Below are 553,318 nucleotides of genomic sequence, written 5' to 3' on the forward strand. Positions count from 1 at the left end.
TGGGCGGTGCAATGCTCGGTGTTTCCAAATGTTTACAAAAGTCAAAATCAGGTTCTCTTTTCTTTACATACATTAGTGAACAAGGATTTTGGACTCCTAAAGCAAACCCTAATAGGTTAATTTTCTTTAAAAGCATTGTTTGTATTCCTATTACGAAAATACAATGTAGTGTTTTCTCATAAAAGTTGATTTTTTTGATGCATGGGACAGACAGTCAAATTAAAGTAGTTGGATTCTGTATTAAATTATTTTTAATCTTCTGCGTTTTTATGAAAATAAAAGGCAGCACTTTGTCATTTTTAACAATGTATGTAGCCAATAAATCTAATTTCAACATTGATTTTTGTAGGAATTTAAGTGATATCTGTATTATCTTTTGTGATTTGTTTTTGGAAACAAGCCTGCTTTCTCCTAGATTATGTAGTTTTTATAAACTGCTAATTACCAAAGGATTTTTCATTAATATTGCTTACATCTGACAGCTATTTTTCATAGAATATACATATATATATTTGACCGGGCAAATATATCATACCATCAATATACCTTCTATAATGGAGTTTTATGAACCTTGTTAGGAAAGGCATGGAACCTATAACACGTTCAGTGAATGATTCCTATTCCTATAATTAGTTCTCAGAACAGTTTAGGAAGTTGTCAGTCTCCTAATATAAAAGGAAAAAAGTGAGTGATCACATTCGCTCATACATGTAACTAACAAGGATCTCATCAACACAGAAACTTATTATAATCAAATGCAACTACTGTGCAGCCTCCAACTGATTAAAATGTACCTATGCCCGAATTGATTAATGGGGTTCTAAAACGGCAAGTGTTTCTCTCTGGCTTTCTTGTACAATCCAAGCTTTCTTTCGTTCCTTTTTGGGGGACAGGGTTTTGTTATTTCTTTAAGGATCTGAGGGAGCAACACCTTTTAACAAGCAGAGGATTTTTAACGCCCTCCTTCCCTAACTAATCAAACAGATTAACAGTGTTCACTAAAGTGATATTGATCTCTATTGTATGACAGTCCTTGAGTGTATGCATATTTGCACACATCTATATTCACTCAGCGATGGTCTGTAATGTAATAATTGAATATAGATAAATTTCATGTCATGTGATAGAAACGGGTGTGTGTGAGAGAGAAATCAGTGAAGTAGGGTTAGATCTAGCTCACATTTCCGGATTAGGTTGTGTGTAATAAAGTCCTGGGCATTATTATAATAGTTTAAATAGATATGGGTGAATTTACTTTCCCTCCTAGACGTGGTACTGTAGATGGTGATTGAAGAAAACCGTGATGCTGCCAGCTGCCGAGTTCCCTCAATTGCCATTCAAATCGATGGGAAAAGGTGTTCAGGTCTGCGAGGATCTGGTCCTAATTCCTGTCTAAGGCGTATCAAAAATAGTGAAATGTTGCTTAACTACAGAAGATCTGAATGTGCTCAGGGCTATTTTCCCATATGATTTTTCTCAGTGGGAATGCTACTCTGGGCCAGATTGTGCTGCCGGATTCATCGAACCGATCTGACCCCCCCGACAAATATCTCCGACTTTTCATCTTTGAATGCTTCAGATTCGACCACGTCCACTAAACAATTAGCAACGCAGCTACTAGGGTCCAGGGCTGCTCCGAAGAATTAAACCCACTCGCTTTGGCAATGGAAAGCGAAAGCCGCAAAATTAAACTTTAGTCTAAGTGGGTTGTGGGTTTTTTCCCTCCCCTATTCAGACTTGGGAATAGGTTGGCGTCTGTATTTATTTTGGCTCAAGGAGCCCCGACATCTTTCCCATTGCAATGCTCACAAAACAAAACGTTAAGCGGTGTTTTCTGCCCAACGAGATTATTCGCTGCACGCGGCTGGCTCTTGTCATTGGCATATCAAACAGCAAATAAACCAAGTACAGAGTTCAAAAGGCTGGTGCCAGACAGTTTGCTTTGGTCCCCACCCACCAGCCCTCCCCAAAAGAAAGACCTAATACGTCTTTTATTTCATGGGCCTTAACTTGCAGCCCTTCCACAGGCAAACTTCCCAATGAAACCAGCCGGTAAGGAGCGCAGGATGGGGCCCAGCACTGAAAAATATGGTAATTAATGTTTGCCTTTTTGACCTTAAAGCTCCCCCAGGTTAATAAGTTGAAATGAAAGATCTGTACAAAGTGAGCAGCACTTTTGCACAAGTCACCCTTGCCTGGGCTTCATTTACAGTCTTTTCCTGACTTTCGGTTGCGGGAGGGATACTGTAGCCTGAGAAAGGTATTCGGTTATTAGCAAACCTAGCTCTCTTCCGTGGAGGGAAGGGACTATTTCAGCACACACGCAGAATCCTAACCGGACAGCGGCAGCTTAATGGAAGCTAATTTGAACGACTCCGTTCTTGAGCCTTGGCTTTACCCCTCCATTGCCTGAATGCCACAAGTTAAAACTTTTCCTTTTATGTGAAGGCGTTTGGAATGATCTGTCACGAATTAAAGTTCATTTCAGTAACTCTACTATTGTTATCTAATATGAACAGTGAGGGTAATATTAATAGTATTCATAGCACGGATAACAAATAATAAAGAACGAACCAAAAAAAAAAAAAACTGCACAAGAGAAGTAAGAAATCAGTCTAACCAGAAATGTAAAAAGCACTATAGAAAATGTAGTTTGCTGTTTTACTGTACAAGCACTCATCACCGTATTTGGATGTTATGCCTCTGTCCACCCTAGGAATGAGCGCACAGTTGTTCCAATATCTTTCCTTTGATCAGAGGCAAGGGGATAATTTGTTTCGAACACACAAGCTTGGAGGTGAAACTTTGTGACGGTGAACTGTGGTTTCAGAGGCAGTCTCTCTTATCGGGTTTTTTTTTTTTTTCTTTCTTTCTTTTTTTTCTTTGTTTAAAGAAGGCTAGTTTACCAGGTAAACCTTATTTGTGTCGCTGGGCAACATTCTTTCTTGCTGAATCAAACTCCTATGAGAATTAACTTTTTTCCGGAAAATACGTGCGTGCTAGTAGCTTCCGACCCAATTATATGAGTAATTTAGAACTTTCCAACCTGCAAATAAAATTGTTGTAGCTGACCCCCGGGCACTCTGTCTTCTGTTACATAGGCGCACACATTGGGTGCCCCTTGCTGCTTCTGTGAGGTTAAAATAACTTTTAGAAGCGTACTTTCAAATACAAAACTCCACGTGGTTGTTTGGAAACAAAAATCAAACACGTTGTCCGCAAGTATTATTCGTAAAGAACTGGCGGCATACACCGGAATTTACGAATGAAAGCCTAATGCAACCGGACAGGATTTGGAATGAAATTAACGTTTGATTTGCATACGGGTCGATTTTTGTTGAGTGAATAATCTGCCAATAAACTACACTCAGTGTGAGACAGTTTAGACATTTCTACAGTCGGTGAATTTGTACTTTCACTTCTGAATACTCAGGGTCTGTTTAACTGTGTCAATCTGCAACCGAGGATCATCAAAACATATTGTAGAAATTAAACAAACAGCCCAACCCTCTATCTTCCCTTTAAAACATTTTTAAAATTAATATTAGAGTAGATGTAAGGTCAGTTTTTATTCAGAAAACGTCCACCTTGTGCTTAGGCCTATAGTAACAAAGTTCAACTGATTTTGCTAGCTGAATTAATGCTTTCATTCTCCACTCCTAGAGATAACCCTAGATGTTTACCGTATCATTAGCTTCCATTGATAGATCACAGGAGTATAGGAATATTCTAAGCGATTGTCGAGTCCCGTTGGTTTGAAACCTTCGATTTTCTAGTTCTTGTCTCGGTGGGGCTGAGAACAAAGAAGCCCCAAACTTTTTCTTAGTACCAGCAATGGCAATAAAGCTGTGATATTATTTTAGTAGTGGATCTAAGCCCTAACAGTGAAGAGGCGGGAGTAGAGTTCAAATGCATCAAACTATCAGAAGTAATTTATCCGGATTCATAAATAATGGCCTTATTACACTCAGCCCCCTTAATTCATGCTCCTTTCCGCTTGCTTGCGGGGTTTCAACAGATAAAAAGTTTATAAGTTGGTTGGGTTTTTGTTTTCCTTTTTCCATCATTAACATCATTAATATAAGCTATCAATAACCCTGTCGTTTGGAGCATAGCTTCACAGTATTGATCCGCGTAGCTATTCATCTCTGCCATAGAAGACACGGAATAATTTTCGCATTACAGCAGCTTAGATTTGCTTTTAATTCATATTTAAAGCTGCAACTGGCTCTGTGGAGCTCTCTGCGAAAGACTAGAGGCGCCTAATTAATAATAAGTTAGAAACGAAGGAAGGCACCAGCGGATAAATAATTAATACAGACATCTATGTCTCTTTGAATATTGCTACTTTAAAAATTTAGACTTACCAGGGCCATACTGTAAGTCTGCAATTTATATTGAGGAGATGATTTAAGAAAGCTATTTTTTTCCTGAAATACAATGCTAAATTATTTACAGTGTTTTGCAAGCCTCCATAAGTTCCTTCATTATCAAAGACTGCGGTTTGCTCATTGGGGGGGCTGGGTGGGGGGAGAGAAGCACGAATCTAAAGACAAATCCGAAGTAGCAGCTGGAAGTCGGATTATATTTATTTATATATGGGGATAAAGCAGGCAAAGTCGTCCAAAGAGAATGTTAAGAGAGCAGCTGGGGAGGAGCGCGTCTTACAACTTTTTTAAAGATATGTGTCGTCGTGTTACCAAGGCTCTGACTCATTTACAAAGTGATCTTCACCGGAAAATAAACATCGGTTTCGTATACCGAATGGCTCAGGGCTGAGAAACTGGACTCCGGGAAGAGCTAAACAATAATTAACAACTTCCCTCCCCCTCCCCACCGCTTTGGGCCAGAGAGTCTAAATTCAACGAACTCTTACTTTTAAGTAAAACGATTTGGAATGAAAAGAATGGAGGAGAAAAATATTTTTTTAGCTGGGAGGATCGGGTGTGGAGTGGGACGGGACACCCCTAAAATCCTAACGGGCGAATTGCTAGAGATACAAATCTCGCTTCATCTGTTGTTGGGGGGGCGGGGGGAAATAGAGTGATCCTACATTAAACCCAAAATGGGTAAAGTGATTTGAGAGCAGCATGCCCATAACCTAAGGAATAATGAATCTCCTCTTGGGTGAAATACAGCGGTGACCTGGTGGGGTGGGTGAAGGCTGCACTGCGGGTCTCTTGGTGTGAATACTGCGGGAGATAGCAATTAACTTTTAGCACAATATCTTTCCACCCAGCTTCTCCTTCACTTGCGGGTTTGACTGAGCACCCTTTGCGCTAAACGCGCACTGCGCTTAAAGGCCCTTTGCTCCTGAAGTCGGACAGGCAAAGGGGAGCTTTGCAACCCACATCACGGCCGCTTGAGTGCCTCCCAACAAAAAGAGTCCTTCCTCTCTCCCCGCCCCCTTCCCCCGCAAGCCCGACAGCCAGGAGCGTGCAGGACAAATATCGACCACTCTGAGAATGGGAACAGATGCAGCGTGCGCTGCCAGCCCCACCACGCTTTCATTCGGGTTCCCAGGATGTCTTTTTAAATGTTCATTAATGCCACTTCAGAATATTGACACTGTTTGGGCTGGGGGGAGCCTAGTGCATTAATGGGAGAAAGCCAATGGCCAAAATGGCTTTCCTCTCCTCCCCCCGTTTGGGATGGTTTAATGTACAACTGCATCGGGAACGGGGGGGTGGGGGGGTGGAGAGGGCCGGGGAGCGCCAAAAAGTTGTTGATCAGGCAAAGCTGCCCGGATGCCTGATCACCCCAGGCAGGGTGTGTGGGGGGGGAGATTTGTGTATATGGGTGGGCATGGGTGTGTAGACGTGAGAGAGAATGTGTCTGTGTGCGTGTCCACGAAGAGCGGAAGCTCTGAGCCTAGGACTGTAGTTGCCCTTCTGACCATTTCCTTCCCCCCCTTCCTGAAAACGCTCTCGGTAGGAGATTTGAATGATCGCCTCTCTAACTAGCTCCCCGTCTTGACACAGCCCCTTCGCCCGTTTTGCGGCGTCGATCAAACGAGCCCCACAAAGTTGTGTCTCCTCGCTCCTCTGGGTACATGGGGGGGGGGGGTTTCATGGCGCTACCATCAGTTGTCCCAGCCTTTTCAAGCGCCCCTTTCTCTGAGCGGCCTATGACAGATGTATCTGTTTTCCTCACCAGGCAAGTTTCCAAAAAGCTCAACAGGGGAAAGTCTAGAAAAGTTAATCTCCTCCTGGCAGCTGTTGGCTTTTGGAGTCTTCAAGCGTCACCTTTGACACGTTCCCCTTTGGAAAGGGGCGAGATCTCCATCCACTGACCACTGCAAGCTGTCACCGGCACAAGGGGAGCAAAGGGGCCTTTTTATCGTCTGACCACGACAGAGAATAAACATCGCGTACAAGGGAGAGAAGCAGAAAAGCCGGCCTCGTTTCAGAAACCTTCACAAAACACAGGCCTCTCTCAAATCCGCTCCAACATGTTTTAATGCATTCCCCCCGCCCCCTCCTCTCTGCTCTGCTTCAGCTTCCCGGGTTGTTTGCAAGTTGTTTGTACCTTCTTTAGCTGCGCTGCATTTGCACACACAGCCCCTCCTTTTCTGCTGCGGGTAGGCCCGGCCCCACGCTCAGACCTGGCTCGCCCAGGGAGGCCGTTTCGCTGCTTTTTCTCTTTTTTTTTCTTCTTCCTCTCTTTTTTCTTCTTAATTGCTACAGTTTACAGCCCGCTAAATAATTATTACAGCCCGCGCTGTATTTGTTAATGTCAAAGGGAGAAATGATGGATGTTTCATTGCATCGGTTCTCTTGGATTTAAACCACACACACACTCACGCCAGAATTCAAACAAGCAAAGTTGGGTTTTAAGTCCTCTCCGCCGATCAAATAAAGACTTCAGGGAGGTAACGATTATTCTGTTAAATAGATGGTACTTGGCTACACGAGGTGTAATTGATTAGAGCACCAAAATGATTTGTTTCAAGGGTTCTCTTTCACTCTTCGGCAAGATCCATCTGGGTTTAGGCTCACTTAAACTTAAACGTCACAAACTTTAAGCATTTCACATGTGAAAGCCCACAGAGCAGGACTCCCTCAGGGCCAGATTCTGTGGTTTTAATTTAAACCTCCTAATGCCGGGAAATGTATTCTAAAATTTCTAAACCCCGGCCCGTCAGGCAGGGAGTGGTAGGTTAGAATCTCCCATACCCAGGCTTTGCAGATCTCTGTAAAACAGGCCTTTGTCAAAGGACCTGCGTTAGGTGTCGGCACAGGAAATTCTCTCGGTCTGTTGTTGGTTTGTATGCTAGTCGATGGATTTTTGTGTTCAGTTTCCTTTTCATTTCGGGGCGGGGGGGGGAGTGGAGAAATCGATCTCCGAGATTCATTTACATCGCTTTATAATTCTTCCATGAAGAAGGGGACGTCAATAGACCCCCATCCAGCGCTACCCGGACCCTAATCCATAGAGAGTTGACACCATACACTGCTGTGTATTCCTGAGAACTCTGAGCCTGTGGATTACTGAGACCAGAGTGGCCGTGTGAGGAGGTTGCTGTGATCTGTGGATTATTGACACACTAGATCCTGGGAGCTGTTTACACTCTCCCATGTTAACAGCACAGACACATGGGGAGTAAACTGTGTCCTATATTTCTCCGGCACAGAAATCTTCAGAGAAAAATAATGACTGTACCCGTATAGTATCAACCCTTCATAGCTTTTTAAAAAATCGGGGCCATTTCGTTGCATTTTTTTCCACGAGCAAAAGAATAAATATAGACCATGAATTAATTTAAAAGTTCGTATCTTAAATTTCAGTTATGTTAAGGTATTAGCGTGTCAAAAAGTTCTTGAAACCTTCTCATAAAAACATTCTCTCCTTTTTAAGACAAACTTGATTCAAGAATTGGCTGCAGGCAGGACAGAGTTTATAGTTTAATTATAAAACAGAAACGTTGGGATTCAGTTAGACTGGTAACATCATTATAGTGCCGCTCCTGTGAAACTGATTCTGCATTTTTCATTTATTTCTGCTCTGAATTTTTCCTATTTATTTTTAATTAAACCTAAAAACTTTCTGAAATCATTAAGTGGACTTCAGATCCATTGTCTGCGCAACCTGCTGCTTCAATAGGTCTTGTTCTCTGGCCATCGACATTAGAAATTGAGTTGGCTTTTATCTTAACATTACAGGTATTACCAGAGGTTTAGCAGTGTTTTAGCCTAGACTCTGTTTTATGGGGGGATTATAGCAAGATATTAAAGATTAAGATATTAAAATTATGCAGGACTGAGATGTAGGTACTAGTACAATTTATAAGGGTAAGGATTTTCAGACGGGAAGGGAAAATAAAACTGTCAGAGTAACTGATGGCTTTCCGCCATCTGTTGAGGTAGGACTGAATTCTGACAAATACAATCTTGTAATCAGTTTTCCAGAGAATTAATAAAGCAGCCCCAATCACTTCGGAAATGTTGACTTTTTCAAATAGCTCTAATATTTGCCTTTGAGAGATGACTACTAAACGTGTATCAGCTCCTTTTCATTAGGAAAAGTTTTCCTCTAGGCTTACTCTGCATTTTGTCTTCTCCTTAGTCGTATTCAGAATCATGCTCTTCTCTCTCCAGGAGTCTGTGCGTTGTAACAGCTCTGTTTGTTTGGGGTCCAGGGCAGAGGGCCTCGTGTCTCCCCTTTTGAACATCCCTGCATGGAACCTCAATGTATCGATAGATCTATGAATTTGATCAAGGCAGGGGTCAATGTCGCCCGCCCCACCCTTTGATTTCCATGGATCACTGTCTGCCGATCTGGATATGGCCGGTATTATCAGACATACACTTCTGCCAAATATAGTCAGTGCTTTGCTCGCATTCGTCTCTGTGTAGATATAGACTGAGGCGTTTTCCACTGTAATGGGCCTAATTGTAGTGCTTAGGCACCCAATTGGATCCTTCGCCATTCCTGTGCTTGACATGACTTAGACCATCGTATATGGAGTGTAGATTGCATTAACCGAAGCGCTCCCATGCTCATCCCGTTCAGAGAGGCTCCTCTAGGCAATGAGCTGGCTAAGGGATGGATCAGTTTTCTTGTACTGAAGACTCAACCTCGACTATGACTACCTAGCACACAGAGACCTGTTACAAAGCAGCGTTTGCAACCATGCTGCACCCTTCCCCCTAATCCATGCTGCCAGTATACCATGGTAAACCCCGTGGGGTCTCAGGCAGCAGACCATGGTCTCCACCTTTCACACTGGGATGGGTGTCTTGTGGACCATTTATCTGGCGCATCTATTCCTACACTCCACAGGAAGCGCTCGGGTACTACAGTGATGGGCGGATAGAGAAGCATGCGTCTCGTGTTGTGCTGAGCTAGGGAGCCGAGAAATAGTCCAGGGGAAGGAGAAATAGAGGCTAATCCCTCTGGAGGAGAGGAGAGATGTGGGAACCAGAGGGTGAGGACGAGATTAGCACGAAGAGGGGAGGGAAGAAAGTAAAACAGGGAGCAAGTGAGATGGAGGGAGTGACTGTGACCAGGGGTGGAGAGAGAAGAGGTGGTGGTACTCGGCTTGGGTTGTGGAAGCAGAGGGGAGGAGACCAGAGCGGGGAGTAGCAAGGGGCGAGAGAGGCAGGCCGAGCAGCGCGGGGGGCTGCAGGAAGTAGCGAGAGAGAACAAGACCAGGCAAGCTAGAGGAGGCCAGGTGTGGAGACAATGGAGCGAGGGGCGCCGCAGGAGCAGGGGCGAATGGCGAGGGGTCACGGGGAGCGGGGCAAAGCGTGAGGATGGGACGGGTTTGTTTCCACTCCGGCAAACGGGGAGATGGCGACCAGGAAAGGGCGAGGGGAAATAAACCGCATCAGGCAAACCCCGGGCAGCTAGCACAGAAGGAGAGAATAAAAGAGGGAGATGAAGGAAGGAGCCTGCAAGCCAGAAAACACCCTTCATCTCTCCTCCCTTCCCCAGAGCGTGTTTCCATCCCCCATGCCCTGCCCTGCTAAGCCCAGCAACCCTCTCACGGGAGAATAAAGCCCGTGCCCTGGAGGGCCCCAGCGTTAAGGTGCGGTCCTGTGGGGCTTTGAGGCTGGGAGGGTAGTTTTACCCCTTCATGCCAGTGTGGAGGGTAAATCACCGGCAGGCCAACGTCTGAGCACCAGCTTCTGCGCCCTGCAGCCCAGAGCAGGGAGCTGTTCCATTCCACGCCTTTGGGTGAAACACTGGCCCCATGGGAGTCCGTAGTAAAACTCCTCCGGGGCCAAGACTTCACCCTCACTCTACTTCTGCAGGGTAGCCACTTAGCCAGCAACATTAGTTTAACATAAGCAGCCTATGTCCATTAGCTCAGTTCAGTATTGCTGGCTTTATTTGATTGCGGTTAAATTAGGGCTCAGGTTTGGGGGACAGCCTTGGGCCTGCGGTGGGAGTCCCAGACTCGGAGACCGGAGGCCTGGTTTCTAGTCTCAGCTCTGCCTGTGCTTTGGGCATTAATTCCCTCATTTGTAAAAAGGGAATAAGAAAGCTTGTTCACCTTTGTAAAGCCCTCTGAGCTGCACAGAGGAACAGCTCTATGTAAGTGCAGAACATTGTCCTATATTTGTTTCTAGCTACTTTGTTTTATTATCGTCTTGTGCTTTATTCTTGCTTGAAAATTTTGTGGTGCCTACAGAGACATCGTGCGATTTACCTTATTGTAACATCACCCCCCTTTCTTTTCAAGGCATTCCTCTCTTCCACTGGCTTCTGACAGTACTTTAAGAATAGCAAATGAAAGGTCAGATCATTTTCCTTTGTTTTGGCCAAGGATTTGGTCTAAAGATCAAACACAACAAACCTACGGTGGCTCCTTGTTCACAAAATATGCACTATAAGTGTAGTAGAAGGTTCTCTTTTCTAGGAATACCGTATGAAAGATTTTATCAAATGTGCTTAATATTTGTTTAGCAAGTGGGTTTGTTTTCATCTTGATTAATATGAGCAGCATTTAATTCTAAATACACCATTTTGCACAGTTGTTTACAAAATGTTTGCAGGAGAAATTTCCAGGAAAGCCTTGTAATAAAGTTCTAGCAGGAGACATTTCCAACTTATCCTATCATTTACTTTTCAGGTCACTTCAAAAGAGGGGTAGCTTGTTTTGTTCTGGGTTCACCCCTATGTTTGTCTCCACGTGGCCTCAGAAAATTTGTGAGACTGATTTGATTGCACTGATATTGGTAGCCAAAGATTGGCTGTTTATAACTGAGAGGTATCATCAAGATTTCACAATATAAAAGAGTCTTTGATCTGATGCATTTTCCAGCGAGACGGGTGGCTAGGAAAGGATGATGGCAAATTTCAGTCATTGCTACTATTACAAACCTATGTACACAGTGAAGTGTACTTTGGACAAGAGAAGGACCAACGAGTTGCCCAACAATTCTACCTAGACAGCTTCGTTTTGCCAGGTTAGAACACATCTATCCACCATAGATAAATGATAACAGAGCTTCCTGTTTCAGATGAAAACATTTGTGTAATTGATACATCTAGCTAAATCTGCCTCTTTTGGGTCAACCACACTCCTTTCAGGATATCTCCATAACAAATGTAGAAAGCCTGTGGTCCTGGTGGTATGCAGTTTCTGAAGGATGAATGAACTGGAAGCTTTAATAAACATCAATCAGGGATAAATCTGCATTGACAGGGAGACTGTCTAAGCAACCCACTGGGGTTGGGGGTGTTTTCTCAAAACAGCATATGTGGCTCCAAGAATTCATAAAGAGCAGTGGTGTAATACAGAGATTGCTAGATGTCCCTTTGACACATTATTCCAAATTTGTTAGATTAGCCCTGGAAATCTCACGAAGCAACATGTTATTACCACATGTTCTGGCTACACAAAATCGCATCCAATGGTTGATACACACCGTATTTTTATTTTTGCTGTTCAAACGCTCACTGATTTCATGGTAAGATCTGTATTGTAATGGTTCCATTGACATCATGTCAGGTCAAAAGATCTGTTTTGAAGATAACAGAAGTATCGTATTGATGTACATTACTCCTGCGACCAAAATGCTGGGAAGTACTTGACACTGAATACATTTTAGATCAACAGCCTTCTCATTACATAACAGTCTCCTCGCTTTGACGGGACTTGGTACAAACAAACCCGCACTGCAAGAGACCTTCTGATCTTCCATGGGATCTGCAGGTGCTCAGCTCCTCTGATGATTGGCCTATTGTTTCTAGCCGAGCGATGGGCACATCTGATAGGATAGAAGTGTCTCACAAGAAGACACACGCTGCAATGGGCCATACACATTTACCTGGGCATCATAACCGGGACCAGTCATGTTAGTGGCTCAATATGCCCAGCTAGGAATAGAGTTTTATTTAGTTTGAGTACGATTATTAAACTAAATTAATTCAGCGTCCCCAGCCAGTATAAGTGAATTCACAAGTGAGAAGACATTCCTACTTGAAAAGGAGGACTTGTGGCACCTTAGAGACTAACCAATTTCTTTGAGCATAAGCTCTCCTGAGCTACAGCTCACTTCATCGGATGCATACTTTCCAGAGCATGCATCCCATGAAGTGAGCTGTAGCTCAGGAAAGCTTATGCTCAAAGAAATTGGTTAGTCTCTAAGGTGCCACAAGTCCTCCTTTTCTTTTTGCAAATACAGACTAACACGGCTGTTACTCTGATTCCTACTTGAGGTTGCTACTCCTGCTTTAATTAACCAGACGTGGGTTGGGATTGTAAGACAGACGTTACGGAGGAGCACCCGTTACTCTGGGGCGGGCAATAGAGGGAGGGCTGACTAGAAGGCACTCTCGTTCTGAGCCTTAACATTGGTCTAATCTGCATGTGTCTGTAAATAACCACTGCGGTGTCAACAGTTCAGCTGTGGAGCTGCTGTGTGCACCATTATAAAACATGATAAACCATTCTCCCCAGGTCACCGTCTCACTTGGCCATTACACCAGCTAACGTCAGCGGGCTGAAGACATGTTTAAATATATTATTTTTACGAGCAGTGAATAAGTATAAAAAATCCGGTTTAAAAAAACGAAACCCGTACCCCATGATGGTGCCTTTGTCAGCGAAGCAGGGCTGTGAGCTCATCTGATAGCATGGAAGGAAATCACTTTAATTTCCTTCCCTTTATTTTCTTCCACCCCAGCACAGTTATGTAGATACTATTGCGAAGCCGAGCCTGGCTTCTCCTAATCAGTTGTGTTATTTCCCCGTAGATCGGTTCAGATATAATGTAGAGTGTCATAATTCCACCCTCCCGCAGCTCGGCTTGGGGGGAGAGAAGCCACGTTCTGACTGGCTTGGTTCGTTATTGTTAATGGGCGAACAATAGGCACATCTGTCCTTTCTTCCACTATAAAAGCACCTTAGCTAACAAGTTTTTCTTTCTTTCTTTCTTTCCCTTTGGAAAAAACAGCGGCATGTGGTAGCTGGAGCGTCCTTACAAATGCTCGGTTTTCACAAGCCGGACAGTTGACGTTTTTTCCGCCCTGCCCCCCCCCCCAAACTCGCTCTGAGCTCATTCCCTGAAAGGGGGAGGGTTGGGGGGGGGAGGCTCTCATTTAGTCCCAGCAGGTCGCAAGGACTGGAAAAGCTGCCAACTTGAGCTACTCCTCTAGAGCTGCAGTCTAATTGTCTTGCGGGGTTTCGGAGAGACGGGGGGAGAAAAGATGGGAAGGGGAGAGCGGAGGAGGGGAGCTGGGATCGGGGAGTGAAAGTAGATCGTATGAAACACGGTCAATGAGGCTCTGTCTTCCCGGCTACCCGGACTTACAATAAAAGTTTCCCTAGCGAGAAGCAAAGAGCAGCGGGCCACAGGGAGCGAGGCGCCTCACAGGGGGTCGCCTTGCGGGACCCCCGAGGTGCGATCCCCATCCCCCTGTCGCTCTCCCATTGCATTTCCCCTGGGGGGCGGGGAGGGGAGCGAAGGGGACACGTGTGAACAGCCCAGCTCTCCGAGCTGCTGCCCCAGGCGGGGGGCGGCTCTCACTCCCCGAGCCACTGGGAGCGCAGCGGCTTTGCGGGTGTGTCCCGCGGCTGCCGGGCTTTTGTTGGTTGGCTGGCTGACTCGGACGCTGCGATTTTTCACCTTGATGTGTCGACTTGAGGAAACCCGGAAGTTAATATTAAAATTCAATTTAAGGAGGCTAGCTCACTAAAAATGCTAAGTCACCAAAGGGGAGGGACCGGCCGCTTTAATTACACAGGGAAGCTCCCACGCGTCTCCCGCACCTAGAGGGAAGGGCGACGGGGAGGCAGGGAGACCCACCGCTCCGCAGCTCGGACCCCGCGCCCCTGAGCAGCCTCCCTCCCTCCCTGCCGAGCCCCGCCGAGCTTGCCGTGTGGGTGGAGGTGATGGGTTACTGGGGGGCGAAGGGCTCGCCTGCAGCGCACTGAACAAGCTGGGGATCTACAGCCCTGTTCACATCCCGGGTGAAAGCGCTGATGGGGCTGTCCCCGGCCAGGGTGCAGCAGATCTGCCTCCAGCCCCGGCAGCCCCGCTCTGTGGGGAGCAACCTGCAGTCCTGGTTACCTGCCTGGGCGTGGGAGACCAGAGCCAAGCTGCAGCTCGCCCTGCTCCTCCGGCTTCTCTTGGTGGCTGGGGCGCTCAGGGTCAGACAGCTGGAGGGAGGGCTGCGATCGATGTGAAGGGCCACACAAAACGGCTGGGGGGGGGGGCGGTGGCAGGGGTGGGCACAACCCTACAGCGGCCGGGGCGGGTGTGCCCGGCCAGGGTGTGTTTTTGACAGGCACAAGCTCCAGAGCAGCTCCTTTGTGCTCTGCGCAGCCGAGGAGTTGTGCTCGTTTTCCTGTCCGCAGCCATCTAATCTGCTGGCGGGGACATGCAGACTTTTGCAGCTCGCTGCCTGTGGGCTGAGTGCAGGCTTCTCCCCCCCAGCCCCACCGCCCCCTTCCCCAGGAGGGGCTGCTCCGGAGCTTGGGAGCGGAGAGAGCCGGGCTTAGATAGGAAGGAGAGACGGTCCAGCTTCCTTAATATGTACGGTGATGTCACGGGCAGGAGTGTGTATGTGTAAGGGGGGGGGTCTGGGGGTGTGCATGGGGCCGCCAGCGCGCATGTCTGCTGTCTACCAGCAGCAGCAGCTGCAGCAGCGGGCGCTGTGGCCAAAGACATTGAAACAGTAAGAGACATGGCTAGAGATGGCGAGGGACGCGACCAGACACCTACTGGGGCTGCTGAGGCTGTTTTAAAAGAACGGGGGCCTTAAAATTGATCAACCGTCACAAAAAAAAAAACAAACAAATCACGCAGAAAGAGAGAGCCCCACCAACCCCCCCGCCCCACGCGCCTGATCCTTTCCACAGGGGCTGGAATCCTGCATGCCTCCTACGTGAAGACCTCCTAGGACCTTCCAGCCACAGGCCAGATAGATGTGGTGTCCACAAGCCTGCACGAATAACAATGAACGCGCAGCTGACGATGGAGAACATTGGCGATCTGCACGGGGTGAGCCATGAGCCGGTGCCAACCACGGCCGATCTGATGAGCAGCAGCCCCCATCACAGGAGCTCGGTGGCCCATCGCAGCAATCATTTGCCAGCCCACCCTCGCTCCATGGGCATGGCTTCCATCCTGGACGGTGGCGACTACCACCACCACCACCGGCCTCCTGACCACGCTCTGACGGGACCCCTGCATCCCACCATGACCATGGCCTGCGAGACACCCCCTGGGATGAGCATGAGCAGCACCTACACCACATTAACCCCTCTGCAACCGCTACCTCCCATCTCCACCGTCTCGGACAAGTTCCCTCACCATCACCACCATCACCACCACCACCATCACCACCAGCGGATCCCTGGGAATGTGAGCGGCAGCTTCACCCTCATGAGGGACGAGCGGGGTCTGGCTTCTATGAACAATCTCTACACCCCCTACCATAAGGATGTTACCGGCATGGGGCAGAGCCTCTCCCCTTTGTCTGGATCAGGCCTGGGGGGCATCCACAACTCCCAGCAAGGGCTGCCTCATTACGCTCACCCCAGTGCCCCCATGCCTGCCGAGAAAATGCTCACCCCGAACGGATTCGAAGCCCACCACCCTGCCATGCTGGGCAGGCATGGGGACCAACATCTCACCCCTACATCCGCTGGCATGGTGCCTATCAATGGGATCCCGCATCACCCTCATGCCCACCTGAATGCCCAGAGTCACGGGCAGATTCTGGGTTCTGCCAGGGAACAAAACCCTTCTGTCACTGGTTCGCAGGTCAACAGTGGAAGTAATTCAGGGCAAATGGAAGAAATCAATACCAAAGAAGTAGCTCAGAGGATCACCACCGAGCTCAAACGGTACAGCATCCCCCAGGCTATCTTCGCCCAGCGGGTGCTGTGCCGGTCTCAAGGGACCCTCTCAGACCTATTGAGGAACCCCAAGCCCTGGAGCAAACTCAAATCCGGCCGGGAGACCTTTCGGAGGATGTGGAAGTGGCTTCAGGAGCCAGAATTCCAGAGAATGTCTGCTCTCAGGCTAGCAGGTGAGCCTCAGCGATTACTGCTGTGTTTGTGTGGCTAGGCAGACAGAGAGCTTGCCCAGGACAAGCCCATTCCAATACGTGTGTGCAGATAAATAATATCACAGGTCACATCACGCCTTGTATTTTGTTCCTTTCCAGTGCAATATGTCTCTCCTTTCAAGTCTGACATTCCCACTGGATTTCCTTTCTAGCTCCTTCACATGAAAGGGGAGCGTTTGATTTATTTGCACCGTTGTCCCAGTTCCTAAACAATGATATGCGAGGATGGTGAGGCATAAGGCAGGCTGTGGGTGCTGTGATGCCACTGTGCGTGTCTAGGGCTAGGGGAGAGAAACGGGGGGGGAGGGTCATGCTGTGTACTGTGAAACCCACAGGATCAAAATCTACCAAGTCAGGTCTTATTATATAGACATGTAACGCCTACATGTTTATACCTGTGAACTGTACACAACATTGCATGTATATGTACATCAACTAGAAGGTGCACAGAGGAGCAAAAGATAATTGATATTTTGGAGTGCCCATGAAATACGGATCAGGCCCCGGATAAGATAGCTATTTCCTGTTATTGCCTATCTTCATATTTGTATATTTGCAAATGCTCTCTGGTGTGAGGTACAGCCAACTGACCAGCACACAGAACTAAACTCAGCTGTTGTATATAAAATTGCTTTCAAACTTAACATTCTCTGTCTCTGTGTGTGTGCGTGTGTGTACTTTCTCTGCCTCTTACACACACACACACACACACACTCCTGAAGTGTTGGGAAACCCTATGGTGGAGACTTAGGTGAGGCTTCACAATATTTCACGCACCTCTCTGTTAAATGATGTTACCCATATGTTTGCATCTACCTTTTCGTCGCGTTTCTTTGGGGTTATTTGCTTGTATAAGAAATAAGAGTATCATAAAAGGCTGCCCAGAGCGAAATATTCATGTTTGTTTGTGTGATCGTGTTGTAACTGGGTTTATTACCTGATAATTGTGGGGTTTGTTAACCCAGACTGTAGATTTTAAAAAAAAGAAAGAATCCATTTAAATGTTTCGGTGAGGTGTTGTGGAAATTGAAGCTAAGACCTCATAATAAATCGTTTTATACACTTCGGTGGATCTACTCTGTAACAAAAGTAGCGTTGTGACAAGGGTGAATAGATAATAGCTAAGTTGAAAGGGGAGCAGATGCTAGTTTCCTATTCTGCTTATTTCGGATCGGGCATTTTAGAACTTTGCTTTTTGACGCAAATGATACAATTATGGAATGTAACTTGTGGCTAAAGAGAAGGAATGGAACTGGTTAAAACTGCAAATGATCACAAGTATCATTAGTCCACAGAGTTCTGATTTACATAGTTCCAGTCTGTATATGCATGTGAGAATAAGTATGTGTTATGCACAATTTATGCACTGACTCAGTAATTGGTGGCGAACAGAAATAGCACCTGGGATTAACATGGCCATAATTCGCTAGTTCTGTTTCGTCCTAGGGAATGGCTGGCTGTATTGTCTGCTGTGACCCGAAAGAGCAGAGTAAGAATATTTCAATCCATTTCGTTTGTCTCTCTCTTTATTTTATCCCCCACCCACAACTTGTACTCAGTCATAGTACAGAGCCCGAGTTTAATATGATGGTGGTGCCTTGAGTGAGGGTTTGCTAATTAACTGATAGGTCTCTATTAATTTGTCCCTGGAGAATGCCAGACAGTCAATCCGAGTTGGAGTCAGGGTCACTGATCCGTTTCACAGACAAAAATCAAGGGAAGGGCCAAATCCTCTCTTTCCAGTGCACAAACGGGTCTGCGCCTCTGCCTAAACAGTAGAATGAATACGGTAATAAATGCTCCCTGGCTATTCGGAGGCCCCAAACTGGCTACACATTTGATTCCTCGCCTCCTTTTCCTATGCTTATGCTCGCTTGGCTTTGGAGTCTGCACTGGTGGGAGAAAGGGGATCTAGCAGTGACCTTTTCTCTCTCAATCTGGAAATGGTCTCTCTACATTAACAGGGGCGGATGAGGCGAGAGGTGTAGCACTGTCTGGTTTTCTCACTCCTCCAGAGTCATGTAGGTTTCACAGGCCTGATCTGCCAGAAAATCCCATTCTCTCTCTCTCTCTCCCAATAACAAACCCCACGAAAGGTAAATCCCAGCCCTGCTGCGGCTGTCCAGGGGGGAGGCGGGGGAGGGATGGAGTTGGTGCCTGAGATCTCCCCTTAACGATTGACAGGGCGAACTTCGATTTGGAGTGTATTTTTAGGACAATTTGGACGACCTGAATTTCCACTTATTTACATAGATCGATACTGGAAACAACCACTTGAATTAGAATATGTTGGAGCCCCCTTCTTGGCATGAGCTGAAGGAAATTATGCCAAGCCAGGCTCGGCTGCTGAAAAGAAGATAGATGGGAGAGGGCGGCCGATTTCTGCAATGTATGGTTGACAAGCTACTCCTCGCACTTCCAAAGATTCAGAGAAACAGGCCGCATTGTTCCGTATTGCCCCAAATCAACCCCCCCCCCCCCAGCCTCCCACGAATTCCTCCTCCAGCCCGCCCCATCAGGACAGCTCTGGGTATAAGTGGATCTCCATAATCTCTTTAGGAAGACAAAGACTCATTATTCCGCCCTCTCCTTCAAATCCAACCTGAATGGTTGCACATGAGGGAAACAGAGCCCCATCCCTAAGGGTAATTTAAGCAAACATGGACCTAGAGTCACAGCATCTACTCTGACCTGGGGGAGGGAACGGGGCTCTGGCTGCAACTGTTTATTTTTTCATCCTTCCGGCTTTGTAACAAGTTCCTGCGTCTCCCCTGTAAATATTGTAGGACTGTTAGGATCTGGAAGACAGATCCGGATCCTCTCAGGACCAGCCACCGTGCCTTTTCTGTCTAGCGTGCGTCCCTGCAGGGGCTGGCGATTGGAAGCGACTGAGCCTCCTAATTAGCCGGGACTCTATGGTGTGCTTGTTGCCACTGCTCGAGCTCCTGTCCCTTATCCAGACTGCTCTGCTAAACACCCACCCTCTGTTCTCCGGGCTTGCTGCCTGTCTTGTGACCCCGGGCAGGAGCTCCTTAACGGGGGTCTGCTCAGCGCCTAGCCCTGGCATTGACCTCCGGGGCCCCAGGCCGGGCCACTCCTCGTCTCCAGCATAGCAGCCACCGAGTGGGATTGGGGAAGGGGGCGCAAGGCCGATGCTCACAGACGCAGGGCTGCAGCCGGTCCCGGGCACTGGGGGGTGTGCACTGGCCGAGGGGAGGGGAGAATCCCTAGGAAGGACTCCGAGCCTGGCCCGGGGCGGGGAGGGGGCAGCAGGGGGAGATAGGGAGGGACAGACCTGGAGCCCTGGACCGTGAGAGGCCCCCTGGTTATCCTGCCACAGGGGGGAGGCAATAATCGTCGCGGACTCAGGACAGAGCAAAGCTGCAGCTTCCTGGAAGAGCTCGGGCAGTGGGGTTCGCTCGCTCCCATTGCGGACTGGTGGGGAACCCCAGGGGAGCAGGAAACTGTGCGATTCGGCACCGCCCTGGGCCCTGCCACTGCCCCGAACGGAGGAGGGCCCTGGGCCGGAGATCCCTGCACCTGCCTGGCTGGAGGCGAAGCCCAGCGCCCGGCTCTGGCCTGCAAAGGGGCAGTTCGGGAACACGTGTCTGTTTACAGGGAGCTGATTCCGGATCCATGGGGCTCTGGGCGCTCACAAGCACCGGGCCGGGGCCTTCTCCAGGGCGGACGCCAGCCACTCCCATCCCCCGTTGTGGGTTCCCAGCACAGCCCCCGGCTGCCCCCGCACCCCGCCGGTAGCCAGTGGGCGTTTGGGGGGGCGCTGGTTAGTTCTCGGGCTGGCCCCCAGTAACGCAAAATGCCCGCGTTCAGGGCAGGCTGCCATGCTCTGGGATGCAAGCGTTGCTAGAAAGGCAATCTGCTGTAAATGCATAAACTATCGATTTTATTTTGTGCAGGTTTTAAATGTGTGATGATCTTACTAAGTGGTAAAAATCTACCCCGATTGATATTGATGTATGAACATCAATTGGAAATATCATAAATTACTCCAGCCAACGCAAATTAAATTTCACGTCCAAATTATAACTCACTCTCGAGCATTTAGAGAATTATCAGGCAGATTAATATCCCGAGTAGGCTGTCAGACTCTTTATTTATTTTCTGTGCGTTTCTTAAAGCCAACATCAAGAAAGCGACAAGGACGAAAACAAAACCCTGGTTATTTTAGACTTCACAGTCTTGTCCAGCACTTTATCTTGAGTATTTGCCCCTTCCAGCGATCCCTGGGGGTTTCTTACCTCCCAGATTACACCGAAGCTCCGACAAATAAAGGGAAAATTGGTAGTTACATGGAAGCTGTATTGAGGTCTTGACACTTCCTGGGCTGTCTCTCGAAATGTAAGCAGAACTGCTAATTGCAAAGCTGACCTCTTCCAGCCTCCATTTTATTCACCCCATCTTCCTTCTCCTGTCCATCCTCCTTTCCTTTGTTTGGTCCCCCCTCTGCCCTTCAGCACTGCATATTTATCAATTTATCCGTTTTTTCTCCTTCCGTCTTAGAAACTTATTCTTTCAGGGATGATTTCTTTTTTTGCCTTCGTGGTGTTTAAAGGGGAAAGTCAAGCATTAATCATTATTATGAATATTAATACAAGGCTAGAGGCCATCTACAATCTTTGGGGTCGGGATGGCGATTTATTTTAGCGTGCAAGGTAGAGTTGACAAAAAATAGCTTTAACAAGAGTGAAGGTTTGACACGACAGAGCTAGCCCAGGAAAAAGAAACGTGCCCACCTCGCTGTGAGCTGGATATAGGGTCTGAAATGAGTCTGTCCAAATGATGCTCTCCGAAAGGCGTGTTTTGAAAATGACACCAGAGCCACACACATAGACACTTGCCCAGCCAAGGGAGACTCAATTCAGAGCGCGAAGAAGGTAAAACGTTAAGGTGAGCTCGGATCTGGAAATAACTGAACAATACAAGAGAAAGCTACAAGTGCGCAGGGCTGGACGGGAGTTCCCCTTCGAGACAGAACTCCCCAGATCTATTGCACAACGAGGTGGTCCGAAGAGCCCAGAGTTTATCAAACGGCAGCTTCCCAGCAGCCTGTTCTCAAACAGACTCTTTCACTGATACATTTTATTTCCAATTTCTAGACAGAACAACGTCCCTGTTCTCCTCCGAAGGCAGCAGGTCCCCAGGGCTACAGCGCCCAAGGAGGGAAGCTGGGCGCTTTCGGATATAGGGAACATTTCCTCTGCAAATGGCTCACCCTAAATTGCAGGCGAAGGGTTTGCCCACAGGCGCTGCCCGCTGCTGCATGGCACAGGGTGACTTTGCTTCCTAGATCAGGAATCAGTCAATATCTTCCAGAAACCTAATTTAAAAAAGAATCGTTGCTTTGCCTTTTTTTCCCCCCCTCACACTTGTTTTCCTCCATAAGAAATTAAATCTCAACTCAGCTGAATCCTGGGAAACCGGAGAGAAATTCTCACCAATTTAACTGTAAAGAAATCAATACTGTAATCAGGGCAGTTTTCCCATTAAATATGAAATCTAATGAACGCCGTTTGCAACATTTACCCTGAAGACGACTGTGTGCAAACTCACCGCGTGCAAGGAAAGGTCGATGCGTTTCTGATATTAGCAGATCGTCACTCGAGCAGGCAATTAGTTCATCATTAGAGATCTGTTTAATATTTACACAGTGGAGATTATGCATAAATATAGTTGCATCAGAAAAGATACATTAATCGATTTTCGGTTGAACATTAATGTCTTGCTGCTTGTTTTAGTTATGGGGAGCCTATAATCGTACAGTTTTTAAAAGACTGCGAATCTCCCTTCAAGGAAACTGAAAAGCGACGCACCTGCAGTCTGATCATTAAACAAGCCATCCCACGCCCATAGGCCTGTGCCTTGCAAAGTGGACATCTATTTACACATCTCTGTGACTTGTACAAGTGCTGTTTGTTAGAGAGAGAGCTTTGGGGAAAGGTTTCTCCTCCTGTGTGTTTGTTTTATGAATTAATTGCTAAAGGGAATCGAGTGTATTAGGACATTCCAAGCCTAAAACAAGCAATGAGGCTAGGCGATTTTTTTTAAAGTTCACATTTCTCTTCAGATCTTGGGGGAGGGTAAAGTTCCCAGCTGTGCATTTCAGAGGATGCCTCTGCTTCCCCCCAGAACAACTCATTAGCTGCCATTTACCTACAGGTCACGTGTTGTATCAGTTAGCAACCAGCTTTGTGGTTTCGCTGGGATTGCTCTGAAGTAGCCCTTTAAATAAGATAAAGTTAACTGCATTCGCCCTAGCTGGTTTGGCAGATAGCAGCAGCCGGTTACTCAAAATGATAAGGGCCGAACCAGAAATCCCTTTCCCCTGGCAGCTAGTAACAAGTGCTCTGAGAAAGTCCTCCAGTGAGGAATCTGCGATTGTTTGTTGTTGGTGTCCTTGTAGCCTGATTGATTTATAACCAGCTAATACACGGCCTCATTTGCTTCTTGTTAATATTTATCCAAAGGAGGGACTGAAGGACTGCTTGGCTCTCTGGTAGCATGTCAATAGGGAACCGCGTTCCTCTGGGCCGGGCTTGCAGAGCATTCTGCAGTCAGGAGGGGCGGCTGAACACAGGGAAGCCACAACTTGCTGTATGAGATCAGAAACACACGCAATGCTCAGGGCATGGCTTGACGGGCTCTTGGCTATCTGGGCCACCCTGCCTCTCTGGTGTGCGAGCAGCCCATAGCACTTCCGCAGCAACGCCAACATTGCTCCCTGAAACGAGCTAAACCAAGGCATTAGTGTCAGGAAATAGAGCTGCGGGGAGGGGCCCAGGGGCTCGAAGGGGTGAAATTGAAGGGGCTCTCTTCCAGTCCCGAAGTCTCAGGGATGTGATTGATTCTTGTGACATGAGCTGGATCCAGTTAAGGGCTTGACTTTCCCTGGGTTTTCATGCACTTTGAACAGGCAAATCACCTGCTTCTGTGGTTCATTGTCTATTTCTTATGAGCAACAAAAAAGCGTTTCTGGATTGCCTGTCACCCGAAAGGGGCAGGGGCAGCAGAGAAAGGGACTTGCTTGGTTCCAATGTACAAAAGCGGTGTAACTAGGAAGAAAGATAACTTGCAATGAGTTGCAAAAAAAGTTCAACCCGGGTTAACCCTGGCTATAGCCACAGCCATGCCGGTTTGCTGCGCTGGAGCTCTTCCGTTTGAAACCGATCTTCCCTGTTTCTTTTTAAGATGCTGCCATAATGTAAATGGTTCACATCTCTGGTTATTTATTTGACGTGGCAGAACTCCTCTGAAATCATAGTGTGCTGGGAGTGAAGCGCATTGGGATGCGGGACAAGGAAGCTGTGGGAGAGGGGGTGATAAACAGATAAAGGAGGATTTGGGGATTACCTTGCTAGTCAGTAACAACCCTTAGTTGCCACAACAGGTGTTTAAAGTTGTTCAAACATTCCTTTTCCCCAAATGACATTTTCCCACGGTTTCCTAGTCATTATTCAGCTCTGATTTTTGTTTGTAATTAATCACGTTTTAATTGAAAGACACACTGGTGCTGGGCAGGGAATGATATTTTAGAAAGAAACTGTAAGAGGAAGAGAGATATTAAGGGGATGTGATTGTCCCTGGTGGTTCTCTTCCGGACTGCCATTTTGATGTTGATGTGAGATTGCATCAAAATGGGAGCTGCTCCTGGCCTTTTGGGGAAGGCCTCTTGTCTAAAGTCAACCCGGGATTGTTTCCTTCCAGTAAAGAAATGGGGTTTGACGAGGAAATGTGCGCTCATGTAAATCCCACCGGCATACAATGCAAGGATCCTGAACTGCAACTATTCCAAAAAGAGGTGTCACAGATACACATGCAATTGAAGGGGCTGGGACCCAAGCTTAACTGGGACCCCAGTTCATAGACACAGCCGCAGTACATACATAGCGAGTGATTGCATAGTCTCACCGTTCCTGAGACCTCTGTTGGACTTTGCTGCTCATAATTTCTTCTACAAACTAATCCCCAATAGTTGTGTTGTTATATATATACAACTATATATATACAATATACATAGTGCTCATTTGAAGTGTGTGCATTGTACACAAGACTATCCTGAATCTGAATGGAAAGAAATCAGTTAATTGCATCATACTGTCCGCAGATTTCTCACATCGCCTCTCAACAAATTAAAGAAACACTGTACGCATAATATTGACATGCTGCCCTACATTTCTATGGCCATTTTACTTCCTTGTTTGCGCCATGCTTGTTGTTCAGAAGCCATGCGCCATCTACTGTCCAACAGTAGCTAGTGCGAAAAGCTGTAAAGTACCAACTGGTCTTTGTACTAGTTGCGAGTTCTAATTGATGGGTGCGGGGTATTTTGGAGAAATCTCTCCTAGAGAGGCATCTGTTGTTTCTGCGGCACGTGTCGTCGCCTCTGAACGTATCAAGTCCTAATTAAGATACAAAAAGACAGACAACTTTCACGAAACTTTGCAAACATCTGGTTGCCACCAAGTTGCTAATAAGAGGGCATGTTCATTTCAGTCGCTTGAAAGGAAAGTTTTTCTGTTTGTTTCTTTAAGGATTAGGGTTCATGTGAATGAGAATCTATGAAATGAAGACTAATTTTTCAAGCAAAACTAAGGCTGCGCCTTCGCTCATATGTGGTGGGGGAGTCTATTGCCTTTTTTTGTTCTAAACTGGGTTTTGATTGATAAGCCCATCGGAGCCAGAATTCGAGCACAGGTAGGCTTCTGAACTTCAGCACTTTGGACAGTTACCTGCCTGCTCCCCCGTTGCGATTTCTATTCACAGATCTTCGTCTCCTACTCCGCGTGCTGCATTTCCTGCAGGTCTCACGTGGGAACGGTTGTTGGTGACATTATAGACAAAAGGGAAACTACTGATTTCGTACAATAAAGTCAAGAGAGGTAAAGAACAGGAGGGGTGAGCATATTGGCCGCGTGCTTCCAATGAATCATACAAGTCCAGTGAACTTTTATTCGGAAAGCTGATGTTCTCCTCTCTAACACAGGAGCAACAATAGCATCGATGCTGCATAATGCCAGCGTGCAGGGATCCGGCTGCGAGGATGTCGCACGCGCAAAGTCCTCCCGCCACTCTTTCCCTCCCTTCCCACCCACATTACACCTGGAGGCTTTAGCCACGCACAGGCATGGGGACGATCGCTCCAGAGCAGGCAGAGTGTTTCCATTGCTGTGACACCTCCAGGGGCATGACACCGCAATGCTTGGCGAATGCGTTTCAGTGGCTGGGGGGTGCAGGGAAATGCTGAAGAAACAGTGGCCAGGAAGCAGTGCTTAGCGGGTTACTGGTACCGGGCGAACTTGAGCACGAGTTCGGGGGTGAGGATAATAGGAGACTGATTAGGAAGGGAAAAGAGAGAGAGAGAATTCTCTAGCTAGAGAGTGGTGTTTCCGGTCCCAATTGGTGCATGGGGCTGTAGGGAAATTTGTCACAATGCTGCGATCGAGCGCTGGGCACTTGCAAGCCACGGCTGTCAGATAACCAGGAGGGAATCTCTCAGTACTCACACAGAATGATCCTAAAAGGCACAGATAGTGAATCCTTTCCTATCTATTCCTTTATTAGTTCGTAATTGAATGAACCCACGTGTTTAGCCTGGGCAGAGCTGTCATGTGCCCTCTGGCCGATCCCTACGGTAACACATCACAAAAGCAGCTCATACTTTGGGACAATTTGTGGGCTTAGGGCTGAAGAGTAGGATTTATTGCTGAGGTGCAGTAGGGCTTCATCAGAAGCCTACTGGAGTCTTCAATGGGCTTGGGATCGGGGCCTACCCGAGCTGTGTGTAGCAGGTTGCACAATAGCCTGGTGGCATCATACCCAGGGCCACATCAGCAAAAAACCTGTCATTTTCGTGACCACTAGATTTATTTATGAGCAAATCAATACATGTCAACGTGACAGAGAGGGCAACTTCCTGCGGTATCTTGGCGAGATGATATTGTATTACCTGTGTGAATGGTTTGTGTATAATTTTAGGTCAGGGATTGTATGCACTCCATGGGGGGGAGGGCTACCACAGCTTCTCCAGGAAGGGAAAGCAGTAGGGGATGATCAAGAAAAATCACTAAGGTTATAACACCTGCAGGTAGGCACCACCTCCTGGGGAAGCTCTCCTATTCTGGTTCTCCAGACACCAACAGATAAAGACAGGACTTTTGGATAAACAGCCTGAGCTTAAACTTACTTGGGGCCTTAGTTCTGGTTCTTGATCTAAAGAATGATGTGAACTTGTAACCAGAGGAAAACCCAGTTGTGAGGTTGGAAGGCCTGACACCTACCTACCAGATCCCAATGCTGGAATTGGGGGTGCTCTGGTAAGCTTGTTAGCATGTGGATAGGTTCTTTTATTTTTTCTATGTTTTTGTTGTAATGCTTTTACTTTAAGAATAAATGTGCTTGCTGAGAAGGAGCTGTGACATAACTGCAAGAAATACACTGGTCTTAGCCCTTGAAGTAAAAGCAAAGCACAGGCATTGGGCTTTTAGACAGACTGGCTTGCTAAGGCTACCCCAGTGTGGATCATGGAGGTGTGCAGCCTTTAAAACCCCTGTCAGAAGGGAATGAGATGTAGGCCTCCACCCAGTGGAGGTGACGGCTAGGAGCCAGAAATCTTTTAGTGGATGCTCTTGAGGGACCATGGAGGAGAAAATACAGTGCAGTTACCCTACAACTATGCCATTCAACTCTTACTTTAGATAAATATAAACTTATTTTCAAATATCATATCTTGATAAAACTAAAATGATGCTTCCTGGATTTGTTCCAAGATGCATCATCTTTTGGCCAGTAAGAAAGTTGATTTTGGTTGTGTAATGGCAAAATAATCATTTGAAGGAGAATTTTCCAGGAACAAGAATAGTTTTGATTGTACCCCATTTTACAGTGATAAAAATCTTCAATGCTAAAATTGGATATGTTCCCACAATGTTAAATGAAGGGTACATTGATTATTGTTCAGTAACTTTTACACACGGTATTACTGACTAACTCATAATGCTAAGGCCCAGATGACCTAAGGATTTTTGTATTTAACTTTTTAAATTATTTTTTTTCTGTTGGACCACCAACCTGCTGCCACTTCAAACTGAACTTCAAATACTAGTGTACCACTTGTAATCCCAGCTAATTTTAAATAAGAAGACACAAACTTCCATTCTTTAGTGATTTTGCTCCAAAAAATTGAAGAGAACCTGAAGGTCCTAGACAGTTTTAAAGTACAGTGATATTAACATGAAATACTATGAGGGTTAGTCTGAAATAATCGAAAAGATTACTGACTTTTGCAAATTCTAGCTGCTCATTTGTATGTTCTTGACAAACATTTTGAAATACTTTCATGAATATTTATGCAACAATGACACTGCAGAAATGCATTTTCACCAGTTTCAACAGAAATCCTATATCAATATTTCTATAATTTCTACAGGAGGGAGCTCTTTTGTATATGCTGACTGAAAGCATGTTTTAAAAGCAAAACAGATACTTCATGTAGCTTTAAAATCCATGTAGACCGAAATAGCTACATTTTATCATGATGAGGCTTGATTATTTTGTTTAATCCCGAAGCTTGTTAGCCACCCACTTTTTAAAATAACCATAGTAAAATCAAAATTAAAAGTCTCTTTGAAACTGAGATGTTCATTTATCCATATTACGAATATATTCAATTTTATTAACCAATAAGAAATATTTGCCCTATGATGCTCAGAATGAACTAACTATTTCATTACTTCACTCTGGAGGTCACAAAGGCATGAATAACTGGGCCAAGACCACATCAGAGAGAAATGGTTACAACAGTGAGACATCGCGTTATTAAATATCCAGTTTTTGCTCAAACTAAGGCAGAGATTGAGTTGAGTATTTGTATCTTTCCTTCCTCTCTATACCACAAATGAGGAAGAGGCGCCACCTAGCGCCCATCACCGCTAACAGCTATCTAAACTGGTGAGTGCGATACGAATGGCGAGCATGATTAAAATATTGATGTAGTCACAAGAACCGTTCATTAAGGCAATTTAATCTTTGCTATTAATGTCCCTTCAATTCATTTGGGGTAATTAAGATGCAGTTAAAGTGATTACATTCTAATTACTTATGCTAGACGAAGGAGCGTTTGCCACGCTAATGCGGTTAACTAAGGACTCAGCGAAAGAAAGTTAACATTTGCTTTAAATGATGTAACGGGAAAATCAAGTCCTTTCCCTGTATTATTCCAGTTAGCAGCATATTCCGTAAGGGTGACGTCAGCTCACTGGAGCAGTTAAGGATCCCTCAACATTGCAATGGGGGGTAAGCCCAGGAATCCCAGCCCTGCTGAGTCAGCACCACTCAATCTGGATCACTTTGTTATTGCAGTGGAAGCAAATTAAGGTCACTAATTTTCATACAGTGCCTATAACTGGGATGCTTACAATTAAGATTCGCTGCTGAAATCTCCCTGGCCAATCTGTGGACATTCTGCCTTGTTTCCCACAGAAAAATGCTTTATTGTCAAACTGTTCTTTTATTCAGATATTAAATAGCAACAAAGTGAGCAGAACTGGAATCCAATTTGAGTAAGGTGAGAGATGAAGTAGGAGGATATATCCTAGCACTGTCCAAACATCTAGAGTGGAGTAGGATGACAGTGAAATACTGCACTCTAAAGAAGCGTAAACCTGAACAGGCATTGTGTTTTTATATGTAAACGGGATTGATCTATGTCAGGAGTGGAAAGAAATAACATGGTGTAGTTTAGGATGTACCCTATGATTTTTAAACCATTAATATACTCTTCTGCTGGTGTGGGGGAGAAAGAGCCATTCTTTAGTAAACAGTGTAAGCAGCACTAATGTTTTACTGGGCTGGGGAGGCTTTAAGCTGGGAGTGAGTCATGGTGTGTTTGTATGGGCCTAGCCCAAATGCAGGCCTGATGTTGCTTGGTGCCTCTAGGCATTACCATAGTACTCCTTTTGCACAAGCCTAGGTGACAGAGACAGCCACATGCGGGTCTCCCATGTCCTTCTGAACACCACTGAGGGCAGTGTGAATGAGATGGAGCAAGTCAAGGGCAGGGACCACATAGACCCGGTGCCCCTAATACTATGTGTAATGGCACAGACGGGCTGGGGCTGTCGCTTCAGGCCAAACGGGGTTGTTTGGCTTTGTGAATGAATCGCATTAAATGAACACAATTCATATAAGCCCCTTGTCATAAATATAAAGGGAAGGGTAAACCCCTTTGAAATCCCTCCTGGCCAGGGGAAAGCTCCTCTCACCTGCAAAGGGTTAAGAAGCTAAAGGTAACCTCGCTGGCACCTGACCAAAATGACCAATGAGGAGACAAGATATTTTCAAAAGCTGGGAGGAGGGAGAGAAACAAAGGGTCTGTGCTGTCTGTCTATATTCTGTCTTTGCTGGGGATAGACCAGGAATGGAGTCTTAGAACTTTTAGTAGGTAATCTAGCTAGGTACGTGTTAGATTATGATTTCTTTAAATGGCTGAGAAAAGAATTGTGCTGAATAGAATAACTATTTCTGTCTGTGTATCTGTTTTGTAATTTAAGGTTTTGCCTAGAGGGGTTCTCTATGTTTTGAATCTAATTACCCTGTAAGATATCTACCATCCTGATTTTACAGGGGGATTTCTTTATTTCTATTTACTTCTATTTTTTATTAAAAGTCTTCTTGTAAGAAAACTGAATGCTTTTTTCATTGTTCTCAGATTCAAGGGTTTGGGTCTGTGGTCACCTATGCAAATTGGTGAGGCTTTTTATCCAACATTTCCCAGGAAAAGGGGGGTGCAAGTGTTGGGAGGATTGTTCATTGTTCTTAAGATCCAAGGGTCTGGGTCTGTAGTCACCTAGGCAAATTGGTGAGGCTTTTTTCCAAACCTTGACCAGGAAGTGGGATGCAAGGTTTTGGGAAGTATTTTGGGGGGAAAGACATTTCCAAACAGCTCTTCCCCAGTAACCAGTATTAGTTTGGTGGTGGTAGCGGCCAATCGAAGGACAAAGGGTGGAATATTTTGTACCTTGGAGAAGTTTTGACCTAAGCTGGTAAAGATAAGCTTAGGAGATTTTTCATGCAGGTCCCCACATCTGTACCCTAGAGTTCAGAGTGGGGGAGGAACCTTGACACCCCTAATTACGTTCTTATACACGCTTATCTTTTAAGAGTTCTGTGAGAATGTCATGTATTTCTTTTACCATTCCTATGTCTTCACACTCCATGTTTGTGTGGAGATGATATCCATGTGATAAATGAATTTACCGTACACCTTTGACCATTTTGCCAGCAGTATGCCCACTGATTCATATTCTCTGGGACTATTTTTAACACCCCAACCCCCTAAGCAGCTTAAAATAGATGCCACATAAAAAAAATCAATCTGTTAGAGAAATGTTTCCTCCTTCTCTGTCCAAATGTGGAATTTCCTCCAAGAAATCTCCCCCCAGGATGGGCGCTATACAGTCCTGCTCCACTTGATGGGTTTTCTATACATGAAAATGTCACTGGATATTTTATGATGCAACAAGGCTAAAAGCAGAAACTTTGGAAAGAGATTGTTCCCAGCTTCACAATGTGGCTCAATCCCTTCTAGGTCCCAAGATAATGGGTTTTAAAATCATGACATGTTTAGGTTTAGAAAAGACATTTAAGGTAAATCTAGAGGGGGTTTGTGGCTCCATTTACGCTTTGTACATTTGGACTTAGGGAGCTAGATTCACAAAAGTATTTAGGTCCCCATATCCCAGACTTAGGGCCCCAAGTATTGGGTTTAGGTGCCTAAATCTCCATTTTAGACTCTATTGCAATTCACAGAACCATCTCTGAACCCTGTAGCTACCTAAACTCACTCGGCACCTGCATTTTTGCAGTAAAAAGATGCTTATGTTTCTGCTCTCCACTCGTGCTCTGCTGCCTCACTCTAGATGTCTGGTTTCAGAGTGGTAGCTGTGTTAGTCTGTATCAGCAAAAAGAACGAGGAGCCCAATCCAGTCGGTGTGCTCAGGCCATGTCTACTGGATCAGGCCTCTCAGGCAAATTGGAGGAGACCATCCCTAATAACTTTTAGCCCAGTGATTAGAGTACTTACCTGGGAGGTGGGCACTGTGGATAAATAATCAAACAGTCATTGGGCCAGAGAGCGAGCATGAGAAAGTGCAAGCATGAGAATGACTCTATAGCCTGGTGGTTAGCGCACTCACCCAGCATATGGGAGACATAGGAACCAGTCCCTCTGAGCTAGTGACTCTTCAATTATTTATCCACAGTGGAAAAGCTTCAACCGGAGAGACTGAAGGAGCCCCACATCAGAATGTCCCATAGCCCAATGGGTATGGTATGCACCTGAGCAGTGAGGAATCCCCATTCAATTCCCTTCTTCTCATCAGGTGGAGTGGGGACCTGAGAACCAGGGTCTCCCAAATCCCAGGGAGTGCTCTAACTACTAGGGTAAAGGTTATGAGGAATATCTTCCCCTCCTCTCACCAGCTTCTTGCAACAACACACCTTAGGCGCCTAACTCCAAGAGATGGGTTCACAGCTGAAAATTGCTTGCAGAGATAGGTGCCTCCCTGCAGCCTGGACTTAGGCACCAGGGTAACTAAACGATCTGGCTTTACAAGTAGGGGGATATGAAAAATTAATTCCAACAAAACATTTGAAAACTCTCTAAAACATTCCCAAAATATTTTTTTCATAGTATACGCAGAATACATGTTAATGTGAGATAAGAGTTTTATTGGCATTAGCCTGGGATGTCATGCAGAATTCCTCACTCATGGGTAATGTGCATTAAAAAGCACATAGATACCGTTTGTAAAAGTATCTTTGGAATCTTCAGGATCAAAGGCACCATGTACCGGCAACATTATTTATCCCAAAGTAGAGAGAGCTTGCAAGACTTCCCAGTTTTGCTCCACCAAGGTATTTCAGGAAGATCATCTCTAGAGTTTCCATGCTCGTTCAATCCACAGCATACTGTTGAAACTTCCAGCCATGCTGCTAATTGGTATCAAGTGCAACCACATGACAAATGCAATGGAAATTAGTGTGGTGTGAACCTGCCCACCAAGAACTGAACTGAGACCACTACCTTATTTAATATAGGACATCAAACAACCCTCAAACAATAATGATCTGTGGTCACCATTGACCTGGGCCATGTTTGAAAACATGTCCTATCACCTTGAGGTGAAAGACACTATATCCCACCACCAGTCCACTTCTACTTTTTAACAAAATTACAAATTTTTAGATATATGAAATCACCATATTTGGAGCTGCATATCTGCATACATCTCTCTACAGTTGCACTGATACATACATCTCAGAAAATAAGCAGACAAATAAATAAATCCACCAAAGCATAAACCAACAGTGTGTCTAGGTTTTTCTGTTTGCTAGGTTCTAGAATCAGGCTATGATACTGATGGAACTGCAAGAGTTTTTCAAAGAGAAACAGCTGAGCAATAGAATTCCATTTTCTGCCATGTTGTGTTGCACTCAGATGGAAGAATTACCCTCAGTGCTACATCCATCAGGGCACAGCTCTGTAGGAAAATATTTCCAGAATCCTTCCATTCACTGAGCTGTTGAGAACTTGACACTTTTCCATTTTATATCTGAAAGAGTGCAGTCATTGCCGTTAACATTTTTAGCCATTGGCTGATCAACTTTTCTTTCAGTGGCAGCTCACCTGTGATTTCAAAATCTTTCACAGAAGTCAGTGCAAGTTTTGTCCATATAGTTTCTTCTGTTCTCCATCTTGACCCTGAGTACCAAATTTTCAAAAGGAGAAGCTATGGTGGATTGCAAGTCATAGTGTTGTCTCTTTATAACGTGTCTGAAGCAGAGGGCAGGTTCCATTTGATATTTTCTGTCTTTATGTGTTGTGTTTCTGTGTGTTTAGGAGTTAAAAATCCAGAAGGAAAGGAAAGTTATCACTTTTGTTTATATGTTTTAGGTAAGACGGGGAGAGAGAGAGAGAGAGAGAGAGAAAACCGAACTGCTCCTAAAAGTGGGCAGTGAGGAAATAGTTCTGTTTTGTTTTTTCTTAGACTTTAAAAAGGCAAATTTCCCCTTAAGGATGATCTTCTGAGTGAGGCAGTGCAATGTTACGAATTACACCTTGTAGGACACGCACACAACTGCTGCGAATTACACCTGGTAGGACACACACACAAGTGCTACGAATTACACCTTGTAGGACACGCACACAAGTGCTACGAATTATACCTGATAGGACATGCACACCAATGCTACGAATTACACCTGATAGGTCACGCACATTTCGAATCTAGGCTGAGGCACAGAAATAAAGTCCACAACTGCAGAGTTCCCAAAAGACACTAAGTTTATTACGCTCGAGCGTGGTGCCCCCCTGCTAGCCAGGAGGGGACCCTGCATGCAGATTATACAAAGGTTATATACCTTTTAGCAAAGCATGTTGCCCTCGTGCATCGGAAACCTTAGCCAATAAACAAACCCTTGTCTTATCTACCACCTATCCCTGCTTGGTGCATTCCTTGTGCTATACCAGTATGTTAATTACACAGCATGGTCCTAAAGCCATGCATCAATAACTTTTATTATCAGGATGGGAGGCCTCACATCAAGGCCAAGAAACAGGGAGTTAGAGACTGACAAAAACCAGATACTGGGAGTCAAGGCAGGCTGGAGACAAGGAGGAGGATTTTCACAGGGATTCAGTATCTAAGGATTACTCCTCCTGGTGTATGATGTGCTGGCATTTAAACAATGGTGGGCCCCAAACCAAAATGGAGTCACATGTGCTAACTTCTCCTTAACAGCAATCAGCACAACATATGCCTACTCCAGTTTTGGCTTTTGGACCCACAGAAAAGTTTAGTTCCCAGTGCAGATGGACAAAATATCTACTTCTCTACCCCCAACCCCATGAACTGAGAGAGATCAATCTCATTGCTGAGTTTTCATATGGGGCTTCATTCTTCTCTCACTGAACTCAATAGGCGCTTTGCCCATTTACCTCAATGGGACCAGGACTGGTCTCAATGTGTGGGGTACAATCGGCCCAACTCTTTGTTTAAAAAGGAGCTTAAAAGAGCACTGACAAATGGTGTGATGCTCCCATTCTAGTCAGCAATAGGTGCAGCAGGAAGTTCTGTACAACTCACAGGCAACTGGACCTTAATAAGAGGTACCAAACTTGGCAAGTTAAGTCAGTCAAATCCCTAAGGCAGCTTAGAAGGAACAAAGGAGACAAAAATAGATGGATGGACTGAATCAGGAGAATTGCAAGTGTCAGAAATATCTGTTGCTCATGGCAGAGAAAGATGGAAGTGACTAGAAAAGGCCACAGTTCAGCCATGGATTTATCAGTCTCCTTGTGATGCTGATAATATTACATTGTCCTAGCTACACACACAAAGTGTTGGAGTCAAAGTGACTCTCTTTCTATATTCTGCTTTGCCTTTTTCTTAAACAGGCTCTTTTCAGAATCTTTCAAATGGCAGCTCAAGGGTATCACTCAGCTGCAGGCAATGCTAGAAACAAAAGGCACCTTTCTTTATATGGGATGACATGGGGAAATGGCCAGCTATGCTCCACATGCCAACACGGTGATAGAGCGATATAATCGTAGCGTGATCATCTACAAAAGTGCGACATTCCAGTGGTTTTAAATTGAAAGCATTTTTGTGCCTGTCTTGTTTGTATCAGTCAGACAACACAAAAACTTAAACTGCTTCTGGGTAGGTGTATGTTAAAGACATGAATCCAAATTATTTCTAGTGTAATTCTCGGCTACTTAAAAAAAAATAGTGCTCATAAAGGTACAGAATTAACTGTCCAGGAGACTAAGGCCTGGCGGATGTCCAGAAAGGGCCTAATAATCAGTCTTTAAGCAAGCCCTGACTTCAGTGATTAGCTTTGCCTGCTTAAAGGAAAAGGACTCTGGCCCAGAGGAGAGAGATGCAGCTGCTTCCTTTTCCCACTACCCTGAATGGGAGTTAAACCAGTGACACCCAGGTGAAAGATTCCATTTACCATCACTCGTGCTAGGAAACAACTGCCCTCCACTCCTACTTTTGACAGGCTCCCCTTTTGGAGTATTTGTTTCATCCCCTGTCTTACATTTGTGCTTTGGCAACTTGAGAGCAACGATTTATTATTAAAATTGATTGACTGGCTATAGAACAGAGAAATGGTCTTAAGGAAAACCTATTATTACTTTTCATTATCACTGTTATTTATTGTTAGTGCTAGCAGAGTTCTTGGTGCTGTATGAGACTCAGAAATTAAGAGTAGTGACTGCCCCAAAGCGCTTACAAACTAAGTGGGTACGATTTTCAAAAATGTCTAAATCAGTTAGGTGGCTTTCAATGGACTTTAGGCTCTTAAAAAAAGAAAAGGAGTACTTGTGGCACCTTAGAGACTAACCAATTTATCTGAGCATGAGCTTTCGTGAGCTACAGCTCATGAAAGCTCATGCTCAAATAAATTGGTTAGTCTCTAAGGTGCCACAAGTACTCCTTTTCTTTTTGCAAAGACAGACTAACACGGCTGTTACTCTGAAACCTGTCTTTAGGCTCTTAAGTCCCTTAAGCACTTCTGAAAATTTCAACCCGATCTGTTTTCCATGGAAGTCAATAACAGTCTTTCCTCTGACTGCCATGGGAGATGAATCTATCCCTAGGAGACCAAGAAGACCAAATATTTGTGAAGTTATGTGCTTGTCTGAATACGCAGGAGTAGCACACATGTTTAAAGTTAGCTGAATTGGGGGCCTAAATGCATTTGTTCTCTACTGTGCTTTTAAGGTTAATCAGTTTGAAAGTTTAGACACATTATTGACAAACATGGACCATCATAGCACATTGCATTTCTGAAAAAGAAGGCCTATGTATTTTTGTCTTTAGAAGAAGGTCATAGCAATGTCACCAGCAGGACAAAGTATCAGCATGTAAGTGCTTTGCTGAATAAAGTTGGGATTACTCACATGCTTAAAGTTAAGCACAAGCTGAAGTACATTGCTGTATCAGGACTTTTGCTAGTACAGCTTATGAAACTACCCTGTTGTAGTTTTCTAGCTATACCAAGAATTTACAAGGTATTGCACAGATCGAATGAGAGTTCAGATTTTTACAGTAAACATTGGAGACTTCTTTTCAATACAAAATGTACAGTCGTTCTTTTGCACCAAAAGATACAGAAGAAAAAAAAATTTTAACGTAATGACAAAAAATGGCCACCCACCTTTTAAAACTGTTTTATGATTTAGGATATTTCCACTGAAGTCAGGGGGGTTAAGGTTTCATCCTGCACTTCTGGAAAGAAGTAAGACCTGGTGATTAAGGCACTGGAATGGGACTCAGGAGTTCTGGGTTCAGTTTCTGGCCCTGCTACAGATTCAGTGTGTGACCTTGGACAAGCCATCTAATCTATATGTACCTCAGTTCCTATTCTGTAAAATGGGGATAACAATGTTCCCTTTTATTTCACCCTTTGCCTGCTCGGTCTAGTTAGAGTGAAGGCTCTTTGGGACAGATCCTGTCTTACTCTGTGTTTGTAAAGTGCTTAGTACAATGGGGCCCTGATCTTGGTTAGGTCTCTATATGCTATGGTAATACAAATAATAAAAAAATAATAATAATAATAATTAATAATAACATGAGAGATCCATCCCCAGCAGCACCGAGAGGTGTCTGGTGGTAGGCTAGGGAGGTATGGGACATAGCTGGTGTATCTGCAATTACAAGGGCTTGTCTTCACTACCGGGAGATTGAGGCTGTTGCAATCGATGCTACAGGGGTCGATTTAGTGGTTCTAGAGCCTGGCTGAAGAGCAACCAGCCAGCCTGTGGTGAGAAGCATCTAAGTTTGTACGGGCATTGAAAGTGTTAAGATCAGTTTTTATTTCATTTGACCAAATCTGACTTCTTATGCTTTGACTTATAACCACTTAAAATCTATCTTTATAGTTAATAAATCTGTTTGTTTATTCTACCTGAAGCAGTGTGTTTTGTTTGAAGCGTGTCAGAAACTCCCCTTGGGATAACAAGCCTGGTACATATCAATTTCTTTGTCAAATTGATGAACTCATATAAGCTTGCAGCATCCAGCGGGCATAACTGGACACTGAAAGACAGAGGTTCCCAGAGTTGTGTGTGGGACCGGAGATATTGGTAGTGTCATTCGGTTGCAAGTACCTGGGAGCAGCTTACATGCCAGAGGCTGTGTGTGAACAGCCCAGGAGTGGGGGTTCTCACAGCACAGCAGGGTAAGGCTGGCTCCCATAGTCAAGGATTGGGGTGACCTAGCAGATCACCAGTCCAGACAACACCAGAGAGGAACATCACAACCTGACTAAACAGTGCAAGGCTCTTCTGAGAATATTTATAATAAAGGATGAAAACCACAAAAATCTGCTCATACAGCTGATCCTGACTAAAGCCAATACACACCCAAACAAAAATATAAAATCCCCCTCTCAGTCTGACCACCCCCCTATATCTCAGTCCACACCTTCAAAGGTTGGAGAAAAGAGATGAGTTTTTCAGGATGCCCAAAGATCAACAGATCCAGGAATTAATTCACTTCACTAATGTCAAAGCTGCAAAGTTCTTGTTAGCTGCCTACGGTACCAGTGATTTTGTAGTGAGATCTCCAAAAATAATCAGTTTTGCACAAAACTGGAAAACACATTTATTTTTAAAATTAAATTTCTTGAATTTTAAAGAAAAATGCCACAAATGAAATACAAACATCTAGAAATCCCAGCACTGAGTTATGCACCAGTATAGAATGCATACGCTGCACCTGCCCATGTAAATATATTGTGTGCTGGGCTGATAACTTGTCCTGGGAATACCAGCCCAGTGTGCAAGGGGCGGGGGCAGAAGGGAAGGATGAGAATAGTACCCACTGCTTGGGTTCGAATGGATGGGGACTAGAGAATTCATATACAGTCCCCATGTGGAGTAGATCCATGTCTAGCCCTGGCCCTCTCTTTTCCTTTCCTTGGCTGGCAGATCACCTCTGGGAAGGGAGAGGAGTTAGATGGTGATTTAACCATTCCTCAGCTGCTTCAGAGGACATATTTGTAGCTAGGGTCCTAGTATTGGGTCCTATATAAACCGATGATATTATATAGCTATATCTATGCTTACAATGCATGTTAAAAATCAAGTGTCCGTTATTAATTAAGAGCACCCTTTCATAAAAATTTAGCTGCCAGTTCTGACAATTATTCTATAGGTGGAGCTGGTAGCAGCACCTATTATTAAGGTTGGCTGACACATCCCATTATAAGATTCTGTTTTCAATTGCTTATAACTTTGCCAAACTGTAACCATTCAGGAAATTCTCTGAAATTCTCTGTGCTGCCTCAGTATGATTTTTTTTAAAAGCTGAAGCAAAAGCAGCTGGGTCAGCTGATTCCAAGAATTAGATTAGGGGAAAATATGTTGTTTTATCCCCGTCTAAAAAAATTCTTACAACCCTTTAATTGAAAAGCTCTAGCACCCCCATGCTTTGTAGCAAGTCTTTGAAATTTGGCTGGGGTAGAGAGAGGCTGGCCTGCTGGCAGGGATGTGCCTTTTGCTAACCCTGTGAAAAACTACCTTAAAAAGCTCTAAAAATAGTTCACACATGCTCAGTAGAGTATTGTTAAAGTTTGGCAGCTAAATTCTCTGAGATTCCGTCTGTACTGAGCATGCTTCATCCCAGGGCTACAGGGGCTCTGCAGAGCAGGACATCTGTGAGCCACTGTGATGCTGGGTACTGGACAGTGAGAGTGGAGAGACTGTCACTTATATGGTCTTGATGCCCAGTGCTGTCACCCTGGTAGTGGAGAGGAAAAGGACGAATCCGCTTGACTGAAATGCAAATGGGATGAAAGCTTCACCAAGGATGGGAGGGAAAGGGAGTAGATTGGGGAAAGGATCTGGGGCTGGGGTGGCGGGGGGGGCAGGGGGGGACACAAGACAGGCTGAGAAGATATTGGGATTGTCTGGGCAAAGAGCCTGAATGGGAAGGGTGGGATGAGGCGCTTGAGGAGGGAGACTAAGACTGGATGAGGAGCTGGGGGCAGAGAGGAAACGGGGATGCTGTGCCAGATTAATGCATTGGCAAACTAGACCCAAGCCTAGGGCCAAAATTCGTGGTGAGAGGAGGGCCACGCACAAAGTCACAATGCCACTCAAGTTTGGCCTGGTTGCCCCTGTGTCATGACAGAGGTGTGGCCAGACCAAATTTGAGTGAGTGGCACTTATATTAGAATCTAATATAAGTGCCACTAATAAATAAGTGCCACGTAGTGTACGTTTACCTAGGGCCGTGTGATGGGTTAATCTGGCCCTTCTGGGATGAGTAGTTGTGGTGGGATGGGGAGACAGGACTGGCACAGGGTCAGGCTGGAAGGAACATAGGCAGGAGCGGTAAGACTTCAGGGAGGGGGGCAGAAGAGTTTGTGCCTTCTAAAGCATGTTCCCCTCCAGAAACAGATATTGCACCCAAAATTTCTGAGTCTCACCATGCCTCTGCTGTCAGCAGATATCTGTGAAATCTGTCTGGCAAAGTGTGTGTCAGATCCTTCACTAGTCCAGGTCCACATAGAGGATGACAACCTACTACTGCTATCAGTTACTCTGTTAGCTCAACTAGCAGAGGTCTGTGTTATAGATCTAAAGGTTCTAACTCCGATGCTGAACCACATAGGAGTCAATATAATTCAACAGCAGTCAATTTATGTGTTTTTATTTAGCTTTTTTAAAAACCTAGGAAATTACACACAAAAATCTACATTTTAAAGAAAGATTAATGTTGCAAAGTCAAGCACACAAAAGTTAGGAAATGTCAGAAACCAGGTTATCCTTGCAACCTTAATTCGGCCTCCTTGTGCATATGCATTATGATACAGTCCTTAATTACATGATCATATACTATTTTTTCCACAAGACCCCTGCCTCAGTCAGTGCACAGGATGGACTGTGGTCTGGGGATTAATCAAGGATGTGTAGTGAAGGAGGCTGTTATTTCTTGAACACCAGCCTCATTTATTGCAGAAGCTGGAAGCTGTGCAGTGAATGAGGCAGGGAACTGCAGGAAGAGAAAGCCCAGTCCATAGTTAAGGCAGCTGAATGCTGCCCTAGAGAACTGGAGTCTATCACTGCCTCTGCTACAGAATTCCTAGGTGATTCTGGCCAAGTCACTTAAATCCAACTCATCAGAGATGATTTCTAGTTATGTGTTTCTCATTTTCTGGGAACCTGAATTGAGACCCTGGGTTCTGATTTACAGAAGTGCTGAGCACTCACAGCTGCTGCTAAGGTCAGTGGGAGCTGTGCTTTGAACGTATACAGTGCAATAAAAATGCTAAGTACTCTGAAAAATCATGTCCTAAATGTCTCAAAATGGGCACCCAAAATTAGTGGACACTTTTGACCTTAATGTCTGTGTGCCTCAGTACTGCAACTGTAAAAGTGGGGTAATACCTCCCCGTCACCTCACGGGGGTGTTGTGAAAATAAATTAATATCTGTGAAGTGCTTGGATACTATAGTGAGAAGCTCCAGTCAAAAGTCCATGAGGTAATTAATAATTTAATATCCAGAGAGGGTTTGAATAGTGTGCAGTAAATAAAGCATGGCGCCACACATTGAATAATGGGAATAAAACAAGATTTCGAACAGCTGCTCATTCAGTAAATATTATCCAGCCTGTGAGCATTTTAACTGGCTTATTTTTTGGAGCAGAACCACACTTTAATCAAATAGTAAGAATGTCAGGATCAAATAGTAAGAATGTCAGAACAGAAATAGTGGTATACGTTATACCACTTTCCTGAGAGGACTGCAACTGAACAGATGTTGCCTTCTCTGATAAGACCAGTGGAAGCACCAGAGATGGTGTTTTCTCAACTTAAATTAGGAAGTATCTGTCCTGTGATTTCCAGGAGAGGTCCTTGGCTCTAGAATATGTTCCCTTCCTGATCCATCACACTCTGGATTTCTCAATCGTCTTGTCATTCTGCAAAGCCTACCATTTCTCCTGGGCACTTGGATAGAGGTTGATCTGAGGGGAGAGGCTGGTAAAATATGGGGTTATTGTTTTGTTGGTTTTGTTGGCAGGTCTCATGGTGTAGTATGTGATCAGTCTAATTCAATCTATAATATTCTGCAGCATTAGGCACTTTATTGTTTTAATTGGTGTGGCGCCAAGGAGAGGCACGTTCAATTAAACTGAACAAAATACAGTTCATTTTGGGGGCATTGGTAGCAGCCCCATAGTTAAGGCTGAGCTTTGAATTCAGTTCTAAGCTCTGCTTCCAAGATCCCTTATAACTTTTGAACGGAGTAACCAATTTGTTCACAGATTGAAATGCTGCCTATACTGGGGCATGAGAAGAATGTTCTGACAATTTGAAAAGTGATAGATGTTTATTTGATCTTTAACCACTATTTTAACATTTTATGTTTTCTCCCCAGTACCTTAAACTTTTTGGATCCCTGTGTTCTCAGCAGCGATAGGTTTTGAGAACCTCAGGCCTTGTGCAGATGCTGAGGTCCTCAGGAACAAGGTATTTTCAAATCATGGGCCATTTTCTAGGGAATTATTTAGGAATCTTAACTTGTATGGGGTGGAGCCACAGAGCTCAAGAAGACATCAAACTTTACAAGGCAGATTCGCAATGCATGTTTATTTTCTACTATTCTTCATGTTTCTGGAGGACTGTCCTATAATTGTTTGACCTAGAATTATGAGGTTTATATATGCAGATAGACCAACTCTGTATTTACTGCTGTGTGTCTGTCTGGCTGTGATTCTAATGCTATTTGTCCAATCAGGACAAATTATAACAAATTATTATTTCATCGCACAGTGTGTCTGTGTACAGGTCAGAATTTGTGCAACCATTGACAGATTAAAGAGGGGGGCATTCTGAGGAAATGAAATTGTTTTTAATTTTCTTTCAAAGTTTGTTTCCCTGACTCCCCTCAGGGCATCACTACCAGGGCAAAGGTAAGGATAGACACTGGGGTCCTTACAGCAGCAGTTTAGGTTCTTTGGATGCCTTTACTGTGAAATTCCATACTTTCAAAGATTTGAGGTTTTGTTAAAGTTTATTCTTTACTGTGAATATCTTTACTTTTTATCATTTGTTAATAGATAATACAACATTCTTGCAAGGGTATTCAAACTCTTAGGTTACCAATATATATTCTCAACTTGAACTCCAGCTTTTGTCCGAGAATTAATTAATTGATATACAAAGCATAACGTCACTGAGGGTTTGCTTGCATGAAAAACACAAGATCTGAGATATTAATGGCATATTATCATAGAGGACAGGGAGTTTGAATTTTAAATGGCTCTTTAGTTCAAACCAACTATAAAAAATTTTGAATCTCTGTCCATTTGACGAGTGTGTCATAACCGAGCAAAAATGCTGTCACTGGAATAAATATTGACAAGTAACTTCTTCAGAAACTTCACTGCTGAGAGAACTGAAATGCCCTTATCCCCTGCCTCATGCACAGGTTGCTGTGAGTGACAATACATGAGATATCTGGGGACCTTTGTGGAATAATTTGATCCCCTCGATCCAATACTAAGGGAATGGGTGGCCATACTAGGACACTACAAGTACGGTTGGCACTGAGCTCGTCAGAAATGAGGACTGAATGGGCATGGAGGAGGAACTTTAATTTTATCTCTAGAGGTGGTCCATTCAGGTCAGCAATGAGGCATAATTGCTGGGGAATGAAAGGGAAGCTTGCATTCCCACCGCTCCTTCTGTCTCTGTCCAATGTGTAATCTCCAGGTCTTTCAATACAGCACTTTCACAAGTGCTATATTCACTTCAAATATACAGAATAAAACAACACCAAAAAACAAGAATGGAAAGAGAGATGGAATTAAATGGAAATGTTGTAACCAAGATTTACTGTGTCACTGTTCTGGGTGTCACAGTGTAGTTTATTTTGTTCAAAATATCTAATTATCTGGCCTTCAAGAGTGTAATACAACCCTGTTCCCTCTCAGTTCCTTGTTCCTCTGCCAATTAAAAGATGCTACAGAAAATGGATTGACAACAAAAAAAAAAGAAAGATTAAAAAATGTGGAAAAGTTTGACTTGAAAAATCAGTAAATTTCCACTTCATCTTACAGGGATGATACATAGTTATATAACCAGCATTATTGGGCATTATCAAAGGTTAAATGCCTCAATTGTAGCATTTTAACAAACAATTATAGAGGTGCCTCTCCCTCCTCAGATGTTTTCTCTATACATGAAAATAAAAGAGGACAGTAAGTCTGGGTCAACATGGTTACAAGCATATCTGTGACCCTCGCAGAACGTTATTGGGGAATAAAAGGCCAGGCTACCCCTTCCCTGGGAGAAGTCAAGCGTATGGGGGGGTTTCCTCTTGGTGTTTCTTTCTTATGGTCCTGCCAGGGGAATGAGGTTTACTCCATGGAATGGAGAAGCCACCCTCACACATCATGAAGCCCTAGAGGTCTGTGGGATGCCAGGCAACTGTGAGGTGCCTCTGTGCTGGTTCCGTACTCCAGCAGCCTCCTCTCAGCTCCCTGTGTTACGAATTATACCTGGTAGGACACGCACACAACTGCTGCAAATTATACCTGGTAGGACACGCACACAAATGCTACGAATTATACCTGATAGGTCACGCACAGTTCGAATCTAGGCTGAGGCACATAAACAAAGTCCACAACTGCAGAGTTCCCAAAAAACACCAAGTTTATTACGCTCGAGTGTGGTGCCCCCCTGCTAGCCAGGAGGGGACCCCGAATACAGATTATACAAAGGTTATATACCTTTTAGCAAAGCATGTTGCCCTCGTGCATCGGAAACCTTAGCCAATAAACAAACCCTTTTCTTATCTACCACCTATCCCTGCTTGGTGCATTCCTCGTGGTAAACTAGTATGTTAATTACACAGCATGGTCCTAAAGCGATGCATCAGTAACTTTTATTATCAGGATGGGAGGCCTCACATCAAAGGCCAGGAGATAGGGAGTTAGAGACAGACAAAGAACAAATACCGGGAGTCAAGGCAGGCTGGAGACAAGGAGGAGGATTTTCACAAGAATGCAGTATCTAAGGAACGCTCCTCCTGGTGCATGATGTGCTTGCTTTTAGACAATGGTGGGCCTCAAACCAAAATGGAGTCACATGTGCTAACTTTTCCTTAACACCTGGCATCATGACTCTGGACCCACACAGCTGGGGACTACCCCTAGATGTGACTTCCTCAGGGCCACACCCTTCCCCACTTGGAGGGGGACTCTATGGTCAGAGATGAACCTAAAGGAGACTAAACTAGTGTAATATAAAATCCCTCAGTATGTATGGCACACCAACTTGGACTCCCTCAAAAGTCCCTTAAACTTAATTAGACTCTGACTTCCTGAGACTTACTTGGACTCACATCCACTGACCAACCTGCAAGCTACACCTCACTCCAAACCATACATATCATCTTTGAATTGGGTCCACTGAGTCTGAGCGTAAGGGAGTCTTTGGGAATATAAACTAATGTAACTTACACTCCAATAAGAGATGAGTGAAATGAGTTGTGAAAAAAATCAACCAGTGGGTGGATGTAAGAATGTACAAATTCATGAAAGAATGCCATACCTTCCTCTATCTTACGCCTTCCTGTATTGTCAACTCGCTGTTCAGGGTGTAAATTACACCAACACAAACTCACTTATAAGTGAATATAGGTAGGTCCAAGAGGTGCTGACATACCCAAACGTAGACATCATCCCTAAATTTGGAAGATCTAAGATGAAATGAATGTTATTTCCAACTTTCGTGTTTACTGGCATTAGCAACATCTTCTCTGATGCTTTCTCAGTCCGAACGCTAACATTCTTCTGTGGTTTATTGCAGCATGCAAGAGGAAAGAACAAGAACATGGGAAAGATAGAGGGAATACACCCAAAAAGCCTCGGTTGGTCTTCACGGATGTCCAGCGTAGAACTCTACATGCAATATTCAAGGAGAATAAGCGTCCATCCAAAGAATTACAAATCACCATTTCCCAGCAGCTGGGGTTGGAGCTGAGCACCGTCAGCAACTTTTTCATGAATGCACGGAGGAGGAGTCTGGATAAGTGGCAAGACGAGGGCAGCTCCAATTCAGGCAATTCATCATCTTCATCAAGCACTTGTACCAAAGCATGAAGGAGTAACCACGAACTGAACCTCGGGGGAAAAGCTTTAAAAGTAAATAAATAAATAAAGACCAGGACCTCAAGACAGCAGGTTTATACTTAGAACTATTTGAAAAAAAAAGTTATTTATAAGTCCAAAGAAACCAAAGACTTATTTCACCTGCATTTTGACTTTGTTCTGAGATACACACTTGAGTAGGACGACGACTTGCAAGAAAAAGAAAAGAAAAGAAAAGAAACAAAACAAAAAACAGAGAGAAACGAAAGAAACCACTGGTCTTACACCTTCATCCATGATCATTTTCACCGTATTTGGCTTGTTTAGTGGTTTGGAGCATAGTGATTTCTTGTCATTGAATGGACATCTTTTCAGATATGGCTCTTCATTTCCACAGATATTGCCATGATGGTGTATGGTGTATCCGTACTGTGTACACACCAGTGGTTAGGGACTTAGTCAGGGCTCGTCTTCAGAAAGGGTTGTGCCAGAGCATGACCAACATAGCATGGAGTCGTCTGAATTCATTGAACGGTAGTGGGATTTTTGCTGTTTTATCGTTTGAACTTTGCTAGTGCAACATCTGGAAACAAGTTCAAACTAGGCAAAGAAATTTTGAATGATACCTAAACCAGTGCATTCTCTTTGTTTGTTAAGGAATGTTCAGATTTTTAAAAAAAAGTGAAACAATATTCCATCCATTAAAAAAAATCGACTAGCTACCAAAGAATACATTTAATATTATATTGCAGGTATTTTATTGCAATGATTTTAATATTCCAAAGCTATTTTTACACAAAATACTATGTAGAGTTATAGGTATAAACTAATCTAACTGTATAACACATAAAACCTGTAATCAAGACTGTTATTTGCAATTATTAAACCACTTTAATATTTGTTTCCATGACTGGCAAGAAAGAATGTCATTTTAGGAATAGCAGCTAATGTCACAGTGTCAGAACACAGATGCTAATAATGGGATCCTGCTTCCACTGAAGTCAGTGAGAGTTTTGCCATTGGCTTCAATAGGAGCAGGATGTGTCTTTACAGCTGTGTGTATGGCTGATATGATATTTGCCATGTATGCATACTTTTATTACACTGTCCCTGGCTGACAGTACTGAAAGCTCATCTGCTTGAAGGGTGTCAAAAGACCATCTTTCCCTATCAATGTATTTTATATACATCTCCCAGCAAGCAATATCATCTAGATTCCAAACATTATATTCCATTCTATTTAATTCATTTTGTACACAAAAATTAAAAATATGAATAAATTTACAGTGTCCAATTCTGCCCCATTGACATTGAAATCTATGGATAAAAAGGCCATTGATGAGAAAAGGAGTAGAAGGAAACATATGGAGGAATGTGCTTTTGGGCCCAAATTATTTTTCCATTGAAGATTATGGCAAAACTCCTGTTGACTTCAGTGGGAGCAGCTCCAAGAAGATTACGGTAGTGCTTTTGGGGGGGGGGCACATCTCGAAGTCAATAGCAAAACTTTTATGGAGCTCTATACGAGTGGGATATGGCCCTTTGTTTTGTGGGTTTGTACCTGCTTACTAAGCTAAGTTTTTATTCCAGTACATTCTTTCTTGCACGTCTGTTAACCAGGAAAATGCATGAAATAGTTTACAATTTGTAGTTGAAAAGCTTTAAGTGCTCTGTTGCTAACAGAACTTTCAGAGAAATGAAATTGTTCCATTCTTATTGTGATAAAATCAAAAAGAAAACAGTGCAACATCTGCTTATAAAATTCTAGTGTAGAGGGGAAAAGATTTTACATGTGCCTGTTAGATCTCTAACTGGTATTTCAAATTACTGTTGCAAATCTCCTAAGCATACCACATTCTACAGTGAGCAGATATGCAGGTATATGTCCCATTGCTAGGATAAGAAATCTGTAATCTTTCTTATACCTGTAGCTTAAAAAAAAAAAGGTAAACTAAAATCCAACATATGTCATCATCGCAGGTTCTATTTTCTCGTGATAAAGTCCAATTAAAATGCTAAAGACTAAGAAATTAAGCAACTTTGCAGCACCATCTATTTCCCAAGTTAACAATGTTTGGTCAAGTTTCAGGCTATCCAGTTATAATTACAAATAGGTATTTTAAAATGCAACTGAAATATCTCCTTATTAAAACAATGTTAAATGAGAACAGGATGTTTGTCACTAAATATTTCTCAAAATTTTTCCTATGTTAAACTCATTTTAAAAAACTGACAATACACTTGCCTAATGAAATGTGATCCATGAATATTAGAATCTCTAGTTTACCTTAAATTCTAGCATGATTCATTTTAAAAAGCTCTGTTCCCAACTAGACATAATTGAAGTGGAAAAGTTAATAGGAAGACATAACCTCACATTTAAGGGATCTTATAAATGCAGTCTCATTAATGTAATATTGAAGAGGACAACCATAATTAACCGTTTTGCTTTCTCCAGGAAAACACTGCTTTGTAACTTACTTATAAGTTTAGAAAGAGAGCCTTATTTATTTAAAACTTGAGAATTTAAAAATGCAGGGAAATTCAAAGTACATTACCACATTTTTAGTATTTCCATTGTAATGTGTCTTGAGACTATTTGCTGAAACCAAAGATAACTTTCATACCAGCATTGAATTTGCACCCAATATGCAATTTCAGGATCTCTTGCTATGTATGTACACACACACACAAATCGATGCACAAGTTAAAGCCTAAAAGTGGTTTTCTTACATCTGTTTAAGTATGCTTTAACCTTTTGTTTTTTATAAGCCATTAAGAACGAAGTCACCCTTCCTGTAAGCAATATGCTAATCACATTTTGAATATACGGAGAACACACACTTCTCTTTAGTTGGTTTCTAAATATGAAGCAAAATAAATATGGAAACCTGATTATAAAGTTATTTTATCCCTCAGGATACTGCTCCATTGCACTGACTGAAGCATAGACAGTAGATCATTTGGTGCATCAGATTCTTATTATTTCTTGTCTTTAGTAATGGTCATCCATGAAGGTGATTTTTTCCCCCAAAGTTGCACTTAAACTTCTACATTAAGAATAAAAGCCTGGCCCCATTGAAGTCAATGGGAGTCTTGCTACTGACTTCAGTGGGGTCAAGATTTCACCCAAAGATTTCCTGGAAGAATGGAAGTTAGTATTAGACTAAAAAATTACCAGTGAGCCACTGGCTCAGGACCTAAGAGTGACACGAAACAGTTCTGAAAGGAAGCGAAGTGGAAAAAGTTTGGAAACATCAAGAAATTGGGCTTCAGTCAAAGTTCAGTTAAACAGCTATTGCGGGTGAGGAATGTGCACTCAGTTCATGAAGTGCATCAAAGCTTACCATAATGACCCAAGAGGGGGGGTGCCAAAGAGGTTGAAAGTTTTAATCCATCCACATCATAAACTGCATTATCAGATTTCCAGAAAAAAACAATACTGCTACTTTTTGGCTCCCATATTGCTGTCTAAGGGCCTCATCCCACTGTCCTTGCTCAGGGTAAAAGCAAAAGTAAAATGAAAACACCTACAATGGGGGTTGTTGCCTAGCAGCTCAGTCCTGCTCATTTTGAAGTCAATGGCAAAATTCCAGTTGACTTCAATGCACCAGATTTCACAATGCTTACCCATGGTGAGTGGAATCTTGCTCCATGAGTAGTCTGTTGAATTCATTGGGATTGCTCCTGGAGTTATGTGCTACTCAGTGTTCAGGAGGTTCACAGTTTGGCTTATTGTGAGCAGGGTCAGGCCTTTAGAAGGACTTCAGAATCAGGCTCCAACATTCTGCCCAAAGGGGACTACCTGTCCTTGGAGGGCAAAAAACATGGCTGACCTTGTTATACCAAAGAGTCCTAGGACACTTCTCCTTGCCCCAGTTGTAAAAAAGATATTTTTTCCCAGGAAAGGTTGTACTTCCTCTTCTTTCTCTTTCTCCTATCCTCCTCCTCTTCCTCCTTCTTTGTACATAAGGATGAAAACTATGCATTTAGCAAACAAAGAGAAAGCACTTATCCTTTTCCTATCTAGCTGTGTTTAGGGTGCATTCAAAGGCCCAGAGGCTAATTTTGAGACTTTGCTTGGCCTTCTGGTTTATTATTGTGGTGTGGTTAGCTTTACAATACATTTGGTAACTATTTCCTAAAGACAAAGAAGCAAAAGGTAAGGAATAGCTACTTCCATGTGTTTAAAAAAAAAGTGTGTAAAGATCTACTATTTATAGTGTGAACCAAAGACGCTACCTCACTCGATTTCCATTGGTGATTTTAATCACATTGATGATACCAAAGAATACCAAAGATTTTTCATGCACGGCCTCGGTCTGTAAAGGGAACTCATTCTCCTTCTTAAATACCCTCCACCATTCCCCTTCCTCAACCTTCACTCCGTGTGTAAACTTGTCTGCATTCTTAATAATAATAATCTTATGAATACTACTCTTACTACAACTGCTATACTGATGATAATGATGATGATAATAATAATAAAGCTCTAGGCAAACATGTTGCAAACTTTGTAAACTCATAGGACGAGTGCCTTGCTTGAACCAAAGTGTTAAACCGCTGTTGACCTCTTTATCTCTCACCTTATACTCTTTGAATACCTCAGCCTGTTAGAAAGGCCACTAATGAAAAAAAAAAGGAATAATTCTTCACCGTGGTGCTTTTTGCCGTGCAACCATGCAATGAAACTTTCTTTGATACCAAAGGAAAATGTTTTTTTCCACTTTCTTGCTGACAAACCAAAGGTTCCTTCTTCTTTCCCCTTGAAAGCAGCTTGAGTCCCTCCACCCAGACAGGCCGTGCATTGCTTTTACCAATTTCTCCAAATACCTCATAGTAATAAATCGTTAGGGTTATGTTGTATAGAGAGTTTATGTGATAAGGCAGAACTTACTAGTTTGATAATTGTTAAGGTTACTTAAAAAAAGTTTTATAACTTATTTATTTTGTAGAGGTTGTTTTGTTTGTATTTTTATTATTATTATTAATTATTATTATTATTATTATTGTTTGGGTTTCTTTCTTTCTTTCTTTCCCTTCATTTCTTTTGGCAGAACTGCTCTGTTATACTCAAGGAAGATCTTATTCCTGGAAATATTTCAAAGGTTGGGTAAAGATTGTTGTTTGCAAAGAATGCAAAAAAGGGAGAAAATATATATATATATATATGGCTTTGATTCTTTTTGTTTAAATTAGGAAGCTTTTTGTGTTTGCTAGTCAATGTTCTTTTTACAGGGTAAAAAAATATTCTCTGCTGTGATAAATGGGTTCCTATTTTTTCTCTATAATGTGCTGTGATTTTTAATTTAATTACATTTTGTATATGTTTATTTAATCACTGCTTTAATTTATGACTACGTAGTGAAAAAAATTGTATATAGTAGATTCAAAAATGGCCAAAGCTTTGTGTTACAATCTTTTTGTTCCTGATGCTGAGATAAACTGAAGGAGAGTGCTTCTCTTGACTGCAGGGTGTATCTTCAGACTTGTCTTAGCATGCACTTCAATGTGTTACAAACACTGCCAGGTCCCCCACCTCCCAGAAAACAAACAAACAAAACTTGTACATGCCAAAATGAGTGTTTCAAAGTAGTACTTTTGTCGCTTAGAAAGCAGAAAGGCAATGTTAGTGTGTTTTTTTCCTTTAATTTATTTGTCTTTTTCTAGGAAGGTTATTTTGTGGGTAAGACCTGCATATCCAAAGAACTTAAACGTTGTTTAATGTTTAAAAGCACTGGCATTTGTGAGAGACTTTGATTTGTTTTTGGTTCGATTTGCCATTCGCACGGGTATAGCAAGTAGAGGTCGTAAAACTTTGGAGAAAAGCTAACTTGAATTTGGAAATGCTCTTCAGTACATGATACAGTCTTTACCAAGCTTTCCTCCTCTCCCTCCCCCACCAAAACTGCTTCAGCTAGGACCGGGGGAGGGTGCTGCAAACATGATAAATACATTGATGTGGTGATATACCGAGGGCTGGCTCTTGCTGCCATTGAGGTCAATGGGAAAAGTTTCACTGAATTCAGCTGGGCAAAATGGATCTCTGAGAAGCCACTGTTAAGAGCAGCTGGTCTGCCAGACACTGTTATTGGGTGTGCATTTAGGAGCAGAACAGGACAGTTTCTCAGAGTCCATCAAGCAGGGAAATATTTTCATGGGGCATGAATTTTTCTTAGCCCCCAATCCTCAAGAAAATTGGCAGAATAAATATGTAGGCTCTAATCCAGGCAAGCCCTTGTGCTTTGAACACAAATTTAGCCCCATTAAACGCAATGGGACTACCCCCACTCTTAAAGTTAAGCATGTGCTCAAGGGCTGGCTTCAGGAGAGCACTTAAACACAGGTTTAAGAGCTTTCCTAAGAGGGAAGAACTTAAGTAGGTGATTCAATGCTTTTCAAACTTGGGGCTTATGGCCAAAGCCCTCAAAGGTATTTAGGGTCCTAAACAATGGAAGTTAGGAGCCTAAATACCTTTGTAGATCTGGATCTAAGTGCTTTGCCAGATCAGGACCTTCAACATTGGAAGAGAAAGTCGTCCCCCTGCAGACACGCAGCATAAGGCTGATCCAGTCACTAAATGAGACTTAACGGGTGGATAGGCTTTGCCCAAGGTGAATTCAATCCATGGCTATCCATTTGGTCACCCAGCTGAAACAAAACAGAATAGAAATGTATTTCCCCCACACCCTTACAACTGGAAACATGTACTGTATTCTGTACTTCCCCTACTCCTGGCATCACTTTGTACATCTTTAGAGAACAAAATCAGTTTTAATTGAGAGAAAAAAAGAAATGACAATGATAATTCTGCAAAGCTGATGGTGGCATCATGGCACAGAAAATACGATGCCATTTACCTGTATTTTATTTTGCCTGAGTGATAGATTCTATTTCAACTAAATGCCATGTACCAACATGATTTGTGATGGGTGTAAATATTTTTTTTTCATGCACAATAGTTAAGCTCAAGGTGTACACTGTTTTTGTTTTCGGGGATAGTTGAAGGGTTCAGAGAGGGAAGGACATGGGAGGGTTTGGGCTTTTGGTCAAAAGTTACACTTTCTTAGATAAATTTTTATACTTCAAGTATTGAAATGGGGCAATAAAGATGCTCTGAAATGCAGGATCATTAAATGGTCTATTGGTAAGCTTTGGATAATTGTCTGCTTTTAATACATAAACTAATGCCGTGCAATGAGTTATGTTTCACATGGGGGAGGAGACAACATAGTAGTCTATTAATCCAACAGTAGCTATTAAACACTGGATGGAACTGTATTTAGAAAATGTTTTCTGTTTAGTATTTTGATTTTTCTTGGTATGTTCTGCATTTATTGCATAATCATTGTGGAATCATTTTAGTTTTGCAGTATGACCCAAACAACAGTATTAAAAGAAAATAAAGTTTAAACCATTGTCTTTTACTTGCTTCAGTAGTTGTCTTCATAACCCTTGTGTCTACTGTCCAGTCCAAGCTAAACAATCTTCATTCACCTAGATGCTCCCAAATGATGGAGTTTTTTTTAATTAACCTCTTCCCTTCCTTTCTCTGTTTTTCCATTCTGAATACACCTTTGACCTTTACTATTTTTTTCAGTGCAAGTCAGTTTCCATGTTCAAGTTAGCTTGATTGTTCATAATGTAAAAAGGGCGCCAAAGACAATCATCAGGTATAAGATCAGTAGAGGTAGGAAATCTTCCAAGAGCGAGAGGGAGTTCTTCCATAGCAATGAAAAAAAAAAAAAAGAAAAAAAAAAGTAAACTTAAGAGAAGATTTTGATAAAAAGACGACTTTGCTGTCATTTTTGGTTTGCCAATTAGAAAACGGTAGTAGTTTATGCGTTGCATCTGCATTTCATACTAAGTGATTATTGTACCTAATTACAGCTGATTGCTAATATTTCCTCAATCTCTCTCTCTTAGTCAAGCGCTTCTTCTTCTGTATTTTGTGTATAGCGACAAGTGTAATGCACTAGGCATTATTCTGGTTTGTTTATGGGTATCTCCTGTACTGCGTTAAGATTTCTTTAAGTTACTTTTTTTAAGCTTTGCTACTGTTCTCACTTGATGCCGTGCAATATCATCTGCTGTGTTTGCTAAGCAAAAAAAAAAAAAAAGAAAAGAAAAAAAAAAGCAAGTGATGATGTCATCATGCTTTTCAGTGTTAAAATGTTTCAGCGTTTATGTAGTCACAAAAGTGTAGTAAATAAAAGGTTGGATTTTCCAGCACTTTAAATTTAGACATTTCTTGCCTTCTTTTGTTTTTCCATCTACAATCACAACATACTAATCTAATCCTTACGTTTGCTTTGGGAGAGGAATGGGGTGTTTCACGTGCAATAGTTGTTAGATCATTCACAGGATAGTACATGCCAGAAAGACACAGCTCACAGAAAGGGGCAACATATTGTTGTCACCTCGGGAACATCCCAGGGAAGAAACTGTGGCTCAAGGAGACATAGTTCCCTATCTTCTCCACTCTGGATTCATGTTGGGGAGGTTATTGGCCTAGACTAGCAGCAAATAATTACCTCCTGTCCCCCTGCACCATTTCACCTCTGCTGCCTGCACACTGCAGGGGTTGGAGCCAAAGCCCCACCAGTTTCCTGCCCACTCCAGTTTGGGGATTACCCCATGCTGCCGGACCCAGATCTGGGTAGCCTTCACAGAGGAGAAAGGAGGGTTAATGCCCCTGAACCCCTTATGTCCCTACAATGGTGCACAATGCTGGGCACAAGCTAGATCAATGATTCTCAAACTTATTTGATCATGCCCACCTTCTCTGTGTCTACACAAAGTACTTTATGTCCACTCAGTCCCACCACACAAGTACATATACCAATCTATGCAGCAGTGGTAATTCACTTGAATCTGTTTCAGCTTCTTTGTTTTTCACTTGAGGTTTGCTTTTGGTTTTTTTGAGCCAACGATCCACTGTAATAAGAGCAAAAGCAAAACTGCGATTGTAGTAAATGCTCACAATTAAATGTGCACCCCACATCATAACAAACGGATTAACGTGCAGATGGCAATGACGTTGTGTAATATTATGCAAGCTTGACAGAAATCCAGCAAAATGCACAGCGCCACCTAGAGTCAAATGCATATCACCAGCTGAGAACCTGATATGTCTGGACTGGAGGAATCGTCTTTGCTAGTTATTCATTGCTATGGGTAAAATGTGCACAGTAAGGGTTTTTTTTTTCCCCCTAAAGCTTCTCATGCCCCCCGCCACACCCAGGACAGCCTGCCTTGCAGTTTGAGAACCTTTGATCTAGACCATAGTGAGAAACCGAACATCAGAAAAATTTCAAAGTGGAGAAAAAACACCTTGAAGTACACTTGTTATTATTCTTATCAAACTGTTTATTGGAGGGCCATGGGGCATGTGGAATAATTAATAACTGACTTCATGCTACAGAGAATGTTATATTTCTAGAAAGAATATGAAACCTGGAGAAATGTCGAAAAAAAATAGCGACAATCTTTTTTTCTGTGAGAGGTTCACTAATCACCTTTTTGGGAAAACTTCTGTTCTAGCTGGAGTTCTATGCATGGGTGAGTGCAGGGAAATAGTAACAGATATATTGTAAGGAGCTATACTGCACTAACTCAGTAATGAACTGAATGACCAAATAGCTGTTTTCTCTCCACTCTTTGCTGCTATGAATATCTGAGTCAAGATCTACTGTGCAGCTCTTGGAGCAGAATTTCACCCTTACAAAATAGGCGGTGTGGGAATGATCCTGTGTTATTAGGGCATTAGGAAGGCCAAGCCCTGTACATTTCCGTAGCAGATGGCATTAAGGGTTCCCAACAGTGATCTCCAATCCTGAGCAGAGAGGTTGGGAAGGTAGAGTTAGAGAGGTGAGCAACTCACACATAATAACTGCAGAGCAATCTGAACCTATCCAGGACAGGAAAGCTGCAGGGAAAGAAGGAGATCTTCAGTGAATTCAGACAAATTCTTCTTCCACTAAATGGTCAATCCCCAGTCATGTTTGAGGATAGCAAGAAGTATAGGGAAGAAGACCAAGAAGCAAACAAAGGGACAGCTCAGAATTAGTCACCACTCGGGCAGGTGCCAGTAAGTATAAATTGTGGACTTGTTTCTCTCCTCACAGTCCTACTCAATTCAGTGCACTGCAGCCACTGACACAAAGAAGTTGGCTGAGGCCTCTGGCTGGCCCTGCGTGTAACAGCACCTAGACGTTACTACTTCAACAAGGAAATAACATGCTTCTGTTGGCACCTTTTCTTGGAAGTGAAGTGAAAACCTAAAGTGTGATGGAAACTTTTGTTCTAACTCCTCCATCTCTAGACCAATATCCTCTCATCCAGTTTAGCATGGCACGCCAAAGCCTTTTCGTCAAGTGCTGGATATTACAGCAATGTGGTACGTGACCTCAGCTAGTCCAGTGAAAGCTGTACCTCTGGATCTGTCACTTCAGGAGGATACGGACTGGGGGCAGGAGCTAAAGCTACATACAGAGTCCTTCATTCTAGCTGAACATCTGTTTCTGTTTGGGAATGGAAGCAACAGGGACAGCATGGCACCTTTCAGGAAGCTAGGACACTTATTCTTCTAACCATGAGTACCATGTTACACCTGAAGATGCTATTTTTGGGGGGCAGGAACAGTATTCCTTAAGGATCTTATTGTTCTTTTTTATATAGGTTATCATATTATAAGGATTATGATCTAGTTAGATTCAACAAGCATTCCAGTCCCTATATATTGTACCTGGTCTTGAACAATAAAACTAGGTGCAATTTGGGACGTGTCTGATTCTGCATGACTTGCTTTATATGATAGTTGCATAAAAATGCACATACTGCATGGTGCTGAAGTAATTCGAAGTGCCACAGTGATATTAGCCATGGGTTTATGATCCTCAAGGAAATGAGCTCTATGTATCGATCCAGGTTCTTACATTCGTACTGTCAACAAAGGGTCTGAGACTATGGCCAGCTGCTAATCAGAAAAGGAGTAACAACAAAGCAAGGCTCTTCCCTTTAGCTACTAATTAGAAACAAGTGTAACTGGTAAGCTAACCTGACCTGTGCAAATGTGAGAAACTTTCTTCAGCTTGCCTTGATGGCCAGCAAAAAGCCCTACTTTGCTTTCCTTTCTATTCGTTTCTCTTTCTGCAGCGTGACCTCTCTCACCTCCTTGGGCCTCTTTCTCGTAAACTAACATCATTGTTTATTTAAGAGAGAGACCCAAGACACAAACTGACTGGAGCCACACTTTGCCAGAGTCCTGGGGTGTTTGGATCACAGTTTATTTACTTATAGTAATGAACTGTTTAAAAATTGGGTTGGAGAGGGTTGAAGAGGAAATCAGAATAATAATTCTATTACTTTTGCAGAGTCATTGTAGCCATGGCGCTCCCAGGATGTTAAAGAGACAAGGTGGGTCAGGTAATATCTTTTATTGGACCAACTTCTGTGGGTAAGAGAGACAAGCTTTTGAGTTTACATAGAGCTCTTCTTCAGGTTTGGGCACTGTACTCTGAGCATCACAGCTAAATACAAGGCAGACTAAATCATTTAGTATAAGTTACATATTGTAAGAGCTCACCCAAGCTGAGGGGGCTAGTTAGCACCTCTCCTGTCATAGGACAAAAAAAAGGAGGTGGGGGAGCAATTCTATGATGGGCATTTGGTTGGTGTTCTGCTTCTGGGTGGGGGCTTTAATGAGTCGCACAAGTGAGCTGGGCTCTGTGCACAGGACTGGGATCCAGAAATTGGTGACTTCTAATCTCAGTTCTCTGTAACCTTGGGCAAGTCACTTTCTGTTTCAGTCTCCTCCCCCTCCCTTTATGAAAATGGGACAAAAATACCTTGCCTCAGAGAGGGGTTTGTGAGGCTTAGCCATCGTCTATAATACACTTGGAAAATGGACAGTGCCATGGGTGTGCCAAACAGGAATGGGTGAATTCATTTGACCACATTTCAAACTCACTTGAACAAAGTAGATGAAGCTGGGAGAATAAAGCAAAAGGGAGATGGGGTGACAGGATCATGACCTCAGAGGTCTGATGGGAATTTGGGGGCCCTGTCCTGAGGAAAAGGTGCAGTCTGGGGAAACGGCAAGATAAATGGTCATAAAACTGTAACGAGCAGATGCACAAGGAGCAGGCAGAGAAGCACACCTTGGAGATACCTGGGTTCTCACCCTTATTTTTAAAAAAAGCACGATATTCCCCAGTAATCGTTTAAAACACAATAGTGGTACAAGAGCATTTGGGCAATCACTCCAGCATGCAGCAGTATTAGTTACATAGTCACCAGCCTCTCCAGTTCGCAAAAAGCATGGAAATGACCAAACCAAAACATCATCATGAAGGCGCTTGTCTGGTGATGACAGCAGCTCCCCACCTGTATGTGAGAGAGAGCACAGAAATTGCCCCTACTGGGGCTGATAGAGTGATATGCTCTGCCAAGGAAGTGTGGGCATATGGACATACCTACCATTCAAACTCTAGCTCTAGCAGGCCAGGAACCCACGTCACTGGTCAGATGAACCCCCGCACACAGCACGGCGGGTGGCAACCCATGTCTTGACAGGCCGTGTATGCAAAAAATTTCTTCTGTGCAAATTGTTGTGCTTCTGTGCCAATTTTTGTGCACGCGGTGTTTCGCCGTATACGCGGCGTTTAGGATCTGTGTGCGCACGCACATGTGCACAGCTTAGGGGGAACAGTGGTGGCAACAGAAGGTACTTTGCACACCAAAATCTAATACACACAGTGAGAGACCACAACTGTCTGTTGTGACTGTATGGAAGTATTGGACATGAGTGCAGTCCATTGGGTTGCTGCTGGAAGCCAATAGTTATTGGTCCCTCCCCATTTAGTCAGGTGATGTTAGAGCCTTGGCAACCCCTGTAAATTCCTTTGTGTGCTGTTCATGTTGTGATTCCAGAGCCTCTTTCCCGCCCTTTGATGACACCTCCTTGCCAATCTCTATGAAAGTTCTATCTACCGATGTACCTTCCATCTTTGCAGTGCATTTCAGAGCAGATTGCAGCTGCTTTAATTTTCACATGCGCCCATAACAAGAATATGCAGTACTGCCAGGAAACCTGTGATTGTATCCTCATTTGCATACACCCCACCCCCTTTCCTATACATACATGGGTTCTGTGCACAGCAACAATTTTCCAAAGTCTCCCTGCACTGCCCCTTTGGGGACCACGCCAGCACTGAGTAGGCTATAGCTTTCAGTGTGCCTTTTCCACCTGCTGCATAATGCACTACTGCCGAGGATAGATCCAGGGGTTTTATGCCGGGGTGAATATATTGAAAAAGTAACTGTAATGTATCAATACTTTGATATTAAGGTGAGAGGTGCCTTATAAATAACTACAATTGGTTGTGTCATGGGGAAGGTCAGAAGGCTAAAACCTCAGTGCTCTATGGACCAAATCCTCCTGCTCAGGTAAAGCCAGTGGAAGGCCCTGAATGTAAGCTGTAAGCAGGGGTCAGAGGGAAGGATGAAGAAAGCCTATGAATGGGATCTGACTCCACAGGGCCTCATTAATCCTGACACAGATGGAAGGTTTGTGGATGTACCAAGTGGACATACAGTTAAGAAGATTCACTGAGCAAACTCTTCTGCATGAGAGAAAGAGGGACACACCTCTATGGACTTTCCCACCAGCCCCCATAGAGTCTCACTGAGTCAGGATTTGTCCCTAAGGAAGTCAGAGGAAGACAAGGCAGAGCTTGAAACACACAGATGAGTGACATCTTTTGGAATTTATGAAGAACCTCATTTCAGACTCCAGCACTTTCAGCAAAAAGATCAAACGTTTTGCCCCAATTCCTATTCACAATTGTAGGCATTTAGGATGGGCACCTATCATTTACTCTCTCTCTCATTCTCTCTAGCACTCCCCAGCATCAGCAGTGTCATTCTGACACTAGAATGCTGCATTCTGTTTGCCACAAGCCAGGATGTAAGAAAACCTGGAAGATTTTGCAAAAGCTTTGACTATTCTTAGGCATTCTGCTTGTTTCTGAGTCAGTTTATTATTGTTCATCTCTTTTAAATAAAATTAGTTTAAAAACTTTACATGTGGAATTTATGGTTCTGTGCTCCAGAAAGCCCACTCTTTCACACTGGTGTTTACTGTTCTGATTCTTAACACTAGTAAATGATGCACTGAAAAGGTTGTGTCTGCACTCAGGTTTCACTTGCATTTGGTCCCCGTTTAGGGTCCTTCAGATTAAACAGCTCCTGGTTTTCTTTATTAATCATTTATTTTTGGTTTGGGGAAATAGTATTTGAGTGGCATGGCTATAATATGTCCCACAGATCTGGTGAAGCATTAAGGCTCTTTGATATGCAGCTGGTATCCTGATTCCTCCAGATGGACATCCACAATAGCTTGGATGGCTTTGGATCCTGGATGTTCTGTGCAATGCAAAGGCACATAGTATTCCTGCTGGACTTATATTCTAGAGCGCACACGCCATTAAATGACACAACCAATCTATAATCGTTAGGGGCTCAGCAAGGGTTGCTTTTGCAGGTATGACTGCTGAAGGGAATTGACCCACGAGTGATCATCCAACGTTGGTCCTTTCATGCATATGAACACAATGAAGTAGGTTTCAGAGTAGACAGGATATTGAACAAAGAGACTTTTCATAATGATACAGAAATTAATATATTTAATGTAATATCCCTGAATATTGTGGGATTTAAAAGGATGGGTCTTAGAAGGAATGTGACTTGCAATTGTTTAAAATTCAGGTGGCAGTCTTACAAGAAACATTGCACTAATTGAGAGCAAGAAAAATTATTAGGGAAGTAGGTGAGGCAAATAATCTTGGTTCCCTTTATATCTTCTAAAGATAGAGATGTCACCATATTAATTCACAGAGGTGTTTCCTTTGTGTTATGTAGTCTACCTCAGGCCCACAGGATCAATATTTAATTGTTTAAAGGGATATTGCATTCCTTTCCTGTCACTTTTGTTAATGTCCATGCTCCCTGTAATCCCACAGGGTCTTTCTTTGTGGGTCTGATCACAGAGATTACCCCATCATTCAACAGCAGTGGGAGGAGACTCTACTTCAGTAACTGATTCAGTAATGGATAGAACCCATTCCTCTCTATCTCCTAATGAAGTGATGAAGTGTGTGCCACAAAATTTAACAGGCTTTTGTGGCAAACTGGGTTGCAGTGCTGAGAGGAGGATTAAACCTTCTTCTCATTGCCCCATAAATCATGGAATCAGATATATTTATTCTGATGGATAGCCAAGACTCCACTGACAATATTTTAGCTATGGAACTGTCTCAGCACAGTGCCCTTGTGAGCAATTTCTTCTTATAGCTAAGCCAAGTGAACTGCATCTATTATGAGGATTCCCTTTCAGCTATGAAATCCTTTGCTCTGCAGATCATCTCAGAAATTATGGCACCATTGGTAATCCTTGCCCAGGGAAAATGTTGATTCCAAATGGAAATAGGAAACACTGAGGCCTATTCTATGGTCAAAATCAGAAGTCTCTCTTGAAAGGGAGCCTAGGGTGCTTGATTTCAGTAGAATTACATCAACATTAAATTAGAGTAACTTAGTGGGGTATTGCTCATACACAAGAATGTGCTGGAGGTACCTCTTAGAGCTATCCCATATCAGAACACATAGCTCCCCCCAACACTCCCTTCTGTGCCTAAATCATGATTACCTCTCACTCAATGAGAAAGATAAAGACTCCACCTTCCCATCTCCAAGAGACCAACAAAATGCTACTTCTCTAAAGAAAAGTCTTGCTGTAGGTACCTCAGCAAGTCACACCTTCCCAGAGGCAAGAATCACTAATGAAATTAAGGATATCTTGTACACCTGAAGACTTTATGGGTGGATGGGACTATAACATCAGAAGTCCCACCCCTTTTGTAGGTTCCTTATTATGCCGCCCCCTTTCTTGATGTCTTATGAGAATCTTATTGTTGAGGGGTAAGAGTGAGACATCAAAGGCAGCTCCTCCTCCATCTCCTTTTGCCTCTCCTTCTCTTAATCCATCTTCACTATATCCTTTTCCACCTCTTCTGTTTCTCTTTTCTTTCCTAAAATAGTAAGGGGCTTGATGGGATTATGACATCAGGAGTTAGTCACCCCCCTCACTTCACTTGACTATTGAAATCTTATGACTGAAATGAATCAGCAGGTGTGTAGAAAATACATGCACAAACAGATATGCTGGCAGTGAGTATGTACAATTATTAAACATAACGATGAACATAGCCCTGTAACTATTCTAGCATTTGCCAATAGGGATTCAGAAGGCTTACAGGTTTATAAGAGACTAATTTTATTTTTTCATTACATTAATTTGGTAGTATCATCGTACAAAGTTCAAGTATTTTCTGGGTAATGCTGAACTGGCGTATCTAATATTCAGCTTTACTGAGCTACCACATTACTTCAGATATTAAAGGATTAAGGGTAACAAAACTAGTTGGAGTATTTTTTGCTGCCGATTTCTAAAACTACGTTTTTTTCATAGCACATGAAGTTACACTTCTTTATTGACCTCAAAAATCTATCCTGACATTGGACTTTTGGATGTTAACACTATTGCATTATATAGCTATAGAAATTCTTCATAATTCTTCCTTGGCCTAATTCACTGTGGAGCTGTAAAAAGTTTTGGACTGAGTCACTGTACTTTTACCAAGGGAACTATTCGGACAATATTTTTCAGTCTATTTGGACAATATTTTATATTTCTAGTGGTTATAAAGAGAATTTTAAAGAGTTGGTGAGGCAGCTTTGATGGCGGGGGTTAATAGTAAAATATAGAAACAAAAATTTCTGATTCTATCACTTCCTATTTTTATATAAATTCACACAAGCTGTGAAGGCTCAAGGAAGGAGTCATACTGCCCCACCTTGAATCTGGTTTCAGAGTAGCAGCCGTGTTAGTCTGTATCCGCAAAAAGAAAAGGAGGACTTGTGGCACCTTAGAGACTAGCATAAGCTTTTGTGAGCTACAGCTGTGAGCTGTAGCTCATGAAAGCTTATGCGCAAATAAATTTGTTAGTCTCTAAGGTGCCACAAGTCCTCCTTTTCTTTTCACCTTGAATCTGGAAAATCATTTATACATCGCTGGGCACTAAAAAACGAATCTCAAACCTGTGTATAGCATTAAACCCATCTTTGAAAAGATGACTTTCCTGACCAGCTGTCATGCACAATCTACACACTACCTAGAGTCTACATTCACTCCTCTGCTTTTATTTGACTTTTATTAACATAGAAATTAATAATAATATTATGCTGGAGGGCATTGGTGTTTTGATCTATGGAAAATCACAGACTTCATTGAAGTGGATGGGCATGTCAGCCACCCTTCACTCTGGCTAAATGGGAGAAGCAATTAAACTCCTTTATGGAGTAAGACAGGTGAAATGATAGATGTCTCTGCCCACAGCACTGGCCACATGTAAGGCCTGTGCAAGAACTAACTCAGGGAAACTAACAGAAGTTTCCCTGAGAATTGATGGCAAGCACAAGGGCTGGGGCATCAGTGGATTGCATCTCTGTGTGTCTGAACCATAAAGCAAGCAGAAAGCCAAGAAAAGGAGCCACAAAGCCCGGGAAAGCCATAGAAGCCACAGTAGTGTGGCAGTTGGAGAAGGCCAAGAGAGAGAGCTTTTGGGGGCAGAGTGCCAGCTGGAAAAGCAGACTTAGAAACTCTAAGGATGGAAATTGCCTGCCATTCTTTGTTTCTATTGTGTCCAGCGAAAGAGGGCTATGTCTACATTCTTAATTAATCAACAGGACTCCATCGTCAATTTCTCCTCCTAATGGAAACCACCCAACAAAAGGCCCTAAATATTGGCTAACTGCTCGGGCCTAAGGGGCAACAATAAGATAACATAAAGTTCAGCTCAAGCCTTCTCCCCAGGCTTGGTTGCTTCCAAGGTGCCTCACTCAGGACTGCCCCACCTAAAGCCTAGATCCTCTTTTTAGAGAGCTAACCTCACCTCCCTTGTGTGTAGCTGGAGATAACAAGCCACCTGTCTCAGTTAGCAGAGCCCTCTTACCATTCTAAAGAATGTCCACTCTACTAATAAGGTGGGGGTGTTTTGCCCCTTTATTGCATGCAGATTTTTGTGTGATGATGTGGGGGAATCTGTGTGCCACTACATTTGTCTCCATAAAGTAGATGGTCTTGAACCACAGTCAGCTATATCCAACAGGAGACAGAAGTTGCAAATACAGTTCCTATATATATACACAAGGACTAGTTGAAATTTTCCATTGAAGCTTTTTTTGACAGAAAATTGGGTGAGTTCCACCTCTTGAGTTCTACTTCCTAGGCTGAGCTATCCCATATAGACTCATAGACTTTAAGGCCAGAAGGGACCATCATGATCATCTAGTCTGACCTCCTGCACAGCGCAGGCCACAGAACCTCACCCACCCACTCCTGCAATAGTCCCGTAACATCTGGCTGAGTTACTGAAGTCTTTAAATCATGACGTAAAGACTTCAAGTTACAGAGAATCCACCACTACTCTAGTACAAACCAGCAAGTGAGGAAGGCAAACCCCTCCCCACACACACACACACACACACACAAAAGTCTCTGTCAACCTGACCTCTGGGAAAATTCCTTCCTGACCCCAAATATGGCAGTCAGGTAGACCTTGAGCACGTGGGCAAGACCCACCACCCAGACACCTCAGAAAGAATTCTCTGTAGTAACTCAGAACCCTCCCCATCTAGTGACCAATCTCTGGCCATTGGAGACATTTGCTACTAGCAGCCGCAGATGGGCCACATGCCATTGTATGCAATCTCATCATGCCATCCCATCCATAAATTTCTCAAGCTCAATCTTAAAACAAGTTAGGATTTTTGCACCCATTGTTCCCCTTGGAAGGCTGCTCCGGAACTTCACTCCTCTGACCATTAGAAACCGTAATCTAATTTCAAGCCTCAACTTGTTGATGGCCAGTTTACATCCATTCGTTCTTGTGCCAGTCTTGCTCCTTAACGTACCTAACTGTGCTTCCGCCCTGGTGTTTACCCCTCGGATGTATTTATAGAGAGCAATCACATCTCCCTCAGCATTCATTTGGTTAGGCTAAACAAGCCAAGCTCCTTAATTCTCCTTTCATAAGGTAGGTTCTCCATTCCTCGGATCATCCTAGCAGCCCTTCTCTGCACCTCTTCCAGTCTGAATTCATCCTTCTTAAACATGGGAGACCAGGACTGCACACAGTACTCCAGATGAGATCTCACCAGTGCCTCGTATAATGGTAATAACACTTCCCTATCTCTACTGGAAATATCTCAACTGATGCATCCTATGACTGCATTCGCTTTTTTCATGGCCGCATCACACTGGTGACTCATAATCACCCTGTTATTGACCAATACACCCACCTCTTTCTCTTTCTTTCTCTGTTGCTTCCAACTGAAGCCCTGAGGGAGAGAGGGCTAAGGTGGCCTAAAATCACCTTTGCACCCACCTGATTCTGGGCAACTCTGGGAGCCAAAATGGCCCCTGGTACAACTTAAGCCATTACCGCCTATGTGTCAGGCCTGCCTTCAGCCACACACCGCAGCGCATCCCCTACTTCAGGGTTTGAGGGGACCTCTGTAAAGTGGCCTATAGCTGTTCATACAGTGCCTTCCCTCAGGGAATTCTCCCCTGGCCCACTATGGGCTTTTGCAGCCCCTGTAGAATGACATAGATGCATACAAGGGCCCTAATAGAGGTGAAAATCTCATCCCATATTCATAAATAGCCTCAATTTGCTGATATATTTTGCGGTGAACTCCTTTTTCTGCTGGAGATTGTCTGTCACACTCGTTTGTACATCTCAACATACTGTGCTACTCTCGCAATTAGAGTTAGCAATTGCACGTAGTTATCCATGGGGGGAGGGATCGCTCAGTGGCTTGAGCATTGGCCGGCTAAACCCAGGGTTGTGAATTCAATCCTTAAGAGGGCCATTTAGGGATTGGGGGCAAAAATTGGGGATTGGTCCTGCTTTGAGCAGGGGGTTGGACTAGATGACCTCCTGAGGTCCCTTCCAACCCTAATATTCTATGATCCCTTTAAATCTAATCATCTTTATTTCAAGACACTTGCTAGATTCAAATTTACGTCAACATGTGAAACAGCTCATCAAGCAACTAATCCTTTCTGCAAGATGTGTAGGGGTGAAGCGCTGATGCTCAACTCCAATCCTGTCATCTTGATGGCAACGGATCAGAGACATCCCGTTCTGTCACCAGCATGAATGTTTGACTGCCAGCCGGAGGTCAAAATAGGCCTTGGCATGCCTTTCATGTTACTGACTGCAGTGGCGCTAATATTAATAAAACAGCTTTGAGCCTTTACAATGTTTTTTACTCAGGTTTTTATCTGCTCCTGATTTTTCTGCCATGTACCTTTACTGGATTAATGCTGTTAGTTTTTGTTTCAACATTCACTGAACATTGTCTGTGAGAACTTATCTGACCAATTCAACATCTAGAGTGCATATACTTGAATGCAATAAAAAAGGAAAGATGTTTCTAACATTCTGTAGAGAAAGCCAACAGCTCTTAATGTATACCAGTGGTTCTCAGGCTGGGAACCCTCTTCCATGCCATGAAGGCAAAACTCCCTTGAAAGTCAATAGGATTTTTATTGATCCTGCACTCTGGGATTGGCCCCATAATTTGTAAACTGCAAAATATGTTTGGAAATCATGCTGTTTCTTACTGTTTCATATTAGTACAAACAATGCCATTCTAACTCTTACAGTGCTTCCTATAAGAAACATTATTTGTCCAAAATAGGTGGCATCTTTGATGTTCTGGTTGCTGTGGTTTTATTTTTTTACAGTGTGGTAATTATTCCCTTCTTTTTTGTCCTCCTTATAGACATAATAACATGCAATGAGGCTGAGGGAGATTGTTACTCCCAGTATCCTCCTGCCACTAACTCCACAGCGAGAAGGTGTCTAAGTTAATGGCTTCTCCAAATGTGGACACTCCTTTGAGGGGATTTCTTGAGTAGTGACCAGGGCCTATCTCCACAAAGGTATTTACCTGTCTTTCAGTGGGAGTTAGACCCCTAAATACCTTTGAGCCCAGATGGGGAACTCCTGACAACAGCATGGCTAATCATCATAGATCAAACAGCAAACTCCCCCAGCTGGGAAGGTGGCTGGTGTGAGCCACTCAGAGATACCCTCAATATTCAGAGAGTGGTATGTCCAAGATAGTTTGAGTTCACCCCCTCCACAAGACCAGTGTCTACTAGACCAGAGAGATTCTTCAGGTTACTGCTAACACCAGTATCCCCCAGCTGACGGAAGGCTGTGATGCTGTCAGCAAGTTTATGCAACAGGTATTTTCTGGGTTTGAATCCAAATCACAGCATCAGAGCTGACCCTTTCAGACTTTGGGAAGCCTGGATGCAGGTGAGAATCTGAATTTTGTCAATTTCCTTGAAATCTTACTGGGCTATATGCTTTAATTCCTCCCTCTACAAATTTATTTCCCAAAATTCATTTCCAGTCCTCCAGGGAGGGTTTTGTATCTTGAGTAGATTTTAAAGCACCCGGAAATGGGTCCTAAACTACCCCCTAGACCCTGATAAATTTGGCAGCGGGGTGGGGAAGCTGGTGGATTTCATATTTCTAAAACAAATTCATCTTTCTGGGGGAGGAGGGAGATTCAGCATGTCACAGAATCCCAGATGAGCTCACAGCTTGAACACAGAGCATATGTAAATTAGATTTAAATAAAAGGAGCTGGAAGGCATTTGCTTTGTTAAATTATCATAGCGCTCTAGGGGGGAACAACTGCTTTTATCACCATGAATAAAAGGAAATACTCTAAACAAAGCTTCACAAAACCTTCCCCGTGAGCAGTGCTTAAAATAGATTGAAAAAGAGGGGAGCAAGGAGGAGGGGGAGAGCTGCTTATCCAAGCCAGGGAGAGGAACATTGCTTCTCTGATCCTCCTTCCTTCACCCCACTACTTTCCTTTGTATTTTTACTGCCTACAAAGGGGTCTATGGATCTCTTGGTTTCACCCTGCAGCCGTGATGCATCCCAGCCACGAGGTGCCCCAAAGGGAAGCTCCCAGTATGTTTTGTGCTTTGACAGAGTTGGAACCACCAGCGGATCTCAGAGTCAGCTCAGAGAGGCTCTCCTGGCTGAGAAGGAATCAGGTGAAGCTAAGTCCAGTAAGGAGGGTTATTTACATTCATGAGAGAGAAAGGCTTGTTGATACGTACATTGTAATTTCTTTAGAGCTATGTGTTTGTGAGTGCCTAGCACCCGATCTATGCCTGAGGCTGCTAGGGACTACTGCAACACAAAGCAATACCTAGAACCCAGGGTAGGATGCTCCAGAGACAGAAGAGTTAAGCTAGTTATAGTATTTTGCATGGGTAGCTGTTCCTGGGTTCCTTCTGCAGTTGAAGAAATTAAGCCACATGAATGGAATGTGGCCAGTGAGTGGGAAATGGGGGTATTTTGTAATGATCTTTTGCTGACACAAGAACCTTGATCAAATTGACTTGGCAACTCAGAGAAGGTTTTCTGCTTAAACTTGTTCTCTTGTGCTGTTTTCCTCCAACTGCACAGATCCAGGCCTTACCACACCCTACTTTGGGATAGTCTCCCAGAGTTCACTTGCTCATGTTCTCATTTCTTTAGAGAGGACATGATTGTACCACATCAGTCCCTGTGCCAGTAGTATCATACCGAGCTACCAGGCTTGCTGAATCAATAATTGGTAACAAATAAGAACGTATGCCTGAGAGAGGATGGCTAGTCCAGCGGGAAAGGAAGGATGGTCCAGTGGTTAGGGTGCTATGCTGCAACTTGGGAGGCCTGGGTTTTAGTCTCTGCTCTGCCACAGACTTCTTTTGTGACCTTGGGCAAATTATTTAGTCTCTCTGCATCTCAGTTCAGGTGGGGATAATAGCACTTCCCTATCTCCCAAGGGTATTGCAAAGATAAAGGCATTAATGATTAAAAGATTGTGATGCACTCAGATAGTACAGTAATGGGGGTTGTATAAATAGCTAAGAGAGAGAGAGACACATCCATACTCAGCCAAAACGCCCATTGTCATCATTTAGAGACAGTCACTGGCTGGGTCAGAATTGCAAAATCACACCCATGCATCTGTAATATAGGCTGCAATTATTTGTATACAGGAAAAAATCTTTTATATAAGATGGCACTCCAGTCAGAAAAAGACAATTTCTCTAAGCTACATGCAGTATAGGGAAATCTGCAGGGCTTACTTGTCAGTGTTATTTTTGTTACTAATGCTCATTTGAGATGATTTTAGAAGAGTGATTCTGATTTGTAGTTAGAGTAATTTCATCCCAGAAGAATCACTGCAATGCTTACATAGAAACAAAATAACGATGCAAGTGACCCATGCTGACTATTAGCACACAGCAATGCTGTTTGATTGAGGCCTGATCCTGCAAACCCTTCACCACATAAGTAGTCCTTACTCATTCAAGTAGTCCCATTGACTTCAGCAGGACTGCTTGCATGGGTGACTGAGATTCGGATGAGAAAGTGCTTGTAAGGTTGATTCCCTCTTCAGAATAAAGAGAGGGAAAAATACTTTGCTAATTTGAAAACATAGGCAAAATTTAAGATGGTGAGATCTGTAACTGACCAAACTGTAACTTATCCAGCCGGACATCAACCCTAACACACACAATACTGAGGAAAAATGCCACAGTGACTTGCAGTGATAAAAAACAGTCAACATTTCTCTGTTTGGTCTCATTCAAAGATGGCACCTCCAGAGCCGCAGAGACCTACAATGACCATAGCAGGGCACTGGCTTGCTACTGCCTCCAGGAGGAATGCAGATTCAATAACTTTTCTTGGAAGTCTGTCTTCAAATACGGCCCAGTTCTGACTTCACTTAGCTCACATGATTAAGGTGGTAAGAACTCTGAAAGGGAATTCTGTAGAGATGGTGTTTTTCTGTCCACCTGGAAAAAATACAATTTAATAGAAGCTTTTACATCTCTAATGTCCTTTCCTGTGTGTGATTCTTGGTGTCATAGTTGGGAACATGGCGATAAGAACTATTCCAAACATTCAACAAACACAGTGATTTAATCAGAAATAATTAAGTTAACTCCCTATGGTCAGAATCACCAAACCCCTAGCCCAGAATGATCCTGTTCTAGGATTCAGAGTAGCAGCCGTGTTAGTCTGTATCCGCAAAAAGAAAAGGAGGACTTGTGGCACCTCAGAGACTAACACATTTATTTGAGCATAAGCTTTCGTGAGCTACAGCTCACTTCATCGGATGCATTCAGTGGAAAATACAGTGGGGAGATTTATATACACAGAGAACATGAAACAATGGGTGTTACCATACACACTGTAACGAGAGTGATCAGGTAAGGTGAACTATTAGGAGTGAATGTATTTATTGTGAATATCCTCAGTGATGCAGGGATGAGGTTAGTGATTTACTCAAATTACCTGGTACTCCCCAGCAATACAGGAAGGTTCAGTCTTGGCACGGAGTTTAATCAAGTCAGTGACATACATCAAAGGATACTGCTTTAATCACATCATTAGACCACAGACATTGTTTGTAACTCATTATGATGTGTTTAACACAGCATTCTGTTTAACACAGTTATGCACAGTCACTATCAGACATTTCTCTCCTCAAGCGGAATGTCAATATCTTAACATCTTAATGAGTTATAGTCAATATCCATTGCAATAAAGCTCATGTTTCCCTATGCTATGATTTTGTCCACCCTTCGGGTTTTGATTTAAAACGGCAGCTTTTCCTATGTGACTGATTGAAGAGTTATAGAAATTCTATATCTGAATAAGTGCACATTGCTCTGGCAGCTGATGGAAAATCTTACATGTTTTCCTGGACCAAAGCTCTCACAGTCAAATTAAGACCTATCAATCTAAACTACTCATCTTCTAAAGAAGATGGGCCAGATTTGTTGCTTGTAGCTTGATCAGATTGTGAAGGAGAGCAGTTGGAATAAGGCACTCGTTATGTCCAAATGATAAACACTTGAGTTCTGTTTAGACTAGAGCTTTTGGCTGTGTTGTAACTTGAGTTAATTGATTAACAATTAACTCAAGTAAATGAACACAACTGTAAATGCTAGTGAAGTGCAGCTAAGGGGGGAGAAGCAAGGAGTGGTAGGCGAAAGGCTATGGCCCCCACTTTCCGCTAGGTCATCTAGGAGAGCTGGCCAGCCAGAGGGGATGTGGAGGCTGCACCCTTTCCTAAGGTCCCTGAATCTTTGGGAGGCATTGTGCCCCCCAGACCTACTGAAGGGATGTGCCTCTGCACATCCCCAATGTGGGACGTGGCTCTATGCCAAAATCCAGGTCTCTGCTTTGAGGCAGCCAGGAGAATAAGCTGCCTGCTTTCTTTGAAATGTACCACCCGGAGTGCATAAGAGAAGTCAGTTCATAGGTGCTGGAACTAGGAGTGCCTCACCCCCTGGTTTGAAATGATTTCCATCATATACAGGGTTTACAGTTTGGATGAATGGCTCTCAGCCCTCTCCCCTCCCCCAACTATCCAAATTGTTCCAGTTCTCCCGTCCCGCCCTGGCTGCCCCAAACTCAGTTACACATTGCAAAGTGTGTTAGCACAAGACCAGGCTCTGCTCTTAATAATACTATGTGCAAAGGGCAATTTGTTAGAAATATAAACTGACCACCTGACTCTGGCTGCCAGCTGCAGCCAGAGGCCGGATGCATGGAGTGGGGGCTAGGAAACAAGTGGGAAATGTGGAAAGGCAGAAACCAGACAGGGACTGGAGCGGGGCATCTCAGAATGGGGAGCGTTGGAGTAGTCACTAGGAAGAGAAATAGAGAGGGGAAAAACATACACATTGTTGGGGCAGGAGCCCCCTGGAGTATAGAGAGGACATAGAATAAGGAGAGCATAGAGGAATTGGTTATAAAGAACTAAGAGTGACGCATAGGATCAGAGTGCAGGGGACCTGGAAAGCTGTAGTGGGGACAGAAGAAGATTGTGGGTTTTTTTGCCTCTCCATTCTGATCCACCTTCTACTACCCCCATATTCCACCCAGGGTTAACTCCCCTCAGTACACACACCACCTATGGAATTGCTAACACAAGCCAAGTAGTGACTCAAACCAGATTAGAAAAGGAGCATCCCCAATCTTATCTCTACAGAAATGAACATCCTGCAGCGTCTGGGATATTGCTCTGGCAATATCAAGAAGACAAACTTGATTTATTGAATATTAAGATGAATATAGTGCTATGGAAGGTGCCAAACTGAAAAGACAGGAGATAAAGGCCCTGTCTCCACAGAACAGGAACGCTATGGACAGTGACAATGCAGTTTCCTGACACTACCTTGCCATTGTCTTCACTGTAGAATTAACTGGGGCTCTTACCCTGGTTTTAGCCCAACCTCCCCTGCCATCCACATACACAAACCTTTTCCCCAGATTTGAAGGTGCTTTACACACAAGCTAGCTTATCTGGCTAGAGGTTGGAGCCTAAGCCCAGGCTTTGCTTTAACTCAGACTGGAACCCACTCACTTTGCAGGTGAAGTTACATCACATCACATCACATCACATCCATGCTGCTATATTTAGAGTGCTAGCTTGAGCAGAGTTCATGTGAATCTGTCTACATGGGCTGGGAATCACACCTCCCAGCTGCAGTATAGACATACACAGTGAGGGCAGAGTAATGTTAGTATGGCCTTGCAATGAGGAGATTCCCAACTGGGCTAGGTTAACCTGGGAGCAAGATCACCCAGGCTAACTCTGCAATGGAGACATAACTTCAGCCACATCCTTAAAGGGTCACATCTAGGTGTGAGAGCCCCCCACCCATTCATACCTTGACCTTTCTGCTCAGACTGCAAATAGGGTGCTAATTAGTATTAATTCCGACCACAGGGGAGGGAGATTGCCTTCCCTAGCAAGCAACACCACTAGCCCACTTCACAGACCACCAAACAGCCAGCACATGGGAACAACTGACCTGGGCTATATATAACACCTGGTCTACACATAAAAGTTTTGCTGGCATAGATATATTGGTTGGGAATGTGATTTTCCTCCTCTCCCCGAATCCTTGACCAACATAGCTATGCCAGCAAAAGCCTAATCTAGATGCAGCTATACCAGCAAAGAAGTCCTTTGGCCAGTAGAGCTTACTTTGCTTGGGGAACTGATTTAAGCTGGTATAAACTGCCCCTCCGGGGGGGAGGGGGTAGAGTTGCCAGTATAGCTGTAGCAACAAACCCTTTCTAATGTAGACAAGGTCTGAGCTTGAGGCAAAAATTTCCCAGTCTCATTACCTGAGCCATTCTGTCTCCCAACTGTATTCTTTTACAGTCCTTAATCCCTCTGGCAGTGGTTAAAGTAGATTGTAACGGGAGTACGTGCACTCCCCGCCAGCTGAGGGGGAGCCGTGGGGAAGGAAGCGCTGCTCGCCCAAGCTAGGAATAGAAAGGGAACTCCCCTGCCTCTACCCATAGCTCCCCTTATCTTAACCCTCTCCCTCTGGGCCCAATCCAGGGCCCATTGAAGTGGACGAGTTTAGTCATAGGCTTCATTTGGACCAAGACCCGGCCTTCTAATTTCACATGTAAAAATCATTTAAAGATGTGCTCCAGCTATGCAGAAATGCATTATGAAAATGTAGGAAAATTCAACAGCTTTCCTTTTTGAACAAAGCACAGGAAACTAAGTTTAAAGTTCTTGATATTTTTCATATCTATAGGGACCATCTTTTTATTATGTTTGTGCACCCCAAGTGGAGTCTTGGTCCATGTCTAGGGCTCCTAGCACTATAGAAATACAAAGAAATAATATTAATAAGGAAGACACTTGTTGGAACTCTGTAGCCCTGTTAAAAATTGTATTTCCTTCTAAAAATATATTTGTTTCATTCAGGAAACAATGGCAGAGATCTCCTGTAGCTAATTTAATCACTGTACCATACATTTCTTTACTGTTTATAATAAAAACGGATTGTGTCGTCTAGTGGATTAATGAGGAATGGCGAAAGTTGCTCATATTCTTAGCAGTTACTGAAAATAGAAAATGAGCTCTGTGGTTCACACTGGAAAGTAACGAACATTTCCTGTTTGTGAAGCTTGAAAGCATTTAGAAATAGAGTTCCATGAAAACCAAACTTAGAAGATCCCGTGTCACTGCACTATGTAGTTTTGCCAGCAGAGGGCAGGCACAACATATTTTCAAGTAAAATAAGACAGTTCTGCCAGACCAAGCTTCATTGACAAACATAAAAGGTACTCAAAGTGCAAAATTACACTCGTTATCATGAAGACGAGCTGCTGTTAATTTAGATCAGCCAATGAGAGATGTCATTTATCTGTTTAAATTTTTTTTTAGGCTTTAAAGAAATGTGGAAAATTCCTGAAAGGAGTGTAAATTCTACAGTAACAAATAATCATTGACGATAAATATGCATTTGGGAAACCCAGCATTTTTCATGCAATGAAGTTAGGAAATAGATGTTTAAAGTGGAAAATATCTTGTGAGTTGTTAGGGGCGAGACCATTTCTGCTCCCTCAAGTCTTCAGTTGTTCATGGGATGCTGACCAATTCAGAACATGAGAAAATTAAAATCTTAATATAATAAATTAGTCATTGCCAATTCTAAGCCCCATCAGTTTAACAGTAATCTTCTTTGTACAAGCAGCTGTCCTAGTACTTAGACTGTATTGTGCGTACAAGCAGCTTAATTGTACAGTTTGATAGCCTCAGTAGTACACTGAATTAGTTCCCTTAATTAATAATCATGTGCAGTGAAGGCAGATTGCAGTTCCCCACTGAACATTTTGACCCGGAATCCCCACTTCAAATTTATGTGGCTCATTAAATTCTGTCGTGGCTCACAACACCCTCAATCACCTAAGAATCCTCCCCCAGGGATCAGATTTCAGAGTAGCAGCCGTGTTAGTCTGTATCCGCAAAAAGAAAAGGAGTACTTGTGGCACCTTAGAGACTAACAAATTTATTTGAGCATAAGCTTTCGTGAGCTACATCTCGGCCTAAAGTAAGAAAAGTCTCTGCTGGCTTTGTGAGATTTAAACTCTTGTCCTAGGAGGATTATGCACTTTGGAAAGGTGGTTTTGAATTACAGGCAGGACTGATTTCTCCAGTTACACAACTGTTCCAGATCACTGGAGTCCCCAAGTGAATAAACAAGCTAAGAAATCTGCTCAGGAACTACCCTGGTGAAATCCCACAGGAAGAAGGATAAAAAGGCTCAGAATGTTCCATTATACAATCAGGACAAGCAACCGTCTTTCCTCCTTGCATGCCAGTACTGGACCTCACTCTGCACTCCTTACATAGGCACAGGGAGATCTTATTTTGCATGTTCCTATTCAAAACAGAAGGTTTAGAATACATGGGAGGTGGGATCAGTGATGCCAGCTAGAAGAAAAGCAGCAAAGTTCAAGGATATTACAGGAAAGGGAGTTCACTTGGGGCCTGATCCAATGCCCATTGAAATCAATTAAAAGATTTCCATTGACCTCGATGGACTGTGGGTGCACAAGACCCTTGTTGCACAAGAAAAGAGAGGCCACGGGCATACAGACAGTTTGAAAACAGGCACAGGGCTCAGGTTTTACCCCTAGCCAGCTTTGGTGCATACAGTTAGTTTCCAAGGGAGAAGGGAATTGGACTTTGGAATGTCCTTAGCTTCTTCAATTCCATCTTCATCTAACAGTAGGATCTTGTAAAACATTGAGGCAAGATTCAATTATTCCTCACTAGTTGTCACCCACAGCACTGATGAAAATAACACTGTCATTATCTCTTAAAAATTAGGTGTTTATACTCAAAATATTCCCCTAATCTGAAAAGTCTGTTTAAACCTAAATCTGTCAGATGTTTATGGCAGGGAGCCAGGGATGTTTGTGGTTGTGAGCCAGGGAACGTGTACTAAAAACAGATCAAAACCCCCAGAAGAGTTATACAACTCAGCTCTTAAAAGCATTTGATCTCAGAGGTGTGTGTGTGCCTGGAGACTGCTCTTTTTATTTATCAATCATGTCTTTCTCTTATGCCTCATTGTTCAAACCGTAAATCACAAGAAGATATATGTAACCAAGGGAAAACATAGACACGTTAATAGTGTCATCGACATGGAAACTAGGAAAAGGAGGATGACAATGCTTAGGGAGGAATCCATAATTTCCATCCAGTAATCAACATCAGCAGTCCAATGAAATGTGTTTCCAATTTTGCCCTTGCAGTGTTCTTCATACACTTACTTTAACATTTGTCTCCCTTTTTTCACCATCAATATTCATTTTAGAGTCTAGGTCTGGTCAAAAGTTGTGGTAGCCTGCACCTTTTGGTGTGTTCTCATCACATCTTGCAAGGTAAGCAGTGTCTTTGTTTTGGGTAGGAGCCTCCAAAGGATATTTATGTGTTACAGGAATGGTGTTGTATCTCTTCTAGACGGTAAACTCATTGGGACAGAGGCTGTCCTGTATGTGCCCAGCACAACAGAGCCCTGATTTGGTAGAGGTCTCTAAGCACTACTGTAGTTTGACTGTAATAATAATGAAAATAACTATGAAAATAATAACTGAAAGTTGGTAATGGCCGCCAGCAGGTGGGTCATAGATCTAAAGACAATCACATACCTTGCTAAAGCCAATGGAAGTATCAGTTACTCTCTTTTCTGGTCCAAGAGAGGGAGAAAATTAAGCCTTTTCATTTAGTAAACACAGCTGTGGACAGTGGTAGCAACTACCCTTGGCAACAGACTACATGGCAGGCCAGAGCTAACCCAAGTAAATTAACAAAGGTTTCCCTGGTTGCAATCTGCAGGGGCTTGGATACAGCTGTAGGCAGTGTGAGTTGGATGCAAAAAGCTAGGAGAAGGAGTTGTGAGTATAACCCTGAAAGAAAGCAGAGACAGAGCTTCTTGGACACAGAACACATTGGAGAGGCACACTTGGGAATTTATGACCAAGAAAACTACTGGCTGTTGTTTTCATGAACACAGTAGAAAAACCGAACTCTCTCTCTCTCTTTTTTTTTTAAATAAACAAGATTACACAGTGATTATACCTAACTTGTATCATCATTTTCTCAGCCTAGTGGGAAAAACCTTGAGGCTCTAAATTTTGGCAAACTATTTGGGCCAAAGAGGCAAGAACAATAATAGTGAATACTTTCATCAGCAAGATCTAGAATGCACAGGAAATCTTCTGTTCTAATGAGCAAAAATAGATCTCCAACAACTCATTCTGAACACTCTAATTTCATAAGTTTATTGAAATCCCTTAGATCTACAATGGACTTTTATTAACCCTCTGGATTTTTCTTTTAATCAGAAAGTTAAATATAAAATTAATCTATACTAATTTAAATTAGTTAAAACGCAGCCAGCCCCTGCTCCTAACACATACACAATTTTTAGGCACTGTTTTCCAAAGCAGAGGAAACTTATTCCTTTGAGTAAGGAGCATAACTGATGCTTGCATTTAATTCTACTCTAAGGCGTTTAGTAGTTTTGGAGAACAGACATCAGGCCATTTGACTTAGGGTGGTTGTGGTATTCCACTCCACAAGAAGTTACCAGTGGATCTCGCTGCTAAGCACTTTGAGCCCTCTGAAAAGGGGGATGGTCCTAGCACTGAAGATAAAAAGATGTATTCCGTGTATTTTTGTGGCACCTTAGGCAGCTAAATTTGGAGAGAAGGAAACATGAGTGACTAGAGAAGTGAGGTGAGCCAAGCAGAGAGTTGGAAACAACAGGCTGGAAGAGAGGCAAAAAAAGAGTAGGCTTCTGGACATGACAGCTGAGTGTGAGCTGTGGTAGGAAGCCCATGTTAGAACTGTGATTAGTTCTAAATGTAGCTGAGGAAAATTAGGATCTTCCACCTAGTGGAAATTCTGACATTTCAACATTTGTTTTTGTTCCAATCTGGGGGGGAGTTGAAATTTCAATGTCTTTTTCTATAATGGAAATTCTGAAAATTTTCAGTTAAAAAATGTTGGAAGGCTTTATCTGGACATTTTCAATCAAAATGAAACATTTTTGCATTGCCAAAACTATTGCCTCATGTGACTTGTAGTTCTGGGGGGTTGATCTCCCATTCTCACTTGTGAGACAAACTCTCTGACCAGAAAAAAAAAAAGGAGTACTTGTGGCACCTTAGAGACTAACAAATTTATTTGAGCATAAGCTTTCGTGAGCTACAGCTCACTTCATTGGCATCCGATGAAGTGAGCTGTAGCTCACGAAAGCTTATCCGATGAAGTGAGCTGTAGCTCACGAAAGCTTATGCTCAAATAAATTTGTTAGTCTCTAAGGTGCCACAAGTACTCCTTTTCTTTTTGCAGATACAGACAAACACGGGTGCTACTCTGATCTCTGACCAGACTACAGCTCCCAAGATGCATCCCATCATGACACCCATGGTGCCATGCAGATTTACCTCTTGCCAACCTCTGCATGATGCATTATGGGAAATGTAGTCCTCACATGAGCTCAGCCCATAGATGACAATAAGGGCCTGAACTACAACTTCCATAAGGCAGTTCATTCATATGGAAATCCAGTTTAATGTTTTACTTAACTGATTCAAAACTAAGGTTTTTGGTTCAGTTTACCAAAATGAAATATTCTGATTTGGGTCAAGTGGACTCAAAATATTTCATTTTGATTTTTTCCTTTGGAAAATTGAAAACTTCTGACAAAATTGAGATTTTTTTTTTCCCTCATGATTTTTGAGGAAACTGATTTTTCTGTTGGAAAATCATTCCTATGGAAAAAGAAAAGGAGTACTTGTGGCACCTTAGAGACTAACCAATTTATTTGAGCATAAGCTTTCGTGAGCTACAGTTCACTTCATCGGATGTATGCTGTGGAAAGTGTAGAAGATCTTATTATATACACACAAAAAGCATGAAAAAATACCTCCTCCCACCCCACTCTCCTGCTCGTAATAGCTTATATAAAGTGATCACTCTCCTTACAATGTGTATGATAATCAAGTTGGGACATTTCCAGCACAAATCCAGGTTTTCTCACCCTCCCCCCCCCCACACACACAAACTCACTCTCCTGCTGGTAAAAGCCCTCTACACCAACATTCCACACAAAGATGGACTACAAGCCGTCAAGAACACTATCCCCAATAATGTCACAGCTAACCTGGTGGCTGAACTTTGTGACTTTGTCCTCACCCATAACTATTTCACATTTGGGGACAATGTATACCTTCAGATCAGCGGCACTGCTATGGGTACCCGCATGGCCCCACCGTATGCCAACATTTTTATGGCTGATTTAGAACAACGCTTCCTCAGCTCTCGTCCCCTAAAGCCCCTACTCTACTTGCACTATATTGATGACATCTTCATCATCTAGACCCATAGAAAAGAAGCCCTTGAGGAATTCCACCATGATTTCAACAATTTCCATCCCACCATCAACCTCAGCCTGGTCCAGTCCACACAAGAGATCCACTTCCTGGACACTACAGTGCTAATAAATGATGGTCACATAAACACCACCCTCTACCGGTAACCTACTGACCGCTATTCCTACCTACATGCCTCCAGCTTTCACCCTGACCACACCACACGATCCATCGTCTACAGCCAAGCTCTGCGATACAACCGCATTTGCTCCAACCCCTCAGACAGAGACAAACACCTACAAGATCTCTATCAAGCATTCTTACAACTACAATACCCACCTGCGGAAGTGAAGAAACAGATTGATAGAGCCAGAAGAGTTCCCAGAAGTCACCTACTACAGGACAGGCCTAACAAAGAAAATAACAGAATGCCACTAGCTGTCACCTTCAGCCCCCAACTAAAACCCCTCCAACGCATTATTAAGGATCTACAACCTATCCTGAAGGATGACCCAACACTCTCACAAATCTTGGGAGACAGGCTAGTCCTTGCCTACAGACAGCCCCCCAACCTGAAGCAAATACTCACCAGCAACCACACACCACACAACAGAACCACTAACCCAGGAACCTATCCTTGCAACAAAGCCCGTTGCCAACTGTGCCCACATATCTATTCAGGGGACACCATCATAGGGCTTAATCACATCAGCCACACTATCAGAGGCTCGTTCACCTGCACATCCACCAATGTGATATGTGCCAGCAATGCCCCTCTGCCATGTACATTGGTCAAACTGGACAGTCTCTACGTAAAAGAGTAAATGGACACAAATCAGATGTCAAGAATTATAACATTCATAAACCAGTCGGAGAACACTTCAATCTCTCTGGTCACGCGATTACAGACATGAAAGTCACTATTTTACAACAAAAAAACTTCAAATCCAGACTCCAGCGAGAAACTGCTAAATTGGAATTCATTTGCAAATTGGATACAATTAACTTAGGCTTCAATAGAGACTGGGAGTGGCTTAGTCATTATGCAAGGTAGCCTATTTCCCCTTGTTTTTTCCTATCCCCCCCCCCAGACGTTCTTGTTAAACCCTGGATTTGTGCTGGAAATGGCCCACCTTGATTATCATACACAATGTAAGGAGAGTGGTCACTTTAGATAAGCTATTATGAGCAGGAAAGTGGGGTGGGAGGAGGTATTTTTTCATGCTTTTTGTGTGTATATAATAAGATCTTCTACACTTTCCACAGCATGCATCCGATGAAGTGAGCTGTAGCTCACGAAAGCTTATGCTCAAATAAATTGGTTAGTCTCTAAGGTGCCACAAGTACTCCTTTTCTTTTTGCGAATACAGACTAACATGGCTGTTACTCTGAAACCATTCCTATGGAAAATTCCAGCTCCAGTTGTAAAGATGAGGATACCAAATTAGTTCAAGACCTCTGCACTGAAGACATAAAGAACTGTACAGTGACAATGGAAAAATGAAATGGATGCCAGCAATAAATGAAAATAATGGGCCCATAAGAGTTCAAGTAAATGTATCCTAAAGAATTCCCAGCATGCTGGAAGGAGGAAGCCAAATCTGAAATGCTTTGATTTTCTTTTACTGAAAGGATTCTGGAATAATGGCAAAAAGTTTCCAAGGATGGGAGGCCATGAGAGAAAAATTAGGTGGTCTGGAAGACATGCATTGAAAAGGGTTTCAAGGTCTTGCCATTTGAAAGGGAGCAACAAGATCATAGAATCATAGAATCATAGAATATCAGGGTTGGAAGGGACCTCAGGAAGTCATCTAGTCCAACCCCCTGCTCAAAGCAGGACCAATCCCCAATTAAATCATCCCATCCAGGGCTTTTTCAAGCCTGACCTTAAAAACTTCTAAGGAAGGAGATTCTACCACCTCCCTAGGTAACACATTCCAGTGTTTCACCACCCTCCTAGTGAAAAAGTTTTTCCTAATATCCAACCTAAACTTCCCCCACTGCAACTTGAGACCATTACTCCTTGTCCTGTCCTCTTCTACCACTGAGAATAGTCTAGAACCATCCTCTTTGGAACCATCTCTCAGGTAGTTGAAAGCAGCTATCAAATCCCCCCTCATTCTTCTCTTCTGCAGACTAAACAATCCCAGTTCTCTCAGCCTCTCCTCATAAGTCATGTGTTCCAGACCCCTAATCATTTTTGTTGCCCTTTGCTGGACTCTCCAATTTATCCACATCCTTCTTGTAGTGCGGGGCCCAAAACTGGACACAGTACTCCAGATGAGGCCTCACCAATGTCGAATAGAGGGGAACGATCACGTCCCTCGATCTGCTGGCTATGCCCCTACTTATACATCCCAAAATGCCATTGGCCGCCTTGGCAACAAGGGCACACTGTTGACTCATATCCAGTTTCTCGTCCACTGTCACCCCTAGGTCCTTTTCCACAGAACTGCTGCCTAGCCATTCGGTCCCTAGTCTGTAGCAGTGCATTGGGTTCTTCCGTCCTAAGTGCAGGACCCTGCACTTATCCTTGTTGAACCTCATCAGATTTCTTTTGGTCCAATCCTCCAATTTGTCTAGGTCCCTCTGTATCCTATCCCTGCCCTCCAGCGTATCTACCACTCCTAGTTTAGTATCATCCGCAAATTTGCTGAGAGTTCATCCTCCAGATCATTTATGAAGATATTGAACAAAACCGGCCCCAGGACCGACCCTACAGATGCTACAGAGAAGTGCAAAGTATTAATATTTGTATTATTATTCTACCTGGAAAGATTACATTTGACTTTGTATATTGTCCTATTGGTGATGCATCTCAATATGATAGCAAAAGCAATTGATTTATACAAAATAAAATAGACCAGATGGGTGAGGTAATCTCTTTTATTGGACCAACTTCTGTTGGTGAGAGAGATAAGCTTTCATGCTACACAGAGCTCTTCTTCAGGTCTGGGAAAGGCACTAAGAGTGTCACAGCTAAATACAAGGTGGAACAGATTGTTTAGCATAAGTAGTTTAATTCATAACTTTGCTAGACAGTAAAAATCATGGTCTTAATCTAGACACTGGATTTATGGTTTATTACAACAATCTGTAACCCACTAATCCCCCTTTTTGTCCTATGACTGAAGAGGCATTAATGGGCCACTTCATCTCGAATGGTCACTTAGAATAAGTGTTAACTTATGCTAAACAATCTGTTCCATCTTGTGTTTAATTGTGAGGCTAGGAGTACCTTCCCGAGACCTGAAGAAGAGCTCTATGTAGTGCGAAAGTTTGTCTCTCCAACAAACAGAAGTTGGTCCAATAAAATATATTACCTCACCCACCTTGTCTCTCTAACAGCCTGGGACCAACATGGCTATAACAACGCTGCAAACAAAAAAGACTGTTTAGAATGTTTGTGCTTCACATATTCAGCATATACAGACAGACAGACAATCTAAGTTTGAAAGGATGGAAAAATCCTTACTTTTTTTTTAAAGAGACGACTATTAGTGCCAAAACACACATGTACAGCTATTGCAAAGTAACAGGGAAAGGGCTGTATCTGAAGCAATAAGCTTCCTTTATTTCCAATTCTTTTTTATAGCCCTTGCTATTAATTTTTCAACTTTCCTGGCATATCACAAGCAACAAAACTGTGCTTTTTTAAAAGCAAATTACTCCGTACTCTTATTTCAAACTAAACTTGCCTCCTTTAAAAGATTCTGGAACCAGTCTCAGAGCCAGTCAAAGTCCAGTGAAGTCAACAGGAATGTTGCTGGAATGAGGACTGCAAGTTGATCCAACATAGGAGACATTAGGATTGTGTTTATTTTTGGGAAATCAAGATTATAATTTAGAAGAACCCTCTAATTCCAATTTACTATAAACACACGTTGAATGTTTTTCAGAATAGTACATTGAGCAATATCCATCCGGCTGTCTTCTAAGCTACTGTGCCTGCTAGCATTAGTACAAGTAACCCTCCTACAACTGAATGAGATTTTTGATATTTTCACACACTTTCCTGATATGTATCTAAGGACAATGACTCCAGACAGCCTACTGCGTTTTCTGATTATCAAAAAGTATTGAGGTATTACTTCAAATTACATTTTGACAGAGGGGAAAACAAATTACTATGAAGATATTAAACAGGGGCTGGCTGCATTTTAACTAATTAAATTAGTATAGATTAATTTTATATTTAACTTTCTGATTAAAAGAAGAATCCAGAGGGTTAATACAAGTCCATTGTACTCTTTACTGGAACTTGTTATGAATCATCATTTCCTGTCCTTTCCCTCCCTGCCTATTTTTCTATACACAATGTTCCTGTATTTATTTATTTGACACATTATTTTCTTGTCTTCCTTACAGGACAAGTCATCCTTAAACTACTTCAGCATAAACAGCAAGAGACATATCTAGCTTCTTTGACATTGTTAAATCCAATGTCTGATTCATATTTTGAGTTTTGCTGGGTTTTTTTTATGATGAAGACAGTTAACACGGTTTTGTTAATAGTTTTAACAAACCTAGTAAGGGTTTGAAAAATGAAAATTCATTGTTAATTATGGAAATTTGGACAATTCGTTTTTTGTTGTTTGTCTACATCAGTTTTGTCTGTGTCTTTAGACTGTAAGCTCTTTGCGGCAGAGACCATCTTCTACTCTATGTATGTACAGTGCCTAACATTGGGGTCCCAATACTACTTAGAGCTTGAAATGCAAATAATAATAATAATAATGAAAGAGTTTAGCAGGTAAATACATTTCTTTATATGTACAAAGGAAAATGACAGTGTCCCATATCTGGCAAATATCTTCTCCTTGGTTTCCATTCAAGACCATATCTTAGCACTCACTCTGGCAATGTAAAGGGGGTGGACACTGGCTGCATCTCCCCAGCTGGCAATATTGGCTGTCCAGAGGTTCTAGAACCAGCCTAATGGGATTCTATGCTACCCCTAGAGTGGCTGGAATGCAGCTGTAGCCAAACCGCACTGTGCTCCTGCGATGCATGGTTGGCAGAGGGTTCCTAGGTGTGATACACAAGCCATTTTTGTTGTTTGTTTTTATTTTGACGTTCTCTGTCTAAATACATCTTGTTTTACCACAGCCTGAGTAGTTTTGTAATCTTGTTTGGGAATTTCACACAGACCATCCTGGAGAGGTGAAACCACCTTCTGCCTCTAAGAAGAGGCAGTGCAGGAAGAGTGTCTAGAGCCCACCCCACTTGGGATTTTCAATCACAAAAGCACAGAACTAAGGCGGGGGGTTCTTCTCCCAGATGGTGTATCTCTGTAGGGGCCATGCTCCTAATGATGGACAGGAAATGCCTAACAACCCTGGAGAAGAGCAGAGTCTGAGGGGCCAGAGGTGCTATCACCATCTATAAATGACTGTCACTTTTACTTTCCTGCCCATTCTTGGCAAGCTCCCTCCATGTTTCCCATGTGTATTCTTCTTTTTCCCTCCTGATCTCTGTTCAGTTTCTAGACCTTCCTCTCTTAATTAAACAACAGGAAAAAGTCCTCCCTGTGTCAGGCCAGAACATATTGTTTGTTAGATATAATTTGTTTCACAGGGAAACCTTGGACTAGAATTTTGTCATAGGCACATACTGTAGCTTGTTCCCTGCATTCTGTGCAAGCTCAGATGTTTAACTACACACATTTTAGATTGCTCCTTTCTCAGGAAACTCATTTGAAATTGGGATTGGTTGAGTTAAAAGTTGTGGTGACCTTGGTATCTGGTTAGGGCTCGGGGAAGAGCTCTAACATCACTTCAAATTTCATTTGCTAATTTCATTTAAAATTTTGGATAAAAATTGTCTGAATAATAGGGTGGGGTCAATTAGACCAGGCAAAACTAGTTTGTGCAACTGACACAGTCTTAACCCAAACTAATACCATGTCAGCGTTATTGAGTTGGTGTTATCTAACCACTTGGTATTGCTGCCACACATAGTCTGTAGATCCTAATCGTACTCATAGATGTGGGAGGCCACAACCAGGAGTAGGGCTAAGAGATAGGCCCTGCCCCCCCAGAGTTTACCATCTAAAAAGACAAGACAAACAAGCAAGTAAAATGTTTGAAGTGGTGTGAGAGACATGTCATATGCACTGGTGGAGCTCACCTTGGCTTGAATCTGGAGTAAGCTGCTCCACAAGAGCTTTCCTTGTCTACACTAGGTGTTTGCCCAGCTGCAACTATGTTAGTGACTGGCCACTGATGGCTGTAGTTAGGAGCCGTCTCTGGGGTACGTTGAATTGGGGCAACCGCTCCTGACTGTGCGCTTTGGGAGGCCCCATGGGCCACCAGTGCAATTGGCTGGCACCAGGCGCAGTCGGTTCCAGAAGTGATGGGTTGGTCCCAGAAGTGATGAATTCATTACTTCGGCCCCGGACCCACCTAGGGACAGCCCTGGTCGCCGGGATAGAAAAGGCCCCACTGACAGCTTTATAAATGCAGCATGGGTAAAGGGAAGGCTGTTCAAGGAGTTGGTAATGCTATATTGATTGAAATTCTGTGTTACCCCTTCTGTTGGTGCAACACAGAAGGCACAGCCAAGGAAGAAGTAGTAGGAAGGTGACTTAAGCCACCTCTGCATCTTCAAGATTCTGGGCTGCTCTAGGACTGGGCGGGAGGGTGTCAAAATGGCTTGTGGCATAAATGAGAGCAGTCCCAGAGTGCTGTAATTAATGGCAGCTTCCTGAGACAGTTTGGAGCAGTCCAGAATTTCTAGCAGTGTGCACTTCCACAATTGTTCCTTCTGCCCTTGCACACTTTTGGTGCTAGGGCTTGTGAAAAGGCCAGCATAGAACGGTTTGTGGGAGGCCCTGTGCTGTGCCTTTAGCAGAATTCTCTTTAGACCCTGTACAGCATAATTTTGGCCTCTGTACACCACTGGAGCAGCAAACAGAGGCCAGGCCGGGAACATAATCTGTTTTCTGGAAGATTTTGCTTATACACTGCAAGTCTAAATTCAACCCGAATCAGCAGCGTCAAAAATTTCTTCACATTTTGGTTGTCCATGTGTTCTTAGCACAATCTCTAGTGGACCGCAAACAGTTGGCACCTCAACTGGTACCTTTCTGGATTAGATTAGACGGACATAGAGGTAGTCCCTCCAGCTCACTGGCAGGTTAGTGTGAGGAAATTTACATTGCTGCTAGCTGGCTCCCAATCCTGCAACTTTCCTGAACACTGTATTAATTTGAGTTTGTTTGTTTATTTAAATATAAAATCCTTTTAAAACCTCTTTCAAGGGTCAGGAGAAAATGGTCTGACAGCACTATATTTGTACAGGGACATGACTGGGTTAAATAAAGCAGAGGGGTTACTTTAAACCCACCATATTTATTGCCACCATTTTATTGCAGACAGTTGATAACAGTTCATTATTGGCTCTAAATACTGGAAAAAGCCATTTCAGTGACAGCAAACATACAGCAGGAAAACACTCCCTCTTTCTTAAAATGGGATCAAGGAAACAAGAGAGGTAGGCTGTCTTATCATGACCGTTTGTTTGGGATCATGGCCTTCTTCCTGAAACCTGATCCATGTGGGCAAATGCCACACAGATCAGATTCCAGTATCTGAACATTTATTTTACGTTCCAGTTGAGATGGTAAACAAACACTATGTGTCATCTTTAAAAAAAAATTAATCTATAAACAAAGGGACGGCTCTTCCTCTTACTGACATCAATTTACACCAGTATAACTCCATAGACACCAGTGTAATTACTCTTGATTTGCACGGATTTAAGCAAAAGGAGAATCAGGCCATAAGTATCTGAGGAAGATAAATAGCATTTGTTTTTCTTCAGGGCAAAAAACTCAGTTAAACAACTTAAAGGAGAAAAAATTCAACCAAAAGGAAATTTCAAAAGGAGCCAAATGTGAGAGGATCAAAGACTCCAATAGACCATTGTAATTGCTTTGCTTGTTTAAAAAATATGTACCATCATTAAATAAAGGTTTCAGAGTAACAGCCGTGTTAGTCTGTATTTGCAAAAAGAAAAGGAGTACTTGTGGCACCTTAGAGACTAACCAATTTATTTGAGCGTAAGCTTTCGTGAGCTATAGCTCACTTCATCGGTGCCACAAGTACTCCTTTTCTTTTTGCATAATTAAATAAAGATTTCTTTTGTTTACAAAGTGACTTGGTGAACATGTATAGGGATTTTTTTTCCCTTTCAAACTTTTATTAATGAAGACATCTGCAATTCAGTGGTGCTGTTTTTAACCTGGATGTACTTTTAATAACAAATTAGAGGCAGGCCTCTCAGTACTTTAATACCCATTTTTTGCTTTAGTTGCTATTGTCCTTTCATCCTCCAGGGGATGAAACTTCTGAAAAGTTTGCCACATTAATAGGTTTGGTTGAATGTCATAGGGTTTACCAGCATGGTAATGTAACTGGAGGTACATAGTCACCAGTGGAATTTTGAATGCATGAGGAATGTGGAACTGGCCCCCAAATTTGTCTAAAACTATGATATACTAGACTCTGTTAATCCACTGTTACAATGGGTGAAGTAAGCCAGAGTATATCCCCCAGCACAGATGGTGTAGTCATATGAGTCCTGAAAGTAGTTCATTAGTGGAATTTCAGGGCGGTGCTTGTGTTGGGTTTGGTTTTGCTGTGGGTGGTGGTGTTTTGGTGTGGTTTGTGTTTCCCAGATTAACAGGATTTAGGTGGGAAGGATATGACAGATACAGAGGTGGCAGTGGGAGTGACCCATGTAGCAGAAGACACAATGAAGATGACTGGATGTGGAAGCTGTGGTATGTACATGATCCTGGAGGGGGCACCTGGTAAGAGTTTTGTCTGCATGAAGTGCCGTCTGATAGAGCTGATGGAGGAAAAGATCCGAGGTTTGGAGATGCAGGTGGAAAGTCTGGTAGAGTTTAGGAAGGGGTTTGAGCAGATTATGGAGCAAAGACATGAGGTATCTGAAGGGAAAAGCTCAGACTTGCAGATGGAAGCAGGACTAGGGAATTCTGAGGGGAGACTGGGTGAGGAAAGTGGTCAGTGGAAGCATGTGACTAAAAGAACTAGGCAGAGGAAAAGACGGGCTAGTGAAGGAGAAATAGAGCTTAAGAATAGGTTTGCAGAGTTGGAAAATGAGGAAGGGGCTCAGCAGGTAGTCACTGAAGGTGACAGGGCAAGGAAGAAGAGAAGAGAGGTTAGTCCTATAGGAAAAGGGGAAGAGTTAATGGAGATTACACCAAATATGAGCCCCAGGAGGATACAGGATGGGTTAAAAAGGATTACAAGGGAGAATGGGAATGGAAAGAACTTGCAGCCAGAGGGAACAGGGGATAGACTGGAGAATAGCACAGTCACTAGGAAAAGGCAGGTCTATGTGATTGGGGACTCTTTACTGAGAAGAATAGATAGGCCTGTAACCAGAGCTGATCCAGAAAATAGGAGGGTGTGCTGTCTTCCGGGTGCTAAGATACGGGATGTAGACCTGAGGTTGAAAAGGATTCTAAAGGGAGCGGGAAAGAATCCCCTAATTATCCTTCATGTGGGAACAAATGATACGGCTAGATTCTCGCTGGAAAGTATTAAGGGAGACTATGCTAGGCTGGGGAGGACGCTTAAGGAAATTGAGGCTCAGGTGATCTTTAGTGGGATTCTGCCTGTTCCTAGAGAAGGGCAACAAAGGTGTGACAAGATTATGACTATCAATAGATGGCTTAGGCAGTGGTGCTATAAGGAGGGCTTTGGGATGTATGGCCATTGGGAGGCATTCATGGATAGAGGACAGTTCTCTCGGGATGGACTTCATCTGAGTAGGGAAGGAAATAGACTTCTAGGATGGAGGCTGGCACAACTGATTAAGAGAGCTTTAAACTAGGAATTTGGGGGAGATGGTTGGGAGATGTCCAGGTAATCTCCACGCCAGAATTAAGCATAGAGTGGAAAGAAAATGAAGTAAGAGTGGATACAGCTGTAGGTAGGAGGAAGGGCAGTGTAGATACAAGTCTAATAGGTTATACTGGTAGTAAAATAACCGTGCCTAATAGGGTACAGAATGTGAGTGAGGCTAAACAGCAAAAATTAAGATGTTTGTACACTAATGCAAGGAGCCTAGGTAACAAAATGGAGGAACTAGAGTTACTGGTGCAGGAAGTGAAACCAGATATTATAGGTATAACAGAGACCTGGTGGAATAGTAGTCATGACTGGGCTACAGGTATTGAAGGGTATGTGCTGTTTAGGAAAGACCGAAATAAAGGTAAAGGTGGTGGAGTAGCACTGTATATCAATGATGAGATAGAATGTAAAGAAATAAGAAGCGATGAAATGGATATGACTGAGTCTGTCTGGGCAAAAATTAAATTGGGGAAGAAAACTATTAGAGCCTCCCCTGGGATAGTGCTTGGGGTGTGCTATAGACCGCCGGGATCTAATTTGGATATGGATAGAGCCCTTTTTAATGTTTTTAATAAAGTAAATACTAATGGAAACTGTGTGATCATGGGAGACTTTAACTTCCCAGATATAGACTGGAGGACGAGTGCTAGTAATAATAATAGGGCTCAGATTTTCCTAGATGCGATAGCTGATGGATTCCTTCAGCAAGTAGTTGCTGAACCGACTAGAGGGGATGCTATTTTAGATTTGGTCTTGGTGAGTAATGAGGACCTCATAGAGGAAATGGTTGTAGGGGATAATCTTGGCTCAAGTGATCATGAGCTAATTCAGTTCAAACTGAATGGAAGGATTAACAAAAATAAATCTGCAACTAAGGTTTTTGATTTCAAAAGGGCTGACTTTCAAAAATTAAGGAAATTAGTTAGGGAAGTGGATTGGACTGAAGAATTTATGGGTTTAAAGGTAGAGGAGGCCTGGGATTATTTTAAATTAAAGCTGCAGAAGCTATCGGAAGCCTGCATCCCAAGAAAGGGGAAAAAATTCATAGGCAGGAGTTGTAGACCAAGCTGGATGAGCAAGCATCTTAGAGAGGTAATTAAGAAAAAGCAGAAAGCATATAGGGAGTGGAAGAAGGGAGGGATCAGTAAGGCAAGCTACCTTATTGAGGTCAGAATATGTAGGGATAAAGTGAGACAGGCTAAAAGTCAAGTAGAGTTGGACCTTGCAAAGGGAATTAAAACCAATAGTAAAAGGTTCTATAGTCATATAAATAGGAAGAAAACAAAGAAAGAAGAAGTGGGACCGCTAAAAACTGAGGATGGAGTGGAGGTCAAGGATAATCTAGGCATGGCCCAATATCTAAACAAATACTTTGCCTCAGTCTTTAATAAGACTAAAGAGGATCTTAGGGATAATGGTAGCATGATAAATGGGAATGAGGATATGGAGGTAGACATCACCATATCTGAGGTAGAAGCGAAACTCAAACAGCTTAATGGGACTAAATCGGGGGGCCCAGATAATCTTCATCCAAGAATATTAAAAGAATTGGCACAAGAAATTGCAAGCCCATTAGCAAGAATTTTTAATGAATCTGTAAACTCAGGGGTTGTACCGTATGATTGGAGGATTGCTAACATAGTTCCTATTTTTAAGAAAGGGAAAAAAAGTGATCCAAGTAATTATAGGCCTGTTAGTTTGACATCTGTAGTATGCAAGGTCTTGGAAAAAATTTTGAAGGAGAAGGTAGTTAAGGACATTGAAGTCAATGGTAAATGGGACAAAATACAACATGGTTTTACAAAAGGTAGATCGTGCCAAACCAACCTGATCTCCTTCTTTGAGAAAGTAACAGATTTTTTAGATAAAGGAAACGCAGTGGATCTAATTTACTTAGATTTTAGTAAGGCGTTTGATACGGTGCCACATGGGGAATTATTAGTTAAATTGGATAAGATGGGCATCAATAGGAATATTGAAAGGTGGATAGGGAATTGGTTAAAGGGGAGACTACAACGGGTCCTACTGAAAGGTGAACTGTCAAGTTGGAGGGAGGTTACCAGTGGAGTTCCTCAGGGATCGGTTTTGGGACCAATCTTATTTAATGTTTTTATTACTGACCTGGGCACAAAAAGTGGGAGTGTGCTACTAAAGTTTGCAGATGATACAAAGCTGGGAGGTATTGCTAATTTAGAGAAGGACAGGGATACCCTACAGGAGGATCTGGATGACCTTGTAAACTGGAGTAATAGGAATAGGATGAAATTTAATAGTGAGAAGTGTAAGGTCATGCATTTAGGGATTAATAACAAGAATTTTAGTTATAAGCTAGGGACGCATCAACTAGAAGTAACGGAGGAGGAAAAGGACCTTGGAGTATTGGTTGATCATAGGATGACTATGAGCTGCCAATGTGATATGGCTGTGAAAAAAGCTAATGTCGTCTTGGGATGCATCAGGAGAGGTATTTCCAGTAGGGATAAGGAGGTTTTAGTACCGTTATATAAGGCACTGGTGAGACCTCACCTGGAGTACTGTGTGCAGTTCTGGTCTCCCATGTTTAAGAAGGATGAATTCAAACTGGAACAGGTACAGAGAAGGGCTACTATGATGATCCGAGGAATGGAAAACTTGTCTTATGAAAGGAGACTCAGGGAGCTTGGCTTGTTTAGCCTAACTAAAAGAAGGCTGAGGGGAGATATGATTGCTCTCTATAAATATATCAGAGGGATAAATACCAGAGAGGGAGAGGAATTATTTAAACTCAGTACCAATGTGGACACAAGAACAAATGGATATAAACTGGCCACTAGGAAATTTAGATTAGAAATTAGACGAAGGTTTCTAACCATCAGAGGAGTGAAGTTTTGGAATAGCCTTCCGAGGGAAGTAGTGGGGGCAAAAGATCTATCTTGCTTTAAGATTAAACTCGATAAGTTTATGGAGGAGATGGTATGATGGGATAACATGGTTTTGGTAATTAAATATTCATGGTAAATAGGCCCAATGGCCTGTGATGGGTTTTAGATGGGGTAAGATCCAAGTTACCTGGGAAAGAATTTTCTGTAGTATCTGGCTGATGAATCTTGCCCATATGCTCAGGGTTTAGCTGATCGCCATATTTGGGGTCGGGAAGGAATTTTCCTCCAGGGCAGATTGGAAGAGGCCCTGGAGGTTTTTCGCCTTCCTCTGTAGCATGGGGCACGGGTCACTTGCTGGAGGATTCTCTGCTCCTTGAGGTCTTTAAACTACAATTTGAGGACTTCAATAGCACAGATATAGGTGTGAGGTTTTTTTTGTAGGAGTGGTGGGTGAAATTCTGTGGCCTGCGTTGTGCAGGAGGTCAGACTAGATGATCATAATGGTCCCTTCTGACCTAAATATCTATGAATCTATGAATCTATGAATCTATGATATTTATAAAAACATCTCTGGGTCCAATGAAATTTGTATTTGGATAATCTCCAGATTTTACTGTTGAAACATCAGTCCAAATGGCTGGGGGTTGTACAATCGCTCACAGGGAAGTGCCCCTTCCCCTAACCGCCTCCAGAACCATTGGCTCTGGAACTAGACATGGGATGACTATGAGCTGAGGTCACAAACATTTGCAGTGCCATTTTAAACTGATTCTCAGAGACTACATGTGATAACAAGCAAAGATTTGTACATATAGGCCACATGGTGAGACCCATTATTGTGTTGTTTCATTCCAGCCAGAGGGACAGTACTTATTCCATGCTATTTTGTGTGGGCAATAACCTGAGAGATCTTGTGTTAAAAGTTCTCCACAAGAAGCCCTGCAGTTTTCAAAGTTACCTGGCTGTCAACCAATTTTGACACCTTACCCGTTAAAGAATTTTGGGCTATGACTTCCACAATAGTTGCCTAATCAGGATCCAGGATGGTTTAAAATGATTGAAATATATTTTAAAATGCATTGAAATGATTAGTGAAAGCCTCATACAGTTTATACAGGGGTGAAAACATGTTTAAAATGCTCAAAAAATCTTATATTTTAGCTTTGAATTATGCATTAAATCAGGAATTGGCAAATTTGGCCTGTGGCCCACCAGGGAAAGCCGCTGGCAGGCCAGGATGGTTTATCTACCTGCAGCGTCTGCAGGTTTAGCCAATTGCAGCTCCCACTGTCCGTGATTCGCCATCCCAGGCCAATGGGGGCTTCAGGAAGGGCAGCCAGCACATCCCTCAGCCCACACCGTTTCCCATAGCCCCCATTGGCCTGGGACGGCGAACTGCAGCCAGTAGGAGCTGTGATCGGCCGAACCTGCAGACACTGCAGTTAAACAAACCGTCCTGGCCCACCAGCAGCTTTCCCTGGCAGGCCGCAGGCCAAAGGTTGCTGATCCCTGGTCTAGTGTGTATTATACATCAACATTTTCCTCATTGACCATGCAAACAAATAATGTGCAATAATCAGCCATCTCTCTATTTTGGTAAAATTAGTGGGGCAAAATATTACCCCTAATTTACCTATCACCAGCAATGGTTAATATAACTATTAATGTGTTCCATTTTAACTCCAGGCAAAGCATTTGGATGATAAATGAATGATATTTTAAATTAATGTCTTCCTAAATATTTATAGTCGCGTGTGGTTTCATAGCAAACAGCATATTTTCCTTAGAGCCAGCAATGTGGGAAAACAGCACATAAAATCTTAACATCTCAGAGGGAGGTTTTGAGGTTTATTTCAAACAAAAAGAAGACAGGGTGGGAACACAATAAAAGGTGTTCGTATCTAGCACCACCACATTTTCCTAGCAACAATTAGTATCTATGGGATATTGAAAGCACAGCAATGAACATTGTCAACCAAGTGGATTTTCAGGAAGTGACTTCATTGTTGTCTCCTAGACTACATGTTTTTTATTTTATAGATTCTACATTAAATTGTTTTTTATCAAAAACTTGATAGTAAATGGCACTAGATAGGTTTCAAAGGCTTCAGCTAACAACTGCACAACTAAAACAAGGCTCTGACAGTTGTGCAATATCTCTGGTATTCACCTAATAAACCCAGACCTATTGACTCCTTTGGTAAATGGTATGCAAGTTATCTTGTAAACCAAGCATGTGACTACTTTAAATATTGCCTTGTATTTAAGTAGGTTCTATTTTCCTGCCCCACTCTCTTGTAAATCTGCCCTCATTAGAGTAATGGTATGAATTTAGCTTGGGCAGGACTGTAGCTCTAGCAAGGCTATCATTTTTCTCCAGAAGGGATGTATCCTTTTTTGTCTATAGATTATGCAGAAAGTTATGGCTATAATTCTCACTATACCCAGCAGTGTAGCTACAGTAATTGAGAAGCACACTGAGCACAGCGCACTGAATCCATTTCATTTTTCGTGAAACTCCATAATTTCAATTGAGCATCACAGGGTGAACTGGCCCTTTGAGAGGGTCCTCAGTTCAGCTTCACCTGAGGCTAACTTTACCTCTCAGAGCAAGGGAGGGGGGGAGTCACGTGATGGGATCATATGGCTGAGAACCAGGCCTTCTGGGGAATATAAGTGTAGCCTGAGGTCACACTGAGAATGTTCTGGCACCTGTATGGAAGAGAGAAAAACAGCAGGGAGGAGAGGGAAGTTTCAAGTACTTCCAGGCAGAAGGCCTGGCATACAAACCTGCAGAAGGTTGTTGAGGGACAAGCCCTGGATGAGGGGGTCTGTGGTGGAAAAGAACCCCCCAGCTAGGATGGCCGCAAAGGATTGTGAAATGCTATATGAATGCATGCTGAAGCCTATTATAAACTGAAAGGACTAATTGAGCCTGGGGAAGAGGGCTGTAAGGTTTTGAGTATAATTGTGTATGGTAGTAAACCATGCCCAGAAGGGGAGTGGTACTGTGAAAACACTAGGTGTGATGATCTGATTGATGTGACATGAAAGGTAAACTGAGCTAGCAGAGGAACCTAAAGCTGGACTGGATGACCCTGAGGCCCTGCTATGCCGAGTTTCACCAAGAATAAATTTGGTATAAAATTTGGACTAATCTGAATTTGTAAATTATTGGGAGATGCCTTTAGGCTATCTGTCAAAAAAATATAGGGCCCAGTCTTGTCAAATTCTAAACATCTTCTGGAAGGTGCCCTCAAATCTCCCTAAAATTAATGGAAGCTGAAGGTACTCAGATACTTGTGGGATCTGGCCGTTATCACAGGAATGGCTGAATGTCTGATGTGAAGCTTTTGGAGATACCTGCTGGAAAGCAAATAGGGCTGAAGGGTAAGGGTGACATAGATGGTGAACAGTTCTTTCCCTCTTAATTTCCAAGTTACCTTTACAGGTGGTGGGGGTATTTTATTTGTTGTTGCTTTGGGGGAAAGAGACTCCTCCAGCTTCTGTTTGAACAACATATAAGACACCCCATTAAGTGGTAGAACTCATTTGCACCCACCATGTCATCTACTCTCTCATTCAAAAACGTTAAGGCTTCTTCTGTTTGAACTGCCTTCCTTTCACTGGGCTGTATGTTGTGCTACTGAAGTCACTGAGAATTTTGCCGTTGAGTTTGATAGGACAGGATCGGACCCATTATGACAAATTCAATGTAAATGCATGAACTGGGCATGGTGGCTACAAAGGGAATGGTGTTCCCTGATACTGAAAGTCACTAGGCTTAAAACTGAGTCAGAATGGAATTGCTGCTTGATAATTAATGGCTAGTATAGGATTTCTTCTGTGTTACTATTGAGATTATATTGACTCTAGAAGAGAAAATCCAGTTTCAATCGAGCATCCCAGTGTAAAAGGCCCACTGCCTCAAAAATAAAATGCAAACACAACACCTATGGATTTGTCTACATGGTAGGGCAACTCACACCAACATGTTGCACACTATGGCCTGTGTAGACCCTGCTGATGTGCACTAAAAGTTCCTTAGTGCATGTGCACTATGTTAATGTGCAGTAGGGAACTTTTAGCATTCCGTAGGATCTACACAGGCCAGTTCATGCACAACACATTGGTGCATGTTCGAATTCACACCTGCACATTGTGCACCATGTAGACAAATAGGGTTACCAACTTTCTACTTGCACAAAAATGAACACCCTTGCCCATCCCCTGCCCCTTCCCTCCTCCAAGGCCCCTCCCTTGCCCCACCCCTTCTCCCAACCCTCACCCCCGCTCACACCATCATCCCTCCCTCTGTCACTTGCTCTCCCCACCCTCACTCATTCATTTTCATTGGGCTGGCTCAGGGGGTTGGGATGTGCGAGGGGGGTGAGGGCTCTGGCTGGGGGTCCGGGCTCCAGGGTGGGGCCAGAAATGAGGAGTTCAGAGTGCAGGAGGTAGCTCCAGGCTGAGGTAGTGGGTTGGGATGCGAGAGGGGATGCGGGCCCTGGCTGGGGGTGTGGGCTCTGGTGTGGGGGAAGGGATGAGGGATTTGGGGTGCACGAGGGGGCTCCGGGATGGGGGGGTGGAGCTGATGGGTTTGGAGTATGGGAGGGAGCTCCGGGCTGGGGCAGGAGGTTGGACTGCAGGGGGCAGGGGGAGGGCTCCAGCTGGGGGTGCAGACTCTGGGGTGAGGCTGGGGATGAGGGGTTTGGGGTGTAGGAGGGTGCTCCAGGCTGGGACCGAGGGGTTCGGAGGGCGGGAGGGGGACCAGGGCTGGGACAGGGGGTTGGGGCATGGGAGGTAGTCAGGGGCGCAGGCTCCAGGTGGTGCGTATCTCAAGCAGCTCCCGGAAAAGCAGTGGCATGTCCCCCATCTGGCTCCTATGCGGAGGTGCAGCCAGGCAGATCTGTGCGCTGTCCTGTCTGCAGGTGCCACCCCTGCAGCTCCCATTGGCCATGGTTCCTGGCCAATGGGAGCAGTGGAGCTGGAGCATGGGGCAAGGGCAGTATGTGGAGCCCCCTGGCTGCCCCTACGTGTAGGGAACTGGAGCGGGGACATGCCACTGATTCGGGAGCCATGTGAAACCACAGCAGACAGCGAGCCTTCCTTAGCCCTGCTGCGCTGCCAACCAGACTTCCAACAGCCCAGTCAGAGCTGCCAGGCCTGGTCAAAAAATGAACACCTGGCAACCCTATAAGACAAACCTGAGGCATGTCATATTAAAGATCTAACTTAAAACTCACATAAGAAAAAAAATAACTTGAACTGGAATTTGTTTCTTGAAGAGCAGTGATCAAACATACCTGGCTATTTCCTTTCTCAGAACTCTCAGCCAAAACATGTATGTCCAGTTTCTTGGGAGTAACACTGCCTCAGTACTCTCTAATTAGAGAGGTTAACCTAGAGAGAATATGCTTTTTCTGCTTGCAACAGCTTCCCTAAAAATAAAATAAAAATACAGCATTTCTCCCAAGACTGTACACTGTGTGCATGTTAATAAAAGAAATTGTAACATTGTTTAACAGTGCCATCTGAATACTTATATGTTTATCATTAACATTTCCATTAACTTCAGTTCCAGGAAAATAGTGTGCAATAATGATATTCACTGATAATGCCAATCCTTGAAAAATATAGGAGGAGGGGGAAATTATTTCCAGTTTGGAATATAATGGAATATTAGAGCTAGAGAAAGGATGATATACTTCAGAGGGAGGACTTTCCCTGTTTTTCCACCTCCAGATAAATTAATTGTGTCTGATGTATCACCTCCCTACTGTGCCACTGCGTTTGTGCAATGAAAAGATTATTGCTCCGAGTTTACTGAAGAAGGATTCATACAGACTTAAGGTGTATACAGATGACTCATCCTTTTTTTTAGGCAAGCCAAATCTTTATATACCTGTAATTGAGCTCCCGTGCAGTTCTCTGCTTCCATGAGCCTCACCCTTTGTCGTCATTCATCCACATTAGACTTCAATTTTCTGTTTTGAATCAGTATCCAATTATGCATGCCAGCTCATCTGCCAAAATGATCATAGAAGAGAGCATGCAATGCTTCTGTATGAGTTGGTACAGAGCCAGCGGAGGCTGGACAAGTTACAAAGATGATGTGCAATAAGGTAATCTAAGGTAATCACATGTGTATCATCCATGTGAATTTTGAAAAAGGAAAAAAATGAGAATGCTTATTCCCCATGACTTCTGATATCAAGCAGCCCTGTCAGATATCTGGAAAGTCCATACTTTATCCAGACTCATGCTTGATTTTAGAAGAGAGATGACAGGATAGCCTAGTGAGAACTAAAAATAGTCACAGTGCAGACTGCAGCTTTTGTCAAGCTATTTCCAAACTGTGAGTTTATGGAAATCCAGCAAGAGCGCTTACTTTCAAATGGCTAAAAGAGAGTTTGATTGATATATATCTTCCTTTGTGACAGTGAAAATCAATGCTTGAAGAATATGGGGCCTGAGCCTGTGAGGGTGCTGAGCTGCCTCAGCTCTCATTGACTTCAATGAGCATTGAAGGCATTTAGCATCATATACCATCAGGTTCCCAGGGATGTGGCCAATGGGAATTGCAGGAGCACTTAGCACTTCAAAGGATTGGGCCTTGGGTGCACAAAAATAAACAAACCTTCTGTTCATAAACTGAGGTTTCATAGCAAAGTGTGGAGTCCAGGAAATTCTTTTTGACAAGTGATAAATTCCACTATGTTGAGGGTGCCATTACTGTATTATAAGTTAAACCTCTTCTTAGCTTATCAGTGGCTAATTGTATCTCTCATCAGAACGTGCAAGTCAGAAAAGAAACAAATGTATGAGAGCACTTGGAATAAAAGATTCATCAGCTGCCAGTTTATTAACTCCTAGAAGTGAGTTTATGGAGGTGATAACTTGACAATAGTTATATATTTTGATTGGCTGAGGAGGGTCAAACGGCAGGAAATTTAAGTAATAAACATTTTGGTAATGATTGTATGAAAAGATAAACAGCTTGTAGATCAATACATACAAAGGTTGCATGCCAGGCCATTTATTGATTCAGCCTGAGCAGCTTCATTTACTCCCATGAAAAACATTTAACACAAATTTTATTATTTATATTTTTTTAAGAAAGAAAACAAAACCCAAGACAGGGAATAGTGGTGCCTTAGAACTTGATCTTCCAGTCTTTTACACAGGTTCCATGCGGGTGTAACTCAATTGACTTCAGTGGAGTTACAACAGGGAAAACTGATGTAATGAATGGAGGAGCAGGGCCCTAGACCAACATTTTCAAACATGTGCCTAAAATTAGGCTCTTAAATCCGTAGTTAAGCATCTCAGTAGAATGGCCTGATTTTCAGAAATGTTGAGAACCCACAAATCCCACTGAAGTCAGTGGGAATTAGAGATACTCTGAACCTTTGAAAATCAGACCACTATTGAGGTGCCTAAATATGGATTTAAAATACTAACTTTAGGTACCCAAGTTTGAAAGTTTTGGTTTCACCATCTCCATATACACATTCATTAGAACTGTGTCTGTCCAGTATGCAGAGTGGTCTCATAAACAATATTTTATATCTGTGAATACAGCATGACTTTGTCACTCTTTCTGACATGGGTCTAGATTCCAGGGGGTCATGAGCTGTGCTTGTTTAGGATCCAGGGACGAGGAGAAAGGTGGATCTAAGCTAGTTTTCCACTCCCCATGAGCCTGAGATTGGCCCTCAGAGTAACTGAGAGAAGCCTAAAGACTTCTACACTGTCGCCTAGGGACTGCTACACTGGCTGTGGTTCACCAAAGAACAGTGTGCTCTGGCCTTGTTCCTAGCCATATCCCTGAACACAGAACCTTCCCTGTGCCTTAATGGGAGATGGGGTGAAGCAAATGGTGGAATGCTGGCTACATTGGTTTTATACCACTCAAAGATTTCTCTCTGTCAGGGGAATCCAGTTTGGCCAACTGTCCACTCCCATTGTGCCACTGGAGTCGTGCAAATAGGCCAGGATCTGGCCTATTTTGTATCATAATTTTCAAAAACAAATAACACTTGACCAGAGAGCTCTGTGCACGTTCTGTCACCTTAGAAAGACTTTCATCTGTGGTGTTATGACTGAATGTAACTTGCCTGTAAAGGGCCCTGTTTTGTAACTTACTCATGTGAGTAGTCCCATTAATTTCAATGGGAGAGAAATGTAAAAACTGCTCACATGATCAAAACTCCCATTTACTTCAGTGGGAGCAGTCCTTGGCCCTTTATTGATGCATAGGTAAACTAGGACACAATCTACTTAAATACATAAATATTATAAATGTACTAATATCCAGAATACATCTATTTAGGTTTATACTGTACAAAGAATAAATATAAGAATATGATGATAAATGTATCTAAGTTAAAAACCAAACGAAAAAGACCAAAGGGATGCCAGAGATATTGAAATGTGGGATTTTCTAATAAAGTATTCCCCTAAAATAACATTTTCCCATTCCTTTCTATGAAGCAAAATGTCATGATTTCTCCATTTTCAGTAACACTGTACTGGTGATCAGCCAGCCTGTTTGCCCATCCACCGTACTATGGTGTCACTTGCAACTCCTAGAAAATGTGCTTAGGTATGTTGCAAAAGTCATCAGTAGACCTGGTTGAAATTTTTCAGATGGGAAAAAAAAAACAGTTCAAAAGTGCTGCTTTGAAGAAAGCAAAATGCCCCACAAAATCGTGTTGACTTCTTGAAATTTCTCATTTTTTCATGCAAATTCTACTTGTCTTCAAAACTTTGATTATTTTCGGGGGAGTAGGGAAAAGAGGAATTGTGCAGAAAAAAAAATTTTTTTTGGTCAGTCTGACACTGATGGTTGATAGTCTGTAATTTGAGACTGAAAGCTGAGTTTTCTCACGTTTCCATGTGTTGTTTCATGACTGGATGCGGCTACCTATATCTACTGGGAGAGTGTGCAATCGGTTCAGTTGATGGGCATGTCACAGAAGGTGAACCACTGCTCTCTTTTGGGACAGGCCTTGGCGCTAGGCTACTGAATGTCTCACTGACTGCTTGTGGGATTGTCTCTTGGGCTGCTGAGCTATAACTCTCCCGAGTTCACTCCAGCCTTTGGGTAGAGGGAATGGATGAGGACTGGTGTTTGTCTCACAGACCATTGCAAATTTTGCAGCTTCTTGGCTAGTGTTTTTGATACAAAGGAGTTCTGCACAGGCCTTATGCATTGTGGGGCTGTCTGACAGCTACTGGAGTCCCCTGTAAGATTGCCAGACTATCCTCTGCCTGCAGAATATTTGTGGGGAGGGAACAGGGATTTGGGGCTGGTATTTCTGACACTGAACATTGCAGCTACTTTCCTCCAAGAGCCCCTTTTCCTCTCTCAGAGCCATCCTCTTGCTCCAGAAGTTGAGCAACTCTTATCATGGTCCCTAAGGCTGAGTCCAGGAGCAGCAATGCCTCCTTTCATTATACTGGGGCCATGTCTACATTAGATGAAGCATAGCGGCATAGCTGTGGTACTGTAGCTATGCCTGCATAACCCCATATTATAGCCTCATCTTACAGCAGTGGAAGGGATTTTTCCTCCCCAAGAAATGGTAGTTAGATTGATGGAAGCATTCTTCAATCAACCTTATTGTACATACACCAGTGGTTAGGTAGGCATGGCTACAGAACTCAGAGGGGTGGATTTTTCACACCTTTAGCTATGTAACTTAAATTATAAGAGTATACCAGGCCTCTCAGTGGACCTTGAAAGGCCGATGGAAACTGCGCCTGGGAAGGGAGGAAGAGGAACATAAGAATGGCCATACTAGATCAGACCAAAGGTCCACCTAGCCCAGTATCCAGTCTTCAACAGCGGCCAATGCCAGATGCCCCAGAGGGAATGAACAGAACAGGTAATCACCAAGTGATCCATCCCCTGTCGCCCATTCCCAGCTTCTGGCAAACAGAGGCTAGGGACACCACTGAGGAGACTGGGGAAGAGGGCTGGTAGTTCTCTGGGGCCCTTGCAGCACCCCTCAACCCTATGGAGGTGGCTCCACAAGGTACTTGTCCCTAACTCCTGGCCCTTCTAATATGTGAGTCTCTCTGCTCCTCCTCTCCTTCCCCCACACCTTTGCAGTGATTTCAGGAAGTCAAATTTGGCTTCCCTGCTATCAAAGAGAAATGGTCCTAGTGTGTAGAATGCAGCCCTCTCCCTCTACTGCCCCTGGGTTATTAAGAGGATGCAGTTGCTCTTCCCACCCCATCACCACTTTCCCTCTCCCCTTGCCCTCATCTATCCTCCTTGGGGTTTATTTTATTATTTTTGTTTTGGTTTCAGGGGGTTGTACCTATCAGAGGACCTTTTCTTTCCTTCCCCTGCCAACCAACACACTGAAAAATCAACTACAAAATGGCCACTCTGGGACTTTCTATTCTAAGTTGAAATGATGAAATTTCACTCAAGTTGAACCTAAAATATTGCACTTTTCCCTTTTGAAAGTCTTCTCTTTGCAACCATGAGAATTTTTATTTTGCACAAAATTATGAAGTCCCAACACTTCCATTTTGGAACAAAGATTATTTCAAATTTTTGAATTTTTTCACACAATTGATATTCTGCTCCTCAACAAGCTCGAGTCATCACAGCAGAGGATAGCATGGAAGAAGATTGCTAGCAATCTGGCTCAACACATATGCCATGCAAAGCCTTGAACTAACAAGGGATGGGTAATAATCAGTGCCCAGAAATAACTTGTATTTTGAATGCGTATTAGTCTGATACTACTCAGAAATATCTGGAGTAGAAAAAATAATGGAGATAGTAGGGCTAAAATGTGAATTGTAAAATGCTAGGGAATGAGGCCAACAACTACCACAAGGACCAGCACATAGCAGTGGTGAGACCAGGCTTATTTTCTTTTTTAAATTATTTTATTATAGTGACAGGTGTCCATACCCTTTCATGAGAGAGACATAGCAGACAAAGTGCTTCCATTAAGTTAGACACATTTGTTATTTATAGGTATTCAAGGAATTCAAAATACGCTGTAGCTATAAGCCCCCCAAATCTACACAGTCAGAATATGTTAAAAGAACAGGAGTAATTGTGGCACCTTAGAGACTAACAAATTTATTAGAGCATAAACTTTCGTGGGCTACAGCCCACTTCATCGGATGCATTGAATGGAACATATAGTAAGAAAGATATATATATATATATATACATACAGAGAAGGTGGAAGTTGCCATACAAACTGTAAGAGGCTAATTAATTAAGATGAGCAATTATCAGCAGGAAAAATAAACTTTTGTAGTGATAATCAAGATGGCCCATTTAGACAGTTGACAAGAAGGTGTGAGGATACTTAACATGTGGAAATAAATTCAATATATGTAATGACCCAGCCACTCCCAGTCTCTATTCAAACGCAAGTTAATAGTATCTAGTTTGCATATTAATTCAAGCTCAGCAGTTTCTCGTTGGAGTCTGTTTTTGAAGCTTTTCTGTTGCAGAATTGCCACCCTTAAGTCTTTACTGAGTGGCCAGAGAGGTTGAAGTGTTCTCCTACTGGTTCTCCTACACACCACCCAACAAAAACACTAACCCAGGAACCTATCCTTGCAACAAAGCCCGATGCCAACTCTGTCCACATATTTATTCAAGTGACACCATCATAGGACCTAATCACATTAGCCATGCCATCAGGGGCTTGTTCACCTGCACATCTACCAATGTCATATATGCCATCATGTGCCAGCAATGCCCCTCTGCCATCTACATTGGCCAAAGCGGACAATCTCTACACAAAAGAATAAATGGACACAAATCTGACATCAGGAATCATAACATTCAAAAACTGGTAGGAGAACACTTCAACCTCTCTGGCCACTCAATGCATCCGATGAAGTGAGCTGTAGCCCATGAAAGCTTATGCTCTAATAAATTTGTTAGTCTCTAAGGTGCCACAAGTACTCCTGTTCTTTTTGCGGATACAGACTAACACGGCTGCTACTCTGAAACCTGTCAGAATATGTTGTTGCTCTAAGTTTATTAGGTCATAATTCATTTGCTCTGATAAACTAACAGCTAGCTCCTGAATTCTGATTGACTCATAGGTTTCTACAAACATATTGCAATGCTCACTCTTGTTTAATACTTTTTCTAAAATTGATCAGTCAGTACTAGAGCTGATGATTAAATTATAGCAGATTTGTACAGTGTGCTAGAAAACACATTTCCTCAATCGTTTATTTTTCCTATTCTCTTATATTTAAGTTGTCATACCGTGCCTATTGCTGTGATTTTTGAGTTCCTTATGGAAGTCTCATAGCACATTACCAGCTATCCCAAAGCAGTAGTGCCACCTCACTTTGGAATTACAGGAATCTTGATCTGCAGCATCAGACGTCATTTCCTTGCACGTGCCTTGATAAATACAGACTCATGGACATCCTTGCAGTAAATATTAAGATGTAATTCACTGCAGAGACTGTCCTGATGGAAAGAGTCCTGAAAGTAAATACAGCTACGCATTCACCCCAAGGACATGTGATGTTTATTTTTATTATATTTGTACCATATACTGCTAGAATAGCTAAAATTCTGCTAGCATTTCCAAACAAAATCTGCTTTTGTGAGATTTGTAACTCAGCCATAAAAATTTGAATTAGGATGTTTTAATCCCATTTATGTTTTCTCAAGTCAGAAACAAATTTTATTAATGGTACTGTACTAGCAAAGGTCCCGGATACCTTAATATGCACCTCCCTTCTTCCCCTTAAACAAGTTTGTACCAAGGGGCTTTCAACACATTCTATCTATTGAGGCATTCATACAGTGCTCATCAGATGCATCCGATGAAGTGAGCTGTAGCTCACGAAAGCTTATGCTCAAATAAATTGGTTAGTCTCTAAGGTGCCACAAGTACTCCTTTTCTTTTTGCGAATACAGGCTAACACGGCTGTTACTCTGAAACCTTCATTTGGTATGTGATTGTCCAAGGAATGGGCAAAAGGATCGTCGCCATTCTTTAGCCATCTTTATATTATACCAAGTGAGAATATCCTACTGGAATGAGGTCTTCACCTGTCACTTCTAAACAAGCTTTTCTTAATTTAATCCCTTTCTCACTTGTCTCAAATGAAAGTAAATGTTGGTCTCAATTAGGGATTGTTGGGCTGTCCTATTCTACCACCTTCATTGCTAAAACTGCTAAATCCTGAAATGGAAGCTATTGAAATTATTATTTTTATTTTAAAAAGTGTTTCAAATCATTATATGTTTCCTGCCATAGTACTTCCTGGTCTGTATCTCACATCCACCATAAAATGCAAAACACTCAGCCTTTCTTCTCTTTCCTCTTCCCTGAATCAGGGCTCAGTGGTATGCCTCCCAAGTGCACCCAGCCCCAGCTGAGCCAAGGAATGAGACTAGGAGGACAAGAAGCTGACCCGCCTAGATCTCCTGCATGGTATTGTACAGCTTTGCACAAAGCAGGCCTAGCCTGCTATTCTCTTCTTCTTTTGCCCTTTCTCCTCCCCCTTTATCTTTATTATGACATTTGTTCAGGTTTTTTACCTTAAGGCTCCTCCTAGCACTTCCTGCCTGTGGCAGAAGGTGGGGGCTGTTGCTGGATGTGTAGATTTTCTCTATCTTTACATGCCTGTCTTTCCCTCCCTCATTTTTAATCCTTTGGTATTTCTTGTTTTCTTCTCCTCAGTTTTCTCCTCTCCCTTCCTCCAAGATTTTCTTCTCATTCTCATACACTATTCTCTTTCCTCTGTTTGTATCCGTAACCTCTCCTTTCCCTTCTGCCCTCCTGACTCTCCCATTCTCCCATATCTCCATCTCCTTTTTCCCAATTTTTCCAATTCTTCTCGCCCTGTTTTTCCATTCATGTCCTTCCCTGCAGCCTCAGTTAGTTCCTCTCCCTCATCTTCAGCCTGCAGGGATTAAGCACTATCCCTGCAAGGCCTGTGCCCCTTCTTTCTGCCCCCAAGAATTCTTAAACTGAGTGCATCTACCAGCAAGACACCTTGCAGTGTGGCAGGCTCAGTTCTGGGACACCCATATGGCGGCAGACCATGTGCTGGGCTGAAGGGATAAGGCTTAGCCCTTGCAAGCTGAAATTCGAGAAAGGTCTCTTTCAGCTGCGAGGGTGGGAGATTTGACCGTCATGCTACATATTGTGTTAATACTAGGCACAATAGTCTTCCGGTGAAAAATCTGGTCCATGTTTGGACATCATATTTGGCAATCGCTCTTTATATTGTGCCTAGATATAACAACATTTATGGTATTGAATCATCAAGCAATGTTCCAAGATCACTGAAATACTTAAGTACTAAAGAGTAGAGGGAAGAGACTCTAAATGTCCTCCTCCTTTTCTCTAGTGCTCCTACTGTGCTCAGAGCACTAACCTTAAATTCATAAAAAGAAAAGGAGGACTTGTGGCTCCTTAGAGACCTTACATTCATAGGAAGTTCTCAGAATTAGGTCTCAAATACTGTGAGGGGCAAAATACTCACAGCTTCTATTGGCTTCAAATCCTAAGTGACAGAAGTGCCATGATAACTGAAAACAATGGGGGCTGTGCATGCACAGTATTTGGCCCATTAATCAAGAAGAACTTATTATCATAAATAAAACATGTTTGAAGATAGAGTTTTAAATTCCTGTGAGCCACGTGCTAGTAGCAGGCAGTCTTTGTGAAAAGTAACATCCCTTGTAAAAACTCCAAGATCTGAGCAATCCCACACTTTGGGAAAGTTTGGCTCTGGGTCTGAACTTGAAGGGTTGGGTCCATTTTTTGTAAAAAGACTCTAAAAGTCTTAATCCCACTTTAGTACTGATTTAACGATCATTAAAAGAAGTTTACTATTTTAAAAGTTATGGTTTAATGTAAACAATAGACAGTAAAGATTTTATTTTTGTTGTAAAGCCAGTATTAGAGCAGAAAGGTCTGCAGTATCTTATATACGGTGACACAAATTATGTAAATTTTCATTCAGTTGGCTACCACAAATAGAAGGATCAGAAATGTGGCTGAGTCATGCTTTACACAGTCATGATGAACTCCACATATCTGTACATCTGCAATCCTTTTATATTGCAAAATTGACACCTGTGCAATTATTCTGCATACGGTAAAGAGCTTGGAGATCTGTAATTACTATGCAAGTCTAGGGCAGTCACACACAATGTGAGTGTGATGCTTACCCAATTATTTATGAGTCTAAATATCAAAGCTCTGTTTATAACACTCTCTCATTCACCTGTGTATCCTGGGCTATGAGTAAATGAGGCAAGGATGTTTGTCAGGCAATTTGTTCTCTGTAGTTGTTGCAGGATATAGAAGTGCCTCCGTCAATATTTGAGAGACAAAAATAGATACAGTTTATATAGGACAAATAGCACAAGACTGAGTTGCTCTGGGATTTTGAGTACCTTGCAATAGCTGGGCTGCCACACTGTAAGGAGGAAGTTAGGAAGAGAGTTGTATGTTGTAAATTGTATGTGGCAAAACAAGTTGTATGTGGCAGACAAAGGGAACTTGGAATCTATCATATTTACTAATGTACTTGGTGCCAGTTCTTGAAAATCTGGTACTGAATCTGCAGAATAGGTACTGTATATAGAAGAGATAGAACTACCTTCTGTAACAAATGCCAAGGTCCTGGCCATAGCAGGGGGAGTGTGTCTGCCTATACTTTGGCTGTAGCGTGGAAGGGGACATCTACATAGGTCCTAACTTTGTGTGTGTCTTCCATAAATCCTGTGTGTGTAAATCCATAGTAGGGATGGGGTGTCCACACAAGACTGAGTCCTAGAGGGGATAGGAATGTCTATATAAGTTCTAACCATAGTGGGAGGAGGTGATCTCCATAAGTAGAGCCTTGCAAATCCATGGATATCCACATCCATGCAGATGCGGATATCCGCAGACCATTTTCGCGGATAGTGGATTGGATGTGGATACAACCGCGCAGGGCTCTACTCACCCCTCTGCACCTGGCCCACGACATCCGGCTCAGGCAGGCTGGGGGCACAGCACACTCGCGGCCGGCGGCCTGGGTGGCAGGCTGGAGTTGGGGCTGTCCAGCACCCATTCGCCACGCTGCTTTCTGTCCAGCAGCTTGGGCCCCTTGGGCAGCGCCAGTGCCCCACCGTGTCCCAGCCCGCCAGCTCCTGGGCAGTGGAGCCCACCCACCGCAATTGAGGCCACCCACCGCACTCCTGAGTCCCACTGTGATGCAACACGCACTGCTGCTGCGGTCACTCGTGAGCCCCCGGGAGCAGCACACGATGCGACTCCCCTTCCCCCCCAGCCCATGCCCCCACGCCTCCCCTTCTCCTCGAGAACTTGCCCCCACGCTGCCCATTAACCCCAGTACCTGCCCTCGCATCACCTCTTCTCTGCAAGACTCCCACCCCTCCCCCCGGCTCGCTCATCTCACCTGCTCCCTCCCATGCTAGACTTGTGAGATGGCTTGCTCTGTGGGTGTGGTGCGGATGCGGATACACATAAAAGACAACTAGCAGATTGTGGGTCCAATGCATATTGATTCTGGTGGATGCACATTTTTGTATCTGTGCAGGGATCTGTGCCCATCATGAAGGAGGGAGTTGTCTATAAATCCTAGCTGCACCTGCAGGGCCAGATTAAGGCAATTTGGGGACCAAGGTACATGCTCACATGATTTCCCCAGTGGCCCTGCCTCCATGCAGTGGCCAAGTTTTGTAAAAGGTATTAGAGGCAGAGGCCACCTACACAAGAACTGTCTGCTGAACTGATGCATACAATCCCCTCACTGGGACAGGCTGGAACTTCTCTCTTCACCTGATCACTGCTCCCTGTCTTCAGGGGTCTGTCCCAGAGGAGGGAAGATTCAGTTTCTCCTACCTTAGCAGAGGACTTTGATTGCAATTCAGTGTTTCCTTGCCTTGTAGTTATTTACACCAGTGCAAAGTAAATGCAAAGTAGGCACCAAATGCTACCATTCTGATGGGATAGCCTTTAACATTCACTTTGCCCTGATGTAAATAGCTTCACTAGGTGCAGGACAAGGGAAAATCAGGATGTGTGTATGTGTGGGTATGTCTACTCCTGCAATAAAAGACCTGCGGCACAGCTGTGGCTGGCCTGGATCAGCTGACTTGGACTCCTGGGCTCAGGCTGCAGGGCTATAAAATTGTAGAGTAGATGTTCAGGCCTGGGCTAGAGCCCAGGCTCTGGGACTCACAGGTCCCAGACCCTGAAGTCTACACTGCAATTTTATAGCCCAGTGAGCCTGAGTCAGCTGACCTGGGCCAGCCGCAGGTCTTTTATTGCACTGTAGACATACCCTGAGCTGCTAACACTCCACCATAGTCATGATAGGAAGGATGGTAGCAGTAAGCAAGGTTCCCCTTCACCCTCTCACAAAGTCCTCTCCTGTGGTGATGTCAACAGGAGAGGGTAAATGAAGGGAATGGGGGTAATTCACATCTCCTAGAGATATTGTTTCAGGCAGCTTGCAAACTAAGGCAAGCATCACCGATCATGAGGGCTAGAAACTTCAAACATAATATATATTTTAAATGAAAGCTTAGGCTATATATATGTACTAGAAACACTTTACTAGTGTAGGAATACTGGTATATTATACTAGCAAAACGCTCCTAGTGTTTACGCAGCTCTGCAAGCTTTGCACTGGTACAATAAAGCCACACCAGTGAACGTAAAAAACTACACTGACTAATAACAGTGAAGTTTTTCCAGTATAGCTGTCTCCACACTAGGGACATCTTCTGGCAAAGCTATGTCGATCGAGATCACACCTGTTCATATCCCTGATGACTGACACAGATACACCAGCAGAATTCTGTAGTGTAGACCTAGCCTTAGAGTTTGACATCATCATGTGTCTCCATGAGCTGGAATCCTAGGCAAGTCCTATACCTTAGTCTGTCCTTGCCTGACTATGGGTGGGAGGGCATCTGTGTATAAACGCTGACTATAATGAGTGTACTTGAGTCAGAGGGTCAGGGTAATGGTTGCATATATCCTGCCCTAGTGGGGAGAGGATCAGGCATATGTCTTGACTGTGTCATGATCTTGCTAATGAAACATTGACCATAGACCAAATCCTGGCCTCTGTGTGTGTGTGTACATTTAAATCCTGCTCATACTCGGAAGGGTGTGTCTGTATAAAGTCTGATCTGGGACAGGGGAAGAAGGGGAGATGGTTTCCTGCATAAATCCTGCCCACAGTGGGGAAGGACTATCCCTACAAACTGTAACTAGAGTGGGGACGTGGTATAATCTGCCTAAATCCTGGTGCTAATGAGGAAATTACATCTGCATTAGTGCTGACTACTGTAGTAGGAGTGGGTGTCCGCATCACTGCCGTTCATAGTGGCAGGGGGTGTCTGCAGAAACCCTGATCGTAGGGGTTTTGTTGTCGTCCTGGCCTATGCTAACTAATTTACGCTAAGCTGGGCAGCCTGTCAGTCAAGCCAGCTACAGCTCCCTTCGGCACCTGTGGTGGCGGGATCTGGGGGAGGGGAGAGGAGTCACCCTTAGGCAGCAGTCAGGCCTCAGTTGTTCTTGGGCTTTGTTGCTATAACAACTGAGTTCCTTCCAGGGCTCGGGGCCAAAGAGGAAGTGACGAGAGGGGATTGGCTGTTGTTGGGACACGTGACCCTGGCAGTGTTTTGACAGGGCAAACAGAGCCGGGAGGAGGGGGCGCGAGGCAGGCAGGGGGATGAGCGGGCAGAGGGGACGCAGGGAGGGGTTTAGAGGGGTCCTAGCGCTGCCCAGCCGCGGGGACACGCTTGTCCCCGCCGGGGCCCTCCTCCCTTCCCCCTTCTGGCCTTAGGTGAAGCCGCTGAGCTGAGCCCACGCCCCCAGCCCTGCTCCAGCGCTTGGCAACGCCTGGGGTGGATGTGATGCGTGCGGCCCGTTTGGCCGGAGGCAGAGCGGTGCCAGGCGGCGAGGAGGAGAGTTAGTCAGCAGCGCGCACAGGAGGGCGGGCAGGAGGCAGAGCCATGGAAAACAGCCCTCTGCGGCAGCAGCTAGAGGGAGAGGAGGGGGCCGTGGCGGGGGGGAGGCAGAAGTGAGGCGGGCGAGCGGAGGGCAGAGCCGGTGCCGTGTCTGGGGGGGGGTGTCGTGGCACTACTGGGGCGGGGGTCAGGTATCCGCTCCCCTCAGCCGCCGCCCCACACTTCCCGCCCTCGGCCAGGGAGATGACCCTGTGACATCCCGGGAGGGCACGGGGCACGGCGGGCGAGCCGCGGCTGCGGCCGGGCGCGGAGCGGGAGATGAGTGTGGCATGCGGCCCCTCCCGGCGCTAGCCAGGTGCCGGTGCAGGGCTAGCGCGCCCCGCAGGGGGCGTTGATTGGAGGGAGGGGGTGTCTGTGTGACAGGCGGAGCGGCCTGCGCAAGTCCTGTCAGACGCGGGCAGGTGGAGGGCACTGACAGGGAGCTGGTAGGGCGGACCGCGGCTGTGCGGTCTGGTATAGTTCCCGTCCGCCCCCCATCCCGGTATGCCAGGAGAGGGGCCAGGCGGAGCGGGGTCACTCATGAGCGGAGGGGGTGAGAGACGAGTCTGAAATCCAGGTCAGCCCTGGCTGTGTGAGGGGGCAGTGACTGCGATAGAGGGCGCGGGGATGGGGCTGCCCCCTCTTTCTGCCCCTTCTGCGATCGATGGTTTGAGGGGCTGCTGCTCGCCAGGAGCGTTTGTGTAGAGGAGGGGGAGGGCAGTTGGAGGGGTCTGGCTTCTTCCCCCTCCTGGAGCAGGTAAAAAGGAGTGGACTCCAGGCAGCCTGTGCTGACATTGGCTGTGGCCGCAGTGACTCAGAGGCTCTTTCTGCTGCGGGGGTGAGTTTAGGTGGCAGTGGTGTGGGATTTTACCCCGGCAGGTTATAAATAGACCTGCTCAGTCGCTGCTGTGTCAAGGAAGGACACATTGGCAAGTTCCAGAGAGAGGGAGACTGGGCTGTGTTTAGCTTTTCCCCGCAGACAGCTGCTGCCACCACAATGAATGCAAGGAGGAGGCCTAGCTGCTATTAGCAGGATCTTGTAAGCCCTAAGGAGTGGAGTGCTGGGTTTTATCTTATTTTATCGTTTTACACAAAAATAAATACAAGTAGCCAGAGAGAGCATCAGAGAGTCTTCCAAAGAAGAAGGACAAAAAACCTTAGTCTCTCATTTCAGAGATCTGGGAAGAAACAGACTGGGAGTGAAAATGAAGCCTGAACGAGGTAAATGATTTATTAAGAGTTTATTTTTTTTCTAATTTTAGAAACAGCCTGTTTTTTAAGGCCTTCCTATATTATCACTGATTCTGGTTGAGGGGGAAGGAGAGAATACAGCTGCTGCTTTGGTTCAGTCCAGGAAATACTGAGAAGGGTATAATATAAGGTAAGGTAGTCTGTAATTGATTAGGCAGAATTGGATATTGTAGTGGGTTTTTTAAAAAAAATCTTCTGTTTGAATGGATTAATTAATTTTACCAGTAGAGCTCAGGGAAAGGAAGCAGAAACTCACTGTGGTATACGCCTTTTGCCCTGGGAGATAGTATCAGTTAAACATCAAATAGAGTTGTATTCAGACTATTATCTTACAATTGCAACATTTTAAACAAAGAAATCAGTCACAGATACAGTCAAGGCAATCCTGGCATAAGTCAGGTATATGTAAATGCAGGTAAGTGCAGCCCAGAAACACATCTAAAACAACTATAACTGTTGAAGAATTTTTATTTAGGTTTGATACAAGGGATTCTTTTTAGTAAAGAAGTCAGGTAAACAGCAGCAGGTTGAAATAGTCTTACTGTGTAATGATTGTTGCTGGTATTGATCATATTTTTCTATGACTAATCCATAGGCAAAATAAGATGCACTGACAATGTATCTGTTTCTACCACTTCAGCTCTTGTATACAGTATAACAACAGCTGCTGATGCCCCTAGAGTTAAAAATATGTCATGGCTTCTCTTCTGAACCATATTATCAGGGGTATATTGCTGTAAAAATTTGCCTCACTTAGTCAATAAGCAGTCTGGGAGCAAATTTTATTATTTGTCATACTAAAGAATTTTCAAAAAATCTTGCATAGCTGATTGTATACATTTCTTTTCCTTTTTTTCTGTTTTTCCTGCTGCTATTTTTTGTTTAATCTAACTGCCTTTTAGTTTTTAAAAACCATATATCTCTATTTGCCTGTAATATGAATAACTTTTTTGGTATTTGAGAAGTGTTTTAAAATAGTCTAGATATTATGGTGTTAAACATTAATATGCATGTACAATAACTACTTCCCATTAAGCTTTTTATGATACAATTGCTAATATGGACCTTGTATAGATGCCTGTTATTATTTCTTACACTCTGTTACATCCTTTGTAGACCTCATATTCTGCAATTGTATATTAAAAATGCACAGCACAGGTTGATTAGTTGTGTGTAAATTAAGTTTAAAAACTTTTGCTTTTAAAAACAGACGTTTATACTTTAAAACAGGTAGGTGCTATTAAGAAGCAAAGGAGCATTATTTTTTTTTTTGAAAGCTGACTGCTGCAAAGCAAGCTGTTTGTAGTGTGCCTCTTTAGACTCCAGATCACATGACTGAAGTTTGAAAGCTGTCTACCACCAAGGTGAACTCAAAACTTCAAAATAAATAATCAGATAAAACCAGAGAGTCAATATTTGCAGTTTTAAACTATTCTGAAAGGTCTAATTGACCTTTGTTTATGCTTTCGTAACTCATAACAGATAGGAAAATGCAGTTGTCTAGTTCATATTTTAAGATGTTTGTGGAATGGTTAATGTCTTTTAATCAGTATGATGTGGAGATGAGTGGATTTGTAGAGAAACAAGAGTGGTAAGATTTTTTTCATGGAAACTGGCAGTTAGTATATTGAGATTACATTTAATTATCTCTGAGAATCTTCAGACAGTATAGAATGTTCAGTAATGTGTTTAAACTGCTTTTAGATCAACAGCAAATGAAGGTAAGTTGGGGTTTTTAAAACAGTCATAGCTGTTTTCACAACAAATAGAGAATGTGAATAGCCATTTTAGTAAACGAATGTCTCTAGCTTAACTGTGTGCTGTTTGTTAATGTACTTGAGTAATACCATATACAAAGGGGGTTATGAAAGTGCTGCCTAAATGCCACATGCAGCCCACAGACGCTCTTACAGAGGCACGAATAATGCAAATGTTTACATGTGCTGCCTTCTGCATAGCAGCTGCACCACAGTAAAGCAAGCAGTCAAGTGTGCAATCACCTGCTTCCATTTGTTGCAAATTAATCGTGAAGGACACAAGACAAGCATTGCTGTCAGTTTGCCAAGGCCTAAATTGTGATACAGACCTCCAACATGTTGGACAAAGACCCATAATGAGCACACAATAGCTAATTGGAAAAAACTTATTTAGCATAATTTTTGATAACTCCAGTTTAACTGTTGAGAAATTTTGAAATCTGTATTTTCAAAGTGTATGTTTGAGCCTTCATATCTGTGCACAGAAATGTACTGTACTTCTGCATTTCTGAATTGGATAAATTGTGTGTGGGGGGTGTCATTTGAATTGTATATTTTTTTCTGTAGATGTACATGCCTTCAAAAATCAAGTGGAGAAAAGATTTTTTTTTTAATTAAGGTAATGCTTAACTAAGACTTACCCAAAAGGATTGAAAGATATAAATGTTTGAGGGGGAAAGAAGGAGGATGATTGTCTGACATACCTTTATCACAGTACCTAATTATGAGCTTTTCACAGAGACCAGGTGTACACGACAAAGTTTTGTCAGCATAGCTATGTCGGTCAAGGGTGTGAAAAAAAACTACACCCCCTAGCCAACATAGCTATGCTGGCAAATGCCCCAGAGTAGACACAACTATATCAACAGAAGACTGCTTGTATCAGCATAATTAATGTAATTCAGGGAGGTGGTATACTGACTGAAAGACTGTTGGTTTATGCTGTGCCTCCATGGTGGCTTTGCCAGTATAGCTGTACTGCTGTAGCTATACTGGCAAAGCATTTGTATTGTAGACAAGTTACAGAGTCACCAGTAGAGAGGAATGGCAGACAGGGAAGGAAAGAAGAGGGGAACTAATTCTGATGTCACACTCTTACTAACAGTGGGGTTTTTATAGGACAGTAACTCTGAAGGGAAAGGTTTATGTGGGATAGAGGTTTATATGGGATAGAAGATCTAAAATACACAGTGTGCCTTATAATGAGAGAAGTTTGAAAATTGCAAAGGATAAAGACAAGAAATGTTTCAAGGGAAGTGGCTGGGAAAAATGAGTATAGAGCTCCAAAAGACAAGTTCATGAAGCAATCTTGGAAGCTAGGGAAACAGTTCGTAGATCTGGAAGTGCAAGGAAGGATGTAGCCTCATCACAGTTAAGTGTGAGCCCTCATTGGCTGGGTCTTCACTAGACTTTTTCACTTAAACTTCACTGGAGCTCCACCACTGGGAGCATTAATATAGGGAGGTAGCTGACTCCTTAGCTGCTGTCACCTAACCCTGCTTTCAGCAGGTCTAGATGACATGGTAGTTAAAGCATTGATAGCCACTTGTCTGTACTAGCATTATTACTTGGTATGTTGTTGCCAAATCTCTATCACAAGTCTTGCAATATTTGGTGTTTTTCCTGGAGTCATGTAATTAAGTAAGAATCTCAGATTTCATTACCAGTCACAGAAGCTACAGTGTGCAATTTTAAGAGAAAACAAATTCTAGTGTTGACAAAACTGTCTGTGTAATGTCCTGACTTATGTACAGAAATTTGCTTGCACAGATATACGGTTCTCTTGCAGTGATGGTGCTTGACCTCTTTGCTCTCAATAGGTACCTGCCTAGTGCATTCCATAAACTAGTTATTTTATATATAATTTAATTGAACGAAGTACCAACAAGATGTGCACATATACACTGAGTTGCTGTTTGGTCTTATTAATGTATTAACCCTTCTCTTTCCTTATCCATTTCTTCTCCAGTGTTTGTTACTCTTTTGTGGCTCATTTGTGACCCATCTCAAATTAGACTGTCAGTTCTCTAGGTAGGAATCATCTGCACCTTTAAGTGTTAATTCAGGGGAAAGGGGAAGGTTTCCTGGCTGACTCGCTTCTGTCCTGTCATCGAAGCAAAAAAAGAGGAGACCATCAGGCTGAAGATTATGCTCTTCTCTCCTTCCTCCTTTCCAGAGAAATCAAGATTGGAGGTGCTGAGTGGTCTGTTCCTAGCAGTTGGGTTGAGAGACCCCCTTATGTCTCTTTCCAGTGATCAGTGAGGGGAAAGCCACTTCTTCAGCCTTCATAGAAATTTGGCCAGCCTTGTCACATTGAGGCTGTACATGAAAGATTTTCCAGTGGGCTGTAGGAAGAGGGATTGAAGACCGAGATTTACAGGAAGTTGGGAGTAGTGCTGGCCACAAAACAAGAATTTAGTGTTGTGAAAAATGTTGAGCTTTTAGAATTTTTCATTTTACATTAGAATGAAACTGAGACCTTTTGAAAAAAAATTTGTGGAGGTGGGGGGGAGAAACAAAACAGAACAGCAGATAGCCCATCCTGCACCTGAGAAACCTTTCCAGAAGAAAGTTTTGTTGAAACAGATTTATTTTGGTTTTAATTAATTGACATTTTCTGAAGAGAAAAGTTTCACTGAAAAATTCCCAACCAATTCCATTTGGGAGCCTGTTTACATGAGCACTTCTTCCCCTGGCCAACTGATACTGAGTGCATTTTTTTTTTAAGGGGACATTGTTAGGGGGGATACTTTTGTTTCAGGCATAATTTGGCTTTTTTTTTTCTTTTTTTCTAACTTCACAGAGGGTTCCTTGCAAGTATTTTAACAAGCGGTGAATAGTACAGCAAATAGATCAAGTAATGAACAGACCTTTTAAAAAAAAAGATGTGTAATTAATTGCATTTTAGTGTCCCATACATATGACCCTTCATTTTCAGTTTAAAGCGATATTTTACTGAAAAATTCCTGGGCTTTACAAAGTATTATTCAGTTGTTTCTGATTTTCACCCTACTTTTGTATCATTCAAATGTGTGTATATATGTATGTTTTATTAGGAAAATACAATACATTGCATGAGATATATGTATTACAATAATATATTTGTGTGTATATGCAAAGTTGCCTGTTGAAGTGAGGCTATGTATTAGTCTAAAAGATACACACAACAAACAAACAGGCACGCATGCAAGCTCTGAAGTGCGTATACATCTTAATGTACTGATAAATCTCATGCCCACCACATACACATTTCAAGCTGTTAGCAGATAACTGTTTAAAGATTTGACACACTAAAATGGGAAGAAAACAGAAATCTGCATGAGAATACATTTCAGAACACAAGGAAGTATTCAAAAGTTTTAAACAAACAAAAACAGGAGAAAAGGATGAAGTTGAGTGTTTGCGCTGAAACTGGTGTTGTCCAATTATTAAATCTAAATATTTAGAGGCTAATAGTTCTAAGTCTACAAGAGTAAACTGTTTATTCAAATGAAAACATTTATTTGGAGATTAGAGATATATAGTTTTCTTAAACTGAGAAGTGGCATTATATTTTGAGTTCTGTTTTAGTTCTGCAGCAAACCACATTGATAAATGGAATTCAAAGCATTAATCTACTGAATACTTTTTTCTCCTGTCTTTCCATCCACCAAAATAAACACTGATATTTACCCAGAAAAAAATTAATAGTTTTTTGCACTGATTTTTCACCTGTTTTTATTGTTGTGGTAATAAACACTGATAAATTCCTGGGGAAAATTAAATAAAATAAAAACTGAAAACGAAGGACCCTACCCGTGCAACATTGTAATACAGACCCCTTAATTTTATAATATCTACTCCCCCAATAAAATTGTGTCTTAAATACTTATTTTTGATATTGTTACATTTTGGAAGCTGACAGTTTAAAATGAATAATACAAGTTATGTAGACAACATAAACAAAAAGTGGAGGTGATGCTACTTCCCGTTTAATAAGGAAACTATCATTCTAAATATCTTTTAATTATGCTTCTGGCTATAGGTGCCACAGGTAAATGCAGGGAAGGGGAGATTGAACTGAAGGTGGTGCTGATTCCTGTTTAGTGGAGAAATTATTCTGATAATGATCAGTTGTGGCTCTGGTGCCATGGTTGAATGCAGGGAGGATGGGGATAAGATGATTGGAGAGAGGAGGCATGGGTGTGCTTTTTCTAATCTTAAGATTACTGGTATAGAGTAATCTTAAAAACCAGATGGTTCGGATGAAAAACATTGATGGGCAGTCTGAATATTAAACTGAAATTCCATTTATAAGGCATGAAGCCATCTAGGCTTAATCTATGGGGAAAACAGATTTGTTCTTGTAGTATGCAGTATACATATGCATACATGGTGTTAGATATCAAGGTCTTTTTCCTTTTTGTTGAGGAGTTGGGTTCTGGTTTCTTTGATTTTTCTCTTTAATATCCACCCCCTTCCTGCCAAAACAAGACTGTATACTCTAGTAGTAAAAGATTACTACAAAAGTTTGGTTTAAGTAAAATTTTAACCATGAGATGATGGTTTTCTTTGTATTAATAATGAGACTTTTAAGAAGAAAATATTGGTTATTTATAAATGGACTTAATTAAAATGTTTCCTATTGTGAAAACTTTCATAGTTGAAATACAGATAAAAACATTTATTGCCTAAAATTGAATAATTTTAATAGTATTGAAAGGCAAACTGCTAAAGGCAAGTGATAACTTCATCTGTGAGGTGGAAATTTTTAAGAATTTAGAATTTTCCCCTTCACCAGAGCCCTGGAGAGAGCTGCTCTGCTGTGGTTTCACTTTCTGTGTCTAGGGGGGGTGGAGTTGAGCTCGTGCTATCTTGGAAGATTAGGGTGACCAGACAGCAAGTGTGAAAAATCGGGACGGTGGTGGGGGGTAATAGGAGCCTATATAAGAAAAAGACCCAAAAATCGGGACTGTCTCTATAAAATCGGGACATCTGGTCACCCTAATGGGGATAGTGGGGCTGATGGGACTGCAACTACATGGGTTCTGGCTATCCAACCCATCCCCCATTTTGGAGGAAGTGCAGTGACTGGTGTAAAGGCAATAAGTCTCCACATCAAAGTGTGTTCCCCTGCACTGTTTGGCCTAGTCTACACTAGGTATGCCTGCAGACCCATTTAGTGTAGATGCAGCTTTTGCAGTATAAGAGTTCTTTTGCCAGTCTAGCTTATAAGATAGGCTGGCAAATGTATATTTTTTCTGGTATAACTGTGTCTACACTAGGGCTTTTGACAATATAAAAAATGTCACCCCTAAATGATTTAACTATCCTGGCAAAAGTTTCTAGTATAGACTTGATCTTACAGAAACCCCGTCGTGTGGACTGAGCTGTACACTGGTCTGTGTATTTGACCCTTATGACTTGATCCAGCACTCACTGAAGTCAAGTAGGACTTTTCACCAGGTCAGATCCTTAGGGTTCAACATGTATTGAATCTTAGGCATTGCTATTCTGTCGTTGATTTTAGAGGTCACATTTAAGTCATTAGGCGAGCTGAGTGACTGCCAGGCCCAAATTACTTGCCTTACAACTTTTGCTGATTGACTTCAGTTTAAAGTAGACTATAGAATAAAATTCCGCTTCCTAAAATCAGCAGTATTCTCTGGAATAGGAATAGTGTCACCTGATTGTCACTTTGTGTTGTCACTTTTTACTACAGTACCTTTGTTGAAAGACTTTGTCCCTTCAGCACTTCACGCTGGCAACTGTGTTTCTCTGGTAGTTTTGAGAAAGGACTACCTCAGTACCTCTGTTAGAAAGGTTCTGAAAATGGATTTATTCTCTAATTGCACCATCAACACACAGTGCACATCTATCTATCAGTGCAATAATTAGTCAATAGAAAAATATACTTTCATTGCAATTAACTTTTTAGTAACTATCTCCTCCATCCTGATGCAGTAACTACTAGCTAAAGTCTTTCAAATTTTGAAAAACAATGACTTGAAATAGCTTTTAAGGTATGATAGAAAGTGTTCTTTCTTGGCTTTACATTGTTCACATAACTTACTGTTTGTGTTTAAGGGCTTTTATATATTAAGGCCAACTTAAGTCTTCAAACATGTAGTGTAGTGGTCTCAGAAGTGCACATACAGTTCCATGGTCACTTTTGCACTTGTAATTTCTCAAGTAAATCGGACTTCATGCATAAATAGGCTATTGAGCACATAAACAATTTGTGTGAATGCAAATTAAGCAATATGGGGCTTTGTGTGTGTGTGTACAATCTCACTTCTAGTTACTGAAAATTCTCCATAACATCCACACCCCCGCCCCTTTGGCCTTTTCATTCTTCCTTTGGTATATCTGCAGTTATACACAGTAAACAATGTACACTCATACTTGGATTATATACACAATTTGCTGGTACTAAAATTCTAAAAGAGACTTTTTAAAAGGCTTCCTGTAAACAAACAGTAATTTAATTAAATGATATGACCATCTCAAATGTTCTCCAACCACTTTCATTTAATTATACGAGTTATTTTGACCAAATTCATAGATTCATAGATATTTAGGTCAGAAGGGACCATTATGATCATCTAGTCTGACCTCCTGCACAACGCAGGCCACAGAATTTCACCCACCACTCCTACAAAAAAAACCTCACACCTATATCTGTGCTATTGAAGTCCTCAAATTGTAGTTTAAAGACCTCAAGGAGCAGAGAATCCTCCAGCAAGTGACCCGTGCCCCATGCTACAGAGGAAGGCGAAAAACCTCCAGGGCCTCTTCCAATCTGCCCTGGAGGAAAATTCCTTCCCGACCCCAAATATGTCAAAATTCTGACACTTATAATTTTGCTCATCATATAGTTTAAATGTATAGATTTTTGTTTTAATTTGTTATGGTAGATTTTGTAGCTATGAATATTGGCCTAACTTTTAATGTTAGCAGCTTTAAACAATTTTAGAACAAAAACTGTTGGGCACTGTGCCAGAGAGCCTTCTAAAATTATAGGTTTCAGAGTAACAGCCGTGTTAGTCTGTATTCGCAAAAAGGAAAGGAGTACTTGTGGCACCTTAGAGACTAACCAATTTATTTGAACATAAGCTTTCGTGAGCTACAGCTCACTTCATCAGATGCATACTGTGGATCCGATGAAGTGAGCTGTAGCTCACAAAAGCTTATGCTCAAATAAATTGGTTAGTCTCTAAGGTGCCACAAGTACTCCTTTTCTAAAATTATGTAGACCTAAAAAATGAAACCGTAATAATTGTGAATAGAGGGGCTGTTTCTAAAAAGGGTTTGGGGAATGTAGAGAGAATAACTACATATGCAGTCAGGTAGGTGAATAAAGCACTTCAGGTAGCAAAACTGGGAGGAAACCTAATTTGTGTTCTGAACATGATCACAGTCTCATTGCAAATAAATACAAAATCATTGTGTGTATAGTTTTATCAGCAATGATTCTGAAAAGAACAAATTCAAAATAATGGAGCTTGTTTTCATAACACTGTTTCCATCTGAACTATTTAACTGCACCACTGGGTGCATAATATTTTTGGTCACATGCTCTGGAATATTTTACTAGCATGCACTCTTTCAAGATTTTCTGTGCCACATAAGAAATCTCTCATGGATGAAGAAGAAAAAGTATGCACTACTAATCAGTGCTCTGTTTCCTAATTTGTTATTTCTCTAGAGTTCTAACATCCTAAACCTAATATGCTTGTGATACTAGCTGCGAAAAACTGCATTGATGCTGCACTGTTAAAATCAGGACATACAAAAGCTAGGGACCTAACAGCAATGTTAACTAATTTGTTGGTAACTGTCTATTTAATAGTGCATTTTTTTTTTTAAGTTTCAGTGAGACTGTCCAAGAGGAGGGGTGGGAAAACCTTAGGGTTACACTTGAACAGGAGGAAGAGGTAAGATATTTAGATATATTTCTAGTTATAGAAATATAATTTGACTCACTAGTTAATACCATTAGTATAGCAAAAAAGATTCAGATTTATAGTCACCTTAAAGTCAAAGATTGCTAATTTCTGGTAAGAATAAGGAAAAGTTGGAATGTGTTGGTTGGTGAGGAAAAGCATAGATGATTTACTCACTCATATTAGAAAATCAAAAAGCTATAGAAACATGGTCTAGTGGATAGGGCATAACGCTGTGAATCAAGAGACCTGGGTTTCTGTTCCTGGCTTTGCCATTGACTTGCTGTGTGGCCTTGAACAAGTTCCTTCACCCCTCTCTGCCTCTATTTTTTCTTCCTACCCTTTGTCTGTTTGATAAATTCACTGTAAGGTCTTCATAGCAAGGACTATATGTGCCTGTTTGTTTGTACAAAACCTCATTCATGGAGTCCCAATCTCAGATGGAGCTTCTTGGGGCTATCATAATACAAATGATAAATCTAATGGTGGATTGGAGGCATCAACAGATCTATATTTCTATTAATATGCTTTCAGAAGTCCTACTGTAACTACTTGATCGGCAAGAGGCATGCATGTTTTAGACCTTAGAATGATTTTTAAATATTTAAATTCTTCCATGAAATATTGCATTAACCATTCTGCTTTAATATTACATTAGTATTTTAAAAAATAATCTCTTTAATAGTTTGTACTTAATGTCATTTAAGGCCCTAATGTGCTTCCACTGAGGTCAGTGGATTTTGCCATTATGTTCAGTGGCAGTAGGATTAGGACCATAGTGATCCCATTTAGGCTTTGAAGTTCACATCTCAGAATATATCTTCACTGCAGAGTTCACTTGGGTGATTGGCACTCAGCTTGGCCTGGGTGTGAGCATCCACACTTCAAAGCCGTACCCAAGATACTGGGTCCTTACTGGCACTGCACTCACTTGTGTGTGTTGCTAGACTTCTGGGGGCATATCCTGTGGCTCTTTATGCTGAGACACTCTGATTTTTCCCAGTGAATTGTGGGAAAACTTGTCTGTCATTTTAAACACACAGGGGAATTGTGGGAGGGCATTGGAGGACTATTTGCACTTGAGTGGTTTAGCTTGCATCCTTGCTGCAAAATGGAGATGCTGGCAGCTCGAGTGAAAGTAGAACGCAGGCTGTAGCTCAGACCACCAACTGTGCCAGTTCTCCTGGGTTGAAAGCACCACTAAACTCAGGCAAGAGGGTTTTGTGTGTGAATGGAAGGGATGTTAGAGAAAACACTTGAGTTACTTTTCCAGTGAAGACGTGAAATGTGTGGGCAAGGGGGGAAAGGGTTAGTTTTCACCATGTCAAATCCTGGTTGTTTTGTCTCAGCATTTTTTGTAAGTCGGGTAAACTGGGCAGCAGTACGTTTACTTGTCTGTGTCTTATGAATTTTCAAAATGCAGCCACAACTGAAGAGAACTTCCCGACCCCATCCCGAAGTCTCTGCTTTGTCTTTCTGCTGGGGTTGTCTGATGGCAAGGTTCCTCCCCCTCCCCCCCAAAGGAATTTTACTGTGGGGAAGGGAATTTCACATCAGTTACTGAGTAGGGACTAGACTATCGGGATCAGCCTGAACAGAGAATGGGTAGTGAGATCACAAAGGATGATAAGATTAATTACTGTTCTGCTAAAATAATAGCAGATACCTACTGAGCCTGCTCAGAAGTGAATTTCCTGTCTGCCCCCGCAATGATTTTAACTTTAATTTGCACTTTTCTTCCCCCAAACCTAATAAAGTACACAGATTTTATTAAGGATATTATTCATGCCAGGTTTCAAACTTCAGATGTTACTTTTCAATAAAAACATGATTGGGTTGGTTTTTTGGGGTGTTTTTTTTTTTTTTTTTTTACATTGAGAGGAAAAATGTTTCTCCCTCGCCTCTCCATTTCAGTACTTATAGCTCAAAAAGGGTCAAAGGGATTCTGTTCAAATTTCATCATTGAACAGAGACCAAACGTGGAAAATTGAAGCCCAGAAGGAATACATCTGGAAAGTTAAGAGTATGAAAAGAGGGGTGAAAAACAACAGTTGCTGCCATAACTACAGTAATAACTATTTTCATGCTGTACTTGGAATGTTCAGATATAACAACTGCAGATGGACCATAGAGGTAGGAAGAATATCGAAGACAGTAGTTTCAAAGGAAAATTTAATTCTAAGTCCTTTAAGGGTGTTTGGATTTTTTAAAAATGTAATTTGAAAACCACTTATGTTCTAACGCTGCAAAAAATGTATAATTGTTGAAGACTCATGCTGTGCCTTGAAATGAGCTTTGTTTAGAAGCTTACACACACTCGTGTATACACATGAATACGTGAGGCCTTGTTACATAATATGTATCTTTTGTACAGCATTGAACCATACTTATTTCTCCTGGAAATAATTTAATAAAACTTATTTTCTATCAACAAAATACAATATAGTAATTGAAGGAGGCCAACGACCGAGAAGTCTAAGAAGTGGTCATTAATGACCTTTGTAGAGAGAGGTTTTGCCGAAGTGTAGAGGAAAAAGACAGATTACAATAATTCAAGAATAGAGTAAGGGCTTGTCTACACTTAAAGCACTATAATAGCACCAGGGTTGTCAAGTGTCTGGTTTTTGACTGGAACGCCTGGTCAAAAACGGACCCTGGTGGTGCCGAGTGGGCCATTAAAAGTCTGGTTCGCAGTGCAGTGGGGTCCAGGGCTAAGGCAGGCTCCCTGCAGGTCCCCAAAGTGGTTGCCAGGTCCCTGCGGCCCCTAGGTGCATGGGCTGCCTGGGAGTCTACGTGTGCTGCCCCCACCCCAAGTGCCGGCTCCGCAGCTCCCATTGGCTAGGAACCGTGAACAGTGGGGGCAGCACCTGCAAGCGCAAGGACAGCACATGGAGCCTCCCTGGCTGCCCATACACCTAGGGACTGGACGTGCTGGCCACTTCCTGGGAGCCACGGTAAGTGCCACCAGGACCCTGCACTGCTCACCCCAACCCCCTCTCCTGAACCCCAAAACCCTCATTCCTGGCCCCACCCCAGAGCCCACACCCCCAGCCGGAGTCCTCACCCGCCAGCACCCCAACCCCCTGTCCCAGCCCGGAGCCCTCTTCTGTACTCCAGCCCCACCCCAGAACCTGCACCCCCTCCTGCACTCCAAACCCCTTGGCCTCAGCCCGGAGCCCCGTCCTGTACCCCAAACCTCTCGTCATTAAAGGTAGAGGGCAAGGAGCTTGATGAAGGAAAGAATAGGGAAGAGGAAACTGAATGCAGTCTAATATTAATCTAACGCTTCAAGGTTAAATGTTTCAGTTTCATTTTAATAGCCTTGTATTGCTATTCGTCAATTATTGTTCCATAACGTTCAGTTTTTGTGTGTGTCTTTTTTTCTTTTTTTGGAAAATGCTTGTGCTGAGTGGTTAAAATTCACTAAGCTCAGCATGGCTTCCTATTATTGTACTTCTTTTGTTTGGGTATATTGTTCAGGCATTGAGACGTGTCAGTAGTTGTGTTGTTATGAGATGATATATTTTGGATGCGTTAGAAGGCACAGTTAAAGTATGTTGCCTGATGTGAAGTTGCAGACATGATGCATACAATGTGGCCTGGTCTACATTGACTACTAAGTCATGGCAAGTATCATGTCAGCTAATTTTAGTTTTTCATAATTGTTTTGCAACACAGTAAAATTTAGTAGCATAGCAAAGTTGCTATTGAGACTGCATCTAGACTACCACATGCATTATTGAACTCTGCAACATTAGAAATATCTTAACAAATTGGATTCATAAGAAGAGCAACAAATGATTAAAGGGCTGAATAGACTGACCTGTGAGGAAAGATTAAAATCAAAATATGTATAGTATGGCCAGATAGCTACTAAGACAGCAAGTCTTTAAAGAATGTAAATACCAAGTAGATCTAAGAATTAGAGTAGCGCAAAGAGGTATGAGAATGAATAATGGGACGAAAAATTTCCTCACCCAGTGTGTGTTCTAATGGTGAGAACTGTTAGACTGTAATTGTCTTCCACTTGAGTCATTTTAAAACTGGACTAGACAAAGAACTAGAATCTGTTTTAGGAAGTAAGTTTGCATTGGCTGGGATGTAGACTTTGGGATGTCTATACTGCAAAGAAAAACAAGTCTGGGTGAATTGACTTGGGTTCTCTGAGTCTGGGCTCCTGGGCTAAAATAGCAGTGTAGAAGTTTGGGCTTGTGCTAGAGCCCAGGCTCTGAAATCCAGGGAGGGTCTCAGAACCTGGGTTCCAGTCCAGGCCTAGAAGTCTATGCTGCTATTTTTAGCTCTACAGCCCCAAATCAGTGAGGCTGAGTCAGTTAATCTGGGCTCTGACACTTGGTTCCCCAGGTTTTCCTTTGCAATGTGGATGTGCCCTAGAAGACTTTACTAGTCTTTTCCATTTCAAATTTCAGTAAGACTATGAATTTTACACAGATGCTCGTGGTTATTTAAAAAAAAAACAGAAAACTTTTGTGCCATGTGTCATTTTTGTTGTTCTCCTTGTGGACAAATTGGAGAAAATCCAATCTTTCCCAAAGTGTGGTGCCCAGAACTGGACACTGTACTCCGGTTGAGGCATTACCAGTGCTGAGTAGAGTGGAAGAATTACTTCTCACGTCTTGCTCACAAAACCCCTGCTAATACATCTCAGAATGATGTTCACTCTTTTAGCAACAATATTCCATTGTTGACTCATATTTAGTTTGTGATCCACTATAAATGCCAGATTCTTTTCTACAGTACTCCTTCCTGAGCAGTCATTTCCCATTTTGTATTTGTGCAGTTGATTATTCCTTCGTAAGTGTAGTACATTGCATTTGTCCTTACTGAATTTCATCCTATTGATTTCAGACTATTTCTTCAGTTTGTCAAGCTCATGTTGAATTCTAGTCCTGTTCTCCAGAGTGCTTACAGCCCCTCCCAGCTTGGTATCATCCACACACTTTATAAATGTACTCTCTATGTCATTATCCAAATTATTTACAAAGACACTGAATAGAACTGGACCCAAGACAGATTCCTGAGGGACATCACTCGATATGCCATTCTAGCTAGACCGTGAACCATTGATAACTACTCTCTGAGTGTGTTTTTTCCAATCAGTTGTGCACCTACCTTAAAGGAGGTTAGTCTAGGCTATGTTTCCCTAGTTTGTTTATGAGAAGCTCACGTGAGCCAGTATCAAAAAAGCCTTACTAAAGTTGAGATGTATCACATATACTGCTTCTCCCCTATCTATAAGTCTTTTTTATCTGATCAAAGGAGGATGTTAGGTTGGTTTGTTTTGAAAAAATCCATGTTGACCTTTACTTATCACTTTATTGTCTTGTGGTCACAAATTGTTGATTATTTGCTCCATTTTCTTTCTGGGTACTGAAATTAAGCTGACTGGTCTATAATTCCCTGGGCTGTCCTTATTCCTCTTTTTATAGATAAGTGCTATATTTGCCATTTTCCAGAACTCTGGGATTGTTTCTGTCCTCCGTCAGCACTAATGGCTCAGAGGTCTGTTGATATGTGAAAATTGGGTAACTTTTCTTACACGCACTCTGAATACATAGTTAATTGATACACATGGTAAAATGTCCATCTATATACTTGGCTAAACCACAGGGGTTTTCTATGTACAGTCTGTATATATTTTTTTCCCATTGCACAGGGTTTTGTAAATTTGCCTATCCAGTATTTAGTTTACTGTTAGTAATAAATTTGTTAGTCCCTAAGGTGCCCCAAGTACTCCTTTTCTTTTGGCGGATACAGACTAACACGGCTGCTACTCTGAAACCTGTGATATAGTATGTGTCCTTATTGTCAATTGATATTCTTATTTGGTAGGGTTATTTTTAATTGTGAATGATTTCCTTGCACTAAGTGTTCCTCTGTGTAAATGTAATTATTATACTGTGAAATCTTTATACAGTGTAACAAATGAATTCCCTGACATCTCTCTCTCTCTCTCTCTCTCTCTGTAAATAGGTCAGTTTGTATATTTTTATTTTTAATAGCACTTTAGTACCATTTTTAGTAACTCCTAATACTTCGTACTGGTCTTTCTGCTGTTCTTTCCTCTCCATTTGCCAAACACAGCTGAGTTCACAAGAGGAGAAAAGAAAACATGATACTGCTGCCAAGCAGACAGGAAACTGTAGTAGACCTTACGAGCAGTAAAGGGTTTAGGCACGCCTTCCACCCAATCAGCTGTGAGTGCTGTTGCTATGTGCACTCTTACTCTGCCTTCTTTGTGAAAAAATGTCTTGCACAGAGAGGCTAAATATGCACCCAGAGCTGAACATTTTGTTTTAACCACTGCAGACATCTGGATCTCTCAGATACTGCCAGTGTAGCCCATTTGCACCTAGGAGGCAACTTCCTTTACACAAGGATTCCAGTATGGTTTACAGTGGAAACAAAGGGCTGCACAGAGAAGGTGTGTAATTGAAGGAAGTAATTTTAAATGCTTAATTTTTTTCCAGTTTGACTAAATGTTTATGAAGGTGGGTTCTCCTTTCAAAGGGACATAGAATTTTTATACACTTGTGATTTAAGTGTCAGCTTGACAATATTAAACTCACATGATTTACATTCAACATTTTTGTAGTTCTTTTTCTTCAAATCATACTAGAAATACAATTTTGGTTATATTGTTGATCTGAACAAAAAAAGGGTTGGGGACAGGCAGGATGCAAGAAAGGAAAGAAAGGCCTGTCAGACACAGTGGTGCTCCTTTAATGCAATAAGGTTTTAAAGATAGTGAGATGGGGCTGAGGAGAGGGACTGGAACAAATAAATTCTTCCTATTCTAGCACAAACTTGTTTCTCAGTGAGTTTAGACTTTTTTCAGAGACTCCACTGGTACTAAATTTGACAAGGTGACAAAAGTTAGCTTACTAAAATTTTTGCTTCCCAAGTTATGAGCTCGAGAATTAAATTTTGAACTTGAAAGTTTCAAAATATTGTTTTTAAAAATATTAAATATATACTTTACTGAAGATATGTTCTCCTTTCACTTTATACATGGATCCAATGATACATCCATCCAGAGAAATGAAGGTGAGAGGATTTTTTTAAAATTAATTTACTGTATATATCTCTGAGGAGCAGGAAGGGGAAATTACTACTTGTGGCATTTTAAAGTGGACATCTGATATAATGCCATGTCTACTAATAGCCGTGGAATAGTAGTTATAGCCATATGTAACTGCTCTGTTTTTTTAAGTTGGAGTGAAAATACAAGACTTAGCAGAATGTGTGTTTCTTTTGTGTCCTGTTTTTTTTATGTAGGTCAAGTTCCTTTAACAACACAGGGAAATGATTACAGCACTTTCATTTGTGCTACTAGTTGAGTGCATCACAGTATTGTCAGTCTTTTGTCATTATTTGCTTACCCTAGGCAAATAAAGTTTATGCAAATAAGTCTCCACGTGGGCAATTAGAGAAGCAGACTTTAATATTTGGCAAAGTAATAGCTTGTCATCATTGGCTGTTCAGCTATAGCTATGCTATGTGTTTAAACTACTGTTTAATAATATAACTGATCTAGCTCAAGTGCTGAATAGAGGATGTTGGTGTCTTTCATTGTATGTAGTAAAACAGTGGTTTTCAAAAAAAATTTTCTGGGTAGCCAGTTGAAGAAAATTGTTGATGCCTGTGACTCAGTGGAGCTGGGGATGAAGAGTTTGGAGCGTAGGAAGGGCTCAGGGCTGAGGCAGAAGGTTGGGGTGTGAGGTAAGGGCTGCAGGGTGGGGCTGGGAATGAGGGGTTCAGGTTGAGGGAGGGAGCTCTGGGTTGGATCAGGGGGTTGGTGTGCAGGAGGGGGTCATGGCTGGGTTGGGGGTGCAGGCTCTGGGGTGGGACCGGGGATGAGGGGTTTGAGGTGCAGGAAGGGGATCCGGGTTTGCGGGGGCCCATGGCTGGGGCAGAGGATTGGTGCATGGTGTTGGGGTACGGTCTTACCTCGGGCGGCTCCCAGTCAGTGGCGTAGCGGGGGTACTAAGTCAGGCTTCCTCTCTGTCCTGGCACCGCAGACTGCGCCGCACCTGGAAGCGGCCAGCAGCAGGTCCGGTTCCTAGGTGAAGGTGCGCAAGCACTGTCCCCCCGCTCCCCCCAGCTTCCATGGGCTGCTTCCTGGCCAATGGGAGTGCAGAGCTGGTGCTCAGAGCAGAGGCAGCACATGGAGCCCCGTGGAAACCCCCCCCACCCCCCCCAGTCTAGGAGCTGGACCTGCTGCTGGCCACTTCTGGGGCACAGCACGGTGTTTGAACAGATAGGGACTAGCCTGCCTTAGCCAGGCAGCACCCCCGACAGGACTTTTAACGGCGCGGTCGGCAGTGCTGACCAGAGCTGCTGCGACCCAGTGCCATACATTCCATGACTCAGTACTGGGTCACAACCCACAGTATGAAAACACTGTAGTAAAACATTCTCCAAAATATTGCCAATGGCATAAAGATTACCTAATTACATATATTCTTGTTCTGTATGTCAGACTTGTTGATGATATAGAAAGGGCCAGAACTCTGATTTTAAGCAAGTTTTTTTAAGTTAAATGTTCATCCTCTGCTTAGGAATGAGAAGGAATAGTCCCACTGGTGTAATCTTGTGGCTTGTGTAAGGATATCTATTGTGATTCACTGAGGAGTATTGTTCTAAGAAAGAGTAGTAGAGAAAATTAGAGAAGCCTCAGTGAACCTTGCCATCCTTTTAATTTACCTGACTAATATCTTTCTTTACAAATATTTACCCAAGACACTATTATTGTATCTTGTGAATACAGTACTGCACAAATTTAATCTGTGTGTAGCGTAACAGAACCCTATATAAAAAGATACTGCTTGCTGTTAATATCCTTAAAATTCTGTCTCCTGACCGTTTTTAAATTAAATCATATATGTACAAAAAATAAAATAAATTATAGATTAAATTGAGTGAGGATTTAGGGGAGGGGACATCGGTACATAGAAAAAGAAACTCAAATGAGATTTTCCTGAGGTCAAAAACTCATTATCCATTGAGGGTGGCTGACAGTGAAAAAGAGGACGGAAGATAAAGTACTGGGAAACTGACTACAAGTGGAATGTTAGTACTTGGCTTAGACATGTTATTGAGATGTAATAAAAATGAATTTAACCAAGGCAGGAAACAATGGCTACCCCTCAGGTAAGCAGAGCCAATTTAATTTAGTTTTTCCCAATAATACATAAATCATGTTGTCATGTAAGAGTTATTATATTATATAAAACTACTCCAAAATCATTCTGTAAATGCGCTGCATTTAAAAATGGCACCTATTAACCTAATATCCACTCTTTTGCACATATATAACTTAGGATAAGGAAAATATGGTAAAATAGAATCTTTAAAACCCATATTTGGTTTAAGCAGTAGAAATTTTTGGTCCTATGTAATTTTAGTCCTCTTGAATACTAAAATATTTTAAATGCCAATTAAAATGTAATCAGTATATCATAGAAGCTTGTAAAATAGTTATATTATGCCCTGTGACACACACAGTTCTATTATTCTGTAGCCGTTAAAAGACATGTTCTTTTGTTCTGTGTACTCATACTTCTATAACAGGCGCTGGTGCTTATTTTAAAATAAGCTTCACCCCCCTTCCCCAGTTTTTAGGGATGTGTGACACTTTTTCCTTCATTCTCATAACTAAAGCTTCCAAAGCAAATAAAAAATCATGGCCTTGCCAATTTGTCGAAAGTAGAAAGATTTGGTATATTTTGTCCTGAATCATTCATAATTCTACTCCACCAAAACTGAAAGCAGGCCTTGTAGGTGCCTGCTTGAAAGGAACCTTGGGAAGTGGAAAAATAATTTACCTGAGGAGCTTCATGATACTGCACTATCTATTCTTTCATGGGTTTCTCAATTCCTGATGGGCTAATAATATGTCCTACAACGTCCTTGGCCTGTGATTTTCCCAGGATGGAGTAAACTACAAATATTTAAATAAAACTTACTGAAGCTGAATGTAGCCTGAAGGTATGTCTACAGTGCAGTTAAACATCCACAGCTAGCCTGTGTCAGCTGACTTGGACTTGGGCTAAGGGGCTTTTTAATTGGGGTGTAGACATTCAGGCTGGAGCCTGGGCTCTGGGACCCTCCCCACTTGCAGGATCCTAGAACCCAGGCTCCAGCCCAAGCACAAATGTCAACAACGCAGTTAAACAGTCCCTTAGCCTGAGCTCTGTGAGCCCAAGTTGACATGGGTCAACTGTGGGTGTTTAATTGTATTCTAGACATAACCTGAGTGGCTAGTGAGAGGATTTTTTTTGGTGAAGTCTGTTCTGAGAAGACTCCTGTACAGAAGGATGTCACAAGATCAATTACAGACTGAAACAAGTTAGGAATAGGTTGAAACACTAGAGAAGGTTTTGGTGGTGGGGGGGTGATGGGGAGCCTGGATGAAGGGAAGTTGAATTCAGAAAGATGAAAGTAGCTCTCTTCTCTGAAAATGGGTATTGCAGCAAACAATGGGGTCCATGGTCTACCTAGCTAATTCCCTATGACCTAGTTAATTCTCTGTGTTCATTCCTCCTGGTGACTTCAGTACGTCTTGTCGCTAGTTCTTTTCTAACAACTTCTCAGTGAAGGAACTCTCTGAGAAACTGTTACTTCTGACTGTGCCACGAAGGCTGCCTCAGTATTGCTCAAGGGATTTGAGTCTCTTATCTCATACTTAACCTGAATACTATCTGTCTGCTTAGTGTCCTTTCTCTAATGAATGGTCTATTGGAGAAAAAAAACTTGCCTTTTTTGGTGACAGAGACACTCTGAAGCACAAATGTCCTCTTTTCTTCTCCTTTCAAGAACTTCCTTTTAACAGTTTTTTTAAAGGTTTTTATAAACAGTGCTACTGCACTGTCATCTTGTTTCCCTCCCCCTATTTTTATCTTGCAAGTATGTTGAGAGAAAGCAGCTCAGCAGCTTTAGTAAGTGCCTGATGAAGTAACACAATGCCCCTAACAGACAAATATAACAATGCTGGGAAAGAACTATGGGCTTGGTACTGCATCAGTGCCAACATCACTTTTTTTAAAGTGAACGTCAAGGAACTCTGAAGGTGTCTGTTGACTAGGGGGTGGTCAATACACAGTTGACTTGAAGGACATTAAAGAGCAAGTCTTCAAATGTACCAAGATATGATTCCTGTGGTGGATGCCTTGCTGCATATGTGTCAAGAAAAATCTGAATAGTGTGCTTGGACATCTTTAAAGCATTTAGCTGTACAGTATCCTCCTTGTTGGAACCAATGGAAAGCATCAAGCTATCTAGTCTTATTGTGATGTTGTGGTGCTTTCCCCTCTGGACCATCACATTACCTCAGCTGCATCCTAGATATTCATATGTACATGTCGCATCTTACTGATTGAGGCATTATCTCAGCAGAACCAGCTCAAGGTCACAGGTATCATGTGTCCAAGTATACGGCATCAGTCCTAGCATCCTAGTTACTGGTGCCTCAATGTACTTTACACTAGTTCTTGGAACACTAATAATGCCTTAACTATTGATGCCATCCACATTGGTCATCTCAGTGCAGTTGGAGTTAGCATACTTGTCATCCTGATTCCCACCTGAAACAAAAGGGATGATGGGGGTAAGAACTTCTAGTCACATGTATGTATGAGTCGCAAGTCTTCTGACACTTGTGAACTTTTTGGGAAGTGTGGTCAGCAATAAACTAAATTCTCTCTGTGGAATCTGAGCTTGATTTATCATTGTGATGACTGAGTACTTGTTTACTTTGTAGACCCCCAAATGTCCTGCATTGAAATCCTAGTTTACATTGAGTTGCACCTCTGCTGCAGGAGATTAGAGGGGAAACCTAACATCCCTCAAGTCTGGTGCGTGAGAGAGCTATAGGCAGTCAAGACTCGCAGCTGAGCATCCCTGCACTGTGATCCCATACTCTGGAATGGAAAATGTATTAACCCTCCATTCTTGCTTCCCACATAAGGAAGCAAGGAGTTACCAAGGAGTTACCAGTTCAAGTGAATAGGTACCAGACCACCCTTTAGAGGGTGGCTTGTTCATGCTTGGATTTATCTTCTTCCCCAAAACTATAAAGTGATAAATTACAAAAGCCTTCTGGTGATGGCCTAGCAAGAGGATGCCTTTGATATGATGTAGCTGCCTCCAAAATAAGTGATCCCTGGTTATATCATATGTAGATCTGGGGCTTTTGTGTTGTCAAGCAAGGCTACAAAATTTCCATCAGAGAAGTATCTCCAGATTGCCCATATGAAGATGCTTTCCATATCTGCGTTATCCAGAAGAGACTGCAAAAAATCAGTAAATGTCATAAAACTCAGATGTTTTGTTTTAGGTACTTCCTCATATCTAGAAACACAGAAGGGCTGAGGTCCGTTATGGACTTCAGCTATCTCAACTGCCATAATATTCAAAATGATGTCTTTGTGAACAACTCTGCTTCTTTGAAAAGATGACAGCTGGTTAAGTTTGTGTGCACTGCAACTTAAGTTCAGTTTGCTTGGTGGGAAAGGAAAATGCTATTGGACACAATAAGTCATAGCCCAGTTTCTTTTGAGTAGAATGACTACCTGCCCACAGAAATGCATTTTCACACTTGTCTTTCCCTCTAACAGCCAAGGTCCTAATCAAGTTGGAGAGACAAGTTCTACAATATTAATAGCTCTTTAATGGCAGAGGCAAATGTGGGTCCCACTCATGCCAGTATTGGCGGTATCCAGTTCCATCAGGCTGAAATCTTATGTATGATCAAACAGAACCAGGTAACCTCTCTGCATGCTGACCTAGGATCCCCTTTCCCTATCAGAATGGCACAACTGAAAGCGTGCATCCTTTCAGTGAAGTCTATTGAATTGAGTGTTTGTGTTTAAAGGCAAGGGAAACAGCTAGAAGAGAAGACGGTAAAGAAACTTCAAGAGGGCATGGATATGGGTTTCTAGAGCCCTTATAAGTTTTCTTTCCTTAGGACTTTACTGGAGAAAGACCTTTATCTTACCAGAAGATAACTACCAATTTCAGTTGTAAAGGTTTGTAAAACATAATGAGAAGGCCCATAGGAATTCATATTACCTACCCCACATGAAAACTACTTGCTTATCATTTCTCTTTGTCAGTCTGGGTAAAAGGAATTCTCCCTTAAGATTTATCTGGCAACTATTTTTGACACTGTATGAGTATATTAAAGTTCCTCTATAGCCTCTAGTCTAATGATCGGATGGGAATTTGAAGAAAACCCATTAAAATCCCTTTTTCTTGTGGGGTAGTAATGCCATCCGTACTAAGCCACTTTACCACCCAGAAATGTGAGTTTCTAAAATGAAAACTAATGCTCGTAGTGATAGTGTCTTCAGTTTGCAGAGTTAGTAAGAGTCAGGTTTTAGTTACTAATTTACCTTTATGCTTTTTCATAAGAATAAGGTAGTGTAGTACACTTGATCCTAAATTCCTTCCAAAGGTGGTGGTTTAATCTAACTTAAGTAGCCACCCTGCAAGTGTTCTTTCCACATGCCTGTCCAGAAAGGCTGTTCTCTGTAAGCTTTAAAATGAAAAGGTCCCAGAGCTGTTATTTGAAAGGGAGCAAAGCCTTTAATGTCTATCTTGCTCTTCCCCCCCTCTTTTCCCCCCTTGTTTTCTTTTGCCCCTGTGTTACTAGTTCTTGTACCCAAGAGAACCATGTCTAAATAGCTGTCTGATGGCATTGTTTGTTGTTCCTTATGAGGTCTGCAACTTCAAGGTTATGTGAAGGAACATTTATTTGGAGGAATGTCTGCTTGTGTAGCTGAGTTCAGATTAGCTCCCAGGAAGAGATTTGAAGGGCAGCCATGTGGACTGACTAAATTTTATTCAAAGTGATTGAGTTCAGTATCCTGTTGTGATTTTAGCTTGTCTTATCAATGTTTCCAAATTGGAAGAGGAAATTCTTTTTACATCTGGTATTTTTAAGGATATTTTTATGCTCTTTTACACCCTTTGCTCTTGTTTTGGTTATCTAATTATGCCACTCATATATTGTCAAGGTGGTTTCTCCTTCTGAGGAGTCTGAAACTAAAGGTATCCTCAGGGTCCAGGTGCAGAATACATCAAATATATGATGGTCTATGGAGATTTCAGGAACCTCCAAGAATAAGGTTCTGCTGTGAACTCAAGCCTTATGGGGCAGAAAAGGGGGAAGGAATTTCCTGGAATTCTTGTTATCAGATGGTGTGCAGTTACAGCAGATCCTTGTCTACCTTCCCCACAAAGTTGAGGAGGTATAATCTTTTATTCTACTTCTGTTTCACACTCTGATATTGGAATGAGCCATTGGAAATGCTGAGGTCACCAGAGCTTCTTATAGAGCAGGCACGTGACATCATATTGTCTGTTAGCCAAAGACTTTACTCTCACTGGTCATGTTAATGGAGTATGGACCTAGAGTGTGGGTCTGCTGTGAATATACTTGTAATTCTATTTCTCTTGAAGTAAAGTAATCTTTTTACACCATCCAGGTTTCTACACTTTGACAATGTACACTCTTGACAACAAACAATTGGCACCATGAAATCTTGGAAGACTGTTCTAATTGTGACCCAGTTCAAATCAGTCATGAATTTATAACCAGGTAGAGACATTTCAACTGATTACAAAAGATACTGTTCACTTTATGGGTATACAACAGCTTTCTGCTTTCACAGTTCTGTGTATGCCTGCACCTACTATGTTGCTTAACTATATTGATATCATTGCTGTTTGAGGGGAAACATGGATGGCCAGTCAGTGGTGTATCTGTAGGGGATGGAGTAACCAAAGGATATGGATCAGTACTGCAGCATATGGGGAAGTGCTCTCTGAGAATATCCTACCACACACGTAGCAGGAGGAGAAAGGAGGACTGACAGTGGTTACACAAACAGGTATAAACATAGTGTGTTTTGTCTACACTTTTTTAAAAAAATATATGCCAAACTGGATACAGGAAGATAACTATGTGCCATGTAGACCTGGCACGGGCTGAAATTAGCTGACCTAGTTACTGTCAGAATCTTAATCGTGGAGTGTGCAGATACAAACACAACTTAAAGCCATTTATGCTAGTAATCAGTTGCAAATTCTGTAAGATGGAGGTGGACATAGGGCCTAAGAGTTTGATCCTAGAGGTACTGGTCAATGCAGGAGAATTCATTGGTGCTCTTCAGCTTCATTGTGCTATCTACACCAGCTCAGAGGGGCAACAAAGTCACTGCAAGGCCCTGCAATAATATCCCAGGCACAGGGGCCCCCCTTACTGGTGCTGAGATGGCTTTGGGTCCTTCCTGGAAAAGCTACCAGTGCACGGGGCTTCTTGGGATAGGCAGGAGATGTCAAAAGGATAGGAATATATGTGGCTAGAATGATACTATGCTTGAGCTATTTCCTGAATGTGCAAGATCTGTGGGGCAAGGAGCATTTGGGTGCAAGTTAAGGCAGGCTTAGGGCTGTGCTGAACTATGCTGGGAAGTGAAACTGCCTCAGATTACCTGAGGATAAGGGAAGCAATTTCTTTCCTTCTTAGTTCTTGCAACCAGGCTTTGTTTCTTTCAGGACTGATTCATACAGAAGACATTTCAACAGTTTTTCTAGCTAAACACTAACGTGTTGTGTTTATAAGTGTGTCTTTCCACCCTTGTCCTCAATTACATCAGCTTGCATCAGCTGATTGGTCTGTGCGTAGGAACAATTACCACACTCTTCAGTGTCTATAGTCTTGGCTTTTTTCTTCTGTATAAAGCCATTAAAAGTTCTTATGTACTAAGGAAATCAAATGGCACTAAAGAAATCAATGTGCCAAACCCACTCTAATATAAAATTAAGATATTTATCACAAATTGCTTTTTTTAAAAAAAAAAAAAAAAGCATGTCTGTAAAACATAAGATAAAATATGTCTGCAGTCTGTCACATTACATTAATAGTACAATATAACAATTTGCCCTGTCTTTTTATGCTTTTTTCATTAAAAGGGTAGTATTTAATGCAGCTACTTTAGTGTTTGTACTGGTATTCAAAGAATATAATGGTTGTCTTTTGATTTTATGCAGTTTTAATACTGAAGTGGCACAGTGTTTGTTGTAATTACATTAATGCAAATACTATGTATCTGGCCATTTGTGTTTCCCTACTCCTCCTCACCTCCTACTTAACTGTGATGGGAGTGGAAATCTTAAATTGGTGGAGTAGAAAGTGAGGCAAAATTTGGCAACTTTTTTTGTTTTAATCGTCTGTATTGGAAAAGTCCTGAGAGTTCTAGATTTATTTTAAGAACTCAAATAGTGTTAAAAAGGATTTGAACATAAAGGGTTCCTTAACCATATCTTTATAAAACTTTGCATACAGTAATTATATGGAACTTCAATCACATTTTCAGAAAGGTACGGTGGCTTCCTCTGTATGCATAGGAGATCTTTCTTTCCCCTTCCACTTCTCCACTAAGTATTAAACTTCAGTTTATTTGCCTTTTAAAATAAAACATGCTATAGGTAGATGTTAGGAATAGTTGAATGCTTATGCTCTTCATTGCCAGTAATGTTCTTAAATATCTTAGACTTAATACTTATTCTGTTAAGATCAATACATATTTTAAGGAAACCTCTGATAATATCACTTAGGGATTCTGGATTTTGATTTCCAAGTACTTATTTCGGACCCAATTTCTTTATTTACTCACTGTTTTGGTCTCACACTTGGATGTGTTCACACTATATGTGGTTCATTAGATCAGTTTTTACTATAGCATGAAACCACACTAATATTACAAATTGTAAAATACTTTCTAAGCACTCAGTTTTTAATGCCAGAACAGGGACCCTTATGATCCCATAGTGTGATGTCCTGTGTAACACAGGCCCTAGAATTCACTCAGTAATTAGTGCATTAAGCCTGATCATCTGTGGTTGAACTAGACTAGAGCATGTGTGTTTAGAAGACATCTGGTCTTAAAAGTTCAAGTGAGGGAGTCTACTATCTCCTCCAATAAGCTGTTATAGTGATTAATAAGGCACACAGTTTTAACAGTGAGAGTAATTTCCAGTCTGAATGTTTCTAGCCTCAGTTTTCAGCCATTGGATCTTGTTATTTTTTCTGCTGTAGTAAATTGCCCGTGGTATCAGATATGTTCTTCCTGTGTAGATACTTGTAGATCATTATCAAGGCACCTCTTAACCTTCTCTTCAAGAGTCGATGTACTGTAGATCCTTTTGGTCTCTCATTTTAAGGTAGGTTTTCCAGACTTTGAATCATTCTTGTAGTGTTTTTCTGAGCCCTCTCCAAGTTGTCAACTTCTTTTTTGAAGTGTGGATGCCAAAACTGGAAACCAGTATTCCAGTAGTGACTTCACCAGTGCCATATACATTGGGGATATTACCTCACCCCTCTTTGTGCATGCAAGGTTTGTGATGGCCCTTTTAGCCACAGCATTGTACTGGGGAATCGCTTTTTATTTACCTATCATGACATCTGTGACAGAGTCTCTGTTTTCAAGTTCATAATCCCCTATCCTGTAAGTATGACTTACATTCTTTGTTTATATATGTATGACCTTGTATTTGATTGAATCAAATGCATGTTGTTGAATGTCCCCAGTTTACTAAACAATGCAGGTCACTTGGTGTAAGTAACCTGTTCTCAATATTTACTACTCCACTAATCATTTTCATTTACAGATGTTGTTAAAAATTGCTGATATCTTCTGACAGATAAAAGACCACTTGCTGATGGTATGCATACCATGCTCTGTTCCTTTCAATCATAGGCAAAAAATGCATGTGCAAAAAGTGTAGTGGCATAATAGTTTGGACAAAAGCGCACTTACAAGGAGCTAGTTATATATATTTACCCAGTCTGCACATGCTGTTTGTAGTAATTGCACATGTAAGCATGAGTGTTTGTCTGGAACTCTCAGGCCTCTGTTTGAAGACAATAATTTCAGAGCACCCGTGACAATCTGGCAAATTGAGTGATAACTACAGTTTTTTATTGTGACTGACACTTTATGCATTTGAACTACAGTACTTCATGCTCACTTTACATTTGTAGTAACAAAGTTAGGGGAAGAGGGAAAATGTAATATATAAAAGTCTTCTGGTGTTTAATGATTTGGGTATGATACGGAGGACAATCCATTTAATTGACATTACTTTTTTATATAGCTTTATATATATATATATATATAAATAAATGAAAGACATTAAAACAAAATAAAAAGCTATGGGGTAGGGATCTCAAATGTATAAACATTTGGAAATGTTATTTTATACATAATTATTTTCTGGGAAATCTATCACAAGAGTCTACATGATTTACCCTGCAAAAATCCTCATAAGTAGTTGAGTTTGTGTTTCCATTTTCATCATAAGTAGCATACCTTTTTATTTCCAGCCACTGAGAGCCCTTGCTAATTCTCTAAAATAGCTACTTGGATTTAGTTCCTCTTCTGCACCCACAACAGGGTCTTATAACCTGCCACGATTGGGTCAGCACCCATGATTTAGAGGCTAGACAATAAAGAATAGATTGTTTCAGTTTTGTATGTTTGTGACAATCCCCCTATTTTCTGTATTCTTCTCCCCACCTGATGGGGCACAGCCTTGGCTTTCCATCATAAGTTTTTTTTTAATCATGTCCTCCATGGAGCCTTCGTAAGCCGAAAACAGAAACTATATTTATACTCTTGCAGAGCTCTTGTTTCTGAAATAAAATTTTTGATATATTGGATGCCTTTTTTAGTTTGGGGCACACCACCCAGAAATGTTCTTACATACTTCAAATCAAAGACAGAAAATGACACTGGGTCTAGGCATTGGTATAGTCAATCTTGGACTACTGCTTGATTGAAGCAATGAAGGTTGCTTAGAGTAGGCAGACCAGGCATTGTCTGCTCTGTTTGATACAGTACAATTTTTACTTGCTGTTGTAAGATACTAACTTTTACATGCTAGTTCTACATATGCATTTGCAGCTGTCTTGTCTTCTTCTGGAACAAGGGACCAGTATCAGTTGCAATCATATCTCGCAAAATGCTAGAGCTGTAAATGCTTTAATAGAACAGTAAAGACACATTTGAAACCAGTGTTTTTTTGGAAAGAGAATGTTTTGATCTTTGTAATACACATGAAGTAAGATGTTTGGATTCTCAGGATTTCTCACCTGTACTAGAGATACTTTAGTCCCATAATGACAGGTTTCAGAGTAACAGCCGTGTTAGTCTGTATTCGCAAAAAGAAAAGGAATACTAGTGGCTCCTTAGTCTCTAAGGTGCCACTAGTACTCCTTTTCTTTTAGTCCCATAAAATCCCTTGGCACTGAGCATAGGGTAATTTTAAGGTTTAAGATTGCCCATATACTCTTTGACAAATTTTAAACATTTCTGCATTACTTTGTGATGGATGGATTGGTGAGGGGAATGGACTAAATGAGCAGCATGTAGGAATCCAGCAGATTAGAGGCAACAAAATATTTACCATGTAACTTCATACTGAATGTTGTAGCTGAAACGGGGTGGTTCTTTCATTTAAACAAGTTAGAGGTGTAACACTCTTCACCTGTGATGGTTTTTTTATTTTATTTTTTTTTGTTTTACAAATCTGTCTTTAACTTGTACTAATGAGGATTTTTTTGTCTCTTTGTGGAATGACAGATACTTTAGATGAATACTTTGAATATGAAGCTGAGGAATTCCTGGTCTCCTTGGCCTTGTTGATTACTGAAGGTCGAACACCAGAATTTTCTGTAAAAGGTAGAACAGAGGGTTTCCATTGCCCTCCAGCACAGTCAAGTCAACCACTAACATCTAAGCATGAATGCACCGACAAATTGGCCCAGGTATGACAATATCAGTACATGATAAATACATGGGGTATTCATGGGGAATCCATGGAATCTTCAACTTGTGTGAATTGTCATGCTATATAACTTATTTGCAAATGAACATAACACATACTTGTGTTCTTATACCGTTCTTCTTCTTCTTTGTAGTAGAATGGTATCAAGTTTTTTATTGTATAGAACCATAATTTGCATTAATGGGATTTTTGAGAAAATGTAGACTTTTCCCTAATTTTTGTTGCATTTCTAGATAATCTTGGAAATTTATTTTTCTGTTTTGCTCATTGATGTGTGGATAGGGGGAGTTGGTGCAGAAAGGTTGGGGCTCTTCAGTTCCTAAATAAGAGATGTTGATCCAGAACTCTGTAAACTTGCACCCCTGGCCATGCAGGAGAATTGCTCCGGCCCAAAGATTCTAACAACTCTAACAAGATATTAGACCGCAGAAGGGGGGACTTATAGAGAGTGAAAGAAGAACAAGTAGCAGAGTACAGTTGGTGGGAAGCTCCTCTATATGATCTCGAGGCTTTTCCCCACAAATTCTCTAAATTGCTACATTAGAGCTTTATTATATCTTGCCTTGGTAATGGCTCTGCAGCCTTCTTTGTGATTTGAAAAACTCAGATGTGTTTTCCTGGATTGGGCCCTTAATGCTTTCACATTTTTTGAATGTGCTCTTAGAGCTGATTTTAAATCTAACTAGTATTGTGGTGCTTTTTCTTTTTCTTTTTTTTTTCTTTTTTTTTTTTTTTTTAAGTGTCGTCAAGCCAGACGAACCAGGTCTGAGGTTATGCTACTGTGGAAAAATAATATTCCTATCATGATAGAAGTGATGCTACTTCCGGACTGTTGCTATAGTGATGAAGGGCCCACCACAGAAGGGAGTGATTTAAATGATCCTGCAATCAAACAAGATGCATTGCTGTTAGAAAGGTGGATTTTGGAGCCAGTTCCCCGACAGTAAGTTTGGGTGTGGAGGTTAGTTAATAATATAAGGTGACTGGATTCTTGCAGGGCAACTGACTGGTTTAGTAACTTGGATTTGAATCCCAAATTATTATTGCTGTTCTTAGAAAATAATTGTATTCTAGTACAAAATTTGGGCTTGATTTTCCACAGCCTAGTACTTTGTGTAATCACCTGAGTAATGTGGCTGTAAAGTTTAACTAAGAATGGTATCATTTTGCACTCACTTTGAAGAGATATAGATATTCTCCACATACGGTGCAAGTTAGTGGAGAATCAGGCCCCATGACTTTTTTAGGATGCTAGATGTACTTCATTAGGACATAAGTCTCCTTTCGTCACAAAGTTCACCAGAAATAATATTGTTTTGTTTCTGGCACTTTGAAAGCCAATTTATTTTCAGTCATTTTAATGCAGGTTGTTTTGATAATGCATAGTGTCTTTGTGTATCTTTTTATAAATTGTGCATTGAACCATAATTTCCTGCAGGATGTTTAGAAAATGTGTGACTTAAAAGTTCAAGAGTAGTGGAAGGAAATTTTGCAGCAACGGATCTTGTTCTGAAAAAATATCATTGGTTTCTAAGATCTTTAACAAGATTAAAGCAAAGCTGCTCTAATTATTTAATTATTTTGCTGTTTTTTGTAATGGCTCTTACCAATACCTGCTTATTTCTTTTAATACATTTTAGAAGTGGAGATCGCTTTATTGAAGAGAAGACCCTCTTATTGGCTGTCCGATCTTTTGTTTTCTTTTCTCAGTTGAGCGCTTGGCTGAGTGTTTCACATGGTGCTGTTCCTCGTAATATTCTGTACAGGTAGGTCTGAGGTAGAAAAGAGCCATTTGTTTGTTCTTAGTGGGTAATTGCTGAATAGAAAGTAGCCTTAAAACAATTGATTTCCCTCCCCCTTTACTTTCAGAAGGGATATATGGATTGGCTTTGCTCATTGTTCGTTCTAGCATTTGGTTTGTGGATTTTGCAAAGTATGACAGTTGCCAGTTTCCTTAATGAATTTTATTTGTCTTATTTTTTTTAATATAATTATTTCTTTAGAAAAATATGTATATAATGTAAATTTATCCAGAGGCATTTCTGTATTGTTTCAGAGTAAGTGCTGCAGATGTGGACCTGCAATGGACTTTCTCACAGACACCAACTGAACATGTGTTTCCTGTTCCTAATGTTTCTCACACTGTGGCCTTGAAAGTCAGTGTCCAGTCCTTGCCTAGACAATCTAACTATCCAGTTTTGACCTGTAGTATTCACACCAGCCTGGGCTTTTATGAAAAGGGAATACAAGAACATAATGTACATCAGCACTGTGATTCCATTGAGGGAGAGCAGCGCAGCATGTCCACTTCACAGCGTTCATGTGGAAAACAAACATGGACATTGATTCCTGAAGGCTTGCTTAATGCAAAAATATCCCCTGAATTTACTACATCAGTGAGAAATGTAAAACTTTATCCAGCAACTGGTTTTGGGTCTGCCTATGGGACATCACAGTCTAAAGTCCAGTGCTATAATGCTATGGGGGACAATAAGAAACAGCCACATGAAACATCAGTCAGAACTTTTAAATCCTTTTCTTTGGTTGATCCCCAAGTTCCAAATAGTCAGTGTTCCCATCAGCCCATAGGAGAGACTAATCCTTTGATAGGTTCTTTACTTCTGGAGCGACAGGAAGTTATAGCAAGAATTGCTCAGCACTTGATTCACTGTGATCCATCTACTTCACATGTTACTGGATGTCCATTCAACATGCATGAAACCAGTTCAAAAGTTTTTTGGAATACTTATGAAGATGAAAGCTTGCTGAAAAAAGGCAAGGAAACATCCTCTGTTTCTACTAACATAGATATTATGTTATCAGAAGACTGTAGTGAAGACAAGACAAGAGCAATATCAGAGAACCCATTGGTTGATTCCCATGTTCTTATGAACCACTGTTCTCATCAGTCCATAGAAGAGACTAATCCTTTAATAGGTTCTTTACTTCTGGAGCGACAGGAAGTTATAGCTAGGATTGCCCAACATTTGATTCACTGTGATCCAGCTACTTCACACATTACTGGGCGTCCATTCAATATACATGAAAGCAGTTCAATCACTTCAAAAGTTTTTCAAAGTTCATATGAAGATGAAAACTTGTTGAAGAAAGGCAAGGAAACATCCTCTGTTTCTTTCTCTAAGTCTGCCATTACCATAAAAGACAGCAGTAAAGTAAAGACTAGAACACCTGATACCCCTCTTACATCTTATAGACTTGATGGTATATTGAAGGCTTCTCCAAAACCCCAAGCAAGAAGAAAACTGATTCTAGCAAAACCCAGTGAGGTTGTCCAAAACACATTTCAGCAGACTCCAAATAAAACTACCAATTCATTTACTAGCATAAATATATCATGTAGCAAAGAAAATAAATCTGAACTGCCAGATAAACTGGAAACAGTTTCTGGTTGTCCACATAAAGACCAAATGACCAACAAAGTCATTGGTAAACAGTGTTCAAATTTCAACACAACTGATGAACAGATTTGCAAAAATAAACTTAAAGAAAGAACAATCATCAGTGAGAATAGCAATGGAGGCTGTTTAATCAATCCACAGTTAGATAAATCCAAAATACTTGAAGGTACAAAAAAAGCGACACTAATGCAGGCATCTGATATTTTGCACAAAAATGAGCTTAAGTGTTTAGATAAAGATCCAAAAAAACCAAATATATGTGAGCAAAATACCCAACTTGTTAGTATTGAAAATTATTTAAATAAAGACCATGACAGTTTCAAATGCAAAAATAAGCAAGATAAACTGAAAACTGCACATGATGAGAATGAAGACCCAACGGACTATGAATTTCAAAGCAATTCTCAGAAGAAATCTGTAGAAGACTATTTGGATAGGTGTCAACGACTGAAGAATGCAGATGTGCTGGTAAGTACCTACCTGACAAGAGGGGAGTAGGTATCTAAATAACTTAGAGTATATTCTAGATCAACTCTGAAAGAATCTCTAAATGTATAGATGTAATCATACTCTTATATGAAACAGTGTAGTTAAAATCTCTGCTTTCAGGTCTGAAGATTGGTCTTGTGCTTTTTTTTTCTCTCCTGTTATATTTAATACTTAGAGGGAAACTGCCAGGCCTCACACATCATAACAGAGCTGTTAATGAATATTCCCACAGTCCTACTTCATTTGTCAGACTTCTTGGTTTTATAAATAGAACAATATCTAATTATGCAACATGATGAATAACAAGCGAGCTAGTCCATAGTGGCTGTAAGTTGGCGCCACAAGGAAACTCTTCTTTAGAGAATGCATGAATCTGTTGTACTTTGTTTCCTAAAACAGTAATACCATAGATCTAATTTCTCTGAACCAAGGTATATTCTTAAAATATGCTGCAGGGAAACTGGAAAGACTTCTCAATTTTTGAAGACAAGTGAGAAACAAATTCAGAACTGAATTTTAACTTGCTAGGCTACCTGAAGTACTTGAGTAAATGTCTTTTACTTACAGAGAATACCACCACTCAAGCATTCAAGTATATGGCAGAAACACAATTTTCACTCTTTGGACGGGACTGTAACCAAGGCTTTTCATCCTCGAACTGGATTGCCTCTACTTTCAAGTCCTGTAAGTTACTATTGGGATTTTTTAGCTATTTTTCTGAAGAAGGATGAAATAATTTTGTATTTTAATGTGTAGGTGTTCTAGAAAATCTGATAAAAGCTGATGATATACCATCTCAATCATAAAGGGTTAACTTTACAACAATTTGTAGTGTAGACAAGGCCCTTCATTTCATTTTCAGTTTTTATTTCCCAAGGGTTTAATAATGTTTAGTTAAAAAATTCACTCTTAAATGTAGAATGTAAAAAGTTTAAGATCGTATATATTTCTGCATTGTTTTTGTAATTTGTTATATCAGAATTGTCACAGACCACAGGATTTGTGATTGCAGTCTTCAAAGTAATAAAATATTATTTTTCCTTAGGTTCCTCAGAGAAAAACACAATCTGGGTGCTTTGATCTGGACTCATCTTTGCTGCGATTGAAATGTTTGTCTACAAGAAGGTATTCATCCTTTTCTACTTACAAGAAAGTGTGGGAGTGTATTCAGTGGAATAATTACATATATAAACTGTAAGTAAGTGAATATGTAAGCAATAACACATGAAGTGAGTGAGGCAAACTAAACCTAGCCAAAACGTGGGTGTAAAATTTATAGGAGCCCTTCTTTAGCAGTACTCTGTCTTCTAAATAGTTGTAACAATTGGGATGAGTTCCTATGCAGTAACACTAGATTTCAGCACATTTCAAATGTACATCAATCAATTAGAGATTTTTAGACCATAATTCTTCCTTTTACAATAAATAATTAGTCCACAGCTCATAATGTAAAACAGAGGGCACTTTAAGTAAGAAAAGAGGTTCACTGCCATTTTGGAGATATATATGTAACAGCTGGCTCAGATGGGTTTACGGCTGCATTGCGTTGCATTGCTGGAGACATGCAAAGCTGCCAGAGAAAACTGGTGAATCTATCCCAGAATAGTTTAGATCGGGGTGGGCAAACTCTTTGGCCTGAGGGCAGAGGTGAAAGTAAGCCGGTACACCCCGGTACGGCGTACTGGTAAGAGCCAGTGTGCCGTACCGGGACCAGCTTTCCCAGAGGGCAATTTAAAGCCCTAGGGTAGCAGCAGCGGGGCTGTGGCAGGGATTTAAAGTGCCCCAGAGCTCCAGCCCCCACTACCACTCCCCCAGGGCCCTTTAAATCCCCGCCTGAGCCCTGCTGCCCGAGCCCTGGCGTAGCGGCAGCGGGGCTTTGGAGGGGATTTAAAGGGCCAGGGCGGTAGCAGCTGCTGGACCCCCAAGCCCTTTAAATCCCCACCTGAGCCCTGCTGCCGAAGCCCTAGGGTAGTGGCAGCGGGGCTCCGGAGGGGATTTAAAGGGCCAGGGCGGTAGCGGCTGCTGGAACTCTGGGCCCTTTAAATCGCCACCGAGCGCCGGGGCTCCCAGCCGCCTCTGCAGCTGGTAGCTCAGGTGTGATTTAAAGGGACCCAGGCTCCCAGCCGCCACTACCACAGCTGGAGTCCTGGCCCTTTAAATCAAGATTTAAAGGGCCCGAGGATTTAAGGCCCTGCCTCTTCCGGTGGAGGCCACGCCTTTTCCGGTGGAGGCCATGCCCCCTGTTCAGGACTCCGGCGAACTGGTAAGTCTTCTAACTTACTTTCACGCCGGCCTGAGGGCCACATCTGGGTGGGGAAATTACATACAAGGCCATGAACGTAGGGCTGGGGCAGGGGGTTAGGGTGCGGGAGAGAGTGCAGGGTGTGAGGGGGGGTGCGGTGTGCAGGAAGGGGCTCAGGGCAGGGAGTTGGGGTGCAGGAGGTGGTGCAGAGTGCGGGAGGGGGCTCAGGGCAGGCAGTTGGGGTGCAGAGTGCAGGAGGGGGCTCAGGGCAGGGGGTTGGGTTACAGGGAGGGGTGTGGAGTGTGGGAAGGGGCTCAGGGCTGGGGTGCAGGAGAGGTGTGGGGTGTGGCAGGGGGTTCAGGGCAGGGGGCTTGGGGTCCAGGAGGGGTGTGGGGTACAGCAGGGGGCTCAGGGCAGGAGGTTAGGGTGCAGGAAGGGTTCGGGGTGCAGGCTTCAGCCTGGCACCTCTTACCTGGAGCAGCTCCGGGGTGGCAGCAGTGTGTAGTGGGGCTAAGACAGGCTTCCTACCTGCCCTGGCCCCACGCCGCAGGGGTGGCAATCCTGCGGGCCAGATCCAAAGCCTTGAGGGGCCGGATCCGGCCTGCGGGCCGTAGTTTGCCCACCCCTGGTTTAGATTGATAATCCAAGAATATCTCACATAAGCAAAGGAAGTTAGTTGCCTGACTCCTTTTCTTTCTGAAACATTTTTTTCTTACATTCTGTCTTGTAGTTTTTCAAATTTCTGCAAAGGCATGTGGGATCAGATATGGATTCTTTTGGTGAAATCTTTGCCCCCTTGACTTTAGCAGGGCCAGGATGTTACCCTTTTAAAGCCTTTGTAGAAATTAAGGGGCTAATTATGATTTCTCATACACTAGTATGCATAACTTGAAAATCTGTTATTGTGGAAGCTAGTTAATGAAGATTTCAAGACATGTTTTTAGGGTTCCTTCCCCACTCTGAACTCTAGGGTACAGATGTGGGGACCCGCATGAAAGACCCCCTAAGCTTATTCTTATCAGCTTAGGTTAAAAACTTCCCCAAGGTACAAACTTTGTCTTGTCCTTGAACACTATGCTGCCACCACCAAGCATTTTAAACAAAGAAAAGGGAAAGAGACCACTTGGAGACCTCTTCCCCCCCCAAAATATCCCCCCAAGCCCTAAACGCCCCGTTTCCTGGGGAGGCTTGAGAATAATATCCTAACCAATTGGTTACAAAATCATCAAAGACCCAAACCCCTGGATCTTTGAACAATGGGAAAATCAGCCAGGTTCTTAAAAGAAAGATAAAAATCATCTCTGTAAAATCAGGATGGAAAATACTTTATAGGGTATTCAAATTCAAAACACAGAGGATCCCCCTCTGGGCAAAACCTTAAAGTTACAGAAAACAGGAATAAACCTCCCTCTTAACACAGGGAAAATTCACATAAAACAAAAGATAAACTAATCTGCCTTGCCTGGCTTACCTATACTGGTTGCAATATTGGAGACTTGGATTAGGATGGGTTGGAGAAGATGGATTTCTGTGTGGCCTCTCTCAGTCCCAAGACAGAACAACCAGGTAAACAAAGAGCACAAAACAAAAGCCTTCCCGCCTTCCAGCCAAGATTTGAAAGTATCTTGTCCCCTTATTGGTCCTTTGGGTCAGGTGCCAGCCAGGTTAGCTGAGCTTCTTAACCCTTTACAGGTAACAGGATGTTGCCTCTGGCCAGGAGCGATTTTATAGCACTGTATTCAGAAAGGTGGTTACCCTTCCCTTTATATTTATGACACATGTCGAAATAAAACACCTACATACAAGAGAAAAGAATGTTGACACTTTGTTCAATTACTACTGGTGGAATGATTGGACAACATAAATTCTTGTGTTTTCATCTATTTTTAGCATACAAATTACGAAGGCATTGTCCAGTGCAGGTTATTAGAAAATGGGTATATTAAGACTTCGTCAGTATAATTCTTTAGTCATTATTTGTTTGGGACCATAGTTTGTGATGCATCAAAAAAAGATGAATTTTCTCCACAGCTGTCTATATGCATAACAGAAAACAAGGAACAAATAGTATTAATGCCATTACTTTATTATTCCCTTTTTTTGTTAATAGTCCACAACAATATATAAACACAGACAATGACCCAGAAGGCCACGGGAAACCATTTCTGAGTTCCAGTGCTCCACCCATAACAAGTCTTAGCCTTCTAGGAAACTTTGAGGTATTGTATATGATCCAAAAGTGCCATACTTATAATACTTATTTAGTGTGTTATAAAGGGTTAATTATACTTGTGTGAATACCTCCTAAATAATTCCCTATGTTTATTATTAAACTGAGCAAAAAACCCTTTGTTCTGATCTCTACTTACAAAAGCTCCCCAGCCCATCTTCTGTCACAAGCATGAACATTGAGCAAGTGGTGGGAATGCTGTTATTCTTTATATCAGTTTTAAGGGGTCAGACCCTTTAATTGTTAATGTTTATACTAAGATCCTGTGGAAGTAATTAAAAAAACTAGTTTCTCACAATTTGACACTTAAAGCATCATACAAGCTAATGTAAATGGAGTGAGTGAAAATGGTGTATGGCAGATGTTAAGGCACTAGCCTTTCATTTCAGGAAACTTGTGTTTCTAAATTTAACTTCAGTGGCCAGATAGTGTCCTATTTATAGAATGCTAGTTCTAGCTGTGAAATTTTGGTATGGGATTATTTCACTTAAAAGGGCTAAATTGATTTTTATTTTTTGTAGATTTTATATGCCAAAGAAAATTATTGCATAGGCCCATTGGTGTGTTTCAGGGGGGTTTGTCCCATACTTCAATGGGAGCAGGATTGGGGTTCATGTGGTGTTTACTCTTGAACTAATGCCACTCCACTATATGTTTAAAAGTTGGAGGTATGTTTTTGATTTGGTTATGATTTTTGGCCAAGTCCCCTCACAGTAGCCCAAACAATGAAGTTCTTATGCTCACAAATTTCCCATTTGAAGTTACTGGAAGTTTTGCCTGAGCAAGGATTACAGGATTTGGCCCTTATGGGCTATATTATGTCTTTTAAAGTACAACCCTACATTGGGTGTCCTTGTGCCTGAAGCAGGTACAGTGCCTCCCTGTGCCCTGAGGAATGCAGAGAGAGCACAGTCACTGCACTGCCCTTGCTGGCAGTACAGTGTCCACTCCTTGCTACATGCATGTACAGAGTTGGGGCTCTCGTGGGAGAGGCTAATGCAGGCAGCAGTACTAGCCTTGTGGAGTCCTCAAGTGCTGTAAGTGCAGTGGCTGCTATTGTGCCCAAGCCCAGCACATGGCAGAAGAAAGGGACAAAGGAAATCTATGCTCTATGTTGTGTCTGTCTTTACTTACACTTCTATTCAGGGGAAAGTCACTCTTGATACCCTTTATTTTAAAAAGAATGAGGAAGATGACTGTGACAGCTGTGTATGATAACTGGCAATAATTTAATTACAAATTAAACTTTACATAAAAGTTTGGCAATAACTTTTTGCTCTGTTTTCTATGCTGTATACTTAACTAGATGCATGTGTGCATTTTGGTCTTTCAGGAGTCTGTCTTGAACTATCGTTTAGATCCTCTAGGCATTGTTGATGGCTTCACTGCTGAGGTGGGAGCAAGTGGAGTCTTTTGCCCTACGCACATGACTCTTCCAGTCGAAGTGTCATTCTACAGTGTTTCAGATGATAATGCACCCTCTCCCTATATGGTATGTGTGTGTTTGATTTTTTTCTACTTTTTTCTGCAAAAATCTAACGGAAATGTCTGCACATTTCAGAGAGTCTGACTAGCTCTTCCTTAGAATCTGTTCTGTATAAAGCAGCTTGAAGTCTGGCTTGAGTGCCAAATATAACACTTTATAGCCACTTTATTCCTATAACTCTGGGATGAGGACAAAGCTGATTAACTATAGGCTTTTGTTCTTAGTGAACTTGCATAACTTAATTTCTCCAGTAAAAATATGCACCTACAAACAAACATTAAGGCTGTGCACTTCATTAGGCAAGTGTGTTAATATATGCATGTGGCCCTCATGCTCCTAGCCAGTTGCAGGCACACCCTTTGGAGTCAAAAAGTTGATTGACCTGTACTACCAAAGCTGGAAAACTAAAACGACCCCTATCAGCTGTGGTTTAATTAGTGGATATGAACAACAAAGTTCCACTGTGTCTCTGCCCTGCATTTCTACTGTGACAGCAATATTCTTGTACACTTCAAAACCCTATATGCTAAAAAGCAAAAGGGCCTAATATATGCCAATGTTTTGTGGAGAAATATAGTAGCTTGCCTCAGTTTGTTATAGGCTTTTTGGTAGGAAAAGTTGAAATGATGTGGGTAACAGGTCCAATTTTGAGTTACAGATTTTAGTGTGCATATGGTAAATAAGATCTTTAAGTGCCTATGTAAATTATTTAGCAATTTAGGAGCCCTTCTGAAATCCCATTCTTAAACTAAATCCTAGCTAAATGTGTATTTTCAAGCATAAATCTTAGATAACATGTATTTTTCAAGAACAAGATGTTGAAAAATATGAAAAGGCTTTAAAAAATGAGAGAGAGAGGAATCTTTTGGTTTTTCTGTTTTAAGTTTGAGGGGAGTAGTTACATTTTTTTTTGCTTGGCTTTTTTTTTTTTCATCCTCTCATCTCACTGAAAGCAAACACCTTTCCTTTGCTTTCATCTCCCTAGGATTATTTCATATAGCGGTTTTCAGGTCATGCAGTGGATTCTGGATTCTGGCTAAAGCACCCTCGCTTGTTTTATTAGCTGGACTTCATTGTTCTGATTCTTCTCCACATGCTGTAAATAAATCATGTAATGTTATGGTTGTGCATCACCGAACTAGTACAACATTTATCTAATGCCTCCACTATCAAAAAGATTGTTTCTGTTTTTCTGCCCTGCTCTGCTATTTTGCATGCTCACTTTTGTGCACATAAAACATTGCATACTATCAAACTTGCACTTTAATGCAAAACCTTAACAGTGATCTCAACAGAACAACTTCCCAAATGCATGGAATGAGAGCTGGTCAGATGTGCTGTTCTGTTGGTATAATTGATAAGGTTTTGCATTGGAATGCAAGCTTGATGGGCAGCAGGTTTAAAACAAATAAAAGGAAGTTCTTCTTCACACTGCGCACAGTCAACCTGTGGAACTCTATGCCTGAGGAGGTTGTGAAGGCTAGGACTATAACAGGGTTTAAAAGAGAACTAGATAAATTCATGGAGGTTAAGTCCATTAATGGATGTTAGCCAGGATGGGTAAGGAATGGTGTCCCTAGCCTCTGTTTGTCAGAGGGTGGAGATGGATGGCAGGAGAGAGATCACTTGATCGTTACCTGTTAGGTGCCCCAGAGGGAGTAAACCTGGCATTGGCCACTGTCAGCAGACAGGATACTGGGCTGGATGGACCTTTGGTCTGACCCAGTATGGCCATTCTTATGTTCTTATGATGAAATTGGGGAATGTTTTTGATCTGTGTTAAAGAGGGAAGTGAAAGTCATATGGAGTGTTGGAGTTTGTTATTGATAGTGTGGTAAACAATAAGGAGCTGGAAAGAAATGCACAATTCTTTCCCCTTAACTTATTTCCATTTTATCAAAGTCTTGGGTCATTTGTTTGTATCCTACCATAACTTAAAGTGTCATTAAACATAGTTTTTGTTTGCTAGTAGAAGATGGCCAATCCATGGCTCTTTATAGCAAATACAGTATCTCCAACAACCAGAGATGGGATGCTTGATGGGGAAGGCTCTGAGTTACTACAGGGATTTGTTTCCCAGGTGTCTGTCTGGTGGGTCTTACTGATTGCCATATTTGGGGTCAGGAAGGAATTTCTCCCAAAGTTGGATTGGCAGATACCCTGGGGTAGGGGGGTTGCCTTCCTCTGCAGTGTGAGGCACAGGTCACTTGCTGGTTTGAACTACAGTAAATGGTGGATTCCCTGTAATTAGAAGTCTTTGAATCAAGATTTGAGGACTTCAGTAACTCAGCCAGAGGTTATGGGTCTATTACAGGAGTGAGTGGGTGAGGTTCTGTGGCCTGCAATGTGCAAGAGGTCAGAGTAGATGATCATGATCTCTTCTGGCCTTGAAGTCTATGAGTATGATTTGAAAAATCAGAGTTTGGTCCAAACTGAAAATTTGGGCCTGTCATACTGTTTATAATCTTCCAGTTTACAGTTGTAAGATCCATAGTACTGACTGTAATAGCATCTTGTGGATGGAGTGGCCTCCCCACTCATTAGTTCAGTTTAAAAAATAACTGTCAATATATTTAATGCCTATAGTTACATGGATACAACATTCTCATATGCTAATATTTTACAAGTGTTTATATCCTAAACTTGTCATCTATTTTTTTCCCTAAGGGTGTGATTACTTTAGAAACCCTTGGTAAAAGGGGTTATCGGGTACCTCCTTCAGGAACCATACAAGTGGTATGTATTTTATAGCATACAATTGCATAACAGTTCTCTCCCAAACATACACAACTAAGCATTTGCTGCTGCTGCAGCATCAGTAAGTAACAGACTGCATTTCTGCTAGAAGATTCCCTGCTTTTCCACACTAAGCTCTCAAAGAGAAAAAGCACTAATGTTAATTTATCAGACTGGTGGCTATATGTTAATTACTGCCAGGAAAAATGCCACTTAAAGATAAACATGGTTGACCAGTAATGCTTATATTTTCTTGTGAAGTTATGAATTTCCTTAATACTCAATACAGATTACAAAAGGAGATTTTTAGAGACCTTATTTGCTGGAGAGCTTGTATATGTGTGTTACATTAAACACGTGTGAAATGTATGACTTGTATGGGTGTGTTATACATGCCAAGTGTGCATACAGCATAATAAGATGCATACTAGTGTGTATGCACTCATATATAGAAACAAGAAAGGAGAACACAGTGCATGATGCTACAGTATATAGTCACGTGGCTAAAACCTGGTGCTTTTACATCTCTTAGGTCTGTTAAGAGGATCTCAAGAAAGATCAGTGGATTTTTGCTATGGGGTTTGTTTGGTTTTTTTTTTTAGTGGGATGGAGGGCCTTGGATGGTGGGATTAATCTTTATATATTTTAATCATTTCTCACTGTGACTTAACTTTTCCTGGAGCAATATCAGATGCCACCTGTGGACACACCAAAACCACTGGCACCAAGGAGCTCCCTGGTGGAAAAAAAAAATAGGTTATTTGGTTAAAGAGATGTCCACCAGATTGGGACTTGGGTTACTGAATATGAAGCTGTGTAGGTACTATCATATTGTGATTGTTTTTCAATGCATAAGTGTGTACGTGCTAGTAACTCATGGCAAATTCACCATAAATTTTAAACGTATCCCATGAGAGAGTCTGAGGTAAGTTATCCAAGATTCAGGCCCCTAATTTGTAACTGCTTTCTTTGTGGTCTTTAATAATAATAATAATTAATTAATAATAAAAAGGCACAAAAAATCTAGTCCATTATCTGAATTTTAATATATTTCTAATTACTTCTGATTTTCATTATTTGTATCAAATCCGTATTTGTGCCTAAGCATAATATCACATCTCAATATTTCAACAAGCCCTAGTTTTCTATAAATGTTAAAAATTGAAAATTATTAGAACTATACTCCAGAAATTGGTAAGCAAACCAAACAGCATAATCTAAAACCAACACTGTACATCTCCTTGATGAATCCAATGCAGGATCACAACATATGAATTCAGGATTCTTTAAATCTGTAGCAGACCATTGTAATTACTGGAAACACAGCATTAAGGTCAGAAAATAATCTAAACAGAAAGTTGGCACAAGGAGCAAACAGAAGTTTGTGTTGATTACCAAAGTAGTAAGAGTCTGTCTCTTACATGAAGAACTAGTTTGTGCTTATGACCTCCTTTAATTACGTTAATGTGAGGGGAAAAAATGGACAGTTCAGTTGCCAGTAGCTGAAGTGTAGAAATACAGGCTAAACAGTAATCTTTAAATTAACTTCCTATATAAAACAAGGGAACAGAGCGCACAGAAGCCATCCAGTGAATCTGAACCATGATTATTCATTGGCACACTGAATTCTCATATCTTGTCACCCTTTATTATTCAGTGACTCTATGAATCAGCTTTATTTTCTAAAATAACTGTTTGTCTTTTTCAGACCTTATTTAACCCTAATAAGACTGTGGTGAAAATGTTTGTGGTGATCTATGACTTACGAGAGATGCCAGCCAATCATCAAACATTCCTACGGCAAAGGACTTTTTCTGTTCCTGTGAGACGAGAAGTAAAGAGAAGCATCAATAAAGAAAACATTCGGCAGACTGAAGAAAGACTACTACGCTACCTCATACATCTGAGGTAAGATCCTCAGAGTAAAACAAAATAATTCACTTACTTCAGTCCTGAATTTATAACTGCCATGCAAACAATAGAGCCTTATTAAAAATAGAATGCTTTTAACTTTCTCTTCAGTGAGAATTTGTAGTTAACAGTAGAGACTGTGAGGAAAAATGATAGTAGATAATTGGGACTTTGAGGAGAAACTTGGTTAAATTTAAGACTGTTTCTTGGCATTCCAGCCAGTGGTGAAGTCTTGCATATTACTAATTCCTCTACATACTGATCCAGACACCGTCTTCGCTGGATAAATGTATCTTTCTCTAAGGTGTCTTACAGTAGGATCCTATCTGGTGGTTGTCTAAGTAGAAGCTACAAATCCTATGTGGCTCTTTTTAATAGAGTATGGGATAAAACCCCAGTATCCTGACCCATGCCTCCTGCTCAGTAAAATGGGTTCTTACATGAAAGGCACTCTCTAACCTATTGATAAAAACAAAATAACTGTTTCATTTGTTCACACACTTACTGCACTATGACTTATACATTCTTAACTTTATGAAGAACTTTGGGGCGATTGTGTGAATACTTAAAGGCTGCTTGAAACCAAACACTATCTAACCAAAGGAGTTAAAAATAAGGAATATTAGGGCCTAATTAAGAAATATTTTTTCTTTGCTTTGCATCTTTAACAAAGGTTACCCTTACTCATATCGCAAACTTTTATTTTAGCTACCCTCCCATTATTTTGTAATTAATTAATGTAATGCTCATGAATGCCCCTGCTTAGTAGCACCAGTTTTTTCCCAAGCCAGTTTTCTTACACAGCTTTGTGCATCTTAAGTCTAGCCCTGGAATTCCCATAAGTAGAAGTTGACAAATACTTGATAAATTGTATATTGGTTTCCTGAAGTGGACAAATAGAGATCATAATGAGATAACGAAATTTTGAATTGTAGTCTGGATTGGCATTCAGTCGACCAGAGCTCACTAACTCACAGCGCATCACTTAGCCTTTCCCCAAAAATAAACTTCCCTGTGGAACCAGTCCTGAAAAACTGAGCTGAGCCCAGGTAAAAGGGCTTTGCTTACATGAATTGCTGAATTGATGCAAAGGAACTGAGGCATAAAATTCTAAAGTGTACCATAATTGATGGTGGCAGAGTGATTTTTGGGGTGTAGAGGTAGAGGAATAGCAGGTACGGGCCACTTCTTGGTTCCTCTTCCAGTTTAATTCATAGATTTGTGCTTTGCTAGTTCAGTAAGTAAAATGCCCTTTTTTTTCCTTCTCCATGGTCTTGTCCAGGTAGTTGCTGTGTAGATTATACCCGTGTCATACATGAAGATATACAGTCTTCCTTCATAGGCTTCCCCACTACTTAGCCTATCAGAAGGGCAGCATTTCTACTTCATGTGGCCCTAGAATACGCATGTAATTGGGCTCAGCATTTAGATCTATGGTAGGAAAGAAGTTATGGATTTGCCATTGGTGTTCTGCAAAAAAACCCACTAAAATGAGCAATCAGTTGGCTGTATGATCTCATCTATAATGGTTAGATGTTCACCTTGCTGGTGACCATCTCGTGGCTATATCACCAGTCTTTTCTGCTTGAGATTCAGAGCCAAGTAATAAGCAATTCTAATAAGAGAAATATATGGAGTTTCTCAAAATATTAACTTTAATTTCCAACAGTGTTGAACCATTAGAAGGTATAAAACAGGATACTCTGAATTTTACAGTAGATCATATTTCATGCTGACTGATATGTAAAGATTTGTTAGAGATGCAAGAATAAGCATTTTTACCAATGTATCATTTATATAAAAATAAGTTATTTTAAAGCATTTGTTTAAAACAATGTGCCTCCCTTTATATTGGTTCTGCCAAAATCATCTATATAAAAAAAGAAAGCACATTAATTTTGTTTTCATAGTTGAAGTTGGCCTGGAAATGTTTGGCTTCTTTATAGTAATAGTAGGTTGAAAACAAGTAACTTAATTTTACTTGCTGAAACTATATATATGTTTTGCTCAAAAAGAAATGAAGTCATAGAACTGTAAACTGCATTGTGGCAGCATCTGTTTGTGAGGTACTAATTAAGGTTATGTCAGCACTTCTATTATAATAGGTTCTTTTAAAGTGATTGTAACTCAGCAAAAACATTTGCCCAAGGCTAAAACTTGACACACAGTCAAATTTTTAAAAGCATCCTTTTAAACTTCATGTTTAGTTTTGCTTGTGCAGTTTTTCACACCCATGTTTTTGTGTGTTCAGAAACTCTTGGGTACTCTTACGGAGTATATTTGTACTAGAAGATACAGTATCTATGAAGGCCCAAAATGCAGTGTGAAGAGAAAAGTAAAGCTGCTTTCCTATGCAAAATCTCAGTTGTACCTGCAGTTTTAGAAGCCTTTGAAAATATTTGCCTGCCAAGTCTCAAGCCAGAAAGAATTTTGTATTATATTCAGACTTACAGGGATGTAAGAATTGTGAGTCCAGATCAGACCTAGGGTCCATCTAATCCAGTATCCTGTCTTTGACAGTGACCAGTACCAGAAGCTTCGGAGGCTTCTAAATAGTCAATTAAAGAGTAACCTATCCACAGCATATCTTTTATTGATTCATTTTTTAATTTACTATTTTAATCCATCCTTTCTAAAGGGTGCCACAGTGCTATACAGTGGAGTCGCATCATCCGCGGGAGTTGGGTTAGGTTAGGTTCTAAAGTCCGCGCGTAAGGCGAAAATCGCGTATAGTCAAAATTACCCTTGAAAATCCCTTAAATTGCCCACAAAGTACAGTATACTGTACATGGTTTTGTGTATACAACCCTGTACAGTAATATGTATAATGTATACAGTAATGTACACTATATAATAGAGTACATAGGCAAAATATCATTTTACAGTACTGTATTTTTAATTATGGGGGTAATTACAGGGGGTCATCAGGGCTTGATGTCAGTCTAGGAGATGGAGGTGACGGAGAGCTTGGGTGATGGAGAGTGAGTCATAGACAAAGTGTTTGGCTGTGGCTCAGCTCGAGAAGTTGATTGCGTAGGCTAATCTGCTGCTGGTTGTTTTTCCTTGAAAAACATGGTGATTGGCAACTGTCGCTGTTGTCTCTTGAGCTGCTCAAATATTTCTTGATATGGTCTCAAATCGTCCGTAATACTACGTGTGATTTTGAGGCTTCGTTCCATTGAGAGATTGTATTCAGAAATTAAATCATTCAAGTATTTCGCTGCTTGGAACACTTCAGCAAATTTATGAAGATTCCAACTTGCAGGCTCTTCCAGTTCGTCATTGTTATCTTCGTCTTCTGTGGACGATTTTATCAGTTCCTCTACCTCTTCGTTAGTCAATGTTTCTCTATGACTCTCAATTAATTCTTCAATACCTTCCTCAAGGATGTCGACAAAGCCATCACCACCCACTTCCCTGGCCACCTGAACAATGCGTTTCACTTCTTTGTCAATGGTCGGAAAACCCTTAAAATCATTCACACATTCTTTCTATAGCCAACATGCATTGACTGTTTCAGGCTTGATTGCATCCATTGCCTGTTTAATATAAGTGATGCAATCGGCAATGTTGAAGGACTTCCAACACTCCATCACATTAAGATTGGGATCAGCATCCATAGTGCTACGTATCTGTGAGAACGTAAGCCTCGTGTATGTGGCCTTGAAACAACGAATCACGCCTTGGTTGAGGGGATGGAGGTGGTATTGGGCGGTAGAAAGACGACTTCAGCATTGTTATGCGCAAACTGGAGTGCTGCACGGTGGCCAGGAGCATTGTCTACGATTAGCAACACTTTAAAGTCAAGTCCTTTCTCTTCGAGGTACTGCTTGACCTCAGGAATGAAACACTTGTGGAACCAATCCAAAAATAATGCTGCCATCACCCAAGCCTTTTTATTTGATTGCCAGAACACAGGCAGGAGATTTTTGTTCTTGCCCTTTAGGGCACAGGAGGTTTGAACAGCGTGTAGAGGCTAAGAGCCTTTTCTTGCAATGTGTTGCCACATGTTTACGGTTCATGTCTGCCAGCCATAAGTTTAATGCCTTTTCAGTCTTCACTGAAGTCTTATCATGCACCTGGCTCATCACCATAGCAATTATTGGAATACTTGATGTCCCAGCTTGACGAATTTCTCTCTCTCTCATCTTGATGGCATGGATGCTAGATTTGTTGCAGCCATATTTATGCGCCACGTTGGAGACTGACATACTGTCTCTCAATAAACCCAACACAGCCAGTTTTTCCTCCAGCGTTGGAACAGATCGCTGTTTCTTCGGTTGAGCACCAGATGAAGTAGTTGGCTTGTGTTTAGGGGCCATGTTGTATGAAAAATACGTATCTTTAAACACTAGAATCACGCTCAGCGCGGCGAGATGCTCACACTAGGAGAGGCATGCGGGAACTGAGACCGACTGAGGGAACAGTAGATTCACATCTCCCATCTCACGCTCACTCGGGGCATACACTCATTGAGTGGAATGGTGGGCAGAATCGTCCGCACTATTTACAAGTATCTTGTTATTTTTCTTGTTTTTTGCCGAGCGCGTATAGTTGAATTTGCATAAGTTAAATGTGCGTATGATGCGACTCACCTGTATATTGGAACACCCCTCCCTTTTGCAAATGGAACTTACTTTAGCTTATGAGTACTATATTACTTAGTGGCTAAGCTGTAGTTATTTCTTGGAACTGTATGTTAATTAAAACTAAGTTGAATAGCCTCTCCTCTTGTGTGCCCAAGAACTAGTTGCTCAAAGAAGTAATTGTTGAAGGTGTTGAGAAATTGCTTCTCTAAATATTATCCTGATATGACATATGACATGTTTATAGGTGGGGAGCTGAAGTCACAAATTATTACTGCTTTATTACACTTAGTTGTCTTGTTGATCTTCTTCAGCATTGCACTCTCAGGATTCTTCCAGATCTGGAGGCTGGTAGTACAGTCCTACTAGGATATTTGTATTTCTCTGATATGGGATTTGTGCTTATATTCTACTGTAAAATCCTTAGAAATTTTAACATACTAGATTTTTTATAATCTTACAGATACAGCACTATATTCCCCCCTTCTGCAATCTAATCTTTCTGTATTTTGAGTTTTGCAAGTAATACAGTGTCCTCTGTATATCATTCCTCTGTGGTCTAGTAATGATTTTCATTTAAGGTCCTCTTTTGCTGCCAGACATTCTAGTTCACCTGTTTTGCTGTTAAGCTTCCTGTATATTGATATCTCTGCAAAGATACCATTTGCCAGAATTTCTGCTGGCTTTAACTTGGTTACTTATCATGACACATTCCTTATAATGGAACTTCCACAGCTCTTCAAGAATTTTACTTAAGGACATAGTGTGAGCTAGGCCCCATCCTGGACATTACACTCTATCCCTGCATGGCATATAAATGCTGTCTTCCAAATGTTTAAGTCAGCTTCTTTGCTTATTTGGGAAGCAAAGTTCAAATGATAAGGCTATTCAAAATTATTCTTTATGATAGATATTCCCCAAAGAAAAAGCAGCAATAAGAGTCTCACTAATGGAGAGTAAGAAGCTTGAGGAGTGAAAAAGTGCTTCCATTTCCCCATCTGTAAAACGGGGGAGGGATAGCTCAGTGGTTTGAGCTTTGGCTTGCTAAACCCAGGGTTGTGAGTTCAATCCTTGAGGAGGCCATTTAGGGATCTTGGGCAAAAATTCGGGATTGGCCCTGATTTGAGCAGGGGGTTGGACTAGATGACCTCCTGAGGTTCCTTCCAACCCTGATATTCTATGAACAGAAAGGGATAATACTTCATAGGGACACTTCAAGACATAAATAATTTGCAGCTGATGCATCTATGTAGTCAACCCACCATTGCTACAATATCTCAAGCGAAGATCCTTCAAATCCTAATTCAAATTAGGCACTAACATACTGCACTGCACAGTGAACTACTGCGACAATCTCATTACCTTATTCTTTACCCACCATGGAAAGGGTCATGTGTACTTATGGCAATATGTTTGTATGTTCAAATAAACATTGATAATAATGGATCATAACTTCACAGCAGCCAAGAGCCATGTCCTGCAGCTCCACTGTGGTTAAGGCCCTCTGCAGCCTCAGATGGGGGAGCAGATTTATTCTCTTAAGTACAATTGTGTGGATGAATGATATTATGCCTACTACCCCTCATGCAAATATTGGATAGAGTCTATTTATACATCCTGACTGCCCCCACGCAGTTAAGCTGATGGTTCTGCTACAATAAGAGCCTTCAGCTTTTTTGATACCTCTAGGATTTCACTTTCTTGGTTAAGGCATGTCTATGTGTTTTGTCTTTTATTCCTCATTTAAATGGGCACAGTACTTTTATTTCATTGCGGTCACATAGTTAAGGGTTTTACATGTACAAGCAGCAAGAAGTTCAGTTATTGCACCCACAGTAGCTGCAACTGTGTGTTGGGTAATACCTTTTTTGTTTGTATGGTATGGGCAATAGCATTACATTCAGCTGCTGTAAGAATTGTGATTCTGCATTTCCTGTATGAAGCAGAGTGGGGCCTGGAAACTTTCATTTCCTGCACTGTTTCATTTTGCCACATTACTCAACTAATGCATACTTTTATGTGTTCAAACACTATAGCCCTGATTAATTACTTCTAAAAAGTGTGTATAGTTATCATGTAAAGGTGTATCTGTTTTGATGTTTAGAAGTTACAGATAGTTTTTAAAATATTTACTATTTACTATATATATATATATATATTGTCTTCGTAGGTTCCAGAGTTCCAAATCTGGAAAGATCTACCTCCACAGAGATGTAAGACTCCTGTTCTCCCGGAAATCAATGGAAGTTGATAGTGGTGCTGCGTATGAACTCAAATCTTACACTGAATCTCCAACAAACCCTCAGTTTTCTCCAAGATGTTAGCAAGCAGTGAAAATCAGAGTATTAACTGAATTACCAGATTACTGTTTACAAGCAAAACTTTGGCATGGAATACAGTGTAAAATTAAATATGTAAAGAAATGAAAATAGTGCTCAAGTGAGAGTCAATACTCTTCTGTGATCCTGGACCAGTTTTTGTAAAAGGTTTCTGGAATGAGCTTCGTGTATTCCAAGTAGACTGGAAACAAATACTTAAATCTAATCTTTTTGTACTGTTTAAAACCACTTCATTGGATGTGTTGCAATAGCAAATTCCCAAGTTAGTTTAGTGTTTACACCTTTTATTTTATTTTTCAGTTATTTAATATTTAATGTTTCATTTAATACTCAAGTGATGTTTGTCTTTAGTGTTCTAATGTAGCACAAATCCTATGTAAAATCATATGTATTTTTTGCATTAATAATATTGAAATCTGAAATATATACAGAAGTCTTTAATTCTGTGTGATGTGTTTTTAAGTGATATTCATTTAAGTTATTGAAAATTAAGATGAAATTTTGAACTTCCATAACGTTATCATACTATGCAAGCATGTGGTTTTCCTCGTTTTCTCTCTCTAATTTTGGTGACACCCCATTCTCATTGCTTCCCACACAAGTCCTCTTACAGCACATTCGGCCATAATGCAGAATGTGTTTCTTTAGCTACTCGCTAGTTCAAATCATTGACCCAGTTCATATTTTGCACCTTTAATTTCCTTTTTTTTTCCTGAGTGGATGCTCTACTAAGAACATTTCTGGTTCTGTTCTAGTTATCAGTATAAAAATGTCACACAAAATTATTATCCTATTCCTGATTTGCTCAATTGTTTAAAAATGTACTGTGAAAACAAATTAGTACTTATATCTTAAATATATGCAAAAACTATTAAACTTGTAGTTTGGTTTTATTTTTAGATGAGGATTTTCATGTACGTTTAAAGTATATTTGATAGATTTTTCCATTTAGGCCACTAGGGGGCTACATAAAGTTGTATATTGTACTGCATTAGCAAATACTGGTAAACAGTCAACCAATCACATGAAATACTCTCCAGTACATGTATATTCCTGAAACAAAATACTTTCCCAGATTACAATAGTCATTTTATTTGAAAGCTTATTTTCATGAAAACTGTGTCTCAAAATAATATTTACCTAACAGAAGTACACTAAGTGTTAGTTAAACTGATGTGTAGCTGAGCTAGTGAGAAGCTGTCATTTTTCCCTTGCTTGCCTTGACCTTAAAGTTGTATAACTAAATGTTCTAGTTTTTATTAATGTTGAATACTAATTCTTCCAGTATTTAGCAAAAGCTTTCAGATGTTCATTCCTCAATGAATCTGATCACCACTGTACCACACAGCTTCTTTGACATCAGTGTATCTCTTACTGGTATAAAAAGGACATTTTAGTGTTTGTTAGGAGTATAGTTCCAACGCACAATAAACACTTGGGAGAAAGGAAGTATTTATTAAATTTTCAGCCCCTTCAATTAGGATAAGAACTCAATACACCTTGCCTGAGACCCTGTAGAAGCCCTCCAGTAAAACCAAGCGAGACTATACTTTCCTGATATTTCACACATTTTCAGCTGTCTTGGAACTACTGTAGTTGCATAGCTTGCAGAATCCAATTTATAACCTTGGCAGGATTTTTTTTTCTGCTATATTAGTGTCTTGAAAATCAAAACTAAACTTCTTTCTAGAGATGTGAGAAAAGCTGTACAAAATCACATTCTAGCTACAGCTTCCAGTCACGTGCAAATCTTGTAAAGGAAGTTGTGGAAAAGTTCCCTGTTAGCAAAACCTTCAGGTGCTGGAGCTGTACTGTGTACATAAGTACTTTCTGGAATAGCAATGAGAATGTGTCCTATTTTCTCTGCATCTGCTATTCAGGTATAGAGTATGTTTCAGAGGAGTTAGTGTATGACATGTCATGAAGCATAAATTCCACCACAATAATTCTGTGCATACCTAATGAGATGATGGAAAAACTCTCATATCTAATTTCCGCATTGAAACAAGGGACACCGTAGATGGAACTTTTTTTTTTTTTAATGAAAAGAGGCCAAAGAATCTAGTTATGGTCGATTAATCTTTAGTTGTCCATTAGCAATTATCATACGTTATTTGCAGCTCAGTGTTGGTATGCTACAGTTGTTTAAATGGCTTCATTCTGTCTTTCTTTTACATTTTCCTGAGAAATTTTGGGGTTTTTTAGATGAACAGAGAGATGTGGATCTTTGTTCCATGCTGGTTAAATTGTGAAGTTAGTCTTGTAGAGTAGGCTTTAAATTGACCTAAATTTCACACAGAATTCTAAATGTAGATATAGCAATTTTTCATTTAATACTGAAATCATTACCTTATCCATTTAATATTGAAATGATTGGCATGCTTGTTTTCTACTGTTTATTTGTATTACAGTTGTGCAAACAGGACCTAATTAGATCCAGGCTCTAGTCCGGGGCAGGCGAACTTTTTTGCCTGAGGGCCACGTTGGGTTTCCAAAATTGTATGGAGGGCCGGTTAGGGGAGGCTGTGTCTCCCCAAACAGCCAGGTGTGGCCCGGTCCCTGCCTCCTATCTGACCCGCCCCACTTCTCGCCCCCTGATGGCTCCCCTGGGACTCCTGCCCCATCCACCACCCCCTGCTCCATGTCCCTTGACCACCCCCAGACCTCCAACCCTGAGTGTTCCCTGCCCTCTGACCCCCCCGACACCTATCCACACCCCTGAACTCCCCTGCCTGCGCTGCCTGGAGCACCGGTGGCTGGCGGCGCTACAGTCACGCCGCCCAGAGTACCGGATCTGGCCGCGGCTCTGCAACTGCGCTGCCCGGCTGCCTGACGCTGTGGGAGAGGGGGAACAGCAGGGGAGGGCCGGGGGCTAGCCTCCTGGTCCAGGAGCTCAGGGGCCAGGCAGGAGGGTCCCGCGGGCTGGATGTGTCTCACAGGCCATCGTTTGACCACCTCTGCTCTAGCGTGCTGGGAAATGTACAGAGTAAGACAGCCACTACCCTGAAGAGTTTAGAGTCCAACAATTCTGCTTGTGCATACAATATTTTATTCTTTTTATACTTATGTAACTTTTTGTTTATGCTGTAAAGTGTAGAACTGAAATTCACCAACTATGCTTGCTTCACTACATGTAGCAGTAGCATAGTAAAAATGCCAGAGTCCAACTCACATTAGCTTCCATCGTTGCATTTTCAGAAATGGTGAATTATAGCTCTTAAAGTTTGCCAACGTAATCAAAGCATCAGTCATTAAATGTCTTTTTCCCATTGTCACCCTCTGGAAGTAAAAGATCACAGGTAGTAGGGCCTTTTTCAAAAATGAAGAACTGTCTACTGCTTCAAGCTCTTTTACATAATTTACAATAAACACTGCATGCTTATATAGCATCTTTCAGCCTGAGGGTACTCTAATGCTCTGTAAAAAGGAATCATCTTACTCAGCATCTGAATGTTGCTATTTGGTAAAAACACAGTAGTGCTTTACATATCTACTACAGTAAAGTTTAGAACAATAAGTGAGGGCAGGTGGGGTGTGTGAGAGAGAGAGAGAGAGAGAGACCCTTTCTGTTTGAGGAGTCCGGTGGCACCTAAAAGACTAGCAGATTTATTTGGGCATAAGCTTTCATGGGTAAAAAACCCACTTCTTCAAATGCATGGAGTGAAAATTACAGATACAGGCATAAAAATATATTGGCACATGAAGAGAAGGGAGTTACCTTACAAGTGGAGAACCAATGTTGAAGGCCAGTTTAGTCAGGGTGGATGTGGTCCACCCCAATAATTGATGAGGAGATGTCAATACCAAGAGAGGGAAAATTGCTTTTGTAGTGAGCCAACTGCACCCAGTCCCTATTCAAGCCCAAATTGATGGTGTTAAATGTGCAAATGAATTGTAGTTCTGCAGTTTCTCTTTGAAGTCTGTTTTTGAAGTTTTTTTGGTTGAAGAATGGCTACTTTAAAATCTGTTATTGAGTGCCCAGGGAGATTGAAGTGTTCTCTTACTGGGTTTTGTACGTTACCATTCCTGATGTCTGATTTGTTTCCATTTATCCTTTTACGTAGAGACTGTCTGGTTTGGCCAATGTACATGGCAGAGGGGCATTGCTGGCACATGATGGCATATATCACATTAGTAGATGTGCAGGTGAATGAGCCTTTGATGGTGTCGCTAGAGTAGATATGGAGACAGAGAAGGCAACGGGGTTTGTTACAGGGATTGGTTCTTGGGTTAGTGTTTCTGTGGTTGAAACTGCAAGAGGATTTTAAAGGTGAAGGCAAAGGAAAACAAATTGGGCTTATGCTCTTAGGATGAAGGCTTGGGTATCTTGTTTTATATTTTTTTTACATCAGAAATTCTGATACTGTCTAGCTTGAAAAATTCTGATGATTGACAGAACTATGAAATTATTACTTCAAGAGCAAAGACAATGAAAGTAGAGATGGAACAGACATTTTAGTCAGATTGTTACAATGTTCTAGAGAAAGAAAGACTTTAAGTCTGCCAGTCAGCTGAAGTGTAAGACACATCCAGAGCCCTCCCCGCAAAAACAGGAATGACCAAATCTGAGAGTCCTGGTTTTTTGAAGGTAAAAAACAAGCACAACAACAATTAACAACCAAACATCACAAACCTTCCATGCCTTCTTTAAAATGCCATACCTAGCAGACTGATGATAATCCCAACAGAGCTGGAAACACTGTAGAGGGCATGTCCATTCTCCCATCAAGCCTGTGTGGCTAGAGGGTGGAAGAATCATACCATATAAGCTCCAAAAAGGTCAGAACTTACTTTTATTTCTGGAAATATAAATTAGTTTTCCAGAAAGCAGATTCACTCTCAAAGGTATTATGTTAATGCTTACAGAGGTCTAGCTAGCTCTGGCTGTTGCTAATGAGCTATAGAGCCTTTCACTTGTAAGTTTCCAGTTTGAATCCCACCTAGCTCAGCAGGGATTAAAAACTGATCCTCCTATCTAATACGTTTGATACCTCCTTTATGAGATGACGAATTTGGTTAGTCTCAGTTCCAGCTCCCACATCACAAACTCATCACTGCACTGTGGGACAGTTCTTGCTCTTACTTTAGTTGCACAGTGCCCAGCAGAATATAGCTCTGATTTTAGTTGGGTCCTTCAGCAAGACCTCTTATCCTAGCAGCCACAATAGCCATGCTAACTATAAATTTGTCAGAATTGGCAAGGGAAGTTGGGGAAACACCAAAAAGATGATTGAATCTTTTTTTTTTAAAAAAAACTCCCTATTTTAATAAAAGTGCTTCTTTCAGCTTCTGTTTTCCGCTACTCCCAAGATGCAATGCTTTCTGTGCCACAGTACACAAACATCTTAGCTCACGCCATGTGCTCTAGGCTAATAACTAGCACGTGTGTTAGCAAAAATACAAATACACAATAATCAATCATGGTCCATGGAAAGTATATATGTTTACAATATAATCAGTGTTACAGCAGCATTTACTGTGGTGGTCTCTCTCTGGTAGTCCATCCTGATTTTTAGAACAAGGGTGTGACCTGTAGAAACTGAACCATACCAATTAACCTGACCAGAGGCCTCGTCTCTTGGTGAGACCTGTTGTCACTGCAGGCAAAGTGCGAGAATTAGCCCGGCAGAAGAGTATGTCCTATATCGGGGCCTCTCCTTTTGTCCCTCCAGGCCCACGAACATGATACAGTTCTAGGGTGACCTAGAATCCTACTTTCGATGTCTCTTACTGAAAGAATATTTCCAACACGCCTCTGAACAACACACTAACCACCAGAATCCTTCCTACCAACACTACAAAAAGAAGGATTCTGCGTGGACCTCCTTCTGAAGGTCGAAACAACAGACTGGACTTCTACATAGACTGCTTTCGTTGACGTGCATGGGCTGAAATAGGGGAAAAGCAGCATCACTTGCCCCATAACCTCAGCCGTGCTGAACACAACGCCATCAACAGCCTCAGGAACAACTCTGACATCATAATCAGAAAAGCTGACAAAGGAGGTGCTGTCGTCACCATGAATAAGCTAGGCAGCTCTCTAACTCCATATTCTACAGGCCATTTGTCATAAATATAAAGGGAAGGGTAAACCCCTTTGAAATCCCTCCTGGCCAGGGGAAAGCTCCTCTCACCTGTAAAGGGTTAAGAAGCTAAAGGTAACCTCGCTGGCACCTGACCAAAATGACCAATGAGGAGACAAGATACTTTCAAAAGCTGGGAGGAGGGAGAGAAACAAAGGGTCTGGGTCTGTCTGTATGCTGGTCTTTGCCAGGGATAGACCAGGAATGGAGTCTTAGAACTTTTAGTAAGTAATCTAGCTAGGTATGTGTTAGATTATGATTTCTTTAAATGGCTGAGAAAAGAATTGTGCTGAATAGAATAACTATTTCTGTCTGTGTATCTTTTTGTAACTTAAGGTTTTGCCTAGAGGGGTTCTCTATGTTTTTTTAATCTAATTACCCTGTAAGATATCTACCATCCTGATTTTACAGGGGGGATTTCTTTATTTCTATTTACTTCTATTTTCTATTAAAAGTCTTCTTGTAAAAAACTGAATGCTTTTTCATTGTTCTCAGATCCAAGGGTTTGGGTCTGTGGTCACCTATGCAAATTGGTGAGGCTTTTTATCCAACATTTCCCAGGAAAGGGGGGTGCAAGTGTTGGGAGGATTGTTCATTGTTCTTAAGATCCAAGGGTCTGGGTCTGTAGTCACCTAGGCAAATTGGTGAGGCTTTTTTACCAAACCTTGTCCAGGAAGTGGGGTGCAAGGTTTTGGGAAGTATTTTGGGGGGAAAGACGCGTCCAAACAGCTCTTCCCCAGTAACCAGTATTAGTTTGGTGGTGGTAGCGGCCATTCCAAGGACAACGGGTGGAACACTTTGTACCTTGGGGAAGTTTTGACCTAAGCTGGTAAAGATAAGCTTAGGAGGTTTTTCATGCAGGTCCCCACATCTGTACCCTAGAGTTCAGAGTGGGGGAGGAACCTTGACATGGTGGCATAGTGGTGGGATTAACCTGAAATCATTTTGAGATCCAGTTGAGATTTTTTGAACTAGAAGTACAGATTTTAAAAAGAAATTATTTTTTCCTTTGGAAAGGAAGTCCAGAAAGCAGTTGAAACTGAAAGCAGATTGTTTTTTCTCTGCTTTGTGGCCAAGCAGAGACAAAAGGGGATTATCTTGTGAATTGCAGGTTTTCTTTGCCTGGAGGCAGGGTACTTAAACTCCTGCAGGGAAATTCACAGTCTTCCAACCCAGAGGTTTTTTTTTCTTTTCTTCCTAAAAGTAAATAGGGGGTGTGTGTTCTACCCATTTGCTTTTTCTTTGGGCTGGGTAAGCAGGTTTCCAAGTAGTTGGAGGTTTTTTGCTTTAATTTGGGCCCAGAGCAGAGACAAGGGAATTGTCTTTTTCTGTAGGCTGACAATCACTATCAGAGAATAGGTATTCTATTCCAGCACAGCAAAATTTTACAGCCAAGTTTTGTTTGTTTATTTCTAAACCTCGGGTGTAAAGTTAGTTAAAAACAGAGAGGTTAGAATGACCAAATCCTCAGCTCGACTACAGCTGGAATTAGCCAAATTTCAGGCTGAGGAAAAACAAAGGGAACATGAAAGACAGATAGAACTCATGCGGCTGGAGAAGGAGGCACAGGAGGCTGCCCACAAGAGGGAAATGGAGGCAAGGAAGCATGTGGAGGAGGAGAAGGAAAAAGAGAGGAAGCATGTGGAGGAGGAGAAGGAAAAAGAGAGGAAGCATGTGGAGGAGGTGGAGAGGATAAAGGCCCAGCAGAATATACCAACAAACCCTAGCAATCCTTCTCCAGGTACCACTTCCCATCCCAGAAAGTTCCCCACCTACAAGGCAGGTGATGATACTGAGGCCTTCTTAGAAAACTTCGAAAGGGCCCGCTTTGGGTACAACATCTCTACTGACCAATACATGGTAGAGCTGAGGCCGCAGCTCAGTGGACCCTTAGCTGAGGTGGCAGCTGAAATGCCTAAAGAACACATGAACAAGTATGAACTGTTTAAATCCAAGGCGAGAGTCAGAATGGGGATAACACCCGAGCAGTCTCGTCGGAGGTTCAGAGCCCTAAGGTGGAAACCAGACATGTCATTTACCCGACATGCCTACCACATTGTGAAACATTGGGATGCCTGGATATCAGGAGCAAGTGTTGAATCTCCAGTAAATTTGCCCTTCCTAATGCAAATGGAACAATTCTTAGAGGGTGTTCCTGAGGAAATAGAAAGATACATCCTAGATGGGAAACCCAAAACTGTAATCGAGGCAGGAGAGATTGGAGCCAGATGGGTGGAGGTGGCAGAGAAGAAGAAAACTGGTCGCAGTTGGAGCGGAGACCAGAAGGGACCACCCCAGACCACACCCTATTACCGGGGGCCGCCCAAGGCCCCACCTACCTCCCAAAGAACCCTCCAGACCCCTTATTGTCCTGCCACCCCGTTCTCCAGCAACCCTCCTCGCCCCAGTGACCCGTCAGCTGGACGATGTTTTAAATGTAACGAGCTGGGGCATGTAAAGGCCAACTGCCCCAAGAACCCCAACAGATTACAGTTCATTGCACCGGAATCACACCAGAGGTCCACAGGCCCAGATACTTCCCAGATACCCTTGGAGCGGAGGGAAACTGTGAGTGTGGGCGGGAAGAAGGTCACCGCGTGGAGGGACACCGGAGCACAAGTGTCAGCTATCCATGCTTCCTTAGTGGACCCCAATTTAATCAACCCAGAGATCCAAGTGACGATTCAACCCTTCAAGTCCAACTCTTTCAATTTGCCTACAGCCAAGTTGCCTGTCCAGTACAAGGGCTGGTCAGGAACATGGACTTTTGCAGTCTATGATGATTATCCCATTCCCATGCTGTTGGGGGAAGACTTGGCCAATCATGTGAAGCAGGCCAAGAGGGTGGGAATGGTCACCCGCAGCCAGGCTAAACAAGCCGTGAGGCCTAGCTCTGTTCCGGAAACTTCTATCAGGACCCGGTCAGAGGTGATGGACCCGGACCCCAGGCCAATGTCTGCAACAGCAGTAGTGGATCCAGTCCCAGAGACCCAGACGGAACCAGTCCCAGAACCGGAACCAGCCGAACAACCAACACCAGACCCAGTGTCAGCACTGAATCCAGTACTTGCAACCTCAACACCAGAGGGCCCCACCGAACCTGAACTGGCAGCAGCTGATAACCCTACACAAGAGGCTCAGCCGGAGCCTGAATCCCAACATAGCGCACCAGCGGAGAGCGGTTCACAGTCAACAGAAACAGCTCCATCCCCTATATCGCTTCCAGAAGGACCAAGCCTAGGTCCACAATCCAATGAGGAACTGATGTCCCCAGCATCAAGGGAACAGTTCCAGACCGAACAGGAAGCAGATGAAAGCCTCCAGAGAGCTTGGACGGCGGCACGGAGCAACCCACCGCCTCTCAGCTCTTCTAATCGATCCAGGTTTGTTGTAGAAAGAGGACTTTTATACAAGGAAACTCTTTCTGGTGGACACCAGGAAGACTGGCATCCTCAGAGACAGTTGGTAGTTCCAACTAAATACCGGGCCAAGCTCTTGAGCTTAGCCCATGATCACCCTAGTGGCCATGCTGGGGTGAACAGGACCAAAGACCGTTTGGGGGGGTCATTCCACTGGGAGGGAATGGGCAAGGATCTTTCTACCTATGTCCAGTCTTGTGAGGTGTGCCAAAGAGTGGGAAAACCCCAAGACCAGGTCAAAGCCCCTCTACAACCACTCCCCATCATTGAAGTTCCATTTCAGCGAGTAGCTGTGGATATTCTGGGTCCTTTTCCGAAAAAGACACCCAGAGGAAAGCAGTACATACTGACTTTCATGGATTTTGCCACCCGATGGCCGGAAGCAGTAGCTCTAAGCAACACCAGGGCTAAAAGTGTGTGCCAGGCACTAGCAGACATTTTTGCCAGGGTAGGTTGGCCCTCCGACATCCTCACCGATGCAGGGACTAATTTCCTGGCAGGAACTATGAAAAACCTTTGGGAAGCTCATGGGGTAAATCACTTGGTTGCCACTCCTTACCACCATCAAACAAATGGCATGGTGGAGAAGTTTAATGGAACTTTGGGGGCCATGATACGTAAATTCGTAAATGAGCACTCCAATGATTGGGACCTAGTGTTGCAGCAGTTGCTCTTTGCCTACAGAGCTGTATCACATCCCAGTTTAGGGTTTTCCCCATTTGAACTTGTATATGGCCGTGAGGTTAAGGGGCCATTGCAGTTGGTGAAGCAGCAATGGGAGGGATTTACACCTTCTCCAGGAACTAACATTCTGGACTTTGTAACCAACCTACAAAACACCCTCCGAACCTCTTTAGCCCTTGCTAGAGAAAACTTACAGGATGCTCAAAAAGAGCAAAAAGCCTGGTATGATAAACATGCCAGAGAGCGTTCCTTCAAAGTAGGAGACCAGGTCATGGTCTTAAGGGCGCTCCAGGCCCATAAAATGGAAGCATCGTGGGAAGGGCCATTCATGGTCCAGGAGCGCCTGGGAGCTGTTAATTATCTCATAGCATTCCCCACCTCCAACCGAAAGCCTAAGGTGTACCATATTAATTCTCTAAAGCCCTTTTATTCCAGAGAATTAAAGGTTTGTCAGTTTACAGCCCAGGGAGGAGACGACGCTGAGTGGCCCGAAGGTGTCTACTACGAAGGGAAATGTGGTGGTGGTGTGGAAGAGGTGAACCTCTCCATGACCCTTGGGCGTATGCAGCGACAGCAGATCCAGGAGCTGTGCACTAGCTACGCGCCAACATTCTCAGCCACCCCAGGACTGACTGAACGGGCATACCACTCCATTGGCACAGGTAATGCTCACCCAATTAGGGTCCACCCTTACCGGGTGTCTCCTCAAGCTAAAACTGCTATAGAACGGGAGATCCAGGATATGTTACAGATGGGTGTAATCTGCCCCTCTGAAAGTGCATGGGCATCTCCAGTGGTTCTAGTTCCCAAACCAGATGGGGAAATACGTTTTTGCGTGGACTACCGTAAGCTAAATGCTGTAACTCGCCCAGACAACTATCCAATGCCACGCACAGATGAACTATTAGAGAAACTGGGACGGGCCCAGTTCATCTCTACCTTGGACTTAACCAAGGGGTACTGGCAGGTACCGCTAGATGAATCTGCCAAGGAAAGGTCAGCCTTCATCACACATCTCGGGCTGTATGAATTTAATGTGCTCCCTTTCGGGCTGCGAAATGCACCCGCCACTTTCCAAAGACTTGTAGATGGTCTCCTAGCGGGATTAGGAGAATATGCAGTCGCCTACCTTGACGACGTGGCCATATTTTCGGATTCCTGGGCAGACCACCTGGAACATCTACAAAAAGTCCTTGAGCGCATAAGGGAGGCAGGACTAACTGTTAAGGCTAAGAAGTGTCAAATAGGCCTAAACAGAGTGACTTACCTTGGACACCAGGTGGGTCAAGGAACTATCAGCCCCCTACAGGCCAAGGTGGATGCTATCCAAAAGTGGCCTGTCCCAAAGTCAAAGAAACAGGTTCAATCCTTCTTAGGCTTGGCCGGTTATTACAGACGATTTGTACCGCACTACAGCCAAATCGCTGCCCCACTGACAGACCTAACCAAAAAGAAACAGCCAAATGCTGTTCAGTGGACCGGAAAGTGTCAGAAGGCCTTTAACAAGCTTAAAGCGACACTCATGTCTGACCCTGTACTAAGGGTCCCAGACTTTGACAAACCGTTCCTAGTAACCACAGATGCATCCGAGCGTGGTGTGGGAGCAGTTTTAATGCAAAAAGGACCTGATCAAGAATTCCACCCTGTAGTGTTTCTCAGCAAAAAACTGTCTGAGAGGGAAAGCAACTGGTCAGTCACTGAAAAAGAATGTTATGCCATTGTCTACGCTCTGGAAAAGCTACGCCCATATGTTTGGGGACGGCGTTTCCACCTGCAAACCGACCATGCTGCACTAAAGTGGCTTCACACCATCAAAGAAACTAACAAAAAACTTCTTCGGTGGAGTTTAGCTCTCCAAGATTTTGATTTCGACATCCAACACATCTCAGGAGCTTCTAACAAAGTGGCTGATGCACTCTCCCGTGAAAGTTTCCCAGAATCAACTGGTTAAAATCGTCCTTGAGATGTGGAAAATATTGTTATTCTTTATGTACTTGGTAGTATATTTAGAGATGCATGTGTCTTATTAACTCTGTTTTTCCTAGAGCTCCAGGAAGAAATCCCAGCCAGTGTTTCACCCTAGCTGAGATTTGGGGGGCGTGTCATAAATATAAAGGGAAGGGTAAACCCCTTTGAAATCCCTCCTGGCCAGGGGAAAGCTCCTCTCACCTGTAAAGGGTTAAGAAGCTAAAGGTAACCTCGCTGGCACCTGACCAAAATGACCAATGAGGAGACAAGATACTTTCAAAAGCTGGGAGGAGGGAGAGAAACAAAGGGTCTGGGTCTGTCTGTATGCTGGTCTTTGCCAGGGATAGACCAGGAATGGAGTCTTAGAACTTTTAGTAAGTAATCTAGCTAGGTATGTGTTAGATTATGATTTCTTTAAATGGCTGAGAAAAGAATTGTGCTGAATAGAATAACTATTTCTGTCTGTGTATCTTTTTGTAACTTAAGGTTTTGCCTAGAGGGGTTCTCTATGTTTTTTTAATCTAATTACCCTGTAAGATATCTACCATCCTGATTTTACAGGGGGGATTTCTTTATTTCTATTTACTTCTATTTTCTATTAAAAGTCTTCTTGTAAAAAACTGAATGCTTTTTCATTGTTCTCAGATCCAAGGGTTTGGGTCTGTGGTCACCTATGCAAATTGGTGAGGCTTTTTATCCAACATTTCCCAGGAAAGGGGGGTGCAAGTGTTGGGAGGATTGTTCATTGTTCTTAAGATCCAAGGGTCTGGGTCTGTAGTCACCTAGGCAAATTGGTGAGGCTTTTTTACCAAACCTTGTCCAGGAAGTGGGGTGCAAGGTTTTGGGAAGTATTTTGGGGGGAAAGACGCGTCCAAACAGCTCTTCCCCAGTAACCAGTATTAGTTTGGTGGTGGTAGCGGCCATTCCAAGGACAACGGGTGGAATACTTTGTACCTTGGGGAAGTTTTGACCTAAGCTGGTAAAGATAAGCTTAGGAGGTTTTTCATGCAGGTCCCCACATCTGTACCCTAGAGTTCAGAGTGGGGGAGGAACCTTGACACCATTATCCTCTGATCCCACTGAGGAGTACCAAAAGAAACTACACCATCTGCTTAAGAAACTCCCTGAAAAAGCACAGGAACAGATCTGTGCAGACACATGCCTAGAACCCAGAACAGGGGCATTTTATTTGCTTCCCAAGATCCATAAAGCTGGGAATCCTGGACGCCCCATCATCTCAGGCATTGGCACCCTGACAGCAGGATTGGCTGGCTATGTGGACTCTGTCCTCAGGCCCTACCCTACCAGCACTCCCAGCTTTCTTCAAGACACCTCTGACTTCCTGAGGAAACTACAATCCATCAGTGATCTTCCAGAAAACACTCTCGTGGACACTATGGATGTAGAAGCCCTCTACACCAACATTCCACACAAAGATGGACTACAAGCCATCAGGAACACTATCCCCGATAATGTCATGGCAAATGTGGTGGCTGACCTTTGTGACTTTGTCCTCACCCACAACTATTTCACATTTGGGGACAATATATACCTTCGAGTCAGCGGCACTGCTATGGGTACCCGCTTGGCCCCACAGTATGCCAACATTTTTATGGCTGACTTAGAACAACGCTTCCTTAGCTCTCGTCCCCTAACACCTCTACTCTACTTGTGCTACATTGATGACATCTTCATCATCTGGACCCATGGAAAAGAAGCCCTTGAGGAATTCCACCATGATTTCAACAATTTCCATCCCACCATCAACCTCAGCCTAGACCAATCCACACAAGCGGTCCATTTCCTGGACACTACTGTGCTAATAAGTGATGGCCACATAAACACCACCCTATACCGGAAACCTACTGACCGCTATACTTATCTACGTGCCTCCAGCTTCCATCCAGGACACACCACACGATGCATTGTCTACAGCCAAGCTCTAAGATACAACTGCATTTGCTCCAATCCCTCAGACAGAGACAAACACCTACAAGAGCTCTATCAAGCATTCTTAAAACTACAATACCCACCTGCTGAAGTGAAGAAACAGATTGACAGAGGCAGAAGAGTACCCAGAAGTCACCTACTACAGGACAGGCCCAACAAAGAAAATAACAGAATGCCACTAGCTGTCACCTTCAGCCCCCAACTAAAACCTCTCCAGAGCATCATCAAAGATTTACAACCTATTCTGAAAAATGATCCCTCACTCTCACAGATCTTGGAAGACAAACCAGTTCTCGCTTACAGACAGCCCCCCAACCTGAAGCAAATACTCACCAGCAACCACACAACAAAAACACTAACCCAGGAGCCTATCTTTGCAACAAAGCCTGATGCCAACTCTGTCCACGTATTTATTCAAGTGACACCATCATAGGACCTAATCACATTAGGGGCTCGTTCACCTACACATCTACCAATGTGATATATGCCATCATGTGCCAGCAATGCCCCTCTGCCATGTACATTGGCCAAACCGGACAGTCTCTACGCAAAAGAATAAATGGACACAAATCTGACATCAGGAATCATAACATTCAAAGATCAGTAGGAGAACACTTCAACCTCTCTGGCCACTCAGTAAAAGATTTAAGGGTGGCAATTTTGCAACAGAAAAGTTTCAAAAACAGACTCCAATGAGAAACTGCTGAGCTTGAATTAATATGCAAACTAGATACCATTAACTTGGGTTTGAATAGAGACTGGGAGTGGCTGGGTCATTACACATCTTGAATCTATTTCCTTAAGTATCCTCACACCTTCTTGTCAACTGTCTGTATGTGTGTATATATATATATATATCTTACTATATGTTCCATTCTATGCATCTGATGAAGTGGGTTGTAGCCCACAAAAGCTTATGCTCTAATAAATTTGTTAGTCTCTAAGGTGCCACAAGTACTCCTGTTCTTTTTTAGGATTAGGATGACCATACATCCCATTTTGGCTGAGACAGTCCATTTTTAAGCCTATCCTGGCCGACCTGCATTTTTTTGCAAAAGTGGGGGATAGGCTACACTAGGGGAGCAGCAACGCCAGCCACATGGGTGGGTGGGGAGGAAGAGGCAGGGCTTGGGCCAGCGAGGTGGGTTAGCCCCCTGTGAGGGGAAGAAGGGGAGCAGGGCATGGGCCAGCCACATGTATTTGGGATGGGGGGGCAGGGCTTGGGCAAGCAGTCTGGTTCTTGACCAATGGGAACTGCAGAACTGGCACTTGGGTCAGGGGCAGCACGCAGAGCTTCCCTGGATGTCCACGTGCCTAGAGGCCACAGGGACCTGGCAGCCACTTGCAGGAGCCGCATGGAGCAGGGTAGGCAGGTAGCCCGTCTTAGTCCTCGGCCCCCACTACACTGCCAACCGGACTTTTAACAGCCTGGTCAGCAGTGCCGACCAAAGCTGCCAGGATCCCTTTTTGACCGGGTGTTCTGGTTGAAAACCAGATGCCTGGCAACCCTAGCAAGTGGCTCAAGCCAGCCCCATGCACTGTCCCATTTTCCCTTTGGGAAATATGGTCACCCTAGCTAGGATGCAGTTTTAATGCAGGTCCCCCTTGCTCTCTCCTCTTGAAATGGCGTAATCACGGAGCAGTAGCCACCCTAAGGCTAGAATAGGCCAAAACAAAAGACTATACTACAACTCCCACTTCTCATCTGCAGAGGGAAGCGGATATGACGTTGAAAAAGCGGAAGTCGAGGAAGAGAGATGCGGAAGTTGGAAAGTTCTTTTCTGCTTATTCGCTCTCTCCCAAGCCGGCTGAGTTGTCGGGGAGCGTAAGAGCGGAGGAAGTCTGAGCCCGCCAGCTCGCCGTCGTGAGAGTGGCGGCCATCTTGCGCGGGAGGCGATCGGTGCGCGGTCCGGTGGTGGTAGCTAACGACTGAGGCGGCTGCGCTTCCCCACTCCTTGCCGTTTCCTTCTCTAGCAGCAGCTGCTGGGGGTGCTATGTCCGCCGAGAGCCCGGAGCCTGCTTCGGCCGAGGAGCAGAAGGTGGGCGGCTGGGTCGTGCCTCCTCAGGGCACGTGGGGGAGGGCGGCCACTCTCTCCTGAGCTGTGTTGGTTCCGGCTGCCGTCGGGGCCCGGGGCAGGGTCGGCTGCGTCCAGCCTGGCCCAGCAGCGTGCTCCGTCTCTGGCGGCTGCCGGTCCCCTCTCCCGGCCTGCGGGGGCCGCTGGTTCTATCCGGGGCGCGGTGCCCCAGGCCTGAGCTGCTGTTCGGCTCTGCGCGCGCGGAGGCCCCGCTTTGCTCCTGGCCAGGGTCTTGGGGAGCCCCCCAGGCGCGGTGGCCGCTGCCGCGGAGCAGGCCGGGTTCCCTGCGGGAATGGGATTGTCTCAGGATGGCGCCTTGCCGCCGCCGAACTTGGCTGGGGAGGCGCCTCGGGAGCGGGTGTATGCGAGCTCACAGCTTGGGGGTGACTTCCCCGCAGGAAGGTTGGGATGGCGCGCGGCCCCCTGCCCCGGCTCCCGCAGTGAAGCGCTGCGGCCCACTGCAGGATCAGGAAGCTTTTACCCGTGCTGAGCTCTGTGTCCCGGGGGGGTGTTGCTGGCTGCGGACAGCTGGGATGTGTGACTGTGCGCGGGGCAGGTTGCAGGCCCTGGGCTCCATAGCTTAACATGGCTGAGAGGTGAAAAACACTAAGATATTGACCTTTGCACATTGTTTCACAGGGGGGAGTTTTAGTCTCCTGACCAATAAACCATTAATATGCCTGGGGCTGCGGGGAATGATCACTTTCCCTCTCCTTATTACTCCCAGGGCCTTTCCCTTTCCCCCAGCTAGTCTCTGTAGTCGTCTGTGTGCTAGGGGTCTGAGGTCTTCATGTGAAGCCTTGGTGGAAGGAAACTCTCCACCATTTTACCAGCATTGTAATTTCTGAATGGCTCAAGGAGCAGCAGGCTACTTGAGAGTCTCTCTTAGCTTTTCCCAGAGGCCATAAAGAATGGAGAGCATCCAAAACAAAACTGCTATACGTACTTATGATCTGTCGTCACTGAAAATGGCCACTTTAAAAGAAATCATTGGCCAGTTTTAAAACATTACTTCTGTTACTTACAGCATCTTGGAGTTTGAAAACTGGAATCTAGCTTCCCTCATTTTATGCTGTCTTTACTTTTTTTCTTGATTTGGACTACAAAAAGTCTCCCTTCTTTTTGGGTTTGTATTATTGCTTACGGTCTGCATTGCAAACATTAAATGGTTTTTTTTTTTTTTAAGTCTTCCTAATTGGACTTAAGTTATGGAATCACTTCTGTTGTACTGAAGTGCTGTAACTTTTTACCCCAAACAGTCTAAACTTAGGTGATAGCCTTAAGAGAGTAAACCAAATATATGTCTACATTAGCACTTTTGTTGGTATAACTTATATCGCTTAGGAGTGTGGAAAAAAACACACCGCATAGGGACATTAGTTACACTGACAGAAGTGTCGGTGTGGACAGCCCTATGTTGGCAGGGGACATTCTCCCACCGACATAGCTACTGCCGCTCATTGGGGGTGGCTTAATTATGCCAACGGCATAGAGCAGCTACCTGGGAGACCTTTCAGTGGCACAGCTGCATCTGTACAGCTTTGCCACTGTAAGCTCTCGCGTGTAGACATGACCTAAAGCTCTGCCGTCATCCACCCATTTTCTTGTGTCTGACCTGAACTAGTTGTACAGGCAGGAAGGGTTTGGGGCTAAAGTTGACTGACTGAAATGTTTTAATGAAGACCTTACTAGTTCAGACTTCCTACAAGTTCAATTTTCTATGTTCAATAGCTTAACGTTCTTAAGTTTGGAAAACATTTGTGGAGAAACTATTGACAGGACAGTGTTCCTACCCAAAAATGTAGTAAAAATATTTCGGACTATGCATCACTATCAGAATAGCTCTGTATACTTGAGTATTCTTAATCCTAAATTATGCAACAATATAGCTTATGTGATTTCTTTTGTAGTGTTCTAGTTCAAGCAATTGACTCAGGCTGCAAACTTTACGATATTAACTAAATATCAATATGAAGTCTTCAAAGTTTAAACACTTAATGGAGATTTTTTTTGGAACCAGACACTGTATCACTGTTCTGGTGCTGTAGTTCTACTGTGAAATTGATTTGAAACAGACCCAATCTAGTTTAATAGTCCAGGTCAAAGAAATTTAAAAGAACAAACTCTGAATTATAAAAACAGAACTTGAATTTGATTTGCATCCTGTTAGGATGTTGTTTGTGTAATTCTTACAAAGTTGTATTAATGGAATTAAAAACATTTAATAAACTGCATACTAGATTTTATTGACTGGTAGTTTAATTTATGCACCCTCAAGTTATTTCATTTGGGAGCTGGGAACATCTTGCACTGCCCTCTTCCCAGTTGTCAACTAATAGTAAATTAACAACAACTTTTTCAGGGGTACTTGCTTTAAAAGCCATGCATTTTGTCACATCTTTGATGTTCAGTCTCTCACTGATTTTATGTGCCAAGAACAAACACAGGAACCCAGTGACAAGACAGGAAAGCAGTTGACATAGTCACCACCAGTATTTCCACAGGGCAAATCAAATGTTGTCTTTTGTAGCAGGAAATGAGAAATATTGCCTGAAAGATTTAGCAACGTTTTGCCTGGGAAAATATCACTGTTCTCATAAAATAATATTTCGATAATCCAGTGTAGAACTGTAGTACCTCTGTATTACTTACTAAAGTTATGCACCCAGAGAAAAAATTCCTAAAAGCTCTGGAAGCACAGAAATAAACCCTGATTCAGTAAACACTTATAACTGAAACTTGGACAACTCTTTAGATTATAAACTTTTTATTTTGCAACACTATCTTCTGTGAAAATCTGACTTTCAAATAACTCTTGTATTTGGATACAGCCCAATAATGAATCTGAACTGGGCAGGGATTAAATCATCAGAAGTTTTTCTAGTTGAAAGAGAGATGTTTTAGAAACCTTTACTGTATGCTTGTTAGAGTAGAGGAATAAAAAATGTTAAATAAGGGATAAAAATAAATTGAAACTTCAGTTACAGCCGAACTAGATTTTTCTTGTCTTTGGTGTAAAATTTACGGGGTGGGGGGAAGAAAGCGGTGCCCTGTCACAAAATACCTGTCATTTGCCAAAGAATGATAATGGACTTTGTCAGTTCATTTTGTCTAGCCTTAGAGCTTCATATGTCCAAGAAGCCTCTCCTGAGAAGCTGCAGTTTACTCCTGTTTGAATATCTGCTTTTGCCACAGCAGTTTATCTTGGATTTAATTTATTGGTCTTCAGATTCTTATTTTTGTAAAATCTCCCTTTGGAGCACTCTCCTTGATGTTTTGTTCTGGTATTCCTGTTGAGCGGACTATAGTTTGAGAAGAATTGATAGTCACGTCTTTGGGTCATAAAATTTATTAGAAGAAACTGTACATCTACATATTTAGATTTTTTTTGTCCTTGTAGGGAAAAGGAAGCTGTGCATTCTCATCTCTGCACCAAAATTTGGTTGTCTGAGACCTTTTCTACACTACAGGGAAAAGTCGATCTAAGCTACGTCGACTTGACTTACACTGTTCACGTAACTCAAATTGCATAGCTTAGATCTACTTACCGCGGAGTCCACAATGTGCGATGTCGATAGGAGACGCTGTACTGTTGACTCCCTTTACTCTTCTCGATCCAGTGGAGTACAGGAGTTGATGGGGAGCAATCTGTGGTTGATTTAGCAGGTCTTCACTAGATCCACCAAATTGACCGCTGATGCATCACCCGTCGAGCCTATGGTAAGTGTAGACCAGCCGTGACAGTGCATTGTATGTCAACCATCTTGGTTTGTTCTACTTAATGAAGAGTTGCAGAATTAATTCCTTTAGAGCGTTTGCATGCTTCCTTATGGCTGGCTGCCTAATACAGAAATCTGTTAGTTGTACATGGCCTTCCTCCAAATAAATTGTCAAACATCTGTCTGGATTTTGCTTTTTGTAACATGTCTAGAGAATGTATCCTTTTCCAGAATTCACTAATGCCATTGATGTATGGGTCTCCATTGTTCTAATCAGTAGTAGACAACCATATTCTGCATCCTGTTCAGGTATTAATACACTTAATTAGTTTTGCCACAATAGCATAAATGCAAATTCTATACGTTTTTTGACTTCATGGTAATGTGCTGGCTTGTCAACATGCAAACTAGCACAAGCTGAGTTTCCTTTAAGAGACAGCAAGACAGTGTATTTATGTAAGTTGTTGGATGTTGACCATCATTTATTAATGTCATTAGATGGAGATATTTGTGTGCATATTGTCTTAAATGTCATATTTGTCTTAAATGTTCTGTCTTTTCTGGCTCTAAGTTGAGTAAAGGTGTTGTGTGAGGGTCACATTTACCAAACATCAACAATCTATAGCTATAATAACCAGGACTTACGAGCTATTAGCTGTCAGAGTTTGTCAGAACTTGCATGGAAGACTTCCTGGGAAAACACATGGTTTTGTACAAAGTGATGATATTGTGTTCAATTGGGTGTCACGCTTCTCTCTGTCTATGCACACACAGTGACCCAGTGTGATAGGAGTCACTTGTCATGCTGTCTGGAGTGGCTCACAACTGTTAGTTCCAATCTTAAGTCAGACTGTCAGAAAACAGGGCAGGCACCCCAAACTGGTGGTATATTCTGTAATTAGATTTCATCAAGCCAGTAACAAATGTGAACTCCTGAATCACTATATCAGTATTACCATGTCACACACAGTCCCCTTAGCATTTCCAGCCCATCTTGCCACCCAGACAAACGGAAGTTTGTGCTAATGGTCACATAAAGCAAAAATCATACCACATCAGGTTTCTCCCAGTCCCAAACGGCCTGTCGTTTGCCCCGCATCAATTCATATTCTGAATCTCACACCAAAGATAACGCTGTCAGCCAGTTCTCTAATAGCTAATAAACCTTTAGTTAGTTTAAGAAAAAGAAATGAGTTTTTGAGAGGTTAAAGCAGGTAAAATACATTAACGTGTGAGTCAAAGTTTGTAAGTCCAAAATGATGGCAGAGATGCAGTAATCTGCCAGTGTCCCAAAATCTTTTCAGGGCTACCCAGAATAACTCTGGGGATCTCCATCTTTTTGTTCAGTTTTTCTGCCCTATTAGAATCCAAACAGTTCAGAGATAAAGGATCTTCCTTTGAATCAGAACTTATAGCTTCTTCTCCGTACAACAATTTGATGATTGTTTTATTCTCATAATGGCCAATTTACTTTGAATTAGCATTTCCACTTACAAGGATATTACTCCTGGGAGAATTCTCTGTCCTCTCCAAAAAATTTTTGCACACAGTATTTTAAAATTCTGCAAATTTTGTTAAAAATAACATGACATGATCACATCAGATTCAATTATTTTGGTAATTTATTGCAAAATACTAGCTGAAAGGTATGTCTGTGACAATACAGACACACAAAGAATTTCCCCAGGAGTTGAGTGTTAAAGAAATCCCTGTGACAACGCAGTTCCTATTTCTCTGCCTTCTCTCTCTCCCCCCACCCCTTTGGCCCTCCCCCCCAGCCGAGCCCAGGTGGGAGGCCAGACACCCACAACCTCTCCCACCAGAGATCAGTTGCGGGGCCCTCCTGGCCCAGATACCTGCAACTGCTTCACACACACACACACCCCGAGCCCAGCCAGAGGGGCCCCCCAGCCCAGATACCCGCCCCCCCCTTGCCCAACACCTGCACCCTCCCCCTAAAGATCTCAATTGTGGGCTCCCCCAGCCCAGACACCCACCCCCATACCCCTCAGAGCCCAGGGATCCAGAGGGAGAAACAGCCTGATGCTCAATTCCAGGCTTGTGTGGAGTTTCCTGCGTGCTGCCACCTCCTTCCCTCTGGGCATGCTAGGAACTGCAGCTGCTGGTAACCCTGTAGCTCCCTCGGTCCCCTGCAGCAGTGTCTTCTATGTGTGAAGTGGGCTCTGCGGGGTCAAGTGGTCCCTAGTGGCGGTCAGCAGCACTGCAGCCCATTTCTGTGGGGGAAAGGAAGTTCTGTGCACACAACATTAATTTCTGCAATGCGCAGTGGTGCAGTATTCCCCAAAGAGTTTGAACTACATAATGCGAATGCCTGCTATTACATTATAATAGGAATAGATAAGTGAAAACAATACAAGTAACGTTCCATTAGTTTTCGTTAAGTTCTAACACCTGAATATACTTCATTAACATATACTTTGATCTATGGTTATTTAATTACCAGGCATGTATAATGTAAATGTAATGTAATAGTAAGCAACAGGATATAGATAGGCAAAAACAATACAATTAACATCTCCTTTGATCTCTGCTAACTCACAAGAAAATTGCCTTGAATATATACTACTACACTTAACTTCTTTGATATTCACACACAAGTGAATTGGCCTATGGCTCTGGCCTGAGCTGATCTGTCAGCGTCACAGCACTATTGTTGGAAGTGATCTTTATATGTGAAAAGATATCTTGATCAGTACAACCTCTAAATGAGATGCCATTTACGGTTCAATGCAACTTCGTGGGACTGTTAAAACTAGACAAACAAAAAAATGTACCGGCGGGTACAACATTGTTTTGGCAGAGAGGTTGGTTAGATGACTTGATAGGTCTTCCGTATCTATTTACCAACTGGCTGCTTTCTTGTTCATTAATGTATTGAAATAGACTGGTGCTCCTGCATGGTGAGCTCATGCTGTCATTGAATTTTCTGTGATGATTCCAAAGTCCTTCCTCACAAGATCATGCAAATTCAGAGCCCATCAGTATGTGAGGAAGTTCAGTCTTTTTGCACAAACTTATACAAACTGAATTTCATGTAATTGTGTAATCTAGTTCTCCACTATTTTTAAGTTGGGAGTGTCTCACAATTCTCTACTGTTGAGTTGTGTCTGGACAGAAAAATATTGCATGTGGTTAATCCTCAGGTGTTCCAAAGAGGTAACAAGGGGAAGTATGATACCAGGGAGAGGCGTTAATTATGGCAACGTTCAAAGACGAGCTGGATGCAGTTGGGTGACTCTCTCAATGAGAGTTCTCATCCCTTTACTTCTTATCCAAAAGTCTTGCTGTGTCTTCATTTTCACAAGAGGAGCATTTAGCCAGCCTTGCGGATTAAAAGCAGTAGCAACCAGCATAAATCAAAAGGGCCTCTCCCAAAATTTGCCACAGTTGAGTACCAGAAGCAGTCTAGGCTTGGCCTCTGCATTGGAAAGTAACATCAACATAACAGTATTGAATAGAAGAAAATACTTGTTTCTGAAAATTATTGGTCTGATGATGATTTCATGTGTATGGAAGATATGCACATGCTCTTTCATATATACATATAATACGAGCAGATAACCAAAGTAGAGGGTGATGTTGAAAAACAAGAGGCTGCAAATTCTTGTCTGTTGAGTAGACATCTTTAAAATGTTGAATCACTTGATGTGTTGTACACATGAGTCTGTTCCAGCGATGCGATGGACATTACTCAATCTTAAACTTGTACTGTATCAGCCTGTGGAAATCTGTTAGAACATATATCAAACTACTTGTAGATTCATTAGTGTTCCATAAAAGGCCAGTATCTATAAATGTGCTATAATGGCAGGCAAGGATTCAGAGCTGTACTATTCTGATATTTGTATGCAGTGTGGGGTGATACTAATACTCCATAGCTATAGTACAGTCATGAAAGAGGAGTCTTGTCACAAACTAATATCTACACAGATCTTTTCTTGTGCAGCTTTATGTACGATGCAGCAGGGATACTTGGAAAAGGTCCCACTGGCACTTGTATAGATTTCAAAAGTTTTTGTACCACCAATTTTAGATTGAGAAATTAATCTTTCTCTATGAAATTGGATATATTGGCTGATACAGTGTTATCAGCTATTTGTAAAATTGGAGTCCTGCGAGATACAGCAGGAATCTCTTTTTTTTGCCTTGTATATTTAATTTTAAGATGGGAGGGGGACACACTCTATAGTTGCTGCAATCAAAGCTCTTGGAAAAATGCTGAACAGTGTCTAGTCAAATCCTCTCTAATAGTTTGTGGCATCAGATGGCTAACATAGATCACTATGCTATTGAATTGCTCAGTGGGGGAGTTCTGGCACAGGTGTTTATAGAAATAAATTTTTTTAATTGCATATGTTTCAGGAAATGGAAGATAAGGTGATCAGTCCAGAAAAAGTTGAAGAAGCAAAGTTGAAAGCAAGATATCCTCATCTAGGCCAAAAGCCTGGGGGTTCAGATTTCTTGAGGAAGAGGCTTCAGAAAGGAGTGAGTTCTGTTTTATAAATTGATCGATACAAGTCACTTACATGGAAAAGTAAATGTGGAATGTTTGTTGCTGTGACTTTTTCCCCCCACTATACTGATGCAGATAATGCATACATTGCTGCAAAGGTTTTTTTGTTGAGCCAGAGAGTAATGCTCTGGAAAAAGCCATGCAGTGTTCAGAATCCTTTAATGTTATTTTTTGAAGTCAGTAACTTTTTACACTATAGCAGTGTAACTTTGCCTCAGTGGGTCACAATTGAGGATGCCAAATTCAGGATGAACTGCTGAAAAAATAGGGCAGATACACCCCAAGATTGGTGGCTAATCTCCCATCGGATATACCAAACCAGCAACAAAGTAAACTTCTGTTTCACCACACCGGCTAACAAGAAGTCATAAAAACAGTTTCCTTGGGCATCCCAGTCCTTGTATTGCCACCGAAAACACTGGATTTAGAGATAAGTGGTTCTTTACAACCACTCTCATCAAATAAAAGGTTCTTCTGGTCCCAAAGGACTAGCTACACACCCAGGTCAATGTATAACTCAGATCTTACCCCAAAATCATGCTGATGCCAATCCTTTAGTATCTAAAGGTTTATTTATAAAAAGAAAGAAAGAAAGGTGAGCGTTCAAATTGGTTAAAGGAATTAAATACATACAGTAATTGCAAAGTTCTTGGTTCAGGCTTGCAGCAGTGATGGAATAAAGTCTCTGGCTGCATCCAAATCATTGTAAGGTCCTCAGTCCATTCATTAGAATGCTCCAATTAGGATAAGTTCATAGTCCAAAGGCTTGGGCAGGAAAGAGGCTGGAGCGTGACAGAGGCAACATGGAGGGATTTCCAGGGCCTGTTATATCCTCTCACATGTGGAGGGAAACTCATTGTTTTAAAAAAAAAAAAAAAAAAAAAAAAAAAGCAAACCTCAGCACAGCTAGTGGAAAATTACAGAGAAAAGATGTGAGTTTGGAGTCACGTGGGCAAGTCACATGTCCCTGCCCAATTTTGCTCTGTCATTGTAGGAAGCCATTACCTATACTCCGGACAGCATGTTTACAGGATAGTCCACTCAGTGTAGATGAGCATCTCCCATGGTCCATTGTAAGTTAAGTGTCTTTTGATGGGCCACTCAATTTGAATAGACCCTCCAAGATGTACTGCCTAGCTACCTTGTTGGTTATCCCAGGAGAAAACATTTGAAACACAGGTATAGAGCCAATACTCATAACTTAAAATACAAAAATGATACATGCATACAGACAGCATAATCATAATCAGCAAATCATAACCTTTTCATAGACACCTCACTTGACAACCTTTGTACAAGTTTTGTTGCAAATGTATAACAGTGGTTGCAACAATGATCTATATCAGTGGTTTTCAAACTGTGGGTAGCGATCCAGAACTGGGTCGCGGACTGGAAGGGACTGGGTTGCGGAAGCTCTGGTCAGCACCACCAACTGGGCCGTTAAAAGTCCTGTTGGCGGTGCTGCCCAGATAAGGCAGGCTAGTCCCTACATTTTCCGACACGCACTGTGCCCCAAAAGCAGCTAGCAGCAGTTCCGGCTCCTAGGAGGTGGGCGGGGGCACGAGGCTCCATGCACTGCCCCCGCCCCGAGTACCTGCTCCGCACTCCCATTGGCTGGGAACTAGTCAATGGGAGCTGGAGGGGATGGTGCTTGAGGGTGAGAGCTGAGCAGAGTTGCTTGCGCGCCTCCGCCTAAGAGCTGGACCTGCACCTGCTGCTGGCCGCTTCCGGGGTGCAGCGTGGTCCACGGTGCCAGGCCAGGCGGGAAGCCGGACTCTGCAACCCAGCTGCGCCGTTGACCGGGAGCCGCTGAGATAAGCCTGTGCCCCAAACTCCGGCCTCAGCCCTGAACCCCCGCCCCAACCCAGAGCCCCTTCTTGCACCCCAAACCCCAGCCCAGAGCCCTGACCCCCTCCCGCACCCCAGCCCTGAGACCCCCCAGACCTGGATCCTCCTGCACCCCAGAACTCTCATCCCTGGCCCCACCCCAGAGCCTGCACCCTCAGCCTGGAGCCCTGACCCCCTCCTGCATCCCAACCCCCGCCACAGCCCTGAGCCCTCCCCAAACCTGGAGCCGCTCCTGCATCCAAACCTCTCATCCCTGGTCCCACTCCAGAGCACACAACCCAACCACCAGTCCAGAGCCCCCTCCCACACCCTGAACCCCTCATTCCCAGCCGCAGCCCTCACCCCAACACTCTGTCCCAGCTCTGAGCCCCTCCCATACCCCAGACTCTTCATCCCCAGGTCCGTTGGGTCACGGACATCAATTTTCTTCAACAGGGTCGCCAGGAAAAAAGTTTGAAATCCACTGATCTATATGGTCCTATTTTAATCAGCTAGCGTCACAAATGGTAAAAGCCATCGGAAATTATGTTTGTTCAAAGATCATGCCTGCAAAACAAACACTAACAATCTGGCACTGTAACTGAATACAGCTTCAATGACTCATCCAACCGTTTTGAGAACACTAAATTCAAAAGGTGGCCCCTTGTTGCCTGACAGTACTTCCATAAAATCAGCCGTCATTCCACTGTAGTAAACATTTAGGGCCAGAACCTGGTCCGTGCTACAGCTGCTTTGCATTGCTCTTATACCATCCCTCCTGTTTTAGGATTGCCAAAATTAGTGGCCGCTCTTAAAAAATATTGACCCATCTTCCTAGTAACTACATGAAGGCCGTAATGTTTCACTGAAATTTGTGCCAATGTACTGTAGACATCACAGGTATTGTAGTCATAAATTTATATCCCAGCCTGGAGAGCACTCAATCCATTAGATCAGTAGTATGGAATGAGTCAGCAGTTTTGTTCTGTTCCAAACTCAGCCAGTGGTTTTTGTTTTTTACACTGGGCAAGTGTCTCATCTATTTTGTGCTTTCATTTACCCATCTGTAAACTGTTCAGTATGTTTGCATGAAAGGCACTATATAAAGTGTCCTCTGTGACTAGATGAGCAGTCATGGTAGGCCAGGTGTTGTGCAACCTCTGCCAGTACATGCACCTCCAGATCTATAGCATCCTAGCTTTTACTGTTTGTTGTGCAGCTCAGATGGGAGTGGCATATGAAAGTGAAGTCAAGCCATCTTTAATCCCCCATCTACCAGCCAATGCAAAGTTATGTTGGCAGTTAATGGCCCCCCAAAATTGGTGGGAGGTAGAAGCTGTGACATAGTGGGGATTTTCCTTATGTTGTATGTGAGCCTTACTGTTTTGCATGAATGCTGTGCGTGCCTCAGTTTCCCTGTGTATTGCACCAATGTCTAGGTAGTGGGAATAAGGGTGTGTGACTTTTGTGGGGGCTGCTCCAGCTGCCTGCACGGATGCTATGGCTGCCCCTTTGTAATCTGAGACCCAGGAGGGGGATGTGACCAGATGACACTTGGCCCGGGAAGCGAGACAAAGGCCAGAGGGGGAGCAACGGGCAGGGCAGGGACCGGGCAGCTCGAAGCTAGTAAGTCTCGGCTGGCTTGGGGTGCAGGGGGAGGACCAGAGCCATAGGTCTGGGGTCCCTTCCCCGCCCCAAGATGGACTTGGTTGAAAGTCACTGATTTCTGTGCTAACAAGTTCTGTCCTATGCTGTGTTCCTGTCAACTAATAAACCTTCTGTTTTACCGGCTGGCGGAGAGTCACATCTGACTGCGGAGTTAGGGTGCAGGGCGCTCTGGCTTCCCCAGGAGCCCCGCACGGGTGGACTCGCTGCGGGAAGCACATGGTATGGAAGGGGATGCTGAATTCTCCAAGGTCAGACCCAGGAAGGGTCTAAGATGTCTCAGCTTCTTGTCCTGGAGACAGTATGCTCAGAGAGAGGACGCATGCTCCCCCAGAGTCCTGGCTGGCTTCATATGGAGTAGTTCTAGAGCATCCCTCTCGTGACTCCATGACAACAGCTTCCTGAACGTGTCCTTTTTTCTGTACCCTGAGCTGGAACAGCTGCTACGCAGGTCCTTTGCCACATGAGTGGACTTCTCAGGTAGCAGTTAAGATTGCTTTTTGCTGCTTTGCTGTTGGAGCAGCACAGATCAGCCAGAGTGGGGTCAGGATCTTGCCCAGTAGATGAAGCCAGTGTAAATGAGGCTGAATTGGGAACGGTTAACCACATTATTATAGGGACTCCTCGTTGTTTTCACATTATTATAGTTCATCTGTGCAATCCATAGATGGAAGGTAAGTGCAGAGAGGTGTGCTCCTGGCCTCACAGAATCTGAGTTGTTTGGGGCTTTTTGTATGATCGTTAGAGTACAATTAACATGTTCATTCACTTATGCTCAGAGAAAACATTTGTCTTTAAGCAGAGTATCTAAATATGTGCTCATGTATCTCTTGAACTATTCACTACAGTTAAATATAATGTTGCAGTACGAAGGACATTATGATCTACATGCTTTTGCTGGTATAGTTTATTTCACTGGTATATGATATACTGGCAAAAAGGCTGCACTAGGAGGGTTTTCCAGTTAAGTTCAAAGTGTAGACCTGGCCTAAGGCTCTCAGGAAAACACAGATTTGGTGACTAATGGATTGGCGATCCAAGGTCAGGATGCAAATTGTGCCCCCTGTCACCAGCCCTTCCCAGTTAATTCAGGGGCTGTTAGCTCAGGCACTGTATATTGCAGCTGCTATCATACTTAATGGAGAGCCATTCAGAGCGTCACAGGTTGAAACCAGTACCTTAAACTTCTCTTAGAAATGAGTCAGTGGTTAATACAGAACACTGAGAATGGGTGTAATGTGCTCTCTGTATTAAACACTTAACTAGTGTGTTACATGTTCTACAGTATTCAACTTCCAACTGACTTGAATTTATAAACCTATAAATAGGGTAATCCGTTCCAGAGGTGATATGGAATATGGAGGAAGCTTAATTTTAAGTCTGATTTTTGGCCTCCTTGTATAACCTAAAAATAGTCACATAAGCCTCAAAACTGGCAAATCTGAGGCTGAAGTAGAGAATGTCCTTTACAATATAAAGGATTGAATGGGACAGCAGGTTCCTGAATTATGTTTGACACTTTGCAACAAAAAATAAAGCTAGAAAAAGATGAAAAGTTTAGTTTACTAAACACTATTAGCTGAGACCTAATGGGTAGCAGTAAAATTTGGTTTGCCTGCTCCAGCCACTATAAAATTAGGTCTCAAGTTATGGTTTAAATATCAAAATTGTAAATCTGTAGCTTTTTCTTTGCAGAGTCTTCAAAATGTAACCTGACTGAGAAAAGGGGTTGACATTGCAGATGCTCTCCACTCCCAACTGTCTGTCTTTATAAGTAAAACAAAGACCAGTCTTAAACAGCCAATTAAATTTGGGAAGAACAATCTTGTTATGTATTGACATTTCTGGTAGACTTGAACCATCTACATGTCTCACTTTTGAAGGGACACTAACCACTTAAATCACACTTCCGAATTTTAATTGTCAGATTTGTTTTATTTACCGTTTTATTTTACTGGCTTTTTTTTCAGTATTCTCTGCGTTAGACAGTGTTCTGTGTGTAGCGGGTTTCATTGTATAATCACTTCCCTTCTTTGTTCATTATTTCTTTTAATATGCAGCGTGGGAAGACACTTAAATTGAATTGTCTTTGGAAATAAAGCAAAATTTTTGTTAGTAATTAGATTTTGGTGGGTGGGGCACATGTTCACATTCCAACAATCATTGTTAGCCCATTGATACAGGGGGATAAAATATGGCACTGCATATTATGATTTCTGTTCATGTGGCACAGTGGCTCAATTTTGAAGCAATTGTTTCTACAGTGTGCCACAAGTCTTCAGGAGGCAGTTTTCCTCTATGTCCAGTTTGCTTTCTCTCTGACACTGCTTTTGTTCGGCCAAAAAACAAAGAGCACTGTCCCTTCCATAAGCATAGTAAACTCTACACTGTCGTTTTCTGTTACAGAAATATAAGAGCGAAAACTAATATTATGGGGGGGAATCGTAGACACACTTAGGGCTAGATTTACAAAGGGATTTAGGAGTCCTAGTGGAATTCACAACCCTGAATTAGATGCTCAGACTTCCTACAAAGGATGGGGAGAGTTCGGTGTCTAAGAATGGGAATAGCACAAACCACCACACTGAATGGGGAGCTGCCTAAGCCAGCCAGTAGGAAATGCCAAGGAAATTGTATGGCCTAAGCTCCACAGAGAGAGTTAAGTGCGTAAGTCTGGACTGGAGGGAGGCAGCCTGCTCCACTTGGGATGTGCAGCCATGATCTCTCTCCTTGAGTTAGCTGGTGTGTGTGATGGGGATTTTTTTTTTTTTTTTTTTTTTTGTAAGAAACGCAGTAGCAAGAGGCAGCATCCCTGTTTTCACCTTTGGTTAGGGTGTGTGGGAGACCTGGGCTCAATTTCCCCCTCTGCCTGATGTGGAGAAGGGATTTGAACTTGGGTCTCTTACTTCTCAGGTGAGTGTCCTAACCACGGGACCGTGGGATATTCGGGGGGGGGGGGGTCACAGTTCTCAGAGTGTCCTGTTGGAGCTGTTCCACTAATATATATAATTATCCATTGTGCCAATGAGAGTGACTCTGTAGTCCAGTTAGGGCACTGGAGTGAGAGGTGGGAAATCCCTGTTCATATCCCTTCTCCACATCAGTTAGAGGAGGAGGAGGAATGAAACCTTGGGTTTTCTATATCCCAGGTGAGTGTCCTAACCACTGAGCTGAAGGTTATAAGGGGCTGCTGCCACTCTACTCTCCAGCCATTTTGTGTGGATTTAGGTGTGCTCCAAGCATGCCTACTGGATCAGCCCCTAAAGGCAAGAGTGGCAGCAGAATGCCTGGTTTCTGAATCACACTAGGGCTTATGTTCTGAACTACTGTGAAGTGTCAGGACTTAGACTGCTGTGTACATGCTCAGCTGCTGAAATTTTGGCACCTACAAGGTAGAACAGCTGAGTGGTGGTCCCAGTGGTGACCAAATGTGGAATATAAGTTCCTAAGTCAATTTCTGGATCCAGCCCTTACAGTTAAAGCTGCATAACTGTTGTCATTCTAACTCTTTTTCAGTTGCTGTTCGAAACTTTTGCTTCTGGACAGAAAACTCTGAAGGAATTCTCTTTGGAAAGTTAGAAGCAAAGCAGATCAGCTAGCTTATGTGTGAAGGCTATGACAAAAGATCTTTTTATTTGGGGTTGGGGAGTTTCAGAAAAGGTCAATAGATTTCCCTCTGGCTGAAATGTTATGGGGTTAGAAGGTACAACTTGGTGTTGGTATAGTCCTCATGAAAAAGTGTTTTCGTTTTCATTTTCAAGCCTTTTCATTGTTTTGGTTGAAAGTAGGTGGTTTGACCAAATGGGCCTTTAAAAACTCAGAGCATGCTCAATTTTTTTTGTTTGTTTGTTTTTTCCTAAGATCATAATTAAGGCTATGATTTGGTCGTGGCAGTCACGGATTCTGTGACTTTACGAGACCTCCGTGACTTCTTCGGCTTCAGCTGTCAGTGGCTGAAGCCGGGGCTGGAGGTGGGACTGTGCGCCCCTGCCCTGCAGTTGGAACCCAGACCATGTCCTGCCCTGCCTCGCAGCTGGGGCTGGAGCCAGGGCCATGTGCCCCTGCCCCATGGCTTCCCAGGGCCATCTCTCTCTCCTTTCCCCTCCCCCCCCCCCCATGGCTGTGGCCGGGGCTGTGCATCTGTGGCGGGGGTTAGAGCGGGGACTCTGTGCCCCTGCCCCACAACTGCAGCCAGCTCCAGAGCCAGGGCTCCATGTCTCCCCTGTGGCCACAGTCCCTGGAGGCGGGTGGGACTCAGCCTGTCAGTCCCCCCCCATGGACCTCCAGCTGTCATTCCTCCCTACTTCCTCACTCTGCCCCTGAGTTATTTCTAGTAAAGTCACAGACAAGTCACTGGCTCCCATTAATTTTTGTTTGTTTGCCTGTGACCTATCTGTGGCTTCTACTAAAAATAAAGGTGACAAAATCTTAACCATGGTACGTGCAGCTCAGGAAGGACTTTCTGTGAATGTGTCCGTAACTAATTTAGATGTATAATGTGAAGTCTAGTTAAATATGCTGGGTGTGTGTTTTTTGGGTTTTTTTGTTTGTTTGTTTTTGTTTTGTTTTGTTTTGTTTTTTAATTTATTTAAAGGTAGCACAGCTCTGGGATTCCTGGAGCAGGCTCTCTATCCTTTGGACTTTCTAAGATATTTTGGTTGTTGAGGTACATGATTCTGAGTTCACTTAGCACACCAAGCTTTTCAGGTCCTGGGTTGAAGTCCTTGACAGTGAATGAAGCCTCCTGTTCTTTTGAAAACTATGGTCAGTAGCAAAGTGCTTATATGAAACAGGACAGACCTATGGTTACGTGTGAAATCTTAACATCAGCGTTTCTTCACCTGCCATGCTTAACTCTGCAGTCTTAATGTTCTCAACTTACTGTTTTATTTTGGAGTGTTTAATAAAGCTACTGTGCCCCAAATGGGGTAGAAAATAGTTTTGTTTTTTAACTCTTCGTTCTTCTCCTTTTTAAGAGCACTGCTTTAAACTTCCCACTCAGTTATCTATTTCTGAAGTTTTAAATGGTCTTTGATTCAATAACTGATGTAATTTCATTTATGTATTGGATAAACTTTTCAAGTCTTAAATATTTTTGTCTTCTAGCAAAAATACTTTGATTCTGGGGATTACAACATGGCTAAAGCAAAAATGAAGAACAAGCAACTCCCTACCGCAGCTCCTGACAAGACAGAAGTGACTGGTGATCACATTCCCACTCCACAGGATCTTCCTCAGCGAAAACCATCTCTTGTTGCCAGCAAGCTGGCTGGCTGACTAGAATGGCTGAACTGCATGAATCTTCTCATTCCTGTTTTCTCCTGAATAGTTATTCCTCACTTTTTTTTTCTCTTCCCCCCTACACTAAGTCATTGAGACTGACAGCTTTGCAGGTAGTGGTAGCGTGTGCTGCTATTGTATGGGAGTACTGTTGAGAGTAAAATGTGTAGTACTTGGTCTAGTTGAGAACAATGCACTGATAAAAAGGACAGGTTTGGTTAGAGCAATGTAAAGTAATCTACTTGAAAATGTACATATTGCCTATTTCCTAGTGTAGGACTGGTTTCAGCAAGTGACATCGCAAGTTTTACAATTTTTACTGTTTCTGCTTTCCTTATTTCACCTCAATTGCAGCATAGTATGTTTGTATTTAATATAACTACCTGTTGTGTTGCTTTTTCTTCTGTGTTTGGTTTCTGCTTTGTTCTCTAAAATAGAGGTTTAGACCACAAGTTGCTAGGAGGTAAAGCATGTATAAAAACAAAATTGGGGCTTTGAATGAATTTGTGTATCTGCTCTTGAACTTGAATGGCCTTAAACCTGTCTCAGCTTTAACAATAGACTTTTACTTGGGCAATATTTGCCCATTCTCTTGTAACTCTTGTGAACCTAGTACTTATTTACAACTGCCTGTTGAAGCTGGTATTCTTTTCAGTTCTGTAGTGTAGAACACACTTTTGTTGAAGATGTGAATGAAGTGTGCATGTGCATAGACTGTTGAATTCACTCTTGTGCCATTTTTGTAAATACAGTAGTTTTGCACAACCTTTTGCAATTGTCTATTAATTTTACATTTTAAAAAGCAGAATGTGCCAACCAGAAGCACAAGTGATTCTGTACCTTTGAAAGTCTCAGCCTGAAATTATGTGCTCAGAATCTTGCTGCTGAACGTAACAAACTTCTGTACCCAGAATTCATGAAACACTTAACATAGAAACTTGACTGAGATGGTCTTAACCCTATGCTTTTGCAGCTGTATTTTTTCTGTGTGTAACAACCTCCAATGTTCATATATGGTAATCTGAATTATGTACCTATGGGCATTCAAAGGCAGGTGCCCATTCTGTTCAGTATCTTTTAAATCTATAGCTTTTAAAGTTGAAATGCTTTGTGGGATATTTGGAATATAGAGAAATAAATGTATGAAAACGTATACTGTCCTTGAGGGTTCCCCAGATGACAGCCTTCAAAACTACTTCAAAACTTCAAAAAAGTAACTTCAAAAGTTACTAAGAAATTGGACAGGCATTAATGCATTTGGAATATTTAACGTTTTTAATTGAAAGGATATGAAATCTTGTTTTGCTGAACGCTTAAAGTGATGTTATAATATATAGACTTATTGTTGGGACATCTTAGTTCTTTGTGTTGCACAACAAACCCTAACTGGTTTTGATCAACACCAAGAATAGGAACTTATATTATACACTGTGATCTATTGATTAACACAAGATGTGTCTATTGATAGATAATGTTGTAGTTTGTCATTTCAGTAAATAAAGATAAATTTCACTTTCTGTGTAGACAGTGCAGGTCATATGGGGACCTAAATTGCTAGATACAGCAGGTAACGCTTGGAAGCTACCAAAATATAAATGTAATTACATCATATCGGAAAGCTAGCTGAGCATGGGCACAATATGAATCAGAACTTGCTCTTTTAGCTGGATCAGGTATTAGTTAATGTAGTGCTTGCTCTATAATGCTTATTAAAAACCAATTAACAAAAAGGCTGTAAGTTCCCCTTTTGAAAAGAGGAGTTCAGAATTTTTCCTCCCTTTCCCCCCCCCAAAAATCACCTCTCCAAGAAGGCAAGAGTCTTGGATAGCTTGCATTTGTCATTCACTTCTTCAAGGAAAACTGCAACACAATTCCTTTGTGTAAACCCAGCCCAATCACAAGCATGCATGAAAGAATATTCTAATTACAATGTGCATTTAAAAAATCTTCTGTATTGTAATCATCCAAAAAAAAAAAAAAATCTTGGGGGGGAAATGACCATTGAAGAAAAATTAGACTAATCTTTCTTCTTTTCAGTGCCCCATCCCAAAGAATGACTAAAAGGTCAGAAAACAAACAAGGAAAAACTTAGTTAAGCTTAACTCAGACCTATTTGACCATGCACTGTGGCCAAGGGCCTGATTGTTTCCATAGGCGCTGAGCACCTGCAGCTCTCATTGACTTCACCCATTTTGAAAATTCTGGTCTCTTTTTCATAAAAGATGTAGTGGTAGATATGTTAATTATGTGTATGGTAGGTTTAGATGATTTAAGGGTATTGGTACAGGATTAATTTGCATAATCTTGTCAGTTTGACCCTCCCCCATTGGGGTCAAAGGAGGACACTCATCCCAGAGAATTTCGAAATCTCAAAGAAGTCTGTTCCTTTTTACATGTCTTTCATAGGTCTTTTTGCTTGTAATTCATGCTAATTACAGTTCACTTTTTCCTTACTTCCATTAAGATTATAACAAATTTGTGAATATTTTTCATGGGAACCAGACTGAATAAACAGTAAAATTGATACCCTGTTTCCATAAGTAAAAAGTTAATCTGGGAAAGGAGAATTTATTAAATCATAAGTGTATACCACAATAGCAAGGAAATACAGATATATATATATAGAGAGAGAGAGAAAAGTAAACTGCTTTTTATACCTGTCTGTCCTAATGTGAAAATCCTTCCTTATTTTTGTATGTATGACTGAAAGCAAATGAAAAATTAGGCCTACTGATAGGATTTAAGATTTGGTCTGAAACAAGATTCTAACAATTGAAAGTGACTCAGTGTGCATTGTCGGTGATGCTACACTGTAATTCACCAGGTGAGTTGTCTTGATATTTAAGGAGGGTAAAAATGGCTTAAATTTAACATTCCATTCCGTCAGCTATAATTCACTATTTTGTACCACTGATTAGACACCAAATGCTTGTTGTCCATTCAGTGGCTTGCAGTTCTTAAAGTTGTAACAAATGCCATTATAGATGATTCATGAGAAATATATATTTGAAGTACTGTTTTACTAACCAGGGAATGACTGATTGTGAGCCTTAACCTCGTCTGATAAACCTCAGCAGCAGGCACAGCTAGTTTGATTATATATACATTAATTAAGACTTAATGATGAAGCCCAATAATCGCTTCACAGTAGATCAAACTTGACTGCTAATGTACACCTACCTTCATCTTACTCTAGCAAGATAACTAAGCTATCCAAACTTGTGTATATAATGTATAATATGAGTTTTACCATTTGATAAATAACCTTTTTCAGAGATCTATCTGCACTGTAGCCTGGTAGTCCCTTTCTTATCTTGCCTTTAAGGATAGGCAGTGATTAGCTAGTAGTACTCATGTAGGTTTATTATACAGTATCAAGTAGCATCAACATTTTATTCAAAATAGTTGCAAGTGGATTAATTAACAGCTTCAAAGATATGTCCCCAAACCTAATAGCACTGAAGGCTTCTCTCATTGTTCATGGTACTGTAGGACAGTGTTTGTGCAAAGGCTCCAGAAGTGCTGTTTTGTTGGACATATTCTTTACACCCACTCAAGAAGTTAAGGTGATGAAATGTCAATTGCTTCTTACAAACATACACGTTGTATAGTATACATAATAAATTGATCTACTTAGTTTTTATTGTGATGTGCAAATTTGTCTTGTCTTTACCATGGTCTCCAAACCATATTGCATATCTTAATCTTTATGAAGAATTTCTAGAACCCAAATCTTGCTCTTCTGTATCACTAAAAGTATGACTGGACCTCAATTTCTAGTATGTTGGATTACAGAACTACTTTAATGTAACCATGTTTATATATCAGCGCTTATTTGTCTAACATAGGCAATTAAAACTTACTGTTTGAAAATTTTAACTCCTTAACAAATGCTTGTTTCAATGCCTTGCATTTTTGAGCGAAGGTGACTTCTGTGAGAATTAACTTTGCATCTAGAAGATAGCACTGCAATAGATAGTAACCTTACCTCAAAACTTGGCCCTTAGCGCCCAAATTTTGATATCCAAAGTTTTACCAGTAACTTTAAATAGGAAAAGACCAATCCGGTAAGCCGAAACCATGTTTTAATGTGTCTTCCTTTTGGAAGGCTTTCAGAATATTTGCAAAAGGCAGGCTGACGTCCATGCATGAGAAATCAACTGACATCACTGAAAGGTAGTATTTTTTTATTTAGAAGTAGACAGCTGTTTCCTCAATCAATCTATTATACTATATGCCTGCTAATGCTGTAGTAGATTGCTCTTGATGGCTCGTTGATACACCTTTTCTAAAAACAAACAAAAAAAACCTGTTAATATAAACAATCTTCCTCTTTTTAAAGGCATATAATGTTCAATCTTCAATTTTCACTTACTCCATAAACCAAAAATATTTTCATATTTAGTCACTCAAATCGTGTGCCTTGATAACTAAGGCAAATATTGACCTTTCATGGTTGTATTTGTGGGCTACTGGACATCTCATGCCAATCACATTCCCGCATAAATGCGGCCTTTGGTATGAAACCTCTGACGTGCCAGTGAACTGGTCAAAGAGAATGACAAAAGGCAGAGAATGACAAAAGGCAGGGTGCTAGTCTTTCCAGTTGTAAGACTATTTTACAGCAAAATTTTAAAATTCTTCCACTGTACTGCAATTTCACCCCCCCGCTGAAACAGATGTGACTCGGTCCAGTTGAAAGTCAGTGCAATCCTCAGGCCCTTTGAGTAGTTAACCAGAGAGAACAGACAGCTTAGACTTCTGCTGTCAGGGTACAGATTTCTCTGAAATTCTAAATAATGGCATATCCTGTGAATGTAAACATTTTAGCCTAATTCCTAAACAACCATATTGCTGTGGACAAAGTTGACAGTTCTGTGTACTGATCTTCATTTTTTATGTTCATTTAGATCCTATAGACCAAAATATCTGTGCCAACGACCCCATCTGCAGCTTTGCTGAAAAGATCATGTTAAGGAATGCTGGTATTAGTATTGGCAAACTACTCAATACCTAAAGGTATTGATTACCCAGTAAGTCTGATGGGCATTGCAGCTTTGGAGGTGGTGGGACCAAATATGAATGGAGGCCTTGCATCCAAGACCATAAGTGATGTGAAAACAAAGTTGTGTGTACAAAAGCCTATACAATCCACTCCATAAAAGGGTGAACTCATGCTGCAATTTTACTTGATATTTAAATAGAGCTCCACCATGCAGTTTTCCAGCTGAGGCTTTCATTTGGCAAAGGATGTCTGTGACTGCAGCTTGAGCCTTCTCCCTGGATGTTGAAAGGTGCATGATTCGTCCTACGGAAAGCTAATCTAAGCACTAAATATATGTTCAGTTGCTTACTCCAGAAACAACTTTTGTTTTGATCTACACCCTTGTGTAAAGTTGCATATTCACAGTATGCACTGAGATTTGTTTATTCATTTTGAAAAAAACAAACGTCTACCAAACTTAAATGTGTATGTTCCTTTATTTGAATCTGGCTTACAATGGAATATGGAGCATTTTTTGTTGCTGTCGTTGCTTTGGGCTCTGTCCCAACCTAACTAAAAGCAGAGATTTTCAGGAGTTATTTTTAACTCCGGTAGCAAAATAGTGTGGCATGGAGACTTGCAATGCATTTTCTAGAAGCTGGATGAAGGACTTGAGTCTTGTGAACGTTTTTATTTCCAGGTTTTTTAAATACATCGCTATTTCATAACTTAGCAAATAAAAACTACCTTTAGTGGCCTGTTTTAAATCTTTATGTAGCCTAAAGGTAACTGGTGTTTCCTTTAAAACTTTGCTCCTGTGTAGTTGTTCAGCTGTAGACATTACTGTGCCTTTCTACTGCATACTCCTAAGATGTCCATCACACTTCCTCTGTGAAATAACCACCAGTGGAGAATCCTGGTGACGTGGAGTGAGTTTGATGATATGGAGGCAGAAGTCTAACCTGTCTAGAATACAGGCTCTTCTTTATTGTGAAAGAGAATTCCCATTATAGTTGTTTTTAGCTGGATTTGAGAGAAACGAACATTAAGAAAATAGTGTCCAACACTTCAGAATGGAGCAGATTTGTGAAGATTCGGTCAGTACTCTAGGATAGTATTTCTATAAGCTCAAAGAGGTACTGTCAGCTATTGGCACTTTTGCTTAAATAGAAACCAAGTACCTAAAATAAAAAAATGTGATAAATTCCTATTAGAACATACATAGCAGAATCAAGACAAGCTTTGAAAAGGCTGGGATATTCCACGATGTAGCTTAAACGTCTATTTTCTGAAAGCTCACAGAAACCCAAAACTTAGTACAGACTGCTCAACATATCCTATGGGTATCTCTGCCTGAAGAGTGAGAGAGAGATATAAAAGCACGTCTCTTACTGCCTGTCTCCTATGGTAAAACCCCCTCCATCCTCTAGTTAGTAGTCAGAGAGGCTTTTAACTATGACTGGCATGTGGGTACTCAGTGAGACAGAAGCTGTTGTTGCTTATTTCCCACAACTAGAGACTATAGCACAGATTCTTAGAATTCATGACGAGTTTAATATTTTGGGAAGGAGAGGGGGAGGGATGTAGCCTCTGCTTTTTGTTTCTTCTGCAGAGTTGACTATGTGTCAGTCCAGGCCCATAATGTAACGTAGGCTATGTCCACACCAGCATTTTTGTCGGTGAAACTTACGTAAGTCAGGGGGGTGTTTTTTCACACCCCTGACCAACAGAAGTTTTACCAGCAAAAGTGCTGGTGTGGACATAACCTACGTTACATTGTGGGCCTGGACTAACACATAGTCAACTCTGCAGAAGCAACAAAGACACTCTTTCACTGATATAGCTACTGCTGCTCATTGGGGGTGGTTTAATTATGCTGATAGGAGGGCTTTCTCCTTTCAGCATTGAGCAGCTACACAGGAGACCTTACAGCTGCACTGGTACAGCTGTGCCACTGTAAGGTCTGTAGTGTAGACATAGCCGAGAAGCTGTTCCAAGTTAAACTACCAGTGACTCTAAGGGCCCAGTCCATCAGCAGGGGTAGACAAGACAAGCCATTCCGTGCCACCTATGCCTGCAGCATGTATTGATTCAATGCCATTGGATGACTCCCCCTATCCTGCAGTGGTCCTGTGGCCATCTAAAGAATCCAAAAGTTATAGTATGGCACAAAGAAAGCTACCCTGCACACCAGGATCTGGGCCTAATGGCTCAAAGAGAATTATATAGGGCTAAAGTTGGAGCAGAATTTCTCTTCAACAGTTGAACCAGATTACAAAATGGGTATACACAAGAGAGCTTTAAATGACTGGGTAATGCTCTTTTTAATCTTTGGAAAAAAATTCTACTTCTACAGTATTTTCCTATTCTAAATGTCTGGAAGATAACTTTCTCAACATTGTCTCTGCTTTGATTTGAAATCCAGTATAAAATAGTGTATATGAGAACCCTGTCATAGTTGTGTTAATTCTGACTAAGTAACCAAGTGACTGACTGCACCTAGGTATATTACAGGCATGCTGTTCCTAAAAACTGTCACTGCCTCTAAATCCTGATCTTTAACAATCTTGAAATCCCAGTTCAGATGGAATTGTGCCCAACCACTAGTGTGTTTTTGGGTACACACAAATATTTTGTATTTGTAATTACAATTGAATCCTGGGCTCCAACTGTGAATGGCTGGTACAATAATCCACTGTTCAATCAAGCTCCTGAAAGTAGAATTTTGGATTGCATTTAACGTACAGATCATCCCAAAGAAACAAGATAGATGTATACCTGAGCAAGTGCACAGACAGCAAATTCAGGTCCCTTTTAAAAAATAAAGATCAGTAAGTTCATGTACCCAGAAGGAGCAAAAGATGAAAGTATCAGAGAGAGGATACAAGTGTGTGGGCAATGGTGACAGAGAATAGGAATAACCAGAGGGCAGTGGTCATTCCTGTCATGTGGTCAGGAAGACACAGGCTCCAAGGGAGTGAGGAATTCAGTGAAGAATATAGGGTAAATAGGCAAGAAGAGGCCCATAGGAAATACTAGGAGGGAAAGGACAATGATCACAGCGTGTTTTTTTCAGTCTAATTTTAAGCTAACTTGTAAGGTTTATTGCTTATGAATGGTGTTTGACAGTCCTAAAGTACATTTTCTGTTTATCCACAGAACAGATATGAGAAGCAGCTGTGTAAACTTCTCTGCCAAAAAGCCTGAATCTTGAACTGGAAGATTAATTGGCAGGTATAAGAAGGTAGTTCATGCCCTTTCAATCCATAGCTTCTCCCTGAGATGCCAGTGCTGATAATGGCAACCTGTTTCCTAGGAACTGGATGATAATGGTTAATCAAAAAAGAAAAATTGACAGAGTTGAATATATTCCTTTGACTATACTCTTAGCTAAACAGCTACAACTTCCTGCTGAATTAGCATAATAAAATATGGTAATTCCCCCTCTCCCCCATTCCTCAGCTTCTTTTGGCCCCCTTCCAACATCAGTAGCACATGATGATCAAAGGTCCTGGGCCATAATCAAGTGATAATCAAGGTGGGCCATTTCCAGCAGTTGACAAGAACATCTGAGGAACAGTGGGGGGTGGTGCGGAGGGGGAGGGGGAATAGTTTTACTTTGTGTAATGACCCATCCACTCCCAGTCTCTATTCAAGCCTAAGTTAATTGTATCCAGTTTGCACATTAATTCCAATTCAGCCGTCTCTCCTTGGAGTCTGTTTTTGAAGTTTTTTTGTTGAAGAATTGCAACTTTTAGGTCTGTAATCCAGTGACCAAAGAGATTGAAGTGTTCTCCAACTGGTTTTTGAATGTTATAATTCTTGACGTCTGATTTGTGTCCATTTATTCTTTTATGTAGAGACTGTCCAGTTTGACCAATGGGGTCATTACACAAAGTAAAACTGTTTCCCCACCCCCACTCCCCACTGTTCCTCAGACGTTCTTGTCAACTGCTGGAAATGGCCCACTTTGATTATCCCTACAAAAGGTCCCCCCCCCCCGCCCCTCCTGCTGGTAATAGCTCACCTTAAGTGATCATTCTCGTTATAGTGTGTATGATAACACCCATCGTTTCATATTCTCTGTGTATATAAATCTCCCCACTGTATTTTCCACTGAATGCATCCAGTGAAGTGAGCTGTAGCTCACGAAAGCTTGTGCTTAAATAAATTTGTTAGTCTTTAAGGTGCCACAAGTCGTCCTTTTCTTTCACTCACTAGGTCGTAGCGGTGTCTACCTATCCTCTCCAGATTGCGAGGTTGGACTGAGGGAGTCTCTCCCTCTTTCTAACCTGGTGGTTAGGCAGTCAGAGGGGCTGGTTCTGATCTCTTCCGCCCCCCCCCCCCCCAGCTGACGGATGGATGGGAAGGGGAGTAGAGAAAGAGGGCACACTGACATCTAAGAGAGTGGTCACGTTTTACACACAGTGGGCAGGGGCAATTCCCCCCCTATAAAGGAAGGGGGGAAGACCCTGACCTGGACAAAATTAGAAAAAGCAAGATTACTCCTTGTTTCCACTGCTCATCCTTTAGCTTGAATGTCCGGCTTCTTCCTTCTACCGCAGCTTATTCCTCTCAAGCTACAGCCCTCTCCCCAGTACCGCAGCTGGCTGCTCCCTGGCTTGGCCCCCCGTCGCTGTGGAGCCTGCAGCCGTCTGTCTGTCTGCTCCCGTCCCATCCCTCCTACCCACAATGCACAGAGCGGAGCAGCCCGCGCCCCATCCCCGCATGACAGGTAACTAACAACATGGCGAGCCGAGCCGGGCCGGCGCTCTGAGCATCCCCTCCACAGCCGCCGCGGGCCCCGCGCTGCGCCGCACCCCGGGCCGCCAGCCGGGGGCAGGGCGGGGCAGGGAGCGGCTGCGCCGGGCCGCCGAGCCGCGCCCGGGAGCCGAGGGCGGCAGCGCGATGGCAGCCACCGAGCTCTACACAAAGGTAAGGACCGGGCTGGCCGCACCTGCCCAGCGCGCTGCGGCCGGGGAGCGGGTGGCGGGGAGAGAGGCCCCGGCAGCGGGCACTCGCCTCCTCGTCCGCCCGGGGCGGGCGGGGGAATGAATGAATGAATGAAAAGGGTGGCGGCAGGCCCCTGGAAGAGGGGGGCCGGGTGCTGAGGGAGGCGGGGCGGCCCCTGGCAAGTGGGGGGGGTTCCGAGGGGGGTCTGGGGGGAAGGGGTGAGCGGACAGTTCGTGCTGTTCGCAGCTGTCCGCTTCCTCCTGGCTCCCCCCATCTCAGTGGCTGGCTGGGGGCCGCGATTGTCCTTCATGCAGCCCCTTGGCCAGCCCGCCAGCGGCTCTGCAGCGCTGGGCAGCCAGGAAGTGAGGGAGCTGGGGTGACCGTCGCTGAGGATCCTTTCCAGCAGCATCTTTCCCACTTGGTCTGCTGTGCCCCTTTTCTGACCTGAAAGTAAAAAGACTCAGGAAGAGGAAGCGATAGCATCGGTGTATCTAGCACTGTGGACGTTTCCTTATCATGCACACTGCCACCACTTCTTACCTTGTTCCTTCCCAATATGGATACACCTCTGTTTAAGACTAATATTCATAATCTCCATTGTATGTTTGCTTGAACAATTACCTTCTAATATATTTTCACTGGCTCAGCATGTCACACTGACTTCATTATAATCAGATGGCTTTTGTTTTACTCCACATGCTATCTAAAGAATTGCAGTTTAGGAGATACATGGATTTTCATCCTCTGTTTCTGTTCTTCTGTAGGGATAAGGAGGTAGTGGACAGTTAGGTTATGCTAATGGAGTGAAGAGACAGAGATATAAACCTCCTGGATTTCACAGGAAGAGGCATTAGTCACCTTGACTCTTCATTGTCGATAAGTCAGGCTCCAAGATTCATACTGCTGATTTTTTAAGTAAATTCTGCTTATAGCTTTCACATATCAGACATAGTACCATTTCAGCGTAGTTGAACAATCAGTACTCTAGGTATGTGGCCATGGTTATTTTTAAAATTATTTTTATTTATTATTTTACATTGGACTGTGGTGTTCAGCTATCATCATAGTTTCTAAAAATGTTGTCCAATTCCTTAAAACCTTCTGCTGAGACATACAAGGTAGAAAGACCTCTAGTATTAAAACCAGGGGTGCTGAAACAATTTTTATAGTGGGAGTGCTGCCGATGGAAAACATGTATTGGTGTTTGTTATTACTACTTAAAGCCCCTAGCTCCAGCACCACTGATTAAAATCAACTTTTTGGTGACACTGCACATTCAGATTATATTGACTCTTGGATTTGATTCAGAATCACTACTGCCAGCGGTGAGGAAGTAGACTACTTTTTTTTAGTAGGGTACACTGGTCAAGCAGACATCATCTCCTAATGTTTTTAGGTCCTGTAATTTGGTATCTCATCAGTTCATGCATTGGAAAGATCAATGTGAACGCAGTATGTAGATTTTGATGACAGGAAAGATTGCAAATTAAGGTCTGTTGAAATGGACATGTTATGTATTAGCAATAAATTAGAGAATGAGAGAGAGAGAGCATGTTTTTTAAAAAAAAAACAAAAAAACAAAAAAAAAACCTGGTAAAATCTATGCTCTAGTTTACTTTATTTAAGGGTGACCGGGACCAATGTGGTAATCTAATCTGATCTCCTGCAGAACACAGGCCATAGGATTTCACCAAGTGATTCCTGCATTAAGTCGTTAACTTCCGGTTGAGCAAAATCATGTATTTTTGAAAGATGCCCAATCTTGAATCTGGGGTCACTTTTGAACATATTTGATGATCAATCTAGGTCACTTTTGAACATATTTGATGATCAATCTAGTTCTTTGCTTAAGGAAGGAGAATGAAATGGAACAGCAGATTTGTTTTTCAGATGGGCTAAAATCTTTCACCTTGTTTGTGGTATCCACCCACAAACAGAGATATAATGGGCGATGCTTTGAAGATAAATAGTCAATGCAAACCAAACTCTTCATGCTCTTCGTAGCGGGGCTTGCAAATTTCACTAGACACCTATAAAAGGCTGATACAAAGAACTGAATGCCATATTATCCTGGGGCAACATCCTGCTAGGAGGCTTAAGGTACATCTACAGAGTAATTAAACACCCATGGTTGGCCCAGGTCAGCTGACTCAGGCTCACGGGGCTTGGGCTGCGAGGCTGTAAAATAGCTGTATAGACATTTGGACTCAGTCTGGAGCCAGAGCTCTGGACCCCACAAGGGCTTAGGCTCCCAAAGTCCAGGCTCCAGCCCAAGTCCTGACATCTACACAACAATTATAGCCTCTCAGCCTGAGCCCCGCAAGCTCGAGTCAGCTCTGCCACGGGTCTTTTATTTCAGTGTACACGTACCCTTCTGTCTCTGGTTTGTAGGTGTCTAATAAATGTGAAACCCTCTCAGACTGATTAAAAGGGAAAATGTCTTTTTTCCCCCTTCACACTCACCTCAGTTTTCTCCATATAGTTACTGTCCTATTCCCCAGTTTAAAATGTTTAGGTGTCCTCCTTAGCATAGCAGTAACAGAGTAAAATTGGCATGATTCTTGATTAATGAACATAGACAATGGATTTAAAACCTTAATAGGCAGAGGTGAAAAAGACCTAATAAAATAAAACAAGGACTGGGTATAATCCCCAATAGAGGATTTAAAAAATAATAAACTAAAATGACCCTCACTCTTTGAAGATACACATTATGCTGCGACAGCAAACTGTTCTTGCCACCTTTAAAACCATATGCTTTTCACATCTCTCCACTAGAGGTAAGCACATTCAGGACAGTCACTTGGGACAGTTCCTCAGGGCTTCTAATGGGAATGCTTAACATAGATACACAGGGACTTAGCATAGCCTCTGTATCTTGGGACAGGAATTACTTTAGGGCTGGACCAAATATTAGGTAACTTATGTGGTGTCAGAGGTTCAGTAGTGCAGTGGAAGGATCATACTTGGTATTACAGATATGTATGGAGAATACCAAACCATGAAGTATGGTGTTCCATAGCTTAGTGTGTGGGCAAATTATTGTGAATTAAGAGGTCCATTACTGCAGCAAAGACTTTTGTGGGACTCTATGTGAGTGTGAAAAGGAGCTTACACGATTCACTTTGTAGGAACACATCCTTAGGCCTTTTGTAGACATACAGTTTGAGTGCTGGTTTTAAAGAAATCAATTAAAAAACAGTGTAGTTAAATTGGAGCAAACCCTTGCCCCCCGAATATTTACACATGTACCCGCACACACTTAACAACCTAAGTAAAATTGATAATAGGGACTCAATCTGGAATAAGAATGGCCACCCCAGGGGCTGTTCTGATTTTAACTGAATTGTCTCCTGAACTGATTTTGTTAAATTGAGGCTCGAGCCATGTATAGATTAGTTTTGATTGTGAAATACTTGAGCCATGGCAGACCTGGTCTTTTATGTGTTTTCTGTGAATTGTCTAGCACACTTGTGGGCATTATAAAACAGTAATTTGTTCTCCCTGGGAGACAAGAAGTAAATGTTCTATAGTAGGGTATTTTGAAAATACACAATGAAGTCTTGAGACCTTACTATGGTATTCTGCCATGAAAGGGACACTGTCAACTTGAAATTAGAATTGGAAAATGTATAGAGGAAGGCAACAAAAATGAATAGGGATATGGAACATCTTCCATATGAGGAGAGATTAAAAAGAGTGGGTTTCTTCAGTTTAGAAAAAAGTCAACCTAGCCAAGATATGATAGAGAGCTATGAAATCATGAATGTTGTGGAGAAAGTGAATGAGAAATTGTTATTTACGCCATCACATAACACAAGAACCAGGGGTCACCCAATGAAATTAATAGGTAGCAGGCTTAAAACCAGGGAGGATAAAAAATCAGATTTTTTTTTATTTAAATCAATTTTTTTTGATAAAATGCTTTTTGAGGAAAAAACCTATCTAAAAATAGTTTTAATTAAGATATATTATAGCTCAAAGATAACTCATCATGGAATAGGGATTATAAATTCTAATTCTATCGTATGAGATAATATATTCATGTAATGGTTAAGAAAAGTTTTGTAAATGAGTTCCAATAGTTCATGGATTAGGGACCCAATCTTATGGGATTCCAGGGGCTTCTGTATAGATTATTTAGATTAATCTTTCTATTTGCCCAATGGGATTCAATGCTCAGTTTAGAAGATACCATCAGAGATGCTTAGTTTTGCAGTTCTCAGACTGTGAATTTGTGTCTCTAGAGATAACATGCTTGTTAACAGCAAAAATGGTTTTAAATAAATAAATAGAGGTGAGAAATAACAGACCTCAACCCTATTGTCCCTCTGCAAATTTGTGTACACAGAGTCAATCCTTTACCTCTCTCTAAAAGTTCAGACTTTCAAAAAGTTCAATGAATAGAAGATTATTGGGGGGCGGAATAGATCTGGACAAGGAGAAGAAGTCTAGAGATAAATGTGAGATGGGAGGGACAGGCAGTAGAAACAAAAGTGAAACTGTTTGAGCAGCCTATTCCAGAAGTCTTGAGGTCTTTTTGAGTGTAGCCTTCATTGATTTGAGATCTACCATACCATTCTCTCACTAGGAGGGAAAACCTATAATGGCAGCAGGACGTAAAAGAGACCCAGTTTGGGAATATTTTAATGAAGCTCCTCTACTTGTGGGTAAGACAGGCATGCGTCCAAAATGCAAACAGTGCAGCAAAGAAATGCAAGGCCTGGTTGCTCAAATGAAACAACATCATGAGAAGTGTTCCTTCTCAGGAGGAAGCTGCGTTGAAGATGATGAAAGGAACATACTTAAAAAATGTATAGTGTGTATTTTCTACAAATGAAACCTACATCTATCTCTGCATTGTGAGGAATATGTTTTAAGTTTATAACAACCAACAAGAATGCACTTTTATGTAGAAATCCATGATTAAATCGAGTCTTCCTGATTAAATCAAATCCACCCTGCTTAAAACAAACATAAGGAAGTATGTCCTCACACAATGCACAGTCAACCTGTGCAACTCGTTGCCAAAGGAGGTTGTGAAGGCCGAAAGTATGACATGGTTCAAAAAATAATTAGATAAGTTAATGGAGGATATGTCCCTCAATGGCTATTAGCCAAGATGGTCTGGGATGCAGCCCCATGCTCTGGGGTTCCTAAGCCTCTAACTGCCAGAAGCTCGGATTTGTCGACAGGGATGGATCACTCAGTCACCCTGTTCTGTTCATTCCTGCTGAAGCACCTGGAATTGGCCACTGTTGGAAGACAGGATTACTAGGCTAGATGGACCATTGGTCTGACCCAGTATGGCCATTCTTATGAAATCTCGTCAATTTTTTAAAAATTGAGTTAAAATGGTTTATGTAGTACACCTGAATCACCCTGCCAATTTTTGTGGTTTTACAATCTCATATTCCTGTTGTTAATGTGGTAAAGGGACTCAACTCTGTATGGAGATATATAATTTAGAGTGTGTTCAGGGTGACTGCACTGTCATTTTTCTATGGAGGGGAGGTGGCCCCTCCCCTCTGGGGAAGGGGAACTGACAGTTGGTGGAAAAGAGGGCTAGCGGCAGGCAGTGGGGAGCCCGAGAGGGTTTGACGGTGAGAAACAGAGAGTCTGTGAGTAAATGGAAAGAAAGAGAGTGAGGGCGAGAGGGCAGCCAAAGGGGCGGAAGGAAACCAGAACTGAGAGAAACTGAGAATGAGTGGATGGACAGACTGAGGTTGAGCAGAACAGCCAGATGTGCAGAAGAGCGTCTCTTTGGTTTAAAGCTGGCTAAGTCAGTGCATGTTTGATGTTGTGTTCTTGAGCGTCCGTTCCTGTTTGTTCTTGATCATTTACTTCAGTTGTCTCCTATCTTTGATTTATGTTGTCCCAGAGATCCGGAACAGGAGAGCCAAAGGTCCTTCAGATCCTGTGGATCTGGTCTAATGTGCACCCCTGTAGGCAACATCAGTGGAGTCAAGTCCATCTCTTCAGGAAGTCACAAGAAGTGCCGGAGGCTCAAAAACTGGCTTGGGCATTAGATATTGGGAAAGATATTTGGGAAAAGGGGGACCTTAAACTAAAATAATAATAATTAATAATAATAAACAACCTATAAGATAATAGCCTTTGCATACAGAGATAGATATAGATATATTTCTTTATTTAGAGGGTTATATTTAGTTAGGTGAACTTAGTAGTAAGTTATAGTGTGTGTGTGTGTATGTTCAAATTATTCTAAGTTTTTTTTTATTATATATATCCTTCATCTATTTAATGTTATTGTACGTAGGTGGAATCTAATTCTGTTTGTTTCGGTTTAAATAAAATCCATGTTATTGGTTTGTTTGTTTTCTGACAACCAGTTGTATTATTTTGGTTACTATTAAATAACCTTTTATCACAATGTAACATCTCTCTCTCCCCCCAGGTCTCACCTGGTAAGTAAATTATACCACCACTGTGACGGACTATTACTAAATCTTGTTCGGTGGTTTTGGGACGGGGTGACCCTCAGATGTATTTCAAATTATAACATAAATAACACTACTCTGAGAGTTCTGTTTACACTATTTTAAATTTTTTTCCTGATGCTGTGTGAAAGACCTGTGTCAGTATTAGTCAGTAATCCATACTTCAAACAGTGTAGAGTTATCAAGAGAACTAGAAGGATTACATGAACTTTCTGTTTAAACTCATTTACAAGCCAGACAGCAAGGGGGATTCAGGTAGACACCTCCAGCCAAGACCACTGACTTGCCTAAGCATGATCATTTGGTGAGAGCAAAAGACAGCCAAGCCCTTGAAATGCCGAATACTTACTTGAGTAATATGAAAAGCGGATTTGAGAACCAGCCTTCAAGGGAACTCTTAATTTATGAAAGGTGTACAGAAAAACAGTAATTCAGTCCAGTGCTTACACTGGTGAATGACATAAGGAAACATGAGACAGACTAATATTCTCCTCAGTGGAGAGACTGGTATAGTAAAGCAAGGATATAAAAAAGAAATGTGAAGAATATTGCAGTGCTTTAAGTCAAGGAAGAGGGGAAGAAGGATGACCACTGCCTTCAAGAAAAGGCTGTCTCACAGGGAACAGGGATGGCGAGAAAAGGACAAGTTGACCAGAAAGATTGTCTTTTAAATGTCAGTCATTGCTCCTTCAGTGTAACAATGTGAATTGGACAACTCTTGCCAAGTATAAGAAGAGAGATGTTATGCATATGATCTTTTTTGTTTTAATTTTATCTTTTTATATTCTTAATCTCACTTCACTACAACCCAAGTGGTTGAAGACTGTTGTTTGGGATGATCTATATGATATTCCCAAAGAGGTCCTCAGACTCTAAAGAGCTGGTGAAGCAATGGAGTCTCTCCTGCTTGGGATTCTCAGTCAAAAGGGCACAGGTCAGGAGATCTTTCCCATAAAGTGTTTTGTGATCCTACTGATGCACAGGAAGTTCCTGGTTTCAGAGTAGCAGCCGTGTTAGTCTGTATTTGCAAAAAGAAAAGGAGTACTTGTGGCACCTTAGAGACTAACAAATTTATTTGAGCATAAGCTTTCATGAGCTACAGCTCACTTCATCGGATGCATTCAGTGGAAAATACAGTGGGGAGATTTATATACATAGAGAACATGAAACAATGGGTGTTACCATACACACTGTAACGAGAGTGATCACTTCAGGTGAGCTATTACCAGCAGGAGAGCGGAGGTGGGGGAAAGGGGGGGAACCTTTTGTAGTGATAATCAGTGATGACCACAATAAGAACAGAGTTTCAGGATGTCATGTAGTAAGACTGACTATACAGATAGACTGAAATTATGTGTAAATGGTGTTAAATAAATGCACAAAGAAAAAGAAAAGAAGTGTGGAAAGAGTGTTTTCTTCTACTTTTTTTCAGTTACAGAAGTCTTAAAGGTTACTTGTTACGCTAGTGGATACAAAAATTGACTGGCAGCATGGCTGTTTGAAAATGTTGTCTGTGTCTCTTTAAATCTTCATTGGGAAGTTGGGAGGGACCACTATTTTTATATGCAAATTATGGAGATTGCTGATCAGCGAAGGGTGGTTGAGCAAAGTTCTACACTACTACATTTTAAGATATGTCAAAGCACAGTTCACCTGCAGAATGAAGACCGATGCTTTCAGGCTTGGATCTCTTGCATGGCAACATGAAATACTATTCTAGACCACTGGTCAGGCCACATCTAATATCTTGAAATAGGATGTAGTAACTATTATTTTCCTAAACTAAGCAAGTCTTACCAGACCCCATCTACTCATGCTGACCCTGGGTCATATTTCTAAATTATATCTTCATATTTTAGACCGTCAATGGCTCCCACTTCCCTGCAAAACACACCATAGAAACAATTGTTTGTAAATTCGTATCTATTTGCAGCAATGCCAGAATACTATGATGACACAAGTTATCATACTAAGTTACAGAATCTTATGGGGGTAATTCCACTGTGCAAAGTTAAGCTTCCATTCGTCTTGTGATCGCTTCTGTTGAAAAATCTACTTTGCTTATCCACATGTTGGGTTTGTTTAAACACTCTGACCTGTATAGACATTACTATATGCTTTTGTAGTTAACAACAACTTTGGATTTGTTTGAGTGACTGTAAAACAAGAAAATGATAACTTGTTAAGTGTGAATAATGTTTGATCTATGCCATGTTTTGTATTTCTGCACCAGTGAGGTTTCAACTGCAAATTCTACTTTAAGGCCTTATCTTCCCTCTGGAGGCCCTATTCAGTTTAAAAACTGTTTCCTGGGTACCATTGATGGGTGTGGTGGTTGGTTTTTTTAGAGGTTTAATGTGTACATGATCTTTGTACATGATCTTTGGTGCAATCAGAAATCCATCAATGACATGGAAGTAGTATTCTGCTGTAAATGAATTGTGGAAATGTTGGTTCTTTGACATTTTACTTTGGGGGTGGGGGAAACGTCATTTAAGGCATAACACACCTTACAAGTGAAATGATTCTCCATTTTGGCCTTATCTAGACTTAGGAATAGCCCTGATTCAGCAATTGGTGCCAGAAATTGGTGTAGCTGCACTGGTGCTGGCCCTTAAGGGTACATCTACACAGAGATAAAAGATCTGTGTCATGGCTGCGGCTGGCCTGGATCAGCTGACTTGGGGTCAGGCTGCAGGGCTTAGAAATTGCAGTGTAGACATTCAGTCTCAGGCTGGAGCCCAGGCTCTGGGACCCTCCATCCTTGTAGGTTCCCAGAGCTCAGGCTCCAGCTCAAGCCTGAACATGTTACACAGTGATTTTTCAGCTCTTCAGCCCGTGAGCCCAAGCAACTGACCCAGACCAGCCAGGGTTTTTTTAGTCGCTGTGTAGACATACCCTAGGAGTCAATAAGGGCAATGATGGATTTTACATCAGTTGAGCTAATCAAGGTTTATGCTTGCTTGAAGTAGAGGGCAAGTGAGCACACTTTGTCATGGATGTAGAACTCATTTGACCTCATCTCTATCAATAGAAAAAACATTTTCAGTGTTGGATGTCAGCATTGCTCCAGGTGTTTTTAGAAATTTTCTTTGTGCCAAATTTGTGAATATCTATAAAACGTCACAAAAAATTAGTTTTTACATATGGAAATTCACAAAGCAGGTTAAAAAATTGTCTTCTGCTCCTTTTCGTTTAAAGCTGAAATGAAGAGCTTACATTAGTAACTTTTTTTGTCCCCTTTCTTATACCCTTTCTTTTTTTTTTTCCCCCTTTTTTGTATGATTGAGACACTTCCTTATCTGTACAGTTACTTGTGTACATCTTCACAATCACATAACAAGAAAACTTTTTTTTTTACGGGGACTGTGTTTTCAGAACATTTGTGTGTTTGTGTCGTTTTTAACCACCCATGACCAGGTTATTAATAAAGGCGGAGAAAAAGATATTCTAAGATAGAACCTTTGTTTTCTCAGAGCATTTAGTGTTGCCTTTTTAGGACTTCTTGTTTCTCTTACCTCCCTTTCCAGAAGTAGCTTTGAAGTAGCTAATGCTGCTGACCTCGGATCCAATCCAGTTCTATTAAAGTAAATGAAAAGACTCCCAGTCATAAAGACTCACAGTTATATTGGGTCTTACTGGGTAGATAGCTTCAGTTTTAGATCATGTGAGTCTGCACGCAGTGTTTGACCTTAAACTCTGCCAGCTTCTCTTTGGAGCTTCTCAGCTTTGGGTTTTGCAAGCAGTACCCGAAATGCCTTCACATCTAGCTGTATTTGGGAAACTGCATAGTAAAGAAAGTAACTTGTTTGTTTCAATTCAAAGTTGTTTGTTTTAGTGCATATTTTGTTACTTGGCTCTTTTCATTGTGTGCACTTACCTCATTTGTCTTTGTGGAATGATTTGCTTTGGATCCAGAACTCTCTTTGCTTGTTGAAATTTCACCCTGTATGTAGTATTTGTAAAAAATAATTTATTTCCCAAGATCAATAAAAATGTTTTTATGAATTTAAAAAAGAAACATTAGGCCCTTATTCTGTATTGATAACTGCATGAGCAGACCTTGGTACTTCAAGAACCCCATTGTTTCAGTGGGGGATAGTGCTGGCTCTGGGTCTGCCACTACAGTTGTCTGGGAAGGGGCAGGGCCTTAGTTAAAATAAACAAAGATCCCCTTTCAATGTTTCCAACCCAAACACAATACTATACTAGTGTGCTGTGTCTATGAAAGTGAAAATGACTAAAAACTATTTAGTTAGTATATTTTAATGGTTCAAGATAAGATAAATGTAAAATAGCAAACAAATAGTAATAGTGAAAGGTGATTTGAAAATTTGCTCACTTTTTTAAAAAAAAGGTGATAAAATTTTGTTTGCTTTAAGCCTGGAGAAATTCCTTTAGCTGGCTAAATTAAAAAGACATTCATTTTACTACTATGAATCCTTTATATTGTTTAGGAGCTTTCTAAAAATTAAACAACAACCCGTCGTTCTCAGGAAAAAAAAGTTTTCTAACAGGGTTGTACTGCTGAGTTATAGAGTGGTGGTAGTCATTCATTTTGACATTTAAATTGTGCAGTGTGCTTCTTGGACCAGGAAGAGAGAGATGCTTAGTATTCAAGCTCTTTTCTGTGTAAGATCACTGCATCTCTGAATAGTGAGGTTATTAGGGAGATTAAACCAATACTGTTGAAGTTGATTTAAGCAAATACATGTGTAAGATGGCAAGGTATCTTTTATTGTGTATTTGCTAAACATATCTTATGTTCTTGTCTTCTTGCCAAAAATTAATTGCAAACAGAAGAGGAAATATTTTAGCTTCATTTCTGCTTAAGAGACTGCTGTATTATTAAAATAGAAGTAATAAAAACATTATGGGTAAGTGCTATGCAAAATTCTGAGCAGTCGACTTTATTGCTGTTGTCTTCAAAATAAAGGCACTTAGTATAGCATTACCTGTTGTATATCCATGTATGGTTATGCCCTAAATCATTCATTCATTATGCATTCTCTCTTGTAATCTTTTTCTATGGTTGGATGTTACATTTGTGGCCAATTAAACTGAAGAAGTCTCAGCTTTCTGTAAGCAATTTATATCTGTTATATATGTCAGCATTTTGCCATTCTTGTTAATAGCAAATTTGAAGCCCTACAAGCAAGATTTGTTAGTCTTTTTTTATTAGTGTACATGTAAGTATGAAGTTGCATCCTGTGCTTGAAGACCAGAAAGAGTATTAAACCAAGACCTCTTAAGTCAGAACTGTTTATTTTAACACCGAGTTTGTTCCAGGGAGGAAATGACATCATCATGGGCAGAGCTCTGTGCGGTCTGGGAGGTAGCAATCCGTTTGTGAAAGCTTCTTCTCTTTCCACAAATAGGCTTTGAGAGGATGTATTATGCAATCCTAATGCAAACTGAAGAACTGCAGCATCATTGGAAGCTGCTTTTTTTTAAAGCAGCTCTGTAGAGTAAAAGGAAATTATTCATTGCTGCTTCAGACTTAATCTTGGGGGAGAGTAAATTTCCTTTGTCACATCTGGGGATTAAGCATGAAGCTCCTATTAATAATTGGTTTTGTATATTTAATTCAGGGATCGGCAACTTTTGGCCCACGGCCCGCCAGGGTAAGCCCCCTGGCGGGTCAGGCCAGTTTGTTTACCTGCCACATCCTCAGGTTCGGCGGATTGCGGCTCCCACTGGCCACGGTTCACTGCTCCAGGCCAATGGGAGCTGCGGAAAGCAGCAGCCAGCACACCCCTCAGCCCGCGCCACTTCCTGCAGCCCTCATTGGCCTGGAGCGGTGAACTGTGGCCAGTGGGAGCTGCAATCCGCCAAACCTGCAGACATGGCAGGTAAACAAACCAGCCCGGCCTGCCAGGGGGCTTACCCTGGCGTGCCGCATGCCAAAGATTGCTTAGCCCTGATCTAATTCCTCATCCATAATATTAAAAAAATTACCCTTTAATAGTATTAATGGAGTGTGGTGGGTTCCATTTCCCACCAAGCATCACCAGAAATTCTTGCAAAATAATAATGTCTCTCTAAGGTGCCAAAGGATTCCTCGTTGTTTTTAATGTCTGTGTATTTAGAAACACACAAGTTATCATGTAAAAAGAACAGGAGTACTTGTGGCACCTTAGAGACTAACAAATTTATTAGAGCATAAGCTTTTGTGGGCTACAGCTCACTTCATCGGATGCGTAGAATGGAACAGAGAGCAACAATACCTAAAGTCCGAAGGTGCAAACAACTCGATGTTTATTGGGGTGAACTTCCAGCAAGATTAAATCCAAGTCCCTTTTTCCTTATTTTCGAATCCCAACTTACTTCCTGTTTGCCCCTAATCTATATAGTAATATTCTTAGCTATACCTTAACTAATCGTTCTATTGAAATTTACCTAACCAATCCTAACATATTGTAACATGATTAGCTAACCAATTAAATCCCACCACCTTAATTAGTTTACACCCAGCAAAATTAATTATACAGCAGACAGAAACAATCACAGAACCAGACAGAGACCATACAAATAGCAAAGTGGGAACTAAAATGACAAAACAATACAGAAGTGAGGATTTCACAACTATATCTATAAAGACATAAGGGTTTCCCAGCTGTGTCTAGTGATAAGTGAGTTCTTACCAGACAGAAAACTATCAAACTAAATTTCCTTTTCCATCTTCTAAGCTCTTCCCTTTCTCTGGAGGTGATAGATCGGATCACCTTCCTAACAGCCCCATATTGACTAGTTTGGAATGTGAGGATGTGACTGTTCGCTTCCCAGCTTATGACTGCCTCTGCTGCTTAGCCAAAGGCATTGGCCTAAGAACAGGGCCTCAGACTGTCACAGTGAGAGAAGGCCCTTACACAGATTCTTTCTTGTATACCTCTATTACTAGCTAAATGATAAACATATACTGAAATTCTTAAAGTATACGCCTGTACAGGCAGGCCAGAATATCTATATCCTAACACTCCACCCCTTTTTTTCTTTTGGGATCCTCCTGCCCAGGTATCCCTGGAAAAGCATAGGACATATGGCAACACACTTCCTGAGAGGGCCAGGCATCAAGGTGGAAGGTGTCGATGCTCCATCTGTCCCACTGCCACTTGTGTAATACCGTGCCCTGCACTTTCTCTTGTACGGGCATACTACACCTATTCCAATTAGTGTTCCAGACTTCCCATAAGAGTGGGCCTGAGAAGGTTGGGTCTGGGTTGTCTAGTACACTGGGTGGGAGGGCTTACTACATTACTTATAGGTTATAATTAGTGGCTGTTCTCTAGGGGGTTGTGCCCCCCCTTGATCATTTCCGTATGCAATGTAACACAAATATAGTTAACAATACACCAGTTGCTATGATAATCCACAGCAACACCAAGAGTCCTGACCACTGCAGTATGGTCCAACATCCTGGCCACCACCAAAAACACTGCTTCTCCTCCTTTGATAAGGTTAAAATTTTGTCAGTGCCATCCTGTAGTGTATATTGTAAGTGTGTCCAACTGTTGGAGCTTGCAGCAAGTTGCTCTTGTAATCTTTGTGTACTTTGGTCCATATTGTGTGTCCATTGAATATCCACAGTGAAATTTGGTATTGTCCAAACCAATTCAACTACTTGGTATGGCATGGTGTAGTAGGTGCTGGTTCAATTGTTTACAATGATTAAGTCCACTGGTCCATTTGTGCACCATAGTCCAGGTGGCAGTGTATAGAAGTTCATAATTTGGTCATACACTGGAAGGATTTTGCCTCCTAGTGTTATACTGCAGGATTGTATACATTCCCAACAGAATACACTGTACCCTATATACATTACCCCTAAATGCCCCCCTTTTGCAATAGGCCATTGATCCTGGTCCTCTATAGTCATAGGAGAGAGGCACATCCATATTCCTCCTCCTGGATATACAACTGCTTAATGTGATGACAGTCCAATTTATCCCATTCCACCCCTGCCCACCTGTCAAGGTTCCTTCCCCACTCTGAACTCTAGGGTACAGATGTGGGGACCTGCATGAAAACCTCCTAAGCTTACTTTTACCAGCTTAGGTTAAAACTTCCCCAAGGTACAAATTATTTTACCCTTTGCCCTTGGACTTCCACTGCCACCGCCAAACTTTATCTGGGTTCCTGAGAAAACATTTTTTGGAAACGTCTTTCCCCCCAAAATCCTCCCAACCCTTGCACCCCACTTCCTGGGGAAGGTTTCGTAAAAATCCTCACCAATTTGCATAGGTGACCACAGACCCAAACCCTTGGATCTTAGAACAATGAAAAAACATTCCGTTTTCTTACAAGAAGACTTTTAATAGAAGTAAAAAAGAATCACCTTTGTAAAATCAGGATGGTAAATACCTTACAGGGTAATTAGATTCAAAACGTAGAGAATCCTTCTAGGCAAAACTTTAAGTTACAAAAAAGACACACAGACAGGAATATTCATTCTATTCAGCATAGCTATTTTCTCAGCCATTTAAAGAAATCATAATCTAACACATACCTAGCTAGGTTTCAGAGTAACAGCCGTGTTAGTCTGTATTCGCAGAAAGAAAAGGAGGACTTGTGGCACCTTAGAGACTAACGAATTTATTTGAGCATGAGCTTTCGTGAGCTACAGCTCACTTCATCAGATGCATACCGTGGAAACTGCAGCAGACTCTATATATACACAGAGAATATGAAACAATACCTCCTCCCACCCCACTGTCCTGCTGGTAATAGCTTATCTAAAAGCCATTTCCAGCACAAATCCAGGTTTTCTCACCCTCCACCCCCCCACACAAATTCACTCTCCTGCTGGTGATAGCCCATCCAAAGTGACAACTCTTTACACAATGTGCATGATAATGAAGTTAGGCCATTTCCTGCACAAATCCAGGTTCTCTCACTCCCTCACCCCCCTCCAAAAACCCACCCCCATACACACACAAACTCACTCTCCTGCTGGTAATAGCTCATCCAAACTGGCCACTCTCCAAGTTTAAATCCAAGTTAAACCAGAACATCGGGGGGGGGGGTAGGAAAAAACAAGAGGAAATAGGCTACCTTGCATAATGACTTAGCCACTCCCAGTCTCTATTTAAGCCTAAATTAATAGTATCCAATTTGCAAATGAATTCCAATTCAGCAGTTTCTCGCTGGAGTCTGGATTTGAAGTTTTTTTGTTTTAAGATAGCGACCTTCATGTCTGTGATTGCGTGACCAGAGAGATTGAAGTGTTCTCCGACTGGTTTATGAATGTTATAATTCTTGACATCTGATTTGTGTCCATTTATTCTTTTACGTAGAGACTGTCCAGTTTGACCAATGTACATGGCAGAGGGGCATTGCTGGCACATGATGGCATAAATCACATTGGTGGATGTGCAGGTGAACGAGCCTCTGATAGTGTGGCTGATGTTATTAGGCCCTGTGATGGTGTCCCCTGAATAGATATGTGGGCACAATTGGCAACGGGCTTTGTTGCAAGGATAAGTTCCTGGGTTAGTGGTTCTGTTGTGTGGTATGTGGTTGTTGGTGAGTATTTGCTTCAGGTTGGGGGGCTGTCTGTAGGCAAGGACTGGCCTGTCTCCCAAGATTTGTGAGAGTGTTGGGTCATCCTTTAGGATAGGTTGTAGATCCTTAATAATGCGTTGGAGGGGTTTTAGTTGGGGGCTGAAGGTGACGGCTAGTGGCATTCTGTTATTTTCTTTGTTAGGCCTGTCCTGTAGTAGGTAACTTCTGGGAACTCTTCTGGCTCTATCAATTTGTTTCTTTACTTCCGCAGGTGGGTATTGTAGTTGTAAGAAAGCTTGACAGAGATCTTGTAGGTGTTTGTCTCTGTCTGAGGGGTTGGAGCAAATGCGGTTGTATCGCAGAGCTTGGCTGTAGACGATGGATCGTGTGGTGTGGTCAGGGTGAAAGCTGGAGGCATGCAGGTAGGAATAGCGGTCAGTAGGTTTCCGGTATAGGGTGGTGTTTATGTGACCATTGTTTATTAGCACTGTAGTGTCCAGGAAGTGTATCTCTTGTGTGGACTGGACCAGGCTGAGGTTGGTGGTGGGATGGAAATTGTTGAAATCATGGTGGAATTCCTCAAGGGCTTCTTTTCCATGGGTCCAGATGATGAAGATGTCATCAATATAGCGCAAGTAGAGTAGGGGCTTTAGGGGACGAGAGCTGAGGAAGCGTTGTTCTAAATCAGCCATAAAAATGTTGGCATACTGTGGGGCCATGCGGGTACCCATAGCAGTGCCGCTGATCTGAAGGTATACATTGTCCCCAAATGTGAAATAGTTATGGGTAAGGACAAAGTCACAAAGTTCAGCCACCAGGTTAGCCGTGACATTATCGGGGATAGTGTTCTAAGTTCTAAGACTCCATTCCTGTTCTGTCCCCGGCAAAAGCATCACACAGACAGACTCTTTGTTTTTCCCTCCCTCCAGCTTTTGAAAGTATCTTGTCTCCTCATTGGTCATTTTGGTCAGGTGCCAGCGAGGTTATCCTAGCTTCTTAACCCTTTACAGGTGAGAGGATTTTTCCTCTGGCCAGGAGGGATTTTAAAGGGGTTTACCCTTCCCTTTATATTTATGACACCCCCCAACCTATTTTCTAGTGGCTCCCAACGCACTCCCCCTTCCCTAGTTACTCACATAGAGTTCAAGGGGACCACTTATTTGCATTTCCTTCCCATGGTATCATAGTAACAATTACACAAGAACTCTCCCCACAGGTGGGCAATGTTATTTTCCAGTTAGATGGTATGTTTTTGCAATTGTGGATAAATACGTGCTAGCCTCCCGATTTAATACCGAAGGCCATTGTTCTGACCAAGCCTTTCTCATAATATCCATTAACATTATTAACTGAGCATTTTGAATAACTAAACACACTTCTCCCCATGTTAGTCTTCTGAAGCCACCCCCCACCCATGTCACCAGGTCCCCTGCCCAATGAGTTAACTGAAAGTTTACCTCTACTGCTGTCTTCTACTCAATTGTTGCTGTGCCATTAATTCATTAATTTGTTGTTGAAATCTCACATTTTGGCTTACTAATCGTTTGGTTACCCATTCATCCCCCAGATTCCATGTGCCCAGCATAGTGTTCCCCACTGCCCACAATCCCCTTTTCCGATGACAATTCCAGGTGTGTCCCCCTCACCCATCCATTGAATTGTTGTTTCAATCCTTTTATGTACATACTACAATTAGGATGAATTTGGTCCACTCACCACTCCTTGCGGCATACCACCCCTGTAAAAGAGTGAAAGAACATGTTAAAAAGTGCTGGCTGCACCCGCTCTCACAATGGCTCCCATACATTTGCTCATCGGGGAATATTCTCTGCTCCAGGCTGTGGCCATTTTAAATTTGGATTCTTCCAACTTGGCATCCATATCACCTGTAGGGTTATATTCTGTAAAATGGTTTTCATACACCCAGTGTCCCAAAGGGGATTTTATGCCCAATGTAATATGTACATAACAATCACACCTTCGGGGATTATCTTCCATGGAAGTACCATTGTGGTTACATATGGTAACATCACACCCTAAATGTGGGGCCCTATTTTCCTAAGAGAGTTCATTTGCTCCAGGAGACCAGAGGGTTATATTCTTTGGACCCTCTGTAACAAACCACACAGCTGGGTAACTGTGTTTTCCACTATCATTAATCATGGCAGCACCCAGGGAGTATCATGCAATATTTCCTGATAAATTTGATCTTCTCCGCCTGGTTGGGATTCCCCCATCTAATCCATAAACCATATACTGACACTGCCAAATTCCTGTTCGAGTATTAGTGGTACATCGTTCTATGGGCAGATTCTCATACTCTTCATTAGCTTTATTACCACAGGTTACATATGTACCCGTCCACGTGTTTCCTCCTTTTGACACTTCACATCGTGGGATCTGAATAGAATTTGTAAATGTGACAATTGTAATTAGCACTAGTAATTGTTCCATCCAGGGCCACGGAATTTTCATCCTTTTCTCCTTTTTGAATTAACCTGTAATACACACACAACAAAATTTACACGTCCTCTTTCCCAATCCCCTGTTTGTACCTTTTTATTTGCGTGCAGTGAACCCATTCCCATCCTCCATTCTCTGTACCCAATAATAGCAGACTGGGCCCTAATTGATCAAGGACAAGATAGGGGCCCTTCCATTTAGGAGCTGGGAATGGATGGTGTTGACCTGGAATCTTGTACATCACCATGGGGAGATCATGCTCCCCAGGCAGGTCATACCATGCTTTGATTCTTGCTGCTCCTTGCTTGTCTCACCAGGCCACTGCCTGCTGTACTTGTTTTACATGTTCGATGATAGTTAAAATCCTTTCTTGTGTTAAGCCGGGTGTAGTGATTTCCCCAGGTACTGGGGTAAGTAGATTTTCCCATCGTTCTATGGGCCTTCCCATGAGAGCTCCATATGGAGAAAATCCTGTGCCCTTTGATTCTCAGGCCCTTATTCTCATGAAGACACAGGCAGTAACTGTGGCCAGTTTTTTCCTCCCATTTCCACTCCCTTCCTTAGCTCACTTTTAATAGTGCGGTTCACGCTTTCCACCTGCTCCGCAGCCTATGGGTGATAAGCAATATGGAACAACTGTGTGATTCCAGTGAGGGCTGATAGCTCTCCTAACAGATCTGACTGGAAAGCAGCTCCTTGGTCTGAGTCCATCACCTTTGGGACCCCCAGCGAGTGAATACCTCATTTACCAGTATTTCAGCAGTTACCCGAGCAGTTTGATACTTTGTGGGGAAAGCTTCCACGCATCTACTGAAAGCATCCACTACCACCAACATGAATCGGTTTTTCCTGTGATCTGGTAGTAGGTGTCCTGTGAAGTCAATTTGTATTCTCTCCCATGGTCCCCTTGGGGCTTGTCTCATTAATTCTCCCCTTAGCACCTTGTGAGGTGGGCTGTGCCTGGCACAGTCCAAACAATGTTCCAGATGTGATTTTAAATCAGCTGCCATTCCTGGCCATCAGCACAACCTTTTTAAAGTTTCCAGTGCCGCCTCAAACCCAGGATGTCCCCCTGCCAAGCTCCCATGCACCCAACTTAAGAAAGCCGTCCGGCTTCCCTGGGGGCACAGCATTACTGGTCCATTAGTTGTTAAGGCCTTGTCTACACTACGAAATTAGGTCGAATTTATAGAAGTCGGTTTTGTAGAAAGCGTTTTTATGCAGTAGATTGTGTGTGTCCCCACGCAAATGCTCTAAGTGCATGTAGTCGGCGGAGTGCGTCCACAGTACCGAGGCAACCATTGACTTCCGGAGCTTTGCACTGTGGGTAACTATCCCACAGTTCCCGCAGTCTCTGCCACCCATTTGAATTCTGGGTAGAAATCCCAATGCCTGATGGGGCTAAAACATTGCCGCGGGTGATTCTGGGTACATATCGTCAGGCCCCCCTTCCCTCGCTCCCTCCATGAAAGCTAGGGCAGACAATTGTTTTGCGCCTTTTTTCCTGGTTTACCCGTGCAGACGGCATACCATGACAAGCATGGAGCCTGCTCAGCTAACCGTCACCGTATGTCTCCTAGGTGCTGGCAGACACGGTACTGCATTGCTACACAGCAGCAGTTTATTGCCTTTTGGCAGCAGACAGCGCAGTATGACTGGTAGCCATCGTCGACATATTCCAGGGTGCTCTTTTAACCGACCTCGATGAGGTCAGGGGCGCCTGGGCAAACATGGGAGTGACTCAGCCAGGTCATTACCCTTTTAAGTTTTGTCTCATGGCGATTTAGTCCTACCAGCAGTCCTACTGCACCGTCTTTTAATGAGCAGCCAGGAGACGAAAATGGCCAGCAGTCATACTGCACCGTCTTCTGCCGAGCACCCAGGAGATGACGACAGCTAGCGGTCATCCTGCACAGTCTGCTGCCAGCAAGATGTATAAAGATAGATGAAGTGGATCAAAACAAGAAATAGACCAGATTTGCTTTGTATTCATTTTCTCCTCCCTCCCTTCATGAAATCAACCTCCTGCTAAACGCAGTTTTGAGTTCTATCCTTGAGGTTTTGAGTTCTATCCTTGAAGGGACCATTCTGTTTCTTGAAAAGCCACCCCCTTTGTTGATTTTAATTCCCTGTAAGCCATGTTGTCAGTCGCCCCTCCCTCCGCCAGAGCAATGGCAAACAATCGTTTCGCTCCCTTTTCCCTGGATAGCCCGAGCAGGAGCAGACGCCATAGCACAGCAAGCATGGAGCCCGTTCAGCTCACCGCAGCAGTTATGACCATTGTAAACACCTCGCGCATTATCGTGCAGTTTATGCAGAACCAGCAGCTGAAAAACCAGGCAAGGAGGCGACGGAAGCACGGTGATGAGGACATGAACACACTTTTCTCTAAAACCGCGTTCCCCCGCAATTTGGAGATCATGGTGTTAATGGGGCAGGCTTATGCCGTGGAACGCCGATTCTGGGCCTGGGAAACAAGCACAGAATGGTGGGACCGCATAGCGTTGCAGGTCTGGGATGATTCCCAGTGGCTTCAAAACTTTCGCATGCGTAAGGGCACTTCCATGGAACTTTAGGAAAATGTGCAGGTCATACTAGATGGCTTCGCTGCAATGGGATTCCCTAACTGTGGTGGGGCTATAGATGGAACGCATATCACTATTTTGGGACAGACCACCAGGGCGCCAGTACATAAACCGCAAGGGGTACTTTTCAGTGGTGCTGCAAGCGCTGGTCGATCACAAGGGATGTTTCGTCAACATCAGTGTGGGATGGCCGGGAAAGGTTCATGACACTTGCGTCTTCAGGAACTCTGGTCTGTTTAAATGGCTGCAGGAAGAGATTTATTTCCCAGACCAGAAAATAACTGTTGGGGATGTTGAAATGCCCATAGTTATCCTTGGGGACCCAGCCTACCTATTAATGCCCTGGCTCATGAAGCCGTACTCAGGCACCCTGGACAGTAGTCAGGAGCTGTTCAACCATAGGCTGAGCAAGTGTAGAATGGTGGTAGAGTGTGCATTTGGACGTTTAAAGGGTCTCTGGCTCAGTTTACTGACTCGCTCAGACCTCAGCGAAACCAATATTCCTATTGTTATTGCTGCTTGTTGTGTGCTCCACAATCTCTGTGAGAGTAAGGGAGAGACTTTATGGCGGGGTGGGAGGTTGAGGCAAATCGCCTGGCCGCTGAAGAAGCGCAGCCAGACACCAGGGTGGTTAGAAGAGCACAGCAGGAAGCGCTGCACATCAGAGAAGCTTTGAAAGCCAATTTCATGACTGGCCAGGGTACTGTGTGACACTTCTCTTTGTTTTTCCTTGATGAAAACCCGCCCCCTTGGTTGCCTCTAAATTCTCTGTAAGCCACGCACCCTCCCGCCTTCGATCACAGCTTGCTTGCAAAGGAAATAAAGTCACTATCATTTAAAAAACATGTATTCTTTATTAACTGATTATAAAAATAGGGAGATAACTCACAAGGTAGCCCGGGTGGGGTGTGGGAGGAGGGTAGGAGGGAAGGAAAAGGCCACTTCAAAACTTGTTGAATGCCAGCCTTCTGTTGCTTGGGGTGTCCACTAGGGTGCAGTGGTTGGGAGCCCGGAGGCTCCCCCTCCCCCGCCCCCATGTTCTTGGGCGTCTGGGTGAGGAGGCTATGGAACTTGGGGAGGAGGGAGGGCGGTTAAGCACGGGCTGCAGCAGCAGTCTGTGAGCTTGCTGCCGTTCATGAACCTCCACCAGACTCCGGAGCATGTCCGTTTGATCCCGCAGTAGCCCCAGCGTTGCCTCATGCCTCCTCTGATCTTCCTGCTGCCACCTCTCCTCACGTTCATCAGCCACTGTCCTGTACTCTGCTATTGTGTCCTGCATGAGCTCAGAGAACATGTCATCGCGTGTGCGCTTTTTTCGCCGCCTTATCTGAGATAGCCTATGGGACAGAGGAGGGAGGCTTGAAACATTTGTAGCTGCTGGAGGAAAAAAAGGGAGTGAAGTATTTAAAAAGATACATTTTACAGAACAATGACTATACCCTTTCACGGTGAACAACACTATTCACATTACATAGCACATGTGATTTTGGTACAGGGTCGCATTTTATATCTTATATTGGGTGCCTGCGTCTTTGGTGTTAGAGATCACACACGCAGGGCCGGGCAACAGAATTCGGCTTGCAGGCGGCCATGGTAAGCCATAGTCTTTCGGCTTCTGCAACATTCATAACAGCAGCGCCCTCCTTTCCCATACCAAGCAAAGCCAGTTGAGTTGTCAATTTAGTGCTGCGGTTTTCCTGTTAACGTGCAGCAGCAGAAACCAAACTAACCCCCTCCCCCCATCCAATTCTCTGGGATGATTGCTTTTCCCCTCCCCCTACCGCCTGGCTGGTATCAGGGAAGATCACAGCTAGCCAAACGCAAACAGCTCAGCGCAAATGGCCCCCCTTCCCACTGCGTGGCTAACTGCGGGGAGGATTTCTTTTCAGTATCAGGCAAAGAAATCCTTCCCGCAGTTAGCCAGCTTGAATGCCAGCAAACACAGGGACCATACGCTGCCAGGCTTTGTCATGCAATGATACCCGATTACTTGCTACTAGCATGGCGTGGTAAAGTGTCCTACCATGGAGGACGGAATAAGGCTGCTCTCCCCAGAAACCTTCTGCAAAGGCTTTTAGAGTACCTCCAGGAGAGCTTCATGGAGATGTCCCTGGAGGATTTCCGCTTCATCCCCAGACACGTTAACAAGACCTTTCCAGTAGCAGTACTGGCCACGAATGCATCCCAAGTCCTCAGGGCTACTTAGTCATTAAAAAATGCTTGCTTTTATAACATGTATTATATTTAAAAAGGTACACTCACCAGAGGTCCTTTCTCTGGCTTCGTTGGGTTGGGAGGGTATTTGAGTCAGGGTGATAAAAAGATCCTGGCTGTCGGGGAGAATGGTGTGCTGTGTGCTCTCCCCAAGCTCGTCGTCCTCATCTTCCCCATCTGCAAAATCCTCAGGCATGGCGGAGAGTACCCTATCATCGGAGTCCACGGATAGGGGTGGGGTAGTGGTGGCGGCCCCCCCTAGAATTGCATGCAGCTCAGTGTAGAAGCGGCATATCTGGGGCTCTGTCCCAGAGCATTTGTTTGATTCTTTGGTTTTCTGGTACGCTTGTCTGAGCTCCTTAAGTGTCACGCGGCACTGTGTTGCGTCCCTGATGTAGCCTCTGTCGCTCATAGCCTCTGAGACTTTTTGAAATGTTTTGGCATTTCGTCTTTTGGAACGTGGTTCTGATAGCACAGATTCCTCTCCCCATACAGTGATCAGATCCAGTACCTCCCGTTCGGTCCATGCTGGAGCTCTTTTTCGATTCTGGGACTGCATGGTCACCTGTGCTGATGAGCTCGCCTGGCCAAACTGGAAATGAGATTCAAAAGTTCCCGGGGCTTTTCCTATACACCTGGCCAATGTATCAGAGTTCAGAGTGCTGTCCAGAGCGATCACAATGGTGCACTGTGGGATAGCTCCCGGAGGCCAATACCTTCGAATTGCATCCACACTAACCCTAATTTGAAACGGTGATATCAATTTCAGCACTCATCCCCTCATTGGGGAGGAGTAAAGAAATCGGTTTTAAGAGTCCTTTATGTTGAAAAAATGGCTTTGTTGTGTGGACGGGTGCAGGGTTAATTCGGATTTAACTCTGCTAAATCCAGCATAAACTCGTAGTGTAGAACGGGCCTAAGACACACCAAATCTCTTCCATTAGTTCCACCTTTGGCACATGCCTGTCCCCAAGTTTCATGGTGCCTTTCAGTCCTGGGTCAGATTCTTGCAACTCTCGAATTCGCCCTCCTCGATCTGTATCCCCCCCACTTCTTGTTAACACTGCTACAGGCACACTCTCTTCTGGCTCCCCGGGCCATGGGGGTGCCTCTGTTGCAGCCCGCTTGGCCTCTACATCAGCTAGATTATTTCCTTTGCTTTAGGGGTCCTGTTTTCTTGTGTACCTTTACCACATTGATCTGTGTAAAACAGTGACTGAGCTCCTCCACTTGCTTCCACCACTTAGCATGCTTGATTGCGGAGCCGTCTGTTGCCCTGAAATGATTATCTGCCCACCATCTCAGCATTAATGTGGCACCATGAAATACATAATCTGAATCTACCACCACCCAACATTCTGGCTCCTTTTTGGGATCCACTTCATTTAAAGCTGTTAGCAAGGCTGCCAGTTCTGCCTCCTGAGCTGACTTTGCTTCTAGTGAGAAACCGATGGTGCTGACTGTCTCATTTCCTCTGATTCCCACAACAGCCAAGCCTACAGTTTTCCATCCCCCTTGATACCTACAACTTCCATACAAAAACCATACCAGTGTCCCCTCCTTTACCTGATTGGGGTTAGCCGCCCGAAACACCTGATGTTGGGTTTTACTTGGGCTGGCTTCACATTGGTGTGGGGTGGCAGCCAGATGTAATCCAGCTACCCAAACAATGGGTTCCTTTAACATTTCTGCTTTAATGTTTTCTGCCTGTATAGCCAGCAACCATTTGGCAATACACTGCCCACTCACTGGTCCCTGTAAGATAGTATACGTATTTAACAGCCACAGGGGGTAATGATGAGATCGGACTATTACTTTCTGCATTCCCGTGAGGTATTTGAATTTCCCTACCCCCCAGTAGGTGCACAACAGCTCCTCCTGTTCTTTTTGCGGATACAGACTAACATGGCTGCTACTCTGAAAGTTATCATGTGTGTTTCTGCTGAAATGATGCTGCTATGTGCACCAGATGGGATTAGATAATTAGTATTTTTTTAGCTAGATAAATCATAGCTTTTCTAGTTGACGAGTTACTGGGCCCTGCACAAGTAAGTGTGAATAAGAGTCAGTACTGCTCCTTTTACCACAAAATGCTCCATGCTAAGGAGTGAGGCATGGGGGAAGCAAATCAGGCAAACCTACCTGGTTTTCAGGGTCTCCTCAGGACTGCAAATCTCTAACAGTAGCCATGTGTCTTACTAATATCATCTGTCTCCATGTATATCTCTAATGTGCCATTGAATCACCTTTGCTATTAAAAATTACACACTGAACTGCTTGTATCCAAGCAGTGGTTCACAATATTAAAACAGTATTCCCATATGGGGTGGTCTGGTTCCTCAAATATATTTCACCAGCTTTATGTGTTAGTACGGTTGACTTCCACAAAAAGTCAAAGGTGACAGTAATGTTGAATGTAGACAGCATGATTTTCCCTGTGTGTGGGAAATAGTGCATAACTGACAATTGTATCCTATAAAGAAAAGGCTATCCCACAGGGATGGCTATGGTAGCTTCTTGGTAGCTTGATAGCTTCTGTGGTAGCTTCTTCAGTGGACTTAAGAGGTGCCAGTTATTTAATAACTGTTTAAAGGGACAGTGTTGGAACTTAGTTTAGTGTGTGTGCTCTTTTTAATTTGCAAAACCTAATGTTAATAGAACTGTTTGCATCATTACTTATGTCCTGAACACTAGAACCTAACAGGAACAAAGGCATGTGTATAGGCAGTTCACTTTGAGAAGCAAAATGTAGCCGAGCAGGTGCTCTGGCTGGTCTGCCAATGGTGTAGTCAGGAGATGTATGTTTCGTACAGAAGTCATGGATTCTGTGGTGTGTTTTGTTCTCTCCCAGCCCTCCCTTAATCCCTGACTTTTGGTATCTTGGGACTCTTTCCCGTGGGTGAATGGAGGTAACAGCAGTATTTGAACCAGTTTCACTGTGATCCTTGGAAGCTTCCAGAAATCAGGAACTCTCCTGATTAGTTAGTGATTTGTCTTATGTCCGAGCTTGGGAGGGGCAGACCATGAACTCCAGGACTTCTTTACTTTACTTTTGCTGTTCGCATGTTTGAAAAAAGTTGGAGGTTACCTCCGATCCAGTCCCACAAACACTCACTATGGGACAGTGTTTGCTACTTACTGTGAGTAATCCCCTTGGTTTTACAGTAGTAAGCAATATACCACGCAGTATGTATAAGGATTAAGGCCTTAATTTGTATTCTTTTTAATTTTAGGGGGATAACTTTATGGTCCCCATTCCCCAGGCATAGTTTACATGGGAAACAAATGAAAATAAATCCTAGGGTATTTCCTTGATAAATCCTTAATGGTGAGTAGCATGTGTGTAAATACATTGCTGCTGCTGCCAGGAAAGGCTCTATTTAAAAGTGTTTTAATATTTATAGCGAAACCAGTTCATTTTGCAGTGTGGCGTCCGATTTTCTAGACAGCCTGTTGTGTCAATCACATCATTAATTGGCTTAGCTACTTATAATAACACAGACCACTCTTTGAATTGCACTCTGAGTGCAGGCAGCAGCCTTGTGCGGCACACACTATGAATCAGGACTCTGTGAGACACTGAATGGCTCAATTACTGGCCAACACAAAAGCATCCAGAGCTTTTGAGCTCATGATCTTTTTGCATCTAGTTACTACACGCTTGAGGCACAGGAGCAACCTGTCACCTGTTTTCTTTCTAAAGTCTTTCAATTGGAAAAATATCTAATCTTTGTGTGTTCTCATTTGACACCATCATTTAGTTTTGTTGCTGTTTCTTGCCATATCTGTGTGAGGAAAATCTGAAAATGAGAGGATCAGAGATGGCCTGAGGCTCAAACAAGGCAGGTGACTGCTTAGGGTCCAGTAGTCAACAAGAGGGGTGTTTTTGTACTGTAATTGCACTAAATGGCTATCTCACACACAAACATTAGGCCAGGTTTTCATATTGCCAGCAAGGTCTAAGGATTTGGCTCTACTGTATGCCTATGGACTGCAAATCCTAAACATGAATTCCTATCTGAGGACCCACACATCGTAAAGCTGGTTCTGGAGAGGATAAATTTGGCTAATTCCTAAGGGTGGGCAGGGCAGCTAGTAGGAGCTCCAGGAACATACCATATGGTTGGCCATTGATGCAGGTTTTACGTACTGTCCCAAATTAAACAGAGAAAGAAAGACAATCCAAGAGAAGTTCTGTGGTAATAGTAATCAAGTCTTGGTGCTTTGGCTACAGCTACAGCTCCTTCAAGTTTATTAGTGGAGGAAACAAAACAGTAACATAAGTCCAAAGAGCCATGTATCAATGAGAAAATAGGAGCATTATCTAGTGGTTAAATTAGGAGATTAGTAGTCAAGAGTCCTCCTGAATTCTGTTCTCAGCTAACTTGCTGTGTGACCTTGGGCAAGTAATTTCATCTCTGTTTCTCTTTTTCCTATCTGTAAATGGGGTGCAGTAATATATATCTCAGGGGGATATTCTGAAGCTCAATTAATGCTTCTAAAGTGCTTTGTTACCCTTGGGGGGGAAGCACTATAGAGTTGCGTTGCAAACAGCCGCCATCACTAACTACTGAAATGCTATCTCTGCCTGCCAGTGGTAGCAAGTGTTGGAAGGACTGAAGCATAAAAGGCAATGGTGTAAGAGTAAGGAAGCTCAAACTTTGCTCAGCTTTGGGATTCATTGGTAACTTGAGAGGAGTTGAGTACAGCACTTGACTTGCATTTGCCCTCCCTTTCAACGTGGGCTGTGATCCATTATAGTTGCTTACAAGGTGGGAGCAGAGTCTTCTCAGGCTTTCCCTCTTTATTAAAAATCTATGTGGCCACATGTTGAATTGTATATACTTCTGGGTTGCAGGCCTCACATTGTATGCTCCTTATATAGGCTTGAGAATGAGGGGACAGATATGGACCAGAACAGGTCTAATCCAAGTGTAATTACAGTAGTATATTCCAGTGTGTTACCATCATGCTGTTTGGTAAAAGTGTTTTTAATGAATTCTTTTAACACCTTCCTTATTTCTCCCAGGTTGCTTATCAAGTCTCTCACCTTCAGTTTAACCTCCCATGAAATAGTGACCTCTGCTATGGCTAGACCTACGGCTGGCACATTAATTAATAGAGATGGAACAAAGACTGCCACAAATAATTAACAGGATAATTGTCTTATGGAGTTAGCTTAGTTATTGAGAGATGGGGAGATAAATGGCATAAACACAATTTGTACAACAGAGACTCTTCCAAACTACTTATTCTCTTAGTCTGATGATGGTCTGGATTACAAAATTAAATGCAAAATGAAAGCAATGCTATTGTATATCTCATACCTTGCTTTAGTCTTCAGTGGAACAGGTGAGGGGAAAAATATGACTACAGTTATCTTGCCATGTGAAGGTCCCTATGTTATCCATGTTTTCAATGTAGTTAAATGAACTGTGAGTTTGTAAAGTGGTAGTTTTAAACAGGGAAAAACATCCATATTTGCTGTAAGATTTTCAGAGATTTGCATATGGAGTCCTTATTGAAAGCGGATAAGACAAATAAATCATTCATTGCTACTGGAATTACTTATGTTTTTCAGTTTCTCCATTTGATTATCACAAGACAGTGGGGTTCTGCTGTTATTTCTAGTGACTTAAATGAAAACACACTCACTCTTTGTGCCGCTGGAGAAATAAGATAAAATATTGTGAATCACTTTAACAATGAGGGAATTCATTGCCCCAGCGTGGCTTGTCACACGTTATCCTTGCAGATTTTCGTGGGTTACTAATGCATAACTTTAAAAGAAGATGACTTTAGTCGTTATGCTGCAGAGGAGAGAGAGAGAAGCTGGGGCTGGCCTAGGTGTTCCTGCAGACCAAGTGCAAACAACGTGGAGATATTCTTCACTCAGACTAAATCTGTTTCACATGTAAAGGGAACTATGACTGACTCTCAAGATGCTGGAAGTTTGTACCACCAGAGGTACTGGGTGATGGTAGATGGTTTAGACTATATGTACATTAAAGTAAGTGTAATATGTTGCCTTGTTTCATGCTCTTAGTTTTAATACAGTTGAAACCTTTTGATATGGTTATACAGTTTCTTTATGTTTGTACCAAGGCTTAATGTAAATTTAGTTTTGATTTATACTGATCCAGACTGGTAATATAAACAAGATTCTTCCAAACATGTCAGATGATAGTTTCATTGTTTGGGACAGGGTCTCTTTTTTTTGTCTGTTTCTTTTTAAATCTCTCATAGTTTTTCAAAGAGACCTAAGCACATGTTGAATTGAATGTCAGTGTATAATATTGTTTTTTATCATCTGTTAATGGGATTCATGTCACAGCAATCTTAGATATTGGAAGGCAAAGCAATATTGACTTGGTGGTAGTAGCTGAATATACAATATTTGTGAGGAATAGGAATAGAATCATTTATTGAAATATGGCACTGAAAGAAGTGCATCGGGAATCCAACAGATGCACTTTTTTTTTTTTTTTAGTCACTTCTAATGCAGGTGTGAAGCTCTGAGGATTGCTGCTACTCTTCCTAATTTATAAGACCCTCCAAGGCTCTGTGGGCTAGAATCTCATTCCAGTTTATGCTGGTGTAAACTGGAGTAACTCCACTCATTAACACTGAAATTTAGCTAAACAAGATGCAGTCAGCTAGTGGAGTGTGCTTCCAGGTGCAGCAACAAAGTGTATAACTAAGTGCATTTTGGTCCTCGGGGCTTTATCAAGGCGTGGAGCTCATAAGATAATAGGAGACAAACCAAGATGTTTTAAACAGAACAAAGGTATACATGGAAAAAGTCCTCTAGCAAATAGGTGGGGAGCTCTGCCTCCACAAGTTTCCTTTAGGTAACCCTATAAAAGCAGCTCCTTACTCTACCAGGGAGCTGCTTTTATAAGGTTGCCTGATGTTTCTCAGAGTGCAGGGCTGGGCTGTCAGCCCCCACTCTGCTTCATTTCTCTATCCTGTACTCGTGTGGGATATCTATGTGGGGATTTAACACTGCCTGTTGGTATTCAGTAGAAGCCCCTACACCCTATCACAGGATGCAAATCCAGTTTCAAGTCTCCATGTACACAGGGTCTACATATCTTCAGGTGAAAGGCAGTGAGACTGAATCAGTCTTTGTCCTACACTTATTTTTACATGCCAGTGCAAATGGGTCATCAGATTAAAATAAACTAGGTTAAAAATTGGCAGCTAGAATAAATGGCATAATACTTAAAGAATTAATAGTTGGGGGCAGAAGGAACGTACCACTGAGGGTGGAAAGAACAGTGGGGATAGATCCTCAATATGCTGGGGCTCAGGCGAAGGTATGGGTGATATGTGTATTTCCTTGTCCTCTGACCCCATTTTTTAAAACTTAGTTCTGGGGATTACCAAGATAATGAGCTGAGATGAGCAGAGCGTGCACGAGCATGTGTTTTATGAAAATCTAGACAGGCTGTTCCTCCATGACTCAGAATTTAGTATGTCTCAGGTGACTATGCCTTATTGTTCTGAATTGATACTATCTGTTAGTTGCTGTAATTGAGCTCAAATGTGTGGCAAAAAGTTACATGTTTCTTATTTTAAAGGTTCACTGCTCTTCTCAGGAACCTAACAGCAACTTTGCTCAGCATCACTTCTCAAGTTAAAGTAATTTAATAGCCAGCATTTGCTGCACTGCTGTTCTTGTATTAGACTTCAGTAATCTATTTTGCATAATACTATACACATATGTTTGTGTTTTACTACATATTTTACTGTAATGAAAGTTTTCTCTGAGTAAAAAATGAGGGAAGCCCTCAGGATTTACTCCCAAGTTTGTAAAAAAACATTTGGGAAGGTGCAATCTATTTCTTGTTTTCTAACTATAAGGTTACCCTAATGTAACAAACTGTTTCTCTTTACATTTGTACATTCTCTCTCTTTCTCTCTCTCTCTTTTTTTAGCCTAATAAACCATTTATCAGTTTTCCATATTCCAGGTGCTGTACAAACATTAATGGATTTAGCCTCTAATAACTCTGCAGGATTAGTTATCAGTTACTGCCCCAAGATCACACCCTTTCCTTGAATAGCTTCAATTTCTCAATTCTAATGCTGGCCCAGTATAGCTGTCTGATCAATATAACCCTTTATTTTCTCTTCCTGACTTGCTAAATGCTAGAAATGCCAACTAATCCCATTACAGCACTGCAGATGGCTCAGTGCTAAATCAGTAACACTGATACAAAAGAAGAGATTTCCACTTCCTATATCTATGAACCAAGGATTAACCGACAGATGCATTCACCACTGTCTAGGTTCTCCTTCCTCTCCTCCCCGCCCCCCCCAAATCTGGAAGGATCTGTAAGCTGGACATTGGCTCATAGCTGTTTGCAGAGTGAGTCAGTTCAGTTATCTCAGCCTTTCCCTTATATGTGAATTTGAAAGCTTTTTTTGGAGGGGGAGAGGAATCTGTTTAAGAGCCTAAGTCCATAATAGAATTTGAGAAGTTGAGGGTGACAGTTTTGGGGAGGAATCAATTTAATTTTTACATTTAAAAAAAAGTTTTAAATCAACTCCTTGCACTTTTATACCAAGACCTGATTTGGAGATTCTGTATTTTCCCTGCAAGAATTAATGACACTGCTAACAACTAAAGCAGAAAAGAGAAACATGGGACTTCAGTGTTTGGGAGGTCATTTCATGATTAACATAGTCCTCAACTCAGGTCTTAGTCCTCAAGGCAGGTAGGGTGACCAGATAGCAAGTGTGGAAAATTGGGATGGGGATGGGCAGTAATAGGCACCTATATAAGACAAAGCCCTAAATATTGGGACTGTCCCTATAAAATCAGGACATCTGGTCACCCTAAAGGCAGGTGAGAGAGGTGTGTGAAGATCCACTTCTCTTTCACCTGGCAAGACCTGAGTTTTCATAGATACTAAGGTCAGAAGGGACCATTATGATCATCTAGTCTGACCTCCTGCACAACGGAGGCCACAGAATCTCACCCACCCACTCCTGCGAAAAACCTCTCACCTATGTCTGAGCTATTGAAGTCCTCAAATCGTGGTTTAAAGACTTCAAGGAGCAGAGAATCCTCCAGCAAGTGACCCGTGCCCCATGCTACAGAGGAAGGCAAAAAACCTCCAGGACCTCTTCCAATCTGCCCTGGAGGAAAATTCCTTCCCGACCCCAAATATGGCGATCAGCGAAACCCTGAGCACATGGGCAAGATTCACCAGCCAGATAGCCAGGAAAGAATTTTCTATAGTAACTCAGATCCCACCCCATCTAACATCCCATCACAGGCCATTAGGCCTATTTACCGTGAATATTTAAAGATCAGTTAATTCCCAAAATCATGTTATCCCATCATACCATCTCCTCCATAAACTTATCGAGTTTAATCTTAAAGCCAGATAGATCTTTTGCCCCCACTGCTTCCCTTGGAAGGCTATTCCAAAACTTCACTCCTCTGATGGTTAGAAACCTTCGTCTAATTTCAAGTCTAAACTTCCCAATGACCAGTTTATATCCATTTGTTCTTGTGTCCACGTTGGTACTGAGCTTAAATAATTCCTCTCCCTCTCCGGTATTTATCCCTCTGATATATTTATAGAGAGCAATCATATCTCCCCTCAACCTTCTTTTAGTTAGGCTAAACAAGCCAAGCTCCTTGAGTCTCCTTTCATAAGACAAGTTTTCCATTCCTCGGATCATCCTAGTAGCCCTTCTCTGTAACTGTTCCAGTTTGAATTCATCCTTCTTAAACACTGGAGACCAGAACTGCACACAGTATTCCAGGTGAGGTCTTACCAGTGCCTTGTATATTGGTACTAAAACCTCCTTATCTCTACTGGAAATACCTCTCCCTGATGCATCCCAAGACCGCGTTAGCTTTTTTCACAGCCGTATCACATTGGCGGCTCATAGTCATCCTATGATCAACCAATACTCCAAGGTCCTTCTCCTCCTCCGTTACTTCTAATTGATGCGTCCCCAGTTTATAACTAAAATTCTTGTTATTAATCCCTAAATGTGTAACCTTACACTTCTCATTATTAAATTCCATCCTATTACTATTACTCCAGTTTACAAGGTCATCCAGATCCTCCTGTATGATATCCCAGTCCTTCTCTAAATTGGCAATACCTCCCAGCTTTGTATCATCCGCAAACTTCATTAGCACACTCCCACTTTTTGTGCCGAGGTCAGTAATAAAAAGATTAAATAAGAGTGGTCCCAAAACCAATCCTTGAGGAACTCCACTGGTAACCTCCCTCCAGCCTGACAGTTCACCTTTCAGTATGACCTGTTGTATTCTCCCCTTTAACCAATTCCTTATCCACCTATCAATTTTCATATTGATCCCCATCTTTTCCAATTTAACTAATAATTTCCCATGTGGCACGGTATCAAACGCCTTACTGAAATCTAGGTAAATTAGATCCACTGCATTTCCTTTGTCTGTTACTTTCTCAAAGAAGGAGATCAGGTTGGTTTGGCACAATCTACCTTTTGTAAAACCATGTTGTATTTTGTCCCATTTACCATTGACTTCAATGTCCTTAACTACTTTCTCCTTCAAAATTTTTTCCAAGACCTTGCATAATACAGGTGTCAAACTAACAGGCCTGTAGTTACCCAGATCACGTTTTTTCCCTTTCTTAAAAATAGGAACTATGTCAGCAATTCTCCAATCATATGGTACAACCCCTGAGTTTACAGATTCATTAAAAATTCTTGCTAATGGGCTTGCAATTTCGTGTGCCATTCCTTTAATATTCTTGGATGAAGATTATCTGGGCCCCCCGATTTAGTCCCATTAAACTGTTTGAGTTTCGGTTCTACCTCAGATATGGTAATATCTACCTCCATATCCTCATTCCCATTTGTCATGCTACCATGATCCTCTTTAGCCTTATTAAAGACTGAGGCAAAGTATTTATTTAGATATTGGGCCATGACTAGATTATCCTTGACCTCCACTCCATCCTCAGTGTTTAGCGGTCCCACTTCTTCTTTCTTTGTTTTCTTCTTCTTTATATGGCTATAGAACCTTTTACTATTGGTTTTAATTCCCTCTGCAAAGTCCAACTCTACTTGACTTTTAGCCTGTCTCACTTTATCCCTACATGTTCTGACCTCAATAAGGTAGCTTTCCTTGCTGATCCCTCCCATCTTCCACTCCCTGTATGCTTTCTGATTTTTCTTAATCACCTCTCTGGGATGCTTGCTCATCCAGCTTGGTCTACAACTCCTGCCTATGAATTTTTTCCCCTTTCTTGGGATGCAGGCTTCTGATAGCTTCTGCAGCTTTTATTTAAAATAATCCCCGGCCTCCTCTGCCTTTAGATCCATAAATTCTTCAGTCCAATCCACTTCCCTAACTAATTTCTTAATTTTTGAAAGTCAGCCCTTTTGAAATCAAAAACCCTAGTTGCAGATGTATTTTTGTTAATCCTTCCATTCAGTTTGAACTGAATTAGCTCATGATCACTTGAACCAAGATTATCCCCTACAACCATTTCTTCTGTGAGGTCCTCACTACTCACCAAAACCAAATCTAAAATGGCATCCCCTCTAGTCAGTTCAGCCAACTACTTGATGAAGGAATCCATCAGCTATCGCATCTAGGAAAATCGGAGCCCTATTATTACTAGCACTCGTCCTTCAGTATATATCTGGGAATTTAAAGTCTCCCATGATCACGCAGTTTCCATTAGTATTTACTTTATTCAAAACATTAAAAAGGGCTTTATCCATATCCAAATTAGATCCCGGAGGTCTATAGCACACCCCAAGCACTATCCCAGGGGAGCCTCTAATAGTTTTCTTCCCCAGTGTAATTTTTGCCCGGACGGACTCTGTCTTATCCATTCCATCACTTCTTATTTCTTTACATTCTACCTCATCATTGATATACAATGGTACTCCACCACCTTTACCTTTATTTCGGTCTTTTCTAAACAGCACATACCCTTCAATACCTGTAGTCAAGTCATGACTACTATTTGACCTTGTTTCTGTTATCCCTATAATATCTGGTTTCACTTCCTACATCAGTAGCTCTAGTTCCTCCATTTTGTTACCTAGGCTCCTCACATTGGTGTACAAACATCTTAATTTTTGCTGTTTGGCCTCGCTCACATTCTGTACCCTATTAGGCACAGTCATTCTACAGCCAGTATAACCTATTAGACTGGTATCCACACTGCGCTTCCTCCTGATATACATTCTCCTACCCACGGCTGTATCCTTTCTTACTTCGTTTTCTTCCCTCTCAATGCTAAAATCCGGCGTGGAGATTACCTAGACATCTCCTAACCATCTCTCCCAGATTCCTAGTTTAAAGCTCTTTTAATCAGTTGTGTCAGCCTCCATCCTAGAAGTCTATTTCCTTCCCTACTCAGATGAAGTCCATCCCGAGAGAACTGTCCTCTGTCCATGAATGCCTCCCAGTGACCATACATCCCAAAGCCCTCCTTATAGCACCACGGCCTAAGCCATCTGTTGATAGTCATAATCTTGTCACACCTTTGTTGCCCTTCTCTAGGAACAGGCAGAATCCCACTAAAGATCAGCTGAGCCTCGATTTCCTTAAGCGTCTTCCCCAGCCTAGCATAGTCTCCCTTAATACTTTCCAGTGAGAATCTAGCTGTATCATTTGTTCCCACAAGAAGGATAATTAGGGGATTCTTTCCTGTTCCCTTTAGGATCCTTTTCAACCTCAGGTCTACATCCCGTATCTTAGCACCTGGAAGACAGCATACCCTTCTATTCTCTGGATCAGCTCTGGTTACAAGCCTGTCTATTCTTCTCAGTAAAGAATCCCCGATCACATAGACCTGCCTTTTCCTGGTGACGGTGCTATTCTCCAGTCTATCTCCTGTTCCCCCTGTCTGCAAGTTCTTTCCATTCCTATTCTCCCTTGTAATCCTCTTCAACCCATCCTGTATCCTTCTGGGGCTCATATTTGGTGTAGTCTCCATTGACTCTTCCCCTTTTCCTATAGGACTAGTCGCTCTTCTCTTCTTCCTTGCCCTTCCACCTTCAGTGGCTACCTGCTGAGCCCCTTCTTCATTTTCCAAGTCTGCAAACCTGCTCTTGAGCTCTATTTCTCCTTCACTAGCCCATCTTTTCCTCTGCCTGGTTCTTTTAGTCACGTGCTTCCACGGACCACTTTCCTCACCCAGTCTCCCCTCAGAATTCCTCAGTCCTGCTTCCATCTGCAAGTCTGAGCTTTTCCCTTCAGATACCTCATGTCTGTACTCCATAATCTGCTCGAACCCCTTCCTAAACTCAACCAGACTTTCCACCTGCATCTCCAAACCTCGGATCTTTTCCTCCATCAGCTCTGTCAGACGGCATTTCATGCAGACAAAACTCTTACCAGGTACCCCCTCCAGGATCATGTACATACCGCAGCTTCCACATCCAGTCATCTTCATTTTGTCTTCCATGACATGAGTCACTCCCACTGCTGCCTCTGTATCTCTCATAGCCTTGCCACCTAAATCCTGTTAATCTGGGAAACGCAAACCACACCAAAACACCACCACCCACAGCAAAAACAAACCCCAATCAGGCACCACAAGACAAACTCGCCTTACAAACTCCCCTGTGTACAGCTCTGTTTGCTGGCTCCTCTGCCGCTGCAGCTGCCTGGCTGGCTACCTTTTATAGGACTCCTAGTCAGAGAAGCCCTGCCCCCTAATCAGGGCTCAGCTTCTCTTCCAACACAAAGCACAAACTCCTGTGAGTTGAGGATTCAAAAGAACATTGCAAGAGTTAATTTTGACTTGAAATAAGTTTTTCTAATTTGTGTGACTTTTTAGTGCCTGTGAATGGTGTCTGATTGGTAGTCTTGGACATTGAAGTTCTCTGCATATCTACAGTGCAGGTACAGCAAGTCAGTGGCCATGCAAGTTTCTTAATATTGCTCTATAGTATGACTAACCTAGAAATGAAGAGAGCATTTCTAGAGGTAAAGAAGGTAATTCAATCTCACGCCCATTCATTCCTTGGCCTCTTTGCTGAGCGTGCCATCCATGTTGCCTGTTCATACCAGTTATTTTGGTACTTCTTTTGATGTGAAAATCAGAGTCCAGTTCTCAGAGGACAGAACATCACACTCATTTCTTTCGGATACCAAAGAGTCTTCAGATGGCAACGAGTTTTGGTCATTATTGACTTGACTCTGGATTTGGACTGGTGGCGTTATTTTTAATGTTTAAGTATAAACATATAAACTTGTAAGTGGTTTGTGATCTGTTGATTTTTTTTTTTAAAAAGTTGTTTCATTTCACCTTTTTAGAACTAACTTCTTTGGATCTTAAAACGAAGCCACTCAAAAAGCTAACCCTGTTTTATGTATAACACTAACATGTTTCCCTATTTCTCTTTAAACCTGGAGTATTTATGGAATTTTTCTCAGATTCAGTTGTAATGTAGTGAAATATTAGTACAATATAAAATGGTATCTCTCTTTTCTGGTACTTCTCCCATTAGTGCAGCATACCTAATTAGCCTAATATACAGGGTATAGATGTAGTTTTTTTACTTTGTGAGCTCCCTTCACCCCCACTGGTTTCTGCTATTCCACACTTCCTCTAACCTATCTTCAGGTCATGTAGCCTTTGGTTGTATTCTATGGCAGATTTGTACTTCACTATTTTCCAAGGTCACTAGTATGTAATTGGGTAAGTCTCCATTGCAGTGGTATAGACTGAAATTTAATTGTACCAGTTACTGTGGATATGATCCATACCTGTACATTTCTTCGGTCAGAGCACTGAAACTACAGCAGGTAAGTTTTCTGTGGAAGTGTCTAGCGTATGCATCACGTTCCTCCTCACACTTTAAATAACCTTACTGTGTTTCTTTAGCTTATTCCTTGTGTATTCAGCTATCAAATGCTGACCAAGCCACTCATATTTTTGGTATAACTCTAATTAGCATCCTTCATAGGAACTCTTCTGACCCATGATCCTTCCTTTGCCAATTTGGAGTTATTCCAAATGCAAAAGCTTTCCTTGATACAAATCTCTTGACACCTAATTCACACTAAATGTATTGCTTGACACTTTTCCAAATGATATGAGTACTACATTGAAGGGAGAGTTAAATCACTTAGATAGAAATGCTAATGTTTAACTCGAATATCATTCCCCAAACTAGTTTATGGTTTAAATGTCAAATCGAATTGAGGTTCTATGGCGTGGTATAATTTATACCTCGGTAAATTGGTCTGATCTCCATTTACAGCTATATACTCTGAAATAGCTTTCTCTTGATAGGTATTGTCAAGGTTCCTTCCCTATTCTGAACTCTAGGGTACAGATGTGGGGACCTGTATGGAAAACCCCCTAAGCTTATTTTTACCAGCTTAGGTTAAAACTTCCCCAGGGTACAAACTATTTTACCTTTTGTCCCTGGACTTTATTGCTGCCACCACCAAGTGTCTAACAACTATAACCGGGAAAGAGCCCACTTGGAAACGTCTTTCCCCCCAAAGTCCCCCCAAGCCCTACACCCCCTTTCCTGGGGAAGGCTTGATAAAAATCCTCACAAATTTGCATAGGTGAACGCAGACCCAAACCCTTGGATCTTAAGAACAATGAAAAAGCAATCAGGTTCTTAAAAGAAGAATTTTAATTGAAGAAAAAGTAAAAGAATCACCTTTGTAAAATCAGGATGGTAAATACCTTACAGGGTAATCAGATTCAAAACATAGAGAATCCCTCTAGACTAAACCTTAAGTTACAAAAAGACACAAAAACAGGAATATACATTCCATTCAGCACAACTTATTTTATCAGCCATTTAAACAAAACAGAATCTAATGCATATCTAACTAGATTGCTTATTAACCCTTTACAGGAGTTCTGACCTGCATCCCTGCTCTGGCCCCAGCAAAAGACAACACAGACAGAGAGAACCCTTTGTTTCCACCCCCCTCCAGCTTTGAAAGTATCTTGTTTGCTCATTGGTCATTTTGGTCAGGTGCCAGCGAGTTGTCTTAGCTTCTTAACCCTTTACAGGTGAAAGGGTTTTTCTTCTGGCCAGGAGGGATTTAAGGGTGTTTACCCTTCCCTTTATATTTATGACAGGTATAATGTATTAAGTATAGTTTTTAAAAATGGGAATGGGTTAGAGTATACTAGATACAAAATCCTATAGGGGTAATATGACAAAGTAAAAATTTAAATATATTTACCTGTCACTCATAACATCTTACATTATTACAATTTAAAAATTTAAATATCTGATTTGCCAATAACCATTTATATTGCTTATAGTACTTGTCCTTGCCTTGACAACAAAGTAGGGATTGTCACATTCTGATTCTCATGCACTAATGCAACGCTGCACTATTTGATTTGGAAACATTGAAAGGAAATATTTAAGTGCAAACAAAACTGTTTCAATTGAACTTAAAGTGAAATATTTTTATTAATATTGTATAATTCTGTATTTTATTTACTGAAACCCTTGCTTTTTTACTTCAACTAGCTGATGGAGACCCTTAAAATTTATATTTTGCTCTTTAGGAAAAGAAAACAAAAACCCAAACAATGTGTGTATGGCACAAAACTGCAGGATGTTGTCTGCCCTCCCAACATGTTACAGCATCTGAACTTTTCTAAATTAAGTTTAAACAACTCATTCAGAAAAGATGAAGTTATCAGTTTACTTCATTCATCCTGAAATTCTTCAGGAAAATTCATTATGATTTTGAGTGGGTATAATCATAGTAGTGATTATAAATGGTGATTAAAATGTCATCTGCAGAGATGAAGACTCTGATCTTATCCCGTGGATGGTATCTCCTCCAATTTTAATAGGTATATATAAGTGTTGAGCCAAACTCCTTCTCCATACACCACTACAATGGAAATGGCTCTGACTCAGTTTTCAGAATAAAAAGGGTAAAGAACTATCCAATAACCCTATATAATCAGAAGCTGTGTATAGTGCATAGTAATTCAGTGCATTGCTGCTGCACCAGTAGGTCAGAACTAATACCATATGTTTTTGATTTTGTTTTTAAAGTTTAATGTAGTCATATGACAACAGTGTGGCAACAGAGACCCTTGACTCAGTTATTGTGGAGATGGTGCCTCAGTATGGACTATGTGGAAGCTTTTCCATTTCTCATTCTCTCCACTTGTCCAACCATTTTTTTGCTATTGCTTCACTTTGATTGCTTTGAACATCCCTATGTCTTAAAGGTTCTTTCAGATGTGGTATTGATTTCTTAATTTAGTTCTCTCCTTTGTTTAGAACTGTGATTTCCTTTTCATGTTTTCATTTATCACTGTTGATGTCATGCCTGATGATTTAAAGGTGTGTCTAGTCAGTTATGTGGCTCTGAGTCACTTTCCTTTAGAAGATATTACACACATTCTAGTCTGTCAGGCAAGAATTGGTACATTATGAAAGCATGCTACTGGCCTCACAGTTAGGGCTGCATTAAGTATCCTGCATTTTGCGCCAAAAAAATAAAAATTCTGTGCCAAAAAATTTAAAAATTCTGCAAATTTTACTTGTCAAAATAATGCAATATAATCACACCAGTTTCAATTGCTTTGGTAAGTTATTTAAACTATAATACAGAAAAAAGTCACTACTAACTATTCAGGTTTCAGAGTAGCAGCCGTGTTAGTCTGTATTCGCAAAAAGAAAAGGAGTACTTGTGGCACCTTAGAGACTAACAAATTTATTTGAGCATAAGCTTTCGTGAGCTACAGCTCACTTCATTGGATGCATTCAGTGGAAAATACAGTGGGGAGATTCATATACATAGAGATCATGAAACAATGGGTGTTACCATACACACTGTAAGGAGAGTGATCAGGTAAGGTGAGCTATTACCAGCAGGGGGTGGGGTGGGGTGGGGAACCTTTTGTAGTGATAATCAAGGTGAGCCATTTCCAGCAGTTGACAAGAATGTCTGAGGAACAGTGTCGGGGGGGGGGGGGGGAGGGAATAAACATGGGGAAATAGTTTTACTTTGTGTAATGACCCATCCACTCCCAGTCTCTCTTCAAGCCTAAGTTAATTGTATCCAGTTTGCAAATTAATTCCAATTCAAAGTTGCAGTTCTTCAACAAAAAACCTTCAAAAACAGACTCCAATGAGAGTCTGACGAGAGACTCCAACGAGACTGCTGAATTGGAATTAATTTGCAAACTGGTTAGTCTCTAAGGTGCCACAAGTACTCCTTTTCTTTTTACTAACTATTCAGGTTTTCCTAAACACATGAAAGTTAAGTTACAAATACTTGGTAACTAATACCCTGCATTCCAGTTATAATCCTGGATTTTTATTTAAATTACATTACAGAATACCAAACAGGAAAAAAAAGTAGAATGTCATTTTAAATTGCTCAGACTTTCACACATGAAGGTCATACAGTTTTGCTAATCATTGTCCTGGACCTACTTGGGTACTTTGGGAAGTGCTTGGTTCTGATTGTCCTGACATTTTATTGACTGCTTGGTAAATCTTTTATTTGCCCTCAAAAGTAGTTTTTTTGTTATTGTTTTTAATGGGTAAGTAAAAATCTAACCCTATTATACCACTTTCTCACAGGAAAAAAGTGAGAGAGCGCATAGATCTTCCTAGCTGATTCCCTTACGGTCATTTATAAGACTTTACATCACTCTGGCAATGTAGGGGCCTTAACATTTCTACAGGTTTTTATGCTCCTGGGGGAATTGACTGAGAATGGGAATAGTTAACGAACAATAGAATAATTAACAATGTTTCTATGCAGACAGGTTGCTATATTTCTGCCTCAGAGAATGAGATCAATTAACCAGCAACATTAACAAAATCTGGGTTGTTTTTTTTTTTTACAAAAGCTATTTTCTTTAACTTAAAAACAAACAATTTTCAGTAACATGATACTTATATTTAATTAAGTGTTTTTTCGGTTCTCAAGAAGCTATATTTTACTTGGCAGGCAGGCTGCTACACTTCTGCCTCAGGGACAGAGCCTTCCTCCTGCATTACAAAAAGACCCACTCTCCTTCACGCCCCTCGAGCCGCAGTATCAAAGAGAGGGACAGAGTCTCTCTCCCTTTTTGGCCCGCCCCACCCCCGAAGGTGATCAGCATCTCCCCTGTAGGCATCCACGCCGAGTCCCCTTACCCCTGCAGTGATTTGCATCTCTGAAGCTGGTCCAGGCATGCTGGAACAGACGCGCTGTCTGGGCTGCCAGGGAAGAGATGGGTATCCCCCTGCAGATTTCTTTTGCGTTTTTCTGTGCATGGGGCACAGAAATATGTGGGCCATATGAATTCTGTGCCCCCGCATCGGTGTAGAATTCTGTCAGGAGTAATTTAAGATTTGTACTTAGCAGGATTAAAATCCCTCTAATTCACTTTTTAAAAAGACTGAATTTAATCTCACTCTTAAGGAGAATTGGATTTTCCATAATTTATTTGACTAAGGAACCACAGTCCCTACAAACTCCAAACTTCACCCACATATTATAACGTCTTGGGTGTTGTAACGATGCTGGTTCTGACGGTACCCAACTGAGAGTGCCAATTCAGGACAAATTGCTTAAAGGAGGGCAGTTATAGTCCAAGGCTGGGGTTCCTTTACTATTAAGGCAAACCAAACCAGCCAAACAGAGAAGACTTTGGTTTTACGCCACTGGCTAACCATAAGTCACACAAGCAATTCCCTTAGACACTCCAGTTTCCCAGGATCTCCACCAGTGTCACTCATTATGGGGACAAATGATTATGAAAATAAATGCCCCAAAGGACCAAGCCCTAGACCCAGGTCTATATACAAATCAGATCTTACCCACAAATCACGCTGTTGCCAATCCTTTAGAATCTAAAATCTAAAGGTTTATTCATGAAAGGAAAAAGATATAGATTAGAGCCAGAATTGGTTAAATGGAATCAATCACGTCCAGTAATGGGAAAGTTCTTGGTTCAGGCTTGTAGCAATGATGGAATAAACTGCAGGTTCAAATCAAGTCTCTGGAGTACATCCACGGCTGGGATAGGTCATTCAGTCCTTTGTTCAAAGCTTCAGTTTGTAGCAAAGTCCCTCCAGAAGTATGAAGCAGGATTGAAGACCAGATGGAGACGAGGCAGCTGCCTTTTATAGTTTCTTCCAGGTGTAGAAACACCTCTTTATTCTTACTGTGGAAAACTATAGCAAAATGGAATCTGGAGTCACATGGGCAAGTCACATGTCCATGCATGTTTCAGAGTAACAGCCGTGTTAGTCTGTATTCGCAAAAAGAAAAGGAGTACTTGTGGCACCTTAGAGACTAACCAATTTATTTGAGCATGAGCTTTCGTGAGCTACAGCTCACTTCATCGGATGCATACCGTGGAAACTGCAGCAGACATTATATACACACAGAGATCATGAAACAATACCTCCTCCCACCCCACTGTCCTGCTGGTAATAGCTTATCTAAAGTGATCATCAAGTTGGGCCATTTCCAGCACAAATCCAGGTTTTCTCACCCTCCACCCCCCCACACACAAACTCACTCTCCTGCTGGTAATAGCCCATCCAAAGTGACAACTATCTTCACAATGTGTATGATAATCAAGGTGGGCCATTTCCTGCGCAAATCCAGGTTCTCTCACCCCCCTCCAAAAACCTCACACACAAACTCACTCTCCTGCTGGTAATAGCCCATCCAAAGTGACAACTCTCTACACAATGTGCATGATAATCAAGTTGAGCCATTTCCTGCACAAATCCAGGTTCTCTCACTCCCTCACCCCCCTCCCAAAAACCACACACACAAACTCACTATCCTGCAGGTAATAGCTCATCCAAAGTGACCACTCTCCCTACAATGTGCATGATAATCAAGGTGGGCCATTTGTAGGGAGAGTGGTCACTTTGGATAAGCTATTACCAGCAGGAGAGTGAGTTTGTGTGTGTGGTTTTTGGAGGGGGGTGAGAGAACCTGGATTTGCGCAGGAAATGGCCCACCTTGATTATCATACACATTGTGAAGATAGTTGTCACTTTGGATGGGCTATTACCAGCAGGAGAGTGAGTTTGTGTGTGCGGGAGTGGAGGGTGAGAAAACCTGGATTTGTGCTGGAAATGGCCCAACTTGATGATTACTTTAGATAAGCTATTACCAGCAGGACAGTGGGGTGGGAGGAGGTATTGTTTCATGATCTCTGTGTGTATATAATGTCTGCTGCAGTTTCCACGGTATGCATCCGATGAAGTGAGCTGTAGCTCACGAAAGCTCATGCTCAAATAAATTGGTTAGTCTCTAAGGTGCCACAAGTACTCCTTTTCTTTTTATGTCCATGCATGACTCAGTTCTTTACAGATGGCAGACATTGCTCACATGCTACCTTGTAAGTTCCCAGGAAAACTTCTTATGTGGATTGGAGTCTTCCAAGATCCATTGTCAGTTAAGTGTTTCTTGATTGGGCACTTAATTTGCACATTCCTTTCTCAAGAAGCTGACCAAATGCTTTACTAAGGCTACTTCAGAATCAAAACACATTGATATACAAGTACATAGCCAATATTCATAACTTCAACTACAAAAATGATACACACATACAGATAGCATAATCTTAATTAGCAGATTATAACCTTTCCATAGACACTTTACACTACAACCTTTGTACAATATTTGCTGCAATATGTAACAGTGGTTGCAATAGTGATCTATACGGTTACAGATTCTGTGAATAATGTCACAGGTGTACGACACAGTTCAACTGTTCAACTTAAATACAAAATGAGTTATCGTCCTCTGTCATCCCAAACTCATTTAGCTCCACAAAGACAAGCTGATGGAACTATCAAATTCCAACAACTATTTCTGTTTTCCCATTCTGCCAAGAATATCTCTGACTCACCACCCCATTGGGAGACCAGGGAGCATTAGTTAGGGAGTGGAGATGTTACGGGAGGACATATGGGGTTAGTAAGGATGTGATGGGGAAGTGGGAGTTAGTGGCTGTGTGTGCTTGGAGAAATAGGGTTATGGTGGCAGGAGGAGAAGGCAGCAGCAAGGAAGCACTAGTGTTTCCCTGCCTTCTCTACCCAGCAGACTTGCTATGGCTTACTGGGAAAGGGGCTGCAAGCCACAACCAGATTGCTGATTTCTCTTCACCACCCAGGATAGTGTCCCAAATTGTAGCCCTTACTGAGCCTAGTGTGTCAGGAGTAGAATCATAGATTTGCTATAGTGAAATTCCTCTCCAGCCTTGCTTCCCTCTCCACCCAGGTGCCTTAGCTCATTATCTCTCCCTGCTTGCCCCTCATCACCTGCACGGCTCTTAGTCATGTACCTCCTCCATAGCTACATATTCCAGTTCCTCCACATGCCCTTAGTCCCTTTCCTCATTCTAGTTTTATGTGTTGATTCCTAGAAGTCTCACTAAAATGCCCAACCTTGCTTCTGAGTTCATGTGAACAATACAGTTGATACTTTCCACTGCAAGTGTATCTGTAGGTAATTCTATTTTAATCTAGCTGAGGTCACAGTTCAGGTTGTTTAATTTTGAGGGATTGGTCATATACATGGTGTTTGGTCATATGACAGAACTTAAAAGGGAATTTATGGTGGAGCTAAGGAGTCTGTTGTGCTGGGGAATGTGATGTTTGGGTAATAATTAGGGCCCTACAAAATTCACGACCATGAAAAACGTGTCACGGGCCATGAAATCAGACCTCCCTTTTGAAATCTAGCTATTGGAGGGAAGGGAGAGGGACAGGACTGAGGGTTCCATAGCTGGGAGCTCCTGCTATTCACCAGGCTCCAGTTGCTAATCCGCCTGGCTGGGGAGGGACGGGATTTCCTCTTCCTCTGCATGGCTGCTCTCAGGGGGGATCAGACCCATGTCTGGGTACCTCCCCTGGCTGCAGGAAGCTGGGCTCTGAAGGCAGCGCAGCCGTGGACTTGCCTGCAGCCAGGGGAGTTACCCAGAGGTACCCCAAGGGCCATGTAGGGGAAGAGCTAGCCCTGTCCCTCCCCAGCCCAGATGGGACTAGCAGCTAGGAGCCCCTGCCTGGGGCACTGCAGCAGGGGGAGATCAGTCATGTTGCCAATTTTGGTTGGACATATTCCTGGAGGTTTCGTCACATGACATAATCTTTAACTGAAGATTAATCTTTATTTCCTGGAGACTCCAGGACAAGGCTGGAGTGTTGGCAGACTCACCTCCACCTCCAGAAACCTCCTCTGGCTGCAGGAAGCTCCGCGGCTGCTGTCTTCAGAGCCCAGCTCTGAAGGCAATGCAGAAGCGAGGGTGGCAATCCTGTGACCCCCCCCCCAACCCCCAACAGTTTTGCAACCCCCACAACCCTCTTTTGGGTCAGTTCCCCCACAGTTACAACACCCTGAAATTTCAGATGTAAACATCTGACAACGTGAAATTTACCAATTTTAAAACCCTCTGGCCATGAAATTGACCAAAATGGACCATGAATTTGGTAGGGCCCTAGTAATAAGCATTGGAATAAGATGTTGGTGTGCTATGAATATTTACACAGTTTGTGATTGCCTGCTTTTATAGTGATTGAGCTGATAGGAAGTGCAGTAGGTGACCTTAAGTGTAAATTGACAATTTTTGGAGGGAAGGTGATTTTAAATAATTTGCTATGTTAAAATAAGAGACAGCATGCAGCTTCTAGTTTCTATTATTATTATTATTATTTGTATTATTGTAATGCCTAGGAGCCCTAGTCATGGACCAGGACCCCATTGTGCTAGGAGCTACATTTCTGCTATGGGGTTTGAGTTCTATAAGATCACAGAAAGCAAGGGGGCCTTAGCTAAACTTCATATTAATTTTGCATTTAAATGGGGGGAAAAATCCAAGCTGTAACAACATGAAAATGCATGAATCTGTGCTAGAATTCCAGTCTGATGACTTCTCAGCTAATTTGCTAAAATAGATAAGTTTCAGATATTGGTATGTTGTCCAGAATTTGTGGATTTCAAACACATGACTTACGAAGAAAGTACCTGAAGGCATATTTTCTTTTCTTGTAATCGATTATATATCCTTAGCTGAGTAAGTTCCATGAGAGAGAGTCTCTCAGATTCAGTATGTGGTAAACAATTTGTTGCATGTGACTTCCTTCAGATACCAATGTGGTTTTAAAGCATGTGGGCTGCTACTGGCATCACAAGTTATGAATAAAGGATTTTTAACAGAGGGTGCTGACTGACATTGACTGTGTTTATGAGATGGTAAAGCAAATGAAGAGAACGCATGAAATAGATCTTTATCCTTTAGATTAGCTGCCTTTAGATGCCACTGCTGGGCGTGACTGTTTAGAAGTTATTCTGGTGAACAAAGTTTTGATGGCTAAAGTATGATCTGAGGTAATGACTGATCACAAACCAAGTAAAAATATTAAACAGAAGATCAGGTAAACTAAACATAATGTAGGATTTTTTATGGGGAAAGTTATTACTGAGCTTGTACTGAAATGTTCATGAATCTCAGGTGTTTAAAAGAGAAACAATTACAACAGCAATATCAAATGTGTAGCTGGAACCCCAGTGTGCTAGACACTGTATGTATTTGATGCAGCTCTGAATGTGCTGGTATAAGAAAAGAGTGTTTTATAAATACTAGTTTTTCTAAGAGTTCAAAAACATTTAAATGTCTGTTGCAAGCCAAAATCACTGATGGTAATATGGCACAGTTACCTGTGCAGGGTACAGCTTTTGCTGTATTGGTAGTCTAGGGCAGCTATGTTGGAATTTGATGGTAGCTAGAGGTAATAGCCTGGCAAGTCTTTGTGAAAAGCCTGTATTTAAAAGTCCCAGTCTTGATCATAGGTATTTATGTGCCGTAGCTAACTTTCCCTTTTGTTGACAGTGAACAATTTCTGATTTCAAGAGAGTGCTTGTGCTTTTTGAAAAATATTACGAACTTAAGTTATTGTGTACTCAGGTGTCGAATCAGGTATACATAAGGGGGTTTTCTTTTGATCACATCAGCATGTGCAGACCTAAGCTCTGATCCAAGTAGTCCCCTTGAGTTCAGTGGGACTTCTCATGTGCTTAAAGCTAAGTGCTGCATAAATCTTTGAAGGCTTTTGCCTAATTGCTGGCCAGGGTTTCAGCCACATAGAAACAAGCCATGTGTTAATAAACAGCCAAATTTCGCAGAAGTTGGCTTAATTTGTATACTACAGAAGAACTAACCACAAAAAAGTCTGCTGGTGCTATATTGCCAGTTGATGCCTGAAAACCTGCAGTGGTCACTGGAAGTTGTAGAATGTGGATATTTGGTTGTCAGGAAGAGGAAAATATTTTCCTCACTAAATTATTTTGATACTGGTGGGTAAAGCTGCTAAATTCTATTGAGACTTTGTGGCACTTGAGTTTTGAAGTGTAAAAAAAAATCCTTCGTTAAATGCTCAATGTTTGGAACATGATCACGTATTAAGTTCTATGACTGTCACAATATAATATGGTATTGTAGGGAATAACTAGATTGGTCACAATAACTTTTAGCACAAGAAGCCCTCTGTACCTCTTTTAGGTGAAAATCCTTATGTACTGACACTACTGGGAGAAAATTTGACAATTCATCCTTGTGTAAAGATTATCTCTAATTCTCTCAAGGTCACCGTCTCATCTGCTGTGCAGGCTGGATAGGTGGTTCATATATCTTCAACAGTAGTCTCCCTTCACATTGCTGTATTGGTGTGACTTGTGGTTTCATGACATAGGCCTTGTCTACACTTCCGGGGTAAGTTGACCTAAGTTACGCTACTCCAGCTACGTGAATAACATAGCTGGAGTCGACGTAGCTTAGGTGGACTTACTGTGGTGTCTACACAGGTGCTCTCCCGTCTACTTACCTTACTCTTCTCGTTCCAATGGAGTACTGGAGTTGACGGGAGAGCGTTCTGCGGTTGATTTAGCGGGTGTTCACTAGACCCGCTAAATCGACCCCCCGCTGCATTGATTGTAGCAGTGTGGATCCCCGGTAAATCTAGACATGACATGAGATTCCTGTTTTTCTTTATTTTGCATCCTTTGTTGGATAGACCGACATGCAATCTGAGTTGAAGTCTGAAGTTTTAAGTTCAGAAGATTAAGCTTGCGATGCCTTAACTTTTCATTTCCTGATTTTCATAGGTATGAATATAGCTCAACTTGATTTTTTGTCGTCAAAGTTTTCGGACATTTAATTTCCTTGTTCAGGGAAAAAAGATTCTCAGCATACCACAATCCAATTCACCACCTCCACTGCCTCTGGTTCCTTGGCAATGATTACCTCAGCCAAAGAATTAAGAAGTTTCACTGTCCTTGCATCATCTCCTCCTCTCCCATCACTCTGCTTGACCAGAACAGCACAGTTCTACCTCCTCACTCCACTTCTCAACAAATACATGGATATCAGAATGGAACCAACGGGTTGAGGTGAGAATGCAGGTACAGTGCAGGAACTAGCATAGAATCAGTGGGGACATCTTTTTGCAGGGGAGTCAGGGATAGCATACTCTGCAAGAGGAATATAGATTAGATATTAGGAAATGCTTTCTAACTATAAGGATAGTTATGCACTGGAACAGCTTACCAAGGGAGGTTGTAGAATCCTCATCCTTGGAGGTTTTTAAGAACAAGTTAGACAAACACATGTCCATGGGGAGGAACTGTGAAGGGTGGTGGTTTCATTTCTTTGTAGGAGCAGTAGAGGGATGGGGAGAAGTCTGCATGTGGATTTTAGAGCACTTTAAAGTATCACTCTTAAAGCAAGAATGTTGGTCTTGGGGCAAAACTTCCTGTAGAATGCTGGCAGATAACAATTTATGTGCTGCCAAAGACTAGGGCTTGAATTCAGAGCATGTCACCTTGAGTCACCCAGTACTGGGACAACAGACTGCCTACAAATCCTTTGGATTCCACAAAGCCCTGACCTTGCTGGACATACATATTTCACTCTTCTAGGCACAGTTTAGCTCCTGCAGTTTGGACCTGCAGTTCCAAACTTTACCCTCAATAACTTTGGAAATATAACTTCTCCAAAGGGGCAGTGGGTGCTGTGTACTAGCTGAGATAAATTCTGATGTCAGTTTGGGGAGGATCGGAATCACAGTTTGAGCCCCAAGTGTGGACCAAAAAAGTTAGAAGAACTAGGTGATTTTAAGCAGGCTCTATCTCGGGAACTTCTTGTTCAAATGCCTCTCAAGTTGGGACTGTCACAACCTGTCTGAGTCCCCCTCTGGAAGGAAACCTGTTTGTTGTGAGTGGATGCAATCGATGGATTCCATGTGCTCCTAAGCTACCTGGCTCTGTGCAGAGCAAAGGTCACTTCCTAGTTGTATGCCCCAAGGCACACTTGCAGTGGCAGACCTCATATCTGCCTCCCTTCCTTGGAATGTGGGGCTCTCCAAGCGAGTTCTGTTAGACCCTGAAATCAGTACCTCAGCCTTTCCAAGCCCCCCAGTTGCACGTGCACTTTCCCTCTGAATTCCACCTCACTGTGGGCACTCAGAGCTTATCGATGCACCCCTTCTGGGAAAATGTGGTGGGCAAGTAAGGAATACAGGCTTAGCAAAGGAATTTTTTAACCACAGTCACTTTTACTGTTAAGAAAGCACTAGAGTTACAGATCTTTGCAACATAATACAGTTCTGAGATGAACCCATTGAGTCTGCTCTCACATCTGTTGTGAGTCTGAGAGCTGGTCAGCATTTCAGACAAGGCAGAGTCCCTCCTGCCTTCTCCCTCTTCCCAGCATGGTCTTCTGGCATGTGGCAGCGGTTGGCCCCCTTGCTCAGAGAAGCCCCTCCCTAAATACATTCTGTGTCCCTTTTTTCCCATGTTCTCCAGCTAGGAAATTCCAGGCCCTTCCTTCAACCAGGCTTCTGTGCAGAGAGTCCATCGTCCCGTGGCAGTGGGTTGGCAGTTGAGAGACAATCAAAGTTGATAGCCACACACTGCTCTTCTGTTGACCTATCTGTCTGCTCTCAGAGAGATGGATTATCTAAATCGATGGGGAAAACCCTTCTGTCAGTGTAGGAAGCGTCTACAGTATGGTGCTGCAGGACAAAGATAACCTACCATTCCTGACAGGTGTTTGTCCAATCTGTTCTTAAAAAACCTCCACTGATGGGGATTCCACAACCTGTGTTGGAAGCCTATTCCAGAGTTTAACTACCCCTATAGTTAGAATTTTTTCCCCTAATATCTAACCTAAATCTCCCTTGCTGCAAATTATGCTCATTACTTTTTGTCCTACATTCAGTGGACATGGAGCACAATTTGATCACCATTGTCTTTATAACTGCTGTCAGTATATTTGAAGATTATCAGGTCCTCCCTCAGTCTTCAGTTTTCAAAACTAAACTTGTCCATTTTTTTTAACCTTTCCTCATAGAATAGATTTTCTAAAGCTTTTATCATTTTTGTTGCTGTCTTCTGGACTCTCCCATTTGTCCACATCTTTCCTATAGTGTGGTACCCAGAACTGGGCACAGTACTCCATCTGAGGCTTCAGTAATGCCGAGAAGAGTGGGGCAATTGGCCGATCCTTTTCAGCAGTACTACTACCCTAGCCAATTATTCCCCAATTTGTAGTTGTGCATTTGATTTTTCCTCCCTAGGTGAAGTACTCTGCACTTGTCTTTATTGAATTTCATCTTGTTGAACTCAGACCAATTCTCCAATTTGTCAACGCCCTTTTGAATTCTAATCCTGTCCTCCACAGTGCTTGCAACCCCCTCCAAGTTTGATGTCATCTGCAAATTTTATAGTCATATTGTCCTCTCCATTGTCCAAGTCATTAATGAAAATATTGATTAGTACCAGATTCAGGCCTGACCCCTGCGGGGACCTCCCTAGATACCTGAACCCAGTTTGACAGTGAACCATTGATAACTACTCTTTGAGCCTGGTCTTTCAACCAGGTGTGCACCTACCTTACAGTAATTTCATCTAGACCACATTTCCCTAGTTTGCTTATGAGAATGTCATGTGGGACTGTCTCAAAAGCCTTACTAAAATGAAGATATATCACATTTACTGCTTCCCTGTAGCCACCAGGCTATTAACCTTGTCAAAGAAGGAAAGTAGATTGATTTGGCATGATTTGTTCTTGACAAATAACTGGGCTGTCTGTTTCTTATAACCCTACTTTCCTCCATGTGCTTACAAATTCATTGTTTAATAGGTTTATGTACCTCCCCATCCAAGTGAGATATGGGAAATAAGACAAAATGAAGTTGGAAAACTCTGTAAAAATAAGACCTATTGGAAGTGTTTCTTATATTAGCATGGAGAAGCTCATTTTGGTTGCTTGTTTAGTGACTCTTACATAGTTGGTGAAGAGGTGATTGAGGAAAATGTTTATTAAAAACAACAACAATATGTGCAACTAGGGTCAGAGGTAAGGGTGATTTTGCCTCTAACTTTACCTTGTAATCTATATCACTGGTGTGTTTGTCTCTTTTCTGGTAACACATCTATATTCTCCAGTGATTTATTATTTCTTAACTCCTAAAAGTAGAAGTGAAATTGATCCCTTTGGACAGCTTTTTAGACTAGTTCTTGGTGGTGATCACTAACCTCAGGCTTTCTGTAGGATTTGCATCACTGAAGTTGCTTTAGAAGAGAAAGTGGAAAGAACCTGTATAAATCACTTCATTTTTGGGCAGAGATGGGATGCTGGCATTTTCATGGCCTCAAAAACATGGATTGAACAGTGATGAAGTTATAAATAGAATCATTCCCTTGTCAACAGCTGACAGTCTGAGTCACAGAGACAACAGGGATCGGAAAGCAATACAAATAGAGACTAGCTTTTGAAACAAAAAATAATATTATGAGGGCACAGCTGTGGGAAGCTCCTTTCTCCAAAGGCCCATGCAGAAGAGCCCTTGTTATGCAGAGAAATGGAGATTCTATTTATATTTTCCTGGTGCCCTAAATGAATTTATAAATAGATGCTGCTCAGAAAATGGCAGAGAGTGTTTTTGCTCCTCTGTCAGGTTTTCTCTTTGCCCAGCTGTCTAGTGTGGCTGTGTTTATGGAGGAGGAAGACTTGAACCAGACTGAATCTAGACTTGTATCAAATTGCAGCTTCTCCAAATCTGCTCTAATATTGGACAGTTATGTAAAAGAGCACTAAATCACCCATTTTTTTAAAAAACATGCCCTTCCTGTAGCTAATTGGGAAAATTAATATCAGAGTCTGGTTTGTTGGATTATTTTTCAGTGATAGAGCTAACCTACAAAATGTTGGTCAAAAGCTGTTGTTAGATTTTTATCAATTTAATTTGAAGGCATCATGATGGAGATATCTGGCTAGCGTTGACTTTTGAAAGTGAATGCTATAAGGAGGTAGCGCCCTACAAGCAGTGTGAAGCACACTTTTACCTCACTGATATTTTATGACTATGACTAGGGTAAATGCTAGTAAATGTTAGAAAATTTATGTTTTCTTAATTTTTCCACTCCCAAATTTGTTCCTTTTCTTTTAAAATGAGAGGACTAGGTGTAAGTTGAGAGTTGGCCAACCTGCAACAAGAGCCCAGCTTGGTCAGCAATGAAATGGAGTCCTGGAGTCCTGGGAGGAAGCAGTGCTTGATTTCTCCATATGACCACAGTGCTGTTTGGGCAAATTGGACCCTCAGCCACCAGATATGGTTTGTTACCTTGTGTGGAGCATGGGAATGTGGAGCAGGGAGTTAACTCTCTCTGTGCTGGTGCATGGGTAGGACTCCTGTACTCCCTGTCACTGGGATTAATGCACCAGATGAATATTGTGCATTTATGAAGAGTTTCTGCCTACACAAAGGATCAATAAAATGGCATAAACTCTCTCGGGGCAAGAGTCTCTTCATCTGTGTTTGTTCAGCACCCTGCAGAGTGAGGTCCAGATTATGACTGGGGCCACTATGTGATACCATAATATCGATAATAATATCATTTTGCCTGTGCGGGACAGCAGACATTTTAATTGAATGTATAAACTTCTCTGTGGTTGTAGCATCTTTTGAAATGCATTGCTGGAGGAGTGTTATTGCACTCTTTTTAGACACCTTAAAGTGGGAAAAGGAAGAGAATTCTGTGTATGTGTCTGCACCATGTAACTCTGTAGCGTGTGTTGTCAACTGATGCAATAGTCCAATCCATTAAGGCACTTCACTTTATGGCATTGATTTTTTCAGTAAGGTGGGATGTCTGTGTCAGCACTTAAGTTCAGAGCTACTGTACTGAATGTCTAGGGAGCTACCTGATCTTGACTCAAGGCTTAAATCTAAATAAGTAGTTAAGCTAGGTCTTTGCATTTTACCAGAATATTTTGCTTTCCCACCCAAAAGTTCCAGTTGGCAGGAACAACAGCAGCCATGTTCTCATTCTTGAAATTCTTAGAAACTCCAAGCCATCACCCTGCTGAGTGATATGTAAAATAACTTCTGATATCTAGTAACAAGTACATGTGTTTATCCCTCGCACAGTTGTATACCATCAACATTGTTTAGGAAGAAGATACGAACAAATTATTTTCTTTATCTCTAGCTATTTGTTCCTTTATTGACAGCTTTTAATTCCAGTGTCCATATTAACTGCCAGGGACAGTTATTCCTCCTGCTTCTAGGTTCTCAGACTCTCTGCTGAACATATTATTAAATAAAAACTCAGTAGATCTGATCAGTAGCATACTGCTTAAATTATGCTACTTGACTTATGGAGCTTTTGATTTTAAATGATGCATATATGCCAGTGGTGAAATCCTGGTCCTATTGTTTGAAGTCAGTTGCAAAACTCACAGACAGTGGGACCAGGATTTCCCACCAGATAACTCCTGGCATTGAGTTGACACTGACAAGAATGTTGATTGGAATGATATCAAATACGATAGCAGAGAGTAAATATTTATAATATATTAGATGAGCTCACCTACTGAGATATAAAACATGTATATCTTAAATACCTAAAAGTAGTGTAAAACTGACTCATTCTTCTTCTTTTTGAGCAGTGAATCCTCCCTGTTAAGCAATGGAATGTCTCTAAAGCTTAGTGATTTATTTGCCTTCATATAGACTGCTCATTTAAAGTATATGATAGATCTGAGGCCTGGTCTACACTACGAGTTTGTCAGATTTAGCAGAATTAAATCCAAATTAACCCTGCACCAGTCCACACAACAAAGCCATTTTTTCAACATAAAGGGCTCTTAAAACCGATTTCTTTACTTCTCCCCAACGAGGGGATTAGCGCTGAAATTGACATCGCCGTTTCGAATTAGGGTTAGTGTGGACGCAGTTAGAAGGTATTGGCCTCCGGGAGCTATCCCATAGTGCACTACTGTGACTGCTTTGGACAGCACTCTGAACTCAGATACATTGGCCAGGTGTACAGGAAAAGCCCCAGGAACTTTTGAATCTCATTTCCAGTTTGGCCAGGCGAGCTCATCAGCACAGGTGACCATGCAGTCCCAGAACTGAAAAAGAGCTCCAGCATGGACCGAACGGGAGGTACTGGATCTGATCGCTGTATGGGGAGAGGAATCTGTGCTATCAGAACCACGTTCCAAAAGACGAAATGCCAAAACATTTCAAAACGTCTCAGAGGCTATGAGGGACAGAGGCTACATCAGGGACGCAATACAGTGCCGCGTAACACTTAAGGAGCTCAGACAAGTGTACCAGAAAACCAAAGACTCAAACAGACGCTCTGGGACAGAGCCCCAGATATGCCGGTTTTACGCTGAGCTGCATGCAATTCTAGCAAAACCACTACCCCACCCCTGTCCGTGGACTTCGATGATGGGGTACTCTCCGCCATGCCTGAGGATTTTGCAGATGGGGAAGATGAGGAGGACGAGCTTGGGGAGAGCACACAGCACACCGTTCTCCCCGACAGCCAGGATCTTTTTATCACCCTGATTGAAATACCCTCCCAACCCAACGAAGCCGGAGAAGGGACCTCTGGTGAGTGTACCTTTTTAAATATAATACATGTTATAAAAGCAAGCATTTTTAATGATTAGGTAGCCCTGAGGACTTGGGATGCATTCGTGGCCAGTACTGCTACTGGAAAGGTCTTGTTAACGTGTCTGGGGATGGAGCGGAAATCCTCCAGGGACATCTCCATGAAGCTCTCCTGGAAGTACTCTAAAAGCCTTTGCAGAAGATTTCTGGGGAGAGCAGCCTTATTCCGTCCTCCATGGTAGGACACTTTACCACGCCATGCTAGTAGCAAGTAATCGGGTATCATTGCATGACAAAGCCCGGCAGCATATGGTCCCAGTGTTTGCTGGCATTCAAGCAACATCCATTCTTTATCTCTCTGTGTTATCCTCAGGAGAGTGATATCATTCGTGATAACCTGGTTGAAATAGGGGAATTTAATTCAGGGGACATTCAGAGGTGCCCGTTCCTACTGGGCTGTTTGCCTGACGCCGAAAAGAAATCCTGCCCGCAGTTAGCCACACAGGGGGGAGGGCGCATTGGCGCTAAGCTGTTCGCGTCTGGCAGGGATCTTCCCTGATACCAGCCAGGCGGTGGGGGGAGGGGAAAAGCGATCATCCCAGAGAATTGGATGGGGGGAGGGGGTTAGTTTGGTTTCTGCTGCTGCACGTTAACAGGAAAACCACAGCACTAAATTGACAACTCAGCTGGCTTTCCTTGGTATGGGAAAGGAGGGCGCTGCTGTTATGAAGGTTGCAGAAGCCGAAAGACTACGGCTTACCATGGCCGCCTGCAAGCCGAATTCTGTTGCCCGGCCCTGCGTGTGTGATCTCTAACCCCAAAGCCGCAGGCACCCAATATAAGATGCAAAATGCGACCTTGTACCAAAATCACATGTGCTATGTAATATGAATAGTGGTGTTCACCGTGAAAGGGTATAGTCATTGTTCTGTAAAATGTATCTTTTTGAATACTTCACTCCCTTTTTTTCCTCCAGAAGGTGCGAATGTTTCAAGCCTCCCTCCTCTGTCCCATAGGCTATCTCAGATAAGGCGGCGAAAAAAGCTCACACGCTATGACATGTTCTCTGAGCTCATGCAGGCGTCCGGCACTGACAGAGCTGTGTGGAGGGACACAATAGCAGAGTACAGGACAGTGGCTGATGAACGTGAGGAGAGGTGGTGGCAGGAATATCAGAGGAGGCAACACTGGGGCTACTGCGGGATCAAACGGACATACTCCGGAGTCTGGTGGAGGTTCATGAACGGCAGCAAGCTCACAGACTGCCGCTGCAGCCCCTGCTTAACCGCCCTCCCTCCTCCCCAAGTTCCGTAGCCTCCTCACCCAGGCGCCCAAGAACGTGGGGGTGGGGAAGGAGGCTCCGGGCACCCAACCACTCCACCCCAATGGACAGCCCAAGCAACAGAAGGCTGGCATTCAACAAGTTTTAAAGTGGCCTTTTCCTTCCCTCCTACCCTCCTCCCACACCCCACCCGGGCTACCTTGTGAGTTATCTCCCTATTTTTATAATCAATTAATAAAGAATACATGTTTTTAAAACGATAGTGACTTTATTTCCTTTGCAAGCAAGCTGTGATCAAAGGCGGGAGGGCACGTGGCTTACAGAGGAATTTAGAGGCAACCAAGGGGGCAGGTTTTCATCAAGGAGAAACAAACAGAAGTGTCACACAGTACCCTGGGCAGTCATGAAACTGGCTTTCAAAGCTTCTCTGATGTGCAGCGCTTCCTGCTTTGCTCTTCTAACCACCCTGGTGTCTGGCTGCACGTATTCAGCAGCCAGGCAATTTGCATCAACCTCCCACCCCTCCATAAACATCTCCCCCTTACTCTCACAGAGATTGTGGAGCACACAGCAAGCAGCAATAACAATGGGAATATTGGTTTCGCTGAGGTCTGAGCGAGTCAGTAAACTGAGCTAGAGACCCTTTAAACGTCCAAATGCACACTCTACCACCATTCTACACTTGCTCAGCCTATGGTTGAACAGCTCCTGACTACTGTCCAGGGTGCCTGTGTACGGCTTCATGAGCCAAGGCATTAAGGTGTAGGCTGGGTCCCCAAGGATAATTAGGCATTTCAACATCCCCAACAGTTATTTTCTGGTCTGGGAAGTAAAACCCTTCCTGCAGCCGTCTAAACAGACCAGAGTTCCTGAAGACGCAAGTGTCATGAACCTTTCCCGGCCATCCCACGCTGATGTTGGTGAAATGTCCCTTGTGATCCACCAGTGCTTGCAGCACCATTGAAAAGTACCCCTTGCGGTTTATTTTCTGGCTGCCATGGTGGTCCGGTCCCAAGATAGGGATATGCGTTCCATCTATAGCCCCACCACAGTTAGGGAATCCCATTGCAGCGAAGCCATCTAGTATGACATGCACGTTTCCCAGAGTTATTACCTTTGATAGCAGCAGCTCAATGATTGCATTGGCTACTTGTATCACAGCAACCCCCACAGTAGATTTGCCCACTCCAAATTGATTACCAACTGACCGGTAGCTGTCTGGTGTTGCAAGCTTCCACAGGGCTATTGCACTCGCTTGTGAACTGTGAGGGCTGCTCTCATCTTGGTATTCTTGAGCTTCAGGGCAGGGGAAAGCAAGTCACAAAGTTCCATGAAAGTGCCCTAACGCATGCGAAAGTTTTGAAGCCACTGGGAATCATCCCAGACCTGCAACGCTATATGGTCCCACCACTCTGTGCTTGTTTCCCAGGCCCAGAATCAGCATTCCGCGGCATGAGGCTGCCCCATTAACACCATGATCTCCAAATTGCGGGGGAACGCGGTTTTAGAGAAAAGTGTGTTCATGTCCTCATCACTGCACTTCCGTTGCCTCCTCACCTGGTTTTTCAGGTGCTGGTTCTGCATAAACTGCACGATAATGTGCGAGGTGTTTACAATGGTCATAACTGCTGCGGTGAGCTGAACGGGCTCCATGCTTGCTGTGCTATGGCGTCTGCTCCTGTTTGGACAGTCCAGGGAAAAGGGTGCGAAACGATTGTTTGCCATTGCTCTGATGGAGGGAGGGGCAACCGACAACATGGCTTACAGGGTTGGCTTACGGGGAATTAAAATCAACAAATGGGATGACTTTTCAAGAAACAGAATGGCCCCCTCAAGGATAGAACTCAAAACCTCAAGGATAAAACTCAAAACTGGGTTTAGCAGGCCGTTGATTTCACGGAGGGAGGGAGGAAGCGAGGAGAAAATGAATACAAAACAAATCTGGTCTATTTCTTGTTTTGATCCACTTCATCTATCTTTATACATCTTGCTGGCAGCAGACTGTGCAGTACGACCGCTAGCCATCGTCATCTCCTGGGTGCTCGGCAGAAGACGGTGCAGTATGACTGCTGGCCATCGTCGTCTCCTGGCCGTCATTAAAAGACGGTACAGTAGGACTGCCGGTAGGACTGAATCGCCATGAGACAAAACTTAAAAGGGTAATGACCTGGCTGAGTCACTCCCATGTTTGCCCAGGCACCCCTGACCTCACTGAGGTCAGTTAAAAGAGCACCCTGGAATAGATCGATGACGGCTACCAGTCATACTGCGCTGTCTGCTGCCAAAAGGCAATAAGCTGCTGCTGTGTAGCAATGCAGTACCATGTCTGCCAGCACCCAGGAGACATATGGTGACGGTTACCTGAGCGGGCTCCATGCTTGCCATGGTATGCCGTCTGCACGGGTGTCCCAGGAAAAAAGGCATGAAACTATTGTTTGCCATTGCTTTCATGGAGGGAGGGAGAAAGGGAAGGGGGGCCTGACGATATGTACCCAGAATCACCCGCGACAATGTTTTAGCCCCATCAGGCATTGGGATTTCTACCCAGAATTCAGATGGGCGGCGGAGACTGTGGGAACTGTGGGATAGCTACCCACAGTGCAACACTCCAGAAGTCAATGGTTGCCTCGGTACTGTGAACGCACTCCGCCGACTGCATGCACTTAGAGCATTTGTGTGGGGACACGCACAATTGACTGTATAAAAACGCTTTCTACAAAACCGACTTCTATAAATTCGACATAATTTCATAGTGTAGACAAGGCCTAAGACCTTGCAGAAACCTGTGCTTCCAATTTGTCATGATTTCAAGTACTGACAGTAGGATACAATCTGGCAAATATGAAGTAAATTTTTGGTAATAAAAATTTGCTATAGGATTCCATGCTAGATGTGTACAATCCAGTGAAACCTGAGGAACTTCTAAATCTAATTGTTGTGGCTGTTACTGCTTAATGTGTAATTTGTCAAAATCTCATAAACTAATGTCTTCCTATTGGCTGAGATTTTCACTCCTGTCACCATCTAGCAATAGGAAAGCAAATCCTACCATATGCATGAATGGAACCGCAGCACAGGAAAATTTCAGCCTTGATTACTGCCAGCTTTCTCTTGTTCTCTGCTGGTGGCAGGAGCTCACATATCCTTTCTCAGTGGTGTTTGTAGTATTGCTGAGAACATGGGTTCCTGGCATGATGTTTCCTTCAGAGCTATTCATTTTGTGACATATAAACCGGAGAAACACTTTGTGTTCTCCTGTGCCTTTACTGCCAGGCACTGCAATCGCTGCCCAATTTGAGATGATTTCAGGCTTCTGTGTTCAGAGTTCTAGCACTGGTGCTCTTTCTGTGGAGTTTGCAGTTGCTCTGCGGTAGTTCCAATGTGTGTGCATTTCTAAATCGTTTGGGGCTTGTCCAGATGAACAGTTAGTGCATACCTAGCTAGGCTGTAAATCTACCTGAGACCAACATGTCAAACACTAACTGTCCACATGGACCCTGCTCCCATGTATAACATTTCCCTGCTGCACTTTGAAGATTGTTGTGCCTAGAGAGTGAGCCACGTGACAATACCGCTGGCCTCAACTTTCTGATTCCAAACTGTTATTTTTAAAGTTCCTCTTTGCAGAGACTTTGATGTTTAAAAATAAACATACAGTTGCTTCCTGTGTTGTGTTCTTCGTATGTTTGTTAATTTCATGGCTCCTGTGTCTCTTTTCATTACATGACTTATCAGTGATACTTTGTGTGTGGATTATAACCTTTGTGTGTTGTTTTGCAAATAATTCAGGTCACACACTATTCAAAAGATTTGGAAAATGTTACTGAAATACAGAGAGAGAAGGTGGGTGAGATAATGTTTTTTGATTGGACCAACTTCTGTTGGTGAGAGAGACAAGCTTTCAAGCTTACTCAGAACTCTTCTTCAGGTCTGGGAAACAGTGTCATTGCTAAATACCAGGTTGAACAGATTTTTTAGCATAAGTAGTTAAGGCATATTTCAAGAGACCATTCAAGGTGAAGTGTCCCGTTAACACCTCTCCAGTCATGGGGAGGAAACCGTTGGGGGGGGGAAGGGTTGTTAGTGGGTTACAGATTGTTATTAAATGCCATAAATCCAGTGTCTCTAATCAGTCCATGATTGTTACCGTCTAACAAAGTTGTGAATTTAAGTTCCCAGGCTCATCTTTTGAAAGTGTTTTGCAGGTTCCAGTCCTGTCACTTTGAACCCTATTTAGATGATACATTGCAGTTCAGTTTTAGGTATCACAGCACTGAGCTAATTCTCTTCAGGTCTAAACAGTTCTGAGGTTATTTGAGCTTTATCTATACGTTTGTCATCTGTTTAATGACACTGAATAAGCCTTGAGACCTTTTCAAATGATTGAAGCATTTGGTGGCGTTTTCTGATATTGTTGGTAAACAAGCAACAAATGACTCATCTTCTCAGTACTAATTTGTAACATGATTTTCATGTTCCTATTAACAATCATATTCAAGATCATAAGGGAGCCCCATAGGACTCTGTTCTGGGCTGTGTTTTCTGTAATGTCTTTGTGTTCCCACCAGATTCCATGTTTGCACATTAGTTTGGTACTTTGTTTTACTGTGCCTATCCGGACACCTCATATCTTGCTAAATATGCAGAGTCGTGTCAATCCTGCAAAGCTCAATGTATTCAAGAGTGAATTTTATTTAACTGAGAAAATCCATATGTAGGAGTATTCTGCAGCTTCTCAATTCAATGGCTAACACTATTTTTCTTAGCTTTGTAACTGTTACGAGCCTTAGGTTTAGCTGTGTGTGGTTATACATTTGTTGTTTGCAGTAGTGTTGTAGCCATGTTGGTCCCATGATGTTAGAGAGACAACCCACAAGGTGGGTGAGGTAATATCTTTTACTGGACTGACTTCTGTTGGTAAAAGAGACCAGCTTTTGATCTACACAGAGCTCTTCTTCGGGTCTGGGAAAGGCATTCAGAGTGTCACAGCTAAATACAAAGGGGAACAGGTTGTTTAGCAGAAGTAGTTAAAACATATTCTAAGTTAGTTTGCAGTGCTGTTGTAGCTGTACTGGTCTCAGCATATTAGAGAGACAAGGTGGTTGAGGCTATAACTATAAGGGAAAGAGAGAGCAGGAAGAAAGTGAGAGCGAGCGAAAACACCCACTGGACCTGCTAGAGAAGCAGAGCAAGAACCCACCGACCCCAGCAATTCCCATCACTCCAAAAATCCACAGTTGGGACCAATTATGTCCTGTGTACAGGAGACCAATGCTATTGCTGAATATCTGACTATCTTTGAAAGGCTGTGTGCAGTGTATGAAATCCCTGATGTCAAGAGAGTTCCTATCCTGATTGCAAAATTAACTGGTAAATCTCTAAGTGTATTCAATGAAATGCCCATAGAGGATGCTTTAGACTATTGTAAATTTTAAAACACTGTTTTACAAAGGTTTCAGATTACCCCTGAAACACACAGAGTTACATTTAGGAATCTTAAAAGGGATATTGGTATGAATAATGGGGAATATGTGAACAAAATGAAAGATTTGATGGGAAAATGGGTGAGGGGCAAAGGTGTTACAAGCTTTGAGGGAATGTTGGATTTTGTTGCTGAAGAGCATTTCCTAGGCATATGTAAGGCTGATGTAAAGCAGTGTCTTTGGGACAAAAATGTAACGTCTGTGGATGAGATGGTGTCTCTTGCCGATGCCTTTGAACAGACCCAGGCATCTATTGAAAGCAAACTGCCAAAACAGGAGTTTAAAGCTGGTGGAAGAGAGGATCCCCTTTTATCTCTAGCAAGAAGGAGGGTGGCTGGGAGGCCAAGCACTCACCTCCCAAGAAACATTCCTCTAACCCTCATCCCAAACCTCCTGTAAAAAAAGAAGACCCCAAAAGGTGCTATAAGTGTAATTCCACTGATCATCTGAGGAATAAATGCCCTGTGCTAGGAGGAAGCAGGCAACCAATAGCTCATGTTCATTGTGCTGTCCTCAACACACAAACCCCCCAGGTGATTGGAACCTATCTTATTGGTTTTATGAGATTAGCCTCTGCAGAACCACATATGGAGTATGTTAAGGTTGCCATAATTAATGGCAGGGAATGCTTGGGGCAGAGGGATACCAGGGCCCAGATCTCTCTGGTTAATCAGAGTGTGGTCCCAAAGGTCAGCATATTACTTGGCCAAATGGCAGAGATTGTGGGGGTGGGCAAAAGCAGATTCCTCATTCCCCTAGCTAAAATCCATGTGCTGTGGAAAGGTCTGAAAAGTGTTTTGACTGTGAGCATAATGGAACACCACCTAGTTGACCTGCTTCTTGGTAATGATTTTTTCCGTGTAGCTCATGTTAAAGTACTTTGCTTGCAGCAGGAAGGAGTTTTATGCTGTGACCCCCAACGGAGATCTTCAGCTATCGATAGCAGAATAGTTTGCTACCACCTCTGACAACTGAGAAGAAACAACTTTATTTTTTTAAATGATGTATCAAAAAATACACAACTTCTTTGGATTCAATATGAAAAATTTATGATAAATGATACCAAAATGCAAGAACTGCCTTTTTTTTTGATAGGCTGGGAAGAAAGCATATTGTTAGTGTGTGGATCAAGATAAACTGTCAACTTTGGCAGCCTTGGCTAAAATAACTGCCTGAATATCATCAAATTATGAAACTCATAGCCAGACTGGGGATCGCAACCAGTGTTCCCTCTAATTTTTTACGTCCATGTGCAGAATGAATTTTGTTACGTGCACCGATATGGAGGTGGTGGGGGTGGAGCCTGGGGGGTTTGGAGTGTGGTGGGGGGCTCAGGGCTGGGGCAGAGGGTTGGGGTGGGGGTGAGGCCGAAGCAGTGTCCGAGGGGGGGCAGAATGTGGGTGGGGCCACACCTGGCTGTTTGAGGAGGCACCCCCTCCCAGCCTTCCCTACCCGCCCCTGGTGTGAACAGTCCTGGAAGTGATACCACTTCCACCCGCCAACTCCCTCTCCCCCCGTCCCTTCCCCTCCCCCCCGGGACGGCCCTGTTTGTGGCTCTTCTCTGAACCCAATTTATCAACATCCTTCTTGAATTGTGTGCCTCAGAACTGGACACATTGTTCAAGCAGTGGTTGTGCCAGTACCAAATACAGAGGTAAAATATTCTCTTTAATTCTATTCAAGATTTCCCTGTCTATGCATCCAAGGATTGCATTAGTTCATGTGACCAAAAGGTGACCCTGGAAGCTCATGTTCAGCTGATTATCCACCATAACTCCCAAATGTTTTTCAGTCACTGCTTCCCAAGACAGAGTGCCCCATCCTGTAAGTGTGGCCTACATTCTTTGTTCTCAGACACATTCATTTACATTTAGCCATGTTAAAATGCTTATTGTTTGCGTGCATCTAGTTTACCAAACCAGTCACCTGTCTTCTTCATTATTTACCACCAAAGTGGTTTGCCTTCAGTTTAATTTTTTCTTTTGCACTTGGCTCACAGTATTGTGTTCGGATCACCTCTTGTTGAGTGGAGAAACATCAGTAATCCCGATTAGAACAGTAAAGCTGAATTATCTTTATGTTTAGCAAAATTTAACACAAAACAAAAAAACAGATTCATGTTCCTTGGAGTATGTTGCCTATACATAATCCATTCCATTACAAAGTCAGGTCCATCCTTATAAAGAGACCATGTTAGTCATCATGGGGGAGTGGTCTGTTCTATGACTGAATGCACATCAAGGTATCACACCACTAAAATTTAGCTAGTCCCATAAAATGGAGATGGAGTCTCAAGGAGACATTTGTTTTTGATACTAAAAAGTTACTGGTTACAATTTAGAGAAAGACTGCCCTTTGTTAAATTACTATGTCTCTATTAAATGACAAAGTAACTAGCAAAGATTAGGATAAAAAGTAAGTAGCCAAAGAATCTTTCTGTAGCAACCAGACTGGAATGTTATCAAAATCTCAGGGCAATTTATCCAGTTTCTTGTTACAACCTGTGGAGAAGAGCATCACTATTTTGCAAAACAATAAAAAAAAAAACCCCTATTGGGTTTTCCTTTTATCTGGTAACATTCCTTACCCTTGTCTTTGGCATGGCATACCATCTGAGCTGAAAGCATATTCCCTGTCTAAGGTATGTCTACACTGGCAAAGTTACAGCGCCGGCAGTTACAGTGCCAGTCAGAGAGCGCTGAAGGGAAACCACTGTTGTGTGTTCACACTGTCAGCTGCCTGCACAATAGCATGTTCACACTTGCAGCAGTATTCAGAGCGATTGGTGCACTTTGGGCAGCTATCCCACAGAGCATCTCTTCCTTTTCTGCCGCTAAGAGTTATGGGAAGGTGGAGGGGGTCGTGGGGCATCCTGGGTCCTGTCCCAATGCGCCGTGATGCATTGCATCCTAGCAATTCCTGTGCTTCCGTCCATCTTCCAACAGTTTGTGTATTGCGTACTCTGCCTCTTCGGTCTGCAGGAATGGATCCTGCACTGTTGACCAATATGCTGCTCGCTCTCACTAACACGTTACGAGTGGCAGTGGAGTTATTCCTTAAACTACAAAGGCAAGAGGAGTTTGACATTGATCTCTCCCCGTGTAGTAGCTACGACATGAGATTGCTTGTGGCATTCACGGAGGTGCTGACCACAGTGGAATGCTGTTTTTGGGCTTGGGAAACAAGCACTGAGTGGTGGGATCACATCGTGATGCATGTCTAGGTTGATGAGTGGTGGCTGCAGAACTTTTGGATGAGGAAAGCCACATTCATGGGACTATGTGATGAGCTTGCCTCAGCCCTGCGGCGCAAGGACACGAGAACGAGAGCTGCCCTGGTGTTGGAGAAGCATGTGGCAATTGCACTGTGGAAGCTGGTTACTCCAGACTGCTACCAATTGTTCGCTAACCAGTTTGGAGTGGGAAAGTCGACTGTTGGACTCGTGTTGACAGAAATGTGCAGGGCCATTAATCGCATCCTGCTCCGAAAGACACTGACTCTGGGCAATGTGCATGACATTGTGGATGGCTTTGCACAAATGGGCTTCCTTAACTGCGGAGGAGCGATAATGGCACACACATTCCAGTTCTGGCACCAGACCACCTAGCCACCGAATGCATTAATTGGAAGGGGTATTTCTCAATGGTTCTCCAGGTGCTTGTGGATCACTATGGGCGTTTCACGGACATTAACGCAGGCTGGTGCGGAAAGGTGCATGACGCCCGCATCTTTCGGAACACTGGCCTGTTCAGGAAGCTGCAAGCAGGGACTTTCTTCCCTGACCAGAAGATCACTGTAGAGGAAGTCAAAATGTCCATTGTGATCCTGGGAGACCCCACCTACCCATTAACGCTGTGGCTTATAAAGCCATATAAAGGGCACCTTGACAGCAGCAAGGAGTGGTTTAACAACAGGCTGAGCAAGTGCAGAATGACTGTTGAGTGTGCTTTTGGCCGTTTAAAGGCCCCCTGGTGCTGCCTACATGGGAGGCTGGACCTGGCCGATGACAATTTCCTATGCTTATAGCTGAGTGCTGTATACTCCATAATATTTGTGAAGGGAAGGGTGAAAGCTTCACTCAGGGCTGGACTTGAGGCTCACCACCTGGAGGTTGAATTTGAACAGCCAGAGACCAAGGCTACTAGAGGGGTGCAGTACGGTGCCATAAGGATCAGGGATGCCTTGAGGCAGCAGTTTGAAGCTTAAAGCTACTAATATTTGGTGCTATGCTCGCGAGTGCAGTGCTGGTAGTGGTAGGAGGTGATTGTGATTGGTGCACTATGAAGGTGTAAGAAAATTGCCTGTAGCTTTGCAGGGCTCTGTTTGCTTTCAGTTAAGGGAATAAAGCTTGGTTTCAAACCAAAACAGTTCTTTTATTAAAAAACAACAACCGGAGGAGAGAGACAAAAAAAACCCCAACACATCAGCACTGAGGGGCATGAGGGAAGGGAGGGTCCCAGGAGGAGGTGGGGTTCCGGGACAGTTAAAGATTTGTGTATGTCCAGGTATCATAGCCAACCTTCTCCTTTGGAGTACAGTGCAGCAGGTATGTACTTGAGCAGGGTTAAACTGCAGAGGGATGTGTGTTGAGTGCAGTGGGTACTGGGAGTCCACAAGGCTGGACTGCAACAAGGCAGGAGTGGAATGCAGCGGGTACAGGCTGGAGCCAGGAGGTTGATAAGAGTGTAACAAAGATGGAGATTGCGCTCCTAAGATCATATCTGTGAAGCCAAAATTCAACATTTTACAGCAGCAGTATTGTTTTCAACACACAGACCACTGATTTAAAACCCAGCCACTATTTACATACCTGTCACTAACTGGCTGACCCCAGGCAAGCACACATGGTCCACAAGACCCCCAAAATGGTGTCATCGCAGGGGAAATCAGTGTTCCAGGACTGTACTATACACTGGGCATGTGGCTCTTGGGGAGAGCCAGCACTGTAGGAGGGGCCTTATAAGCATTCCTGTTCCCACATTTTCCACAGGCTGTGTTCATTATGGAAGATATCTTGCTGCTGAGGGTGAGGGTGAATCAAGGGAGGGTCTTCTCCAAAACTGCGGCTTCTGCCCTGGCCCTTATGCGGCTCTCCTGCGTGCAGCAATGGTTAGTGACGGCAGAGTGGTGTGGAAAAGTTACCCTTAATGGGGCAAGAAACAAAGCAGCTCTGCCAAAGAACCTGTGGCAGCAGATTGCCCAGTATCTCCATGAGAGTTTCCTGGAGATCTCTGAGGCAGATTCCTGTGAAGTGAGGGAGTCAGTCATCACCCTGTTCTGCTGCTCAGACTAGGCATGTGGTGGTACGCGCATCATACAGACACAAGCTTGCTTTCTGCAACCCTCCTGCACCCAACAACTGGCTTCAGCGATTCCCAAAATCAGAGCCATTTACTCGGGGCGTCCTCTCCTGTTTGCGCTTTGCCAAGTTCCGACAACTGTGACTGGCTAGCTTCCTCCGGGGTAGAGAAGAGCTCCGGGCTGCATGCATCTCTGACCTCCGAGTCATCCTTTGCCTCTGAGTCGCCCTTCCCCTCCCACTCCACATCCTTGTCAAGATTTCCTCCTCCTGGCTCGGTCCACTCTCGACTGACACGCGAGCCACCCAAGTATTCACAGTGGTCTTCACAGTGGAGGTGGGGTCGCCACCGAGTATCGCGTCCAGATCTTTGTAGAACTGGCAGCTCATGGGTGCAGCACCGGAGCAGCGGTTTGCCTCCTGCGTCATGTGGTAGGCGTTCCGCAGCTCCTTCACTTTGAGCCTGCACTGCAATGTGTCCCAGTCATGGTCATGACCTATCTATCCATAGGTGGTATAATTCCTGTGGCTGGAGCGCAGCTCGGACTGGACAGCCTCCTCTCCCCAAATGCTGATGAAGTCCAGCAGCTCGGCATTTCTCCAAGCGGGGGACCACCTGGTGCCGGGAGCAAGCCTGGTCACCTGGAAAGATGCGCTGAGACCACTGCACGTGTCACTGAGCAAACAGGAAAGGGACTTCCAAAGTTCCCAAGAAATTTAAGGGTGGGGATGATGGTTTGTCACCTGAGGGCAGGGCAGTAGAGTTCAAATTGACTACCAGAGAGGCGAGAAAAGGCATTGTGGGACATCTCCCGGAGGTCAATCACAGCGCTGTAATTGACCAGGATTTCTACACTGGTACTGTGGCACTGTACCCCTGGCACAGAAAGCGCTATGCCTCTCGGGATGAACTTTTTACAACGCTGCAACTGCACAGTTTCTGCGCACTAAGTGGCTTGGCAGTGTGTACACCTCGGGAGTTACACCGCAGAAAGCTGCTTTACTGTGCAGGAACTTGCCCGTGTAGACAAGGCCTAAGTTACTCAGCAACACTCCTCTCTTGCAGATTGCCGCTAAGTTTAGAAGAGGAAGATAAAAGAGTAGTTGCTGGGATTTATTCCTTTCTTTTCTTTTTGGGATAGGATGGAGGGAGATGTCAATATTTTGGATGTTTCTTTTTCCACAGAAACATTTAAGTCTCTTAATTTTAAGTGGTTAATGAACTCACAGTGTTCAAGGAAATGTCACTAAACATCACACTATGAATTAAAAATGTTTCCCCTTTCATTCCGTTCTGATACCAAGAGGTAAATATGTCTTTGTCATACCATTTTAACTTATTCTTTGTTTAGGATAAAAGTAATTTTGAATATAGTTGCCACATCCGCGATTGTCACAAAGGCAGTCTGGGTGTTCCCATGCATTCCTTTCCCTTGGAACCGCAATTTGGAGCACTCTTGAAAGAAAGTCTGGTCCCTCTCCCAGACCCTTACTGGTGCTGCATGCATGTGAAAACCACATATGATAGGGACTGTCATAAACCTACAGCTAAGGGTAGCATAAAGTCCCTCCTTTACCTGTAAAGGGTTAAGAAGCTCAGATAACCTGGTTGGCACCTAACCAAAAGGACCAATAAGGGGAGAAGATACTTTCAAATCTGTGGGGGAAGGTTTTTGTTTTGGGCTTGGGTGTTCTCTTCGGAGAGAAAGAGAGAGACCAAGCAAGTAATCTAGATCCTACTGAATGATACATCTAAAATAGTACAGAAATAGTACTTACAGAAATAGTAAGTAATAGCAAGGAAATGCGTTAGAGTATCTTTTGTTTTAGCTTGTGAATTTTCCCTGTGCTAAGGGGGAGGTTTATCCCTGTTTTTTGTAACTTTGAAGTTTTGCCTAGAGGGGAATCTTCTGTGTTTTGAATCTGATTACCCTGTAAAATTACCTTCCATCCTGACTTTACAGAGGTGCTTCTTTTATTTTGTTTTTATAATAAAGCTCTGTTTTTAAGAACCTGATTGGGTTTTAGTGTCCTAAAAACCCAAGGGGCTGATCTGTGCTCACCTTATTAACCTATTTGGTTGGTAGATTATTCTCAAGCCTCCCCAGGAAAGGGGGTGAAGGGGCTTGGGGGGATATTTTAGGGAAACCGGAACTCCAAGTGGTCCTTTTCCTGAATCTTTGTCTAACTCACTTGGTGGTGGCAGCAGTACCCATCCAAGGACAAGGAAGGATTTGTGCCTTCGAGAAGTTTTTAACCTAAGCTGGTAGAAATAAGCTTAGGGGGTGTTTCATGCGGATCCCCACATCTGTACCACAGAGTTCAGAGTGGGGAGAGAACCCTGACAGGGACAATCACACTTTCTTCAAAAAAAAATAAGAAGGGGGATGGGGGGTTAAAAAAGAAGTATGAGGTGTCTTGTTTCCATATATTGTATCCAGTGCAATTTAAGTTCTGATATTTAGAATCAGATTAATTTTTAAACATTAATTTATATATGATGTGCAGTGAGAATAATTTCAGTTAGAATTTGTATTATTGTTTTATTTGAGCAATAATCTTGCCTGCTTTGCTTCCTTAAGTGTCCTGCCTTACTACAGAAATGTCCTGGACTTGTTTTACTTTTGCCATGACTAAATCCATCTCTTGGCTTTTCTGAAAATTTTCAACTACTTTCAATATCTCTCATTCTCCATCACCATTAACTCTGGTGGTGTCTCACCTAGTCTGTAATGAAGTCCATTTTTATTTTGCATCTGAAGTGTGCTTGTATTTTTATGGGGTCAGAATCCCGAAAAATAATTCAGGCTGATGCCTAAAAAGATTAAATCACTCTCTACAACTTCTTCTAGTTCTCTGGAGGCCTTGTGGTCTTACTACACCTATCCCAGAAAGGAGCTGTAGAGAGGTCCTCCAGGCTGCTTAGAGTGGCTTGTGGGATGCAGCCAATTGGAGAGAGGTTGCAAGGAAGCAGCGAATCAGGGCCCAGCAGGCTAGTATAAAAAGAGCTGCAGGGCTAGTTTAGTTGCTGCTTGGAACCAGAGGAGTGAAGGTCGTGCTCTTGGCTGGTTGATGGACCTGCAGGATCTCGGACAGAACAGTTGCTTGCAGGGACCAGGGGAGGAAGAAGGAACTCCTGGCTGGCTGCTGGGAGGGAAGCAAGAAGAACCCCCTAATTGCTGGCAGGGACTGGGGAAGCAAGAAGGGGCTCCTGGCTGGCCATTGGGACTGAGTACAAGACTTCAGCCCTACAGTAAGAATGAAGTGTTGGTGAAGGTGAAGGGGCTGCAGGGAAATGGCCCAAGGAACAGTAGCAGTGGTAGTGGACTTAAAGGGGATGCAGCAGCGGCTGCTATTCATAGGGTCCCTGGGCTGGGACCTGGAGTAGTGGGCAAGCCTGGGTTTCCCCTCCCCCATTAAGAACTAGAGAAGTGGCCTAAATATTGAACAGTGATAAACCCCCAGAAGGGGATCTGAACAGTTAAGTGGGCCAACTGGAGAGTTGGGGACAGAAAGGGCAAAGAGTCTCCAGGGAAGAAACCCTGGGGGCACGGCACCATACCAGAGTTGAGGGATTGTTTGAAGACTAGCCCAGAAGGAGGTGCAGGACTGATTAAGGACTGAGCCCAGGGAGGGCTGCAGACCAACGGAGGAGGGGTAGTGGGATAGGCCCTTACTGGACTGTTTTAAGGACTTGAGCCCGGGAGGGCTGCAGGCTAACACCAACTGAGGGGTACTGAGATAGACCTCTGTTGGATTAATAAAGAACCTAAGAGAGGGTTGCAGGAAGAGAGAGACCAATGGAGAGGTACTGGGATAGGCCCCTATTGGACTGTATACCCCAGATGGGGTTTGTGTTCCTTTTTTATATACTGACTGAGTGTAACTTAGCCAGAGGGTTGAGTCACTGAAGATCTACCTCAATCAGAGAGAGAGAGAGAGAGAGAGTGTCCAGGCACATGCACTCGGCCAGGGGACGCTCGTGAGAGGTGGGTGCCACTCCATTACAAGAACATTCCATTAATTGCCCATAAAACCAGATAATCTCTCTCACTAACTACATTCTACTTACAGAGGATCCAGTTTTCATATTCAGGCCCAAGAATTAATATTCTCTTAGCTGAGCACTACTGCCTTCTTTGCCATGTTCCTCAAAGATTAATAAGTTAACATATCAGATGGCTCAGCCCCATTCATATGCATCACATGGCTTGGACTTGAGATTCAATATGAACTGGGCTTTAGCTTGCTGCATAACTGGTGACAGCTAAACTAATAAACTTAAATGACTGGAACAGCATCATCTTATAACAATGGTCATGCCAAGCATGATAACACCGTTCACCATATATCAGTGGTCACAGCTGACTTTAAGACTGTAGAGAGACAAGGTGAGGTAATATCTGTTATTGGACCAGCATCTGTTGGTGAAAAAGACAAGCTCTCAAGTTTACACAGAGCTCTTCTTCAGGTCTGGGAAATGTCAGAGCTAAATACAAGGTGGAATAGATTGTTTGGCATAAGCAGTTGACACATATTATAAGATGTATGCGTCCATGAGTCTGTGTTTCCACTGTTTGAAGAAGAGTTCTGTGTAGCTAGAAAGCCAGTCTCATTCACCAACAGAAGTTGGTCCAATAAAAGATATTACCTCACCCACTTTGTCTCTCGCATATGCTAAGAGACCATTCAAAGTGAAGTGGCATGTTATCACCTCTTAGTTGTTGGACAAAAAGGGGGGTTAGTGGGTTACAGCTTGTTGTAATAAGTCATAAATCAAGTGTCTTTATTAAGACGATGATTTTTAATGTCTAGCAAGGTTATTAATTTAAGCTCCCAGGCTCATCTTTTGAAAGTGTTATGCAGGTTTTCTTGGAGGATGAGGACTAAGAGGTCAGCTGTGGAGTGATCGTTTTGTGGAAAATGTTCACCCATGTTTGATATGGTGTCTTTTATCATTTCCCTCTGAGTTTATTAAAGAGCACAATCATTGTTTGGTTTCACCCACGTAGTTGTTGGGGCATTTACTGTGCTGGATGCATTATACCACATATGGTGATTGGCATGCATAGGACTCTTGGATTTTGAAAGGTGGGTTTTGGGATGGGGGTAAGTGTTGATCATTGTAGCAGTGGAGGTGTCTGCTTTTACTTTTACCCCACACCAAAAGAAGACATTGAGCTGGCCAACTAAGTATGAAATAGGCTATGTTCCTTCTACAGTAATACTGCGTGTACAATAGAAGAAGCAAACCTTTAAACACTCATGCTAAATTATTATTTATATTTATAACGTTTGGTTTTTATTTCTAATTTCTATCTGTTAGCAATGTAAAATACCTCAAGTGGTTAATGGCTCAAAACGGAGGCTTTGTGAGTCGTATGATCTGAGTGGATTGATAATTATTGTAGTCTGCTGATTTCATGTGACCTCAGATAAGATCATAAGGTATGAAAAAGTGCATGAGAGAAGCCTGCAGTAGTTTTTAATGACACAGAATTCCAGTTGTGTAGTTGGTGTGAGTTCTTTTTGATCTGTAGGTGGAAAAGGAAGCTCTAGAGTCTCTCTGTCCATTGTTCTGCCTCCATCTCTTTAGAGTCACTATTTGGATAGCATTAGTTACTGCCTCTTATCAACACAATGGAAATAGCTGTACTTGCTTGAAGTGATCATATAAACTCCTGGAAAATTTTGTTCTATGTGATTCTATGCCAGGTATTTCTTTACATGATTCTACTGACCCTACAGAATAGTCCAGAGACTGAATCAAGCATAGTAAATTATTCCATATGCTTGTATTTAATCATTCTTTGTGGTTCTTCATTCTCCATCTAAATGCAAGCTAACTCGTTCATAAGAATTGTTATACTCATTCTGTGAATGGTTTCTTATTCTGCTTTGTGGCAGTTGCCCATTCCGCCTCCCCCACCCCAATTCAGACTTAATTTTGTAGTGTAGACATGACCTATGTCGACCTAATTTACGTCAGCATACAGCCACTGAAGTTATTCAATCGCTTGTGTGTGCGCACACTTGTGTCAGCGGTGTGCATTCTCACCAGCAACACTTGTATTGATTGTATTGTCAACATGGGGCATAGCTGGATGGCTCCTGAAAGCCAGTAACAGTCAATGTAAGCAACACAGTGTCTATTCTGCTCAGGGAGGTGGTGTTACTAATTTGGCATAGAGAGGCACTTAAGTTGGTGGCAGGAGCCAAATTTAAGTGAGGACTTTCACTGCTAGGTTGACGCAAGGCAGCTTATGTCTACCTAAGCATGTAGTGTAGACCAGGCCTTCGTTTCAATTTGTGAATTCTCAGAAATTTAAAAAAAAAAAAAAAAAAAAAGAAAAGGAGGACTTGTGGCACCTTAGAGACGAAAGGTAAACTGCTTTCTAACAGCCATCTAAAGTTCAATCACACTTTAAGATCCCAGCACAGGACGAGCTGTTCAAACTTGATCAGTTACACCCAACTCTTTTCACCAGGAATCTGGCAGAGGATAAAAAATTTCAGAGAGCACCTCTCAGGATTAGAGGTTTGCTGGGAGTTGAACTGTACTCATTTTACTGATATGTCTGTAGATTTTTATTCTATTTTGGCTTTCAGTAATTCATAATAAAACTGCTGCTGAGGAATTCCCCATCAAGTATGTACTGATGAACTGTGGGCATAGCATCCAAAGATACATTTCCGACCATTCAAAAACATTGGCTAGTAAAACACAGTTTGGGTTACCAGGGCTCTACCTAATGATATCTGATTTGAATGGTTTTTGTTGTTTGTATCATTGGCTGAGTGTGTTTTGGATAAAAACTCCATTTAAACCATGCAACTAGTGCATCATTGGAACTTGTTGTCTAGGTAATTTCTGTAATTGCATCTTTCTGGGTGTACGTGTGTGTGTTTGCCAGTGGTCCATTAGAATGAGCAAAATGGCAGCAGTTTCAAACCTACAACGTACTTTAAAAGGACTAAAAAAATATTAACTAGGTATCCCTCTGGGAAGTAAAGCAAATACTAAGGAGTTAGTGAAGGGTATAGTTAAACCTGTGTGGTCATCCTCTTGCAGTTTTCCATTTCAATACTTTTCCGTAGTGATTTAGAAATTCGTATTGAACTTTTATTAATGTTAATGTTTCAGAGAGACTGAGGACCAAGTGCACTGATAGCATAAGCAGGCACAACTTCACTGAAGTCCAATTGCCCCTTAGTTCAATTATCTGTTTAATTTTAATTCTATCTCTAGGCTGAGATTTCATGCCCACTATAATTCGTTGGAGGAATCTGTTTCCATTCAAAGGGCCAGTGAAGCCTTGCAGGTTGGGTTTGATTTTTAATTTTAAGCATTTGTGGGCAAGTAATGGAAGGATGTAGAAGGACTTGGCTCTTCAGATCAACTTGTCCCAAGGTTTGAAGAAAAATTACTTGAGACTTATTGTCTAGACAACTAGGCATACTAGCCAGATCAGAACAGAGGGGGAAAGAAGCAGCAGAGTGATTCTCATGTTTGAGGAGGTGGCCATTTGGTGTTGCCATTTCTAGATAAGTGAGTTAGTGATTTCACAAATTGTTGTTCTATCTTAGTCTCACCAAACAAGATTTGCATTTTTAAGAAGAAAAGATCCCAGATGGTACAACAAAACTAGTCCCGTAATACAAGATCCTCAACTGTTACTGGAAATGTTCTCTAGTGACTCTCCAGAAGATACTTTAGGTACTTCCCTTTCTGGTGTTTTCTGCTCTTTCTTTAGACTCATTTGGAGAAAATTGTATCCAGCTTGATCCCCATTGACAGATATAAGTGATTGGACATAAGTAAAGTTTGCTTCTTTCCTAACAGCCTCTTTAGTTGAAGAATGGTGTGAAGCACTGTGGGACAGGGGCCATGTATTCTGTTTGTGTCTGTACAGCATCTAGCACATTGTTGGTGCCACCAATAACAAGGAATTAGTAATAATTAAAAGTATACAGGGTACTATGTGTTATGCATATTTAAGCTTTCAAGTTTTGTTACCTTACTGAGGACTTCATTCTAATGGAGCAGATCCACCCTGAACTGTTGAGACAGTGTATATAGGCCAGCTGCCTTCATCATTCCCTTTTTCCCTGACCAGCTTTAGTCTCCAAGACTTACTTTGATAACGAAGAACTTGAGATGGCTTTCTTGGTTGCGTATCATCACTGTCAGGGTTATGACCTACCTGTTGGCCACTTTTCACTACTAGGACATCTTGGAAATCTTCCTGTCTTTCCACCCTTGTCTTTAAACAAGTTGTTGCCTTGGCACAGATCTGACCAATTCAGTGGTTTCTATTACTCTAGCCTGGATATTGCTGGTACCCTAAGATTAAGATAATATAAAAGTCAATGACTCTAAAGCTTTATTATCATCCAATCTTATATTGATGAAGATTTTACCACTAACTGTATACAGTGCTGTCAAAGTCTTACGTTTCCCTAGGTCTTTGAGCTGGATAGTGACACACATATACACCTATTGCTGATTGTCTGCATTAAACTTATTTTCTGTTGAATTAGAGTTCTGACCTTGTGAAATAGTATTAGGCTAAAACTTGGGGGAACACATTTTCAGTTGAAATCAATAAGAAAGAGAGTCTCTTTTCACAAGGATGATGGCAGTCTCTATGGAATAAGTAATGCTGTTTACATCAAACATACTATTAATTATAAAAAGATAATTCCATCGTTTCACTTACAAAAAGACTGTATGTTTATCAAACTCTGAAAAATCCTTACAGTGTCTGTGAAGGGCTTTGAAGTTATAAAAAGTGCTAGGTATTATTCAGTAAACTTTCTACAGGGCCTGATGTTTCCACTGGAAAATCAGGGCATGCACACTGTCTGGCATAATTTATTAATATTGGAAGGCAAATCACATGGTGTAGCTGTCAATATATTTCTCAAAGCTACTGTAGCTCAGTTACTCATTGGTCCATTTTATACCTTAGAAAATTTAAAAGGATAATTAAGAGAAATGATAATAAAGGACACAAAACTAAGACACTGACTTGCAGAGAGAACACTAGGGTGTCCTGATTCTGTAGCACACAGCACCTATTTAAGTTAGTTAGTTTTGTGTGGTCTGCTCTAGGATTGGACCCTATCAAAATCCAGGATGACCACGAGTGTTTAATATAAAATGATGCTGTTTATGATAAAGAATGCATAACTGGAAATCAGTTAGCAAAACAGTTCTGCTAATTTGACAAAGCCGAAATATTATGAAATTATTTGATATTTATAATTAGGGACATCTCTCTTTCTCTTGTTCCACCCCACCCCCACTTCTGCTTCTTTTACCAAGGTATTTTCTGTGGCGAGCTTTTCAGTATAAACAATGATGATCAAACCATAGACTAGAAAGCTACAGCATTATTCTCTTAGCCAGACTTTAATATCCTTGAGATTATCTCATGTGGAAGACTCAGCTGGCATGGGCAACCCAGTTTCCATGGTGATTTATGTTCTGCTTTCTCTTTCCCCATGTAGTCAGACAGTAGAAAATGGTACAGTTTCTTTTGAATAGATTAAAGGTGCCAATTTCATATTGGCTCAGAATTGTGTATTTGGAGGCTGACTCTCAACATCAGAAGCCTGTTACAGAGAACTCCGTGCCATTTTATTAACAATGAATTAAGACTGTAACACAATTAATACAACACCTTGTCTGCATCAAAAAACTCTTCTTCATGTAGCCTAGAGTGAAGCAACCCTATAGCACTTTTCTTGATAAGTAATATCAATGCTTTCCTCAGTGAAGCCCTGCTATTCTCTCCTATATAGTCTGTCTCTTTTGTATGTATGAATGTTTAAATGATTAAATGTTTAAATCCAAACATCAAAACATCCATCCTTCCCCACATACCCACCACTAGAGCCAATGTTGTAGGCCTGCACACAGCCTAACCATATCAAAACAGTGTTTAAAATAAATGGATAATTTCCCCTCCATAAACACATGCTATTTCCAACAGATCTCCAAAGATAGACTCTAACAGTGTGGAAATGTCAGTTAAATCCCTCCAGCTTTCAACCCAGTTAAACCGCATTGGGCTATAGATCAAAGAAGATTTCTATGATGCAGTGTACCGAAAGGACTTTCTGTTTTAAACCTATTGCTGATCAAGCTTTTTCTTAGATATTAACCCTACTTTTTTCTCCATTGTCTAATTGGAATGTGTTGGTTTTTTTTTAATGCAGCAAATGTATTCCTACAGTAGATAAATACTGAAGAAAAGTTAATAGGCTTCATATTTTTATTTAATCTGAATGAAAAGAATTGACACATGTCTGTTTGGAGATCAGTCTTACATTGACTAAGAGTTCCATCATTTGATTTTGGAATGTGGGCAAGTAACTCTTTAGTAAACCACTCCCTTTCCCAGATTAAATATTTATTCAAGTGCTGTTTGCCTCCCACCAGGTCACAGAAAGTGTCCTGTATGACCTGCAGTATTCCACACATGGGATAGAATAGGAAGATTGCACTGGAAAGCTCATCTAAAGGGCTCAATATCTCCTGACTTGACAAACTTTTAAAGTGGCACTTCTTCAGCCTTGTGCAGAGGGGGTGCCCATGGGACCTCTTGCCCCTGAACCAGGCATCATCTTTAATACACAGGTGTGGCCTGTAGAAACTACTTTTCTTAGCATGCAGCACTATGGATTGATTCCAAGATCATGCCTCTCAATTATTAAGAAGTAGTGGGTGAAATCTACTCTATTTTATGCCAAGTGTGCGGTGCAGCCCTTACGCTTCTGGCAAGTTGCCAATATAGCATCTGGTAGAGCAAATTGTTACTGCACCTGATCTAGGGGGAGATTTTCAAAGGTATAAATGACAGGCACTTAATCTCCACTGAAAGTCACTGTCTACTCATATACACTAAAAAGTGCAGTAGTTATTGTGGCTGTGAACACAGTCGATATACGGCTTAACCATTTGAAACTAGTACAGAAAAGTGACCCAATTGGTTGTCACAATCCAGTTATCAGAGAAATCTTTTATCTTCGTATATCCTACACTTTTCTGATTAGTCAGACACAGCTATTTCAGGAATGGTTCAACTAGTAAGCAATTTAAATGTGAGGGGATGCTTTCTTCAGATTTTTCTTCTCCAGTTCAGAATAATGTATTTTCACAATAGTTGATGTGACTGCATACATTTCATAAGACTTTGGCCTAACTAAATATTTGAACAATAGAAAATACAGCTGGACAACATGAAAAGCAATGTGATTTTATGGAAAATAGGTCTCCTCAAATTTGGGATTCTTTTTTGATGATATTACATGTTTGTTTGATTAAAAATAGAACTGGTTTAAAATTTTCAAACAGAACAGTTTTCCATCAGAAAATGTGGATTTAACAGGATCAAAATGTCCATAGGCAACCAGGCAGGCTGTTTGGCAGGTGGGCAGACTCCCTAGCTACCTGGCCAGACAGGCTGCCCAGCTGACACATAATACATTATATAAAAGTAAAATCATTTTGACTTTGACATTATTTTATTATACATTTTAATATTATAAAAGTTGAGTAATAAAAATCAGTTTGCCCTATAGTTAAGAACAAAACTATTTCAGCCTTATCAAAAGGAAATTAAATGAAGGGTTTCAATTTATCCGAAATATTGGAATTTTGTTCTGCAGGACATTTTGAAATTCTGATTTTTGGTCTGTCATAATTTTTTTTATTTTATTTATTTTTTTTTAATTTTAGAATTTCCAGCACAGTGAGAATTCTGGGTTCTGGCCAGTTCTAGATAATGATAATTGTGTTGACACCATATAATTTGCCTTCTGTAAGGCATTTGACTGAATCCTGCATGACATTCTCATTAAAAAGAGAGCAGAATACAAAATCATTAAATGGACTAACTACTGGCTAATAGTTGATCTCAAAGTAATTTATAAAGGGGGAGTTATCATTCAGTGGGGGGCGAGGGAGTTTCTAGTAGGCACCATCAGGGACAGTTGTTGGACCAGTTCTGATATATTTATCAATGTTTGGGAAAAAATGTAGTCATTGCTGATGAAAATTTGCAGATGATACAAACATTGGTGGAGTATTAATTGATTATAGATAAGGCTACATTTTAGTCATGGGTATTTTTAGTAAAAGTCATGGACAGGTCACGGGCAGTAAACAAAAATTCACAGCCCATGACCTGTCCATGACTTTTACTATACACCCCTTACCAAAACTTGGGCAGGGATGCCCCAGGGGCATCGTGTGTGCTGGGGGAGAACAGCCTGGGACCCCCGCTGGTGTTGGTGGGGCGTGGGTGGCGGTGCACGACCCAGGACCCCCACTGGTGCTGGGGGGAGGGGGTCGGCGGAGCTGACAAGCTCCTTACCTGGCTCTGCTCCTCCCCCCACCAGCAGCAGCAGAGTTTGCGTGTGGGAGGGGGTGGGGGGATGGGGTGAGGTGGGCTCTGGGGGGTTCCTAGGTGGACGCATTACCAGACAGCCCTGTGTGCTGCCTCTGCTCAGAGCGCTGGCTTCACAGCTCCCATTGGCCAGGAACCGTGGCTAATAGGAGCTGCGGGGGCGGTGCCTGCAGGCGCAGGCAGCACGCAGAGCTGCCTGGCCATGCCTCCGCCTAGGAGCTGAGCGAGGGGGATGTTGTCGCTTCTGGGGAGCCCTCCAGGTAAGAGCCACCCAGAGCCTGCCTCACCCTGTCCCGTGCCCCAACTCCCTGCCCCCCACACCCCAAACTCTGCTGCGGGGGGTGGGGGGCTGGCCTGAGACTTCCCCAGCAGCGGCCGGTATGACTGATGCAGGGGCTGCCTGAGCTGCCCCTGAGCCAGGCACACCGGCCACTGCAGAAGTCATGGAGGTCACGAAAAGTCACAGAATCCGTGACTGCCATGACAAATTTGCAGCCTTAATTGTAGGGACAAGTTCAGTGCTATGGAGTAATCAGGATTGCTTATAAGCTAGGCTCCTTTAAACAACATGCTTTTTACTAAAAGCTAAATGCAAGGTCATACACCTAGGCACAAAGAATCAGACCACTGTCTATCATGCTGACCACTATTGTCTCACTAGAACAATTCACCAAGGGATGTGGTTGATTCTCCATCCCTTGAAGTTTTAAAATCAAGATTGGATGTCTTTCTAAAAATAGGCTCTAGCTCAACCACAAGGTATGGGCTTGTTGCAAGAATTACTGAGTGAAATTATTTGTCTTGTGTCCTGCAGGAGGCCAGACTTAGATGATCATAATGGTGCCTTCTGGCTTTAAAGCCTTTGAAAAAGATAATATGGGTAACCAAACCTCCTGCTAGGAAGGCTCTTTCTATCAAGTACACTACTGAACAAGGTGTATTATTGGCTTTTTTGTCATCCTCTGAGCCATTTCATGTTGTGCAATATTGGAGCTAAGAAACGGGAATGGTCTGACCTGGTGGGGAAGCTTGTATGATCCAAAGCTAAGTATAAACCCTGAGAATCACTGGTACAATGAATTGTCAGTTAGAAGTGGATGAACCAGAAGGTTATCAGTCTGTGACTCAATTATTTGAAAAAGTTGCAGCTTCTTCTTTACACTTCTAGTGATACTAATTAAATGCTATGGTTGGAATTGTCCCCTCACTGATGCACACCTGAAAGGAGTAGTCATTGTGTGGCTCACATCTGATTTTGATCCCTTCTACGGGAGCAGGAGGAAAACTGTTACATTTGGGACATGCAGTATTTTTAAAGTCTGAAAGACAGAGTATTAACACAGATTAAAGTCCATTCATTCTTGTTTAGAGGAGAGCATTCTTTTAATACTTTTGAGATCATCTGTTTTAAATTAGCTAACAAATGCAGTAGCAACAAAGGAAAATGGGTAGTGGCTTTTAAAGCTGTAGCTTATGTTACTCAGCTAGAATTTACCACACAGATACAGATGAGTATTTTACAAATAGTACACTTTTGCTATATTCTAGTCTTATTCCTAGTTGCATACAGTACTTGCTGAAATTGTCCAACTCACAAATTGTTTGAATTAAATCTATTAGAAAATAAATTCTTGGTTGTTAAAAACATATTTATCTTGTCTGGATTTTCAGAATTGAGCTTATATCTTGCTGAAGTTATTTTTTATTGGAAATGAAGGCTTTGATGTCCTTTGTGAATAGGAAATAAAATTCAGTTTGTATGTATGTCTTTCTCAGTAGATTAGAACAGCCATTATATTAATGATAAACATTTTAGTTTATGGTGATAGCCATTATTTGAAGGTTCAGATGTTGTCCAAATATATAGGAATAAGGCTTTTGGCGCTGTGTGTGTTAATTTCATTATAAATCATGAGAAATCACTGATCTTTTGCTTGTTGATTTTGTATTGCAGTATGCCAGGGTTTGGATCCCTGATCCAGAGGAAGTCTGGAAGTCAGCAGAACTTCTCAAAGATTACAAAGAAGGAGATAAAGTCATCCAGCTTCGACTTGAAGAGGGAAAGGTAAGGTTACATGTTTGTCGTTAGGCCTACAGCCCTTGATATTGGCTGCAGGCCATTGTATACTAGTATGAAAGGTCAAATTTTCAAAATGAGGCCATATTAACATATGTGCAGTCATTTGGGCTCATAGTCTTTGAGCCCTTGAACATGACAGGAATTATATAAGTGAAATGCACAACATTTATTCTCACTTGATTTTTTTACACTCCACCTGTCCTATCCTTCCCTCATATTTTATTGTATCTTCATCTTCTGCTAATTCTGTAACTGAAGTCATCATCTTATTTGACATCCCAGTTAGCTGCTGTGGAGATGCTATCACAAGAAGAGAGGAAACATTCTACATATAGAAATTATGATTTCTAGGAGCTCTTATCTTTCTATTAAACATCAGATTATTTTTGTTAAAGAAATTTAAATGTATTGAAGAGGGATATTTCATCTAAGATACAGTGGCCAATACACCATAGTAAGATCTGCTTTTAGAAATTGAACGTCTACAGAAATTGTTTGTTTTAATTTGTCTTCCCTACACAAAGCAATATAGATCTGGCTTGCATAAAGATGCCTACAGTAGTTAAATAACATTAAAAGAATATACAAATAGAATTGTATCTAAATAGGATGTTTTTCAGTATTTTTTTCTAAATGTCATATGATCCTTCAAGACTTTCATATAACAATATAGATGAAAACTGAAAACTACCTTGCCAATTTGGAAGGACTCAGAAATTTCCACTTGCTCTTTCTGAAGCTGCTGCTCACTTGCATGTCACACTTGCAGAATGGGGTTGCATATGTCAATAAAATCAAATTGCATTACAAAAAGGTATCATTGTCAGGAAGGTTAGTGTACTGTTAGAGTTATAGCTTGTATGTCTCTTTGTATATAGCGAGAACTCTGTATTTGTATATATTTTTAAAAAAATTGGATTTAAATATTCTTGTTAGTGTTGCTGTCCCAGCATTCTCACATTGTATTACTGCATGACAATAAGATAGTCAAACTGACTGAAGCCAAGTAAACTATTTTCTCAGTCCATTCTGCGTGAAAGGGAAAAAATAAACAAACAGCATAAATTATTAAAAATTAAATTGGATTTTTAAAATTAGTGTAGTTTTAGTTAAATCTAAATTGGTGTTAGCAACAAGGTAAAGGATTTTATTTTAAAAAGTTAACCTTTAAGGTCCTGCTATGTGTAAGAAATCCTAGTTGGATATTTTCAGTTAAGTTACTGGAGGAAGCATTACAAGCAGAAGGCAACACGTAGGAATGCACAAGACAAGTTAAGCTCATTCAGGGAATGATTACTAAAGGAAAAATGGTTGGTGAGACAAAGTGGATGGATAAGCCAAAGATGGAAAATATTAAAATACTTCTTTTCATGTAATATGTGTGTATTTAATTTTCAGGATTTAGAATATTGCCTTGATCCAAAGACCAAGGAACTGCCTCCCTTACGAAACCCTGACATACTTGTTGGTGAAAATGATCTCACAGCACTCAGTTATCTCCATGAACCTGCTGTTCTACACAACCTCAAAGTTCGCTTTATAGATTCAAAACTCATTTATACCTATTGCGGTAAGCACATAACCCGTTTCCTTTATACTATTGCAAGGGACCAATAAAAATAAAAATATTGAAATTGCCATGGGTAGGAAAAAAGAAGGTTGATTATTGATAGGTCTCTGATTTTAAATAAAGTCCTGTTTTCATTAATTATGAGGCACTTTGGGGATCCTTTAGTAAGAAAGGCCTGTGTAGATACAACACATTACTACCTACATCAGGTAGGCCCTGCAAGTATGAAGATTCAGAGTAAATCTGCTTCATTTTTATGTGCTTCTAGCTTCCCAAAGGGCTCTGTTTAAAATGGCTGTTCAGAATGCTCACCTTAAGGTCATGGGGATTCTTGAATGAACATTGTGTCCCTTACACATGCTTACCTAAGTATGTATATTGGCTGGAGGAGAGCTTTGAAAAATGTAAATGTATCTTTGGAAATGTGTCAGACTAAGTTTATAAAGCCTTTCGTTTGCTGGACTTACTCTTTCACAGTATGGCTAACTTGGTATTGTGCTTGCATTGAGGATTCCAATTACCCTTCCTTTGTACCATTTTCATTCAGTTGAACTGCAGGAATGGGGTTATAGCAACTACAGAGAGCGTATGTGCCAGTGTTTGTGTGTTCATAACTGAGCTGTTTGTTAGTGGTAAAGAACATTTAACTCATAGCAGTGTAGATTTGTGATCATACAATATCTGGAAGTATAATTGGCCATAATTAAGGCTAAGATTTTTTCACGTGTATTTTTAGTAAAAGCCATGAACAGGTCACGGGCAGTAAACAAAAATTCACACAGCTGTGACTTGTCCGTTACTTTACTAAAAATAACCGGAGACAGGGCTAGGTAGCGAGGAGGAATGGAGTCCCATGGGGTGGGGACTGAGGGTACTGACATGCCAAGCCCCCCACAATGGCAGGGGGTTCAGCCCTGACTCCAGTGGCCACAGCAGGGGTCACAGCCGCAGGGGGGGACATAGCCCTTGCTCCAGAGCTGGCCCAGCTGTGGGAAAGGTGTGTGTGACCTGACTGCAGCCTCCACCAAGCCTCGGCTGCAGGGAGGGGGTGGGCACACGGCCCTGGGAAGCTGCAAGAGGGGTGCGCGGCCCCAGCTGCAACCTCCAGCAAAAGCCTTAGGGCTGGGGCGTGCGGCCCTGGCTGCAGCCCCTGGAGGAAGCGTGGGACTGTGGCGGCAGGGTCCTGATCTCAGCGAGCCCCAGTTGCAGGCAGGGGTGCGCAGTCCCACCTCCTCCTGAAGCCCTAGAAGTCATGGAGGTCCGGCAAAGTCACAGAATCCTTGCCTGCCATGACCTTCATGACTAAATCGTAGCCTTAGCCATAATTTGTTCAATCAACCAAAACTGGAAGCATTTACTATAATGCTGACTTCATCATAATTGCGGTTGAGTGATAAATTTTAAAGGAACATTGTGAAGTAGCTTAGGCCAAAAATTTAGATTTCACGCAGTGGGTTTTTTAATTCCAAATCCTGGTATTTATTGGAAATATGTTGCTAAGTCTTAATATAACATTTCAATTAAAACAATTTCATGTTCATTTTTAGATATTTCCTTGTATTTTGTTTTTTAAACATCATGCTAGTGCATGAGAAACAGAAAGTTAAACTAGCTAGCCTGTTTAGACTGCTCAAGGTGAGTAAAATATAAAAAGCGAATTGCATAATTGGTGGGAAGTTAACCAGCTTATGAAAATTCCCGTTAATAGTTGCTGTTAGTAATACAAATCAGGGATATTTCTCCCAAAATATGTGCCAGATTTTCCTGTCATGTAAATTGGTCTGGCTCCAGTGTAGTTAGGTCAATTAATTCTAGTTGTGAATTTGTGCCATGATTTTTACCCATACTGTTTCCCTTTAATTTTTTAATGGACCATTTTAACTTATTTCATTTTTTAATTTAGACTAGTCCATTTTTCTAAGGACAGCCCCAATTTGTTTTGCGCAGAATTCCCAGAGCATAGGTAGCCATCGTGAATTACCATCGTTTGAGTCTGCTGCTTGCAGTTGGATTTTGTCACTGGGTCGCACTTTGCACTGCTTTAGTATAAATTAGGCTGGGCTGTCATTGAGGGAATCTTGTCACAGGGCAAGGGAGTCTGTGGGTATGTCTACACTACAAAATTAGGTCGATTTTATAGAAGTCAATCTTTAGAAAGTGATTTTATAGTCGATTGTGTATGTCCCCACTAAGCACATTAAGTCGGCGGAGTGTGTCCTCAGTACCGTGGCTAGCATTGATTCACGGAGCAGTGCATTGTGGGTAGCTATCCCACAAGTCCCGCAGTCTCTGCTGCCCATTAGAATTCTCGGTTAGGATCCCAGTGCCTGATGGGGCAAAAACATTGTCGCAGGTGGTTTTGGGTACATGTCGTCAGTCTCCCCTCCCTCCGTGAAAGCAATGGCAGACAATCGTATCATGCCTTTTTTCCTGGGTTACCTGTGCAGATGCCATAGCACGGCAAGCATGGAGCCCACTCAGCTCACCGCTGCTGTTGTGAGCATTGTAAACACCTCGCGCATTATCCTGCAGTATATGCATACCTGGCTAAGAGACGCCAGCACGAGGACGATTGTGAGGAGGACATGGACACATACGTTCCTGAAAGCCGAGGATGTGGCAATTGGGACATCATGGTGGCAGTGGGGCTGGTTGATACAGTGGAATGCCGATTCTGGCCCTGAGATCACAAGCACAGATATCAGCAAATCTTACTGTGGTAGCTGATGTTTTGAAGGCATTTGCAACTTCCTTGGTGCAGTGCCAGTTGAAGACCTTGCTCTGTCCCTCTGTTGGTGCAGAATAGCCATACTTTGAATTTGATTTCAATTCCTAATGTCAATTTCTCACGGTGTCTATTACTGCTGTAGCTCCAGCCATGGTGTCAGGAATGGTAGGATTAATGTAGACCTGCAGCCAGGATTTTAATGATGCAGAGTACAGGCATTGAGACCGTGGTGCCCTGTCTACAGTAACTTGCTACCACTGATGGAACTACACCCAAGGATGGCGATGGAAATTTTTTGAAACAAAAAAGTTTAATGTAGATAAAACCTAATGGCTTGATCTTTCAAACACTTATCAGCAGGTACTGATTTCAGTGGGACTATGCCCACTAGTAAGTGTTCTCAGGATCAGGCTTTAAATTCCCTTGAATCTTACTGACTGTCTTGTGTTTGGGTTGTTTGCAACCCTCTATTTTGTTTGGTATCCATTTAGAAGCTTTAAAAAGGAATTTATTTTTATGCCAGGTTTTTTTTTTACATTTGGCAAACATGCTGCTTTTATGTTTTTCCTAGTGTTGCTTCAATTGACTGTACACCAGGCCTCTGCTAATTTTCCCTAATGTCTGGAAGACATGTGGAAAATTACTAAATCTGACAAACCATTAAAGGGCATAAAATGTTTTACTAAAAGGCAAGTTTGCTGAAGTTTGAAGAAGCTCTTCAGCCTTCTAAAAAAGTCTCAGCTGATGAGGATTGTGCAATTTGCATGTTAGGTTTATTAGAAGCATGTTGATCCAGGGTCTTTTGAAATCTTTAGGTTTCCAAGTGATCAAAGTGCGAACAAATGAGGTTTGATATGATAATTTTTGACATTATAGGACACCCAGAGCTGCGATCCAAGCTGTTATTGAGTCACTCTTTCTCCTTTACTCCATCACCACAGAATATTCTACATTATGGGAAATGTGAGCACGCACATAGTGTTTTAGGGCTTGTCTACAATTACAGAGCTGTAGTGTAATGAAGATGCTGCTTTCACCAACGGGAGAGCTTCTCCCATTGGTGTAGGTACTCCAGCTCCTTGAGAGGCACTACCTATGTTGACAGAAGAAGTCCTCCTGTCGACATAGCACTGTTTACACAGAGAGTTACATCAGTATAATAGGCGCCCACACCCCAGAGCGACCTAATTATACCAACATAAATTTGTAGTGTAGACCAGGACTTCGCGTAATAGCAAAAAAAAAAAAAAAAAAAGGGCGGGGGGGGGTCAATTGTTTGCTTGGTGAAATTCTTAGGAAAAAAACAGTAGTATATTTACTACTTTTTTTCCCACAGATATATCAAATAACTAACATGGTTACAGGGCTAGCTGCATCTTTGACCCCTCTCCGGTCTCTAAGTGCACCCCCTCAAATATTTGGCCTTTTGCCCTTACTTTTCTGGGGTGGGATCCTGCAAATGTCCCACTTTTAGCCTGGGCCCTGGGACACAGCACCCCTATGTTTCAACTGATTACTCAGCCAACCTGATGGGGGTTGTCACCTGCAAGTCTTCACTTTGGGATCTTGTGAGCAATGATTAATATAGATGACCAGACAGCTTTCTCCAGACAAAGCATTGTTTATGTCAGTGGTTCTCAACCAGAGGTATGTGAACCGCTGGGGGTATGGCAGATGTTTTCCAGGCGGTACATCAATTCTTCTAGATATTTGCCTAGTTTTACAATAGGCAACATAAAAAGCACTAGCAAAGTCAGTAAAAACTAAAATTTCATACAGTGACTTGTTTATATTGCTTTGTATATTATACACTGAAATGCAAGTACAATATTTATATTCCAATTGATTTATTTGATAATTATATGGTATAAATGAGAAAGGAAGCAATTTTTTCAGTAATAGTGTCCTGTGACACTTTTATATTTTTATGTCTGATTTTGTAAGCAAGTAGTTTTGTAGTGAGGTGAAACTTGGGGGTATGCAAGATAAATCAGACACCTGAAAGGGGTACAGTTGTCTGGAAAGGTTGAGAGCCAATGGTTTCTGTATTGCAGTAGGAACAAAGCATAACAAGAGAGAAAATCAAAGATATTAAAACAGAAGGCCTATAGATATGTTTCCTAGGGTATATCCAGGGCTGCCCCTAGACATTGTGGTGCCCTACACAGCCCCCTGCTGCAGTCCCCTGGGATGTAGCTCAGTGGAAGGGGTGGAGTGGGGGAGTGGGACTAGGGCAGAGGTGGGGTGCGGGTTTTGGGGAAGGGGTGGAGTGGGGGCGGGGCTGGGGCAGAGCAAGGGTGGGAAGAGGCAGGGCGGGACAGGGGCTATGGGGAAGGGGTGGAGTGGGCGTGGGGTGGGAGCGGAGGCAGCTTTCCTGGCCGGCTTAACTGGCCGGAGGATCAGGCTTTCCGCTAGAGCAGCATGCAGCCACATACGGACACCAGGAAATTTGGGGCAGTTTGGTGCCCCAAATTTCCTGGTGCCCTACGCAGCTGCATAGTTTGTGTCTGGGTAAGGATGGCCCTAGGTATCTCTACACTGCAAGTAGACACCCGCTGCTGGACTGTGTCAGCTGACTTGGGTTCGGGGTAAGAGGCTGTTAACTGTGGTGTAGATGTTTGGGGCTTGGGCTGATCACACCCGAATGTCTACACCACAATTATACACCCCATTAGTGTGAGCCAGAGTCAGCTGGCATGGGTCAGCCACAAATTTTTAATTACAGTGTAGACGTACCCCTAGAGGCCTGCCATGCCTTAGGCAGGTCTGTCTTCACTCCCTTCCTTGACCTCTGTGGTCTGTGAGAACCACTTCTCATCAATGATTCTCAACAACCACTCTCTCTCTCTCTTGGGAATGTCACTTTTAACCCCTCAGAAGCCCTTTGTCTCTTGTTCCCAGTTCTGTGTTGACAGACCTAGGAGGTTGGAGGTGGTACATCAAAGCAAATGGGTCTAGTATTGTCCCTGAAATGTGACTAAATAGGTGGCTATCTGAAGCTATTGCCCTCTTTCCCTCTTGGATGCAACCAGACCTTGCTTGAATTTATCCCTTGTATTCATATGTTACTGTCTTCTTAAGTCAGAAAAATAGAATATGTAATGTTCATAAGTTATTATAGAACAGCACCAAGTCAGTCATAGGGAAGCCAAGTGAAATGGGTGTGCACTTACAGAACTCAGTTTGCATGTGAAAACCATATGCAGTTACAGTAGAATCTCAGAGTTACAAACACCTCAGGAATGGAGGTTGTTCATAACTCTGAAATGCTCGTAACTCTGAACAAAACGTTAGGGTTGTTCTTTCAAACAACATTGACTTAATACAGCTTTGAAACTTTACTATGCAGAAGAAAAATGCTGCTTTTAACCATCTTAATTTAAATGAAAATGGGGCAGAAACAGTTTCCTTACCTTGTCAAATCTTTTTTTTAACTTTCCTTTTTTTTTTAAGTAGTTTGTTTAACACAGTACTGTACTGTACAGTATTTGCTTTTGTTTTTGTGTTTGCTGCCTGATTGTGTACTTCCAGTTCCAAATGAGGTATGTGGTTGACCGGTCAGTTCATAACCCTGGTGTTCATAACTCTGAGGTTCTACTGTACTTGATTTGTATATTCAAACATCAGAATTTGGGCTTTGTCTACACTACAGAACCTGTGTCGGTATAGCTATGTTGGCATAGCCTGCTAGTGTAGCTGCAGTGTACACTGAGAGAAGGAGTGTTCTGCTGGTATAGGAACGCCGCCTTCCTGAACCACCTCTTCTGTAAGCATAGCTGTATCAACAGTGGGTTTTTTGTGAGCATAGCTATGTCATTAGGAGATGTGGGTTTCTTTCAGACCCCTGACCGAGCTAGCTATCCTGGTATATACGTTTTTAGTGTAAACCAGGCCCCAGAAACATATTTGTTGAATTTACATTTTGCATGTTGGCCTTTGAAAAATTGACTCTTTAGTCACCTACTGTACACCCTAGAATGATATAAAGGTAGGTCAAATGAAGACTGAACAGGATTAATTTTCACTTTGATATAATCTTAAATCATTTTAAATTAAAGAAGGCTTGATAATTTTAGTGCAGTAATTGACCTGAGATCTGGAGGTAATTTGTTCAGCTCTGTTCATTATTTCTTCAAATCTGTTCAAATCTGAACAAAGATTTGTGAATGTTAAAAGGGAAAAGTGCATCTCCGTTATTCTAAGAACCTTCTGATAGCCATGTTTAAAGTTCAGTGAACCTTGCTGCTTATGTAACTGATGTATAAAATACTGCCCATTATGCAGTACAATGAGCCTAGATTTAGATAAATATCTAGCCATTTGTAGATTGATGACCACCCTCAAGATGAAAGAATTGGTGCTCTTTAGTTTGCGTGTATACAGGAAGAATCATATTAGCAACTGAGGGGTGCAAATTTAATATAATAAAAGAAAATGAAATGTTACCATGACCCTTGCATTAGTAGATTTATGTATTTCTTAAGGAAAATCCAGTGCAATTAAGATGGGTGTGACACAAAGTAGTAATTTTTGATAATATTTTTATGAAGCATACATCTGCCTCAGTTTGTCCTATATTTTGCATTGCTACCCAGTGTGAGGTAGGGGGTGGGAAGGATTAAGTTTGCTCTCGGGGCAGACTAAGAGATGAAGGTGTGTGTGTCACCTCCCTGTCTGGATGGAATGAAGAATCTTCAAGGAACTGGTTAAAACTCACCCAGATCAACATGGAGGTCCAGAGAGACAATACAAGCACCAATGACTCATGGATTTCCCCACCTCTCAGCAGGGAAGCTGACTAGAAACCCTCAACTCAAGATCAAAGGACTTGAAGGTGTGTGGTCAGGGAGAAAAATGTGGGTTCTGGAACAAGTCTGGGCTCTCTCCCCACAGAATTGACTAAGGAAGTCAGAGAGAAAGCCAGAGAGCCTGAAAATGAAGTTCACTACAGTTTGGCTGGTGAATTGCTCTGGAATGACCAGGGTAGACTGTACTTAAACTTTAATGTTTCTATGCTAACCTTAGGATGTTCTATGCTGTGTTCCCCTTGACTAATAAATCCTACTGTTTTGAAAATGCTGCTGGAATGTCACTGTAAATACTTGTTGAGGTGCATTAATCCCTGAAGTCTCTACCAGTAGTCTGTCTCAGTTGGACTTGCAGGACAGAGCTCACGGTGTGAAGCGGGAGCACTAAAGTCCCAGAGGTTCAGTCTCAAGAGGCGGTGAAGCCCTGTGGCCTACCTTAAAGGAAGAGTGACACCCCTTGGAGTCTGGCACACTGAAGGGGTTCCCTCAAGAGACTGATCCAAGTTAAGGAAGTAGCACTGATGCTGTGGGTATGGATGGAACCAAAAAAGTCCCATAGAAATTATTCTTAAAACCAGTAAAATTTATTAGTGAATTATGTCCTGCTATGGTATTTTATAGGTTGGCTTAAAAATTCTGTAGAAAGTGTATATAATTCTTTATTCAATTCTCTAGGGCTTTTCCATGAGGGATATTATTTGTCTTCTGAATCTATTCTGAAATAAAGTAATTTAGTATATTAAAGTCTGGACATTTGGCTTTGTTTTAGCTCAATGAGATTATTTTTGCCAGCATAGCCCAAAGCTGGATGGGATTGTTTTGAAGTTGCATAAAATCTGTGGTGTCTCATTGATTTGTTCCACGAGTCTGAGTAGTTTTAAGAAATTTTTTCTACGTTTATCACTGTTGAAGGCAAACTCCTCTCTAAGATGTCTAACAGATGTCTGAAACTAGGGAAGGAAGATATCTAGTATATTTCAAGTTGCAAAAAACTATTCCTGTTTGTTGCTAGATATGTAATTGTGTTTCTCAAAGTAAAAAATTATTAGTCATTTCAAATCATAACTATAAACTTAGACAATTTATATGAAGTTCAGTGCATTATTATGTATTTCTTAGCAGTTGTATAAATTGATGGGAACAACAGCCACATGATTTATTAATCTCTGAAATGAGCAGAGAATCTAATTGCTCATTTAGCTGTGGGAATCCAGTGACAAAGCATTGCTAGTGAAGAGAGTGACTGTGTCCCAAAATGTTTCTATGGCTTGAGTCAGTTGTTAGGCTGAGAGTCTTTATACTTGAGGCAGCGTAAGGATGCTTATGTTTGATTATTGCTTAATAAGTGCAAGGGGTATAAATAGTCTGTGGAGTCACTTGTATAGGAAGTTTAAAAATGGATCAATGACTATAAGTAGTTGGGTCCTCCATTGCAGCCATTTTATATATGGAGTTTTTCTCTGGGAAACTGTTAATAGCAGCCGAGTGTGTAAATGTAAGAGTAAGAGGCAAGAGTAAGAAGGAAAGGACAGAAATTCTCAAGGAATACTAAAGATCCCACATCTCTGGAAGAAGTGAGAAGGAAGGAGACTCAACAAAGACCATTTATTGTAGCCATTTTTTGTATGATAAATTTTCTTAGGGAACAACATGTTTTACTTAAATCTGATGTGAAAAACATTACCCTCATCCAGTTCTTTTGAGAAATCCTCAGAAGGGTAAAGCTTTTTATTAGGGCTGTCGATTAATCACAGTGAACTCACGCAATTAACGCAAAAAAATTAATCATGATTAATCGCAGTTTTAATCGCACTGTTAAGCAATAGAATACCAATTGAAATTTATTAAATATTTTGGATGTTTTTCTACATTTTCATATATATTCTGTGTTGTAATTGAAATCAAAGTGTATATTATTTTTTATCATAAATATTTGCACTGTAAAAATGATAAACAAAAGAAATAATATTTTTCAATTCACTTCATACAAATACTGTAGTATAATCTCTTTGTGGTGAAAGTGCCCTCAAAAATAAATATAAAGTGAGCACTATACACTTTGTATTCTGTGTTGTAATTGAAATCAATATATTTGAAAATGTAGAAAACATCCAAAAATATTTAAATAGTAGTCTATTATTGTTTAACAGTCTGATTAATCATGATTAATTTTTTTTAATCGCTTGACAGCCCTACTTTTTTTTTTTCCTGTGTAGGAAAATATAAAGTCAAAAGGTTACCTTGGACTAGGATCAGCTAAAATAGCTTCAGCCCTTGGCGTTTTTGTTTGTTAGCACTAATAATTTATTGATTCAGATTAGAAATTGGAATTTTTTTTCTGTACTGAAACAGACCTGTACTATTGTTTGTTTGTAAGTCTCTTTGCCAGTTCCACCAATGCCAGTGTCAATGAGATATTGAGGCTAACGTGCTTGTACCATTACTCCCCCATGTCTCTTCACAGTGTTGTAATCACTGTGCTTTCCTGCAGTTTGCAAGAGGTGGCAAACAGCCTCCTATTAGACAAGCAAGATATTTCTGAGGGCAGTTTATGGGAGGTGCTTCAGTAGCTAACAAGCAGCTGACACCCTTCTTCTCCAATACACCATATTGGAGCTCATCCATCATCAGTGAGACATGAGTTTGCTCCTAAGAACATAAGAATGGCCATCCTGCATCAGACCAATGCTCCATCTAGCCCAGTGTCCTGTCTTTGACAGTGGCCAGTGCCAGATGCTTCAGAGGGAATGAACAGAACTGGGCAATTACTGAGAGATCCGTTTTCTGTCTTCCAGTCCCAGCTTTTTGCAGTCAGAGGTTTAGGGACACCCAGAGAACGGGGTTGCGTCCCTGACCACCTTGGCTAATAGCTATTGATGGACCTATCCTCCATGAACTTATCTAATTCTTTTTTTGAACCCAGTTACACTTTTGGCCTTCACAACATCCCCTGCAATAAATTCTGTTCTGTGAAGGGGTAAATAACACTTCCTTATTCACATTCTCCACACCATATGATTTTATAGACGTCTCTCATGGCACCCCTTAGTCATCTCTTTTCTAAACTGAATAGTCCCAGTCTTTTCAATCTCTCCTCGTATGAAAGCTGTTCCATACCCCTAATAATTTTGTTGCCCTTTTCTGTACCTTTTCCAATTCAAATCTATCTTTTTTGAGATGGGGCAACCAGAGCTAAACGCAGTATTCAAAATGTGGACTTTCCATGGATTTATGTAGTGGCACTATGATATTTTCTGTCTTATTATCTATCCCTTTCCTAATGGTTCCTAACATTTTGTTAGCTTTTATGACTGCTGCTGCCTGTTGAGTGGATGTTTTCAGAGAACTATCCAGAATGACCCCAAGATCTTTCTTGAATGGTAACAGCTAATTTAGACCCATCATTTTGTGTATATAGTTGGGATTATGTTTTTCCAATGCTCATTACTGTGCATTTATCAACATTAAATTTCTTCTGCCATTTTGTTGCCAAGTCACTCTGTTTTGTGAGATCTCTTGTCACTCTTCACAGTCTGCCTTGGACTTAACTATCTTGAATAATTTTGTATTGTCTACAAAATTTGCCACCTCTCTGTTTCTCCCTTTTTCAAGGTCATTTATGAATATGTTGAACAGCACTGGTCCCAGTACAGTTCCTTGGGGGACACAACTGTTTGTCTCTCCACTGTGAAAACTGACCATTTATTCCTATCCTTTTCCCCCTATCTTTTAACCAGTTACTGATCCATGGGAGGACCTTCCCTCTTGTCCCATGACTGTCAGCTTTGCTTAAGAGCCTTTGGTGAGGGACCTTGTAAAGGCCTTCTGAAAGTCCAAGTATACTATGTCCCCTAGATCACCTTTGTCCACAAGCTTGTTGACAACCTTAAAGAATTCTAATAGATTGGAGGCACGATTTCCATTTACAAAAGCCATGTTGACTCTTCCCCAATGCATCATGTTCATCTGTGTGTCTGATAATACTATTCTTTATTATAGTTTCAACCTAGTTGCCTGGTACTGAAATTAGGTTTACTGACCTGTAATTGCCAGGATCAACTCTGGAGCCTGTTTTTAAAAAAATGGTATTATGTTAGTTAACCTCCAGTTATCTGGTACAGAGGTGGATTTAAGTAATAAGTTACCTACCCTAGTTGTTAGTTCTGCAATTTCATATTTGAGTTCCTTCAGAACTCTTGGGTAAATGCTATCTGGTCCTGGTGATGTATTAGTTTAATTTATCAGTTTGTTCTATAACCTCCTTTATTGACACCTCAATCAAGGATGGTTCCTCAGATTTGTTACCTAAAAAGAATGGCTCAGGTATGGGAATCTCCCTCACATCCTCTGCAGAGAAGTCTGATGCAAAGAATTCATTTAGCTTATCCACAATGGCCTTGTATTCCTTGAGTGCACCTTTACCACTTCCATTGTCCAGTGGTGCCACTGATTGATTGATTGTCTGGCTTCCTGCTTCTGATGTACTTAAAAAAATTGCTATTAGGTTTTCAGTCTTTTGCTAGTTGCTCTTCATATTCTTTTTTGATCTGCCTAATTATATTTTTACCCTTGACTTGCCAGAGTTTCTGTTTCTTTCTATCTCCCTCAGTAGGATTTGACTTCCAATTTTTAAAGGATGCCTTTTTGTCTCTAACCACCTCTTTTAGTCTATTGTTTAGCCATGGTGGCATTTTTTGGTTCTCTTGCTGTTTTTTTAATTTGGGTTACACATTTCATTTGAGTTTCTATTATGGTAGTTTTAAAAAGTTTCCATGCAGGTATTTCACTCTTTGGCTGTTCCTTTTAAATTTCCAGTTAACTAACTTCCTCATTTTTGTGTCGTTCCCCTTTTTTTGAAGTTAAATGCTACTGTGATGGGTTCCTTTGGTATTTTTCCCTTTACAAGGATGTTACATTTAATAACATTATGCTCACTATTACTGAGCAGTTCAGCTATATTAATTTCTTGCATCAGATCCTGGTCCCAGCCTCTTCATTGTGCAACTAGCTTAACTGTAGTCTTATTTATTTTTAATTTTGTGTGGGTGAATCTGGCTTTGCTGAGACGCCCAGAATGGTCTGGGCAGGCATTGTTCATCCTTCTGCACAAAGATCTGCCAGTGCACCTTAATTCTGATTTGTAGCACCTCGACTGTTCCATTCCTGTGCTCCTACCCAGCTCTGCCAGTGTACCTTGATACTGGTCTGTAACACCTCTGCTATTCCATTTCTGGGCTTCAGTCAAACTCAGACTACAAATTGTTTGGTACGTCTGTGATGGGGACTAGAATATGATCCAGTTATTTCCTTCTAACTAACTTTTTATTAGCTGCTCATATTTTCAGTTGCAGGATTTATAAAATTGGCACCTAAAAAAATTCCCTTAACTTGCAGGTGGGTAGGTGTGCATGTGTTCATTCTTGACTCCTCATTAAATCATAAGGGCTTTGCATCTTTTTTTTAAAAAAATAATAGCGACTTTAAGTTCAAGTCCCTGAGTAATCCCAGTAAAGTCATGGCTGATGGAAAAACACTGAGGTCTTTGTATCACAGATTACATAGTTATGTCTTGATGTATAACATGTAATATATTTAACGGAGCAGAAGAGAATCCTTCCAATCCTTTTCTGAAAGGTATTTGCTTATTAGAAAGCTTGTCTGTATTTTTATTTTGTTGTTTGCTTGATCTGTAAATATATGACATGATTTAGTCGTCTGTAAAACTGGGATGATATTTGGAGCAGCAGGTCCAGATTTCAGATGCCTTTTCTTTGCTATTCCAAGAAAAATGTTCCACCTACTTTATGTCTCAGTCATAATATTTAGGCCTGTTCAGTATCTGAATTACAGACTTTTAGTGCTTTATTGAAAAAGTGAAGGTTGATTTCTGAGTATATTTAGATATGACACTGCTATAGAAATATCTGGTATGGGGGAATGAGGTAGATACCTTCATTCAAGTTGTCTTTCATAGAATGATCCCTGGTGTGCTTATTAGACGGCCACAGCTAGGGTTACAGATTCTTTCTGTCCACATGGCAACTGCTTCCCTACGTGGCAGTCGTGAGAGACTTGAAATGGGAGATATAGTAAGTTACAAATATTGGCCTGACTTTCAGCTTGGTCTGAAATAATTGTGGGAGTGTGTTATAGCACTTTTAAATGTCTAACTATTTGTTTTCAAAGTTCAGTCAGGAGGCTAGGTGTGCCAGCTCTATGCAGTATACGTACATTTATTTCTGAGCACTTGTTGGAGGCCACTATTCAAAATCCGGCCATTGTTTATTAGAAATATTTATACCAAATTTCTAATACTAGTTCTTTTGTACTAAAAATTTATAATATTGGCATGTGATGCCATAACATCATGCACAAATGGTTGACATGTCTGACATCATTAAGCCATTATGGGAGAAGTGGGCATTATTTTATTTCAGAGCCTTTCTGTTAGATCCCAACAATTGTAACTGAGCAAATCAGAGGCCATGATTTATAATAAAAGATGGGAAGTACAGTCCTCACTGATCTTGTTACTGGATAGAGCTGGCCGTTCATCATCAGTCAATGTCAGGCTGACTTACTCTAAATTCAAGCAACATTTCATTCTTCAAACCCAAAACTTTAAAAATGGGGAAAGGGTAAAAGTCCTCCCTGGCAATTTTCTTACAAGCAAGAAAGTAAACTGTGTTCAAACTTTCAGGATTCAAATTTAGTACCTAATCCAAAACCCATCAAAATATTGTCTTTCCATTTACTTCAGTGGGCTTTGGATCAGGTCTTTATTCTCCTCCAAGCTAAACATTTAAGAAAGATTAGAACAACATACACCTGGCTTTTGACACTTTTACATTTCTAAGTCAGCCATTATTAATAGCTTTTGTTCCATTTCTTTTGTAGGTATCGTCTTGGTAGCCATAAATCCTTATGAGCAGCTACCTATCTATGGCGAAGATATCATCAATGCATACAGTGGTCAGAATATGGGGGATATGGATCCACACATCTTTGCTGTGGCTGAAGAAGCATATAAACAGATGGCCAGGTTTGTGAAAAAACAACCTTTGAATTCTGTGTTTCCCATAGGAATGAGGTCTTAAGTTCCCAGTCAGTGGACTTGATTTTGCTTTTATTTGTACTTAGTAGATGGTGTTAAGTCTGTTTGCTCCACTGTTTTATTAAATTTCAAAACCTAAAACCCATGAAATTAGTAAAACAATAAAAACAATCTTTTGTCTCTTACAGACAGTACTCATTTGATAGGTAATGGGAAGGATCCATTGGAACTGTTCCGAATTTAGGTTTAAAATTTGATCAGATCTGTAAGGGACAATGTTGTTTCAGACTGATAAGTAATAGAGGGCTATTTTTGGACTACTAACTATTTTTAAGGAACAAATAATTGTGCTTTAAGAATGCAAATATTTTACAGTATTTACGTATAACCCCAACAGAAAAGATAGTTAATCTATGGGTAATCTTAACAATACCCAGACTTTGGAGAACTGTCTCTTACCCATATCAGTGAAGCCAGAGCTGTACAATTTGGGTTTGGAAAATAACTCAGCATCCAGTATTTTAAGGGGCAAAAGAAAATAACATAGAGAGTGTCTGAAGGGTACAGATACGTGAAATTAAAATACTGTAATGATGCCACTACTGCAAGACAGTGAATTCTTACTTTAAGTGTTCTTTGAAAACGGATTGTTCAACCTAGGAAAGTGGGCTGTGAAATCCAGCCTGTCTCTCTCAAGGTCATGCCAACCTGACAATTTGAAATATTTCAGTTTTTTGAAAGGGTGTGTCTTCATGTACAGTTAACAAAATTGATCCTCATGTCCTATTGTTATGGATAGAAGTTTTTTACATCCTTGTCCTTCAAGACATATAGCCAGTAAACAAGATGGCTGAGTTTTTCATTGTGGTGAGGCAATTATGCAGTACCCTCTGAGAATGGAGCAGAGCGCAGATGGGGTGAAAGTGATGAGATGGACACCTTAGTTTAACTGCATGCTCAGTTAAGAATGTGTAAGGGAAAAGGAGGGAATAATATGCTTAAAGGGCAGAAGCTTGGTGAGTCCTCTATGTGAAAACACTGAGTTGCATGTTGACCACATAATACACCCATTTCAAAAGAATAGTAGAGCATGGTGCAGTAAGTGTTGATGTAGCATGTTCATAGACTGCTTCTGTCTTGAAATACACGACATATAGACTGCTATGTATACCTTGCATACATGTACATGCTTTTTCACAGCAGTCTTTATGTCGGGTATTTCAAGACAGTAGCAGTCTATGAGTGAGCTACATAAGGTACCCAACATCTAGATTGCTATGTGTATTTCAAGAACTTGACTTGGAATCTACCCTCCACCTCCAAGCACCCTAAGGACGAAGAGGGGAACAAAGAACCAAAGAACAAAGTAATGCCAAGCTGTCACGGATGTACCATCTGCTGATTAAAAATCACTTCAAACGAGGGAACAGTGATTGAATGTCACTTCAAACGTAAAAGCAGCGTGATGAAGCAAATTCCATAGACTGGTATAGGAGTGAATTCCTATAAAAACAGAACCTAAAAACTGAGAACTTTGAGTCTGGTTCTGCAACCATCCTCAAGGAGCATCAGATAATATAACATTGCCCGCATTCTCCACCAATTATGTTATACCAATAAAATAAAAACCAGGAGGATCTTATTAAAGGGGATAAGGCAAAATGCCACATTTATTGTGAATACAGGACGAATCAGAGTAAGCAATCAGTTATAGCTATAACATTTCATTCACTCACACACACCATACACTTCATTCACTCACACACACCATACACACACAAGTTCTGCAAAGTTGTTCTAGTTACCAGCCTATGGGTTGCTCGTGCCAAGTCACTGGCCAGGTAGCCTAGACACGAGGGTGGAGCCAAGTCTTGTCAGATGCACATCTGATGCTCCTGGAGGGTGGTTGGAGAACCAGACTCAAAGTTCTCAGTTTTTAGGTTCTGTTTTTATAGGACTTCACTCCTATACCAGTCTATGGAATCTGCTTCATCACGCTGCTTTTATGTTTGAAGTGATAATCAATCACTGTTCCCACGTTTGAAGTAATGTTTAATCAGCAGATAGTACGTCTGTGACAGCTCAGTGTTATTTTGTTCTTTGGTTCTTCATTCCCCTCTTTGCCCTTGGGGTGCTTGGGGGTGGAGTGTAGATTCCGGTTTGCCCTCGGGGTCACCCGGTCATTTCACTCCATACATTCTTCAGCCATGTGATATTGGGATTGTAATTCTCAAGCCGGCATTTCTAATCTTTTATCACCCGTTCAAGCCAAACATACATTTGCATTCACCCTCTATTTCACTTTAAAATATTTCTTATTACATGTCTATTTTATTACCTATCCTTCCTTTAACATAGCCCTTCCACAACTACTGGGGTATGCCAGGCCTCAATAGATCTGTCCATACTACTCGCTACACAGGAAAAGAAAACAAGCAAGATAAAGAGTACCAAGGGTGAGAGCCAACAAAACTTATTGTTGTGTTCCGGAGGACAGTTGTTTTTACAAAGTTCTTATCACTTCTTAGAACAGACTCTTTGTCTAGGGATGTGCTGGTACAATTAGCACCAACCTTGTAAATTTTACAAAGAGGCATTTATTTCAATTAGTGCAGCCTTGGTGTCTTAGCTGGGAAACCTATCTCTTTCTAATGTTCAGGCTCAGCCTAGGGCCTGGATTTAAATTTTAATCCAACACAGCATTCTGTATGTCGGGTATTTCAAGACAGTAGCAGGCTATGAGTGAGCTACATAAGGTACCTGACATCTAGATTGCTATGTATATTTGAAGAACTTGGCTTCGACTAAAGAGCTGTGTATAGAATTTGGTGTGGATGAAATAGCAATCATATTTTCGCTTATAGCTGCTTCCATCTGGGGGACTCATTGCTTTACAGACATTAATGAATTAACCCTTGTAAATGTCTGTGAGGTGGTAATTTATTTCTGTTACGCAGAAGGGGAACTGAGACAAACAGGCAATAAGTGACTTGCCCAAGGTTACCCAGTCTATGGCAGTGTGACCTCCAGTCTTGTGCCTTAACCCAACACCATCCTTCCTCCAGCAATATTTCAGTAGTTCCAATTTCTCGAATAATAACTAATTTCTTTTAGAATGCGTTATGAGATGTTAACAGATGTGGAAATGATATTTTAAAATATTTAGCACTAATAAACTGAAATCATTTGTTTGTGTGCCTAGAGAATGTTATAACAAATTTATTCCTTTGTGAATTTATTTATAAAAGTTACTGTCATTTAAAGTGTAATTTAAGCATACGTTGGAATTATAGGTGAGTATTTCAGCACCCCATTCATTAAATAACTATACAGAATTTCTCTGCACTGAAGTAGTGAGCTACTTGTTTACATATTATGCCTATTCTTAAGTGCTTTTTTCCTTTCTCCATTTTGTACTACTTATCTTTTCTTCCGTTTGCCCTTGACTCTTTATTTAACATGCCTAATGTGTTGTCTCTTTATGTCCAAGTTCTTAGTCTCTTACTATTATTAATTTTTTTTATGATGATGCATATTATCCTCCTCTTTGTGGCTTCTCTCTGGGCCATTACTGCTTTAATCTCACTTTTATTTGCATTCTTTAGCTATGGAGGCTAAAATCCATAATACATATTAAAATTGCAATTTGTCTGTTGGATTTTTTTTAAAAAATAGGTTAAGTCATCATAGGCTTTAAGGCCAGAAGGGACCATCATGACCATCTAGTCTGACATCCTGCACATTGCAGGCCATAGAACCTTACCCACCCACTCCTATAATAGATCCATAATCTCTGGCTGAGTTACTGAAATCCTCAAATCATGATTTAAAGACTTCAAGTTACAGAAAATGCACCATTTACACTACTTTAAACCTGCAGGTGACCCATGACCCATACTATAGAGGAAGATGCAAACCCCCAGAGTCCCTGCCAATATGATCCAGGGGAAAATTCCTTTGCGACCCCAAATATGGCAATCAATTAGACCCTGAATATGTGGGCAAGACCGACCAGCCAGACACTTGGGAAAGAATTCTCTGAAGTAACTCAGAGCTCTCCCATCTAGTGTTCCATCACTGGTCGTTGGAGATATTTGCTGCTCGCAATCACAGATCAGCTATATGCCATTATAGGCAGTATCCTCCATACCATCCCCTCCATAAACTTATCAAGTTCTGTCTTGAAGCCCTGCTCCCCTAGGAAGGCTGTTCCAGAACGTCTCTCATCTGATGGTTAGAAACCTTCATCTAATTTCAAGCCTAAACTTGCTGATGGCCAGTTTATATCCATTTGTTCTTGTTTCCTTAAAGATTTGATTATTTCATTCTTCATTAGTGATTAAATATTCATATGACTGCTATATTTAGGGCAATAATCTCAGTGTTTTATGGTAGGCCTTGTTGTATTCTCTTGGAAGGTCATGTTTTCCCATCATTTTTAATTCTTCCTGATACTATATATTTAAATTGTCTCTAGCATAACTAGTCATGATACTCTTTTATACCTGAAATTCAGTGGGCATATCTTAATATTTGCACCTTGGAGCTACTTTAATAATTTATATATTAATGTTTTTTTTGGTTTTGCCAACTTGATTATTTCCCCCCAATGTAGATGATAGATGAGAAAACTCTCTTTCATAATTAGATGACCTGTCTATGGTTTCCTGGAAGTGTGGACAGTTCCATTGAAAGTGGTTGGTTATAAGTTAACATTGACCATTAATTGCTTGCACTGTGCTTTGAAAAAGTAAGGTGCTAAGTAAATGCTGAATGTTAGTATTACTACAGTCCATAAGGCTCACTCCTAGCGTCAGTGGGCACTGACTGACATTCAGCAGCTCACAGCATCAGTTCATGTAAAGCAACAAATCTAGGTATGTTTTAGATCAAGGGTGTCAATCTTACTTTGTAGAGAGTTCTGAATTTCAATTTTAATGATAGTCCATGAGCTGGTATATACATTTAAGACTCCTCCACAGTGGAGTTAACTGTTAAGCAGATGTTTTTGAAATGTCAAGGGTAGAACATGGCCTTTTGTTTCTTTTACTCCCCCATTTTCTTTTCTCTTGTTCCCTCTTTTCTGTCTGTGTCTTTTTTGCTTTCTGCATCTCCCTTCCTGCCACAGCTACCAGCTTCTCACTCTGACCGCTTCCCCACTCCAAATAAAATAAACAATGAAATAGTTAATGCTTACATTTAAAATGTCATTAGACTTCAGGGCTACCAAGCCAGTGAAATTACTGGCAGGTGGGAAAATTCTATTCACACCTCTGCAGACTCAGACAAATGACACTGCATCGTTCTACACTCAGTTCAGATTTGAAAGGTTGTTTTTGCAAAAATGAGGGCTAGATATTTCTGTTTAAAAAAAAAACAACAAAAAAACCCCTGAGATTCTGCAGAATCTGACTATGCCGTGCAGGTCACATAACTATCTCCTGTGGGACGGATCTGGCCAGTGCAGCGTGGTTGAGATCTCTGTTTTTACATCACTTTTGTGCATATGGGCCCAATCCTGTAAATCTCTACTCCCAAATAATTTCACTGGGATGGATTGTACACTTCCTGCCCTGCCTCCAGTACACTCATGGAGGGGTCTTTGCCCAGATCTCCTCTTCCATGTGGAAAGGGGGTTCAGCTGCCTCTATGGCATTGATCCCACCCTCTCCCACCTTGATCTGGTAGAGCCCAGTCTGGGGGGTCTATCCTGGGGGAAGCCAAGAGAGGATCAAACAGGCTGAAAGAGAACATATCAGCTCCTTTCCAGCCTTCTGAATCTTATGCATAGCATCCTGGAGGCAGCTGTGGCCAGGAGAGTGTCTCTGTTAGAGCTACTCCAATGGAGTCACAATATCATGAAGCTCCACTGGTGGGAAAAAGTTGGTGCAGAGGCTCAGGCTCTCAACCCAGATGATCCAGGCATCCCACAGCTCCCTGGGATCTGCCAGATTTGGAGGGTGAGACACGTGACTGTTTTGCTGTGGGACAAACCATTCTCCTGACAGGGTGATGTTGGGGAATCTCAACAAATGTTTCCTTGCAGAATTTTCTTTCTGTGGAACCCCACTCCGGGTTTTAATGTAGAAAGAGACAGTACGGCCCACTGACTTCTGTGGAGCTCCTCTTGTGACAACTTGCATGAATAATTCTTACTAAGGTGAATACATTTGCCTGATAGGTCCTTATACTGGTAATTTTACATTGGACAATGAGCATGAATTTTCCCTTGAGCCTTCTCTTTCTATTTCTATATGTTTTAGGTTTTGTATCGTAACCATTGCCAGGTTGTGTGTGTGTGTGTGTGTCTTGCATGCTCTCATTCTCTCATTCCTCATATGTCAAATGCTTCATCTGAACAAGTTTAAACAGATTTTGGCCAGACGTTTTAGTAAGATGTGCAATAGAAAAAGAAGCAAATGGCCGTTGACACACTCGTCTCTGTCTTGGAAACATAAATCACATAATTAGCATTTGGACTCTTGCATGTTTTGACCTCTTTTTTTGGAACTACAATGCTAAGTGGTGTAAGAGTCAGCATTTCCCAAATGTTAACACAAGTTGTCTTATTTCAGTCTTACTCCTGTAGAAAATAACTGTGGTAAATACGTGACATAAGTTGGCAAACATTGATTTTTTTAATTGCAAATGCTGTATTGCCCATGAAAGCAGTCCTCTAAGGAATTACAGTGCTGTATCTTCCAGGCTGGTTCTGTGTTGCCTTTTCTCTGAGTACAACCTGCTGATACTCCAATTTACAAAATATTTCAGTAAAATAGTAAACCTTTTTTGGAGGCATTCCAAAATCAGCATAAGAAAGCTGTAACCCTCAACAGGTACAACTCCTCTTCCCTTTCCCTCTTTCTTTACTGTTTATGATGTCTGTGTCTGAAGAGAATATGGGGATGATTGTGAACTGCAATAACACGAGACTTATTATTTTCAGATTCCTATCAGTATAATATATAACTAGAGGTTTTACAAAAAGAAAAGGAGTACTTGTGGCACCTTAGAAACTAACCAATTTACTGGTTTTAGTTGACTCTATTCTTTTCTATACTGTGTAATGGGAGCACATTACATGTGTATATTTAGGATAATCACGGTGCATTCTCATCCAGGCTTAGAGTGGCTCCTGGATACTGTTGAAATCACCATTTTCAATTTAAATAAAAGAACTTGCCTGCTGGTTCTGTAGCAGAATCATGCAGAGGAGATTCAGTTGGAAATAGAATTACATAATGATGAGAACCCTATAAAACTCAACAAATCCCGGAGTCAAAAGGGACACTGCCAAATAATTTTGTATTAAAAATAATAATGATTTGACAGAACCTGAGGTGAATAGAATTTTTTTAAATTACATTGTTTTTAATGTCAGCTTCTCCTAAATACATCTAAATATATCTGTACCTTGGCAGTGTTGGAAAGTAGGCTGAGGAAAACTGAGTCAATTAATGTTTTTTGACTCTTTGAAATTTCACTTGTGCCAAAGTGCCAAAATTGTTTCACAGAATCTGCTTTTACCTTCAAAACGTTGCACAGAGGTATCTTGGCAACCACCTTGGGAAATTTTGGCTCATGGACAGATAGCAGTGGGTAGAAAAACATATGAACAATCACACACATTTGTAATGTATACACAAATATTCATCAGATTAGGTGGAGATGGAAATAGCACTTCATAGACTAAAGGAGGAGGAAAAAGCAGGATAGTCCAGTGGTTAGGGTGCTAGTCTGGGATGTGGGAGTTCACGGTTCAATTTCCTATTCCTCCACAGATCTTGTGTGTGACTTTGGGCAGTCAGTGTCTCTGTGCTCAGTTCCCAATTTGCAAAATGTGAGTAATAGGGAAGTGATATCTCATAGGGGTGTTGTGAGCATGAATACATTGAAGACTGCAAGGTGTTCTGATACTATGGTAATAGTCTGGATAGACAGGTATATGCAAGGAGATCTTTATCAAATATTTAAGGCTTCCCTTTAGTATATGTGCAGACATGTTTAGTAGCGGTAAGAGGTAAGAAGAGTAGAAACAGCAGCCTGATCTTTCTACACAACAGAAGCAAGCAGTGACCTAGATGATTAGTGAACTAGAGGACAATGGCCACTTTTGAGAGCTCTGGCTGCTTATTGGGAGAAACAGGGCCATCTCCCCAAAGTTCAGTATCCTGGGGTTAACATGGAGGTAGTGGATTCTGCCATTTCCTGTTCTGTTTCACCAGTAATGGACTCCTCCTTTGGCTCAGCTACTGGTTCAGCTGTTGCAAGCTCATCCTCCTTCCACAGACTCTGGAGATGCAGAAAGCTCTCAAATGGAGGTGGCGTCTCCCTCTTAACCAGAATTTGGAGGAGTTAGAATGTGCAGAGGGCATTATTGTTATGGTGTGGCAACTGACAAGCCAACCTGTTCAGAATAGTGTCCCCAAACCATGACTGATTTTTATAACCTGCACACCATATGACCACAACAGGGAATAAATTGCAATCCATAGTATTAACGTAGTCAAACTACATATCGGAGCACACAGCAAACTGATCTCATCAGAATAAAGATGGTAGACCAGCCTCAACGTGGAAAAATTACATATGAATGTCGTGACTGCAGAATCTTGGAGAGTTCAGAATGTGGAAATATACCTGGCTTATGGACTGGGGAGACCCCATCATCTTACACAATCTTTTGTCCCCACATGGTTCCCTCTATCCTGCAGGCTCTGTGCAAGATACTTTTCTGACAACTTCCCAATGTTCCTACCTACTGTCATCTTCTTGTGGAGAAGGACTGATGACCATCTCCCAATATCTCTTTGGTGGATGGACCACTCTCCCCTGCAGAGTGTTTGGGGGGGCCAGGTAAAGCAGCTCTTCACACTTGTGCGCACACAGAGGCTCTGCCCATTCATGGACCAGGACTCCATTGTGCTGGGTGCTTTACACACAGAACAGAACGATGATGGAGTTATATGAATTTGCAGCATCTCACTGGAGTAATTTAGTTTAGGGTTGTACTCATAAAATAAGAATTAAAAAGGAAAATGTCCTTTCCTGCTGAAGGTAAGTGTATTTGTGAATTATGAAGGACGTGTAGGCCCCCCCCCCCCGCCCACTGGGACTGTGCTTGCTGACTGTGTCTTCAGGATGCAGCTATGATATGTCATAATTGACATCTAGTCTTTTGTCCTGCTTGTTTGGACTAATGATTGTCTGCAGGCAGTGAAGGGGTTAAATGTGGTTATAATTGGAGCCTGGAGTTCATATGAGCTGTCCTGCTGATTTCTGTGCAATAAGCTTTAGCAGCCTGTTGCAGCAGTGACCTCAACCAACTAATCCCTGGGGAAATCAGTTTCATTTTGCTGGGTCATCTTTGTGCCCCTCCAGAGTGCAATCTGTCATGATTTTGGAGCCGGTGCTGACCACAGTTTTCTCCATTTGTATGTGTTCAGTATGTCCAGAAAAACTACAATTAATCAATTATAGTTTCACCTCTTGGCATTTTTACATTCTAGAGCTACACTTCCGGGACCCAATTAAAATTGTAAGCTATGTGAATTGCTGTTAATATGTCTTGTTTGTTTAGAAACTGTACATGCTGTTTTCAAGGTTGTTCCTTAAAGCTTTTACCAAGTCGCTGTTGTGCAGAGTCACGGAAGGTTGACAGACTTAAGGAGCTTCAGTCTTTTGTATGGAAAAGAGCATAGCTGAATTCTCAGTAAGTCTGTTTCTGGAGCATAAAATCTGGAGTGATGAGTTAATAATACCTAGGTCTTACATAGTGGTTTTAATCTGTAGATTGCACACATTTTACAAAGGAGGTTAGCATTATTATCCCCATATTACAGAGGGGGAAACCAAGGCACGAGAAGGAGAAGTGACTTGCCCAAGGTCACCCAACAGGGGTTTGGTGTCCTAAGCAAAGACATGGTGTAATAGTTAACACAAACAAAGGGTTTTATGTCTGGCAAGCATTTTACAGACATTCTCTAGGTCAGTGGTCTCCAAACTTTTTGGATCGCGCACCTCCAGGGCCAGCTCTAGGGAAGCGCAAAAAAAAAAGAAGAGCTACCGCTGGGTGCAGCCAAAGATGGAGCGGGGCTAGCCGAGTGGCCGCTGGCGTGCCACCGAAGACTCAAAGGTCCGGGAGCACTGCTGCCACTGTGCCAGCAGCACTCCTCCTTCCGCGCACCCCCAGGGACGTGCACCCCACTTTGGAGACCACTGCTCTAGATAATCCCAACACATCCCTCTGAAGTCGGCCAGTATAATAATGGCCATTTTTTACAGTAGTGAAACTGAGGCATATTTTGTCTTACTTGCATCTCATGCTTATTAAGCATGAAGTACAGTAGAACCTCAGAGTTACAAACACCTCAGGGATGGAGGTTGTTCGTAACTCTGAAATGTTCCTGTTCTGAACAAAATGTTATAGTTCTTTCAAAAGTTTACAACTGAACATTTACTTAATACAGCTTTGAAGCTTTACTATGCAGAAGAAAAATGCTGCTTTTAGCCATCTTAATTTAAATGAAACAGGCACAGAAACAGTTTCCTGACCTTGTCAAATCTTTTTTTAACTTTCCTTTTTTTTAAAGTAGTTTATATTTAATACTGTACTGTACAGTATTTGCTTTTTTTGTTTGTTTGTTATTGTTGTCTCTGCTACCTGATTGTGTACTTCCAGTTCTAGCTGGGGTTGACCAGTCAGTTCATAACTGTGGTGTTCGTAACTCTGAGGTTCTATTATAGTTAGGGGGAAAATTGTCTTCTGGCTGGTAATACAGGACCTGTTGTCATGACTCAGGGTAACAGGACTTGTTCTCATGACTCAGGGTAAAGTAAAACGCATGTCAGCAGTGGGGAGAACCTGATGCATTGCTTCTGTGAAGGGAAGAGTACTTCAGGTCAGGGCATGCTGGAGCTGGATAGTCAAGATGGTATTCAGGGCAGAGAGAGAACAGTCAAGAATAGACCAGGCTGTGGAAATGCAGCATGTTAACTCTGTAACAGGAGTAGTGGCACAAGTTTTGTGATATGTAAAGGCATACATGGTGGTTCGCACTAATATGTAATTTCTTTATTCATAATGTTGTTCATACAAAAATGCCAATGAATGCTTCAAAGCAACATAGACTCTACTAATAATACTTAGAGCTTACATAGCGTGTACACCTTCAAAGTGTCTTACAAACATTTAGCTAATTAATCCTCACAACAGCCCTTTCAGGGTTGAAAGAATAATTATCCACATTACACCACACCCTTCTGTACATGCAAATACAAGTGAATTATTCATCACTGCAGAAATGTGGATAGAATTCAAAGATGTGGCTCAGAAGCGAAGGAGGTGATTATGGTCAAGTTTGGGGGAGAATGACTGTCAGAAAACTAAGAGACATAAGGAGTAAGAATATGTTTGTTAGAGTGGGATAGGAGTCTTGGGCTATGGATAAGAGGTGAGTTTTGAAATAGTATTTGTGGGGGAATCAGCTAGCTACAGGGGAGGTTTTTGCAGATGATGGTGGCATCCCAGGGGAAGGACCTGGCCGCTTTCCTCAAGAGGCAAGATGAGGGGGCAGTAAGTAAGTCTGCTCTTTGAGGAATATATTCGGTGAATTGGAAAATAAGGAGAGATGAGGCCAAAGAGATGGGGAATATTTTGGCATTAAGGAGACTAGGGAGCCAAATCCAGAAAGCCAGAGGATAATGAACTAACTTAGTGATTGAAGAGAATTGTTATCAAAATACTGTGTTCACAAGATTAACAAAGGGCATAATCTTGTTCCCCATACCCAATGTGATAAGTCACTGGAATGCTGAACGAATTTAGAAAAGGAACATTTTAATCTGGTACTGTTTTCGTTTGGTCTAAGAGCTTTAGAAAATTGCTCTTTTTTAAAGAAACGGTTACGTTACTTCTACTTGAAAAGCAATTTCTGGCTTGCATAGTTGCCAATTTTTAAAATGGCTTTTACAGGCCTCACACTGCCTGCTGCATAGTATGGGCTCAGTTTCCAAAGACCTTCACAATGGGTGAGCAGCGCTACATGTGTACAGCCTCAAGTGCACCTACAAAAATACACAGCGGAGAAAACAAGAAGTTGCATATACAGTTTCCAAAGTGATGCACAAATACAAAATTTTGCAGGTGTAATGGGGCAGACATGGTTTGCACCCCTTGCCGGTTGTGTGTGGCTTTAAAACGTCAATCTTTTATTTATTAATGACACTGCAGAACTAAACTTCCGCTAGTCTTTACATACCGCAATGTATAAGGTAACAGCTTTTTCTGAGCCGTTGGCATGTCCTCCTTTTCTCTATCTAGCACCCACTGAAATCAATGGGAAAGAATCCTTTGGACTTCAGTTGCCTTTGGATTATGCCTATAGTGAGAAGGTGTACAGGCCAACACACTAATCCATGTAGTCTGATGCCTCATTAAGCAGGGTATAAACAACAGGTTTTGTTATTTTGTCATGTATTTTGTTAATTGTTGTTATGCATTCTCTCAGTAATACATAGGTGCTCCTTAGCCTCCTAAACATCTTATGCCACGGCATTGTCTTACTCAAGTCCCTGATCACTCTTCCTATTCTTTAGCCTCAATCCTGCATTCTTCTACAACCAGACTTTTCTGTTCAGTGGAAAGTGCCCTGGTCATATGAACATTGTGTAAGATCTCAAGTCCCTGCAGATGAAGTATGTAACCAATTAAAGACTGTTTTACTTTTTAAAACATTTTATTAGAAAATTACTGTAAAACCAAATGTAGATAAATAGAAGGGAGCTAATCCTAAAGTCCTTAATTCACCATAACTCCTGCTGATTTTAGTGGCAGTTATGCTTCAGTAAGGACGTTAGTATTTAATCCAGGATATTGTTTGCGGGGTGGGGGGGTGGTAACCCCGCAAAATACAAAGATTAAAAAATCCATCTTGTTCTAATTAATGCAGCAAGTCAGATGTGGAGAACTGGTCTCTTTTGAGATACTGCCCATTTTGGGAGCATGGGGGAAGGAGGAAACAAGAAGGTAGAGGTGCCACATTCCTGCAAAGTTAAGGTCTCTTTCCTAGATGCCTTTTTTGGATGTTTTCAGTGCACTCCTCCTGAGGATAACAGTACATTCAACCCAAGCAACACTTTGTTGTCGCCCACTGTAAGTTTAATAAATTGCTTTGTGTGAAGGTCAGAGAAAATTCAATATTATGGAGAATTTTTAATTTGCTATTGATATTAACTACTTGGACAGCTCTGCCACATTGCCGTGGGGAAAAGGACTCAGATTTCCCATGAAAGGAGTTTGAAAGCTTTTACCTGGCTATTTTATTCCAAGAAGAGACCCTAAATTAACACTTTATATGGAAGCAGGAAAGATGTTAATGAAATACTTTTAGGGTTTATGTAGTTATACAGGCATTTGAAGATACCAGAGTTGACTAAGATTTTTTCTTATCAATGAAATCAGTTTTGTGGCTATATTGAGCCTCAGTAAATAACTTCTTGTTTAAAACTCTTTGTCAGTTGGAAATCATGATGGGTAGAGTTCATCACAGATGTAAGGCCACTGAAATTAGTAGTGTTACACCAAGGATGCATTTGGCCCTTGATGATTTGAGAGAGAGAGAGACAAACACACACATAAATTACCTCAGAAGTATCAGGATCTTCTGAAGAAATATCAAATGGCAAAGAAGCAAATAACTCAGTAGGTATTCCACTCTAACCTCCAATTTGTGTGTGTATATGTGTTAATCATGTTTTTTGAGGGAGAAGAGGGTAGTTATAAATATTCTCCTTTTGCCTCCTCACTTCTTCAGCAAAACTTCAGTGACTAGCTATATTTTAACATCCATTTTAGCATTTTCACTAAGTTTGCAAGTTATTTAAGAAAATTATTTTAACAATTAATGGAATTATTATTATAATACTTAGTACTTACACAGTGCTTTTCATTTTCAAGTCACTGTTCAAACCTGATTTCCTTGCTCTCATCAACCAGGGACTTACATGGTTGATGCTCCTAAATTCAACACCAGCAGAGCTTTTTAGAGCAACCCCATGGGACATAACTGATCTTCAAAAAAAGAAAAGGAGGACTTGTGGCACCTTAGAGACTAACAAATTTATTTGAGCATAAGCTTTCGTGAGCTACAGCTCACTTCATCGGATGCATGTAGCTCATGAAAGTTTATGCTCAAATAAATTGGTTAGTAAGGTGCCACAAGTCCTCCTTTTCTTTTTGCGAATACAGACTAACACGGCTGCTACTCTGAAAACTGATCTTCAGTTACTCAGCTTGATAAGGCACTTTATAAGTACATGTAAGAGAAAAAGAAGATATCTAAGCATTCATGACTATAGGTGCCCAATGCTATAAACCGTTTCTTTATTATGGTTATGTGCTGTCATTGAGTATGCTGCTTGCATTAACTGGGGATGTTGACAGATTGATTCCAGAAAATACGACAGCTTCTTTTAGCACTATGTCATACCATGGTACTAGCAGGATAAAGGCAGGCGTCTGATTGGTCACATCCACACATCGGGCAGGTGCACATATTACGTGCGTGTATTTGTGCATGTGCAGTTTTGAAATCTGTGCCTGTGTTTTAACAATGTAAGAGGTGAGCAAATGTCTCTGATTTAAATGGTGTTAACGTTCTGTGCATTAAATCATATGGATATAATTGGACCTGTGACTGACAGAGCAAGACTTGAAATGTGCTAGAGTTCCAAAATTGACACTAATTTGACTTTTTGTCATTTAAAAAAAAATTATCAAAATGTGCCGGCATAAGTTATTTTCTTGGGTTGGTTTACCCGCTGCTATAATTCAATTGTAGGCTGACACATCACTGGGGAATCAAACAGGTTCCTTCTTCTGCCCGTCATAGGCATGACTCTCACTGACGTTAATGGGAATTATTTGTATGTGTTTAAAGGAGAATCTAACCCAAAGGTTCCTCTGAGTCATAGGCTGTCTCCCTTGTGAACTTGCATCAGGTTAGCTTTCAAGAGTTCTTTGATAAATTAAAACTCACTGTTAAAATGTCCAAAGCAGTTTCAGGTTAGTAAGCATTTCTCTACCACAGATTTGCAGGAGAGAATCTGCAGTAAGAGGAAGAGGTGAAACTGTAATTGATGAACTAAAAGCTACTTATGGGCCTGGTCTTGTACTGAAGGCATTGGGAGTTTGGAGTGTTCAAGGACTGCAGATTCAGACCCTCCAACAACTATTTACTCTCTGTTTGTTTAAGAACTAGAAGCCTGTTCCATCCTGTTGGTGCCCTTACCAGTGATGTAAGCACCATAAAATATGAAAACAAGAAGCCAACGGTGACCCCTTCAAAATATGGTGGAAGACTCATTAAACCTTTCAGCACAGGAGATGGGAGAAGAAAATAATCCCTTAAGTATTACTCTTCAAACAGCTTCAAAAGCCTCCGTACATTAAAAATGTGCAATTAATAAAAACCGAAAGATCCTTCTCCAAAAGCCTCCATTAAAAAAGAGCCCTCCAGATCAAAAGACTCAGGCTGTTTTGGATCAAAGGGGAAGCAAGTTCCTAAGCTCTCCTCATTTAATGTGCCCTGCTAGCTATCTTCTCTCCTTTCATCCTGAGAGAGCTTCCCCTGAAGCCCCTCTGCTAATCTCAGCTGTTATAGTATGGCATGAGGAGAGAGGAGGTCTTTCAAGTAGTCAAGGCCTAGGCCAGCTGTAGGTTTATAAGTGATATCAAAATCTCAAATTCTATTCTACCTACGTATTGTTTTCAAGAACGTAATAACTATTTCATTTATTTTGTTGTTCATGTTACGGCTATGAACCTTAAGGACAGGATGAAGTGATGTAGCCTAGCCATTCAGCCATGGAAAAAACAAACTGTGCTTTGTTGATCACATGGATAAAAACTGTGCTTTGTTGAAATGGATAAAAAAAGACAGCTCTGTGCTTCTCTAGGTCCCACTGAAATAACTACTGACAAGTAGCTATTTAGCATTTGAGTGCAGCTAGTTCAAAAATTTGGGCCCCAGGAGGACTTTCTTTTGGTATGTATTTAGCAGACAGGAAGTATATATTCATTGGGCCACTTTAGTGCCATTTTATTCTATACATCTTGACTATCCTAAAACATTCAAACTGTTTGCTTTGGAAATGTTGGTTTCCATACTATCAAGCATCTACTTCTTAATTTGAAAATTCGTTCAGTTTGGGAGCCAGAGCCAGGAGATTTTGTGGTCTACAGGAATAAAAAGGGGGTTGGAAGTCAAGAACTCTGCAGCTGTAATTTCATTGTTGCCTGTGGTTTGCTGTGTGGTCTGAGTTTTTCCATTTGTAAAATAGGATTGTTAACACCTACCTTCCAGGATGGTAGTGAGGATTAACTAGTTAATATTTGTAATATTTGTAGAGAAGGGTGCACATAAATTGTGCGTACTATTACAGTTGTGCATGCAAATAGTCCAAGTGAGCATTTGCATGCACAGTTTCCATGATTCTGGCCAAGACACGTTAATTGTTCACAGCATTTTCTGAAAGGGTCATAAACTATGAAATAAACTCTAAATATTTTTATTCCTAGCCTGGTTTGTCTTTGCATTGGGCATTCAGGATCTGTGGGCTCTCAGGTTTTGTTTTTGAATATCCGCTCTAGACATTTTGAATCAGTAAAATAAAAGGCATAAAATAATACTCACCAGCAAACCTCAAAATACCTCACAGCAAATCTAGAATGTGAATTTGTTAAACTCTTGTGTTTCTCTGTCTCTGTGTGTGTGTGTTTAAATGTCTGATAGCAGTGCTGGCAACTGGGACTGGGAGGGGGTATATTATTTACACATATGTCTGAGCATGGAGGTTGCTGTCAGTAATCCTATACTCCTCTCTTTTCCCAGGCTATAGTACTTTCTAAAATTACATCCTTAAAATGCAAAATAGCACAATCTGCCTGTCCCACTGAAGTGTGATACTCTGTTGAACAGAGCTCCATACTGTGATGTATTTCTGTGTCCAAACCAATTAGGCTATAGGTAGCTGCTGCTTTAGCATTGACTTAAAAGGAAGCAGAATTACTTCAATGCTGAGTGCATTTGAAAATCTTACCCTTAGATTTTAGTGAATTTTAGAAACCCAGGTGTAGTAGTAACTACTATTAATAATCTTATTTAAGGGGGGAAAGCCATTAGACTATCCACTCCATCTCCCTGCCAAAGCAGGATTGTTTCCTACAAGCCACTTTCTCATCTATTGCCCAGTGCAATTTCATTTGTATATTACAAAAATATTTTCTCCATATATTACATTTTAAGCCATACTGTAGCACTCCTGTTTTGCTGTTGGGCTTCAGGTAAGCAGAAAAGGTCTTTAGCATCAGATTGTGCAGTGGTTTTGTAAAGCTGATAAATGTATATTGGGAAGTATGTTGTGAACTCAAGCTTCCAGGGACAAAGGGAGAGTGCTGATCTACTTCTCCGTTTGGCACTCTGATAATAAGATTCCTCATAAATGTTGCTTGTCATCATTGTTGTGGAGGTATCCTGAATTCTATTCAGTTCTGTTCACAGTGTCTGACCTCTGTCATACAATAAATAGAGACTTGTGCTGTTTAATTAGAAGCTTTGTAAAATTGTTATTAAAATTTACCAGTCCAGGCACAAAGTCTGCTTGTCCATCCTTTTACCCAGACTACTGACGATGAAAAATTAATGAAACTAATGACTTATTTTGAACTAAGCCCGATTTGGCCATGCTTTATCCTTCCCATCTTCCTCCTTATTTTAAAGTAATATGAGTTGCTAATGCGGAGAGATAAAGAGGCATATTATTTTTCTGTAAACATTTTAATGTTTGGCTGAAATAGTTCTTGTAAATGGTGCCTGTCAAGGACTTTAAAACCATTTGAGCCATATTTAGATCTATTCTGGATGATGTAACAAATCTCTGTCCTGAGGATAAAACTGCTAGGGTGGGAGGAAGAAAAAAGAGGTGGAACACTCAGAGCTGATTTGTTTATCAGTTTAGAGTCTGAAATCCAGGAGACAATTTAAAATGTGATAATAATAATAATCGTGGGCAGGTTTAATGGCACCTTTTGTATTTTTTCTTAAAAGGGAAAATTCTCTATTCTCCACAAGCTGCGACACTAAGGAAACTGTTCCTCTTCAGAGCTAATAGTGGAGCATAACTGAGACTTCTTTTGATCTCTCAGATGTCTCCATGCATCTGAAGAAGTGGGGCTTTTACCCACGAAAGCTTATGCCCAAATAAATCTGTGAGTCTTTAAGGTGCCACCAGACTTCTCATTGTTTTTGTAGATGTTAACATTGTTGTTCCAGATTTCCAATAATGTTTTAGACCTTTGCCACTGTTGCGTCATTAACGTCCAGAAAAGACCATGATATCATAATTAAATAATCATTTGTAAGGTGCTCTTTAAATGATATCTTCATATTAAACGCTATATTTCAGCACTATTCGGTATATAATTAGTCTATAGGTATACACACCTTGTAGTAAGAGAAGCAGATTGAGCTGAAACAGGCTTCTCATGTCAGTTTGTGCTAGCCCTGGGAAACATAAGGAACAGAATGAGACATTTTTATTATGGTGTTCCATTCCTGGAACTAGAGTTAATGTTCTGTCAGGATTTCTGTTATAAATCCATATTATCTGAGATTATAGTTTTGCAAGTGTGTGTGTGTATGTATGTATAATATAGATAGATCTGGTGCCAAGGCTTGACATGTGGGCACCTAATCCAAATCCTGAGAGTTAAAGTTCGTAAAAGATTTATATGTAATAGTTTCAACATGTCTTTCTTGGGGCGGTAAGTGAACTTAGTCCTGAAGAAAGGTGCTAGGTTGGCAGGTGGAACTGAAGTCCTCTGTTTATCCAGACAATTTGTCCAGCACAGGCAGTAGCAGTTTGAGCTTCCCTGATGTCCTGCCAATCTTCCTGAATCCTGCCCTCCCTCTTTCATCAAGGGGTAACAAGGTAGCTGAGTCTTGACAGATGTTCAGTCTTTGGCCTCTCTCAGACTGTCATCCAGGCTGCTAATTAAGATGGGCATGGTATAGGTACAGCTAGTGGTGGTTTTTGATGGGAGCTCTTGTCCTCTAGGAACCAGACTGAAATTTCTTGTATGTCACTCAGCAACCTGCAGATGATAATGACTCTTGATCACTATCGGTCTTGTCTCGATCAAAGCTGGTAACAGAGAAATGAAAGGCTTGTTATCTCATTGCACATCTCCTGAGTTCTCCGGCTGCTGAAGTTGCACCATAAGTTTCGTGTTCTAAGAACAGTGAGACATTGTTCTTTCCATACTGTGGAGTGCCGGAGGAATAAAAGGCTACAAGCTGTTCTGCATTTTGGCCCATTTTGACAGAATGTAGGGATTGTCTATGTGAGAGAGAGCCCAGACCATTGTATTTTGGGTTGGGCCACTTGCAAGTCTTTCAAGAACTACAGCCTTCTTTCTACTTTTCCTTTTTCATCCTCAGTAATTAGTTCATCTCATACCATCCCCTGATAAGCAGAGATACAGTCTCTTCCTCCTATGTATACAGCCACTGGTTACGCCTCTGTTTCTGATGGGGGAATGAGGAAAAGAGTAAGTGTCTTTCTCCCTCCTTCTCCTGATGCAAACTCTTGATTTTTTGCCACAGGAAGCCCCATAATGCTGCCTCCCTCATTCACCCAGACTGGAGTGGGTGCACTAGATTTTTTTGTTCCTTAGAATGGAAGCATCCTAACAGGTTGGTGGCTGCTAAGCGGGTAGGAATAACTGGTCAAACCACATTTCCTTGGCATCTTCTTTGGGGAAATTGCCTTCTGCACTGAAGGAGGATTTTTGAGGATGGGCAACTCTAGCCAGGAGAGAGGCTCTTTTTCATTGGATTTGGACAGGTGCAACATCTCAAGCAATAGGCCTGTACTACCTATTATCAGATGTTACTTTGTCGTGACTTTTCCCTCTGAGCCTGTCAACTTAATATGACAACGTTGCTGTATTCATTCATGCTTAACACTTTGATAAGCCAGAGGCTAAGAACGAACACACACACACACACACACACAAAGGTTTGTTTTCACCTTGTTAACCTTTTCTTATTTATTTAAATAATTGTTGCTTTAGTTTTGGCTTCTTTTTGCCAGGACATGGCCAACCTGCTTTATCACTAACTGTATTCAATATAAATCAGGCCTCGTCTCTCTCAAAGGTGTGATGAAAATAGTCCTTTTAGTATACAACTCTGTGCTGCATGAAATGCACTAGAGCTATGTTCTTATCAGGCGTTTTGGGGATATTTTTGGAGACAGATAAAAGATGGAGAGAAATAGCATGGTCTGTTAATTTAGTATGGTATTCACCATGGTTATTATGGTCTCTGTTTTTTTGTTTTTTTTTCACTAAAGCCTCACAAGTATAACCTCAGATCTCCTGCATATTGTCAGACTGCTTAAACAAGAATCATTTTGATTGTTTTTTAATTAAACTGATAGATGAAATATTCTTTCATGCCATCTCAGCATGCATTCACTGGTGATTTTGGCAGGCAGCTGGAGGCTGTAAATATTCCATCTGAACACATGCGTGCCTGGTCTTTCATTTAGCGTTATTGTACATCCTGATCTGGAGGATTGAGTTTGGGGAGTTGGGGCAAAGAACTCCTGAATTCTAATCCCAGCTCTGTGAATGATTCTCAATACATTCTTGGGCAAATCATCTATCCTTTCTTTCTCAGTTTTCCCATTTGTAAATTAGAGATAATGCTTACCTAACTTACAGGGATATCTGTCTGAAACCTTATTAGCTATAGTTTGTCCATTACTTTGGAAATATAAAGCTTTGTAGAAGTAATATGTACCTTTTATTGTTACAACACTTTAAAAGGTTTTGATCTTTTTAAACAGTGGTTTTCACAGGCAAAGCTACGTGTTTGTTAGATGTGGAGCTTCTCAAACCAGAGGCTATGGGCAAGACTCGCTTTGGAAGGGAGAAAAATTAGTAACAGATGGAGATTTAAAAAAAAAAAGAAACTGCCTTACAACAAAGGCAACCTTTTAGCTCTGGAGCTGCTGTTAAATAATCAAGCAAGACTGTTCAAAACACTAATGTCTAGAACAAATGCAGGGAATAGGGTTACAGGAAGAATTGTCTTATGGTTGCATAAGAAGAACAGGAGTTAGGAGACTGTCCTTTTGTTTCTGAATATGCTACTCATTTCCCTATCTGTGAATGGGGACAGTAATCATTACCTAGCTTTGGTAAAGCACTTTGGGAATCTCAGAAAGAAGGTGCCACAATGTGTTATTGAGATAAACAGGATGAAGATCAAGTTAATTTACAGGGTCAAGTACTTTGAAGGAAATCTAATGTCAGAGCAGACTGAAATGGCCGTGTTGATTCTGAATTCCCATCCTGGCCAAGCACCAGTTAGCCCAACAAGAAGCTAGATCATCAACAACCTTGTTTTAACCATGTGTATGCACATTATATGTACTGTTACCATATATGGTGAAAGGGTTGTTGCCAAGTTGGATACACAAAACATAGGTCTACTTTAGCAAACTGCTGGTAATTACCATGTTTTTGTGTTTCAGAGATGAACGGAATCAGTCAATCATTGTAAGTGGGGAATCTGGAGCAGGAAAGACAGTCTCTGCTAAGTATGCCATGAGATACTTTGCCACTGTAAGTGGTTCTGCCAGTGAAGCGAATGTTGAAGAGAAAGTACTGGCTTCCAATCCTATCATGGAGGTAAGAGAGCGGATGCACTATCTTATCCTATATGCTTACTTTCTGCTGCTACTATTGGTAGCTGCTACTATTGGTAGCTACTACAAACAGTGAACAGAAATGCAAATGATTTTTTTAAGGCATTCAAACATAGGAGTGAAGATAAAATGTATAAGGATTGCCATAATATCATTTCTTCTCTCTCTTTCCCAGAAAGGGCTCTAAATTGAGATGTCTTTTTGTGCACTGTTCAGGAGGAGGTGGGGAGGAGAGAGGATGTGACAAATTCAGTACAGCAAAGTAGCTATATAACACTGATTTTTCAGACTACTAACCAAATGAATGTAGAGGAGAAAGTGGGGGGATACGTGAAATCCACAGAAGATTTAACACCCATATTTTTTTTCCATAGAATCTTTAAATGATGCCCTTCCAGTGTAATAGTGTTATATTCTACTCCATTTTGCTTTACTGGGAAAAGATTTGGTGTATAGCGGAAAAGTTCAGTTTTATAGGATATAACTCTTGTTGGGAAGACAGAGTGAAAAACATCTATCTATACCTGCATGAAACACTGATTCTTGAGATGATAAAATATAATAGAAAAAAATCACTTTGCAATACTTAGATCTTGTTATAATGTTGAGGATAATCCCCTTCCCTGAACCAGTGCCCCGCTAACTAACTAGGCTGGACTTCAACCCCATGTTCTTTTGGCGTAGAGGCAAGACAGCTGACAATATATTGTGAGACAAACATATAATTTCCCTTTTGCTGCAGGATAACTGTTCTACAGACAGATGTGAGGACAACTTGAAAAACAAGATCTTATGATTTAGCAGAAACAGTTCTTAATGATCATCCTCTCTGTGTTCCCATTTAGCTATATTTCTTATTTTGCCAGCAAAATTGTCCTGTAGTTTCAAATTATAGCTGAAGTATTGGTCAGTAAAGGAACTACAATGAAACATGGGGAAAAAAAACAAATATCAGGGGAATTCCTTAAGAGAAATAACTGCAGAAAACATGTACGTGCTCTGTATGCCTTAAGAAAGTGGAACTCCATGCTTAGAGCAATTGATGACTCAGTGGATACTTAGTATTCATGTCGTATCGAGTGAAGATGTTGAAGTAGTATGTGTTTTTCAAGCAAATATGATTCCTCATAGGCTCACGGTTAAAATATATGAAATTACAGAAAAATCACTAACTCTGATGCAAATGATGCCACCTTTTTTTTCCTTTTTCCAGTATTTTTTTTAAAATAAACTCTTTTTATTCCTTCTTTCCTCCTTGCTCAAGCACTTCTTGACTCCCCAAAAGCACAGATGGCGCTATAACTGCCCTAGCACAACTGTGGCACATGTGGTTTTGATGTAGTCTCTCATAAGGTAATTCTGCCTGGTTTGCAGTGCTGTGTGGCATTTCAAAGCAAAGTCTTGTGTCTTAATCCCCCTGGGGATACCAACTGCACTCTGTTCCAATTGATTGCTGTTCTTATAATGACTTAAAGAACACAGATTTGCTCTGGGAGTTTTATAATCTGCCTTGATTGAGTCACGCACTGAGGTAGAAATGGAAATGCATTTTGAAATAGAACAGGAAGGAATTAGCTCATAGAGAATGAGAATAATTTTAACCAGTTTCATGCCTCTGGTGCATGTGTGTGTTTGTACCATATTGACAGCCTTACTTCAAAGGGTTGAACTATAGGATAACACAATCCAGGATCTAACCCAACAATGTTTAGGGGTTTCATAAATCTAGGAGACTAGTGCATGTGGAAAGGGAGCCAACCATGAAGGGGAGTAAGAAATGGCAGCGGAGGTGAGTTTTCACTGTGTACAAGCATTCTGTTTGCACAATTTAGATTGAAATATGAAGAAATTACTAATGGGTCACCTGAGGTATTTCGCTATTTTACTTGGGCTAAAAACTTAAACCAAGCAATCCTCCTCCAAAAAAAAAAAAAAAAAATCAAACTGACCACTAATTAAGTGTGTGATTTAATTTCCAAAGCAATGAAATTTAAAGTGAAGACTAAAATGTGACTCTCCATCTTTAATTATTGTATATACAAATAAAAAGTACAGTGCTTTGTTTTTGACTTTCTAATCTGTAAAGGATAGAGTCAAACCTGTGCAGACTGAAATTTGACTTTTAAAACTATTACAGTTGGGTGGAGGATGTCCTCTAGACTCCAGGCAACTTCTGAGTTTTTAAATCTATTATGCCATTGCTGGGAATGTGGTTTGGATTTTTTTTTTTTTTTATCTGCAGTTGCATTTAAGTAGGATACAGAGTAGCAAAAACAGCATTTTGAATTCTGCGGTTGCAGAACTGGCAAAAAAATTAATTCCTAATTGTATGGTTAATTTGAAACAGGAAAGAAGTCAGCAGTTGCCAAATGAAAAGGTAGTAAACGGGAACAGGAATGCTATTTTATTTTCGTGCTTCTAAACTGGCATTCTAAGCAACAGAGCTTTGGCAACTATAATTATTTATGACAAAATACTTCTGACACTGTCCTTTTTTGCTTTTATTTACTAAGTTCTCCATAATGACAGCTGATCAATTAAATAATGTGCATTGCTAGTGACTTTTTAAATGCTTATTATTTTGTAATCAATAACTATAATCCTATGTAAATATGTAATTATTGACTTTTTAAAATATGTACTATTTATATAACCTGACACAGTTCTGGAAGAGCTATTATCATTCATTTACAATATAAGTAAAAGGTATGGTTGGACAATTTCTAAAACTGACTCTGGTCACTCTATATTTATGGTTCTATGACTTTTCAAAATTATGTTTTTTTAAAAATGTCTGGTTTTGAAGTACAAATTTTATACATATAAAACCCTAGGGCATTAGAGTACATGAAGGAGGAATTAATTATTTCTGAGGGCTAAGCGGCCACTGCAGAGCAGTAATAGTTTTCTTGATAAAATAATAGTAATACATAATTATTCACAAAGCAGCAACACGTGTTACAATAGGAGCAATTTTTAATCATTTGAATGCTGATAACCCTAAATGTCAATCGCGGCCAGATTTTTAGAATTGTGAAGGTGTGCATTATTTGCTGCTAATATTATTATTTGTATTACTTGTAACCTTTGTGGTAACTGCAAATGCAAATAACCACATAGACATCCATTTGCTCATCTGTGTGTGCTACCCCTATCACTGCATACTCCTTTCTAGAACTCCTAGCTCCTGGTTACTGTGCAGCACACCTGCTCGTGCTCAGTGAGTTTTGGTCTGTTGCTTGCAGAGTTCAAAACCTAAAACAGTTCAACGGTTGCTAGTTGGTCACAGTTTTTCTTGTTTTCACCACTTCTTATTTCAGCACAAAGCTTCTACAGAGTGGCTGCATGAACCAGAAGAGTAGGACATACCTGTACTGTAGCTTTACATTCCATAGTTATGATATAGTTGAGTATTATATTGCATCCTGCCATTATTACATACTTTTCATCTTAAATGCAATAAAATTTCAGAAGAATGATATGCGGTCTAAAGGTAATTACGCCATATGATGTTTCTGCACAGACCTTTGCTAAAAGCAGGTGACCCTAGTAATTTCTAAATGGTTAACTGCTGCATAATGAGTAATGTACTTGGTTCCTATGGGAAAGAAGAAAGTGTTTGCCTCTGTCTCAGCATAATCTGAATTATACATCTCAACGTTTCACTTAGATGAAGTGACATTCTATTAAGAATTCCCCTCTTGTCTTACAACAGTGAAGCTGTTAATTGTAAAAGCAATAAGGTTGTAATAAAAATCAGAAATGGAATAAGACTATTCTGGACCCAGAACCATCAATAACTTCAGGCCTCCTATGCATGCTGTCTGAGATGGAGTCACACACTGCAAAACACTGTCCTTGTGCCCATCCTTTCCACCTTCTCTCTTCAGGTTATATTGTGATATGACTTGAGGTTTTGAGATGGGCAACTATGGACCAAATATACCTCCCCTACCTCAGGTCCTGAACTAGCAATAAGTGCCACAAGCCACAATCAGCTATGTTTTATGCCACTAGCTGTTAGCTGATTCACTACTGAATAAGATAGATATCCCTCTGACTATTGGTTTCACTTCCTAAAGAACCTTAATCTTCTCCTCGTAAAAAGAGCCCAGTGATTTTAACTTAGATCATGACAGATTATTATTTTCTTTGCAAAATGACTGTTGCTATTACCTTTTGTCTCTTCCAGTAATCAGACTTAACCCCATCACCACAAAACAGAATCCCAATACATCTTGGAAACTGTCTGTTACTCCATCATAGCTATCTAAAAATTTCTTAACAGTGTAATAGAAACATGAAAATGCATATGGAGGTGCTTCCATATATCATGACTCAGTGTAGATGCCAGATGATATTACTCTGTTTGTCTTTGTTTGATACACTTCTTTCTGAAGAATTAAAACTGCCCAGCTTGTCTGATCTGACTGTTGATCTATGCAGTATTATCTCTCTGTGTGTATAATAGCACTTTACTAGGAGTGACTGCTGTAGTTAAGGTTGAAAATCAGTTTCTTATAAACCTAGTTTTCCACATGCTCATAACTTTCTGAAAAAAGATCACCTGTCAGCTGACATGATTTTTTACACACATGTATATAAGCACCCTACCCAAGCATACGCATGACCAGGAGTATCTATAATTTGGATGTATTTCTGAATAAGTAAATGGCTCTTTAAAGCGAGCTCAGGCATTTTCTGAAGACAACCCCAGTGAGGAAATACACCTTTATAAACCAGAGGCCCTATCCTACAAACCTACTTCACATAATTCTCTTTTGCACAAATAGTCCAAGAAGTAGCAGTCTTTGAAGAGTGAAATTGTAATTTGAGGATTTATAAAGATTCATAAAATGTACTGTACTATCCAAGAAATAGTGTATGTTTTTTATTAAACCTTTCTTTGATCCTTAGGAGTATTGCATATATTATATTCTGGAATGTGGAACCTATTCCTGCGGTTTGTTCTCTCAGAGTGCTAACTAGTCCTAGTACGTGAAATTCACCCACAAAGTAAATATGCTGTAAGAGCATGTCTGGGGCACTAATTTTTTGGAAGTGTAACTGATTATAGATTATTTATTATGTATTATTAACTATGCAAAATATAGGTTGTTGGCTGGGTTATAGGATTATTTTAGGCAGAACTGCAGTGATGGCCAAAGTTAGAGATGCTGTACATATTGTTTTCACTTATGGTCTTCATAAGCCCTTGAAAAGGCTTTGTGATAATGCACTTTTTGTAAATTTTATTCAACTAAAAACATTCCAAATCCTTGGAGGGTTATCAGGATTATTTTTTGAGTTGGAAAATCCAACTGTGAAGGTGAAAGCATTACTGCGTTGGCCAACCCCATATATTAGTAGGGTGACCAGATGAAACGGACAAAATATCGGGATACATGGGGGAAGCAAAAAAAAACCCAAAAAACAAAAGCAGCCAGAGCCGAGTTGCCAAAGCAAAAAACTATATCAGGACAAATGGCATCCCGACCATGCATCGGCTGGGACATGGGACAGAGAACTAAAATTTGGGACAGTTCCAATTTTATCAGGATGTCTGGTTACCCTATACATTAGTGTTAATGGAATAGCACTGCTATAAGTTTTCTATAACCTAGGAAGTTGCTTCCCTAGTAAGACAGAAGAATTCACTATTAAGTTCTTGCTAATTTTGGAAACACAGTTGTGAGCCATGTAGGAGAACAGACAGGTAAGAGAATTTCCATGAGCTATTAAACCTGTATGTATTTTTCCCCTAGTCCATCGGAAATGCCAAAACCACAAGGAATGACAACAGTAGCCGTTTTGGGAAGTACATTGAAATTGGTTTTGATAAGAGGTACCGAATCATTGGTGCTAACATGAGAACTTACCTCTTAGAAAAATCAAGAGTGGTATTTCAGGTAATACAATCCTCTTATTGTGTGTGTTTATGTGATTATATCAAAAATCCTACTGCCAGCTAGCGTGAGGCATCTCTCATTTCTAGGGGGCCTCCAGTGTCTTGCAGCTGTAATATAACACCAAGAGAGGAGCGAGAGAGAGCTTTTAGGCATATTAATCAATTATGCTTGTAAATCTATATACATCGCAATAAGAATATACTGTATATCTAAGGGTTAAACATCTTCAACATAATAGTGGACATCAGAGTACGTGTACTACAATATTTTACAGTTGTGTCTCAAAACACAACAAAAACTGCACATGCATGGGGAAAATCTCTGTTGATATTCATAAAGCTGCCACCTTATCCTCTTTTAAATCCCTCCTTTAAAACTGACTTCTGTCATGATACCTACAAATCACTACCATCTGGCATTGATTATGACAATCTGTGACTTCTGTTTTTCTGCTGAAGTTGTTTGCTTTATTACCTCATCCTCCCAACTCATCCCTGTTCCCTTTGCCTGTTTTTGTCCACCTGTTTTGTCCTGTCTGTCATGCAGACTGTGAGATCCTGGGGATAGAACTGTTATCTTTGTTACATTTCTGTCTAATCCAATGGGCCTTGATCATTGATTGGGATTCTTAAATTCTACTGTAATAGAAATAATAAATAACAGTTTACAATAGTGCCACTGCATTGTTTGGGCTATTATTGAAGAACACTGTAGCATTTTGTAAATATGTTTGGTTCAGCCCAAGAGAAGTCTTTCTTTTGAAGCTCTAAAGCTAAGAGTATCTTAGTTTATAATGGTGGTATTGGCACAAAAAGTTTGGGCATCATGAGTGCAAATAACTTTCTCTCAGCGTTCCTTTCACTAGAATACTGAAAACTGTGAGGCAAGGTTATTTAGTTATCTTACGCAATTGTAAAGTTGTTAAGTATGACCACTTTACACACCCACAAAATGGGATGTCTGTGTTTTAATAGTAGTCACAAACCTAAAAAGTGAAATCCTGCAGCTTTAATTTTTCTGCATAAATATTGCTGTTGGAAGTGGATTACACAAGAAACAAATGATAGAGGTTGATTTACTTTTTTCATTTTCGTTGTGGCTTTCTCTGAGTTCCTAATTGCTATAGAATATATTAAATCTAGAAGTTCTGTCCTTCTGACAGATATTTCTATCAGTTGTTAAATTCTGAAAAGTAATTGCTTCTTTTTTTCTTAAAGGCAGAAGAGGAGAGAAATTATCACATTTTCTACCAGCTCTGTGCCTCTGCAGCATTACCTGAGTTTAAAACACTGCGATTAGGTATGAAATTCACATCCAGTGTACTGTGCAATCAGAATGTACAAAGTATTATCTCTAAGCTGTCCAAGTGATGGGTCTAAAAGAAGAATCACTGTCTTTTAAATTCTTATTAATCCTGAGCTGCTTACAGCTAACAAAAAGAAGTAAATAGACATTTTATTTCTAAAAAAGCAAACTTGCAGATTTATATAGTCCGTGTAAGCTAATACACACTAATGACAAGCATCAGTACAGTACATAGATATGAACCAGCGTGTGGAATATTTTCTCAGGGGCAGTGATGCACCTCCTATCTCTTGACTCATTTAAAACTGACCTAGTCAAGACACAGAACCGTAACTGTAATAGTCCTTCTTGGCCCAGGGTTGGGCTAGGTAATCTAATAGGTCTCTTCCTGTAGCTCCATCTCCCCAGAGATTTTTTTGAAGTTTTCAGTGTCAGCACAAGTGTCTGGAAAGCTTGTACAACACTTTGTGTCCACGCTTATGTACTTCTAGTGTTTCGTAAGTGTTAACTAATAACCAGTGTGATTGGTCCAGCTCTGAGCAAGTCTTGGGAATGCCTTCACTACACCAGTTCAATTCAAACCATTTCAGTGCTGCTGCAGATGAAAGCACAGGCACTGTAACTGCTATGGGATAGCCAGTCCCACTGCTTCATCCTACAATGTATTTTCCCCTTCGGTGTACTCAGTTTTCCACCCACCACCACTCAGCCTACAGCAGATAAGAAGGCTGCTGAGATGGAGAAGTGGATGATTTCTGCTCAGCTGATTTCCTGGTGTCCCTCACAAATAATAAGCAGAATGTATAAAATCAAGCAACAGAAGCTTTGTTTGTTTTTTAAAATTAGTTTTATAGCATTAGAAACATATATTTTATAATCATTAATATTTTAAAGCTATTTTATTTTCTCCCCTTTTCCCCTCTCCCTTGTGGGGCACTGAACAGCCCCAGAAGGGACAACTGCCGTAAATGTTGCAGGAGGGAACTGATCTGTTCTGGCTAAAGAAGTGATCCAGAGGACCCCTTTCCCAGCCCTTACTAGATGACAAGGGCAAAAACAGGAGAAGATGGAAACTGTTATTGTCTTTAATATTTTCAAATACACTAAAATCTTTAACAAAACTACTCACACAGCATCCTTGAGCACAATCGGTTCAAGAAGTTGCAGCGCTCACTGGAGTGGATGCCAGGTGCTATGTCCACAGTCAGTTGGAGGGCTTAGCATAGTGTGCACGCATCAGTCCTCAGACGGAACCAAGGACAAACATACTCTGGACTACACCATTGCGCCTAGAAACCAAGGCAATGGAAAAACTACATGCACAATCAATTTTAAAATACATGTGCACCATAACATTAGAACCCTACTGTCAACTGTGCACCTATTCTTGGGTGGCTGGCTGAGACTTGCAGGATAATTGTTTCCATGCACGTGTATGTCATGGTCTGAAGACATGCTGTGTAGGAGACATGCTGTTTATGGACTGTTGTGACAATTGATGGGACAGTGAAAGAGTTTATAACACCTTCAACCTTTTTTGACCTTGAGATCAATACAACAGGCTCGGCAGCACTCACTTCCAGAGACTGTGCTGATTAGTATGGACACAGCGAACCTACTGCAGGAGCAAATGGCTTTAGAAACATTTAGATGCAGCATTAAACCTGAAAGTGAGCAGTTCACTAATGCAGATGGCCCAGAGGAGTCAATGATTCAAATATACTGAAATATATTTCAAACCATGGGTTCTGCCATTCAGGTTAAGAAGCTGAAGAGAGCTTTACCTGTTACACAGTTTAACACAGAGATGTTTGCAGTTGTGTGGTTTCTACTTTAGTGTGTGTAAAAATTGTTGTTCTTTCTTGTAGGGAATGCAAATTACTTTCACTATACGAAGCAAGGGGGTAGTCCAGTGATTGACGGCATTGATGATGCTAAGGAAATGGTACACACCAGACAGGCCTGCACTTTGCTAGGTAATTCTGCTATTATGCTGGAGAAGCATGGGCCTAGTTCAGACTTTGGAATCAAAGCTGTTTTTATATAGTCTATATTTTAGTTCATTCTTTCTGTATTGTATTTAAAATAGAGAGAGAGACTTCGATAACCTTTGGGATTTAGATACTTTTAAAGTACAAAGCATCAAATTTTTAGTGCAGGAAAGAAGAAACATTATTAAAGCAATAATAAATGCTAGATTTCCATGGCGCAGTGTATAAGATTTTGAGGGTTTTGTAAAACTTTGTCTAAGCAGCAACACAGGCAGTTCATTAAAATATTTAGTAGTTTGCTAAAGTGAATCTTTCTTGCATCTGATTATAATGTCATGTGATAAAATATAGTAATAGGAGGGCCAAGTGTCATTTTCTAATAGCATTTTCTCTGCAGAACTCTTCACACAACTGAAAGATGAGAAGTGGTGGCAATTTCCCTCAAAATCCCAGCAGACTTTATCATTACTGTTTACAAATATTGGACCCTTCTTTTCATCATCTGGGACTCTTTTTGGTTTTTCCTTCACTCAGGGCATTTTATTCATCCTCTTTCAGGGATTAATGATTCCTACCAGATGGGAATCTTTCGAATCCTCGCTGGGCTCCTTCACCTAGGCAACGTGGGGTTTACCTCTCGGGATGCTGACAGCTGCACGATCCCTGTAAGTTGTGAATGAGTTTAAAGGATATAGTGACGCTCTATTGTGACGCTTCTGTGTTTTTTGGTTGGGTGTCTCTTTGGTTTGTAGAGGCCCCCATGCAAAGTAGGGCCAGTACAAAAATAGAAGCAACTTCTTTTTTAGTTCTAGATTGGAATGACTGCTCTTCCCTTTCTAGATCCCTGTCAGAGGCTCTCCATATTATTTCTGAGGCTCTCTTGACTCCCTGATGAATTCACAAATGGCCTTTTCTAGGAAACTCTTCCAGACATGCTAGCTTAGAAGTCCTGAGAGGGTGGGTGAGTGTCTGTACTCCCACTACAAATGGTCCCGTGATGTGTCAAGGATTTTTGCTGGAATTCTAACTCTAGTTTGATGAGAAATACCAAACTGATCCAAATATCCACAAAGCGAACATTTCACAGAATACGCCATCTTACTGGGCTGTCCAGAGCGGACCATACTATACAGACGGGGGAGAAGGTTCAGCAAATTAATGGCTCCAGGGTTTTGCTGGTCATTGCTGCAGGAACCTTTCATCTCTTACCATTCTAGAAGCAAGCAGCGAAGTGTCTATATGGCGTACGCTGAGTGTAACTCCTTTCTCTGGTCATTGAAGATAGTCCCATTTATCTCTCTCCCACAAAGGCTTCCTGCAGGTGACAAACATGTCTCCTGACAGTGGGAAACAAAAAAGGGGCTGATTTGTCTTGCTCTTGTGTGTTTTTTCCTTGGGATCACAAATGATAGAAGCTTTTTTTCTTATCAGGCCCTGAATTTTTATTAACGAGCCAGGCAGCGTTTCTTTTCCTTCTCCTGCTCTCCAAGCTGCAGCAATTCCAGTTTCTCCCTTCCTCGTTTGTGCTTGCTGTCAGCGCTCAAGTGCCCATGGTAGTAGTCTGGGGTGTGTGACAGCATGTTCTGTGTCAGGGCCTAGCTGATGAGTCTCCTTGCTTTGACACCACATTCTGAATCTAACTGAGTCTAACTGAATCTGAATCTAGTTTCAGAGCAGCCATCAACAGGGTTGACCCCCTGGTGTGTCTTTAAATGGGCTCTTCTTGGAAACAGTGCATCAAGTAGTGCTGCTAGGTAGGAAACTTAGGAGGGACACAGGCTACCCCTTCTATGGTCAGTGGCATGACATTTCTGCTAATGTCATTAGAGATCTCTGCCTAGAATTTGGCCCATTGTGTCAAAGCAGAACATGAATATTTACCCTTTTGTTAATGTCAGGACTCGTGCAGTATTTCTTAGATTTTTGACCCTATTTTAAGTCTCTGAAGAATGAGCAGCAGCACCAGTGACGAAATCAAGCTGCTGAAAGCCTGTCCAAGTAACAAAATCATCTTTGCATTGGCAGAACTGAAACTTACTATGATGACCGTTGCTGTATTGCAACTAAATTGTACTTTGAACCTTTAAACCTTGAAAAAAGCAGCAAGGGAGCATGTTTATTATTGAGGTACTGAATGACTTTGTTGTGTAAGAGACTCTATTGTCACTATGATATATGGAGCTTTAAGAACTGTAGTTACTCTGATTACGCCTCCTTTCAGTCTTGACATGTTTTAAGTCGCCGATTTCAGGAAGATGTGCCAGTTGGAAGCAAGTGCAGTTGCAGTTTTGGATGTAGATGAATTAAGGACGTAATTAGTCTGGGTGTAGCTTGTAAACAAGGATCTTCCCGTTGTTATAGCTTGGTTATTCTGTTGTTATTTTGTCGTCTTGTTGTTCCAATACATTTAGAGTCATTATCGGCAAACTGAAAGACATCCTTAGTTAACTGGAATTTGATGCTGTAAAAGTGTAGTGTGCCACAAACACTTCAAAAAGAAGGAAGGGGCAGGGGCTGAAGGTCGGAAAGTAAAACTGAGAGATCGTTACGGTATTGGCCTTAAGTGACCAGTTGTCTGTAGGAGAAGAAATCCCTTTGGTCCTGTTTCTTGTCAGCTGACTATTGAGCTAGACTGGTGTGATCAGTGAACCTGAAAGTGGTGAGGCTAGGGAAATTTTTTATTAATGGGAAAGATCTGTACTATTATTTGATATATAAGGTGATGGTTTACTTGGTAATGATTAGGTGTGGGGTTCCCAAGCCCATGAGCAGCACTTGACTGAGTTACTGCAATATAGAAGTATGGGTGATCAATTCACTGTTTTATTCTTATGGCAGAAAATCTGACTATCTCAGGTATACAATTCAATGTGAGAGTTAAATGACATCTTTTAACATGCTTGACTGTTTTATATTTCTCCCCAGAATTCAGTGGGGAAAAACCTTTTTTGATGTTTATATCTGAGACCAGGTTTCTAAAGCCCTTCCTTTTTTGCCTCCGCTAATACTTGACTTTTGACTTTGATAGAATTTCATTGATCTCTCACTAGCACGGTTATATATGAGTGTATGAGAATGTTGCCCAGATTACCGCTCCTATATTTTATACTTCTTCCTCCTAAACACACCCACCCCTCCTCTTTTTTATTTCATCCAGTTTATGCAATTGAAGCATGCCCTCTCAGGTACTATATACAAATACTGTCAAATAGGGGTAAATACATATGCGCTGTATAGATTCTCTGGTTTCTATGTCAAATCAGAGTTTATGATTGTTTTAGCTCAGTAGATAATGACTCCAAAAATTAGTCACCACGTGAAAACTTTTGTAGCTCATTTCTTGTTCAGGTTGTGAATACTCTGCATGGGGATCAACCCACAAACATGCACTTAGAGGAAATTATGTTGCTATTTCCGTGATTACGCTAATTTACTAAAGTATCTGAGTGCGAGACACAAGTCAGTAAATAGATACAGAGAAAGGAAGAGGCGTGAAAACGTAATTGTTGCAGCTGAATTTTAGATTACTTCATAACAGAAAAATCCACTGACATTAAATGTGCGATATTGGTAATATTGTTTTAAAGACCTAAGGAGATTATTTTTATTTTAGCCCAAACATGAACCCCTCACCATCTTCTGTGACCTCATGGGTGTGGAGTACCAAGAGATGTCCCACTGGCTTTGCCATCGGAAGCTTGCTACTGCCTCTGAGACCTACATCAAACCAATTTCCAAACTGCAGGCCATCAATGCCAGGGATGCTCTTGCCAAACATATCTACGCTAAACTCTTTAACTGGATTGTTGATCATGTGAACAAAGCTCTGCATTCTACTGTAAAGCAGCATTCTTTCATTGGCGTATTGGACATTTACGGGTGAGTCTTCTGTGCATAAGTATCGTACTGCAAGAGGGTAGCCTATGAGCTGATGTCAATTTCTTTAGCACATGTATTGGTTCGTGGTGAAAAACATGAAAAAAAATGGTGACTAGTTACTCTGATTAAAAAGGTAGTAGTGAGTTATTAGGTGGTGGTTTTGACACACCACCTAGGACCTGTGTCCTGGCTTTCAGATTAGGCATTCATAGTTGAATCTTGGACTTTAGCAAGTTTGCCATTGGTAGCTCATTGACATATCACAATGGGGAAAAATTACAATATATAGATATGCTTGTGCTTAGACTTTCATATTGATCCAAATATTAGTTTAGTCCAAATATTTGGGTTAAAGTATGCAGAATATGCCATATTCCATTCTGCTTCATATATCTTCCACTTTTCTGCTGATGGTTTAATAAATGGCATCTGGTTCTTCCCCTTTGCATGCATCTGAGTTTGCACTGTTGCTCATCTCCTTTCTGGGCTCTCTTTTAGTCTTTTTTTTTTTCTTGTTTTTTTGCAGCAGCTGCTATAGCACTTTTCCCTCTGTTCTGGAGAGTTGAATGTACATTCTCTTCCGAGGCTGCTCTGTAGGTTGGGCACTACGGAAGCAAGGATGGTTAACATGCTCCCCAGGAACCATGAGCATCACCACATTGACACTCCTTTAGCAAGGAGAAAGTGTCTCAGAATTGCTCCTGGCACTGGGGTGTCATTGCCCCATCTGTCCTGTGATTTTGTTGTGTCATGTTTATACTCAGTATAACCTACTGAATGCCACTGATTGTTCTTTGTAAATATGATTAGAGAGATGATTTAAAATTACAGAATCATTTATTACATCTTTACATTGTGGTAGTAACTTTGAATGTCTTGGTTTTGCAGGTTTGAGACATTTGAGATAAACAGCTTTGAACAATTTTGTATAAACTATGCCAATGAAAAACTGCAGCAACAGTTCAATATGGTAAGTAGGAAATTATTGGCACCTCTTCCCTCCACTTCCCTTCTCCAAAATGTGTTCTACTAATTAGGTCCTCAGTGTCTGAGATGAATTCCTTCAAAATAACAACCAGCTGTCTTAGATGTGGGGCTTAGAGTGGAATGGGAGGAGAATCAAGAGCAGTGGTTCCCAACCTTTTCTCTGCCATGGCACACCTTGATATCTTTAATTATTTTGAGGCCCACCAACATATTGTCTCCAAATGAACTCGCCCTCTTATTGCCTCGGTTTAGGCTGTTTACAACCCTTTATTATTCACTATCTGTATAATGCAGTTTGTGATGTTAGAGTCTAACATCATTAACTGTATTGTACAGACTGTGACAAGTATTTTCAGTTGACTCGCATATTTTACACGAACAAGGCCCCAGTTCTGCTCCATCGCCACCCAGACCCTACCAGTTCTGCCTCCCCAGCTCCCCAGCCCCAAGCTCATACCAATTCTGCCTCACCAGTTCTGCGCCCTCCCAGCTCCTCCATCCCACCAGTTCAGTATCCCCAGCTTCCCCACCTCACACCCAGCTCCCACCCTCTCCCAGTTCAATCCCCCTGCCTCACTTCTGCTTCTCCTGGGGTTCGTCCCTCTCCCAATCCTGGGGGGCTGCAGTGGGGTTCCCAGTCATGTTCCAGGCTGGAGGGGGAAGCTCCAGGGCTCTTCCCCCCCACCCCAGCTGGCAGATGCAGGGGAGGGAGGGACATAGGAGCCAACGTATTGCTCACTGGAAGGGAGGGGAAGAAGAGGGAGATTGAGCTCTGATTGGTTGCTCTGCCCCTGGAGGAGGTGGGGTAATGAGACAGCCAATCAGAAGGTGGCTTCCTCCTTCTTTTCCCCCTCCCCCACTCTGCAGAATTCAGATTTGCTATCTTAATCTCACCTTGGGGAATGGAATGTGATGCATGCATAATATTTGAAAGGGGCCTCATCCCAGAGAGCAAAAGTACAGAAATGGGATCCACCTCCAACACTAATTAAAATACAAGGGAAGGGGTTTTTTTGTTCTCACATGTAGTTTTTCAAAAAATTCCGCAGCACATCTGTTCAGGCCTGATGGCACACCGGTTGGGAAACACTGACTAAATAGCAGCTACTCTGGGCGTATTTTAAATTCTTATCATAGTAATAGATTTAAGACAACATAAGCTTTGCTCTGCAATTAAGTTGCTGAGACTGCTTGTTAATAAGAATACTATGCAGATGAGTTTGGAGCCAGTCATATCTGTATATCTTCCAATGCAAACCTCTTCAGTGGTTGCACCGAGCAGGCATTCACTTCTGGAACTCTGCCACTTTAATTTTCTTGGTTTATGGTGTACATTGGCATGATTTTTAAGAGTACTGCCACTTCTGAACATTGATTAGAGTCAGCAGGGTGAGAGGAGCCTCTTTATTCTTCCTTCTTCAGAGAGCACTCCATTTTAACAGATAACAACCCTGTATCCTTAGCCAGAGTTATAGTTTGTAATTATGTATTTTATCTGTATAAAGATGAACAGAGTGATTTATGCCAGGTCCTAAATGTCAGCAGCATTGCTAGATTCCATTAGAGTCAAAATGCAAATGTACCTCAACAGTGCTTGTGTTCTGGGAAGCTGGATCCTAAGCCATGAGTACATGTCCCAGCCACACAAATTACTGAGCACTCGCAAGTGAACTATCTATCAGAAATGAAGTTGAATATTCCCACTTCAAAGTGTCCACAATATTATCATAGTGTTGCTGATGCTGTTGCTACAGAGGGTCACAGCTTCCCAAGGTTTTCCTCTATGCCCTGCTTTTAAGATATTTCAAAGGTTTCTCATCCTTATAGCAAAGATTCTGTCACTGAGGGGGATCCCAAGGAGTCATTCTTGTGACACAGACTACTTTCACCCTTATTCTATTTCCTTCCTTACATGGCAGCAGCAAACCCTGCGCTCACATTATGGCTGAGAGGATGGATGGTCTTTTCTGTGGCTGCTGCTGTGCCCCATAATGAGCTCCAAGAGGTTACCAAACCAGTGTTTGTTCCCTGCACCCAGAGGGCCAGAGTTTCTCCTGCATCCAGTTTAGATTGGATGCAGCACAAATTGGGGACCATCACAAACTGGGGATTGTTCAGAACTGGCTGGGTGATTATGGTCCTCATAGTCAGCTGGGGATACTACAGTACATCACAGTTTGGCTACTCACTCCCTTTCCTAGTATGTCCTCTGCCCTGGGGGCTGTAGGGAATCATAGAATATCAGGGTTGGAAGGGACCTCAGGAGGTCATCTAGTCCAACGCCCTGCTCAAAGCAGGACCAATCCCCAATTTTTGCCCCAGATCCCTAAACGGCCCCCTCAAGGATTGAACTCACAATCCTGGGTTTAGCAGGCCAATGCTCAAATCACTGAACTATCCCTCGCCCCCTCCCCCCTCTGCCCCCCCACCCCGAAGTTGTGGAAAGTGGAATCGGCAACTGCTGTGCAGTTGTGTAAGAAAACAGAACTTTATGGAATCAGGAAATCTCATGAAATTAAAAGAAAAGTTAAAATGTGGCACTACCAAAAGTTTACAAATAGGTTGCCTGGGTATATCAGTACCTTAGCAAATACAGAACTTACCTGTATAGCTATAGGTGAGAACATGGCTCAAATTCACCCTTACTACTTCTTCAATAAAATAGGTTTTGCATTTAGCAATCGGCCACAATTTTGTGCTGTTGTGCACCTGCAGTTTGTCATCCTTTTATGGTACTGTGAATCAGGAAAGATCAACACTGAGCCATCAACAGAATCATATTCGCAAACTTGGCTAGTTCTACCATAACCATCTGCATACTTTGCCTTCTTACATTTTCAGATTTGAAAAATTCATTTATACATTCCTTGAAAGGATTCAGTTCTACCCTCAGGTACTCACATGCATCTCCCATTGGGTAAGTGGGAAATGCATTGGTGTATTTTGGGGCAAAATTGGGTCCAGAAAGGTGAGTAAAATTCAAGTTAAAAGGCATTGTAGAATCAGAAACAAGCCCCAATGTGACTGGAACTTGACATTCAGGTGGTAAATTGAGCTGTTGTTAATAGAGAGATTTTTTCACCAGATGATTGCTAATTCTTTTAAAGTAAAATGATTGTTTTTACATATAGGGTTTGAATAACAAGTATGTGTTTCCTCAATAAAACTAGATCATTAGGGTGACCATATTTCCTTATGCTGAATATGGGACACCTGGTAAAATTACTTGTATTCAACTGCAGTCAATCAGAACTATGCAGTACAAACGTTCAGATTAACATTAAGTCGACTGAGCCCGTGTTAAAAAGAAATACTGTGTAGTTGGATTCTTTTATTTACCTTCTTATCTTTAAGGCTTTAGGACTCACATGGGGAGAGGTGACACACACACACACTCCTGTACGCCTCTCTCTCACAGGGGCTGACCAACCGACCCAACCCTCACCCCCCTTGCTCGGTGCTTTCTGCTTTCTCTGCCTGGCTGGGCTCCAGGACAGACCAGTCTCTCCTGGTACCTGACGCCACATCTTCCAGAGGCAACACCTGGAGAGGGGGCATGTAGCATCACATGCCCCCTCTCCCCAGATTTCTGCTAGGGTTCACACCAGAACGTGGCCAGCAGCAGGCTTTTGGCACTGTGCAGGAGGGAAAAGATGGTAGCTGCTTCCAGTGGCAAGGGGGGTGGGGTGGGGGGATGACCTGGCCCTTATCTTTGCAGAGCTCATCTCTTTTCCCACCCCCACCCCTTCACTCCCCTGTGGCTGGAAGCCTGCAGGGTCAGGGTGAGAACAGTCTGGAAATTGCTTCCCACCCCCGCCACTCCAGAGCTTAGCTGAGGGGGGCAGAAAGGCTTCCTCGTGCTAGCGCTGTGCAGGGCTTCGTCACACGCAGAGCTTGGCTCCTCCTGGCCAATGCCCTGGGCCACAGGGTCTTGGGCTTTCCTGGGCGCCAGAGGCAGTAGGGGAAGAAAAGAGCCTGTTGGTGAGCTGAGCGCTCCGTCCAGGGGCTGGTTCTCCGCACAGCGTTGGGAGCGGGACGTGCTCAGGGGAGGAGGGCAAAAGGGCAAAGCAGGGAGAGCACAGTGTGAAGGGGAGCACATAAAGGGCTGATAAGTAGGCAGCAGAGGCAACATGTAACCAGCTGGCGCCTCTCCGCACACAGCATAATCCGGCCTTTCCTCTAAATCCAGCCAGTGCCAGCTGGAAACGGGATGGGTGGGCCCTGCTGTCCGAAAGCCGGCACACAGCAGGGGGCTGCGCTGACGGACCAGCATGGAGAGCGGCCAGCCCCATGTACTGCATCTTCCCCACCACCAGCCTTGCACACCCAACCCAATTATTGGCCAGTGAACCCCTCCACTTACCACTGGTGGGCAAGTATCTGGTGAGCAGGGATCTGGCCAGCAGCAGGACCTGCCAGTACTGAGGTGGGGGAAACAGAAAACATGGGACAATTTGCCCATTTTTAAGAAAAAGTTGAGACACTTGCAGGAGGACTTAAATACGGGACTGTCCCTTTAAAAATGGGACATCTGGTTACTCTATATAGATCATTCAGTTTCCAGTGAGGAATTATCTTACCATGTAATGTCAGGGTTAAGTGCCTAAAATGTAGCGTAGCTCCCATGATCTGCTTCTAAGGAGTGTCTATATTTAAGGGCATTGTGTAAGGCTTAAGCTAATGAAATAAAAAGGATGAACTACTTTGTCAGGATAGTTTTCTGCTTTCTTACTGGTGTGTGCTGGAGATCTAGAATGCACTGATAGACTTCTGCATTGAATTCAGAGGGCAGTCAAAGATAACCTTGAGGGTGTTGTGTGTCTTTATCTAGACTAAAATTACATGTCTCTTAAATAGTGTCACAAATGATTATATTTATTAGAATATATTCAGAATTTGTCTTTTTCTGAGTCGGAGCAATTATATAGAGAGCTGAGCAAATAATGAATTTTTCCATTTGGGAGCCAAACCAAAAAATCCAGGGTTGGGGAGGTTTGATTTAAGCCCAAACACATTTTTTCTCAAATCAACAAACTAAAAAAATTTGTTTATAATCAACTGAAACATTTTTGGGCAATTTCAAAACAAAAAAAATCAGTTTTTTGTTTTGATTTGTCATTTTTGGTGTTTTTTTCTTTTGGCTAAATGTGAAAATGTAATGTGGTTTGTTATGAAAAGTTGAAACAAAACATTTCAAAATGGAGTGTTCAAATTTTTCATTTTTTCCCCAAATGAAAGTATTTGTCAAATTCGACTTGAATTTGCAAATAGTTTTGGAGCCCAAAATGCATTTTTTGGCAAAATTTCTATTCACCAAAAAAAAATTTCACCCAGCTCTAATTATATGTATTACAATTTAGTTGAGATAAAAATATAGTTTAAACTGAGTAAAACAAACAAAAAATTTCCATAGGATTTGTTTATTTTAAAAAGAATGACTGTAGATTGACAAAAGTTTGCATGTGTAATATTTACTATTGGGATTTTTGTTCTAAAACTTTCACTTTGCTTTCTGTGAACATTCTGTTAGGGCTGTGTAATTTTTTTATTATATCTTCTATGAAATAATCACTAAAATAAAACTGTTACATTTTTTAAGTTTGAACATAACACCATTTGAGAACAAATGAATCTCAAAATAGTCTCTCAGTAGAAAACATGCAAAAAATTATTCGGGTTTTTTGTGCGAAATAGGGCAATTTTAATAAAACCGTGAGAATTTGAAAATCTCAAATTTCAAGAATTTCAGCTTTCTTTATGAATATTTTGTGGGACATTAATTTACCTATCAGAACTGCTGTCCCTGTACTTGAGTATCTTATTTGTTTTCAAAGACATCTGGCACAGTGTGGAAGAAGCAAATATATGTGTTTGTATCTCTCTCTCTCTCACACACACACGCTCGCACGTTCACAGATAGCACTATAATAGATTCTTTTTAGGAGTGAATAAGGAAAAAACCAGGCTTTGCTCTTAAATAATGTTTTAATTTAGTCTGCATAGGCCAGGAGAAAGGGGTTAATTTGCCTTTCTTCCACTTGTTTATTAAATGGTTTGGCTCAGCTTTAACTTTTATGTCATTGAATGGCTAGGTGTAATGTACCATGAAGAAAACAAGTTAACAGAAGGCAGTGTATTTGGCCTGAATTTTCATTCACAGATTTTTTTTTTTTTCCGCATAGCATGTCTTTAAGCTGGAACAAGAGGAATATATGAAGGAACAAATTCCATGGACCTTGATCGATTTCTATGACAATCAGCCTTGCATTAATCTCATAGAGGCCAAATTGGGCATCTTGGATCTGCTAGATGAGGAATGTAAGGTACGTGTTCAAATGACTTGACTTCTATACTGAAAGATACACTGGTCTCCTGTTTCTGTTATCGTTTTGCAGTGCTTATGGGAATAAAGTCACCTACACTTAACGATTGTTTTGATGCTCTGATTTTAAAGTTATCTGGAGCAGTTAAGAAGAGATTTGGCAACTACTGGAGAACAAAAGACAAGCATAATCCGGCCTTTCCTCTAAATCCACATATATGTAGTTCCCGTCCAGGCTCTGATCATCTCATGTCTTGACTGTTGTGACTCCCCATCATTCTTTTTGTTCTCCACCTGTTGTCTTTTATCATATGCTAAGATTATGAACTGTTTGGAGCAGGGACTCTCTTTTTATTACATGTGTGTACAGTGACTTGGGGCTTCTCCTTGCTGAGTCATTACAAACAACTAATAATAATGGATATGCTCTGACCTGGTAAGCCTGTCTTTAATAAGCTGTCTTGTGTATAATACATGACTTTTTGCTTCCAGATATACTGCACTGAAACACTGTTGATAGAATGTATTTATCTCTACCTTCTCTTTTTTCCTTTCCCCCATTCTATTCAGAGTGTCTGTAACTTGGGTAGAGCCTGCTCCCAGAAACATTGCTGAGAGTCGTCCCAGTGGTGCTACCTGCAGTAATAAACAGCACGCTCAGTGATAACTGCTTGTAGCGTCAGACCCATAATTAGTTACTGGCTTTTCATCTTCCATTTAGCAGAGGGCTTAAGTTTGAAGTAGAATGCAAAGTGTTGTCCCCCATTATCACAGAACCATTTTTCTGGTATTATTCACTTCTAAAAGGTCCACAAGATGGAGCAAATGGTGTTTTATATTCTCTTATGTAGATGCCTAAAGGATCAGATGACTCTTGGGCCCAGAAATTGTATAATACGCATTTGAATAAATGTGCACTCTTCGAAAAACCACGTATGTCAAACAAAGCTTTTATCATACAACACTTTGCTGACAAGGTAAGGATTTTTTTTCCTTTGCAATATTTGCACATAACTCTGTGTACAGATCTATATTACTTCTATGTCAAAGTGAGAATTATTTAGGGTGTTCAGTATAAGCCACAATTACTAGCAGTAACTTCTGGCTCTGAATGCAGCACGTCCCTGAAAACCACTTTGTACTTATATAGCCAAGGATGTCAGCATGCTTGAAGTCTCAGAACACCCCTCTGCGGTGTAGATATTATTATCCCCATCTTTCAGATGGAAAACTAAAGCAGAAAGGAGATGTGACTTGCACAGGATCACAGAGCAAGTGTATGGCAGAGGTGGGAAGATGAAAAAGCTCTCCCAATTCCTAGTTCCATGCTTTAACTGTAGACCATCCTTCCTCTAAAAGATTACACCTTAATTTGTTTATATACCACAATATAATATTACAATGCCAGTTCTCCTATTGTGTATTTCTACTGCATGTTTATGTCAATATCTGCTCAGTTGAACAGTCACCATAACACAACCTCATTTTGCTGTCATTTCAATGTGCTGACAACAAAGAGAGTCAAACACACTCCTCTTCTTGTCACTGGAGCAACATGTGCTTTTTCTTTTTTTTCACCTGGTGAGTGAAAGCAGCTGTGTTTAATGACCTGGAAGACAAAGTAGGTCATTGGCATGTATGTTGCTAGTCTGGTTCTTACCAGATGCTTAAATTTACTGAGTAGCCTAGAAAATTAACGAAAAGAAAAATGTTTTTTTGAAAGAAAAATTGGAGTCTTCATGTGAAGGAGTTAAATTCTGAGTTAAAGTGACGCTATATTGAGGAAGGCTGGATGAGGATTTTGCTCTCATACAACCCAAAAGAATTTTCATTTATAATATTTATAGGAGCTATGTGGCTATATTGGTAGTTCAACATGTGCTAAAGAATAACAGCATCATGTCAGAATCAGCGGGATTTGTGGTCTTTACTTGACCTTACTTTGTTTCCTCGCATGTACTTGAATTTATGCCTAGAAAAGGTGAGACTCTGCTTTGCCTCTGTTCTCCACCATGTCCTTGATAATAGCAAATAGTTAAGAGAATGCTTATGCTTGATGCATGAGCCATTTCTCTGCTGGAAATCATGAAAGAGCAAAAAGATAAAGCATTAAACTCTTTACATACTGTAAAATACATTGAGCCTGGCTGTTTAAAATATGCTTTGAACTCTGTACTGAATAGTATAGTTTGGGTTGGGGAAGTCCCAGGCTGTGGCAGTCATAAGCACATGTAAGACTGAGGAATTACCAATGTTTAGTCATTTAGTCTTTCATATATGTACAAGTTAACATATACAAACATTTTGGAACAGTGCGGTGGGTGTGGGGGAGAACCATAATATGGGCCTTAGCTGGCAAGGTTTGTAAACTGGGTTGTTCCCTGGAGGAATTCATAGAGCTCTTTGCCTCCCTCTAGTGGTATTTTTTTCAGCTGGGAAGATTCATTTTAATATTACAAAGTTAAGGTGAAATTCAAAATAGGGCTTAAATGGTAGATGGGTTTTGTGTGGGCCCTGTCCACAGAGGTGAAGTTCACCTTAATAAATATTGTAGCGACTTGATCAGAGTTTGTTCCATAATGGCTAATGAGCATTGAGAGCATTGTTTTTGTGTAGAGGAATTTCGGGATTTATTTTTGCCACAGCTATGGGAATAGTTTCAATGCCAGTGTGTTACAAAATGGGTATGGCGAAGTTCTCAATGAAGAGAAGAGGACTGTGGGCAGATGCTCCATCCATAGACATGTAGCTTGGAGAGACAAAACCAGTGAAGTTCCTTTTTGAAAGAGGGCATTCATCTCCAACTCTTGATCCCAGTCCTATTAATAGCAAAGTTACTAAAGAGGTCATTCTTTTTCAGTGAACATTTAGACTGCTGCTGATGCAACCCCTGTTTTCCTGGGGTTAGTTTGAGAGAGGCACATAAATAAATATCTCTTACTATCTCTGTATTTTTAAAATACCTATTCTGTGGATTTGGGGCAATTGGTTTTCTTTTCCCCCATTCTTAAGTCAGGTAAGTCATCTCTGTTCAGTTTTAGTTTGAGGCCTGTGGCCTTTCTTTGAGTCCAAGAGAGTCAATCTTCCTGCGATAGAAGAATGAATTAAGAAGTGGGTATCATTATCATTTATAGAGTCTGTCGTCTTTTGAATACATACCTTCAATTACTTTTGAAGACAGCTGCCTATTTGAATGCAGATGAAGATCTTTGTGCAGCTGACTGTAGCAGTGTGACCAGTTTTACCTATCTCATGAGATGGGTTATCTGTTTCTCAGCGAGGTCTGGCTTTTATCTAATTTTACAGCTATGTTAACTCAAGCACAAGGGGGTGAAGTGGCTCAGCCCAGATTCTGGCTCTTAGCCTGTATAACCGCTCAATCACACTGTCTCAGCAAAGGCATCTCTGTACATGTGCACTTTGTCTTGTTTAATACAATTACAGCAGTTATGCATATGTTATGGTTTAAAGTTCCATTTTTTATTAGAAAGTAACCTTTCTTACAAGCAGTGTTTGTCATGCAAGCATGTATTCAGTGACTGATATTTTAAACAACATTAATAGTAAACTTTTTAATTTCACAGGTTACAGCTGGTGAATCCTGCAAAAATGAACTCCTAATGAGTTTTTGTAGAAAAAAATCACATTTTTGTGTTTTTAGGTGGAATATCAATGTGAAGGTTTTTTGGAAAAGAACAAAGACACAGTTTATGAAGAACAAATCAAGGTCCTAAAATCAAGTAAGGTTAGTGTTGAGGATTGATTTTTTTTTTCCCCTGACATGGGATATCGAGTTAAGGGTCAGCTTTTTTTATATAAGCGTTAAAAATGAAAGTTGTTCTCCCCCCCACGCCCCGAGTCTAAATGGCCCTCTCCACTTGGGTATAGTTTCTATTTATTTAGTTGTTTGTACGTATTTAGAGAGCTATGGGACATGATCTCACTCCCATTGAAGTCTGTCTGTATTTAGCCATAGATTTTAATGGAATCAGATTGGAAAATTTTGTTTTGAAAACCACAAATTAGAGATTGGCTTGGTATGTTTGCTGCTTTGCTGCTTGGAATATTTTTTTACTTTTAGTCTTACATGAATTTTCAATAAATTTTCACTGTAAATTTGCTCGGGCTTTTTGGAAGATATCAAGGGATCCTGATGGATCAGAATAGGCTTGATTGTTCCCTTGTAAACTGCACACCTTTGATTTTTAAATGTTTTGTGAAAACAGAATTTTCTTGTCTGTCCAGACCAATTAAAAGTAAACAACTACACCTCTACCCCGATATAACGCAGTCCTCGGGAGCCAAAAAATCTTACCACAATATAGGTGAAACCACGTTATATTGGGGTAGAGGGATTAGAGTGTACAAAGACATAATGTGTTTTGAAATTTTACTAGGAAAGATATTTTTATTCCTTTAGGATAAAAATGTTTGTGCACTTGCGAACTAAATCATTTTTGTTAGTAGGGGTAGAGGGTCTCAGGTGGGGGCGCAGGAGGGAGGCAGGAGCCGAGCGAAGTGGGGGTGGCAGCAAAACTGCCCAGCCCGGCGGAGTGCGCAGCACCCCCTGGCTGGGGCGTGGGAGGGAGGCAGGAGCTGAGTGAAGCGGCGGTAGCGGCAAAAGTGCCCAGCTTGGCAGAGCGCGCAGCACCCCCTGGCCAGGGCACAGGAGGCGCGGAGCCAGGGCCGGAGCACAGACCCGCCCCCTCTGGCAGCAGGCACCCGGGCTGGGGCATGAACTTCCAGCCATAAGCTGCCCGCCGGGACACCGCAGCCTGGCCAAGCCCCGCCACGCTGCCCCTGCACGTCTGAATCGACCCCATTCCCCTTCCCCCCGTGGCCCCATTATCCAACCTCTCGGCCCTGGCCTGGCACCCTTAACACGCCGCTCAGAGCAGCATGTGGGAGCCAGACACGCTGATGCGCCGATCCACCGGAGCGCACAGCCCCACCCCCCCAGAGCGCTGCTTTACCGCATTATATCCGGATTCGCGTTATATCGGGGTAGAGGTGTATACAAGAAAGCCAGGTTGCCCCTATGTACCTCTTCCAAAAGCCAAATCAAAATGAGAACCCAGTAAAGCAGGAAAATCTACACTGGCTGATCCTTGACGGTGTTTTTTATTTTTAAACTCCATGGGACTATCCCATTTAAAAACTTTAAAATATTACACCAAGGTATAATGTGTGACATGCTCACTGTTGGAGAAGAGCTACTTTCTCTTAATGGTAGGAATGCTAGCTATTTCTCTTCTGAAATGAAAATGCAAGTACAAAATGTACTTCCTGATGGCAGCTATTGGGAATTTGCTAGCTGTAGAGCTCCAGACAGGTTGGAATAGTACCCATACAATCATTAATGCAGCTGATAGGCATCCCATGGGAAATTCCTATATTGTGTCATTTGTTTACATCATGAATTGGCATACCAAGTTGAAATATCTAAACTTTTTATGGAATGAGAAGTTACAAACATTTTCTGTTCAGCAATGTTTCATTTCAGGTTGATGTTAACCTCTGGTCATGTGAGCTGCTGTGGTGCCTCCTGGGAGTTGCGGTTGTGGATCTGTCATGCCCCTATTCTCCCCTCTTGGCACTGCTGCCCAGCCACAGTGCATCAGCCACAGGAAGAGACTGTCAGGCATCATGGGGATCTAGTCTGGCTGGGGAGCATGGTCCACAGAGAAGAATGGGAGCATGAGGGATCTGGACCTATAACTCCCATAAAGCATGGTGCCAGCTCAGGCAGATGCAGAGATTAATGTCAGCTTGATCCAGTCCCACCTGAAATGAAATGTTTTGATTTTCCCATTGGAAATTCCACCAAAATCAATTTTTTCCTGCAGAAACTTTAGATTTTGGTGGAAACCCCATTATCCAGTGGAAAAATGTTTCTTTGGAAATTTTTCAGGCAGCCTTAATTATTAGTAATTCTTCACAGTAGCTTTTGATTTTCTGGTTTAATTCCTGATTTTAATCTACTTTTGTTGTTGTTGTTGCTGTTGTTTTCTGGGTTCGCCATACATATTCAACAGAAGGTAAACCTAAAATCTAGTGCATCACTTATAATTCTAATAATTGCTTACCTCTGCATCATTACAGCTTTTAGAGATTTATGATGTTGTGGAGAAAGTTTGGTCTATTCAAAGTGCACGGCACGCATGCTTCCCTAGAAGGGCTATGTAATGCACAACTTGAAATGTTAGCCTGCTCTAGAAATTAGTCCATGGCACTTATTCGAGCATGTTTTATTCCAGTGCATGTAATATATGAGAGTTCTCAGTTTTCATGCTTGCTGCTGGCATGTTTTAGCAGCATGTCTGTGAGATCAACTGTAAAATTCATGTGGAAATGAAAAATGCTTGCTTGTTTCCTACCACATGATTGTCTGCCCTTTGAGCCGTGTTTTTTTTTTTTCTCTTTGAGCACTGCCAGTGCCCTGTGAAACCGAGAGAGGTGCTGAGCCAGGAAAAAACAATGAAGACTCCCTCAGTAGTGCCCTATTCATATGTACAATCTTTAGTTTGAGCCTTCAGTTCCAATGGTAAAGAATTGCCATGTATTGCCCCCGTTTCCACACACGATCGCAGATGATGCCTTAGAAAATGGTGACTTTTAAATTAAGTTGAACATTTTTACACTCAGACCTTCACCTGAGGGGGATAGTGAGCCTCAATATTTGATTTGATTTCTTAGAAACGCTGGCCCATCAGCAATGCAGAGCCAAGGAAGGACACACTCTTTTGTGTTAATGCCAGTAGCAGACTCATCTGGATGAAGCTTATTAAGATTCAAATCACAATTGGCTTCCTTACTTAACTGATATAGACCCACACAGTTTGTATGAAATGGCTTGGATATGTCTTTTAGATATCTAGGTAGTTGATATTAATCTTTTTCTATTAGTTCAAGAATTTCAGATTTCTTCTGGCCCCCATATTGTAACTTTATATCGCCCTGGGCAGCTGCATCCTTTTTAAAACACATGATGCTAAAGAAATGGCATGAATGTTGAGCTAGCAGACTGCATCACTCTGGTACAGTTCACTCTGGTACAGTTGCACGGACTGTTTCATTGATCATGGTGCACACTCATCAAATTTGATAAGGCAACTAGTGATCGTTCCTTGTGAGCCATACTTAGCTAATTGCTTTATGTTACTGAAAATGTAATGTTCCTATTTCTTGGGAATAAGAGAACACATGCTAGTTTAAAGATTATTCATTTATAGGTAAAAGGGCTCAGGTTTCCTTATTCTGGCAATGTTTCTGAGGTGCTACACGTTATCTACCTGGAAGCTTTATCTGTAGTTACCTGTATAGTTACTATTGTTTCAGGTTGCTATTATAGCAGAGTTACATTTTGTGATCATTGTCATTTACAGTTGCTGTGAGGGAGGGAAGGGGACCAGAGCTGGGTCCCAGAGGTTGCTTGGAAAGACTGTGCAGGTTCTTTCACCATTCTTTATGATTGCCAGATAGAGTGGATCTTCAGCCGGATAAATCCATCCTCTTTCTAGCTGATGGGTGTATTTGAAAGCTGTTAGACCGGAGTTCTCTGTGGAGCCTTTTGGGCCATTCAGTCTCCTTGCTCAGCTAGAGAGGAGCCTGACACACTACTGGAATGTCAGAGGAGGCTTTCCTGATGTTCTCTTTTAGCATCCAAGCTGTCCTATACAGCAGCAGTTCTACACTGAGAAAGCATCTGTAGCAGTGTGTCACAGGGCAGGTCTGCTGGGCAAGTGTGGCACTGCTGGTGCTGCCTGCCTCAGTTTCCCCTCACCCAGGTTTTGTCTGTCCCTGAGATTCCCATGGTTCAGCACCTTCATCTGGGTTACTCTGAGTCCAATCCCCCTTCAAGGTAACAAGTTCAAACAAAAAGTACTTTCTCCCCACTTGGGCTCCTCTTCAGTCTGTCCCGGGCTCATTCCCCAGTCCCTTCTGGGTTACTTTTCAGTCTCAGTCTCTGTCTCTGGGATGGAGCCCTGACTTCCAGGCTCCTTCCCTGGAGTCCCCTCAGTCTCCTGCAGGCCATCACTCAGAGCCTTCCATGGAAGCCTACCCACTGTCTGTGGTTCCACACTCAAACTGAGTTCTCAGCCCTTTCAGTGAAATCACCCAGCTAATCAGGACCAGCTGGGGGAAGCAAGGGGGGTGGGATGGCTAATGTGCCAGAGCCCAAATACCCTTAAAGGGACTGGTAACCTGTGACAGTGTCACAGACTGGCTGAGCTGTGAAACTATTGCTGGCTCTATGCACAAGACTCAAGTCAAGCCAGAATGTGATGCCAAGACATCCACAAATACAAACAATTTTATCATTAAATCAGCACAGGCTTGGACACCTCATGTTGTTCATGCATGTGTGTGCTCTTGCTTACTCTGTCCCATCTCCCCCCACCAAAAGAAAAGAAAACTGCTTACAGAAAATGAGCTAGGATTCTAACCATCTTAGATACTTATAGAAGATAATACCATTCGTTCTTTGTACTTCAGCATCAGTACTCTGCTATTTCCATCGGAGGATCTTAAGCAGCACTATAAATAATCAATTAAGTCTAAAACCTGTCTGAGGCAGACTAGTACAATTATACCGATTTCTAGATTAAATGGTTTGTTCTCTGTGTCACGGTCACACAGACACTCAGAGCTAGGAAAAAGAACCCGGCATCCTCATTCTCAGACCCCCTGCATGACCCTTAGACAGCACTTCTTCCCTTCTGGAATACTCACCCCCTGATCCTGAGAGGTAACTTGTTTTTCCTACTTCTCCACCAGTTTAAGATGCTGTCAGAGTTGTTTCAGGATGAAGAGAAGGCCCTTAGTCCCACCTCAGCAACCCCTTCAGGCCGCACGCTGCTGTCTCGCACTGCTGTAAAACCCGCCAAGGCCAGACCAGGCCAAGCAAGCAAGGAACATAAGAAAACTGTGGGACATCAGGTGAGTTGAACCAGTGACTAATTTCATTAGAATAATCTTTTCCCCTCCCCTTCTAGTGTCTTATTGGTCTCATACTGTGCAGCGGTTTCTTGTGATCACTGCTCAGGAGTGTTGGTTCAGACAGAAAGGCCACCATCATGGCTCTCAGCAATAGGTTCGGCTCATCCCACTACCTTTTTCTTTTTAAGTGTTGTGGAATCTTTAGCTTCCATCAGGCATCACCAACAAATGGGCAGTAAGACATTGATTAAGGATCGGACACCAGGATTGCTAGAATATTGATAGAAATCTTCAGCAAAAACTATGCAATCCATATAAGAGAAGTAGGCTATGTTTGAGCATTTATACTGCTTCAATTTTTTTGTGGGTGGAGTACCTCACGTTCATATATGATACTTTCATGAAGACCTGCTCTCCCAGCCTTGCATGGCCACGTAAGAAAGCAACAGTTTACTGTACACAGCAATATAGGATGGCTGCTCTTAAAGAGGACTTGCTCATCTAACTCTGACAGTAACCATTAGGATTGCTTATAGCTTACAGTTTGGACTGTATACAGTGTTAAGGCCAGATAAAACACACAGTTAGGGCGAGATTTTCAAAAGAACTCAACGCCCAAACTAAGTGACCATGTTTTCAAAAGAGCTTAGCATGTTGGATGCTCAGCTCCTGTGAAAATCTGATCCCTGGTTACCCTGATTTTCCAAGGGTTCTGAGCTCCCACCAACTTCACTTGAAGACAGTGGGTGTTCAGCACCTCTGAAAATCTGCCCCAAAAGTATAAAGTTCTTACCCTAAAATATCTAGATGTATATATCAAAATTAAAAAATAAATATGCCAATCAGCATGACCATAAAGCAAATCTCCTGCCCCATCACTTTCCACTTATCAACAGTTACAAAGCCGGATTAAACAGATGTCTTGCACTATGACTTAAAACTTGCCAAATTTAGGCTTTGGCAAACTCTGTTTCAGAGTGGGACCCTGCCCTGAGAAAGTCCGGCCACTCACCTACTGGGGATCTAATAACTGCCAGAAGTAGAGCACAGGACAAAAAGTGGTTTGTTGGCACTGTCAGTCCTCAGTTAGTGTTTTATAGATGATTGACAGCACCTCGAATTGCGCACAGGAACAAACAGGAGCCCTGTTCATCGTTTGGAGTCCAGGTTTATATGCTTGTCAGCCTCCACCACTTTATTAGTGAATAGCCACATTCTGCATTGGCTGAAACATCTGAGTGGCTTTCAGGGATAGTTCCAGGTAAAGCCCATTCCTGTAGGTCCGGCTTTTCAGGTGTACCACACCAAGTGATAATCTAGATACTGGTGTATGGTGCCTATATAAGCATGGGGAACTGTGACAAGGTCCTTATTAGAAAGGCAGAGCTGCAGCCCCTGAGCCAGCCAGAGATGATCCAAAGCATTCAAAGCCACTGTGTTTCTTGGGAATCCAGGACTAGTGATGGATCCAATAAGACCCTAAGACTGAAAAAGTTGAAACAACAGGCTGGCTTACCTCCAAAAAAGTGAACAGTCACCAACCACCTATCAGTTTCTACAGATCTTTCCTCTGGTAGAAATCTGTTTTGCATCTCTTTCATCTGGATTGATTTTAAACCAGCTGGGAAAAAATGTCTATTGTGATATTTTAACATGCCTGTTCAGATTGTTGCTGATTTCAGACACAACATGCAGATTTGGGTGCTATAATTTATGCTGCCCATGTAAAGGTTCAATACAGAATGTATTCCGTTGTTAATATTTAACCTCACATTTGGATATGTTGTTGCCCACAAAATAGAATGTAGTTAGAAATTCAAAATAGCCCAGTCTTCCAGCTCCTGCAGCTTGTGTGGTTACACTTCAACTCAAGCATTTGTGTATCGTATGGCAGTATGATTGCCGTTGATTCCACAAGAGTGTTGCAGTGTATATGAATTGCTTCGAAGAACCACCAGAATTTGTAGTATGGATGCATACACTGGGGCAGCACATAACCAAACTGCTCTATTGAAATTTGTCTTTATGCTGGATTTTTCAAGACAACCTCTTTTATCTAATAAAAAAAGTTCCCCTTTGAGATCATTTCAAACAAGACTGAGTTTCATCGTATTCTGATTTCCTTTTTGTTGTTTTTTTTTTCTTTTCCTTTTTTACAGTTTCGGAACTCTCTTCATCTGCTGATGGAAACCCTTAATGCTACAACTCCACACTATGTGCGTTGCATTAAGCCCAATGACTTCAAGTTTCCATTCACGTACGTTGGTTCATAAATGGTCTCTGAAAACATAGTATACAGCAGCAGAATAGTGTATCCTGAAAGCATTGGGACACACATAATAATAGCAGATGTTTGGGGCTGAATGGAGAGAAAATTATTAGCTGACAGCTTTGTAGTTCTCCTTTATGCTGTCTGAGAAGGATACCCACAATTTCATGATTTGATTCCATTTAGAATTTGATTCAAAGCTTGCACTCCTGAAGAATCTGTACTCATGACAACTTCTTTGACTGAAATCTGCTAGTTTGCATTTCTAATGTTGTCACCATTTCTGAACTTGGGTTCTCATACAAAACTTGGCTAGAGCTTCACTTAGAAAGTCTGCCATTTGACAGATGTTTTGTTTTTTTTATATAGGTTTGATGAAAAGCGGGCAGTTCAGCAGCTCAGAGCTTGTGGTGTTCTGGAAACTATCCGGATCAGTGCAGCTGGCTTCCCCTCAAGGTAGGTTTGCCGTTTCTCAGATTGTTTTCAGAAGAGGCATTTTCACTGTGAGAGGTTTCCGTTGTATGGCTAACAGCCTTTCTGTTTCTTGGTACAGGTGGACGTATCAAGAGTTCTTCAGCCGCTACCGTGTCCTGATGAAGCAAAAAGATGTCCTTAGTGACAGAAAACAGACATGCAAAAATTTGTTGGAGAAGCTGATTCTGGTAGTAGAATTGTAGCTTTTAAAACCTATAAATTAGGGCTATCAATTAATCACAGTTAACACACGCGATTAACTCAAAAAAATTAATCATGATTTTAATTGCACTGTTAAACAATAGAATACCAGTTGAAATTTATTATATATTTTGGATGTTTTTCTACATTTTCATATATATTGTATTCTGTCTTGTAATTGAAATCAACGTGTATATTATTTTGATTACAAATATTTGCACTGTAAAAATGATAAACAAAAGAAATAGTATTTTTCAATTCACCTCATACAAGTACTGCAGTGCAATCTCTTTACTGTGAAAGTGCAACTTACAAATGTAGATTCTGTTTGTTTGTTATATAACTGCACTCATAAACAAAACAATACAAATGTAGATTTTTTTGGAGGGAGTTACTAACTGCATTCAAAAACAAAACAATGTAAAACTTCAGAGCATACAAGTCCACTCAGTGCTGCTTCTTGTTCAGCCAATTGCTAAGACAAACAAGTTTGTTTACATTTACAGGAGATAACGCTGCCCTCTTCTTATTTGCAATGTCACTGGAAAGTGAGAACAGGCATTTGCATGGCACTTTTGTATCTGGCATTGCAAGGTGTTTGCATGCCAGATATGGTAAACATTCATACACCCCTTCATGCTTCGGCCACCATTCCAGAGGACATGCTGATGATGCTCGTTTAAAAAAAAAATGTGTTAATTAAATTGTGACCGAACTCCTTGGGGGATAAGTGCTCTGTTTTACCTGTATTCTGCCATATATTTCATGTTACAGCAGTCTCGGATGATGAGCCAGCACACTTTGTTCATTTTTAGAACATTTTCACTGCAGATTTCACAAAACGCAAAGAAGGTACCAGTGTGAGATTTCTAAAGATAGCTACAGAACTTGACCCAAGGTTTAAGAATCTGAAGTGCCTTCCAAAATCTGAGAGGGACAAGGTGTGGAGCATGCGTTCAGAATTCTTAAAAGAGCAATACTCTGATGCGGAAACTACAGAACCCGAACCACCAAAAAAGAAAATCAGCCTTCTGCTGGTGGCATCTGACTCAGATAATGAAAATGAACATGCGTCAGTACACACTGCTTTGGACTGTTATCGAGCAGAACCCATCGTCAGCATGGACGCATGTCCCCTGGAATGGTGGTTGAAGCATGAAGGGACATATGAATCTTTAGCGCATCTGGCACATAAATATCTTGCGACGCCAGCTACAACAGTGCCATGAGAATGCCTGTTCTCACTTTCAGGTGACCTTGTAAACAAGAAGCGGGCAGCATTATCTCCTGCAAATGTAAACAAACTTGTTTGTCTGAGTGATTGGCTGAACAAGAAGTAGGACTGAGTGGACTTGCAGTCTCTAAAATTTTACATTATTTTATTTTTGAATGCAGTTTTTTTTACAGAATTCTACATTTGAAAATTCAACTTTCATGATAAAGAGATTGCACTATAGTACTTTTATTAGGTGAATTGAAAAATACTATTTCTTCTATTTTTTTACAGTGTCAATACTTGTAATCAAAAATAAATATAAAGTGAGCATTGTACACTTTGTATTCTGTGTTATACTTGAAATCGGTATTTTTGAAAATGTAGAAAACACCCAAAAATATTTAAATAAATGGTATTCTATTATTGTTTAACAGTGTGATTAGTCGTGATTAATTTTTTTAATCGTTTGAAAGCCCTACTATAAATATTGCTCGGAATCCTGAATTATACAGATAGTTTTTGAAAATGTGTTGCTTCCCCTCTACAAATTTGAAATTAGTCATAAGTTATTATTAGTTGATAGGGATTTCAAACAGCAGCCAACACTAGTTTAGGAAAATCATAGTCTCTCTGAGTGTTATATTGTTTGCTGGATTGGGTGACACTCACTTTTCTTTTTGAAGCTTTGGAAGCATCAGGCCTTGGCTGCTATTAAGGATCAACCATTCTTTTTATTGTCAAAAATGGGATGTTGCTTCAGTGAGTGTAAGTCACTCCAGTGTTGCTGTGTGTGTGGTGGGGATTTGGTTCTCTGGTCTAGCAGAGGCTGGGAAGACAACAACTTTAAGCCCTGGTGGATGGAGGGACTGCCTCACTTAATTTAACAGCAAGTTGTATTAATCTTGAGGGTATAATCATCCTGAGGATTCAAATATGCAGGAGTCTCTCTTTCCTGGTCCAAACAAAAACCCTTCCACTTCCTTAACAGTTTTCAAGTACATAAAAGGTTGTACAAGGAGGAGGGAGAAAAATTGTTCTTGTTAACCTCTGAGGATAGGACAAGAAGCAATGGGCTTAAATTGCAGCAAGGGCGGTTTAGGTTGGACATTAGGAAAAACTGCCTGACTGCCAGGTTAGTTAAGCACTGGAATAAATTTCTAGGGAATCTCCATAATTGGAGATTTTTAAGAGAAGGTTAGACAGACACCTGTCAGGGATGGTCTAGATAATACTTAGTCCTGCCCTGAGGGCATGGGGCTGGACTAGATGACCTCTCAAATTCCCTTCCACTCCTATGATTCTGTGATTCCTTAATTCCACTTAGCATAGTGAGATCCTGCCACTGCCCTACCACCTCTTAGCTGTCTCCCTGCCCTTGCCCTCCTACACAGAGATGTTCTGTGCAAGCTCCCTAACAGCTTTCATGCATGTAGCCAGTTTCCAGCCTAGGGGAGTAATGGTGAAAATAAACAGCAGGAGAAGGAGACTTTCCAGCACAGGAAAGGCAGGACTAAGAGTATTGACCCAGCCTTGCTTCCAAGAGTGAACAGCTCCCCATCTTCCAGTACAGCACCAGCTACTGGCTCCCCTTAACATTTAAGAATTAGCTATTACTTAAATCATCTGGGTATAAAACAAAATCATTAGAGTTACACAAGAAATTACTGGGGTTCCTGGGGATTAGCCAGTATACAAAGGGTTAATGCACAGTACAGATAGGCTCCAAAACAGGTTCCCATGTATTTCTCAACCAGAAGGTGATTAATCATGACTCAATGCAAGGTATAGGTGAGGAAAAGTAAAAGCACACAGATGACTTGCCATGGAAATTAAAATCAGAAAGCCACCTAGCTTGCTGAGGGGCAGCGTAAGTATCAGTCAATTGTATTATACAAACAAGCATAGAATGCAGTTTATTTTTTCAAGATTCCATTTAAATGCACTTGTGTGCATATGCTCTCCCTGTCATGTGAGTGGATTCCTTTTCTCGTGTGTTACTAAAAGCATTCAAAGCAATAGGAGCAGCTGGAGCTTTCAGCTTGACTGCCAGTGCTTGCATACTGACATCAAATAATAATCAATAGTACCTATTAAATAGTGGAGGTTATTGCTTTACCTGTGTGTTTGTGTGTAAATTTCAAGTCAAAGTACACACAAATGATTTCATCCTGTTTTTCCACCACTACCCATAGCCCCTCCCGAACCTTGCTTCCTCGCCCCCCAAGTGTGCTGCAATCATCTCAACTTGCTCTGTCCATTATGCCTCATTGGTTTTATTCCATACAATTGTACATGAGTGTGGGGGCACAGATATTTCCCCTGGGCTAGTAGGGTTGGTTCTCAGGCTAATAGATATCAAGTCATTTTTTCAAATCCTTTCTAAAACATTTGTACTCTGTAATATAGCTTAAGACTGACTGTTGAGGAAGGTCAGATATCAATTTAAAAATAGTTACTTTAATTTTCCTTTCAATTACTGATTTTTTTTTCCTCGTCTCATCAGTTTCACTAGTGTTTTTCCTCAGTTTCATGAGAAATACCAACCGTCCTGATCCTTGTAGCCTGAATATTAACAATGTCCTTCATGTTTGGTTTATATTTTGATTAAAATTTCCTAGATGTGTACTGGTGTTTATTATAAAGTGGGTGAAAATTGTTGCAAAACTTCACTTTCCAGTTTTTTGGGTAAATATTGGGTTTAATATTGGGGGATGGGAGGACAGAAAAAAGTAAGAGTATTAAAAATTAAAAGCAGTGTTTTTTTTAAAGCTATGGTTTATTTCATGAACTGTATATTAGCTGTACTTACATGTATGCACATGCATACATGTGAGTGTGTTTCTTCTTCTATATTATCTTATTTAACAGACAGTCTTACATTTACACTTAGACAAATTTATTACTAACATACACATCTCACTAATGTAATGTATTGATTTTCTTAACAATCGGTATTTTCATGTGCCTGAGTGGTCCAAAGTTTGGGTAAAAATCAGTTTAAAAAAAAAAGCATAGCTTTTGTTAAACCCAGGGATTTTTCAGTAAAAACTGACAACAAAGTACCTTAAATATAAGCCGTATTTGGCAGAGGAAATATGAGTCTTCAGTTTTTAGACACATTTTTTAAAAAAATGAAAACTTTTTTTCTGATTCAGAAAATATTTCCTGTTAGAATAAAGTTGTAACCAATCCTCACATATATATTATTCCTTAAGTTTCCAATTCCCTAACCCTGCTAATTCTAAAAATTTATGCACAGAACATAATAGGGTAAAAAAAAATCCTGCTTCCTTACCTATTGTAAGTACAGATTTCACTGAAATACTAAATGGGTAGTTTTACCTCTTTACTGACTCTGCTTTCAATTCAGCCTTTGAATCTCCTTTTTTATCCACTATTGTTTAATTCTGTTGCTGATCATATATTTCATCTGAAAATAGGACAAGGATAAGTACCAGTTTGGTAAGACAAAAATATTTTTTCGGGCTGGTCAAGTAGCCTATCTGGAAAAAATAAGAGCAGATAAGCTGAGAGTTGCCTGCATCCGCATCCAGAAGACAATCCGAGGATGGCTGATGCGAAAGAAGTACCTGCGCATGAAGAAAGCAGCCATCACCATTCAGAGATATGTTAGAGGGTACCAAGCACGATGGTAAGTAGCACACTTGGGGACACTTGCACTTACATCAGTTCACATTCCTCTAACTAGGTCATTTAACTGTGAGACCTGTCTCCTTGTGCTGATCACTAGGAATTAATTTTTCAGTGTAATGAAGGAAATAGACTAGACTATGCATTCCTCTAAGAGCAGTACCTGCTTTTTTTGACCTTCAGAAAGAAGTAGCTATTTCCCAGCTGGATAGCACCTAAGAGCAGTCCATGTTCTCTATTTGTTAAAGTAGAGGAAAAATAGAGTGAGGAAATCAGTCTGCAGGTGGGGTGAGGCAGGACTCTTGCTTAGACTGAATCCTGCCCTGCCCTTTTCTTGCCACAAAACCTTGTTAACTTTCCCCTGCCCTTCTAATGTGGTGGCCTCTCTTTCCAGTGGTGGAGAACCTATCCCTCAGGCCAGGATGCAACAAAGGGGAGACAGGCCAGCTAGGAGTAGATGGCTGATATGGGTGATGAGGGAACTAGCTGGAGCAGGGAAGCAGGCAGATACAGAGGTGAGGTGGGAGGGAAAAGGAAAGGAATTGAGTCGGGATGCTTTTCAGTGGTCTTGCTGGAGGAATAGGAATTAAGGGTGGACCTGTTTCTGTTGGGGAATGAGTTAGGGAAAGTTGATTAATGGAAGCTGCTTTAAAGAATGAGGGAAGGTGATGAGAAACTGAGAAGAGTGTGTCAGTTCCCCAGTGCAATTTTCTGAGGATGAGTAAACTCTATCTGGGGCTTTTAAGGGTTAATTTTTTAATTTTCCCATGCTGCTGCAGTATAGTAGTAAGCAAACATTGTACCATTGACAGTACTGCAAATAATCTAGAGTAGAATATGTAGAACACGTAGCTCTTAAGAAAGAGGGTAAAGTTATAGGACTGGGAAAATGTTATTCAGGGCTTATAAATAATAGATGTAAATTCCATTTCCACCATTTTTCTTTGCCAGCTATGCCAAGTTCTTGCGAAGAACCAGGGCTGCCATCATACTTCAGAAGCTCCAGCGCATGTATGTGGTTCGCAAAAGATACCATCTCATGCGAGCTACCACTATTGTTCTTCAGTCCCTTTTACGAGGTTACATAGCCAGGAACAAATACCAGAGGGTAAGAAGACCCAGTGTTTCATTATTGCTGTTTCCAAGCACCTCCGGGTTAGCCCAGACTGTAGTGTTTCCATGGCACTCTAAAATGTTTGTGTACAAATTGTCAGACCTTAATGCACACACTCAGTGCCACTGCACGGCCTGAAATAAAGTACTTGAAAATATGAATAATACGATACAATGATCAGACATCTACTCATTATGAGTCCAAATTAATATTGCATGCACACATGGACCAGATGATTTAGTAGCTCTTCTTAACCCCTAATTTCTGTGATTCTGACAAACTCTAAAAGATGATTGAGGATGCTAATTTTGATATTAGTGAGCTGTTGTCTGATAGAATAAAAGATTAACGCCTTGGCTCTCTTTTTGTTTTTCACTTTTTTCATTTACCTGTGCTGATCTCAGTTTGGGGGAGGTTGATAGAGTTCTGTCCTAATTATGATGATATGACATTAAGTGACTATGTTTAAAGAAAAATTAACTGTCCTCATTTTAGAAATTAGGCTTTGCTTTTAAATGTTATAGGGCGAGAAGCAGAATTACTGATACATTGGGATTTTGTGAGTTAGACAACATTTTGCACAGCAATTCTACCTGTAAAGATTGTTTTGCATTGAGTTTTTCAAAGGTCAACTCATTATTCACTGAGAAATTGTCCTACATAGTTGTACTTCTTCTCAAGTTAGTAGATGTAAACATAAAAGCCTGCCAATGCTTGTGTTTGAAATGTTGTCTTCTGTTGATCAAAAAAATTGGACTGAATGAATTTCTGGACATTTTTAGATTTGTACTAAAGAAAAAATGTACAAGTATGCATACATGCTTGTGTGTAGGTGCACACATACATACACCCATGCGTATACAGTATATCAATCTAACATAACATTGATGTGAAGGTTGTGCCAACGAACGATCAACAGCCAGAAATGCCAGAAAAGTAAGATTTCTCCCCCTGAACTCAGCCATGTTACACATCCTATGTGTTTTACGGTGTACATTATTATTATTTGTTTTATTTCTGCTAGCATTCTGAGCACTGTAATCCAGGTTTTATATTACCAATGCACATAACAATATTAAAACATTGAGTCTCTTAATAGCCTGACAGATGTTTTCAGATATACATTAACTTCAGAAAGTAATGAGCTTCCTCATAAAACTGACAGGTACATCGCATCAACATATAGGCTAAAAGCCATCCCCAGGACATGCAGAACAGATGAGTCAACCATTCTAGATTCCTGAAATTGGCTGAGTGACTCTTATACACACTTCCTTTTCTATTGTACAACAACATTTTATAAACCTGTCACATTCCCTTGTAGTAGATATGGCAAATTACTTCTGAAGTCAACATAAGGGCCAGTCAAACTTACCTATCTAACGATGGTTCTGCAATTATAGTTAATTATTCTCCTTAGTAATCACAATTAGAAATTACCTATTATAAAATCCTCCCATCACAGATGGAACAAATGATAAATGTAAGACAGATGCATTGATGTGAAGGAGAAATTTTATTAAGGCCTATGATCCTGGGATGACTGCAGGAAGAAACAGAGGCTTTGTTTACAGTCCTGGGATTCTAGATTGTGTAGTTGTCTTCCTGTGACTAATTGACAAGCTCTCCTTACAGATGACTTTGGTTCATAATGTATGACGCACACATTACCCTTTAGAAGCTAAACCCTTTAGTTCTAACTCTTTAGAGCGAAACTCTCTCATCCTATGGAATTTAGGACCTCCAGACCTTGGAAATCACTAAAGCATCCTTAATTCAGCTGTCCAAAAAGTAAATAGAAAATTTGTTTGAATATGAAAGATTGGTAGCTAAAACACTGATAACTTCAATTCTAACCCATTTTTTCATCATACCTGAATTGTTTTTATATTTTAATAAAGAATGTCAAGCCATGTTTTGAAATTTCTACTGTCAGCTGTTCTGGAATTAAGAGGGTGCAAAATTTCTGATTGGAATAAATGGGGAGGAAAGCATTCCTTTAATGTTTGCAGAACTTCAAAAAAGCTGCATCAATTTTGTTTGATCTTTAGCCAAACAGTAAGCATGAGAAAGCATTAAAAAAGTTTTTACAAGTTAGGAATAACTAAAGAAAAAAAAGGCAGGGGGGAAAGAATGGAAATTGGAATTCAACTTCATAAGCTACTACCAACTATTGAAATGCAGAGGAGGTTCATGTATATGTGTATATATTTGGAAGATATGTAGTGAGACTAAACAATAAGTTGCTGAATTTACCTATCTGTCCATGTACCAATGACTTCAAGTGGCCTCATAATAAAAGGGTATAGTAAGAGCAAGATCTAGTCATCCCTAGAAGTCTAGGGATGGATTTGTTGTTTTGTCTATAGGTGTTCTATATTCTTGTAATTAACAGGGATCTCACATCAATACAAATGTCCCCAGTTCCTTCCTTCCATCTCTTTCCCTTCATTTTAGCTTTCTCTCATTTCTTTCCCCATCTTCTTCTCTTGCTTCTTAGGTTAATTTATTTTATTTATTTATACTGATTCCCTGGTCCTCTCCTGCTGCCTTTCACCTGCAGTTTCTCTTTTCAAATGGATGTGTCTCTAGTTGTTACCTATATATGTCTCCTTGCAGAATGTTGTTAATTTTGTATAAATACAGTGTGTGGCTTTTTCATCTAATGGTTTTGTTTTTAAACGCAGATGCTTCGAGAGCACAAGGCCATTATTATTCAGAAACACATGCGGGGCTGGCTGGCTCGTGTGAACTACCGTAGGAGCTTGAAGGCAATTGTCTACCTGCAATGCTGCTACAGGCGTATGATGGCCAAGAGGGAGCTGAAGAAGCTGAAGATAGAGGCACGCTCTGTGGAACGGTACAAGAAGCTCAATATTGGGATGGAGAACAAGATCATGCAGCTGCAGCGTAAAGTTGATGAGCAGGTAAATGCCCCAAGAGTGAATGGTCAGGAGTCTCTCATCATCTGCCTCAATATGTGAAGTATGGGCAATTGTTGGAAAAATACAGTAATTATTGGGAGCAGAATTTTTCTTTAAAAGGAATCAGTTTTCTTCTTTAGTCAGGAGAAATATCCCTTTCCATAGAGGGGAGAGTGGATCAGTTTAGATGTGAATCAGTAGATAATGTACCATTCCATACCATTTCCATACGTAAGAACGGCCATACTGGGTCAGACCAAAGATCCATCTTGCCCAGTAGCTGACAGTGGCCAATGCCAGGTGCCCCAGAGGGAATGAACATAACAGGTAATTTATCTGGTGATCCATCCCCTGTCACGATACACTTTTTTCAGGGTGTTGAATGGAAAACAAGTTGCTGGGCATGCATGGGCTTTGTCTGATTTTAACCTGGGACATGAAGGTTTGGATGCTGCTATCTTCCTGGCCAAGCATCAAGTGTTCTGTGAATAAACAGAGTGATTCAGTCTGTCAATATAGCACCTTTCACCAGCACTAACATTCTCATTAAAACAAAGCTATTCTAAATGCACATATGTCTTCATTGTGTTTTGTAAAGCATAAAGACTACAAATCCCTGCTGGAGAAACTAACTAGCCTGGAAACCACGTACAACACAGAGACTGAGAAGCTGCGGAGTGACGTGGAAAGGTTTCGTATGAGTGAGGAGGAGGCTAAGAATGCCACCAATCGTGTGCATGTGCTCCAAGAGGAGATCACCAAGCTTCGAAAGGAGCTGCACCAAACACAATCTGAAAAGAAGACAATTGAGGAATGGGCAGACAAATACAAACAGGAAACAGAGCAGGTGGGAACTCCCTACCCCAAAATACCAAAGTTTTAGAAACAGCCTGTCTCTAAAAGCCCATTGATTTGCTGTTCCTGAGATCTTAGAAATTCACAGTTACTAAAATTATCCTTTTCCTTTTGTTGTTCTTGGGTTGAGTACAGCATATGGAGTAGTACAGGAAGCTTGCTGATTGGAGCATTTTTCAAAGCGAGAAACATAGTGAATTGATCTGACCTCAAGCTGAATGTGTCCCCCAAGAACAATGATTCTGTTACTTCCCCACCCACACGTTTTTGGAAATCTGTGTGGCACTCAGCCTCTATCAAACTGAAAACATGTTACTTCAAAACAATAAAATAAAACAAACAATTTTCCATTTAAATTTGTTCAAATTTTTGGGTCCTTTGCTAAAGAAAGAGTTTCCATAGAGCAGTCTTGTAACTGTCTGTAGGTCTGGTCTGCAAACACAGTTTTTGTACCGGTATTAATATGCATGTTAGGGGAAGCATTTACTAGCAATACAATTACTAACACAGCTCCTAATGTGACTACAGGTATGCTGGTATAAAGGTGCCTTATGCTGGTAAAGGGTATGTACCACTTTGGCTATACCAGTATGGTTAAAGCAGTACAACTTTTGTTTGTAGACAAGCTCTTGGATCACACCGCCATCAAATCTTAAGAGGCATAGGGCAGAATCATTGAATTTGTTTCTAATCCATGTGTCTTTCGATGCAATACAATTTAAATGGCATCCCTGGGTTAAACACTCCAGGCTCTTGTGTTCATTGGCCTCATCTGATCAGAAATTCAGCGTGTGATGCATGCAGGAGAGGGTGCAATTGGGATGTGAATTAAGAAGTGAAGGTGGCACTTTAGCTCACTGATCTTATTTTCTGAAGGACAGTTAAAAACATCGAATTTTTGATCTCTTACTACAAGGATGCAGTGGAGTCAGATCCTTCAGAGCTTTAGGTGCACAGATTAAACACATTCCTGTGACTGCAATCCTTATCCTGAGCCAAACATTCTGTTGTTTTTACAGTTGTTATCAGAACTAAAAGAACAAAACACATTACTGAAAAAGGAAAAGGAGGAGCTGAATCGTCGCATCCAGGATCAAGCCAAGGAGATGACCGGTCAGTTCTGTTCACTTCACTTTCTTTTTTGTTTGTTTCTTCCTTTGTAAAGCGACTCAGATCTGGTTAATCTGCTGTGGTTTATTAACTACGTTTCCCTTTAGAATGTAATTTACAACTGTAATATAGGACCACATGTGCTATACAACTGTTGATAGTTTGAGTGTTAAGAATGCCCAAAGATATATTTTTTTAAAAAAGTAAACTAGTTCTGGCTGTTGTTAAATATAATTAACCCATTGGGGTCAAATGATCAAAAGTGGTCTACTAAATTGTGAATGCAAATTCCATACTTGGATGTGCAGCTTGATATTTGACGTACAAAGTGAGTAATTACACACTTAAATTCTTTTTAAATGCACAAATGTGGTATTTGCACACTCAAGTTGAGGCAGCTGGGCTCTGTAAACTGGGCTCTGTGTCTGTACAGAGCTGGCACAGGGCTTATGATTTTTGATGATTGCTTCTGAACCTCGTCTCTGAAAAAAAAAAATTTCTATTTGGAGAAAACTAATCCCCTTTATTGCAATCACACAAAGACACACACACATCATCATCTTTGTTGGGTTGTCTGTTGCTTTCTAAACTCTTGTCCAGCACCAGATTGCACAGTTCACTTTGGTCCCTGCATTATCCAGAGCATCGGAGAAAACCACACACAGACCAACGCCTATTTTTCTAATAGCGCTCAAACAAATAACAGATGTATTGTTGCATCTTAGTAAGTGACTTTGTGGTGAGCACCTAATCGTAACTGGAGAAAGATGCGGAAGAGCCAAGACTATCCTTGTTTTACAATGAAGATATATACAAATGGAGATGCCATCTTCAGATACTAGACTAATACAGTACAAAAGCAGATTAGGATAAACAGTTTTACTGTACCACCCCAAATTATTAGGTGACAGACAATGGAGAAGACTTTACGGAAGTGAACCCTAGTCCTTTTTGTCTTTGATGCAGCACTTTCCTGCAATGGCATAAATAGAATCATAGAATATCAGGGTTGGAAGGGACCTCAGGAGGTCATCTAGTCCAACCCCCTGCTCAAGAGCAGGACCAATCCCCAATTAAATCATCCCAGCCAGGGCTTTGTCAAGCCTGACCTTAAAAACGTCTAAGGAAGGAGATTCCACCACCTCCCTAGGCAACGCATTCCAGTGTTTCACCACCCTCCTAGTGAAAAAGTTTTTCCTAATATCCAACCTAAACCTCCCCCACTGCAACTTGAGACCATTACTCCTTGTCCTGTCCTCTTCTACCACTAAGAATAGTCTAGAACCATCCTCTCTGGAACCACCTCTCAGGTAGTTGAAAGCAGCTATCAAATCCCTTGTTTGTTTTGAGGCTTGTTTTGTTTTTAAACAGCACAGTTTGTACATTATCTGTGTTCTTTGCATACTTGTGCATAGTGTCTTGCTTTATTCCGTACCTGTGGAATATGGACATCACAGATTAAATAGGTTCCCAAGATCCATCTTGTTCACACCTTGGTATCATCTGTTTGGTGACAGAGACCATGGAGAAGAAGCTTGTTGAGGAAACGAAACAGCTGGAGCTAGATCTGAATGATGAAAGGTTAAGATATCAGAATCTTCTGAATGAGTTCAGCCGCTTAGAGGAGCGCTATGACGATCTCAGGGATGAGGTGAATCTGATGGTGGTAAGTGATTTCAAATATAGTAAAACTGTGTCCTGTTTGCGGACAGTATTTTAGCAAAACTTGGTGAAATAATGTAGGGTCAGATTTTGTTCACAGATCTGTGCATGGGAATTGTTTGCCTGTGTGCCAGAGCAGAATTTGCCCCTTAAACATTAGCTCTAATCTGATGGCTTTTGCTCCACCAAAACACTTCATGTTGTCTAACCCAGCAGTTCTGAAGTAGGATCCATGGCCCCTGAGAGGCTGTGATTTGGTTTCAAGGGGCTTCAGGGCCCCGAGGCTGAAGCGTGGGGCTGGAACCGGGAACTAAGCCACAGGAAGCCCTGAGCCCCAGTGCTTCCCCGAGAGCTAGAATCTCGGTGACCCCCGTGGGCTGAAGCTGGGAGTGGAGCTGTGGGGAGCCCCAAGCCCTGGCGCTCCCCCTGGATCGAAAGCCCTGAGCTGCGGTTCTCTCGTACAAGGCTGAAGCCCTCAGCTCCCTCCCTCCCCCACCCAGAGCCCTGGTGCCCCGCGGGGCAAAAGCCCGGAGCACTCCCACCTGGAGACCAGCACGCACCCCCACACCTGCCCAGTGGCTGAAGTCCACAGCCCCAAGCCCACCCCTGCAGCTGAAGCCCTGAGGCCCCCCCCACGCACACCCAGTGGCTGAATCTAGGAGCCCTGAGGGCGTCCCCCCCCCCCCCCCCACTGGGCCCTGGAGTTTTTATAGTATATTGGGGAGTGGGCGGGAAGCTCAGAAAGAAAAAGGTGGAAATCCCCTGCTAACCCATTTTTAAACTTCTTTTCGGGGCCCAGGTGGCATAGAGGAACCAGAATCTCAAATCTTTCCCCAAAGTTATGGTTGCTGTGGAGTAACTCAGAGCACTAGAAGCTAAGCCACTGGGTTATGGGCAGGTGACTATAATGCTGGTACTGACTTATTTTATTTGCACTTCAGAGCATCCCCAAGCCTGGGCACAAAAGAACGGATTCCACACATAGTAGCAATGAATCTGAATATACATTTAGCTCTGAGATTACAGAGACAGAAGACTTACCACTGAGAATGGAGGTAATGTTAGAGAAACTCCAGTACTTTTCACTAATCACCAGCAAATCTATGCCCATCTTTTCTTTGTGACTGGCAAATCTTAGTATCAAGAATCTAGTGCTTCAGTCCACCATATCCCATTTTCTTTATGAATGGCTCAGTATAGAGTTGTATCTCGGTAATCCTACAAAAAAGATTTCAGTAAAAATATATTTTTAATTTTCTTTAAATTACAATAAAGGAATATAGGGTAGTTGGTCACACAGCTGCCTGATTTACACGTGACATAGTCACCCTGCAACTTTTGAGGGCACAATCAGTTGCATGCTCAAAAGTGGGCGCTCAAAAACAGCTTGCGGGTGACTGAAAAGCAACTTCTATTCTATATATTTAAAAGTTCAGGGAGGCACAAGTAGCTAATTATTCTCTCAATAACTGTGCCAAAAGAGGAAGGTAGCTACAAATTTCATAGCTGATTACTACTCAGACTTACAGAACTGTTGCACCAGTGTCACAAAATGCCGTGCAATTCTCGTGCACTTTATCAGTGAAGTTCACTTCAATGGAGACTGGCCACTCAAAGTTCTATGCATCACTTAATGCCCACATTAAAAGGCTGTATATATGGGCCTTTTTCACTGGGGTGAATTTCACTCAGTGAGGAGAACATCATATTGGATTTTTTTTTCTATGCGATACAGAAGAAGAAAACTTGAAAGGTGCCTCATTACTGTAACCTCAAGTATGCATTCATTTGAATCCTGGATTATTTGGAATTTTTCCAGAATTATTAGTCAGCTCTTCTACTGCCACAAGCAGTTCGTACTAATTATGGTGTAAATTCATGTGTATCTGCAACTCTTTCTTAACATATCTCAAGATTCGAAAAAAAGCCCATACACAGAAACTTCTTTTGATATGACTACAAACATGCCAAAGAGCCATCAGATTCCTGAGCTGGCATGTGCTATGCCAGTCAAGAAATGGACAGCATTTTCTACTCAAGCTGGGGACACTTTCTTTTCTTTTAGATTTCTGATTTCACTCTTGACTGTGGGTGGTCATACAGCATGTCACTCCTTCCTCACCTACTGAATAATGGTGATTTAGAGGGACAGAGTTCGGCTCTGTCTGGTGTCTCCATAGTTGGGTTTTACTGACTGCCATTATTGTTCCTGCAATTCCTCCTTAGACAGACTGTTGAAATCAAGTTATAGCTTGTGCAGATCCCCTAGATGTCATGTATTTCTACTTCCATTTTTCATAAGAATGGCCATACTGGGTTAGACTCGTGGTCCATCAAGTCTTCTGACAGTGGCCAGTGTAGAGGCTTCAAAACGAGTGAACAGAACAGGGCAGTTATTGAGTGATCCATCCCCTGTCACCCAGTCGTAGCTTCTGGCAGTTGGAGGTTTAGGGCCACCCAGAGAATGGGGTTGCGTCCCGGACCATATTAGCTAATAGCCATTGATGGACCTATCCTCCATGAACTTATCTAATTCTTTTTTTGAACCCAGTTATACTTTTTGCCTTCACAACATCCTCTGGTAATGAGTTCCACAGGTTAACTGTGCCTTGTGTGAAGAAGTACTTCCTTTTGTTCATTTTAAACCTGCTATCTATTTATTTCATTGGGTGACCCCTGGTTCTTGTGTTCTGTGAAGGGGTAAATAATACTTCCTTATCCACTTTCTCCACACCATTCATGATTTTATAGACCTCTCTCATATACCCCCCTTAGTCATCTCTTTTTTAAGCTAAAGAACCCCAATCTTTTTAATCTCTCCTCATATGGAAGCTGCTCCAGACCCCTAATCATTTGTTGCCCATTTCTGAACCTTTTCCAATTTTAATATATCTTTTTGGAGATATGGATATGGGTGCCCAGAACTGCACACAGTATTCAAGCTGTGGGCATACCATGGATTTATATAGTGGCATGATATTTTCTGTTTTGCTATCTATTCCTTTCCTAAAGGTTCCTAACGTTTTTGTTCGCTTTTTTGACTGTTACTGCACATTGAGTGGATGTTTTCAGAGAACTATCCACAATGACTCCAGGATCTCTCTCTTGAGTGATAACAGCTAATTTACACCCCATCATTTCATGGGGTAATTTACTGAGCAGGACACTGGCCTAGTGATACCTCATCTTTATGGATAGATGGAAACTGTCATGTGTAGTGTCATGTAATAGCATTTCTCATGAGATCCAAATGTTTTTTCTCACATTGGCTGCAGCCTTATTTAACTGCTTTTTTATTTTTTTCCAAAATCATGCTTCACAGCAATTTTGTTCTTTTGAATGTTAATGAATAAAGTAATCCACACAGGACTGTGTGCAGATAGAGAGATTAAATCTTCATTAATTTAACCTATTAAAAATGAAGGCTAACAATAGTAAACAGTATCCAAGAAAGTAGAGATAATTTCAAGCCAGAACCCCACTTTTAAACACCCTCATTTTCTACGGAATTTGTATCGAGAGGTTTTTGTAGTTTGTGACCATTATATACTAATATATTATAAATGCTTTGTTTGCTTTATAAGTGCATAGTTGTATCTTTTCTAATATCCTTTCTAGGCTTTAAAGGATTAGGGTGCACTCCACAGTAATTGCTTAGTCTTCATTGAAACATGATAAGCTATAAAATATTTGCCTCCAACAAGTTCCATTACAGCTTTGAATTACACATGTTGGCCTTTACACCAAGATACCAAAAGAAGGCTAGTTGATTAATCCAAGTGTATACGGTGCAGCTACAGTAGTACAAGAAAAAGGGCAGGAAACTTCTGAATGTACCCAAATCACTTCCTTCTGGTCATTTTTATATGTCACACTCCAGTTTATTGGTTTGCTTAATGGTGGGTCCAAATAAAGAAATTATGCAATATATTGCTTTTAACTAAAGAACCTAACAATAATAGTTTAAAAAATTAGGAGAAGTTTGCCTGTAGTTAGTTTGTTTCATAGTGAATCTAACCACAAACTTATTTCTTTTCTCCCGTCTCCCCTCCAAACAAGTAAGTAAAAGAGGTATGATTAATTAGACTTTATGCCTTAGAGTTAGTATCTAGTTATTTCTGCCTTTAAAGCTCTAGGCTAGATACCTTTTATACTAGTCAGTCCTTTTTAAAATAACCTTTTGAAGGTTAGTGATACATTATGGATGCCAATATGTAGCTCTCAGAATCAAGTAACATGTATATGCCCCTAATCATCCTGTTTCTCCAGTCTTTCTCTCCTCTCTTCTCACAATACCCTTTGCGCCTGACATGGAATGGTGACCCTTCTTGACTCCGCTGTGTTCTTCCTCAAGCAGGAGCCAAGTGAGAAAAAGGCACCGCTGGACATGTCTCTGTTCCTCAAGCTGCAGAAACGGGTTACAGAGCTGGAACAGGAAAAGCAATCCTTGCAGGATGAACTGGACAGGAAAGAGGAACAGGCTCTCCGCACCAAAACCAGGGTAGAGTGCATCTAGCCAGTCACATGAGGACCTCATGTTGTTCCCACCTTAGTAACATATAGACAATTTGGCCTGCTGAATGGTTTCTATAAAACCATCTGCTCCATTAGTACTTACTTTGTTTGGCCAAAAGTTACATGCCTGAGTACCTAAATTCAGTCTCCTAAATCCACGTTGTGGCATTAAAAATAAGTGGGCGGATCTTAGAAAGACAAGGGTGAGGTAATATCTTCTATTGCACCAACTACTTTTGGTGAGAGAGACAAGCTTTCAAGCTTTTTTCTGGGCTGATTTTGGTTTATTTCAAAGTTTATTTGGTTTATTATTAAGGAACCCACTATTAAACTCGATGGGAGCTGAGGGTAATCCGTGCCTTTGAAAATCGTGACACTTTTATTAAGCGCTCTGACACTTAACACTCTATTTAAACAATTCCTCGTTCTGTTCAGTATTTACCTTACAGGAAGAATCAAGCCAAAGAGTTTGGATCTGAATCCAGATCCGAAGATTATGATCATTCAGATCTGGGGGATTTTTTTATTCTTGCCTCTGATTTATATTCTTGAAATACTTCTAGAAATATGAGTCCTATTTTGGCAACTGATTCTCATTTCCCTTCTGTTGATGGATTTCTTGAGCCTCTTTGCATTTAGTATTTAGAGTAGATCTTCTCTGTCCCTATTCAAATAACTTTACCAGTTTGCCCCTGATTTTATTTATCTTTGATAAGCACAAAAAGTAAATGAAACAAGGCAATGTAAACATACCACACAAAATACTCGGAGGTATAGGGCTAAATACACTGTATTCAGTTTCCCAGGAAGGATAGCTTTAACTCCCATCATGACTGCAAAATGCACATTTTCATTTTTCTGCCTTGACTCCTGTTAGTAACAGATGAAGGATGGAATTTATTTTTACTTTTGTCTGTGTTCTTTCCTAGGAGGAGGAGGAAAGGCCCCCAATGAGAGGCGCAGAGCTAGAATATGAGTCACTCAAGGTAATTCTGGATAGGAGGCTTCTGGTATTTAAAGGATTAGTAAGAATGTTATCACCAGTTACACTAGCTAGGATAGTAAGTACTATCTTTCCTGCTTCAGGATGTAAGTCAACTGGAGAAAGAATCAGGAAGAACCTCCTCAATAGACATTTTATTGCATAATTGTTCACTGTGAACTGTAGGAAGGCATGGCAGGGGACTACACTACTGGAATTGCTCCTTACACACAGGACTTCCCTGTAGCTGGTTAAACTGCTTTGTATAATAAATACACCAATGCACCTAGCCTATGGCTTTGCTGATATTGTTGCATATGATGGACCATACCAAACAGATGATCACGTCCCAGTACCATAGTTTTTTGAGAGAGTCACATGCTGCTAGCATCTTCTGCACAGTGCAGAATCTTGATAACCCTGCTAGGCACAAGCTGGCTTGGGTCTAACAGAAATTCTTGAAAAATTTTGTGTCAAGGGAAGAGTAGAGGAGGAAGAGATTAATGGACATTTTTCAGTTGAGCCTTTATAGGGGCCAGCGCGGGGGTGTTTCTGGTTTTGTACTTCAGACAAAGGGTAGACCAGTTAGTGAAATCCTTCTAGGCACTGTTCCCTATGGCTAAGAGATCAGGAAAATGGGAGAGATTTTCCCCATAGTTTTAACACTTCTGTCCTGTGGTTCGTAATTCTGTGTAACTGTTGTGGAGGAGTAGAAGGGGTTCTGCTAAGTGATGGGGATGTCTTTTTTCTTTGCAGCGTCAAGAACTTGAATCTGAGAACAAGAAGCTGAAGAATGAGCTGAATGAGCTGCAGAAGGCCCTTTTGGAGAGGAGCTCTCCAGAGGTGACTGCTCCTGGTGCCCCTGCCTACAGAGTCCTCCTGGATCAGCTGACCTCCGTAAGTGAGGAACTGGAGGTACGCAAGGAAGAAGTCCTCATCCTGAGGTCTCAGCTGGTGAGTCAGAAGGAGGCTATTCAACCCAAGGTAAGTAACAGCCTGCAGATGTCCTGGGAAGTAAAGTTAAATTGCAGCATTAAGCTACAACTTTTTACCTGGGAGTGTTGTGATGATTTTCTTAAATGAGCCAGATCAGTTTTCCTCCCCAGTCTACACATGGTCCTTTAAAGCCTTTTTAGGAGTGAGCAGGGGTTGTTATAAGAACACAAAATTAGAATAGGCCAAAGTGGGAGATTCCATAACTAGACCGATTTCTGGCCTACAAGCCAATCGTTTTCCTTAACATATCTCTAGTTAGTCAGACCAGGGCTGATTTATTGACATTTGGCCAAGATCTTCAGAAGATGATTATTTACCTGAGAAATTGACAAAGAATGTAACTTAGCCCTGGTCTACACTGGGGGGGGGTGGGGCGGGCGGGCGGTCGATCTAAGTTATGCAACTTCAGCTACGTGAATAACGTAGCTGAAGTCGACATACTTAGATCTACTTACCACGGTGAGTCAACTGCTGCTGCTCCCCCTCCGCCTGCGCCTCTCGCCACAGTGGAGTACAGGAGTCCACGGGACAGCCCTCGGGGATTGATTTATTGCATCTAGACTAGACGCGATAAATTGATCCCTGCTGGATCGATTGTTGCCCGCCGATCCAGCAAGTAGTGTAGACACACCCTTAGAGTTTGGTTTAACTGCCAACAATATTTCTTTCCCTGGACTGCTAAATGCATGCTTAATTGTTAACTTTATTCAGACAAAGTGTTAAAGCCTGGATGTATTTAGAAGTTGGCAGCAAAAATAATTGAAGAGCATTGATTGGAATTGTGCTGTATTTCTGTTGCAGAAAACTCAGAGCACCTCCCATCATTTAAATTAGTTATTCTGCTAGCAATGCAAAAATCACTGTCAGCTGCTTGCTGGTGCGATTCAGCTTGAGTGGCACTAGCCCCTTATGAATATTTAGGTCAGTTGGCAAACTTACCACACTTCCCAGAAATCCTCCTATATTCCCCCAGCTCATAGTTCAGTAGGAGGTAGCAGGAAATGTTTCCTCCAGATCTAAGTCTGGGCATAAATGATCACCCTTCTTTGTTTCCAAGTTGCAAGAAAGTGTCAAAAGGATAATTTACAATGTTGTGCCTATTCCAGCTGAATGGTTAAGTTACCATGTTATCTTAACAAGAGCAATAGGTACCATCATAGTCCCCTTAAGTACATATCTTAAAGGAGAATAAAACTGTAGTTCTGATGATGAGATATTTAGGATCTTTCACAATTTCAAAAGCAGGACTCAACTTGAAAGTAATATCTCTTTAACCAAAAAACATTAGGACTTTTCAGATAACACCAAACAAGTAGACATGATAATTGGGTTGGAGAACTGAGCCATCCAGAGCTTGGTAAGCACACCAGGAACTGAGTATGGGTGTTACCTTTTTCCCCTGCTACTGTAAAGAGATGTTTACTGAAAGTATTGTGAAAGTCTGTGATACAGGTGGCTGTTCATGTCTTAACTTTTAACATAATTAGTTATAAAGGGAACAAAACCTGTTAGTGGAATATTTTAAATATTGTAAATAAATCCTAGAATAAATTGTTCCTAACAAGAAGATGCAGGTGTGGTCTTCACACCTGTTTGAGTACAAGGGAAATAAAAAGGTGACCAATGGGATGGACAATGATAAGTTTGCAGATAATTTTTGATTGTTAGTTTGGACAGCTATAGCAGGAACAGAATTTGCTGATTAATTGTTTCTCTTCCTTCTTGCTTGCCGATTTGATTGCCAGGAGGATAAGGTAAACATTTTTTCACTGCTGTAAGCCAGATTTCTTACAGGCTAAAAACATCATCAAATATGAAACACGTTTGAGCTGTCACTTCACTAGTTCACAAATAACTTTGATGTATTTGAAGTTCAGTCGTCACGCTTTGCAGAGATCTTTTCTCGTTCCCTAAAGGAATAAGAAAAAAATTAATCTACAAGTTCTTTAAAACAAGCATAATAACAATTTAGAGCTAAGGTGATACTGGCAGGTTATGGTAATTTAAAGATTAAATTAAAAAACCCTGAAATTTATGCAGTCAGTTGAATAAATATATTTTATCAGAGGTGTTTGGGGAGTAAGAGCAGCACAGTTCCAGGGGAAATTGGGAATCAGATCCCTCTTTAGAGATGGTAATATTACAATTATGTAACTGTAAATCGCACATAAGAGTCTGTGATGTGAAAAATTACATAGCTTTATAGTGTTTTTAGTGTTGTAATGTGTCAAAGGTAACATACGCATGACTTAATCCAGAGCACTACAATCTAAAAATGTTTGGCAGGAAAGGCCGAAAGTTATTGGATTAGAAGTTTTAGGTGAGAGGTACAACACACAGAGCTGAGAAGAACATAGTTATGTTCCATACATTTTGTTTGTAATGAAGGCCTTTGTCAAGGTTCCTCCCCCACTCTGAACTCTAGGGTACAGATGTGGGGACCTGCATGAAAAACCTCCTAAGCTTATCTTTACCAGCTTAGGTCAAAACTTCCCCAAGGTACAAAATATTCCACCCTTTGTCCTTGGATTGGCCGCTACCACCACCAAACAAATACTGGTTACTGGGGAAGAGCTGTTTGGACACATCTTTCCCTCCAAAATACTTCCCAAAACCTTGCACCGCACTTCCTGGACAAGGTTTGGTAAAAAGCCTCACCAATTTGCCTAGGTGACTACAGACCCAGACCCTTGGATCTTAAGAACAATGAACAATCCTCCCAACACTTGCACCCCCCCTTTCCTGGGAAATGTTGGATAAAAAGCCTCACCAATTTGCATAGGTGACCACAGACCCTAACCCTTGGATCTGAGAACAATGAAAAAGCATTCAGTTTTCTTACAAGAAGACTTTTAATAAAAAATAGAAGTAAATAGAAATAAAGAAATCCCCCCTGTAAAATCAGGATGGTAGATACCTTACAGGGTAATTAGATTCAAAACATAGAGAACCCCTCTAGGCAAAACCTTAAGTTACAAAAAAGATACACAGACAGAAATAGTTATTCTATTCAGCACAGTTCTTTTCTCAGCCATTTAAAGAAATCATAATCTAACACGTACCTAGCTAGATTACTTACTAAAAGTTCTAAGACTCCATTCCTGGTCTATCCCCGGCAAAGACAGAATATAGACAGACACACAGACCCTTTGTTTCTCTCCCTCCTCCCAGCTTTTGAAAGTATCTTGTCTCCTCATTGGTCATTTTGGTCAGGTGCCAGCGAGGTTACCTTTAGCTTCTTAACCCTTTGCAGGTGAGAGGAGCTTTCCCCTGGCCAGGAGGGATTTCAAAGGAGTTTACCCTTCCCTTTATATTTATGACAGCCTTTCATTCATATATTACTACAACTATACCATTCATGGCAACCCTGGAGATCTGAGAGTAAATAGTATTTATTTCATCAACACAAAGATCAGAATATGCATGTACAGTGTGTTGAAGCTTAATTGGGTTGTCAGAATTATATGAGTTTTACTTCAAAAATGTAGAATAACATCAGAGTTGTTAAAATAATTTCTTACATTTATGGTTTTGCAGTTGGAAAAGGTTACTGTCGTCTGACAAGGAAGCTGGCAGTAACTGTGTGGAGCTGATGTGCTTTGTCACTTCTCATGCTATAAGGCTCAAATCTTGCAAAACTGCCTGTGCAGGCTAAGTCTGAAATACTTAGTAGTAGCCTTGCTCAGAGACTTAATTACTGTGAGAGTGAAACAGAAATGTCAGGCTTTAGGTTCTGGTATCCATTAAAGCCACGCAGCTTCACGACATTATCATCCACGTAAAATGACGTAAAATTAAAAACAACTTGGCATATGAGGTTGGAGAAATCAGATAAAAATCTTACTAAGCTGAAGTGAAGAAAAAGGGAAAATGCAGCAGCAAAAATTGAACTATGTACATTGAACTCTGTGTTGAACAAATCAGGTGATGATGATCTTTTTACTTGCAGAATTTGCCAGTGTACATTACTGCCAACTTTCCAAAATAACCTTTAAAACTGTGTAAAGGTGGAAATGGAAATTATTTGCAAGGTTCCAAATATGACAGGGTTAATGCTACCATTTCTGAATCATAAACAGCAATAAAATGTATTTGTGAATTGAATACATCTTTTGAAAATTTTGTTGCTTATGTTAAAAAAATTATAAGACGACCGTTCACGAGAATTCAAAATAAAATGTGAATTCACTGTTTCATGAGGTTTATGTTGTTCCTTTTAGATGGTGGGCAGATGAGGAAAGGGAGGTGTAGGCACACGCACATGCTTGGTAGATAGAGTTAGAGATATTTCACTGTGTTGTGAGGGGCACATTTTAAAAGATATTTTGTCTGTATGGCAGGTAGAGACAATGTACAAGATTCTGCTACCCCTTCTCTCCCAAGCAGAACTGTTCATTTCAGTGGGGGTTACACAAGGAGTAAGGTGCTATTCAACTTGAGTAAAGGTTGCCAAATCTAGCCCTTCGTTAATTTGGAAATGTTAAACCTTACCCTGGAACTGTTCTTTCCCCACAGAATACTATGACAGATTCTACAATCCTCTTGGAGGATGTACAGAAGATGAAAGACAAAGGAGAAATAGCGCAGGCATATATTGGGCTAAAGGAAACAAACAGGTATGTTTTGTATTTATTTTGCTTATCGTAATAACTTGGAACCCACTTTTGCCTCACTTATGCTGTACCGTACTTCGAGTTGCATCAAGATGAGACTAAATTCCCTAAATGCATTTGTATTTGGGGTTTCATTATTTTGCTGGGTAAGACTGCTATTTTCAAAATTCAAATTAATATTCTAAATACTAAGGTATAAATGCAAAATCAAGCTTCCTGGGGTTTCCATCATCCATGCCTGTAATTGATGCTGGAGCTAAAATTACCTTTGTATGATTACTTCTCTTTTGGTGTGTGTGACATTCCTCTTGTCTCTCGTAACATTTCACTAGCACTTGTCATAGCAATTTATAATTACGCATGTTTTGTAATAGTATGAAATGCAGTGAGCGACACTGTTCTTTAACATTCAGAACAGAATTGCTCAGTTAGTGAAACTGCAATCAAGTTTATCAATGTTTTACTAAGTAGCTTTAGAGCTGTATAGATTAAAATGTTGTGTCTCGTGTCTGCCTTTCATAACTGTAATTTAACATTTACTTACCTTGTTAATGTGTCCTCTCATCATCATCATGTATCCCTTTTGTGTTTTGTATTTTTTAAATATTTTGCTTGGAAGACAATCTCTTCAGGACTATCATATGCTGAATGAGGATGGAGAACTATGGCTGGTTTATGAAGGGTTAAAACAAACCAACAGGTTACCAGAATGGGGTTTTCTTCATTTTGCATTCTCTCTTCTTACTAACTGTGCCCCCTGCTATGGAATTGCTTTAGCTGCAATGTTTCTTATGCACTAATAGTTCAGAAATAATTGATCATAATCATTTTCTACAAAGAGTAGAAGAATTACCCAAAGCCTGGTCTGTGAACCGTTCTATCTACCAAGGCATGCCATTAAAAACTTAAGATGGCTGTAACAATGAAAATATGATCCAATACAAAATGTGTACACTGAACAGAAATGGACAATATAAAACACCAGCAGTTCTACAACTGAAATGAAAGAGACTTTGTAACTATATGTTACTTGTCTACCTTCATGTTGTGTCTGGAAATGTTTTGACGTATTGTTTTTCAGTTTGAAGAAAATTTAATGATTTAATTGATTTTTAATGCTATTATTTAAATAGCTTTTGTGTACTTTTTATTTTCTTTTAAAGTTTTTCTTGTTGTTTTTCTTATTTTGTCTGACGATAAGTAATTGTACACAATCATCTTGGAGGGGGCAATACTAAAAGAAGTGTCCATTCAAAATGTAACTTTCAAACATAGAAAGAATTTTTCAAATGATCGGGTGGTGTGCAAAAGTATGCGTACAGTCACTGCCACACCTGAAAATGTGTGGGCAGACTGCTAGTTGGGCATTTAATTGGCCAAGTGCACACAGCATCTTGTAAGCGAATACAGTCACTTATTCATAGCATGTGTTCATCTTTCAAAATTTTTGTAGAATGTCCATAGTCTTCCATTTGTGATAACCCATTAGTTTTGCATTGTTTTTAATCCCTATACATTTACAGAACAGTAGCTACCAAAACAGATACTTAGTAATGAATGCTATTAACTTCTGTAATGTCTTTCCTTTTCTTATGCTAACAAATCCTAAACCTAATCTTCTTTTGTAAGTCTGCTAAGCATTAACTTAGAATAGCGAATGTAACGCAGAGAGGGATGGAGAGTGGTCATTTTGCATCTTTTGTTTCTTGTCCTAGCGCTATATAGTCAACAAGCGTTAGAGCAAGAGGCAGAGAGCTTTTTGTAAGGTAAATGACTGTTTGCCTTCACATGCTTGTTCAATGTAGCTACCAGCTAACTTGTCTGCCTTATTCATATTTAAACCCTGAAAGTGTTTCTGATAGTGCCAATGTCACTATTAATGCCATTTCCTGTGTGTACATACCCCAGAGAGTGAGTCATAGCACTCAAAGGGTACGTCTACATTGCACCTGGCTTTCAGCAGCCGCTAGTGGTGTGTAGGGTAGATTTAGCCTTATACTGCCTGACAAATCTGAATTCATTCACACAGCACTCATTTGAAGTAAGCAACTAGGTATTCTCCCCATTTCACATTTGGAGAATTTGAGACATAAATGATTTGCCCAAGATCAAAAAGAGAGTCAGAGGTAGAGCCAGGATTAAAACCTAAATTATTGGGTCCTAATCCTGTGCACCATTCCCTAGCTCACATTTCTAGCACACGTAATAACCCTCTATTAAATTGTCTAATGCATGCTTAAATATTGAATCAGGCTGATTTGTGTTCATTTGCAGTTCAATGTTTTGGTTTCTCACTGAACAGAGTTAACCTGGAAAAAGATTTCTCTATTAATACCATATGGGCCCTATTTTAAACAAATAAAGCATCTTTAAAATCTTATTTTACCTATTTAAACTTGGAAAATGTTCTTGGCCCCCATAGAAACATCACTAGACAAAAGAGATTTACGGATATGTTGCGTGTTATGGCATGTTTTCAGTACTACCAGTAAATAGTACTTGCTCAAACACAGAGAAGATGCAAAGCAGTATCAGCATTACTGTGCTGTCTCCCATTGTTTGATTGTTTGATAATTTAATCAGAAGGCATATTGAAGGGTTTAAAGAGTACTCTGCATTTTTCATTTTTCCTTGCAAGTCAGCAGCTAAATATCTGCACAGCAACTAAAGCTTTAGACTCCTGGTGAGAGTTTGGGATGTTAATGCTAAGTGTCTCGCTCAAATCTTGCTGGGTTTTTGTAGGCTCCTAGAATCTCAGCTTCAGTCCCAGAAAAAGAGTCACGACAATGAGCTGGAAGCTCTCCGGGGTGAGATTCAGAGTCTGAAGGAGGAGAATAACCGCCAGCAGCAGCTTTTAGCACAGAACTTGCAGCTGCCCCCAGAAGCTCGGATTGAGGCCAGTCTACAGCATGAGATCACCCGGCTGACTAATGAAAACTTGGTAAGGGAGATACTACTGCAATGTAAATGCTAGCAGATGTAGAGAGAGAGATACAGAGACACATATACTGCCACCAGTTTTCAAGCGGGAAACTCCCAAGGTTAATTGCATGTTTGCAGTAGATTTTTGCAGGTAGGGTAATACTATAATAGATGAAATGACAAAATTCATGCTGTTGGGGTATAACATTTCAGCCCCATCATATGAAAGAGGAAATTTCTCTGGTATGATTTCATTACCAGCTCTGTGCTGTAGGTAACTTTTTAAATCGCCTGTTACAGTTCCACCACCAAATTGAAAGGAGGAGTGGGCTAATTATCTGACATCTGATGCCCCCGCCCCCTTTCTAAATACTGTAAATCATCTCTAATAGGAAATTGTTATCCCTGGAGTTTATATGTAAACTTCTACAAAGTATTTGCCCTGGAATGCACAAAATTACACAAAGTGTCAGGTGCTTTTAGAAAAACTCTGGGGGAAGATAAACTCCTAAGTGCCTTGGAAAGTCTCTATCTTCCTCATTCCCACCATCTCAAATTACATAGGTCAAACAAGGCACTATATTCTCTGTTTGTTCAGTTTATGTTGGAGGAACAAATATTTTCAGGAAGTCTCTTGACCAAATGGGGTTAACTCCCTCCTTGGTTATTTGACAGCATTTTTGTACGAATGAAAGAAGAACAGATTCCTTGGCCTGTCACCCTCTTCTCTTCAAGCACATACTTCCTGGCATACAGGGTTCCTAGCAGATTAATAGGGGAATTTTCTCTGGGAGCTCCATACTGGCATATTGCTAGCACATTGTCACTCATTACCCAAAAATCTTTCTCCTGTAATGTTCTTTACTTAGCAAACTGAGTTGTGTTGCTTTTAAGAAGAAAGGAAGTTTTCCTACCTGTGCTCTGACACCGGTGGCCCCCTATTCTAAACAAAGTGAGAGATGTTCTTTCCCATTTCAGTATATCACAGCCATTCTTAATATAGGGTTATATTTGTAGTGTCTGAGGTTTTGACAGAAGGTGATGGGCTGAAGATAGTGGTCTTGGAAGTAAGTTTATGATTGAAGGCTTTTTACTAATTTATCCCAGAAATAACCTTACCCCACTGGAAAAATTAAATGATAAAAAAGCTTTTCTGTCTGTATAGCTCCTCCTTTCAGATCCTTAGTCTGTATTTTGGTATTTAGCTACCTTTTAGAGATTGCTACTCAATGGATTCTAGCCTCCCAAGCCAACACATAGTCACATAAGTCCATCCCAGAGGAATTTCCTTTTCGCATCCAAAGAAGGGAATATTACTTGCCACATTTAGACTCATTCTTTAGGAATCTGCTTCTGTTGTTACAGAATGCCAGGTTGACTGCATTCTTCTTCTTTTCCACTACCTGTTGGGTAAAGTGGGAAAGAATTAGCAGCATTCCTTGATGTGAACTAAGGATCTCAATGTTCACTACTCTCATAGTCAGTAGTATTAGTGGGGTTTATAACCTTCTGACATAGGTTCTCATCTACTCTTACTCTCACTGTTATATTATTAGTGATATTCATAAGAATTGACTCTTTAATAACTAGCACTAATGTCAATTCATCTAAATCAAACATTGTCTATGGGCAGATGGAGGGAACTGCAGCAGGACATAAAATCTAGCCTACCCAAAAAAAAAAAAAAATTAGCTTCTTAATCTTGTTTTAACCTGACTTGGTTTATACAGTGTTTGCTGAAATATTAGGGTCTCAAAGGGAGGAGAAAAAAAATCTGTACCTATTTTTTCAGTTTTATGAGGAGTTGTATGCAGATGACCCCATGAAGTATCAGTCGTATCGGATTTCACTTTACAAACGGATGATTGTATGTAGATCATGTTTTTCTGTTGTTTTGTTTGCTACTTCTGGAGCACTAACTGAAGAGCAAGCTGGCTGCCTTTTCCTCTCTCCAAGGAAATCCTCTACAGAGAGCTTCACCATGTCAACTTTCCCCCCACAGCTTTTGTTGTCAGTCTTTAGTGTCATTTGTGTAATCTTAATGTCTCTTTTTGACACAGTTTGTTACTAATCTGAGTCTTGTAGCGTGATCAAAGCAGCCTAATTTTGAATATAAAATTACATTTTAGGATCAAAATTGGCATTCTGAACATAAAGCTTGTGATGCTAAAATACTTAGTTTCCAAATTTTCTCTTTGCTAAAAATTTTAAAGGTGAAATATTAAAATCTGATTCAGGAAAATTGCAAGTTGGTCCTGCAGAGCCTGACTGCTATATATAGTGCCTACTAAAATGAATAGTCCTATTGAAGCCAGTGTTTGTTAATAGGATTACTCACAGTTATTCATGTTAGTGAATGATTGTAGCATTTGGATCCTTCTATGAAACTGTGGAATCGACTTGTGATAAAGGTGGTGGAATCAAAATACTCTACTGAATGCTTACTCTGTTTACGTTTTTTAATTAAGATTTTTATAAAGAGCAAAAACAAAGGCGAAAACAGGAAAATAGAAATTCATTTATGGGTTTCCAAATGAGTGAGAGGCTCACAACTACTTATTTTGTATAGATGAACTATAAAAGTGTCTTTTTTGTTTGTTTGTTGTGGTGCAGAAGTCAAATCCCTTGGTTGAGCTTTTGAAAGCAGCCTTGTGGATTTAGACACACATCTTTCTTTAATTTTAATAAAAAAAATACTATATCTGGAGATAAGAGAGTCAATGGGAATTTTTTGTTAACTATTTTATCCACTGCTTTGAGTATGAATGCCCGCTCTGTCCTATTGGCTAACAGACCTTTAACCTGACTCCTGCAGTTTCATCACATTTTAGGTGGTAAACTCTTTGGGGCGCAAATATCAAGGCCAATTTTATACCTGCTTCCCACCAACTGTCAAAGACCTGTTAATATTTTCCACAACATTTAGAGAATGATAGCATCTCTGATGGGTGCTTCTGGTTCAGAATGTACCTGCTACCTCTGCCTCACATTCCCATTAGTATAATAAAGAACCAAGATTTAATGAGTGTCGGTTTTTTTTTTCAAATGCTTTCAAACCCTTAATCTGAAATGACTTGAGTTTTTCTGTGTTAATGTAATCTTCAAAGGCTTTCCACAAATTATTTTAAACTTTTTATTGATATTTTTTAATCAGCGCCGCAATGTGCATTACAAAATTACAAGATGGTAGGTCCCTTTTCCAAAGCACTTGCTGTCTAAGGGCTTGTCTAAACAGCAAGTTAGTGCACAGCAAGTGCAGTGTAAATCTAAAGTGCACTAGCCTGATGTTCACTAAATCACCATGGGAACTCTGCTACTATGCACTAAAAGTTCCATAGCTTCAAAAAGCAGGAAGTCAAAGCGTACTGTGAACTTTTAGTGCTCAGTAGCAGGGTCCATACAGCAACTTAGGATATGGCAGGCTAGTGTCCTGTAGATTTACGCCCCAGCTTGCTGCGTACTAACTCTCGGTATAGTCATGCCTTAAATAAGAGATAGCACAGTGAGTGTATTATTATTACTTCTTCTTATTTGTATAGTGATTGTACTTAGGAGCTAGTCATGGACTGGGACCCCATTGTGCTAGGCGCTGTACAAACACAGAACAAAAAGATGGTCCCTGCCCCATGATATTACAGTCTAAGTAAATGTGATGACAGCAGACAGATGGTGATATGGCAGAGAGAAAGCATGAGGGTTACAACAAATATTATGTGTTTTATAAAGCTGAATTTGAGTCTTGTACTCCCCCCCCTTTGAAAAAAAACCAAAAACAACAAACCTAATCCATTTGTGAGGCTAAAGGCAGGCCTGAGGGCAGGAATAGAGGGTGCAGAAGCTGAGGTTAGCAGTGTAATGGGAAGTCTTGAATAGATGTGTTATTATACAATCTCTTCCACTCACCATAATCACTGACCAGGGTATGTGGGCATCCGCAAAATATATCTGCATAAGAGTTCTGCCTCCATCACGCTGCAGCTTGACAATATGTTTGATAATGTTTGGCTTGAATTTTAGGCAGTGTACAGGCTTGCAAATTTCAGCCAGATGGTGGCATTTCCTTTCAGCTTTTCTCGCAGTCCCTTTTGTAACACTAATAGTGTTAGTCTTGTTTGTTTCACGTGTAATAACATTTGTCTAGTACCTGAATCTTATCTCTTATTTTAATGTACAGGATTTAATGGAGCAGCTTGAAAAGCAGGACAAGACAGTTCGCAAGCTGAAAAAGCAGCTGAAAGTGTTTGCTAAAAAGATTGGTGAACTTGAAGGTATTTATAATGTTTATGTGTGAGAGAGAGACTTGTTCTAACTCCTGTTGAACTCTTTGGCACCAAATGTTTGTATGTCATTATTTAGTAAGGCAATGAGTCTTAAACAGTGTAAGCCAGTTATCTTAGCATAGAAACTGAAGATCTACTGAGAGGTCTGTGTGCGTATTGAAGGCAGCGTATGATCCTCTATAATGATGTCTTCTAAAGTAATAGTTAATATTGATTGTAGCCTTTATTTTAAATTGAATGAATTGATAGTTCTGTGGTAAATTACAATGAGTCTGGCTCCTGTTGCTACAGATTAAAGATAAATAGGATAGAGATTTGGAGGCTCTAAGAACACACGAAGAATGAGGACAGTAACAACAAAGTTTAAAAGTAAAAAAAAAAATCTTGTTTGTTTTTTAAGTTACACTACATACCAGTTTACGCAACCGGAGAGAATCCATGCACTGACCAGTCCCACATCCATACTCACATACACAAAGATTTCATAGAGTTGGGTGGATCTCTCAACAGGTAGCCATCGAGACGGGTGGGTGGTTCCTGCTGGGGTCATCCTAATGAGGTCTTCCAAGGGTCTTGGCACTTTTACCCAACCAGGGAACATATTTTATATTGTTGTTCTGACCACACCTAATACCTTATGCGTATGCATGAGGGTTCAACCGTCTTTTCCTTATCTGTACTTCTACACCCCATGAATATTGGGGTGCCCCATTTTACATAGGTGGTCATCTTAGTTCCCCTTATTCTCATTAACATCTGTGCACAACAGAGTCCAGGGTAACCTGCAGTCAAAGCAGGACATACCATGATGTTACAATTAGGTGCCTTGCGGTCTAGACGTGTACATTACAACATGTTTCCCATAATATAACCTATTGGCCCATTCTTTTCAGTAATCTTTTAACCTTAGTGGCATAGGGTTAGTCATAGGTCACCCACTAATGTCAAGTGTTCTTAAGCCTAAGGCCTAGTATGACTAAGCTAAAATCTTACAGGCCTCAGCCTGTGGGCCTTGTGTTCCAGCCATGCTTTACATATATACCTAAAATACACTTATCCTAAATACCTGTGAATCTTATGCTTCTGTAATCCTACAATTTAAATCTATTTGGCATACATACATTAGATATGAAATAGCATATGAGTAGACCATAACAATAAATGAACTAATTGGTTACATGGTATAAGATGAAGAGGGAAAAATGGGTGGATGTTTCACTGAAAGGAAAGACCAGGTTGATTGCAAAACACCGCACAGTTTGTGTTCTCTATTTACCCAACATAGTATGCAGTTTTTTGCCAAGAGGAAAATATTTCTGAGGAGGAGCGTGGTAAATATAAATGTCCCACTTTATTTTGAAACGTGAGCTTCCCTAGCACTAACAGAGACATGCAGAGAATCTTTGTTTTTCTGCTTTCTGGTTTTCTTTTAATGTTGATGGTCATAATTGAATGTGAGTTTTCAGAAATATAAACCAAAGTTATTTTTATTTATGTCAAAGTGAGTATCAGTTTAGGATATCAAGTCTGGTAACAATGAGTGTGTGATGTTGAGAAAGACAACTAAAAGTGTTTTTTTTTTAATTGCTACACGTGATTGCTCCCCAGTTCCTTTCTGCTGTGGCATGGTCTGAGGCAGAACCCTCCAATGTCCACCAAGTTGATTCTTCGGTGTCTAACCTGTAAATATTTTTTAAATTTACTGAGATAGTTTAATAGTTTTTGTGTGTGTTAGTTAAAATCCGGGAGTGTATGTGGAAGATATTATGCCTAGGATCTCAGGTTTCAAGAACTGTATCTCCTGCCCCGAGACTTTCCCAGTCAGCGACAAGAACCATCAGAAATGCCGTACTGCCTCAGAGAAGTGCACATCTCTTCAAAGTGTGACATCTACAGATCCTTTCCCAGCTGAACCTGGCAGGTGCTGGAATATAGACTTAAAATATTTCTGATGAATCGTGCTCTGAGGATCTAGTCTGATCCGGCAGAGGCGTTGAGAAGCACACCTCCTAGCAATACAACCTCTGATATAGGGGCAGACAGGAGTAGAGCCAAAGACAACTCCTCATAGGAAACCTTCTCAGAAGGCAAGAATAAAATCCCACGTCTAAGAGGAGGGCTTGTTTCCCAACACCATCTAAGTTGGGTAAGACCTTGCACCTGGTCCAAAAGGCTCAGGATCTCATCATGGCCACTATACTGATTTCAGGCTCCAAAGAGCAAAGATGCCTTGATACCAGCACTATCAACAAAAGTGGGACCATCATTGCTACTGACCAGGGAGAAAAACCAAGAGGAAAGGTCAAGATGGTCATTGATACCAACCAAGGAGAAGCACTGAGAGCCCCTTGCAATGATCATGGAGTTGCATTCTCATAAAGAGGCTTTGACGTCTATGGGCTTCTGCACTGGCTGCCATGGAGCACAAGGAGAACAGTCCTCATCCCCTGATTACTAGGATGCATATACTACTCCAGAGGATATTATCCTTCTGTGTCTGCAGTCTCCCATCTTATCAGAGCTGGTCCTTACAAGAGAGAACTTGACACCATCAGTCCAGGGATGGTACAAAAGGAAAAGTCACTCTCCTATCCCTTCCACCAGTTGTGGCATTTCAACATCCATGGTACTGATGACACCACCCTTAGAGTCGGAGCCTACATTTTCCTCCTCAGGCAAATGAGGGACTGACATCATCCCTGTCAAGACAGGATGTTAGCCCAGATAGAAGATCCAGAATCTCCTGGCCCCCCTGGAAACCCCACAAGACAGGTACCCTCCTTGGGACTGATTGTACCCTATGTTATGGAGTCCTCCTCAGCCAATATTTGATGCCTCTCACTGGCTTCAGTGAGGACCCAGGCTCACCTTCTCCACCAGATAACTAACAGGCAGTTTCAGGACTCGTTAAGGAGGGTTGCTGATACACTCCAGATTCCTGTAGAGGAAATCCAAGAGACACCTCAGAAACTCCTTGACGTTTTACAGAGTGCAGAGTCGTCTGACATACACCAGCAGCATGTGCCCCTACTCCTAAGTTAGGGAAAAGAAATACTTAGTGCCATCCAAGGGAGAAGAATTTTTGTATATGCATCCAGCCCAAAACTCTTTAGTTGTACAAACTGCCACTGAAAAGAGCAGGCAAAGTTAAGCAAGGTACGCTCCTTCAGATAAGGAGGCTAAATTTTTGGACCTCCTCCCTGGTAATTTACTTACTTTAACCACCTTGCAATTCCAAACAGGCAATTACCAAGTGGTAATTTCTAAGTATGATTTTGTCCATTACTCAAAATTTCCAGAGTTCATGGATAAGCTCCCACAAGAGGATAGAGCACTGTTTCAAGCCCTTATTGGAGAGGGTAGATTGATTACCAGATCATCTCTCCAAGTTGCATTAGGTGCAGGCCAACACAGCCTCCTGATTGATGGTGATGGCTATCATCATGTATTGGGAGTCCTGGCTTCATTACTTGGGATTCCTCAGGGACATTCAATGTTCAGAGGAGGATTTGCCTTTTGATGGGAACAACTTATTCAGTGAGAAAATGGATGATTCATTGCACTCTCGTTGAAAGACTCCAGGGCAATCCTCCTGTCCCTGGGGATATACACACCACCACCAAATATCATAGGCAACCTCACAAGCCTAGAAAGCAGCACAACCATTCTACCACCAGAGGGGCTGTGAACTGCTGCAAAATTGGCAGAGGATGCAGCAGAGCAAACATAATGCTCCTCCTTCATTCTCCTTCCAATCACAGCTGCCTTTTAAGAAGTACTTTTGATGGGATATTTCAGAGCTCTGAACCAATCCAGGTGCCATGTCCTTTGACTTCAGACCTCATTATTAAATTTAGCAACCGCCTAGCCTGTCTTTCCCATGCCTGGCAAATGATAACAGATAAATGGGTTCTCGACATCATTCATTTTTGCTACATCATAGAGTTCCATTCCCCATCCCTCCTCAGGGACCATTCTCACAAGAGGATACTCACTGAAGAGGTAGACCTCCCTCCTTCAGTGGGGGCCCATAGAGCCAGTACCCCCTCAACATTGGGGAAAGGGGTTTTACTTGAAATATTTCCTCATTCCTAAAAAGAGAGGATGGAGTTCCATCTTAGATCTCCAACAGCTCAATGTTTTCATCTACAGATTAAGGTTCAGGATGGTTACCCTGATGTCAATAATTCTGTCACTAAACAGAAAGGACTGGTTCACAACTCTTGATGTGGAGGATGCCTATTTTCATATAGACATCCACCTCTCATGCAAGAGATTCCTCAGGTTTGCTCTAGGTTCAAACCATTATCGATATAGGGTGCTCCCCTTTGGATTAGCAACAGCCCCCTGGGTATTTACAATGTTGCTTTCAGTTGTGGTAGCCCATTTCCATCACCACAGATCATCAGTTTTTCCCTGCCTAGAAGATTGACTGTTGATGGAGAAATCTAATTAGGAGGTACTGACAGCAACCTCATCCCTGCTCAGTCTTCTAGCATCATTGGGACTCTGTGTGAACACGGAAAAGTCTGTTTTAGCTCCCATAGAATTCACTGAAGTATCTCTGGACTCTGTCAGGGCCAGGGCTTGCCTCCCTCAGGACAGATTCCAATCAATAGAGAATCTGATCTCACAACTCACAGTGAGCATGCAGACATAAGCTCGCAGACAGAAGATCTTCCTGGGTCACATGGAATCCTGTACCGATGTAACATCCTTTTGTGAGACTTCGCCTTCATTGCATACCGGCTTGGGTTCAGACACTGTACATGCCAAGCAGACACAAAATGGACAAGTTGGTCACACTTCCTCTCAGAGTGCTGGACTCTCTAGATTGGTGGGAGAGCAAGTGTGCATGGAAGTTCTCTTCACTTCTCCCATCCCTGAGAAAACATTGATCACCTCCGTCTCCCTGTTAGGATGGAGCATCCATCTAGATGAGCACATAGTACAAGGGACTTGGACTCCTCGGGCATCCAGGATGCACGGAAACCTCCTAGAACTGAGAGCGGTGTGAGAGGCCTGCAAAAGATTCTGCTCATACTCTTACTGCTCAGACAATCCCAGCATATTCAAGTGATGTCAGACAACGTGACAACAGTGTTCTATATCAGCAAGCACCAGGGAGCAAGATCTGCCACCCTCCACCCCAGCCCGGCCCCTTTGCCATAGAGGCTGTCAATCGGTGGCGTAGATGTGTTCGTCACCAGATTACCATATCAGCAGCATACCTCCTGGGTATACACAATACACTGGCAGACAGCCTGTGCAGGCACTACTCCAAGGGTCATGAATGGGAACTACATGATTTTCTGGTGCACAGCATATTCCAATAGTGGGGGTGTCTGTCTTGGGGCCCGTTTGTATCCCAAGAGAACAGGAAATGAAAGATGTACTGCTCCAGGAGTGCTCGAAGTCAGGACTCTCGTGGAAAAGTGCTTCTACACCTTTGGTCAAAGCATTTCATGAATGCTTTCCTCACCCAATCCACTGTAACATCTAGTTCTGAGGAAGGTCCAGCAGGACAGAACAGTGGTCATTCTCATTCTTAGATGGCTCAGGCAGTTTTGGCTTCCCAAACTCTTTTAGATGTCACTCATCACCCATCAATATCCTATCCATCCCAAACCTTTTGATCCAGGACACAGCAGGGTCCAACATCCTAATTTGAACTCCCTCCACTTCATGGCATGGGATGTGGATGAATGTTGAACCTAGAACAGATATCCAAACCATCCTTAACAGCAGCATAAACGAATCTACCAGAAAGTGCTTCTCATCTAAGTGGAAGGGATTTTCCAGTTGATCTCTGCATCGCCAGATGTCCCCAGAAGAATCAGACATCCTACTATTTTGGGCTATGCTTTCCTTGAAATCCTCAGGTCTTTCCCTTCGCTCCCTGTAGGTACACTTGGCTGCTTTTAGTGCCTGTTACCCTCCAACTGACAGTCACTCTATTTTCACCCATCCAGTGACTGTACGTTTTCTAAAAGATCTAGTCAGAATCTTCCCAGTGGTGACAAGACCTACTCCAACATGGGATCTTAATTTGGTTCTCTCATTGTTAATGTAGTCCTGTTTGGACATACTTGCTGACTTATTTATTTATGAAGGTTACTTTCTACTGGCTATCACTTCGGCTAGAAGGTTAGAGAACTAGAGAGGCTGACCCACCATACACAATTTTCCATAAGGATAAGGTTTTGCTAAAACTTACACCCAAAATTTACCCCCAAAGTACTCTCTGAGTTCCACCTGAATTAAACAATCCACTTCCATGTTGTTGTCTTCCTGAAGCCACATCTCCAGTGAGGATAAGCTTCCATACATTTGTTGGCTATACGATGGGCTTTGGAGTTCTACCTATAGAAAACAAAATCTTTTAGGAAATCTTCTAGGATGTTCTTTTCCCTGACAGAACGAATGAAGGGAAAAGCGATCTCTTCTCAGAGACTTTCTAGGTGGATTTCAGGCTGCATTCTGCTGGGTTACAAATTAGCAAATATCCCTCCTCTGCAAGGTGTGAGGGCCTACAGCAGAGCTAAGGCAGCTCCGGTAGCCTCTCCAAGAAGTTCACCTTGTTGACATCTTTAAAATGGGAACATGGGGTTCTAGCTGAAGGTTCTAGCTTCATGAGACATTATGCCACAGTGCAATCTTCTGCAGCTGATGCTTTCTTTGGCTCAGCGGTCCTTCAGTCATCGATACCACACAAATCCTTGCCCCCTCCCCTTAAATAAATACTGCTTGTCAATCACCCACTGTGAAATACGCATAGGGACCAGCACTCAGAGAAGAAAGAGAGGTTATTTTACCATATATAGTCATTGGAGTTCTTTGAGATGTGTGGTCCCTATCTGTATTCAACTACCCACCCTCCTTCCCCTCTGCTTTGGATCCTCCATATATGATACATGGTAGAGAAGGAAGTGGAGAGGCCTCCACTGACCCTTACACCCTCAGTTAAGAGGCCAAGGAGAGGAAGTGCACAGGCGCGGACCTATGTCCCTGCTAGTAAAAATCTTCTATCTCAGGCTCGCAGTGGAATACAGATGGGTATTATACAGCTCAAAAATCTCCAGTTAGATGCAAGGTAAATAACCCTTCTTTCTCATGAGCACTAGGATTCAAACTGAAGGTTGGATTGATGAAGGGAATAATGCATTTCATGCAAACCAAATTAGTCATGGGTTAACAGTCTGATTCTAAGCTAATGAAATCATTTCAAAACAAAGTTTAAAAGTGGTTTGCTTTTAAACAGAATTTGAACACCATTGGGTTACGGTTGTAAATAGAGCCACACCACATTCAACATCATTTTCACAAACTGCCCTTCAGGGTATGCTTAGGTTCAAGCATAATTTGTGAAAATGATTATGAAATTTGTTTGTCCTTGAAGCCAAACAAACTAGTGTAGAAAGGGGTTGGTCTGAAATAGTTTTCAAACACCATCTCTCACTTCGTGTAACAAAGACGTACCTTTAAGAATGCTAACATTTTGCTGAACAGATAATGGTGACCACTGCAGTATAATCCAGTATGTGACTAGTGCTATTTCTGGTTCTTACACTTTTGTTGATGTGAAATCCAGCAAATCAAAACTAATTAATTGCTTTGAATTTCTAAAAACAGTCTGAAAGGCCTTTTTCTCATCACTACATTGGGAGCACTGACAGGGAGGTTAACTTATATTAATGGTAGTTACTCACACACTTCCACTTTTCATCAAAGGGAGGATGTATTCCTATAATATGTTTATCAGGAATTAAGTCTCTTAGCACAATGGGAGTCGTACTGGGAGGTGTTAGGCTAAATCAAATAAGAATACTCCTTGATGACAAATTAGTTAGAGTTCTTGAGTAAGAGCATAGGAATTTCTGCTGTCGTGTAAAGCTTGCATTGGAAAATATTTTCTCAGTTTTTTTTTCTCTCCCTCTTAAAGTGGGCCAGATGGAAAACATTTCGCCTGGGCAAATCATTGATGAACCCATACGTCCAGTTAATATTCCACGGAAAGAAAAGGACTTCCAGGGAATGTTAGAATATAAGAAGGATGATGAGCCAAAACTGGTCAAGAATCTTATTTTAGGTAAATATTTTCCTTATTTGCAATAAACAATATAGGAATTTGGGATTTGCCTTATCAGATCAGATAACTGATCTGCGTAGTTTGGTATCTTAGGTTTGGCATGTCCAGTTTACCTAATATTTTGGAGGAAGGTGAGACTTCTCCAATGCACTAACTCAACTGTATGCATCTTTATTGTAATGTTATCCTTCTTCTTGCTTAGTATATCGAATATTGGCAATGCCTTTTGTAATTCTCCATAAAAAATTTTAACTGGCAAATATTTTTTTTCTGATCCAATAGCTTTGTCAGAAAAATAACACTATTTGTAAAATAAATGCCATTGGTATTCATTGGCCAGAACTATGGTGATTAACTGAGGATCTGCAGCTATACTGCACATTATACCATCTGACGAATTTAGATTTGATGTAAAGTTCTGTGTGTGTGTGTCTGTCTGGTTTTTCCCAGATCTGAAACCACGTGGTGTAGCAGTCAACCTGATCCCAGGACTACCAGCATATATATTATTCATGTGTGTCCGCCATGCTGATTACCTTAATGATGATCAAAAAGTGAGGTCATTGCTGACTTCCACTATTAATGGCATCAAAAAAGTATTGAAGGTTAGTTGTTTCATGTCCTTTATGAAAATGCAACTTGAAATCTACTTTTGCTTTTGTTTTAAAGAATAGAAAAAAGGCTTTCACCAATTTGGCTCTTAGTTACTGGTTAGTAAGTCATTCCCACAGGTAACTGCCTATCACAAAAATGTTGTTACCTGTCCCCAGATCATAGCTAGAGTTATACAGAATTAGTTTCACAATATAGTAGAGACAGTTTGACTCAAAAGAACAGTAGAAGTTATATTAACCCTTGTTTGATCCTAAAGAGCTTTCATCCTGCCCTCCACCCGTGCATGTATAATTTTGTGCACATAGTCACTTGCACAACTCATTCTTTATAGAACCCTTCCAATTCTCTTCATAATGCCACGCTGTTAACCCATATACTCCCATTGCTGTTTTGGTTGGGAGATTCCCAAATGGTTATGTGTAATTCTAAGGACTGTTCTGTGAGCTGGTAGAAAGGTTGAGGCCAGTGAACATTAATATCCTTAAATAGATTACCCTATGTAATTTTTATCAGGGCATTTTTCAGTCATTAAACAAAACAGCTACCATGACTGAAAAGCATTTAAGCAATGCACACCTTCTGGAAAAGCTTTAGTAAACACCAGTTGTGCAGGAATTCAGATAAAGTACTTAAGACAATATATGAATAGTCTTGGGAGAACAATGTGTCTAGTTATATCAGTTACTGCATGTTCCGTAAAGTGCTTCAGATTTAATTGTTCAGGAACCAGTTTCTAGGTTCAAAGCAAGCCTGGGGCTTTGTTTTTTCTTGTTAAGTTGACGTGTCAGGTTTATTAAAATTGTTACAAAGTGGTAGTGAAAGACCTCCAAATTCTAAGTTATGTTTTTGCTCCCCCTGCTGTACATCTTTATCCTCAGTGTTGCAGTTTGCTGAAACCAGTCATACTGTAGCACAGTGAGTACTGGTAAGAGAAAGTGCAGTAACAAACACAATCACCTAGATTTCAGCTCAGTTCACAGGACGGGGAAATGCCTGTAAAATTGGAAAAGAAAAAATTGGTTTGAAAAATAATATTTTGAAACTTCTACGAGAGGGTAAAAATGAATTTCACCGTTTTAAGAAAACACTTGCCTTTCAAATAATGTTATGGCAGTGTACAAAAAGCTGTCAAACATCAACATTACTATACTGGTAAGTCTATACAACTACCAGAAGAAAATGCGTGTATAGTGTTTTATTATTTTTAATTATTTTACAATGTATAGTGTATAATTTTTTTGTTCTGTTTTAGTTTTTAACATTTTCTTTTTCAATTTTTCTTATGAATCCAAACTCAAATGTCTTTGTTTTTGTCTTCAGAAAAGAGGTGACGACGTTGAAACTGTCTCCTTCTGGCTATCTAACACCTGCCGATTTTTGCACTGTTTGAAACAGTATAGTGGAGAAGAGGCAAGTGCCACTCCTGTTCTGTTTTTTTATTTTTATCATATGATTCATATTAGACCTTTCCCTTAAATTTAGTGTTTTGTTAAAATGCAAAATGAAAATAGGTGCAACAGTTAATGTGCACTAACCGTTCAACTTCAAAGGTGGGTTCAGATATGGCATGGTTCACAAATGAGGCACATTTGATAGTGTCAAGCAAGTTCACAATGTTTTCACAGCATTTGACTGTTCAAAATAATTGATGATCTTCGACCAAGAAAGATAGAAGACTGGTATAGTAAGGGGCTTACAGACCAGATAGGCTTGCATAGTGTCATCATACCAGTGGTATCAATCTGTGTTCCCATCAGATCTCAAAGTTAGGCAGTATCTCTAAGAAACACCAAAGGGCTTTGGAATAGGAGGTGGTAAGTTAGTAGATGGCATTGCAAGTCCATAGTGAACCAGTGTCCCAGCATGGTGCTAGAGGGCATCATGCTGGAAGTGCCATCTTTCAGATTACATACAAAATTAAGGTTTCAGCTAATTTTGGTAGTTAAAGATGCATGGCATTATTTGTAAAAATAAGGATGTTAGCCCATTAGCCATGGTGTCCTGAACACATTTCAAGTAAGGTAGAACATAGTTACCCATCTGATTCATTCCTGCAAATTTAATTAGATATTATAGGAAGGATTCTCTCCATAACCATCCAACAGAGAATTCCCCAAGATAAAATTGGAGGGTGGGATCTCTCACCTGCCGCAAAGCTGGCAGAAGTGTCTCCTGCACCAGATGCTGCCCACTGCCACGCAGGATGTGGGAAGGAGCTCTACTCAGCTATGCTGAGCCTCCACTGGTATATAACTATGCACCAGTGGTGTACATTGGTGCAACTCTGAGGCTTTACAAACACACAGCAGGGCACAGACCAGCCCAAAAAATGAGAAGCTCTGACACTTTCCACCCACCCACTCTCCTGCACTGATTGGAGATTGACCATGAGAGAGAATCTGGCCTGTATCTCTGTGTAGAAAAGAAAAGGAATAATTGTGCTGCCTTGCTCTAAGCTTGTAAACCCTATTCACATCTCTCTCCAGAAGTGGCTATATTTCAATGTTGCATGAAGTGATGCCTCAGTGTAGTGTTTATATCAGTTTAATTTTCTAATGTACTCTGTAATCCTTCAAGATGAAAGGTTTTGTGATGGTGGCAAAATTATAGTTATCTGAATATTAAAAAAAGACATTTAAGGTACACACTATATGTAGAGCAGTGCTACTCAAAGTGGTGGTCTGCGGACCGGTGCCAGTCCGCGAGCCATTGGCTGCCGGTCTGCGCGCACATTGAAAACAAAAATTGCCGGTCCCCCACATCAGATAGCTTGAGAAGCACTGATGTAGAGTACATATGTTACACTCCCCCCGAGCATGGGTCTAAATAGCAGTGTAGACAGTGAGGCACTGCTGAGGCAAGCAAAGACATTCCTGAAGCCTCTGGATATGTACCCTACATGCCCAAGCAGTGCCTCTCCTATCTGCACTGCTCTGTTTTTAGCAGTGTAGTCTCCCACTGCCAGAGCTTTCCCCGCCACAGTAAAAAGACTATGGCAGTGGGGCACGGCTCCAGTGCGGGGAAGCAGCAGGGCAGGGCTCTGGAAGCTCCCTGCTGCTTCCCTCATGCCAGAGCCTTTCACTGACACGCTGTGGTGTGGATGCAGCCTACTTTTCATTGCAGTGTGTAGCTATCCTGCACAGTACTGCAAGAGGTGTGCAGTGTGGATGTAGCCTTAGAGGGAGGTCTTTAAATGCGCCTTTCTATTCATACAATTCTTTAAAGGCCTAGAAAGACTATTTGTGCAGCTAGAAATAACGGGGGCAAAGTAGTGGTTTATTTGTAACTTCAGTAAATGCTTCAGATTCTTGAAGTTTCAAGGCAGTGTAGCCTGATCTACAGATTATGTATTAATTATATTGATTACTTACGAATCCTGAGTTATCACTTCGAGGGTTGATAGTTTCTTGTCCCAAGACCAGGCCCAGTATTATTCAAATTATTATATAGTTGGAAACCCCAATGTCCACAGTTGCAACACTCACTGCAGGAAGTCTTCAATATATTTACAAATAGTTTATCAATACATTTACACAGTCACAAACACCCCAACTCAGTAAGGTAGAAAGAGATACTACAGAATGCACATCTGCACATCCATATACTCACACCATCCCTTGTAGAACAGCCTGAACTGTTAGCCTTCATGTTCCTCATCAACATCACCTTTCCCCTCATCACCACTAGCCATTATTCTGGCACCTCCCAAGGACTACATCTCCTTCTACTGCCCCTAAGGGCAGGTCTTCACTACCCACCGGATCGGCGGATAGTGATCGATCTATTGGGGATCGATTTATTGCGTCTCGTCTAGATGTGATAAATCGATCCCTGAATGCGCTCCCCGTCAACTCCGGAACTCCAGCTCGCGAGAGGCGGAAGCAGAGTCGACGGGGGAGCAGCAGCAGTCAACTCGCCGCCGTCCTCACGGTCAGGTAAGTTAACCTAAGATACGCCGACTTCAGCTATGCTATTCACGTAGCTGAAGTTGCGTATCTTAGGTTGACCTTGCCCTCCCCCAGTATAGACCAGGGCTAAGAGTGATGCAAGGGTTTTTCCCCTTTTCCTTATTTGTATTTCCTTACCTTACCAATGTTGGAGTGTCCTTTTCCTATAGGTTAACATATCAATGATCTCAGTTTATTATCATATATGTCAATTCGTTACCATGGCCCTCTTGTGGTTAGTTATTTGTAGATGTAGCTTATGTACCTGTTATGTACGTCAGTTCATATATATGGTCGGGTCATGTTCCTGTGGTCAGAAATTCCCCTTAAACACTCTATTTTTAGCTCCCTGATACTTGGAGTTTCCGTTGGGTCATTTTTCTGTTTAAAGTTTATCTGTTCAAAGTTCATAGGCCTCAAGCCTTATGCTAACTTGCTGAAGCTAATATCTGACAAGATACAGGCCTGTAGGTTCCTTGCATTAATGCTGAATATAATGCAAAGCAGTGAATATAATAAAGGCAAGCTCAACCTATGATAGAAGTCATTTGATCCATATCCAAAATGCAAATCCAAGTGTTAGCTGCAATAGAACCAACTTTTAAATGAAATGTTTTGGGGATGTAAGCGGGAGAATGGGAATGGATTTTCAAAGGAGTATTACTCGCCTACAGTAAGAAAAAAATATACATGCTATTTTGTACATTGAAGCATTTGCTTCCATTATCGTGTGAATTCAGGGATTTATGAAGCACAACACGCCTCGTCAGAATGAACACTGCCTCACCAATTTTGACTTGGCTGAATACAGACAGGTATTGAGTGACTTGGCTATTCAGATCTACCAGCAGCTCGTCAGAGTGTTAGAGAATATTCTGCAGCCAATGATCGGTAAGGCAAAATTAAATTCTTCTAACTTTCCAGCTATATTAATCAAAATAAATTTTTCCTTACTCAATGAGAATGTGGTAGTATATGATGTCTTGTATTTTCCCTTAAATGGTATATTTATATTAAAGCACCCTACTAGTATTCTGTTTATAAATGACTAGTATAAGCAGAGATCAGGGAGAGAGAATGAAAGCATAACTCTGTTGCTACTCCCCCCCACACTATGACAGAATAGCTGGATGTACCATATAAATGCTTGTAATAAAGTAATAATATTATCAGCAGTGAAGTAGTTAACAATGTTGATATTTAAATTCACATTTTTTAGATGAAAATGATTTATTCTAGATCTCTAAGCAAAGCCCATTAAATTCATGTATCTCCCCTTAAGACAATATTGACATTTAAATTTTCACTTGGCTACAGAGTCAACACATCATTTAGATGAATGGAGCAGTCTTAGCTCCACTGAAGCTATTGCTTATCTAATTGAAGACTCAGGAAAAAAGTACTATATTGAGCCACATTCAGGCTTTCTTTACAACCCTACAGACTAGGCTCTTTTTAAAATTGTAATGGAAACTTAACTTCGATTCTGCAGAAATTAGTGGGGGCAATTAGAAAAGATCTGGAATGGTATAGAATGGTGGCCAGTAGAAAGCTCAGTCTACTACTTGTATATAAATATTAATTACTATTGTTTTGTAAAAATGTGTATATATTTGGGCATTTTTCAGCTACAGTAATAATGTTGTCAATCAAATGCAGTTTCAGGAATGCTGGAGCATGAAACTATTCAAGGAGTCTCAGGGGTAAAGCCACCAGGGCTGCGAAAGAGAACGTCCAGTATTGCGGATGAAGGGACCTACACGCTGGACTCTATCATTCGACAGCTGAACACATTCCACTCTGTAATGTGTCAGCATGGTATGGATCCGGAGTTGATCAAGCAAGTTGTCAAGCAAACGTTCTACATCACTGGGGCAGTAACCCTGAATAACCTCCTCTTGCGCAAGGACATGTGCTCCTGGAGCAAAGGGATGCAGATACGGTGAGAGAGCGCTCCATAGTATTTTCACTCGCCTCTTAAATGTACTGTTGGCTGTAAGAATGGATTTGTTATGCTCAGATAATTGTTTTGAATAATAGTTGTATTTCAGCATTCCATCTAAGAGAGAAGTGTGCCAGACTCCTTTATGCTGGTTTTGAGGGTTTCTTGCACTTAATATTTCACCAGGAAGTCATCATGTAATTTAGGGGGAAATCCTGGTTCCACAAACAAAGCTTCTGTAGGATGAAGTTGGGGGGAAACAAAATTAATTCCCTTTTATCTGCAAGTAAGGCTCAGCCCAGATGGTCAACACCTGCTACTGCAGAGTATGGGGAGGTGTAGCAAATGTTCCTCATTGCTTAACCTTTGTTGCTCAGTGGACACATGATGTGTTCAGATCTATTGTCGTTCCTCTTTTTCCCAGTATGGGACACATTTTATTCATTTTTTGGTGTCTGTTGCCCAGTATATTGTTTGTATAGTGTTATCATATTCATCTCCTAAGAAACTTTGAAAATCTCAGCCTAATATACAAGGGTGAAATCCTGCTTGTCTTAACTGCACAGAGTAGTCACACTGAGGTGAATAAGGGGAACAGAGTTAGGCCGTACATCCAAACAGAGCCAAACAAGGAGGAGAAGCGGTAGATAGAGTGTTTGGCCATTATTTTCAAATATTCTTTGGAACTCAGGGTGTGAAGGCTTCTAATGGCACAGCATAGGGTTATTAAATAATTCTCAGGAAAATCAATTGAAGGGAGCTGCTATGGAAATAAACTTTACGGAAATTATAACTAGGTACTGTGTGAGGGAAGTACCCACAAAAACAAAATATGGGCATTAATTAAACAGAAAATCTAAAGCTCTTGATATTTGGTCAGACTTGAACAGTAGGAGTGAAAACATTCTTGGGGGGTTTCCTCTTTTAACAGGTACAATGTGAGTCAGCTTGAAGAATGGCTACGTGACAAAAATTTGATGAATAGTGGGGCTAAAGAAACACTGGAGCCTCTAATTCAGGCCGCACAGTTGTTACAGGTGAAAAAGAAGACGGATGAAGACGCAGAAGCCATTTGTTCAATGTGCAATGCTCTAACTACTGCTCAGGTAATCCACCCCTTATCCTGACAGCTGTTACATTTATGCGCACCTCTAAACTGTGTTTTTTCTAGGCCTGCATGTGCTTCCATCTCAGAGATTGGGTATTTCTGATCATGTTGTTGTAAATAAGCATAATGAAAACAGAGGTCGAATGGGATAGTGGGTCCTCTCCCAAGGTCTGTGCACAAAATAGGTTCCAGGTTGTACTGCTTTAACGATACCAGTATAGTTAAGATGGCACAATCCCACCAATGTGGATGCAGTTATGGGGGGGTGCGATATACTAGTATAGCTAAGGGGAATAAGCTATACTGGCATAAAGGTCCTTTATACCAGTGTAATCTGTACTCAGGGTTGTACCAGAATAGTTAGTTCAATTGAAAAAACACTACAGGTGACTGAAATAGTTATATCTGTACAAAATCCATGTAGGCCAGGCCTTTGACTCCAAGAATAAGAGATGCCTGTTACCATACTACTACATTCCAGCCCAATCCCAATCCCTGCATCAGAAATGTAGACGTACCTGTTGCTTTTGCACTTTAAGAAAAAGTTCCAATTTCAGAAGTTTCAAATTTTATTTAAAAAAATAGAATCATGAAAAAAGTACAGAGATTTTTACTTAAGCTAAAGAAAGTTATTCTGTAACATTTGATGTTCCCCTTACTGATGTCTGTCTTTTTCTTGGTTTGGGGTCTTCGTCCTACATTTAGGGCTCTAACTTGTTCCATTTAAAATCAGTGGAAATTTTACTACGGTCTTTGATGGGAACAGGATAGGGTCCGAAATGTAGGACCAAATTCAGGTAAAGGAAGTAGCAACACTTCCACTGACTTCAGTGGATGTAAGATATTATTGCTGCTGATTGATTGTCTTCTGGTAATTTTCACAGTGTGGTAGACACTGCCCACACATGTGTCAAGGCAATAGTCCCTGCCCCAAAGGACACACAATCTAAGAAGACAAGTGATATATGAAGGATGGAGAGAGTGAGCGAGCGCTAAACCTTACATTTTAAAAACAGTCGTCAACCTCTAATCTCCTCCTGTGCTGGTATTAGCTGATCAATTTCGTGTAGCTGTCATGGAAGAAGTAGGAGTTGCCAGTGTGCCAGGATCAGCTGTTTAATAATATTGTACAGCTATGTATTTTCACATAAAAAAATATAAAAGGCTTGTTTATTTTAAATATGTGCCTTAATTTCTTATAGCATATAGCAATTTCTTAAATGAGTAAGAAAATTTCAAATGCATTGATTTGAAAAAAACTGTAACCAGCACTTGTAGACAACTAATTTAGAAAGATATTTTTAAACATTAAGAATAGGATGCATATATATATTTAATTCAACAATAGACTGAAACCAAGAACTGTTGTTTTTCTTCACAGATTGTAAAAGTTTTGAATTTGTATACTCCAGTTAATGAGTTTGAAGAAAGGGTCTCAATATCATTTATACGTACGATACAGGTAAGTCTGTTTTTTGCCCCACATATTGTTGAGTTAGTTCTACAGGAACACATCAGTGAGCCAAAATAGGTGTTGTCATAAAGTACAGTGTGATATTCAAAGTAAAGCAGGCTTGTCAACTACATTTTCTTTTCTTCTTCTGTAATACAGATGTGATACCAAGACATTTACCATATATACTTATTCATAAGCCAAATATTTTTGGTAAAAAAGTGACGCATCAAAGAACGGGGGTTGGCTTATAAACAGGTCTACACCAAAATTTGATGATTTTAAACTCTATGAAATCATTGAATTGAATATCTAATACATTGTCATTTTGTTTACCTGGAGCGTCTGCAGGCATGGAGCCCCTCAGTTCCCTGTGGCCGCAATTCGCCGTTCCCAGCCAATGGGAGCTGCAGGAAGTGGGAACTGAGGGGCTCCATGCCTGTGAACGCTCCAGGTAAACAAAAGGTCCCAACCCGCCAGCGGCTTACCCTGACAGGCCGGGAGCCAAAGTTTGCCAACCCCTGAAATATAGGGTCAGTTTATGAAAGTGTCATACAGTTTTTACTGTTTTTACTTATCCATCTTGGGGGGTCGGCTTATAAACAAATGGGCTAATGAACGAGTATATACGGTATGTTTATTGTAGACTGTCACAATTTCTGCTACGATTTGCAGATTTAAACTAATGTAGACTTTATAAACTTTCTATCACTATTTATTTTTAAAATGAATTCTAGGTACCTGATTTTCAGAAGATGAAATAATTTTTCTATCTCTGTATCTTTATTTGTGCACACTCCACTATACCCACTTTTCAAGTATTAACATTTGTAAATGCAAGTTAGGAAATTTGTACACACCAAACCCATTCATTCAAATTTTTTTCACACAAGAGGTCAATTTGAGACTACTTTGAAAACTGAGCCATACATATCAGAAGTTCTCAATTCAGCTCTTCTAATTTGAAAAATATGATGAGAATTAAACATTTTTTGAAAATTCAGAGGAATACTGGCTAGTTAATTAATTTTTAAAATTATCTGGTATCTATTAGGGGAACAATAAGATTGATAAGGGAGATTGACAAGATACAATAACTCCTCACTTAACGTTGTAGTTATGTTCCTGAAAAATGCTACTTTAAGCAAAATGATGTTAAGCGAATCCAATTTCCCCATAAGAATTATGTAAATAGCAGGGGTTAGATTCCAGGGAAATTTTTTTCACCAGACAAAAGACTATATTTTATATATATATACACACTTATACACAGTATAAGTTTTAAACAAACAATTTAATACTGTACACAGCAATGATGATTGTGAAGCTTGGTTGAGGTGGAGGAGTCAGAGGGTGGGATATTTCCCAGGGGATGCCTTACTGCTAAATGATGAACTAACACTCGGCTGAGCCCTCAAGGGTTAACGCGTTGTTGTTAATGTAGCCTCACACTCTACAAGATAGCACAAATGGAGGTAGGAGACACAGCATGGCAGAGAGAGACAGAGACACACATGGGGGGGGAGGTGAGACAAACACCGTGTGTGTGTGTGTGTGTGTGTGTGTGTGAGACGTGCATTGTCCCTTTAAGTACGCTGATCCCACTCTAAGGACACTGCCTTTTTAAGTAGATCTACAAGCTCGGTCCTGAGCCCTGTTTTATGTCCCTCCTCCCCCCCGCCCTGTGGAAATGGGGGGCAGGAGCAGTGGGAGGGGGACACCCTGACATTAGCACTTCTCCTTCCGCCCCTGCACAGCAAGCAGGAGGCTCCTGGGAGCAGCTCCAAGGCAGAGGGCAGGAGCAGCAGCAGCATATGGCAGTGGGGGGAGGGACAGCTGAACTGCCGGGCAATTGATAGCCTGCTTGGTGGCTGCCACACAGGGAACGATGGGGAGCTGATGGGGGGCTGCTGGGCCACCCTGGTTCCAAACCCCCCTCCCCCACTAGCTCCAGCGGCTGCTCTTCCTGCAAGCAGTGAACAAAGCAGGCAGCTGCCAAACAACGTTATAAGGGAGCATTGCGCAACTTTAAACGAGCCTGTTCCCTAATTGATCAGCAACGTAACAACGAAACAATGTTAACCGGGACAACGTTAAGTGAGGAGTTACTGTAAAACCAAAACAAAACAAATTAATCATTCTGCATACTCACTGAAGAGGTACAGTTAATATATGCCGGAAAGGTCCCCTACCCTCTGCAGAAAATCTAAATGTTTCTTCAGATTTGTTATGAAGGAAAGACATGCAGATCCAAAGCTGCTCAGGGGCAGCTCTGATTTATGTGCACAACTGTTACAAAGGGTCCAGATCAAGCTACCAAATGTATATGTATATATTTTGCACTGAACAGTAGTCAAATATTTAGTATGACAAGCTCAAACAATGACATGTTTTCTTTTTAATAATTTCTCTCTCAAGAGAATGTTTAAAGCCCACAAAGTAATGATAACTGTAGCTCACGAAAGCTTATGCTCAAATAAATTTGTTAGTCTCTAAGGTGCCACAAGTACTCCTTTTCTTTTTGTGAATACAGACTAACACAGCTGCTACTCTGAAACCTGAAAATCAAGTATAACTGATTATAAGCTCCAGTTTTATTTACAAAAAAAGCATGATACTAAGCAACTCAAATCCAACGTGATTATTTTTGATCTGCCTTTGCTGCAAGATGAAGTATTAACACAACCAATTTCTTATCTTTTTTTTTAGATGCGTTTACGAGACAGGAAAGACTCTCCTCAGCTGCTAATGGATGCTAAACACATCTTTCCTGTTACTTTTCCATTTAATCCATCCTCTCTTGCATTAGAAACCATTCAGATTCCAACCAGCTTGGGCCTAGCATTCATCTCACGTGTCTGAACCAAGGCTGCACTGTCAGCTATTGACAATGAGTCTGTTGCCTGAAATCTGAATCCATTAAAACATAGTGAGCCACTGAAAATACGTTTTTGAAGGGACAATACTGTATATGCCCAGATTTTTAGTATGGGTAGCTGGAAATCTACATAACTGTACCACAACTGGAAGGCTGGTAGAAAGATGTGCATTTGTATAGGTCATTATTTTCATGTAGACACATTACTGATTGTTACGTTTCCAGAGTATGAATATAGGGCTAGGGCAAAAATTGTCTTCAGCTGCCTAGAGACATTTTTAGATCTTTAGTAACATATTTAAATAGTGTACATTAAAATCCATACACAATCTGCTCATAGGCAGGGACCAATAAAGACAGACACGGTACTATAAGTGGAGGACTAGAAGTAAGGCATTTTGTAGTAGAATGCATAGTCATGTAGGAATCTGTTTCTCCATTAGAGTTTTTGACAATTTAAACATAGCAAACTGGCAATATATAAAATAATTTGTTAAACAGCTTCTTTATTTATGTCAGTATGACATAAATTATGAAGTTTTAAAGTCTTTTGGCTTACTATGCGGTATAACATAGGAGTTCATTTGTTAGTACTGTGATTTACTAAACATATTAAACTGCTGCTGAGTATTGTGTTCTTTAAAATGTATGACAGTATCCTTTATTAGGCACTAAAATAGGAGACTTCACTTTTTCTTATCAACTTTGTTTACAGTCCAATGCAGTCCATTCTTTTAACTGGATTTATGCAAATGTCAACAAATATCACCTGGAAAGGAAAAATGGTAACTAAGCACAAGTAGCACATTGGAAGTTACATGACAGTTTTCTTTAAAGATAGGATACAAAAATATTCGTCTTGTGGCAAAATGAACAAAAATCAGTCATGATTATTATAATTATTTCATATTTTGTAGTTGGTCAGGGTTTTTCCTTTGTCCAATTTTAGTCCAAGGAAATGGCATTGTATTTTTTCAATATCATCCATTTTATGTCTTTGCCACACTTTTTAAGATGTATTCTCAAATACCTAGAATGAAAGGGGAAATTCCTTGAGTAGGCCAATACCTTCATTAGTCTATATATTGGCTTCTGGAAACGTACAACAAACATTGACTGGAAAGGGAGTATTTAAAATTGTGCAGTTTGTGAATCTATCCACATAGTTCAATGAACCTATTTAACAAAAAGATTACTTCATGCTAGAAAAATAGTTTTAAAAAAAATCTATAAAGTGTTCTGTAAGATCCAGAATGCACAATGAGAAATTATAGTTGTTTTGGCGTCTGCACTTCCAATCAGAAAGAATATTCCCTCTTTCACTCCTCAGATCTTCTCCAGTGTGGAATTTATATTTTAAAATATACAGAGGCCTTGGTCAACACTCCATTTCTGAATTTTAAAACATGGTCAGTGATGTATAGTTCAAATATACATATGAAAAAGTTGCACATTACTAAATTGTAGAGTGCAATATCTTAATGTATCATGCAAATTAGCAACTTAGCATGAACATTTATTTCTTTATAAGAATAGAAAAGTATTCTAGAGGTATACTTTTAGAATGTTCTGATACTAATCAGTTTGCCTGCAAACCTACAAAATCATTTTGCTATCAGCTGAGCAGACCAATACATTTCAGTTATGTTTTATTTGAGATATATACATGCACCTTATATATGGTGACTGATAAAATGTATAATAAAGAAAGCTTGATCTTTGTCAGTACCATTTTGAAATGCTCATGCCTTTTTATTTTCAGAAGTGTGTGCCCGTTTTTTGTGTTTTATAGCTCACTACTGATACGTTTCGGTACCTACAAGTAAGCATTGCATCTTTAATTTGGATGATCTTTGTTAAATTATTTAAATTATTTTCATATGCAAAGTAAACCAAAAGCACTTCATTCAAATATGTTTGTTACTTTATCTCTGACGCCAAGGATAATATAAGCTGGCTCCAAACACAGTATAATATAATATGGTGGAGTGTACTAATCTTTCAAAGTTTCAGGAAGTACTGCACTTGTTAATATGTCATGAAAAAGCTCTGATACCCAGTAATAGCATAAGAGCAGGAAATAGGTGAAACATTTAGAAAAATAGAAACTTTTCTCCTCCTGTTTAAATAAAACTGGCACAACAGTATATTCATACTGTAGATCAGGAAATATATCTACTACTTAAACACATAGTTATGAAAATTGATGTTTAAAATGTATTTTTGTTTTTAAAATTTGTTTACCGGTATAAAGCCTTACTGTGTCTTGTTTCCTTAACAAAGTAGTAATAAGTTGTTTATAGGTATTATCCTTAAACTCAGTGGTTTGAGTAGTGTTACGTTTATATCACATTAAAAGTGTATGCTGCTTGACATGTTTTAAAGGAAAATATTTCTAAGTTGAAATAGATGTGTACTTGGTAAATCATCTACAATTTTACATAACAGTATTTTACATGCACTTTTCAGAAGTAAGGATTTTAGTCTTGATTTATGATATAAAATATTTTTCACCTTAGGTTTAAGGTCTCTTTAAATAACCATGGAAACAAATATAAACATCTTTTAACAACTTTTTTTTTCCTTTGACTCATGGTTATGCTCTTTTAATGTGGACATAACTTTTATATTTTAATTTATTCTCTATTGATATAGTAGATTCTGTTGGATGCTGGAAATTATTAATTTGTCAATGTCCCTTTTGACATATATAACCATTCTAAAGATGTTGCACAATAATTACCTCATTGAGTTTGGTATATTTTTAGTCCAGTGATTATTTTGCTCTGCTTTCTGCAACATAATCTTCTATCCAAATTTTAACAAATTGTTACCCAGGCTTTAATCCGAGATGGAACTTGAAAGTGCTTAAAGAATTTTGCTTTATTAAATGTGATTAATCTAGTCTACTTGATCAGAATAGAAAGATATGGTATACATCATCTTTGAAAAGTTGATTTTTTTTTTTAATCCGTTAACAGTTGTTCCATACCTGGAAACACCAGCATTTGAAAGCTGAAGGTCTGTATCATTTAGGATTTAAAACTGAACACATTTCAAAATATCATACAAGAATTCTGAGAGAATTCCTTTTGTTTTTTAAGATGCTGATAATTCATCTGATAAATAAAAGCCTTTAAACAGGTTTTCACTCTATATCACCACAATACATGGATGAAAACCAAAACAATTCAGAATGACATAGGCTTTGAAATGTAGTGTCTGATGTTGTATTTAGTAAACGTGTGCATCATAAACACTGTATCCTATTAGCTGTCACTGAAAAATGTCCAAATAAAAACCAACTCTACAACTGTTGTTTTAGTTTTTTTGTGAATATTTAAACAACGGATATATTCAAATGAGGCCCAATCCAACCCCATGGAAGCCATCAGGAGCCTTTCTATTGACTTGAAAGGGCAGCTGGTTCAGGTCCAGGATGTCATACGTGCCCGTGCACACAAAGAGATTGACTTACAGAACCTTCTTCTGTAAATACATCTATACTGTATGTGTCTTTTGTTGTACAGAAAGCAATTCTGTCAGTATGTTAACATGCTACTATTTCAGAGTGCATGGAAAACAAATTTATACTAATGAACAGAAGAAAATTAAGGTTGCGAATTAAACAAAAACACAAGACTTCTGTGCCCTGGAAGCTCTAAAACCAGACGGTGTTTTTAGTGGAACTTTATCTTAATATCATAAAGAACTTAGTGTATCCGACCAACTGTGACACTCCTGGGGATACCCACGGTGGTGAGGAAGCCTTGTCGGTCAGTGCCTGCCAAGGGTCAGCTCCCCAACCCCAGCAGCCATGGGCAACATAAGCACTCCCCTCCAGGTCTACACAGGCCCAGCTCTATCTATACAGATTAGTGATAGGCTCACTCCAACCCTCAAGCCCCCCGAGTGTCCCCCTGGACTGACCACGCCCTGATCTACTGGATGCTCACTAAATTCACAGAATCTGCTGCTCCCAAAGAACCAGTACACACCAGCTTACCACTTTCACCTCAGGATCATCACTCTGCTTAACACACACCACTTAGATATGTTTATTTAACAACATAGAGTGATTCAAGAAGTAGCAAGTCAAAGTATTGGAAACAAATGGTTGCATGTAAAATAAAATCATACTACGCATTCTCACTTTAACTAATTACTGTCATGTCTCACGTTGCTCACCACCATTTCTCAGCCAGGTAGGCTGTGATCCCTTTTTCACAAAACAAGCTTGTCTCTGAAGTGAAGAATAGTACATCTCTCCTTGAAATCCCATATACATCAAAATAGTGGTTTGATCTTTATTCATAAAGCAGGCCCCCTCCTGCCGTATGTTTCTTTCTATAGATTTTGCAATCTCGTGTCAATTTTGTAACCTTAATTAATTGGTGGCTCCATTGTGAGCCAGGCAATGACCAACTAGAGAAAGAACCGTTTACTTCCCCCATCTGAACAGAATCTATCACAGGGGTCGGCAACCTTTCAGAAGTGGTGTGCCGAGTCTTCATTTATGCACTCTAATTTAAGGTTTTGCGTGCCAGTAATACATTTTAACATTTTTAGAAGGTCTCTAAGTCTATAATATATAATTAAACTATTGTTGTATGTAAAGTAAATAAGGTTTTTAAAATGTTTAAGAAACTTCACTTAAATTAAAATGCAGAGCCCCCCAGACCAGTGGCCAGGACCCGGGCAGTGTGAGTGTCACTGAAAATCAGCTCGCGTGCCACCGTTTGCAGGCGTGCCCTAGGTTGCCTACCCCTGATCTATCACCTTCTAGTGACCTGTCTTAACTTACATACCTTAAAACCACAGTTTTCAGGATAGATATATATCTCCTTAAATATCATTCACATATACATTTTGCAAAGACAGTGATGACCAGTAAGCTACCGGCTCTTGGTAGAGACCTTACATGCCAGCCTTTGATGAATTATTATGCATATACCAACCCTAGGGGATACCTGTAAACCCCCTATTCACCTCTTATGCCATCTGCCAGTTGGCACCTGGATCACACCAACATCATTATAGTTAGCTATATTTTGAGCTTTTGTTAATTTGTCACAACCTTAATATTTAAATTTGGGCTTTTGTATATTTTATTCCCTTGATGGTTTAATAAAATGTAAGGAAAAACCCAAATGTAATTTTATAAAGAATGCAATTAACAAAGTTACATTTCTATTATCACTTGTTTACTCAGGAATGGTTTCCTTGGTCATCTTCAGTAAATTATATCATTTATATTTTACTAATAAGATTTACCCAAGAGAAACTGTTCCACTTGTTCCAATAGGTATCTTTTGAGGTACAAGACTACTGTATCTGTGTACAATAATTATAAAAATCAGGGGGGTAAGTTACTGTACAAACTGCACATAACAGCTACATTTAATAATTCGATTTATTTTTCTTTTTTAACACTAGATTGAAGTATGTGTTATATTTCTTCATTTTGAGGGAGATTTTCAATACCACTGAAGAGCGATAAATATCTAATGCTCATTTCTGCTTCAGAAAATCTCCTCCTTCAACCATTTGGCTTCACAAAATGTAGTCATTGATAAATGTTTTAAATCCAAATTAAGGAGACTGGATTCTATTTAATTGCCAACAAAATTAAAAAAGAAAATTCCCCAATTACCGGACTCTCAGCCCAGAGTCCTTTGCCTATAGCTATGGCAGACTGAGCCAGCCTTCTTTGAGCGGACTGTACACATTAGTAGATGTAAAGAACCATCTAACAACATGATGGAAAATGTTTATAAAGTCACTAATTTCCAAGCTAATACCTTGGAAAATGACACATTCAGAGCTTCTTTAATACAGCTGGCGTGTCTTAAAAAAATGTCAGGGAGGAGACGGCTCTCCTGCTTTAGGGAACCTGCAAGCTGTAGCTCTGTTAAATTCAGAACCATGTTTGGCCATGTCTAGACTGGGGATTTGCCCCAATTACAGCCACTGCTATAGCTGCAGCAGTGCACCCCTTAGTACTGATAGAAAGAGCCACTGTTTGTTCCCTTTCCTGGAAAGTAGGGTAAGCTATTGGTGCAAACTGCTGCTTTCCTTGTCTGTCTTTGGGGCACGCACCAGTGCAGATATGTTGGTGGTTGGCCACAGACTGCGAATTTGCCTCAATTCCAGCAAAGCAGAGTAGAGATACAACGGTGTTTGACCAGCCATGGGTGGGCAAAATCAGGCTTGAACAACATCTCGGGAGCAACTGTGTGGACAAGCTCTGGCACTCCTCTCTGCTGGTTTTCCAGCCAAGTTGAGGGCCACCACGTTTACCCACCGTTTGAGCTAAAGCATGGGACGCTCGTAGTGAGCCCGAGCGCGGTCAACCCATGTTAAAACAACTTTCACAAGCGGGTGCTCGGCTCCAAGACTCCGCTAGGAGGCGCCCTCGAGTCCCTGCCCCGTGCTCTAGCCCTGCTCGGAGGCACGTCCCCTGTGCGTGGTGGGGGAAATGTCTCCGCCGGTGGAGGGGGGTCTCTGTCCAGCGGGGTGGGGAGTGAAGCTGGGTTGGTCTCTGTTGTGGGGTGTATGAAGCCCCCCCGGGGGGGAGGAGATCTCCGGATTGGTCTTTGTTGTGGGGGGGGGGGTATGAAGCCGGATTGGTCTCTGTTCTGGGAGGGAGGTGTATTTAGCTCTGGGGAGCGGGGGGTGAACTCCGGACTGGTCTCTGTTGTGGGGGGTATGAAGCCCCCCGAGGGAGGTGAACTCCGGATTGGTCTTTGTTGTGGGGGGAGTATGAAGCCGGATTGGTCTCTGTTCGGGGAGGGAGGCGTATTTAGCTCCGGGGGGCGGGGTGAACTCCGGATTGGTCTCTGTTGTGGGGGGTAATGAAGCCCCCCGGGGGGCAGTGAACTCCGGATTGGTCTCTGTTGTGGGGGGGGTGAACTCCGGACTGGTCTCTGTTGTGGGGGAGTATGAAGCCCCCCGGGGGGGGCCTGAACTCCGGACTGGTCTCTGTTGTGGGGGAGTATGAAGCCCCCCGGGGGGGGGGTGAACTCCGGACTGGTCTCTGTTGTGGGGGAGTATGAAGCCCCCCGGGGGGGCTGAACTCCGGACTGGTCTCTGTTGTGGGGGAGTATGAAGCCCCCCGGTGGGGGGTGAACTCCGGATTGGTCTCTGTTGTGGGAGAGTATGAAGCCCCTCGGGGGGGGGGAATGAACTCGGATTGGTCTCTGTTGTGGGAGGGTATGAAGCCCCTCGGGGGGGGGGAAATGAACTCCGGATTGGTCTCTGTTGTGGGGGAGTATGAAGCCCCCCGGGGGGGGGGTGAACTCCGGATTGGTCTCTGTTGTGGGGGGGTATGAAGCCCCTGGCGGGGGGAATGAACTCGGATTGGTCTCTGTTGGGGGGGGGGTGAAGCCCCCGCGGGGGCTGAAGCCTGATTGGTCTCTGCCCGGGGGGGGGGCTGAAGGCCCCTGGGGGCCCAGCGGCAGGTCCGGTGTCGGCTCAGGAGGGGCTGGAGCGGGACACACCTGGCGCGGCACCGCCCCTCGGCCCGCCCGGGAGCTGCCAGCTGCGGAGCGAGTCCGGCTCCTTCCCCGAGGCGCGGAGCAGCGGCCCCATGGCGCTGGCCGAGCTCTACACGCAGGTGAGCCGGGCGGGTGCGAGCGAGGCGAGGGGGGCCGCGGCGTCCCGCCAGCGCGGGGCCCTGCTGCCCCCGGCCCCTCCCCTGCGGGCTGGGGGGCGAGGGGCTGCGGCCGCGCTCAGGGCAGGGGCACCTGCCGCTCTGGGAATGGGCGGAGGGGAAAAGTTTCTGCGTGGGCAGGGCGAGCCGGCTGGGCCTGGCCCCCGGAGCCCCCAGCTTGGGGCGCAGGGCAGCCCCACAGGGTCCCTGGTCCCGAACTTGAGTCAGTGGGGCTGGGGGTGCTGCCGCCCCCCCCCGGCTTGAAGTACTAATAACAACCACCGAACACATGGTTTCCATCAGCAGCGCCCCCCCCCCCCCACAAATTGTTCCTGCACCCCTGACTCAGGTTATACTTTGCCTCCCAAGTATGGGGCCGGAGAGTAAATGCACAGCCTGGCCAGCCCCAGTCCCTCAGAAACCGGGAGTCGAGCCCCCCAAAACCACCAGATTAAAAGAAAACCCACGCCCACCTTTTTGGGGTCTTTGGAGCTGCCTTCTGTTCTTTGTGCTCTAGGCTTCTAAGCTTTTCTCTGCAACTATGAAAGCTGGAAAAGTAGGGGGGGAATCCTGGTCCTTTCAAAGTCCATGGGAGTTTTTCCATTGACTTCAGTGGATCCAGAATTTCTCCTCCCCCCCCCCCCCCCCCCACTCTTTTAAATGAAAGCTAGGCTTCTTACATGATCACAGGACTCCAGGAACTGGGGCATTAAGAAAAGCACCTGATATTGTGAGAGATGCCCTGAGTTTATGGTAGGCTGTTGAGATTTAAAACAAAAAACAAAAAAACAGTTATAGGAAAATATCATGATTTTTCCAATCAGGATTTTCACCCAAGAGACTGGTTTTAATAACTAGCTATGATTTACCACTGTCATGGGACTGAACAGGGCTAGTAAACTGCAGGTTTCTGTTATTTTTATAGGTTATTTATTAAACTAAAATAAGGACACAGTATCACTTAGAAAGGCGCTCATTATCCTGCCTGGATGATTCTTCAAGTCTGACTGCCTGCAGAATTGCTTTACTAAATAAGCCAAACATTTACACAATTGTATAGAGCTTCAGCTAGGCAATAATAATGAAACAGAAGTGAAATGCTGTTGTGCATCATGAGACCTGGCTTCTGTTCCCAGCTCCTGACAGTGAAATGAGGTTTGGCAAGTCACTCCACTTCCCTGTGCCTCCACCCTTTCCCCATCCATGAGCATTATCCACCTTTAGATCTAGGGAAAAGTACACTGCAAGTGCAAAGTGTTTATTACCATTATGATCACTTCACAGTTTGCATGCTGTGGGGCCAGTTCTCAAGTCCAGTGAGTTTGCTTTGCCCTAGAGACAGAAAGCAGAACATAAATCCAGCGGATCCAGTTTTGTGAGGGATTCCCCTTGTTTGGAGGAATCCTTGCGTGCAGCATCCTGGCTACCAGTGCACGAGCCACAGACAAGTACATCATTGACCAGGGATATTATGGTGATAGTGGGCCAGCCAGGAGACTGGTTTTAAGGGGCTAACTATCTGATCCTGTATGGAAAATTCTCTGTTCCTAATACAGAGCTGTACCCTCACTTAGGCTGGTGTGAATACTGAGTAACTCCATTACAGTCAACAGAATTACTCTAGATTCCCATCATTTTAAACGAAACAGGATTTGGCTTCCCTAGATCATTAAATATTGATTACTTTTTCCTCACAAGTGGTGTTTAATACATTATACTGAACAGCTATTCCATAACTAAATGTATTTGTAATTATTTTCAGTAAGCTAGTGGGGAGGCTTTTAAATATCGAGAGAACGGAACATACATTATTTTTGAATCTTTGGTTATTTTCAACTCAATGCCTGTAAATAGGTTTTTAACCTGGCTTGATCAGGAGCTGAGAAAATTTTTACTTAAACCATATTTATTTACTTGTTACATTGTTAAGGTCAGAAAAAAAAATAAGGCTTAATATTTGGTGACACTTTTTTATTATTCAGGTCTGATTACGCAGTCGGCACTATAAAAGACCTAAAGAAAGAAATCTGTCTCAAAAATCTTAATCTAAAACACATCCATAAAACCCACTCCTACAAATACTTAAGTAATTCCTTAACTTTAAGCATGTGAGTAATCCATTTAGTAAAGCATGCGCATAAGTATTTGCAAAATAAGGCCAACAGCCATAGATAAGACAAGATGCACTAGGAAACCCATGAAAGTTTTAACTTAGAATATTAAATCAATCTCTCATTCCCCTTGCCCCCTGGTGTGGTTCAGTATATTGGGGCCTGGTAGAAGAAGTGCCTCTTTAGTCGTATCTAAAACATAAAACATTTAGCTATATCCAAGACTAAGACACAATCTGGCACAATTTGTACAAAATGATCGTACTTGCATTTGTTATTTTTAAAAATAGTATAAATGAATTGGTATTCTGACTATGAACGTATAGTTCTACAGTTAAGTGTGACAGCCAGACATGTACAGAAAACTTTAACAACATGACTAATGAGACAAAATACAATCAGCATCTAAGGAGCAGGATAAGGGTAATATCAGTATACAGCTCTATAGGACACATAAGAATGCAATTAACATTTTTATGTAATTTGAAAAAGAAAAGGTAATAGGGGTAGCTCAGTGGTTTGAGCATTGGCCTGCTAAACTGAGGGTTGTGAGTTCGATCCTTGAGGGGGCCATTTAGGGGATCTAAAGTTTCTGAACAGTATTTCATCTCTTCTTGCTTCAGTATAGAACAGAAGAAGAATTACGGATTTACTATTGCTTACTATGGGAAGGGCATCTTTGGGTTAAAGGCACATTGGCCAGAGACACTCATATATGTAGTTGTGTATGTTTTAATTTGTTTGTTCAAGTTAATGCAGTTCATTCCAAGGGTATGCAGTTGGTTCCTCAGATAATTTTTGAAAGCTGTCTCATGTATCAGATATCATATACATGAATTGAAGTAATCTAAGTAGGCTTTAAAATTCCTAAGTGGGTATTATGGAAGAGTACTTTTATTTGAAACTTTTGATATTGTTGTATTTGGGGGAGTATAAGGCATTATTTATACAGAAGTCCCAACAAGCTAAAGCACCTTGAAATACAGAATATCAGCTCTCACCTTTGGGGTAAACTTTGAATATAATTGGTCATTCATGAAGCTAAAGGGGAAATTTATTCTTCAAAATGTAAACTGAATTTTTTGTTTGTATAATTTACTTCCTGTTTTTTCACCAGTCACTATAATTTCATGGTAAATAATTTGTCTGTTTAACTTTTTTCTTTAAATAACCAAGGTAAACACTGTGTCTGTGTATTACTAACTTATAATCAAATATCTCTGTTCTGCCATAATACATAATGTCATTACAAGTTTACCTCTAAATCTCTGGACTGACTATATTCATTCATCTTATTACTTGCACATAAGTAATCTTTACATATTCATTCATCTTATTACTTGCACATAAGTAATTTTTTCTGAGTGGCTAAAATTCTTTTTGAGAACCTAAAAGAATACAATCTATTCTTGAATCCAGCATAGTGTCATGCAGGCGGGGGAAGACTGGGTGTAACTTTAAAGGAGAATAAGTAAACTCTCTGTGTTTACTTGTAAGGTAGGGTTCAATTAAACTGACCTTAAGCTGGCTGGTTACATTTACCAATGGAGGCACCTGGAACTGCAGGGACACTTTCTGAAGAATACTTTGGTCACATGCTTTTTTTGTTCTTTACATAAGCATAGTTTAGTTTCTCACATACGATCACGCTCAATCTAGGCTAGGCTGTTTGATTATAATATTATTGGTCTGCTTAGAATAATATTTATTAAAATGCTCTTTTAGCATATATAAATATGTATACAGTATCTTAAATACCCATGAAATCAACATATGTGGCAACGATAAAAGTGAAAGTCTAGCTTAGTATTTCAAGACAAGGAGCTAGTTAAAATTTCTTCTTCGTATATCTTATTACACAACACCTTTTATTTGGGTATAAAATGTGTCAGTAATTTGATTTGGGGGTTATCTTTAATCACTTAGGCAAAAATATTTTCCCTACTGTGGTTTGTAGTTGATCAAGAAAGACTTCTGTGACTTTGCAAATCTTCTTAATAACATGCAAAATGTTCCTTATTTTGTGGGCATCACCAAATGGACTCATGAAGGGCATTGGAAGTTTGAAAGGTGTTCACCAAATGATATGTGTGGTGCCATCAAGTTTCTTGATGATGGTTGTCAGGGGTTAGATGCAGGGGGAAAAGGTGGTGATACTCTTCTGAGCTTCACCCACAAAATAAACTCTGCCCATGCAAGTCACCAAAATAAGATGCTACTCACGAGATTATGCAGATATTCAAAATATGGTAGGTTTCATGAGGCTCCTTGAGCTTGCTCCCCCTTGGGAGGGATTGAATATGTCCATAGATTCTGGTAGGCTCCTGGGACACCACCTGATTAGAGGAAAAGAAGTGAACTCCCCACTTCAATGGGAGTTTTATCCTGTGGCAGGAAAATAGGGCCCCAAGATCCTATTTTTGCCATTGCCACGTGCCTTTTGAGAGATCTTAGGCTAGTTACTTAATCTCTCTGTGCCTCCGTTATCCCCTCTGTAAAATGGGCACGATGATACCTACCCCATAGACATATTTTGAGGCTTCATTCTTTTAGGGTTTAGTGTTTGTAAAGTGCTTCAGGATCCTTGGCTAGAAGACATTATGGAAGTGTAGATTACTGTCGTGATACTGTATTTCTTATGTCACTCGAAGAATAGAAGTAGAGATTTGATTGTTTTGTCAGTGGTTAGTTTCAACTCTTGTTTGGTTTCACACATCCGATTTAGTGGCAGTAATCAGGTAACAGAATGCCTCTTAGTTTAAATGAATCAGCAGTAGATAATTTCTGTTCCCTGACTGCTGTCACAGAGATGAGTACTTCAGATAAGAATTTTCTCACCTTAGTTTGTTGCTAATTTTGCTTGTTCTTTCAGTGAAGTCATCATGCTGTTGCTATGGAGATGACTATGATGTCATAAACAAAGCGTTATGACATCACAGGAAGAACAGATAGTCTGTGCCAGAGCAAACTCCAGTATAAACAACAGAGATAATCGTGTCTTTGATAATTATTTAAAGTGGCAGTGGATATTGTTATAAATGTAGAATGGCATTGGTTCTAAATGAAATTCTCTAATAAATACAGTAGTTCAGTGCGCGGGAGAGAGATGGTATATACTCTATACTGATGGCAGCTGGACACACTCCTACTTTTGTTGTATAACTTGAGTTTTATACTTTTAAGTGAGTGTTTCTACAGGAACATCTGCACTGCTTAACCCTTAGTCTCATACCTAAAGCATATTTAAGATATACAGGTATCACAGCAAGTTGTTATATGTTGGTAATACTTGGCACCTGAGTAGCAGTATTACTTTTGAGGCACTCGGAACACTTCAATAAACATTGTTTCACAAGTCTTCTACAAAGAATTTTGTTCAATTCTTTAAACAAATAAAGACATCCTGTTCAGCAGCGCACATCAAGCATAAGGTGCTTTTAGGGCAGAGTGCTTTAACTCTGGGGCTGAGCTAAAATGCCTAAAGTGTGAAAGATTCCTGCTGAACCAGCTGGCCTTATGGGAGCTAGCTGGCTGGTTATAAATAGGGAAACCAGCCAGCAGGCTTTGAAGTCTGTCTTCAGGGACTGGAGAGATTATTCTGTGGAGCTTGTTCTTTAATCATATAAAAAGAAAAGTAACTGTATAGGTATTTTCTTTTTCAAAATGTTTCCTAAGTTAAATCTCCCCTTACGTTATTTTAAGGAAGAGATCATGTAAATCCTACAGAATAAGACTCCTGGACTTGTGTAATACATACATACATATAGCAGAGATACTTGTGGTTCCTTCTTGGAATCAGAGCTTCTGCTATAAGCATGATTTTACTCTCTTTTCAGAGTCCTTAACTGAGAATGATCTGCTTCCTGCTATCTATTTCTGCTTAACTTGAAGCTCTGTTGAGCCAGCACCTCTGAGATCTTTGGATAATTGAGGTTACACTGTATACCTCTTTTACAAATATAATTAAAGCACAAGGCATTTGCCCATGGCAACACAGTAATCCATAGTAGAACCAGGAATAAAACCTTGGAGTCCTGCCCCCAGCTCTGTATTTTAACCATTAGATCACATTCAAAAGAAATCTGACAAATGTATGTTTAAGATAGCATCAGAGTTAATGCTTATCTTATTCTTCTGTTGTAGTACAACAGCGTTTGGATCCCTGACAATGAAGAAGTTTGGCAGTCTGCTGAAATCACAAAGAACTACAAAACAGGAGACCATGTGCTTCACCTACTATTAGAAGATGGAACTGTGAGAAAAAATACACATAGTTATTTCAATTTTTAATGAGAGGCTCGATCAGATCACTGGTCCATGTAGTCCAGGATGCTGTTTCTGACTGTAGCCAGTACCATGTTCTTGATTATCTTGCAATCTTAGGATTTTCTAGCCATTTAAAACTGTACAGTAAGTAGCAATCCCCTAAAAAAATGTAAAGAGCTTAATTTTACCAGCCAGCACTTGTCAGTGTATGCCCCATTGCACTGACAAGGGAAAATGGAGCTATGCCAATTATGGAGTTCTCTGAGGAGCTTGTCCATAATTTTTTTGTAAACTCATCGCTTTAGTATATGATTTGTCGTACATATACAGTAGAACCACACTATTATGATCCTCTAATTTGTGACACTACTTTTTTCCAAAATACATTGTGAACACCTCCCTTGCCTGAGAATGAGTTATTGTATGTTTTTCTCATTGTCTGAGGTGCAAGGACAGAGATGGGAGCGAAGCTCTTTGTAAGTTGTTGTACTGCACCCATCACCTTGGTATCTGTGCAGCTTACAAATTTGTTTATGTGAACACAAGAAGTGTTTCTCTTTCCTTTCCCCATTTTATAAGGACTACCTTTTAAAAAATGTGATAAAAGCAGAGTTACTGAAGGAAATATAGGTCAGAAAAGTGGGGGGTTACATTTTTTTCAAAGGGCAATGAGGTCCTGGGTTATTTTGAGCTCTTTGGGAAGCACGTTCCACAATCATGAGCCAGTTGCCTCTCCTGCGCACACATGTCACTCTTCAGGATGACAGTTCTAGTGTTCCAATAGACTGTAGCTGTCGTGCAAGGACATGATCATATAGAACAAGGGGCTTCCTTGGGTTATTTGGGTCAATCCCACAGAGGGCTTTGAAGATTAGGGCCCAGATTTTCTAGGACTTGTGGGGAACGAAAAGGTAACTTTATCTCCTCTTTATGTTCCCCATCTAGTCAAAGGTTTGTGATAAGTTAGAGCTGTCTTTAGACGCTAACTTAAGACCAGCTGCCTGGAAGACCATAGGCTATTCCAGCACCTGGGACACCTGGGCAAAAGGACACTCCAGCTACACTCACTTTCCCTAGATTGCATTTAAACTACTGCAGAGTTTTTTATGTTTAATTTAAACCTCTCGTTCTCTTTATTGATTGAAGAGGCTTCATGTAAAAAACACTTAGTATGTTTCAGTACAATATATTAAAGAGAGAGAAAATAAGCCTTTTTTTTTTTTATGAGACATTGAGGGGCCCTATCTTGCATTCCTTGTACACTAAAATGACCATGGATGTCACTGGAAGTTAACTGGTGTTCACGGAATGCAAGATCAGGCACTGATCCATCATCCATGCAACAGTTAGGACAAAGGTAGCCAAAAAATTCAATATGTATTTACGCGTGCGTTTCATGTAATTTGTATTGTCAGGAATTGAATTACCCTGTTGATCCAGCACCTTTGCCACCTCTACGAAATCCTGACATACTTGTTGGTGAAAATGACCTCACCGCACTTAGCTATCTCCATGAACCTGCTGTTCTACACAATCTTAGAGTTCGTTTTGTGGAGTCAAAACTTATCTACACTTATAGTGGTACGTAAAAACAAACCCAGGGTTTCAGGTAAACAAACGAAAAATTTAAAAAAGTTTAAATTCTTGCTGCTGAAAGTACAATAGGATCAGAATTGTTTTCCTGAAATCTGTTAATTAAGTTTCTTGAAGCCAGGGTGATTTATGCATGAATAAGGACTGCTTCAGTGATCAGGCCCTTGCGTAGTGGTTAGTTCAGATTAGTTGAGGTTTCTAGTTTCGATATCTTACCTTTTGTTAGGTATTGTAGAAAATGGGATGATACATCTGATTTTGTACTGTGTATTTTTTCATAGGAATCATTTTGGTTGCAATGAACCCCTATAAACAGTTGCCAATATATGGGGATGCCATTATCCATGCATATAGTGGGCAGAACATGGGGGATATGGATCCACATATATTTGCTGTGGCAGAAGAGGCTTACAAACAAATGGCAAGGTACTGTCTGTTTTCATTGTTTAACACTTGTTTCTTCTAAAATATAATTCAAAAATCTGATGGAAAATAATGTAATTGAATTTTGTTTTGTAAATGTCCAAGCAGCTAAGATTCCTTTTGTCTGGATAATTTCATGCAGCCCACCCTCAAAGAGAAGAGAACCTTGTAACCTCTGAGGAGAGGTGCTGAGGGGTAAAGAGTTTCTGGAACTTACTTCTTAATACCTCTCACGGGGAAAGGACAAAGGTGGTCCTAGCTCAGTGATTTGTGTTGACTACAGCCTGCAAGGGACAAACAAAACAGGAGAAGCCAAAAGACCAAGGAGAAGATGAAAGCTGGCAGTGGTGCTGGTCACAATAACTTTTATTCCATGCATTTATGTATTTAGACTAGCAAGATATTTAAAATCTCCCTCTTATCGTTCTGTTTTAGAAACAATAGGAATCAGTCTGTTATAGTCAGTGGAGAATCAGGAGCTGGAAAAACTGTGTCTGCTAGATATGCTATGAGATACTTTGCCACAGTCAGTAAGTCAAACAGCAATGCGCATGTGGAGGATAAAGTACTGGCATCCAACCCAATAACAGAGGTAAATTTAAGGATGAAAGTAAAGGGACTTTATACTCATTAAAGGCTGAATCCTGAAAGTTGCTGAGCTCCTATGGTAGAAGTCAATGAGCATTCCAGGTATTCAGTAACTCTTAGTAAACTGTGTACATATTAAGAGCCCAGTCCTGTGACATGCTCTGCTACATCAAAAATATTCAACATATATGTGCACTTTTTTCCGTGTCACAAATATGTTTAATTTTCTTGCCTATGTGAAGTATTGAGTATAATGTATATAACTGTATCCAGTGGGCTATACTTATTGTTTTATTGCAGTTTTGTGCTGTCACACGTTTCATCTCACCATCTTCTCCTTTAACCACCTTTTAAAAAAATAAATTCCTTTTCTAACTGGAACCATCTGTAATAACTCAGCAACAACACTATCTAATGTGGGCATTAATGATAATTGTAGGTGGTCTTGAACTCAGTCTAAGTGCTTGCAGATGGAAATCCATATTAAGTCATCCAAATCACAGGTCTGATTTTTCAGAAGCTCTGAGCACTCACATCTCTCTTCAATTTCTGAGTGAGATTAGAGTCTCAACACCTCTGAAAATCAGGCCACTTTATTTAGGTTCTATATTTTGGAACCCAAACTTGAAAATGTTTGCCTTTATCTTTTTATGTATATTTGAAATGTAAATTTTCAAATTCTCTCTCACACACACACACACAGCATCACAAAGAACTTTTGAAAAATAATCAAATTTTTGTATATTGCACTATGTGGGCGGGTTGTTTTATTATTTTGTCTGCACCGGCAGGAAAGATTCTTGGATATATGGTTACAGGAGAAAAGAAGTGGGTGGTTTTGTTGTTGTGGGTAGAAAAAGGTTGAGAACCCATCCACAAAGGAGACTTATTTATGTTAGTGCTTAGTTTGTATAGAGTTGCGTTTAATATATGCATGTTACTTTAGGCTCAGAGTCTCTAGACAAACAATTTCCAGACTTGTTTCATAATAGAACATCCAAATCCCATTTCTGGAGGGTCGGATTGATCCTTAGATGCATAAATGCCCAAAGTTTTACGTGCCATACTTTGAGAGAGTTACTCCTCTTTAGATGTTCACATTTGAAAACTGGACAGCATGAATGATTCTGTTGACACAAACTGGGCATTAAAGAGGTTCACCATGTTCATAGGCTGTAGGCAATGCGAAAACAACACGCAACGATAATAGCAGTCGGTTCGGGAAGTACACTGAAATCAGTTTTGATCAGACACACCAAATCATTGGCGCCAACATGAGGACTTACCTGCTTGAGAAATCCAGAGTTGTCTTTCAAGTAAGTGAAATAAAGTTTAAAAAAGCCAACTTCAGTGAAATCACTGTTGTACAACTCTCTTAACTTTGTTAGCATTATACTAAAAGAGGTAGGTGAAGTTTTGCATAATTTGTATTAATCTTAGTGTGTACCTTTGTTTGGAATAGGAGACCAATGTTATTTAGGGATATATATTCCTTCTCTGCTTACACCGTATGGAGGAGAGCAGAAAGGCTCTGATCTCACAGTAGGAAATGCAGTGAGACATTGTGTTCCCACCAATATCATCACATTGTTGTTTTTCTCCTCTCCGAGCCACAAAAATAGAAGTCTGCTCTGTGCGGCCAAGATGGGGGCAGGGCCAAGGTAGAAGGAGGAGGAGTTGTGGGATCGGCTGCTCTGTGCGGTACATTGGCCTCTCTGGGCAATGGAGCTTATTTTAGAGTCATTGCTAATAGTGGCATAAAAATGAGAACTTAGTAGGTGGCTTGCGTAGATTCTGAAATTCGGTATTTCAGATTGTGGTTTAGAGCTGACTCTGGGGAGAGAAGGAATGAATGCGCATGGGTTGTGTGTTTCATTTGCATTAATTAAGAAATAATGTTGATGATCTTGGAATACACAATGGAGATGAAGCTGAGAAATTTGAGGGCAAAAATTCCCTGCAAGTTTACTTAACTGAAATTAACATTATTCCTTTTTTTCAGCTAGTTTAGATGGCACAGCAAACCAGAATGTAACTTCTTTTCCCCTAGCAAAACCTGCCGTTGCTTCATTCTCAAATTTCAAGTTGTCACATTGGAGGCTTGGCTAGATTAAGTCACTTGTTTGGACAGGTTTAAGTGGAAGATGAAAGTAAATACTTTGAACCTTCTCAGGTACTGTGGTGATGGGCTATCTAAGTACTTAGATAGACTGCTCTTTAAAGTGAATAGTTTGAGCGATTGACAAATTTAGGCACTATCCAAGCTACAACAGTGTTAGAAAACTTCTATCCAAAGTGAGATTTTTGGCAACTTGGTTAGCAAAATTTCCACTTCTCACTTTGGGAGGGCAGAGTGTTTGTTTGGGGTGGCATAATCAACTGAAATTCCTCTCTTATAATAGAAGTTAGATATAAGTGATCAACGATCTCATTAATTTTAGATACCGTAAATGATCAGATGGATTTTTTTATTTTCCCTAATAAAGCCAGTGTTAATAGAAGCACATTGTAAACATAAACCTTTTTCAGTAACACATAATAGGTGAAATCCATTTAAGGTTAAATTGACAAAACAGGTTGTGGTTAACACTAAACTTTGAGGTGCAAAAACTGTAGCATTGTGGAATCTTATTTAATCTATTTTTCTAAGGCTCTAATCCTGCAAACACTTATGAATATACTTCACTTTATTCTCATATATGTAAACTTAAATGTGTGTTTTGTGTTTGCAGGATCAGGGGCTAATTATGTCAGTATTTAGGGTATTGTGAAATAATGGTGCTAAAATAGCATGGAAAATATCTGGTGGTTGGGTGTTTTTGTTTAAAAAAAACACACACACAAATCAAAACATTTTACTGCTTGCTTGTAGTTGTGTTTATAACTTCTCAGGTACTGAGAACAGCTACCTCTGTACCTAACAGATGGTTATAAAAATAGTCTTGAGAGCTTTCCACTTTCTGTGAATAGTGTTTCAGTTAGCACTCCCAAAGGAAGTAGTGCTCATTGCTATCTTTGCCAGCCCTTGTTAGTTTTTTACCTGAATCAATTATTAAAGTAACAGCTTTGGCAAAGAACTCTGCACACTGATATGCAGGTTTGCAGAGAAAGTGCACTTGGTTTTGTCACAGCCAAGGTGCTTGCTGAATTCTAAAAGCCTATCCATTTTAGCATAGGCAATATTTGACTCAAACTAGATTGCAATAGAATTTACACTTAGATAATCATTCACTCTTCTACAATTATAGTCAAATGCCACATGTTTTCCATGTTTATTTTTCTTTCTCCAATATAATGATTTCCTTTTATTTCATTTGCAGTCAGAGAATGAACGAAATTACCATATATTCTACCAGCTGTGTGCTTCTGCTCTGCAACCAGAATTTAAGCATCTTAAATTGGGTATGTCTCAAGAAAGTAATCTGTTCTTCACCTTTGCAGTGTTACATTTTAAGGGTAGGATTTTCAAGAGCCCTCTTAGAGCACAAATCTTACTGACTTTCAGTGGGACCTGTGGGCCAGCGTGTATGTCTACACTGCAATAAAAGTCCTGCAGCATGACCATGGCTGGCCTATGTCAGCTGTCTCAGGCTCATGAGCCTCCTGCTCCAGGGCTAAAAAATTGCAGTGTAGACATTTTGGCTCAGGCTGGAGCTTGAGACTTCATGGGACGGGCAGGTCTCAGGGCCCAGGCTCCAGCGTGAGCCTGAACATAACACTGCAATTTTTAGCCCCACAGCCCAAGCCCTGCGAACGTGAGTCAGCTGACCCAGATTCTGAGACTTGCTGCCACAGGTTTTTCATCGCAGTGTTGACATACTCTAAGTTGCCTAGGGTTTGAGCTGCCTTACTGTAGTCAGTGGCAAAGCTTCCATTAACTTCAGAGGTGTAGGATCAGGTCCTTAGGTGTCTTTTGAAAATCACACTCTTTATTTAGTGAATATGCTTGTGAAGGATGCCATATTTACAGTCCTGGGGAGTGAAGGCTTCTTTATTTGTCCACAGAGCAGTGACATGGTACAAGCTCCATGTGAGCTTAAACTGCAATCTGGAGGACCAGCCTCAAGAGGGTTTGTCTCCCTACCAATCAATCCTTAGCCCTCTGTTAGATTTCCAAAAGGGGTGTCAGTTAGTGTAAGTTGTACTGGTTTTGTTATGTGGATTCCTGTTTATTTCGGAAGTACACGAAGACAATGAGCTCATTTTAGAAGAACTATCAGATGGTAACAGTTTTCATTCTGTTTTCATTCATAGCTACTGGCCTATTGATGAAAGACTCTCTGTACCACTATCAAGTATGTTAATTGTTATAAGTTTTACTTTCCATGTATAGGGCATGCAGAAGAATTTAATTATACAAGAATGGGTGGCAACACTGTTATTGAAGGAGTCGATGACAGAGCAGATATGATGGAGACCCAGAAGACGTTCACTCTACTAGGTAAATGAGAATACTTGGCAACACATATTGATAAACTAGCAAAGCGAGCTTGGCTCTGAAATGACCAATGACAAATAAGTTTTGAAAAAAACTAGGGAGAATGTGTAGTAGTTACCTGCAGAATTGCTGTTTTGCTATTTGCTTTAATGGGACTTGGCAACATCAACTGGCTATTAGCAATTGGTCTTCATTGTTAGTGGTATAAATTACTTAGAGCTGGAGTCTGACTCGGCCTCAGGCTGGCATGTTGTGGAGGAAAGGGAGGTAAGGAGTCTTCCTACCCTCTTGTGTGATCTATTGAAGGGCAAAGTGGAATTGTCCCTGCACCACTCAGGAGAGTACAGGGATTTGTCTCTAATTACTTCTCTGGGGATGGGGAGGGCTGAGAGTAGGCAGAGCTATAGCTCTACACAGCAACCAGCAGTGTCTTCACCAAGTCCTTATGGAATCGCTAATGATTATATACAGCATTGCAAGTATTCCTAGAGCATGCTTTTTATTAATGTTTGTTTTTATTGCTTTGAGTATTTCAAATGAATAGGGATTTTTTTTAAGGTCTGAAGGAGGATTTTCAGATGGATGTTTTTAAAATACTGGCAGCCATCCTACACTTAGGCAATGTGCAAATGACAGCTGTCGGTGATGAAAAATCTTCAGTCAGTGTAAGACATTCGCTCATTCAAATATTTGAATAATTATATTTAGTTTTCTTTATCTGGTGGGTCATTGCCAATCCTTTTGTATCTTCCCCAGCTACCTGTCACATCCTTCCTCTATCTCTATGTTACAGGCTGTCTTGGGACATCCTACCTTGTGAGCATTCTTTGCCAAGACTCTTTGTAAAATACTTGGTCTCAATTTTTGGGTGCATAAAGCAGCCCTAAACCTGGCAAACTAAGGCCACTTTAGGATTCCTCCTGCCCAGCAGAATCCTCAGCTGGTGGTGTTTATGCCACTCCCCTTCCTGACTCGTGGCACAAAGGGAAGGTGTGTGGCTGAGATGTGCCTGCATCCAGCTGATCCCCAGCTGCTAGAATGACCCCTTGGAGCTGTTTGCAGCCTCTACAAAACAGATCAGCCTCAAGGCCATTCAGATTTGTGCCATGGGACCACACCATCACTTGGTGATCTCAAGGTCAGGGAAACCATAAGACAGGTTAAAGCCACCTATGCTGTCCCCAGCCCATATGAGGTGCAGTTTAATTGGTCCATCCCTGGTTGTATAAATGGTCCTTTTCAGCAGTGCTTATTCTAGAAAAATGTCTATTGACATCAACAGGAGTTTTGCCTGTGTAAGAAGTGCCTGTGTTATTAAAAACCAGTTAAACCAAACCAACAATCATAGGCTGAAATCCCAACCCCAGTGAAGTTAGTGGCAAGGGCTCCCATTGAGTTCAATGGAGCCAGGTTTTCACCCAGACATTTTAATCAGTAATTAAGGCTATGATTCTGTCATGGATTCCGTAACTTTCCGGGACCTCCATGATGTCTTCTGGGGCAGGGCTGGAGTAGCTGTCAGTCCCAGGGCTGCTTGAAAACAGCTGACTGGCGGCCAGTCCCAGGGAACCGCTGCTCTGGTGGCCTGGCCTGCAGGAGCAGCAGTGGGGCTGGAGCAGCTGCAAGCCCCAGCAAGGTTCTGTTTGTCCCTTCTTCCTCCCCCTCACCCCCAGGGTATTTTTAGTAAAAGTCAGGGACAGGTCATGGGCTTCTATGAATTTTTGTTTTATTGTCTGCAACCTGTCCATGACTTTTACTAAAAATACCGATGACAAAATCTTAGCCTTCGTAATAATCCATTAGTTAAAACTTTTCATAAGATCTAGTAATGTTTATTTTTCTTCTTTAAAGCTGGAGGATAAACATCTCAATATATTCTGTGAACTTCTGGATTTAGACAATGACAAAGTGGCACAATGGTTGTGCCACCGAAAAATTATCACTACCTCAGAGACTGTAATAAAGCCTATGACAAAACTCCAAGCTCTTAATGCAAGGGATGCTTTGGCAAAGAAGATCTATTCTCACCTGTTTGACTTCATTGTGGAAAGAATTAACAAAGCTTTGCATTTTTCTGGAAAGCAGCACACTTTTATTGGTGTTTTGGACATTTATGGGTAAGATTATCTCTGGTGAAAAAAATTATTTTCAGATGATACAACTCTCCTCTGTTTTCCAGTTCTTATTCCTACATATCTGGGAAATATGATGCATTTCCTACAATGAATTGGCATCCATTTAATCAAAAGGATGCAGTCTTCTGCGCCATAAAATCTTTTGCATGAAGGGCAATGGCAACTTCTTATTTTGATGGATATCAATATCTGTGTCTCAAGGTGACAACTGATCTTGGATTTAGTACATCTTAGGACATTGGTCTTTGATATGCACCTTATCAGAAGTAAATTTGGGAAAATCAATTTAAAGTTGTATTGTCACTTTGAGATGGGATGATGCTCCTCTGATGGCTGGATATGTTAACTTTAGGGTTGCTTTGTTTCACCATTGCAACACAGAGAAGCCCCATTGCACACCAGGGTTTTGGTCATTATGTCTAAGACCTTGTCTACACTTGTGTGTGTAGAGTACATGTAGCCACATACTGTGTGAAAGGCAGGCAGTGTCCGCTCTCACTGCGGTGTGTAGCTATATGAGGCAGTGAACGTTTCCAGCAGTGTGAGGCAGCAGGGAAAGGTTCTGGAAGGGGGAAGCCGTGAGGAGAGGAGACTTTCCCCGCTGCTGGAGTCTTTTGCTGTGGAGGGCTCTAGCAGCGGGCCACAACACTGCTAAAAATAGCAGTGTAGGCATGGGAGGCTTTGCTTGGGCATGTAGAGAGCTGTGTAGGTACTATTGCATAGGGTTCAGGCATGTAGCCCACTCTACTCAGTTAAGCCATGCCTCACCATGTACTCTGCTATTTATAGCCATGCTAGCTGGGCCTGCAATGTCTGTACTGTACATGCCACCACAAGTGTAGACCTCCTCTAAGAAACTGAAAGTTTAGGAAGTAATTTCCTTATAAGCAGCTGTTTTCTCTCAAAATCCCATCGGGACATTAGCACTCACTTTTAAGTGATTGTGATTATTTTTTTTCTCCTATCTAATAATATCTGCCCCTAATTTTTCAAATGTATTTCAGATTTGAAACTTTTGATGTGAACAGTTTTGAACAGTTTTGCATCAATTATGCTAATGAAAAACTGCAACAACAATTTAACCAGGTTTGTATATATATTTTGCTGCAGTTGTATGTGTTGATTGGTGTCTTTATTGTAAAGATTAGCAATACTTAGAAAAGAGATTTTCTTATACTTCAGATCTATACTTTATTGCATGTTACACAAATATTTTACCTTACCTCTATTTTCCAAATGCCTATATTTTGTTCCTGAGTTATTAACATGTGCTTTTCATAATGCTGACATTTTTCATTAATAGCATGTCTTTAAACTTGAACAAGAGGAATATATGAAGGAAGACATCCCATGGACTCTAATAGACTTTTATGACAACCAACCAGTCATTGACCTTATTGAAGCTAAAATGGGCATTTTAGAGCTGCTAGATGAAGAGTGCTTGGTAATTTTTAAATTTGTTATACATATGAACTGGTATGAAAACATTTCTGCAGGTTGTGTTTCAGGCGGAATTTGTGGTTTAAACCATATTCTGATTCCTTTTAAATTAAGAAGATGAGCACCTTACTGATGCAGTAATCATTCTCTGAATCTTTGTAAAGTTGTAAAGAATCTCTATTTGCTCTTGTTAATTTCTTTTCTTATTCTGCATAAAATTCAAGCTTCCTTTCCTCACTTTCAAGCACTCCCTGACTGTTCCAGTCCTACATCTCTGCCCTCTTCTCCTTCTACACACCCTTCAGCTCCCTGTGCGCCATCTAGGCTTCTCTTCTCACTATTCCTCTCCTTTTTTCTTTGCCCACTTCTGACTCCATTTTTCCTTCCCTTCTGCCATGTACCCCTAGAGGCCCTTCCTCTAAAAGGGAAAGGATGGCCTTAATGGTAAAGGATAGGCATGGGAAAGAGAATCCAAAGTGATTCTGTGTGACCTTGGCAAGTCACTTATGACCTGATTTTCAGAATCAATACCATGCATAATATGGTAAAAAGTTACTGATCAAGCCCAGTGACTCACCCAATACCATTCTCTTGGCCTGATTGTCATAGATCTCTTGGGCAGCTAAATTATGCCTCATTTGGAATTATGTTGCCACTGCCCTTTCAGAACAAGGAGCAGCGTTCATGGCAGGGAGGTCTGCCTGCCTACAGAACTTTCTCAGGTTATGTACCTTGGCTGCTTTATAAGACCCTGTTTCTTCTTAAAATGGTTTTCCCAAGGGAATTTCTGGCTATTCTGAAAGAGATTAAAACTCAGATGCTATTTATCATCACAACACATTGTATGTCTGTTGCTTGAATAGCATTTATTGGTAGTAAGTGGCTTCCTCATTGTTAACATTCCAACAGTATTTTATTAAACAGCCTCACAGCTTGCTTTTTTATAGTTACCTCACGGGACTGATGAAAATTGGCTTCAAAAGCTATATAATAATTATATCAACAAGAACCCATTCTTTCAAAAGCCCAAAATGTCAAACACATCTTTTATCATCCAGCACTTTGCTGATAAGGTAGGTGTATATTTTACTGTATTATTTCACCATTTTTCAACCAACATAACATTCAGGAAGGAAAAAAATCTATTAAAGTGTAAATGGAATTGTACATGTGCCATCTTTATAAGCTATATTCAATATATGTTGTTGTTATTATCTTATTATATATTTATTGGCTGCGTGTCTGTCACGGAGGTCATGGAAGTCACAGATTCCATGACTCTGTGACCTCCATGACTTCTGCAGTGGTTGGTGCTGGCTCAAGGGCTGGGTCAGGGGGCTGAGGTGCGGGGCAGTGCTTACGTCAGGGGTTCCCTGGCTCCCACCGGCATATCTCTGCAGCTCCTAGGCTGACGGGCCAGAGGGCTCCGTGCCTGCAGGCCGGGCTCCCGCCGCTTCCCTTGGCTGCAGTTCCCGGCCAATGGGAGCTGTGGAGCCAGCGGTTGTGGCGGGAGCAGCGTGCGGAGCCCCCCGGCCTTCTCTCTCCTTCGGAGCTGCAGACACGCGCCGCTGGGTAGGGAGCCTGGTCTCTCCCCCTCCAGCACCAGCAGGGGGGTCCTGGCCCACCACCCACGGCCCCCGCCCGGGTTTTAGTTAGGGGTATATAGTAAAAGTCATGGACATGTCCTGGGCCGTGAATTTTTGTTTACTGCCTGTGACCTGTCCATGACTTCTGCTGAAAATACCTGTGATAAAAACGTAGCTTTAGCTATGGGCCCACAGTGTGCTGTACAAACAGATAGGAAGATAAAGTCCCTGTCTCAAAGAGCCCCCAATTGTTAGTATGTGAGTATAAGACCAAAAACTTCAGACTAAAGTTGCAGAAAAAGCATACAACATATAAGCAAAATAGTCAGGGGTCCAACTGACACACATTCAATTAGTATCATCAGGTTTTATTAGTATCTTTATTTTATTTATATTTGAAACTTAGTTTTCAGTTTCAGGGGCCCCTTAGAGTATAAGTCAGGGAAATGAGTAACAGAAGGCAGTGGATAAATGAGATGAGATCATTAGAAGGACTGTCCAACCACAATGTGCATGATGACCTTAAGAGAAGGTGGTCAGCTGTCAAGGAGGTGTTCCTCTGCTAACAATCAAGAACATTGCAGGCTGCTGAATGTGGTAGCTGGGACTGAATGCCGTTCCTAATCAAAACAGAAGAAAAATGCAACTGGCTGCATATTGAGCCAGTTTGTCCAGCTCTTACAATTGCTGGTTATACATCTGGCACAATGCAACTGATAAAGACAGAATTTTACCTACACTGGTTAGGAATAATAAAAATATTGGACCAGGTCTCTGAGACCAGCCCATCTGCACCCAGTGCCACCGCCCAGGGGTAAAATAATTTCTTTTCATTAATTTTTCATGTTGTTGCCATTATGATTACTGATTTCACTTTTTTGCACAGGTAGAGTACAAATCTGAAGGATTTCTGGAAAAAAACAGAGATACAGTGTATGAAGTATTGATTGACATCTTGAAAAACAGCAAGGTTAGTAAATTCATCATGGCTGATTATTCTACTAGCGATACCGGAATTCTTGTGGAATATGAATAAAGATTAAGATGAAAATACTTTGATCTAATGTTATTAAATTAAGAATGCTTTTCCTGAAAACTCTTACTATGGATCTAAAATAATTCCAAAGTGACACTGCAAGTTAAAAGAACGCTGTTTAGACTTATTCTTGTGTATAGTTACCCAGCAAGTTTAATATTTTAAGTATTTTTGTAATGTTCTTCATAAACAACCTTTTGAAGCTTGAAACTGAAATCTCAGTTTATTAAAACTGCTTTTTTTTCTTGAGGTGTATGCAAACTGATCAGTTGCATAGTTTATCATGTCTGTGGGGCACTGATTATTTTTAAAAGGAGACAAAAGATAATGGAAAGGCATAGAAAGAATTACTTTGACTTTCAAGCAGACGTAAGGTGAAAACAAAAGAGAGCTTTATCACTTTTTGGCCTACTACTCTTGACTATGCAGCCCTATTGTTAAGAATCTAACTTAAGCTGACAAAGAAAAACAAATTTTTTGTTTTAAATAACCTTTTTAAAATAACATGAATAGTCTGAATTTAACCCAGTCATGTAATCATGTCCACGCGGGTGTATCCCTGTACCCCCAAACAATTCCGCTGACGTCAGTGAGGCTCCATGCAGGTCTAATTGCAGGCTTCAGGTCTTTCAGGTGAAATGAAGTCCAGCAGTAATTGCTTCCTAGTTAGTTATGAATCTTAAATCAAAGGGTCCAGTCTCAAAAGCTACAAGATTTGGCCTAAGATCTGAGACCGACAATGTCTTTTTTGTCCTGTACATCCATTATTAGAATTCTTATATTAAAACATTATTACAATTACTCTCAGTGTTAACTGTGATCCTTTCATTTATGCTTTTAGTTTCATCTGTGTGCAAACTTTTTTCAAGACCATCCAGTGCCCATTTCACCCTTCCGGTCAGCTATAACAGTCAAATCAGCAAAAACAGTGGTCAAGCCACCTAACAAACAGTTCCGGACGACGGTTGGCAATAAGGTATAGAGTTTAGCTCAAGCTCTAAAGAGTCATGTTTTTAACTCTAGAGCAGCAGTTCTCAAACCATGGGTCGGGCCTCCAAAGTGGGTCACGATCCCATTTTTAATGGTGTCGCCAGGGCTGGCTTAGACTTTCTGGGACCTCAGGCCGAAGCCCAAGCCCCACCGCCTGGGGCCAAAGCTGAAGCCCGAGGGCAGCAGGGCTCAGGTTACAGCCCCACCCTCACCCCACCTGGGGCTTCAAGCCCTTTGGCTTTGGACCCACCCACCCGGGGCAGCGGGGCTCAGGCTTTGGCCCCTCCACCCAGGGCGGCGGGGCTCAGGCTTCATTCCCTCCTCCTGGGGTCTTGTAGTAATTTTTGTTGTTGGAAGGGGGTCGCGGTGCAATCAGGTTTGAGAACCTCTGTCCTAGAGGTTTCCGGTTCAGTCCCCAACATCAGCCAAGAGGGGGTGGCCATGACTCTTCAATATTCCTCCTAAAACAGCACTTTTTAGACACAACAAATCCTGCATCTTGGCAGGGGGCTAGACTAGATGACCCTTCTAACCATTTGGGTCTATGATTCTATGAAGTAGAAAATATTGGTGAAGTGCAGGCATTCAGGAATTTGTACTTGGGGGCGTGAGATTCAGATTTATTCATAAGTACATATCTGGTACTATGGTATTTAGAAACATTATTCTAGGATGTCTAGTGTGCTGTACAGCTAGGGATAGCCCCAGCTACTAGTTAGTATCCCAGTTTTGTGTGCAAGTGGGTGTGTTTGTGTATTTGTGTGTGAAAACATTCACGGTAAATAGTGCCAACATTTTAATTATCAGAACTCTGAGAGGACTGCTGTCTATATTTTTTGTCACAGTTTCCAGCTAGAGACTAACTCAGAATCAAAAGTCAAAGATGTATTATTTTGATAGGAACGTTAAATTAGCTAAATTGTTATCTTAATATTTTCTAGTTCCGCAGTTCTTTGTATTTACTTATGGAAACACTTAATGCAACCACTCCTCACTATGTACGATGCATAAAGCCAAATGATCAGAAGTTACCATTTGAGTGAGTACACTAGTGCTGTTGAAATACTATGTTAAGACTGAATATATGTTCTTATTTTCCAGATTAGCCACGTATCAGTAAAGTGTTTTTATTAGCTGAAGTTTAGATACAGAATGTATTTTATTCCCGTAAAGATTACTAAAATAAAACAATTTAATATTTTTATATAAGCAATTAATGCTACACGATTCACCTGGTCATAGTTATTAAGACACTGGAAAATTTTCTGTTGAGTTAAAAGGTCTCAAGCCATGATCTATTTTTTTTGTTTCTTTGCTATAACATTTTTGGAGGGAACGCTGACCATTTCAGTTTTAAGTGGGTAGATAGTTTGTATGGGTGTGCTCAATCTTCTGTGACGTGGATTAGTACAGTTGGGTTTCTGGGAGGAAAAGTCGCTACTTCATACTACCTATCCTTTTAACAAAAATATTTATAAAGGTGTTAGCTCTTTTCTATGAATGTTCCTGCGTGCAATGTCAATCACATCCAAAATGTGTGCCTTCTTCCGAAAATACTTACAACACGCACCGAAATAGTTGTGAATAAGAAGAGCATTCTTAGTGTTATGTGTCTGTCAAGTGTTTCAGAATTCTGAGAGCCAGCCCTGCTACCAATCGCTTTGAAATTGGAGTAGACTTTAATCATGATAAGCACGCAACCATTAATGAGTTTCACGTGCAGAGATACAGGAAAATCTCTTGGCTCAGAGATGTGATGTCTGTTAATAGTGCTGACAGATACATGCATTGACGAGGGAGATATACACACTAAGTCTGCCTTCGTGGTACCATATTACACAGCCACAAAGATCTGTTGTTCAGGAATTTGGCATTCTAAAGAGTGGTTAAATAGGCTTTGACAATATAAAACACTTTTTATTAAAGTTGCTAGTGAGAATTTACCCGTATGTATGTTATATATTGAGAATACTGACTGATTCTGTGCCATTTGATAATATACACTTATAAATTTAGCACTGAAGGGAACAAAGCCTCTGTAAGAGAAAAATAAATGTACTGCTCATTTGTCTTTTGGGAGGAAGCCCTGAAGTTCAATTTCCATGTTTTTTTCCATACAAAGAATTTGGGTCAGACATAAGAGATCCTGAAAACTCCCTTGGAACCCTGAGTGCTTCAGGCATGAATAGAATTACAAAATGGTTTAAATTTCTTCATTTGATCTAAATATTATCAAAGTAGTATTCATTCCATTAAATACCATTTTTATGAATAAATTCTGATACCAGAAATCCTAGAAATGAAATACATTGTTGTATGGCCAGATCTTGCAAACACTTGATCGGTGGGTACTAAGTACTATACTCAGTAGTGTTTGCAGGACTAGGCCCTTAATATAAAAGGTGGGAGGGGGTGTATGTGTGTTTGTTTATAGAGAGAGAGAGTGAGAGTGTATGTGTGTGTAGGACATTATTATATAATTCAGAAATATTTAACACCTGCAATTTTGTTTTGCTGGTAAAGAATCTCTATACTAAACTGTGATCTCTCCAATTATGCATACAGGTACTAATCTTTGCAAGAAGTACAATGGTTATAAACATGGCATATAAAAACTGGAAGAAAATAATGTATAAGTTCTGTTCCCTTAGGTTTGACTCAAAAAGGGTGGTGCAACAACTGCGAGCATGTGGTGTTTTGGAAACTATTCGAATTAGCTCACAGAGCTATCCATCCAGGTACGTGACTACTCCTTTTTCTTGAATACATATATTTAGATCTGCTGAAATAATTTACATTCACCAATTTTTCATTTTATAGATGGACTTACATTGAATTTTTCAGCCGTTACAGCATTCTCATGACGCAGCATGAACTCTCTTTAAGTGACAAGAAAAAGATTTGCAAGACTGTTTTGCAGAGGCTAATCCAGGTTAGCATTTCTGCTCTGTGCTGTCATCCGTTATAAATAAGGCTCTGATTTAGTCAGGGGTATTTTTAGTAAAAGTCATGGACAGGTCACAGGCAGTAAACAAAAATTCACGGCCTGTGACCTGTCCATGACTTATACTAGAAATACCCCTGACTAAATCTTAGCTGCTCCTGCGGCCCTAGGGCGCCGCTGCTTTGGTGAGAACCTGGGGCTGACAGCTGGCCCCTGCTCTGGTGGCAGGGGAAGACTGCCCCTGGCCAGCTGCTGCTCCGAGGACCCTGGGGAACGCTGCTCCGACAGCCTCCGGGGCCACTCCCGGGACTGCTGCTCCGGGGTGGCCCCTGGGGCCAGCCGCCCTGGGCGCTGCTTGAGTGGTCCTGGGGCCAGCTGCCCAGGGCTGCCTGAGCAGTTGGCCCCAGGGCCACCCCAGCAGCAGCCGCTGCGGCTGGGGCCAGCTGCGGAAGTCACGGAGATTCCAGAAAGTCACGGAATCCGTGATCTCTGTGGCACACTTGCAGCTTTAAATATAAATACAAAGGATCCAATTCACAAAAGTATTTACTCTTTAAATATGAATGATGATTTAAATATTATTTATCTTATTATTAGATAGGTCATTTAATCAGCTGTGGAGTAGTGGATTGAGCACAGGGCCTTTGTTCTTTTCCACCGGCCAGTGATTCAGTGTGAGCAATTACTTAACCTCTCTGCACCTCTGATTCCCCATCTGTAGAAGGGGTATAATGATACTTTACCTATCTTAGTAAAGCATTTTAGGTCAATGAAAAGAAAGTGCTACATGCATGCTAAGTGGAATACAGTAAAGCGCAGTGCTGTTCTAATAATGTGTTATCTTGCAATCAAACTCTCTGAAGCCAAAGCTTTAATCCTAGCAAGTTCAGCTCAGCCTTCCGTCCTCTTGAAGTGGATAATTGAGTTCCTTGCTGTTTACTGTATGTGGCTTCTTAAGACTTCCGAAAGTAGCCTACCTGCTCTAAACATTAAGGATCCCATGTCACGTTTTACACCAAGGCTATCCCTCGCTGAAAATATTTTTTTTCCTTTTCTTCCATCATTCCTGTGTGATGTGTATTCACATTACACCAGTTACTTGTAGTCCTTCAGCTTAGAGGTGACTGAACTTCAGCTGAAGTATAAATACACAGGGCCAGAAGCTGCCTTCAGTTACACCCAGAGTCAGTTAATGGTGTAACTGGGGGGAGAATTTTGGCCATAGTTTGTAAAGTGCTTTGAGATGTAATTGTATGAAAAGTGCTGTGTGACTATAAAATATATAAAACTGACCTTATGCAAATTCCTCAGTCTCTTTTAGCATTTAGATCCTTAATTTTTGAAGCAGAAAGATTGTGGAGTGAGCACAGAGCTCAAATATTTCCCAAAATCTATAGGGAGGCTGCTTGTCGTTAACTGTGTTTCTGACGTTTTGGCATAGCAAGGCTTCAGTTATTTGTGCCTGTCCCATTGCCCCCCAAAAAGGAGAAGAAGATTGCAGATTATAAATAAACCTATGGTTTTCTTTTGCAGGATCCTAACCAGTATCAGTTTGGGAGAACAAAAATTTTCTTTAGAGCAGGACAGGTTGCTTATTTAGAAAAACTGCGGTCAGATAAACTGAGACAAGCATGCATCGTGATCCAAAAGAATGTTCGAAGCTGGCATCAACGGAAGAAATTCCTCCGTATAAAACAAGCAGCTGTTACAATACAGCAGTACTTCCGTGGACAGCGGGCTGTACGGTACTTCATAATAAATCAGTTTGCTATGAGGGCACGTGTGAAGAGCTCAGACTCATGCCTGGCATATACATGCAAGTGTAAATATGGGGGAGAGTTTGATTAGCGCTCTGCACATGTGGGCTGAGCCTGACCGGGCAACTGGGCTCTATGCCCACTTGGCATTTGAGTCACAATTTGGCTCTGTATGTTAGACTTGTTTTCAGGAATAGTCCAAATTAAAATGCTACTTAATGTGAATCTACCCCAGAGTAGGGAACACCCGTAATTTTAGACCCAAATTCACCTCCATCTGCTGTGACCTCACTTTTAGCATTTTAAATTACTTGTATTACAAATGTTGACTCATGAAACTGGGACTGTAGACATGTCGTTTAGTTAAAAGTATTGGTTCCACATAATGATAGTCATCTTATCCTATTATTTCTTTTGGGTCCAACCTTTGGGACTTGAGAGGATGAGCACAAGGAGTCTAATATCAATTAAAAATAACTTTATTTTCTTTTTAATTAAGGCAAGCTATCACTGCTACAGCTCTAAAGCAAGCATGGGCTGCTATAGTTATTCAGAAGCACTGTCGGGGATATATTGTCCGTAAACTTTGCCAGCTCATCTATGTGGCTGCTATAACAATCCAAGCTTATGTGCGAGGATTTCTAGCAAGGAAGAAATTCCAAAAGGTACAGCCATTTAAGAATTTGACCAAGATCCCAGTGTTTGGGAACTTTTGCTGTTATGAAATGATGGAGACAAATTCTAGTGATGCTTAATGCTGTATCTTTGACATGAGGTACTCTGGAATACTTCAGCATGTGGATGAAATGTTTATTACCTCATAATTTCAAGCAGGATCTATTGCACATTCACTTTACAATTTTTAAAATGTCGGAGGTGGTGTTCTGTGATTATTCCAATGGTTTGGATGTGCTATTCGAATGTGTTTCTATTTTAAGTGTTAGGATTTTAACATGGTTGTTTATCCCTGTAGATAGAATCACAGAACATCTGAATAGATGTTGGTTGATCCACCAAATAATTGTAGGAGTTTGTTGCTCTCTTGTTTTAAAGATGCTCAAGGAACACAAGGCTGTAATCCTTCAGAAACATGCCCGTGCTTGGCTTGCAAGACGCAGATTTCAGAATATTCGGCGATTTGTGTTGAATATCCAGCTTTCGTACAGAGTTCAGCGACTGCAGAAGAAACTAGAAGACCAGGTAGATGACAAGAATCCATTCATGTTTTCTATTAATTTTCTTTCAATGCATTTGTTTTATTGCGAGTCAATCACATGTGAATTAGACATTTATGCTAATAATATCATCTGCAGTTCATTAGACACGAAAAATTTGCATGAGGGGTATGGACCCTGATAAGGGCCTAAAACAACCACAAATTGTCTTCCCATGCAGGCACACTATTCTATATTTGTCCAGAGGGGCTTCCTTGTACTTTTTGAAGCATTTGGTACTGACCCCTCTTGATGATGGGATTCTGGACTAGACGGCCAGTGGTTAGATCCGGTGTGGCAGTTCCTATGTATGCTGCAATTGTTCAGTCACTTCTCTTTGATCCTGTTCACGCTGGGATCAGAACCAGATTAGCTGCAACTCTGTTTAGATGCATTTGCTGTTTTGTGGGTTCTACCATGGTTTTCTTTCAGGGACAATTTTTTGAGAGCCATATTAGCCAAACTGGTTTTATAATATGGCTTTAACCTCATTTTCAGACAGAAATTTCCCTGGTTGTAGTGAACATGAATGAGCAAGGGAAGGGGTCAGGCAGTAGATTAGCTGTTTTCTCATAACTAAGGCAAGGTTAGGTGGTAAATTGTTTTTGTTGTCCAAGTATTACTTGATTCTGTTCTTGGAGGTCATTCTTTGCTAATACAGTGTCCAAACAGTTTTTAAAAATTGAGAGAACAAATATTCAATTATTAGAGATTTCCAATGAAAGACACAAAAGTTGGGCTTTGGTAACTGATGGAGGGATAGAGCAGAACCTGTTGCAACTGTTTTGGGAGGGGAAATGTGTGTATTTCACTAATAATATAAGTTACTAAATAGAATGGAACAAAACTCTAATTTGGTTTCATTTCATTTTATGTTTACTCATTTTAGAACAAAGAAAATCATGGCTTACTGGAGAGGCTGACTCACCTGGCTTCGACTCATGCGAGTGACCTAGATTCAATCCAGAAACTTGAATTAGAGCTTGAAAAATTAGTGACACAAAAGAGAACCTCTGAGGAAAAAGGAAAGAAATATAAGGAGGACACTGAACAGGTTAATCTTCCTGTTCCTGGTGGTGTTCGCAATTTAAGATAATTTATTAATCTTTTAGCTACTGTGACAATGGGTTTATGTAGTGCCTGATCCTGAGGGTTGCTAAGCATCTGCAACTTCTAACAAAGTCTGCAATTTCCTTTAAACTGTAAGCCCTGGGTTTCAATGAAAGATTTTTTTTTTTGTTCATTTTTAATTTGTGTCTTTTATTAACTTCTTATGTTTGCAGAAACTCTCAAAACTTGAGAAACAGAATGCAGAACTGCAAGAACAAAAAACATTCTTAGAACAGAAGCTCCAAGAGGAAACTGAGGAAATGAAAGGTACAATAAGAAAGCAGATGTAGGGCAGTTTTGCAAAGTTGCAGTGGAGAACAGTGATAGAGCCAGCTCCTCAGCCGGTGTAAATAGGCATAGCTCTGTTGAAGTCTGTTTACTGTAGCTGGACATCTGGCCTTTAGTTACTCATCTCTGAAATGCTCTATTTAGGGTATGTAGTGCCCAGGCTCTTCATTCTAGAGTCTATGTAGGAACAGAAGCTTTCCTCTCTCCCTTGCCTCTTGTCTCTGAGGGAGCTCATAGCATTCCCTTCAAAACTCTTCTCTTTGCTTGATTCTTTTAGTATATTGCTCTTAAAAATCCAAATTCTCTTGAAAGGTTAGCACGTGGAATCAAAATCTGTAATTACATTTTAGAACCCATAGCACGTTGATTTGTCAGAACTTGCTTATGCTGTGGTTCTGCATCTCAGGATTAATGTGGTTACATGTGATATGTTAATTCTAAACTAAACTATCCAAAGAATTGCTTATTAAAACAAAAACTCATGTTCATGCTCTTAATTTTTAATTTACTCTAAATGTTCACTGTTACATGAAGAGCCTTCAAATATAATTTTTTTCCCCACAGACAAAATGGATGACCTCACAAAACAACTGTTTACCAATGTACAACAAGAAGAAAGACAAAGAATGTATGGAATTTAAGTTATTTTAAAACTACATTTTTCTTACTCTCTCTCTGCCTTTTTTTTTTCTTTCTGAAAATGAATTATGCATGCATAAACACAAAAATCGTTCCGTTCTCCATGGCTATTGGGGTATATATTCGAATAGGAAACTAAAACATGTCAACAGAGGGAAGGTTAAAGACATCAGTCATGTGCCTGGGAAATTGTATGGTTTCCTTTGATCAATTTTGCTTTTACAATTTTCTGTTTTTAATTCTCAAGCATATTTTTGAGAACTGAGAGGAGAGTCTGATCATAATGGTGCCTTTGGAAATACACTGTGGGTTGCAGTGCATGAGAATAGGCTGATGGTGACACCAGGCAGATTTTTTGTGACTTAGAGGGAAAAAGACAGAAAAGGAGGTTGACCTTAGGGAAATCAGACAATGTCATGCCCACAGCCAGCTCTTGCAGTTACACTCTCTCTCTCTCTCTCTCTGACCACCAACATTTCAAAGAAATAAAAGGGCATTTGCTTGAAAATACAGGACAAAGCTTAGTTTTAAGGCACGGGCCCTCGCTACCCAAAGTGTTTCCATTTGTGTCACAAAACCACATAGTTCGTCCACATGTTATGAGCCTTTGTATGATTGTTGCTTGAAAACGTACCTTTTATCTGATAAGATGCTTCACAGTAGCTCCTAAATGTATATGATTTGTAGAACATTCAGCACAAAATAAGAGACATCCCTTAAAATACAGGGAAATGTGGTTACTCAACCTCTCCAAAAGTTGGAAACCCTGTGTCCTTCTCAAGTGAGAGAGTCTCCCGTCGACATCGCATAGTGCGGACCCCGCGGTAAGTCGATCTAAGCTACGTCGATTTTGAGTTACGCTATTCAAGTAACTCAAATTGCGTAGCTTAGATCGAATTTCCCATGTAGTGTAGACAAGGCCTGAGTGAAGACTGTCTCCACCACCTGGGTCTCACAGGGAGCTAGCAGGAAAGGCGAGGACACTTGCGCTGTATTACTGGCTGGGGGTACATCTACATAGGGAAAAAAGCCTGCAGCAGTGAGACCCTCCTCTGTCACAGGGTTTCAGGGCCCGGGCTTCAGCCCAAGTGGGAATGTCTACGCTGCTATTTTTAGTTCCATAACATAAGCCTGAGTCAGTTGACCTGGGCTCTGAAACTCACTGCTTTTTTTTTTTTTCTTTTTCAATGTAGACTTTCCCTTAGACATAGGGGTTGTTCTGCCTTTGAGCCCTCTACCTCAGTCCCCATAGCCAGGTAGATGTAGGGAGGCCTGGGCACATTCCTGTCATCCTCTCATCAACGTTGCAGATGATTCTGAGAAGCTAGGCTGGGATTTTGAGAAGTGCTCAGCATTGGCCTAACTCTGCTCCCACTGAAGTCATTCAGAGCAAAGTTAGGCTGACACTGTGCACTTTTGGAAATCCCACCCATCTCATTTACCTGTCCCACCCATCCCCCATTTTCTCTTGCCCAAGTTGTGGTGGAGGATTCCACCAAGTGTCTTCTGTGACACATTCAAGAGAGAATATGTTCCATTATTCTTAGATACCTTTAGTAACTTTCTGAAAATTAAAAGGTTAGGTTTTTTGCATTTCTGGTTATTAGGTCAGTAAGTGATATTAATAGTTGACAGTATTTCCCCTCTGTTTTCAGTCCCACCTAATATTTTTTACACCTTATACATTTTATGCTTTTTTCAGTTGAAGGGTGCACCTTGTCTGTCATTCCAGCTGGTCCTGTTTCAATGGATATATCTATATATGAACTGGAGGTGTAGTTTTTGACTCACATAGACATATGCATGCTAGCTTTGAATGAGCTAGTGCCCTAAAAACAGAATTGAAGCTGCAGTGACGTGGGCAGCAGAATATTCTGATAGTTTCAAGTCTAGACGTACCCATAGCCTTCGGTCTCCAAAACTGCAAATCAAATGAAAAAACAGAACAAAACACTTCTTCACCTGGAGATGGGTTTTTAAAAAGTGCTTTCTTTCTGATTCCTTGCAGAATACTTGAGAAAAAGTTCCAAAATGAGAAGCAAGACTATGAAAAAGAAATTGAGTCATTAAAGGGAGAAATTAAGACTCTCGAAGAAGAGAAAATTAAGCTGCAAGATCAAATTCAGGAAGAACATATCATTCAGGATGGCTTAAAACTGGAAGTAGGACACCTTCAAAAACAGGCAAAGGTAGGAGGAATGTTTAAGTAAACAAAACCAGGGATGGTCCAGTTTATTTTAGTTTCTTCCCTATATACTGCAAATAGAGAATTTCAGTGCTTTATTGAGGCTCCATCTTTTCTGTTTTGTTGTTTTATGTACAGTACATTTTAAAGCAAGCTGTGGTTAGTAAAAATCTGGTTGAGGCAATAGTGTATATTTACTGTTGGCTTCAATACACGTGTTAAAACCAGAGAGACACAAAATTACTCTCATTTTCACAAATGACAGCTGGTTAGTACATTTATTTGAGTATAAAATCTGAAAATTGCACTTCTCACAAACCCACTGCCAACTAAAAACAAAACAACAAAAAAACTGTATCTATTGTCCTGATGAAAGGAATATTTGTAACCTAATTCTGCCCTCAGAATAAGCACAACTTAAAATGTGGCCAGTGAGAACTGTGCAAAAATATTGGAGGACTGAATTGGGCCTTAAACATTTGTCCATTAAAATATGTCAATCAACTTTTGGAAGAAGGTATTAATTCAGTAGGAGGACATTTCCTAAATATTATTTATTCCCTTTTATAAACAGAACCTGTTTGTGTGTGTTTAAAAACAGCAAAATATTCTTCGAGTCAAATATTGTAGCATAAACTATATATGCTGTGTCAGAATCTTACTATTAGGTTCTCTTATATAGGTGAATATTTGAGACCTTTTACTAGACTGATTTAAACAGAACACATTTTAAATCTTGTGGCATGTTGATCAAACTGTTGTTAATTATAATACTGTTTACAACTTAGTCAATATCTGGCCCATCTTAGTCACTCATTTTTATCTCATTGGACTCCATCTCATTCTGAAAAAATTGTCCAATTCAGATGATACCTGAATTGCAAAAGGAAATTGAACTGCTTCAGACACAGAAAATGGATGTGGAAAAGCAGGTCCAATCCCAGAAGCAAGAAATGAGAGGTAATTGACAACTATGTAATTCAGAGCATTTACAGACATTTACGATTCTGTTTTAATTGATTAAACTTATATATGTTTAGTTGTGTCAGTTTTTCTAGATATATTATAAAAGGTAAAAACACTCAGAGGTCAAAACTTCTCAGACAGACATTAAAAAACAAACAAAAAACCAAATAAACCCCCTTGCCCAAACCCAGAATGAACTCCATTCCATCAGCCACATTATCTTCCACCAGAAAAAGCCTGAGGGAAAACAGGTGAGTATTACTGCGTGCTGAATGAATACCAACACCAGGGACTCCTCACCAAGAACACTCAGTCCTCTCTCATTTAAACAACAGTGTTGTTAATTCAGATGTCTCAGATGATTGCCCTTGCTTTGGGATCACATGACAGAGGAGTTGGTCTCTCAGCCAGCCAGCACTCAACCCATTTACAGATCAAAAGTAACACCTTGAATTTAACTCAGAAATGAATAAGTAGCTAGTACAACTCACAGAGCACGGATATAATATGCTCTCTAGCACTGATTCAGCAAGGCATATGCCTAAAGCCCATGAGTAGTTGAAGGGATTGCTGACATTCTTAAAGTTAGGCATGTGCTTCACCAGAGTCTGTGAGAAATGCTGAACTGGAGACTGTGAGAAATGTTGCTTAACAAGAGTGCTGCCACTGACTGCACTCGCTGCAGAACCTAATAGCTTGAAGGTGCAGCTCCTATGTAAATCATCTTGCGGTAAGCAAAGCATTAAATAGCTACGGTGTAGATAACTCCAGCAAGGTCCAAATTCGGAAGGAAAGGACATAACTTTCATATCAAGTGCATGTGATAGACAGCATCCTGGGCACTTGTACCTACCTAGATATCCATAAAGAGATAGGGATAGAACGAAGTCTCTGGATTGTACTCCTTAGTTAAATTAAGTATATGTATCATCCACCAGCAAAGAAGTTGTCTGCTTTAGAAAGAGGCTGATGTGATTATTTGTATGACATTTTTATTCTGAAAATTTAAGGAGAAAATTCATTCTTTACATAATGATGTTTATTTTCAGAAAAGGTGTCGGAAGTTGCGCAACAGTTTCTTGAGAGCTATGATGTTGAGGATGTAAGAAGCAGGTAAAATATATACATTTTTTTCTAGGCTTTTTAAAAATGTAAAACAATCATACTTTTAAGATATTTAATTTCTTCATCCATACACATTTTACATTGTCTTGCCTTGTATTTTAGGCTGTCCACAGAAGATTTGGAACATTTAAATGAAGATGGAGAACTTTGGTTTGCTTATGAGGGCCTGAAAAAAGCCACAAGGTTAGTTTTAATTATGTAATGTATTGTTCATAATTCTGGCCTGAGATTCATAGGATAAACTGTAAGGGGCAGTAATAAGGAAACTGGTCTTACAGTATCATACTGCAAGCATCATGTAACAAGTGAACAAACATTGCCTAATAGCGGAATAGTTTAGGGCTCAATCCAGCAAATCGCATTATTATGAAGTCAATGGGACAAATGCATGAATAAAAAATTACTCATGAATAAAACTTGCAGGATTGGGCATTATAAACATTAAGTAAGGATGGTGGTATTTTAATAGTGGAAGCATTGGAAACATATGGATATTTTTTAATAGCTAGAGAACTTTCCATGGGGATTCATGAGACTAATCTCCATAAATTTTAATGTTTTGATGAGCAACCCAATCTTTGAGTGGAGAGGCATGGACTGAAAGGAACGAAAAAGCTCGGACAGTCTTGGTGGATATATTGTGTACAAGAAAACTTTCTCTGAGCTTTGTTTTAAACCAATCATATAGCTTTTGTTTAGTACTGTACAGCTAGAAAAAGGAAATAATTTTGACCTTAGAAGCCTTTAAGAACCAGTGTTACTAGTGAGATCCATTTAGTTTGGGCTAAAATCTCACTGCACATAATTTGGACGTTTTGTATTTTACAAGGTCCTTAATCCACCTGACATGGTTACTTTCTCTGATTTACATGTCTGCACATGGTGGTCTTTCTTTAAAGATTCTGAAGTTGTTAAATGAAATCTCTGTTTACAGACATAAACAGTACATTGCATGCATATCAGGAAAGATGAGATAACTGAATAACTTTGAACTGTATAGTCATAAATTATAACATAAAACTGAAAACTATTTAGATTGAACCCTTGTCATGAGAAACAAAATGTGTGTGTTCTGGGAGCTCATAATTGGTCTGAATTCCTGGGGTGTTGAGGTTCTGGAGTTGTTTCAGCTCTGTGCCTTGTTTTCACACTGCTTTTGTCTTGACCCTGGGAGAAGGCATATTGCTGCCAAAGTTATACTCTGTCTGTAGCTTCCAATTTTTGTTTTTTAACAGAGTGTTGGAAAGCCAATTCCAGTCTCAGAAAGAGAACTATGAAAAAGAGATTGAAGCTTTGAACTTTAAAGTTGAACATCTTAGTCAAGAAATTATCCATTTACAAAAGTTGTTTAGGGAGGAAAATGACATAAATGACAGCATCCGACTTGAAGTTAGTAGACTAACATCGGAAAACATGGTAAGGTTCAAGTACTGCAGAGGTTAGTACTATCTTGTCGGACAGAACCTTTTCTCTTATTACCTTGGGACAGAATCCTGCCCCAAGCGTATTTGTGGCATGAAACCCTCAGTATTTCTGCAGGCACTTCCATTAATCTCGATGGACCCCAGAGATGTAACCATGTCAAAATACACAGCCTTTACATCCACACTGGAGTAAAGGCTGTGGTGATGCCCAACAAACTGCCATACATGAGGACATCATCAGGAGATGTGACAGACTTGGTTGGCCTGGTCTACAGCCAGTTTGTTCAGCCACATGGAGCTACTCTGTCTTAGCCCCTTGCTGCTGTGTAAACCTGGGCTGAGAAATGTCCTCAATGTGCATTTTTGTCGTAATCGTCAAATGTTAAAATACCCATTTTACAAACTCTGATTCAGCAGGAGCTGCATGGTCATGCACCTGAAAGCAGAATGTGGCTCAAGTGGTTGATACTTTCCTAAGGAAACAGAAAAATCACAGTGTGAGCTTAGATTGTATTTTAACCCTTTGTATGCCCATGTGACTAAGACTTATGATTTTATAAAGGATTTTGTTCTATTCAAAATATTGTCATGGTGGACATTGGTAGGCTCATACAAGTATTATGCTGGACATACTGTACGCTCTTCCTTGCCATTCTTATGGGATTTTTTGTTTCAAATTACAATAATAATTTGTGCAAATATGGAGTTTTACACTGGACAGCTATTCAGGAATACAAACATCTATTTCTAAGCTTTTAGGTCGCTTGAATAGAGAATTAGTTAGAAAAACAATACCAGAGCTTTAGCATTGATCAGGAAGCTATCATATTTAGCCATTTCAGTACATCCATAATTTAAACAACTGGTCTGAAAATCAAATAAGACCTCTATTGTTTGACTGATGGTATGTGTTTATCTTTCTCATCGGTGGATGTCATAGCTTAATAAAGAGAGTTTCTTAATGAAAAAATAACCCTTTCCAGAGCAACACAAACTAGAATCAGAATTACACAGTATGTTGCATGCTGGAGGTACAGTATTTCAAACTGATATAGCTAGGAGTCATGCTATATCATGCTACAGTGTCTTTGTAGGCAAACAGCCACCATTAACCATACAGCAATAGCTCATACAAACATACATCTTTAGAACACAAGAGTTTTGTTTTGGTTTTTTTTTTAAATTCATACATGGAAAGATGGCGGAACACTTGGGTTAATCCCTCTACTGGTTTTGAAAAGTACCAACCACTTGGAACAGACAAAAGGAAACTTATTTTACTGCTTTTTCTGAAAGATGGTGTTTCTTTCATTGTAACAACCACCTGGGTAAGCAGTCAACCAGTCCCAGTTAAGCAAAGCTCAACATTCTGCAGTTTTAAAGAGTTCAGATCCAATAATTGGGTGCCAGTCATAATGACGTCCTGTAGTTGGATGCATACAGGCCGCCAGGATTGCCAGCTGTTTTGCACACATACAGCATGTGGATAGAACCAGGACCTTCACCTCCCAAAATTGAGTCCCTTAGCATGTAAACTTTAAGGGTAATCTGTCAAGCATCTGTCATAATATCTAGCATAGCAGTGGGTTTCAACGTCTGGTCCACTGACCCCAGGGGACCCACAGACTGTGTAAGACTTTCCAAAGAGGTCCGCACTTCCATTTGAAATTTTTTTAGGGGTCTGCAAAATGAAAAAAAGTTGAAACCCGCTGCTCCATAAGTTTGAGCAGTCTGAGGTTCCATCCACCAAAGGGCAGTTATTCACATAAAGCAGCCAGTAAATTACAAGCATTTGTTATAAGTCCAAAGCCTGTTTGAACACTTGAGCAATACAAAATCTTCTGACCAAGAGATGAAAGTGCTACCGCCTGCACCATACTGATATTGATACGCATGGAATATACATTTCCAAGAAGGAAGTGCATTCTCTAGTGTATAATGTTATTTCCTTTGATTGGAAAAAAGTAAGAGTCAGTAGGAGAAATATTTTCAAAACTTAATTTGACGTTACTGAGATGAAAAAGCATTTCAAAAAGGGAGCCTATAATATCATTTCTTTCTGAAGTGTTTTGTAATATATAAGAGAGACTTTCTAAAAATAAATTGAACTGGAAAAATGAAAATCATGACATAGTTTCCTTTAAACTAATTCAGCTGTTTAAACTTTAGGCAAAATATTGAGAGACTAAATTATTCAAGTGTTTTTTTCCTCTTTATAAAGATGATCCCAGACTTTAAACAGCAGATTTCTGAACTTCAAAAGCAAAAGGTGGATCTTGAACAACGCCTTCGAGAACAAGCTGCCAAGATGAAAGGTAAAAAGCCAACGTGGGGCCTGTCTTGCAAACAAGTACAGGGAGCCTAGGGGACCCCCCTACTAGCTCATCGGTGCCACTGGCAGGACTCTGTCCTCTCCCCTTCAGGCATGGAGGGGGTGGCATTTTGATGGGAGAGGGCAAAGTGGAACACTGCTGTGTCACCCCTCCAATGATGTGGATCATCTATAGATTCCATGCCTCTGGCGTAACTTAGAATTGGTTGACAGCAGCTCTAAATCGTGTCAGATCTGCGGCTGGTCCACATCTCCCCCTGTCTCTCCTGCACTGAATAGAGTTCTGGTGCATGAGAGAATCTTTCCCATGGCTGGGGTTTATTTACTACGTTCCATGCCATTACTGTGGGCCAAGTCTGGATTCCTCATGGATGCAAAGCTCCCATTGAATTTAGTGGGAGTCTGGACTGAATAAAACTTAAAATCTGAAAATCCTGGCTGTCAGGATTTGGCCCATAGCAATGAAAGATTTTCTCTTGTTTATAAACACTTGGTTCCTCAACAATGTTTTCATTTTATATGAAACTTTATTGCAAATTGTAATTACTGAAGGAGTTGCAAAAGTCTCTATGTCATGTAATCATCAGAAGAGGGAAATAGTCAGTTATTTAACATTTAATTACATGACATGCACCTTGTAAATTGGTCTGATACTACATGTACTGTATTGGTCTGATACTACATGTCTGATCCTGTGCCTTTTATGGGCACTCAGCTCCCATTGCATACTGGACCTATTATTAAACAGTTGCTGTGTAAGCAAAGGACTTTTTTGATATGGGTATTTCCCTTGTAATCCAGTATTGTTACAGGAAATAGGAAGAGGTTATTATGTGTAAGAAAATATTAACTAAATTCCAACCTAGATCAATCAGCAAACTTGGGGCCGGGGGGGGTAATTGTTTGTGTTTCTTTTGTTGTTGGATATTTATTTTTTTAACCATCACAGGAAAAATGGAAGAAATGCCTAATCAGGTGCATCACAGTCTGTCAGAGAAAGGTCAAAGGAGGTAAATATTATTATTATTTTAAATTAGGGTGTCAAGCAATTAAAAAAATTAATCACGATTAATCGCACTGTTAAACAATAATAGAATACCATTTGTTGAAATATTTTTGGATGTTTTCTACAATTACAAATATTTTGATTTCAATTACAACACAACACAAAGTATACAATGCTCACTTTATATATATTTATTTATTACAAACATTCGCACTATAAAAAAGAAACTTCAGTTCACCTCATTAAAGTACTATATTGCAATCTCTTTATCATGAAAGTTGGACATACAAATGTAGAATTATGTAAAAAAAGAATAACTGCACTTAACAATAAAACAATGTAAAACTTCAGAGTCTACAAGTCCACTCAGTCCTACTCAGGGGTGAAAGTAACTTAAAGGACTTACCGGTACTCCAGAGTCCTGAGCGGGGACGTGGCCTCAACTGGAAGACGCGGGGCCTTTAAAACAAGCCCACAGGGGCTTACTTTCACCTCTGGTCCTACTTCTTTTTCAGCCAATCACTAAGCAAACAAGCTTGTTTACAATTGTGGGAGATAATGCTGCCGGCTTCTTGTTTACAATGTCATCTGAAAATGAAAACAGGCATTCGCAGGGCATTGTTGTAGGGCGTAGCAAGATATTTACATGCCAGATGTGCTAAAGATGCATATGCCCCTTCATGCTTAGACCACCATTTCAGAGGACATATGTCCATTCTGATGACTGGTTCTGCTCGATAACGATCCAAAGCAGTGGGGACCGATGTGTGTCATTTTCATCATCTGAGTCAGATGTCACCAGCAGAAGGTTGATTTTTCTTTTTTGGTGGTTTTGGGTTCTGTAGTTTCTGCATCGGAGTGTTGCTCTTTTAAGACTTCTGACAGCATGCTCCACACCTCGTCCCTCTCAGATTTTGGAAGGCATTTCAGATTCTTAAATCTTGGATCTAGTGCTGTAACTATTTTTAGAAATCTCAGACTGGTACCTTCTTTGCGTTTTGTAAAATCTGTTGTGAAAGTGTTCTTAAAATGAACAACATATGCTGGGTGGCCATCAGAGACTGCCATAACGTGGAATATATGGCAGAATGCAGATAAAACCACGGAATAGGAGACATACAATTCCCCCCAACGAGTTCAATCACAGACCTGCAGGGCTCAAGTAGAGTTTCTAGCTTTTGCAGTTTTTCAACATCTGTCGGCACTGATAGTGCTCTTGAAGAGCTAATGTGGACGTGATAGCGGCTTTATTGCAAAGCAGGCGCTGAATCATAGCCAATGTGGAGTTCCACCTGGTTTAAATTAAGGCTGTCGATTCGTCGCAGTTAACTCACACAATTAACTCAAAAAAATTAATGGCGATTAATCGCTTTCTTAAACAATAGAATACCAACTGAAATTTATTAAATATTTTGGGATTTTTTCTACCCTTTCAAATATATTGATTTCTATTACAACACAGAATACAAAGTGTACAGTGCTCAACTTATATTATTATTTTTATCACAAATATTTGCACTGTAAAAATGATAAAATAGTATTTCAGTTTAGCTCATACAAATACTGTAGTGAAATCTCTTTATTGTGGAAGTGTAACTTACAAATGTAGATTTTTTTTGTTACATAACTGCACTTAATAAAAGAATGTAAAACTTTAGAGCCTACAAGTCCACTCAGTCCTCTTACTTGTTCGGCCAGTTGCTAAGACAAACAAATTTTATTTACATTTACGGGAGATTCTGCTGCCTGCTTCTTATTTACAATGTCACATGAAAGCGAGAACAGGTTCGCATGGCACTTTTGTAGCTGGCGTTGCAAGACATTTACGTACCAGATACGCTAAACATTCATATGCCCCTTCATGCTTCGGCCACCGTTCCAGAGGACATGCTTCCATGCTGCTGATGCTCATTAAAAAAAGTGCATTAATTAAATTTGTGACTGAACTCTTTGGGGGAGAACTTTCAGAGTAACAGCCGTGTTAGTCTGTATTCGTAAAAAGAAAAGGAGTACTTGTGGCACCTTAGAGACTAACCAATTTAGTTGAGCATAAGCTTTCGTGAGCTACAGCTCACTTCATCGGATGCATACTGATATATGCACAGTATGCATCCGATGAAGTGAGCTGTAGCTCACGAAAGCTTATGCTCAAATAAATTGGTTAGTCTCTAAGGTGCCACAAGAACTCCTTTTCTTTTTGGGGAGAACAGTACGTCTCCTGTTCTGTTTTACCCGCATTCTGCCATATATTTCATGTTATATCCGTCTCGGATGATGACTCAGCACATGTTCGTTTTAAGGACACTTTCACAGCAGATTTGACAAAACGCAAAGAAGGTACCAATGTGAGATTTCTAAAAATAGCTACAGCACTCGACCCAAGGTTTAAGACTCTGAAGCACCTTCAAAAATCTGATTGCAACAGGGTGTGGAGCATGTTTTCAGAAGTCTTAAAAGAGCAACACTACGATACAGAAACTACAGAACCCAAAGCACCAAAAAAAAAAAAAAAAGAAAATTGACCTTCTGCTGGTGGTATCTGATTCAGATGCAAAAATGAACATACATCGGTCCGCTCTGCTTTGGATTGTTATCAAGCAAAACCCATCATCAGCATGGACGCATGTCCCCTGGAATGGTGGTTGAAGCATAAAGGGACATATGAATCTTTAGTGCATCTGGCACATAAATATCTTGTGATGCTGGCTAGAAATGCCTGTGATGCCATGCAAACACCTGTTCTCGCTTTCAGGTGACATTATAAACAAGAAGTGGACCGCATTATCTCCTGCAAATTGTAACAAAACTTGTTTGTCTGAGCGATTGGCTGAAGTAGGACTGAGTGAACTTGTAGTCTCCACAGTTTTACATTGTTTTATTTTCGAATGCAGTTATTTTTTTGTACATAATTCTAGATTTGCAAGTTCAACTTTCATGATAGAGATTGCACTACAGTACTTGTATTAGATTAATTGAAAAATACAATTTCTTTTGTTTTTTACTGTGAAAATATTTGTAATCAAAAATAAATAGCGAGCACTGTACCTTTTGTATTCTGTGTTGTAATTGAAATCAGTATATTTGAAAATGTAGAAAACGTCCAAAAATATTTAAATGAATGGTATTCTATTATAAAGAGTGTGATTAATTGCGGTGAATTTTTTAAATGGCTTGACAACCCTAGTTGAAATATCTTGTACAAGAGGTTCTTGTTGTGATGGGTTGGATCACAGAAAACTCCTTGGAGGCTGCCAACTGATGTGCCAAGACTATTTCTGCTCCTGCTTTCCTGCCCTGTCAGTTTAGGACTTCAGTGCCCTGCCCGGTTTCAGCCAGACCCACTAGGCTGCTGCAAACCCAGACCCACGTCTGAACCACGTCCCCTAACAGCTGTAGGTTTAACTGAAAGCAGCGTACAGAAGTGTTCCTGTCTTTAACACTCAGATGCCCAACTCCCAATGGAGTCCAAACCCTAAATAAATCCGTTTTACCCTGTATAAAGCTTATACGGGGTAAACTCATAAATTGTTTGCCCTCTATAACACTGACAGAGATATGCACAACTGTTTCTCACACCCCCCCCCCCCAGGTATTAATACATACTCTGGGTTAATTAATAAGTAAAAGTGATTTTATTAAATGCAGAAAGTAGGAATTTAAGTGATTCCAAGTAGTAACAGACAGAAAAAAGTGAATTACCAGGCAAAATAAAATAAAACACGCAAGTCTAAGTCTAGTACAGTAATAAAACTGAATACAGATAAAATCTCACCCTTAGAGATGTTTCCATAAGTTTATTTCACAGACTGGACACCTTCCTAGTCTGGGCACAGTCCTTTCCCCTGGTACAGCCCTTGTTCCAGCTCAGGTGATAGCTAGAGGATTCCTCATGATGGCTCCTCTTTGGTCTGTTCCACCCACTTATATATCTTTTGCATAAGGCGGGAATCCTTTGTCCCTCTGGGTTCCCACCCCTCCTTCTCAATGGAAAAGCACCAGGTTAAAGATGGATTCCAGTTCAGGACCCGGACCGCCACCGGGTGAGTACTAGCGGGTGGTGCCTTTTTTTTTATTTCCACTCCCCCTGGTTTCTCCACCTGACTACGCCACTAATTCAGGTGACATGATCACATGTCCTGTGAGACCCCAAGCCTTCATTCCTCCCAGCCTGACTCACAGGAAGGCCTGTCTGCAAACAGAGCCATTCACAGTCAATTGTCCTGGTTGATGGGAGCCCTCAAGATTCCAAACCACCATTAATGGCCCACACTTTGCATAATTACAATAGGACCTCTTAGTTATATTTCTAGTTACAGATACAAGAGTGATACATTTATACAAATAGGATGACCACGCTCAGTAGATTATAAGCTTTGTAATGATACCTGACGAGACCTTTTGCATGAAGCATATTTTAGTTATATTATATTCAAACTCATCAGCATACTTTCTTAAAATCATACAGAGTACAACATCACACTTGTTTCTGTCCATTTGAACCTTGTTGTATTCATAGCTCTGTACTGTTAGCTGGACTGTGTTTGAAATGGCCCACAACTATTCTACATTTTGCTAACACGTTTTCAAAACCACCATCGCTGCGTGCTACTGTAATGGATCACGGCAGGCTGTGAGCAATGCAAGTCGTGTTCAAAAGGCAAGCGACTGGCTACTGCTACCATGTTACGTGCACTGTCAGTACTAATTGTTGTTACCTTTTCTTGAATATTCCATTCTTTTGCAACATCCATGAAACTCTCTGCACATGCTTCAGCATAATATCTCTCTTCAGTGTGAGTTACAGTTACCACATGGACACTGCAGTCGTTTGCTGTATCAATAAGGTGTGCCATGACACCAAGATCGCTGTGATTGCTCAAGGATGTCCGGTGATCACCAGTGAAAGCAACAGCCAGTGCATTTTTCAGACGCTCAACTTTGTAGTCTTCTCGTTGTCATATAGGTCACTTATCTGTGATGCAATGGTTCCTCGGGAGGGCAAGGTGTATGACTGATTGGAAGATGCAATTTGAATAATATCTCTTAGCCCTCTGTCATTTACAATGTTGAGTGGTCAGCAGTCCATAGCTATCTACTTTGCAATAGCATTGGTTAAGGTGTTGAACTTTGTTTGATCCGTGGGCCTGTAGCGATCCTGAAACTCTGAAACTGTCGCGGCTGGCTGGATTCGTTTGCTGGTGGTGGGTTATCTGTACCACGAGCCAGAGGCAAAAGCATACTTAGAACGTAGGTGGTACTGCAGACTTGAGGTGCTTCTGCGGTACTGGGACTCAGCCATGCAATAGCTACAGATAAGTCTTTTTAGGCAAAGCACCATCTGGAAGTATTTTAAACATAAACTTCCCATTCAAAAGTCCTGAGCTGTTGCTGCTTTGCTCTATTACCTTTTTCTGATATTTAATCACTCCAGATCATGAAAGCACAGTAGAACTGTGTCAATGTCTGGAATAATTCAATACATTCTTCTATATAATCAATATATTTGTGTCCTGTTCAAAAGAGTCCTTGCCATGGATATGGAAAGATTTTACCTCAGGATTAACATTCAGTAGGGGAGTGAATAGTGCAGGAGGCTTTTTTTCACCTGCTGCTGCTGGGTTAGCCTTTTGTATACTATTTTGTGTGCCTTCTTTAGAGGAGTCTTGGCTTATTGAAGGGGTAAGGTTTTCTTGGTTGGTTGGCTGGTTGGTTTTTATCTATCTATATCTCAGTACTCTGGAGATGAGGGGTGTGAGTTGTGCAGGAGAAAGGTGAATTATTGATGCTACTCATGTTGGAGGGGGTTTCTGAGCTCACCAGGTTCACCTCCTGTCCGAAGAGAGTTTCATCTTAGACATCTGCATTCAGTGTTGGGAGAGGACAGGGGAGGGGGGAAGTAAGCAAGGACTTGTGCAGGAGGAGGGTCTGGGGTGACAATGGGGAGGAACAAGCAGTAACTTGTGCAGGAGGAGGGTCTGGGAGGACAGGGGGTGACAATGAGGAGGAACAAGCAGTAACTTGCGCAGGAGGAGGGTGAGGGAGGTGTCTTGATGCTGCTGCTTCTGGAAGGGTGGTTTCTGGTGCTGGGCTCGCCAGGCCCGCCTCCTTTTCCGGAGCTAGGTGGGCTCCCTTCTGCTGAATGAGCCCTTGTTTGCAAGGGAGGGTGGATTTTACCTCAGGGACTCATCACACTGCTGAGCTCGCCAGGCCCATGTTCTCTATGGGGTACCCCTGGAGTGAGCGGCCAGCTAGGGGAACTGAGGCACGACTCGGGGTGGGGGGGTTGGTCCTGGGAGGGAGGGGTTGACCAGGAGCATTAGGGCCCGGGCTTCAGAGCCGAGCCCTGGGCAGCACAGAGCTGGCGGGGGGGTGGGGAGCGTGCAGCTGGAGGGGGGGAATCAGCTCCCGCTGCGGGTGGCACGAGCGGGGGAGGGGGACAGCCCCAGCAGCAAGCGGCAGGGAGCTGTTTTTACTTTAGTTTTTTGCCGGAGCCGGCATGAGAGCCACGTGTTTCTGCTGCCCCTTCTCTTTCCGCCCACCCGCCCTCCGGTGGCAGCTTGCGGTACTGCGCCTCTCTCCCGAGCAGCTGATGCTGCCCTGCTGCGATTAAAAAAAAATCAACCCAGGTTCATTGTGCTGTGCGTTAATCGCACCCCTTAACGGCAGTTAATTGACAGCCCTATGTTACATCTCTTTGAGAAATGTGGATTCAATGCCACAGGCTGAGCAGACACACTTAAAACCTTATAGGGACTGGCATTGTATTTAGCAAGTACCACTCATTACTGGGGTGATGTAATGATAAGGTGGGAAATTGCTTCTGCCAACTCCAACAGGTGCCTCAAAAAAACAGAACTTGTAACCCATCTTGAAGCAATATTGTGCTTTGCGGGAAGAAGAAGAAGAAGAAAGGAACAAACTCTTTGTGATTTCTAGGACACTGGAAGACCAGGCTGAAACACACACAAAAGAAGAAGAGAAGCAGATTGCCACAATCCAAGAAATTCAGAAGACAAACAATCACCTAAAGGAACAACATGAAATTGAGAATAAAGTAAAGAGCAAGATAAAGCAGGAGGCATTTCATCTTACTCTGGAAAACATGGTGAGGAATGATATTCGAGGTTACACAGTAGGCGCTAAACCAGAGGTGGGAAAACTTTATGGGCCAAGAGCCACATCTGGGTGGGGAAATTGTGTGCAGGGCAGAAGGTTGGGGTGCGGGAGGGAGTGTGGGGTGTGGGAGGGGGTGCGGTGTGCAGGAATGGGCTCAGGGCAAGGGATTGGGGCAGAGGAGGGGTGCGGGATGTATGAGGGGGCTCAGAAAAGAGGGTTAGGGTGAACGAGGGGTGCAGAGTGCAGGAGGGAGCTCAGGGAAGGGGGTTGGGGTGCGACGGGGTGCAGGGGGCTCAGGGCAGCGAGTTGGGGTGCAGGAGGGGTGCAAGGTGCAGGCAGGGAGTTGGGTTTCAGGGTACAGGAGGGGTTTGGGCTCTGGCCCAATGGCGTGCACTGGGGACAGGGCAGGTTCCCTGCATGCCTGCCCTGGCCCCACGCTGCGCCACTCTGGGAAGTGGCTGAAACCACATCCCTAGGAGGCAGGGGGCACAGGGCTCCATGCACTGCCCTTGCCACGCCTCCAGGTACCTCCCCTGAAGCTCCCATTGGCCGTGGTTCCCAGTTCCCAGCCAATGGGAGCTGCAGGGGGTGGTGCCTGGAGGCAAGGGCAACACATGGAGCCCTTCCCCCCCACTACCCCTAGGGCCCCAGGGTCATGGTGCTGGCGGCTTCTGAGAACAGCGTGGGGCCTGCGGCACCATGGGGGTCAATCCCATGGGCTGAGTCCAAAGTTCTGAGGGGCCAGATCCAGCCCGTGGGCTGTGGTTTGCCCACCCCGTGGGCTGTGGTTTGCCCACCCCTGTGCTAAACATTTCCCAGCCGAGTGCAGCCGCACAAGGCGAGGGTGCAAAGGTCCATCTCCCTGGCATCTCTATACTGGCCTAGGCAGAGTTTCAGTCCTTGTGCTCCTGGCGTGCAGAGAATGAGGAACTGTAGAGCCAACAGTAGCAGTGGAAATCCCAGCTGGAGAGGGACGTATCCATGGCTTTATTCCCTGCTGCCCCAAATTGGGGCCAGCAGGAGGAAGAAGGCACACAGGCCATTGTTGTGTGTGCTTTCTCTGTGCTCTCTCAGATATAGTTTGTTTGCTTAAGACACAGTGCCTCCATAATCTCCCATTGAAGTGCAACACTTCCTAAACCATCCAACCTGCAGGTACTAGTTTAAAGTTACAGTTTAGCCCAATCAAGCAAAAGATTTAAAGGCATAGTGCAGTTCAGTATTATGCTCGGAGGTGAGAGCGATTTTACCCCATTTCTCAAGCCTCTGCTTGGAATTCCCATTGATTTTGAGGACAGAGGGATTGCGGTATCAAGCTTGTATTCAGTGGGACTACTCACAATCTGAAAATTAAGTACATACATAAGTCTTTGCAGAATTGGGACCGAATATTCTAAAAGGGAAATGAAGTTAGCGAGCCAGATAAATATTGACCTATGTGAGACCAGCTACTGAGCAGATTTCTGCACGTGCTGTCTGAGTGATTGGTTCATCAGCAGTGCTGGTAAGGATGTACCCCTTTGCAGCATTGCTCCAGATCTCAGTTTATTGCTCTCTGTGGAGGTAGAAGCAGAGATCTACTGACTTGTTACTTGACTTTTTTCTTTCAGTCATCATCCTGAATTTTTGTCCAGGATGTAACAGTAATTTTTGATATCCATAAATGGAGTAAGACTTACATATACCAATCAAAGGCAATATTTTAAAAAATTCAGGTAGCTATAAATTCACTCGCCATCTTGATTTGATTATTGTAGGATCTTGAAGAAGAGTTAGACATGAAAGACAGAGTAATAAAAAAATTGCAGGATCAGATCAAGACTCTTACCAAGACTATTGAAAAAGGTAGGACTTATTTTTTAAAGTTTAAAATGGTTTTGAATGTGTAATACAGGGTATGTGTGTGTGAGAGAGACAGAGCGAGGCAGTCAGAAGGTTGTGAAATTCAATTTTTCAACAACAAAAGATGGGAAAGCTTTAGAAAAAATTTCATAAATGTTTGCCCTGTTTTTCAGCCCATTTTATAAAAGTATGTATATGTGTGTACACTTTTTTTTTTGTACAGAATTAGTTTTCACTCTAAAAGTTGTTTTAAAGGTTGAAAACCTGACTAATATTGGGATGGGTAGCCAGAGCCTCACTTGTTTAGTGTAAGTAGTCCCACAGGAGTAGACTATTCATGTGAGTAATCTGAGCAGGAATTGACCAATAAGACTTGAGCCATAAACTGCAAACAGGAGCTACAGTATGTTTTTGGCAGTAAGACCTGCATGTCTCTCATAGTTTATTTTAACATGTTAACATTTCATTAGCCTGTGAGTAAGAGTACATTTACTTTTGACAGCCAATGAAACACATGTGCCAGCTGTGCCTAAAGAGTACATTGGAATGATGGAATACGTAAAGGAAGATGAAGCAAGAATTATTAAAAATCTCATCCTTGGTACTTCAGTTACACTTTGAATTCCAGCCACATTTAATTATATTCAATATAGCATGTTAAACAAAATCCAAGATCTGTTCATTTCAGTTGTACTCGTTGTCAACTTTGATCTCTTTATTTACCTTCTCTCTCACTTTACTCTTAGGGGCACCATACTATTCTTTTCTATTACTGCTGATTCAAAGTGTTTCAAAGACAGAAGTATTTATCTGGTGAAAACTTGTTTGTCTCATATCTCTGACTCTACTGTCTAGCTTCTTATTTGTTCACTTCTGAAACTAGAAATCTTGAGTACTGCAGGACCTGAGTTTAATTCTCCTTCCTGGTCTACCTCTTCTGTAAGTCATTATCTCTAGAACTTTGCTAGAAGTTGTCTGTACCCCTCTGCTGAAATCACAAGCCCCTGCTCTCAAAACTTCAGGGATACAGAATGTTTCAGTTGGACTGTTCTTGCTTTATGACTCAGGGCTGTGTCACCTCTCCTGTTTGGTCTCTCATCCAGTCTTCTACCCACTTGCTCTTCTTATCTATCTAGGCTATTTATTTAGCAGAGGTCACCATAATATCTAGGCATAGCATCTCTGGGTCATGGTCTCCTCTTTTTTTCCCTCTGCCAACTCCTTCACTAGTGGTTGAAATTTCACTTATGTTTCTCCTTCCAAGTGGAATTCTTTTCTTTCCTCTGAGTTGTTTCCACTCATTAAATCTCACTGTCAAACCATTTTTTTCTTGCTTTAGCTCGTGATTAACAGTAAACTCTACTCCTTTTCAGTGCGCTCCCTGACCCCCATTAACTAATGTACAAGAAAACATATATCCTCTCTATTGCTTCAGATAAGAGCTTTCTTTTCCTCTGCTCGACTCCACCTTCATGTATTACCATTCCTTTCTACTTGAACAAGACGTACTGTACTTTATAAACTTGTTACAGTATTTCCTACCTATCTGCAAAACTTTTTTTTTAATATATTTCTATGAGGAATGCTAAGTGGAAATGTATTGTCTTGTAATTATTAGAGCTGAGCAAGAACCAAAATTTCTGACCTGCAGAAAATTTCGTGCTTCTGGAAAAAATCCATTCTGATTCAGAACAAAAAGTTGGACCTGTGAAATTTTCTATGAGAGGGGACATTTTGAGAAGAACTGAAATGGAATTTCTCTAAAACATCCTGCTTTCCAGCCATCTCCTTGCCTAACTGTGTGCCAGGGAGCCAGTGCTCCTTGGGCATACCCGGCTCCCCTGCAGTTCACCTGGCCACTGCCAGTGCGCCTCATCTCCCCCACGGTGGGAGGCTATGGAGCACCAGCTCCCCAGCAGCTGGCCAGAGGAGCTGTGGGTGAGGCAGGGAGCTCAGCCTGGAGGCAGCCCACCTGGTGGGTTGCCCAGGATACTGAAAACCTGGGCTGCCACGGAGTGGGTGAGCCATGGTGCTCGGAATGATTTTCTGACCGAAAATCTAAATTTTGCAGATGGTGAATTCGGCACTGGGAAATCATTCTGATGCAGTTTCCTGACCTGCTCTAGTAATTGTACAGGAAAAGAAAATTCATCCACAATCAATCAAGAACGTGGTTAGAAATTAATCCAGTGCCTTTTACCTATTTAAGAAAGACTAGATGGTGATAATACCTTTGTATCTACTATGTGTAATGAACACCCTATTTGACTCTGCTTTGCTCAGATCTAAAGCCACGTGGAGTGGTAGTGAATATGATTCCGGGCCTACCAGCTTACATCCTGTTCATGTGTGTGAGATATGCAGATTATGTGAATGACGATGACATGCTGAAATCTTTCATGAGTATAACCACTAATGGTATCAAACAAGTTATTAAGGTAGGCATATTTCTTGCATATTTTGCTTTATTCTACTATTTTATTGGTTTCATTGTATAGGCTTACAACCTGTACACATTATACCTGGGAAAATGTTGATATTTGTCATCCGCTGGTCCTCCGGAGTTAAGAATATCATAGATGGTGACAATGGTTTGGTAGTTGCACTGCAGTAGCACCTACAGATCCCAGCCGGGGTGAAGGGCCTATTGTGCTGGTACAGTCCATACATACTGCATAAAGATTGCCCTCTCCCAAGAAACTTTCAGCACTGAGACATAACATCCAATACAGTACATCGAAAAGTTAGCTAAATAAGTAAGTTTTTTACTTTGTTTTCAGCCATAGTAAGAGTTTGTTGCATGAGGTATTGCCAGACGTGATACGGGGCTTCTTTTAGGACGGAGATGAGGTTTGAAGAGTGTATTTGTTACAAGACTGCATTGTGTGGAATCTAGAATGCTATTGCCACTACACTTCCAACGGTGTAATTGCGTTTAAACACAGTTCTTGCTAGCATGGCACTAATAGATCTGAATCCTAGAAAACCATGTTGTAAACCAACTTACAAAACCATACTATAAGCTAGGACCCTCTGTCTGTGGTCCCATCTGCACTACAAATTCCACCATGGCACTATCTGGATATTATGTTGTGGCCTAGTGACCCAGTAAAGCAAAAAGCACAGTTCTGTTTTGTGGCACAGATGGAAGTGAAACATGTTTTATGCCGTTTAACTTGTAGTATAGACAGAACCTACAACTCAAGTTTGTCAACAATTTTATAACCCGGTTCACCCCTTACACTGGGCAAGGAAAGCATGTCAGCACCTTGCTACCAAGAACCATGTTTAAACACAGCTGTAACTTACATAGGCCCAACAGCTGACTTCCAAAGCAATACTTACGTATAATTTCATGTCAGTTGTGTATACATACTGTGTTCAGTCCTTTTGCAGTAAGACTTCCAGTAATTTTTGGAGCCCCCATACACACTGTCTAGCCAACCCATGGTACAACTGCATTTAAATAATATACAAAGATTTTAAGGCCATTATAGACATGGGCACACTTTGTATAGATAGCGTTTTAGAAATACTGTTTGCTCTTTTCACTGTAGCTTGATGCTACTACACTAACTCTGTGCTGGTCATAAGTTTCAATAATAAATTAAACTTTAGGGGATCATGTTGTTTAAAAAGGTTGTTTTATATGTCATTGTTTAGGAGCATGCTGAAGATTTTGAGATGTTGTCCTTTTGGCTCTCCAATACATATCATTTTCTTAACTGTTTGAAACAATACAGCGGGGAAGAGGTAGGAATAATTTAATCACTTCACATTTTACATAATTTCACTGAATTTTATAACCAAATGGGGCAGGGATCATCAGATGGGACCATCTCACCAAAAAGGCATGAAATTAATATCCTTCTGCACTAGTGATTTTTGGCTTAGAGGTGATCCAATGGAATAGAACAGCTCGTCCAAAGGAGCTTAGGAAGATGTTTGTTTGAAACACTAACAGTAAAAACAGTTGTTAAAGCAAGAAGGAAGAAACGGTTACATACTTTGGGTGCCATTTAATCCATTTGCTGCTTAGTTTGATCTTCTGTTTAATTTGAACAGGACCTCAGGAGCTCAACTAGTTGTATTTAAAAATAACTTTCACCTTTTCTTTCACTCAGTGGTTACTGCTTCAGGCAGACATTGTTACCATTTGATTAATAAGTAAAGTTACAACTCCAAATGAAATCAAAGACACATGGTAGTAAAATAGCCAGTTTCATCTTAAACCAGATGAAGCTGAATTTCATTGCTCGTTTTTGGTTCTTCAAACCCCAAATTCAAAGTGATACTTGATGAATGCGGAGTAGAAACCCATATGGTCTGAAACTAAAAGACAGTATTCTCATGAATCCCTATGAAGAGAAAACACCTTTCACTCAACCCCAGCTTAAGCACTTCTGTGTCCTCTGCAAGCTGCAGTACTCTCCCTGGTGGTTATAGTGACGATAGCAAATTTTGATCAGAAAGGCCTTTGATTGAAGGCAAGGCAAGGCAATGTAATGCAATTCTTTCACAATTTAACTGCGGAATTGGAGGCGTGTTTGAACCCAAAACGTGGTTCCGGGTTTGGATCCAAGTTTTCAGCTTTAATCCATATCTGTAATGAACCAAATGCAAGTCTGAACATTCCAAACTTTGAGAGACTTTGCATTTCAAAACCCCAAGCTTGAGAGCATTTCAATCCTGGATTTTTCTTCTCATTACAGAGATACAAAACTCAGATGTGGGAGTTTGGGTCAGCTTTAAAAATCCTGAGCTGATGATAATGTTGCCTGTCAGCAGTTGGAACCTATAATAACCCTGTTTCTGAGAGGCTGAAAACTCTGCCAGATTAATATTCATATCAGAAACTTGGCTTTTTACAAAGTACAAAAATGAGAGCACTTGAAACCATAAAAGATTGAAGAGGCACATTTGAATTTTTCTCTCATGTAGTTTAAACAAGAAAGTGATTTTCCTGAAAAAAATATCTGATGCTTTTCATGTAAATGATCTAGCACCTGATCCAAAGCCCACTGAAGTCAATGTGAGTCTTCCCTTTGACTACACTGGGTTTTTTGATTAGACACCGAATGAGCACTAAGTAGAAAAATGTGTATATTGATGTTGATGAAATCCATGGGTAGTAGCAGCGTCTCAAGACAGCAGTACATTTGACCCATTTTGAGAGTGCACACACACAACTCACTAATCCAGTTCCTGTGTAGCACTGTTCAGATCTATTGATAATGATGGCATTAACAGCATTGTCATATTGATACATTTACAACTATCTTTCAGGAATTCATGAAGCAAAATACTCCACGTCAGAATATGAACTGTTTGAAGCATTTTGATCTTTCAGAATACAGACAAATTCTTAGTGACTTGGCCATTCGTATCTATCACCAATTCATTCTTGTAATGGAGAATAACATTCAGCCAATGATAGGTAAGAAGGAAGAAAATAACCAATGAAAATAAATGCACTAGTAACTTCTAAGGTATTTTGAATAAATCTTATACAGAGACAAAAGATTAGGGGTGAACTATGCCCTGTTCTGCATACACCTATATACATATGTGAGTACATATCTATACATCGGTTTACATTGACTGTACAGTCACCAGAAGTTTGCATTTCCGCCCCCCACCACCACCACCCTTGCAGTAGCGTTTCTTCGTGTGGGGCACTGCCCTAGAGCACAAAGGGCTAGCTAGGGCAGCTGTGGACAATGTATAAATTGAGTGTTAGCAACACGTGACAGGTCTGAAGGAGGTGGGGGAGGGGGCTGATTGATTTTATTTCCCTAAAAAGGGGGGTTTCAGTTAGGAAATATTACATAACATGTTTCTGCTTCTACTTCCATCCTGACCTTCCCCACCCCCTCTATTTCTAACCAGCCAAGCTGAAGGCAAGCTATTCAGCAGCAGGGTATTCCATTTCTGTATTGCTGTTTTCACTAGACATTTTACAGTGGCTTTTTCCCTTGGTGTTTTTCAATTTGTTCATGACAGTGTGACAGTAGTTTTTGTTTTAGTTTTTTCCCAAATTACCTCACACCGAGGCTACGTCTATATTACACACCACTGGTGTCATCATGTAGTGTACATGTAGCTACTTGCTCCGGTGAAAAACGGGCTGCGTCCACACTGCAGTGGGTCGCTACAGGCATCAGTGAAAGGCACTAGCTGAGGGGAGGCAGCCGGACACTACACTGCTAAAAATAGCCGTATAGGCAGGCAGGCACCGCTTGGACAAGTAGCGATGGTGTAGGAGACGTACTCACGTGCATACCTGTACCCTTCCGGCGTGTCTTCACTCCACTTACCTAAGTCATGCCTCACGGGCTGTACTGCTGCTTATACTTCTGCTGGGGGGCTATGCAGGAGTGTACGCTAGACACCACCCAAAGAAGCATGAGTGTAGATCTACCTGAAAGGTCTAACCACACTAATCTCGTTTGATGTGGTGCAAGGAGTGGCTTCCTTCATCTACAGTGTTCCCCTTCTCCCTTTTGGGCTACCGTACTGAGCTGCCACGTTAAGGTGCGGTTCTAGATGAAATCTAGCCTGGAAGCACACACCATTTTCACATGCAAACACCTGTCCTCCTTTATTACTGGAGTAATGAGAAAATGCAGTTTAAAAACTTTAAACGATACATCTTGAAAATATTGGTTCCCAAAACCAAATTACCATCATTAAAAGGACCCTATGTGGTGTTGGTGTTACAAATTATTTCCTGTTGCCTTTTCAGTGCCGGGTATGCTTGAATATGAAAGTCTCCAAGGAATTTCTGGCATGAAACCCACAGGATTCCGTAAACGTTCTTCTAGTATAGACGACACCGATACCTACACAATGACCTCCATCCTGCAACAGCTCAGCTATTTTTATAGCACAATGTGCCAGAATGGCTTGGACACAGAGCTTCTAAAGCAGGCGGTGAAGCAGCTTTTCTTTCTGATTGGAGCGGCCACCCTTAATAGTCTTTTCCTCCGCAAGGACATGTGCTCTTGTCGGAAAGGAATGCAGATAAGGTAAAGCCAAGAAAGATTCAGCGAGCAGTTATTTGAGAGAGGGGATTTTTTTTTACTTACTCTAGTTCTATCACTTGTGGCATTCACACTGTGATATTCACACTGTGAACATTCAGTGGTGATTATTCTTGTCCCTCTGGTTTGAAATGGTAGATTTTAACTTTTCTGTGAATTAGTTTGCTCGTCCTAGCATACTATGATTACATGTGCTTATCACAAGTGTACTTTACAGGTAACATTAATAGGGGGACACATAGTACAGTCTGGAGGGGCAGAGAGACTCAGAAGCTCAGTTCTGGAGCATTTGTCCCCTTTAGCCTGTAACACGTCTGTGGATCTTGAGATGCTAATTTACACACACAGGTATTTTAGGGTGGTTTTTACTGTGGAGAGCGGATATTGGCAGAGGAGGAAGTGCTGAATTGTCCTTCCCACCCTTAATGATCAGACAAGAATCAGGTGCAAGACCAGCAGGGGTTTGGCTGAGGGCTCCTCTTCCTTTTGCCCTTATGTGAATCAGGAGGAGAATATGCTCCTAAATCATTGCAAAAGATATATAGTTCAGTTACATCCCATTAGACAGTCTGGAGACAGAGCTGAAAGAAAATCAATAGATAAACCTTACAGGCCTTAAATCGTCCAGGAAAGTGGCAATGGGAGATGCGGGCTTTCACCTATAGTCATCAATTATGAGAATCTGGCCCTGGTTGGGACTGCAAAAGTTGCTATCATCTCCTGGCTCTCTTGAGGATGCTGTGAAAGTGTATTTTTAAAGGAATAGCAATATTTTAACAGAATCCCATGTAATGCTGGCACATCCTGCTAATGTATGAAACTGATTAGGGCCTTTGTATAAACAACAAGGAAACTGTCATTGTCCAAAGTTTGTGAAATACAAAATATGAACAGGATAAAATGATGAAAGGGGAATCAGATTTTTAAATTTGTCAGTTTTAATAATCTAAGGTGGGTGTCTCTAAAGATATTTTTTACTTAATTTGTATGAATTTTAAACTGACAGTGTTTCTTTAAAGACTTTCATTTGCAGATTGCCTTATTATTACTAGTTTGTGAGGGGAAACTGACATTTCTATGCTTATTTTTTATTTAATCCCAGGTGTAATATCAGCTACTTAGAAGAATGGCTTAAAGAAAAGAATCTGCAGAGCAGTTCTGCCAAGGAAACTTTGGAACCTCTCTCTCAGGCAGCCTGGCTCCTTCAGGTCAAAAAGATCACAGACGAGGATGCCAAGGAGATATATGAACGCTGTACGTCCCTGTCTGCTGTGCAGGTAATAAACACTGTCATTTTATGTTGGCAGCACCAATTGCAGAATCTTATAATTCATGTGTGAAATAACCCTGGCTGCAGACAGAGTGATCAGCATCCCACTTTTATAGTGGTTCCTCCCTGGTCGCCTCTTCCGACCCAGGCGTCCCCAGCTATAATGTTTGATTCGCGGATTCCGTTGTTTGTATTTTCTACTTTTCTGTCTTGGATGCCTATCTGCCTTGTTCTGTCTGAGTCCTGCTCCAGACTTGTCCTCTTCTCTATTCCCCAGTATAATTTCCTTTGTCTGTCACAAAACTCTTTTTTTTTTTTTAATGGGTTTCCTTTAATCAGTTCAGCTATTTCCACCATCTACCCACATCACCTTTCTCCTCTCTGATACTTTTGGGGAGGAGCCTAGGCAATTATCACATACAGAACCACTCACTAGTTTGCCAGTTAATAATCTACCTCCTTACAGTACAATTGCTTACAGTGCCCTCAGTCGGTTAGATATGAATGGGGGCGTAATTTTAGTGCCTCTTCCTTTCAAACTGTTCCTTTTTTCTTGCCTGGGTTATTAAATTATTAAAAGTCTTTTATTATTTACACAGATAGTAAAGATCCTCAATTCATACACTCCTATAGATGATTTTGAGAAAAGAGTGTCCCCATCGTTTGTTCGTAAAGTCCAGGTAAGAGCCTTAAATGATTTTCTCACACACATTCAAGTTACGATATTTTGCACACTCTGTTTACAATGGTACGTGTTCATACTTGGCTTTAAATTCAAACCAGAACAAAAGTTACTGCTCTTCTATACCCTTTGGGACTGACAAGAAAAAAAATCATTAGAATAATGGGAAAGCAAGCCTTTTAAGGTTTTAACACTTTGTATCTTCTTGACAGTAAATCTCTCTGTTCTATTTGCAGGCTATGCTCAATAATCGAGAGGATATTCCACAATTGATGCTAGATACCAAATATCTCTTTCAAGTGACATTTCCTTACACCCCATCTCCATATGCCTTGGAAATTATACAGATTCCCAGCAGTTTCAAACTTGGCTTTCTCACAAGAGTGTAATACAAAAATTAAAAAGGATTTGCCACCCTGTCCTCAAAGACTAAATGAAAAGCAAACTTTTATGACTCGTTTTCCCACAGCTGGGATATAGTGCAGTGGCTTACTATGGAATATACTTTTAAAAACTACTTTGGAATCAGGACATCAGCAGTAGGAATAAAGTATATGCCAGCCTACAAACCCCTCCTTTCTTTTCTAAGTATTGTCCATTTTCCACTGCATTTTTACAAAGGGTGATACTATATCCAGCAGCTATACACCTTACAGTTTTGGAGCCCTATGAAGAAAGTCTGTTTGAGACAAATTTGTATTGGTGCTCCATGTTCTTTGACAGATCGCCAGTGAGGGAACAACATGCTCAATCTCTCTCATGGGGTAACTACTACTATGTTATAATCTGTCACGGTGCTGCTTTCTTTCACATGAGATGTTTTCCCTAGGAGTTCATCTCACTGGCTTGATATGATGGATTTATTTTGCAGCAGTCTTCACCCAGTTAGATTTCCTGTGGTATTATTCCATCTGTGAAGGCAGTCTAACAACAAACAACAATAAAATTACTGTTTTGTGCCCGCAGAAGAGTGGAGCAATAGAAAATGGAAGGTCTTCCTACAGTAGTTTAAAAAGCCAATGCAAATTGCTACACTGACCCTGGGGACAGCTCTGATGTCAGTATGAGGGAGAGAATTGCTTCTGCATGCTGGCAACCCATGCTGGCTTTTTCATATGTGTGCTGACTTGCTCACTCAGACATAATAGTTCAGGAGGAGGAGACCATATTAGCATCCATTTAAAGTAGATATGGGGTTGAGACACTTAATTTGGAGGCAGAGTTCAGTTCCCCTTTGCAAAATTCAGGGGTATTCAAGTCTGGGGTTTTGGTTCAGCCCATTACAGTGATAAAGCCAGCTGTAAAATTGAGATCAAAATCCAGGTTTGCATTTTAAACTTCTGTTCCTTCAAAGGGGGATGAAAGTAGGGTTGGACTTGGACCCATCTCTAGCGTCATGTAATTGCAAAACACCTAGAGAGCCCATTCAGTCCCCCCTCCCTTTTTTTTGTTGATCAGGTGCTAAGAATACAAACAGGTTGGTGGAGACTGTTGCATCTCGAGCAGTGACATTTAATAGTCTAGAGGTGAGCTAGAAAAAATAACAATTGAGTTTAACACGAGCATAACTAGACTGCATGTCATGGAAAGAATATTTCAAGCTTCTGCAGAACATCCTGCGTGTTCCACCTTTAAAACTCAACCAAGGGAACACCCAGATATCTTATTTGTAGAGCTCATCACTTTGGAAGATGTTCACTTGCCACAGTGATTGGTGATGTAGGAGAACCTAGATAGCCGGACAAGGGCCCAGTCCTGCCAGCACTGATTGCAGAGGGTTGTGTTCACCACCAGTGGTAAGTCAGTGGGACTGCACCCAGTAGTAAGCGTTTGCAGCAATGGCTCTAAGATGACCTGCAAAGCATTTGTACAAATTTGAGGAGAGGTGAGGGGGTGGTTATTTTGTTTTTAAACTTTCTTCAAGGGAAGAGGGTGACAGGACCTGAGGTGAGGAGGAAGCCACTAAGGAGGATATAGTTTTTTTGGGGGGGCGGGAAATCTTCCTCCCCAGCTCCAGACTAGTGAGGAGGAGGGAGATGGGGAATAACCCTAAACTCAGACAAGGGTTAAGCATTGAAGAAAAGCTGGGTAGCTAGAAGTGTGCAAGAAGACAATGCCTGCAGCTATGCTACTAACCCACTGGCCAGCTCCTTGTGCATGTGCCTACTACTCTGAAAGTAGTGACTGACTGCAGCTTCCCTGGTATGTCCGTGCTCACAGATGCAACCTGATTTCTTACTATTTGTTCATATTTATTTCATTTAGACGGTACGCTCCTTGGGGGCAGGGACCTTGTCTCCTCTGCCCTGTGCAGCAGCATCACCCACAGCCAGCACACAATAAATAATATGTAATAATTTATTAGCAGTGTACCCTGTAAAAATGATTGAAGTAATGGCACTCAGACACCATGATGATGGGTGACCTTATAAAAACCTAGACAGATAATGATGTTTTATTAGTCAGTGAATTAGAATGTATTTGTGTATTAGAAGTGAACTCTGTAGTAAGTAGGGCATAGAACTCTGTGGTCAAGGACCAGTTTGAGTTGTATTGATATATTTAAGTACTTTTTAACTTAATTCAGTTAATTTAAACATTATTCATATGAAGGGAATGACAAAATATTTTTGTAATGTTTTGCTACAGTATTTGTGCACTTTGTTAATTTTGCATAACTGCATATGTGAATTTTAAAATGGAACCACCTCTGATAGTTACTAATATGAATAGTGGTGTATGAAAAGCACATAGAGCAAGAATGGTACATATATATTTTTTTAAAAGCATTTTTTAAAAAAAAGTATACACAGTATCCTAAGCATGTAGGTAGGCTAACATTTTCCACATGTTAACTATCTTTTAAATCACTTTGGAATCATTTAAGTTTTGTAATAAAGATATTTTATGTTTTAGTACTAAAATGTTTGACAGAAGTCACCTGAAATTATATGAGGCTTGGTGGGTATGGTAGATCATGTATCAAACAATTAAGTCTTCATTTAGGTATTAGATTGATCACTGTGACTGCAGCATGGCATATTTCAATGTATAAAATTTGTGGTGTCCCTAGTTGCTAATTCATTTCTGTAATAAATATTATTTTGGAAACAAACTAGTTTGGTTGCTGTAACCAACATACTCTTTTTACACTTATCAAGAGCATCTGAAGCTGTATGCAGATCATACACTAACTTCTTCCCGTATATAAAATCTTAGCCCACTCTGATATTCACATAGCAGATATGCTATTCAAGACGCATACATCTGTAGGTGAAAAGCATTCAGTCGTTGTACAGAGAAGAAATGTGGCAATTTGGTGTTGAACTATGTCTCCCAGAGTTTGGAGTGAAAAAAACAGCTGACACTATGTACGAGAAGAAGAAAATCTTGATTGATTGATTCAGAGGAAGGATCTATGTCTGTAAGAATGGGAGAGAAGGCAGACATAATAGCCTTGTGGTGGGTAATAATACTCTGCCCTTAAACTGCCCCATCCCTGTTGGCATGAATGGCAATACTCCCAGGGGCTTCAGCAGATACAGTTTCAAGCACTTACATGCTTACTGTATATAGTTACACAGTTACATTGTCCTCTGGAATTCTTTTTGAATCCTGGCTCCTTTTAATTTTCAGGCTCCTGCCTATATAAATGAGTTGGTCTCCTCTCCCATTCCTCCTCCACCTTTCCTTGCCTTAATTATCATTGCAAGTTTGAAGGAAAATATATGGAGAATGTACATTGGCAACCTGGCATCTGCAGTGGGTGGAAAGATACTATGCAGCCATTCACACAGTCAGTTCTTTTGAACTTTAACATTTGGAAACTAAAAAACTGGCAACTACATGGAGCAGAGGGAAAAACCTGGTGTGTTTAAAAGGTAAGGTCCTACTCTTACCTTGTTTCTTAGTCTGAATCCCCATTGATGTCAGTGGGAGTTTTGTCCAGAGATTTGTGGGTAAAACCTCTCGCCCTTGGAATGTAAACCAACATTAGCTGAACTAAGATAGTACAATAGGAAACTAGAAGCTGAGCTTTAATATCCCTCTAAGTAGATTATTAGTATTAAGGTCGCCCTTCTACACTTCCAGTTACATGCAGCTTATTTACTCCTCTTCTGAAGTGTACAGTGTTTCTCCTGTGAAAAGGTAGGTAATTTTCTATCTTTATTTGCAACATTTAGCATACAATATCTGCTATGCAAGTACCACATTGGTAATGTGTATTTCACCAGGTCACCCTTTTTAAATGGCTACCACAAATGTTTGATGACATAATAGGTCTGAAATATCTCAAGCCATGGTGCAGCAGGATGTTTGAAGTTGGGATCTTTTCAGCTAGCTCTGTTTAAACGGTAGGGAAATAACTATCACAAAGAGCACTGTATTTGCAAATTAGTTTATCAAAATGTCAAATATCAGATGAGGTCCTGATACCAATATCTGATACTAATTCTTAATTAACTGGGAATTTTACTAGCTTTTCTCATCCATGTGTTAATACTACATATTGTATAGTAGTTATTGAAGTAACATTTGCATTGGGCCTGATTCATCCTTGATGCATAACCCTCTTGAATTCATGAGAGTTTCACTAAGGATGAATGCTGCCCATTTTATGTTCAAAGCTTTTGCTTCATTAAATTTTGTTGTGTGTGTGTAATAAATATCTGTCTCTTTAACACCAGTGGTTTTATTTTGTTCAGCATTTTTTACTGTAGAGTGTTAAAATACTTTCGAATTACACTACTCCTGAAGGGAAAGCTTTTCTATCGAAACCTGACATAACCAACGCTTTCAAACCTGGGTGCCTACATTTAGGCAGCTAAATCCATGTTAGGGCACCTACCCAAAGTGGCCCAATTGTCATAGATGCTTAGCAACAGCGGCTCCCATTGCCCTCATCGGGGACTGGTAATGCTCAGCACCCTTGAATAACAGGACACCTTGATTTAAACGTCTAGCTTTAGGCACCATGTTTGAATATTTTGGCCAGAGTCCTTTGGTCTCCAGTATAATGAGCAGTATAATCACCATGGGGTTGATTCTGCGAGCCGTTACTCACATAAGTAGTCCCACTAATGGCAATGGAATACTTGCATGAGAGAAACTACTTGTGTGAGTGACAGGCTGCAGCATCAGCCCCAGTGTTCATAAAATATTAAATTAAGAACCTCCCTTAATGCCACCTAAGATGCCCATTTTCATTAAACGGGGGAAATAAGCCCATTTGAATTCATGTATTTGGTTCAAAGTTGACCAAACTGCAAGATCATCATGCCATGCATTTTAGATCATGTATGGGCTGATTTCTGCCCTTTTTACACACATTGGGTGAAATCCTGGCGTAAATGAAGTCAATGGCAAAACTCCCATTGACTGCAGTGGGGCCAGGATTTCACCCATTGGGTGTTAATATCTTACTCCTCTGGTAGACCCATTGAAATGAATGGAATTCCTTCAGGAGAAAAGTGCAACTCAACCTGAGCATGGGTGGCAGGATCAGGCCCTAAATATAAGAGAGGGTTATTTTTTTTTTAGTGCAAATGAAACTAGCAAAACATGAGTTCACTTTCTTAATCATATTTCACTTTGACCTGGTAAAATATTGTAATAGTAATCAACACTAATCTCATTGTGTCACATCTGTGTAACATTTTTTATTATTTTTTCACAGAATATTGAATCAGTGCCCCTTATGTTGCATGAGAATGTTCTGTGCATTTGTCTCATTTTCCTGCCTTTAAAGCAGTGATTTTTCACTCTCTATTGAAGGTGAAAAAAGTTCTTTAAACGTCTGCAGTCACAGCAATGACTCTGGCTCCATGAACAAAAAATGAGTTCAAAATGTTGCAGCATTCTGAAATGCCAATTTCTGTTCAACCCATCTCATTGTTATTCATATTTTGTATAGCTAATGAGAGCATTCGGGACCTTCTTTTCAGTTTTGAAAATGGTCATGAATAGGACAGACTGCTTAAAATATATGGTGGAAAAACAATCAATTTTGGTAAACAGCGGGCCCGTCTGAAGCTTAATCCATTGTTGCATGTCATTTGATTATTAAGGTTCTGTTGCCATTGTGTAAGCCAAAACCCAGAATAAGATGTTACAAATAGAAAAAATATTCCATGCACTACAACCAAAGGGTGCTGCTGTTTGTTTCCTCGTAAAAATATCATCCACACCACAGGGCATGTGCTAATGACAGTTTATTGAGCTTTAGAGATAAGCCGCTGAGAGCTTATCCAGCCTACAGCTGTCTATATATTGTCTAAGATCCATTAGCTACTGGGAGAATACGGGAAAGGTTTGTCATGTGACTGTAATGCACTCCCCCTTTCTCCTCTGTCTCTTTCAGGTCCAATCCACAGCAAAGATGTGTGACCAGACCTTTTTGGCAATTGTGTTTGGTCCTTGTGACAAGTGCTCCACAGAGAAACCCCTCAGGGCAACTTACATCAAATCAGAACAACTCAACTACTGTTCGCTATGTGTGGAAATGGTATGTTACAGCCTTTGCCAGAGAGAACACAAAAGTAAATAATGTGTAAATTAGGGGTCAGATGTATTCTCAGACGTGTTCAGTTAGACAGTGGGCTATGAAACCATGAGACCAGGTAGGGTCCCTGCTCTACTCCAAATAAAAGCCCCAGTCCTCAGCTACAGTTGGGGAGCACCTGATGGAATTCTGAGGGGGTGGGGCAAAGTCAACTTTTTGCTCCCTGTTGGCAAGTGGCTATCTGCTTTTTCACATATATGGTAAAAGATCACACATTCTAACTCTGCAAGTAAAATGTGCCGGCCCAAATTCAGCCCTGGTGTAACCATGCACAACACCACGGAGGTCAGTAGAATTACACCAGACCTCAGTTTTGCCCATTAGCCTTCAAAAATAAACGCTGGATGAAACCCCATGAGGTTTTTGTAAGTAGCTGTTATGATTTTCTTAAACTATCACAGTGAACCTGAATGTGATCCACAACCTGCCTGAACTTCTGCATGATCTATAGCCATACCACTTTGTACAAGGATCATTTCATTTCTCACAAGCTAGACAGGTGTGGGTGAGTTCAGTACTTGGATGGAGGCCTGACAAGGAACACCTGTGTTGGTGTCAGAGAATTTATAGGTGGCTCTTCCTTCCCTCTGAGATAATTGTGAATCAATTTCCCAGTATTGTAGTAAAGAGCACTGCGCAGTCAGAAGGTCCTGTCTTCTGGATAAAACACAAAAATTAGGCTATGAATACAGCTGGCCAATAAGGAGCTAGTTTACATCCCCTATTCTTACCTAAAGGATACTGTCACACTGGTGTCCTGGCCAAGTTCCATATTGGGCAATTATATTCTGCCTGTCTGAATTCCCCATGTAGTATTCATTGGAGAAAGTATTCTTCTTTGCTTCCTACCCTGAACTTGTGTTGTGTTGAGCAATGTCAACGTTGCTGCAGTTCAGGGGCGGGTATAAAGATCCTCACGAGAATGTTGGGAGGCTTAGTTCGCTTGGCTTATAAAGCATTGTCAGAGCTTTGGAGGAGAGTGAGAATGCTGAAATAACAGCTATCTATGATGCAGGGAGCAAAGCTTCTCTACTGAAACCTTGCACGTTCTAATACATTCAAACTGACGGGGAATATGTTTAGATATAGTGGCTATAAAACAAAAGACCTCTCCCTCCTCTATCCATTTGCTTCTCTTGACTTTGAATTTGCCACTTTATCTGGGTCCTACTTGGCCAACAGTCAGTAAATACCAGTTTACGCAGTTTTTCTAAGGAGTTGATAAACCCTTGCTGAAATAGCAGTAAGAGACTGTTTCCCATATTAAGACTCTTTACAGCTTTCTCTCTGCTGCTCATACTATAGAAGACAGAATCTTACTGTTTGGAATTAGACCATAACAGAGGCTATTAAGTGGAAGCAAATTAATGCTTAAAGACGAATTGCCTCAATACATTGATTCTTCATAACACAGGGTACGTTAGGCACTCTATTAAAATTGAAGAATGATCACTGGCAACAGCACCAGGGCTTGCTGCATCTTGCTTATGCATATTTATTTTGCAATAAAGGCTTTCATATCAATAACTAGCATTTATATACCTCTTTGCATCTTCTAACTTCTGTACAAGCATTAACTAATGAGCTAGGGAAAAATAGGTTCATGGACAGGGAAGGTTAGCTGCAAACTGATGACGGGTCTGATTTTTAAAATAGGCTCCATGCTTTTGTACATGAAAATATGCACAACCATTTGATTGTGCAATGCTACTTAGCAATGCATTTTTCATGACTACAGAAATCAGGAATTTGTGGGCATAACTGGCTAGTTAGTTTCATGTCTTGGATTGGTCAGTTCCATATACAATTACCAGATTTCCATATACAAACAGTTAATTACAGCTACAAATATAGGACTCAATTGCTCACATGGAATTTTAAAAATCAAATCCTATGTGATTCTTCCAAAGCCATGACAGTCAGTGGCAGATGCAGGATTATAGAATTTTGGAATTCCTGGTTCCCAGTCATGTGTTCAGTCCATATGCCAACTGGCTTTTATGCTAGATCACCCTTTATCTCTGAGGTCTTTCTTTTCTCACCTAGTTTGGGGATTTATGGTGAGCACAAGATGCCCAAAAGGGGTCGTGCATCATGTTTTTGTTTTTTCACTCATGTAGGATTATTCTATATCCAATCATTCTTATCGTTCATCATGATAACTATTCAGAGTGAGCGGCTGGCCAAACTATTCCATGATAGACATACAAGTCACGGTTCCATTGTTGAGTGTTGCATGTAAAGCAGGGATTCCACCATGCCTACATATGAAGACTACAGTGTATTCTTCCCCAAATTACAGCACTTGCCCCTTGAGCATAGAATGAGTTTTCTGAGAATTTACAAGTAAATCAGTTAATTAGTTTGATTTAAAATGTTCCCTTAAAAATTTTTAGCATCTTTCTTTTTCCTCCTACTGTCCACCAAATGATTTTAATGTAGACTCATCAGCTTCCCATGTAGTCCACACTCATTGTGCATTTGCCACATTTGAAGATTTTTTTAGGCTTAATGATTTCCCCCCCTCATTATTCTTCACAACGGAATGTTCCTTTTTTGGTAGAGTTGGATTAGCAGGGTTTTGCAGGGAATTCAACACAAAATACTGCCTTCTTTCACGCTTCCTGCCATCTCCCATTGTTCTCACTAGGAATGGGGCCTACCTTCCATTGTGGCAGCTTGGCTTCACCCTCACCGGGAACAGCCGGAACGGGTGGCCGTCTTGTAGGTGGTACCTTTTGTAGCCTCATTTCCACTGAGAAAAATAGGAGATGATAGCAGGATGATTAACTCAGAGATGGGCATGGAACTCTCTGTAAAAAAACACGATTTGTCAGTCCTGCTGAAGAAGACACTTTCTGGTTATGAAATATAGCAGCAACAAATATTATTAATCCAAAGATTATTTTAAAAAACTATCCATTTCACAAGATTTACCAACAGGGAGGGCAAGAGGAGAAACATAAGAAGTGGCCTACATGCAAAATCAGGGGAGAGGGAAACTGGGATGTGTGTCTGAGCAGGGGTATGTGGGAGGCAGAAGTGCAGGGGAAATGGGATGTGTCTGAGCAGTGACACACAGAGGCCAGGAGCTAAGGAGAAATGGCCATTATGCTCTGTCTGGTCTGCACTGCTCCAATGTGGGGTAAAGCAGCCAAAGTGGCCTGGTGAATCTGGCCCTAAAACTTAACATTAAAAATAAAAAAGATTTAAGGATGTTGACACAATTTTCAAATCATTAAAAATATTCTATGGTAATAGTCTGTTTGCATTTCTTGTTTAGTGTTTATGTATGGCAAATTTAATAAAAAATAATGAGGAAATTCCCAGGTAAAAATCTGCTAAAGTGGCACTAAGTTTGAGAGTAGCTATAATTAATTTAAGAGTAAAAACATTACAAGGATGTTGCAATTATCCCCAAACTAAGCATTACAAACCCAGAAAGATCAGAGTTAAGGTTAAAGAAAGCAAAAAATGGTAAAGTATGGAAATGAGTAGTTTAAGGCACCAAACAACCTTAACACCAAATAGTAGTGGCACCATGAAGGAGAAAATAAATGAAAAAATCTAACGTCTTTAAAATCAGTTTAATCTGATCTCTGGCTATAAACACTACTTAGCACTAACCATAAGTGTATAATTATTGCATGGCATTACTACTGAGTGAAGCTGAGTTTCTTTGGATGCTTTTACTGTGCACTTCTAGACATTATGATGTTTGGATTTCTTTTGCGTTTAACTCTGAATTTCCTGGACTTATAATGCTTGTTTGGGGAATACTTACCACATCTCTATAATGTTTATACCCTTAAATTACTGATATGTACACAACCTTAACTCCAGTGGTTTTCTTCTGGCAATATAACAATAATAGTACTTTGCACTTATATAGTCACTTAGATTCATACAGTACTTTGAGAACTTTGGATCAATCAGTCTCTGCATTTTACAGCTAAGTAACGCAGGCACAGAGAAGCTAAATGAGTTACCCAAAGTCCCATGGAAAATCAGTGGAACAATCAGGAATACAATCCCAGTCTCCTTCTCTTACTACTAGGTCAGCATACCTTTTACACAGAATTTACCATACTGAATCAGGCAGCTGGTCCTTCAAGTTCAATATCCCTACCTAATGCTTCTGACGAAGGCAAATCAAAGGCAAACCCCTCCCCCTATAATGGACTTGGTCAACTGTATAATACTGAAGATAAGCTTAAAGACTGGCTTCATATTGTTCTTGTCTATAAAACTATCCAGGTCCCTTTTAAACTCCCTTTGACTTTAGGAGCTCTCATGGCAGATGGTCCGTGTGCTTTGAAATCAATCTGAAAGCATGCTGAACTTAGATTCCAAGCTAAAGGGTCTGTAGCACTTTAACTGCTGCTTTCCCCATTTCCCCATTACACTCCTCTAGCAGAATGAATTCTGCAAACATAGGCTAAAGGCTTCCTTAATATTCATTAGTTTATTGAATAATTAATTACTAATCTATTATTTGTTAATGTCAAAAACACATTGCCTCTAGTAGACATGGGGTTTTATGGGAAGGACGAAACAAACTGCCTTGATTTTAGACATTATTTACTAAATGAGAACATTCTTATGTGGCATTTTTGAATACTGTGACTCAACTGTATGTTCTCCTCTATATTTATCATCTAGATCTGGAGCATGTCCAGAATAGATCTGCTCTAACCTGTTATTTTTGCAGGGTTAGTTAATGACAGCCCAAGTATTAATAGCCCAGCGTTTGGCTAGGTCAGTTAACTTTCTCTTCGAGTTCCAATTCATGAAAGAAGTGAGTGAGCTGTAGCTCACGAAAGCTCATGCTCAAATAAATTGGTTAGTCTCTAAGGTGCCCCAAGTCCTCCTTTTCTTTTTGCGGATACAGACTAACACGGCTGCTACTCTGAAACCATTGTACTTAGTAGCTTGAGCTGCGTTTCCACTTCCCACCCCTGTGAGACATAATGCTGAAACTCGCTTTTCCAACTGGATGGGGGTGTGTGCTGCCTCAATCCTTTACAAGATGCAGCATGCTCTCACTACATCTTGGGTCTAGAGAATTCTGCCCAGCCCCATCCACTTGCTCATTTTGGGGAGTACCACATATATAGCCTCTTTTCTCCTATCCACATCAGGACCCAACATCCTCTGGGCCCAATCCTGCAACTTTTACTCACATGAGTAGTCCAAGTGTAATCAAGCTGGGATCTGCTACATGCACTTTGGGACTGACCTTGAAGGGTGCTGAGCACTCCAGCTTCCAATGACTTTGATGCCTTCAGTGCTGACTTTCAGCTCCTCCCGGGAGAGGCTCACTTATTTACAGGACATGGGCTTTAATTCCTGTACACAAAGAGATCTACTTATTCAGTGAGTAAGGCAGGCAGGAGGGGGCACTGATTTGGCATTACTGTACTATCCTGAAATGCAAGCAATATCTCAGCAGCACTGACTTGCACTCCAGATTTAGCTCTGTTCATATAGAACTCAGTACCACAACTTCCATGGACTTCAGTGGGCCCAGGATTTGATGTTTATGTACCTTGGCATTCAAAACCTGGGCATCTGTCATAGAGCAAATTCCTTTGTTAAAGAGAATTGATTCTCCCAACCCTTCCCCTATTGCCTCATCAGGTCAAAAAATAGTCACATTCTTGAATTTCATATAAGCAGGTTTAATTAGTCAGATGCCAAAACAGCACCTTCCTGTTGCTGTCTTGCTTATTAGTAATTATGCTTATGTTCCCTTGGTATCACTTTAAAAGTACTGGATTCTCCAGTGAGCAGGTACAAATTAGGAAGTGGGTGGGCCCTGGAAACTATTTCCAAAGTACCATTTACTCTGGGGAGAACTGAATGCTGCCTCTGTACTAACTCTAGATGGCATACATACCTTTAGTGTAGGGATGTATAAGAGAAACAGACTGTACCGCTGTTAAACACAGTGTGAAAAGGGCTTTATTTTTTCCAAGGCCTAATGCTGCATCCAGGATGTGCACACAGGCTAAAAAGCAGCTGCACTTACTTTATCTCACTTTTCAATCCTGGACCTTGTCCAGGTTGAACAATAGTCACTTAGTTTGTCTATTTTCTGCCCACCGGAGACAATGGGAGTCAATAAGAACAAAGTTACTCCATGTAGATCAAGGACAATTAACAAAAGCAGAAGAGGCCATGTTCAGGAAGCTCCCTTTGCAGAAAGACTGCAAAGGCCCATTTACAGCTGGTCTGTCCCCTGCAAATATCAGTCAGTTACAGCCTCAATACATCAGAAGCACTATATTCTCTTACCCACAGAGCCCACAATTAAAAGATGGAGCTGGGCAAAATGGTGTGTGTGTGGGGGGGGGGAGGTGGAATAATAAATACATTGACTTTGTGGCATGTAATAATAATGATTAACTCTTTTCAACCAAAGATGCATCCAAACACTTCACAGAGAAGGCGTAGGTATTATTATCTCCATTCCAGTGAGACCCAGAGATTGGGGTGGAAATTTTCACTGCTACCTAAGAGATCTGGTTTTCCAGGTGGCCAAATCCACTGTTCAGCTGTGAAAATCTCAGCCCCAATGCCCAAAGGGAATGGCACTGCAGCAGGGCTGGAGGTCGGTGGGGGGGAACCTTGATTGCCAAGCCTGGTACCTTGACTAAGGGTCCTGTTTTTGAAGCAAAGCCTCTGAATTTTTAAAATCTGACTGCGAGGAGGATCAACTTGTGCCTTGAAACGCGCACCTTTCACGAGTTTCGGCACAACCTGGGAAAGCCACTTTGCACAAGCAGCGGGCGCTGGGATGGAATCCCGGGGCTGAGAAACAGCCGGCAATGAAACTGCAAATCTGTCCTGGTGCCAGTCTCTGGGAGCCCCCAGTGCTGTTCTCAGGCAGCTCTAACAGGGGCGAGGAGGGTGACCCGATGTCCTGATTTTATAGGGACAGTCCTGATATTTGGGGCTTTGTCTTCCATAGGCACCTATTCCCCCCCACACACACACACACCACCACCACCACGGATTTTTCACATTTGCTATCGGGTCACCCTAGGGCGAGAGGAGCAGCCAGCCCCGAGCGGGGGCACCTGCACTCAGCCCCGGTGTCAGCCCGGACCCACCGCAGGGCGGCGCACGGTACCGCGCTGCGGGCGGGGGCTGGGCCAGCAGGTGCTGGCTGCACAGAGCGGCACGAGCCGCCAGCCTGGCCTTGAACGTCAGCGTGCGCGGGGGAGCCCAGTGCGGTTCCCAGGCTCGGTTGCTGCGGCAGCATCCCCGGGAGCCGGGCCCTCAAACCCCTCCTCCCTCTCTCCCTGCTTCCTGCCGTGCAAAGATGGCAACCGAGGGGCTGCACGAGAACGAGACCCTGGCGTCCCTGAAGAGCGAGGCGGAGAGCCTGAAGGGCCGGCTGGAGGAGGAGCGGGCCAAGCTGCACGATGTGGAGCGTGAGTCTGGGGAGGGCTCGGGCTCGGGCTCGGACTGCGGCGGCCACGGGCTGGAGGGAGGGGGGCAGCGCGGGGCGCGGTCGGGCCGAGCGGCGCCCCCCCCGTGCGCGTCGCTAGCCCGGCGCAGGTGCTGGCTCCCGGGTTCCAGCCGGCCGGGCACGCGCTGAGCTGGTCCCTTGCCCCGCGTGCGGACTCTGGGCAAGCGGCGTGAGCGGCCCTGGCACCCCGTTACCCTGCTGAGTGCGCGGGGCCTGAGCCATTCCCCGGGCGCCTCCTGTGCCGGGGGAGGGGAAGCGGCTGCTGCGGCTGCCTAGTGGGTGCTGTGGTTCCCTAGCATCCCTGGGGCTGATGCTCACGTTGGTGGCGGCCGCAGCCGGAGTGAAATCCCGGGGGATGCACTGAGGCGGCATTTCATCCCTGCGGCGTGGCGCCAAAGGGGACCATTGCCCCCTTCAAAAACCCAGACCTGCCCTGGCGCTGACATAAAGCAGTTCAGTTGGCAAGTCATCTAGGTTAATCCCGTGTGTAATGTCAAGCTCCCTAGTGACTGCAGTACAGGTACAAAGAAATGATCATGCATAATTTTACACCACCCTCCCCTCTTGCTCTGGTTAATACAAAATAATTTAAACTTGTTAACCTGAAATCCCTGAGATGCAAGACGATAATATTATTATGAATAATAGTAATTTATTATTTACTTCCCATCCCTCCTCCTTCTCCTCCTCCTTTTTTTTAACAAATATTATAGGTATACATTGCTACATTTTTCTTGTACTATAGGGTTGATTTTACCAGTAACTTTTATAGGCATATTACAACTTTGTTCCTCCTGTCTTTGTTTTTGAAGTCTGTGTTGAAAGGGGTTACAAAGCTATATCTAGTGATTTATGTGATCACTGTTTGTTACTGCAGGGGAATGGCAGGAGTGAGTATATGTAAATTTCAGATTGTTTAAAAAAAATACACCTGCTTCTTTTCTGTAGTAAATGAGGCATTTTCTTGCCTAAATTTGATTATCGTAGGTTTTGTGAATGTCCTTTTAATAGGAATCATTGAATGGAGATGGCGTCCTTACAGAAACATTACCATAACTCAATACGGTCTTGCAGTATAATTTCTACAGTATTCACAATGAGGCCTCAATTCAGCAAAACACTTAAGTACATGCTTAAAACCATCTCTATTTAACAAAGCATATGCTTAACTTTAACTGTGCATACTCTAACTGTAGGTCTCATGATGTTTGTGGAATATTCTCCACATGTTTTTGTTCACTTCATAGATCTGTAAATAAATGTTTTCCTGAATTTTGTTTTATTAAGACTGTGTATTTGCCCAGGGTTTGATTTCCATGACAAAATCTGTGACTTTTAACATTCTTCCCATTTAAAAGTAATTTTTTTCACCCTAGTGTGCCCACTGCTGAGCAAAACTCCTCCATTATTTTTATAGTTTTATTTCAGTGTTGAAGCTTCTGGTCTCTCTGTGCTTTTAAACTATTTCCAACAGCTATTTCTATTGGGGAAATAAATTAAATAACTTCCTTTTTTGAAATCTAAAATTATGACTGTCACTTTTTGCCGTGACAAAATCATGATTTTTCCCATTTCTCCCCAAGACAAACTGCCTGCCTTAATAGCTTTTCTCTTCTTTGTTCAATTAGATTTTGAACTGTAGCTCTGTGGAAAAAATGTGAACAGATATCTGAAGTCCTACCCTTATATTTGACTTGCAGTCTGGAAAACTCTCAGGGTTTATTACACCATTTAATGGTTCAGATTGAAAATATAAACAATTATTTTGTCTATTTGATTCATAGATTTTTAAGGCCAGCAGGGACTGTTATAATAATCTAATCTGACATACCCGCTTTCCTCCCACTTCCCGTGCATAACAGGCCAAAGAGCTTCACCCAGTAATTTCTGCATCAAGCCCCATAATTTCTATTTAACTATAGCATACCTTATAGAAAGATATCCAGTCTTATTTGGAATATTATGGGCCCAATCCTTCACCTTTACTCACACAGGCTACCTCTTGGGAATAGTCCTGGTCAGTGCGGTGGAGCTACTCACTTGAGTAAGGGTTGCAAGGTCAGGTCCATAGTTTGCAATAGTGTTTTTACAAATATAAATATTTCAGAATTGTTATATGCCTATGAAGGCTGTAGGAATCAGTGTTCTAAGAGAGTTATTTATACTAAAACAGCCAGTTCTGCAGAATGTATGTTGCATTAACAGAAAGGAAACATGTAGGCTATTGGCAGTAAAAAGATTTGTTTTATTTGATAAGTTCTGGACACAAGAATTTCAGCCTAGTCTTCCACTTGCCATAACAATCTCCAGCATTTGTATTTTGATTATGTTATTTTAGGATCTCAGTAGATCATTTGATTGGCCTCACTTGATGAGAGGTGTGCGGGGAATGTAGTTTTTCAATGAGTTTAGTTGATACGTTTTGGAAAGGCTAGTTTGCTTCTAGCCCCTCATGAAGATCGTTCTGTAATGGACGAATTGTCAGGAATAATGGGCGGCAATTTAGTTCACTTGCTATGTGAGGTTTAGTCTCTTATAGGCAGTGTTTGTAGCTAAGAGCATTATTTCAGTTTCTGGCACAGTCGGCGAGGCTGATGTGTTTTGAAAGATGATTATTGAACAGCCAATCCATTAGAAATCAATTTCAGACTTAGAGAGGCAGAAATTGCTCCACTGATTGTGAGCCAAAGAGCCATCTTTGTAGGGTACGGTTGCCCATCCTTTCGCTGTGACAGCCCTTCATAGTTCGAATGCTTTCTCATCACTGCTTAAACACAGGACAAAGATTTTAGCTGCGAGTTTTGTGATGTAGGGATCTGTTTACATTCATATAATTGCAATTTAGGGTCTGAGCTACCCACAACTTTCATCGATGGCGATTACAGTTACCCAGAGCAATCGCTCATCACCACAGGGATTGAACTCAGAGCTTCAGATCCAAATCACTTGAACTAAAAGAGGAAAGTCCAGATACAAAAGTCCACTGAAGTCAATGGGAGTCTTTCCACTGATTCCAGTGTGTTTGGATCAGGCACTGTCTCTTCTAGCTGATAACAGTGGCTGATATGGGCAACCCACTAGCGACTAACACATACTGAAGCACTGGATCACTTCAGCAGGTCTCTGGATCAGGCCCTTTTTGGTCTCCGGGGCCTGGACACAAGGCTGTTTTACAGCACACCACGTCCTAGACTGGAGAAGTAGCCCCATTCCTCCATACTCCTCCTTGTGAGGTGTTTTAAAGCTGGTAGAGCCACTAGATCGGGGTGGGCAAACTACAGGTTGCATCCAGTCTGCCAGCCATTTTAATCCATCCCTTAAGCTCTCGCTGGGGGAGCGGGGTCTGGGGCTTGCCCCACTCCAGCCTGGGAACAGGGTCAGGGGCCACTCCGCGTGGCTCCTGGAAGCAGCGGCATGTCCCCCCTACGGCTCCTATGCATGGGGCAGCTGGGGGTTCTGCTCCACATGCTGCCCCTGCCCCAAATGCGGCCCTGCAGCTCCCGTTGTCGGGGAACCATGGACAATGGGAGCTGCACGGGTGGTGCCTGCGAACAGGGCAGCGTGCAGCAGAGCTGCTTGGCTGTGACTCAGCACAGCAGCCAGAGGGGGGACATGCTGCTGCTTCCAGGAGCCGCTTGAGGTAAGCGCCACCCAGAGCCTGCACCCCTGAGCCTCCCCCCCCCCCGCCATGCTCCAACCCCCTGTCCCAGCCCTGATCCTTCTCCCACCCTCCGAACCCCTCAATCCCAGCCTGGAGCACCCTCCGGCACCCCAAAGCCCTCATCCCCAGCCCCCCCAGAGCCCACACCCCCAGTTGAAGCCCTTACCTGCCCTGCATCCCACCCTCCCTGCCCCAGTCTGGAGCCCCCTCTTGGACCCTGAACTCCTCATTTCTGGCCCCACCCTGGAGCCTGCACCCCCAGCCCCTCCCGCAACCCAACCCCAATTTCATGAGCATTCATGGCCTACCATACAATTTCCATACCCAGATGTGGCCCTCGGGCCAAAAAGTTTACCCACCCCTGCAGACAGATACAATGTCTCCTCCTGTTACTCTGGTTACGTGGGGCCAGCACCGAGTCCTGTTGCTCCTGTGTGAAAGGAGACAGCATGCCTCTGCTGAGCCCTTCATAGAATGAACATCACTGGGTCAGAAACAAGTTAGTGTTCTCAGCTGATGCCTCCCCTGCCCCCCCGCCCCCCTCCGACAGCCTCAGCGTGAGGCTTCAGGGGTGCAAGATGGCTTTGAACTGTGCCAGTTGCAGGGGGGTGGATTTCACACTGAGGTGCCTTTGCAAGTTCATTTTTACGGCCATGTTCTGTTGGAAATCTAAGATTATTTGTAGAAACTGCAGATGGAAACTCTGCTGAGAAATAACTTAAACATTGTGAGAACTCCTGCTGGAGCATTTTACTTAGGATTCTTCACAATGAATAGAAACTGTTTCACAGGGTCATATGTTTTAGAAATAAACACTTGCTATTATCCAGACACCAGTCAAGTGAAGTGCAAAGGCTTTGTCACACTGATGCAGGTTAATGTCGTAAGATATGATGCTATCACAAGAACTGCTCAGCCACTCAGCTCACGTTGGGGCGCATAACGCCTGCAGTTGGGGCACAGACTTCCCATGGCTGCCAGTGGGAATTCTGAGTGCAGATCAAACCTCTTAACTGACTGAAGTCCAGTACCTATAGCACCTTGAGGTCAGAGTTGCCATGTTAAAATGTCCTCACATTGCTGGGACTGGAATTATTTTAAAAAAAACAAAAACTTTTTATAACATTAAAAGCACTTTCTGAGGATTTTAGAACCACAACAATAATTTGAGACAAAACACGGCACTAAAAAGTGAGAGCTCCAAAATCTGATGACATTGTATGTCATTTTTCAAACTTTTTTAAAATTCTGAACAAATGTAAAAAGTCCTAAATAATGTAGATGAATTTTTGTAAAATAAACACACACATACAACCCTCTCCTGCCAAACAAACAACACCTGGTATGGTAGATGGTTTGATTAGATGGCATTCTCTAAGGTCTCGTCGATCTCTAATAGCTATGCTTCAGTGAAGAATACTCTAGATGTGATGGTTAGATGTGCTTCAAGTGAACTTAAGAGTCTGATCTCGCACTCACTCACCTGACTAACTACTCACCTGAATAGACTCATTGTGCTACCTGGAATTACTCGTGGGTAAAGTGACTCATGGGCATTAAATGTTTGCAGGCCCAGGGCTTTAATATGGAGCAAACATTTGATGATTCTCTTTATGGTTAATTCTCCACAGTTCATCAGGTGGCGGAACGTGTGGAAGCCCTAGGTCAGTTTGTGATGAAGACCAGGAGAACTCTGAAAGGCCATGGTAATAAAGTCCTCTGCATGGACTGGTGCAAAGATAAAAGACGAATTGTGAGCTCTTCCCAGGTGAGGAAATGTGTAGGCACTATTCGAGGTCAGTGATATCCAGGCATAGTTCTGATAGCTACACTAGGTAACATTAATTGGAAATGAAATCTACGTTTAGTTTAAATGCTTTCATGACGTCTAAAGCATTCTTTTAGCAAAATATTTGTTCAGAGAACACAAACCAGACTACTGAATAAAGAATATAATTCTGGTAAGCATCACCATACCTACTGGAGGTGAGACCCTAAAGACCTCTCATCCATTTTTCATACAGAATCTCAGAGTACTTTAGCACATTACCTATACAGTATTACAGCAAGCTGGTTTGGGATCAGATGCACCTTATTCTCTCTGGACACTCAGTATGCAGCACTTCACCCCATCATTTGAATTAACATATGAAGAGAAAGAATTGGGATGGAGAGATCTGAAAACATTCTGATTCTACTAGAAAGGTCTGTGTGATCTGTGAAAATAAAATCCTTTCTGTGGTCTGGAAGATGGATGTGGCCTTAAAAATAAACTTCCTCACTTAGCCAGCTAGAACTATTACAAATATTTGGACATTTTGATAAACAGGCATTAAGTCTGTTTGAGATCAGTCTTATGTCACAAAGTTGTACAGGGGAATGGGGGAGGTATTGAGATAAAAGCCTTTCACTTGTAGGTCACTGGTTCACATTCAGAAGGGTAATGGATGGAACTTTTTACATCTGACGGCTGTTCATTGGCCTCTATGAAATGAGTTGCTGGTCTCAATCTACCACTTATAGGATAGAATAGGCTATCTGCATCACAAACCACCATGAGAGTTACTGCTGTCTGGCACCATTCTTGGATGTCTCAGCCAGGAGACCAAAGATTGAACATTTAGTAAGCTATTTTTTGAAGTGGTAAAGTATCAGTGTATAAGTATGAAAGCAAAAGAGAGGCTTTATTCCACTTTAAAATATGTATCCTGAAAAAACCCACATCCAGTGATTCTGTGAACCAGTCTGGGGTTTCAGATATTAGCACTGCAGACACACTGAGGTTTGTTTTCTGTTTGATGGCACTTAGATTGTTTCATTTTCCATTTTTTTTAAACTTCTATTTTAAGAAATTAATTAGCCCAGGGGCAATAACAATAGCTGGTTGAAAACAAACAAACAATTCACTCTTCCCAGACTGGAATGTTAATGGATATTATCCCAGCCAAAGGTAATTGGCATCAACACACATACCAGGTGATTATGTAGCACACTATTGATTGCATGGTCATTCTTGTTAATAGGTTATTTAGGTGGGCAACTAAAGGTTAAGTAAGAGGAGTAGTAGAAAAAAGGGGAGCAGAGGAAGGGTGGAATGGGAAAAGAGGATAAACAAAGTGATCGTGAAGAGGAGATGTAACTGAGAGGATAATTATGAGCTAGGATAAGTTCATTTGTAGGAGATAAGGAGAATAAAAATTCATCCAGGTGGTTGTTTCTTGAGAAGATGGTGATCTCCATGATAAGTGGTGAGGACAGCTCCTTCCATTCCCTTAAAGCAGGGATGGGCAAACTTTTTGGCCCGAGGGCCACATCGGGGTTGCGAAACTGTATGGAGGGCCAGGTAGGGAAGGCTATGCCTCCCGAAACAGCCTGGCCCCTGCCCCCTATCCGCCCCCTCCCACTTCCCGCCCCCTGACTGCCCCCCTCAGAACATCCAACCCATCCAACCCCCCCGCTCCTTCCCCCCGACCACTCCCCGGGACCCCACCCCCTCATCCAACCCCCCTGTCCCCTGACTGCCCCGCCCCTAACTGCCCCCCCCAGGACCCCGCTCCCTATGCAACCCCCCCTGCTCCCTGTCCCGACTGCTCCAACCCCTATCCACACCCCCGCCCCTAACTGCCCCCCTGGGACTCCACCCCCTATCCAACTGCCCTCTGTCCCCTGACTGCCCCCCCTAAACCTCCTGCCCCTTATCCAGCCCCGCTCCCTGCCCCCTTACCATGCAGCTCAGAGCGGCGGGAGTGGCCGGTCAGAGCGCTGGTGGAACGGCACGCTGAGGCTGCAGGGGAGGGGGACAGCAGGGGAGAGGCTGGGGGCGAGACTCCCTGACTGGGAGCTCAAGGGCTGGGCAGGACGGTCCCACAGGCCGTAGTTTGCCCACCTCTGTCTTAAAGGCTATATCTACCCTGCGAGCTAGTGTCTGATTCCCCAACTCACATACTCCTGCTAGCGCTCATCGAGCTAGCGTGAGTCTGAGTAGCATTGTAGCCATGGAATTTGGGTTGGGGCAGCGGAGGCCCGGCTGAGCTGTGTCAAGTACATACCCACCAGTTTCAGGCAGTTGTGTACTGGGAACGGGTAAGCCATGCCGCTGCTGCCGTTGCCTGTGCGACTGCGTTTACACTACTCTTTAGCCTCACGCTAGCACTCATTGAGCTAGTGCAAGGAGGTGGGTAAGCCCTAGTTCATAGTGTAGACGTCGCCAAAGAGGGAGGGTCTTGCTCTCGCTGTGGGCTAAGGAAAGGTTTGTTAAAGAGGGTCGCAAGTGCTAAGACTGATTTTTCAGAGGCACGCTGGAACAAAGGGTATCAATCTCCATACAGGCCTTTTAGATTCCATTTGGCCATCAGTGTGAGGGGGATGGTGCAGTGTCATTTTGCATTTACAGAAATAACTAGCCTAATTAAGCAGAGTCTCTGATTCACAGCGCACTTCACTCTCACTAATAGCAGTGTTGTAAAGGTGGTGACATATTGCCTGGGGAAATGGCATGTGGGACAGAAGTTAACAGCTGTGCTCTGGCCAGATCTCTGAAATACAGGAGTGAAAGTACACTTTGAAGCCCCTAATTTCTCTCTCCATTGTGTGTTGAATTTAGGATGGGAAGGTGATAGTGTGGGATTCCTTCACTACCAACAAGGTAAGTGGACTTCTGCAGTTTCTGTATATAAAGCCAAATATGGCTGCACTGCGTGGATGTGCTAGACATGGAAGTGGAAGCCCTTCCCTCTCTTTCTTCAGTGCACCAGAGCTTCTGGCACCACTGCCTGAGCACTAAGTGCTTGGCAGTGTAAGCTTCCCGCACTCTGCTCTCCAGCTGGAGTGTGAGCATGTCACTACTCTGGGCACTGGCTGCTGCAGAGCAGGGCTGGCAAAGTGCAGGCTACACCTATGGAATATCCGTAGTGAGTGCCATGAGTAAGCACGTGCCCTGGCATAGTGTGACCCCTTGTGTTTTCTCCTGGCTTCTTTAGCCATAATGTCCCCAGATGTTTCTGCATGAGTGATGTTGCTCCCTCCCAGTGTGGCTCAGGTCTGCATAGCCTTAGCAGAGGCTATAGCTAATATAGAGTGTCACTGGCATTATAAAAACAGGCCGCTGTAACTTACCTTTGAACAAATGCTGCAATGACCATCCAAAATGCAGAGAGTTCTAAAGTGGCCCTTGCAGGTGCCCAGCATCTTACACAATTGTCCTGGAATAATTCAGAACCAGTCACAAATTTGATTAGCTTTGTGTTGGGAAATAAGGCTAGAGGTACCGAGAAATGCATGACTTGGCAAATGTGGCTTGATTCTCGTCCCCATACATCCTCTTGCTTTCGCAATGAAAGTTGATCTTGAATTACAGCTTGGTTCTGCACTGTTCAGGTTTAGGAGCAAAAATCTGTTAAACATGGGCATGGTCTCTCATCTGTTGTATATTTTCATTAAATACAGTGAGGAGTCATGACGGCATTTGAGCGATTTTGGCCTCTGTGTGGTTATTTTAACACCAATTAGTGACATGATAATGCACTCAGAAGTTGATTCTTGAGTTGTAAGGAGAATATTATGTTTCAGGAACATGCAGTGACTATGCCATGTACCTGGGTGATGGCATGTGCGTATGCCCCATCTGGATGTGCCATTGCTTGTGGGTAAGTAAAAGTTCTTGCAACTTCTTAAACTAGAGGTGACTTTGTGTCCCAAGTAAATGTAACTTATGGAGCTGGGGGAAAATTTTAAAATGTTGGCTCTTCCTTTCCCCTCCCCCCATTTCTTCAAGAATGCTTTAGAAAACAATTTGGAATCCTAGGAAAAAGACCTGATATTTAGTAGTTCTAGCAGAAAAAAGTAACTATCTAACTTAATCAGATGAGTATTATTTAAAAAAAATCTGTATATCTGGCCTTCTTTACCCATCACTGGAATTGACTGACAGCTTAACAAATACTGACAATGATATCATTTGGATGCTATAAGCATTTAGTAAAATGTTGCACCCAATGGGCCTGGTTCTATCCCACACTGGTTCACACGAGTGTAACTCCACTGACTTCAGGGGAATTACTTCTGATTTGTACCAGCATGAGAGGAGAAATGGACCCAAAGTAGGGTCTGATCCAAAACGCCTTGGAATGAATGGGAGTCTTTCAGTGAATATTGGATTTGATCTATATTGGATCAGGTGCATTTTGCATGTTTTGATAACCTCATGACTTTGTTCATATGGAGCAGAAATCTCTCCTTGCTTCAAACGTCTGAAAATATCTTGGGACCTCATATTGCCGTTGGCCTATATAAGTAACATTCAAGTTTGAAGCACAGACAGCTAAAGATATCTGTTCCATTGGAATAGTCACATAATAATCAAAACATGCAATATGGGCCTGATCCAATATCCAAAAAGGGAGTTTCACAGTATATGCAGATCAAGGGCATGTAGGGTCTTAAGACTGTATTAAGTTATGTGCAAATTTAGTACACAAAGAAATTGAACTGCTGCTTTTGTCATCTCATCATTAGATCATGAAACCTCAAATGTTAAATACTTTATTCCAGATAATTCTTTTTCAGCAACACAGTCAATATTTCCACTGCCTATTTTCAAGTTATTTTGAAAGTATGATCTTTAAGCCATCAGTTGCTATATTTCTTTTGCCATAGAAGATGTGTCAAATTCAGTAAGTTGGATAAATGGTACATCAAAAATGTAATTCAATAGAAAAATGGCAATTTGACTTTATTCAAAAGATTAACTGCAAGGTTACTACTGTATCACTTGTCAATAAATGTTGGATGGACTGTGGTTCAGTAAAACGCAGTTTATTAATAAAATGCATGTAATAAATACTAGGAACTAGGTCCTCAGTCCCACTTCCAGCTGTTCAAGCAGTACAAAATAGCCATACATTTTCCATAAAGAAGCAGCTGGGGATTCCCTTAGCATATGGGAATCCCATGTGGTGTAATAGAATGGAAATCTATATTTATAAGGATTTGATGTTGCAGAATTTTTAGTATATTTCACCCTTACATTTGTTTCTCATCCCACTTTTTCTTGTTATTAATGTTTTCTGTCTTTTTTAATTCTTAACTCTAGTGGCCTGGACAATAAGTGTTCTGTGTATCCACTGACATTTGATAAAAATGAAAATATGGCTGCAAAGAAGAAATCTGTTGCAATGCACACAAACTACCTCTCTGCCTGCAGCTTCACTAACTCAGACATGCAGGTAAATACATTCAGGTACAGCATATAATATAAAACCATGAGCTGGATTTATACTGCTGCTGCAGGGAGATGCAAAGTATTCTTTCTTGCACCAGAGACGGTCATTGTGCCCAGTGGGGTATTCACATTCTGTGCAAGGCAGTGATTCCTGCTAAGAAGGACAGCGTCCACCTCTGCTGAAAGCTCCATAAAAGCTCTTGCTCACAGAGGCTGTAAGTAAGGATCTTTCAATTCAGATTTTGTATATTTATAGATTTTATTTATAAATTTTTATATATATATATATATATATATATAATCTGGTGAGCTGAAACATAAAGAGACCAAGTAACTTGCCAAAGATCTCACAGGTATCCTATGGCAGAGTGGGGAATAAAACGCATGTCTTCTGAGTGCCAATCTGGTGCCTTAGTCACAAAATCATCCTTCCTATTTAATAAAATAAACCCCAGCTCCTGCAAGATCATGAGTATATGTGGGCATGAAATAATCCAAGATAATCGTCTGTCCCATTCTGGTTTTAGAATTTAATTGATGTTATGCTTATCATATACTGTTGTAGCAAAATAAATGGGAAGAGGGGTTATTTTCATTGTTATGCAGGCTATGAAGTCTGAATAGAAAAGATATGATTGTTTCCTTAGCTCCAGATATTTACAGCTCTTCCTAAGGAAATATCAGCTAGGATTGCTTCTATTTCAGGACATGAGCTACCCAAGAGTGAGCTGTTATTTGCCATTATGTGGTTTCAGTAATGATTCTGAGATGCTGATTCAAGTCTATTGCCATGGAAACAGAGGAAAGTCAAGGATCTACCCAGAGTGCTCTTGTGTACTTAATTGTGGCCTTACAATGCAGGAGTCCAGTATAATTAGGGCAGAGTAAACATGAAATCTAAATTAGGTGGAATGTTGTTTCTGAAATACAAAATTAGTGTTTTGCTTTCCTGCATATACCTGTGTGAACCATGGCTTTTTATTTTTGTAAGTTTTTTAGTATGCTCTTCATAATCAAGGAGTGAAAACAGCTGAGTTTTTCTTTTACGTTCATGTAGAGTACAATAGATATTCTAGATAGATATGGATACAATAGATATTATACTGAATAAATTACTATTTATTATTTGTGTAACACCAACCACGTACGTAGGTGCTTTAGACAGAGAGCTCTGAAGGAGCCCTGACCCGAAGAGCTTAGTTTAGCTACACAAAGATATTGAGTTGGGGATCAATAGGTGTTTGTTTTGAGTGACATTTTGTAGTGCCGTTTAAATTTATAGCAGTGAAAAGAAGAGAGAAATCAGAAAATCCAGCTCAAGCTGGCCATGCAGCTCTCCTTTGGGATGCTGGTTGTTGGGAAATAGTGTCCATTTATGGTCTAATGACACTGGGATAAAATTTTAAAACAATTAGGCTATGGTGTAAAATGTGCATAAACAGTGCCAAGTTTTTCTCAGCACTACACTTTGGTTAAACATGAGTCATTTGGATGCACTGTGCAGGCTCCTTCCCTCCTGGGACACATCTACAATGGACTTACTCTCAGCCATGGAATAACTCCAAACATGAGGGAAAGGCCTCATCCTGCCAGGAGCTGAATGCCTTATGTTAATAACAAGGAAAGCTGCTCATCAGTTTGTCGGAGACACATAGCATCTTCGCAGGCGCTCTCCTGCAGCTGTGTGAAAACCATGTTGCCCCGCTCCAAGCCAGCTGCACATACATTAGTAATATCAGTACTTGGGGATTCTCCAAGTATTTTACATGCAGAGGACAGACAGATGGTAGAAGAGTTGGGAATTGAGCTCAAGAACTCCTGAGTCACCGTCTCTTCCTCAAACCCCTAGACATGCTCACACCTCTTAATGACTATGAAGCATTTCTAGTCCATTCCAGAGAGAGCAAAATTTTGGAGTCTTCTGTGAGCCCCAAAATATCCTCGCATTTCAGCCTTGGTTTCTGTATCGTCTGTATCGTCTTCGCTAACACATGTTTATTACTCCAAGGGCAGGAATGAATGCATTTTACCCAAAAGCCTGGTAAAATGCTGCATATTACCACGAGGTGGCAGATGAAGACACTTGATCCAGTGTTTCCAAACTTGCTGAAAGTCTAGAAGACTAAAACATGAGCAAAGTAGATCTTTCACTCAATGTTTTTGTATAAAAATAGTTTCAACTTGAGTTCATAACATTTCCAACTTAACCATGCTTATTATAAAATATAATGAAGAGCTTTGTGTTGAAAATGGATCACACCCTTAAAACTTCTGTCTGTCCCTCCCCCTGCACATCCTTCTATGCTGCTCATTTGGGTATCAAAATGGGAAATGCTGATAATCTAGCAGCTGACAATCTCAACATCTCAGCCTGAAACTGTAAATATTCCTCATAATACAAAAATGTATCACCCTAGATGCAAAAATTAGAAGTAATTTAGGATTCTGTTCCACACCCTCAATCCCAAAACTTTAGCCAATTTCCGCATGCAATGAAGACACAGGACTCAAAACAGACTGTCCTGCAATTTTTACAAACCTCTTTGTGCCCCTATATCTATGGAAGGGTAACCAAATCTGAGCTTTTGCCAAAAATAGTTTGTTTTTAATCCAGGTGTAGCCTGGTAAATGACCCTATACTTGCATGATTATTTTTTTTCTTTGCAGTGTGATTCATTTTGGCTTCCAATCACAGCTGGGTTCTCTAGCAATTGCTTCACTAAGGGAGAGCCACCTCAGTAATTAACTTGTGATTCTTGTGATTCCTTGTTCTGTATACAGGACTGAACCATCAGATAACATTTCAGCATACTACATTTGTGATTGTATAAGAGCTGCTGATGGCCACAGGGAAGTTTTGTACAATTGAGGGTCTTCATCGGGATGAGAGTAGCTGTTGGCAATGTTCAGTCATTACATGTCCAAATCCAGTCACACAATGATTTAGGACATATGATGGACTTGCCAAACAATTGTTGGTCTAAGGTCATGCACGCAAAAGATGCCACATTCAAATTATCTGTAATTTACACGTATTCTGTTGGCTCCAGACTGGCTGTTTCAGGCAATAGAATAAGAGGGAGCTTTAAAAGTTTATTTAAATCCACCAACTCTTCAGTTAATCCTTTTTGGATTCCAGTTTCATTAATGTGGACAGGGCAGACATACCGATCTGGAGCTAAGAACTTCCTGGCAGAAATGGAACTATGAGCAGATCACAAGCTTGTGATGCACTAGTTGGTGTCTCCTCAAACAACTGAGAACAGAATTAAGTTAATATTTGCTGTGTCTATCACAATATTTTGTTCCCCCCTCCCCATGCCCCCGCACTCTGCCACCTTCCGTTTGAGAAAACCATGCTGAGATCCACATTGGTTTACTGACTCTGATCTACTGCACATTAAATTCAGTAGCATCTCAGAGTTACAAACACCTTGGGAATGAAGGTTGTTCATAACTCTGAACAAAATGTTATGGCTGTTCTTTCAAAAGTTTACAACAGCTTTGAAACTTTACTGTGCAGGAAAAAAAATGTAGCCATCTGAATTTACCTTGTCAAATCTTTTTTTTTTTTTTTTAAACTTTCCCTTTATTTTTTTAGTAGTTTACGTTTAACACAGCACTATACTGTATTTTGCCTTTTTTTTTTTTTTTTTTTCTCTGCTGCTGTGGTGTGTGGTTGACTGATCAGTTTGTAATTCTGGTGTTTGTAACTCTGAGGTTCTACTGTAAAATCCAATTAATTGTGCGTGTGAAGCACAACGGTTTCTGAGTGAACCTGAGGCTTTTACGTGATGTTGTACTGTTGCCCTTTCCTTACCACTGTAGATCCTGACTGCTAGTGGAGATGGAACGTGTGCCCTCTGGGATGTTGAGAGTGGGCAGCTTCTGCAGAGTTTTCATGGGCATGGGGCTGATGTCTTGTGCCTGGATCTGGCTCCTTCTGAAACAGGAAATACGTTTGTGTCTGGGGTAAGTGGGATTTTTATTTTAGGATATAAAACCAAGGAACGAAGGATACGTAGGAAAATGGGAGGTTTGTGATGTTGTTTAAAGAGGAGGGTGGGATATATGGGGAGAGACCATACAGAGCAAGTAGTCCTGTCAATGCAAGCATACTTCTCAAGCTGGAGCAAATTAACACTCTTCCTGCAAGGTCAAACCCAAACCCCGTCAGATTGAATGTAGCTCTGCAGCTAAAGTACTTACTTAGCAAATTCCACCCTACGTTAAAATAATCCAGCACATGATCAAAAGCTTCCCTTGGGAAGGGGAAAGACGAAGAATTAAAGCAGTAAAAGTTCATAGAGAGGAAGGTGGTGTAGGCCTTCCATAGATAGAATTCTGTTACGCCGCACATGGCTTTTCACACTTGCCTCCTTTTCTTCACCCTACTCGTTCCCTACTTGGATTCCTGATCATCAGGGGTACCAGAGCTCTGCTAAATGCACCTGGGTGGGGGAATAAATGATGCATATGCCACCTTTTTGATAACCCCCTCCCCAGAAACCTGGAGGTAGCTGGGGGGCTGGTTTAGCATCAACACAAGTTAGATCTTCCATACGTATTGTAGAGATGTGGGGCCAGATCTTCACCCATCACTAACAGCACATTCAGCTACTTTAAATAGACCATCAAGGATTTATATCACCTGCTCTCTCATCTCCTCAGCCTAGGGGAATATCAGAGAGGGGACGACAGAAATAGGACGGAAGCACACAGTACTTCACCCGATCCTTGGCTGGTTGCTAGGGGACTGCTCCGTCCAGCTGCACAACTGAGTTATGGTGGAGGCTGTTTTGACATCTCATGTCAGGCGGTATATCAGGGAGGCATAAAGGTGTCTTAGGGATTGTCTTCACCCACTTCTTTAACTATGGAGTTGTCTTCACTGCAAAGTTAACTTGAACGTTGCTCCTAACTCAACTCCCGTTCTCACTCACAAACCCTTAACTCTGGTGTGATGGTGCTTTCAACAGAAGTTGGCTGGTTCAGGGGGTACAGGCTACAGGTCAAACTAGCACAATTCATCAGCTGCTAATACGATTAGTCTGTAGTGTAGATCCAGGCTGGCTCCATTTGAGTGCTGCTCATCTTCCAGTGCCCAGAAAGGACAGACAGGTTCTCTCGCAATTCTCTGAGAAAGAATGCCTAGAGCCATTTAGCTCACTACAGTGCAGAGAACTACAGTATATGACTCCAGAAATCTTCATGCCACACATGAGAGAGTGCAGCCCCAGTGTGGACACAGCAGCTCAAATGTTATTTCACAGTGTGGCTGCTCTCATCTGAGCTAGTCTAACTCCAGTGGAGTAATTCAAGTGCCGGTAAATCAAGTCAACTCTGCAGTGAAGACATACCCTGTGTTAGTTTGACACTGGCATAGTTAAAGTGGTTCAGCCCCCTAGTGTGGGTGCAGTTATTTTGGTGTAAAGGTTCATACACCAGGATAGCTTTTCCCATAAATTTAAGGGATTAAGCTATGCCCATATAATCATATTTACATGGGGGCAACTGCATGCACAGGAAGGGTTGACCAGTTTTAACTATTGAGCTAAAAATCAGTCCCAGAACTGAAATAGTTACATCCGTTCAAAAATAGTATGTAGACCAGGCCTTAGAGTAACCTCTGCCTTTTCCTGCTGAAGTGTGCCCTCAGGATTGAACCCTTGGTTTCAGTACTCAACACCTGTTTAGTTCCATTAAAAATGAATAATCTGCTCCATGCAGGGATTTTACCCCTTTAAAGAACCGATCTCCACTCAGAGGAATCAGTACAAGAACTGTGTATGTGAAGGGCCAGGCTGCGCATTGTTCTTGCATCCCAAACTCCTATAGATGTCAATGAGAGTGGCGGGCACGCAAGGAACGCAGGGCTGGGCCCTGAATGTGAGTGGGTTTTGAAATCCAAAATGTTCCCTTTCCAATGTAGTTCCTTTTCCGGGCTGAGGATTAATTATCTGGTGCTTTGGTACCAGAAGGAAAGTTCTTCCATTTAAATAATGGCATCATAAGTGAAGAATTGTGATTTAATTTCACAAGGGATTTAAAAGAGAGAGGAATGGCTCACGAGGAGACTGTTTAGTTAAACCAGCAATTATGTCGTCTTAAAAATAAATATTGCATATACTGCAGTCTACTGAGGAGGCATGCACTAACTAAGCAGTAACGCATAGCAGGATTGGCCTATAATATGTTCACCACATGCCTCTGGTGACTATGGAGACCTGAACAGAAAGGCAGGCAGAGGGCCTCGCGTGCTAAGTCTAGTTATTACCCTCTCTTTCTCATGTTACTGTTTTCAGAGTTCTTTAAATATGGTTCCCCCCCCCCCAAAAAAAAATCTGGTTTTTTTTCTTGTCACTGATTTGCAGATGTTTGTTTCTATTCTTATTTGTATTATCGTAGTGCCTAGAAACCCCACCTGAGATCAAGGCCTGATTGTTAGGTTTGCACACACACGTAGTAAGAAATGGTCCCTGCTCTGACGAGCTTAGGCTATGTCTATACTACAAGCTAGGGGTGTGCCTTCCAGCTGGCATACGCATACTTATGCTAGTTCAAGTATAAACAGTAGGACAGCCGCAGTAGCCTGGGTAGTGGTGGCAGAGCTTAGCCATGCTGAGTATGTGAGTGGGTTTGTTCACTGCATGGCTAAACTGGCCCCCCTGCCTGTGCTATCTTGGCTACATCGCTATTGATACTCGCACTAGCTGTTATCAAGCTAGTGCAAGTATGTGTACGTGAGCTGGGAATCACACCACTAGCTTGTAGTGTAGCTGTAGCCTAAGCAGGCAAGACCAACAAAAGCTGGGGAGGAAACAGAGGCAGAGAGAGGTGAAGTGACTTGTCCAAGGTCACACAATAGGTCAGTGGCGAAGACAAGACTCCCAAAAGAAGAACCAGTGTCTTCTCCGTGAGACCATTGTGGGCCTGACCCTATGAGGTGTTGAGCACCTCTTAGGAGTCGTTGGGTGATCTCAGTGGGAGTTGTGAGTATAGTCAACCCATCCCAAGTCATGCTCTGCACTTTGCAACAGCAGGCCCAGTTGGAAAATTCTTTACCCTCTTTTTCTTGCAGGTGTGTTGAATACCAAACCAGCTATTAAGCAAATGGCTTCAGAGCCATGGATGGAGCTATCCCTGGCTGAGATTATTGCAACTGTTTCATTTTCTAGTTAAGGTTATTTGAAGAATGCACCATAAAATTTTAGCTATTAAGTAGTAATTTTTTATATCAAACCTGTTAAGTGATGAACGAGTCAGTGAAGCAGTTTAGTGGCATGGTAGGTATTGCAGAATACAGCTACAGAAACAGCATTAGGACAGCAGCATAGGGCACCAGAAAGTGATTTTTAGCATTTGATGAGAAGGTGGCTCTCAGCATGAGCAGCCCTGGGCTATGACTACTCGAGAATTGATTTCCAGCCTGCTGCTGCTGCGCTGCATCTCCACCACTGGCAGCAACTGTAGGAGTGCTGGCAAGAAACGGCCAGTGGAGATTCAAGCATGCTGTGTAATCCTCTAATTTTGGCTGCCTCCATTTTGGGGCCTCTGCTGTATAAACCTCTAGGGCTTGATTGTTTTGAGATATTGACCTTTTGCAGCTCCCATTGACTTCAGCTGGAGGTATAGGGTGCTCAGCAGCTCAGAAAATCAGGCCTTAGTGCAGAGGTGGGCAAACTTTGGGTTGAGGCATGGGGAGGGGCTCAGGGGTGCAGGTCCCAGGCAGCGCTTACCTCAAGCAGCTCCCAGAAGCAGTGGCACGTCACTTCTCTGGCTCCTACGCAAGGTGTGGCCTGGTGGCTCTGTGCGCTGCCCCGTCCGCAGGCACTGCTCCTGCACCTCCCATTGACTGCAGTTCCCAGCCAATGAGAGCTGCAGGGGCGGCACTTGGGGCAGGGCAGCATGCAGAGCGCTGGCCCCTGGCTGCCCCTATGCGTAGCAGCCAGAGGGGAGGGCCATGCCGCTGCTTCCGGGAGCCGTGTAGCGCAGCCCCGGACCCTGGTCCTCAGCTGGAGCGCTGGAAGGGGCCATGCCGCTGCTTACGGGAGCCACGTGGAGCGGCCCCCGAACCTGCTCCCCAGCTGGAGTGCCGTTTCCCCGCTTTCGCCTGGGTGCTCGACGTCCCCCCCATGCCGCACCCCTGGCCCTGCCCCCACTCCACCCCTTCCATGTGATTCCTTCCCCAAAGTCCCCTCCCTGTCCCTATTCCAACCCCTTCCCCGCCTCCTCCCCTGAGCGCACCACCTTCCTGCTCTTCTCCCTCCCTCCCAGCACGCTGCCAAACAGCTGTTTGGCAGCGGTTGGGGGAAGAACTGAGGGGTAGGCGGAGGAGCAGGGACGTGGCGCACCCAGGAGGGAGGAGGAGGAGGAGGTGAAGCAGGGGGGAGGGAAGCTTGGCTGTTAATGGAGGCAGAGCACCCACTTATTTTTCCCCATGGGTGCTTCAACCCCAGAGCACCCACGGATTCGGCGACTATGAACGGGGCATAGGCCCCAGACCCCACTCCCCAGCGGGAGCTCAAGGGCTGGATTAAAATTGCTGGTAGGCCGGATCCAGCCCATGGGCTGCAGTTTGCCCACCCCTGCCCTAGTGGTTTCTAAAACTGGGTGCCAAAACTTAGAAGCCACTTCTGAAAATCTGGACCCAAGTGGTTTGCCAAAGGCCACGCAACGAGTCGGCATTAGAGCCAAGATTAGAACTCAGAAGGATCCTGACTTTCAGCACTCTGTTCAGCCTATGAGTGCTGTCCATATAAGAAACAGCAAACCCACTTTCTTACCTGCTGTAGCGCAGTGTAATTAGACAGCCTTGTGCTTCTTCTGATTATTAAACTACTGTTCACAGCAAGAGAATATTTCCTGGGGAAGAAAGGAAGGAAATAAATGGGACAAAGGATGAAAAAGATAGAGAAGACAGTGGCTGAGTAGTTTAACTGAACTATTGTTTTGCCGCCTGTAATGCTCTAACAGCTCCTTTTACGTACTGCAAAGGGAGTATTCTACCTATCTATCTAATCATAAGGTATTTCTTTCAGAAAGTTTCAGAAACAACTGCAAGGTTCTTCTGTACAGTCTCACTGCACGTATTTCTGCCAGACCCCTAGGGGTAAAGTTTCAGGGGTCTGTGGCCCAGTTTCTGTGCTGCAACATTTACATGCATAACTGAATTGCAGGTGCAAATCTGAGTGCTGGTGCCTCCTTCTAATCAATTGCAGGTGCAAAATGGGCAGTAAGTGGTGCAAGTACTCAGATTTGTTCCTGCAAATCTTTGTGTGCTCATAAAAAGGGGGACCAAGTTGCAGGCTTTCTGAAAATATACCCTAAGTATCTGGAGCAGCTTTGCTAAAGTGTATCCTTTTAGGAGATGTGAGGTGCAGAGCTTAATTGGAATTGAAAGGGGGTGTTTAAGTCTTATGTGGGGTTATTTCACCTGTGTGAATTGGTCTGTGTATAACTGGGGTAATTATTTCTCTTTTTAGGGGTGTGACAAGAAAGCTATGGTTTGGGACATGAGGTCTGGACAGTGTATCCAGTCATTCGAAACTCACGAATCAGATATCAATAGCGTCAGGTCAGTGCATTTCTGGCCGAACACTTTTTCAACAGTGTAATATTAAGCTACATGTTGATTTTATTTCTGAAAGCCTACTTCATTTGACTAACACATCATTGTACTTTTTTTTTTTTTCTCCCCCCGCACAGATACTACCCAAGTGGGGATGCTTTTGCCTCTGGCTCTGATGATGCCACAGTAAGTTCATTCAAGAACTTCATTTAGAAAAGATTTGTCAAGTCTTATATCATAAATCCCTACAAAGAATGGACCAAATTCACAGCTGACATGAAGTGATTTTATTAGACCCAAGTTATTAATATGTGGATATAGGGAAACGCTTGCAGAATTCCTAGCTGGCCTTTGGAAGGTTTTGGTTGGGAGGATTTCTGGGTGAGATCTTCCAGCTTCGTGCATGCTATCAGATGAGCAGCGTCACTATGGGAGGCATACAACGAGTTTCAAAAAGATTTTTAGGCAAATACTCAAACTCTCTCCATTAATCTGCCTGTAAAATTTGCAGTCACATCTGTTTACACAAGCAGACTAAATTTGCATGTGCTGCTGTATGCTCCCCCGGGTTTTGTAGGTACATAAATAGAGTCCAGCTGAAAATTTTCCCTTAAAGCCTTCGACTGACTCGCTGCCATTTTAAATTGTGCTCCATTCTTGGGAACTGCTAGGAGGGCTAAACTCCTTCCCCTCTGTGGTTGCTCTACGATCTGTCCCAAATCCTCTGGTGAGGCCAGATGATAGAGCAGAAGTCACAAGTGGTTGTGCAAAGGTAGCGTTAAGCTGCTGCTCTGTATGGGCCAGTCTGTCAGCACGGTGTCAGTTTAATGTACTCTGGGCTGCAACAATCCTGAAGTCACAAAAACACAAGCAAAGTTTAGCTCTGCGCCAATCTTCTTCTGGAATATAGACTATCCAACTTCCAAGTGTTTATGTGGAGACTAATTGATGCTGTATCAATATGTGTGTTTGCACTTCACTCAAATTTATGTTCTCACTTCAGAGAGAAATTCTTATAGGAACTAACATCAGCTTCACCCTCTAAAATGTGGTGAACATATGACAGCCCCATCATGAGGCATCAGCAAAGACAGGATATGGGTTTTTAAGCACCAACGCACAGTTCTCTATTCCTTGACGTAAAGGAGTAACTCCAGCAGCTAGTTGCATTAGTAGGCCTTTATTCTGTATTTAGTGGTGGATTCTATGACTCTTGAAGTCTTCAGGGTAATACTGGATGCTTTTGTGAAAGGTATGTTTTAGCCACACTCAAGTTAACGGCTCAATACAGGAGAAACTGAATGAAATTCTATGGTCTCCATTATGCAGAAGGCCAGACGAGATGATTTAATGGTTCCGTCTGACCTTCAAATCTATGAATAAGACCCTCGGAAAGGACATGGCACATTAAGTCAGTATGTTACATGCAATATACTATTATCCCATAAAAATCCAGTCCTGCAACATGATCCTCATACGCAGACCCCACTGAAGTCAATGGGTCTCCATGTGGGTACAAAAGAATCAGAATCTGGACTGAAATTTGTCAGACTTCAAAAGGGGACCTTCAGAAGGAATTTGGAGATATTTTCTGTTTGCTCAAGCATTGCCTTTAAGCTTGGGTGGGACGCAAAGTCCTACTGAAGTACTCGGACAATGTAACAAATTTTGGGCCTAATCCAAAGCTGATTTAACTCAATGGAAACATTTCTATTTACTTCAATGGGTTGGGGTCAGACATTTTGTGCATTTTCTGGACAAAGTGCATGCTGTTTTTAGAAGCCAAAAGCCTCTGTTATAAATTAATACATCTAGCTTAGAGTACAGTCTATGTTAGCAAATAGGGGTATCATACTGTAAGCATCTGCATTGTGGAGGCAATGAAATGGAGAAATTCTCCATCATTAAAATTCATATGAGAACACTCATTTTTCAAAAGTACCACAAACTATGGCAACTGTGCTATTAGTTTTTAAAAAAAAATCTAATCAACTGTGTGGGAATTTCTCCAAACTAATAGAAGAATGGAAAATTCCATCTTCATGCTTTGGGGGATGGAGTTGGGTCAGTTCCTCTGACTACTGGGTTTGTTTGTTTTTAAATTAGAAATAGCAAATTGCTGCTTTAGATTGAGAATGTTGAGAGCAGCACTGTAAGACTTCTGTCAACCAGAAAGAATGCCTGGGGATGCTGTGGAACTGAGTGTCCTGACTGATTGATGGGCTGTCATAAATGTATGTTTATATAGGCGTTTTCTCACTTGGAGTGAACTGACCCATTTGTCAGAATTTTCTGACAGAATTATTCATTAGCTCATAGTGCCAGGAAACGCTGACTTCAAATACCTTGCAGTTTATAAAGGTCTGTGAATAATATAGTCTCTGCTTTATGCACAGACTTGAATATCAGCCACATTTCATTAGTAAGACTTAATATTAACAAACCCAGCTAGCCAGTGTTTGCTTAGACTTAACTTATTGAGGCAGGTTAGTTGAAATACAGTTTCAAAAGCACACATGATTTCAGGGCTGAGTAAGTGCTGTTCTCCAGGCTGCTGAAATTTTTGGTCTGAATATAGAAGTTTCCATATTAAACTTATTATTATTCCATATTAAAGTTAAAACATATCAGCAAATAAATGGACATGTGAAGCCAAAGGCTGTAAGGCTGATTGGAAATTTTTCAGCAAAAGGTGTGGGGTTTTTTGTTTGGAAAATGCTGATTCTTCTACATCAAAACCAAAATGTTGTGTGGAAATGTATTGATTGTGGTTCAACTTTCGTTGGGAAGCTTTCTCAGGATAGGATGGAATTTTCTGGAATTTCCCTCTGTGGTTTCTTGTGAAAAATTGTGAAAGCTGTTTTTCGTCCTGATGCAGAATGAAAACAAATTCTGAAAGCTTCCATTTTTGCATGAAATAGAATTATTGTTTTCCGGCCAGCCCTAAAAGGCTGTACCTACTCTCCAATTGTAAACCCATCATGAAGCAGGAGGGCAGATAGACTGTGGAAGAGCTGTATGTGGATACTCTGAATCCAGGAACCCACAGTTCCTCTCTGAGTCAGCATGGAGAGATGATTTGAGGAATGGCCAGCGGATCGCTCAGTTTAGGCCAGTCAGCCTTAGGTCATTTAGATCACAATTAGGATCCACATGTCTAAACAGCCTGTGCAGTGGTCCCAGATACTCTGATAGCCCATGGGCAGAAGAGCAGAAGCTGCACAGCCATTCCACATCATGCCCACAGGGTTGGAATTCCTGTCCCCTTCCTCATGCTTTGCGCAGGGTGAGGGAGTAGCAATTAGTGATGAACGTGGTGATGTTGTTTTTGCTTTAATTCTAGTGTCGTTTATATGACCTTCGTGCAGATCGAGAAGTAGCAATTTATTCCAAAGAGAGCATCATTTTCGGAGCTTCTAGCGTGGATTTCTCTCTCAGTGGTGAGATTTGAATTTTGAGGGATATGTAGATTTTTGCTGCGGGGAGGCATTTAGACAGGGATGCAGCTGAGGTTGTAATGTAATACTTTTTTCAGCTTAAATTGAGAACATTTGTTATTAGAAATGAGCTAAATTAAATATGGAAAGAAATTTTCCATCCATTAAAATATCTTCTTTCTTTGTAAAAGATTTTTTTATTAAGTAATGTAATTGGTTATTTTTAAATTTTATCAAAAAATAATATGTGGCTATGAGGTAAAATCCTGGCCCTACTGAAGTCAGTGGGAGTTTTGCCATTAACTTCAGTGGGGCCAGGATTTCACCCATCACTTTTAAATCCACCTCAAATGCAACTAGAAATAGAATATTGGTCACTTTTTGTATGTAGGGTATACTATAAATAGTTCATAAAAGGTTAATAAATGATTATAAGCATGTTACAGACCTGAGTAGTATATGATATAGGTGGTTATAAGCACATAAGTAGAAGTTGCTGTAGGTGGTTATATAAGTCACAGTTGTGCTCAAGATATTGAACTGTTGGACTCTATAACAAGCTATAATAATTGATTAACCATTTATTAAAACATCTATTAATCACTTGGTAACCCTTTATAAACAATTTTATAAACATACCCAGAATATGATCAGAATATTTTTGTCTGATATTAATTGTTAAAGTGCTCTATTTGCCTTCACTCTATGTCCCTCTTTTGAATGAATCTTTCATCTGTAACAGTTGAAAGATATTGCATGTTTTTAATAAGTGCAATCATGGAATTTTTAATACTCTTTTAAATAAGAGGGCTCAAATACCATTACTTTTCAGTTGCAGAAGCCAGTAATAGCTGACCAGCAGAGGCTGTCAATCAATATCCATGCAGAGCCACGATATTGACATGTTAAGTGTCATGTAGTTACAAAGTAAAATACATTTTCTGTAGCAAAGTGGGCACCCAAAATCTGAGGCTGGACTTGCATGATTTTGCTTTGGAATGCACAAAGAGTAATGTAGTCTAATTTAGAAGGAACATATACACCTTTGCATTGAAGCAACATCCTATAGTGCCCATGAAAGTAGAGTGAGGATGGCATATTTTGGCATATTGTATTTAAGGCATAGGATTGAGTATCAGGAGATCTGACTTCTATTCCTGACTCTGCCTCAAACTTCTTACAAACAGCTTTTCTTCAGCCAGAAAACCCTCCTTTCTCTCCTTTCATTAACTGTTATTACTTAGAAGTTTAACCATTTAAGCCATTAATCTGCATAAATGTGATTCTGTTTGCAGGTCGCCTACTATTTGGTGGTTACAATGATTACACCATAAATGTATGGGATGTTCTGAAAGGGTCTCGTGTATCCATTCTGTTTGGTCATGAAAACAGAGTTAGCACCTTACGCGTTTCACCTGATGGAACTGCTTTCTGCTCAGGATCATGGGATCACACTCTACGAGTAAGGGATTTTTCTTTCCAAAAATACAGGGATTTCCATTGGTAAATTCATTATGGAAAATGTCCAGGGGATGAAATATGAAACCAGTTGTTTCAAAGAAATTAAAGCCCCGTAATATCATGGCTACTGCTGCAAACAGTAGATAAGGCCTAAATATTTCCCCAGGTCAAGAACATATTCATCATTAAAAGAAAGTGTTAGCAGAACATTATCACTAAACAATTAAACACTGGGAAATTATGAAATTATCAGTTAAAGTAACTGCTCCATCCTCAACTCTTTACCATTAACATAATTTACAAGTTCCAAGAAAAGAATTTGGCTCTCTTGCAAATTAACCAGGCTTTTGTTGAAAACCTATGTGTTTGTATGGAATATAAACTAAAATTCCCTAAAGAATTGTTTGACTTTTATCTTTACAGATCTGGGCGTAAGACGCAATGCTGTTTTCAAATACAAATGAAGATTGAAACCTTGGGCTATCAAAAAAAAAAAGAAAGAAAGAAATTTCAATCTGCAAATGTGAAATGTCCTTTAGAAAGATGTAGCATTTCTGTTGTAGTTTCCATGACTGATTGATTGGTTGCAAATCAAAATAAAACAAAAACAAGCTAGGACAACTTGTTAGCCAGGAATTAATTCAGTATATTAGCTACACTATCAAATGTTACTGAAAACACAAATAAACACAACTAGATAGCAAAGGTAATCTGTTTTAACACATCGCAAACATCAACTTGTAGTAAAATAAAATGTTTTTAATTCTGTTTTCGAGACTACCTTCTTTTATTAGAGATAGTTTAGATCATTCTAAAACCAGACTTTTCCCTGAAATCATCTGTATCATAGAATTTTGTAGTCCAGTGCATTATGTATTTATTATTTGCAAGAATTGATTTTTTAAAGTAAATTTGCAAAAACCAGACACCTGATTTTATCTGGGAATCATCTATGACTTTTGAAACATTCCATAGTACTACATTGAATTTTGATGTGAAAAGTTAAGAAGCAAATTCTCTTTCTGATACTTCTCTTTATGATGGAGTTACAGATGATTCCACAATGGTGGTAATTAGGGAGCAAATAATCTAATGTTGAAAATACTAGCTGTCACAAAAAGTATATTTTCTTGTTTAAAAAAAATAATTTCAATCCCTGTTTTGTCTTATATCCTTTTAGATGAAATTAACTATTTCATCTCTGTGACCTGAATTTAAAGAATTCAATTAAACTCATAAAGATAAGCTACAAAGACGAGTAGTATAATTCATGGTTTATATAGTCATAAGGTAACATTTTAACCAATAGTTTCATAGAAATTATTAATTGTATCACTTGGTGAGTGAATTTTCTTTGAATTAAAGAGATACTACTTCTAAGCACTAAAATGATACTGATAATAAAATCTTTACAAGTCAGCCATACTCATTCTCTGGTCCTGGCTCTCATTTACACTAAGGCTACTTTATACCATTCTAGGTGTGGAAAGCAGCCTTAACATGCTATCAGTGTAATATATTTCAATGTTAAGGCCCCTTTACAGTGTCAGAGCAGCATAAAATGTCCTTAGTGTAAATGAGAATCAGACCCTCTGAGCTGAATTCCGTAGTCCTTCCATTGACAAAGCTCCCACTGAAGGTAATAATATTTTATCCTAGTAGGACTGTAGGATCAGAGCCTATATGGAGAATGCACAAAAGTGAAATCTGGGAACATTGTTTAGGGGCCCAATCATGCCAACACTTGTTACAGCCATACTGCTTACTACAGTGAGTCAAGTCAATAAGACTCCTCATCCAACAATGTCTAGCAGCAAATGTTTGCAGGATCTGGCCCTATGGGTGACAGTGTCAAGTAATATACAGTGGCTGTGGCCATACAGATCCAATTATATATATAAAGCTGTAGCTGTGCTCATATATTGAAAACAATTAAGGAGAGACTGGGCCTTCTTTGCTCATACTGAATGGTACCTTACTGCTAAAACAGTCCCATTGAATTGGATGGATGTATTTGAGGAGTAAGGTACTACTCATTGTGAGTGAGGGTAGTACAGTCAGGCTTTCAAAATGTAATAAATAAGGTACATCTCTGAAAGATGAAAGGTAAATTTTATATTTAGATGCAGTCAAGAGTAAACAATTGGCTATTGGGGTTGGTAGTTCATAACTTCATTCAATTTAAGAAGTGATTTTAAAAAAAAAAAATTTAAAAAGTGTAGTATAATTGTACTAGAAACAAAGGCTCCTCATTAATGAAAACATATAGTTCCATAAATCCAGAACTAATTAATTTAGGACATTGACACAATCATTCACTTTACATGGAGAAGATCAGCCTTCACTCCTTGTTGAAGTAGTTCACTTGTTCCTGCTTGGAAAAGTCCGCTCCAATGCTTTGCAGTATTTGTGGCAAATTATCCCTGTAACAAATTGAATGCACTATGGAAATTGTAATATGGCATCTGGAGCTCATTGTGCAATATTGAGTTACTACACTGTATGCATTTGTTCAAAAAATTAATATTAATGTTTAGATAATATTTATTGGTAAGACATTTGTTTTTGAACAGACTGCATTGTGTTGATACTTATGAATGGCCGAAATATAATAAATCATATTTTACATACTGAGAAAATGTGTATAGTCCTCTTGCACATAAGTTAGATGCTTTCGATTACACTATTGTTTCCACTCCTTGGCATATGCTCATGGCACCAAGGACTTTGCCCTGTAACTAATTGTTCATTTGTCCTATGAAGGACCTGATACAGTCAGAATCTGAATATGCTAGAAAGTATTTGTGTCCCTTGCCATGTGGAAAGAGCCATGGTGAGCAGGCAATGCTGTGGAGACAGATCTCACATAATATCTGCTAATTCCTCCATCCCTTCAGCAAGAAAAAAGGAGAGAACTGCTGGAGGATATTAGGTCCCAGAGGACTGCAGAAGGGCAAACATAGTACCTATCTTTAAAAAGGGAAACAGGACATGGGGTATTATAGACCAGTACCTGGAAGGACTCTGGAACAAATGATTAAACAATGAATCTGTGAGCGCCTAGCGGATAACAGGAGTTAAAGGAATAGCCAGCATGGATTTGTTAAGAAGAAATCATGGCAAACCAATCTAACTTCCTTCTTTGACAGGATTACTGGCCTAACCAGTGGATGGGGGGGGGGGGGGTAAGCAGTAGATGTGATATATCTTGATTTTTAGTAAGGTTTTTGACACAATCCTACATGATAGTCTCATAAGCAAACTAGGGAAATGTGATCTAGATGAAATTAGTGTAAGAGGAGTGCCCAACGGGCTGAAAGACTGTACTCAGACTAGTTAGCAATGGTTTGCTGTCAAACCAGGAGGGTGTATCTAGTGGGGTCCTGCAAGAGTCAGTCCTGGGTCCAGTACTATTCAATATTTTCATTAATAATTTGGATAATGGAATGGAAAGTATGCTTATAAAATTTGCAGATGGCACCAAGCTGGTAGGGATTACAAGCACTTTGGAGGACAGTATTAGAATTCAAAATTACTTTGACCAACTGGAGAATTTATCTGAGTTCAACAAGATGAAATTCAATAGAGAAACTGCAAACTACTTCACTTAGGAAGGAAAAATCAAATGCACAACTACAAAATGGGGAAACTGGCTAAGAGGAAGTACTGCTGAAAAGACTCTGGCGGCTATAGTGGATCACAAATTGAATATGAGTCAACAATGTGATGCACTTGCAAAAAAGTATATCATTTAATATATGGTATATATCAGTATATAATTGTCTCTACTCTGCACTGGAGAGGCCTCAAATGGAGTACTGTGTCCAGTTCTGGGCACCACACTTTAGGAAAGAGTGCAACAAAAATGATAAAAAGGTTTAGAAAAACTAATCAATGAGGAAAGGTTTAAAAACAACCTGGGTATGTTTAGTCTTGAGACAAGAAGACTGGTGGGGAGGAGACCTGATAATAGTCTTGAAGTATGTTAAAAGCTGTTCTAAAGAGGACTGTGATCAATTGTTTTGTATGTCCACTGACGGTAGGACAAGCAGTAAAGAGCTTCATCTGCAGCAAGAGATTTAGGTTAAATATTAGGAAAAACTTTGTAACTATATATATATATATTATTTATATATATATATATATAAATAATACTCTCAGATCTGTAATAACATAAGCTCAGATCTGTAATAACATAAACTGCCCTGGGGAGCAGTGGTAAATGAGATGCAATGCAGAGGGACTGAGCGGGCTGACCATAAACATGTTCAAAGTACTGAGTATAAAAGGGAAGCTACATCAAGGGCCAATTCACTGTCAAACATCCATTGCTTCGTTCTGTTAAACAAAATTAATGTATAAACAGGAAGGGAGGAACAGGAACATGCTAGAGAAGTAGTTACTGGATATCTCTCTTGCCATGGGAAATGCCATAGAAAATTCCTGCTGGAAGATTTACAATCACAGGGAAAAGCTCTGATTTAAACAATTTTATGCAGTTGCCCTATTGAAAAGAAAAAGGTAACATCCCAGGTTTCTTATCCAAAACAGGTTTCTTATCCAAAACTTAACTCATAAACCCAAGTTAAATTTCCCTGGTAAAAAATCAATTACCTTATATGGGGTTGTTACACTAAGTTTGCCCTGACGATGAACCCAGGAGAACAGGCCAGTTCTTGACAGTGATCTAACCACAACAAGCTGCAATAGGATTGATTCCAAATATCTATATTTTTAGACTATTTCTGAGTAGATTTGCTGTTCATAAAAAGTAATGTAGTCTTCAAGATGGAAGATTTCCCTTTCGCACAGGACAGCTACAGCAAAGACAGCAACATTAGCTGCCCTGTGATGGGTCCTGATCCTATTCTAAAGGGTTCATCTCTAGGAGTGAGAGGGCACTTCATTGTATATCGCAGTTAGTTACTCTTATTGGCCTCTTTGCTGAGATTGACGCTTATCAACAATAGTGATGTTGGACATCTGGACTGCCACCAACTCCATTCTCATGAGCCACCAGAGAGCCAGCTATTTCTATCGTTACCAGCCTGGGCTGGAGTTGAACTCATGACCTCACAGTGAAAGGTACTGAATCCTCCTTCCAATCCTCCAGGAATCCAGTTGCTCTGCTTTGAAGATTGGCTAATAAACACAATTTTGTATATATTGAGTCTTCTCTGCCTCCCTCTCCCCACCCCCATATGCTGCACTGTATAGCCACTAACCCAATGCACTACGTTTATTTTAATCTTGCTTAAAAATAGATACTTGAAAAGCACCTCTGAATTTGGCCCAGCAGCTCTCATAAAAGAAATGACTCTGAGCTCTAAATTTTGTATGAGCTTTAGCCACAAGGCCATGTAAAAGAAAATGTCATTGTGTTGTTTTGGTAAATTCAAAACCTAGCCAGCCAATATTCCCTTGGGCACCTGCAATTCCCATGGCTTAAATAGCAGTTTTGGCCAGGCAGGATTGGACCAGTAATGTTTTAATACATGCCAGAATCTTATAGGTATATCTACAGATTCAAGCTTGGGCTTAACTGTACCACTCCGGATTGTTTTTGTGAGACAATTGACCTATACAGTAAATACATCTGGATTGTCTGTGGATCTGGAAATAAATAACAGCCACTTGGAGATTTTCAACCATGAATTTGTTCATAATTCTGGAAACTGTTTTCATCTCCCACTTTTTTTAATGTAATAGTTTTTATCCTACAACTCACAGCTTGTTGACAACAGCTGAATGCTTTGACATTTTATATCTTAAGTAGCACCTCTTGCCTTCTTTTTTTATGAGTAAATGCAATTAGTTTACATTGCACATGATTAATTTCACTTTGATATTTGTCTAAAAAGAATCCAGTATGTTTCTTGGCATTTACAAGAGTCCAGGTGGGTGCTGTGTATTTGGTGTGTTATTTTCCAAAGATGTCAGGCAGGTCAAGAATGCGTAAGTGCAATCACATCCGTTTGGCTTCTAATGAAGGAGAAATATGGAAGCGGTTGTGTAAACACATGCAGCGGAAACCCTGTTGTTACCACAAAATTCATCCACATTTCTGTAGTGCATATGTATGTTATTTTACAGGTCAAATCCTGCTCCCTTCACTTTTCCTGGGAACAGGATCTGGCTTATAAATAACACTGAAGGTTCAGCAGTGGTGAATTGTGCCAAAGCATACTAATGAAAATATAACCACCGAGAAACAATGAGCATGGATCCCCTCTTACTCCTGATTTACACAGGGATAAAGTGAGGGCTTGTCTATGCACAAAAACTGAACTGCTTTAACTATACTGGTTTCAAGGTCTGAGTGTGGATGTAGTACCAATAAAGCTTATTGGGAATGCCACTACAACTGCATCCACCCTACGGGTTATAATCATGGTGGTTAAAAAAAAAAAAAAACATCCCTAACCAACAAAGTTATACCAGTACAAAAACTGTGTGTAAGCCAGTCCTGAGAGAAGACTCTGGCTAGACTATTTTTATTAATATGGCAGGAAAGTTACCATGTTTTCTGCCTGATATTTTACTTTAGAAATAATATTAATAGGATAGAGTATTGTAATAAGCACTGGAAAGGTCCCTTACTATGAGGTGCATGGCGAACATTTATCAAATAAGTCATCTCCCTGGCCCTCCCTAGTGCCCGGATACCCTCCTGCCCCACCCCTGGGCAGGACAGAGCCCCCTAGTGCCCGGGTACCCACCCTGGGGTAAAAGGTGGCCCCTAGTGCCTAGGTACCCACCTGCCCATTCCCAGGGCAGGACACGGCCCCCTAGTGCCTGGGTACCTGCACCCGGGGCAGGATGCAGACTCCCAGTGCCTGGACACCCTCCCACGCCCCGCGGCAAGATACAGCCCCCTAGTGCCCGGGTGCCCACCCGCAGGGTGGAAGGAGGCTCCTTAGTGCCCAGGTACCCATCCGCCCCATTCCCCGGGGCAGGACACGGACCCCCCAGTGCCCGGATACTCTCCCGAGGCCGGACGCGAACCCCTCGGGCCCAGTTACCCACCGCCGGCCTGCCTGGGCTGCAGCCGCAGGAGGCGGCCCCTAGTGGCCGGCTGTGAGCTGCAGCCTGCCGGGGCGGGGCGGACAATGCCGGGGACACGTGGGCGCGGCGGGGGCAGCTGCTTAGTCCGCGGCGGCGGGGCTGCAGGCTCAGCCATGCCGGGCTCGCTGAAGGAGCAGACGGCGCTGCTGCTGGGCGATTACTTCCAGCACCGCCTGGGGGACCCGGCGCTGCCGCCGCCCAGCCCCGCGGCCGAGACGCTGCGGCGGGCGGCCAGCGAGCTGGAGAGCCGGGAGCGGCCCTTCTTCCGCGCCTGCCGCCCGCTGGCCCTGGACGAGCGGCGGGAGCCGGCGGCGCTGCTGAGCCGGGTGGCGGAGCAGCTGGAGGCGGAGGGCGGCCTGAACTGGGGCCGGGTGCTGGCGCTGGTGGTGTTCGCGGGGAGCCTGGCGGCGGCGCTGGCCGAGCAGGGCAGCCGAGAGGAGGCGGGCCGCTTGGCCGAGGTGCTGGCCGCCTACCTGGCCGAGGAGAAGCGCGAGTGGCTGGAGGCGCACGGCGGCTGGGTAAGGGGGGGGCCGGGCCGGTTTGGAGGGGGGACAGTGGCCGGGCTGGGGACCGTGTAGCCCATCGCACCGGGGCCGCGTGGTCCCGCCCTGGCCAGGGGCTGCCGCCTGCTGGGGGAGGCTCTGACCTGAGCCGGGTACTAACCATAGAAACCCTCCCGCTCCGCTGCCTGCAGGCTCGCCGCGCTCCGCCCGCCCCCCGGCGGTGCTGACTGCCCGCTGGAGAGAGCCCCTTTGGCGTGTGAGCCCCTTCCCCAGCGCAGAGCGCTCCGCTCCAAGGGCCTTGCCGGGGGGAGCAGCTGCCCCGCGCGCACTGGGGTACCGGGGGAGGGTGACTCAGTCTGCACGCAAGGCTGGGTATTTTTTCCATATATGGGAGCTATGCTGTCCCAGGCCCTGGGGAGGATGCTGTGGCCTGGAGCTTCCCTGACCCCGGTGTGATTCCCCGCCCCCAATAGAATCCTAGACCCATGCGGTTAGAAGGGACTGCAAGTCACTCCTCGATCTGCACAAGCTGGCAGCTGACAAGAATGACCCTCATTTGTGTGACTTCTTGTGTAACCCGCTGCCGAGATGTAGGAGTTGTTGTCTAACCATCCCCTGGTGAAAGAGCTTCCCTGACCTCCCTAGGCAGTCCATTTACCAAACCATCTCTCCCTACCTTGAGGGGGACGGGGCGGGGGGCGCCTTTGTCACTGATAGTCTGGCATATTGCAGTCTACGGGCCTGCTATGCTTAGTTTCAAACAATTTTGTCCAAACTAGACCACCTCCCACACGGGCGGGTGGGACGTGGGGGACACTTCCTAGCACAGCTCTATTTAATGCAGACAGGATCTGGGATTTTCAGTCATGTGGGACAACTGATGTCATGTAGTGCTCTGACAAGCCAGTGTTTGTGTCACTAGTGTGGATGGGGTCACTCAGATAAATTTAACACCCATTGCAAGAAAGGACACTAGACACAGCATTGCACGACCTTGTACACACTAATAACTTAATTGTTATTTATCCATAGTGGATGCTCTAATGTAGATGAGACTTTAGTAACACTGAAGTTCTTTCTGTGTTTCAGTGAGACTGCTGCTTCCACCAGTGGTGAATTACAGCTTCCAAGCTTGTTACTATAGATGCAGTGTTTGCTAGAATGAGTGTTGAATGCTACAGATCCAGCAGAACCAGATTTATGACACTAATTTTAAAATGCTGAAGTGTGTCTTGTCAATGTGGCTGTGCATTATAGTATAGACAGCCACAGTGACCGATAAACTGTGGGATATTGAGAACTTGTCACTGTCTAGTCTCAATTTAATTTGCTTATGCAAACTGGGAGAATGGAGTGTAAAACTTTCCTAACTAAATTCTTAAAATCTCCTGTTTCTTTCTATGGTATTCTCTGTAGTGTATACTCTGTGGGTAAGGGGGTCGAGAGGGGCAGGCAAACTGAAGTTGTATCTTGGCTAGCTGTGATAAAGCATTAAACAGATTAAAGTGTTGCCCAGTGGACTTGTTACCACTGGGAGTTAAACTGATGGAAGTTATCGTGTAGACAAGATTTTGATATCTTTACTACCCTGTTGTTTTAACAGTGAAGTTGAAGTACCATTTAAATTGGTGGCTGGAATTGGCTTGCACTCTATAAACTATGGGATGCATAACATGAAGCCTTTGAAACAAGTATTAGGGCTAAATGAGACTCTGTTTATCACTTTAGCTGGACTTCACGGAGACCCTGGATCATAGTCACTGCTCAGGCTCTGCCTGTTTCCACCAGTAGAGATTAGATGATGGAACCCTATTAGTAGGATTGCAGCTGCACAAGCTGCCTGCTCTAATCCAGTTGGAGAGGAGTCAGGACATATTTAGTATACTCAAGGTGTCTTATTTCAGGCAATTCAGTGGAGGAAGTGTTTCCAAAAGGTGGTCACACACAGTAGCAACACTTCATAATTATTGCTAAATGTGGAAAGGTACATCTAATTTTGTACAAACATTGCAGTCTGAAATCCAGTCAGACTGCAGATCTAGGTTGGAATAGGGATTAGTTCACATATAATTTTTTTACCTAGGTTAGTTCCTTGCTGCCAAACATTTTGCAACAAAATATAAATCTGCTACTTGTTACTTTTTTTAATACAAGTCTGACACATGGAGGCAAAATCCTGGTAGAGAAGATATAATGGAGGTGTTATGTTTCTTACATAAATTAAACTGGGTTGTTTCAAAATAGAACACCCAATGAAATTAAAAAGTAACAGGAAGCAATCTTGTGGAAGTCCATTGCCATGGAGTTGAATCTAAAACTTAGTAGGATTCAAAAATGGAATGCTTCATTTGATAAGAACATCCACTCCTACATTAGATAAAACACATTAAAAAGGCTGCACACCCTCATGCTTCAAGGCATAATTCCGCCACTAAATGGTAGGGAAAATTTATTTCCTGCCCTCATTGGACTTTAATATTAAATGTGACCACAATACATGGGTATATCTTCACAGCAGAGTTTGCCTGGGCTCTTTCTTGAGTGTTGTCCTCAGCCCTCTCCAATCTGCACACAGACCTCTCAGCTGAATTTGGTGGTGCTTTCAATCTCGGCTAGCTGATATAATTGGGGTGTGTACGTTAGAGCCAAGATCTGCTTTTACTTGGGCTGGTAACCAACCCACTTTGCAGTTACAACACAGCCCAAGTGCTGATAGTTTCAGTTCCCTCCCACAATTCTTCCATGTGCCCAGGACAGACAAGTTCGCACAGTTCACTGTGTCTACCACAGCACAAAGAGCCATGGGATATGTCCCCAGAATTCCTAGCAACAGACCTAGGGGATTGCAGCACCAGCATCAACCCAGGAATTTGGTACCACTTTGTAGTGCAGTTACTCACATCCAAGCAAACTCTGCAGTGAGGACATAGGTTGAAAAATCCTTATAGGCTTTCTTTGAAGCATCTGATACTGGCTATTGTCAGACTGGATATGGGACTAGATTTTTCTGCTGATACAATGCATAATCAACTTCAAAAGAATGACTTCCCATAATACTAGAGGTGGAATAATTCATAGAAATCTGCATTCAGATCTCCATTTTCAAATAAAACCTAGGAGAGGAACATCTGGGATTTTTTTGTTTTTCTCCAGGCAGAGAGTCTGCCGAAGTTTGATTATATAATGAATGAAAGAATTTGGGCAAGGGTTCCAAGAACATGTCATTTAGTCTCTCTGAATGTTAAGCAATCAACAAGCTACATTTCAAAGCCACAATGTAGCTTTAAGTTATTTGTTTCTGTTAATATGCAAACCAGCTTGTGTGAAGTACTCAGATGCTATGCCCTTCTTTCAATTAAAAGAAGACTCTGTTTGACTGAACTTGTGTTTTAGCAGGTTTCAGAGTAACAGCCGTGTTAGTCTGTATTCGCAAAAAGAAAAGGAGTACTTGTGGCACCTTAGAGACTAACCAATTTATTTTAGCATGAGCTTTCGTGATGAAGTGAGCTGTAGCTCACGAAAGCTCATGCTAAAATAAATTGGTTAGTCTCTAAGGTGCCACAAGTACTCCTTTTCTTTTTGTGTTTTAGCAGATACCTTAACCAACAAGTAACATACTAAGGATATGAGGGATGTGAAATATGCTAGATGCACTTTCTAGAAGTGTGCTGACATGTTGTTGGGCTAGCCTTGTTTAAAGCTCTCAGAAATCTGTTAAGCAAACGCATTTTGGCTTCTAATACCTTTGTATCAAATCCTGTCCTTATTAAGTCCATGAAAATCTTACTGTTGACTTTGCTGGGCCAAGGATTTGGCCCTAGGCTTAGCTGAAAACTTAAAGTACAGATGTAGACCAAATTATTGTATTAAGTTCAGCAACACACTTCAAAGTAGGAACACCAAATATTTATAGTCCAGAACTGAGATGCAAGTCTTGAATTTCATTTATATATATCAAGTCACCACTAAGCTATATGCTTGATTCCTTTGATGTACCCAGTGTTCCCACTTGCTTCCAAAACTGTCATTGCATTGATGGGGCTCTCTGAGCAAATAATAATGATTTTAAAAACTGACCAATTGTATACCCAAAATCATTGTATATGACTCAAAGCACAGTTTTCTATTGTAATTGGAATACACATCTGGAGAACCGTCAAAATGATTGTGGAATACCTAGCATTTAGTTCAATTTCAGACATTTTAAACAATCTCTTAAACATCATTTTAAATAGTATTGATAATTTGATGCTGGTACAAATAAGAATAAAACAAACTTTTCTAAGAGCCTTTGGCTTCATTATTTTGCTTTTTGGAAAAGTTAGTTGTGTGGGTTTTTTTTAAGTGATCATTTGCTCACCTGAATGCTAATTGAAATCTGACTGTTGGCTAAAATGTAAACTATCATTTACCAAAAAATGCATTAACTGTTTGCACAAATTAAAGTGTAAAGAACAAAGTTCCGGAAGAAATTAAGAGCATAACTTGTTTACATAGATATCTGCCAAACAGAGTTCAAACATGACCATCTGGTGTTGTATTACTGCCACTCTTGATTATCATGAATAAAGATCTGGAAGAGCAGCTGCCAGCTTCATTCTGTCATAGGTCAACTCTGAATTGAGTTACTTGCAGACTTTCCAAGTAGCATGTGTAATCAGAATCATGCATGGAACTGGGAGAAGGGGCCACATTAAGACTTCTATCTCAAGTGGAAATTTCCATGCACTGTTTCAAATATTCTCCCAGGCGTGAATGAAGAAAAAATACAACCAGCTCTATTCAGAGACTTGCATAAAAAAGCAAAAATATACTAGTGACATACTAAATGTCTCCATCTAGGAAGGTGATTGTTGCACTGCAAACCATATTTACAGATATCTGTCTTCTAAATATCTGTGTGGTATTCAAAGTAGTGAAGAACTGAAATAACCAAAGCATGCTTGTTTCTGCTTTACCCCAAGTAGACTCAAATTCTCACTTTCTTTTGCTTTTCTAGGATGGCTTCTGTCATTTCTTCAATGGACATGGCTCTCAACCAACTGACCAGAACAGTACCATAAGCAGTGCGATCATGGCGGCTGCAGGGTTTGGACTAGCAGGATTAGCTGTTCTCTTGGCTGTACGATAGGCTGATCCAGTGGATCTTGCAATGGAAAGTACTCTACAAACTGCCAATTAGATTTCAGTCTATTTTCTATAGGATTGACTCATTAAGAAGATAGAAGTTTATATTTTTTAACTGGCTTGGAGAATTGTTGTCTTACCACATCCTTGGCTATAAACTGCTTTACTTGCTACCCAGTAACAGCACAAATGAAAATGTGTACCTAAACCACCATTTGTGCATGCATACATTGCTTATTGGCTCTGACCATCCTCTGGACCTCTTTCTTTGAAAGATGTAACCTAAATATTGCCATAGTTCATTCATGTACTGTAACTTCAGAGTATTCAATGTTATGCTAAAATAAGCCGTGGCGGTCTTGCAACCAAACACTTTGTTCAAGGTATTTTGTTTAAATGGGAGTAACTTTAGAACACAACTTCAGCTATGCTGTAAGGTGAGCTAACACTAACTGTAATGTAATATGGTTTATAACTCCAAATGTGATGCACTGCACATAATACTGAGAGGCAATTCATTGGTTAGTCTAGAGCAATGAGTACCTATGTTGTAAAGAACATTATGGCTTAATATTAAGGAAATATGACTAAGAATAGTACGCAGCTACACTACAAATAGGTGAGGACTGATATAAAAGCAGAAATGGCTGCAAAATCTGTTCTTACTGAAAGGAATTTAACTATTGAAAACTTTAATTGGTATATTTGGAAATCCATTGAAGGCTGGAATTTCTCTGGATTTCCCTGTCAAAACCAGAATTTCCATATATCTTAATATATTTTTGAAGTATTTATCACTGTATAATACTTGTAGCCATGACATCTTTATTTTTGTTTGAAATTTCATTTTGAATACAGGTTCTCATGATCTCTCTAGTGTATATCAACCATTGTCTCCCTTGATCTAACAGTGTTAGTCTGTTGTCAACAAGCTGTGTATTTCTTTCTATTGTTTCTAGTAGCTTTTAACTTTCCTGGGTTACTTGTAGCTTGTACAATTTTACTGTGGTGACTTAATATGGTGAATAAATACTATTAAGTATTTTTATTTTAAAAAGTTAAATCTTCCTGGATTTATTCAGATGGCTGGCATACCTGTTTTAAACATGAACATTAACCGTTTACCTGGATGCGTAAACTTACTTCTACCTTTTTTGAGTGTTTTGACAGCAAACAAAAGGGAGCTTGTGGCTTTGCAGCAATGTGCATAATCTCCTAACAGTTCTATCTGTAACCACTTCCTGCAGCTCGGTTTAGTGAAGGGCCCTTAAGAACACCCCCTCCCCCCCATCTATACAGACTAATATTTTAGGAAGTAATTCAGTGACTGACTACATAGGTGGAAGGATTCAGAAGAACTGTGATTAAAAGTATTCTTCAGTACTGGCCTGCATTGCAGCTAGCTAGTTGTATTGTCCAGATTTCTGTGCTAGGAGGATAGAGCTCAATTAAGAACAGAAAATGAAAAGCATGAAGAAGTGCTAGTAAGTCTTGCATGGAGGTAGAAGTTTATCATTCTTACTTAAGAACCCTGATACTTCTATTAGGCGCTATGTAGAGAGAGACCTGCATTAAAGACACTTATGTTCTACCCCTTATCTCCCCTTCCTCCCTACTTGGTGGGGTTTAAACAGTTTTTTAGACCCATCTAAAACTTTATTGGCTTAAATTCTTCAAGGCCTTAGGCTTAACATGTTTAAAATATCCCCCAGGCCCCATTCTGTAAGATGCTTGTGGAACTTTCAGGGTTTCTTAAACTGCACACTTATACGGATAAATACACAAATGGTTACAAAGCACAAACTACAAAGGGGTGGCTAATCTGAGGCTGGAATGTCTGTCTGTCTGTCTGAGACCAGAGTATCATGTAGCTGAAGAGAAAATAAACAAACTACTGTAATTTTCCTGTTATCCTCCCAGATGAATATACTCTTACCAGCATTTCATGCACGGGGTAGTTGTCCCTCTGCCACCCTTGTTCCAAATATTACCTAACATCTCCTCAGTGCTCCCCTCCAAAAAACAAAATCCTGTTGCTCCTGGAGTATTGTTTTGCTCTGCAAATGTGAACAAGCTTCAGGGTGAAGTTTTGGTAGACATCATTTAAGTTAAAAACTAAGAAATTGCAGTGAACTGTTGCAACTGCTCTACCCTTCACTTCTCTGTTGTTAATGCCAAGGTGTTTGTGTAGCAGTATAAATGAGGTAATAATGGGGAGAGCGGTTTCCCTAATGCTACTCTCTGGTATTGAGAACCCTGCACTGTAATTTATATCGTATGTAGAACTCCATTGTGCTAACCATGAATAAAAATGCAGGGAAACTGACAAAAGGCAATATTATTTATTCAGAGTTGGCAAGTTCCAGAGAGGATGGAGAGAATGCTATCTCCCCCTCAATGCTGTTCATTCAGAATAAAAATGTGTACTTGTTTTCTGTTGTCTAACCCTGCAAATTCAGTGTTAATGGGCGATTCAGGCCTTATTGTTCGAGGCACTGAATCTGCTTATGATAAGGTGTGGTCCCTTCCCTCGGTACATAATTGAAATAGTTGCTCTATATGTAAATCTGCCCATTGATCACCTTAGGAGACTTCCTCTAGGGGAAGAGGAGTAGTTAGACTTGTGCCAAACCACATTTATTGGTAACTGCAGTTGTAGTGCCCAAAACAGGTTTCTTATCAGTAAGAGAGAATAACACAAGGAAATAATGGTGGTTTCCCAAAAACAGTCACCTGAGTACTTCCCTATGTTCTCTGTAACTGGAATATCATGTGATCAGTGACAAAAAGGAATTAAAACTTTAGTTTCTGAAGTAGCTCTATATGTACTCAGATTTTTTTGTCTGCAAAATAAGGTTAAATACGGTATGGAAATGTGCATATCCTGGCTCCTGTCCCTTTTGCTCATATTTCAAGTTGGGCAAAGATAAAATTGTCTCATTCCAGTGTGCAGTCCAGACCACTGAAGGGTTGTCATTACCTGCCCTGCAACCTGGGCTCCCTCACCGTACTTTGTGTAACTCCCACCCTGGGCCACTCAACAGCAAACGGCAGGTAGGTCATATCCTGAGTGTCTATGTATAGCTGCAGTCCTGATCCAGCAACTCTGACCCTTGCAGCCATAGTTACTACCTTCAGGGTGACCTCACCACACTCCCAATTACAAATTTTCCCTAGTGTGTGTGTTCTGCATGGCCCTACCCTCTCCTGGACAGTTCAGATATTATAGGTCCCTTTGCCCTGTAAGAGGTCAATATCCAACAACCTCCCAAACAGCTCAGTTTAAATACAGCACTGGATTAATTTTAACTATTAAAATTTTTGTATACAAATATTTTAAAATGAGTGCAAGGTATTAAAATCCAAAATGGTTACAAGAGAAATAAAGATAAAATTTTCTAAGACCTAAAACTTAGTTCAAGATAAAATCATTTTCACAGCAACATTGCTAACCAAATTTTCATGTCAGGATCCCTCCCAAAGTCAAAAGGCGGGTTTCTTTGTCTTAAGTAAAAAAGATAACCTAGGGTGTTTTTGCCTCTTTATAGTTTTTGCACCTCACCTTTATTGGTTCCTGGTCAATGGAAGTGCAGAGCCAGTGCTTGAGGCAGGGGTAGGGTATGGAGCCCCATGGCCCTGCCCCATCTAGGAGCCAGACCTGCTTCTGCCCTATTCCGGGGCGCAGTGTGGTGTCAGAACAAATAAGGACTAGCCTGCCTTAGCCGGGCAACATCCCTGATGGGACTTTTAATGGCCTGGTTGGCAGTGCTGACTAGAGCCACCACCACCCAGTACCTTACATTCCACGACCTAGTACTGAGTCGTGACCCGCAGTCTGAAAACCACTAGGCTAGAGGCATCAGCTTGTCCTTTGTTCTGGAGAAACTAGTTTACCCCCGTTGCTGTCCCCCGGACCCTGTTTATTGCTTATATGTAAACTGAGATAAACACACATTTCTGTGGTTAGGCTAGACCTGTTTAACAACTTCTGCCTAGTTGGGCTTCATGGGTTTGAACATGTGCTAACAGCATCCTAGGGGGCAATTCATAACTTTACATGTAATGTTGCTACGTACACTTCAGCATGATAGTATTGACCAGTGAGTTGTTTTTTACAATGATACCTCACAAGGCATATTTTGTACAAAGATTATTATAATAGTGTGTAGGGTGTGAATACAGGGATGCATTTGTTCACAAAAATATCTTGCACAAAATCTTGAATGAAAGTCTTAATTTTAGACAAGGCAAGACACACAGACAAAACCATAGAACTTATTTTGCTGATCGCAACAGTAGGGCAGTGGAGAAAAATAGTAAATGTCTATTATGACCCAGAGTCTGGAAATGTCCTTGAATGCAGCCACAACTAGCCTTCACACTAAACAATCTTTTTCCTTTAGAAGTGAAGTGTGGCTGATGCTTTGATGTCAGTCTCGTGGAGTATTCTCCACGCACTGTGTTTCAGCACAAAGGATGTTTGTTTGTTTGCTGCTAATCCGTAGGGGAGTCAAAGGCAAAAACATGAGTTGAGAGCAAGGAAAATGGATATAATTTTGTTTCTTTAATCCTACTAGAGCAGCAGAGCTTTGGTGAAGAAGTAGTCAAAGATCAAAAGACGTAATGTGAATATCATTTGGAGGACTATTTTCTTATTACTAAGGTACTGAGAAAGAGAGTACATAGCACTGTGTAGTGCAAAGAGAATAGCTGTTTTCTCTTTACAACAGCAGCATTGTATAATATAACAAGACTTAATTAGGGACAAAACTCAGGTGGCATAAATCAATGTAGTTCCATCAGCTTCAACTGGGGAGTTGATTCTTAGTTTTAGTCTAAGCATCCACATTTTGTTTTTTTTAAAGCAAGGGATGAAACGGTGCAGATTAATTGATAGAATCAACTGATGTTTCATGCTCCCTGTTTGCCACCAAAAAATAAAAGGAAGCAAAACCTTGCCTAAAAAAACCCCACACATTGCTTTAAGAAAGGAATAGTAAGTTGATGCTCTCAACAGTAAGCATTCAGATATAGCATTCAGGTTTTATTTTGTGATAAGTGCTTCAGAAATAACAAAGACCCTCATCCCGTAAACACTTAACACATCTGTAACTTTGTTCTTATAAATTGACCCAACTGACTTCAGTGGAACTACTCATGAGTATAGTTACACACATGCTTAAGTGTTTGTAGGTTCAGGGCTGTAAATAATACCTGAAATATTTCTATTTTTGCTATTAGGATTAACATCTGGTAACTGTCATGTAATCCATCTGGAGCACAAACCTACAGACGCTATGAACGGTAACTGTCATGTAATCCAACTGGAGCACAAACTTGCAGATACTGTGAACGATCAGTTTTTCACAGTGTCTATAGGCGTGTGCAAGCTTTTTGGCATGGGAAAATGTTCTCTCTCTCATTCCTATTCTGCTAAAACAAATATACCTCCTTAAACTTCACACCCAGTGGGCAGACACACTGAAGTCAATGGACCTACCTTGTGTATGTAAAGTTAAGCACTTATAGGAACCCAGCATGTACCCTACTGAACTGAAACTGAGGTCCATCTAGTCTAGAATCCTGTCTCAGACATTAACCAACACCAGATGCTCCAAGGAAGATGTTAGAACTCCTCACTAGGTAGATATGGGATAATCTGCCCCTCACATTAAAGCTCATCGTGATCTCTAAGAGTTAGATTGGTTTTAGCTCTGAATCATGATATTTAATACCCTTTCAAAAACCTTTAGCATTTCTTGTTAGAATTCTGGATATTCTTGATATCTATATAGAAGTCCAGTCCCCTTTTTTATTCTTGCTAAATTTCTTGGCTTCAATATGCTGTGGCAATTTGGAGTTCCGTAGTCTAACTGTGTGTTGTGTTGGTTTTTTTTAAATCAGCTTTGAATTTGCCACTTTTTAATAAGGTATGTAAGTCTTTGCAGGATTGGGACTGTGGATGGCTGACTTAGAGCTGCACAAAGGAAGCGAATTGAATCACACAGCAAAAAGAAACCTTACTGTGCTACAAACCCCTGGAACTATGCTAACTGTTCTGGACTGCCATCTAACTATTTTTACATATATACAGACAGCTCCATTAAAAGAGTCTTCTATGTTAAATGTATTCCCACTATGGGTTATAGGGCCCAATCCTGTTCCCATTGAAGAATGAGTCGTGCCATTGACTTCAGGGACAGGATAGACACATGGGTAAGAATAATTAAAAAGAGAAATACTCAGGGTTTGTCTACACTTACAGGGGGATCGACACATGAAGACCTGCTAAATCGACCACAGATCACTCTCCCATCGACTTCTGTACTCCATCTGAACAAGAAGCACAAGGAGAGTCGATAGGAGAGCATCTCCCATCGACAGAGTGTAGTGTGGACCTCGCGGTAAGTAGATCTAAGTACGTCAACTTCAGCTACGTTATTCACGTAGCAGAAGTTGCGTAACTTAGATCGATATCCCCCCCCATAGTGAAGACCAGGCCTCAGAATGTCTGGAGACCTTTCAACACTATATAAGTTTGAAAACATCGAGTATTTTTTGTCGGATTACAAAACTTGTGAATGTAACCCCATTATCCAAGGTGAACAAAAGGAAAGGGGACAAAAAATGACTGAATGGACAAGAAAAATAGTCTGAAACATCACATTTATTTGATGTTGTTTGTTTTTAAACGTTCTCTTCCTTTTTCTTACATTCCAGTCATCTTAGATTATGAAAATAAACTAGGGTGGGTTTCACTTTTTCCAGCATGTTTCTAGACTTTTTCACTCTGACAATCCTCATACACCACAAAAATGCTATTGTGCCGGTCTAGCACACATTGATGGGAAAGGTCTAAAGCCTAACCCAAAATGTAATCCTTGAATTACTGTTACAGTTCATGAAGATGTTTCTATTAATACCAAATCTTATAAAACTTTTTTTAATATAAAAGAAAACCTTTATTTTAGGCTTTAACTAGCTGTGTGTGTCATCTAAATCCCTTTCAAAGTGGTGGGAGGGTTGTTTTGGTTGCATTTAAATCATGATTATATTGAAGTCAAATCTGTTGTTTAAAAATTTCTTTTTAGAGTGAAACAATTAGACTATCCCTCTTGTGAGAGAGTTCCCTGCCTGGGCCCAGTCTAGCTTGCTTTATTCAAATGATGAGGGGGACAGGGTTTGACCCTCTGTGTTTGTATTTCTTTGTTTTCATTGACATTCTTTCTGGTCTTCAAGTTGTCCATTTGTACCCATGTAATTTATGTTCTTATTTCCTGCACTATATCATGTAACCACCATTAGTGGATTGGCTAGCTTGTGGTTTCTGGCTTTTCACCCATTTTAGGTCATTTTTGAAGTGCATGATCTATTTGCATTGGTTAGGAAATGACCCATTTTAAAAGGGGGGGTTCAGAGAGGGATTTTGCCCGGTATGAGAGTCATATAATTTCCTGTAGTAAGTGACTCGGCATTGGAAATTGGAAAGGCATATTTTAAGAGAACCACTGTAAGTACTGTAGACAACTTTTGCTCTCCTCTGCATTTCAACCCTCTAACGATTCTGTGTTGACAACTCACTTTGGGGAATTCCTGTGTTTGACTGGACATGCTTTTGTTTTTTTCTGGACATGGGAGGTGCCTTCAGTTGTAAGTCAAGATATAGTGAGTGTTGGACGAACTCCATACCCCTTATACGTACTGCTATTTTGATGCTGTCTCCTTTTAAATGTGGTGTGATATCTATGTTAGCCTGTGGGGTCTGAATGTGGTAGGGATGGACCAAATCCTCCACAGGTGTAAGTCAGCATACAGTAGTTTCATTGAAATTCAATTCCACCCATTTACACCCATGGAGGATTTGATATGGGGTGTGTGTGTGTGTATTGCTGTACATAGTACTCCACATTCTGATTGAAAGGCTATGGTTCTTGCAAATGTAGCTGTGTTAATTTTCTATTAAATAGTGTGCTTTACTTCTTCAAAGTACTGTACAAACAAAAAAGTGTTGCCTGCAACATTTTTGTTGGCTTTTTTGTAGTTGCCATTTTCAGGTTAAGAAATTAGTTGGCTGGATGATTTCTAAATTTTAGCTGGTCCTTTCCTAAAGATTACCCTGAGAGAATCCCCGCATATTTTAATGACTAGGAATAATGAATTGACACTTACAAACATGTACAGAACTTTTCTTCTTGAGACTGAAAAGCATCTTACAAATGTGGTAAGTATCGTCATGCCCATTTTCAGACGGGGAAACTGAAGCACGGATTGGTTAAGAGACCCTGCCCAAGATCAAACAGCTAGAGGTTGCAGAGCTGGGAATACAACCACCATCTCATTGATTCCCAGTGCAGTGCCCTAGCCTCTGGACCATGCTAAAGTGCAGTGTCTCTATGTTCACAAAGAACAAGGAAGTTCCACTGTGGCATGTTGGATGCTCATTGTTCAAGATGAGATGCGTTCGTTCCTACACAAGCCCTGAGAAAGTGGGTTTTGGGTGGTGATTGGGGATGAAATACATCTCCCATCATGTGGTCAGGCCTCAGAGGAGCAGTTCATGGGCTGGAAGAATGGCTACTACCATTCTGCACGCTTATGTGCCGATTTCTTGGTTTCTAGATCTGCTTTCCCTGTAGCTCATCTTGGCAGCCACAAGCAGCTGGAATGCCATTAGTGTCTATCCCTGGAGCAATACCCTGCCCCACAGCCATTTCAGCTCAAGAGCTGGCCTTTGGGCCTTTGTAGTTTGCCATAACCTGAGTTTGGTCCCTAAAATAATGTGTAAAGGATCCATGTTCACTCAGGCTGTCTAATCCAGCAGGGACTCCTGAGGGGTTGGCTGATTGTGGGGGAGAGAGATCTAGTTATATTTTCTGGTCAATAGGGATTGACCGTTTTGGTATGTTCCTTTTGAATTCTTGAAGAGATTCGTGTTTGATATGCATTTTCTGAATGAGTATAGAATAAGGCCCGGGGGCCACATCCGGCCCTTCAGATGTTTTAATCCAGCCCTCGAGCTCCTGCCAGGGAGCAATGTCGACGGCTTGCCCTGCTCCGCGCAGCTTCCGCAAGCAGCAGGATGTCCCCCGTCCAGCTCCTACACGTAGGGGCAGCCAGGGGACTCCGCACGCTGCCCCTGCCCCAAGCACCGCCCCTGCAGCTCCCACTGGCCAGGAACCACGGCCAATGGGAGTTGCAGGGGCGGCACCTGCGGATGGGGCCGGGGGGACATGCCATTGCTTCCAGGAGCTGCTTGAGGTAAGTGCCACCCAGAGCCTGCATCCCTGACCCTCCCAACCCCCTGCCCCAGCCCTGATCCCCGTCCTGCCTTCCAAACACCTTGGTTCCAGCCCAGCGCACCTTCCTGCATCCCCAACCCCAACCCCAAATACCCAGGCCCACTCCAGAGCCCACACTCCCAGCTGGAGCCCTCACCCCCTCCTGCACTCCAATCCCTAATTTCGTGAGCATTAATGGCCCGCCATACAATTTCTGTACCCAGATGTGGCCCTTGGGCCAAAAAGTTTGCCCACCCCTGGAGTAAGGGTACCAGAAAGTGTAACCATCCAGAGACAAAAGTGAAACCGCCCAGTTTGTGCATTGTCTGCACCAAAGCGAAGTGCAAACAGATGACAGTGAAGAGTTAATTACATGTTTGAAAAGTAAGATGTTCAGTGACACAGGTAAGAGCATTTGCCTTTATAAAATATAGTGACTGCACAACCATCCTCTTAGCTCACGTGAGGCTCTAGCCAACAGTCAAGAAAAATGTTCCTGCAAGCTTTAGGTTAAAGTGGTTACTTCAGGTGAGCATTTCCTACTGGAAAGTGAACTCTTGCATGATCATGCAAGGCACTGTGCATACCTCGTGGGAGGTGATCAGCACTTTCAGTGCAAACTGATCTCCTCCCAAGAGGTGCTCAGTAACTTGCAAGATGGGTATTTTTACTGTACGGGTTCCAATCCTGCTCTCATTGAAGTTCCCTGGCTAAACTCTTGCTGACTTCACTGGGAGGTAGCAGGTTTGGGCCTCATGATTTTTAACCAGACTGTGTCCATTTTAAATGCACAATGGCTAAGGCAGTGGTTCTCAAACTTTTTTTGGGGGGGACCACTTGAAAATTGCTGAGGATCTTGGCAAACCACTTAGTGATCTTTCCAAATGTTGTTTGTACCGTTAGCTAACTGTTGTAAAGTGCTTTGGATAAAAATGCTATATATATAAAAAAAACCCTTAGTAATAAACATTTTTTGTTCTACAAATAAAAGCACACAACTCATATTTTAATATCAGTAGTCTTACCTTTCTAATGTGATGGATGTGCCCTCTCTCCCCTGCCACGGCAGCCCCTGAGCTGGGGCTGGGAAGGAGTGGGGGTCTCCCCTGCCGTGGCAGCCTCTGGCTGGGAAGGAGGGTGGTCTCTCCCTCTCTCCCCTGCCGCGGCAGCTGCTGGACTGGGAGGGAGGGTGGTCTCTCACTCTCTCCCCCACCGTGGCAGCCCCCGAGCTGGGGCTGGGAAGGAGGGCCATCTCTTCCCAGTAGCCGCAGCCCTGGACCTGGGGAAAGTCACTGTTTTCTCTGGCCGCCGCAGCCCTGTATGTCCCAAATCCACCCCCCCTTCTCACCCCACTGCCCGCTCCCAGCTTCCCCTTATTCCCCCCAAGGCCACCACCTCACCTTACATGTGCATCTTGTTCAGGGTCCAGGCACCTAATTAGTGGAGCTACGCCTACGCGGCTCCACTAATTAGGTAGGTTGCCCTTCATTCTTTTGTGTGCAGCCGTCCAGGCACACACCTTAGAGGGAACTATCCACAGACCAACTGTGAATGGACCTCACAGTTGGTCCGCAGTTTGAGAACCTCTGGGCTAAGGAATTCATGTACTGATTTAATCCTTAGCTCACCCCAATATCTGTAGGCATTACAAATCATGTACCACTCTGGGCATCTAACAACAGTACTGTGTGCACCTATGTAAGCTGCAATACCTAACTGTTGCAGACTTGGGTGACTTACGGGTGAGTCCAACTGCAATTCTGCCTCCCTAGCCTTTTTGTGGGTCTAAGCCACACCCTTAATGTTATTTTAACATATCACAGCTTCTGGTGTAGAAGTATGATACCCTCGGGCAACCATTCTGCAGATCAGGGGTGAAATACTGGCCACACTGAAGTCAATGGCAAAACTCCCACTGATGTCAATGGGGACAGGGTTTCACCCCAGATTTCCTACTGAAGTCAGTGTAATTGTTGCATGTGGAAGGACTGCAAGATAAGTGCATGTCCTAATTCTGTAACCCTTATTTGCTTATGCCCAGCCGTTCCTTCTGCAGTCTCCTATCACAAATAGAAATTCTAACGTGAGTAAGTGCTACTCAGTGTAAAAGGTAAATTATCCGGCTCTTGGCTAGGAAGCATAAGAGACTACATCAGTCCACAAATGTGCCCCTAAATCATTCTCTTTTATATTTCAATTGAATGTAGACCATTTTTCTGATGTTTTCACCCTGATTTTTAAAAAAATCAAAAACGTTTCCTGCAAAATCCTTTTAAAATATCAGCATAAAACAGCCTAAAGTCAAACAAAAGTATGGAAATTTCACAGGCTTCATATTTATAGTCCCCTAAATCTCACATACCGTGTGGTGCTCCCCATAAAATACTATCTGCCTAGCTAATAATATATGTATTTATCAATGTTTCCAGTAGGCTTTATTAATGTAAGATGTTTCATGGAAGGAAAAGGTTAATCATGTGAATAAATAGGTCAAAAGATTACGTGAAACAAGAAACCCAACACCAATTATTCTACCATCTGTGCTAAATTTGATCCAGTGTTATATATGGTTTCCAGTAATCATCCATCTCCCATTGTTGCTATGTGCATTGGTGGGACACTTTGAACTCCCAGAAATTGGCACTGAAGAGCTGGACAGGCTTTGTCTTGGTAACAGGAACTGTCCTTTAGAAGTGCATGAAGTAGCTCTGACTTGGCAACTGGGCGGGAGTTACTCAGCTGTCAATCAGTGCAATGGAATTGTAACTGAAAATCCACTCGAGCAACTTCTGAGAAAGACACAAACTTCCCAATGATTGTAGCACAAATACAGCAACTGCCTTGGGGCTGTTGTAACATGTGCCGGTTGGAACGGCACGCCAGTATTCATTCAGCCGGCCCAGGATTGCTGGCACATCCAGCCATGCCCTCCCCACTCCTGGCACACCCCCAGGATCCCCACAACATTGGTGGCTGGGGGAGGCAGGAGCAAGTGGTGTACAGCTGGCATGTCAGCTTTGTGCAAGGGATCCCTCTATGCAAGGGGAATCCCCAGACAGCTGTTTAAGCCAGGTTTCCAGAGTCAGGGCCAGGGTCTGGCCCTGTGCCTGGACATTGAGGGTATTACCCTGAGATGGGAGGTTCTCTGCTTTCCTTGAGGAACCCTAAGTATTCCCTGGTCCCACTCACAAGGGTCCCTATCTTGGTAACCATCCATGCAGCTGAGGAGGACTTTGGGCTCTCTCAGAGATGTTACTTTAGACTGCAGTGCCACGCTCAGCCCTGGTGTAAGTGGGCTTCATTGAGTTATGTCCATTAATGCCAACACTGAATATGGCTGAGGGGGCAGATGTTCCCTCTGCAGCATTCATAGCTGTGGGGGAGAGACTGGGAACAGAATGTGACCTCAGTTACTGTCACTGCTTCTTTAGCAAATCTCTGTTTTGCTCAAGGTCCAGCTACTAAGTCTAGAGACTCCAGAACAATTTTTTTTACTGTAACCTAGCCTCGCCTGAATGCGTTGACTAGAGCTGATCAGAAAATCTTCTCTTTTCCTCCTATAGGACATTTTAACTTTTTGTTGAGAAATTAAAAATTTATGAGGAGAGCAGACACTTTGCATCAAACGTTTTGTTTAATCAAAAGCCCAGTTTTTCATTTAAAGAAATAAAAAAAGGGTTCAATGGAAAGTTTTTCTGTAGCCCTCGTCTTGCCCTTCTGGACTCTCTGCTAGGCCTGCCTATTTAGCGAGGGCTGATACAATTGGGGCAGGGTGTTTTGAAGGGGAGCTTTCAGGATAGGAGATTTTGAATAGTAATATGCTTATTGTCTGGTGGTGGGTGGATGGGTGGGAGAGAGAAATGTGCTGCTCTTCTGGTTTTGTAATATTGTGTCTTAAGTAAAGGCCAGAATGCCTAGAGCCTCTGATGGGGGATTCTTTTATGTTGCTTTAACATAGAAATAAATAAGATATTTTTGTGTATATTTTCCTCCTTATACTTTAAAACTTGCATTTTCTTTTCAGGAAAGAGTTCTACATATAATTAACAATCTGGGGGTGTTAGGCAGGGTCTCTGATGTTACTCATGTATTAGTTGTTACTGCCATCAGGACTACTCTACATCAACCTATTGAGCGCCCTGGGCCATAAAATTGTGTGCCCCCATACTCCTAAAAGCACTCAGTGGGCACAAAATAAATTGATAGTGAGTGTGCTGAGATTTTTTTTTTTCTTCCAATGCGTCTCTTAGGACAAGTAGCTTTTGTAATACGCAACCAGGAAGGCTCATATTATAGCAGCACTTGGAGGCTCCAACTGAGTTAAAGGCCCAGTTGTGTGGGGCATTGTACATACTCATGGTAAGACACAGAGAATCTAGTTGAAGGCCTCAGTCCTGCTATGGACTGTATGGGCAGATCTTTGTACCCATGGAGAATCTCACTGGAGCACACTCTTGTGGAGATACCACAGTGGGACTTATGGTCCTTGACCTTCCAGTAGATAATGTTAACTGACTTCACTTTCTCCTGGCACTGAGGTGTCAGTGGATCCCATGCTCTGCCAGATTTCCAGAGATGCTGTTGGTATTTCAGACTTGGCCTTGGAATCATGGTCCTTGCTAGCCTCACACCAGAAATCCACCAGAGCTTTGGACTCAGCCCCTGGCCAGCTGGCAGCCTGCTAAGCCAATGTCTTCCTGGCTGCCCCTTTTAGACAGAAAGGGCTGTCCTGAACTGCAAATAGTGCTACTGGAAGCCAGATACGAATGTGGGGTTTGAAAGCTGAACTGGCCTGTATGAATTGGTAGGTTATCTCTGGCCCAGAAACAAGGAATAGGTGGACAGCAAGAAAAGACCGTCCAGGGGGAATTGTGGGAAGACACCGGTGGTGACACTCAAAAATTGTGTTGCAGTGCTAGCCAGCATCCACTGTGGTCATGGGAGTAGCTGACGATTGTGCTCACTCCGGCTTTAGCCTCTACCCCCAGTCATGCTAACCGGCTCATGGTACTAGCCTCACAGCACGAGTGAAGGGATTTTGAGTGTGGATGGAGGTTGAGTTAACAGGAACAACTCAAGCTATAACGTGAGTGAATTTGGCAGTGAAGACAAGCCAAATGGGGTTCAGTGTAGGCAAGGGGACTGTCCTTGTTGGGTGTATTGCAGGACCAGGGGCTAAGCACACAAGACAGACTAAAGGTGGGAGAAAGAAGTCTCTTTTTATCCCCATTTGGCAGGCTGAGGCCCAGAGAGCGGTTGCATGACTTGCCCAAGGTCACAAAGGAAGTCTCTGGCAGAGCCAGGGATTGAGCCCAGACCTCCTGAGTCTCATTCCAGTGCTTACCCACAAGACTATCCTCTCTTCAGTAATCAGCTACATGTTAACTATCATCAGAACAGAGACCGGAGCCCTTGTCTGCAGCAACTAGTTCTTAACATTCCTTTTCATTCTGTTTTTGCTAAAACAAACCCTCCAGTGCCTCCAAAATCACGGTTCTCTAGGCCTGGGTCTCACGTCCCTACTGGTTAATACAGCTCTGACTGCTATGGAATAGTTCAAAAGTCCCAGTGTGCTGTAAATTCCAGCAGTGAATTCCTTTCATGAGCAAAACAATGTCGACCCCGACTTGCCTGTATTTGATTTCTGCCTTCATTTTTGTTCTCAGTCTGCTTTTGCTCAGCCGTTGGAGTGTCACATTTTTGCTCAGGAATGTGCCCTTGGCCTCCAGATTATGCACAGACAAAACACTGCTGCCAGCATCTTAGTTTTTCATGAATTTAATCACTGAAAAATGCATTCAAGGCAAATGTGGGGGCCTAGTGGGAGCGTTGTGCTCTGGCATATCAGAACAGCCTGATTGCGTGTACCAGTCTCTCTCTCCCTAGGCTGAGAGTTCTGCAGGCAACCCACTCAGCACTTGAAAGGGTGGGGAGATATCCACTCCCACCCCCATCAATATCTGTATGTCCTTCTGTCAAACAATTCTACAACACATTCCAGGGAAATCACCACAATGGAGCCATTAGGATTAAACAGAGCTGTAATACATGTAACTGAAACACATAAATATAAATAGCAAACAAAGGGAATAATTGCATATTATGGATGGAGACTGGCCCAAACTCAACCCTCAGAAACATACACCCATAAACCTTGGGAAAGAGCACGACTGTAGCCAAACTTTCATAGACTGATGCTATCAAGCCCAAAACAAACTCCTGAATCTGAACTTCCCCTAACTTTGGGAACATTTGGATCTAGCTCTGAACTTTGCAGCTTGGCCTCTTTTCTAATTATGGACTTGGATGTTATTGTCGTCGTCGTCGTCATCATGGGAAGGGGTCTTACTCTGATTTCCTTCTTTTCATATTCCACTGATTAAACTTTTTACTGGCAGGAGCAACAGCTGCCTTATTACCCTCTATTGATGTTTCTTCTTTCTGATTATGCTACTGAGAAGCACCTGGAAGGAGGAGTGGGGGGACATTCACCCCAGTGCAGAGGGCCACATCAGTTCCATTTAAGTTCTGTTTTAATGGTTTATGTGGGACGTTAAGTGTCACATAGGCCTGGGGCTGGTACTGTGCACAGGAGAGCATCTCCCCTGTCCCAGCAAATCACTTCCAGTGAAGTGATGGTTTGAATGTTTGCCCGCTGTTCTGCCTGATTAGTTTGTGATTTTCAATACCTGAAATTATTTGCTGAATAATTTTGGTGAGTAAATCTTGGTCTATACGTTTTACATGAGCAGTTTGTTGTGAGTGTTAATATTTGAAACAGGAAATTCAAGCTGTGCTGGTTACATGTGACTAGGCACATGGGTCACATAATACTGTTTCAGTCTCCTAATTGGAGGAGTGTAAGCTTGCTGGCCTGCACTGCTTTAAGTAAAGCTGTTTCCTAACATTAGTTATTCTGGTGCAATCGTATGTGTCAACAGTCTTATTTAGGCATAAGCATGGCTAAAAGTCAATTTAGCTAAATGTAATAACAATCGGACATTAGCCACTTGATTCCAAAATAAGGGCAAGTCTACAAAAGAAAGTCCATCTAACTCATGTCAACGTACAGCCACCACAGTAATTGAATCGGTTTTTCATGTCCACACTACACTCCTTGTGTCAGCGGTGTGTGTCCGCACCAGGAGCACTGGCACTGATTTAACTGCCAGTGTGGAGCATTGTGGGATGGTTTCTGAAAGGCAGCAACAGTCAATATAAGCTATGCAATATCTGCACTGACACTGCATTGACCTAACTACATCGACTTAAGCACTACGCCTCTCGCTGAGGTGGCGTTATTAAGCTGGTGTAGTGGGCAAGAAACACTGAGAGCTACATTTTAGTGTAGATGCTTACAGAGTTAGGGCAACATACGGCAGTTTACGTCACCCTAACTCTGTAGTGTAGACCAGGCCCAAGTGTCTACACACAGATTTGCATTGAAATACCTAAACTGATCTTAATTCATGCCTTTTGCTACTTGGGTGCATATCTATATGTTAGACCAGCCCTTAGTTTCAGGTTTTTGTCATTAATACACACATTTATGAATTGAAAATATGCTTTCCATGACTAGCCTGCTGAATTTTACTTTTTCCATGAAGATTCCTACCTGAAATGTTTGCTAGAATATTCACAGGAGGTGATCACAGAATATGCAGAAAGATGGGTCAGATCCCCAGCTGGTGTAAATCAGTGTAGCTCTACTGAAGTGATTGGAATTATGCTGATTTACACTATCTGAAGAGCTGGCCCGGTATTTGCACTGTTTACACCAGTGTATTCTCTAGGCTGAATTGTAAATGTTAAGGAAAATGAAGGCAGCTTTTTGAGGACTTTGTCAACAAAACAGCTTCAAGAAAGCAATAGTAATTCGGAGGGCGTTCTTGCCAGCAGATCCGTCTATTTCTTGGAGTGACAGGGAATTTAATGCTTTTCTACTGTAGATTAGTTTGTGCCAATATCCTACTACAGTTATGGAGTATTTAGCATTTGTGAAGATCCTAATTAAATGTGTTACTGTAAACAGAATGCAAAAGAGGGCTAAGTCCAATGAATTTTGTCTACAGTGATTAACCAAAGTCAACAAATTTCATTTATTAAGAACCAGTAAAAGGAGGGGTAAGGGGTGGTGGTGGTTCAGATGGAAAAGGCCTTATTGTTTTAGTCAAATAGTTTGGTTGCCCTTGAACAGGGGATTCATCAGCTAGATGGAAATTTACCAGGTGTGAGAGAGACAAAAATAAAATGTGGTTATGAAAAAACAGCAGGTGTTCCACGCAACCAGCAGGTAGAAGTTAAAAGAATGTACAAGAATGTGTCTCTACATGCCACTCCCCAGCCACACTCCTGGTGGGTTCTCTTAAAACAAAAACCCCAAAGAGGCTCTTTTGCGGTCTTTAAGCTTTCTCCCACATTTAGTACAAACCAACACCTATTCTCAAGTACCTAAGTAGGATCCAGTAGTGCACAATAAATATGAATGACCTGTGGGCAAAAACTGGTTTCATGTCTTTGCAATGTTTGCTGACCTTGGAGAAGGGCAGTGTGTGTAGTGGGGAGAGCAGGAGACTAGGAATTGTGTCTGTTGGATCCCATTCCCAGCCCTTTTGGTGACTTGTTGAGTGACCCTGCAGTCTCACTTAATCTCTGCCTGCCTCAAGCCATCTGCAGTAGGGGAAAAGGTGTTCCTTAAAACAGTTTGGAATACCTTGAGTCTGCAAAACCTCTAGAACCTCCTATATCCACAGATGAGAGCAGTCCCATATGCAACAGCCATAAAAAGTGACTAGAACCAGATTGATTTACTAGTTCCAAATAAACTATCTGACCAGTTGAGCCCTTTTCCTGTGGGAGAGGTAATATGGTTTCATGGCTTAGACACTGGATTGGAAGTTAGGAGATCTGGGGTGAAATCTTGGCCACATTGAAGTCAATAGTAAAATTCTCATTGACTTCAATGGGGACAGGATTTCATCCGAGGCTGTATTCCTGGCTCCGCCACTGACCTTCTGTGTGACCTGGGCAAGTGACTTAACCTCTTGGTGCCTCTGTTTCCCCTCCCACCCATTGTCTGTCTTGTTTATTTAAACTGCAAGATCTTTGGTGTTGGGACTGTCTCTTACTCTGTGTTCTGTACTGCTCCTAAAGTCCCTGTCTTGGATCAGGTCTCTGGACACGAGTAATACAATAACAATAATGTTTGTAAATTGTTTGGGCATTGACCCTGATTTCTCCTGTTCACCAAAGAGCATATGCGAACAATTTTCAGCCTCTGAATTGTTCTTGAATTGCTCACTTCAACAATTCACTTTCCACGATGTGGGTTTGGTCCTCTACTCACATGATATTGCTCCTGCTCCTGGATTGGATGACTAATAAATAACCAACAGTGGCTAACACATGATACGCTTCCAGTATGAATTTTCCGTTGAATAACAGTTCTTGCTAAAACTGGTGAAATTTTCCTGCTACAAGGGGAAGAATTCCGAAATGCTAAGCTGGTGTGGAGTGGGTGGAGAGGGACCCTGCAGAATTGGAGGCTGAGGAAGGAAGCTGCTGGAGCAATGTCTAGAAACAAGTTGGATGGAGTTTCAGCTTAGAGCTAACTCAGGAGAGAGAACTCTGAGGTGATTGGCATGAAATCCCATGGCAAATCTATGTGGATATCTATGTGTGTATCTGTCATGTTTCCATATTTTGTCATGTTAATATTTTTCCCTCCATAGCATAGGCTTGATCCTGTGTGTTGTCAAGCACCACCCGTGGCATGATGAGTGGTGTGAATTGAGACTGCTCAGCACCTTGCAGGACCAGGCTCTCTTTGATTAATTGCTATTCATCCTCAGCTTTGCAAATCACCTGCAAAGACCCACAGAGTCACAACTGCAGGGGGATAGTGGCTTAGTTTTATTCAGCTTGTCATTCTGGCTGCACTCTCTGATTGGGAGAAGGAATATAGGTGATGCTGTTACAAGTTCAAATAAGTTTTGGGAGGGCAGGGAGGAGTATGGATCCCCTTCCTCTGCCTAAGAAGGCAAAGCTCCCTCTCTGTCCCCTTGCTGGGGTAAGCAGCTCTCTCCCACGGCTCCCCTTCTCCTTGGGGCAGGAAAAGCTCCCCTCCTCTTTCAATCTATTTTAACCATCTGTTGTTATCAATAAGATGATACTTATCCTTGTTTTCCATCTGGGGAAACTAAGGCACAGACTGATGTTGCTTCAGGTCACACAGGAAATCGGCTGCAGAGTTGGGAAAAGAACCCAAGTCATCTGACACAGCCATTCGATCCATACTCTCTGTGTAATACAATTTGCTAATAGCAATATTTTCCTTGGAATGTTCTAAACCAAGTATTCTTTACCCTAGAGACTGGAACAGCTGACCACCAGCAATGCCAACATACCACAGCTATGCCGGGCATAATCTTGCAACCCTTACTCATGTAAGTAGTGCCACTGAAGGAATATTTGCATAGATAAGGATGTTCAGAGTAAGGACCACAAGCAGGTCTGTATTATACAGAAGTGGCATGACCCCACTCACAACTGCAGGACCATTTAACTCAAGGGACATTTAACTCGAGGGATATTCACTTTAACTCAAGGGATATTTGTGCCCCTGGTATACATTTACTTGCAGTTAGGTATATTCGAGCAAGTAAGCAACTTTCCATCCTGGGGATCCTAAAGGGTGAAAACATAAGTGGTGATCATTGTAGGAGGTGGATGTACAGGAAGTGACTTGAGTACCTTGTGAAAGGTAAACAAGACTTCAGCCTCCTCCAAAGAAGAAATTGCAGTATGTATTGAATCAGGTTTTTAAAATATCTAGCTATGCATTTAGCTGCCCCTAACTGTTTATCCAAGTGGCTGGCGCTGTCCCAGTCTCTCTGGTAAGTGACCTTTCCCAATTTTTTTCTTTTTAAGTTGACATTTAAGAAGGGGAAAAAGTCACAGGCACAAGTTACCTTTTTACAGCGATAAAGCCGCACCAATCAACAAAGCCAGGAAAGTCTAGCTGGAGCCAACCCCTCCTTTCTATGCCTTTCACAGTGGAATTTGTACAGACAAAGTGTTAGCTTTAATTTCCTGGTTTGATAGTTTTGCATCCCAACATGGGTTGGCCTATGGGAAGCTTCTCTGTTTCCTGTTAGCTTGAATTACTGATTGGTTACATGGAAAGGTAGGGTTCAGGCGGCTGCTGTGCATCTCTCTGGGAAAAGACTCCTGAAAGTAATTAAGTGAAGAAGGGCAGCTGCTGGCGGCTGGAGGCACTCAGGCTGTTAGCTCATTACCGAAAACCAAACGCTGAAGAGCCTTAAATCTTCCTTGAAGGACTCTAAAGTTGGGCAGAAAGGCGGAGCTCCATGCTTATTTTGAAAAGGCCTCAGACAGCTGTGGTAAATATTTTAGTGTAAGCTCAGGAGGGGAGTAAAATTAATTCTTATGCTTCCCAGCCTCTGAACTAGACACATATAATTCCCCAGCTTCAGATACTTGTGCTGCTCTTTTCCCACATATGTTTATTTAAGAAACGTGGCCTTGGTCTCGTGGCCATTTTCCAGGCCAGCCTTAGGCGTGCGTGAAATGTGAGATCACACAGGGCTCAGTTGTCAATGTGCACCCAATATCTCCCCTACTAATGGGCCCACCACAGTCCTTCCCCTTGAAAGTTAGTCTGTGGAGCTCATCCTCTAAATTCTCAGCCAAGTGTATCCCCACTTCCTGGTAGCTGGTCAGACCCTTCAGAGAGCAACAAGCACTGTACAGAAATGCGAAGTGCTCTGAATCCCCCACCTTCTGCATCCCTCCCTCTAATGACAAACCTCCACGCTTTAACCCAGCTGCCAAACCCTCCCATTCCCAGATGTGCTCTCTGGGATGTGGCCATCTGCCTGAGGCCCTGCTGTGCATCTCACTGTGCAAAACACCCCCACAACCCACCCGTCAAGGGCTGGCCCCACATGTTTTGCTCATATTTGTGTTGTTTTGCTGCAGATGGTGAGTGGAATCACAAACAGCAGCTGGATTGATGTGTGGGACTCTTCCCCCCCCCCCCCCAATCCTTTGCTTCTTTCTCCTCTTCTCTCTCCTTTGTATTAAAACAAGAGATGGGAGCCCCGCGGGGCCCCCATATCTGAACTCCTGCATTTTGAACCCTGGGATCCAGATCTGAACTTTGCAACTTGGCCCCATCAGTGAGTTCATAACCAATGCTTAAAACTGAAGCCAAATACAAGCTAATGCAAAAGTAACAGCCTGGAGCTGATTTGCCTGGGAGTTGAGGCTAAGGGCCTGGGTGAAGAGCTGGGGTTAAATTTATGCAGGCCCATTTAAAAAGCATAGATGTTTGAGCCAAGTTTTTATTGTGCTAGGGGCTCTGTATGCAGCTTGTGCCTTTTGAATTGAATTTTGCCACTTTGGGTTGAACTCTTCGCACAAAATGTGCACAAGTGTGGGGGGTGTTTTTGTTTTTGTACATTTGGTCTCGTGTGCAAAACTTGCCTGCTCCAGATGAAAGTGTCAATTGATCCATGTCCTGTCTTGCTTTCTCTGCTAAGCACAATAGGGGATTGTGTCAGAAAAGACATTAACTAGCCGGATACCAGAACCTAAGGATCTGAAATTGTATTTGTCTAGATTACGTGTACTAAAGAGCCATGAGCCTATATAGAAGAGTACTTCAGTGTTTCAAACAATGCTTTGTTACCATGCATATCCATGTCACACAGTGGGAGGGAAAGTAGTTCCTGGTATAGCCAGATATGGAATTTGATTACTGTCAGCAAATTTTCTTAAAGTGACTTGTGTATCAACTTTATCATGGTATGTGGCAACCAGTCATTGTTTCCTCAAGTGGTGTACTTCACCCTCATTTTACCTTTACTGGGACACTCCTTATTCCATTTTTCCCAAGATGAACGCTTCTTAAGCCAGTCCAATTGTGGAACAGAACAGGACAATTTCTTTAGAACAACAATTACGTTATACTTACTTATGTAGTACCATTTTGCCTGGAGGATACAGAAACTCTTCACAAACTAAATTCAATTTATAGCTCATAGATCATCTAGTATGGTGTAAAACAGGGGTGGACAAAGTTTTTGGTGCAAGGGTGACCTCTGGATGGAAATTGTATGGCGGACCATGAATACTCACAAAACTGGGGGTTGGGTGCGGGAGAGGGTGAGGGCTCCAGCTGGGAGTGTGGGCTCTGGGGTGGGGCCAGAAATGAAGAGTTCAGGGTGTGGGAGGGTACTCCAGGCTGGGACCAAGGGTTTCGGAGGGCAGGAGGGGGATCAGGGCTGGGGTAGGAGGTTGGAGCTTGGGAGGGTGTTAGGGGTGCAGGCTCCAGGCGGTGCTTACCTCAAGCAGCTCCCGGAAGCAGCAGCATGTCCCCCCTCTGGCTCATACACGGAGGCATAGCCAGGTGGCTCTACACGCTGCCCTGTCCACAGGTGCTGCGGGAGCAGAATGCAGAGCCCCCTGGCTGCCCCTACGCATAGGAGCTGGAGAGGGGACATGCTGCTGCTTCCAGGAGCCACGCAGAATGCGGCAAGCCCCTGACCCCATTCCCTGACTGGAGAGAGACAACTCCCAGACCCCACTCCCCGGTGGGAGCTCAAGGGCCGAATTAAAACATCTGGAGTGCCAGATGCGGCCCCCAAGCCGTAGTTTGCCCACCCCGGTGTAAAATCTCTGTAACGAACATGGAAATACTCCCATCTCTAGAAAGGACTTGGAGGGAGTATGGCTGAGCCCCTCATTGATCTTCATGGGGAAGCAGGCTACTTCAGTTCTCCCAGCCTGTGCAGTCATTTCAGGCTAAGCCCTCTCCCTTCCCACATGAGCAACAGATATCTTCTGGCAGCTGGGGGTCTGCCTAGAGCCCACTCCTGTCTGTGGCAGTGGAGCCAGGATGTTCTTCCAGTCCTGCTGCTATTGCAGGCTTTCCTTCATTCTGGAACTGAGCACTTGGTGCACTCTGGGGCATGTCCAGGGTGAAAGTGAGCCGGTACGGGCCTGTACGGCGTACTGGTAAGAAGTCCCTGCCCCTTTTGCCTCCCCCGTTGGCGGCCCTGCTGGTAGGGTCCGTACCAGCGGGACCGCCAACGGGTGTGGGGGGAAAGGGGCAGCAACGTTAAAGCACTGCTGCGGCAAAGGACTGTCCTTGGCAGCGCTTTAACATCTCTGCCCCTTCCCCGTCGGCAGCCCTGCCGGTGTGGACCCTAACGGCAGGGCCACCGATGGCGGGGGGGGGTGGGGGGGTGGTTCAAAAGGGGCAGTTATGTTAAGGTGCTGCTGCAGCAAAGGGCCCTGCTTTAACATCATTGCCCCTTATGTGCCCCCCCACCCCCGGCTGCCGACAGGGGGGGCAAAGGGAGCAGCTGCCCTGGGGCTGGCAATTTAAAAGGGCCCAGGGCTCTGGCCACCGGTGCTGCTACTGTGGCAGCAGCCGGAGCCTCGGGCCCTTTCAATCGCCACTGGAGCCCTGGGCAGTGCGGGCCAGGCAGCCTGGAAGGGCTGGCTGGGGGACACTGACCCCCAGCCATGCCCCTTCCACCTGAGGCCCTGCGCCTTCCTGTACGGCCCCGTACTGGTAAGTGTCTGGAGTTACTTTCACCCCTGGGCATGTCAGACCCAGAGTAAGAGAAATTTCCACAGCTGATAAGCGTGATGATACTGATGGATTTTGGAGGAGATTGGGTTTATGTTGCTGACCCTACCAAAGACTCTGTAAGGAGCCCATCTGTAAGGGTATGTCTATACTGAAATCACAAGGCTTGATTCCACTTGTGTGGACAAACCTGACCCACCTTTAATCTAGCTAGCTTGGGTAATGGAGCAGTGTAGCTATGGCAGTACAGGCTTCAGCATGGGCTAGTCACCTATGTAATTACCCAGGGTTTCAGCTGGGTTTGTGCAAACCATGATGAAGCCTGGGCTGCCATGACGTCACTGCTACCAGCATCCGAGGTAGCTTGGGTCTGTCTAAACAATCTGCAGTTACACTTGTGATTGCAGTGCAGACATTCCCTAACACTAAGAATACTAACAAGAAATGCCCAAGCTATTGTGCTGGGAGAGTGATATCTCTGGGTGGGGGTGGTATTGAGAGAGATACTATTCATAAATTATGCCAATTCCTAGGCCTTCTCTGCATGGAATCTCCACTTTATTTTTAATGCTCAGACTGTCATATTTAATATTTGGTTTAGATGAGCTTGTGTTATTTAGATTCTTGGAAGTTGCAAGGCCAGTGCACTAATCCACTGCAGAGGGCTGTACGTTTGTAGACTTCCTGTCCACCTTCCGAGAATGTCAGCATTGGAGAGTGTGTTGCTATTTTGATCCCAGGAATTTCAGTATAGGATTTCACTTGTTTTGAGCATGATAACCTTTCTCATCACAATGAGCCTACTGGACAAGACGGACGGGTGTAGCACGCTTCCTGTGTACTCGCGTGAAACCCATTCAAACTGCTCTACATGGAAAAAATGAGAAGTGAGTTTAAAAATATCAACTCAATTGTTAATGGCTCCTGGAGAGAAGGGGTGGGGAGAGATCTGTAACCTACACAGAGTACTCAGCTACAATAGGGGAACATGTTTTCACCAGGGAAATGTCCAGTGTAAATAATGCGGTGATGGAAAAGCTTACTAAGTTTCACTAGTCTTTTCTTCTTCCTCTCAGCGCTATATGCCTCTGAGCTGGAGATTGGGGTGTGGAACTGGCTTCTTTTTAGCCCTGAGTTTCAGGACTTTCAGCCACAGTCTTCACCCCCCCGCCCCACCCCGTACCAATATATGGGGTGGGAGGGGACCAAGTGAGAGACAGTCCCAAAACTTATCATGAAAAGTCTGCACATGGCAAACGGGGCTCTGCTAGCCCTGAGAAAATGGACTTTTTGGTGGCCCAGACATGGAAACCACTACCCAGCTTGCCAGCTCTTTGTGGGAATGGGACTGTCTGTCCCTACAGTTACAGAGGGTAATCAGATGACAGAGAGAAGGGGTGAGAGTTTGAGACGGATTTTGTGGTGGGGTGTAGAAAGATGGTGATTGTGGTGATCCTCTTCCCTGCCCCCCAATCCCCCGCAAACAAAATAACCTGGATGTGGGGCTCTGACAGTCCTAAAACAGCTCTGCCTTTTCCAACCAATAATCACATTTATTGGGTATTTCTAATTCAGTTATTTCTACCTTTTTGAGCCCTTTCTCTGTACGGTTTCTCAGCTCCTATTCCCCTTTACCAAGGGTCGGGAGCTGAGTGAGACAAACCTATCATGGGGCTCATTTTTGATTTTCAAGTCATTAAAGAGCTCCTGACAGAGCCATATTGACCTCTTACTATTCTCTTTCCTTCACCTCGGGATAGTTTGCAATTGTGCCTTCAGTATCGTCTCCTTGAGAAACTTCCAGCTCTCCCCAGCTCCTTTATCCCTTAGATTTCCTCCCCAAGGGACTTTACCTACCAGTTCTTGAGAGTGTTGAAATCGGCTTTTTTGAAGCCCATTGTCCTTATCCTGCTGCTCTCACCCCTTGCTTGCCTGGGAGCCATGGATTCTAACGTTTCATGGCTGCTTTCACCCCATTTGCCTTCCACCTTCAGATTCACTACCAATTCCTCTAGTTTAAAATGGCTGTTCCCCGGTTACTTCCTCTGCTTTCTGAAACAAAAAGCTGCCCCAATACAGTCCAAGAACTTATTGGAAATTTTGTGTTTTGCCATATTACTTTTCCAACAGATGTCTGAGTAGTTAAGGTCCCTCAGGCGTTTTGGATATTTCTGCTGTTTGTTCTAGAAATGCCTCATCCACCTCATCTTCCTGATTTGGTGGTCAAGAGAAGCCACTATCCTACCATGAAGTCACTCTTATTTTTTCACCCTTTTATCTTTACTCAGATGCTTTCAACTGGTCTGGCTCCTGGACATCGGAACAAGTGTCTATACTTTTTGATGTATAATGCAACACCTCTTCCCTTTTATTCCCTGCCTGTCCTTCCTGAACAAGTTATACCCCTCCATGGCAATATTCCAGACACCGGATTTATCCCACTACGTTTCTGTGATGACAGTTAAGTCATAATTTAGCTTATGTACTAATACTTCTAGTTCTTCCTATTTATTCCCCCTATGCCTTACATTTGTGTATAAACCTCTAAGATGTTGAGCAGATTTGCCCATTGATTTCCCTCTGATTGCTCCTATGACCCTATTGTAATTTTCCATGTCCCCCTAAACATCTAGTTAAAGTTGCCTTGTTTTATACTTACATGTGGGCTTTTGTCACATGCCCCCTTGGAACCTAAGTCAAAGCCCTCCTCATTAGGTTGGTGAGTTAGTGCACAAAGATGCTGTTCTCCTTCTTGGGCCCTATCTCCTCCCAGCTTCCTGGAATGGCATCTGATGGTCAAGAAAGCTGAAGCCCTTCCATTGATGCAGCCATGAATTCATCTCCAGGATGCATGTGTCCCTGCCTGGTCCTTTATCCTCGCTCCCAGAGCCCTGTGGTCCCTGCTGATCTGCTCAGGGTCCTACCTGGCAGTATTGTTTGTGCCCATGTCGATGAGCATGGGGTAGTGGTCAAAGGGACGGATGGGTCTCGGCAACCTTTCCATAACATCTTGGATGTGGGCCCCAGGAAGGCAGCACAGTTCCCAGGACATCATGTCAGGTTGGCAGATGGTTACCTCAGTCCTCCACAGAAGAGAGTCCCTGACTATCAGCGCCCTATGCCGCCTCCTCTTGGGTGCAATAGCTGTGAGCCTCCTAGCCTTGGGGACAGCTGCCTCCTCCTTCTCAGTCACTGGGGTCTGCTCTTTACCACCTGTTTCCAATACAGCGTACTGGTTATTGATCACAATGGGTGGGGGACCTGGATAGGTAGGGTGGAGCACTATCTACTGCCCGAGGTGGCTAGCAGCCAGTCTCCTGCCCATAGAGCAGCCAGTTCTCCTTGTTTCTCTGGGGTCGCTGTAGTTGTGTGTGTGGGCCACAGCCATGCAAAGTGCAAATCAACATTTGTGGACCTCGGACTGGGAAGGCCCCCCCACTGCAGCTGACATTCATTCTAATTGTAAAGTCTCTGTAATGCAAGTCTACAACCATAATACCCAGGAGTTCTATTTGTAGGCCTGAAGTATGACAAAGGAGATATGCATAATTTCCCCCCTTTTACAGATGCGGAAACTAAGGCACAGGGTGGTGAAATGATTTGTCCAAGGTCACGCAGCAAACCAGTGACAGAGCGCAGAATAGAATCCAGGTCTCCTGGGCCCCAGTCCAGTGATCTGTCCTTTGAGCCATGCTTCCTGCTGGGGTATTCCTTGTGTCCAGCCCTGTAATAGGTGTGTGCTTTAGTAGCAGAGCGATGGGATGAGATAGGAGTAATGGGATCCACCTCCAACCATTGCAGAATGGGACCACAGGGGTGTAACTCACTCAGATTAAACACTACATGGGGTTGTCGCTTATTTCCACTTTGATGAAGTATTCTAGACTGTTGAAAATTAGAAAGCAGTTGTTGAACTTTCAGTCCTGAACTCTAAAAGACCCGTCTAGAGGAAAGTTGAAAACAAGCTGTTAGAAATGAGGGAGGATTCCAGATCTGGATAATTTGCTGAGATTTCAAAGTCTAAAAGGAGAACAGAACTTCACCACATGAGAAGCCAAGCCCCAAATGAAATCTCAAGTC

The 553,318-nt window shown here is 41.7% G+C and overlaps 7 protein-coding genes across 12 annotated transcripts; all 7 read left to right on the forward strand.

The window, feature by feature from the left end:
* Positions 1–15,410: 15,410 nt before the first annotated feature.
* On the forward strand, positions 15,411–45,727 carry ONECUT1 (one cut homeobox 1). The gene is made up of 2 exons (XM_077828960.1): positions 15,411–16,488; positions 45,435–45,727. The coding sequence occupies exons 1-2, from the start codon at positions 15,411–15,413 to the stop codon at positions 45,725–45,727; spliced, it is 1,371 nt and encodes a 456-aa protein (XP_077685086.1).
* Positions 45,728–111,075: 65,348 nt separating this feature from the next.
* ATOSA (atos homolog A) lies at positions 111,076–164,010 on the forward strand. 6 transcript variants are annotated; one of them, XM_077827706.1, is made up of 13 exons: positions 111,076–112,112; positions 121,749–121,815; positions 141,492–141,676; positions 142,437–142,639; positions 143,337–143,462; positions 143,753–145,583; positions 146,172–146,288; positions 146,650–146,798; positions 149,957–150,065; positions 151,410–151,568; positions 154,230–154,298; positions 156,007–156,206; positions 162,966–164,010. In XM_077827706.1, exons 4-13 carry the CDS (start codon positions 142,470–142,472, stop codon positions 163,117–163,119), a joined length of 3,084 nt encoding a protein of 1,027 aa, XP_077683832.1. In that variant the 5' UTR covers positions 111,076–112,112; positions 121,749–121,815; positions 141,492–141,676; positions 142,437–142,469; the 3' UTR covers positions 163,120–164,010. The 6 variants fall into 6 exon arrangements, with proteins under 6 accessions (XP_077683832.1, XP_077683830.1, XP_077683834.1 ...); XM_077827707.1 differs by lacking the exons at positions 111,076–112,112; positions 121,749–121,815 and adding exons at positions 128,251–128,266; positions 136,332–136,444; XM_077827704.1 differs by lacking the exon at positions 121,749–121,815.
* A 14,985-nt stretch (positions 164,011–178,995) lies between these two features.
* Positions 178,996–199,981, forward strand: ARPP19 (cAMP regulated phosphoprotein 19). The gene is made up of 3 exons (XM_077827373.1): positions 178,996–179,277; positions 187,416–187,538; positions 196,165–199,981. Exons 1-3 carry the CDS (start codon positions 179,233–179,235, stop codon positions 196,333–196,335), a joined length of 339 nt encoding a protein of 112 aa, XP_077683499.1. The 5' UTR covers positions 178,996–179,232; the 3' UTR covers positions 196,336–199,981.
* A 6,249-nt stretch (positions 199,982–206,230) lies between these two features.
* MYO5A (myosin VA) lies at positions 206,231–413,353 on the forward strand. Its single transcript, XM_077829326.1, has 43 exons — positions 206,231–206,257; positions 288,846–288,956; positions 290,370–290,541; positions 304,975–305,119; positions 326,735–326,891; positions 332,674–332,817; positions 334,035–334,116; positions 335,991–336,098; positions 336,672–336,778; positions 339,727–339,992; positions 340,881–340,962; positions 347,162–347,302; positions 348,153–348,278; positions 350,963–351,046; positions 353,337–353,339; positions 356,080–356,241; positions 358,401–358,498; positions 358,880–358,966; positions 359,064–359,172; positions 363,842–364,053; positions 365,004–365,160; positions 367,854–368,093; positions 368,689–368,937; positions 369,965–370,058; positions 371,573–371,721; positions 372,659–372,772; positions 376,072–376,218; positions 377,162–377,218; positions 377,971–378,198; positions 379,956–379,964; positions 382,726–382,826; positions 383,443–383,523; positions 385,566–385,764; positions 387,538–387,612; positions 389,920–390,013; positions 397,968–398,114; positions 398,565–398,719; positions 400,050–400,139; positions 403,417–403,567; positions 404,336–404,618; positions 405,550–405,724; positions 407,108–407,188; positions 409,889–413,353. Exons 1-43 carry the CDS (start codon positions 206,231–206,233, stop codon positions 410,039–410,041), a joined length of 5,652 nt encoding a protein of 1,883 aa, XP_077685452.1. The 3' UTR covers positions 410,042–413,353.
* A 4,292-nt stretch (positions 413,354–417,645) lies between these two features.
* Positions 417,646–473,646, forward strand: MYO5C (myosin VC). The gene is made up of 41 exons (XM_077827789.1): positions 417,646–417,672; positions 423,963–424,073; positions 425,501–425,666; positions 425,960–426,104; positions 426,537–426,693; positions 427,862–428,005; positions 430,010–430,091; positions 431,023–431,130; positions 431,686–431,792; positions 432,979–433,244; positions 434,267–434,348; positions 434,566–434,706; positions 435,650–435,775; positions 437,175–437,258; positions 438,166–438,300; positions 439,256–439,353; positions 440,966–441,052; positions 441,135–441,246; positions 442,792–443,003; positions 443,515–443,680; positions 444,069–444,215; positions 445,119–445,283; positions 445,513–445,606; positions 446,192–446,255; positions 448,275–448,455; positions 449,318–449,411; positions 450,467–450,530; positions 450,645–450,725; positions 451,778–451,958; positions 454,188–454,281; positions 455,248–455,308; positions 462,241–462,409; positions 464,178–464,265; positions 464,765–464,863; positions 466,546–466,700; positions 467,926–468,015; positions 469,549–469,699; positions 471,008–471,290; positions 472,408–472,582; positions 473,175–473,255; positions 473,494–473,646. The coding sequence occupies exons 1-41, from the start codon at positions 417,646–417,648 to the stop codon at positions 473,644–473,646; spliced, it is 5,226 nt and encodes a 1,741-aa protein (XP_077683915.1).
* A 5,990-nt stretch (positions 473,647–479,636) lies between these two features.
* Positions 479,637–512,691, forward strand: GNB5 (G protein subunit beta 5). The gene is made up of 11 exons (XM_077829328.1): positions 479,637–479,762; positions 487,147–487,258; positions 492,589–492,725; positions 495,561–495,602; positions 496,526–496,602; positions 498,048–498,180; positions 502,005–502,148; positions 507,662–507,753; positions 507,885–507,933; positions 511,091–511,187; positions 512,480–512,691. Exons 1-11 carry the CDS (start codon positions 479,637–479,639, stop codon positions 512,689–512,691), a joined length of 1,221 nt encoding a protein of 406 aa, XP_077685454.1.
* A 7,116-nt stretch (positions 512,692–519,807) lies between these two features.
* BCL2L10 (BCL2 like 10) lies at positions 519,808–526,391 on the forward strand. The gene is made up of 2 exons (XM_077828128.1): positions 519,808–520,228; positions 525,213–526,391. The coding sequence occupies exons 1-2, from the start codon at positions 519,824–519,826 to the stop codon at positions 525,342–525,344; spliced, it is 537 nt and encodes a 178-aa protein (XP_077684254.1). The 5' UTR covers positions 519,808–519,823; the 3' UTR covers positions 525,345–526,391.
* Positions 526,392–553,318: the final 26,927 nt, after the last annotated feature.

This window comes from Eretmochelys imbricata, chromosome 10 (assembly GCF_965152235.1).
Source record: "Eretmochelys imbricata isolate rEreImb1 chromosome 10, rEreImb1.hap1, whole genome shotgun sequence".
In the NCBI taxonomy this organism is placed as follows: Eukaryota; Metazoa; Chordata; order Testudines; family Cheloniidae; genus Eretmochelys; species Eretmochelys imbricata.

Excerpts from the sequence above, each read along its gene's own strand:
- ONECUT1 (XM_077828960.1), top strand. The coding sequence starts at position 15,411 with ATGAACGCGCAGCTGACGATGGAGAACATTGGCGATCTGCACGGGGTG. Across the intron at positions 16,489-45,434 it reads GTCTGCTCTCAGGCTAGCAG|CATGCAAGAGGAAAGAACAA; the intron begins GTGAGCCTCAGC and ends GGTTTATTGCAG.
- ATOSA (XM_077827703.1), top strand. The coding sequence starts at position 128,230 with ATGGTTTACAGTGGAAACAAAGGGCTGCACAGAGAAG. Across the intron at positions 128,267-141,491 it reads CAAAGGGCTGCACAGAGAAG|ATACTTTAGATGAATACTTT; the intron begins GTGTGTAATTGA and ends GTGGAATGACAG. Across the intron at positions 151,569-154,229 it reads ATGCACCCTCTCCCTATATG|GGTGTGATTACTTTAGAAAC; the intron begins GTATGTGTGTGT and ends TTTTTCCCTAAG.
- ARPP19 (XM_077827373.1), top strand. The coding sequence starts at position 179,233 with ATGTCCGCCGAGAGCCCGGAGCCTGCTTCGGCCGAGGAGCAGAAG. Across the intron at positions 179,278-187,415 it reads CTTCGGCCGAGGAGCAGAAG|GAAATGGAAGATAAGGTGAT; the intron begins GTGGGCGGCTGG and ends CATATGTTTCAG. Across the intron at positions 187,539-196,164 it reads GGAAGAGGCTTCAGAAAGGA|CAAAAATACTTTGATTCTGG; the intron begins GTGAGTTCTGTT and ends TTTGTCTTCTAG.
- MYO5A (XM_077829326.1), top strand. The coding sequence starts at position 206,231 with ATGGCAGCCACCGAGCTCTACACAAAG. Across the intron at positions 288,957-290,369 it reads TTCGACTTGAAGAGGGAAAG|GATTTAGAATATTGCCTTGA; the intron begins GTAAGGTTACAT and ends TTTAATTTTCAG. Across the intron at positions 358,499-358,879 it reads GACTTCAAGTTTCCATTCAC|GTTTGATGAAAAGCGGGCAG; the intron begins GTACGTTGGTTC and ends TTTTTTATATAG.
- MYO5C (XM_077827789.1), top strand. The coding sequence starts at position 417,646 with ATGGCGCTGGCCGAGCTCTACACGCAG. Across the intron at positions 445,284-445,512 it reads ATAAGGAGGACACTGAACAG|AAACTCTCAAAACTTGAGAA; the intron begins GTTAATCTTCCT and ends TTATGTTTGCAG. Across the intron at positions 451,959-454,187 it reads GACTAACATCGGAAAACATG|ATGATCCCAGACTTTAAACA; the intron begins GTAAGGTTCAAG and ends CTCTTTATAAAG.
- GNB5 (XM_077829328.1), top strand. The coding sequence starts at position 479,637 with ATGTGTGACCAGACCTTTTTGGCAATTGTGTTTGGTCCTTGTGACAAG. Across the intron at positions 487,259-492,588 it reads CAAGCTGCACGATGTGGAGC|TTCATCAGGTGGCGGAACGT; the intron begins GTGAGTCTGGGG and ends AATTCTCCACAG. Across the intron at positions 498,181-502,004 it reads TCACTAACTCAGACATGCAG|ATCCTGACTGCTAGTGGAGA; the intron begins GTAAATACATTC and ends TTACCACTGTAG.
- BCL2L10 (XM_077828128.1), top strand. The coding sequence starts at position 519,824 with ATGCCGGGCTCGCTGAAGGAGCAGACGGCGCTGCTGCTGGGCGATTAC. Across the intron at positions 520,229-525,212 it reads TGGAGGCGCACGGCGGCTGG|GATGGCTTCTGTCATTTCTT; the intron begins GTAAGGGGGGGG and ends TTGCTTTTCTAG.